This window comes from Paramisgurnus dabryanus, chromosome 16 (genome assembly GCF_030506205.2).
Source record: "Paramisgurnus dabryanus chromosome 16, PD_genome_1.1, whole genome shotgun sequence".
Taxonomy (NCBI): Eukaryota; Metazoa; Chordata; class Actinopteri; order Cypriniformes; family Cobitidae; genus Paramisgurnus; species Paramisgurnus dabryanus.
In genome coordinates this window covers 17,304,912-17,881,627 of record NC_133352.1, presented here as the reverse complement: position 1 = coordinate 17,881,627, position 576,716 = coordinate 17,304,912, and the positions used below count along the sequence as shown (strand labels likewise).

General features: G+C 38.0%; 12 protein-coding genes and 4 long non-coding RNA genes across 32 annotated transcripts; 8 read left to right on the top strand and 8 right to left on the bottom strand.

Moving 5' to 3' along the window:
• Nucleotides 1-28,334: 28,334 nt before the first annotated feature.
• LOC135748365 (uncharacterized) lies at nucleotides 28,335-33,723 on the top strand. Its single transcript, XR_012335243.1, has 3 exons — nucleotides 28,335-32,196; nucleotides 33,110-33,128; nucleotides 33,486-33,723. It is a non-coding gene; the product is annotated as an uncharacterized lncRNA (long non-coding RNA).
• Nucleotides 33,724-130,515: 96,792 nt separating this feature from the next.
• On the top strand, nucleotides 130,516-133,187 carry LOC135748372 (E3 SUMO-protein ligase ZBED1-like). Its single transcript, XM_065266576.2, has 2 exons — nucleotides 130,516-131,961; nucleotides 132,185-133,187. The coding sequence occupies exons 1-2, from the start codon at nucleotides 130,516-130,518 to the stop codon at nucleotides 132,644-132,646; spliced, it is 1,908 nt and encodes a 635-aa protein (XP_065122648.1). The 3' UTR covers nucleotides 132,647-133,187.
• Nucleotides 133,188-168,395: 35,208 nt separating this feature from the next.
• On the top strand, nucleotides 168,396-172,368 carry LOC135768514 (uncharacterized). Of its 3 annotated transcripts, none has more exons than XR_012335191.1 (6): nucleotides 168,396-169,456; nucleotides 170,168-170,258; nucleotides 170,408-170,524; nucleotides 170,678-170,834; nucleotides 170,986-171,072; nucleotides 171,162-172,368. It is a non-coding gene; the product is annotated as an uncharacterized lncRNA (long non-coding RNA). The 3 variants fall into 3 exon arrangements; XR_010542178.2 differs by having other exon boundaries at nucleotides 170,372-170,524; XR_012335192.1 differs by having other exon boundaries at nucleotides 168,396-170,258; nucleotides 170,372-170,524.
• A 544-nt stretch (nucleotides 172,369-172,912) lies between these two features.
• On the bottom strand, nucleotides 172,913-186,604 carry hmmr (hyaluronan-mediated motility receptor (RHAMM)). The gene is made up of 20 exons (XM_065266628.2): nucleotides 186,421-186,604; nucleotides 186,027-186,125; nucleotides 185,845-185,918; nucleotides 185,315-185,395; nucleotides 185,027-185,215; nucleotides 184,809-184,895; nucleotides 182,688-182,799; nucleotides 181,751-181,816; nucleotides 181,587-181,660; nucleotides 181,383-181,453; nucleotides 180,940-181,286; nucleotides 180,567-180,715; nucleotides 178,451-178,665; nucleotides 176,482-176,598; nucleotides 176,244-176,402; nucleotides 175,754-176,140; nucleotides 175,579-175,651; nucleotides 174,843-175,019; nucleotides 174,587-174,737; nucleotides 172,913-173,668 (listed from the first exon to the last, which is right to left on the bottom strand). Exons 1-20 carry the CDS (start codon nucleotides 186,464-186,466, stop codon nucleotides 173,649-173,651), a joined length of 2,694 nt encoding a protein of 897 aa, XP_065122700.1. The 5' UTR covers nucleotides 186,467-186,604; the 3' UTR covers nucleotides 172,913-173,648.
• Nucleotides 186,605-187,471: 867 nt separating this feature from the next.
• On the bottom strand, nucleotides 187,472-212,841 carry stag2b (STAG2 cohesin complex component b). Of its 3 annotated transcripts, none has more exons than XM_073812234.1 (34): nucleotides 212,642-212,841; nucleotides 202,664-202,784; nucleotides 202,505-202,583; nucleotides 202,126-202,269; nucleotides 201,887-201,983; nucleotides 201,566-201,642; nucleotides 201,216-201,420; nucleotides 200,986-201,137; nucleotides 199,334-199,407; nucleotides 199,075-199,198; nucleotides 198,883-198,981; nucleotides 198,690-198,769; nucleotides 198,474-198,581; nucleotides 198,219-198,330; nucleotides 197,911-198,028; nucleotides 197,665-197,768; nucleotides 197,488-197,580; nucleotides 197,295-197,384; nucleotides 196,979-197,182; nucleotides 196,450-196,520; nucleotides 196,253-196,340; nucleotides 194,057-194,137; nucleotides 193,866-193,958; nucleotides 193,611-193,785; nucleotides 191,935-192,074; nucleotides 191,740-191,841; nucleotides 191,468-191,616; nucleotides 191,256-191,384; nucleotides 190,815-191,020; nucleotides 190,408-190,639; nucleotides 190,203-190,316; nucleotides 189,849-189,975; nucleotides 189,610-189,762; nucleotides 187,472-189,398 (listed from the first exon to the last, which is right to left on the bottom strand). In XM_073812234.1, exons 2-33 carry the CDS (start codon nucleotides 202,705-202,707, stop codon nucleotides 189,640-189,642), a joined length of 3,834 nt encoding a protein of 1,277 aa, XP_073668335.1. In that variant the 5' UTR covers nucleotides 202,708-202,784; nucleotides 212,642-212,841; the 3' UTR covers nucleotides 187,472-189,398; nucleotides 189,610-189,639. The 3 variants fall into 3 exon arrangements, with proteins under 3 accessions (XP_073668335.1, XP_065122754.1, XP_065122753.1); XM_065266682.2 differs by having other exon boundaries at nucleotides 189,685-189,762; XM_065266681.2 differs by having other exon boundaries at nucleotides 187,472-189,762.
• Nucleotides 211,118-221,693, top strand: LOC135754527 (uncharacterized). The gene is made up of 3 exons (XR_010534472.2): nucleotides 211,118-212,375; nucleotides 213,232-213,308; nucleotides 221,563-221,693. It is a non-coding gene; the product is annotated as an uncharacterized lncRNA (long non-coding RNA).
• Nucleotides 213,508-219,777, bottom strand: xiap (X-linked inhibitor of apoptosis). Of its 3 annotated transcripts, none has more exons than XM_065266507.2 (6): nucleotides 219,636-219,777; nucleotides 216,755-217,557; nucleotides 216,240-216,339; nucleotides 216,016-216,094; nucleotides 215,786-215,822; nucleotides 213,508-214,256 (listed from the first exon to the last, which is right to left on the bottom strand). In XM_065266507.2, the coding sequence occupies exons 2-6, from the start codon at nucleotides 217,536-217,538 to the stop codon at nucleotides 214,063-214,065; spliced, it is 1,194 nt and encodes a 397-aa protein (XP_065122579.1). In that variant the 5' UTR covers nucleotides 217,539-217,557; nucleotides 219,636-219,777; the 3' UTR covers nucleotides 213,508-214,062. The 3 variants fall into 3 exon arrangements, with proteins under 3 accessions (XP_065122579.1, XP_065122577.1, XP_065122578.1); XM_065266505.1 differs by lacking the exon at nucleotides 219,636-219,777 and adding an exon at nucleotides 219,233-219,389; XM_065266506.2 differs by lacking the exon at nucleotides 219,636-219,777 and adding an exon at nucleotides 219,008-219,149.
• Nucleotides 221,694-236,714: 15,021 nt separating the features above from the next.
• psmd10 (proteasome 26S subunit, non-ATPase 10) lies at nucleotides 236,715-238,347 on the bottom strand. Its single transcript, XM_065266641.2, has 5 exons — nucleotides 238,160-238,347; nucleotides 237,939-238,037; nucleotides 237,557-237,703; nucleotides 237,257-237,423; nucleotides 236,715-237,171 (listed from the first exon to the last, which is right to left on the bottom strand). Exons 1-5 carry the CDS (start codon nucleotides 238,319-238,321, stop codon nucleotides 237,018-237,020), a joined length of 729 nt encoding a protein of 242 aa, XP_065122713.1. The 5' UTR covers nucleotides 238,322-238,347; the 3' UTR covers nucleotides 236,715-237,017.
• Nucleotides 238,348-239,246: 899 nt separating this feature from the next.
• On the top strand, nucleotides 239,247-243,442 carry nxt2 (nuclear transport factor 2-like export factor 2). 3 transcript variants are annotated; one of them, XM_065266675.2, is made up of 5 exons: nucleotides 239,247-239,332; nucleotides 239,486-239,568; nucleotides 239,672-239,758; nucleotides 239,869-240,013; nucleotides 242,541-243,442. In XM_065266675.2, exons 2-5 carry the CDS (start codon nucleotides 239,554-239,556, stop codon nucleotides 242,723-242,725), a joined length of 432 nt encoding a protein of 143 aa, XP_065122747.1. In that variant the 5' UTR covers nucleotides 239,247-239,332; nucleotides 239,486-239,553; the 3' UTR covers nucleotides 242,726-243,442. The 3 variants fall into 3 exon arrangements, with proteins under 3 accessions (XP_065122747.1, XP_065122745.1, XP_065122746.1); XM_065266674.2 differs by having other exon boundaries at nucleotides 239,263-239,332; nucleotides 239,469-239,568; XM_065266673.2 differs by having other exon boundaries at nucleotides 239,258-239,568.
• On the bottom strand, nucleotides 242,796-253,811 carry acsl4a (acyl-CoA synthetase long chain family member 4a). 3 transcript variants are annotated; one of them, XM_065266670.1, is made up of 15 exons: nucleotides 253,714-253,811; nucleotides 250,883-251,365; nucleotides 249,711-249,888; nucleotides 249,442-249,551; nucleotides 249,159-249,297; nucleotides 248,891-249,041; nucleotides 248,474-248,597; nucleotides 248,262-248,333; nucleotides 248,031-248,170; nucleotides 247,784-247,953; nucleotides 247,473-247,547; nucleotides 245,265-245,456; nucleotides 245,050-245,164; nucleotides 244,788-244,945; nucleotides 242,796-244,474 (listed from the first exon to the last, which is right to left on the bottom strand). In XM_065266670.1, the coding sequence occupies exons 2-15, from the start codon at nucleotides 251,219-251,221 to the stop codon at nucleotides 244,317-244,319; spliced, it is 2,121 nt and encodes a 706-aa protein (XP_065122742.1). In that variant the 5' UTR covers nucleotides 251,222-251,365; nucleotides 253,714-253,811; the 3' UTR covers nucleotides 242,796-244,316. The 3 variants fall into 3 exon arrangements, with proteins under 3 accessions (XP_065122742.1, XP_065122743.1, XP_065122744.1); XM_065266671.2 differs by lacking the exon at nucleotides 253,714-253,811 and adding an exon at nucleotides 252,509-252,709; XM_065266672.2 differs by lacking the exon at nucleotides 253,714-253,811 and adding an exon at nucleotides 252,463-252,481.
• A 500-nt stretch (nucleotides 253,812-254,311) lies between these two features.
• pin4 (protein (peptidylprolyl cis/trans isomerase) NIMA-interacting, 4 (parvulin)) lies at nucleotides 254,312-261,744 on the bottom strand. Its single transcript, XM_065266565.1, has 4 exons — nucleotides 261,593-261,744; nucleotides 261,163-261,233; nucleotides 260,868-260,987; nucleotides 254,312-254,619 (listed from the first exon to the last, which is right to left on the bottom strand). The coding sequence occupies exons 1-4, from the start codon at nucleotides 261,627-261,629 to the stop codon at nucleotides 254,461-254,463; spliced, it is 387 nt and encodes a 128-aa protein (XP_065122637.1). The 5' UTR covers nucleotides 261,630-261,744; the 3' UTR covers nucleotides 254,312-254,460.
• Nucleotides 261,745-262,008: 264 nt separating this feature from the next.
• nek12 (NIMA-related kinase 12) lies at nucleotides 262,009-269,907 on the top strand. Its single transcript, XM_065266564.2, has 3 exons — nucleotides 262,009-263,714; nucleotides 267,927-268,130; nucleotides 268,225-269,907. The coding sequence occupies exons 1-3, from the start codon at nucleotides 262,595-262,597 to the stop codon at nucleotides 268,380-268,382; spliced, it is 1,482 nt and encodes a 493-aa protein (XP_065122636.1). The 5' UTR covers nucleotides 262,009-262,594; the 3' UTR covers nucleotides 268,383-269,907.
• A 21,174-nt stretch (nucleotides 269,908-291,081) lies between these two features.
• mid2 (midline 2) lies at nucleotides 291,082-446,153 on the bottom strand. Of its 6 annotated transcripts, none has more exons than XM_065266467.2 (11): nucleotides 445,928-446,153; nucleotides 353,373-354,121; nucleotides 326,267-326,332; nucleotides 324,663-324,758; nucleotides 315,930-316,037; nucleotides 310,278-310,426; nucleotides 309,782-309,909; nucleotides 309,526-309,669; nucleotides 302,859-303,020; nucleotides 295,733-295,940; nucleotides 291,082-293,618 (listed from the first exon to the last, which is right to left on the bottom strand). In XM_065266467.2, exons 2-11 carry the CDS (start codon nucleotides 354,063-354,065, stop codon nucleotides 293,216-293,218), a joined length of 2,157 nt encoding a protein of 718 aa, XP_065122539.1. In that variant the 5' UTR covers nucleotides 354,066-354,121; nucleotides 445,928-446,153; the 3' UTR covers nucleotides 291,082-293,215. The 6 variants fall into 6 exon arrangements, with proteins under 6 accessions (XP_065122539.1, XP_065122540.1, XP_065122538.1 ...); XM_065266468.2 differs by having other exon boundaries at nucleotides 353,373-354,081; XM_065266466.2 differs by lacking the exon at nucleotides 445,928-446,153 and adding an exon at nucleotides 379,242-379,473.
• LOC135748286 (E3 SUMO-protein ligase ZBED1-like) lies at nucleotides 335,386-338,667 on the top strand. Its single transcript, XM_065266460.2, has 3 exons — nucleotides 335,386-336,626; nucleotides 337,034-337,250; nucleotides 337,424-338,667. Exons 1-3 carry the CDS (start codon nucleotides 335,512-335,514, stop codon nucleotides 337,859-337,861), a joined length of 1,770 nt encoding a protein of 589 aa, XP_065122532.1. The 5' UTR covers nucleotides 335,386-335,511; the 3' UTR covers nucleotides 337,862-338,667.
• A 6,875-nt stretch (nucleotides 446,154-453,028) lies between the features above and the next one.
• LOC135754226 (uncharacterized) lies at nucleotides 453,029-506,510 on the bottom strand. The gene is made up of 3 exons (XR_010534180.2): nucleotides 506,427-506,510; nucleotides 491,796-491,925; nucleotides 453,029-453,927 (listed from the first exon to the last, which is right to left on the bottom strand). It is a non-coding gene; the product is annotated as an uncharacterized lncRNA (long non-coding RNA).
• tsc22d3 (TSC22 domain family, member 3) lies at nucleotides 476,368-508,996 on the top strand. Of its 2 annotated transcripts, none has more exons than XM_065266650.2 (3): nucleotides 476,368-476,995; nucleotides 507,189-507,240; nucleotides 507,651-508,996. In XM_065266650.2, the coding sequence occupies exons 1-3, from the start codon at nucleotides 476,682-476,684 to the stop codon at nucleotides 507,906-507,908; spliced, it is 624 nt and encodes a 207-aa protein (XP_065122722.1). In that variant the 5' UTR covers nucleotides 476,368-476,681; the 3' UTR covers nucleotides 507,909-508,996. The 2 variants fall into 2 exon arrangements, with proteins under 2 accessions (XP_065122722.1, XP_065122724.1); XM_065266652.2 differs by lacking the exon at nucleotides 476,368-476,995 and adding an exon at nucleotides 506,644-506,940.
• Nucleotides 508,997-576,716: the final 67,720 nt, after the last annotated feature.

Here is a 576,716-nt window from a genome sequence, read left to right as displayed (position 1 = left end):
GCTCCAAAAATTAACCAGAATGAGGTTGCATATCTGAAAGTTTTGCTAGAGGAATATATGTATTTGCGCAGCAGCATGTTCCCTGACCACCCCCTCAAACCAAAGCATCACTACATGTGGCATTATCCTGATCTTATCCTTAAGTTTGGGCCACTGATACGCTTGTGGACTCTCCGGTTTGAGAGCAAGCACTCCTATTTCAAGGAATGTGCCAGGAAACTTAGAAATTTTTTACACTTAAGTAAAACACTGGCAGAACGACACCAGCTTCTACAGTCATACCTAAGTTGTGGTCAGTTGTTTCCTCCTCCTATTCAGGTTGCTGGTGAAGCAAATGAAATTGATGAGCAGGCATACAACAGGGATATACAGATGCTGTTAAAGTCAGCTGGTATTGACAAAAGCAAAACCTCAGAGGTTTCATCAGTAATTTATAAAGGGACCAAGTACAGCAAGGGCCTTGTTGTTGTTTTAAAGCACACTGGTGATGCACTGGTTTTTGGGAAAATATCCCTAATATTTACTGATGACAAAGAGGTTTACTTTGTTGCGTTGGTACATCATGCAGTTCTGTTAGTTGATCTTGGAGTCTACTACCTAAAGTCAGATAATGAATATACATATGTCAATGCAGACAGGTTGCAAGACTATTACCCACTGGCAGTGTACAACATCTTTGACCTCCCTACTGTTTGCTTACATCATTCTGTGTGTTCTTCGTTCTAGGTATGGATGTCGACTGCATTCAGGAAATTCAAAGAGTGCTACCTGATTTAGATTATGAGAGATTGAAGGTCCTCATAGAACACCTGTCATCAGCGGTTGGAGTAACAAGAAAAGAGGACCTTGCCTTTATTGAGAAGGATGACTTGCAGCATCTTTTAACACCAATACAGTGCCGTAAAGTCATCCACACCTTTAAACAAAGAGGTGAGGAAACAGTGGGTCTATAGCAGTGTAAAATTTTGAAGATACTGTATAAGACATCTTTCTTGGTAAAGCTTGAGACACTATTATTTTATGTTTTTATAATGATTTTAAATTACTAAATTAATGTAGCCTCTAAAATGACAGTAGGGATAAAACTAATTAATTGTTCTCATCTAAGCATAAATTGATATTGTGATACCACTTAAAACACAGAAAATGTGACTTATTAATAACTATTGATGTTGGATTGTTTAGAAAATTAAAGCATATTTGAGAATCATTCATAAAATTTACATACCTCTACATCCAGAGGTGGTTTGAAAACCTTTTCAAATCACATTTCCGGAAATCCAATTCAGTCTGATCGCTCTGATCGCATTTGTGTAGCTTTTCGGTTACATCATGCTGTAGCGTGACGTAAAACGTAAACACGCCAGACGTTGAATCAAAAAAGTGAGTGTCAAATCGGATATGCACCAAAATCAGATTTGGACTGACAGTGTGAACAAAGTCTAAATGGCCACTGGACTTGTTTTGTTTTGAGTGCATATAAACTAGGTCTGCACAATAAATCACATGCGATTGTCACACGCATCTTGTCAGTAAAGCCAGTTCTTTGATTATTTGTTAATCGTCATCACCTGCTTTCAGATGGAGCAGAATTTACTACACAGAGCCTACTGAAAATCTAGGCAATATCTGATTCATTACTGAATGTGATTTGTCCGCAATTATGAATGCAATATTGCCCAGCTTGTCAGTGAACTACGGCTCTGTGTAGTAAAAGCTGCTCAATCTGAAGGCAGGTGATGACGATTAACAAATAATCAAAGAACCGGCTTTACTGACAAGATGCGTGTGACAATGGCATGTGATTTATTGTGTAGACCTAGTTTATATGCACTCAAAACAAAACAAGTCCAATAGCCATTTAGACCTTGTTCACACTGTCACAATGTTATGTCACAATGTAATATCACACATGTATTAATTTTTACTTTTTCCTGTAACCTAAAGATTCTTCGTGAGGATCAATCCAGAGGATGGAAGTAAGTGCACTGCTAAAACTGGAGTGAGCCGCAAGACTGGGGAAATGGTAAACAGAAAAACAACAGTCATCAACAGCAGAGTATCTTCCTTCCTACGACACCTCACAGAGTTTGAATGGAAAAACTTTGATTAGGTAAGACACTTCTGATTAGGACATGTACAGTATACAGACAGTTTAGTTTTTAGTTAAAGGGATTGTTCGGCCAAAAATGATATTAAACCCATGACTGATTTACCCTCAAGTCTTCTGAGATGCATATGTTCATCATTTTTCAGACTAACATATTTTTTGTTATTTTAGAAAATGTCTAAGATCCTCCTTTAAGTCCAAAAAATGTGCATCCATCCCTCACAAAAGTAATCCAACCAGGGTAATCTCTGCGGTGTTGTGGAATATCCAGATGTAAAACTTTATAAACGAAAACAATTAGCTTCCAGTTCTGCCGCCATCTTAGACTCCTCCGCATTCAGGAGAGAGTATCAGTGTAGTGTACGCTCTTTTCTTAGTCATGTATGACAAACGCAGAGGGCGAAGGCACAAAGCAGCAGCAAAGAACTCCGCAAAGTGCATACACTCTTATCTGAATGCAGAGGGGTCTAAGATGGCCGCATTACCGGAATCTAGTTATATTCTTATAAAGTTTTACATGTGGATATTTGTACAACAAAACCATACAGATTATTCCCAGAAGGCCTTTTTTACCCACTAGAGCCGTTTGGATTTCTTTTGTGAATGACGGATGCAGATTTTTTGGACTTGGCGGTGCACCCCATACCCTTGCATTTTATGAACTGTAAGATTTAGGACATTTTCTAAAATAACTGAAAATCTGTTTGTCTGAAAAATTATGAACATATGCATCTTGGACAGCTTGAGGGTGAGTAAATCATAGATTTAATATCATTTTGTGGCCGAACTATCCCTTTAATTATAACCAAGGCCCAGTTCTGGATTAATCTGAACCCTGTCTGGGAAACTGCCCATCAATGTTTAATTTTATAGAGAGGAATATTTTGTAGGATATTTTAAGTTTCATAAAAATGTATGTTTAGTCAAAAAATTATTATAACCATCTTTTTTACCTACAGGACATCAGATGGGTTGTTTTGTTACAAGACAACATGTTTTACTAACGTTTTACTTTGTATTTATACAAAAAGTTCAATTGATTTTGATGTTAATAAGATGTTTCCATTGATTGAGTGTGCATTCTATAATGCACGTTAATGTCCATGTAAACCCATGTGTTTTGTGGTAATTTATTTGTTTTCATTTTGAAGCAACTGTGATTGTTTCTATTTATTGAGTGTGCATTCTATAATGCACGTTAATGTCCATGTAAACCCATGTGTTTTGTGACACACATTTGTTTTCATTTTGAAGCTACTGTGATTTTCCTATTGATTGAGTGTGCATTCTATAATGCACGTTAATGTCCATGTAAACCCATGTGTTTTGTGACACACATTTGTTTTCATTTTGAAGCAACTGTGATTATTTCTATTTATTGAGTGTGCATTTTATAATGCATGTTAATGTCCATGTAAACCCATGTGTTTTGTGACACACATTTGTTTTCATTTTGAAGCAACTGTGATTGTTTCTATTTATTGAGTGTGCATTCTATAATGCACGTTAATGTCCATGTAAACCCATGTGTTTTGTGGTAATTTATTTGTTTTCATTTTGAAGCTACTGTGATTGTTTCTATTTATTGAGTGTGCATTCTACAATGCACGTTAATGCCCATGTAAACCCATGTGTTTTGTGGTAATTTATTACATTGCAGCATTAAATACATTTTTTTCATTCAATTTTTGAATGTTGAAAGTTCTTGTATGTCATTTTTGAAATAAAAATGTTATATTTTGTTACAACTGTGGCTGTTTGTATTAAATTTCAGTTGTATTTGTGTAGTATAAATAAAATCATTTCTATAAAATCCTAATTTATATTTAGAACAAATTGATAAACCAATGAATACAAATGATGAAATATTACAGTAGTGTACCGTTAACTCCGTGTATTTTACAGTATTTTACTGTATAACAAAATTACAGTATTGCAGAGATACTGTAAACCTGAAATACAGTATAGTATTGTAAATTGAGATTACAGTAGTCTACTGGCAACAGTGTTGCCAGTAGACTACTGTAAAAACCCTTTGAAATGTCTAACAGTGTATGCTTTCGGGAAACAGTTATGACAAGGTAGTTTGTTTCCCCAACTATGCATCATACTATGTTGGTTCAGCAGCGAGTTGTGTCGTTGTTCGGGAAACGCAACCCAGGATAGGTGAATTGGAGTTGCTAAATATCTCCTTCATCAACTTGTGCTTGGATGAACTTTTGTCGATTAACTCGTTTTCGCTACATGCTGGTATGGGGTAAAAATTATGATTTTGATTCCCAATTAAATTTTCTGATGCAGATTTTACTAGGCATTTGTATAGGGTTGTTTTGCACAAGTCACTGATTCCCAATAATAAAACAATAACAGTTTGCTCTTTGCATTTGAACCATGCATTATTTTTAAATTCGAGCAAAGCAAAAAGGTTACCGCATCTGGCATTTACTGTAGGTTTTATGAAGGTTTAAAATGAACTCGCAAGTATGTCTGTGTACAGTTGATTGCATTAAATGTATTGAATTGCTCTGTGCCCTGGGCAACAGCGCATTATGAATATATATATATATATAGCAGGATGCAAAAGTAAACCAGTAAGAGAGCGTGCTAGAGGTCAGAAAGAGGGAAAGTATTAAACACAAAAACAGAGAGACAGAGAGAGGTAAGCAACAAGGAAACAGAATACAGTATTTGATGTTTAATTGGCATCAATTTTCTGAAGGTAATAAAAATGTTACTCATTCAAATATTCATTATATGTGTGACGTTGTTAAAAACAATTCAGGGAGCAGGAAATTATGGATGCAAGAAGCACGTTGACTTAGACATCAGAAGCGAGAGGAGAGGACGCCATAGGGAAAAAGCTTTCAGAGTTATCATATTTCTCTACTATGATTTATTTACTCACCTTATGGCAACAATTCCAGGCTGAAACATATTCAGTCACCCCAGAATAAATTATGGCTTTTTATCCCATCCCTGACATGAAGTCCACACATTGTCGTGAATGGGATGAAGCAGAGAGGCACAGCAATGCTTGCTATAGATTACACAGAGCCTCAGAAGATAAACACTTTATTTTATTTGTTTATTTAAACATTAGTTTATAAAAACGACATTGCTAAATCACTTTGTCCAAGGAAATGCTGGACTGTTTCCTTGTGCTCAGGCAAATAAACCTACACTGTGGCTGAGAATATCTAAATGAGAAAACTGAATGAACATGTGCAAGGACAGCTTATAACTCATCAGTTCAGCATGTGGGTCCAAAGCAGAGAAATTTCACCTGATGGCCGAGCACACACAGAAAAATGCTAGAAATGCTTAATTAATTTTAATCAAAAACGCTTTGTGAGTCTTTTAGATTGGTGGATCTAGATCTTAATATCTAAATGGTTTGATGAATAAGCTGAATAAGATGTGCTTTATATTTCGGGCTCTTTCATACACCCGGCCCAATGCGGCGCAATGCGACTCAATGGGGCACAATGCAACGCAAGTGTTTTTTTGCTAGTTTTAGCTTACCGCAGTTATCATTTTCACGTTCAGTGTCACGTTGTTTAAATAGCAAATGCATTTGTGCCCATTTATTTGCCCATAGGCGGTCTGGTCTGAAAGCTAGGTGTGTTCAGACGCACTGTTAGCGTGTTGCTATGTTGAGGCAACTAAAATAGACTAATATTGTTTTTGTTATTTAAAGAGTGTAAGTAATATGCAAGCGTTACTATATCCTATAAACGAGACGACAATGCATGTTTGCTTGCGTAATGGTTTTTTAAAAACCTCACGGCGCTGTCCGAGTGCTGAAAAGTTTCGGCTCTCCACACGTTTGTAAATTATTTATCTTCTGTTTGTTACAAATAAAGTATTTTTAGAGTACCAACCTTTTCTTGCGTATTTATAAATTATTCTTTGAGATTATAAAATGCAAGCATGTCGCTTTCTTCTTTCCAAAGCGCTTGGGCGCTCCTGTGGCGTCTGCTTGCTAAGCAACCTAAGCATTGCGTGAGGTTGTGCAAAGCACCACCTGCGGAAAAAGAATTCGGAAAGGTCATGGATTTGATCCTCAAGGAATGTGCATACTAATAAAATGTAATGCTTAGATTCAATTAAACAAAAGCAACTGCCTAATGCATAAATAAGATGTATAAAAAATTGAGCACTGTAAAAAAAAAATAAGCTGCACAAAACAAATTGGTCTCAAATGAGGGATGAAGATGTACAGTAACTGACTATAGAAAAAAGCTAAAGGCAATGTGTCCCATGAATGTTCATGGTGCTATAATTGAAGACACCTTATTTAACCACTTAAACTATGGAGCTACTGAACATTCAACCCTTATTACAATGCAAATGCACTGAAACATCCACCAGAGAGAGAGAGAGAGAGAGAGAGAGAATGAGGGGATCAAGAAAAACAGAGGTAATCAGAACAATATACTGTAAGTGCAGGTGTAAAATATAAAATATGGATCAGGCCGAAGTTTGTGCTAAACTAAAGCAGTAAACAAAAAAAGCTGAATGAGATGAATGCAAAGGTTGCATCCTAATGGACACAAATTGCCAAGCACCCCAGTAAAAGCTGTGATTCGTTAAATGTGGGAACTTAATTGAAATTCAGCAATAATTAATATCAAGGGAGGGATTCGGGGAAGAAAGCTGACCTTTTAATTCAACCCATTTCACTAGTAGCTATTAAAACAATGCTTTTCCATTGACATGATAATTACTGAGAGTATACTATACAGTATGTGTGTGTGTTGCCTAATGTGGCTTTATGAAAATATTATCCTGCCTCGATTATCATATCTTCCCCTGAAAGGACGTATTTGTATGGCAAATTACTGTATACAAGGTCATGTAGTCAAAAGATTTTAACAGGTAAAGAATATAATGACATTGAAATCCACATTATAATTAACAATGAAGTACTTACTTCACACCAGGTCTGGTGGTACCCATATAAACATCAGCAGTGTAAATTTAACATTGGTGATTTTGCTGTATACTGTCAAATGTGTGTTTACCATCTATGATCAAAATTTCTCATTTTGTGTTAAAAACTCATACAGGTTTTTAGAACGTAACAGTAAATTACATTTTTGGGCAAACTTTTAATTTAAACTCTCTTCTTGTGTATGTACATATATGTACAGTCAGTATTTCTTAAAAACTGTTTTTATATGGCCTTACTTATCTCAAGGAACTTACATATATTTTTAAATGTGTAATATAATTATAAATATAGCATGTCTTTAATCTAATCTAAGTTACTGTACATAATATTTAATATTAATTGACTAGTAGAGTATGTATAGCATATGCCCACTCATACTGCATTATTAGAGGAGTCTAATTTTAAACCAAAGAGAAAACATACTTGATTAAGTGGTTGAAATTATTCATATATGAGCTTATTTGTCATAAATATTGTTCTATGTGACTTAAAGTCCCCTTGAAATTAAAACTGACAATGCTTTTTAATGGAACATTGCAGTGTTTATTATAAGCAATTTATCCATGGTGATCATAATTGCTTTTTTTAAATTCATGTGCACTCATAAACTTGAAACAATATATGAAAATATGAAAATTTTTCTTTCGATTCTTGTGGCAAACCCTCTATGATGACATCAGCTTGACGGCTTGGGTGGAGCATTCATTAACCCCGCCCACTTCAAGTCAGTCTGCTGTAAGTTCCATTTCTGAAACGCCTACTTTTCTATATTTAATCAAATCACAGTAGTAAACACAAGCCACGCCCACTATTTCCTCATTTAATATTCTGTTTCATTTGAAAATACGTCACAATATGGAAGTGGGTTGCGACTTCTTGCTGACAGGGACTTTAAAGGTGATGATTTTGTTTTTTAAATATACTGTACAAAGCATTACAAAGTTAGACATTTGTAGATTAATTCCTCCATGCAGATATAGCAAAACGGACTAAACCAAAGTGTTCGAGTGTTTTCAAAAAACCTATCAACAAAGAGCAGCTGAACCCAAAACCCTGGACTGAGGCTAAAACTCATTGCCTGTTTGCCTTCAGAAGGAGTTGATGTTTACATCTGGCAACATCTTGCTGGCAAGCATCCCCACATGCCCGACAGCATCTTGATTTCTTCAGTCCTGAAGACAACAGAAGGGACGGTGCATATTTACAGATAATGCCGTAAAATGATGAAATACGCTCTTTCGGTGTGACTTGCGAAGGTTGTTTTATTAGACATGACAATTAGCTAGGCATGCGGCTTGAAGCACTGTTTTCCCTCCGCGTCAGCATCTTATGCGTTTGCCAATATAAACTATTAGCAATGATAGATTGCGGTGAAGATGCAGGTCATGGGCATAAACAGTGTGTGACTGCTTTTTACAATCAAAGACTGAAATTCCTTGTCACTTTCTAAACTTTTAATATAACTCAGTGTTGCAACTATATCTGCAATACCTTTTAAATCAGGGAAATCAAACTTTAAAAATAGTTTCAGTTATATTCACGATACGGCTTTCGGTGGTGCACAAAAGCAATAAGATATTCTTTATATTATTCTCTGTTTATAAAGACGTACAGATTACTATTCCAAAAGCCCCTGATGCCACCATATTTACCTTTCTTCTTTGTGTAATAAGATGCAGCAAGTAATGCATGATATTTACCATGATATTCCCATCCCACAGAGGGCCTGTAAACAAACAATATCCATAAGGGTGGAAAGCAAACACAGAATGTATGATCTACAACAATAGCGTGGACGGAGAGTATGGCATGTAAGTGTGTGTGTCCTCTGTGGCCCGTGTTATTTCTGCCTGGCATTATTACGACTCTTATCTGCTCTCTAGGCTCATCCAGAGGGACGAACATGGACCACCTGTGCACAGCCGATAAAGTAAACATCACACAAGGCCGCGGTGATTGTCTATTTTGCTTCTGAACCCAGGCTCACAAATTCCCTCTTACAAGCTCCTTTTAATCTTGACAGCTGTGTAATAATGAGATAATGAATTAATGTGCAGGTCGGGTGCAAGTGCTACCTCATGACAAGGCTGCCTAGGTCACAGTTCAGGACTAAGGGTGATGACAAAGACCCGTTTAAAATCATCATTCAGCACAGCTGTCGGTATGACTTATAATACACTGTAAACTCAGGAGCATGGTTCACATACTGTAGCTCAATTTAAATGCATTCCTCACCCCAACAGCCATTTGTCTGCTCAAATGGTTATTCTCATTATATGTTGTTTAATACAAAGTAATATTGCTTGGGAAATCTGCATCAAACCAATTTCAAAAACAGATCTCTTTACCAGGGGTGTAGATAACACTAGGGCTTAGGAAATAAATCCTCAAATGTTTTTATTGGCCATGCTTTAAATTTCTTTCCCCTGTCTCAGCGAGCTATCAAATCTTCCACGTCTCCAATGTGAGTTGCTGACACAAAATCAAACATACAGATTCTTACATTATAAAGCATCCAAAAGAAAAAAAGTTAATCCCTATCCAATATGTAAAACTGAACTGGGATTATGTTTCTTTTTCTGCTGCTCAAATGTTATTTTTCTGTAGCTCAGTGGGTAGAGCATTGTATTAGCAGTGCAAACGGTTGTTGGTTTTGATACCACAAAAAAAAACTAATAAAGATAAAATGTTTATCTTAAATGCACTGTAAGTCGCTAAGCATTAATGCATCTTCCAAATTAATAATAATAAAGAGCTCAGATGAAAAAAGCAGCTAAACGCTACCTCAGTCAAAAATGAGATCCTCATATTGACCGAATGCTCTCAGCAAAGATTATACGTTCATCAAATACTTTCACTTTAAATACACTTAATCTAAGCCTCTCATTTTTTTGTATTTTACCTTTATTCAGAAAGCTCAGTGAGTTTTTTTAGAAGTGGAGATTTTTGCCTGTACCAGTACAGTTTTGCAATAAAGATGTGTTAAATGCAACATGATCTCACAAATTTCCGTGAAATAGTCACGCATTATTTTGCTCAGTTTTGCGTGACATTCTCACGTATTTTCACCATATTACGTGCCCCTGACGTGACTTTCTTTTCCGTGACAGTTTCACGTATTGGTTACTCAACTGTTTTTCCTATTTTTAAACAATTGTCGCTTCGGTTTGGGGTTAGATTTGCTGTTTGCGTTAGGATGTCACTTAATGTATTGGTTTATAAAAAAAAAAAACACGTATGCTTTTTAAACCATCGTCGCCTGACGTTGGGGTTAGAGTTGGGTTTGGGTAAGGATGTCATTTTATGTAACAGAAGTTGTTCTAACCTCAAACCGAAGCGACAATTGTAAGAAAATAGGAAAAACAGTTGAGTAACCAATACGTGAAACTGTCACGGAAAAGAAAGTCGTGTCAGGGGCACGTAATATGGTGGACATATTTTGTGAGATCAGGTTGCGTTAAATACCAATGAAATGACTAAAGTGACATTACAATTACTGACTAACATTTTCATTGCCATTAAAGTGAAATAACTGAACCCACACATAAGAGCCTGAGAAAGAGCCCTTAGAGGGTTTTGCATCTAAACTCTTCAAATGTAAATGAAATGAAAAATCTGTTCTCACCCATAAGGCCTTCAAATGTTAGATTGAAAAAAATGGTTAATGGTACAAGAAATGTCTGACTATACTGATATTAAACCTCTAATGGTGTTTTTTCATTGCATAGTACCCCACGGTTTGGGTGGGGTCAGCTTACTTTTGGGGGCTTTTCCACTGGGTGCAGTACGTAGTACCCAATACTTTTTTTAGTACCATTCGGTTGGGGTTCCAAGCAACCCGAGCTGATACCAAAACATGATACGACAACACTGTACTGTAGATCCCTGATTGGTCTGAGAGAATCGTCACTACCAGCGTCATCGCTATAATGTAAAAGATTAGCTTTACCTTCATGCTAGCTTGCACTGTCTTGAGTAACGCTGTGGTCACCTGTGCTTTGTTGTAACTTCCCAAACTCCCTTTTAGTGATTTTTTCCAGACTTGCAATTCGTGGCGGCACATTCGCGACGTGCACGTCCGCATATATGCTTAAATGTAACTTAAATAAGGCTCAGCGGAGCGCATCGACTGACACCAGGGGTGTTTGTGCAGAAACCGTGATCTGATTCAGAGGTAGTGATGAACGCAATGTGCAGACATCTATTTGTGGTGGTCAATTTTTATTTTATACGAACTGAAAAAATAAATAAATGTATGAGGATGTATAGCATTCCAACAACGCTCTAACTTGTATGATGTCACAGCAGTAGGCAGCGCATATAATGACACGCCTATAATTCCTCCCACTCCGAAGTGTTACTAAACTCAAAGGAAAAGCTAACAAGCCAAAGTGAGGTGAGCTGAACCGACCTGACTCAACCTAAACCGTGGGGTACTATGCAATGGAAAAGCGCCATAGACACAAAACTATAGCATAAATTGATATTAAAGCTCCAAACAAAATATACCTACCTGTATATTCATTGAGTGCACTTGAATACTAAACTTTATGGGACATACATGTAATATTCTGTTGCAAGAATGACCCGCTTTGATAATAATATTCATTTTTCTCTTTAGGATAAATAAATTACTATGCATCTAAATCAAATGAGGCCAGAAAACAGAGCTCTAAAACTGTCTGAAGAGACAGACCATGCAAAACAAAGATGGAAATGCTTTTGAAGGTGGCTAAAATTACAGGTGAAAGATATCATTTAAAATGATGCTGCTCTTTCATTTCACTCTCATGTTTAATTCCAGTGTGCTTCATAACAAATGTCTCCTCTTCCAGTCACACCTGATGATAAATCTCTTAAGGTGGTCCCCAGCTTTTTGTAAAGTTGGACTGCTTTGTCTCCACCACCTGCTTCTATCTTTTCCAATTCTGTGCCTTTTGCAACAAAGGTGCAACACACCTGAACAAACAGAGGAGTGCAGCATTCACAAACATCATCTGTGCCAAAAGTGACTTGAGATATAAATAATTATCCAGGGGACTAATTTTTGTCAGATTTTTCAAGGTGTATGTGTTAAAAACTCAACACAATCTAATGGAGTCCTGCATCGTAGTTTTAGTGAAGTTTATGAAAAAAATTTGAGCCGAACTTTTAATTTATGTTATTCTAAGATCGGCCTGAACCACAGTGAAGCATTGTTTTGTATTGTACTAAAGGCGGAGGAGGTATGCGCACCTTTCCACCAGACCAAACCGCCTCGATATAAATGGACACATCAATCCTCATTTTACAAGTCACTTCACCGCTCAAAGATTATGGAAATCTTGTGCAATTTCACACAAAGAAAACACCTTGCTCAGGAGCACTCAGTGTGGGACATGGTAATGGCCTCGCTGTCCTTGCTTTTATTAAATGGGTGCAAATCCGAAACGTACCAAAAACGAAGTGTCACCTGAAAATGGAGCTTTTCACATTGCTATTTTCCTCAAAATCCAGACAAAAAAGAAATGTAATTAAAAGTTTGTTGAAAACTGTGTCTCGTCCTTAAGGAAACATAATACAATAATACTTGAAATTCCCAAACGCCTCTAAATTTAAAGCTCACAACCTAATTATACCAACAGGGCAATGTTAAACAGGAAACGACCGCCACTTTACACAGAGCTAGAACAGGGAGAAAAGGAATTACACATCTGTGGTGCTAAGCTTTCCTATAGGACATGCAGGAGACCGTGGTAAAAACAGAAAGCATTGCCTGAACAAGTCTGCATTGGGGAGCACTTCAGTGATGCATGAGTACGTCTTGCACTTACCAGACACTTTAAGACCCCCTCCAGCTCCTCAGCAGCCACAACACTTTAGCTAATAGACAAAAGAGGCACGGTCAGCGTTATTCTGGCCCATAACAGCACAGGTATGGCAATGATAAATACCAGGTCACTGCACAAAACAGCAAAAGCCTACCAACTTGAGCATCTGACACACTTAGTGAGATCATATTTCAGTGCTATGCATGAGGGACTGCTCATTGTACAGGCGTGATGGAAACTGCCATTTTTCTTTTTATGGGGTCTGACAGATGACTTATGAACACAGGTCGAGCCCCCATGAGACTAACTTTAAATCACTGGATAAATGATCTGATATTAATAGCAAGGATTTATGCATGGATTATGCTTTTATGGATTTGTTGTTTATGCCTGTCTACACACAGATAAAAGGTACAAAAGCATTTGAAAATGTCCAAATACCATATTTTATGAACTATTAGTCACTCCGGAGTATAAGTTGCATCAGTCAAAAATGCGTTTTAAAGAGGAAACAACATATACAGTAAAGTATAAGTTGCACTGGACTGTACGTCGCGTTTAATTAGAAAATGATTTCACAAAATTAAAATGAATTAAATCGCATGTTTAAACGCCACAGAGATATCAGAGCCAGCAGTCGGTTTCTGATGGGCTTGCCGAGGCGAGGCTGCGCTGGGCGGGGTGTGAGCGCTTAAGTGTCTGTGATTTTCTGGAGCTCAGCTGGAGCTCTTCTCCGTCCGAAAGTGTCCGAGCACATTTTTAAATAGACGCTATCTATATTAACCAACCGCATATTTAAACTTAAAGCACATACATTCACGCCTGAACAACTCTTAAAATTACATTTTGTTACCAAATAACAGTTATATTGTGAGCATTTTGTTGTCAGGAAAAATAGCTGTCATAAGTCCACATATTGACCAGATTTGTCTTAATTAGTTCAGTCAACATAGCCATTCTTGATGTTGACTGAATTTGGAAATAACCATTCACTTAATGTTTTAAACACAGATTTATCTAGACTTAAAATAATATGTCTACTCAACTAAGCCCAAACAAGAAAATTGGTTTAACTTATATATTTTTGCCCTTCCAACATTTCATTAATTGGATTTTTACAGTGTACTTACTTTCTTACGCTTTCCACCCCTACTGGGGCATAGGCCGTCTACAAGAGATCTCCAAGAGTCTCTGTCCTGTGCTCTCTTCTCCAATTGGTTCCAGGTCATCTTCATGATCTTAAGTTCTCTTTCCATTTCTTGGCTCCACGTATTCCTTGGTCTGCCTCTTTTCCGCCTGCCGTGTGGGTTCCATGCTAGGGCTTGTCTAGAAATGTTGTCTGTTGACTTACGTAAGGTGTGCCCTATCCATCTCCAACGTCACTTTTTAATCTCTTCTTCTGCAGGCATCTGGTTGGATTTATTCCAGAGTTCGTTGTTGCTGATGGTCTCTGGCCAATGGATATTTAGTATTTTGCGTAGGCAATTGTTAATGAAGACTTGCATTTTCTTTGTAATGGCAAAGGTACATATACTGTATGTTTATATTTGGTACTAATATAGGTACTAATATGCACCCTTTATATATTATTAGACATTACTTTTGGGGCTTTTCCACTGGGTGCAGTACGTAGTAGCAACCTGATCTCACGAATGTCCATGGAATAGTCAAGGAATATTTTTCTCATTTTTCCGTGTCATTGTCACGGATTGGTTACTCAACTGTTTTGTCCTATTTTCTTACCATTGTCACTTCGGTTAGATTTACATAAAATGACATCCTTACCCAAACCCAACTCTAACTCTAAAGCCAGATGACAGTGGTTTAAAAATAAAAAAAATTAAATAATTTATCAGAAAAAAATTGTATAAACCAATACTTAACGTAACATCCTAACGCAAACACCAAATATAACCCTAAACCGAAGCGACAATGGTTTGAAAATAGGAAAAAGCAATTTAGTAACCAATCCGTGACAATTACACGGAAAAGAAAGTCCATGGTACAGCCACGGAAAAATGCGGAGATCCGTGACAATGCCTGTGACTATACCACGGAACTTTGTGAGATCATGTTGGTAGTACCCAATACTTTTTAGTACCACCTTGGTTGGGGTTCCAAGTGACCCGAGCTGATATGAAAACGTGATGCGAAACACTTTAGATCACTAAGTGGTCTGAGAGAATCGTCACTACCAGCGTCATTGCTATAATGTAAAAAAATTGCGTTACCTTCGCTGTCTCGAGTAAACATGTTGTCATCTGTGCTTTGCTGTAAGTTTTCAAACTCCCTTTTAGCGATGAAAAACATCCACAGGTTGAGAATCAGGAACATTATACCAATTTTTTCCAGACTTGCAATTTGTGGTGGCACATTTGCAACGCGCACATCCACATATGCGTTAATGCAACTTAAATGAGGCTCAGCGGAGCGCATCGACTGACGCTATGGGTATTTGTACAGCAACTGTCATGTGAGACAGAGGTACATGTAGTGATAAACCCGATGTGCAAATATTTATTTGTGGTGGTCAATTTTAATTATGTGGCGGACTGAGAATGTATAAGGATGTACAGCATTCCAACACCGCTCTCAATTGTATGATGTCACAGCAGTAGGCAGCCCAAATATAACCACACACCAATAATCCCTCCCACTCCAAAGTGTTACTAAACTCGATGGAAAAGCTAACAAAGCCAAAGTAAAGTGAGCTGACACGACCTGACAAGACCTACACAGTCTCACCCCAAGGCGTCAATATTTGACGACACTTGACCATGCGTCAATATGTTGATGCGGAGGGTATACCTTTCGCGTCATTTTTTGACGAACTGGGGACTTCAATACTATTACGTCCGTTGCATTCTCTTTCCTATTTTCTTACCATTTTCGCGTCGGTTTAGGGTTAGATTACACAAAATTAAACAGTGTACGCGAAATTAAACAGTTGTCACCTGGCGTTGGGGTTAGAGTTAGGTTGGGTAGGGATGTCATTATGTAAATCTAACCCTAAACCGACGCGAAAATGGTAAGAAAATAGGAAAGAGAATGCAACGGACGTAATAGTATTGAAGTCCCCAGTTCGTCAAAAAATGACGCGAAAGGTATACCCTCCGCGTCAACATATTGACGCATGGTCAAGTGTCGTCAAATATTGACGCCTTGGGGTGAGACTGTGTAGGTCTTGTCAGGTCGTGTCAGCTCACTTTACTTTGGCTTTGTTAGCTTTTCCATCGAGTTTAGTAACACTTTGGAGTGGGAGGGATTATTGGTGTGTGGTTATATTTGGGCTGCCTACTGCTGTGACATCATACAATTGAGAGCGGTGTTGGAATGCTATACATCCTTATACATTCTCAGTCCGCCACATAATTAAAATTGACCACCACAAATAAATATTTGCACATCGGGTAGGTATACCCTCCGCATCAACATATTGACGCATGGTCAAGTGTCGTCAAATATTGAGGCCATGGGGTGAGACTGGGTTGACAAGACCTAAACCATGGGGTACTATGCAATGGAAAAGCGCCATTAGTTTCAACTAATACTTTTAAGTTGAATTAACTCAATTTTAAGGCAACCAGGTAACTTACGTTTATACCAAATGTTGAACCAACTTTTTTACAATGTACCTTGTAAAAATTGACATATTTTTGGTAACATTGTTAATGTGCTTTTCACTCTCTTTCTGGCCTCGTCCATTAAAATGAACATTTCATTAGTAAAACATTCATTCTATTATGAGAGTTTGAGAAATACTGAAAGGGGATGAATTGCTGAGAAAAATGAATTAACAGCAACACTGGAATTATATATAATGCATACAACCATTTCATATGTACAAGTACGATTTAGTTTTGCATTAATTTATCTCTCTGCAGAGGCATTCTGGGAGAAAAATACAAGGGAAATGTACAGGAATATTTATCAAGAGGCAAAGTGTTGCTTGAAGAATCCTTAGAGTACATTTAATTGTACCAAAGCTTCAAATGCATTTTCCCATATTGATTAATTCACCATTTCGTAAGGTCTAAAATAATGGAATGGAGTTTTGCAATATTAAAGAATAAATGGCTAAAATAAGGTGTAGATTCACCACTCTCCTTATTTCTAGCACCATAAGGAGCTCTGTTAAAAGGTAAAGTGTTTCCCATAGCTATTACATCATAACATCATAATAACAATGTCATAACAAAAAAATATAAATTCCCAGTACATAGAAAAGCTTTATCGCATACTAAAATAACCTAAATTGCAAACAATCTTTCAAAACAATTTAAAAAGTAAGTATTTTATGTTGAATTCACATTAAATCTTTGCCTCTACCTCCCAGAAGCAAATAATGTAGCAGTCTGGCTCATGCATTAGGTTTTAAATCATTAAAAAGGAAGGGAAAAGAAATTAGCCATGTTCGAAAAAAAAATCTCTAGTTTATTTGAAACAGACAGACTGTAACTCATTAGATAAACAAGCATATTTAAGCTGTCAGGTCAACTGAGGACAGAATGAAAGTGTGTTTACTCAAAGACCTTCTCTTTAAATCAAGTGATTAATTTATTATTTCGAACTCGAGGTCAATTTTACTCTTTTAATATAAGCGGTATTATTCCTGGATGAATAAATAAACAAGCTCATCTATTCAATTTTAAATAGGCAGGCTGGGTGATGGTAAAAGGCTGAGCTGATGGTCTGTGTTTATCAGGCCGGGACAGATTTGATGGGCTGACAGGACGCTCCCCAGCTGTGACAGACATCGGTCTGTAGAGAGACCGGCGTCGCTCGCTCCGCTTGGACGGCCTCACATTAACTCTGACACCACTAACCATCACACTGACAGCCCAGACGACGACCAGCACCGAGCTACCAAATCAGCCACTCTGAGCAAATCACCTCACAACCAGTTAACCACCATTACCTACAAACCCTTCAGACAAAGCTGCCATTCCGGCTTCCCCTGTGCCCCTTACGGCTCATATTGCACCCTGATTACTCACTAAGATGTTAGGTGAAAAACAGAGAAAATGAAACAATGCTAATCATTCTAACTGAAGCCCTTTGATTCAGACTATTTGTTTTGACACCTCGATTGCTGCATTTAAAGTCCAGATTAGTCTAATGTCTAATCTGAGAGCATTTTGCACAGTTACACAGAGAAAGAGAGATGCTGAAGGTGACTCTTATAGTGACACAAATCATAAACAAACACCACAAGGCCAGATCGACAGAGAACAGCCGTTGCATTGTAACCACAAGTCTATCAATCACATCACAATCGAAAAATTATATCGTTTCCAGCGACCTCTGTCCTTATGAAATCCGCAACCCCGGACAGACTCAACCCGACTGAACCTTCAAAGCTGAGTGTGTTCTCATGAACGAGACAAACAAGCTAAGTAAACTAAATTCCTCACAGATCACGAAGCTGCCCGACATGAAAAACTGCCTTTCATCTGAGGTAATGACAAAGAATAATTGATGGACCTGCCTTTGATAAAAATCAATCTCCTATGGTTATGCTATTAAGATTACGATGAGAAACGCAGCTTGAAATAATTCTCAAGGTACAACATCATACAGTGTGTGCAAAAAGTTAAATCTTAAAGGAGAAGTGCTTCTGTAAATGAAACATATTGGGAAATTCGGCATTTGAGAGACTGACTGTTTAACATCTGTCATAACACCGCTGAACCATGTTGGCTAAACCTAAGCGAATTTACTCTGTTTTCTATGCAGAAATAATGGCAGTCAGACACAATGGCAGTTATTTATTCAAATCTGACTGAATATGCAAGAACTGCCCTTCTAACATAGGACAGGCATGACTGAATTATACAAAAATGTCTTGAAAACAATTGCAGAATTGATTATTTACAGCTACATTACAGCTAACTAATATAATAGCCATTAAAAAGCCCATATGGCATTGCTAAAAATAACATTATTTTGTGTATTTTATGTAATTCATAAGGGTGTCACGATTTCGATTTTAAATCGAAATCGATCGAAATTAAGTCACAGCCTCGAACTTCGAATTAAAAAATGGGATCGTCGATGCTGCCACGTCCCCATGTCACGTCCGGTTGACATGCCAAGTGGGGAAAAACCTCTCAGATATTTATATTTTAAACATGAGGGATGTATTGCTACAAATCCTTGAAATGCATATCATAAACCGGATTACTACCTACTGATCTGCCTTTAGAAAGAGCGCAGCTCTCTGCATGTGCATGAGAATGAGGCGCCAAGATGCAGCAGATTATATTTGAAACATAAGGGATAGTTTGCCTCAGCTCGCATGAAATGCATAAAACTGAACAAATACGTAAGGATTACTACTTTAGTTTATGTTTAGACTTCGGACAGATGCGAGAGCGTGTGCACGTGAGACAGAGAGAGGCGCAGCTGCTTATGGCCCGCTGGTTTTATTTCAGATGCCAGTCCAAGACGCGCGCATTAAGTCCATGTGCGTGCAAGAAGGAATTCTCTCCACAAGTTCTCTCGGGTAAGTGAAGCCCAAAAACCCCCATGCGAGGAAAAGCAAATGTGTATGTTAATGTGTTACTATAATAATAATAATAAATATGAATGGCATTTTAATTGTCATTTCTTGTCTTTCAAAAAAAAGTAAAAATCGAGAATTGAATCGAACCGTGACCTTAGAATCGAAAATGTAATCGAATCGAGGATTTGGAGAATCGTGACACCCTTATTCAATGTATTTACATGACTTACGGTTTAAAAATCTTATACCACGGGGTTCTTGAATGCTATTCTGACTGTTTGAAAAATGTTGGACGAACACCTGACCGGTAAGATGTCTTAAAATAACCAACAGAGCAATTTCTGTGGTAACCGTGGTATAAGCGCAATTATTGACTCCGGCCCTTTGAATTCTTTGAAAATAATGCACACCCGCAGTGTAAAGGCACTCTGATTCGCGTCATACCACATTACCACCTTGGGTGTGCATTATTTTCGAGTAACTCAATGGCCCATGGTCAATTATTCCTTACAGGCTGTACATCATGGGTCTTCAACCAGGGGTCCGCGTCCCCCAGGGGGTCCGCAACGGAACTGCAGGGGATCCGCCAAATGATGTTTATCACAAGCAATTTTTTGCTAAATACTTAAAACATATGTACCAAACGTTACATGTTCCCTTTAAGTTGCGCACGTGCGCGGCTGCAAAGGCACGCATTTAGATCAAGTTTAGCCACCGGACCAAAATAAAATAACTGAAGATTATGATTGTCCACTCAGGAAGCAGCAGTAGCGACAGAAAAGGCATCAGAAAACAGGTAAATCTTATAGACATGTGTGTCTTTCTTTCAGAATGTTATTTTAGAATTAGTGTGACATGTTCTCATCTATATTTCTGAACTTGGACAGCAGTTTTACGTTGTTCAGATTTGTTATTATTGGTAAAGCGCTAATTCAACAGGCAAATGACACCACACCGCGTCGAAACAAAGCCATTGCTCGCGTTTTAAAATCGCGCATTGTGAAAAAAAATTGCTTGTTTGGTGCAGGTTGAAATCCATTTGGTATCAGGGGGTCCCTGCTCCATGCACCTCTCATCTAAGGGGTCCCCCCCACCCCAAAAAAACATTGAAGACACCTGCTGTACATTATTGTTGCTCCTCTATGCCCCGTCTTTCTTAAACGCATCAATTTAAAAACGTTTTATTTTGAAAAGCGCAATGTGCTCCAATTGGCCAGCTATCCAGTGCATTGTGATTGGCAGAGTACCACAAGCATGTGATGGAAATGTAAAGCTCCTTACCACATTTGAAAGGTCAGCTGCCAAAGAAATACTTTCAGGACATAATACCGCCTTTACTACCTTACAAATAACATATGTGATTATCGTGCAATGGATACGCCAAATTCCAATTTTGCATGTATATGATACGCCAGTCCTTCCCCTTCACTTATATGGCACATTTTTTCGTGTAATTTTATTTATTGGTTTCTCTTTTGTTTTCTGTTTTTTTTTTTTTAACCATTGCCGCTTGGGTTTTGGGTTAGGGCAACTTTTTGTAACATAAAATGACATCCTTACCCAAACCCTGATTCTAACCCCAACTCCAAGCGACCATGGTTTAAATAGACAAAACATGGAGAAACCTATACACTGTCAAAAATAAAGGTACACAGCTGTCACTGGGGCAGTACCCTTTAAAAAGGGTCCTAATATGTATTATTTAGGTACAAATATGTATCTTTGATTTGCCAATATGTACCTTTGAAGCACTAATATGCACTCTTTGGATACAAATGTGTATCTTTTTGAAATGATTCTGTCACAGTGACAACTTGTAAAACTTTATTTCTGAGAGTGTATATTAAATGACATCCTAAAGCAAAACTCAAATCTAACCCTAAACCCAAGTGAAAATGGTTTAAAAACAAGTGAGAACCAAATAAATAAAACGACACGAAAAGATGTTCATGATGTAAGTGAACGGGAAGGACTGGCGTATCAGAAGGACACAAAATTGGAATTTGGCGTATCTATTGCACGATTATCACATTGCGTGTTATTTGTACGCATTTGGTGAAAATGGTTTGGGCTAAGTGTTTAAACTGAACTCTGGAACAAATACCTCGTCAAAAAAATAAAAATTTTTGGATTCCTAAAGACAAGGGGAGTCGGCGATCATGGATCAGCACCATGTGAAGGGAGGTTGGCAGTCGATCTGTTGAATTTAATAATATTTTAGACAGAGAAAGTTGCCTCTTATAAAGGCTGCCATAATGCGATCACAAAAATCTAAAAACGTGCAAAGAACCAACTTCTGTTTTCGGTGGAGAAATAAATCATGAGTGACAAATCTGTTATTTGTAAAATAGAAAGAGTTCAATAAAGCTTTCACTTTTGTATGATGCTCCAAAAATGATGCACCTTAGATGAGAACAAGCTTTAACATTTCAGTGATAAGTGCTTTTCTCTGTAGTAGTATGGCACAAAGACATTAATAGGGAACAAATGACCTTGCCAACACAAAAGGCTATAAGGCACTGTAAAAACCAATAAAGGCATATGTTTCCACACTGGGCAACCTGACCAGTGCAAAAGTAATAACTGTCTGATTTCAGAGATGTGCTTAATAGTTTCCATTTTTCTGAAGAGCCATTAGCCGGCACAGTCTTTGCAGACATCATCCTGAGGGCAAATCCTTTTCCCTCACGTACCACGAAATCTCTGGAGAATGTCTAACAGATGGCTAGTGTTTATGTTCCCTCTTAGTCAAATTAAAAACACTTTAATTTTCCTAATCGTGGATTAAGACTTTAAAACGCCTCTGTGTGAGATATCTTTATTATAAAAATTTGGTTTAATTTTAATTAGTGAATGCACTGAAGTGTTGAATTATGGAAAATTAAGGTTTAGTATCAATTCATCTATTCTTCTGGCTATGTGAAAATTGCTCCTTTTTATCGAAATACAATGTCTCGTTGTGGTGAAGCGATGCTGCAAAACCAAGTGTTGTGCCTATGAAGGCATCATTTTATTTATCAAAAGCATTCCTGATGTGAAGGTTGTTAAGGCTGCTTAAAGCAAAATAATTATGCTGCCTCCTGAAATACTGTAGCTGTGTCCCAATTCAAGGGCTGCGACATTCTAAGGCGAGCACTCGGTCTATAAAGGTGGCAGCCTTTTGACATTTCTGAATTATTAAAATAAATATGGAACCAGAAAAATATTAATTGATTTTAGAAAATATGAGACGTCGTTGATATATAAACTAACCAGCAGTATTTCAAAATAATCAACCTTAAAAATAACATACACAGAATATTATTAATATAAAACATGACTTACAATACTAAAACAGTGACAAGAAACTAGTTTTCTGCTAAAAACACACTTTTTTAATGAAGGTTTTAAATGTTTATTTTAAAATATCCAGATGTTATATTCAGCTTTACAGACATGCAATGAATCTTGGGATAGCCTAGGCTTTGAATGATCCATTCGTTCTATCCTTAACAGCGCGGAGAAATAAGGACGCATTTTGCGGCTTCTTTTTTAGCATCCTTCGAATTGGGACGGCCTCACTAGCCTTAGGTTGCGCAGCTGTGACGCAATCGGTCTTAAAATACACCCTTAGAAGGTCGCAGCCTTTGAATTGGGACAAAGCTATTGTTTTAAGCCAAGCTCTAAAAAAACATTACAATTCCAGAATGCACTGCAGAAAGCTCAGTACCAAGATTAGGGATGATGTGATAGAGATGCATAATAACGACTAAATTAGCATAATTTAAAATACGCAGTTTAATCTAATAAAAAAATACTATATATTTATATGTGCAATGTATTAAAAAAAGGAAGCAAGGTGGTTTACTAAGTTATAAAACAGAATAAAATATATTTTAATCATGTGGCAAATTTCCACATAAAATTATTACATAAATATATCTGTATCTAATCTTATTTGTTGGATGCAATCAAACTCTTTTATCATATAATTATCCCTCAAACTGGCTTTACTACACAAACCTAATGAAATTTTATTTAGAATCAAATGTGTCCACATTATATTAAACCAATGTGTTTTCATTAGGTCAGACTTAATGTACTAAACATATTTCATTCAGTCCAAAACCGTCACATAAAATTGAATGAATTTTGCAGAGTATTTCATTATATTAATAACTGAAAATACTTTTTTAAGAGTTATAAATAAAATTTTTAGGGAGACATGTGTTTTGGAAGGAGGCTGATCAGTTGAATCGGGTGTTTTAAATAAGGACACATCTAAAACTGTTTGGAAGAGGGTCCTTGAGGACCAGGATTGGGAAGCACTGTGTTAAGGTATATTTTTACAAAAATAAAGATTAAATATAAGCAGTAAATTTTAAATGATTAGTAAAACTCATTTTTAACCAATTGAGTTCATCCAGTGGCGGCGTTTCACGAAAACCTAGGGTATGGCAAAAATTCTTTGTACAAGAAGGCCATTCAAATGACGAATCTATGAAACCACATTATATCCATATGTGTACATACTCCACCAACCTGTATAAAATCATACTATGATTGCACGGATGTACACTTACTGACAACAATACGGAAGCAATACAAATGAAAAACAAAAATAGAAATCAGGGTTGTTTAAAATGCTTTTCAAATGTTGTCATCCTTAACTAAGTGCAACTCCAGCAACAGATAAACTAAAACAAGATAATATCAAAACAAACTGTTATTAAAACAAGATAATATCAAAACATACTGTAACATCCCTTCACAAATCTTGTCATGACAGCCGCCAATAAACACTTATAAAAACAAAGACTTAATGTGATAGAGCACACGTAGTTAACCCAGCCAGCTAACCAACTAAGACTAACACTAAACACTAAATAAAAAACACTAAATAAAACTCTTAGTAAAACAGGGCTAAATGCAAAAACAAGTCTTACCTTTTGTCGTCGTGCAGTTTTTATTCCAGAAGTCGCCATATTCAAAAACGCGCGCAAATAATTAATACAATTCACTTCGACTGCGCTACAATTTCCCAGTGTAAGAGAACATGTTTATTTATCCACAGAGAACAAATCATTTTACTTCTGGAATAATGTATGCAATATGTATTGCGCGAGAGTGTGGGAGAACCGTGAGTCTGTTTGAATGTTAATTTCTGTAGACAAATCTTAAAAATATTACAATAATAAATGTGTTTCAACAGTATCACAACAATAAGGTTAACACAAACTGGCAGAGGAACAATAGCAAGCTCTTGATAGCACTGATGGGGAAGGGTTTAGCTATCTCAGTCTGACTCATTCATGCATTTCAATCCATGCTCCAGTTTTTAGTCAATCTCTGATGTTGTTTAGATCACTTCTATCAGGTGTCTCTAGGGGCTACTTGACCCGTCTTTACTTCTGGGTTCAGAGCATTTAATTACTCTAAAGCCTTTAATTACTGATCTTCCACAGATCAATTGTTGATCCCAAAGTGCAATGCCAAGAGCAATGGAGATGTAAATCTGACTGCTGACCATCCACAATCATCCACAACCCTACAATTCTGACTGGAGCTAGTAGAGAAAAAGACAAATATCTGAAGCCAACTTGTCTAGAGTTGTTTGTTTATGTTTTATTTTATTATATTTTATTTCTTGTCTTCCCATACACTCTTTAAAAAGGATGCTACATGGACTATTTTGTGGCCAAATGGGTCCATTAAGAACCTTTAACAACCATAAAACCGTTCTGTTGCACAAAAAGCTTGTTTTATAGTGGACCAAGGTTCCTTATATTATACTGTAAAAAGGTAAGGATGAAATTGGTAATTTCTTCTTCTGTAGTAGTGTTGTTTTTGGCGGCCTGTTTTAATTTTAGTTTTAGTCTAGTCTTTGTGTCAAGCTGACATTTTAGTTTTTATTAGTTTTAGTCAGTTCATACTCTTTTTAGTCTAGTCAAGTTTTAGTCGACTATAAGTCTGGGCATTTTAGTCTTATTTTAGTCAGAATTATCCTTGACTATTTTTGTCTAGTTTTAGTCGACGAAAACTGGTGACATTTTTAGTCTAGTTTTAGTCAATGAACATTGTATTTTAGTCTCTTTTTAGTAATGCAATTCTATTTAACCCAGTCAATATAGTATAAGTACCTAGCAGAAGTATAGACAAAACCAAAATTTTCTTTTAGCCAAACCCATTAAAAAAAGTTATCTTGTTATATTATACCTTATAGATATAAGAATACATCCATTTCAGACATGGAAGATGCTCTGATTGGAATTTACTTGATTTGAAGATATATATTTTACTTAATTTTATTTAACCTCTGAGTGAGTGACTTGACTGTAGGTAAAGAGTCTACATTAAAGTCTACAATACATAATCAAAACAGAGTAGTCTAAGCAGAAACACACACACAGGGCCACTGCTGGTCAGATGGGTGCCATAAGCTGACTTTTACGGTGGTGCCACCTTTAGTTAAAAAACAACAACAAATCACAACTATAGTAGGCTATGTGTGAGAATAGCACTTTATTAAAATGCTATAGCACTTTATTAAAATGCTATTGTTATCTTTTATAATTGTATTTTGACAGCAACACAAACTACAATTATACAAATATGCAATACAGTATATCTGTATTTGTGTAGCTAATGGCACTATAATGTGACAAAGCTAATTTTACGTGTCAGTATAAATCCAAGCAATTTTGGAGAATTACTAAATATCTTTCATGTAAGTAAATTAAAAGCCAGCTTTAAGAAACATCAGATGTCTATTAACAAAAGCAAAAGTTTGTATGTATGGTTATGTTCTTAATAATACAGCTGTTTGATTGATTTAACACTCAAACATTCAGTTAAGCAAGTTTAGTTAATTCAAATAATAAATATGGACACAGACCCTTGTTGTTAGCATATAAGTTATAAAACAACGTCTTTAACATATATATATAGGCTATATATATTTACCATGCTTCAAAACACAACGCAGCACATGTCATCTAAACGATTGAAGATGGAAACTGGTACATTGTTATATTATTTAAATCACACAGATGAGTTCGCTGTGCCAGCAGTCAACGCTATACATATTAACAGGCTTGTGAACTCACCTGAAAACGATGCACGGGTTTCATTTTGGACTTTTCGTTTCCATTTGAAGACTTGATGCGGCGGTGTATTCGCGGGCGCAGCTGGCCATCAAACGTGACGTGTCGCGTGTTACTGCGCAAACGGATTGCGTATGATATCAAAGCATCGCGAGAACAGACTGCTCTGCATGCTTTCTAATCGCTCTCGCGGTACGTTTACGTATTTTTGCGGATCGATTTGCAGAGCGCCATTGAACACACATGATAATTTGCAGTCAGGTGGCGGGGTGCCAGGAGATGGCTAGACGAAATAACGTTATAACATTTCGTCTTGTCTCGTTTTGGTCAACGAAAATGAAGACACATTTTAGCATAGTTTTTATTTAGTAAACCACTTTCAGTCTCGTTTTTATTCGTCAACAATATTGGATTATACATTTTATTATAGTTTTCGTCACATAACCAGCATTTACGTTGAGTCTCGTCTCGTTTTCGTCACGTGGTAAAGGTTCGTTGACGAGGATATTTCGTCATACTTTTCGTTGACGAAAGCAACACTATTCTGTAGCACCATAAATCTGGGGCAGTCGTGGCCTTTGGGGGGTTGTGGTCTAATGGTTAGGGCTTGTAACCCTGAAGGTCACTGGTTTGAGTCTCATGGCCAACAAGTTGTGACTGGGCGCTGCAATGATAGATGCCCACTGCGCAGTGTGTGACTGTGTTCATGACTTGCAGCGCATGTGTTTACTGCTTACTGGGATGGGTTAAATGCAGAGGTCACATTTTGAATATGGACTACCATATTTGAAAATCTCTTTCATTTTTAAGATTGCAGGGAGAGCATTGCACAAACGTCACAGGTTGGATCCATAGGAAACACAGAGTAAAATGTACCATGAGTGCATTGTAATGCAAGTTGGATAAAGATGTCTGCCAATTGCAAAAAAGTGCAGTATGTCTTAAAAGCTTTGATCTGGCATTCATAAAATTTCTATGAGATCCAGACGCTCCACTTATTTTACAGCTATTCTCACAAAACACATGCATAAAAGACACCATATAAAATGGGGAAAAGCTTTTTACAAACAGCAAAGTTCATCTGCTATTCCCAAGAGTGGCATCCAACATCTGCACTGTAATTATTAAGAGTACTGTCTGGACATCTTGAATAAGAAACAAAACAGCTCATGTTTTGTGGTGTCCTGTAAAAGCCAGCTGCTTAATAAGAATTTCAGTATGAATGATAAAAGTGAAAAATACCCCACAGTGTTTTCATCTCATCCGAATAAGAGATGTCCCGAGACAACCTCTTACTTAACAGTTACGGGCCACCGTCTGCCGACCGATAGGTTAAATCCAACGTAATCAGTGCTGCAGTATCAGCATACTGTAATCTCATTATGCTGCAAAGTTATCACTGACCTTCTCACACGCTAATCAAGAGATATATAGTCATTAAACGAATAAAAACCCTAGCTGAGACTTTCCCTGCACAATTAGGGAAACTTCCACCTGAGAGAGGGGGATTCAGACACTCTAAAAGCACTTATATGTATTAAAAGTCAAAAACTGTGAGGCGATTCATCTCTAAAAGTCCAAAGCACGAAATAGCATTACTCCTAATAGCATAGGACTGATAAATGAATGGTCAGAAAAAATAGCTGTCTTGGTTCTGTTCCAGTGCGTCGAGGGGCAAGCAAGTGATTGGTGAAAAGTAAATAAATAATTGCATAAATTTTGTATATCGGACAACTGTCATGGGCCGGTGGCAACTCATTTACTAAGCATCTGATGGAAAGGCAGCTTTACTCAAAGCTGTCACATGCATCATTTAGAGTAAATATATAGGCAGATGTCATTGATACTGCATTTGTTTTCGGGCCAGAGAAATGGTAGCTTTAGCGTAGCGTAGCGTAAGTTCTACCAGGAAACTCGAATGTTACGTCATTCATGTCACAAGGCGCAATCAATCACCCCTGATACTGAGAGTATATAAGCCTCGTACTCACCTGTCTTTGCGTTCGCAGATACTGATGCCAGCATTAACAAGCTCGATGTTCAGTGCATATGTACACTAAAGTGTTAGTTACCTGTTGTAACACGCCGATTCAAATGTTGAGTGATTTTATCGTGCATTCGAACTGTTTTCCTGGGATTTCTCATCTCGTTTCGTTTCACCTGCACCATCGCGAGGAGCTCTCAAAGAAGGTTAAAGACTTAAAAAGGAAGTCTGCAAGCTTCCTTAAAAGTGTGTAACCCTGCAGTACACAGGGAAGGATACCACAGGCCGTTTCTTTTTATGAACAGTGCAAGAACATTTGGATGATCTGTAAAGTGTATCCATAATATTGACTGCCGCACACTCTGAACGCCCGCAGCAGATGTCACTAATCATCATTGATTGGCGAAGCGCTGCACCTGCACGGGTTTGGAAGAATGCCGAAGATTGATATCTTCCTCATCACAGGATCTTTGTTTTTTATCCACAATACCAAATGCTCCGCTTATTATTGGTTTTAAACCGTACGCGAATGTTTTGTGAAGCAAAGACATGAAATCGACTTGGATTAGTGATAGGTCGTTCGCGAACGCCGGCTCTAAGAGCCGATTCTTCGTAGCGAACGAGCAGAGCCGAATCTTCAGACGCATGCAGGGGAGCCGGCTCCTCTACGGGAGCCGAGCCAGAAGAACCGAATCTATGAAAAGAGCCGGACTGCCATCACTAAAATGTAGAGCCGGAGCTTGAGCCGAAAGAGCCGAATCAATGGAAAGAGCCGGACTGCCCATCACTAATTTGGATGAACGGCTATTGCTCGCGGAAATTTCGCACATTAAATACGGCGTGTATGCAATGCATGACATGCTGCAAACAGGCGAATGACGCGGTCTAATGTTTGCGTGTTTAATTGGAATAAGGAGTGCGCAAAGTATACGAGCTTCATCTGAACTGTCCCTTTCAGTGTTTCCCATAAACATCAATAATATAAGGTACCATTTATTCATGTAACAGGTTCTTGCAACGTCCTATACCTGCTACGGTACTACAACGCAAGTTGCTTAATGCCTGACAGTTATTCATGCAAACTGTTCATATCAAATGCAAATATTTACGTTAGATCTTCACTCACCTGACCCTAATTACAGACTTTAAGGATACGGGGATACGCTATTTTACGAACTTTAAATCTCATGGTAGGACACACCATTAATATATCATTGGAGAATAAATCCTGGTCATACAGCGTAAAGTTTTCAAGCACACATTTTGTTGCTGAGCAAATCGTAAGTGTGTGTGGTCGAATGGCAACAGTAATGCATAGTGTCAATTTTATTGAGCACGGGGTTCAGCATAAATGTTTCCATCTAAAGCTTTGTGCTTTAAGATCTTCAGTTAGTTATGCACATGTATAAAGTACGAATGCATCAACTTTTAATTGTACTTTTCAAATGAGACTTTATTCCAGATCTCAGTCAACTTCTTATCCGAGCTCGGTCGCATTGAACATCTCATCTATTTATCTGGATTATTTTCTCCTAAGGTAAGCTCTCTTATTCATTATACTGGATTGGCTGACAGTGCATATTACATGCTTTTACAACCGAAAGATGGCAATGACCACGTCTTACAGCGCAATATGGAGACGGAGCTGAGGTTGTGTGGTGTATTTAATACAATTAAAACGTGTTATTTCTGAGGGCTTGCCGTTGTTTTGGTCGGTGTGCATTCTGCGGATGTCTCAACAAAAGTTGAGCCTGTTAACCCTCATGTTGAGTTTGTTTGTTATGCAGTAGACCTCACTTAAAGTTGAAAAACGTGCGCCTTGCCTCTTCAAGAATACAACAGGTTGCATCAGTTTAAGCCATTAAGCGCATCGTGCTTTGTTTGTGACGCAGGCACACAGAATATGCGCATGTGTAGGCTACAGCGGCCTGGATACTGGTTTGAAGATGTAATGTGACTGCTAGCTTTAAATCACAGCACGTAATTCCTATTTAAAGTGCTGTTGAACGTAGGCAACGTATGTTTCTCCCGAAATGGTGGTGCCACCAGCTATTCAGAATACAAACACAATTCCTTCTCATTTTAACATGGATCCCAATGGAAATTATGTCTAAATATTTATTTGAGTGGTGTTATGTTCAAATATGGTGTTCGATTATCTTATGTGTTTCAACTATTTAATTCTAATCGTCATATGCTGTTTTAATGAATTCCAACATGACTGGAGAATTGGAATGCATTTGAAATAACTTGTTTCTAATTTAATTCAATGTTTCTTTTAAAATCTGACATATACCACAGGATTTTTGCACTCTGACAAGATTGTAGCAGCAAACGCATTGTGCGGGGATCATGCTGAATTTCTGACACTTTCAGAAAACTATTGTAGGCTATCTTGGACGCAAGACCAGGAAAACGTCCGTCTTTGAACTTCTCCCACCATACGACACTGTACCACCGACGAAGAGCCACGATCATAGAAATCGTGATGATTGTTTTACGATGGAAATCTTTCTTCTGGGAAAGCCAAAAATTATGCAGTTATAATTCTAAATGATAACTTTACAAGGAACTTTGTCTGGAATTAGAAGCGTACAATCTTCTTACTCTGCATCCTCAAGAAAATAGCGAAACCTGCATCAACTTTACATACAACCACATTACACCGGCTGCTAGGATTTAGAACATCATAACAGCGCGGCTGCTTACATGAAGCAAGCTATTTTTAAACTATATACATGTTTTTACACAGACTATGGATATGCAGTTCTATAAGTGCTTTATTTCAGTGCCTGCATTACCATCAGGGCTCTTTATCGACTTCCAGGAACTCTAATCGCATACGGCTGCAAGGATTTGAACATGCATAATTGCTACATGTACAAGAATTGGCTTTCGTTAGCACTGGGCCGTGCACACTTGCCGCGTGCACGCAGGTCGTCACGTTTCACGTCCGCAGTCGTGTATGGTGCGGTCTTCGATCGTTTCTGGATTGCCAGCGTGGCGTAGGATCTTCATTAAACAAATAATTCAGAACTTCTTAAGTGCATATCATGTAAGACTGTTAGCACAAAACTGTCACGTTTAATCATGCTATTATGGTTAGTCAAAGTTTAAGCTGTAAACTTTCATCTAGATGGCTATTACTTTCGGAGCACGTCCATCTATCAACTGCACAACCCTACTGATACCGCTCCTCAGTTTTTGGGGGTTCTTAATTTATATCGTAAACGGAGAATTTTATATAATCATCTGTGTGTCATGGCGAAGCAAGCAAGACAAGGCAACGGATCCAAATGCAATGGTTTATTTCTTAAAAACCCAAAAGTCCACAAAGCAGAACCAGAATGAAGACCAGAATACAGGACCAAAAAGTGATGACAGCAAACTATACTCAAGAAAGGACAACTGAAACACAAGGACTGTATTCATGTGGGTAAACAAGATATCAAGACACACCTGGGAAACAATCTAGAACAAGGACCAACGAACTACAGACATGGATGACATTAAAGAACTTCAAATAAAGAGTACAAGACAGGGGAAACGCAAGACACAACAGTGACACCGTGCAATCTTTAGCATCAGTCAGATCGTTTGTAACCTCTAATCTTCTCCCTACTTTTATAATGACAATATAAAAGCATGCATACATAAATTGTCTCTCTTCATCAGGAGCCGCGCTCCTAATTTCACCGTATGCAGGAAAACACTATGACATTCAATTCAATAATGGCAAGCAATAATCAAGGTATGTTTAAGCAAACTACTGGTGGTGGTGGTGTATTTAACCATGCTAAATCATGGCCCTTGCCATTTATATCATTCCTCACTCTGGCATAACGTTGCTTTCTGTGGCCTTCGCGGCCTCTCTGCTATCAAGCCTAACGTGGCATCCTTCTACAGATATCCTCTACTGCTGATATTATGATTGACATTTACGGACACGTTAATGGTATGTACCTTTTGTCAATACTGGTGGTGGTGAATCTTATTGCAAGCTAACCTGTTGGCTTTTCCTACTGGGCATATCGTTGCCTTCCACGGCCTATGCGGCCTATCTAACCCTGGCATATCTTTGCCCTTCATGGCCTACACAGCCTCTCTCAACTCGGCATATCGTTGCCTTCTATGGCCATGCGGCCTTTCTCACTCGGCATATCGTTGCCTTCTATGGCCTACGCGGCCTATCTCTATCTGGCATATCGTTGCCTTCTATGGCCTACGCGGCCTATCTCTATCTGGCATATATCTCTATCTGGCATATCGTTGCCTTCTATGGCCTACGCGGCCTATTTCTCTGGCATATCGTTGCCTTCCAAAGGCCTACGTGGCCTTTTCTCACTAGGCATATCGTTGCTTTCTATGGCCTACGCGGCCTATCTCTGTCTGGCATATCGTTGCCTTCTAAAGCCTACGCGGCATTTTCCCATTAGGCATATCGTTGCCTTCTGTGGCCTGTGCGGCCTATCTCTGTCTGGCATATCGTTGCCTTCTAAAGCCTATGTGGCTTTTTCCCACTAGGCATATCGTTGCCTTCTACGGCCCATGCGGCCTATCTCTCTGGGGCATATCGCTGCCTTCTATGGCCTAAGCGGTAATCCCATGGCCTCTTATGGCATCCTTCAATGTCAGTAGATAACAATTTCTCTTATCTGTTTCAGGAACCTCAAAGAAACACTGGTGGGTACCGACCATTGCGATCAATTTTTGGGGATTAGATTCTGGCCCGTCTTCATCTTCAGACAGGAACCGCAAGAATCCGTGACCCCCGGATTTGAACTATGGTCGGGGCCTACGCCAAAGAACTATACTGTGTTACATTCTAACCTTGGTTGCTAACTACTGTTAAATAAACTCATATGTCAAGTCTTAACCTATCTTCGAGTCTTTCTGGTAGAAATGGTAGCTTTAGCGTAGCGTAGCGTAAGTTCTACCAGGAAACTCGAATGTTACGTCATTCATGTCACAAGGCGCAATCAATCACCCCTGATACTGAGAGTATATAAGCCTCGTACTCACCTGTCTTTGCGTTCGCAGATACTGATGCCAGCATTAACAACCCACCCTCCCTACCACCATCACCAGGTCGGTTCCGTCCATACTCAAGGGGGATTAGATTCTGGCCCGTCTTCATCTTCAGACAGGAACCGCAAGAATCCGTGACCCCCGGATTTGAACTATGGTCGGGGCCTACGCCAAAGAACTATACTGTGTTACATTCTAACCTTGGTTGCTAACTACTGTTAAATAAACTCATATGTCAAGTCTTAACCTATCTTCGAGTCTTTCTGGTAGAACATGGCTGAGGCATAGATCAAATCCGGGTATGTTATAGTGTATATAACATACCAATATTAGAAAATGGCAAACTGCATTACACAACATCTGTCTCTTTTACTAATCATTTACAAGCTGAGATTTTTTGATTGTTTAAATTTTGTTCATTGTTGCATTTGACACAACAAAATAAGCAAAGGATACTTAAAAAGCTCTGAAAGTTTGCTACAGTATAGGGATAAATAAGAAACTTCTTACATTTCTATGCTCTTTGAAATGTTTGATTTTCTAGTGCTGTCCTGAATAACTTAACATTTAGTATATTACAAAATAATATCTAAAAATTATACAAATTCCCCAGTGCTTCCGCCATCTTAGACTCCTCTGTATTCAGGAGAGAGTATTAGCGTAGTGTACACACTTTTCTTAGTGACATATGACAATTTCGGAGGGCGGGGGCACAGAGCAGCAGCAGAGTAGCCTCCGTAGGCTGCGTAAGCTCTCATCCTGAATGCGAACGCGACTAAGATGGCGGCGCTACTGGAAGGTATTTATTTTTGTTAATAAAGTTTTAAATAAGGATATTTCTACATCAACACCGCGCTGATTACCCTCAGAAGACCTTTGTTTATCATCCTGGAGCCGTTTGGATTTAATTTGTGAAGGATGGACGCACTTTTTTTGGACTTGAAGGTCGTGGACTATGGGTGAACACCGTAACATTACATTTAATCAACTGAAAGATCTAAAACATTTTATAAAATATCCAAAAATATTGTAGCCAAGATGCTGGGTTACTTTCAATCCAGGCATCAGGTCAAAAAGGATGAACTCAGCCTGTTGGGTTGTAATTTAACCTATGCTAGATTGTTTTAACCCATTGTTAGCTCAAATATAAACATTTTCTGAATTGAACGGTTTGGTTTGTTCTTTTTTGACCCAACGCTGAGTTATAAATTACCCAGCATTGTTCAACACTGTGGGGGACAACGCAACGTAAATGTGCAGAGCATGCTGGGAAACCAAACAACTTGCAGCTTTAACAGCAATGAATGAAGGGCAGTAATAAATAAAAAAAAATGCACATGATACAAATGTATAAACACCTCGGAGTTTTTGCAAATGTTATGTAAACTTATGTACAGTTTATATACCCATTTCAAAATCTAAAAATAAGTACATGGGATTTTTCACCTCTCCCCACACCGAGTGTTGGGTCAAAAAGGGATAAGCCATTGGGTCGTTGGATTAAAGGGGACATATCATGAAAAGTGGGTCCCCAGTGCTTCTATCAATCTAAAAAATGTGAAAAAGATCAACCCAGTAACTTAGTTTTGGTAAAGCATTCTCTGCAAGCATGTGAAAAAATAGGTCATTGAAATTTGCATTTAAGACAACACACACAAAAAGGCTCTTTTTGCTCACACCTACAAAGTGGCAATTTTAACATGCTATAATAAACTATTTATATGGTATTTTGAGCTACAACTTCAAATATGTACTCTGGGGACACAAAGATTTATTTTACATTTTTAAAAAGTCTTGTAAAATGCCCCCTTTAAATTAACCCAGAAAATGTTTATAACCCAACAAGGGGTTAAAACAAACCAGTATTTTGGAACAACTCAGCATAGGTTAAATTACAACCAACTTCATGTTGTGTACAAAGCAGACTTTTAGCTGTGAAGCGACACACATTGAATGATAGACCAAAACATCACAGTTGACTTATGCACACTTTTTATTATGCAAAGTTTGCTTTATTTTTTTATATAAGCTTGTTTATTTTTACCAAGGTTTGTAACGGAGCTCTTGTGGCGACCAGATCTTTGCGCGCGTCACAGACAATCACATTAATGGCTTGTGACGGTCTGAATTATGAATGATAAGACATTCCAGATGGATGTGTTTTCCAAAAATGGCTGACGTTATTACTGAAAGCATATAACATGACAACTCCAGAGGAGGTTCAGCACAATGTTATGCTAAATTTATATATACTGTACAAAATAAATGGTTTTAAGATGTCAATGGGGCAGAACCGTTTAAATATGTACTGTGCCATTTACGTAAAGATATATATGGTTGCATTTTGTGCCTGTGAGGTACTAATAAGTAGTCAATATGTATCTCTGAGGTGAGCTTTTTATATGCAAAGGTATACTTTTTGAAAAGATGCTGCCCCAGTGACAGCTAGGGACCATTTTATGACAAAAAAAATTCTGACAGTATAGGATAAAACACAACACGCATGTAAAATGTATATACAATGAGATCATCACTAAGCGGTTGAGGCTGGAAATCTTATCAATATTTTTTCCAGTGTTATGATTCAGTGATCAAGAGGGTACGCAGGGTGCCTGAGACACCACATGCAGTTACCACCCAGTAATAGCACAGTCTAATGATGCATTATTGCAATCTGCTGCCCACTCAGCTTAGCAAACATTACTCACAGGGCAAAAGCTCATCACAAACAAATGCTAACACACAGATGGAGCCGGCCGCTGAGATGCACCGAGGGCCTATGATTTGCTATTCATAAATACAGGTTCATAAACAAAATCAAATTTAAAGGTAATAAACACACGCACACACACACACACGGGCACCAGAGGTGCGATCAACACCTAGGTATATTTCAGGTTGATGTACCGTGACGAGAACTGGCCATGCGGCGAACGGGTCTAAGGTTAACACGCCTTCTTTGCATTTAAAGAGTTGGTGTAAGAGGTATCTAAAATGGCGGTGTGGGACGAGGTGGCGGGGGTGACCATTTATCACGGCATTCACCGACATGCATATACACACACTTAAACATGCCTCTCTCACCTTCCAATTCCTTCTGCCAGGCCAATACATCACTGCACTCCCAAACCAAATGAGGCAATCACTCAAAATTATTTGCATATAAACTAATGAAACATTACAAAGTTAAACTCTCTTGAATGTTAATTACAAAGGTAATGCACAATTTGCTGATTAATGTTTCATTGCTTCTTATACAGAGGAATGGTGGGAACAAATACTGCGGCTGTAAGACGTTTACGCTCTGCTTCAGTGTGTAGTGCTTACATATGGAACAAACAAAGCAAAGGATGCTCATAGAGTTACATTTTGAGATTATTAGGGGACCAAATAATTTCTGATACCTATCTTTGCCATATGAATAATTTGCATTACGTGTGTAGAAGCTTTTTGGAGCTTCCCTATTTTAAGCACCATATACAATACAAATATACCATGATTGCATTTTAAAGGTCCCATTCTTTCTGTGTTTTTGAAGCTTTGATTGTGTTTACAGTGTGCAATATAACGTGTTCTTGTTTCACGTGTAAAATAACGCGTCATTTTTCACACAATTTACTTATCTCTATAGCGCTGTTTTCACTGACCTAAAAATTGTGTTTAACTTAAAGGGATAGTTCACCCAAAAATGAAATTTCTGACATTTACTCACTCTCTTGTTGTTACAAACCTGTGTAGATTTCTTTGTTCTGATGAACACAAATGAAGATAATTTGAGGATATGTTTTTATTGAGACAGATCAGAAGCCCCATTGATTTGTATTGTTTTTTCCTACTATACAAAGTCAATGGCACTTCTGATCAGATTGATTACAAACATTCTTCACAATATCTTCCTTTGTCTTCCTTTCCTTCATCTGGGATGGCATGAGGGTGAGTAAATCATGAGAATATTTTCATATTTGGGTTATTCTCGTGGAATCCAGATTTAGAAGGTATCCATCATTGAAGCCATTTTATTTAATTTTTTTTCTTGCACATATAAGATTTAGGTCTAAACTTACAATAACCATTATTTTTTGAGGATTTAAAAAAAATTCCTATAGAATTATTTAAATTTTTTAGATTATCATTATCAAAAAGCATAATTACTGCAACATGATATTACATTAAATATATGCATTTACAAACTCATGTTTGGTAATGAGAACTAAAAAGTTGTCTAAGTACTATGACAAAAAAAATTCAACTTTTATCTGGAGAGAAAAAAGTAAGAACTGCTTACCTGGTAGCCATTTTGAGCGTCACAGTCAATTATGGCCCTTCCAATTATTATTATTTTTTTGAAAATGTTAGTTCCTTGAGGGCTTAAGCAATGATTGAAAATTGATGCGGAGGATGAGAAAATTGGTCTTGAACACATTTATATTCCTTATTATTGTCTCTACATTTACCAATGATCACCAAATACCACATGTTTCTTTACTGTAAATGTTTAACATGCACTGAAGCTTTTTATTTCTTACATTTTTTTATTATAAATATTTTCATGTCAAAGAACCCAAATCCAGTCATGGACACGTTGCAGTAATGAAACGTTTCCCCTTAAATGTGGAAAAGACAACAAAATTGATTGTATGATGTCATTTGAAATCATGTGCAAAATAGTACATGAAGAGTTGTTTGTAACTGTATACTTCTTATTTTGATACTTTTCCTTTCCATTTACTTTTTTATCCAAATGTTTCATGACACATCATAAGTCTAATTTCGCGAGAACCACCCATTTGTGAACCACTACCTTAACTGTTAATATACTATATACTAATAAAGTGTCCATTATCACAGTGATTCATTTTTAAACAAAAGTTCATTAAAACCTTATTAAAAATTAAAATTCAGAACCTGCATTAAACACTTAGCGCTGGTTGATAATTACTTCAGTAAACCAATGTTCACAAGACTTCTCTCTATAGCTTCAAATTTCATTTGAGTTCATGCCTGAGAATGTTTGTTTTAAAAAAAAAATGGCAACCTGCAAGGAGCCTACTGGCCGTTGGCACAGAATGAGAATTTACCTAAGGAGGAAGAGGATCATCTGGCACTGCTGCACAGCAGAAAGTGGCACTGACATCAATACTGCATGATCAATCTATCCATCCTTATTAATTATTCATGCTCTCAAAACTAGACAGGAAGGCAAGGTGTGAAATGTATGTTAACGTGTTTTTGCACGATAGACACTATTTTTATTCTATTTCGACAGGCGACCCCATGTTTCAGAAGTCGAACACAATAATTTTAGCTGTCAGCTGGTATTACGCCACTGTAATGCATTTATATGTGACCTTTTGTGTTTAACTGAGAAAACTTGCATAAATAGGTGTCTTCAAACAGATAGGCCTAATCTCCCAGGTTTCTTGCAAATAAAATTAAGTTTTGTCGTGTCAGAGATTTTGGCGAGTCGGTGTTCAGAGCACAGCGCCTCTTCAGTGAATAATCTTAATACAGTACTTTTAATATGCTCTCCATAACCAGTAGAATACATTTTACATTTAATGTACTTAGTATGTGCCAGTGTCAACAGATACAAAGCATTGACATCACCCAAATATAATTTAATCCTTTATCCTCACTCCTAAATGGGCAGTGCCATTATGGCGACTGACCTCTGCACGTTCACTTGGTATTTGTGAGCAGCTAGAGTGCTTTTTTGATAAAGGCGAATAGTTGAGAATTTGGAAGTTGTTGTGTTGCACACAGAAGAGCTACGACCACAAGTCAACAACAAGAGCAGATTTAAAGGGATAGTTCACCCAAAAATAACAATAATGTCATTAATGACTCACCCTCATGTCGTTCCAAACTCGTAAGACCTCCGTTAATCTTCGGAACACAGTTTAAGATGGTTTAGATTACGTCTGAGAGCTTTCTGTCCCTCCATTGAAAATCTAGTAATAATATACTGTCCATGTCCAGAAAGGTAATAAAAACATCATCAAAGTACTCCATGTGACATCAGGGGTCAGGTAGAATGTGTTGAAGCATCGGAAATACATTTTGGTGCAAAAATAACAAAAATTACGACTTTATTCAGCAACACGTGCACAAGACTAAGGTAATGTGACTGCAGTGATAAGAGCATGGACTAAAATATCAGTATTCTTCATAGAGAGGGCAGGACACAGACGATTTATATTTCAAATATGGTAGTATGCCATCCAAGTGATTTTATTTACACTAGTCAACATTCGAAGTGGATCAAAACCTTTAATAAATGTTTACATAAAACCAATCCCTTATACCCATTCTTGTCATAGGACAACTTTGATAAACTTTTTTGATCCACTTCAAATGTTGACTAGTATATATAGACTTTGAAAGATAGAGTTTTATCAAGGATAACCTCCAAGCTCTTAACATGATCTGAAGAGAATTATGGAGCCATCAATACACATAAAGAAACCATGCTACCGTAGCTACTGTTTATTCTGAGAAAATAATTTGAAAACCAAACTTTACTGTCAGATAAACAATTCAGTAAACTTAACGAAGGGAGATTAGCAGTAGGTTTTGAAGACAGATAGAGCTGGGTGTCATTAGCATAACAATGAAATTGGATTCCGTGTTGCAGTAAAATACTACTGAGCAACAACAAATAAATAATAAAGAGGAAAGGACCCAAAACTGAGCCCTGTGGGACACCAGTATTAATAAGTGAGGGACTTAAACATGGGACCTGAAATGATTTGCTGTAAACATTTATAAAATGCCAAAAATGCAGTTTAGAATCCATGTTAATATATATAAAATCATACTTAAGACTTTGAAACTCATGCAGCAATCTTTCAACTCCAAATTTGCTAAGAAAGTGCTTATGAAATCAAGCTAACACTACTGCAACCAGAGAAATGTGGGAAAATATCATGTACATGTCATTTTAAAGCCAATTAAATGAACTATTCCATGTTTTGATACACCTATAAAATAAGCTTTTACAGAGACAGGTGTAAAAGAAGGTAAATGACCATATGATTATTATCAAATATCTGCTATCAGTGTTATTTTGTTTCTTTGTCATCTTATAAACATCACATAATTGTATACTATACAGTCAGAACACACTGCTGGGTTATTGTCAATTAACCATGAGTTGAAACAACCCATCAATTGGGTTAAATAACCCAGCAGTATGTTCTGTCCAATAGTGAACCAACCCTGTAAAAAACAGCGTTTTTTTAAGTGTATATTGTTCCATATTGCCTCCACCTGTGATTTTGAATTAAAAGCATCAAACATGTTTTATTTTATGAAAAGAGAAATTTACTCTCACCAGTTGCAGGGAAAATGAGGGTGTCTGTCAGTTAAATCTCTCCAAACACGGATTAATCTGCAATTAAAAATAAACACTAAAATTAGAAACATTGTATTTAAGAAGGGTTAAATGCAAGTTAAGTGCATGTTTTGACTTTTTGATGTAATTTTGTGACCGCAAACAGCATGCTATTACCCAAAATTACAGCAGATTTCATATGGCACATATGTTCTGAATAAGAATCACTTGTGCTCTTATTGTCTGTACTAGTCAGGTCTGTGTAATGCTTTCGTGTGTTACTCTGGTTGACTGACTGACTGATAGATTGATTGGCAATGACAGAACTGACTTATTCATGTGGGGCTAGAGGCTGGTTTTCAGGCAGGTTCATTGGGGTTTCTGGGTGCATACCGGCCCTGTTTTGGGCCCTAGAGAGCAGGGGGCCAGAGCAGCCAATGGTCTGACCCACTCAGGCATAGCTGAGCAGTGGGAGACTGCAGCTGTTCTCCCCGGTGTTGACCACTTTTCCTCCTACTCTCTGCTGTGGACCCTGACAGACTGGACACGCTCTGTTGTGCCTGGCTACACACAACCCTTTACCAGCTCAATACAAAACAGCTCACACATTATCACACACACGCAAAAACCCACCACAGAAAGTATGATAGTTCTCAAAGGGTGAATGAGGACAAACCCAATTTTCACACTTTATTCGATTCCTTGATCAGAAGAGATTGACATCATCATCATCCTCCCCACATTCTCACACTGTGAATTTTGATTGTGAAATATAAATTCAGACAGTAAATATGTGACCCAGTCTGAAAACTAAGCTTAAATCATTGTGATTTATGGTTTTCTACTGTACATAAAATCATTCTGCATAATGTAAAGAGCATTGTGTGAAACAATAACCTTAATATCTTTAATATTGACTAAGTAAGACCAGGTCAAAGATTGAAATCAATGAATGAAATCAAACTTTGATTCTCGTATAATCTCATCATAAGATTATGAAACTTTAGAATGGACTTAATAGTTCGAGTTGAGCTACAGTAAAGTACTATAGTGCCAGCTTTTCACAACCGTAAAGACTTTGAAGAAGTCACTATCATCTTTACCATTTAAACTCCTGTTTCTGTCCCTTTGGATTTAAATCAACCCTTAACATGCAGAGATCAGCACTTGTGTCTGTTTGCCATCGATGCACAGCAAGAGATGCGACAAATGCGAACTGCTCGCCAAAAGCAATTTTTGCAAAGACAAGCAACAATGAGAAATGCATTACACTATAAATGACTAATTATACATAATCAATAGCAATCAAGTAAGACTGGATTGTGCTCATACCAAGTGCAAACAGCACTGGACTCCACACAAACCATGAATCGAATGTGCACACAAAAGCTGAAAACTGGATGACACCAGGATTTGGGTATGCTGAGATCGGAGCCAAAATGCTTTGGGACATCCATACTAACACTTATCATACACAAAAAATTGACATGAAAAAATATTAAAACAACAAACACCACTAAGCTCAATATTCAACTGAATTAGGTAATTGACCTATGGCTAAGCCATGCCCCCAAACGCGCTGAGCGAATCACAGTGCGCATAGCTAACCCAATACACTCGGACATTCTCTGCTTCCACGTCCATCGAAATGCGTTGCAGTTAGTCAGTTTTCATTTATTTTTATGTTTTTTCTTGTCATTTTAGGTTTAAAATGGTCAAACAGTGTGCACTGGGTACATGCAAAGGCTGGGCGACGGTGTGTATTATTTACCCTTTCCCAAGCCCTGTCTCAACCGAGATAAGTTAAGTGTCTGCTCTGGATTAAGTTATGTGGTAGAGCACAACACCAACTAAACGTGGATAAATGAAACAAAGATGTCTACATGTTCTAAGGTAAGTCAACAACGTATTTGACCATTATCTTTAACATCTCTAACGTAGCGTTAGCCTAACATTAGAAAACGTTAACGTTAGCTTCTAGCTGCGTTGTTCATCATGTCACTTAGCTTCATTAATTTTTCTGTAAATAACCGAGATAACAAATGTTATTTGTAATAGCAAAGTTGTGCTGAATGATTCATGTAAATACTGTAGCACCAAACTAACAGAGACCCCTTGGTGAAGATGGTAAAAAGCTGAAGCTTTTCATTGACCTATCAACAATAAAATTATTAATATAACCCTCCAATGTATAGTTAAGGCCCTTTTGGTGACGTTGAGATGATATATAGTCTTTCTGTCTCCATCATCAATTGTCTCCTGTGGAATGTCTCCTTACTGCCATAGTGCCTGTTGATTGTTGATTGTTTGTCCGAGTGAGTGGAGGGGGCGTGGCTTAGCCATAGGTCAATTGAACATAATAAACATCATGTTTGACTCTACCCACATATGCAGAATGAGAAAGAAAACACCATGGGGCTGTTTATACCTGGTATTAATATGCTTTCGTCGATCGGATCACAAGTGGGCGAGAGAAACTAATTCATATTTACACCTGGTCCACTTTCGACCGCTTCTGTCCTGATTACTTTGAGGGTATGGTCTGCGGAGACTGTGGGCGAGTCGTCTGCTTTCATTTAAACGTGAGCAGGAGAGATGGTGGGTTTAAATTGATGCGCACTAATATTAGATCAGAGTCCGCTGCTTGTGTTGTTAGTAAACATGGTGCAAAACGTTTGGTACATCTATATGTTATAACTTTTTCTGATATTTCAGAGCAATCAATGAAATAAGCTTGCGTAACTTTCACACACTTGCAAAATGAACCAAAGATAAAAGAGGCAAAGAGCAGCCGCTTCAGTTTTATCAATGAAAGCCTAAAGATCGTGCTGAACACTGTTGGTCCGTACTAGAAGTTATGCACGGTTTAAAAACATTGCACTCGGTACATCATATTAGATCAAGAGATGGAAAGTATTCAGCCTTTTTTGGCTCCTTGAACACATTTAACTACACCACAAAAGCAACTTGGTCCAATGCGTTTTCAACTACTGTACCTCTGAATGTGGTTGAAATTGGATGAACTCAAAATGTTTTACACCCCGCTTACACCTGTATTTAGCGTTATCCACTTATGATCTGATCGACCAAAATGCGTGTAAACAGCCTTCATGTCGTACTAAAAAAAGATAGCAAGACATGGTGAGTGATGGCGCTGGATTGGCACAGGAAGAGATCTGGAGAGGGGGGGGTTGTACTGTCATCACAAAGACAAACTGAAAAATAATTTATGAAATGTTAGTGCCACCCTCCATTTCCCATTTCATGGCAGCAACAAGAGGGACCGACACTTAGCTCCACGCTGCTGCCTTCATAATCTATTCACTCTGATTGTCCCAGATTCCTTCTTTCCCCTCCGCCGGTCGGCAAACCACCTCTAACAAGCTTAACCAGCCACCAATACATCATTGGCTTCTCCCTGTCAGACTGGCCACTAGGCCCACATCACACACAATTACACTCCTTTACAAAATACCTGTTTTGCATACGAGAAGAGCATCATGAGCCGTGCTCCTCACAGATCTTGGTTCTCTTTCAGAAATGTGGACTGAGATCTAGTAGCAGGAGCTTCAGTCAGACGGGTGCTGGTATCTTCTATGCATCTCCGTAAATTTTTGATGTGTGTGAATTTTCTGTTTGGTACATGTTTTAGTGTGTGTTCAAAGACAAAGGTGAGGGATGTGTCTGAGCTAACAACTAGAAGTAAAGGAAACCAGAGTCTGATGTTCAGCCCCTGTGTACACACACTGAATATTCGATGGGAGCAAGACACTGCTTTTCTGCTTGGTTTTCAAAGGATGCAATGAATATTTAAATATGCATTGAACTGACTGGCTAACCCATAAAGAAAGCCAATGAATATTATGAGGCTGGTCCTTTGTTGCGAACTTTCTCAAAAGTGGCATGCAACTCTGAAGAAATAAAGAGTAAGTAGAGAGGAAAATTGGGTTTGGGTTTGAAGTGATAGACGAGATATTGTTGTGGACGATATACCGTCACTATCTAATTTTTTTTTTAATCAGCACCTATACATTTTTTTCAATCAACCAGTAAATATTTCTGTTACTTAAATTAGCATATTAAAAGACATTTCGGTGTAAAGCCAACATCTGACATACAGGACAATGACCAATCATCATTTGCTTTTTTTTATGTGATGTTACATTGGGTTACACATAACAACAACATCATTATTTGTCCAAAAACCTTCATCTGTTGTTGTTGCTGATGTTTGCTGCACTAAATCTAAGTTTTATGTGTATTAATGTTGTAAATATTTCTCAAGTACTAATTTACTATAATTACTTTAGTTTTATATCAGCCAATCAGCCACACTGCCTTCTCAATATCAGCAACACCCATGAAAAAAAAAACATTATGTCGACCACTAGTCAAAGGGACTAATGGGACATCAAATTTATGGGTCAAAAGATAAAATCACAGACATAAATAAAGTTTTGAAGCAGTCCTTCAAGCTGATCTAGCATGCCACATTCAATCTCTTATGCTGCTGAGATGCTGAATTGTTAACCATCCTTGGTTCAGCTTGCTTTTAGTTTTCTCCTTGAAGGTTTTTATTTTATTTTATATATTTTTTGAAGTATGCTTCAAGATGAATAAGAAATGCTTGAAATGCTTATATCCTCTTGTTATCAATTGACAAATGTACAGGGTTGTGAGTTTGTTGGGTTAGTGTGTGGATATTGTGTGTTTACAACAGCTTGCATATTTCTTTTCCCACTTCAGGTATTTTTCATAGCTCTCTCAATATGCTTGTTTTAAAGCAACAATGCAGGGCCTGTTACTAAACACTTACAGTTATTCTGACAAACATCTAGATAGGACAAGTTTATATGTTTTTTTAGTTTTATTTTTTATGTAGCAGACACTTTTATCTGGAACATCTTGGAGTTATTTTATGGCAAAAAGCCTCTTGTCAGTATGAAATGGCATGTGACACATTTATCTTTCGTGATGTGAGATTTTTCAGTGAGTCAGTTACTGTACATTCACACCGGGCAAAAGCGAAAACGCTTCTTATTTACTTTTAATGGAATGACGTCATGCGTTGCCGAACTGAATTGTGGATCCGTCAACATCGCATCACAGCCATTGCACACGGCAGAAGTTAAACATTTCTCAACTTTTCAAGCGCCATTGTGTGTGTCAGCCAATCAGATCGCATTATGCAAATAACTTGTGCGAGCCGGTTACGTTTATGCAGGACCGGAGCATGTGTTGCGGCCACTGTGATTGGCTGTTGGCCACGCTTCAGACAAGCCTTCCAGGGATTAACTAATAGCAACCTGACCCAACTTCCAAAGATCCAATCAATTATCTATAGAGGAATTCAAGTCCAGCCCTACCTTTTTTTTTTTTTCATTTCAGAGGCCGTTTTACTCAGATATATATTGGGGCAGCAGTGACTCAGTGGTTCATGTAGGTTGTCTACAAACCAGAAGGTTGGTGGTTCAATCCGGCTCCACCTGACCAAGTGTTGAGGTATCCTTGAGCAAGACACCTAAACCCAGCTGCTCCCAACAACCTGGATGGCGCCTGGCATGGCTGACACCATACCGTCAATGTGAGGCAAATTTTAAAGTGTTTTGGATGGCCATTGGTCTATGTAAGCGCTATATAAAAGCAGTCCATTTACATCATAACAATCGCTACTTCTGTTTTATTGTGACTTTAAGCTCCAAAAGGACTAAAAAGCATCAAGTGTACATTAGCATCATTAAACATGTACCATATATTTCAAGTGTCCTAAAATAATACAAATGGTTTTATACTTAATATAAACTCATAATATTTGATACAAACTAATACTAGTTGCTAATGCAACAATTAAAAAATATATAGTTTTCACCAGAGGTGCATTTGTAATTTTCCTTTGTCATTTTGAAACACTTCACAGGTTTACTTCAAAAAACTCTTTCTTCATAAGGAGTAACGTCAGGACAGACGGCAATGTTACTGTGGTTCTGTTAACATTTCCAAGCTGATGTAACTTCGGTATAGCTTGGCTTTGATCAACGCAGATGAAAGACAAAAACAAAGTTGCAAAAATATGATTGTTGGGCTCTGTTTGGGGCTGGTGTCTCTCAAGGAGCTCACGCTACAGGAACGCCTTGAAGCTATTGGCAGCAAGTTCTGCTGGCACGGATAAAGAACCGAGTTCACCTAACCCATCACTGTGACTAATGACCCGAGGTACCCCATCCCGTCTTCCCAGTTCTCATATCAGCTCCTATGACATTTAAAGCAGTAAATGCCAGTGGCCCCTGGCGAAGAGGGAAGGATATCTTATAAAAGCAAGGAGGCAGCACTGCTAATTCACTCATAACGGGTAATAAAGCCCCTCATTATGGGTTGCTAACAGCATAGGAGCCCAGTCCACGCCAAATGAGACCCAGAGTGATCACAATAACATAAACATATGCAGAGAGCTCATCTTGGATCAGCTAGTCGGCTTGTTAGAACACAGTCCAATGCTTACGTAAACCGGGCCAAGCAAGGTAGCTTTCCAGAGTTCCGGCACCTGTGATTGTCAACTCCAAATTAGGAAGTTCAGATAGTGCTTCTCCATCTTGGAAACAGCTTGCCCTCCCATTTCTCCTCCCCTCTGCCGTTCCTGATTCCATGTCCCTCTACCTCCCTGCCTACTGATGGAATAAATCATGGCGGCACGATAGTTTTAATGGCTTTTTAATGAGTCTAATGTTTTCTGTTTTAATGAACTTCTTACATCAGCTTTAATCATTCTGAAGGAATGAAAAATGATTGAGGAATGGCCTACATTAATTTAATTTACCGCTCAATCTGCCCAGCAGTCTCTTCCAACCAGAAAGAACACAGCAAAAAGGACGACTAAGGGACTTGTTTGCTCCGACTTGCAGAGGCAAACGAGAATAATTTACGATGTGACATTAAATGCCTGTTGTTTCTTTCTTATCAACAATTAAGCACTTTTGTCGTGAGCCGTTGATTTGGGTTAAACCCCACAAAATAAAGTGCGGCTCAGAGCATCAATGCATTAATTAATGTAGACAACTGCTTGTTCCTCTGGTATGGGCATGTCAATCAGATTGAAAAACGCTTGGGGATGGAGCGACGGAGATGGCGGCTCTGGATATGCATGGATATGATGCTGTCAACCGCAGCGTTGGAAAAGATTGATTTATATTCTGCATTAATTCGTCAGGCGGCAAACACCTGCCTGTCCACAGTGCATTTCATTTGGGTGAAGCAAAACTAAATAATGCATGTCACTCCCAAGTGTTTTTATTAATATAATACAATTTACATTTATTTTACACTTTTTTAAAACAAACACATGTGAATACTGTATCTTTGTAAAAAGGTCTCCCAGCTCCAAATAAAAAACGTGTGATTTTGACCTCAGAGAAAAATATCTGAGCAGCTGTTTACTAGACTCAGAGCTGTGATGGTTTAGTATTGCTGACATAATGTTACTGATGTACATTATTACAGTCATAAGTAAAGAAAAAGGCATTCAAAAACAAAAAAATTAGTGGCCACTATAAAGGAAAGGTCAGAATCCTACTCATGCACTAAAATAATGCTTTTGAACCCTTTACCACACTCCTACAGTGTCTGCCTTTTTATACTTATGCATTGAGCCCTCCAAAGCGCTTTTCACAGAGAGATTCCAGAAAATAAGATCCAGGATTTGTCCCAGGATTGTTTAATTTTGGTTCATTCACACTGCCAGTGACTTTTTGGAATTTGTGTGTGCATTCATACACATCCTGTTAAGATTTAGGCACATGATGTGTAATGTTACTGCAGACATGCACTTATCCAAATATTTTTTGCAGCATCTTAAAGGGCACATTTTATGCAAAAACACTTTTTATAAGGTGTTTAGAGATAAATGTTTTTTGGCAGTGTGTGAAGACAACCACCATACACAGGCCAGGCGCCATGGGGGGCATGCTACCCCAGAAAGAATTTGTGCCCCCCTCAGTTTTCTTATCAGACATAAATTAAATTGGGGAGTTAAATTCAATCATATTTTGAAATACCGATTGAGGTAATGACGTGTATAACTGAATTCATCCAATGACTGCAACTACCTTAAATAAAAAAATTGCTAGCCTACATGAAGGGCAGTACAATTTAGTGACCTTGGTGGCGTTTCCGTGAAGTTTCAACCTGCAAAGTTTTAAACATTGTTTCTTAAATGCAACTCACACAAGCTAGTCGCTGTCACTATCGTCCTCAAAGCGAACTGCGTAGATAAATCAGACATTATTAATAAAGCTGAATAACTGGCAAACAACTTTGGGAGGGCAAAGAGACGAGGATAGTTCGCTATTTGGGGAGTCCAGTCAGAACAGGGAACAAATCAAAGATAAGAGCAGGTGAGGTTTCAGACGGGCAGCAGAGAGATTAAAAAGCCATTCAGGACCACAGACAGCGCAGAGAGTGACAAACCAGTAAGTGCCACCAATGCCAAAAGGAGATACATATGCCGTGCAAAGACACATAAAATGTATGTAAAACAATTTTCATTGTTCTTTAATGTATTGCTTATTACTTTTCACAAAGCAATAGTTTTCTTTTTCCTATTTCTCGCCTTTTTATGTGAGACAGCTGCTTAGCATTATTATAATCCGAATTATATTTTTCCACACAATATAATGCCTCCCATTATAAAAAAGCAGGCCACAAACATTAAACTTACAATTAAAAGAGTTGTAAACTTCTAGTAGCTTTGCTTCTGTTTATTCAATGTATTTATTTTTGTAGCATTTAAGTTCTGTTTTTTTTTTGTCATTTACTTTTACCGGCCTATAATAACTTTTGTTTATTTGATAGTATTTATATTAGTTATGTTTAAGTTTTTAATTTAGTTTAAGCTTTGATTTTTTCCAGTTAATTCAGTGCTTCAACTTCAACTTATTCCAAATTGAAATTACAAACCACACACAACAGCTACATACATGTTGTGACGAACTTCGCATCGAGCGCCCTCGAAAAAAGAAGTCACCGGCCGCAACTGTTTTCAACCCAGCATTAGGTCAAAAAGGGATAAAATAACCATGCCGGGTTGTTTAAACTCATTGTTGAGTCAAATAGAAACATTTTCCAGGTTCATTTTAACCCAGCTGCTGAGCTTGTCCCTTTTTAACCCAGCGTTGGGTTGAAAATAACCCAGCATTTTTTTAGAGTCTAGCTGTTAGATCAGAGAACTTCAAAGCTGCCTACATTAGCCTCCACCTCTCCTTATCACAGCACTGTTGAATATTTAATAGCTAAGTCATTTTTTTCTCACGAGATACACAAATTACAAGTCTTTCCTCTTCACAGGCAGTGCCACCACAAACTGTTTTTATTTTCTTTCTGTTACACACACAACTGATTTTCCGAAATCAAGTTGAGGAACTGTTGTAAATATAGTCCAAAATTATAAAAAGAATAAAAGGGTTAAGCGTGGATTTGCAATAAGTTTATTAATTTATTCATCCAACATAAAAGGGCATCATCTTTTAAATATAGATTGTGCAAAATTCAACATGATACTATTGTACCCTGTCTATCTCACCAAGCATTGTTGCTAGGGAGCGCATCAAATCAGATTCAGCTCATCCAGGTATTTCATCACACTTCAGCTAATCAAAACTCTCTTTGCTTTCACACTCATACTTATGATTGAATTCATGATGCAATTTGAAAAATAAACAAATAAATAAAAACAAAAACTGAATATGAGACAGTTTGCCCATAGTTGTATCGCAGCCATATGACAACCACTAAGATACTCCCTCTGTAATACCTACAGTGTAGTTAGTTACTTTTTGTTTGTAGCTTGTAGTTTAGCATTTATTAAAGCTTGACTTAAAATGTTCACCTGATGTGTGTGTTTGTGCTGCCAAAGAAGATTTCATTGTTAAACAAAGGCTTTCTGTTTCCTCTCATATAACCTTCTAAGGGTTTTCTGAAGGCCAAATTAAGGACAACCCAACAATCGCGCAAAGGTGCAAATCCTAATTTCAGCGTGAGGTTTTTTATAGGGCTGTTCTTTTCCATAGTGGCTCAAATTGCTTTGGGTATCTTTAAATGTTTGTCCTTTATGGATGTGCCTGTAAGGTTCAGCTCCAATGGCCATATAAAACATCACAGCTCTCCTTATAGAAAAAGCTAAGGGATGTTTAATGACCCAGTGCTGTATCTCTCAGTGGCTACTGACCAGATATGGGTACTTGCACGCACGCACGCGCACAGACTATATAAAACATTTACCGAAATTTCAGCTTTCTTTTTGAGATTTTGTTATTTTTCTCCATATCTGTTTGTGTGGGAATGCATGCATGCGTGTGTTAAAGTTGTCTCTCAATCTACAATCTACATTTCCATTTGTTTTCTGAGAGATGGAGAAGAGACCTTACCTAAAAAGGCTCACAGAGTTTGATTACCATGCAGCATAAACACTTTTCTAACTTTAAACAATGAAGGCGAATAAATGAGAATGAAGATAAAAATCAGTTTTGCCTTGCACTGACACTACCACACAAAAACAAAAAGCACTGATGTGGCAATGTAGGTATTTCTGTACAATGCACATCAATGGAAATAAGTATACAAGGGCCCAACTGCATAAACTGCAGAAAACTGCAATATAGCAACACTCTGACACATCATTGTACAGGGTATGTGATGGTAAACAACAGATCTGTTGTATTTTATGTGCACAGGCATGAATGATTGAATGGGTGGGTCCAGACCTAGCATAGCATACTGTTGGTCAACATCAATTGCAAAAAGAACCCCTTAGCTACCACACACCAATCACAAACCTGAGTCCATATGCAACAACATCTATTATATCTCTTGCAGCAATGGTTTTAAGACAGTCAGTGCATGAAGGAATGAATTACAGTGTTTCCCATACATAGGCTCTACTTGGGCGCTGCGCCCAGGTAAATTGCGACCCGCACAGGTAAAAAAAAATCACTTTACGAATTTCCGTATTTTCTGAACTCGACTGGATGACCCGTGTTTTGGAGAGAGAGAGAGAGAGAGAGAGCGAGAGAGAGAGAGCGCGAGAGAGAGAGCGCGAGAGAGAGGTGGGGGTCGGGTGACCGTGAAGATGATGCACGCGTCATAAACCCATCATCCAGGCAGCGCGGCAAACTGGATCAACTGCAGCAGCACATACGGAGCAGCCAGGGAACACACTGCGACCAAAATGGTCGCATATGCTTATGTGCATACGTGTTTATAGCATCTAAGTTGGCTTCATTTTGCGTGCAAGCACGTTGTGTCTCTCCGATTGAGTGTCCGTTCACGTGCTCTCTGTTTCTCAATGAATTGGGCGCGACGCGAAGCAACCTCAGTGTCACATTGTATCCTTTCATGTTTCTGAACTTGAGCAGAGTTTTACCATTAGAGGTCTTTCTTCACTGAGGACGCGGGACCCGTACGGTTCCGGGTTTATATTTTAAATGGTCAGATGGGTCCGGGTCGGTCCTAGTTCATTACTTCGGGTCCCAAGTCTGATTAATATTGTGTGTAAAACCCGAATCGATCGGAGAACGGCCGTGAGCGCTACCGCGCTAAAGCTCGAGTGCCGTTTTAGCGTGCCTCCGGTTTCTATGGCGATAGCAACTGGCTCTTGTCACGACCACGCGCCGCTTCATTTTCTTTATCCCATTTTTTAATAATCTTACTATTAATAGACAATATCTTTACTAAAATCTAAACAGTTTGCACAGAGATTGTAGCAAAAAGCAGTGCTAATACTGAATGAGCAAAGCTCTAGCTGACTCAGGATATAAAAAACGCAAAGCTGTAATGTAAAGTCTGTCATCGGGACAGCAAGTAGACTTTTAAATCTGAAATAATTAGTGGATTAAGCTTTTTTTAATCGGCAAAAGAGAAATAGAAAGCAGAAGCAGTAAAAGTGCCTATCTTATAGAAGTTATTAACATTATAACATCAGTCACATTTATAATCTATAGACCTGCACTGTCTATATAGGCTATAGTATACATAGTATTGTATATAATTGAGTTTGATAAAAGGGGTCATCAAATTGCTTCATATATCAGTGCAAAAACATAAAGTGTTTTCGTGGTGCTTTGACAAACAGTGTCAGCTTTGTTTATGGCAAAAAAAGTTTGGGGTGGTTAGATTAATGAACTATAATGTGAAATTAATATGAATGTTTTATAAATCAAAGTATTGTGTTGTGTCACACATTATTAGTTCTTTGTTACATGTATAGTAGACCATTTTTTGTCGGTGGATAATAATGATTGCCCTTTTCACCAGCTACCACCACAAGTAAATTTCAGATCTGTGGGAAACACTGAATTAGTGAATGAGAGTGAGGGTAAGTTGTGATCATATATAACAGTAAGAATAAATGAATTAATTAATTTATTAATTAATGCATGGAGAGATGAATGAGTTGATGAATTAATGAAATGAGTAAAGGACAGTGGCTGTTCAATTTTGACTGTCAGTGTCCACTGCTGCACATTAGTACAGGTCTGTCTGGAGAGATGAAACCGAAAAAGGCTTATTTAGAAAGCTGCCAAAGCTTGTCACTCCTCATCGCTGTTCAATTACACTCCTCACCTACAGCACCAACTGAAACAGCTCGTCTTTTTAAACCATGAATCTCACAGAAATACAATTTCACTTTGACTACAGGCCACTCCACCTGTTCCCACTGGATCCACTTGTGTGAAGCAGAAATTACTTAAGAAGACTTGAGAAGAGAGAAGAAAGAGAGAATACATACTTCCACAGTCCATTCATATCATCTTGTTGGTGAGTTTCTTCGAGTTCCATTTGAATGATAGGACTGATGCAAAAACTTAAAAGCTGAACAAACAAAAACAAAGTCATCCTGATAAAACATCCAGAATCCACAAACTGTACAAACGGTGCTATATAGCACCAAAAGTGGTTCTTTGCTCGTAATCATAGAAGAACCGTTTTTAGTGCCATATAGCACCGGTGAAGCACCTGTGTAGAACCAAATAGGGGCCATATAGCTATGGTTCTACATAGCACTAGCAGAAGAGAAAGAAATAAAATCTAGAACAGCCCTGTTTGACTCTATTCTAAACTGCAAGAAAACAAGATACACTTTGGGATAGTCTTTCTCTGCCTTTTCTCTGTTCAGTGAGCGGCAGGGAGAAACAGAGCATTTAATTTAATGACTCTTCTGACTGTGCTAATAGCGTTTCCCTAAACCATCCGCTGACTGTTTAGAAATTGTGAAAAGCGCTATATAAATAAAATTGAATTGAATTGAAATATAACATGAATATACTTCTGTAAAAATATGACAATATAACATAGTTTGCTATTCAGTTGCTGGATGCGCTGCATTATATAAATACAGTAATACTGCCAAAATGACTGTGTATAATGATGATGCTAGATGCTTAACGATAGTTAGTTCTTTGAAGTTAATGACGGTTAACATATAGAATTAATATGTCACGTTTAATTACTATTTTTACTGGTTTTAATGTCTTACAACAGAAACAGGACATATATGTATATAAGAATGACATTATTTATACCTTTGTTGCATTAAAGTACAGTATATGAGAAAGACTAGTAGCAAAAGCGCAAACATTAACCTGGCTTTGAGAGCAAATGTGACATTTGCGTCAAGAATCTATTGTGATTGAATCGAATCGGGACCCTAAGAATCGATTCTGAATCGATTCATGAGAGTCCAAGCGATTCTCACCCCTACTGATCTCACAAATTTCTGTGTTATAGTCACGGAATATTTTGCTCATTTATCCGTGTAATTGTCACGGATCTCAGCATTTTTCAGTTTCTGTTCCACAGAATTTCTTTTCCGTGTCAGTTTCACGTATTGGTTACTCAATTATTTCCTATTTTCTTACCATTTTCGCGTGTGTTTGGGGTTAGAACGGCTTTCTGTAACATAAAATGACATCCAAACTCAACTCTAACCCTAACGTCAGTCGACAATTGTTTAAAAGTCCGGAAAAAATTGTATAAACCAATAGTTAAAGTGACATCCTAACCCAAACCCCAAATCTAAAATTGTGTGATTCCGTCCGTGTTTTCTGCATCATGCAAATCATAAAATTAGTATAAAATTAAAGCTGCAAACAAAATGCCAAATTATCTTTTGTGTCCCCAAACACTCCCTCATTTGCCATTTGATGGACATACAGATAGTCCCATCCTGAACTCAAGCCATCAGTTGCGACAAATTGAAAAATGTATACTAAACAAACCAAATTACCAAAATGATTTGTACATCGCAACGCCAGCAGAGAGAGAAAAGAAGACCTCAAAAAGACTACAGGTAGCAGGGGATAGAGAGATTTAAGTCAACACCTAACCAGAACTAATCAAAGAGGAAAAGAAAGAATCCAGACTGTCACATAGATGGATTAGTCATGGTAAGATGGTCTGAAGGCCAGAGACATCTCTTGCTTATTCCCCCAGATCCCCAGACCAGTTAACATCTGCACCTGCCCATCCCTTAGTCTCACACCAAAGGCCAGAAACATCTGTCAGCCCTGACACAAACTAGAAACACACAGATGGAAACTAGAATGAGCATGTTACATATTACTGCAGCGTGACATTAAAGGTAATGATGCAGACAATGGGTCGGTTAAGTTAAAGGGTATGTCCGTGACACCTTAAGGAAAAACAGGCTGGATAACAGTGAATTGACTAAACAAACGCACTACACACCAAACAATTTTAGACAGTGGAGAGCTCTGCTAATGCTAAGGCATTTCTGTTGCATTTCCTAAAGCCTTTAAAACTGTGCAAAACCAATGACACAGTCCATTGGCGTGTTTTGAAACACTTATTGATATAGGACTCGCTTCTGTACTCAAATGCGGGAAAATTTGCCAAAGAATTTTATGGATATGTCTGGATGAGAACAGACGACATAAATTCTCTCAAGCATAAAAACAAATCTGTGTTCTCTCTCTCTCTTCCTCCGTTTCTCTCCTCTCGTTCGCACAAATGCGCTCACACAAACGCGCTTATTTGCCGTGCTGAATTTGGCAAGGGGGTGGAAGGGTTACCATCTGTTAGAAAGAGTCGTACAATGCGAGATTTAGTCCTTAATAGCTGACTATAGAGGAGAGACAGCCCCCTTCACACCAGTTGGCAGCATCTGATGAGAGGAAGAAAAAAATTTGTAAAAAATGAGAATGTTAGGCAATCAGCCATCTGGAAGACTCTGCCGAATATTCGAACAATTTTCAGACAAAGAAGAGAATTGGCAGAATGCTTCCAAGCGAGCTCAATTTAGTTTGAAAAATGATGCTCGTATATCTAATGGGGGATGCAGGCAGGGGAGGGAGAGACGTACACGCCCCGTCCAATCAGAGCCATTGCCGTACGGCAATTTGCATCTAAACGAGAGAAAATATAAAAAGACCGTCGTTGAAATTGACAACAGGTCTTTTTGTTTGGCTTTTCTGTGTCACGAACGGATGTGATTCTGTTGAGATTAAGACACCAACTGCTCTAATTCATTAGGAGAGAAAAAAAACAGGCTTTATACATCACATCTGTTTGCCCCCCCTTGACCGACTAATAGACGTCAGAGAGCGTCCCCCCCAGTGCTTTTGGAAATAGGGAATGGAGGAACCAGATGAATTCACTGTAGGCGAGTGAAGGTGATTCATCTTGGCGAAGCTGCCAACCCATCGACCCCACCCCACACGGGCACACAGGCCCAGGAGACGAATGGAGCCAACAGTCAGCTTCACACCATTTACCTCCTCAAGGCTGCTGATGCAGGGGCGCAGATATGTGTGTGTGTGCTGGAAAAGGGTTATATATGAGCTGGAGAGACAGAACGAGAGGCAAACGAAAGACAGGGCAGACAGTAAATGAAGGACAATCTGCTCGTTGCGCTTGACTGGTTAAATCGGAGATGCTACCTTGAGAGCATCTACTGGGAAAGTCTCTGGCGTTCTCTGTAATGGTGACTGAATATTGCATTTTTTACTGGTACAGCCGATCTCTGCTTCTTTGCACTCTCTCATGAGACAAATGCTAACATTAAACAATGTGATTCTGTGCTAAATTACAGAAGAAAAACAACAAAATGTATGCACTTTGCTGCTTTATTTGGTCAGGATGTAATTATGGCATGTATATAGCACCTTAGAGTCTTACTAAGGCTCTCTATACACAAGTAAATTCAAAATTGCAGGTTTTGGCTGTTTGTGCACATGCAAATGCAGTATCAGGTCACTTAAAGTCTGGTTGTGTTGTTGTTGTGTATCTGGTGAAACCAGAAATTTTGGCTTGTGAATTTCAGAGTGTGCAATATATCGAATTTCTTTGATGTCAGATTGTGCGCAGCTATCTACTTTGTTTACAGTACATGAGGCGAGTCTGAGTGTGCAGTGGCAGACGTAGCCATTATTGGCCAACATGGTTAGGGTTATATGGGAATGGTCTTTACAAGGTTTCATAGTGTGTTTTTGCGTTTTCATGTGGACAGAGATTTTCAAGATTCAATCTTTAAAGATTAAAAAATGTTCAGTTGTTTCAACCTATGAGTGGGTAAAATGTGGATAAACCCAAATGTTAGTTTAAATTAACCTGAATATGTCCATATTTGACCTAACCATCACAGCACCTCACGACTCTGAGCTTATCCGCATCCTGACACAAGCTACAGCGGAGCTCAACATTCAGTGGTCGCCGCCGTCAGAGCCTCAACTCAGCCGGCTGGATGAGTGGTTTCTGCAGCCCGGGCGCCGTCAATCATCCCGCCAACGGCAGGCGCCGTTCTTTCCTGAGGTTCACCAAGAGCTCACCAAATCCTGGCGTGCTCCCCACTCCACCCGAGCTCAGAGCGCCGTCTCCCACGTCCTCTCCGTAGTGGACGGCGCCGACGAACACGGCTACACGAAGATGCCGCCGCTCGAGGAAACTGTCGCCGCCCATCTCTGCCCGTCTTCAGCCGGTGGATGGAGAGCGAAGATGAACCATCCGTCAAAGCCCTGTCGTCTGACATCAACCCTGGCGTCAAAATCTTACACCGCCGACGGCCACGCCGCATCCGCTCTCCATACGATGGCGGTGCTGCAGGTGTACCAGGCAAAACTCCTCCGTGACATGGACGAGGCAGGCCCGGACCCGTCGACCTTCAAAGACCTGCGCAGTGCGACTGATTTGGCCCTTCGTGCTACTAAAGTCGCCACTCAGGCTGTAGGAAGAGCCATGGCCAGCCTGGTTGTTCTGGAGAGACATCTGTGGCTGAACCTGACGGAGATCAAGGATACGGATCGGGCTGCCCTTCTTGACTCGCCCGTGTCGCCGTCGGGGCTCTTCGGCTCTGCTGTGGAGGGGTTCACCCAGCGCTTCACTGAGGCACAGAAATCGTCGCAAGCCATGCGGCATTTCCTACCGAAACGATCTGCCTCAGCGTCTGAGACCGGCCGCCCAAAACCGCCGCCAGCTCAGCGCCCTAAGCCAGCACCAGCTCAGCCCCAGCAGAGAGCTGAACCGGAGGTCAAGCGCCAGCGTCCTGCACGACCGGCTGGCCCGCCTCGACGCCGCGGTCCCCGTCCCCAGATCACGCTGGACCCGACGCCGGCGCCGCCTCCCTGAAGAGAGTCTGAGGAGGAAAAGAGGCTCTGGTCCCGCTTCGGCCGGCCCGCCCTCGAAAGTTCTGCGTGTTTCAGTCCCCTCGGGCGCTGGACACACCCCCGCTGTAACAGCGAAAAACAAATTTTTACCTTTTCACAAAAAGAGCAAATTTCCTCCTCTGTACACACACACACACAAACGGCTTAACGTCCATAAGCATATCGACGCTCGCCGTCAAACTTCACGTTTGGCAATCCACACCCGGTATGCCGGGCTGGATTCTAAACGTATCCCAACACGGTTATTCACTTCAATTCGCTCGGAGACCACCCCGGTTTCGCGGCGTTCTCTACACCACTGTCCCAGACGATCGCATGCAGATCCTCAGGGAAGAGGTGCGTTCTTTATTACTAAAAGACGCGATAGAGACGGTCCCGGCGGATCAAAGCGAATCAGGCTTTTACAGTCGTTATTTTCTCGTTCCAAAGAAAGACGGCGGCCTCAGACCGATATTGGATCTACGCGTTTTGAATCGCGCTCTTGCCAAACAGCCATTCAAAATGCTTACAGCCAGACGAATCATGGCGTTAATTCGACCAGGCGATTGGTTCATATCAGTGGATCTGAAAGACGCTTACTTTCACATTCCGATAGCACCACGTCACAGGCCGTTTCTAAGATTTGCGTTCGACGGGACAGCATACCAGTACAAAGTTCTGCCCTTCGGATTATCTCTGGCACCACGCACATTTACCAAATGTGCGGATGCGGCTCTCGCCCCTCTCAGACAGAGCGGCATCCGCATATTGAATTACCTCGACGATTGGCTTATTCTAGCCCAGTCAGAGAGGGAAATTATTGCGCACAAGACCGTTGTACTCCAGCATTTGGAGAATTTAGGGTTCAAAATCAACCTCCAGAAGAGTTTGCTCACCCCCACACAGTGAATCGCGTTCTTAGGCATGACGCTCGACTCGTTAAAGATGCGGGCATGGCTTACACAGGAACGCGCGCTCACGGTCAGACGCGAGGCGGCATCGTTCAAAGCGGGTTCACATCTCCCTCTCAAACCATTCCAAAAAATGCTGGGTCTGATGGCAGCGGCATCCCCACTAATACCGTTGGGAATGCTGTTCATGAGACCGCTTCAGTTTTGGTTGAAAGCGAAAGTTCCGCCCCGTGCTTGGTTGTCGGGCCGCTTATTAATCAAAATCACGTACAGCTGCGTGAAAGCGCTTTCGATATGGACATCCCCTCACCTTTTCCTCTCGGGCTCGGAGCTCGGCTCTGTGAGCAGGAGGAAAGTGGTGACTACGGATGCGTCTGCGACGGGTTGGGGCGCTCACTGCGACGGCGACCCCGCCTTCGGTGCGTGGAACAACCAGTTGTCTCAGCTACATATCAACCACCTCGAGATGTGGGCGGTTATCTTAGCGCTACGACACTTTCAATCCGAAACTCCAACATCAACACGTTCTAGTGCGGTCGGACAGTATGACGGTGGTCTCGTTCATAAACCACCAAGGAGGGCTGAGATCTCGCTCCCTATCCAGGCTGGCGAAACGGCTTTTATTATGGGCTCACGCGAACGTACGTTCGTTAAAAGCGACTCACGTTCTGGGTGTAGCCAATACGGGTGCAGACATTCTCTCGCGCAGCGGTCCGCCGCCGGGAGAATGGAGGCTGCATCCTCAGACGGTCGAGAAAATATGGACCGTCTTCGGCCGAGCGGAGATCGATCTGTTTGCATCCGATGAGAACACGCATTGCCCGATCTTCTTCTCGAGACACCACGATGCCCTGTCGCAAACATGGCCGGCGTCTCCTCTATATGCTTTTCCTCCGGTGGCTCTGTTACCACAGGTCCTTCAGAGGATAAGAGAGACGAAATGCGCGATATTTCTGATCGCCCCGTTTTGGCACAATCAACCGTGGCTCCCCGACCTATGGCAGCTGAAAACATCAGCACCATGGCCAGTACCGCTGAGGAAAGACCTCCTATCTCAGGCGAGAGGGACGATATGGCATCCACAGCCGGAGCTATGGAATCTACACGTTTGGTCTCTGAACGGCAACCGTCACGCCTTTCATGACGAGTGTTAAATACTCTAACTGAAGCTAGGGCCCCATCTACCAGGCGCCTTTACGCTCAAAAGTGGTCTATTTTTTCTGACTGGTGCACGACGAAAAACTTAAACCCAAACACCTGTGAAGTGGAGCATATTCCCTCCTTTCTACAGGAAATGCTGGACAGCGGTCGCGCGCCCTCGATGCTTAAAGTATATGTGGCGGCGATAACGGCGAATCACGCCCTTATAGCCGGTCACACCGTGGGAAAACATGATCTCATCATTAAATTCCTCAGAGGCGCTCGCAGACTAAACCCACCGCGACCTAACACGGTCCCGTCTTGGGATCTGTCCATGGTTCTGAAAGCGCTGCGCGGTCCCCCTTTCGAGCCTCTCGAGCAGGCTGACCTGCGCGCTCTCTCGTTTAAAACCGCTCTCCTCCTGGCGTTGGCATCGGTTAAACGAGTGGGCGATTTACACGCGTTTTCAACTGACCCTTCGTGTCTGGAATTCGGTCCTAAAGATAGCAAAGTGATCCTTAGACCGAGAGCGGGATACATTCCTAAAGTTTTGACCACGCCATTTAGAGTTCAGGTGGTTTCACTTCTCGCCCTCCCGCCGGCGGACGGCGAACAAACCCCGAACACGCTCTGCCCCGTCAGAGCGTTAAGAATATACACGGACCGTTCTGCCTCATACCGCAAGTCATATCAGCTGTTCGTAAGCTTCGCACAACATTCTTTAGGTATGCCGCTCACTAAACAGAGGCTATCTAAATGGATCGTCGAAGCCATTGCTTTGGCTTACGCCTCCCTGAATGAACATTGTCCAGTTGGTTTAAAAGCTCACTCCACGAGGGGTATGGCTTCATCTTGGGCTTGGTCTACGGGGATTTTTATCTTTGACATTTGTAACGCGGCCGGCTGGTCCTCGCGTCTACGTTTGTCAGATTTTACAGCCTGGATGTCCCAGCCATACAAGCACAGGTCTTATCGGCTTAATGATTCACGCGACTGCGTTTCTGTATGCCTTCACGGTGCGCTGCGAGCTCACCGTCATGGCTACCTATTAATAAATCATGCACAGCTCGCGGCGCGCTCAGGGAACCCGCCGTCTCGTGCTCTATTGTATATGCATCATGGTGCGTTTAGAAACTTCACTGTATGCGTATTACTGTCTCATATATGGTGCTTACACTTGCGCTCGCTAGAGCTATGTATACGCTGGGTTAGGGCCACATGCAGTGTCTCTCCGGTAAGGGCACCTCAGTCCGTTGTGTATGCACGGCGGGATGGGCTTACGTTCCCCCATGGCGTCAGCAAACTGACGCAATGCGAAGTGAACCGTATTGAAAGGGAACGCTTAGGTTACTCACGTAACCCCGGTTCCCTGAAATAACGGGAACGAAGCATTGCGTCGCTGGCCGTGCTACAAACGTCTACGCAGCGAGTGTTATTCGGCTGCGCGCTTCAGTCGAATAATAATGAGCTCTTGACGTATTTTCCCGGCTTATATAGGGACGTGTGTCACGCCCCCGCGCGGGCTCAAACGTCATTGGTCTGTATTTTCTCCAGACGTTAACCAATAGGCTTCAATCACGGAGTAAACAGGAGTTTCCCCCATAGCGTCAGCAAACTGACGCAATGCTTTGTTCCCGTTATTTCAGGGAACCGGGGTTACGTGAGTAACCTAAGCGTTCTTACCAGATAACCACATAGCAGAGTGGTTTTCCGCAGCCCTGGCATTATTGTACAGTAGAATGAAGAACAGGCATTCACTGTACCACTATTTAAATAAACAAATATTTAAAAATATTGTGTTTTAATTAGCTCAAATATTATATTACTGAAAAATGCTTATTCTTAATTATTACAAGGCTCTTTGGAATGCTTGATTCTGATTGGTCAGTTGAGACATTTGCAGGTTCGTTCTTTTCAAATAATAACCGCTCCAAAGTAATAACGCATAGCCGGTCCTACTTGTACGATTAAAATCGCTCCACGCCAATAAAGATTACTGTTTGGCGTCATCTTGTGACAAACACTGGACAACCACAATTAAGAATGGATTTTGACATTAATTTTAACATGTAGCCTACAGAAAAAAACAAAACATTTAAACAGTGGATAGAAGAACGAACAACGACAAGACACAGAGAGCTTACTGAGACTGAACTTGACAAAATAGAGCATGACAGCTACGAAGCCAACACAAAAAAATACTGGATGGGCATTAAAACTTCTCAAAGACTGGCTAAAAGAGAAAAAAATGGAGACAGACAAGTATGAAGCAGAGGATCTTAATAAGGTATTACGATCATTTTATGCAACTGTGCAAAGTTTTCGCGGAAGGATAAAAATGTTAATTTAAAACAAATATGCCAATAAAATGTTTCAAATTCATATTCATATCCAGTTTTTTTTCTTATGTGGCAAGTAGCCGTGTAATAAGCGGGATAATGTAGAGGCAGCCGGTAATTATCGGGAAATAAGCCCCTTCAGTGTGATACAAGACCCTCCGCTTCGCGTCGGGTCCTGATCACACTGTCGGGGCTTATTTCCTGATAACTACCGGCTGCCTCTACATTATCCCTTACTTAAAACAACCCAGCATGGGTTCATTTAAACTCAGCAGTTGGAATTATCAATATTTTATCCATAGATCAACCATAGATTAAAACAAGCCAGAATTTTTAAAGTGGGATGTGCTTGAATTTTAAACTGGACACAGTTTTGCCATCAAAAAATAAACAAATAAATAAATACACATCCCCTTTAATATTTTTTTATGATTGCTTTATAACATTGCAGCACTGTTAAAAATCTTTAGATACATTACAAAAATGTTAACTATCTTTGTAGATCATTTTCATTTTAGTTACTCTACACCATCTTATATTGTATTATAAACTATATGGAAAACAAAGTTTGAAAATCTGACAAAGAAGCTTATTTGAGATTCTGTAACTTCTGTGCAGAATAGATCTGGGTAGACGTGCTATCTGATTTATAACGTCATGCTGACGTGTGCTAAAACGCTCTCTCGATAGCAAGGCAGCCACACTTGCCAGAGAGTAAAACTGCTCATCACCAGCTGCACAACAATAACCGTGATGGAAATTTTCTCACACCACATCTGAACAGATTATTTAAAGTAAACTACAGTTTGAGGTAAACATTTTATATGTCCTTTTCTTTAAACATGTAAACTTGTCAGAGTAGGATTACAAAAAATCTTTCTTAAAATCTAGCTTCACAAATCTTAAAAACTATAGTTCAGGTTAAGTATAAAATCTAATTTATTTCACAAGGTCTACTGTGTATATTTTTAGCAGTGATTTGTGAATTGTCACCAACAGCTCAGTCCAAAGCTCCTTCCCTTTATAAATGCATAGAGAAGCTACGGTACACTGTAAAAAATTGCTGTAATTATGCAGCTGGTTGCCAGTAACTTACTGTAGAAGATAAAGACTGAAAATGTTTAATGTTTATTTAACTTTGAACAAACTGTTGCCAGCAAATAACATAAATGTAAAATCTACAGTAAGTTATTGGCAGTTAGTTGCCAGTAATACCCAATAATACTGTAATTTCTACAGAAATGTTTTACAGTGTAGCTGCCACCGAACAAACACATCATCGTCTAAGATAAAGTAGTTTGTCTGTTTAGGGCTACTGCAGAAAAAGTGTGCAAAATGGGGAACTGCGGCGTATTTAGATAAAAACGGCTCATTCCAAGGGAAAAAAACAATACAGTTCGTTTTGTAAGGTATTTATACACCACTGATAATAGTTATGTATATTATATTGCATTTCTGTCAAGAGATCCTTCTAAAAGTTACACAATGTGCCTAAAACTAAATAAAATATGAGGCTAACACACTAGTGTTTTCCAAAAGTTGCTCATTAACACTGAAACATCTGAAAATACTTACATCAATGTAAATAGCATGAGTAAAACATAAAACACTTCTATATGATTTATTGACATCATACTTTCCGTGTGTCTCAATTCGTTCCCTAGCTCCCGAGGTCGTGAATCAGTATATCGTGTGTACACAGGTTCGGGCACTGGTAAGGACCCTAGCTCACTTCACATTGGGACAATGTTCAGTTATTTCTGTCACGTGGCTGCTTAAGCGCGTTGTAATCACTCACAGCTGTTATTCATTAACAACCGGCAAAACCAACATCTCTCTGACTTAATTTTAAAAACAGTACATTGTGAAAAATGCTGTCATTATTCTCTTACATATCTGTGCAAATTGGAGGCATATAATTACATTTTAAATGTAATAAATATATTTACAATTTTAAATAAATATTATTATTTTAAATATTGAGTATATTGTGGTCCCTTACTGTGTAGCAATGTGTGTTTATATTTACAACTAAAACAAACGTTTGTCTTTATAAAAGTTCTGTAACATTTCTTAAAGTTTATTGAGTTGGATCACGTGATGTTCGGTTGGCGAGCTTCAGAAAAGGTCACGTGATTTCCGGTTAGGGAACATAGGGACCATCGATGCTCACTGGTTTTTGCGTTGCATTGTGGGAATTTTTAGGGAACGAACGTTCCAGTGCACTGAACGGATTTTGCGATTGAGACACCCCTTAAAATACCTGACTCCCTGATCAGTGCCCTGACTACTGAACAAGGGAGCTGACTGAGACACACGGTTTATTTATTTTCCACCTTTTTTAAAAGCATTCTGGAGTAAACTGACATTAATCTTTAACAATGCTATTAAACTGGACAGCAGTCAAAACAACGGTGGTACACTGTCTTTGTCCAGCATCTTGCTTTGTGCTAAATGGTTCATATGGCTTCCTCACATGCAAAACGCATCATTGTTTTCAAGAAGCCTCTGTTTTTCTAGTCCACACTACAACGTGAGAATGCCGTTTTCAAATTTTGGGGCGAAAGGCAAAAAGGGAGAGAAACAAAAAACGTAGTATTGTGGACAAGGCCCAAACCTAAACCTTTATCACTATTTATCACCTTTAACTTTTCCAGCCCAAAGCACTGGAATCTCTCAATCTAGTTGTCCTGTAAAACCTATTACTAGTGAAAGTCCCAGTACTCTGTGAAGGTTGATAATACACTTTTACTTGATAACGCCGGAGGTGACAACCACCAAACGTGTTATTTTGCAAACCAGGACCACAGATGTGTAGAGACTGTGTGCTATAGAAAAGGGTTATGACATGTATCTCCCTCTACATGCTTCTCTCAAATAAATGTCTTTGCCTGGACACACACACACACTCACATTCCCACATACACTCATTTACCGAACAAGAATCCAATTACTTAACTCGGCTCCAGGTTCCATTCCTCCTTGGCTCCGCCGCCATGCCAATCCCCCGGTAATCTCCTCTGACAGTCTGCACCCCCTCAGCTCCTGCACAAAGAGGGTCTGTTTCTGACCCCCCATAACAACCTGATTAAATGAAAACTGTGATGCCCATCTCACATTCCCCGGGCCAATGAATACCAATGAGAGGAATGTTTTACTGACGTCTTTCTGGGCATTCGTATTTTTCTCTTTTGACTGTCCTTGTGACAGTGTGTGTATGTATTTGTAGAAGTGAGTGTGTGTGTGTGTGTGTGTGTGTGTGTGTGTGTGTGTGTGTGCGTGCATGCGTGCGTGCGTGCGTGAGAGAGAGTAAACACAGGGTGAATCACTTCAGGAGTCACATGTTGATTCCAAAATGATTCCCAATGCATCACAATTTGTCAGCAACAGCACTGCGATACAAAACTTTGGTGAGTTAAGGTGGTATGTTTCCAAACTGTATTAAGATTTCGTCCAAAGCAGTGACAGCTTGGGTACATATTTTGACCATTTGTCTGATTCACATGCATCCTAAATAATCTGAGCTTAACCCTGACAGACAGGTGCATTACTATACCAAACATATAAAAATACAAAACGAAACAATACTGGGGTACATATATTGACCTTATTCTGACAGTGTGTGATGATTGCATGTGGTCTCATATCTGCCATCCATATCTTATTTCTCTCTATGGTTTTCTTCAAGAGAGCAGTGGACTGCAGGATCACTTATTAAACTCAATAATGAAGAGGTCATGCATAATTTCATTTGCTGTAGGGGGACCTGGGGACATTTTCTTATTTCAATAAAATACTTGATATTTTCATTTGAAAAGCCATAATTCTACTGCTGTGACAGATATTGGGGTCACTAATGGTAAATGGAGGATTTATGGATTCAGCTTGACTGGAGAGAATTTGCTGTTGGGTCTTGGCCAGTTCCTCTAAAGTTAACTGATTCAATGTCCTTTCATTTTCCCCACAAACGAGACAGAGGGAGAATCAATCGTAAATCATGTTGATCACCTCAATGCCGAAACCCTTCCTCTGTGGATGTTTCTCTTTCCTCAAGCCAAACACGCGCAAATCTATAACATGTTAGTACAACATCAGTATCTAAATTATCAAAATTTCATCATCAATCCACCCATCAAGCTGTTTAGGCTGGCCACACACATGAAGATTTGCACGATTTGCAGCCTCGGCGATCAAAAGGGGCATGACCCGATTAGGGTTTTATCTCAGCCAATTTTTTGGTCTAGCCACAACATCTAATAAAGTGATAAGGTTCCACAAGTATGGTCTTGACCTTTGGCTGTGGAGGGGGAGCCGACACAAAACTATATTTTTCTTTAATACAGTATGGGGTAACGTCAGCTGTCTGGTCTCATGGGAGTCATACTGAGAAGAACATGTTGTTTGAAATGGCTTTTTCTCGAATGTGTCCATCTCTCTTTCTGGCTCTTCTGCTTTTACCTAACAGACTTCATTGGGTGTCAGACAGCACAACCCCACCAGGGTCACCAAAGACAGAAAAAGGTTGTGGGTTTTGGGTGAACTATTCCTTTAAAGTCACAATGAAACTGAAAATTTACATTTAGTCATTTAGCAGACGCTTTTGTCTAAAGCAACTTACAAATGAGGTAACAATGAAATCAATTAGAGCAACAAAAGAACAGCAATACATACATGCACCAAAACTAGTCTCATCAAATTTAACACAGTACACACAGCCAAGGGTTAGCCAAGGGTTTTTTTCTCTTTGGACAGAGAATGTAAAGATAAGAATAGAAATAAAAGAAGCGATATTAGCAAGCGAGGTGTTGGCGGAAGAGATGGGGTTTTAGCTGATTCTTAAAGACTGCTACAGAGTCAGTAGATCTTGTCATAACCAGTAGGTCATTCCACAGATGAGGAACAGTACCGGAGAAGGTTCGCGATAGTGATTTTTTCCCTTTTTGGGATGGCACCACAAGCCGTCACTCAGTGGCAGAGCGCATGGATCCTGAAGGTACATAAGTCTGTATAAGCAAGTGAAGGTAAGGGGGCACTGACCCAGTGGTGGTTTTAACGGCCAGGAAGAGACCATTGAATTTGATGGGAGCTTCTAAAGGAAGCCAGTGTAACTTGACAAAGAGAGGAGTGACGTGTGCCCTCTTTGGCTCATTGAAGACCACTCTTTCTGCAGCATTTTGGATCATCTGTAGGGGCTTGGTTGTGCTGGCTGGGAGTTCGGCCAGTAACGCATTGCAATAGTGCAGTCTGGACAGGACAAACGCCTGGACTAGGACTTGTGTAGCATGCTTAAAAGACAGCAGCGATCAGCAAATAGCAACATGACCCAACTTCCACCGATCCAATCTATTCTCAATGGACAAATTAAAGTCCCGCCCTAACTTTTTTCCATTTCAGAAGCCATTTCACTCGGTTTTATGTCACCATAATTTGTATTTGTACTTCCATTTCATTGGCAATGTTTACATGCACAAAATTTTGTCAATTCAACTGAATTTAATCCGATTGAAGGTTACGACAATACAGTTTACATGCAACCTAAACATTGCGATCTGATTAAAATGTTTGTTTACATGTACATTCTCTAGAATCCGAACCGAACATCTGCTCAAGCGCACAGCCAGGGTTTGGTAGATTCGCGTTTTAAAACCATCCCAATGGACATTCAAAACTGGCCCAAAAGCATCCAATGACTGTTCACAGCCCAAATACCAATAACTAATGAACAAAATTCTTTTATCTTTAATCCGCAGAAAAAAACAACCCGCAGAGACAGTTAAAAAAGTAGCCCAAATCTAAACTCGAACAAAAGCAGAGGACTTGGCAACGGCACCCACAGCGCACAGCATCACTCGTCGAATTCACACTTTATCTCTAGATAAATGTACAAACCCAGAGAGCAGACAAGTCTGGACTGGATCCACATCGGATCTGCAAAGAAGTCAACAGCTCCGGTGCGGATCCAGTGCGGATCCGGCCCGGCTTCGTCTGCTGTCTGGGCAGTTTAGTTGGAGAAAGTTCGTCTTGAGAAGTTTTCAGAAATAGGCAATAGAAACACAAATTTCAAAAGAAACAATGCTATTTTATTGCTATGTAGCCTAATGTTATGAAAGTAGTACACATGAACATTGCAGAATGTACAACACATGAGCCTATTATACATGTTGCCATTATAGCATGTTTCTGTGACGAGGATTATGTGATACGTAGATATGAGATAAAGTGAGACGTGAACTTAAGCACAAAATGTTCTGTGCATGCACAATGTATTTTTGCATTCGATAAAAAAATCCTATGATTCACGCGTTTACTTGCATACTTTTCTCCTGCTGATCAAATCACAGATCAGACTACACCGCCCCCTTCAATACGATCAAAATATGCATCCGATCGACCTTAATCGTATGGATTAAGGTGTTTACGTTAAGGCTTTTTTAATACGATTGAGCCATCAAAAGATTACAAACAGATTATTTGGTTGCATGTAAATGTAGCTATTGTGATTTTAAGGCAAGCAACCATTTTGGCGATATTACCGGCAGTATTATTATTATTCTAGTATTATTTCTTGATTTTTTTTTTCAGATTATTCATTAATTTATTATATCTGCAAACTGTTTGCCAACATTACATTTCAATAAAGGACCTCAATCATAATTGAAATCGGAAAGAAAAAGCATAAAATAATTTTCTGTATCTTAAAGCAAACCTAAAAAAACAAAACAAGTTTTTTTTCATGTTAGTCCTATGATCCTGAATAACCTGTTGAAACTGAAAGAATGATTTTTTCTGAGCAATGTGATTTGTCCTTTCATTTTTTTTTCTTTGAGTGCCCTGTGATTTCTTACACTGCCTCTGACATCACATAAATAATGATTCCCTGCAATACTACGATCAAGTATCTCCTTGAGAGATCTTGAATGTGAAAGCACTGTAAACACATTTGTCTTGTATTTGAACTCATTTGAAAAAATACTTTGAAAGTACTCCAAATAACATATCCTATCTTTTATTCAGTTTATTGATAAAACACTACAATCTCCACTAAGTTCCTACAAGAAAACTATCCGGCAAGCTAGTCTTCTGGAAAGAGCTGGAGGAGAACAGTAAGTGGGAGCGATGGATTTGCTCCTTGGAGACCATAGAAGAAAGATTTAAACTATTTTATACTCTGCATAAAGAAGACTGTGAAAATAGTCGCTATTTTAAAGTCACCCAATTATAAAAAGGTTGTAGTTAGGTTAGATGTGTCTACAGAGATAGTAATTCGTTCTACAGAAAACTTCACCTATGCAGTTCTGTGCTAGGGAGTCTTATTGAACCGTCCAAAATTTCCTCCTAAGTGACCAAAAAAAGGATTTTAATGAGTTCCTCCTTAATCTAGGAGGACTTGAGTTTTCATAATATGGCAATGTGTCCAATTACTGCGGATATCAGAAGAAGAAATATGGGACTTGTTGTACTTTAATTCAGTTTTATTCGAGTTGAATAGTTCTGGTCTCAGAGGTACAAGAAAGTTAATAAACCAAACAGTAGCCAAAATAGCGCAACACTGGCAAAAAAAATAAAATTATAGGTCCCATTAACTCAAAGATAAAGATAACACTCATAAACTGCAACGGAGAAGGGACGGAGTAAGAGACTCGGCCAATTAATTGAGCAGCTGTTGCCAAAAAGCAAGCGGTCCTTCGGGAGAGGCGGACTGGTCACCTGTTTGACCTCACTCTCCGAGAGCAGCCGGAGGAAGAGACTCTATTAATGAGTTTGTTTACCTGAGTTTCACCTTGCACCTTATATTTTGCATTTTTAGCATGCTTAACTGTGCTACACTCTTAATTTGCTCATAAAATGTTGGTTAAAGGCTACAATGTGAACAGTAATTAGCTTATTAGTTAACCAAAAGGTATTACATGCTACTCACTGTGTAAATTTATGTCATATTAAGGTATTAAAACTAATATAAGCAATTAAGGTATAAATAGACTGCATAGTATTTACATACTTTCTCTCTGCTAACCCTGGGGTCTGTTAAATGGATTTAGATGTATTAAAAGCCTGAAAGCATTAACAAATGAAAAAACATTAACGTTTTTAAAACATTTACACAACTGTTTCAAAATGCAATTATATTGAGAAAAAAAAACTTTAAAAGCAAAAATCTCCAGAGTTTTTCTCTGGGTAAGATTCTGTAATGGACCAGATATAAAATATAAAAAATATAACCTTGATATCTTTAATATTGACTGAGTAGGGTCATGTCAAAGATTAAAATCAATGTGAGATCCAACTTTGATACTCCTTCCTTATCTCATTATTAGATTATAAGACTTTAACCTGGATTTCACAGCAGGGTCACATAGTATGCCTAGGCCCTAAAGAAACCTGCATGAAAAATGATATCATATAAACATAATTTGTTAAAGGTGCCAAAGAATGCATTGATACACTATGTTAAATTGTTCTCTGATATCTATATAGAAGGTATGTGGCCTTATTCAATGCAAAACTGATCCAGAAACGGTTTTACATGTCCATTTTTACATTTGCCCCATAAAATGGTCTATTATTACCTTATTTGAAAGGATCGTGAAAATAATGTTGAGAATGTTTCTCAGAGTAGTTCAGTAACTCGTGTGTGTGTGTAAACAGATCTTATGTTTGAGCCTGTATCAGATGAAAAAACAGATTTTGAGGAACAATCGATTTGTCGGAGATTGGAAATGGACGTTTCGTAAGTTTGTGGGTGTTTTTTATATGGACCTGCAAAACTTAACTGTAATGTTAATAGTAGAACTTTAGCCTAAATGTTAGCATATAGCATTAACTAGCATTTAGCGCTAACTCTGCAGTCACAACTTTATTTTTAGCATTGTAACAACATTGTTATTTATTTAATGTGTAATTTTATGTTGGGACATACATTGCGACTGCAACGTCACAGTCGGTGTTATGTTGAGAATTGACATGTTTTCCGGTTGTCTTTTGCATGCACAAGGTTTAAATAAGAAGGAGAAAACAATTATGAATGATTATTAAACTATATGTCATTTAGCCTGGGTGCCAGCCGATCTTAGCCCCGCCCACAACATTTTGAGGAACGGGAAGATCGGTCTGGAGTTTCACCGTTGAGTTGCTACTATGCTCGACCCAAAGCTGGTCGAACCAATCAAATTGTCAGGGCGGGCTTTATATGATGATGGACAGATGACCAGTAACGTAAATCAACCACGTCACCAAAGAGCGCGTGTGTTGAATCTGTTGTTTACAACGAAATGGCTGCCGCGGTAGAAATCAGATGTGTGGACTCTGACATTGAGTCTGTTCTAAAAGATATCGACAGAGCATTGATTTTAAAAGAGGAACAGAGAAACGCGAGCAAGGCATTTGTTGATGTTTTTGCCGTCCTACGGGATTCGACAAAAGTTGTCGCACTTATGAAAGATCAAGTTAAAGAAGCAACTAAAATGGGTATCACGGCGATGCAACTCGGTGTGCACGACGAGATGGATATAACAAGCAAACGTAATGGGTATCGTCGTGGATGAAGTTCAACTAATGTACAAATGGTAAGAGATAGTCTTACTGTATGACTTAATGTGATATAAATGAAATGTTGTAAACATAGTAGGTGTTGATGTACGTTCGCAAACTCAGACTTGTAGTGTGTGTCGTAGCGAAATAACTAGCAGTTCGGTCAAGCTGCAAATACGTCATTTCAACATACGTCTCACACCCCGTTGCTCTGATTGGTCGTAGGTCTATCCAATTGAGTGCAGAGGCATTTTTCGGTTGAGACACGCCTCATAATTATAGCTCAATGGAGCGGTATCAGACTCAAATTCTGACTAGAATTGAGTATGACAACGTCAGGCTATATGTCATTACCACATAAGGAACTCTTATTATTTATCTATGCCTATGTAAATACAGTTTTACACTCTATGGCACCTTTATGTTAAAGTAACAAAAAAAATAAGTTAAACAATTTCAACTTGTTTTTATAAGTTAAATAAGTCCACTTATCATAAGTCAAAACATAAAAAGTAGGTTGAATTGACTTGCATAATTTATTTGTTTAAAATTCATGCTGCTTTTTTACAGTGTTTATTTGTACTGTAAAAAGTGAAAATTCAACAAATTACTTCAGTTGGTAACACCTAAAAAATATTCATTATTTCAATGTAAATCTTTAATTTAAAGTGTTTTTTACTTTAACATATAAGTTTAAACAACTTCATTTTTTAGGTGTTACCAATTGAAGTAATTTTAACCCTTATAAGTCCCTTGGGGTCCAAATGACCCCAAGCCACTTTTCTTTAGTTAAAAAAAAATGTGCACACATACAGTACACGCAGACATACACACACACACTCACTCAGTCAAATTTCTGTGGCATTTTGTAAAAAATACATTTCACAATGCATAAAACACTATAGAAATTCTACTGTTTGAAATAATAAATATATCATATAAATAATAATAATTTATTTTTAATGTCCTTTCTAATATTTATATACACATAAATTCACGAAATGTATTACTAAAGTAGTGATGTGAGCAGTTGGCTACATCCAGTGAAATGAATGGGTCTCTATGGGCCTCAGCTGGTCAAAATGATTTATTTCCTAAACTGTAATTCTTTTATGTTTTTTTTTTATAACCAGCAGATGGCCAAATTGAACACTTAACATTGAGATCAACATCTAGAAACAATTAAAATCAAATTTAGATCATAATTTATGTTAATTTCTCATAAAAAATGTATATTTTATATGCAAGCTAATGGTGAAGTTGAGGAATTTAGTGGTAAACAGGTACAAAAGTACTTCATATCTTCCAAAACACTGCATTAATGGGAAGTAAACAAAGAAATTACATATTATTTGTATCGTTAAAAATGTATATTGACCGCAGTGTAAACAGGAAAATCGGGGCTTATGAGGCTTTAGTTGTTCCAACTTTTACTTTATACAGTGTGATTCAATGTACATACACACTGTGTTTCAATCCTGAGTTTGAATTTTGCTGTAAAACTGTTCCCAGAGAATAATGAACCCTAATGAATTGATGAAAGTTCACAAATTCAGCCAAAATAAATACATAAGCAATACACAAAATGAGATCAGAGATCAGTAGAAGTTGGCAAAAAGCCCAACAGTACTGAAATGCTTATCACACGGAGTCTTGCAGATGCTAATAATGTGTGAACTATGAGATAAATCACGATACAACAAACCATAAACTATTCTGTATCTGGAGTAAGTATGCGATTTCTGGAGGAATGCAGACTGCACACAGCCTATGGGAGCTGCCGTGCTCCTCTCAGAATCTGTGTGGTTGAATAAGAGTTGAGGCTGCTTGTGCCCTCAGGCACCACAGCAATCCAGCTAACAGGCTCAGTGTGGATATTGCTTACACTCATTTCCCAAAAACGATTTGTTTGCCTCCGTTCAACCTGAGCTGCTCTGAAGATGTAATACCATAAGGCATGCAATCAATAGCCCTGAAAAGCTACTCTCATTTATTATTTTGATGATGAATAAACCCAAAAAACCAAAGCATTCTGGGTAAGTGCAAAGTGGAAAACATTATGTGACCAACAATGATGACGTGTTTCAATGAGCAGCAGTCACATACACAATCTTGGGTAAAAACAAATGCATTGCTAGAAATATTAAGCATCTCTGTGTTGCACACCCTCTGCCTTTATCGGTTTCAAAGCGCACTATGTACAGCTGTCCAGCAGATGGCAATGTTCAGGAGACATTCCTCAGCACTAATCCTTATCAATAAATTACACCACCCACAGTTAGGACAGATTATGTCGCCCACCACAAAACAAACACTCCCCATAGCATTTCATCATGAATACTAACGTGCATTGATTTACACGTGCACTCCCACCACAGGACTCATTCATCTCTGAGCTGCGATTCGCATTTGACGCCATTCAAGGCCTGGTGTGCTACAGTTGACTGTTCTCTCACATACTCCAATTGATCCTAGTGAAAGCAGGCAAGATAAGCCTTAAATGTTTAACACCTTGTTTAAAAAAAGTCAACACTCTTACACACTCATGTTTGGTGTGTGTGTGACATAACTAAACCTAAAATAATGTACAAGAAAAGGACATTTTGCCCAAAAAGTTGTAACAGGTAAAGGCAATGCATAAAAAACTATGCACATAAAATGATTTAACCAGGTCTTCAAATATGCACATTAACATAATTTCTCCACTTATACCTGCAAATTCACAAGAGCCTGTTTCTCTTCTTCATTTTCTTCCTCCACCTCCAGCCCTTCTCTCTTAAATCTAATGGAATAAATTGGATAGATTTTCTCTCTCCAGCTCAGCTGTGATAATAGCTTATTGGCTGTAGATGAGAATCAGTCACTTTACAGTAAATGAGTGCCGCGCAGACGCTCTTAACACATGTGGAAGGAAATCAATGAGATGTGTTAAAAGTCTCAGGTGTCTTATTTCATCTCTCTGCAGGGAAGAATTTAGAATTAGGTGACTTGGGGAAAAATGCTTAAATCCATTAGAGGACGTAAAGGTGGCGTGATAACGCCTACGTGTAACATTTAGCAACTGTTAAAAGAAGCTTTATCTCTGAAATTATTATTTAGCTAAATTATGCTAGGTACAGCAAGTTAAAATGTGAAAAACATTTCTCTAAAAAGATTTGATATATTACTCAATTTAACATCAGAACCATCATCCTAAAAAATAGTGGGAAACATTAAACACAATTGGGTGGTTTAGTTAGATAAGTCCTAGACTAAACTAAATGTAAGAGCTGTCCAAACTGAAAACATCTTGCACTGACCAGTGACGGCTGGTGACTTCTTTTTTTGAAGCGCACGATGCAAAGTTCGTCACAACATGTATGTAGCTTGTCATGTGTGTGGTTCATCATTTCAAAATATGTGTTCTGCGCTTTGAGAAATTGTGTGTGCATCACGTGTCATGCCAAAATAAGTGCCTGCTGCCTTGAATTTGAACTTGAAAAGAGACGCAAGGGTTTGCCAGATACTCGCATAATCTCATGCGCAATCAAAGTTTACTGTTAACTCTTTCGCCGCCATTGACGAGATATCTCGTCAATCAAGAGATAACGCTTCCCTGCCAATGACGAGATTTTCCGTCTTTCCGCAATACCGCTATTATCCACAACTTTTTAAACCCGGAAGCATTGCCCTATGGCAAGCGGCTGCATGTCCGTGTCTGTTATAAAGATCGCTCTGAATGGGATCTCTATGAAAAGTCCGTCACAAAATTGGAATTATCTCTGCTTTTTGCTCAAAATGTGGTGTTTTTGCAGAAACCTACGCATATTCAAAAGCTGATTACAAAAGAACCACTGAAGGTAGGATGAAACGTTTTTTTTTTTTTTTATGAAAGCAGAGGGTCTGTTCTTTCATTTGGTATATTGTATGCTTATATATTTAAAGAAGAACATTTTCTGTAAGGCATTAAACTTTGGTGAAAATCATGAAAAACGCTGGCGCTGGCTGGCAACTTTTAAAAAAAAAATGCTGGCGGTGAAAGAGTTGAGGGAGTGTCTTGCGTGTATTTAGGGAACGTGAGCGTCTCTTTGATCATAAACGGTTTTGACGCGTGTGCAGCAGGCACTTATTTTGACAAAACACGTGATGCACACAGGATCACTCCACACGCAGGACACATATTTTGGAAAAGGGAACCACACAAGTGACAATCCGAACACTTATTTTGAATAAGTGCATCTTCGGAAGAGCAGTCACAAGCCGCCACTGGCACTGACATAATCTTAAAATACATCAGTGCCCTTTGTTTTGCCTCAAAATGCACACAAGTAATGTTTTTAGAAAGGCATGTTTGTTTAAACTAGTTATATTTCCTAATTAAACTAAGGCCTAGTACTGGCTTAAGCTAATCCCTGTCAGGGAAACCGTACCTATATTGTATTTGACATTTACACTTTAACATTGTGCAGCCATTTTTGAGTGTGGGTGGTGAAAAGGTGATGTACACCTTCAAATTAATATACCTCTGGCATTTTTTTTTTTGGTCTAGAAGCCTAATTTTGGTCTTGTTTTAAAGAAGACACTTTAAAGTTTTTCCCGAAGTTTCTGGAGGTGAAAAGTTAACGGGTTAACTTGGTAGACACTTCATTTCAATACTCCACTTTAGACACTAACTATAAGTAACTTTTCAACTTCTTGTCAACTACCATAACAGTATTAGTAGACTGTCTGTAATACCACTTTTTCCATTGGACAGTACAGCTCAATTCTGGAGGGTTTTTCACTGTGCACCTTTTTTATTACCACCTCTGTTTAGGCTCCAAGCGAGCCGTACTGTTTCTCAAACGTGACGTGTAACTCTTCACTTCCAGCATCATTGCTAATTGCAAGATTAGCTTACCCTCGTGTGATGTCGAGCAAACTTAGTGATGTTGTCATCTGTGCTTTGCTGCACAAGTTCCTAAACTCCTGTGTTCACCGTTTCTTTGTATTGTGTTTTACGATGATGTAACGATAAGTCCCACCCACTCTGAAGTGACACTAAGGGCGCACTCATATCATACCTAAACCAACCAAACAGAGCCCCAACGCAATTGTCCCTACTCCCCTAGAAGCACACACTCACACTGTACTTTGTGCCATCCGACTTTGACGCCTTCGTCATTAGGATGCGATTGCAATTGTTTTGAAAAAACAGGAAGTGCTCTTTCAGCACTGGAGCCCTTCGCAAGGTCGCGTTCTTCCTGATCCCATTTTTCAAGCTTTAGTTAGTGTGTAATGTTGCTGTTAGCATAAATAATACCTGCAAAATGATAATGGGCTAACACTCTACTATACACTAATGAGAGTAAGTTGAGATGTATTTGCTAATTAATAAGAAATAGTTGATATGTCATTGCAAAGGTACTTTTAGTTAGTGAAATCTACTAGTGGACTATCTAAATAGTTTTTCGTCATACTGATCCAAGGCCATTCAGAACATCAGCAATCTGCAGCTACAGGTTTTTGGGCAATTAAGAAGCATTTCCAGGTAGCCCAGCAACAAATCAAAAAGGCAGCATGAAATAACTAATGCTCCCAAGATGAAAAGGACTCCTATTAATCTTTTCCATTTATGTGTACCTGAATAGGAGCATAAATTGTTTCCTTCTTCTGAGGAAATATGTGAAGTTGCTTTAGTGCTGCTCTGGTCCTAATCACAGGCTTTACTGTTCACCGATTTATATGAAAAAGAAAAAAATATGTAGATTTTTTTTCAGTGGCAGATTGGAAGTAAAGAACAATGAAATAACATTATGGGCTAAAAATGAAAACAATACAAAAAACAATTCTATCACACAGGAGAGGATGCATTATGGTTATTTCAATGCATAGTGCTTTTTTTATTACCTGCAAAACTGTTAATGCTAATTGTTTATAATAAAATCCTAACATTTCAATAACCTGAGCTGTTGTGTGAGCTGTGAAACAATTATGGTTTCATCAAGAACAGATGCTTTCTGAATTCATGGTTTAAAGACTTCAGAAAGTTGATCAGAAACAATAGTACATTGTGTTCAAACTTTTTTTCAAGAGTTAAGAAAAAACAAACAGGATTGATCCCTTTCAAAAAGAACTGTGTGGGGCATTTGACCCCAGGTGACCCAACACCTATGAAAAGACAACATAGGTGCATCGTGCATCACGATGCCATTGAAGAACATGTTGTTTCCCAACCTTTTTTCTGCCACAGCACAGTTTTGATAGGTGAAAAACTCATACGGCACACCACTATCACAATAAGCATTAAAGGGACAGTCCACTTTTTTGAAAATATGCTCATTTTCCAGCTCCCCTAGAGTTAAACATTTGATTTTTACCGTTTTGGAATCCATTCAGCTGAACGGGTTGGTGGTACCACTTTTAACATAGCTTAGCATAATCCATTGAATCTGATTAGACCATTAGCATCCTAGCCATATCGGCCTAGAAAATCGCAACTTTTATTTTCCATTGGTCTTAATACACAATGTAACTACAGAAGAGTCAAGTCTTAAACAGGAAAAATATCGAAACTCTTTGGTTATTTTTTAGCGCAATGCTAATGGTTTAATCAGATTCAATGGATTATGCTAAGCTATGCTAATAGTGATACCGCCAGACCTGGAGATCAGCTAAATGGATTTCAAAACGATAAAAATCAAATGTTTAATTCTATGGGAGCTGGAAAATAAGAATTTGTTTTTAAAGTGGAGTGTCCCTTTAACAGAACTGCTTAAACCTGTATTGCAATGCTTAAATGACTTTTTAAACTGGAATACTAATATAATGATAGTTTATAAAAAACTATCAAATTTTACATGATCCCCTATAGCTTTAATACACTCAAAAAAGAAAAATGCGTTAGTTATTGAGTTATTTTTAACCCAGAGATGCATCAAAAAGGGACAAACCCAATCCATGTTGGGTTCGTTCCTTTTGACCCAACACTGCATTTTTAGAGCGAATACACATTTTGCCAATTGTTAACGCTATAATTTATACTGTCTTGCATATTTTCTAAAACAGTGGTTCCCTTTCAGTCGGTCACTACGACGTCACGTCGTGACCGACGAATTGGGAACTCGCTTAGAGAGACCAATCTGCTTCGTTTACTACAAAAACGCCAATGAACTTGGCATTGAGATATTTGCATAATGCTGGCGCCGCCCCGCCAGGTGCCTTTATAAGCAGCAGGTGCAAATAGGGAAATTAGCTTTTTCGCTTCGAAAGCCGGCTTTATCTGCTACTGAGAAGCTACTCTCTGCTCTTCTGGGAACGGTTGCTGAAGTTGATTGACAAGCAGTACTAACACAGCGGACGCTCGCAGTATTCCACGGCTCTGCATCTTTTTTGTTTTGAGTTTAGTGTGTGCGTTGCCTTCCCTGTGCGCATCATCAGCTGAGCACCCAAAGAGTGATTTCCCTAAAAGAGTGATACATGAGAGCTCTGTGTCTTTTTAAAGGCAGCCACTCTCTCGTATATGCGGAGATCAGCGTCCTTTTCAGGATAGCTTTTCGCCCGTGCGATCTTGGATGCGAGAAGTATAAGGGTTCCAGTGACGGTCACGAGCGCTGTCTTCGTGCTCAGGCATCGAGCACTCCGGGGCTGCGTTCGTGGAGAGTTTCTGTTCTCTCTGTGAGAGCATAACCCTCTTGGATTGCGGAGACGACTGTCGTTTCTACGGGAACGCTGTCCGCGCCTTTGCAGTGCTGACGCCGCCATGGTGCGGCTGTCAAGCGCTCGCAGGGCGCCCTTCGCGTCACTACGCTGAGTAGGATGGAGGATGCGTCCTCCGCCTACCGGCCTTCTCATCCTCAGCCGGTTGAGGCTCCGGTGGAGACTGCAGAGTCGTGTTCTACGATGTCTGCCGAATCCATTGGACCTCCTTCTGGTCCCGTCACTTCTGCAGCATCAGAGGGGTGTCCATTTTTCCTCCGAGGCAGAGTCGTTCCGGAGATGGCGGCCGTGCCCGCGAGCGGCGGAGACGGTAGAGTTGGAAAGGTTAACCCCTCTCCGCCCGAACCGTCCCGCCCACATGATTGGTACTTCGGAGCTGCTCGGGCCTCTCGGTCCTCTCCTCCTGTGCCTTTCTTTCCCGCGGCACGAAGAGCTGACGTGATTTGCGGCCGTCCGGCTGTTCAGCTTCACCCCTCACCTCCCTCACCAACGGAGCCGCTAAGGGCGGGGACCCCTTCAGTGGAGCGGGATGCGTTCCTGGAGGGACCACCCAACCCTTTCCTCCCGTGTTTGTAGACAGTCGTCCGGTTACGGACGCTGCCCATCAGGCATGCCGGAGAGGCGGCTTCGGCCCGGCACGCAATAACGTTGCTGCAGGCTCACCAAGGATTTACGAGGGAGCCCGCGACCTTCAGTCGTGCGATGTCCACCACAGTGGTTCAAGATCGCCACCTTTGGCTGTGTCTGGCTGACATGACGGACGCAGACGAGAACAACTTGAATGCTCCTGTCTCACAGACCGGCCTCTTCGGCGAGCCAGGGGAGTCGGACAGCTCCGCTGCGCAGACTGAGGCGATCTCCTAGGTCATGCCCCGGCGGAAGAGAGCTGCCCTTGGTCCACCACGCCGGCTCCTCAGTCTGCCTCTCGCCGTCGGCGTCCTGCGGCGACCACCTCCGTTCCCCTCCTCGGACCCCATCTCGGCAGCGCAGGGGAACCGGTCGTCAGCAGCTCGCCCCGCCCGCTTAGCCGCTTCCCGTGAAATTCGGGAGTTTAAGTGGCCAGTGAAGGGCGACCCGGATTGGCAGAGGATCACTCTTCAGGAGATGGAGCTCCTTCCCCCGATAGAGGGTCGGGTGGAAAATCCTTGGTTTGCATATGTTCCACCGGCTGTTCGGCCGGTACCCACTTAACCACACATAAGAGTGCATTCCTCTTCCCTCTCTAGGTCTCCGGAGGATCGAGAGAGCCGTGAGCGGGTACACACCAGCTCCCCTACCTCTCCTCTATCGCCAGCGGGTGACCTGAGGAGTCCGAGCTCTCCGCTGAGGAGACCGGACCACCAGCACCCTCATCGGAGTCTGCGCTCTCCGTAGAGGAGACCAGATGACCGTTACCCTCAGCGGGCTCAGGTCAGTGTCACACACACATACTGTAGATGTTTATGCTGTCACAGCAGACGCACCGGCAGTCCCACCTGTCTCGCTTCGCTGCCCCCCCGCGGGTACTTCGGTAGTGTCGTTATTTCTCCTCGTACGGTGCCTGGGTGCTTGGCTTCAGTTCCCAGCCCGTTTCGTTGGGTTTTACGCACGATCCGCCTCGGTTACGAATCCGGCACACCCCAAAATTCGGGCTTTCGTTTCACTGTGGTGAAAGCGTCCGATGCACATGTACTGCGTGCAAAAGTCGATATCCTGTTGGCGAAGGATGTTCGAGCCGGTCCCTCTTACCGAGATTATGATGATGGGGTTTTTCCAGCCTTTATCTCATAGTACCCAAAATACGCGGCGGGTTACGATCGATTTGATTTACGCACCGGCTCTACGAAGGTGTTCTTTTTGGATGATAACGCCGAGGCTCGTATTTCAATATTCAGATCGGTTTGCAGCCTTAGACCTGTAAGACGTGTACTTTATGTGTCCATCTCCCCTCGCTTTAGACCGTTTTTTCGCTCTGCGTCGTGGGGTGGGCATATTAATACTAAGTGCACCATTCGAGCTGTCTCTCTCTCTCCGTGTCTCCATAGTCACGGCATTAAAATGTCAGAGAGAGAGCGTTGTTCCCATTCTGCTTTTAGCTACGTCGACTTATAATAGCCCGTTCTTGGCAGACGTGCGCGAACACAGAGAGTTAATGCTTCGGCATCTCGCTCGTTTAAGTCTTCAGGTCGGCTGGGAAAGAGCAACTTTGCCCTGTGCAGAGGATCCTTTTTCTCAGTATGGAAATAAGACTCGATCGACTAATTGGCGTGTTTTACAAGAGCGCGCAACCAGTCAGTTCTGACTTGCCTCGCTTTAATTCGAGGGAAGTACGCGGTCCCTCTGAAACAATTTCAGAAGCTCCTGGACATATGACAGCATGCTGCGGCTGTGACGCCGCCCTAGCTGCTTCATATGAGACCGCTTCAGCGTTGGCTTACGATCGAGTCTCGAGGAGAGCGTGGCACACCGACATACACCGTGTAAACATTGCACCTGCGTGTCATTTCAATTTTTCCCCGTGGTAGACCCGGCATTTCCGATAGAAGATATGCCCCTGAGGGGTCTCCTGGCATTCTGTATATTGCAATGCCCTCAGCACGGGATGATCAGCCACGTATGACGGGCTTGCAGTCTCAGGGGTGTGCATAGCACCCCAACTGCCGCGAGCGGTGCGCTGTATATCTGGGACTTGTACGCTCCGCTATGGAGATGCGAGGGAAGGATGTATTAGCCGACACCAATAATATTGCGACTGTTGCGTTATTTACCGTTAAGGCGGTTTTGCGCTCTCGTCACCTGTCGCATCTCGCTCATCATCTCCTCCTTTGGAGTCAGAAGCATCTGAGGTCCCTTCGTGCCATTTACATCCCGGGTACGCTCAATACAGCGGCAGACGCGCTTCCCGAGCTGCGCCCCCGGCGAATGGCGACTCCACCCCCAGACGGTCCAGCTATTTGGAAGAAGTTCGGTTGTGCGTAGATAGATCTGTTTGCGTCGCCGGACGATACCCACTGTCGCCTATTTTATTCACTAACCGAGGGCAGCCTCGGCGTGGATGCGTTGGCACACAGCTGGCCGCGGGGGGTGCGTTAATACGCATTCCTTCCAGTGAGCTTTATTGCGCAGACTCTGCAAAGTCAGGCAGGACGAGGAGAGCCTTTTATTAGTCGCCCGTACTGGACTCCAGGAATTGGGTTAATGCTCCTCGCGACAGCCCCTCCCTGACGATTTCCCCTGAGGAAAGACTTTCTTTCTCAAGGAAGGGGCACATTATGGCACCCGCGCCCCGACCTGTGGGATTTCCATGTATGGTCGTTGAGCGCGCGCAAGGTTTAGGTGATTTATCGCAAGCGGTATCTAACACCATCGACGCGGTTCGAGCACCGTCCACAAGACGGGCTTACGCGCTTAAAGAAACCTTTCTCGTCACCCGGTGCTCTTCGCAACGCGAGGACCCCAGAGAATGCCCATTAACATTGTGCTTTATATCTTTAACATTGGTTAGATGGTAGGCTGTCCCTCCGCCATTAAAGTTGATATCGCCGCTATTTCTGCTCATCACTCTCTTATCAACGGCAGATCAGTTGGCCAGCATGATTTAATTATTACATTTAAGAGGCGCTCGCAGGCTAAACCCCTCGCGCCCTCCCTCTTTCCTCCTGAGACCTGTCCATGGTGCTGAAGCCTTCAGGTCTCCCTTTTGAGCCTTTGCAGTCTACGAGTCTGAGGTTTTTATCAATGAAAACTCTGACCCTGATAGCATTGGCCTCCATGAAGAAGAGTAGGGGATTTACATGCATTCTCTGTTGACGATTCGTGCTTTTAGTTTGGTCCTGCTGTCTCACTGAGACCCAGACCAGGCTACGTGCCCAAAGTTCCCACCACTCCCTTCAGAGATAAGGTGGTGAGCTTGCAAGCGCTGCCCCCGGAGGACGCAGACCCAACCATGGCTTTGTTGTGCCCCGTACGCGCACTGCGACTCTACGTGGATCGCACGCAAAGCCTCAGGACCTCAGACCAGCTCTTTGTTTGTTATGGTGGCCAGCAGAAAGGGAAAGCTGTCACTAAGCAGAGGATGTCTCATTGGATAGTTGATACTATCACCCTGGCTTATAATCTTCAGGGTATTCCTTGCCCCTTTAATTTGAGAGCGCACTCCACACGGAGCGTTGCCTCATCTTGGGCTTTAGCTCGTGGTTCCTCGCTAACAGACATCTGTAGAGCTGCTGGTTGGGCGACACCTAATACGTTCACTAGATTTTACAGTGTTCGTATCGAGCCTGTATCCTCTCGTGTTCTTTCCTCACCAGGGGGAGCACGGAGAACAGTCTCGCAGGTCGGCTTGCAGCCTCCAACTGATGCTTCATAACTGTGTCAGTATGGAAGGCCTTCAGAACAAAAATGCGTAATGGTTTGAATTGTTCTTCCTCCGCTGCCTTGGCAGCCTTTGTTGCGGAGCATTGGCTGTCAGCCTTTCACTAGCTGTATCCTCGCGAACCTACGTGTCTGGCTCGGGCTCCACATTGTGTCCCACCGGGTTCCTTTGTGAGTATTTTCCGTGGGGTTAATCCTACCAGCCCACGTTTCCCTTAGCAGAGCACTGCTTTGCTTACACAGCCACGGCTGTCTTTATTCCTCAACTACGGTTGACTTCGCCCACCATTAGCCCTTAAGACGGGCGGTGGCTTGCGCAGCGTTCCTATCCCGCTCAGGTAGGGCGCTTCCCAGTCGCTGGCACTTCTGTGGGGTTAAAGGAACATCTAGTGCCCGGCCTTCTGCCTTAAAACCTATCTCCTCCTCCTTAAGTGGAACCGGAGGGCTTTACGCAGACACTGGAAGAGGTCAGCCCCTAGTGGCGTTTTGATAGGGATTCCCAATTCGTCGGTCACGACGTGACGTCGTAGTGACCGACTGAAAGGGAACGTCTCGGTTACGGATGTAACCCTCGTTCCCTGAAGGAGGGAACGGAGACGTCACGTCCCGTCGCCACAGGTGCTGCCACCTGCTGTTACGACCGGTCACACTTTCTCCCGGCTTTCTCAGCGAAAAGAAGCTAATTTCCCTATTTGCACCTGCTGCTTATAAAGGCACCTGGCGGGGCGGCGCCAGCATTATGCAAATATCTCAATGCCAAGTTCATTGGCGTTTTTGTAGTAAACGAAGCAGATTGGTCTCTCTAAGCGAGTTCCCAATTCGTCGGTCACGACGTGACGTCTCCGTTCCCTCCTTCAGGGAACGAGGGTTACATCCGTAACCGAGACGTTTTCAACGTTATTTGTGGAGGCCCACTGCTCTGCACATTTTGTATGTCTGTATTATTTACCATGCCTGATTCAAATCATCAGCTCATTAGCAGAGATCTCCATGAACTGAACTGAGTCTGCCAGATAAGAGAGACATACAAAATGTGCAGAGCAGTCAGGGCATCCAGGAACGGAGCTGAGAACCACTATTCTAAAACAAAACGTAAATTTTCTGTGCATTGTGGGAAAGCGCTATATATGGAAATGTGAACTAAATTGAATTCTCTGTGTAAGGGACCAGATAGTTAAAGCTTAAACTCAATTGGCATTTACACCGTTTTGTGTTTTGAGGATCACTTTGACTTTACATAATGAAAATTAAGTTGGAATATGTGCTAGTTTGAATGAGATATGAGAGCTATAGAGGACGGCCAAGGTTTTGCCAAATACCTTAAAATTATTTTATGGCTTTGGAAGACATGGAATGTACAGGAGTTGTGTGTGTAAACCTTTCACTTAAGCCGCAATCCAACCATTCGACTGAAGATTCTGTCTAAAGCTTTTGATGCCATTACAGATACACAGCGCAAAATGAGAGCCGCTCAAATTTACGGAGAGAATGATAAACTTACATCTGAGGATAGAAGAGGCTTGTGAATTCAAAAAGCTCCTCATCAAGGTGACTGATGGCCAGTCAAGGATAAAATCAGTCTTTTACGATGAAACGGCTTTCATAAGAGCTGCTCTTAGATGCAGTTGTCACTCACCATAAGCGGCTGTTTCAGTGACATACCACAAATGTGGAACAAAGCCTGCGGGCCATTTTGAAACATAACTACCTTCGATTCAAAGCGATACAGAGAGGGTACATCAGGCACCAACAACCTTTCTTTGTCTCTTTCACACACGCACGCACAAAGCTCCTCTCATCAATCTCTATTCATGAGGTCAATATTACAGCTGTTGTTGCTGCAGAATGCTGCTTTGTGCGTCTTAATATGCAGCTGGTCCATCAGCATTAAAGGCCCCAGAAACGAGAGGTGGGGAGACCATGTGTGGCAAATGAGAATGAATTGGATTTAGAGCTGAAGGTCTGCAAAAGGTACAGAGATCATACGTTACAATTCATTTCAAATTCCATAATACCATTAAACAAAGGCTAAAAATAATTGTAATGTTTTTATAATGTCATATATGTTATTAAAATACATATTTAAATTAAATGTTTGTGTAATATTAAACTGTACCTGCTACTGGCCAATCAGAATTAAGCATTTTAACGGGCCGTTTAATGAAGTGTATGTACTCTCTTGGAATCGAACCAACAAGACAGCCATTCGTTCAAACCGGCCTCAGCTTAATCAGCTGTGTAATACAGGTTTAAAATTACACAAACCAAGCAGTCCAAATCCTGCCTCGTTGCAGAGTCACCAACCACAAACACATGCACACCGATCGATACGGCTGCCACACTCAAATATGCGGTTTGAGAAACAACTTCAGTGATGACAAACTTCACTCCAGAGGGTGCGCGTGCGAATCAGCCACATCGTGATGTAGAAGCGTCATTCAAAGCCTGATGGGAAGGTCACAGAGACCTGTTTGTTTGCCCCACAAAGAAAAACGGGATTCCCTTGAGTGTCGTCAATGTAAATATGAAGAGGTAGACACAGATGGGCAAGAAATGTGATCCATCATTCTTTGACAGCGCGGAGAGCAGATGTCATATCCCACAGCAGTCCTGCCCTATCCTGCCTCGGCTTTTTCCCTCTGTGTAACTCTCATGTTTTCCTCCATGGACGTCCTTTCGCTTTTACAATATTATTGCTATCGCTATCTGACACGCAGCCGGCTGCTGAGCGAAGCTGATAAGGATGTTCGTGGACAGCGTCTGAAATTGAATTCTGCCCAAATGTGGCATTGATGAAGTGGTTTTCATACCTCGCGCAATTGTCTCTATCACACGTCCTGTCCACGCTTATTAAAGATGCCTTGTTTATGCCGCCAAAGCCCCGTCATCTCACATTTAAATAACACAATTGGAAAAGCAAATTCTCTATTGGGACTCTTTATCTACAGTATGCGATGAGGGAAGCATTGAAGCTTGTCATAATGAGACTATGTCTCTTTGCCTAATGCCTTTTAAAGAGCATACAGGCCTCCTTATTCTCTCTCTCTCTCTCTCTCTCTCTCTCTCTCACACACACACACACACCCTTAGGCCATTTTTAATAATAGGATAAAGTTCAGCAAATTGATCCAGTCTCTCTGGCTTTGGGATAAGTCAATAGCACAAGTGCCTTAGCATAGAGAGAGAGAGAGAGAGAGAGAGAGAGAGAGAGAGAGAGAGAGAGAGAGAGAGAGAGAGGTAAAGAACAACTAGGTGTTGAACTTTTTCAAGATGACTTGAGTTTGTCAGAAAGTGAGAGAGACAAATGAGGGTGAATCAATCGAGAGTCACGCTCTTGTTTTCTCGCTTCAAGATGTTAAACAGTCTAAACATGGAGCTCCCTTAAAATGTTTTAGATAAGAAGAGCCTGTGCTCATCTGTGAATATAAAGGGAAAATAAAGGAATAGTTCACGCAACAATAAAACTGTCACTGTTTATTCACCCTTGTGTCATTCCAAACCTCATACAACTTCTTTACATAGAACACAAAGGAATCTAAGGCTTGCATGTGTATATTCAAATACACGTTAAAGTCCCACTGTTGGGAAAATCAGGTTTTTATTGTTGTTTATATGTCTATGTTGTATGTTTTAAGACAAGCCATGTGCAAATTCATCATTCAACACCATTGCTGAGTATTTTCTGAGTCTCATTCCTGTGGTTTAAAATTACTGTCACTAAACATGTAACCAATGATATCAATAGGAGTGTGATAAGACATTTACTCCACGAGACGAGACACAAGATTGGGTTCATGAGACAAGACGAGATGAGACTTTAAAATTTTTTAAGAAATCCTCAATGATTAAATATATGAATGGCACACTGAAATCACATTCTTTTGAAATAATCTAGGACTGTCCCTAACAATTATTTTGCTAAATGATAATGGAGTAATTTGAGACTTTTTGGTAATAAAAATAAACCCAAATGAGCAATAACCTTAATAACTTAATAACTTAAAATTACATAATAATATCAATGCAATCATAATTGGTTCAAATAAAGTATCAAAACCAAGTCAAATATGTATTATAACAAATGGCTGCAAAGGGTGCTAGTGGACTCACTAATATTACCTTTACTTCCACTTTAATTAAGAAAACGCTTACTTTCAGCCAAACAACGTTTAAATCCATTTAAATCTTAATTATTTGTCCAATTCTTTAAAATAGAAATGGTACAGCCACTGTTGTTCTTGAGCAAGAATATTGGGACATTAAATCATGTAAACTCAGTGTGAGGGTTTAATCTGCTGAGACACTTCACAACACGTCTCAGACTTTACGAACGTTATTGGAAACCCAAACAAAAAAGCACACACAGTAAAAACAGAATATAATGCATGACATGTAAAAGGTTTTGCCACAAACTCAACTTTATGCTGATGCAGAACAACACTGGTCCAGAAGCACTTCGTGTTTCAGTTTTTTAACACTAGATAAATGTTGGGATAAAAACAACCAACAGAACATATAGAACTGAATCAAAAAGTTAAACAAAAATCTTATATATATGATATATGTGAAATAAAATTAAAAAAAATCACAAACTGAAACAGGAAGTGTTTCTGGACCAGTGTTGTTTACATCGTTTGAAATGGTCTATAGGCAAAAGAGAGAACAATGTCAAATTTACTGTGCATTCCATAGATGCTGTATAAGAAAACACCCTCATATTACCAGTGCTTGAAGTGGGCCGGTATTCACCAGTACGCACTACCAGCACTTCTCTATTTTTATCTTTAGAGTACCTGCAGTTTTTCTGGCGTTCCGGCACTTCTCACATGTTGCCGGTACTCTGCTTCTCCGAGTTAAAGCGTCAGTAAATGTAGAAATGTGTGATTAATAGTAATGACATCACACACTACAGGTAGGTATTCACTAAGTGAATTGTCTGTTTTATTTATTTTTTCGACAAATAACCCGAACAAAAGCCGTTTATCGGAAACTTTCTTTTATAATTTGAATACCCTGTGATCTTTAGAAGGGGACCAAAAGGATGTGTCACTCAGAACACCCAGATAAAGTAAACACTGTCCGCGGGGCTTGACATCAACACCCGTCAACAAATGCCAGTGGTGGCGGGTAAGACAGCTACTCCTTCTAGCCACTTTGGCGTGTTGAATATAATTTTGTTATTGTAGTTTTCAAGTTTTGGTGAAACGCTCAGCTCTTCAATGTTACTTCGTACTCGGCCATCGAATCACAGAGGAGGAGGGGCGGTACAAATATTACAACAACCAACCGCCGCATCGTTCAACGACTGATAAACAAAGCAGAAGTATCATAGCAACCAAAGCGCTTAGCTGAAAAAAACTGCCTAAAAAAAGTGCCTACAGTCAGCGTTTAAACAGGAAATGTAGTATACTGTAGTATACTGACACACATTTTTATTTTATTATTTTATTTTCGAATTATTTTTCAGTAACTTTATAGGAGCTAAAGTTTCATAAAAACATAAACTGTACGCTACAACAACTTTTAAGATGATGACATCAGATAAAAACCATTTCAGTATGCAGGTGAAGGCGAAAACCCAGACAGACCCTTGTGTCTGCATTCAGTCATATCTGCTTATCGTCTGTACTGCATTTAACAAAAACAAGGCTCCTATATATACTGTATTAAACATATCCCCAACCTCTTCCTCTCTCTTACAGTCATGCTCCCCTGTGTTCTGAGTTTTGTTTTTCTGCTTCCTCTACACTTATAAAAGAGATAAGGGCCAAACGCTTTAACACTATTGTGAGTTTAGATAAGGGGTCTGAGCTCATACAACTTTACTAACAACTCAGGTGAGGACATTTGTGGGTTAATAGGTTAAACTACAGTGTAAATGAGATCTAGAGGAGATGTTTCTGAATAAGGGCTTAAATGTTAGCTTGTTTCTCACACAAAGCTCCTGTATGACATCAATAGACTGCAAATAAATCATATGAGGATACTTTTGTTGCAGGTTTTTGAGCTTGGGTTCCACTGTTTTTATTGTTAAGCAGTGTGAAGTTACAAAATAATGTTTGGGAGCTTGGAAATTGAACATTAAAGATGTCAGAATAAAAGCAAAACAAAAAGCTCATAGTGCATGAAGTTGAGGATAAATTGTCAACAAACTTAAAGACTGTTGCTGAATGAACTAAAAGTGGTTCAAAAGTAAACAAGTTGCATTAAAACCTTAACAAACAGGCTTGCGTGCAATCTAAACAAGAAGTCCTAATGGACAGTCCTAATGGCCTATCCTCAGACCTATAAATCCTTAAACATACCTGTGCTACCACTTCACAGTCACATGATGCTACATTTGGTCTGCTCCATTCACGTAATTTTCCCTCTCAAGAGCTTTTCACCCCACAACAAATAATGGAAAACGACGTGCAAATTTAGAAAAAGCACTTAGACTAAACAACAGGCTGATGGCCTTAACTTTTTTATTCATTAGTATTTTCTCTTGGCTTTTAACACAAAGAGTCATGTCATGCCTTCAATTTAAATAGCAGAATAAGTCATTTGACTTCCAGAAAATCATTTTCACTTTTAAAATGTTTATAAAACATGCACTTTTTAAATTATGCCTGGTAATTTTAATGAAATCATTCAATGAACAAAATGACAAAAGCAAACATTATTGCTTTTGGTTTGTACACTTTTGGTAAACCTAGGAAATAAACATTTTATTAAATTGTTTACAAGCTTTATTGTGGACACAATAAATAAAACCATTAAACATAACTGATAAAAAAGTATGTAACTCTAAAAAAATATGTTATTAAAATATTTTTTTACGATAATATTTGGATCTGTTCAGATGCAAAACCCTCTAATGTCGCTTTTCCATTGCATAGTACCCCACGGTTTGGTTTGGCTCAGGTCGGGTCAGCTTACCTCACTTTGGCTTGGTTAGATTTTCCATCGAGTTAAGTAACACTTTGGAGTGGGAGGGATTATAGGCGTGTCATTATATTTGCACTGCCTACTGCTGTGAGATCATACATGTGAGAGCGTCGTTGTACATTCCCATACATTCATTTATTTCTCAGTCTGCCACAAAATTAAAACTGACTACAACAAATAGATGTTTGCATCTATGACAGTTTCTGTACAAACACCCGTGGCATCAAGCTCACTCCGCTGAGCCTCATTTAAGTTGCATTTAAGCATATATGCGAATGTGAGCATCGCAAATGTGCCGCCACAAAATGCAAGGCTGGAAAAAATTGCTATGGTATTCCTGATTCTCAACTGTGGATCTTTTCATCGCTAAAAGGGAGTTTGGGAACTTACAACAGAGCACAGATGACAAAAGGTTTGCTAGAGACAGCGCAAGCTAGCACAAAGGTAAAGCTAATTGTTTACATATAGTGTTTTTTTTGTTAAGTTTTGGTATCAGCTTGGGTCGCTTGGAACCCTGACCGAGGTGGTACTAAAAAAAGTATCGGGTAGTACGTACTGCACCCAGTGGAAAAGCTCACAAAAGTAAACTGACCCGACCCAAACTGTGGGGTACTATGCAATGGAAAAGCGCCATTAGTTAATTCTTGCAAATGAGCACTTTTTTATCAGATGAGATTCGTATGTTTATGTTCAGTAATTTCACTTAAATGGCAATGAAAAGGTTATTGGTCAGTAATTCAAATGCCTTCATTTCACAAATGTCACTGGTATTTAACAAATGTGACTGCCCTTCTCTGCAAACCCTCTAAGTTCATGCAAGCTTTTTTTTTTTAACTAAACTTCTAAAATAGTAAGACAAAACATAATAACCAGCTGCAAAATCACTAAAGATTCAACTAGAAACATTGCAAATGAATACAGAATTCAGAATGTAAAAATGAAGCCAATGTACCTACACATTGGGGTCGTAGTCAGGTCCAAATACTCAAAAGGGACCAAAGTTCAAATGTGATGTTCGTTTCATTTGCCGGTCATCCAATTCATCTTCTGTGCACTTAGAGGACTGCTGAAAAATCAACGTGCTGTTAGTGGATTCTACCAAAGCTGTATTTCTGAATGGCCTAATGCTGTGGATTTGAAGCAAAGCTATTTAATAAACATAAAGCAAATGTGACAATACATGCCAATAGCATTCTGTCAATATAATTATCTTATTTTTGTCGGTGGTCGCGTTTAGTGGCTTTTGCATCTGAGCTCCTCATCCAGTATGTTGATTTTGTGTTCAACACATAATTGTACATCAGGTTTGGAACAGCATGAGGATGCGTAAAAACAAGTTTATTCTTAGGGGAAATTATTTGTATAAAGTCTAAAATAAAATAAGATTTTTAAATTTCATGATATGAGTTTCACCTCCTCGGTTCCTAAAGGTCCTGTGTTCATTTATCAGAAAATTAAATGTTCTTGTATCATTTTCTTCCTTCTTTATCACATTGTGCACATTGACCCAGCAGTCTTTGTCAACATTGTTTACATGTCTCGAAAGGAAACTGCTGTCAAAGCTCCTGAAACTTATTGAGGTGGCAAAATGGCAAGAACAACATCAGAGACGGCCTAAGTACAACTCATCACTCGGTTAGATATCTCTGAAATGCACAGCTGTATATAAATGTCAGCTTTTAACAACAGCATTTTATAACCAACTCTGTGAAGCTTTGTGCTGAGTTACAAGAAGAACTGAATTGCATTATCACACACATTTCTACTCACTACACCAGAGCAAACTGTTGCTATTCACAAGCTGATGTATATTTGAAAAGAAGAATCATATTACACTCATTTTAAATGCTTCATACTATCCACATAGTAATAACTCCTGGTACTGCTGAATGATATAAACTGAGCAATAACTGAAGTAATTGCCCTTTAGACAGAATAAATAAAGCTTTGGTCTCTCTAACTGACCTATTGTCTTGACAAACATGTCAATTTTCTGTCATACCAAAAGGCACTTTGGAAGCCTTTTCAGAGCTAAAACAAAACTTGTGTCTGGGTCTGTCAGTTCAGTAAGCACAAAAATCGTCCAAACACCCGCCGAGCGTTCATTTCTTGAGAGAGCCAAAGCAAATGTGACCTTTATGGTGCACTAACTACCCGAAGCCCAGCCAGCGAGCGGTCAGATTCGATACATTTCAGTGGCCTGCACCCACGTCCTGTTGCCATGAGTGACCTTTTTAAACTAGCACTGTCACCATGCGACAGATTAATCTGAGTAAAACCCAGCGCTCAGGCATACTCCACCCAGCGTGACACAACGCGTGCTGACCTTTGCTTTAGACCTCTCTCCCGCTCCGATCACTCTTTCCTCACTCACAGTTTCTTATCTTCCTTGCTTCCATTTCTGTAGCTCAGTCTATTTGTCTTGTCCTTGTGTTTGTTTACTATGATGAAGAGACACTAGAAAGCGTTACTGTGATTCACTCTTTTGACACTTCGGTCACAGAAAAGGTGAGATAACACTGATGTACACCACACTGTTTCTGATTGACTCATTTTAAAACAATCGAACTTCCCCTGTCGAGTCATTTGGACTTTTAAAAGCTCCTTCAGCAATGCAAAATTGATCTCACAAAATTCTTGGTATAGTCACAGGTTATTTTGCTCATTTATCTGTGTCATTGTCATGGATCTCCGCATTTTTCCGTGGCCGTACCACAGACTTTCTTTTCCGTGTCATTGTCACGGATAGGTTACTCAACTGCTTTTTCCTATTTTCAAACCATTGTCGCTTCAGTTTAGAGTTGGATTTGGTGTTTGCGTTAGGATGTCACTTTAGGTATTGGTTTATACAATTTTTTTTTTTTCAGATATTTAAACCGGTGTTGCATGGCATTAGGGTAAGAGTTGGGTTTGGGTAGGGATGTAATTTTATGTAAATCTATCCCTAAACAAAGCAACAATGGTAAGAAAATGGAACAAAACAGTTGGGTAACCAATCAGTGACAATGACACCGAAAAGAAAGTCTGTGGTACGGGCACAGAAAAATGCAGAGATCCGTGACAATGACACGGATAAATGAGCAAAATACTCTGTGACTATACCACGGAAATTCGTGAGATAAGGTTGAAAATATTATGATGTTACTGTGCGCCGAGGTCGAAGTGCTGCAAACTAAGTGCTCTTCCGCCATACAATATAGTTCTCATTTTTATCCACTCAAAATTTTTTATTTTGTGCCACCGTACTTACTCGTTTAACTACTCATGTAAAAGTCATTAAATAGGAAAAACATGGAAGTGTTTGGTGGCATCTACATTCATCCCAGTTTGGATCCTAAGGAATGAATGGGGCTAGGCTAAATGCTAACATATCCACGACGCGCTGTATGAAGAATAAGTGCATGCATTGCTAAAAGAAAGGTATGTATTCATTTGTCTAAATTGAGGGAAGAACATAGTAAAATATTGAAAAACTGTGGTGTTTTCCTTTAAATTACATTTTTTTAAATATATGAATTTTAGGATGTACTTCTGTCATGTCAATGAATAATAACAGATCCGCTCTGATGCGATGATCACAGACATCAGATTCATCTGCCCAGAGTAAAGTGGCGAATCACAATGCATATACAAAAATTATCCACAAATAACTGCAATTTTATCGTTCAAACATAGTTGGTAATATAGAGAGCCCAAACCTATACAGCTTTAATTTCATACAGCCAACAAAATCAACTTTCAGTATATAAGTCAATTCTCATATCAAATCAAGATCACAAGAGATATATTTTGGGGTTCCACAAATAAAAAAACGGCTACTTCTGCAGGAAACTTTTGACACTTTTAAATTCAACAGTTGAAAAATTGAAGAGTGGACATCAGCAACAAGTGACCTCTGAGAATCATGGAAACAGGGATTTGGCCAACAAAATAAAAGAGAACCTGAAAAATAACACTGGTATGAAGCATTTGTCTTTGAAGTGGGGGAGAACGGATCCCATGAGCGATGGAGATGAGTTTGGAGAAGCTGGTTCGAATGTTTCAAAGCACTCAGAGTCACCACTATTTCTCTGTTGCTGCCCTAACAGCTTCCCAGAATTCACATCCAGACACAAACAAACAAATCTTCTATCCCACAGCAACAGTCCATAAAAATCCAATGCTGAAGCCCTGGCACTGCTAATGAAAGCCACAGCCAACATAACATCATCACATCTTGGCTATGAAGGTCCTTAGACTCTTTGTTTAATTTCTCCCACAATAAATCAATCAATAAATGAATGGCACCTGTTTTCTGACCGTATGGAAATAGGGGACAAGGATTCAAGAATGCAATTTTGATGAAAGCATAGGCCTCATGGTCAAAGTAAAGTAAATGTAAGTGAAGGCTCCTCTGTCTTTGACCCGCAGGTTAAACAGCAATCAGGCAGAGATGGCAGTAATCACACATACAGCACCTGTCAGCACTGCTGCTCTTCACATCATAAACTCACATGCAGCGGTAAGCATGCTGCAACCTACACATACTGTATGTGCGTTTTATCTATTTCACTATTTATGTCAAACAACCAATACATTTTAGAGCATTTGTGTACAAGAGGATAACAATAAGAGTAATTTTGCACAGCATTTCTTATCAAGAGAAAGTGTATTTAGCCAGTTACAGGACAAAGATCATGGGCGATCCTAGCAAATGTAGATCGTTATTGTTTACTTATTTAATGTAAAAGATTTAACTTAACACAACAAACAATACATCATTAGAATAGTCAAAGGCTCCAGCATTTGTATTTGATTTTTATTTTATTTAGAAAGTCTTAAAGTGACAGTAATGCTTTGATTTGTGTCACGAGTTATGAAAAGGAAAATACCTGTAAAATGAAATATGACTCTCAGTCGCATTCATTGAGAAAAATCTAATGCCTGGTGGTCGTCATGAAAGCACTCAACAAAACAATATCCCTCAGCTCTTTCGGTTCAAAGGCGTGCATGTTTTCTAGAAATATTGATTGATTTTATATGTTTACTTCAAATTTTTAAAAAGAAGGAGTAATAATTATTAAATTTTTAGTCCAAACACGGCAACATTTCCAGCAGTCTGTTCATACGTGAAGCCTGAGGGCGCCCTCGTGCAGAGACAGTCCAGATTTGAAACACAAACGAGAGGTTGGGTCGGTGGCTGTTTCTCAATGTCAAGGGCGTTGTCCCAAATGGCGCACTTCATGTGGACTTTCGGTCTTGTGGCCTTAAATTGCGCATGCTCCCTTCGTTTTTGAGTCCGTAGGGTGTCCCATCTGTCACTTTGATTTCCCCTGAAGTGTGCTCATCAGCGCTCCCTTTGAACCCGTGATGCGGTCTTCGGTGAAGCCCGCACTGCAGCAGGCTTTGTACACTTTACCAACCCAGAAGTCATTGCGAAAGAGCAATCAGACCAATCGGACGACGGAAGAGAGGAGTTCACACTGATGGGCAACTTTTCTTCCTATTTCCGGCATGAACCTCAAGTCTGTCCCAAAATACGACTCCGATGCACCCTCTTGGACTCGCGTCAAGGGTTCCTAAGGTCTAAAGTAAATGATGTCATCCAAGTGTGGACTCTGAAGAGGTCCACAAGTCCGGAGTGTGCCATTTGGGACAGGGCAAAGGAAGGATCATCGGAAGCCAGAGTTTCGAGGATTCTACGTCATCGACATGCATTGTCACATATGTGTATCGTTCGCGCTCTTCTCGCTCTCAAATCACCCACAATCCTATGCGCGCAGCGCCTAAAGGCAATGACGTGCACTTGCTAGACTGTTCCATTTATGTGTTCTCGAAATTCTAAAGAGGAGCCTCGCCTAGCCTCTGAAGGAAGTAACTTGGAAAGACCAGTCCTGCCAAGGAAGTATCCTTGACATTGAGATACAGCCGATGTCATTATACACCCATATAACGGCATAGCCAACCTGCTGCTAATAACATGCACATAAAGAAGTTTTGACGGATAAAACAAGAAGACAATAAACTCAGTTGGGATTATATATGGTCTATCTGTGTTCTTCCAGTCATGTCGGGTATTTTAATAACCAATACAGTATATTTATTATAATGCAATGCTTATAAACATAGCTTTAGCACTGTAGAATACAATAACTTTATATTATAGTTTTATTTTATGATCCAAATTCACAGCACCTCACATATGGTTATTTAAAACACTTGATTTCTGTTATAAAGTGAGTTTGTAGCAAAAAAATGGTTTTAATCTCACTATTTGCTGTATTTTGATGGTGTCCCTGCTGAAAAAACAGCATCTGGTCTATGTTGGTTTAGCTGGTGTTCACCAGCATACCAGCACCAAAACACAACATATGCTGTTTTGCTGGTAAAGCTCATTGAAATGTTTTGTTTTGTAAGAAAGGCATTTGAAACAAAGTCAAAGAAGGTGAAGTGAAACATTTAATCAAAGGAAAATAGGGATTAAAACACTGTGAAAGAAAGATACAGTATACATGGCCATAATTCGTCTTAAGAGGTGTGAATGTTTATTTCCCTTGACATTCTTACTAAATGGGTCATCTGACACAGTAAATAATGGAATAATACATTCCAAGAATGCAATGCAAAGATGTAAGTAGATAAATGGTAGCATTTCTGAGATTTCTCTAAAAAAATACCTAATGACATAGTTTTAAAAAACCTTTCATAAAATTCAGAATTTTAAAGATTTAATCTTCAGAACACAACAAGGTCAGACCTGTGGCTTTAGTTGCAGTGCATTTCTAGATTCTTTTAGGGACATTTCTAATTAGTTTTTGATAAAGATATATCAAATGAATTGTGTAAAGTTATTAGAAATGCTGGTGGTGACCTAAGACATTTGCACAGTATGTCTGTAAGTCATGTGTTTACACTTCAGGGTTGGATTTTCTACGTATTTCTGTTCTCTCCACAACTCATCATTCGTATGTTAATGCAACTAGTGCCACCTAATGCTCATCACAGTTAGAGAAAAGTCAGGAAAATTGATTGCTGCTTAAAGCCCATTGGTATTTCCTGGCGGGTAATCTCTGGCACTCTTCAGCAGCTCATTTTGATGGAGTGGCTGCGCTGCTTCAGTCAAACGACAGCAGTTGTGGAACGCAGCATTCAGGGAATATGACATTGTGTAGGGGACATAGAGAAACGGCTATAAGCGATGCTCCATTGACGAAAAAGTTCCTATATTTTCTATTTAATGATTTTTTCAAACTGTTCAACTGTAAGAACATTTTTTGTGGAAAACTAAGTTGGATCATATCCCAAATGTTGGATTCATAAACAACACAAACATTTTAAATGGTTCATTACTGTACAACAGACCATCTGAACATAGCAAAAGTGCTTCAAGCTGACAGCAATATTTATTCACCAACCAAAACACAATAGTCACAAACAATAGTGCTGGTGATGTCTGTGCTATACTTTATTTAAAACTATTTTATGTACTTAGGTACCATGTTTGACCACCACATGAAATGGATGTACCTTATACCCATCACATTCACATTTATGCATTTTGCAGATATTTTATCCTTAGTGCATTCAACATGGTATGCATTTTATGTGCTTTCCCATTGGAAATGAACCCACAACCTTTCTGTTGCTAACACAGTGCCTTTACCAATTGAGCTACATAACCTTTCTAAACTAAAATTATTAGGTTATTCATTAAAAACCTAAAAAATGAGCAGAGCTTTCACGACCGCCCGATCTTTTGCTCTTAATAATAAAGCACAGCTTAATTACTAACATAAAACCCAATATATGCATGTAATTAATCAAACATTCTCTATGAGCTTCACACCGACCCCAGAGGTCTTAAATAAAAGATGCAGACACGAGACTCGCAGTACACAGTGGGCTCCCAGAATCACAGCTGAATATACCAGAGAGCGGCAGAACATATGGGTAAACTAAAAGATTTGATTGAGATCAGCTAATTAATGAGCACCAGACAGCTCATTGTTCATCACTTATGTCTTGAAGCTGTACCATCTGTCTTCAACACATAGCCCAGAAGAAAATGACTTTATTAAATGACAGCTGAATGATACTTCCTGACACGTCCTTAAACTAATTTCATCAGTGTGCACGTGCAGATTATATGAAATGTAAGACATTGGCAATGTCAATACCTCTTACTTTCATCTGCATGTACAGTATTAGGCCACATCATTGGCTCTGTGTAAAGTGATGTCATACAGTTACACAATCAGCCCATTAATGAAGCACATATATATGTTGGTCTTTCCATTGCCCCTTTGATTATTACACTTAGCATGCAAATTTTAGTCTAGTGGTGTAAATGGGACATCTTGTCACGATACATCTTGTCAATACTCTCAGTCAGTTATACAATGTTTTCTGATACTTAAAAAAAATGCTTGGAGCCGATGATGAAGTGGGCAGCGCTCCGACATGTGGTGCTTTCACACTTTCAGCGACCCAAGTTTCGTTTCATGTGACAATCTACTACAGCGTGCGTTTGTCCTTGGAGTTTACCCCACACAACAAGATTTCTGATTTGCGATCGGAGCGGCCATGACGTGCTTCCGGGCAGATTCAGACGCTCTTGACATTAGATAGGATTGTCATAAGGGGAAAAATCTGCCCACATTCACCCCGATTATCTTGTGGTGTGTACCCGGCTTTATCGAAGATGTGCAGGCTGACAGTATTGTCAGTAAACAAAAATGCGCTCTGTCAGAAATGCGTAGACGGACGTGTGGAGAGTGACAAAATAAAGGTAGGCGACCTCATGTCAATATTTTACCTATCATTAGACATTTGGTTGATTCATATCAATGTATTGTAAACCCCTAGTATGAATGGTTGAAATCGATGCACACACAAAAAGTACAACAATTCTGTGCAACTAACCGTGTAGCAGTAATACACACTGTGCCTAAAACTTCCTCAGACTGAATTTGCAAGGTTATCAAAAGTTATGAATATGATATTTTGCCCCTACTGAACAAATTTGGTAATTAACAAAACCACGCTCATAATCTACCATAGCCAATGTTCATACAGTAATTAAAATAACAAATCGGCCAATATAATGTCTAATTTAAAATGGCTAGGCATTATTCCATTGGGTTTGTTTAAAAGATCACAATGGACTTTCCTGCAATGAGTAGAGCACTTTAAAAGTATGATGGGAAATAATGCATTAATGAGTCTACCCTGCTCCCTTATGCACACAGAGTTTGTTGGGTGCAATTAAATGTGAAATACAGCTCAATCCATCAAATGTATTTTCCTGATTATTATCCATTATTCCCCTCCCAGAAAGACGGAAACTTTAATGGCAATTTGCAGTAATGTAACGTCCAATAATTCCTGCATTTTCTGTTGCTTGTATGAATGGATGTTGTAATTGGCATTTTACTCATAGCTGATTGATTAAAACATAAAGTAACAAGAAAGGAACAATTATGTCAAGAAAACAGATGAGTGCACTCGATAAGCCGACTCGGCTTCTGCTGATTTCTGGGAATCGATTCCGCCTCATCTCTTGCTGGGTGACAATCTAGCCTATAACTCACTTCCAGGCTCTTAGGCGAGGGGATCCCGTAAATATTCCGAAGTGTCCATCTTTGGTGTAGATGGGCCATGACTCCTGTTTATTACAGTGTCTGGTCTGCTGTATTTGCTGGTTGGGTTAATGGCGCTGTCCATGGTGCTGAATGAGCACCTTTTTGTATAAGAGAGAATCCATGCAGTACAAAGGAATTTTCTTAAACTCTGTGTAATACAAGCAGATTAGAGACATTGAGCGAAAATGGAGCAAACCTAAAGGTGCAGTTAAATACCTTATATACCAATACTTGTTTGTGAATGTGTGAACTGAAGCAAGAAAATGAGACTGTGTTGTGTATTTACACAATCAGACTCCAATTATAGATGAATTACCATAACTATTTTCTTAATTTTACATTGGCTGCAGGCAAAATGTGGTAGTTAAAGGGATACTCCAGCCATGGGTGTCGGAACTATTATATGTGGGTGGAACAAGACCCACCCACTTTCATGGAACAATGATATTGGACCCACTCACCTTTTCTCTAGTTTAGCACATATGTCTGTTCTCTTGTCAGGGCTCCGTCAATCAAATCTATTTAACTTGAGGAATAAATAATAAACGAATAAATTAAACTCTTTTCCGAGTTTTAGCTACAGCCTTGACTTACACGCTGATGCTTCTTCAAATCCATTCCACTTGGCTCATTTAGAGTCCATATAATTTAAACTCCATTTCGTGTTTTCGCTAGTTTAGCCAACAGGCCACAACAAGGTAAGCAACGTTTTACGGTACATTCACAAGGGGCGAAAGCGTTAACGCTTGACGGAAGGCTTGTCTGAAGCGTGGCCAACACCCAATCACAGTGGCCGCAACCTATGCTCCCGTCTTCCATAAAAGTAATTGGCTGGCTCTGCCTAGGTTATTTGCATAAGGCGATCTGATTGGCCAACCTGATCTCACGAATTTCCGTGGCATAGTCATGGAATTTTGTGCTCATTTTTCCGTGGCATTCTCACGGATCTCCGCATTTTTCCGTGGCCCTGCTACGGACGGTCTTTTTCCGTGGCATTCTCACGGATTGGTTACTCAACTGTTTTGTCCAATTTTCTTACCATTTTCGCTTCGGTTTCGGGTTAGATTTACATGAAATGACATACACAAACCCAACTCTAACCCCAACGCCAGGCGACAATTGTTTAAAGTTTAGAAAATATAAAAGAATAAATCAGAAAAAATAGTATAAACCAATAGTTAAAGTGACATACTAACGCAAACACCAAATCTAACCCTAAACCGAAGCGAAAATGGTTTAAAAATAGGAAAAAGCAGTTGAGTAACCAATCCGTGAGAATGCCACGGAAAAAGACAGTCCGTAGCAGGGCCACGGTAAGATGCGGAGATCCGTGAGAATGCCACGGAAAAATGAGCACAAAATTCCGTGACTATCCCACGGAACTTTGTGAGATCATGTTGGATTGGCTGACACACATTTTGCCGCTTGAAAAGTTGAGAAATGTTCAACTTCTGCCACGAGCAAAGGCACTAAAGCGGCACCATTGGATCCACAATTCAGTTCAGCAACGCATGCCGTCACCAATTAAAAGTGAATGGGAAGCGTTAACGCTTACGCCCGTGTAAATGCACCGTTAGGCTATTAAAGCAATTGTTTATATAACATGCACCAGAATACAAGATGGCATCTACCCCAGTAAATGTTTTTGACCCACCAGCATTTTTTTTGCTTCCGATGCCCATCATTTACTTACCCTTAAGCAATCCAAGATACACATGGCCATCATCTTTAAGACGAACACATTTGGAGTTATGTTAGTAAATGTCCTTGCTCGCCCACACTTTATAATTGTAGAAAACAGGGATCAACTTCTTACTTTAAACCCCCAAAAAGTGATCCCACAAAGTAATTCGCTCCAAAGGGTTAATAAATGTCTTCTGCGGATAATCAATGTGATTTTGTAAGAAAAATATCAATATTTCAAACTTTATGAACTATAATAACTAGCTTCTGGTACCGACGCCATCTTGGACTCACACAAAGGTCATGAGTTCGATCTTCAGATAAAATGTATAGCTTGAATCCACTGGAAGTTGCCAAATGCATAAATGTAAATGTTGTTTATACCCATGAGTAGTAATAATAATGATTTCTGCCTTAACAAGTATTACAGATAATAAAAATATTAATTTCCTCTTTGTTGAAATTAAAGCAGGCACAAACAACAAGAGCTGTGTGTCACAGAAAGAAAACATTCTCTTCAAAGAGACTGCACAATTTTTCATATTTAGTCGAATGGCTTTCAACTAAAAAGCAGCAGGTCGGATCAAAGAAATGTCATTTTCGGTCGTTTTGAGAACTAAGCAGGGCAATAATTTCTGCTCCTCCCACGCGCCTTGATCTAAAGGCTACCATAAAGCAAACCTGTTCAGCAGTACACAAATCAGATATATTAGATTAAGAGAGCCTTTCTGTTTTACAGCCCCGCCTATGGTAAAAGCAATGGAAAATAAAGTCAATATCATTGGGGTGAAAGAAAAGAGACCAGAGACTTCAGAACCAAAGTCTGTGCTGAAGGGAGAAAAAAATGAGAGGTCTGCTATTAACTGCACAGTCAATAAAGCAATAATACCCATATAACAAGGTCAAAGCCGCAGCAAAGCGCACAATCCCGCCGATCGCTCGGACTGTCCTGCGGACACTGATAAGCAAATGGTGGTTTTGTTTCTGGTCTGACCGCCAATAAGGGCTTGATGGATAACATGTGGCCCTGAACACTCAATACAAGCTCAGGGCAGGGCAGTGTAATAAATAAGAGGCCCGTCAGAATGAAAGCTCTGGACGCTGATGCAATTACGGAGCAACGTCCAGTTAAACCTTAAGCAATTAACATGCCACCAGACCGAATGATGCAGGGTTTGCCCAGCGCTCCATATAAAACAAGTCTGCTGAATCAAACTCGATAAAGTTAATTAAACAGCTCAAAAATGTTGTCCACGCACAGAGGACTCGGCGAGGAAGGAGGGCAGCGGGGCTGCATCTCATGTCCGGCCACAGACTGACTCCCAAAATTATAGAAGTACAGAACGGCTCCCCTTTCTAATTAACTTCCAGGAAACCTAATCAACCGGTTTCTATGCATCTGTAATGAGATTTTTGCATTTAAGACTAGGAGATTATACCCTAAAAATACTTACAGTGGCCCTCAGAGGCCACAATACAGGGGTTTTATGTGCGTCCAAAGTAATTGGACATACTTGTAAAGATAAAAATGCTTTTGAAATTGTATTTATTTATTTATTTAATATTTGTATATAAAGATAACACAAGTACTTTTCAATCAAAGAATAATTGTATGTTATATACTTCTTGTTCAATATTTAAACATAAATGCCCCTTGGACCAGAAAGACAAAGGGAAGCACTGACTGTATAGAGAACTGTAAAACATGAACCTGGAGTCTAAGCAACTTTTTATCTTTCACAACTAAGCTTATGTCAGCTTTTATAAATTAAAGTATCCAATAAAAAGTAAGTACCTGGCTAACTTGAGACATTAGAAAAAAAAGGAAGAATATTTTGGCGCATGCCATTAATAAACTCATGCTAAAAAGCAGCATATGGACTTTTTACAATCTGACTGCTCAAAAAGTTTATGAATGCATCTTTTCAAGGTTGCAGTATTTTATCAAATTTACTGTAGACAGATAAGAGCAAAGCTTTTAAATGCGCCTTTAAATAAGTTGCAAGTTTTATGACTTTTTCTTACATTTAAAATCATGCATATTAATCACTATCACCCTGGGTCTCATTATACCAGTTGATTACTATGCCAAATCTGAATGCTGATATTATATGAAATGTTCATAAAACCTAACTGTCGTTGTAAAATCAACACCTGTTTAACTGGGAACAACGCATCAGCCAAGCACACAATAAAACACAGCCTAACTAAACAATTCTGCTGTTCTGCATTTCTTTACATCATTATAGGCTAATGGACTTAATGCAGTTTGTCTTTGTTTCAGATGTAGTAACAAAGGTGTTTTATTTGTAAAGACAGTTTAACTTTTAATAGCTTTGATCAAGGATCTGCATTATTCATTCTGTTTGTATTCCATCTCATTCTCTGCTCTCATTACTGCTGCTGTGTACTTTAAATGCGATCAATTTCTTTCGGATTCAAATCGCTATTCGGCTCAGTATGAATTAAAGCATTTGCACATTCAATTTAGTTCATCTTTTAGGACTTTGTCCTTTTCAAAGTCGTACGCTCTCAAACTCTCATGGGAGACAAGAGGCCACAATGGGTATTGTGCTTTGATGATTGCTGTGAACGATAGAATGAGGAACATATCAAAATGTGTCAAAGGCAGAGAAAATATCGACACACTATTTCCTGTGTAGCTCAGTGGCAGAGCATTGCGTTAGCAAATGGTCATGGGTTTGAACCCAGGACACACATGCTAATAAAATGTATACCTTGTAATCCACTGTAAATCGCTTTGGATTATAGCGTCTGCCAAATGCATAAATGCCACTATACAGCTCTACAAACCATACATAGTCCACCCTGCATATGTTACATAAATACAAAACATCTGCCATTTATTTAAACTTAAGCTTTAAAGGGACAGTAAATAGGATTTTAAGTGTTTTATTAATCAAAATCAATGTCTTTATTCATAAATATGTCCTCGTTGGTGTCAAATGACCTCTGCCAGTGATCTGACTTTTCTTTGTAAGCTTAGAAATTCTTCTCTTTACTTACATTGAACGGGTAAGTCCAAGGAAGCTTCCATACCGTTCCACCATACTGATAAACTATAAAAGCAGAGAAGGACAAAAAGCACTAGCCTACCAACACGTTTCCACAGCACATTTTCATTCAGACCACATGAACCACCTGAAACGGACAAGGAGATCAGTGACTACATAACGGCTACCGTAGGTGCAATACACATTTGGAAAAGCGAAGCACTAGAGAGCACTATTCGTTTGAATGCAAAATACAATTTCACCACTAGATAGTGGTAAATCCTACTTATTGTCCCTTTAATTTTGGTGTTAAAAAGTAATTATAATCTATAACAGCTAGGTAAAAGTACCAAACTACCAAAGAAGTGCCAGTAGATGTTTGAAAACTTACCCTAATGAAAAAACAGCTAAAACCAGCATGAGCTGATCTTAGCTGGTTCCTTCAGCCTGGGAAAGCTGGTCGGTCAGCTGGTCTTCAAGTCTGACCAGCTAAGTACAGCTCAACCATTTTAAAAAGTCACCAAAACACAGCTAACCCAGTTTGCTACACCAGCTAAACCCAAGCTGCGAGTTCAGCTAAAACCAGCTTATAAAATGCTTGCACTACGTAAAAAATTGTCTCTATTGCAGCAGCATTCAGGATCCCTACAGTATGATGACAAAAGTAAACAGAAAGATTGGTTTACGAGATCGGAAATTTAGCGAGTACCAATCGAGTCGTTTAATGCCGTTATCGGCCGATACCGGTCGAAGCATCCCTAGTGCAAATAATGAAATCAGCACTTTTAGTGGGACTGCACAGTTTTAAAGAAAAATGTGAATATTTGCTAAATATTGCATTGCAATAACGCTTTAGTTTAAATTATTTAAAATGTATTTATAAGCTGAAAATTACAGCACATAACCAATACTGTATATGTTTCACGTTGTTTCTGGGGAAAGAAAGCATTATTGTCTCTGTCTGATTATTCTCTCACATAAAACTTTGACTATATACGTAACTTTTTGAAGTATAATTAAAGTCATTTAGTTATTGCATATCATCGCAATATGCATATTGGTGTCATACTTCATAATAAAGGGCACATCTCTAACCAACACTGGTAACCATCTCAAATCTGCTGTAAAATCCACAGCTGTTTTTGTGCTTTATACAGACCACAAGAGACTTTTTTTATCTCAACACCCAACTCCCTAAATCCCCAGGTAGTCAAAGGTAACAGAAGAAAATAGCACCAGTGTCACTTTGTGTCCAGAGAGATATCACTGCTGATCTTTGACTACAGGTCATCTGTGGAGAAAAACCTGATAAGATAAACCTCAATAATTATCAGTGCAAATGGACAATTCAGAGCTCTTTGTGTATGTGAAATATGTCACCAAGTCTGGGAAAGCCAAGCTAATAATGTAATGATGGGATTAGGAGCATCAAAGTTGAATTTCAGTCATTGATTTCCATCGTTGTCATGACCTTACTCAGTCAATATTAAAGATTTCAAGGTTTTATACAGTATTTTTACAGAAGTTATGAATCCATGGTGATTGTTAGGTAGAAAACACATAAGTAGGATTTTCACACCCTGGGTGAGATTTTAAATATCGGTAAAGTAGCAACCGACGTAATGTAAATTCAGGTAAAATCTTAATTACATCATTTAAAAGTAATGTTAATAATCAAAATATCTCAGCTTGTGTCATTGGTTGTATTTTGTGTGGTAGGAGGATGAAGTCATTAAAGAAGAAAGTGTGTCTGCAGGTGGACTGAAGCATGGATTAACTGACACAACACAGTCTTCAAAAACTGCACAATAACTATCTAAAATTGCCAAAGAATTCCTCAAAAGATATCTAGCCTTAGATTTTACTGACTATGGGTGACAGAGCACACATACACAATACATACAATACTGAGTGTCCTGTGCTTCTCTAACTCCAGTTGTAGCATATTGAACTTACAACGCCAAGATAGTGGGTTTTAATCCAAGGGAACAACAATGTAGTGATACTAGCTTGATTGCATTCCTTTAAATCAGAGGTACTCAACTTTAGTTTATTTTAGTTAAGTGCCTTGGCTTAAAGTAAAAAGGCCTGTCAAATATAAATCATACTTTTTCTCACTTATTGAATTTCTCTTTTAATACACTGTATAACAATGGACAGATGCTGTTCTAGCCTGGATCTTAAAGGATTACTCCACTTTCATGAGAAACTTTCATGATAATTTACTCACACACATGTCATCCAAGATGTCTTTCTTTCTTTAGAAAGAAACGTTTACGTTTTTGTATGAGTCTTTAGAAAAAAACAATATGTTTTTTGAGAAAAGATTTAAGGATTTTTCTCCATATACTGGACTTCAATTGAACCAAACAGTTTAAAGGTCCAAATTGCAGTTTTAGTGCAGCTTCAAATGGCTCTAATTGATCCCAACTGAGGCATGAGGATCTTATTTTAGGGAAACAACCATAATTTTCGCAAAAAATAATAAAAAAATCCACTTTTTAACCACAACTTTTCATCTTGCACTAGCTCTCGGATGCGCATCTGCAACGCCATATTACGTTTCATGTTGAAAGATCACGCATGACATACATATGCGAAATCCAATCGTATGTTTAATTCTACATACAACAACTTCTGAGTAGTCCTCCCTTTCTACACTTGTAAACACTGGAGCTATAGTTTCCCATACTTTATACATTACCTTTCGACATGATTGAAATGACGATCATTCCGCTACATAAGACCCTTAAGAGAGTCGCACACCAGACGAGAAGATCTGCGTCGCGCCATGAATCTAAAAACAGAACACGTTATTTTCTATAAATATACGCACACTGGTGGCGCCTGACGCCAGCTGTCCGCTGTGACTCTGGACGCTTCTGAAATCCCTGTTGTGCCACAGAGCACCACTCACATAGTTTAACATTAAATGACATTATATTTATTAACGATTAACGTTTGTTTAGCATTTTGAATTAGACGCTATCTGATTAAGCCTGCGCTATTTAATGTGCATGTTCGGTGTATGATACCCCCGAGATGTCCTATACGCGACGTTTCTCTTCCGGAGTGCGACCCTCTTTATGCCTCGGTTGAATCTTTTAAAGCCATTTAAAGCTGCACTAAAACTGCAATTTGGACCATCAAACCGTTGTGCTCAATTGAAGTCCACTAAATGAAGAAAAATCCTGGAATGTTTTCCTCAAAAAATTTATTTATTTTTGACTGAAGAAAAAATACATAAACATCTTGGATGACATGGGGCTATATTAAAAGTAAATTATCAGAAAAAGTTCTTATAAACGTGGAGTAATACTTTAAAAAAAATCTAAAAAAAAATTTGTGGTACCATTCAACATCATAATGTACCATCAGGTTCCTCTTTCAGTACAAAAAAAAAGATTAATTAAATTCCTATAATGACTGACCCCGTGACATTGCAGAAAATGGTAAAGTATACAAACTTTTCAAGAAAGGTAAATGAGAAGAACGTGTGGTAGAGTTTGTCTGAGATGTGAGAGACTGATTATTAATTTAGGGTGCTTTTGTGTCTCTCCATGAGCTAAATAAATCACAATAAATAACTAACCTGCAAATAACAATGAATTCACTTTTAAATATACACTTTTGTCATCTAAACTTTAATTTCAATGTAAGTTTATATACTGTATGTAAACACAAAATTTATTACATTTGTTTCCTGTTAAAACACAGCAGGTGCAGTAATTACTTTTTCAGAAAACAATATTCAGCTTCATTAAATTAATATTTTCATAACACTATATAGTGGAAAATATGATTTGGACCATAACAAATGTTAATACAACATGCTGTGATGTGCACTGTTAAATAACAATAAAGTTGATCTAAACACAGATTCCTGGAAAAAAAGTAAACATCTGCGACTCCAAAGCACTTCTTTTACAAGAGTGTTCACATTTAGATCTCTCTCTCTCTATCTCACACACACAAGGAAACTCACACAAACACCATAAGATGCTGACAGAGGGTGGGATGTACCTCTGAGTGATTAGTATCGCCCTGCAGGGGGACACAAGTTCAAATAGAAATTTGTCACAGAACAAATGAAGGAGAAATAAAAATCCACAGGCGTTGGCCGCGGACTCCCAACTGAGTGATGTAAGAGTGGCCACAGGCGACACATCGCAGTCTAGCAGACACATCCATCACGCTTAACACAAGTGTTTAATGAGATGCGAGGATGACAAGATGTAAAGACAAACCATCTACAGCCAGACGGCAACAGACACCCATTAAAAAACACTTCTTTAAACCTCAGCACAAAACAAGGATCAAGCAAAAGTTGCAAAGCGTAACAACAGGCAGAGCAAAGCTGCTAAGCGTAAGTAATGTTTGAAAATGATGCCTCCGCCACACTAGTGGCATGAGTCAGGTATTGCAAACACTCAGTATCCTACCGATTAATGACGTCTTGGCTTCGGTGCCATCAGCTCAAAAATACTCAGCAGGGTGAAACATGCCTCCTCGATTTTGTCTCGTTCTCTTTCTCTGTGTTTCTGACTGTGGAGCGGCAGGCGGTCTAGCACAGCACAGAGACACTTCATCTGTGTGCAGTTCAATATGGGACGGCTTGGCTCATAGCAGCAAAAGAGTCTGGCCATTGGCACTGAATTCATAACAATGCCATCCACACCTTACATTTAATAACAGTGTGTGTTGTCTCACCTTACCATACGGTTTTACTGCCACAGTCAGTTAAGATTTATGTGTATAGGGTTGGCTGGGTTTAATTAAAGTTGTGGTGTGTAATTTATACTTTCCCCTTTTCTGGGTTAAACAAACCACAGCAAGGTTGGCTAATAATAGCGCGAGTTTGGAGTTTCTTGGAGACGAGTGGCAGATTATTCAAAATTCATTATTATTTTTGCCATACTTCATGCCAATTGCAGCTTTAACAAACTGTTTATGTTAAAGGGGACATTTCAAAAGACTTTTTTAAGATGTCAAATAAACTTTGGTGTCCCTGAGTATGTATGTTTTTAACATGCTTGCAGAGAGTGGTTTACCAAAACTAAGTTACTGGGTTGATCTTTTTCACATTTTCGAAAAAGTCAGAGTGAGATTTTCGTCTTTAAATGGTTAGTTTACCATAAAGGAAATTTTATTATAATTCACAACATGCACTCTCATAATGCGATTATAAGGAGGTTTTGGCAATATTCCAATTACACTTTACCTCATGTAAACACAATACTACTATAAAAACAATGCAATTACAGTAAGCTCATAATCGCAGCAAGCACAATCGTATTAAAACGTGGCATATAATAAATCACAATAAACAGGCATGTAAACACTTGAATTGCATCTATTTCATTTTCATCTTTTTCATTAGGATTCATACGAATTAACCAACTCTGACTTGCTGACAGCAGTCTATGCTTCCAACACAATCTCATGGCAATTTGTGTGTTTTTTTACGAGGTGGCTAATTCGTTTTAATTCGTATGACCGCATTCGTATGTTTTTGTACAATTTGCTTTCGCCCCATAACGTTGGGGATAGGGGTGGGGTTTCATTATTGTTTTTTGTCTAATAACGTACGTTTTTGTATGATTCACTTTGTACAGATTTATGTGAATTAAACAACTCTTACTTGACTTGTTGACAGCAGTCTATGCTTCCAACACAATCTCATTATCCTGGCTAACACTAGACCAGTCTCTTAGAAAATGAGACGTGGTCTGGGAACTACATCCTCATCCTCATCGTATTTGAGGCGTGGTTTGCAAATGCCCAGAGCCGTTAATTGGGCGCTACGAATGTCTACCAAATGCATCTGTACGTAGCTCATAGCCAATCGTTTAATTGTACCAGATGACGTATGTAGAGCGACATAAACTCAAGCGTCAACAACTTTTATTGGCACGTGTGCACCAAGCGTGCCCAACAAGCCCTGAAAAGTGAAGCCAAAACATCCCGCCTCCCCCATGTTATTCAATGGGACTTGAGACCAACTAAACAATTTAATTACACTTCATTTTTCTTTTTCCGAAGCTGGTTTCTGTCATTTGCTGATTTGAATTCAAGTGTTTGTTTTTAAAATAAGTTTGTTTTTAGTTAGTTATCTACTAATGCTATAAAAAAAAAGTGGTGTCACGTCATGATTGACAGCTGTGATATGCAAATTCTGCGAGAGCGAAGGCGGGGCCTTGATTTGGCTGCTTTACTTCCTGCTCACTTCTGCGCAGGACTGGTCCCCGATGTCAAGATGTCAGCGCCAATTCTTTTCACCAATGGCAGAGAGCGAACCGGCATTGTCCGTCTTTTTTTACAGTCTATGGTGTGCACACAGCTGAAAGCTATGCAACTAAACCGGTAGCTGTATATTGATATTGAAAAGCAGCACAACTTAGTGGCACTGTGAAAACCACAGTACAGGCATAATGACAATATGATATTAATAAATACCACTTGCTATTTATAAGTTAAATGGACTTCGTCGACGACGATGCCTAGCAGGTTGGTCCTATAAAACTCAGTGGCTATCATATCTTGCCATATCCAAACATTTGAAATTGTTTAACGCCAAAAGTTGCTCTTTTTTTAAATAAACTTGCGTTTAAAACTACTTTGAACACTATCTAAGGCTGCATTGAAAAGTAACTTCATGTCTGCCGTGTTGGATAAACAAAACTGCTTCGGTGTGTCGCATAGACGTCGTCATAGTCTTGCTGCCCCCTCCCCGTTCTGTGATTGGTTCCCTATTTCAGGGGAAAAATAGTCCATGGTTTCCATGCTAGACTTGGAAACCCAAGCTACAATCTCATGGCAATTCATACGTATTTTACAAGGTGGCTAATTTATATTAATTTGTAAACGGTTTTGTACGATTTGCTTTTGCCCCATAATGTTGGGGATGGGGTGGGGTTTCATTATCGTTTTTCATTGTTAAATAAAATGTGAGTTGGTGTACAATATGTTAATAATAATCACAATTCTTAGCGAATAACAAGACGCATGTGAACGGGAGTGAAGAGGTTTGCTGGAGTTATGTAAACATCTTGATGCAATTAAGTCCTTTCTCTGATTGTAAATAATCACATTATGCACATGTAAACATAGTCATTGGTCCTCATGTCATTTTGGATCTGTCTAACTTGCGTTTTACTGAAACACAAAATTTAGATTTAAAGTAAATAATGACTTAAATATTTGTCTGTTTTGTGCTTAAAGCCTAAGAAAAATTGTAATATCTAACAAATCTACTTTCCAAGTGTCTTTGTATGCCTTTTCGGGTTAGTTAATTCTTTGCTGAACTATTTCTGTAACACCAAAAGGCAGTTGTGTTTAAAACTAAAGACAAAATTGAAAGAGTAAAACTTACTGGCGGAGATACCGTAAGAGAGAAAAGACAGATAGAGACATCATTATAGTGATAGGTGCAATGTCTTCCCAGCTCCCCCACTGAGACTTACTGGCAGCTCGATTTTGACTTCGCCCCCTTTAGCTCGCTTTCTCTCCCTATCCTTTGTGACTCCCTATCTTTGTCTTCCTCTCCAGAGGAGGGAAAGTGATTCAGATTAAGTTCCTCTCATCCTCATGAGCAAAGCCCTCTATCCTCTCACATCTTCACTTATATATGTACACCTGCTGTGAGGACGGGCTTCCATTACCCCTTCATCTCATCTCATAGGAACTCCAAATATACTCATGTGCAACTACTCACCCAGGTATGCTAATATGCAGCAATTTCCCTGAGTTGCATCGCATTCCCTATTACTCCAGAGACTTCGACTTCTCGTAAAGCGAGCATAAAAACAGCAAATGCACTTTCAGTATCTATATGGCCTTATACTGCACAGACAGTGACTGAACACATCATCCTCACCTATTCTGATGTGGAAGTCTGGGTCAGATTGTGTCTGCGCTCTTTGAGAGAAAGCTGTATTTCAAGAGCTCAGTGAAATGTCAGCTGGGCCCTGGACCTTTAGTGGCTATGATATCTTGAGGGAGACCATGGTCTAAAGGTAACAGGGGTTGGCATACAGTAATAAAGAGTACCAGACCTTTCTTCCTCTTATATGAACTCTCTTTTGTGGAGATGCACCTTCAATCAAATGTTCATATGGGGTCAGGTCTTATAAAAAGGGACTGAGAGAAAGAGAGACACAAAGGGTTTGCTATCGTAAGACGAGGACAGGAGACTTTTAAACCTTCTCATAATAGGTCTGCTTGACAATGACTTCATTGCTTTGTTATACTGTGCATGGTGCAGACTGAGTAAAACATTTTCCTGAAGATCTTTTTAATTGTAAAGAAACAGTGTAGTTCCTCTGCAATCACAGTCATTGATAAAATACATGAGTAGATTGGGTCATATCAGAATATAATGGGTTTCTTTTATCACAGGGCCTTCCTGGTTATCTCTTCCTATTCCTGACAGCCTGTATAATACATGTAATTACATGTGACCCTGTCTGTGAAATTCAGGCTAAAGTCTCATCATCTAATAATGAGATTGGAAGCATCAAAGATATTAAAGATATCAAGGTTATATTTGCGCAAAACGTTCTTTATTATGCAGCATGATTTTATGCAGAAAACAGTAAATCGCAAAAAAATTACAGCTGGGTTTTTATAGACAGGGCCACAAATGAAAGACATAAAAACAGATAGCAGAAAAAGATCAAGGGTCGCATTTATAAAGCGTGCTTACACACAAAACGGGGCTGGAAATGTGCGTACGCCAGTTCCCACGCAAAGGTTATGATCTATAAAAAACTTATAAAGGGAACATTGCTTTGTTTAATAAGTCGTAATATTTTTTGCCGTATGCCATTTTTGGCTTTTGTTCCAGAATTTTAGTAAGGATCCTACGCACTTTTATAAATGAGACCCCAGAATGGTAGACTAGCCATCCAACCAGTAGATTAGTAAGACTAGAGAGTTAATCTACATTTAATTCATTTGTTTCTAAACACATTATTTTCCATGGTTGTGCTGTAAGGATGAATTAGGAGACGACTTCTCCGAAAATGTTTTAGCATCGCAAACTGTCTCCCTTTCAAAGTATCAGCATCTCTAAACTCATCCCCTTTAAAGCGCTGACACTACAGCCATCAAAACACCATTTTCATAACAAATTCGCCAACTTCAACAATATATTTCAAGACAATTACTGTCAGACTTCAAATTGCCTGCTGTAAGCAATGTTACTATTATGCATAATCCGTAGGTCTCTTTTTGTAAAGGCGATGATAGGGTTGTGCAGTAAAAGGGTTATATTTGTTTACCTTTATTTATTTATTTGCTAAATGTCTGTCAGTTATTCTATTGAAGAGATTTGTGCAGCATCCTTATCTTAAGAAACTGCCTGGTAGACATGTTCCTAAATCAGCAAAATTATACAGGACTTTCCTAAGACTGAGTAGTTGATTAGACAACAAACTAGTCCAGTTTTAAAATACACAGAGAGCAGTGGGGGCTCGTGTCTGCTCATTCGAGGGGCGCAAATTCAAAATTTGTGTTCGGAGTGTCATGTGTGTGTCTTGTGTTTTCAAAATATGTGTTTGTTGGGTCATGTGAACCATTTGCATTCAAAATAAGTGCCTGCTGCACACGCGTCAAAACCGTTTATGATGAAAGAGACGTTCATGTTCACAAGATGCACGCAAGACACTCCCTTAACAGTAAACTCTGATTACTCATGAGATTATGCGAGTATCTGGCAAACGCGAGCGTCTCTTTTATCATAAACCCTTTAGACGCGTCTGCAGCTTGCACTTATTTTGAAAAGACACGTGAGGCACACAGGATCACTCGACGCGCAGAACACATATTTTGAAATTACGAACCACACGGGCTACATACTGTACATGTTATGATGAACTTCGCATCGAGCGCCCTCGAAAAAAGAAGTCACAGGCCGCCAATGACAGAGGAAGTGGGAATGGGCCAACACTATTATGGCAATTCTTAGTCCTACATATTACTAGGTGATTCATACGATCACAGTTGTAAACATTTTTTTGTACGATTTGCTTTTGTTCTTATGATGTTGAGGTTAGGGGCGAGGATAGTGGTGGGATACGTTTTTTTACGATTCACTTCATATGAATTTATACGAATTAACCAACAAATTCTCGTGAGATCAGGCTGAATGGTTTGTATAAACTGTTTAGACTAGTCAAAAAGTAAAACTGATTAATCCCACTTATAACTCAGACACAGCCTTATAACTTAGCTCCTATCTTTATAGTGGACACAATATTTTAGTAGATTAAAATTTTAGCAAGTGTGTGACATATTGCATATCTATAGTTTAACTGGTAGGGCCATCAAAACCAGAGACATGGGCTCAATTCCCAGTAAATGCACATACTCATAAAACATACAGATTGAATTTATGGTGAATCACTTTGGATAAAAGCATCTGCCAAATCCATAAACTTAAGTGTAAGAGAAATGGCTCCTGCGAAGGCTAAATGTGTGTTTATGTGAATGAAAATGGTCAGTGTCTTAAGTTAGGGATGAGCTGTCAGGCTATGACCCTTGCGTTTGAGCTACAAGAATTGCCTTTCTCAGCAGAATCACCTATGCCAATGAGCTTAACAGTCCACAGACTAATGTAAAGAACGAACGCTCGAAACGGCTCTATGTTTTAAAGCCCCTAATGTCACTCCATTGCTTGGACTGCAATTCTTCAAACAGTCTCACCTCATCCGAGCCCTCTCTGCTGTATTACCAAATGACCTCCAACACCAATGTAAATATGAAAACAAATTTCATCCTGCACTTTTAAGCACACCCAGATGAGCTGAGCTTCACTTTTGTACAACTTTGAGATGCTACTGATTTTTCAAAGCCATGTCTTCAGATCATATACATCTACGTTAATTGAAATGTTCCTTGCACAGAATATGCCAAGCTTGCAACTGTTTCTCTCTTAAATTAACTCTTAGAGTAAATAAGCCAGATGCTATCCCAAAGGATAACGGGAATTGATAGGACGAGCAATGTTTTATTTTGTTATAACACTCTTAAGAGGAAGAAGACTAAAGGGACAGTCATTCAAACCCAGATCTCATTCAAAGTTCAATGAAGATGTTGAGAGATTTCTTTAAAGGTGACATAGAATGATTGAACGGGGTATTTATCCTTGTTCTGTGATGTGACATGTAGACAAAAAATTTTGTTTGGGTCTGTAATGCCTTAGAAGCTTCCTAAAAACCTCTCTTAGATAGCTCTATTAGGGTGGGGGATTTTAAACAAGTGGTTTTGCAACTATTTGGCTCCCCCTATTGGCCTATCTTGCAATCTCATTACTGATTGGCTGACTTTGGTGCCACTCAAAAAATGTAGCCAATTATTTTAAAGTGGTGGGGCAGTGAGATGCCTGTGATGTCATAAGCATCAGTTTTTCAGATTGGGCTGTTTTCTGGCTGACATTTCTAAAAGAGGAATTTCTATGAGACTGAGATGTTTAGCATGTCTAGCACTTTTTGTATGTTTGTGAATGCGGGTAGACTACCATTATTCAACAAAGACAAGGTAAAAATGTTTTTTTATTCTCTGTCCCCTTTAAAAGTCATGTGGGATTGTTGAGCATCAGATTTCCCATTGGTGTATATGGCCTATCTAAACATTCCCAATTATTCCACACCCATTTCTCCCAAGGCCTCTTTCCACTGTAATAACTATGCAGAATCTCATCTTGCAGGCCAGAGGCCGGGGCTTTGTTTGCTGAAACGTCACAATGTCATGAAGTGGAAAATGTAAAATCATACACCGAACCTGCTCATTAAATCTATACCTGCAGGTACGCCGTAAAATCAGTCTCTCGAAGCGTAAATAGTTTAGACATAATAACAGTTGACAACAGAAACACAAATTTCTTGCTGAGTCACTGGTTTGAAAGACAGCACACGCAAAGTGTTCAGATTTACTCTCTGCTTCGCTCTGAAAGAAAGTCTATGATGTATTTGTGACAAGGTCACTGTGAGCACAAGGATTACAAATGTAGACGGAGAGACATGACATGTGAATTAAAAGAGCCATGGTAAATGGGAATATGAGATTTATTGAGACCAAGGAGAATTCATTTCTTTTTAATATCTTCGAATGGCTCGGGTCAGGGCCTTGAACATTTTAAAGCAAAAGTGGAGCCCCTCTGCTGGTTAACATTGTCGCTTGACAAGATTCAATCATGGAGCCATATATTTGAAAGATGGTTTCCTGTGACATGAGACTATATTTGTGAATTAAGCATTTACAGCAATTATGGCTTTGGAGATCATTAGCGCAACACTGGCAAATGTCCATTCATTCATTAATTAATTCATTCAGGGTTTAGTATAACAGTAAAATGGATAATCTGAGCACAAGCCCAGTCATTGCCTTTGAATATACGTATGCGCAAAGAATATTTTAAGACTTGATTCTTTTACAGAGACCACATATGGGCAATGCTATCTAAAAAAAGACTTGTTTTAAAGATATCAGTTGTTGGTAATTATGATTTTATTACCATATTTAATTTATTCCCCAAAAATATTTCTCTTTCACAGCTTGGTGTGACTAATTGTAAAAAGATAAGGCAGGCAGACAGCTTTATGTGTGAGCCCACATGCCTTTGTTTATGGTCATGGGATGACATCATTAGCTTTATTTAGATCAATTTCACACCGTCTGTCTGATTAATGGGGTGCAATTAAAGTTAGAAAGGTTCTAAATCCAACCATAAATTACTAAAGGTGGAGAAGAAAGAGTTTAACTCGGAGAAACACATATCATACTTCATGACTACACAAGCTGCTCAAGTCCACAGGCACTGAAATATTAAAGTCAGTAGGTGTGAAATTTAAAAAGATTTTTATAGGAACATCCTACAAAGTTGCTTTATCCTTGAGCAGAAAATAGAGCAGCATGTCAGACCCCCTAAACCATATCTCATAATACACTTCTAGTGGCAAGTATAAAAGTGACTCACAAAGTATTTTAATATGTTGTCATAACACCGAACAACACATTTCACTCTAAGCTCAAAAAACATCTCTCAATGTGGTAGGGGAGAGCGGGGTAAGTTGTCACACTTCTCACACTGTCTAACATTTACTGAGCACCATACGTCACATAAATGTCATACTAAATGAAAGAAGGAAGTCTTTTATGGGCACATATGTTGTGTTCGTTACATTTTCATTATTATCTTTGTTCTAAACCCTGCTTTTAACCCTAGGTTAAGGATCGTTTCAAACTTGTAATTTAGATGCAGAGTTAGCCCTACTTTTGTGGGGGCACCTGACCTAGGGTTTAGAAATGCTCAGTGTCAAAAGTCAGGTTAATGAATACCCAGGGTTATCTCTTAACCCTTGGTTAAGTACGAACAATGTAAAATGTCAAACAGATAACCCAGGATTCCACTAACCTGGGGTTTAAGGATAGCCTGGGGTAAACTATTTTTAGTGTGAAAAGCATGTGACAACTTGCCCCAAGCTGGCATGTGTGCTAATATTGGCTAAATCTCAAGGTTAGCTCAACATAGCACGTCAGCTAGGGGTGGCACGGTTCACAAAACCCTCGGTACGGTTCGTATCACGGTTCTACGTTCACGGTTCAGTACGGTTCTTGTTGTTATTTTTTCTTTAAATTTTTAACACTTCAGAAATGTATTATCTTATTAATGTATTAATTATCCATAATTTAGGATACAGTATTAAAAAAAAGTTATATCATGTAATCATGCACAAACTGAATTTGACTTTAAGCACATTATTGGGACCATCTCTGAGGAAAGCCAGATGAGATTTTGATAGAGCAAGAGGGAAGACATTGATGATTTCAACATGCTTTTCATTTATTTGGCAAAAAAGAGAATGTGTATTGCCATCTACATGAACTTTATTTGCATTTTTAGCACACAAAGATAACTTGCATTTATTAAAATGCCAACTTCAGTGTAGCTCTTAGATTTATCACTGAGAGGCTGCTTAAATACTGCAGAGAGAATGTGGACGAGAGAGAAACATTTGCACCTGTAATATTTAAATCCTTCTCTTTTGTCCACTTTTGACCACTTCTGTCCTGATTACTTTGAGGGGAAATTTCTTAAATAAGATCGCGCAACTTTCACACGCTAGCAAAATGAAACTACGCGGAAATCAGCCGCTTTAATTTTATCAATGAAAGGCTAAAAATAGCGCTGAATACGAAAAGACATAAAACATTGTGTTCACCTCAGATTAGATAAATGGTCGGAGAGAAGGCGATCTCCTGTGGCTGTTCGAGCACACCATAGACTGCAGTTCAATCTATTGTTTTATTTCCGCTGTCATCATAAGTAACATGAAATAAAAATATGTTTCCACACACCAAACTTATACGACGCTGGCGCATCCTCCAACTGTGGGCAGACTTCCTTTTCTCTCCCACTTGCCATTTCTACACGTAACATAACCTGCAGTATTTATACTCCAAACCAGTCACCTCTTCTTTCACGCGAAAGGGAAACACGCTGAGGTCACATACAGGGCATGAGACTACATTGCGCATGCCATGAACCGTTAAACCGTGCTGCACACACGCGCTCCGAACCGAGACAAGCGAACCGAACGGTTCTGATTTTTTTCATGGACCGTGCCACCCCTAACGTCAGCTAAAGTATCAAAAGACACGTTACTGTCTCCTCTATTTTGTACAAAAGAATACTTTTTAACATTCATACCAAAGAAAGTTGCATTGCATAAAACTGAAAAATAAGAAAATTGTGCTATCGTCAGATAAGAGCGATCCTGACCACATGTGAACACAAAGTTGACTATAGAAGAAGTCGTCACACAAAGTGGCTATTTGATTTGACCCAATGTGACACTTACCCCGCTCTCCCCTACATAGGCTCCAATATGAATAATCCTAAAAAATAATGGAGATCACAGCCTTAAGGGATACTTCAGCCAAATATCGCATTTACCACATGATTTACTCACCCTCAAGCCATCCAAGAAACATACAGTATGAATCGCTTGAGTCCAAGATGGCGTCATTACCAGAAGCTAGTTATTATAGTTTATAAAGTTTGAAATACACTCACCTAAAGGATTATTAGGAACACCCTACTAATACTGTGTTTGACCCCCTTTCGCCTTAATTCTATGTGGCATTGATTCAACAAGGTGCTGAAATTATTCTTTAGAAATGTTGGCCCATATTGACAGGATAGCATTTTGCAGTTGATGGAGATTTGATCGAGGCACATCCAGGGCACGAAGCTCCCGTTCCACCACATCCCAAAGATGCTGTATTGGGTTGAGATCTGGTGACTGTGAGGGCCATTTTAGTACAGTGAACTCATAGTCATGTTCAAGAAACCAATTTGAAATGATTTGAGCTTTGTGACATGGTGCATTATCTTACTGGAAGTAGCCAGAGGATGGGTACATGGTGGTCATAAAGGGATGGAAATGGTTAGAAACAAAGCTCAGGTAGGCCGTGGCATTTAAACAATGCCCAATTGGCACTAAGGGGCCTAAAGTGTGCCAAGAAAAGATCCCCCACACCATTACACCACCACCACCAGCCAGCACAGTGGTAACAAGGCATGATGGATCCATGTTCTCATTCTGTTTACGCCAAATTCTGACTCTACCATCTGAATGTCTCAACAGAAATCGAGACTCATCAGACCAGGCAGCGTTTTTCCAGTCTTCAACTGTCCAATTTTGGTGAGCTCATGCAAATTGTAGCCTCTTTTTGACCAAACGCTGGGTTGAAAATAACCCAGCATTTATTAGACTGTATTTTCCATTTATGTAGTAATTTACTGGTCCCAACAGAGTAAAAATGTGCAAAGTGGGGAAAAAAGGAAATGGAAATAAAATTAGACATCTTCTTTTATAATAAAACTGTCCTGGTTTTCTTTTTTATTTTACCTGCTAGCTAATTACATGACAATGGCTGCCAAGTGAATAATGCATTAAAAATTATATTGCTCTCTAAAAGGCCAATTTAGCTGAACTAAAACTGTAAAATTCTTTGACTGAGAATAAAGTTCAATTTAGAAGTGCACAGAATAGCCAAGAACACACACCTATAATAACTATAAATACTTTTAGATTGCAATAACTTTATATAAGTACAGAAGAAAATATATTTTTATTATTTGGCTTCGATTCCTTTGGCTGCCAAATATCAGAGGGGCTTTAGAACAACAAAGGGCTTTAAACAATGGATAAGCTGAGGACAGACGCCACGATTATCCCATTTAACCACAATCTCCAGAGAGTTTTATTTGTACATAAGTCCCACTGTTCTGTCATTGAAAAGCAAACCACAGAGACAGTATTTATACCACACAGGTATCCAGTAATTTCTTTATTGTTTTAAAGGTCTTCCTGTTTTTCCTCACATTTGATCAAGTCCTCATGGAGTGCTTTACCTCACAAATGAAGCCATCTGCAATGCGGTGCCACAGTAGTCTCCCTAAAAATTACCCACATCTACCCATCCATCCACAAATCACACCCCAAGCAACAGTTTCTCTTCTCGCACACCCCTTCATTTCTAAGCACTTTTGGCAATTTTCGTCTCTAAATTGGCAGGTCTGTATGGCCCAAGGAGCCGCGTGAGGTGGACAGGTCTCTGGGAGGGAGTCGTCTTCAACACAAACATCCTATTCCATCGTTCCATGCGCTATTGTCAGCAAGTAAACAAGATATCTTTCTGCCCCACCTGCTGACTCCTTACCACAGAAAGGCGAGGAATAAAGTGAGAAACAAAGATATGACAGACATCCGACATGGTGTCTTCTAATCCAAATGTATGACATCGTTCCTTTGAGACAAATATATCTCCAAGCCCACCAATCGGTTCACCTGCCCCATGCATTCAGACCACCTCTGCAGTTTACGGCAGCGAATGCAGTCTGACAAAGCATGTTGTCAGAAGATAACTACATTACCCAAACTTTCATTTCGCTCACAACAGGAGCTCCATCATACACAGATGTCTTTCTCTGCCTTACACAGCGAGCAGCGGTCATTTCCGATTCTATATTCATCCAGCTCCGCCATAAAAAATTATAAAACAAAACTTGACATCTTTAGCGGGAATCTAGATTGCAATTTGCAGCTCCATAGAACGGTCTGCTCACCTTTGCGTTTGGGGATTTGACAAGGTAACTTTGGTCGGCGTAAGGCAAACAATTTTTTACTGCCAACATAAACTTCCAGCATCACCACACCAGTGCAAGATGAGACAATTCGTCAGCACAACGACGAACAACAAGTTACATCAGCCCATGAGCAATGCCTAATTCCTTGCTTTTTACACTATCGTACAGATGCTGCCGCAATTACAAAGCGATCCAATTTGGTGTTGTGTCTCCGGATAAAGAGATCATAAAAGAAGTGATTTAGGTTCACTGTGTGCTGTGGTGTGGTTCGGTTTAACGGTTTCAGTTAACAACCAGAGCCACTGTTAGATTTAATACAGGATCTGACAAAACACCCACTTTCAGTCTTTTTCTCGTTTAGCCTGACATCAATACACCCGCTGCATAATAGGCTCACAATGAAGCTTCGGTCTAACGTGGGACGAACTGAACAATGTTGATGACCTGTCAAAATCAGTAACAATGCATACAAAGCCAGCGTGCCAAATTGTTTCGCTAAACAATTAGAGATTCATTAAATTTACAGCAATACAGCACTTTCGACAAAAGTCAACAAGGGCGGACAGTTTCAATAACAGAATCAATCAGTCTCGGTTTCAATAACAGAAAAGAAATCTGATTAAAATCAGATTGAGCTTTTATGTTAGTCTCCTCAGCAAATAAATCCAAAGGGCAAAACTTAATATCGAGAAAATGGCTGTCAGAATAAATATCAGCGCTTGAACGTTACCTCCTGCGTGCCTTTCTCTAGCACCCGGAGCTGATTTGTGAATTAGAAAGATCATTCAGTCTGAAGCTCTTTGTCACATATCAGCCTCTTTTCAAGAACTAATGATGTTCTGATATCATCTAGGCACTATCCCCCTGAATTTAGGCCAGCTTGTGGGAAAACAAAGCATATCACACTACGGAGTGCAACTCCAGAGCCCCATTTAACCAGAAATCTCTTTGGGCACTGTTGGATTGGTGAATAGGTAATTTCCAAATTCCCAATATGAGACTGTTGGAGAGTCACCGAGGAGCCGTGCTGAAGGGCCCATCTGTTCTGTGCATGTTCAGCCACCATGAGCCCAAGTGAGCTTGGTGACAATTATTATCAAGAAGGTGAAAGCGTGTGTGAAGGGTCCAATTTGGCTATGCGTTTTAAAGGATGGCAGTCAAAGGCATTTAGGCGTTACTGGAAGTTTAGGAAGAAGTACTAAAACGGGATGCCAACGCACTTTACCGTCCCATCGATAGCCAGAAATGGTTCGACTGCCCAACATATTGAGCTCATCTTAGAAAACGCACACACATAAATGTGCCGTTAACAGGCTTCCAGACTCTGAAATCCGAAAATAATATGCCATTTTGGTAAAGAGACCAAACAGACACTACTTTAAGTCTCTTGTAAGTGAGATCTAATCCAGATGGTACAAATGATGTGTCTGCGTGCAGCAAATGCACTTCAGATAGATAATGCTGATTCCCGGCAACATTTCCAAAAGAGCTTCCACTTATCTATCAGACCATTAATTTTCCCGATCTGTCAGTGTGTGTCCCACAAGGCAGACACATAGACACTCACAGACAGCCAGATACACACAGACCCATCCGGCATTCATCTCTGTAACTCGCCCACGGGGGTAACGTCGGAGTTAACCCTGCTCATTACTTTGGAACAAGAGTCGTTAGCTCGCATGTATTCATCACGGAGCCTCACCTCAGCTTGTTAAGTATATTAAATGTCCAGCAGCAAGAGCTCAATTAGTTCTCTCTGGGGTAAATCACCAATCAGAGGGATCTTTCCCTAACCCTGCATTTGTACTTTCGCACACGTACAGATCTATGGTCTGTTTAACCAGGCCGGGCGAAGGCTGGACGAGAGCGATGGACCGCGGGGGTCACTGACGGGAAGTTCTCTGCACCGCGCTCCTTCATGTTGATGATCTGCCCTGCAGAAAGCACATCTGTCTCTCCGGCAATAATCCACTGACTCTGGGCCATAGAGGAAAGCGACATAATTCGTCTGTCCAGCCAAGGAGCTCATTTACCACAGCCTCACTCAGTCACATGTCCACTCGGCCCTGGCTTCAACATGACTGGGGTCTTCCACACAATTTTAAATAAGCTATAGTGAGTGAAATAAATGGAAAAGAAGAAAAACAAGTTGTTTCTGAAAAAAAAAATATATATATAGGATTTTTTTAAAGTTTGTCATTAAAAAAGTTAAGTTTTGACAACGTGCTAACCATGTTAACTCAAAAACTCAAAAGAGCTAAAGCTAGGGCCACACCAAAAGATTTTTTAAAAATCTATCATTTTCAAAATGTGAGTGTATGGAAGCCTATTTCCGCCAAGATTGGTAAAATGTTTTAGATTTTCTAAGTCATAATAATGATGTAGTACAGGAGTGGGGAACCCTGGGTCCTGGAGGGCCACTGTCCTGCAGAGTTTAGTTCCAACCCTACCAAACACACCTGAATTCATTTCCAAGTAATCCTGAAGACTTGAATTAGACTTTTCAGGTGTTTTTAATAGGCTTTATGCCCAGCTGCACTACTTCCTGAACTTCAGCCAGCTCATTGTTTCCTGTCTGCCATTATTGGACAAACTGATTAATCCAGGTGTGTTTGATTATTGTTGTGCCTACTGAGGTCAGGCACACCTGGATTAATCAGTTTGTTTGTGACTACTGAGGTCAGGCACACCTGGATTAATCAGTTTGTCCAATAATGGCAGACAGGGAACAAGGAGCTGGCTGAAGTTCAGGAAGTAGTGCAGCTGGGCATAAAGCCTATTAGGGTTGGAAATAAGCTCTGCAGGACAGTGGCCCTCCAGGACTAAGGTTTCCCACTCCTGATGTAGTATCTCATAATAAGGACTTAGTATCTCATAATAATAATAACTTAGTACCTCATAAAAATGCCACAGTATCTCATAAAAATGCCATAGTATCTCATAATGATGACATAGTATCTCATAAAAATGTCATAGTATCTTATAGAAATGCCATAGTATCTCATAATAATGACATAGTATCTCATAATAATGACTCAGTATCTCATAATAATGAATCAGTATCTCATAATAATGACTCAGTATCTAATAATAATGACTTAGTATCTCATAATAATGACTTAGTATCTCATAATAATGACTTAGTATCTCATCATAGTAATACCTTAGTACCTCATAAAAATGCCATAGTATCTCATAATAATTATTATTAGATAGTAAGTCCAAAATTTAGATTTAGTTTCTCATTATTATGAGGAACTAAGTCAAAATAATGACTTTGTCTCATTATTATGAGTTAATAAGTCAAAATAATGACATAGTTTCTTATTATTTTAAGATAAGACAGTTTTTCATTATTATAACATATTAAGTATTTATTATGAGAAAGTTTCTCATTACTACGTCTACGAGGCACTAAGTAATATTAATGACTTATTATTATGACTTAGAAATTTAAAAATGTTAACCAAACGTGGCGGAAATAGGCTTCCATATTGTGAAAGATAACAAGCGTGATGAAAATAATTTACAATTTACCAGTTTTGTTTCAATTGTTTGTGGATTGCCGCTATGTACCACAAAGACGATCGCAACTTTACCTAGGATTGTCATAAATCGGCCCTAATTCAAAGGCACACACAAAATGCTTCTTGGAAAATTATGCTGCTAAGGGTTTAGAATACACAAAGTTCATGTCAGCTCAAGTGCATGCTGTCATTAAAGTGAAAGGAGGTATAAATTAAGCTAATAATATAATTTAATGATAAAATGATTTCCAATTTTTTTATTTTACAGGTAATTCATGATTAGAATTAGGTACTATGTTCTGAATGTTAAATAGAAATGACAAACTAGAAAGCACACATGATCGAGTAAAATTTCTTATTTGGCAAAATCACTCTGACACTGTTTGAATCCACCTGTGGTATAAGACACAAAACACAGACTCTTGACCATCTGCATAAAACAGTGAAAAATATAAGATCGCCTCAAAATTTTAAAATATGTACTATATAAAAATCAAAGCAGGTGCTACCCGTCCACCACTGATCCATGAAACTGGCCGTACCCACTGAGGTGGAAGGTTAATTCAATTATATTTCCCTTTTTCCAGAGTTTGCTCAGAGCCTGACGCTAGCCTTGCCAAACACATGTTGGCTGGAGGGGAAAGTCGGAGCTGAAATAAACTCTTTGTGATGCGGACATCGGCACTGCTTCTCATTACCAAGCATGAAAATCTGGCAAAGGTGTGTGGACCATGGCAACTGTCTGATTTCTAATCCAAACACTTGGACCCACAATCCAATTATTTAAGTGACAGTTCCCTCAAGGATGAATCATTTTGTTCAAAGGAACATATTAAAGCTCCAATAAACAATATTTTTTAGAGGTTATTAAACAACAATGCTATTTTTTATACAGCAGCAAATCCATTCAAATTGTAAGGCCTCTATGTCCCACATCTGTCAGACAAACGTGTGATGGTCTAATTTAGGAACACCATGGGCTCTGTGACGGACACAACACAGCACAAATGAAAGCTAATCAGATTGATTTTGAACTAAAAAGAAGCGTGAGATCTTGAGAAGCACAAAATAAGGAGATAAGCAATAATGATTGCATGATTATTCTACTGTGAGAGGGCCATCATTGATACAGAATCCAGCTCATTTAGTACATTAAAGAAGGAGATTGTGATATAGATATTTCTATAATTTTATCTCAAGAGCTACACTTTATATCCAATTAATGCACAAAGTAAACAATATAAAAGAAACAACAAATAAAAGAAACTTACAGGGCCCTATTTTAACGATCTGAAACGCAAGTGCGAAGCGCAACGGATCTTGGGCGCTGTTGCTATTTTCCCGGCGGGAGAAATAACTCTTGCGCCGGGCACAAATCAATAAGGGGTTGGTCTGAAGTAGGTTCATTCTTCATAGGTGTGGTTTGGGCGTAACGTCAAATAAATCAATCAGAACGCTATCCAACATTCCCTTTAAACGCAAGGGCGCAAGTTCCATGGCGGGTTGCTATTATTGTGACGGATTTACCAGGCGTACGCCAGGAGCGGTTCACAGCCGAGGAGACCCACGTTCTTGTAAGAGCAGTCAAAGACAGAGAAGTTGTTTTGTATGGGTATAGGAGAAACCCGCCCAAATCAGCGTAGGTTAAACAGGCGTGAAAAGAAATAGCCACAGTCTCATCAGCTGGCATCCTCATCGTTGTGCCAAGCGCTACAATGATGTCAGGAGACGGGGGAATCCCAAGCTTGCCAGCATAAATCGGGCACGCCGTGTAACGGGAGGTGGATCTGCCTCTACACAGATCTGCGTCCACCCTCACCGCTGAAAGGTTTTGGGGGCTTTGAAATCGGACCCAAGAAACGCAAGCAAGGTCCAACCCCAAAGTACTCTTACAAATCAAGTTCATATACATTAAGGTTTCTTATGAAAACATTTTAATTATTATTTACATAAAATAAACGCAATACGGCCACACAACAAACTTATGAAAATATTTTAATCGTTATTTACATTATAATTTTTTAACGCAGCTACACAATAAATAAAAACTATCACCACAATGCTCACCACTATGATTTCCCTTATCTCGTGTATTAATATTTTTTAGTGTATTAATTTATGATTTGCAAAAATAACTGTTGCATCTGTGTAGATTAGATGCAAAGTGTATGCGCGTTGTGCACGCTATACATTATGGTCAAGCATGCCCCCTTAAAATAGCATAATGAACAACGCGCAACGCGCCACTGACTTTAAACTTTTTTTTCTGGTCAGTGGCGCAATTGTTTTTTGAAACTGCAAAATAGCATCAGGGATGGTTTGCGCCGGAACACTCCTCTTTTTTTGCGCTGAACCGCCCAGGGAGCGCAAGTTCATTCCCTAGTTTGCTGACGTGCGTCTGTGGAGGGAAAAACCCGCTGTGCGCCGGTGCAAAATACGAATGATACATGCGTCACTGACAAAGTCAATTGCGCTGGGTGCAAGATAGAGCCCACAATCTGTATATCATGCAAAGCAATCATCCAGCTTAGCATGACTCAGGAAAAAACGCACTGTCGATTTTTATCAAGCAGGTTAAAGAAAGAGTGTTAAGATTTTGCACATAAAATGACAACATACAGGTATGAGACAGAATGAGTCGGCCAATGAATAATCTTCACATCTGAATTAATTATTTCTTTATTTACAGTCTACAGAAGGGTTGAGCAACACAGGGCAGTGATAAAGCCTGCCCTAAACTACAGTCTGATCATAACAAATGGTTAGTCAGATCTGGTACGTTCACATCCCTTGCCGTAAAACAGAAAGGCGAGAGAGTTTAATGTCTTCACTATGAGATTAAACTGAGGTAGGCATTTTCTGCTTTCTCTTTTTCATTCTCATCAGCAGGCTGTTATTTCAGGGAACTTGATCAATTGGACAGTCATATATGATTTAGGGCAGCAATCAGCCCAGCTTTCTCCATTACCTGCTCTATTCCTGTTGTATTCCCAGTTCACTGAGATCGGATGAATGCAATGTTTCATTCCTTCATTTTAAAAATCAGTCAGAGGCATGGACAAGAGGTGAGTAAGTGTACACATGCTCTTGACACGTCCAGTCCTGGTGCTCAATTGATCAAATTCGGCTTGTGTCGATTTTTGCTGTCTCCCTGCGGTTTCCTGCATTATAGGTCTATGTATGTTATCCTGATCCAGTGCTTTTTTCAGTGTACCATCAAGATGTAATATGTATGGTACAACATGGACAAAACACTAAACTTTTATTTACTGAACAAATTAGTTGGCGGCAAAAAGGCAAACAAATGTGTTTTTCATTTGAATATACAAAAAACATAGAAATATCTGTTATTAATATTTTTTGATTCTCTTTTGTAATATTTTGTGGTTATTGTCCTGGGATGTCTTAATAAACTTTGCACGTGTTTAAATTTTTTGCCATGCCTCCTTTAATTCTTCTCAAACCTGAGCTTCAGTTTATACTCCAAACACCAGTGCAACATGCATTTTTAATGCATCTTTAATATTTGAGTAAAGAGTGAGGATGCCTTTTGTAGGACAAAGTAGTGGTCAGTACTGATCAAAATCATAAATGGCATTGCTTATAACAGCCCCGTGCAACATGGTGCGACATGAACCATGACCACCCACCAGCTCCATCAAGATGGGCTGGCTGAGATTACAGGGCCAAGTTGTGTACGTGGGGTAACGTGGTCGTCTACAGATTTTGCTACGCAGTAATGAGCCAACAGCGGCCCTTCGCTTCTCCATATCCACCATAATTGCGGTGAATGCCCCACATAGCCCCATCATTACTCGACAGACGGCTCATAATTTACAGCCCATTTAGTTTTGCGCTACCCGCCGCTGCGTTTGCCGCAGAGAGAGTACGAATCTGGGTTGGATGGCGATGCCGATGCTCGGAGAAGCAAGAAGCACAGTTTACAGATGTCATTAACACAAACAACCCTTCATGGTGCGAATGCCTGATTTTTGATTATCCGGGTTTGCTCCATCCTGTATACGCATTAGCAAAACTAACATGGCATTAGGGGTGTCACAATTAATCGATTGTGCGATGCATCGCGATGCGGGGGTAGACGATTCTGCATCGATGCAGTAATAACCCATAATCGATTATAGCCTGCTGACGTCATTCGTCACGTACAGGTATGTGGCGGCAGAAAAATGGCGGAGGGTGGTGAGACACGCGTGATAAAAAATGCACCGGGTATTTTAAAAGCCGATGTCTGGGATCATTTCGGCTTCTATGAACATGCTGGTAAGCACGAACTGGACAAGACACACGCTGTGTGTAAAGCATGTCGTGCACAAATAAAGTATTTAGGCAATACAACTAATTTAAGAAACCACGTTAACCGTTTTCACCCGGAGCTGCTAAAGGATGCAAGTGGCAAGGCTGCCAGCGCAAAGACAGACCCAACTCAGCAGAAAATTGATCAAGCATTATCAACTTTGCCATTGAACTCTGAGAAAGCGAAGAGAATAAACAGATCTGTGGCATCTTTCATTGCAAAGGATTTACGGCCCTATTCTGTAGTGGAAAACATCGGGTTTCGTCACCTGATAAAGACGCTGGAGCCGCGCTATAAGCTTCCGTCACGCAGCCACTTTGCAGAAACAGTCATACCCGAACTGTACAACGAAGCCAAAGTTCAGGTAATGTCATCAATGAGCCAAGCTATTCGTGTAGCAATAACGTGTGATTCCTGGACTTCGGTAGCGACCGAGTCTTACGTAACAATAACGTCGCATTACATTAGCCAGGACTGGAACATTTTATCACATGTGCTGCAAACTAGAGCTGTTTACGAGTCTCACACGGGTGCTCATCTGGCTGAGCTTCTTTCTCAGGTTGTGGGAGAATGGCAGCTATCGGATAAAGATGTAGTACTTGTGACAGACAATGCGTCAAATATGATCGTTGCAGCGCAAGTCGGAAAATTCTCGCATGTCAAATGCTTCGCCCATACGCTAAATCTCGCGTGCCAGCGGGCGCTTAAAGGGGCCACGCTCTCCAGGCTTCTGGGCAGAGTAAGACGAATATCATCATTCTTCCACCGTAGCACCACAGCGAGCCACTCCCTGAAAGTGAAACAGCAATGTTTGGGACTTAGCAATCATAAGCTGATTACTGATGTTGCAACAAGGTGGAACAGTGCATTTGATATGCTCGATAGGTTCTTGGAACAACAACCAGCAATCTGTGCCACCTTGCTCTCTCCAGAAGTCAGAAAAGGGGAGTCAGACCTGTTCACTCTGACTGACACAGATGTGACAAATGCAGAGGATGCTGTGAATGCATTAAAGCCAATGAAGGATGCGACCACACTGATGTCAGAAGAGAAAAATCCAACAGTGTCTCTCATTGCTCCTCTAAATGCACAACTCATCCAGAATATGGCAGACACCACTGGAGACTCACCTTTGGTCCGTGAGATCAAAAATGCAATTAAAACAGATCTTATGAAGAGGTACAACAGTGAGGCAGAGAAGAAGGTTCTTTATACAGCCTCTGCTCTAGATCCCCGGTTTAAGGGAATGCCTTTTCTCACCGAGCAGGAAAAACTGGAGATATACAGAGGAGTGATTGTGGAGGCTGCATCTTTGGAGGTAATAAATTCAGTCATGCTTTTTTCATGTAAAATGTAATAAATAAAAAAATTATATTATTTATAATATAATTTATAATATTAAAAATAATACTATATCAGTACCTGCAATTAGTAAAAATTGTATTTGTCATTAATGTAAAAGTTTTTTCAGTCTTCATTTAAAAACTGAGTACACTGTCTGGTAGTTTAATGCTATTTTCTATTAATTTGTTCAAACACAGAATGAGTGTACACCTAGCAGAACAGAAGTGTGTGATGCGCCTGGAAGAACAGGAACCCTGGAAGAAGAAACACCCATGGGGGACTGCCCCTCTGCTCCCAAACGAAAGGCCTCGTCGCTGCTTGTGAGTTTGCTGGGACAGTCTTTCACTGACACTGAAGGTACAGTTGAACCCAAGACTCATTATGCCAGGGCTGAAGAAGAAATGGAGGCATACTGTAAAGCTCCATCTCTGCCTCTCACTGAGGACCCTTTAAGCTGGTGGCGTGTCCATGAGGTCACATTTCCTCTCCTTTCTCGGCTCTCTAAGCGGTACTTGTGTATCCCAGGCACAAGCGTATCTGCAGAGCGTGTTTTCTCCACTGCAGGAGATGTGGTCACGGCTAAAAGAAGCACACTCAAACCAGAGCATGTAGATCAATTAGTGTTCTTGCAGAAAAACCTACAAATTCCTAAATGCTAAGCACTGTTTCAAGTGTTTTGATGTTTGGCACATTCAGGAAGTGCACTGTGTTATTATTTTACATTTTATGTATTTTACAGTATTATGTGTGCAGAGTGTTTTGTTTTTGTTTATTTTGGTTTATACTTTAAATTAATGTTTATACATTTGTCAACATTTAAATATTTTATGAAGAAGTACACTGCACTTTACTGTTTATAAGTACTTAAAAACACTAATTGACAGTTTTATGCACTTTTAGTTTTTCCTAATGTTTTAGGTTTAAATGCTGCTGTTGTCTGCTGTTTACAGAACAAGTTTGTCTTGTTTCCTATTAAGCAGTATAATTTAGTATACTTCTTGAAGAAAACTAAATAAAAAGGAGTTCACATACTGTATCTGACTTCTTACATTCATCAATATAAATGTAGCAATGTGGAGTAGTAAAAAAAGGATGCAATGCATCGTGATGCATCATGATGCATCGTAACATCGAATTGAATCGAATCGTTAACTTAATAATCGGAATCGAATCGAATCGAGGAACCAGTGAAGATTCACACCTCTACATGGCATGCAGCATGGAATACCAAAGTTCCTCTATCTGCTTTGGGACAGATCTGTATCAATAAGATACATATACAGTATTACCGGGAGAATCTTGTTTGAGTCAGAGCAGATGAAGAGTGGGGATTAGTGGGTTACAGGTTAAGTGAGTTTGTGGGAAGGTCGGGAAGTCTAATGTGACCTTTTTTTTAAGATAAAATGCACATAAAAGAGAAATGGCTTTCACCCAGAAATACAAACACATATTCACATGATTGCCAAAAGGATCCATGGAGTGTTCTTGGTAGAGCTGGTCATATGGCAATGACTTCGGAGGCTCCAGAAAACGCATTCGGACAGCCTACATAGGCAGCGTAATGGAATTCAGATTGAAATATAAACAGAGAGCGCCTTTGTGATAACTAATACCATATTTAAAAACTTCATTTACACAAAATTTGTGATCCACTCGCTTTTGGCCTCGAACTTGACCAGGCTCAACCAATCACATTCCTTGTGCACGCCCACGCATAGAATTGTGAGACAAGAGGATAAAGGTATCTCGGGAGACAGGAAGTAAACCAAACATTAGATTCAGACGTGCCTTGATGCTTTTGAATACTGCCTCCGAGAGATTTCGGACGCAAATAAAAAAAATGTAAATAACAAAAACTGACCCTGCCTGTGAAACTCAGGTTAAAAATAAAATCTAATAGTTTGATTTCAGACAATAATTTCTCATTGATTCAAATTTTGACATGACCTTACCCAGTCAATATTAAAGATATCAAGGTTATACTTTCACAGAATGTTATTTACATTACATATGATGATTTAATGTAGAAAACAAAAATAAATAATGGGCATGAGCTAGGTCACATATTGTCATTTAAACATTTTTTAATTACTGCACTTAAAATTGATTTTAATATTTGCATTTCCTGTACAATACTGCTTATAAGAACTGTTACAGCAATCACAGTCTATTGTCTTTATGTATGCACATATATATTCTGAGTCCCATCAAAATGAATTGCTAGACAAAGGAACCGAAGGCATTAATGTGTCAACTACAAAAGGAATACATTCAGTGATTCAGGGTCAATAGTCTGCCACAGATTTAACGACAGCGCTAGTGTTATTTTATCAGTCACAGATTAACATCAATAGTGGGCTATTAGAGACTGGTATCGTACCAAAGGAAACATTTTGCAATCGATCCAACCTCACCATGAAGTCATCTTAACGACCGATTGAGAACAGTAGATTTGCTTCACATTTAGACTCATTCACTTCCATCCCGGACTTGCTCATTTGTCTCATCTTGGGAAAGTTATTGCAAAACAAACCTCTTTGTAATGGTCGGAGTTTGTTCAATAAAGCTGATTTACGCCCAGCCTGTTAATTTATCTTCTCTCATTAAGTCGGGCTGCTGCTGCTGGCCGCACTTCCTGCGCTAATCAAATGCTGATCCCACAGGCTGTGTCCGCACAATCCCTAACATCCAACACGCTGCCGAGCCTGACTCAAACGCAACAGTCTACAGACCGCATGTGCTCATCATTCTAATTAACCAGATGAAATAATCTCCAGCCAAGATAACAAAACAATGAAGATCATATCAGAACCCCTTAACAAAGCTGAGGAATTTTTTCTATTGTTTAATAATAGAACAGCAGAAGTCTATAGTTATCTGTGCTGGCATGATTGTCTGATGTTAAAACATAATTGCATAAGCATACACAAGCACATTCAGAAAAAGTCAAATAATGGTCCCTAGCTGTCACCGAGGTGATACCCTTTCAAAAAGTATACCTTTACACCTAGAGTTTATATTAGTACAAGAGGTACATATTGGCACCAAATGAATACATATCTGTATCTTCATACAGTATAAAGACATTTTTAAAGGGTACTGCCTCAGTGACAGCTTGGGACCATTTTCTAGCTAGCATACAAGATTTCATGGCTGCAACATAGGGGGGCAATTGTAACATTTAGGCCTTTAAAACTGTGTTTGACCCTGGGTTATCTTATTTCTAAACCGCACTTCTAAAGGATTACTCCACTTTCTTCAAAAAATCTCAATAATTTACTCAACCCCATGTCTTCCAAATGTTGATGTCTTTCTTTGTTCAGTCGAGAAGAAGTAAAGTTTTTTAAGAAAAACATTCCAGGATTTTTCTCAGTTTAATAGACTTTATTGGACCCCAACAATTAACAGTTTCAATGCAGCTTCAAAGGGCTCTAAATGATCCCAAACAAGGCATGTGGGTCTTATCTTGCAAAACGATTGTATTTTTCGGCAAGAAAAATTAAAAATATGTACTTTTAAACTACAACTTCTCATCTTGCACTAGCCGTGTGAGGTGCCAGCGCGACCTCACATAATGTGTAAGCATGTCGAAAAGGTCACACATGACGTATGCAAAACTACACTGCCCTACAAAGGCAAAGCGCAGTAACTATGCATTTGGTCAAAATTGAGTTAAGGATTGAAATTGGCTTTGTGAGATCTGTGTCTTGTGACAAAGTCTCCTGGTTCAATTTTGTCCCATTTCAGAGAAACGTGTGTACCAAAATTCCAGTAACATGTTTGGCTGGTGTAAAAACTTTAAGGCAGGGCCGGCGCCACGAGGGGGCGTGAGGGGGCGTCACCCCCTCACTGGCACTATCCCGCCCCCTCAGATCACCATTAATGTTGAATGGGATTTTAATGATAAAATGCGCTATTTAAAAATCACGTTTGCCTTGTGTATTGTCTTCCTAAAGTGAATTTTAAAGTCTAATTATTTAACAAAACAAAAAAACAAGTGTGCATGTATTCTACCGTGACACACGCCCACTCATGTGTAGCCTATAGGCTTGTTCGAATTCATCAGGCGAAGACGTCAAAATGCCGCGAGAGCGAGACGAAACGACACTTAGTATGATTTCTCGAATCGTTCTCGCGGTACTTTGACGTCATGTGGTTGTTGGTTCTTGCAGCCGCGCCTGAAGTTGAACAAGTTTGTGTTGACGGCTTGAGGTACGCCGACAATGAGCCCGCGTTCTGAGTCTCAGAGGGAAATCAAGATGTCGAAGTGGGAAATTATATAAAAATTTACAGACAGGAGTGTGAGAGTGACCTGGGCCTGCCCTGTAGCAATGGATATATGGAAAATAGCATTGGAAGTTCTACAAACTGGACTCCGGATTGTCACACATCAATTAATGCCGTGGCGTGGATGAATTATCGGAGCATTTCAGGCGCAAAGATCCAAATGTTCGGCTGTCATTAAGTCAATTCGGGCACCATGAACTTCAGCCAGACTGTTCATAGTTTTGAAAAAGTTCAGATGTTCATGTTCTTCAGCATCCTTGCAAGTCAACGTACAACCAACAGCCTATTATTGTTCTGCATTTAAAGGTAAGCCTGTACGATCTCTCTCTCTCACACACCTGTTTATCAGGAGTAAATAGATAAAAAAACAGACATTGTTAAATTTATAATTAACGAATTTGAATTAGCCTATCCTACAGCATAGCTGTATATGTAAACGAGTTATTGTCATTTTGCTATTGTGGTTCTCTAGCTGCTTAATCGCTAGCTTATGGTGCATTACTTGTAGCAGTTAAAATAACTACGTTATATGATCAAATTGAACCAAAATGTTGATAAAATGTTGCGTTTGGACCGTTTTTGGGCTGAAAACCATCAACTCTATTTGCCAACACTGCCCCCCACCATTACGTAAAATTTATTTCTACCTCTGGGTCTGAACTTCAAATGAGAAGTGTTGTGCTAATATGTAACGTTAGGTATGCGTTTTTTTGTTGTTGTTGTATTGTTCAGAGCTCTGTACGTTGCTCACTATAGCTGTAGTTTTTGTGGTTGTATTACAGAGATGTTTGTTTATAACACTTTAAAACTTAATGTACCAAACCTATGTATTTTCTAGCTGGGGGAATTATATGCATTCATGTGATCGCCCCCTCTGGTATTTTAGACGCCCCCTTATCAGCGCTCGGCTGGCGCCGGCACTGCTTTAAGGGCATTTTTTTTTTCCGGTTTCAGTGTTTGCGTAGTTACTGCACTTAGCTTTTGGAGCACAGTACTGTCCCAGTGTTTACAGGTGTAGAGAAAGAGGACTGTTCCAATGTCTCTGTGTCCGTTTATTGTTTAAAATGGTCCGCAAATGTGTGTTTCACATATGTAACGCGTGACCTTTTGACATTATTGCGCATTACGTAAGGTCGCACTGGTGCGTCACACAGCTGGTGCAAGACTAGAAGTTGTGGTTTAAAAGTGACATTTTTTTCTTGCCAAAATGACAATTGTTTTGCTAGATAAGACCCTTATGCCTCATTTGGGATTGTTTAGAGCCATTTGAAGCTGCATTGGAAATGCAATTTAAACTGCATTTTAACTGTAAACTATTGAGGTCCAATAAAGTCTATTAACTAGAGAAAAATCTGGGAATATTTTGCTCAAAAAACTTTTTTTCTCGACTGAATAAAGAAAGACATCAACATTTTGAATGACATGGGAGTTAGTAAATTATATGGATTTTTTTAAGAAAGTGAAGTAATCCTTTAACCATAACCAAGGAGTGAAAACACATAAATTGCAGGTAAAAGATATCACAGGAGACTTAAAACAGCCAAGAAAAATGTAAGTTGCGACCTGTTCTGTCACTGATGTGGAAACATGAGAGAAGCTGTTATTTAAAGTGGCGGCGCACCATTTTAATTCAGTCAGTTTGACATCAGGTTCACTCACACTGCAAATATGCAAAATTAGGAATGCACAGAGTTATCTTTTAAGCCCTGGATTAAATATAAACAGTGTGAAATGTTAAACAGATAAAATAAAGATTTTGTTAACATGGGGTTTAGAATGATTCGGGATTAATTGCCCCCAAGCCACATGGCCAAATGTAAGCACCTTGTTTATATGTATTGACATACTTCTGGTTGGAAAATGAACATAATTCACTAAATTTGAATTAGTCTACACTACATTTTTAAAACTACATTTAAAAAGGTTGCTTGAAAGTCTTTAAACATGCAATTTTTTCTCAACATGATCTCATTGAGTTATTAATATAACTCTTGTACATTTTATTAAAGTTTTGTAAATGACTACTCTTGACTCCTCAGCTGATTACTGTATTTGAGTAATATATATATTTAAATATTTAAAATCTAGTTACCACTAAAATGGCTGCTTAGTCTTCTGCAAAAATAGAAATAAACTTTTGCTTTTTAATTGCATGATGCCTGACATCTAAAAGAATTATTGCACCTAAATTGGTTCTTTGTATCAAAATGTGACTGTATTTCAAGTAGTCTGCAAGTTACAGTATGACGGACAATGAAAAAAAAGTACAATCAGGCAATAGTCCGTATTTAATGTGACCTATCTTGATAGTAAGCACATCTTGAGGTCTTTTAAGGAGACTGAAATTTAATTTAGGTGAAAGAGAGCCTGTAAAAAGCCCACTAAAGACTTGACACTAAGGTCTATTGTTTTTTATGCATACAAATTTTGAGTATTTTCTGGTTATATTCTAATAAAGAGATTGAGAAATGTATGATATACCATTGCAAAAACCACAAATGTAAAATCTAAAGGTGGCCTAAGACTTTTGCACAGTACTGTATGTACTGTGTGTGCGTGTGTTTGTGAAGGTCAGCATCTCTTTGGTTTCTTTTCTTGGGGAGATCTCTTGCAGCTTGTACTTGAGTTTAATTAGGCAGGTAATGTGCTTAGATTTCAGATCTGTTTTTGTGCGACCTCTTTCTTGTGATCCCCTACTTTGCCCAAACTGTTTTTAATACTTTCAGCAAATGCTACATACACTATACAAGAATTATTGTGTGTTCATTCTTATGTGTGCAGAAAAATGTGTGGCTCTGGGGATTATAAAAAGACAGAAAAGATTAAATGCAGCTGTTCTTTGTGTGAGCGTCTGTCTGGTAAAGTGTACAAATGAAGTAGGTGACGAATGAAAGTATAAGTTGTGAAGAGGACGGTCACGTCTGGATTGAGCTCAAAGTAAGGCCAAGTCCCTTGTGCCACAGAGTCAGGCCATGAAAGATTACTTCTGCTGCTGAGCCATAGAAATTGAGCCTTTTGATCTTGCTTTTAAATTAAAATTCTAATTTGGACAATAAAAATGTAATCGCCATTTTCAGACTCTCAAAGAGACCGGCAATGAGCATTTCCATGCAGGAAACGCATTAATGTTAAGCGGATATAGCTGGTCTTCCATGACACCCTTTATTTCTGCTGCTTGAGCGAGTGCCTGTGGATGATTCAGCTTTGACCTTCTCATCAAAGTCAAATGCTTTTCTGTCACATGCTCTTTGTCTGCCCGTGTGACTGAACAAACAAGCTCTGCTTTACCATGACTCTGAGGATGTAACATTTACTGCTACAACATAATGATACAACAATGAAGAAGCCTTTGGTGTCTACCAGGACGGGCTCTGTGGTATTGTAACAAAATTCACTGGAATGATATAAAACATCAGCTTGGGAGTTTACAATATAAAATAAACTTTCATTTGAGAATGAAATATTGATGTGTTATATGGATAGCTCACCAAAAAATTTTAAATTTTTCGCCCTCAAGTTCTTTCAAACCTGTATAAATTTCCTTTAAGTAGGGATGTACCGTTACCACTTTTTTACATCTCCGATCCAATTTTGATATACGAAATCTGAGTATCGGACAACAACTGCCGATCCGATACTACTGTATTTTTCTTGAACAATTTAAATTACACACACACACACCTCACACACACACACACAATGTTAAATGTGTATGGTGCTTTCTGCTACATCTAGTATAATTTTAAATGTAAAAATCAATTATTTAAAATGATTTACAAGTTACCAGAACATTAGTAATTATCAATGTTGGCAGTCTTTAGGAGAACATATAATAGATATGTTTGATCAAATAAGTATGCTAAATATATTTTCCTTTAGTCTGCAGATGGTTATTTTGGGAATGCGCTTGACCGGACTTTGTATGCACATCACCGGTGCAGAATTGATGTCAAATTGAGTGCGCCTAAATCATACTGTGTTTCCTGGGCGCAGCATTGATGCTCTTGAAGCATCCTCACATGGGAATCCTCGCTTTGCAATGGAAAGTTAAGTTATTGGATCGGTGCATCCCTAATTTTAAGCAACGTTTGTAACCAAAGCAACCATTTTGGAGCACCATTGACATCCATACTATTTTGTCCTACTATGGAAGTAAATGATGCTTCGCTTACTTTTGATTACAAATATATTCGTTTGTGTTCAGAAGAACAAAGAAATGTATACAGGTTTTTAACAGCTTGAGTAAATTATAATTTTTTTGTGAACTATCCCTTTAAGCATAATATAACATTATGTAACATTGATTTGTTAGTTAAAATGTAGTTACTTATTTACTTATTACCAGCATCTGTGGCTAAATTCATGAGAAGAACTAGTTAAATAATACACACGCAAATCCACAAGGTGGTGTAGGGGAAATTTAACATAACCCTAACCCTAGACCAGGGCCGGATTAATGCATGGGCTTACCTGGGCTTAAGCCCAGGGCCTCGGGCTGGAAAGGGCCCAGAGATGCCGGAAAAAAATAACAACCGCATTTTATAAAAAGTTGATACTCCCTTTAAAATGATACTTGATCGCTTTGCTTTGAATGCGTGAATGCAGTTCCTGCACAAGAAAATCTCTCACTTACTGTAGGCTACCCTGCAATGAGTGCAATCATTAGTGAGCTTTGTAAAATTTCTGTCTGAAATATCCATTATTGCATTTCTGATGAACAAAGACGAAACAGAGGACGCGTTTTTATCTTAATATGAAAGACAACGTGTAAACATTCATTAAATGATTCCTCGTAACATTTTAAAGCCAAGATGTACAGAACAGCACACAAAGATATTACACAAAACATTTTTGATAACTAAATCTAATAAATAACAAATTAGATTCTGCCTCGGAAGCCAGTTCAGCAATCTTATTTCATTTTGAGATTTAGCGTGGCAAGGAAATAAAAGACGAGAAATTACATATAATTTGTTACTGTAAATTATAAAAAACAAGTTTTATATACAATTCCTTAAACGATTCATTTATAACAAGAAAACACTGAAATTAATCATTTCATAGACACTATATATGCTTTATTATTTTGCACAGAAATATCTGATTGCTTACTTTCACTTTGATCATCTCTGTATTCACTTGAAACACTTATGTTTCTTATAACATTTGTTTCAGGAATCTCTTTTCTATCATTTGAAAGTTAACACCGACCATATTATTAAATCCAAGAGAGACAATTGTGTCAGATTCGGTAGAGATATTTATATTCGGTGTCATCACCGAAAAAAAAACGGCTTACCTGTTTTGTAGCTCAACTTTTGACAAGTTAAGCAACCTTTTTAAATACATTTTAAAACTTATACTTGTTGAAAAAAATCTGTTTTTTGATGTTTAGTTTGATGAACGCCTAAATATGATCACGCAGAACACCTAGCGCATTCAGCTAAATTGAATGTGACAGCATGCAACAGCGTAACATCGACACAACGGAAAGCAATCCAAAACTTACAGAACTTAAATTAGATCAGAATTTACCTTTATAATTAATAAAAAATAAAAACAAAATGAAGTCAGAATCAATAAGGTGCAGAACATGGGTGCAAAATGCCTAAATGCGCAGGGGAATAAAACACAAGCCACAAATAGATTAATCAGATAACACTAAATAATCTATAAATTAAATAAAAACAAAGAAATATTAAAATAAGTTTTAAAATAACGAAAATATAGAATTGCCTGTTTTGTCTTTTAAATTGCAGAAACAAGGAGACTTTGCAATAGTTTCTGGATATGTAGCACTGTCACAGGATTTAGGCTATTAACAGACTTTAAAAATATTTATTGAAAGCTACTTTTTCACATATTATTTACTTAGTATTATCATAATAGGCTGTATATTTTTTATATTGGGAGAAAGCTGTTATATGTGAAATCAGATAATGTGCACTCTTATACAGCCAAAATTAAATGATCCTCATTTTATAACACATCTGCGACGATTCGCCTGTGCAGTAGTCGAATCAGGCTTCTCCTGTTAAAGCATCGAGTCTTAGACTATTCGGGTCACCCCTAGCTAGGACTATGTGCATATGTTATGCAGTGATATTTGTGTATATTGTGGGCATTCTGATATGGTTTTAATATTTTGTTATTGCATTTATTCCAGCAAAATAAAAGCCTGACAACTTGCACTTAGTGCCCTGCTAAAAAAACAGCGCACCAGCAAGACCAGCATATGTTGTGTTTTGGTGCTGGTTTGCAAGTGAACACCAGCTAAACCAGCATCAGCACCAGCATTAAAACCAGCTAAACAAGGACCAAACCAGCATTAGCAACAGCTATACCAGCACCAAACCAGCATTAGCACCAGCATCCCATGCTGGTCATACCAGCAAGACCGGCATATGTTGTGTTTTGGTGCTGGTATGCTGGTGACCACCAGCTAAACCATCATAGACCAGCATAATTCCCATGCTGGTCCATGCTGGTTTGATGCTGTTTTTTTCAGCAGGGTTATTATAAAGATTGTGTGAATGTAGGCTGTAATTCTGGTGGATGAAGGGCCCCACAAAAGGGTAAAGCCCAGGGGCCCCTTACAGTGTTAATGCGGCCCTGCCCTAGACCTAAAAGGGGGTCGCACACCAGAAGCTCGTCTCAGCGCCGCGTCAAGTTGCGTCTAGGAAAACTCTGAGGTATCGTACACCGGAAGTGCACATTAAATAATTTTCTCGAATAAACAACAAAATTGACTCAAGATACTTATCTACATGGTAGGTATTAAATGTCCCAAAATATCACTGACTTTTGCCTACTGAATACTGAGGTACTGAAGTAATTGTTTTTTATCTAAATTTAGGTTAAACGTGGACAAACCTAACCACTGACCTAGAAAAGTCCATATCTGAGCCAACCATGAGCTGAAACAACCCATAGGTTAATTTTAACTAGGGCTGCACGATATTTGGGGACACTGACATTGCAATATTTTTTTCACCGGTGTGTTCTGCGATATGAGAAATACTGAATGACCTTATGAGGTGACTTGAAAAGCTCTGTTTGAGAGGAATTAACTTCTGTCTGGCAACCTGAGAAAAATATCTGTGTGATGGTACTACACAACTCTGGTCAAGCGACCAGATCGTGTTATTAAAACCTTTGTTGGAACCGCATTAATTGTTACCACCATGTCTTTCATGAGGTGAAATGTTATTGATTCTGTGATTTCTTTCTGCTTGTTTGAAACCGTTCTCATATAGTGGAACACTGGCAAATGCATCTGAATTTTTTTTTTCAGACTTTTGCAGATGCACACATTGCAATGTCGATGCCTAACTGATATTTTGTGCAGCCTTGATTTAAATACATCGGTTTGGCTTGTTAGTTTTTAACTAGCCATGGGGTAGAAAACAATCCATCAGGTTTAGCATGTATTAGATAACTTGCCCTTTATCTTTTGTGGGGTGTTTTAGTGAAAGCACTGGAAGATTTCACCTCGCCTCAGAGAGCTTCAGGATTACTGTAGGTGTGACTTGACTAATGACTTGGAATGAACTGAAATGACAACCGTATCATAAACAGCTGGCAGGGGTTCTTGGGTGGTGACACATAGAAACGCAGAGTGCCCTTGGACACCAAACCCATCCAATACCCCCTTCAAATAATGCACGTCACCCACCCTTCCATTACCTCTTCATCCACTGCAACTAATTCTCACCCCATCTTGGTTGAGGAACGCCAGACGGTCCTTTCTGGCATTTGTATTTGGGCGTGTGTCTATAAAATAATCCCCTGCAAGTCACACTCATGGGCCAGTGAAGAGGCGCCGGACCAAGTTAGCCAATCATTAGCAGAGCGTCTGAGGAGAAGACTGCTTCCCTTCATCTTAAAACTAAGACTGTCCTCTCCTCTTCGTAATGAGTTTGGTCGCGTTCCAGGCCCCAGCACGAGCTTTACAGTATAATGTGTCTTCAATGGTCCGCTGGTGACAAGCTCACTAATTCACTCCACATGATTGCAGAACTATTCCCATTAAATGTTAGAGAAGAAGTGCTGATAGGACAGTTAGACAGAATGTCAGATGAAAAACAGAGGAGATTCCCCCGGTGTCTGCTCCTCGTAGCTCAGCAGGCCATTTCTCTTTTTAATTCGTCCAGTGTCTCTTTATCATGAGTGCAATAATTAAATAAATTGATTCCTTTCTTCACAAATACAGTTTAGTCTTCATATTTCAAGCTAAAGTACCTATAATCTAAAGTCATTGTAATGTGTGGAATACTGGAAAACAGCTTCACCAACATACAGAACCACCAAAATGTTGATCTGGTCACATTTGGTTGTCTTTGCCAACTGTGGCTTTCTTTGTTGTTTGGTTGTATTTTTATGAGAAATTATGAGATAGATAAGACAACCATAAATTTTATATAGGGATGCAACCATAAAACATTTATATGCCGGTACCGATATTCGATTACTTAGAATGGCAACTTTTCCTTTTAAGCAGCGTGTGTGTGGAAACATCTGTAAACAGTGTGGGGATAAACGCGTCATCTGTATGAAAACATTATGGTCTTTATTTTTTGTCCACACATAGTGATTACCGGTAAATTACTGGTAATCTTACAACCTGTCTTACTGGTAAATTGGCAGCACTAATTTACCAGAAAGATTCTGTTCACAAATGACCTGTTAACTGCAATTTGCCAGTATGTATGAAAGGGATTAATATTGTCACCAAATTTAAAATAATCCCACAGCATGAGTTATGATATAATCTGCCCTTGATCATCATATTTTTAAACAATCGGCCAATGTCCAAAGGAATGTCCATAAGTTATGCAATGTGGAGAGTCATGGTATTATGTCCATTTTATCTGCAGATACTGATAATAGGTCAATATTTATATGCATCCCTAATTTAGAAAGTATTTATATGGCACACATTAACTTTCTGTACACATTCATGTTACATTATATCCACTCGTGTGTTATATTTAACTGTGTGGTGTATGTGATCAGAATGGTATTTGACTTGAAGCATAAAATCAAAACGCTTGAGTAATTTACTTTCAAGAAAAATATTGCAACATATTGATTTTCTCCTATTCCAATTTTCAAACATCCAAAGAAAACCAAGGGTTTACAGAATCCTAAAACAAGAAAAAGTTGCTACAATAACGTTTGTTCAGTCCTCAAATTAGAAAATTCCAAACATAAAAATGTGACCCGGTCTGTGACAACCCAGCTAAAGTTATTTTTTGTGATTTACTGTTTTCTGCATAAAATCCTGAATTATTTAAAGAACTATTTGTGAAAAATAACCTTAATATTTTTACTATTGAAATCAATGTGAAATCAACAACTAAAATCAAACATCGATGCTTCTAATCTTATAAGATTACGAGACATGGGTTTCACAGACAGGGGTAGAAATAAAGAAATGTATAAATAGTATGTGTTATATTATAATCATGGCGTGGCTGAAGGATGCAGTGGATAGCCACCATACCTACAGGTCTTATTACTTTTATAGACGGTTTCAGCAGTAACAACATAAACAAGCGGCTGTCGCGGTCCGCACGTAGCTTCCGGTAAACTCCGCTAAGAATAAATAACAACAAAGTACTTATTTATATAACAAGCAAAAAAAACCACACAAAGATTACCTTGGAAACCAAAACATTTGTTATTTTTGACGAGGCATTTGTTCAAGAGATCAGTTTAGTAACTAGTCAGACCATTAAAAAAACGAAACCGGAAGTAAGGTTCGGATCCAGACGTGTATCACGTGCGTCCGATGAAACCGTCTATAGTTACCACATTAAAAATTACTTTTATTTTATATGATGTTTTATTAAAGGGCAGTCCCTCCAGAAAAACATGATTGTGCGACGCATGATTTAACGCATAATAAGCCAAAGTCCGCATATTTATGTGGGGAGCGCATTTTTCAAATATTTTCACTTTCGCAGCATAAATTGCAGATTTCCGTGCGCAAAATACGCAGGGCTTGCATGATTTAATAATCCCTGCATTTTCATAGCAAAAATCACATATATCTTAGCAGGAATTTGAAAAATGTTGCATTTACTTCACACAAGCGCAGCCATGTCCCCTGTTGCTATGGGAACGTTATGAAGTGACGTGATTATGTGACGTAAACATCATTGAAAAGCTACAAAAACTGAAAACAGTTTTTGCAAGTTCCCGCAGGTTTTGCAAGTTCGTGCAATTTCATCGCATAAAACTGCATAAATATCCTGCATATTTCACCAGATTTTTTTTAAGAAAAAAAGATCAAGGATTTTTGCCCGCAACAATCACAAAAAAACTCAGCATTTTTCTGGAAGGACTGAAAGGGGAAATTTCAGAAGACTTTTTAAAAATGTCAAATAAATCTTTGGTGTCCCCAGAGTACATATGTGAAGTTTTAGTTCAAAATACCATATAGATAAGTTATTACAGCATGTCAAAATGGCCAATTTGTAGGTGTGAGCAAAAATGTGCCTTTTTTGGGTGTGTCCTTTAAAATGCAAATGAGCTGATCTCTGCACTAAATGGCAGTGTCGTGGTTGGATAGTGCAGAATAAGGGGGCGGTATTATCCCCTTCTGACATCACAAGGGGAGCAAAATTTCAATTACCTATTTTTTCATGCTTATGCTTACAGAGAATGGTTACTGGGTTGATCTTTTTCACATTTTCTAGCTTGATATAAGCACTGGAGACCCAATTATTACACTTAAACATGGAAAAAGTCTGATTTTCATGATATGTCCCCTTTAACAAAGTTCAGGAGGAACACGTTCAAATAATCTTTTTAATCACCTAGTAATCATGACCAGCTGTCAACAATCAGGCGTCTTCCTGATCAGCATTAATGAAACAGAACTAAACTTTACTAAACAGAACAGGGGGAAGTGTTCTGGGTTAAGGCCTAAAGCCGAGCCCTGAGCCCTCTTCTCACCAGGCATTGCTCCGGGCTCAGGCCAATACCGAGTTTGCAGCCCTCTCCTCTGACTGCAAGCCAAATATGAATTTCAGTAACTCTGTCCAACTTATTTGTAAGTGTGAACTTGTGAACAAGTAAATGGCAAATTATTAATTAAGCTCTGTTCTTCCACTAAAAGATATAATCACTGGCATATAAAATAACTATGACTGTTTTGGATCACTATGCACAGGAAACGTTGAAACTATACAACTTCCACAGACCAGGTAAGAAAGTAAATGCAAAAACATACTTTTAGGACACCTGTTGGTTTGCCTTTACTTAATCACATTAGCAATGCAAGGTGTGATAATCACACTATAGTTAAAGTTTGTTAATTAACGTCAAACTGTGCTTGATTAATAAAATAACGTTCTGTCGAAATTTTGTTAAAATGACAATTTAGACAACTTATCTCCTGACGGGGCCTCTTAATATTTCTGCCGGGTGCGATATGCAATATTTAGGTACGTAATTAATTTCTTTTCTTTAACACAATTGGTTCATTAAAATGGGACACTGCGTCTTATCTGTTCCCCAAAGGTGTTCAATAATTTCCTATTCTATTTTTAGCCTATAAACAGGGTCCTCGTGAAAAGGACAATCAAGAGCTATTCAATTATATAGTTGGACCGGCTCCATAACACGGACAGAATTTTCTAGGTTAATTTAAAACCAGAGGCTGATGAGTTTGTCCATATTCGACCTAACAAAGGGTTGAAACAACCCTGAATTTTTACAGTATATCTGTCTACCTGTCTTAACATCTACACCATAAAAATGATGTCAAATCAACATCATTTTACTTTAACTTAACAAATTAAGTTAAACATTTTCAACTTGTTTTAAGTAAAAATGTAAAACAGTAGGTTGAATTGACTTGCAAAACCAAGATGTTTTAACTTCACTGCATTTTTTTTTACAGTTTAGTCTATTTAACACCCACGTTTATCTTGGCACATGAACATGCATCAAAGCTCAATTATACCAGGCCTTTTGGAGATTTTCCCTAAAAGACAGACCGCTTAGAGCTGCTCAGTGGTACTCTAAAGCCATCCCACACATGGGCCGTTTCGCATTTTGAAAGAAAAATCCCTATCTCAATTCGGAGACCATTGCAGCACTATAAATATTGATCTTCTCGCTATCTCTCATTGGAATACTCGTCACAGGTCCATATATCTATTTGCGTGGGACTGTTTGCAAGACTGGGCCGACTGCAGCCAATACACTAAAGTCCATTCAACATTCTATAAACAAATACGTCAGAGCACTTTGTTCAAGCAAGCAGATGGGCACAGCCGCAGTGTCATAGTGCCACCTACTGCCGAAAAGACTGACCCCGCATCATTACCTCTCCAGATAAAAGCCGAGTGCACTGTTGCTTTGCCTCCCTAAAGATGCTACAGTGTTTAGATGGAAAATGCAAAGGAGGCTGCACTGATGAGGTTAAGTTTATTCAATTAGACATAATTGTCTAATGATACTTCGGGGTGATCATAGTTTGGCTCCATTCAACAGGCTTTTAGAAGATCATTACGCATTATGTTTTCTTTATCACATATTAACAGTTTATGCAATGGATTCAGTTCATATTTCTAGGGATAATAAAGCCACTCATTAGCTTCTCATTAGGCCCAATGCCAGGTCCTGAAACTAAAGTGTGTATTTTTAAATACTTTCTTCTTAATATGCAAAAACAAATCATTATCTGTTTAAACACAGTGGCACCATTTAAACTTTAAATGGTTTATTTAATCATCCAGAGCACTCTGAAACTTAAACCTTAAATATTTACCAGAATCATATTGATATATGGGCCATTGGATTCGTCTGCCTCCTTATATTCAGGTCATACTTATACAGTCTGGATATAACATCAACCCCTTAGCAAATGACAGACAGGTGGACAATTACCAATTGAAAATGCTGTACCCTCGCATGCCATTGTCTGCATGTCTCCTGCTGTGGAATTGTGTCCGGGTGCAAGCTGCAATTGGGCTTTTTCCCAACGGGTTATGTGAAAGTGGTGATTTGGATCCGAGACTGACTCTAGAAGCTGCGAGATGGTCCGTCTATCCTTTGAGATAATGAATCAGACAGTGGGCTGCCAGCGTTTATGGGCATTTGGAGACACAAAGCGGGACGTAGGGAGTTCACGCTAGCATATATCAGCCGGCGACACGCGCAGAAATGACAGGGTGCAGTCGTCCTGGTGACATGCACCTAAACTCAGGTGCAGAAGAGGATCGGGGAAAGCAAATCGATTCGATGCTCACCAAACCAAACCCCCCACCTGCCATCGCCGGGTCATTTTGGCTGCCGTAAAAGGAAATTCTATTACTAGTGACAAGTTTGTTTCATTTGCGCTATTGTTTTCATCGCCAAGCCTTTGACAACGTTGATGGTTTTTCTAATAAAATCATTTTATGTGAAGGCACTGGTTCTATATTATCTTCAGACCGATCTAAATTGCTGTCTTCTTTCTATAGATATTTTGACACTAAAAATGCCACAGTCAGATTGATATCTCTCAGGGTCTCCCCTGGTGGATTTCTAACCTACGGACAAATAAATATCTGATATCTGATCCTTACAGAGGAATGAGCAAAACTGATAGAAAAGGCTTTATGTATGATGAAAGCGGTAAAAGATCAGGTTTTACATTTTTGAACCAGATGTGTGCTACAGGTGTTAATATGTGAGCGGATGTTTTAGGTGTTTGGAGCCAATTTGGCTTAAGAGCAATTGACCGTTTATTGCATGAAACGATACTAGACCCTGTGGTCAGGATGTACATGTTATTTATGAAGACCAAGATGGGTTCTGTAGAGATGCACGGATATACCTGCGTATAATCAGTATCAGTTGGTAAAGCCACACTGTAAAAAAATGCAGCATAACAACTTGGTTTTGCAAGTCAATTCAACCTACTATTTTAAGTTTTGATGTAATAAGATAACTTCATTTGCTTAAGGGATAGTTCACCCAAAAATGAAAATTTTGTTATAATTTTCTCTTCCTCATGTTGTTCTAAACCTGTATGAAATTCTTTTTTTTCTGATGAACACAAAAGAAGATATTTCGATAAATGATTGTAGGCAATGGGTACTGTCAACTGTGTCCTTACCATCATTTATCAAAATTTCTTCTTTTGTGTTCACGAAAATAAAAAATCTTATACAGGTATTGAACAACATGAGGGTTAGTAAAAGATGACAGAATTTTCATTTGTGGGTGAATTATCACTTTAAGTTAAAGTAACATAAGAATATATTGATTTGACATCATTTGGCGACTTTTTCACAATTTGTTTAATTGTTTCAAATAGGGCTGTAACGATTAATCGTGCAAATGCGCATTTTCTCAATGAATGAATTTTAACTATATTACGGTGAAATCCCGGCACATCCCAAAGCCAGCGGGCGCTCTCGTGCAGAAACTCCCTTTCTGCCACAAAAGAAGTAGCATTGCAAACGCTATTCCAGGAAATGTCTTTAAGGATATTTATATCGCTGTTCTTCAAATTGTTTCAGGTATCTTCATGATAATAAAGATTATTTTTAATGTTTTTGTTTAACGAGTGTTGCTTTTTAAATGCACGTTATAAACGACTTGGACTCAAAATGATTTTAGATCGATAAGGATTTCGTACTGTCCAAAACACCGTAATACACGCACAAGCTGTGCATGAAACACAAAATCGATAAAAAATCAATTCTGAATTTTCTGCATTTTTAATGGGAAACGCGATTAATCGTTGCAGCCCTAGTTTCAAAGCACCTTTACATGAAAAGATGCAGGAAAAAAAACACAGAAAAATCGATGGACAACAAAAGCAGCAGAATACAGCGGCTAAGATTAAACCGTACTAGCGAGCGCAGTAATAAAGTAACGTAGAGAAGAGGATGCTAAGTTAAGCCAGACATAGCTGATTCTATAACATATATGAATAAGTAGATTAAACGGGTTCCGTCGGTGGGCGTTGGTCACACACTGGCTGGGCATCACGTTGAAGGAAGGCCAGTAGATCAGTGGTGTCATGACCTACATGGCAGCCGGAACTGTGTCTGTTAGTCTCATTGTCCTCGGAATCGAGAACAAGAAAGGGAAAGAAAAACTAAATCCTATTAACCTAGGGGCCATTCGCATGTAATGCAAGCGTCATATAGTATTGTGGTTTAATATCCGCTCGGTTCCAGACAGGAAAACTATTGCGGCATAAGTAGATTACCCAGACGAGTTATGTGAATGCTTTGTTCCGGACAACTAACTATTGCGGGATAAGTACATGTACTAGACAAATTATGTGAATGCTCAGTGTTGATAGCAATTAACTTAAAATGATTAATTTATAAAACTTAAAGAAATAGTGTTTTAGTATTCAGTTCATGTAATTTAAGAACGTAAGATCAGTTACTTTGAAACAAGTACTGTTGAAATAGAGAGGAAAAAATATATATATAAATATATGTTGTTGTTGTTTTTTGCTTTTCTTACAAAATGTATTCATTAATTATCATTATATTTAAAAGAAAGTATAAAAGGTAAAACTGCCAAACTATCGGTAATCGGTATCAGCAGACATCACTCCCAATAATCTGTTATTGGTATCTGCAAATTTATCAGAACTTTAATGTCAGTGCTTCTCTAGTTCTAAATATTTGGTCAATTCTTTTTGAAGTATAACTGCTGTACTTAAAGTCATTTCCAAAACACGTAAATGCATATCTAAAGAGCATTTAACCTATTCTTTCAAACAGTGCATTTGCTGGATATCAACCTATCATCCGTAATTATCCAATCGAGCTACAGGAACACTGGAATTCATCCATCCATGACATTGAGACATTCACAATAGAGAATGGTCAATACACAAGAAAAATATAACGCTGATACCGACAGTAATGCCAAATATTTCTGACCTTGACTGCAGTGTATGCATGCACACATACTCAAATAAACTCTTGTTTTCATACCACTGGCTGCTCGGACAAACAGCCACCCACATAAACAAGAAAATTTTGCTATACCTGAATGTGCAACACAGCATATTACAGCCTTTGGAGATCTGTAAGGTAATAATAGTTGGTAATAATATTGCTACAGATCTTTATGTCTAATGTTTAGCGTTTTCATATTGAGGTCATAATTTGTCACCGCAACAGTATTTTAAAACAAAACAGATTTAAATATTGTTATCACATAGCCTAACTGTGGGGCTGTTTGCAGGAGTGGCGATTAAACACTATATATAGGAAGGTAATTTGAACCATTTGCATGGACCAGGCATTATCATTAAAAGAAATACAATTGAAACAGGCTGGGTAGCCATTGAAAATAAGACCTTTCAACATTCCTCGCTCATTAACGGCGTGTAAAGTACTTTTCAGAGTCTCACACAGAGCAATAAAAAAGCTGTATCCTGCCTCCAGCAACCATTTCCTTAAATACACACATCTCTGACTGAAATCCAGGTTTATGAACAACACTGGTGCTTGTAGGTAAAAAGGAAACTCTTGGGCCAAGACAATTTGGTGGGACGCATTAATTGCACCAATGATTATCAAGAAAGATCTACTCCTGCTTTATATTTATAGTTGTGTCCACTTTTCATTATGCTATTCATTGCTGAGAATAAATAATGTACATAAATGTGCCTGCACCCGTCAACGCACTCCTTAACATTGCCAAGCAATATCCATCTTGTCTATGGTTATCAGACATTACCTTACTGAATTATGTCTATTAGTTGCTTCCCAGCCTGCCGTGCCATCAGCCTCTTTCTGTAGCTATGACAACATTACCTTTTAGCTTTATTGCATCTTCTTTACCCAACATACACCATTAATCTGTTTAATGACTACCATGACCCCTTTCCTCCAATTTCATAAAATAAAACGTATTAATTAAACACATTAAAGTTCCTATTGTAGAGATTATTCTAATAAATCAGAGAGCACATTTTAAGGAAATAGCCGTGTAACTGGAGGGCTGCTGGTTACCTTGTTTATTTAATGTTAAGAGGGTTTTTTCTTAGTTTGCACACAAATATTAAATCAGTGAATAATTGAGGTATTAAAAGTGGGAATTGCCAAGTCTCTACTGCTGGTTTAAAAAAGACATAACATGTTACATATAAAGAGCTCAAATTCAAAAGCTGCTAAATGCTACATCTGTCAAAAATGAGATAATGATGTTAACTTGTGAATTAAAGGTATAGTGGAAGATTTTCTTTTTTCGGGTGGATCATCAAGACTATTGGTCATCCCAGTTGTCAATCATTCTGATGATAGGTTGACGTAAGGCCATCGTACGTGCTCGTCCCTAGGTTCACTTTCTGCAATGCAAACTTTCAGGTGTATATGTGTGGTGGGCTACGGCTTCAGCCATTAATTGAAGCTCGCGTTCTCGCCGTGTTTTTAAAAAATCTCTTGAGGTTCATAAGAGAAAAAGTGTCTACGAATTGTATGACAAGAAGAGAAAGGCATCTGAAGAAAGAAACAAGACCAGAGTGTTTTGGGGAGAATATTTCAAACAGGTTGGGCTTCCCACTGATGCCTCAGTCGCGAAGTTTCTACTCGACAGGTAAAGTTTGGCATGCCATTTGGAGAAATGCATTTAAAATCACTGCTATTAAAAGTTGATGTAAGCTATGATTAGCGATGCTAGCCCTGGCACAAGTCACGAACCGCGGAAAACAGAGCGAAGAGAAGAACTAGGCTTATGCATGCTCTCTCGTGCACACGTTAATAGGCGTTCCCTCTCTGGAGGAGGTAGAGTGTTGCGCATGTGCACTCACTTTTAAAAAATTCGTGAAAATCTTCCACTATACCTTTAAGAGAAAACGCTTCCCTGCCAATGACGAGTATTTCCGGCTATTTTCCAGCAGGTCCGCAACTTATAAAAACCAGAAGTATCGCCCTAGGGCAAACAGCTGTATGTCCGTGTAGGTTTTGAGGATTGCTCTGAAATTATCTCAGGTTTTTGTTCAAAATTTGGTGTTTTTGAAGAAACCTACCCATATTTGAGAGGTGATAAAAAGAGAACTAATGAAGGTAGGATGAAATGTTTTTTTTTAAAGCAGAGGGTCTGGTCTTTCATTTAATATGTTTATATATTTTAAGATTTTCTGAAAGGTTTTACACTTTTGTGAAAATCATGAAAAATGCTGGCGTTGGCTGGCAACTTTAAAAAAAAACGCTGGCGGGTAAAAAATTAATAGCAGCCATTCAAAAAAAAAAAAAAAAATGGTTTGTTGACAGAATTACGCTACATCAATTTTTCAGTCCTAAAAATTCTCGTTCCCAAATGTGAAACAACAAACTTTGCATTACAGCCTAGTGGTTAGAGAGTTGGGCTTGAAACCTGAGAGTCGCTGGTTCGAGTTTCACGACCGGTGGGTTGTGACCTATATTTCGACCTATTTGATACCCTATTTGCTTAATTGCTCCCTGGGTGCTGGGATAGCTGCCCACTGCTCTGGATGTGGGTGTGTGTGTTCATGACTCACAGGGATGGCTTAAATGCAGAGGTCACGTTTCAAGTATGCATTGCATATGACATTTGTGAAAATAAGGTATTTCAGTTACTGACAAATAACCTTGCCATTGACTTTGCATCTGAACTACCAGTCAAAAAAACTTGACTAAACCCTTGACCTCAAAACGAATATAATGGCTAAATGCTGGGCTTCAAATTAACGAAACATATATAACTATGCCTATGCAATTTCTTAAAAAAAAACTCAAATTCTGCTCATTATGTGTGTGATTGACTGTTTTAGTTTGGATAAAGTGTAGGATTGTGATCGTTTTGACACCTGGTAGAAATAAGAATAGTTTTAAATAATATCTGTAGTCTCTGTCCTGAACTCTGTAGTTCCTTGTATGTGCATAATTATGTGATGGTATTACTAAGGACATAAGCGTACTGAAAGCTGCCATATGCTAGCTCTAAAACATACTTTATGATCTGCCAAGCTGGCAAGCGCGGAGATGTGGAGTTATGGTGTTCACTGCCCTGGGTCTAAGGCTTCTGAAATCAGCCGAAGAGCGGGAAGACTAATCCCTTTGATCAGGGCCTGTCTGACACCCTGTCATAATTCGTCCTGAGGTTCAAAGCATCGGGCATAGGCATAATCGGACTAACATCACGCACCATGCATTCATATCCTCATCATTTCAAATAACAGTAAAGCAGTCAAATTACACAGATTCAATAGAAACCTATCTCTCCCTTCCAAAAAAAGATTAAAAACTACATGAATCAAAATCAAGAGACATACTGATTTACATAATGTTTTGTGGGGGTGAAACTTAAGAAACTTATATTCAAGTTCATGTTCCTTTAGCTCAGTTGGTAAAACACTGTGTCAACTGTGCAAAGCTTGTGGGTTTGAATCACATGGAACCCGTATATGCAGTATCACTTTAAATTATTAAATACAGAAGTCACTTTCCAAGTACGGATAACCGTACATTGGCCACTAAGGCATGTTAGCTGGTGACAATTTTAGTATCATCAGTCACCCTTAATTATTAGGAACAATTCTAAAGAGTCCTCTCATTACCAGTGCGTGATAGACGAGAGGCAAAACGCACCTGCCACATGCAAGATTCACCCACCAGCAGGCACCCGGCTGGCTGAAAGAGAAGAAAGGGCTGACAATTGGCCACTAATGAAATTGAAGGTGAATTACGAAGGTTAAATGAAAGGTAAAGATTACAATTAATTCAAATAATTAGTGATCCTACCTGTAAAAACCCAGCTACAGTTAATTTTGGGGGATTTATTGTTGTCTACATAAAATCATCCTACATGATGAGGGAAGTCATGGCCTAGTGGTTAGAGAGTCAGGCTTGTAACCCAGAGTACTTTAACCCCAATTGCTCCTTGGGATAGCTGCCCTCTGCTCCGGGTGTGTGTGTGTTCACTGGGATGGGTTAAAGCAACACTAAAGAGTTTTTGCTCTTTGCTCCCCCTACAGGTTGGAAGCAGAATTGTTCATTACCACTGTCGTAAATAATTTGTCCTACTGCAGCAAAGCTGGCTCTGATTGGATTGTAGGTCTGTTGTAAAGCAAGTTTTTGTAGTATTCACTCGAACAGGACCGCGACCCGACAGTTGGAAACTTCTTTAGTGCGGTTTTGGCCGATAGAAGGCTGCAAAGCGAATGTGAAAGTGCCGTGCACCCTGTTTCAAGTGGATGAACGACTGAAACTTTATTGGAAACGTTATTTTAAGGTAAAAAAAACTCTTTAGTGTTGCTTTAAATGTAGAGGTCACATTTTGAGTATGTGTTGCATACTTGACAAACATGTCACACTTTCATAATGTTAAGAACATTGTGTGAAATATAATCTTAATATCTTTAATATTGACTATTCATGTTAAAGATAGAAATCGAACTTTCAAATCAAACTTTAATGCTCATAATCTCATAATTTGATGAAAAGGCTTAAGCCTGGATTTCATAGACAGGGGCGCGTTTAACATATAAAATGTCAAGCTCACCAAGCATTTAGAAATATTTTTTACACTTCTCCTGAGTTTATTTGCATCCACTGAACCATAAAAATCCAATCATGTTTTTTAATTTTATATTTAATCTATTACCTTGCTCAAGGGCACCACCTGCAGACTTTGAGACTCAAACCAGCGATCTTCGGTTTGAAGCTCAACTCTCTGACCATTAGGCTAAAACTGCCCGAAAAGTTCCACTGCTCTGAGGGATGTTGGATTAAGGGGCAGTTTCCCGCACAGGGTTTAGATTAATCCAGGACTAGGCCTTAGTTAACACATTTAAAGGGGACTATAGTGCTATAACTGGGTCCCCAGTAGGGATGCTTAAAGGAATAGTCTACTCATTTTCAATATTAAAATATGTTATTACCTTAACTAAGAACTGTTGAATCATCCCTCTATCATCTGTGTGTGTGCACGTAAGCGCTGGAGCGCGCTGCGACGCTACGATAGCATTTAGCTTAGCCCCATTCATTCAATGGTACCAAACAGAGATAAAGTTAGAAGTGACCAAACACATCAACGTTTTTCCTATTTAAGACGAGTAGTTATACGAGCAAGTTTGGTGGTACAAAATAAAACATAGCGCTTTTCTAAGCGGATTTAAAAGAGTAACTATATTTTATGGCGTAATAGCACTTTTGGGAGTACTTCAACTCGGCGCAGTAACACCCTCCCTCTCCCATTATGAGGGTGAGAAGGGGAGCGGACTTTTCAGGTACGCCATAAAATATAGTTACTCTTTTAAATCCGCTTAGAAAAGCGCTATGTTTTATTTTGTACCACCAAACTTGCTCGTATAACTACTCGTCTTAAATAGGAAAAACGTTGATGTGTTTGGTCACTTCTAACTTTATCTCTAAATGGCAGCATTGAATGAATGGGGCTAAGCTAAATGCTATCGTAGCGTCGCAGCGCGCTCCAGCGCTTACGTGCACACACACAGATGATAGAGGGATGATTCAACAGTTCTTAGTTAAGGTAATAACATATTTTAATATTGAAAATGAGTAGACTATTCCTTTAACGATTAATCGCGATTAATCGTTAGCAGAATAAAAGTTTTTGTTTACATCATATATGTGTGTGAACTGTGTATAATAACTTTTTATAAATAAATGTACACACATGCATGTATATGTTTTAGAAATGTTTACATGTGTATATACATTTGTATATTTATGTATAATTTATATTATATATAAATACTTAATATATAAAAAAAATTCTTAAGATTATACATGAATGTGTTCATATTTATATATATATACATATTTATTATACACAGTTTACACACATATGTGATGTAAACAAAAACTTTTATTCTGCTAACGATTAATCGGGATTAATTGTTTAGCATCCCTAGTCCCCAGTGATTTTATCAACCTAGAAAATGTGAGAAAGAACAACCCAGTAACTTAGTTTTGGTAAACCATCCTTTGCAAGCACGTGAAAAAATAGGTAATTGAAATTTGGCTCCCCTTGTGATGTCAGAAGGGGATCTTATTATAATAATACCACCCCTTAATCTGCACTATCCAGCCACAGCACTGCCATTAAGTGCAGAGAGAGAGAGAGAAAATAATTAACAGCACAATTAAGTTTTTAACAAACCACCTGATGCAGATCAGTGTTCGCATTTCATCAGCTCATTTGCATTTAAAAGGACACACCCCAAAAACGACAAATTTTTGCTCACACCTACAAAGTGGCAATTTTAACATGTTATATCAAATTATCTATATGGTATTTTGACCTAAAACTTCATGTACTCTGGGGACACCAAAGATTTATTTTACATCTTTAAAAAGTTTTGTGAAATGTTCCCTTTAAGTTTAAAAAAAAAAAAAACAATACTAGTGTGCATCTTGAGAAAAAACAATGCTACTGAATGATATATGTTAAGATATGTTAGTATAAGATGTCTTTAAATTAATGCAGCTCAAACATGCATTTTAGTCTGGGACTATGATAAGACCTGTCTGGGAAACCGCCCTGAAATGTTCTGGCTTTAATCTTCCTCTCCAGGTCAAGATAAGCAGCCCCTTCATAATGGGTGTAACTGATGAGTTTTTGTAACAAGTATTTCTACTTTTATATCACATGTGTGATTAACACCGGGGGCTCAGGAACAAACTCTGACATGGACCAGTAATGTCTTTGAGGCGGGTGGTCACTGCTGACAAGGCTTGAAAACATAATAGATGAGAGGGAAACAGATTGAGCATGTTTAATTTTTTTTAAAGCCATTAAAAGCAATAGACATCCCAGCCCTCCTTTACCCTTGACATTCTCTCAGTCAGGCGCAAGATGAGTTGCAAAAGGATTTAATTTGAGAAATTACAAAACAGCAGGGCTCAGGATCCCCGCAGGTGGAGCAGACTCAATCTCTCCCTTACCAATTTAAAACATAGATGTTAAACAAAGAGGGTGTGAAGCTTGGAGGGATAATTCAGTCTTGCACGATGTCTACAACAGGATTTGGTTCACTGTTCTGTTTTGCATCCTGTGGAGTGATTTCTAAAAGAAGGACACCTCTGTGTGCCTTTGCAAAAATCTTGCTGCACGCACAAGATGTCGACCTTATCAACGCATCAAAAACTCTTTGCTGCATTAGCATTCGACACAAGTTTCTTTCAGCTTCTGCTGCATTAAACACCTTCACTAATCCTTGCTTAAATGATTATCTAAACAATGGCCGAGCAGCTGCATCCATCACAACATTCAACAAAAACAGGGCCGCTGCTGGTCAAATGGGTGCCCTAAGCGGACTTTTACCGTAGTGCCCCCTTTAGTTAAAAAAAACAACAACAAAGTCACAGCCAACTATAGTAAATATGCTATTTTGCAACTTTAGTAAAATGCTATTGTTATCATTTATAATTGTGTTTTGACATCAACACAAACTATACAAATGTGCAATTATATATTATAGCCTATATTTATGTATCTTTACCGGTGTAGCTAATGGACTTTAGCTTAATCTAATCTGACTGCTAATCTTACGTGTCAGTAAATCCAAGCAATTTTTTTGTAAGTAAATTAAAAGTTAACTTTAAGAAAACAGCAGACGTCTATTAACAAAAGCAAAAGTTGGTATGTATGGTTATGTTCTCAATAATACAGGTGTTTAAACATTCAGTTAAGCAGGTTTTGTTAATACAAAACAACGAATGTCTAGCATAGATATATTTACCATGCTTCAAAACGCAACACATCAATGTCATACATGATAAAAATTGGTAAATTGTTATTATTTAAATCACGCAGATGAGTTGTGTCAGCAGCCAAAGCTATATATTTTAACAGGCTTGTGAACTGACCTGAAAGTGATGCACGGTTGAGGGTTTTATTTTGGACTTTTCTTTTCCATCTATCTGGAGACAGACTGCTGGCGTCTTACCGGGCATAGCTCTGTCCATAAATGTGACGTATTTTACTGTGCAAACTGATGGCATATAATATCAAAGCATCGCAAGAGCAGACTGCTCCACATGCTTTTTAATCGCTCTTGCGATACTTTTATGCTTTTTATGCGATTGATCTGTGCAACACACATTTGATCATCTGCAGTTAGTCAGGTGGCGGGGGTCGCGAAGATGCATGGATGGCACATCGCATTATCTGCTTTATCACCGCAAAATGCTGTATATATAACGTAGAGTTTGTATATGTTGTTGTGAGTGATTCATATTTATACAGATTTTTTTTTTTTTTCTGCAACCGAGATGCGTAGCGGCACTACTGAATAAAAAACATAGATTTTTTATTAATCCTTGACAGGAACATGTTTAATCCTCTGCCTTTATACAGTATATTTAAATCTTTCACTATCCATTAACAGTTAGTGTCTTTAATAAATGCTGAAACTTTTATTTTGTATAGCACTTATCATCTTATCCCTTCCCTGATGCTTTGGTGTTTTTCTCACTTTTTATGCTCTGTATGTCACTTTGGATAAAAGCATATGCTAAATGCCTAAATGTTGCACAAATACAAACAAGTGATCACAAGTGGCCCCAGCTAGACAGCCAAAGACTGAAGTCCTGCCAAAAGCCTTAAACTCTAGTTTATTGTATTTTATAAATTTGGCAGCTAGCTATAAATAAAAAAATTAATTTGGCAGCTATAAATTCAGTGAGCTCCTAAAACTTTAATGTTAAAGAAATATATCTAATAATTTTATGACAGAAAAGCCCAGAGTTTGAACATAAAGTGGGCCAACTCTTTATTTCACCCTCTTGCAAAAGTAAATTAATTGACAAAGCAAACTAAAATAACTTTCTAAATATCTTCTTGAAGCCCTCTTGGAAGTTTTTTCAGAAATTCACGATCAAACTTACACTTTTTTACTTTCACATTTGTGCTTGGGGGACACCTACCGGCAGACAAGGGTACTGCATGCTTAGAGGTAAGCAAGAGAGTGGGTCTTCATAGTTTTTAAATATGGTTTAAATGAATTCAACCTATTTTAGCCTTAAAGCGTCATGAAACCCCGTTGTTTTAGCTCCACTCACTATCATTTAAAAAAATACTACTTAAATGGGCGTGGACGCTGTGAGAAGAACTGCGATGAGTGGGCGGGGCAACTGATATTAGCTAAGATTTACTAAGTTTAGCAGTATTACAGAAATAATTAAACGTAATATCAGGGCCGTGCAGAGACCATTGGAGGGGCAGGTGCTCAAAGAATAAAAAGGGGCACTTTGCTCGCCGACACACAAGCACACAACTGAAACAAATAATAAAGTAATATAGAATAGAAAGATGATAAGTCTAACGTTTTTCTTTATTTTCCTTGCAAATAGAGTGAGACAGAAAAATCTATATAGACTGAGTTTTATATCTATATATTTATGCATTTGGCAGCAGCTTTTATCCAAAACGACTTACAGTGCATTTCATTTAGTGTTTGTGTATGTCAACACAGTATGCAGTTTTGAAATTATATGATATTATATATTGCATTGTGACATTAAGATATTATTACGTTTACAGGCTTGTGTTTTTGTTGTCATATTTAAAATATAATTCTATTCGATTCTAATCCTGTTCGAAATTTGTATACAAAGAGAGTAGCCTACATATTTTAGTTTTGAATCGTGTTTGTGTTGTGTTTTTGCACACTTTGATGCCTTGATGACAGGGCAATAAAATAATGACATTCATCTCTCCTTTCATTCATTTCATGAAGCCTCTTCTTTATTTTCAGGTAACGTTAAACTAAAACTGGTTGCAAAGCTGGAGAGTTTTTGACTGAGTTAATAATTTAGCACGAGTATGGCTATATTACCCAACATCAGCTCACATTGTCTTTTATCAAAGGCGAGTCCAGGAATCGTAAATTCAATGTGATACAAAAATTAAGAGTTTTTTTTTTTTTACCGTATTCATCGGATCTTGCTCTTCCAACAAACTCTGCGTGACAGGTGGATGACATTAGAACAGCGCGAGAGCGATTTGAAATCAAACTCCTCCGTATGATTTCCCGAATATTTCTCGCGGTACTTTGATGTCATGTGCGTTTCGGTTCTTGCATTGCTGCGTGAAGTTGAGCACACCTAAAAACTCGAGACAGCTACCTGTATGAACTTCCGGCAGAGAACGTCCCTGCCTTTGCCTCATCCATTGTTTTTATATGGGAAGAATGTTTTATTTTCAGCGTGAGAAATACAAGGTGTGGTGTGTGAAGGCTGAAATGCGTGAGACTTGAGAGCCCTGTTTGCATCTAACGTTCTAGAGATGTTAATACACACAGACAGCAATAAACAAAAGCTGTGCATGGTCTCCTCACGTTGTTCTTGTAAAATAATAATAATATAACAAGCATACCGCTTCGGTTCAATGCCGGCTCAAGGGGGATCCTCCCTGAACTGCGCACCGTGTCGTGCACGTGTGGGCGCTGCTAGCGCTGTGAGCTTTCCCTAAAGAGATTGTCCAATAAAAGGTCAATACGTCATCATGTGACTAATTTTATTTGCGGCTAAATTATTTTTTATTAATTTTACTAATAGTTAGATTGGGCAGGCCTTCACAAAAGGGCATTTAATTACAAAAAAATGCCTTGACAAAAAGGGCACTTTGGTCATCCAGGGATAAAGGGGCAGGTGCTTGGGCACCCGCCGCCCCCCCCCTCTGCACGTGCCTGCGTAATATAATATTTAATTCAAACAAATGTCAAGTAAAACTGTTATAGTGGAAATAATAGCGTGTTTAAAGATAACGTTAATGAAAAGTCCTCAGGACATGGTACCTCAGAACAGATCAAAGTCCACCTACCTCCCGTAGCTTTCCCGGGCAAATTCAGTTTATGGTGAGTGTAGTCCTGACAGGATCGCGTCGAAAATCATCCAACGTATGTCACATTTACTTTATTATACAGAACCGTATCCATGTGCGATTATCATGAGCCCCAGACACCCCTCCCCCGGCTGACCTGGTCGCACGGAGCACATGCACACGTGCGCACACACATACACAAAAGCGAAACGTCTCCGCATTGGATAATAATAGGGACTTTAAGCAACAGCCTCTGGTGGAACGGCAACGGCATTCTGGCGTTGTATTGCGCATGCGCGAATTTAACTGCTACTTTGCGACGTTCTACTGTAACGGTCTACTACGGGAGAACAGCTGATTTGCCGTAGTCGCTACAACGTGAGAGATTATGTAAATAAATATTATGATTCATGGCATATGACATTGTAATTGCATCAGTTTATGATTGTACCACAAGTCTTTTATATAATATGTGTTCAAATGTTTTAAAGGTAAGCTACTTTTAAAGATTTTTAAGTATTCAACATTTTCAGTATTGCTTAAATCTAGGTTTTTAGACTTATTTACATCATACAATAGTAAAAACTTCTGACAAAAGATTGTCATGTAACGCCAAAAGCAATCCTTCTCTTGCTTTTTTAAATGACATTTTTTTGTATCTTAATAAATTAATTAATACCACGTTGCGCTGTCCTGTTTACGGTTGCTTAGTGATTTTTACGTTCTTGGCTACGGCGGTCTGACAGCATACTTCCGGTCGCCGTTCCATTCCCAGCTGTTGCTTAAAGTCCCTAATGAGACACTGACGGTTATGATGTACTACAGTAATTTGCCACGTCACAGCCCGTGGCGTTTACACGATATGGAGTTTATTATTATATATTAAGATTAGAGAAATAAAATATAAATTATCATATTTCTATTAATTTCTATAATTGGCTTTTGTCAGGGGGGCACTGCCCCCCAAACTCCGCCTATGCCTAGTGGTCTAACTATTATCAATGCACTCTTTTTTTAAGTCCTTGTATGGATTGGGTGGTCTGTTAAACAGTTAATAGGCAGGTGTGAAGGGGTTTAATCTGTGAGAGCACTAGTACAGAATGACAGACCCCGGAGGCCGATCCACACGTATCGATTAACCCGTGCGATGGATGCGTAGGAGACGATTAACCTCAGCGGTCATTTCACAGTCTGCTTCTCTGCACTGCCAGACGCAATACAACTCATCTTACTTTACTATCCATCTGCACCATGATAATTCCCAAATCCCTTAATTCTGGAGGGGGCTACAAACTTTTCGATTCTTCGCAGCATAGATTTAAATACTGCAAACATCTCACGGTAGGGGTTTATATTAAAGGCCAATGGTGAAGAGATTGCAAATAGATTATCATGCTCGGAATAAAGCTCGCTGTGTGTGTTTGACAGGGAATGCTCCAGAAAATAATCCTTAATAGCAAAAAATAAAAATAATTGAATGGCTGAGAGGAACAACGTTGAAAGCAATCTCCAGAGAGAAAATATGCCCACTAACACTGCCATCGATCACATTGAAGATGACACAGCAGTAAGAAAATGAGATGAAACTCAATTGCAACAGTTCATATTCCATTTTTCTCTCCTGCAGCTCAGGACTAAAAGGCCAATTACCTACTGTTTCACAAATACCACTTTTCTTACAAAGAGATCCGTGTTTTATTCTTTAGGGATTTGTCAAATCTGCGACATTTAGCCATTTTCTCAACTGTCAACTTTTCGTTTCGTGAAGCTCCATCATTTTGTGGCAGCATTCATCATAGCCCCATATCAGCAGGACACGAGTGCACATGCCCGGGAAAAACTCAATCTGACGGGCTATTTTGGTGGACATTTCAGCCTCACGATAGATCGCTCGCCCCTCTGAATTTGGTATTCCGTAATAAATCTGCGAAAAGGACATTGAAAGTGCAAACGCCAGTCTTTCGTGTTTGAGAGTGGGAGTGGGATGGCAGGACGTGGGTCAGGTCACGACAGAGGTCAGTGCTGAATTACAGACTGTCACTGCTTGGACAGGGAGCGCAGATACCAGGGGACCCTGTCATTGCTCATAGGCTGACAGACCAAGTGTTCAGACCAAGCATAAGCTGCAGTCACGGGGGATGAAGACGCATGGCTTCTATAAAACACTATTTGACTTAAGCTTCATAAATGTGCAGAGGACAGCTCTAAATAAAACATACTTAGGCCTATTATAGATACAAATGATAGTAAGAATGCTGTCGTCTCATCAGTTACTCTTTATGGACCAGGCCACAGCATTTTACCTAAACAGAAATTGAAACACATATGGCCTCATTTATAAAAGCGTACGCATTGATTTGATTGAATGTGCATACGCAAAAATCCTCAATGCACACATTTATAAAAACACTTTTTGATGTAAAAAAGTGCTTAACGCCACATCAGGGTCTGAGCAAACGTACACACTTTTGCTTGTCCGATTGCTGCAGGTTTTGGAAAATATGAGCCATATAGACCAATTTAGAGTAGACGTCAAAGTTACGTCACTGCAAGCTGCGCGCGCAATGCGGTTGCAGAAAAACAGTGGAAATGAATTAGACACGAGTGAAAAGAGCAAGATAACTCACTGGAAAATGTCCGGTTGTGCTGTTAAGTGTCAGAATAAGAATGCCAAAAAAGATGGCTTTCATTTTTATAGAATACCATCGTCGAAGACATCATTTGAAGATAAACGTAGGTGTTTATGATTACAATAAGCCCTTAAACGGACAGAATGGAGCAAGGAAATCATCTGGAAATCTTTTAATAATTAGAATAGAAAATAAGTAGAGAAGATGTCCGGTGTTCTGTCGAAGTCTGTTCCCATAGCGTTTTTATCATGTTACAATTATAATTTATTAAGGAAGAAATAATAAAAAACAGGAAAATTATGAAATATTTAATAAACGCTATTATATATAATACATGATAGTATTGCTTTTACATGTACTTTAGCGATTCAGACTGTAAAAATATTTGATTTAGCAAAAAAGAACAATACATATACATTACATACATGCATATCAGTAGCCAAGCCATTTAAACTTTTTATCTATCTAAAAAAATAAACGTAATGTGATTAAAACGCTATAAGAAACATTGCACTAAAGGGAAACATAAAGGAATCAGACTTCGACAGAACACCGGATCCATAAAAATCACGGTTTAATGCTAAAACACTTCACAACCCTACTGCGGAGCAGTCACTTTCTGCAACCAGTTTGGATCCGCCCACAAAATACGTCATCTCTGTTTGCAAACACGAAATTGGTCTATTCTTGCTAAAAAAAAAAAAAAAAAAAAAAATTGGTCTATTCTTGCTGCTTAAAAAGGATTTTAACATTGACAGGTGTTGTATTATATGTCGACAGGGGCGTTGCACAAGATCTCGGGCCCTATGCATAGGGAGTCCTGATGGGCCCCCATGCCCCACCCCATAATATATTTCAGACTTTTCAAGGGCCCTTTCTTCCTTTGGGGCCCTGGTAATCAGTACTGGTTTTACCCCCAGTCCGACGCCCCTGTATGTCGATAACAAATTTGGGCATCGTTCTGAAACTTCACATCTAAAGAGGGCTACGCGCGTTTTCTGTGCATACGTTCATTCCATGAATCACGCATACGCATTTTTAAGAAACGATCATGTGATCAAATTTAGGATTGTTTCTATGCAGATTTTTATAAATGAGGCTCATGGTCAGGCAGATTCTCCTCCCCATCTTAAAACCATACATTGTGTATAGATTTATACACAATGCCATACACAATTTTTTTTGTAATTTTAACATTAATGTAAAAATGCTACAGGAACAACCCATTAATTGGGTCCCAGCATTCATGAGCCACTGGCAGGGTACATCCGAAACAGATGGTCATGTTTTTGGGTGCGTTCTCCGGAAGTCACGTTGGTTGACCGCCACCAAAAGAGTTCGAGCCGCCATCTTGGTCATTGACATCAAAATCATGATCAAAATTCACCTGGTTTACAGCGTATCAGTTACACAAGATACATTTTAAGGATATGTGTACATAAATTAATTGTTACTTATGATGTCATTTGCAATGTTTATATTTTATTCGAGCAGGATAAGGGTTTTATAGAAAACATTAAGGTGAGTGTGTCTGCAGCATTCTGTTCTGTTGTTATGACACAGGTATAAATAAAGTTTAATTAAATTAAAAAATCATCATTATTTCTCTGAATAATGTTTCAATAATGCTTATATTTCTTTTTATAAGCATAGCGACATCGAAATTTCACATGTACAAACAAAAACAATACTGTATAACATAACATAATTGCAAAACCCGCAAATTATTGCATGCACTTACGATACTTAAAGCATGATTTATTTAGAATTATTTAGAATGTTTGACATGAATAATAGGCTACATGTACTGCAACCTGTATGCTGATATGATATGTTCACTATTGTAATGCAGATGAATGTATAGTAACTTACTGTTAATAAATTATTTTGATATTTTAATTATTTTTAAAAGAGGTAAGAAAGTAAATTTTTCTCATATTTTCCTTAAAAAATATGTTGATGGAAAATTTGGGAACCACTGCATTTAAACATCTTATATTGGCAGGACCACTAAAAGCCTTCTTGAATATTCTTTGAACCTCCAATTAAATTTTCATTTCAAGGGCACCAGCCTTGCTGGCGTAATATGGTAATTCATTAAAAGTCTGATTAAAGCTCTATTCACAGTCCCCTGATAACAGCCGCATGACATACACAGACGCCTCTTTATAGAAGCAAAAGATAGCATCACATAATCTCCTCAGAGCTACACTTACACTGGTCCTCTGTGTCCTCCTTTGTGTCAACCTTTGAAGAAACTTAAAAGGTGAAGATGTTGTTGGTCTTCAACCAAAACTTCACACTTTTCCCCCAAGAGCGTCTTTTTCAGTCACCTTCAGACCTCTCTCCATTTAAAATTCCCACTTTCATCATATATAGTTCCTCACATGTCTAACACTTCTGAAACCACTTCCAGCTCTCGTTTTTCCACAAGGACCTGCATCCTGTTGTATGATTTAGTCACAGCACATCTGTAACATCACACTCATATCTCATTCAGGGAGATAGTAAATGCAACTGTTTTACTGAGATACACTGCTGACCTCCTGTGCATTTTAATTTGAACTTATAAAGTCCATTACAATCATCAGGTGGCCATCCGTGTTAGTGTTCTGCCAAATGCATAAATGTATGCAAATTCTCAATTATGCAAGAAAATAACACTTTATGTGCCGAGCTGTCTATTCGTTAATATTACACTCTTAAAACTGATGTGTTAAAATTTTACACAAAATATGTGTAAAAGGATTCCAACACATTTTTGTGTTAGAACTGACACATAATGTGTAAATATTATGCTTAACTGCTTACACAATGAATGTGTAAAACACGTTTACCAGTACACCATAAAATAAAATGCATAATTAATGTAATTTAATGACTATATCAAGTCGTTTTTATAAAAAAAATCATAATAATGTAATTTATTAATTGACACTGATTATCCTGTATTTTTGTTTGTTATTAAAAATATCATATATAACACATTCCTTTATCATCAAGTATAAGATGTTTGTACAATAGGAAATATACAAGCAAGTTCGGTCAAAAGCACAAATAAGGCTCTGCTTCACCACAAAGTTAAAATATATATATAAAGTTATGCAATGCAACTTTGTCCTTAATTTGCCCAGGAACAGATAATATATTTATGAGACCAAAGATTGTCCACTCCATAAGACATTACCGAAAACAAACTATATCCACTGTAACCACTACTACCACATAACAGCCAGCGGTGATTTTCAGAAGGACTTGCCGAGATCAAGCTGCGTTGGGCGGGGTACATGAACGCTGAGTATCCGGTGGTTGTTTGGATCAGAACTCCGAAAGAGTCGGAGCAGATTATTTAATAAACGCTATCTTTATTAACCGACCGCACATTTGATCTTTTTATACATACATTCTCGCCTAAATATCTTTTGAATATACATTTTGTGACACAATAAGAGTAATATTTTAAACATTATGCAGGCGTTCTCTTCCATTGGTGGCTGTCGTAGGTTCACACGAGTCAGCTGATGACGTTTCACTTGGACAAACAACTAAGCATTGTTGTATATTTTTTGCGTGTTTTATTATTATTTTATTATTATGAAATTCGTGAACATTATTACTGAGCCTTGGCAGTCTATTTTGTATTTGTTTTATTGAGGAGAAAAAAACAGACAAGAACGCATATTGTGTTGCGCCTGCGCTGTGACGTTCTTTTTCCAACCGCCTTTCCAGTCAAGAGGTCAAGAATGTTCCTGTCTGCATCAGGTAAGAATTTAAATAAAAAATTACCGTTATAATATGATATCTATTTTTCATATAGTGTAAGAAACTTTCGTATTAATTGTGCAGGAGACTGTTCATTTAAACTTTATTGTGGTAACGTTAAATGCTCGCTCGTTTTGCAAAGTTACGTTTGGAGATTCATGTTAACAGTCATTGTTTAATGAAAGGCACATTGGACTGCAGTTTAGTTAGTATGTGTGACACTTGCAGCACTTTAACGTAAATCTTTAACACCGTGTCCTAAATAGACGTGACACGCGGTAACCGGTTTCTTTTCAGTTTATGTCCTGACGTTAAGAGGACGGGATATTATAAATTATGCCTTTCGATTATCACGACGCCTCGTCGCGTTTGGTTAAGCACATGGTGGAACAGTATGCACGTCACTGTACCTACTGTACACCTGTGAGCGGCATGAGGAGACAAAAGACGGTAAAACTCATTATTATTCGGTGATGCTGTAACATACTGGATGCACCGCCACATTTTATAATAATGTTTTTTTATTTTCGTGTCGCGCCCCTCGCGTTCAATATAACGTAGTGGTCTAAATGTAAGGAGTCAAACTTCACGAACCTTTCACTGCTTGCAGTAAGGCTGAAGTGCTACGTAGTGAATAAAATGGGTGTAGTTTTGTTCTACTAGATGTAGATCACAATTCTTGTGTCAATGTTTGTTTGTAATCTTTTTCAGCTATCCATCTGAAAAAGAAAAGCTGGCACTCGCAAACGAGATTGTGTTGTTGGATTATGGTCTTATTTGGTCAAAATGAGGGAAATGTACTGTAAGGATGCTTTTACATACTTCATTAATGTGTATGAAATTACTTACTTGAGAATGTGTATAAAAACTGTACTTGACTCTAACTTAGTGCTATTTTTGCATTGATCATGATAGGAGCATTTTTCTTTTTTTTGATGGGCCATCACACAGTGGATTTATAAAAATGAGACTACAGAACATCAGACGGAAGCTTCAACACGTGAGAGGACATCATCAATAAAGAATGCCATTGACCAAACCTTCAGTCATCAAAGGAGATGGATACAGGTAATGACAAAATCACCAACTGCTGGTGAAATCTTTAAGGAATATCCCCAATGTCTGGACATGCCAGTCTTTGTAATATACTTAACTGCAGATAACTTTACACAAAGTGTTTAATCATTTCAATATTAATATTTCTTATTAAATTTACTGAAGGTGGACATCGAGTTTTCCAGACTTACCGATAGGAAAGAAGACACGTTTATCAGGAAATGGGAGGTGACAATTATTGAGAAACTCGGGGAAATAGCATCTTTAGAGAAGAAAATGGACATCAGACATTCATTGAAGAAAGCTGACAGTCAACATAATGGTATGATTTTCTGTCTCTGTTCCAAATTTTTTATTTGGAAAATTACATTTAAAATGTAACATTCAATGTAAGATATAAAAGTAATCATTTTTAAATAATTTTTTCTCATAATTTATATTTTGCATGTGACCTGCATGTTTACTACACCCAGATGAGCTGTGTTATACAATGTTAAGTATTCTCATTCATCTTCTGCTGTGTGAATTCTGCCGTCTCAGACCTGTGGGACTTGGTGCCGGTAAGCTTTGTGACTATAAACTTTATATAAAATAAGTAATTTTCATGCAACAACATTTTCTAATGATGTTCATTGTTTCATTTCTGTAGGCTGGTACCAACGTGACCTCTTTGCTTACTTAATGAGGAAAAGGTGTCTGAAATCAGCTCAGCCACAGTTGGTTTCCAGCGGTTCTTCAGGACATAGAGGCCACTACGTAATTGTCGCAATGAATGATTCTCTTGCCTTTCCACTTGATGTTGACAAGCTGACCTGTGCGGTAGACAGACTTTTCAAATTTACTAGCTAAGTAACCTTAAGTATCCCTGCCAACTGTCTTCAGTTTTTTTTTGTATGAATATGATCTGCCCTTGTCCCGGTCCTCTTTCAAACGATCCAAGGCAATGGAGTTTCAAGATGGACCGCAAAATTGCTGTCTCTTTTAAACAATGCATGCACTATGTGGCGGTTTCCCGGACAGGGATTAGAGAATAAAAGATTTTTAAGAGCTGTCCAAACTGAAAACACTGACATATCTTAAAATACATCAGTGCCCTTTGTTTTGCCTCAAAATGCACAAATTGCCTACAAATGTTTTTAGTAAGGCATGTTTGTTAAAACCAGTTAAATTTCCTAATTAATCTAAGGCCCTGTCCGGGAAACCACCCCTAAATATTTGTGATGGAAATTTCTTTAAATACACTTGTCAAGTTCATTTGAAGTATTTTTCTAAATGTAAAATAACATGTTAATGTTTCAGGACAAGTTAAGAATTTTTGATAACTTGCATGTTGAAAATGATTGCAGACATTGTTCTATTCAACGTGTTTAACACAGTTGCTTTTAAATTCAATGAATTATTTTATAAATAGTGTTTTAAAATGTATGAATGTAATGTATGTTTGAAGTGATTATACTTGCACTTACATTTATTTAAATTAGCATACATCTAGCAACATACAGTACTAGCATATTTTCATGCTAGCATTAATTGTCAAGTATTTGTTATTTTACAAATAAATAGTTTGTGAACAATATTCAATAGTTGTCTGCGTGATTTCATTACTTAAAGTTGATAAATCATATGTTTTTTCTCTTTTATATTAAAACTAAACAATTACTGGGTAACACACAGTTGTGTTAAATTAATAGAAAGTTACACATTAATGTGTTTACTGAAGCATCACATTTTTGTGTTGCATTTTATAACACATATTCTGTGTTAAATTTAACTCAACATGTGTTGTCCCTGCGCACACTCAGAACATGTGTAAAAAATAACACATGTTGTGTTGTTTTCAACACATTTGTTTTAAGAGTGTAGCAAATTTCCTTTTGCATGTACTTCAGGATGTTTTGCATGTCTGTATCCACAGCTTCTGCTCACCAGGGTCTTGTTGCTAAAGGCAGCAGCAATAATCCTGCAGTTGGCTTTTCTGCCTGGTTCTCTCGTCACCCCATCACAGCACCTAAGTGTCTTCCACCTGGCGAATGTGCTGTATCTTGTGTTTGGGCCAAGGGGCTTCTTTTACTTTAACAGAAGCAATGGGGACCTGGAGGCCGTGCTGGGTGAGAATACACACAGTAGGAACATTTTTTACACTTTACACACTTAGGAGTGAAAGTGGGCTATTTAGAAAGCATAGTATTGCTCTCAAATCTCAAAAGAGTAGATGCTGATCTATTAAAGACAATGTGATGATGAAGAGAGGGATTGTGCTCCATCACAAGCTGTGTACCATTTACCACTTTTTTAGACTTAACTTACTGAACCTTGCTTGCCAAACAAGCATAAATGTTAAAGAAACTGCATTTTTAATGAAGCCTTTAATAGGATAAAACAAGGGCAAAACCACTAAAATAAGCAATAGGAAAGGAAGAAAGGCCAATATTGAGAAACGGACATGTTCTGATTCTCTCAGATGATGCTGTAGCGCCCTCTGCTGCTGCTTTCTTTCTTTACAACACTGAGATGAATCAGAAATGGATAAATAATGTGACCATAGTGTCCTAATAGTTGCAAAATAAAAATTATCCAAACCAATAAAATAGTAAAAAACTTTATTTCAAAAAAGCTTGACTGAAAATGTCTACTTTTTGAAAGCAAGATCTATAGTTGTGACATAAAAATAAAATCAAGTATTAAAAAAAAGAAAAAGAAAAAAAGATAAGAACAACTACAGATGCTGACAGGACACAAATGTATACATATACACATTTACATAGCAACAAATTGATTCGAACGTATTTCTTAAGTCCAGCACTCTTGTTTCTTTTTACAAAACAAAAAGTGGTTTAAGTTTGAACTGTTTAAATAAAAGTTTAACATAATTACATACCCAGTGATGAACAAAGTTAGATAAGATGAAAATTTAAGTGAATCCTCTTCCATGAAGATACTTCCACCAACACATGCATATTTAATGAAGACCAATAGACTTGGGTGTGAACACAGACATCCACATAAACACAAATAACACTAAATAAAATCCACAAAGACAAACAAGTATTAAATTTACCACTAACGCCATGGTAAATGTTAAATAAAATGTTCACAGAACAGTGTTACTGCAGAAAATTAGTCCATAAGTGATGGTTTAATGCAATTTTTTGTTGCCTGGGAAACAGAAAGGGAAAGTTACATTTATTGATGTAAATATTTAGGGATTAAAGGGATAGCGATCACCAAAAAAATGAAAATTGTGTCATCATTTACTCCCTCTTATGTTGTTACAAGTCTGTAGGGGTGGGCGATAAACCGGTAGAAATGTGTCAAACAGTAAAGATTTTGGACCATCCTCTCTATCGAGGTTACACACCAATGTTGCTGTGTAACATTTGTACATGTATTTAAGCACCACATTGTTAAAACCAGTGATTTTAAGCCTGTTTTTGCAAGTATCCTTATAAACACAACCATTTACATCTTAAGAGAAAGTAAACACTGGAAAGAAAAACGTGTAACAGTAGATTGGATCCGGACTTTGGTCTTAAAGGGAAAGTTACCTAATTTTGCTCCTGTCTGTCACTCATGTTTTTGTGAAAATCCCTCCCTGCTCTTGACTAAATCACTTTTCTACCTTTAATAAGATATATAATATACATTATTATTTATTATTCTTTCATCACAGACTGTTTATTTTCAGTGAACTTGAATTTTGTTTGTTTTTCTCTTCTTTTTTATGCATGTGTACGTTTTTTTTTTTTTTGGTAAAATTATACACAATTCTACGGCATTAAATATTTTAATAACATAAAATCATGATATAAAATGAATCCTATCGCGGAATAAAATTTTAGTCATATCGCCCACCCCTACAAGCCTGTATAACCGAACACGAAGGAAGATATGGTTACAAACACTTCTCAGAGGGGCCCCATTGGGTGTTCTAGTCAGTTTGGTAAAATTTATACAGGTTTGTAACAACATCAGTATGAATAAATAATGACCGAATTTTAATTTTTGGGTGAACAACCCTTTAATACAAAATTTTGTCATGATGCTACTAAAGTAGTGGTCTCCTGAATAACTCACCCTGTGTAAGAGCTGAGGTGGGCTGCTGGTTTTCTTTGTGCTCGTGTTTGAAAGCCTTGCTGGGGTCGAATCTACGTGGCTGCTGGCTGGACTTAAGCCGATCCATCTCATGCTTCTGTTTCTCAACCTGTGCCCTCAGTTTGAGCACTTCCTGCACAACACCAAATATGGATACGATCAGTTATGCAGCGAGAACAACAATCCGACCAACAAAACAAGTAACATTACAGTATAGAGAGAGAAACATGAGCCTTACTTGTTTGAGCTCCAAGTTCTCCTCCTTGAGTTTGACCATGTGCCTGATTTTTTGTCGTTGATTTTGATGACCAATCAGATTGGCGTAGGCATCAGCTAACTTGTTCAATTGGGCCTGGGTGGCACCTTTCTCATTGAGCAAGGCATTCCTCTCTGCTGCAAAGCTGTCCAGCTGTTCCTGAGAACAACAGAGAGTCATTTTATTTTAAAGGACATACATTAAGCCACATTTGGATAACTTTAAAGGTGCAGTGTGTAAATTTTAGCGGCATCTAGTGGTGAGGTCACGAAATGCTTAGTCCACTGCTCACCCCTCGCTTTTGAAACACAGAGAAGCTACAGTAGCTGCCACCAGACAAACATGTCATAGTCGGAGACAACTTAGTAAAAAAAATTGTCCGTTAAGGGCTTCTGTAGAAAAATGGCGGCACAAAATGGTGACTTCCATGTAAGGGGACCCTCGGTGTATGTAGATAAAAAGGTCTCGTTCTAAGGTAGAAAACACATACCGGTTCATTATGAAAGGTCTTTATACACCCCTGATAATATAGTTTTGTATATCATTTTGCATTTCTGTCTAGAGATCCTTCTAAAAATTACACACTGCACCTTTAAAGATCGATGTATGCACTTTTTGGAGCCTCACCGTGTTGAGCCCCATATAAAAAAAACATGGCTGCATTTATCTGTATAAGGAAATCTTGAAGAATTATCATATTTGGATACAATTTGCTTACTTGAAATGGTTTAACTTTAGCATAAAGCTCTTCATACAAGTTTCTCCATCGCTCAGTCTCTTCATTATGCATGCTGGAAGTGAACAGACAGATGACAACATCGATTAAACACACAGTTGAGATGAGACACTCCGGTGCATGCGAAGCTATTCGAGTGCTCATCTGATCCTCTCACCTTTGCACCTGTGCTTCAGCGAGCTCTCTGTGGAGGTTCTGTCTCTCTTCCTCCACCTGTCTGCATAGCTGCTCTCTCTCCTGCTGCCACTCGCCAGCGTGACGTTGAGCTTTGGCTTTTTCCTCCTGTACCTGCCCGTGCAGCAGGGAAACCTCCTCCGTGAGCTCCTCCAGACGGTCCTGCAGCCTGCCGGTTTCTGTGGAGCGTCCCTCCATCGATTCCCTCCTCTTCTGCTCTCTTTCCAGTTGGGCCTGAGCCCGCTGTCTGTCTCCTCTCTCCTGCTCCAGCTCGGCCTGCAGGCGACTCAGCTCCTCATGCTGGGCCTCTGCTGTTCGCTTCAACTCATCCTCTGTCTGAGTCAGTTTAGTTTGAACTTCTAAAAGCATCCTGCGGTACAGGAACACGCAGTGTTATACACTCATCCACATGGGTGTTATAGGTGTATCTGTACTATTTATACAAGCACTGGGCTAAGAGACAGGATACAGACCTAGCATGATCTTCTTGCTTTTTATCTTGCGTTTGCTGGAAGTTTATTAGTTTCTGCTGGTGCTCTTGCAGCTGCTGCTCAAGTTCCTTCACCGCATTCTCCAGATGGTGGACTTGAGCTTCAGCTTGGTCCTTCTGCTTACCCAAAGAGTCTCTTGTGCTATTGAGAAAAAAATCTCTTTGTAAAAGTTCGGTGGTCATTCTAACTGATTTAAAGTACACTGTGGTGGTTAGGTTACCTCTCGAGGTCAGTGGCCATGCCTCCCAACTTAGCAAGACAGCCGTTGTGATCCTCTTCTAGTTTCTTTATTGCCATCACATGAATCTCTTCCAAAGCCTGCATCTCAGCACGCACCCTGTCAAAGGACAGACCAACATCAGTTGGACAAGATTCATTTAATTCTCAACCCAACTCAGAAGTAGGGGTGCACCAATACATCGATATGGATCGATATGTCAATTTCATTTCTGACAATCCAATGCATCGATGCCATACTTAAATTACATCGATTTGAGGAACCTTTATTTTGACACTCTCTACATCCTCATTCCTTGACGTAAAGTCCATCTATGCATTTCCGCCAAAGCTCATATTTTTGTATATTTTCATTTGCTAGTGTTGTTGTAAATGTTCCAATTGGGAGAGCGATTGTGCCATTTTCAAAGATTTAACCCTTAAACAGGCAATGTGCACCACGGGATATGCTCTCTTCAGTGTCTTGTTTGGGGCATAAAAAAGATTTTTCAATCGAATCCTTATATTACTTATCAAACCTTGCTCTGTCTTGAATATGTGGGTAACATTATTTGCTTCAAGTTTTTTTAATCGATTGGTCAGCCTGACCTAAATCCAACATGGCCACCGGTTTTGCAGGACAGTAAGATTTTGTGGTAAGTAAATGAATATTAATCTTACTTTTCTTCTTTAAAAAAAATATTAATACTGCTAATATTAATTGTGAACATTGTCTTAAGGTGCTAAAGAAGAAAATTTGGTTATATGTTGTTTATATTGTTATTTAGCACATTTTGAAATACGTGTTATATCCCCTGAGATACATTGCCTGATTAGGATATAAAAAAGGGATTAACCACAATATTGCCTATCTTTGTATTTTGAGTTGAAAAATGTAATAAATGATCAAATTTGCAGGTTAAACTGATATTCGTATATTTAGGTGACTGCATCTTAGCATTTTAACTGGATATTTTCTTTTGTGGCTTCACAACAGCTCATTTTATGGTATAAGGAATGATAGGAATATGAGTTATAGAGCTGATACCAATGAATTCTTCAGATTTTGAGAAAAAAGGTGATGAAGATGAAGTTTTTTGTGACAGTGCAGTGGTGTATTAGAAAAAAGAAATTTAGGTAATTTCTAAATTGCAGCCAATAAGAGGCCTCTGCATGAAACACAGACACATATAGTTTACATTGAGGGGTAGTTCAGGTATTTTGCAAAATTAATCAATTGCTAAATAATTTACCAAGCTATTATTATCTAAAAATATATTTGTTTTGCAGGTGGAGCAGAAAAAGCACCAACGAAGCCAATGAAGACATTAAAAAACTGCTCATTCTTAGTTAGGCCTACTTACATTTAGTTGTTTTATGTACATGCATTGTTACTAGTAAACCTGTTGTTACACTGTTTAAACTGGATGAAAAAATATGTATGGCATGTTTTAGAGCAAGAGAAGAAGTCAGAATCACATAATTTTTGCTGCAAATAAAAAATAAATTTTGATGACTTAATCTTTTTTTTATACCTTAATAGGGCAATGTATACTGGGAGATACAACTCATAAAATCCTGAATATATCAAATATTTTAAAAATTCCAATGAATATCTTTTACATAAGTCCAGATGATACAAAAAATGCCATGAAATGATTTTTTGCTCAACGTTTTCCACTCTTGCCTGTTTAAGGGTTAATAAAAAATTCAAAGTTTAATTAAATGTTCATGTTATATATTTTCTTTGCATTTGTAAGTAAAAATGTAACAGCTTAACTAGGCACGTTATAAAAAATAAAAAAATAAATCTGATTCTAATTAAATCTGATTGGAATCGCACTGAAGAAGTGTTTAATGTATTTGCAAAAAATTAATTAAACTGCATCACTGATGGTGAAAATCGTGTTTTTGTATCGAATCGTAATGCACTGTCCAATTTACACCCCTACTCATAAGCAAGCAATTTGTACCTCTCTAACTCAGACTGCGATTCCTTCAGGTCTTGCTCCAGCGTGTGGTTCTTTTGTGTGAGGTTCTGGACGGCCTCCACACGGTGCTGTTCTTGCTTCTCTAGCTCTGATAGCTCCTCCAGCGCGTCCTCCAGCTCCTCACCCAGCTGTCTCCTCTCAGTCTCGTTCTCATCTTTCAGACGCTCAAGCATGCTGGCCAGGGAGCTGCTCTGCACCTGCAGTGACACACATCAGAAGAGCTTAAGAGATATCAACATTATCCATACAAAGTCAATCAATGTGGGACTTTTAGAAGGATCTCTTGACAGAAATGCAATATAATATACATAACTTTATTAACAGTGGTGTATAAAGACCTTACATAATGAACTGTATTGTTTTTATTACCATAGAATGAGACGTTTCTATCTACATACACCGTGGGTCTCCTTACATGAAGTCGCCGTCATGATTCAACAGTAGCCCTAAACGGACAAACTGCTCTACAGAGGACGTTTCATCTTTACATTGTCTCAGACGATGATTTGTTTGTTCTGCGGCCGCTACCATAGCTTCTCTTTGAGTTTTGAAATTGGATAGGCTGCAATTCGCAACCTCACCACTAGATGCTGCCAAAAACCCACATTACATCCTTAAGGGCGTGTTCATACTTGTAGTTCGGTTCTTTTGGTCTGGACCAAATAGGAAAACCAAAACCTGGTTCACTTAGCGGTCATATTGGCATTTTATCAGCGAACCTAAAGATAATGAACCTTAATGTGCAAGAAAAAGGTCACCACGTGATTGGTCGGCTTTGATGACGCATTTTATAAGACAGAACTCCAACATGCAGCATTGTTGTTGTGAATGATTGGAGTAAATGTGCTAATTTATGAGTCTTTACATGGAGGCATTATTAACAGCTAATGGCATTTTATTATCACTAAACATTTAAAACTAGGGGTGGGACGGTTGTCATGCCACCGCAGTGGTGAAGTGCCACCGGCGGTTGTGTGACGTCACATATCAGGTGAATGATTAAACAAAATAATAAGTAAAAATTGCAGTTTTTTTTTACACGTGAAATAATAATAACAAAAGTTGTACAGTAATTTAAAGCCTAAGATACAAATTTATAACATTGTTTTATGTTAATACACAAATCTCCGCTACATTACCATGTATGGCGTTTCCACTAAACTGGTGGATTTTAGCATAACTCAGCACGTTGGAGTTTAGCCATGTCACTGTGTTGTGCGTCTGCTTTAGTTTCTTTTGGTCTCCAGTGACAGTGATACATACACATCACGTTTGTCTTTTGTTGTGAAATAAAATTTTTACCAGGTTAAAGTCGCGCGCATCAGGAAGCGCATTTAGTGAAACTTTATTTTCTTTCACCATTTACACCACCCTAACCCCACCATGGACCTCACCACCGCAACACCGGCGGTTGTTGTTGATGGTTCCACTGCGGTGGTAAAAATTTGCCACCGTCACAGCCCTATTTAAAACATTTTATATGCTCGATTGACCAAATGTTAATGAGGCTCTTTACCTCTTCGTTGCTCCATGTTTGCCCTCTGCTCATTTTGTTTTTGCATACATGGCTCATTTCACTGTAAAATCAGTGTCACATTTTTGGTTCGTTGCACTGTCTCTGGTCCAAGTGCGTTCACATCAGTCGAACCGCACAGAGTTTGTTTGAAAGCGGACCGAGACCTATCATTTCAGTGGTCTTGGTTCACTTGATAGTGCGCACCAGAGTTCAGTTGGCCGCATTCAGATTTACTCAAATTGGGGTATTCCAGAAAGCTTGTTACAGTACGTGACATACCCAGGTTTGTTTGAATTTGAAAATGTCTTCATGCATTCCTCGTGTGCGCTCATGAACTTTTGGTATCAATAGAAGCTTGACTGAACTTCAACTGACTCTAGGTATTTTGGCACTGACATGATCAGGGTAAGCAAACTTTGGATGAAAGCCCCTACCAGATGCATAAATGTTCAGTTGTGCCAATTGCATAAAAACAGATGCACCATTAAATAAATGAGAGTGAGCTTTAGTTAGGCTTTACAACATAAAACATGTAATGTGACTCCACAGGCCATGTCTACATAGAGAAAATACTTTATTTACCTTTTCATCCTCCAGTTGTTTGGTTAATGCAGAATATTCCTCTTTAAGCTTTTCGTGTGACTCTATTTCAGTCTTTCTGCTCTCCTCCAATAAGCTCATCTCTGCTTTCAGCTCCTGTACTCTTCTGAGCCCCTCCTCCTGTGTCCGGGCTGCAAGTGTTCATGCACAAACAACCCAGAATGTGCCAAATTGCCAATCATGGTAGTAATCCACAACAGATGATAATTCATATTGTGGATTGATTTTATTATTATAAACACGTCCCAATGTAACCACTCAAAACAGGTTTGCATTTAAATGGTATTTAATATTCACAATCTCAAATGTTTATTTATAAATACTGTTGTTATTATTATTATTATATTGAACTTACCTCTTTCATCCTCCAGCACCAGGCATCGCTCACCCATAAGTGCCACACGCTGATCAAGCTCCTCCTCTGTCCTTCTCAGGACCTCCTTTACACGGGCCAGCTCCTGTTCCTGCTGTCGTACCACACTCCGAGACTCCTCGAGATCCTGAGCTCCCTTTTGCATCTGCTCCTCTAGCTCTTTCAGCGTGACTTGGGATGTTTGTAGCTCCTTTATGTGCTCCTCCATCTCTCTCTGCTTCTCCTCAAGGGCCTTCTGGGAGTCCAGTAGCTCCTGCTGACACGTCTGCAACTCCTCCTCCTTGAGCTTCAGCTCACCAGTATATTTCTCCAACTTCTGCTTTACATCACTATACAGGCAAGGAACAAATGTCAGATGAGGACAAAGCGCTGATACGGTTACCGTGACAACAACAATATGAATACACAGCATATACAGTTCTAACCTGAGGTTCTCTTGAGGATCAGAGTCACAGCACTCCACGGTGGATTTGTCCTGGAGCTTAATCCGCAAATCCTTTGACATTGGAGAGCGAGAAAGACAGCTTATCTCAAACCAAGCAGTACTTCAAAGTCTGATGATTCAACTTAAGCAGAGAGTAAATGTCAACTGGCTTAGGGGAGTCAAACTTTGTTGACCAAACCAATACCTGAATCTCTTCATTTGCCGAGTCTAGGTAACCCTGCAAGACCTTGATCTCCTCTCTCAGCTCCTGGATTATGGCTTTAATTTGTAAAGGATAAAGAAAAGTGAGAAGTGGTAGCTCTAATTGATATCACACCATAAACGCAGATCTTAACATTCAAAACGTACAATGCAATTGGTCCATTTCATTTTCAAGTTGCTCATTCTGGGCTTTTGTTTCTTGATGAAGATCCTCTGAAAAAAATACATGATTAATTTTTTAAAAAGGGAAACGATTTAAATAAATCTTACAAAGGTCAGGGGTTAAATCCCAGGGATCACACTTATGCCGAGTTCAGACTGCATGATTTTCAAACTAGCCGGGTCACAGATGTTTTCACACTTCATGACTTTACCGTAGGAAGAATCGGTGACAACAACTTTGTCCCGGTCCGCAAACTACATCTCCCAACCAAACGCATGCGAGGTCACGCGTGCAAGACCGGAGTTCTCACGTGGGACTGGGATTATTACTAAAAATGGTTACCATACAAAATGGATGTGCGCTCATTTGCAGCAGAAAGAAAAAAAATAAGATTATGAAGTAGGAAATGTTTGGAGAGACTCCTCCCCAAACTTCCGTCTGCCCTGTATGCTGCTCTCTCATTGGCTGTAGGTCATCGCCGATGTTATTTTTAGTCAAAACACATTTCACATGGCACGAATTAGAATCGACTGGCCGGCGATTCTCTCAGATCACGCCTTTGATAATTCACACTGTGCGATTGTCACTTGCGTGCACTGGCATCGATTTGCCTGTGATTTCGGGCATTTGTCTGCGATTTCTCAAAACCTATCGACAAGACAAAATCAGGCAGTCTGAACTCGGCCTTTCTGATAATATCAACTTCAACCATATATGTCTTAATTTATACTCAATGTACAAAACACTTATGTATATGTTGCCTGCACTGCAGGTGACGTGCCATTTGGATGACTAACTCTTTTTCTGAGTGATTTACTAAAAACAATCCTGACAACTAACTGCTTAGAGGAACACTAAAGAAGTGAGATTTTAGAAAAATGACACACAAATCTAATTTAACATACTCTGTATGTTACTCACCAAGATCCTTATTTCTTTCCTGGAGAACCTGAAAAGTTGTTTTGGCTGTTTCCAGATCCGTTTCCAAGACTTTTACTTTACCCTCTGAGCTGATCTGCAGGAAGCTCAGCTCCTGTTAAAAAAAGGCCCAAGAGCTGATATTACAATTACAAATTTATAGTTATATAAACTTCTCTCCTACATGACAAAAGCTGTACCCAAGTCCCTTTAAGAAAATGTTTGCAATGCTTCTGAGCTAGAGGTCGACCGATGGTGGATTTGACCAATATCGATAACCAAGTTGGCCTGCTTGCCGATAACCGATTAATCGAATGATTCATCCATTTTTAAAATGGATACTGGATAAAACAAACATTACACTTAAAGTGAAACAGTGCTGAAATGTATTTCAAAAGTAATAAAAAAACAGTACTGAACCATGAAAATGTGCTAAAAAAAAATTGTATAGATATATTAATTATATTAATAACTAAGTAGCCTAATGAAAAATACTTCTGTGAAATACTGCCACTGGTAAAATTTATACATAAATGTATATTATTTGTGTAGTCTTGTAATTTATTTGACTTTTATCGCCAGAGTGGCCATATTAAAGGCCGAGGTGTGGTACACATTTTACTTGTACGTAAGTGTCCGCGTACACTGCGCGAGGGTCTGAGTACAAGAACCCATGATGCAATTTTCGTCATCAGAAAAGTGCGTGCTTACTGTACACACTGACAAATTTTTTAAACCCTGCGTACATTATACATGTAGGTCGTGCATGCACCTGCAGGAGAATGTAGCCCAGGAGATTAGTGATGCACCAATGTATCGGCCACTAATATTTATCGGCCGATTTTTGATGAATTTGAAACCATCTGCATATCGGCAAAAGCCTTGATTGTTTATTAATTAACCGCATAAAGGCAATGAGTTGCATGTCTGTTGTTCAATTAAAATGATTTAATGTTCTGGTGTGCACAATACTTAAGCACTGACAGAAAACCTTTGTTGAGCTGGAGCAAATGTCTTGGACAATAAAAGAAACAGACTGCACTTTAGTGGGGGAAAAGAAGTTCAACCTTTTTTGAAGTAGCAATATTTATACTGTTTAAAGCAATAGCACTGGCATTATTTATGTTTATTAAAGAAATCCATTATATGTAAAAAAATTAGTTAATGTTGTTTATAAAAGAAATGCTTAATAGCAAAAACCACCTTTGAAGGTTGTCATGTTGTTGTCTTATATTTGTTTTAGCTTAATTTGTGCCTCTCTTATTATATTGGTCAGTTGAATGTTAAAGGTGCAGTGTGTTAATTTTAGCAGCATCTAGTGGTGAGATTGCGAATTGTAACCAATGGCTCAGCCCACTGCTCACCCCTCGCTTTTGAAACGCATAGAGAAGCTACCGTAGCCGCCACCGAAAAAACATGTCATCGTCGGCGACAAAAAATGTCCGTTAAGGGCTTCTGTAGAAACGTGGTGGCACAAAATGGCGACTTCCATGTAAGGGGACCCTCGTGCATGTAGATAAAAACATCTAATTTTAAGGTAATGAAAACATAACGATTCATTAAAAAATGGTCTTTATACTCCCATGATAATGTAGTTTTGTATATTATATTGCATTTCTGTCAAGAGATCCTTAAAAAAATTACACACTGCACCTTTAATTAGATCCAATCCATGTTCAGTAAAAATAATTTGATGCAGAAATAAACTAGCTAATAGACCAACTGTATAGTATTGTATACAAGTGTTTAATATCGGTATCGGCCAGAATTTGTCCGTTTAAATTGGTATCGGCCCAAAAAATCCTATCGGTGCATCCCTACAGGAGATGCATTGCATTTTGTCACAATGCGCATGCATTGAACATCCGTGTACACAAGTCAAACTTCAACTGTGCGTGTACATTCGCGCACATGTTAAAAACATACTACACTCCGGCCTGAAGTGCTGCATATCCCCCTTCATAGTAATAGCAGTGCGCAATCTTTACTATATCTATTATCTATGGTCGTACCCTCACTACATGACCAAGACTGCCAAAACTGGGAACAATGAGAGTCCTTTACTAAACCACTTACTCTAAATGAGCATCATCAAGTAAAATGAGAATTAACTTCAAAACTTACCTTGTTTTTGGCATCCAATTTGTTTTTGGCCTCAATGAGCTCCATGGTAAGAGCGTTGATCTTCTTCTTAGTACTATCTGCAGAGACCTATATAAAAAAAATTATAAATCACATCAGGCAGGCTAAGATCTTCTGTAAATCACTTAATAACGGTCTACGATTAAATGCAACACTGATTAAACGTGAAGTGTGAATCACAACACAGAAAGACAACTCACCTTCGACTTGAGGAACTCATTGGCTTTCTTTAACTCTGAAAGCTGCCTCTCAAGAGAAGCCACATTAGCAGACAGACCGGTCTTCTCTCTGAGAGCCACCAGCAGTTTTGACTCAAACTTCTTCATCTCTTCTTCCAAGGTCAAAAGCCTTCGGTCCTGCTCTCCCCTCTGCTGCACCAAGGAACGAATCTATGACCCAGCAATGGCAGCGACAATCAAGGTTAGGAGAGAATCAAAACAAACCAATTAGGTGTCAAAACCACAAAGACATTTTTTTTTTATATGTACCTCTTTCTCTAATAGCATCCGATGTTTCATCTCAAGTGAGAAAGTGATTTTATCCTTTTTGGAGCTTTGGAAACCTTCAGACTGTATGAAAGAAAAATCAAGAAATTGTAAATCAGGTAGCAAAGCTTATATAAGGAGATTACAAAAAGAAATTGTATGATGCCGACTGGTTTAAAAAAAAAAGTATGCGTGTAAAAACACAATATTGGTTTATGCCTGTTGATATGTGGACAGGAATCGGTATCACAGACAGAACACAAAAAGGTTTTATTTCTAATGAATTGTCATATTAATTCTTCAGATTCACAACTTTTCTAACATCATTGATAAATGATTAAATAATGACCAATGAATTTGTAGTATGTAGTTTTCACAGCAGTGGTGTGACTGCCATCACAAATGGCAAAAATATTTCCTTTGTTGCTCTCCTAATGTAATGGAGACACAAATTTAATTTATCCTTTTATATGACAAGCATGTGATTTTGAGCTAGGATTGTATTTTGACCCACATTAAAAAAAAGCTCTTACCAAACCATCAACAGACATGGTCCTCCGTACCGGAGACATTGTTACTTCTGCTGAAGGTGATGGTGGTGGTAACACTGGTAGCATCAACGAGAAACAAGTCATTTTTAATAATATGACTAAAAGACAATGATTCTCATTTATTACACATAAATGTCCAAGTAACAAAAACAATCTGCTCTCACTTTTGGAGGCTAGCTTGAAACGCTCAGATTTGTGAAATGTTGCAGGTCCTTTCAGCTCACCAGTCTTCACATCATAGGTACCAGGTGGTGGAGCACATCCTGACGAGAAATGTAACAATCACAATATGAACTCTCATTATAAATTAATTATAAAAAATAAACTTTGTTGTTAGAGTCGACAAGTATTCAGAACTCCGAGGCCCATCGCAGCTGTATGAAAACGTCTGACGACAACACCAAAACCGTTTAATTACGTTCAATGCGGAAAAATACGACGATTTTGAAAGTCATTTCTAATAACTTTATTAAAACAGGTTAAGGGTCATATTTTTATATTGAAGCAATGTGTTAAAGAACAGTTCAAAGAGCTTCGTAAAGCTCCTAAAATACTTACCAGCGTTATCGTTAAATCTTTTTAATGGCGCTCTTGAGAAAGACATGGTTAATACAGGTCCAAAGCTTTCGGCTGTGGAAAGCGTATATTCAAAATGACAGAAATGCTAAAATACGCGGATGAAAGTTTAAAACACACGAACGTCAACAACTCGAGCACACCCGCTGAAATTTTGAAACGGTTAGCCCGCCCAGTTCAAGGGGATGAACAAGTCCTGGCCAATGACATCGGTAAACATTTGACGAACAGACACTTTAACCAATCAGGTGCGAAAATGTAGGACACGTCACATCTGGTCAAAATTCGCTTGTAACCGCTTGCTATGCATTTATAAAGAATGTGTTATTTTTGAAAGATGTGAAAGGTTTGGATCTAAAAATACCCCGCACATTTTTATATTATTAATCTGATCTTGCGAAGTTTCATATTTAACAAAGCAGCCAGAGAAAGAAAGGAATTACAAACAGATACAGCATTTTTTTTCAGACATTTTAATTGAAATAAAATATTTTTCAAACCGTTTCATAAAAACAAGAAAGAGAAGTTTGGCATCTTCTCTTTCTTGTTTTTATGAAACGGTTTAAAAAATTTTTTATTTCAATAAAAATGTCTGAGAACAAAAAGGCTGTATCTGTTTGTAATTCCTTTTGTTGTTATTTATCATTATTTGTTACTTGTCCATTGTTTTGACCCGGTTGTTCTTATTTCGTATCCTCCTATGCAGCGCAGCTGTCCTTCACGCGTCGTTGGGCAGACCGGTCGGGGTATGACATCAAACTACCGCGAGACTTGTATGTCCTAAGGTGCTGCTCGAATTAATTTAGACAAAGAAACTCATCATCCTAATATCATAAATGTATATCGTTTTGTGCTTATGTAATTATCTACATCTTCCTTTAAAGGCTTTACACAAATCAGTTAAACCAACGAAATATTAAAATAACTTAGAACAGTCCTGGAAATGGTCTATCACAACAGATTAATGTTTCCATTCAAATATGATTATTTTGTTAGAATATACATTTGCAATTCAAGTAACACAACACAAAAATGATTTGTTTACTTTTATTTAAAAACTTACTGTCTCCAGACAGATACAAATCAGAAACATTACAGTGGATAACAGAGGACAGGAAACGGTTATGCATGAGTTTATATCTCTGAGCAGGGAAAGGTGATAATATGCTTAAATGTTAACAGAAAAAGCACTAGAAAATTAAGCTTTACGTTTAAATGCATGTATATTTACACAATCTATTCAGCAGTTTTAATGTAGTGGTGAGGAACAGAAGACAGTTTTGGCCCGAAGGCATTTACTTGCAAAATCTGTCTGCACACCTTCTTTTAAATAATTACACTCATGCCATTTCAGAATATATTCTTCCTTTTCTGATACCTTTCCAATGTACCTCACATACACTTTTAAACATGGAAGATTTCTGTTGGACAACCACCTTTTGTTTCTCATTTAAAAAACAAAATGTTTTAAGGCCAAGACAAGGAATGATTAAAAATGAAACCCCAGACAAATGTACATGTCTGTAATATAAATTAATGTATTAGTTAAGCTTCACAAAGCTGCCAAATTCAATGCTGTAACATTTATGATCTCTTAGGATGTTATGTTGTGTTACATATTGAATATTTCATATTGGGAAATAATTCTGTCCATGAATTTAAACCAAACTAATTTACAACAAGGAATAAGGCGAAAACAAAAAACTTTCAAGACTGAAAAAATCCAAACAATGCACACAATAAAAGAGGGAAAAATATAAAATATTTAAAAACTTTACTTGCTGCATGGCTACACACTTTCATCTTTAGACATGATGTTATACATTTCCAAAACCTTTCAACTCTTACTTGGAGTTTAAAAAAAACCTAAAAGCACAGTTATAAAATCAGCACCAATTTATATATTTATATATAACTTTGTTTAAATGTAGATGTCTACATAGCTCTAATTCAGGAGAAGAAAATCTCCATCAGACATACTACGCTAACTTCTGGTTTTATCAGACACAACACAATGGCACTACTGGAGAGATTTCTTCTTGATCATAAGATTTTAGAGGGGTCAAGCGAGCAGATATTCTTTGGATAGGCCTTGTGACTCAGTGGAAGAATTAAAGTCTTTCTGTGCATCTCCACAGAGTGACTGGGAGCCTAAGTGCCTGGATTTACTAGAGCAGTTGGCACGAACAATGATTTTGATGGTGCAACAAAAGCAACAGGGACACTGAATGGTTAAAGTATTTAGCATACACCAATCACTGATCATGTCGCTAAAATCACCCAAATCTTTACACATGCACCACGTGCACTAACAAATCTGGCTCAGTGTGTTTAAGCTTTATATTGTATGTCATGATTTTTAAGATAGGACGAAAGGGAAACTAAATACTAAATATAAAGACATGGAGGTTCTCCTCCATTTCACATATTAGATAAGAAGAATAAAATATATCAATACTCACTATGATGAGCAAAAACCTGCTTATAAATTACTACTTTACACCAGATTACTCACTATTACAAAAGGGCTATACATAACAAAGTTGTCTTTAAGTTAAAAAAGATGCATTCACCCCAGTTTCAAGAAATACCACAACTCTAAGAGATCTCACATATGTTTCTTCAAACATAATGACGTTAAGCTGTGAAATAATTATGCATATATAAATATACATATATATAATTATTTCGCAGTTATTTATATAACATACTCTTGTATGGCTAAGGACAGTCAGAGATTTCATGCTGTTCAGTATCTACCCATCATGGAAAGCCCAAAGACTTTGAATTGCTCCGTTTTCCTTTCTGTTTTAGCAAGTGTCAATGGTAAAAGCCGATTTGGATGCCAATCGCTCCATTGAATTTAATTCTCTTTAGAGAATCAATCTGAATTCACACAAAATGTCTCTTCTCTTCACACTCCTCCAATTCTAATCTTAAAACATGGGCACTCCCAGGACCTACAAGAGAAAATGTTCAAATTCAGTTCAGTGTTTAAGGTTACTTATAAGATGTTTAAATTTAATCATCAGTCCAGATGGGTCTGATTAGAAGTATTATGCTCTCCCTCTCTCTCTCTCTCTCTCTCTTTCTATTTTCTTTAGCACAAGGGCAATTCAACTATGTGAAATCACTCCTGCTAGTGCCATCTAGTGGTGGTCTCTCTTTCACCTCCTTATAGGTGGAGTGAACGAGTCCCTATTACCGCTGAAAAGCATCATAACCCAGGAAATGAGTGCTTCTTACAGACTCATCCATAATGGAGGATGGGTCGAAAAAGTCGGGCTTCAGTTCTGATCGCTCTCGTCGATTCTTCGATGGGGGCTACGAGATTCAAAAAAGGAGATAAGTTGAGTATTATGTTTAATATACATAAGTATAGCTATAGTTAAATGCCATAAGTCAATTACCAGATCAATATCCATGGTGTCAAAGTCCATCCCTTCATTGAGATCCTCGATCCGGCCTTCTGATGACATCATGACATCTTCCACAATGGGCTCTTCATCATCTTCCATTAGGCCCGTCCCTCGTCGACTGCAAGCAAACACGGTGGTTATGCAATCGTAAACAATGACACAATGCTGTGTTGTGTGTATATTAAATGCTAAGTATTTCTTCAAACTGAGAAATGCAGTTTCCTTTATAATTATTTTAGAAAATAGCTAATTTTTGATAATGTGATTCAACACAAATTAATTCATCAATTGTTATTAAAAAAATACTAAGAAGAAAAAGGCTACATTTTAACTGGGCTCTCTTACATGGCATGCTGAAGGTTGGTCCTTAATTTGGCGTAGTTCATAACTCTCTCCTGATGCTGCCTGGCCACCTCCTCTTGCTGCTGTCTCTGTGCTAGCATCCAAGTGACTTGTGTGCTGTAAAACAATAACACCAAACCTCACTAGATCCCTTCAATTCTTACCAAACCACAAGCTTACCAGCTCACTGGAATATTGATCCGCTTACTTGTAGTCCATGGGTGTCTGGTGATGTTGTGGCTGTGGAGTGGGAGGGTGCGAATGCTGCTGCTGCTGATCAGGAGTCATGGTGTACACACCCATGTAGCTCTCTTCGTGCCGCAGGCGTTTGGGTTCTCTCATGATGGTGGACGTGAGGTGAGGTGATGGCATCATGACCGGCGTCTGCATGCTCTGCTCACGGTTCATCCACATCTCAGTGCTGCTACTGCTGCTCTCCTCTGTGTCAGGACGGCAAGAACAGAAACGCAAAGAGATCAGCCAAAGCCACAAAATAAGCATTGGTGGGCGAAACCAAACTTTATACAGCAGCTTGATTCTGATTGGTTGGTGGTCGAGGTTTGTTACTCAAATGGTTTCAATAACAATATTCATTGTAAAAGTGATAATTATTACCTTCAGGTACTTTTCTCTTGCTAGTGGCAGGCTTAGCCTTTTTGCTCCTGACAGAGGAGCTGCGACTGCTGATGCCACTGATCACGGACATGGTGTCATCATCACCCCCTGCCTGCAGTGAGTTCCTATAGGAGATGAGCGGCAGCCAGCAGTCCTCCCTCTGCAGGGCCATCTGAAATGTCATGAAGCGCTCCAAATACATGTGCCTTTACACAAAGAGGGGAGAGAGAACCAGAATTACATAAAGCAAACTCACATGGAGATATTTACAGGAGAATATGCTTTAAGTATAACCTCACGGGTATTAAAATTGTATCCACCATACATATTATGCCTTAAAATACTATTTACTGCAGTTAAGTAGGTTAGGACACTTATATTGTGGATATAGGCATTCAAAAATATAAAAAAAATAGGAAAAACTATTAAATGGTTGCTTACACGGTCCGCTTGTCCTGACGCATGAGTTTGGATGAGAACTCGCTGAGAATGTCCAAAAATGCCAGGTTGAGGGGAGGATATCCCTCACCTTGAGGATTCGGCTCTTTAAAGGCAAACTCGATACCATCCCTTAAGACACAGAGAAATGTGTTAAATAAGCACACTGTGTAATACCACATACAACCAGTTTTTCTAAGCATAAAGTGACTTACTTGTGTAACATGGCGATGGCCTCTCTGGTCTTGACCTGATCCAGGCCGAAGGTCAGAGAGAAACGGCGAGCGAGCTCTTTAATGCCACAAAAAGCCGAGGCTGAACGGTCAAAGCTGGGACCCAGATCTGATAGCATTTCATTGAATAGCTACACACACCAAAAGAAAAAGATGGATATTTATTGTTTTCATGCAAGATAGTTGGCAAGCTGACAGAACACAGATGAGAAAAGAGAAATCTTATGCAAACTTTACAATGTATTAAAACTGACCTGCTGTAAGCTCAAAATGAGGGTCTTGGCACACTGGATTTTGTCGATCTGTCTCGTCTTACTCATTGTTTCCTTGATGATATCACCATAGTCATTGTAATACTAGAAAAGAAAACAAAATGATCTTTTCAGAGAGATCTGTGGATGCTTATACATTAGAAACCCTAAGAAGAGTTCAAGAATGAAGATGCTTACCCTCATATACTGCTTAAATATATCTGCACCAGTGTTCATCTCAACCACATTGTAAATAATGAGTTTGCAGTACGCCGCCAAAAGGTTTCGCCTCTTGTGCAAAGCTTCGATTTTTCCTGCTTCATCATCCTGCTGTCCATCTGCTCAATAACAAACCAAAAAGAAAGTTAGTTAAATAATACAGAAAGGGATATTACACTTTAACATTCAGTTTTTACTTTAAAGCAGTGACTCTGTCAGTTTTAACTGTGTTTTCTAGTTTTCTGTATATTTAGTTCAATCTTAACAGTTTACAACTGCTAAATTAAATTTCTATGAACAATGTCATATGTTTTAAAGGAAAACACCACAGTTTTTTAAATATTTTACTATGCAACCATACTTACTCGTGTAACTACTCATGTAACAGTCTTTAAATAGAGAAAACATGGAAGTGTTTGGTGGCTTCTAAATTCATGCCTGTTTGGATCCTAAGGAATTAATGGGGCTAAGCTAAATGCTAACACACTCATGACACGCTGTACAAATATTAAGTACATGCATTGAATAAAGATAGGTATGTACTTATTTGAGGTAAGAACATAGTAAAATATTAAAAAACTGTGGTGTTTTCCTTTAACAACAATATATATATTTAATGTTTCTCTTTAACACTGTTAAAGGGATAGTTCACACAAAAATGAAATTCTGTCTGAATAATGAAGCAGAAAACAGAAACACAATTGACTTCTAGTACTATGGAAGTCAATGGTGCTGAAAAACAGTTTGGTTACTAATGTTTCTAAAAATTAGGGCTGTCTTAATTGCAATTAATCACATAATCATTTGTTTTTGCAAAAAATAAATAAATGAATAAATAAATAAATAAATAATATATATATATTAATTTAATATTTTATACTATATATACACATAAAAATATATATATACAAATAAAACAATTACTTAAGTTTATACTTGTATGTGTTTATATACATAATAATCACACACACACACACACACACACACACACACACACACACACACACACACACACACACACACACACACATATATATTATGCAACACAAAACTTAAGCAATTAATCTTTTGACAGCCCTACTCAAAATATCTTCCTTTGTGTTCAGCAGAACTAAAAAATTAAAAAGGTGAGTAAACAATAACAGAATTTTCATTTTTGGGTGTACTATCCCTTTAAATGTCACTGTCTAGTGGCTTTGTCAAGCTTCCAAAAAGTTACAGATTTAAAACAAATAACAAAAAAAAATGTTTTAATCAAATTTTCAAAAGTCTTGAAAATGCATTTTACTTTAGTTTGAGTTAATCCAGTGTAAGCTTTTACTTTCATTTTACTTTTATAGTTGAAAACGTTCTCAATAATAACTGGCTGGCATTAAAAGAGCACACCTCTGACCTCTAGTGGTTACTTTGAAACACTGCTTTACAGCACATTAGGCAACTACAAGCTGTTACGTCCAAACAACTCTCATTTTAAACCTCTCAACCAATTTCAACACAATTAAGTGGTGCTATAAGCTTCAATCTTTTTAAATCAATTAAACACTTCAATCAAATTGCCTTTGCGTTCCCATTCAACATTAAACAGCCATGGGAATCAAATCCATTCAATAAAGCCTGTTAGCACCGACTAAAAGTGATTAGCAGTGATAGACCACCTGTGCTGTTGTTGTCTTCATCCTGGTCAATAAATACGTGGTCCAGAATGAAACTGAGAAGCTCGGACTGCAGAGACGCATCGGGTGTGTACACTAGGGGCTCTAGGGCTTCTCTACCACCTGCCATTATCTGATGACTGAAGATCATCAGCAGATCACAGAGGATGGTAAAGGCCTGTGAAAGAACACACAGTCAGGTATGGCCGGTTTCAGAAATGCAGTTTGCAGTTTAAGGCTGGCTTCGGCGATACAGACCTGTTCTTTGACGGCAGTGTTGACGCTTGTTAGGTAACGCAGGCACATGAGACAAAATGCCCTCATTTGCTTCCTCAAAGTCAACATATCCTCCTATAGAGAACAAATGCCTTGTTGACATTCAACAAACCACAGCAAATAGAAAAAACGAAGAGATACAAATGGAAGATACAGGTGAACAAGGGAGCTACCTTTTTAGAAGTCCCCTCGGAGACCTTCGCTAAGTGCCAGAGAATGACGTAATGTGTGCATTGCAGAGCGTGGATGACAATCTGAAACAGATGGGTAATGTTATTAAACAAGAACAGCAAACATTAACGTAAAAACAATTTGGTAAAGTTAAAGAAGTAATTTCTGTGCCACTCGCTGCAAGAATCCAAACAAAACTTTGAAACAATGTCTGCATTTAAACAAGTTTAAAAACACTCCACCTTTGATTAATTGATTCGACACTAAAAGCCAAAGTATGGTCAACTTCTTACGCATACAAAAGGGTCCACGTACAGTGCGTGTTAGTGTTGGTCGATATGCCCCATTTTGAGATCGTCCTATCGTCAGTCTGTGAGATCACCGATACAAGATAGTATCGGGGGGCGGGGCAGTAGTTTACTCATTTATTTATTTGTTAATTTTTACTTATTTATGACAAGTCACTTGATTGGTGGACAAACTCAACAAATTCGCTGGTTTTAACCCTCTGCGTGCCTAACATCCTCTCTAGTGCAAGAAAATGTCAGAGCTGCACGTATTACAAGTTCAGGTGGTAGGCGGAGTCCATGCCACGCGCATTCAGGTCCGAGATGCGCGCATTGAGTCCACGTGTGTGCGAAAAGGAATCCATGCGAATTAAAAGCCAACTATCGTCATGAAAGCCTGCTATCAGCGATATCAACGATCGTCGATACACGATACTAGTGCATGTGATGCAATTTTCGTCATCAGAGAGTGCACGCGTACTGTACGCACACTGCCAGATTTTTGCAACCCTGCATACATTTTACATTGCGCATGTGCCTACCAGAGAATGCATTTTTTTGCAGTGCTAATGCGTCAAATGTCTGTGTACACGTACCAATCAAATAAACGGTTTTGCATGGCTGCGCGTACGTATGCGTAAACATAAAAAAACAGATCATACTCTGGGCTTAAGATAGTTTTGCGCCCCAAACTCATAACCTAATATTTGTTACCAATAACGAGCGAATAATAATTCTGCGTGTTGCTGTTAGTGGCACATATCCACTTAAAGGGATAGTTCGGGCAAAAACGATATTAAACCCATGATTTACTCACCCCCAAGCTGTCCGAGCTGCATATGTCCATCGTTTTTCAGACAAACACATTTTCGGATATTTTAGAAAATATTTTAGATCTTTCTGTTGATTAAATGTAATGTTACGGGGTCCAGCATTAGTCCACGACCTTCAAGTCCAAAAAAGTGCATCCATCCTTCACAAATTAAATCCAAACGGATCCAGGATGATAAATAAAGGTCTTCTGTGGGTAATCCGTGCGGTGTTGTTGTAGAAATATCCATATTTAAAATGTTATTAACGTAACTAACTTCCTTCCGGTAACGCCGCCATCATGGAATCATCCGCATTCAGGATGAGAGCTTATGCAGCGTACATAGTTTCTCTGCTGCTGCACTGTCCCCCCGCCCTCCGAATTTGTCATACGTCACTAAGAAAAGTGCGTACACTACGCTAATACTCTCTCCTGAGTCTAAGATGGCGGCGCTACCGGAAGGTAGTAAATTACGTTAATAACATTTTAAATATGGATATTTCTACAACAACACCGCGCGGATTACCCTCAGAAGACCTTTGTTTATCATCCTGGAGCCGTTTGGATTTAATTTGTGAAGGATGGACGCACTTTTTTTGGACTTGAAGGTCGTGGACTATTGCTGGACCCCGTAACATTACATTTAATCAACTGAAAGATCTAAAACATTTTATAAAATATCCGAAAATGTGTTTGTCTGAAAAACGATGGACATATGCAACTCGGACAGCTTGGGGGTGAGTAAATCATGGGTTTAATATCGTTTTTGGCCGAACTATCCCTTTAAAGGAATAGCTGCCCCAAAAATTGAAATTCTGTCATCATTTACTCAAACTCATGTTGTTACAAACCTATAAACACAAAGGAAGATATTTGTAATGAAGCAGGAAACAGAAGCACCATTGACTTCCATAGTAGGAAAAAATACTACCATAGAAGTCAATGGCGCTCAAAACGGTTGGTCACAAACAATGCTCAAAATATCTTCTTTTGTGTTCAGGAAATTAATACAGGTTTATAAAAACATGAGGGTGAGAAAATGACAGAATTTTCATTTTGGGGACCCATTAAAGAAATCTTCATATGCACATCCCACATACCTGCTCGGGCATGTCACCGTTTTCAATACCAGTGTTTAGTAACTTGTAATTGCTGGTAAAGATATCCCATTTAGACAGGTCATGAGCACTGTAGCATAAAAAGAGGAGGTGGGGTTAGAACAAGAAGTCAATGACATCACTCACATGTACATTAGAAACCTATACCATCTATAAGAAGGCAACACTGAAACACTTACTTGTGGAAAGCAGTGATCCTCTTCAGTGTGGACAGAACTTGGTAAGCATCATCTTCATCTGTTTCTTCACCCTGTAAGGACAGAAGCGCGATATGAAGCAACTGCAACATTGTGAGCTCTACTATATTGCAAAGGCATCAACAGAAAGTTATTTTGAGTTCATTATCAGTGTGCAATGAACTAGGAATGTGAAAAACTATCTTCACATGTCGACTTCAAAAAGCTCAATCAGCACATTCTTCATGTGTTGTTCTCCACCATTCCCTATTTTTTCTCCCTTTATTTATTTATCTTTAATCCTGTCCTGTCCCTGTACTAGGTGTATTTTTCTTTACTATTTTGATAATGTGTTTGATGTAATTAAAATGTAATAATTGTCAAGGCTGTTTGAATATGATAAACGGACATGTTAAAAACCAATATCATACTGTTTGTATGCTGTTTTGTGATTCAAAATATAAAGTAAAAAAGCTCAATCAGCTCTGTTTGTTTTGCAGAACTTCCGCCCAGTGCCGTCTGTTGTTCTCACCTCCTGCAGGAAGTCCTCCAGAAGCCTGTTAAACTTGTCCACTAATTCATCCAGGAGCTGGCTGCGGGCGATATCCACCCGATTAAAGATGGTGAACTCCTCGTTGCAGAGCGAGTGGTAGGTTTTGGAGCAGGCCTCCAGCACATCCGTGTCTGTGTGCTTCTCCACAATCTCTCTGATTTGTCTTAACAATGAATCCAGGTGCTGCCATAGAAAACAACAACTTTCTACACAATCGCTCTATTGCAAATAAACAGCATTCACATGCTAAACCACACAACAGGTGTACGCTTTTTAAATGAGGTGTGGTACAGACCTTTTCCAAACGGCCTGTGGTGTAGATCTCCAGATCAAAGAACTGGGGAAGCTGGAGCAGGTTTGTCAATTTCTCGGCATCAACAGAATACTGAAAAAGAAATTGCACTATATTTATATATACACACAAAAAAAGTACAACATAGAGAAAGGCAAATTAAGTCATGGTAAATTAGTAAGGATCAGTGTTTCACCTTTGCAAGTAAAGCTGGCAGTGCTATCGCAAAGATCTCTGTCATCCTCGTCCGGTCATCAAGCTGAGTTTTCTTCTCCTTTGCCGTCAGAACCTAAAATAAGATCCAGTGACAATTAGGAACGGTGTCATTACAGACCCATCACTGTGTGTGTGTGTGTATGATGGGAGGTCTTACCCTCTTGCCCGTGCCTCTGCCCACTGGCGGATGGCACTCTGCAGCCTGACGGATGGTGCACAGCATGATCTCTATGAGAGCCGTCTCCTGCCTGTCTGTCAGAGCTGGAAAACACCAATGCACACAAGTAAATAACTCATTCCTTCTGGTGCAAAGAAAAACAACTTTCACATTTGTGAACGAGATGCACGTTTTACTACATATTTTGCACGTGAGAAGATCTTTATAATTGTGATGCGCTCACACCTTCCTCTCCAGGAAGTGGCTCATCCAGAAGTAGACTGATCATGCACTCCCAGTCCTTCAAGATCTCTGCTGCACAATCCCACATGCTGTCCACTAGGTAGGCAGCATGCTCGTGAAGCTGAGGAAAAGAGCATATCAATTTACTTTAGGTAATCTCAGCCTTCACTCAGAATGTGTTGACAAAATATGTACTTCACTTTAAATCCTTTAATAAGTCGAAAGGTAAAGAAACTTTACCTTTAGCAGAAAACTGCTCTGATTTAATACTCATGCATTAACAGAGGGGATTAACATTGTCGGTAGCTCACCTCGCTTTCCAGGAAGAAAAAGACAGTGGTTTTGATAAGATTGGCATTCACACTCTGTCTGCCTCGTCTCTTGGGCATGCTGTCGTCCTCTGGGTCTCGATGACTAAACAGTCTGTCAACGAAATAAAAAATGGCCAGTTATCCAATTCAATAAGAATTTAAAAGACTCCTTAAATTTCTCCATCTAGACATACGCTTGCATTCATCAGCAAGGGTTAATTTCCAACTTCATAGGAAAAAGACATGAACACTCACTTCTTAAAGAGAAACTCTCCCGCTGCCACAGCGACAGGTCGGTGGGCCGAGTACACTAGATGGTACACACTTTCACAGTCCTCTGCAGTCAATACTTCATCGCTGCTACTGTAATAGACAACAACAGCAGCACATGAGCATAGTCTAGCTAGCATAGATAACTATAGCTAGCGGTACTTTTAGCAGAAACATGTTTAGGGTCTGTTTAATACGTACTGTAAAACCAACGTGAGCAGTTTTATTGCTTGAACTGCAACGTCATATTCCTTGTCCAGCGTCATGGACACAATGCGGTCCTGAAAGGAACAAAACACCATACTGACATTTAAAACAACTGACTTGGAAGCTCACAAACTGCTTTCGAGGACATATTTCTGGGATGAGTAGGTGCTCCAGATGGTTCTCTCACCTTGAAGCGGCTGGTGAAGAGCTCCAGCTTGGCATTGAGCTCACGGTTATAGTACAGACCCTGCAGTGCCGTCAGACACTTGAGACGCACCTCACCTTGCTGAGAAAAAGAGAGACATTTACAGGTTAAGGAATGTGGCATGGATAAATCACATAGGAAAACAACAACGGGGGAAAATTACTGAATCCTCACCTTGTCATGCATGGTCCAGCCCACATATTTAAGATAACTGTCATTAAGAAAAGCATCGCTGTACATTTTCATCCACACACCAATCTCCTCAATGCAGATCGCCCGGATCTCTGCTATCGCATCGCTGAGGAAGACATAAGAAGTAGTTTATTAATCCACCTATGTTTTATCCCACTAGGTTATATCTGTGTTATTTATTTGATTGGTAACTGAAGAGGAGGTTGTACGGTTATAAAGTCAGCTTTTTGTAAGTGCATACCGATATCGATGAACAAAGACACCCTTGAAAATGGCGTTCATCATGTTTTCAATTTCATCCTGATTTTCTTGTAACTGTAAAGGAAAAAAATAAAAGCATTTTAAATAAAAGTTTTTGTTTACATAATATATTTGTGTTTACTGTGTATAATAATTATGTATATATAAATACACACATACATGTATAATTTTAAGAAAACTAATATATTTATATAATAAATATTTATATATATTATAAATTATATATATAAATATAAACAAAAACTTTTATTCTGCAAATGATTTGTCATGCTAATCGTGAGGCAGCACTAAAAGCAACGCACTGATACATTTTAAATATATAAGTGCAAGCTGTTTAGTTAAGGCAGCTCAAACTAGCATTTTAGTTTTGGACTAAACTTAAAGCAACACCAAAGAGTTTTGGCTCTTTGCTCCCCCTATAGGTTAGAAGCGTAATTGTCCATTACCCACTGTCATAAATACTGAGGCATAGCTGGCTCTGATTGGATTGTAGGTCTGCCGTAAAGCAAGTTTTTGTAGTATTCACTCGGACTACAGGACCACTACCCGACGTTTGGAAACTTCTTTAGTGCGGTTTTGGCCGATAGAGGGCTGCAAAGCGAATGTGAAAGTGCTGTTCACCCTGTTTAGAGTGGATGAACGACTGAAACTGTTTTGGAAGCGTTATTTTAAGGTAAAAAAAACTCTTTGGTGTTGCTTTAAGTCCTGTCTGGGAAACCGCCCCACTGTGTATTGAAAACAAGTCATAAAAACATAATAGCGCATGTTATGAAATGCATCTACTCTAGCACTTCACAATAGAAGTCTACTGGGCAATAGTTGTATGCATTACCATTCAGACTCCCATTGTAAATATGTTTTTGTACAAGTTTGGTTTTGTCTGTGAAACCCAAGCACGAACTGAAAATAATCCAGTGCAAAAAAAGCATGCCACAGATGCTGCCGATTCGGCTTAAGTTGTATTTAATCTGCAAAAACTCAACTAATGTGTTTGTCCACATGGTTTAATTCAATTGTTTTAAGACATTAGTAAACCCTATCTCTCGCTCTACTCTTTCTCTCTCACACACAAACACAGATGGCATCACAGCAGGGCGTGTTATTACATAACTCAGTTCATTTACAGTGCCAGTTAAACACAGCACTGTCACTTGCGGCCATTCACAACTCTGCCTGACCTGATAACACAAAAACCCTTTTTCAACATGACCTTTTTCTAAATGACTTATTCCATTTACAGTCAGCTTGTAGTAAAAGAAAATCAGTTCAGTTTAAAAGTGTTTGCTTGTTTTGTGGCTTCTGGCCAGCGGGGGCGTAGCTGTTTTGTAATAAAAGCAGCAAACACTGCCGTGACCTGGCAGTCGCACGCAAACAGACGTGAGACTCCACAAGGAAGAGACCTGAATAATCGAAAAATTCATTTAACTCCGCCCCGTCAGCTTCGATAGCAAGAAACGTAGCGAGTTGCTCTAGTACTAAAAACATCTTCAAGTTAAACAGACATTTTATATGCATCAGCACTCCACGATAGACTTTGTTCTGTCAGCCTGGCTTTAACAAGTAGTTAACAGCATGCGCCCATAATTGTTTCTGGTCTCTACACTCGCTCTCTGAATCTCAGAGGATGCTCACCTCCTTGCGTTTCTGAAGGAGAAGCTCTAGCCTGTCGTTGGCCCTCTTGCCGATCATCTTGTTCCTCTCCGCCTCATACTGCCGCTGAGTGTTGTCCATGTTGATGCTGAGGTTCAATGCTACATTCACGAGGGCCGTCATCAGCTTCATGGCTACATGGACATCATCAGATATTAAAAACAAGACTAACAAAAAAAAGTTACAGATACTACTGGTAGACCGGTTCTGACCTGCCAGTGTGCTAGTGTGTCTGAAAGCTCGGACTTGAGAGTCAGAGAGACCGGTGAGTAGCGAGATGACCGTGTCCATCATGTACTCGTCATAGATGATGCTGTACTGACACTGTCGTACCAGCACACCGATGAACTCGCAAAAACTAGACTTGAACTTCTTCCACTGTGGACCGGCCATGGTGAGCGGGTAATCTCCACTGTCCTGAAATAACAACAGTCATAGTTAGTTTTAGACATACCTAAATGTGTTATTAAACGTTAGTGCCATCTCTACAAGATTCTATGAGCAAAGACAATGTGAAAATTGTGTAGATCACATATGGAAGATGTCATGTACAAAGTTTTACCTCATCAAACTCTTCAGTCATCTTCCGGATGATCTCGGAGTTCTGCATGTTCCGAAACATCTCACTCGTGATAATGCCTGCAAAAAATTCCCAAGATTTAGGAGAGAATAAGATTTCAATCACTCCATATTAACAAAACAATCAGCAAAAGATGAATAAATCTACATAATCCAAAAAAGCTACTCAAATAAGTGAAGACAACATTTATAACAAGATAACAACAGATTGAAATGCTTTTATTTTTCATCACATCCACAGCCCTGTAATTTTATTATCCATTTATGAGCTCAAACCAGACCCCAAGAGAAACGACATTTAAACCTTTGCAGCCAGAGCACTGGATGAAGAAATTGATCAAATCGAGGAGCGCAACATCTCTATCGTGTTTATAGGCCTCGATCCAGTCGTCAACGACCGACTGCAAAAAGAACGCAGAAAAGGTCAAAATCAGCTTGAGTACACAGCAGTCTGTCTGCATATTCCCCTTGCCAAAACCCAGCTTCTCCAGAAGTCACAAACCCACATTAGAGAATTTAATGAGTAGCAAGAGAGACACTGACCTGCATGGCACTCTTGCCCAGCCTGACCACTTCGAAAAGCATGACATTTTCCATGCCATTCTCCTGGTGATGTCCGTTCATGCGCCCGGCTCCTTTCGCCACTCCTTTGCCCTTCTCTCCAGGGCCCTTCTTACCTTTCCTCGCCTGAAATATAGTCACAGTGAACAGGTCATAAATAAGGGATTGAATCACAAAATATGGAATTCTGACGTGGAAGTATGGTAATCAACAATTACAGGAAGTTCATTATTCAACTGACATTGTGCTGACACCCAATAACAATTCTGACGGTTCAATAAAAGACAGATTGGGATTGCATAAATATATGTTGACATGCAAAGTGGTGTGGCTTGATAAAAAAGCAAGAGTCAACACATACCTTCCCTTTACCAATAACAGCATTTCGACCATCGGGATCATCAAAATCAGTGTCTGATGAGAACCGTGTGTCAGTGTCCCTGTGAACACAAAGAGATTCATGTTTAAAACTTTTCCTAAAGAAGTAGAGCTTAGGTTATACTCAATAATGTGAACTCACTGAGCGAAATGAAACTCTGTGTGTAACTCCGGTGCAGCTATCATTTCTTTAACATCTTCTGGTCCACTTCAACTTGTCAAGGGCTTTGTCTTCATACACACAGGACAACGGTCTCATACACCTAAAGCATACACAAAACAACATGAGAGAAGCATGTAAGAGCTTTTGGACTTGAAAAAAAGGATCTTTTTAAATATTCAATAAATCAAATACCGATTTTTCATTCTGCAACACATAAAGAAGCCCACTGTGCCAACTGAGCACAAGACCGAAACTGCCCAACACTGACATGTGCTAACCTTATTGTTGCCCTGACACTGCAATAATCCCATATCTCAGCTCCACAGCACATGTTAAGTGCTAATATCAAAATGGCTCAAATTCAAAGATACAACAAGATTTTCATTTTTTTTACTGCTTTTTAAAGCGACTTGCAGTGCATTGTGAAGTATACATTTTTTTTTATCAGTATATGTGTTCCCTGTGTTTGCACTGCTAACACAATGCTCTACCACTGAGCTATACATAGCTAATTTAAATCCATTATTATAGCGAGGTAGATTGAATTGATAAATCAGCCACTAAGGGGCACTATAGCACTATATCTGCAGTCCTTAACCGTTGATTCGAAGAGAAACATCCTTCAGTCAGTGTGAGAACCTGAGATAACCTGCAGGCTGCTGCACCGTTTCCAATGCAAATGATCTCCGCCTGCACTACTAAATATCTGTATTAATAACATAACAGAAATACATCCATACATTAAATATTTTTCACTTCATGGTTAGCCTATTTCCCAAATTAAACTTTAAAAGCCCAATTTTTTTTAATTAAAGCAAAACACATAGCACATATTCATACACACAAGTAATACACAAAATTAACATTGATGTCACAACATGTTTGAAAGTGGAAAAACAAAATGCTTTGTAAAACCTCTACACTTTCTTTGCATTCAAATTTAAATGACATGCTTTAAAGAAACTTAAGAGAGATTCACAATATGACAAGGAAAGATCTCAAACCTGCTTAACCACAGAAAAACCACAGCACGTAAATGTCATATCATTCATAAGCAAATTACAGCAATGATACTGTACGTTCACACTGCAATTTAACTGTTTGCTAAAGTCAGTTACATTTTAGTTTGCATGAGTGTGCACAGGTGTTTAAGCAGGGATCACAGGTAAACTTATCTCTCTGCTATAACTTTATGGTGTCATGGAGGGGCATGCTGTCCCCAGCTAACCAGATGGTCACTGGGGTCCCTCAGGGATCAGTGCTTGGTCCACTTCTTTTCACCATTTACACAACACATTTAGGACCTATCATATGGCGCTTTTCCATTGCATAGTACCCCACGGTTTGGTTTAGCTTACTTTTGTGAGCTTTTCCACTGGGTGCAGTACGTTTTACCCAATACTTTTTTTAGTACTACCTCGGTTGGGGTTCCAAGAGACCCGAGCTGATACCAAAACACGACGCGAAAACACTGTAGAGCACCGATTGGTATGAGAGAATCGTCAATACCAGCGCCATCGCTATAATGTAAAAAGTTAGCTTTACCTTCGTGCTAGCTTGCGCTGTCTGGAGTAAACCTGTTGTCATCTGCACTTTGCTGTAAGTTCCCAAACTTCGTTTTAACGATTAAAAACATCCACAGGTTGAGAATCAGAAACACCATAAACTTTTTTTTCCAGACTTGCAGTTTGTGGCAGCACATTCACAATTCGCACGTCAGCATATTTGCTTAAATGCAACTTAAAGGTGCTCTAAGCGAATTCACGCATTTTAGACCATAAACATTTTTTTGTTACATACAGCAAACATCTCCTCACTATCTGCCTGCCCGCTGATCAAACTGTAAAAAAAACGTGATCTCTGTAGACAGCCCAGGCTTCACAAACTGCATTAAAAACAAAGTGGCCAAAACACAGTGGTCAAACCTAGCACCACGAAACATAACAAAGTGTTCCAGCCAATAAATGACAAGAAGGATTTGGGGGGGGGGGGTTGGGCGCGTTCATGAAATCACGGAAGGGAGCTACCCTCCACTTGTTTGAAAACAGTTCAAACATCAACAAAAAGTGACGTTTCACAGATTCACTTAGAGCGCCTTTAAATGAGGCTCACTAGAGCGGGTCGACTGACACCACGTGTGTTTGTACAAAAACTGTCATGTGAGACAGAGGTAGGGATAAACGCGATGTGCAAACATCTATTTGTGGTGGTCTACTAGGGATGTGCAAAAAATCAACTGCGATTATCATGCGCGTGTCATCAGTAAAGCCGCTTCGGTGATTAGTATTAAATCGCCATCAGCTGCTTTCCGATGGAGCAGCATTTATTACACAGACCCGTAGTTCACCGAGAAGATTGGCAAAATCGGGTTCATAATCGAGGAAAATTTTGAGGAAATCGAGGAAAATTCATAATCGATTTCAATTATCTATGTGATTTTGCCTAGCTTCTCGGTGAACTACGGGTCTGTGTAATAAATGCCGCTCCATCTGAAAGCAGCTGATGGCGATTTACTTCCAATCACGGAACCGGCTTTACGGATGACACGCGCATGATAATCGCAGTCGATTTTTTGCACAGCCCTATGGTCTACATTTTGTAGCAGACTGAGAAATAAATTAATGCATGGGAATGGACAACGACGCTCTCACATGATGTCACAGCACAGGCAGCGCAAATATAATTACACACCTATAATCCCTCCCACTCCGAAGTGTTACTGAACTTGATGGAAAAGCTAACCAAGCCAAAGTGAGGTGAGCTGAGCTGACCCGACCTGACCCAAACCAAACCGTGGGGTACTATGCAATGGAAAAGTGCCTTCTCATGGCTTCTCATACCACTGCCTAAGATCACCTTCTTATTTCACCCAGATGATCCCACCATGGCAGCACGCATTACAGCCTGCTTAGCAGACATCTTGTCTTGTCACCTCATGCGGGGATGCGCGGCACACGGCCGAAATGAGAAAGACGTGGTTCGGACTAGGGCTGCACGATTCAAGCTAAAATGTGAATCCCGATTTTTTCCATGGGAAATGAGATCCCGATTCTCTCACCCGATTCTCTTTATTTTAACAAAAACATTTATTATGCACTTAACTAAAAAATGTGCTACAGGACTTTCAGTTATAATAACGTTTCTTAAAAGTCTCTTTTTCTTATTTTAGACCCCTTAAAATTTAGAATAATTTAAAATTTGTTAGCTGTTAAATTGCACCTGTGCTTTTTGTACTATCAAACTGGCCAACCTTAAAACTTTAAAAACACTAGCGTTAAACCTTTAAAAGACTAAAAGATCAACATTTTGAGGCATCAGAGAGAAACGCAGACATGTATCAATGTTCCCCTCGTGCGAAAAACCCTTTCTAATGGGGAACGCAAAGAGGCTGTTTCTCAATCTGAAGGCTGCAGCCTCTCTGGAGGTCGCATTTCTAAACTGCGCATCATAAAGACTGTCTAATTTCAGAATATTAACAATTAACGTTATAAAGATGACTAATATTTTTAGTTAATAATAAATTGTTGAAGTATGTTAATGACTTGCGAATGTAATGCTCCGTTAACTCAAATGAACCAGGCTTGATGACGTATACAGCCAGCATGCGACCTCCTGAGGTTGCAGCCTTCCGATTTAGAAACGTCCGGAGCCTGAGGTAAATAATTTCCTTGCCTTTTTTCGAAACCAATGTTGTTGCATCTTCACTTTCTCCGTCGCCACCAGGATTTTCCACAATGACACTCGTTTATCCTCTCTTTTTTGTGAAAATTGCCGCTCCAGATCCACCAAGTAAACGACTGTGTTTAGGTCTGCCGCCTTGTTATACGTCACGCGAGTGACAGCGGAACGCCGCAAATGAGATGAGAGAGAGGAGAGAAACGATCGGGTCTGATTGGTGAATGAATAGGGTTTGGTTTTACCCTGTATGAGTGTGTGTTAGCAAGTTTGACTGATATTCTTGGGTTGTTGTAATGTAAATACGTGAACACTTGAACGCAGAAACTGAATACAGGGAAATACTGTAAATGCAAGTGAATCGCCGTCATTTAAAATGAAGATCGCCTATATGTATGAATCGAGATCGTGATTCTTTTTCGATTAATCGTGCAGCCCTAGTTCGGACCGTCACTGTCTGGAGGATAACTAGCCAGTTGATAAAACATCTCGGAGAATAGCGCAGACACGCTTCACACCGCGAGCGTGCAAGCGCACCACACGGCCGAAATTAGATAAGACGTGGTCCGTCATGTCTGGAGGATAGCCAGTTGATAAAACACGTGTCCGTGAGAACTGTAAGTGGACTTATGTTTTGGGGTTATTTAAGCCTGTCTAATTTTAAAGTAAGTTAGCTGGTGATTTGTTGTTTGAGCAACCTGCTAAGGTTTCATGTGCTCACTTTATTCATGTGCATTATTTACATGCTACAGTTACACTCCTTTAAGATAATGTAATTAATAGTGGTAAATAATCAGTTTTTGCAATTTTTGCGCTATCTATCATTGTTTGCCAGACGTTCTACAACATCTGGTTTAGTTTGTGTTTATTAACCCTTTAGTTTCACTTCATCACGCAGCTATTCCCATTAGAGGTATCTGTTAAAAACATTTAAATTCATTAATAATCTAATACGTGTTCATTTTTGTCATAGTTTCTTCAAAATTAAGTTTTATTTGAGTGAAACCTCTAACAGGAATAGGTGTGTAATGAAGTGAAACTAAAGGGTTAATAAACACAAACTGAAGCGATTTCTATATGACACATTCTACAAATTAAGCCTTGATCAAACATAAATGTTTTATACAACGTGCATCTATCTGCACAAAATGCAAGACATCTTAAACCAAGTTATGTACTGGACAGAAAGTTTAACTCTGGTTGTGGACTAAACAGCGCGCTTTAAAACATGTCCAAACAAAGCACAAGCTTCATATCATTAAGAAGCTTTAAGTCTTTTGCTATCATTTTAGCAATTAGCTGTCGTTGTCCTCTCACCTGTTCTCAGTCAAGATGTTATGTTCGTATGGCTCTCTGGTATCTCTTGACATTTGATGTTTAAATATGAAATGATAACCCATTGAACTTTTTGCATTACATTTTGCAGCTGGCTGACTGTATTTTCGCCTTACTAAAGTAAATCCGAAAATCACTGCGTCCTAAGTTTTGAAAACATAGTGCCTCAATGATGTAAAGCATGTTCAGCTTCACAGCACAGCGCAGATCGGCAGGGTTGCCGCAGCGCAGGTGTGCTTTGGGGGCGGACTTGTCTGTGTGCTTTCGAATCATGCATGGTACTGATGTCATACGCCGGTCTGCGTAGCACAACACAACTCAAACACGGACCTAGTCTTTACTACCATACTCGTGACGCTAACCAGACCTTCAAATGCCACCATAACCACAAAAAAAAAAAAAACATTAAATAACTAAACCCACACTATCATCGTTTTCGTGACCTTAAATTGATGCCACGTTCAAGTACTCAAGCCCATCTCTTCTAAGTTTTTAACTTGTATCTTTTAAATGCAAATTTTGTCACTGTTTTGAAGCACATTATCTTAACATTAAAGGAATAGTTCCACGAACGGTTTGGTTACAAACATTTCTCAAAATATCTTCCTTTGTGTTCATCAGAACAATGAAATTTATACAGGTTTGTAACAACATGAGAATGAGTAAATGATGAAAGAATTTTCAATTTTGGGTGACTATCCCTTTAAGGCTAATATTCAACAAAAATTTGAAAGGGGTGACATTTAACCATGGAGAACCCACGGGGTCAAATTTGTTCAATAGAATAAATGGGTTTTTGGATTTTCCTGGGTTCTCCAGGTTTAATTTGGTAGCACCAGAGCCATGAGTTGGGGCAAGTAGGAAGGAAATACCGAATCTTCATTCAAGTGTTTAATGCATACATTTATTTATTACAAATTGATACATTCTCATTCATCTCATCATAAATACTGTGGCATTCCTTCATAAACCCATCTAAGTCTCAATCAGTAATTAAAGATATAAAGTGGGCGAATCAGGTTGGTTAGGCTTTTTTCATTGTATCTGCAACAAACCCAATAAATTGAGCTCACACAGTGTTGTTTGCATACTCGGACTTAAACTTAGTATACAACAATTGCTTCCTTGCCTAACTCAGCCTGCAACATCTTGTTTGCGTCGAGAGGGGCTGCGTTTCGTGTCATATGAAGCTTATATGCTTTGTACTTTGGATTGTGGAGCTTTATAGTTTCATTATTGTCTACACCGTATGTTATCCATGTGCGTAGCCTGACGCGCACCTAGCCAAAATCCCATCACTTCGCAGTGGGAGGAATTATAGGCGTGTCGTTATATTTACGCTGCCTACTGCTGTGACATCATACAAGTGAGAGCGTTGTTGTACATTCCCATACATTCATTTATTTCTCAGTCTGCCACAAAATTAAAATTGGCCACCACAAATAGATGTTTGCACATCGTGTTTATAACTACCTCTGTCTCACATGACAGTTTCTGTTCAAACACCCGACGGTGCTCCGCTGAGCCTCATTCAAGTTGCATTTAGGCATATAATGCGGACGTGCAAGTCGCGAATGTGCCGCCACAAACTGCAAGTCTGGAAAAAACTGTTATGGTGTCCCAGATTCTCAACCTGTGGATGTTTTTCATCGCTAAAAGGGTGTTTGGAAACTTATAGCAGAACACAGATACCAACATGTTTGATCCAGACAGCGCAAGCTAGCAGTAAGCTAAAGCTAATATTTACATTATAGCGATGACGCTTCTCTCAGACCAATCTGTGACCTACAGTGTTTTCGCGTCACGTTTGGTATCAGCTCGGGTCGCTTGGAACCCCAACCGAGGTGGTACGAAAAAAATTATCGGGTACTACGTACTCCACCCAATGGAAAAGCTGCCAAAAGTAAGCTGACCCGACCCAAAATAACCAAACCGTGGGGTACTATGCAATGGAAAAGCGCCATTAGGTACTTTTGACAAAATTTTCAAAAACCCCAAAGTTCAACATTTATCACGACTAGACAAGACATTCCCATTTACAAAGATACCTGGATTTAAAAAATTTCAGCCTTTAATAGTCGCATAATGATTAGTACATATTTTAATTTTTAATACTCAGAAATGTTGTATTACTCAAGCGATTCACTCTCCCCTGAAGTCTCCCCTCCCCCACGCCCTTCCAAGACAGTCAGGTACCCCCAGCAGTAGTAGTAATGTTGACATTGCAGAAAGCAACTGTTTGAAAATTTCTGTCACATTCACCGGTCGGTGTGCTTCCACTTAAACTCTGGACACTAATGAAAGGTAGGTCAGACAAAATATATATATCTTTTATCTTGGTACCGACGAAATTTCATTGAAACCTATGGAGGAGAAGGTATTTAAATGAATCATGTTTGTGGTGGTAGATTACTGACCGTCCGTTCATGATTTCATTTGAAAGAACAAAATTCTACCATCTGTTGAAATTTCATGCAAATATCTGATGAAATGAGAAAGTTACAATCAAAAACACGTGAATAAGCAGCATTTTCGGTCACACACCTTACATTGACATCTATAAATAACTTTTTACTCTGATTTCTAATAATAAATATATCATAACTTTCTCAATCCTCTAATGATTTTTACAATCCAGGTATCTTTGTAAATGGGAATGTCTGCTCTGTCTAGTCATGTGATAAATTTTAAGCTTTGGGGGTTTTGAAAATGTTGTCATCATACCTACTAAATGAGTAAAAAATATGTAATTTTACCTACTTAAAATGTATTTAATTAAGTATAGCAAAATTATTTTTGTCATACAAATGTATTAAGAATCTACAGTGGCCCTTTTTATATATTAAAACACAAACATAAATGCAAAAATTACTAAAGAAACACCACCAGGACACAAAAGCTTTAAGTGCTACTGATCTAAACTGTGAAAGCTATGGCTCATGATGTGCCAGCAGTTCATAAAGAAAACAAGGAGGCGTGTCTCGCTGAGGCTGCCATATCCCGATAGCCGCTGCACGCTGATTCGTTATCCCGACTCCACAGTTTCCAGGAAACGCCGGAGCTACATTTCTACCTCTCTGCCCATATTAGGAAGCAACACGTCCGCCTTGCTTTTCTACAGCATCCAATCAGAGAGCGGCAGTGTCATTGGTGGACGTAAATACGAAAAGAGAGTAGTCCAGCCGACGCTGTAAAAATGACGCATTTATACACTGCTTTAACTTAAAATGCATACACGTTTTCTTGTTAGAGATATCGTTTAAATAACTATTTTACTTTGTTCTTTATTAGGTATTATGTTGTAGTTGAGACTGATCCTTACATCAAGCATGTATAAAATGTCATTTGACAAATATGACAAAAACACTTCGATCCTGAATAAGTTATCTGCACCAAAACATTTAGGAAGACTATGCAAACGATTTACGTTGCATCGTGCTTCAATGTGCAAATCAGGAAAAATAAATTGTGAAACTACATGAATTACAGTCAGAAGGTCCATGAGTTATCTCAACAGAAGAGATACGACGAAAACAAGATTGCGAAAAGGTCTAAATCTATTTCCCGTTTAGTCTCAGACGTGATTGAGTACATGCAATTGCTCACGAAACAAAGAAGACAAATAGATAATTTAAATTAATTAAAAGCGAGTTTATTGACAAAACAGCAGAAAGAAATTCGCAATGTAGCAAATGCAAGGCAACGTGCGTGCTGAGAACGTGGGAACAGTTATGTAATATCAAAGATGTAAAAATCAGCATTTACACTACATGGGCGACGTAAGATCAGATTTATTACAGAATGCAATGTGATAAGGCGGGAATTCAAAAGCGACAACATCACAATCGACAATGCGTTTGAAAGAAAAGTGGCGCCAAACGACGCTTTCATCCACAGCCATTATGACAGACAGTAGCACCAAGAAGCTAACACGCAGCACCAATGACAGTGACCAAAACCGACTGTACTGCGCCATACTTTTGCGTTAACAGTTACTTTATTTAACTTAACGCGGGTCCGCAACCGCTTGTGTGTGAATTACGTTACCGGCGTGTCAGTACACATGGCCTGCGCTCACAAACAAATGTTACTTTGTTTATATTTGAAACAAAGGTTGGGTAAAGTGTCCTTACATACATAAAACATGCCATAATAATCCAGAAAGCAAGATATGTAGTTTATGAAGCTAGTAACGTTATGTGAAGTTAAGAGCTGAGCTCAGGCGAACGCTTTCAAACTCCTCCTCATCGTACTTCTTATATTACTCGATTACTACCAGTGTTTTACTCAAAGCGAACATTTATTAACGTTTTACGGCAAGCCCTTAAGGGCAAATACACGCTAAGATTGCAATAACGCAGATTATGTGGACGAAAGGAACAAAAACACGATCAAAAGAGCAAAATCTCCATCTTGAAGTCAATCCAGCACAGCTGTTTTCGGGATTCTCCATTTTGGCTCCTATCGTTTCCACTCATTATGAAAGGGAACCGCGCACGTAGCGCATGTTTACATACAAAGCGTAAAAATTGACATCTCGTACTTTTAATAAACAAAACGCCTAATTCAATTAGTATTACGTGTGCGATATCAGCATTTCCATCTCGAAAAGAGGGGGAAATACATCGCGTCCTCGTCCTCCATCTTGCCTCTCAATTTGTGTTCCTGACTGAGCTACTGGGTAAGGTTAGCGCGCTAGCTAACTATTTACCTATGAAACGCCATCTAACACACAAACTATATACATCCAAAATTTCATGATAATGCAGTTTTCATTTTAAGGGAGCGAGACGATGTGTTTTTGTTACATAAATGCAACTACGGAAGCGCAGCGGCTCATGTCTCGGATCCGGTGCCTCGCTTATCAGGCTAGCTCGGCTAACACATCATCCAAATAACCCTAAAGCCACTAATTTCTATAAATCTCTCCGCCATTTTAACACTTACCCGGTTGTCAGGGACGTCCCCGGATTATTTATGAGCACTTTTTGACGAATTAGATGAACTCCAGTGGCGTTAAAGTTGAAATTCGCAGCTATTTCATGGATGTAGTTTGAAAGTGGCGGTCAGAGGCGGTTTTGGACACACTCTTTCCCCGCTTGCTCCGTTCGGTTTGTTGTTCCGATCAGTCAGGGAAACTGCTTGTGTGGAGCTGACACCTGCTGGTCAGTGCTGAAATTACAATAGGTTGCAGACGTAGCCTACATCTAGTCTAGTGGTTTCGATGAAATCAAAATTGACGTTTTTGGCCTTGTAGTATAGTATATGTTAGCCTTAATTTATGTGAACGAGTGAGTAAAACATTGACAAAATCCGCATGTAGAAGAAACTGGCCTTCAAGACTTCAAGGGCCGTTCACACAACGATAACCATAACGACAAATAGCTTTATAAGCGATAACGACCACTTTAATTTACTCATTTAACGTTTCCTTTAATTGCATTAACTACTATTGAACTTGTCCTTTTCTAAAACTTTTTCAGTGTTTACATATTACTGAACGTGCAAATGTGCTGTTCTTGTTGCATTTTCCGCAGCTGTAACCAGCAGATGTCCTCAGCACGCTGCGTTTCGCTTATCTCCAATAAACAGTGAAGTTAGTTCGTCTAAGGAGGTTAGTGACTAGTTTGCAGTAGGCAAATATTACTTTTAAGTGGGTTATTAATAAACATGAATTAGTAATTGTTAATATAAAGTAAATTAGGGTATAGAGGTACGTTAACTGAATACTGCAAACACAAACTCTGTGAGACTCACATATCCAATATGTATGTTTTTAATTTATAGTTAGAAAAAAACTGAAGACAAATAAATAAATTATAAATAAAGATTTTATTGAATTTTGTAATTAAGATTAAACAGTTTAATTAACCTTGGTCAAATTCCAAGTCTAAACTAAAGTAATTATCCTGTTACATGTATCATACATGATAATGTAATTTCTATAATACAATAAAAATGTTATTTAAAAATAGTCTATAAAGGCACCATGGTTATTAACATCAAACTATTATGCTAAAAAGAAATAAAATTAATGTCACACAGTTGTTTTTAAAAGAAAGATTTTGGTCTTGCAATAGATAATAAATTAAAATGAATTAAACTGTAGTAATGTAGTGTGTTGCCAATCTCTCATCAAAATATACATTAAAATGTACAACTTGTTAATTTTGTGACTTCGTAAAAAATACATTTTAAATTTTATTCATAGAATTGTAGTATCTCTGGATATTTGGAAGCATACATATTTACAAACATATACACATCTTGAATCACATATAACTTTATGTTCCATTATAAGGAATGACTGACTTCCAAAGCATTCAGTGAGCATTAGGGTTTAATTCGTAGTTGGGGTCTCTTGGAGATCAGGCAATATAGGTCTTTATCTTCTGTGCAATGGTGGCACAGCAGATGGGACACTTATTCAGAGACTCTGAGCACTTTTCGCAGGTGACCAGGTGTGCACAGGGAATGAAGACGATGCTTATGTCCTGGTCCATGCAGACTTTACAAAGCTTCTCTCTCTGAAGTTGCTCAAGTTTTGTCATTGGGTCCTTTGCTGTAATAAAAAACAAATAAACACAATGTTAAAACCTTGGCAACGGAACAGAGGAATGCACCCAAATACAGCAGAGGAAACCATAATGGTTCCCAAACTACCTTTCAGAAACGTCTGTTTCCTAAAGGTGTTTTCTTAATTGCACTGCTTTTGCTGTTATTTAGATTTTTCTAGAATTTAAACATCTATCAATATAATTGATATAATTAAGTAAATGAGTAAGTACACATTCAATGGCCAAGTAGTACTGTGTGTACGGTTATTTCATTCATTATTCTGAGAGCCACTCATACAAATCAGAGCAGTAAGAAAGAAAAACATTCTGAAGTAGCCGACCAAGACGGTACGATTATGGTTTCATTTTTCACTATGAGGCTGAAAATAGCCTTGGTAACGCAAGAGTTTACAGACAAATGCCATGTTAATAGCAAACACACATCATCATTGAGAATGATCGTTTATTTTTGCTTTTTAGGACTACTTTTTAGCTGATCTGTGTTTACTTGACTCAAATATCATGCTTTTCCCACTACAGAGAATTTGTTGCCAGGCAACAGACGAATGACCAATCCTGAGCGGCGTCACAACACACTGAATGCACAATTTAATATATTCACGTTTACTTCCTGGGTTTCAATAAGCCACCTCAGGCATTATCAGGGAAGTGCCAGCTATAGGATTTAATTTCTAAACTTGCTGCTTAAAATTTTTTGTTGACTTTAATTTAGCTGAAAAGAAACACAGAGACACAACAGTGCTCAGCTGTTGTTCCCACATGTCACTGAAATATAAACTTCTTTTTAATTAATTAATTAATTTTATACAAATAAATAAATACTAGGCATGACTATTACTATAACTATATGGCTATAACTAATTACATTATGATTATAAACTAAGTATTACACTATTTATGCTGTTAAAGCTACCCAAGTATACTAAAGATCCCACCACACAAATGAGTGACGATTCACTTCAAGTTTTTCAACTTGCATTAAAAAGTTGAATGCATTAAAATTTTTTCCAAAAAATATTTGCATTTAAACATTATTTGAAGGACCCCCAGTACCAGCACGGACCCCCTGTGTAAGACCCATGCTCTTAAGAACGTTCCACGCACATTGTCAATTCTTAGCATTTAGACATCAGATATCTGGGCTGGAAATGGTTTGCAGTTGTGCCATGCAGAACCAGGCATAAGTGGAAACAGAGCTTACCCATCTTAGATTGGAAAAGCGCTATTAATGTCTGAAGACACAAGTTTTCAAATGTACTGCAGAGAGCAGTCATCTAAGGATAAGGTGCTCATTATAGTTCTGCGTACAACACAGTGGACTACGCGCCAGTTTTCATTCATACTTCTGAGTCGTTGTTCGTGTCGACATGTAATTACACATGCAGACTGCTAGTAGGCAGTATCCATGCAGGTAACCCACAGTAGTACACTAAGCAAAAAACCTATGCGTGACTATAAATTATGCATGAGACTTCATTTTATTTGCTAGTAAATTAAACTCAAAAAGCCTTACCTTCCTCATGACTTGATAAGCCATTCTGATTGGGCCTCTGTTAAAAGACAATATTACAAATATTTCAATTCTAACAGCAAGACAGGATGCAATTTATTGATTTTTCGATTAAGAAACAAGTCTCCTTAAAGATTCTCACTTCATGTAGCCCACCTATAAACCTGACACAATCGCGAGTGATGTGAATGGTTTATGTATAGTGGTTTTGTAAATGATGAGTAATGACTTACTGAATGCTGTCCCCTAGGATATCTGAGTTGTACTTCACTGACATATTCACTTCCTTTTTCTGCCAGAAGAAAACTGCAACTGTGGGTCAATTATAAGCAAATCATATTAATTTTGTATTGAATAGCCGCACACACACACATGATTGACACAATACAAAAATTATACCAGTTTTTAACAATAACAAGTAAATTACCCAACTTTCTATGTATATCAAGTTATTTACCCTGGATAGTGCCTGGCATGCTCTTCCCATGGATCCTCTTCGGGCAGCCAGTCCTTCACCCCTCCTCCACATTTAAAACAAATCACTTTGTCTCTGTCCCCTGTATGACCAAACACAACAGTTTGTCAGCGGCACACCAGGTTGGTTGGATAAAAGCTATTTCTGTAAGCTATATAAAGTTACATTTACACTAGCATATTTTCATTTTAAAATTCATACGTTTGCTACATTATTACGTTTTTGAAACTTGCAAACTGAGCTTTTTGAAAAGCTGCCGGCTCTTATACACTTGTACACGCATGCCTAGACTAGTACATATGAATAGTCATGTGACATGGATTTTTAGTTGCGTGTAGTTTGGAAACACCAGTAAAGGATTGTTTTTATTTTAACATAGCCTAAGTAGTACTTTATGAGAGACAGAAGTGAGCTTAAGCATTTAAATGTGGAAAAATTGAGATACATTTGTTACATTTAGTTAGCACTTAATAATAAAACATGTCAGCAGTTAATACCTGTGCTGTAAAAGCCAGCTCTGGCCAATCTCTCATGGTCTATTGGATGCTGTCTGTCTATGAAGGTATCCAATCGCCCTTCAAAAGTCTCCAGAGGCGCTTCCCGACCATTCACCACACGTCTCGGTGCTTTCAGCGGCACATTGCCCACATCGTGGCCCAAGATGAAGAAGCAGTTTGGGTAGTATTTTTCATGTTCATTCCAGGGATCATCTCCCTGGTCCCATTGAGCCAGCATCCCTCCACAACAGAAACACTGCACGCTATCTTCCCTCCCAAGAGAAAACATGCCCGCCTCCGCCAGGTCGCTGGGCTGCACCGGCGAATTCACTGGCCAGTTGCTGAAAGTTCTCAATCGAGCTTCCTCACTCTTCATGTGTGGCACTTTGGGATACACGGTCTCATCCATAACTTCTCCCGTGCGCAGCTGTAACTCCATGGCTTCGGCCTCTTCGTCATAATCAGAGCCGCTGTTTAGGATGGACGAGTTGTTTATGGGACGCATGCCACGGGCACAATTGAGAAACATGCAGAAAGGAGATGCTTGCTGATGCCTTTTCAACGGGACGTCACCTTTGTTCCAGTTGTCCAGTGCTGCATTGCAACTATAACAGCGCACCTTATCCGCCTGTCCCGTGTAGTAAAACCCTGCCATGGCCAGTCGCTTCACTGAAACCGCTTGAGAACGAGGGAAGTGTTGGAAAGAATGCAGTCGATCATCCATTGATGACAAGACTTCTGCATGGTCAGCTTCAATGCCGCTGTCCTGACTAGACTGTGCCATACTTGCAATATCAAATTTTCTGTCCAAAACAAAAAACAAACAATATTAATATGAACCAAATTAGCTTTAAAAAAGTTCACCTGTAGCCTTGAAATACACTTTATGTGTTCTGGGTGTTAGGAGCCAACCCCTATATATACACATTTTAGCCTGGGACTAGAATAAGCCCTGTCCTGAAAACAAGTCCCAAAGGCATGAAGACACCAAATGCACTTTATAGTGATTTTGACCCTTAAATGGAGTGTTCCCTTCTATGGCTAATTCATTCTCTATAGCTTCAGGTGATTTAGTCTACTTCCCTTAAACTGCTGTCACACTAGAATTTAAGCACGCAAGTATTTGTCGGACATTGCATTTCCGTCCGGATGCATTTGTCTGTTTATGAATATAAGTCAATGGGACGAAAAGTCTAGTGTGACCACGGCTTTAGAAATAGAAGGTCATGTGTTATCTCCATGACGAATGCGTAATAACAACCGGAGTCACTAGGAACAGCGTGTGCTGGGCTGATCAGAACATTCCTTAGTTAGGCAATGAAACCGGAAAAATGTGTTGCGTCTGCATTGTTTACACATGATTCATATCAGTATACACTTCATTGAGAGACACTATAATATAAAACCTGCAGTTTAATGTTTCAAGAAAACTTACAAAACTAAAATGTAGTAGTAGTATCTGTCAAAGTTACACTAGTGTTACTGTGTCTTTAACAGACAGGGGTGTTGTCAGTCACGTGCACGAGTGTCTTCAGCATGTGCAAATATAACATCCTTCATGCTGATCAGAGGAGCACTTCACAACTGCATTCATAAAGTCAGTGCACTGACATTCCCTAAATGCCAGATTGACGAACATTATGCATAAGTACATCACATGGTTTTACACTGACTGTAAAAAATTACTTAAATGACCTATATAACTCATAAGGACAAGGAATGACTGTACCTCATTTCAAAATGACCTTACATGTATGTGACAATTACTTACAGTAACCCTTAGCACGAATCATAACAGTATAGTATAGTTTAGTGTAGAAATTACCACTCCTAGTATGGATTATGCCATGCCCTATAATAAAAAACGCCCACACAAAAATGAAAAATGTGCGAATTGGCCTATACAGTAAGAATATAAATATACTATGATACAATATATGCTATATTAATTTTAATATATTTTATATTATCAAAAGCTTTCACATACAGCAGTTTGTCGCGTATAGTATTTTACACAATGACGACTTGATTTCGATATTTAGGTAAATACATTTATTCATAAACAAATACATCGTGATTATGACGTATAGTACAACTTTATAATGCAATGTTTTTGCTGTGGGAAGGCTTTTTAGCAGAGCAAAAGGCATAAATACATTACTCAACACACATTTTAAAAGCCACGGTCTGCATTTCTGCAAACCTATACGATAACATTCGACAGGTTTCGTTTTTACATGTCACTGTACTGACCTCCAGATCGGCAAACTTTGTTTGTCTTTTGCTTTCTTTATAAGCGATTAAACGTAGCACGTATCAGCAGACGAAACAAACAAAACATGGCCAGTTCTGACATGACAGTCAGACTTTGACCTTAAGCTACTGTCGCTTAGCTGCGTTCTATACGCTAGCGTTAGCATTAGCTTACCTTCATACACATTTAAAGCTCCCTATGGACTAAATCGTAAGTCTTCTTACCTTAGATCAGAATAAGACGTTATTCACTTGACATCAACTTCAGAAACTGCTAAATGTACTCAGTTATCTTTTTAACCAGGTGGCAGGCGTATACGTACGTGTGATACACCCACACCCTGTTCCGCTGACGCTTGACTCATTAATAATATTGGCGTTACGTAACGGAGTTTTTGTATTTTCGTTGAACGTAACACACAAAAATAATATATCATAACATTACAGAGGGATACAAATAACAGATCTTACTAAATTATATGACACATAAATAGAAAAAAGCATTTCCATTTCCAAATCTACAAGATCTAGACCATAATAATCTATCCAAGATTTTTTCCCAGATGGTTTCAGGCATAACTTGTTGTTTTAGTTTTAACGAGATCTTTAAAGTTTTTAGAGTACTTACATTTCAAGAGATTACTGACGCAATTTGGGGATGTCATGAAAGCGAACGCTATTGCCATGGTGCACATACAGAGATCTGATATGTTTAAAATATATCCGATTTTGATGTGGGTGGCGTTTGGTTTCGCTATCTGTGGGACCTTTTGGGGGATTTCGTATCATGTTACGAGAAAACCAACCACATTTTGCATTGTGCCTTTTGACTAAATAATATACAAGACTAGGTATGTGCCCAACTTCACCATGTTTAACCCAAGGGGAACTGAAAAGAGGAACACAATATTCAGGATAACATCGCAATCCAAAGACTGGTCAGTTTCTTTAAAGGGGACATTTTACAAGACTTTTTTAAGATGTCAAATAAATCTTTGGTGTCTCCAGAGTACGTTTGTAAAATTTTAGCTTAAAATACCATATCAATAATTTATTATAACATGTTAAAATTGTCACTTTGTAGGTGTGAGCAAAAATGTGCCGTTTTTGGGTGTGTCCTTTTAAATGCAAATGAGTTGATCTCTGCACTAAATGGCAGTGCCATGGTTGGATAGTGCAGATTAAGGGGCGGATTAAGATGATCCCCTTCTGACATCACAAGGGGAGCCAAATTTCAATGACCTATTTTTTCACATGCTTGCAGTTTATCAAACCAAGTTACTATGTTTAGCTTTTTCACATTTTCTAGGCTGATACAAGCACTGGGAAAAATTGAAAAAGTCTTATCCAATTTAAAACTTAAAAAAAACGTGAACCTGTTGAAAGGAAACATAGATGTTTGTGTAACAAAATTATTTAATGGTAAATGCATTCAATGCATATCAATTTATTTAACATATTATTACCAGTGTTTAGTGTAACTAGTTACTAAGTAATTAGTTACTGTAATTTTTTTCTTGAAAAGTAAAGTAAGAGATTACTCTTATTTTTTCAATAATTTCATTACAGTTACTTCTGATTTAATTGAACCTAAATACTGTGTACTGTATAACAATAAAATATAATACAATAGTGGATTTAACATAAAAATTTAAAGTCTAAGGTTAAAACTTAAAATGCATGTTTCTTATGTATAATTTTCTTTTTAAATACTTTTTTGAGTTTTTGAGAATACCAGTAACACTTTAGTGCAGTTTCCAATTCTCACTATTTACTGGTTGGTTGTTAGTTTAGGCCAATATATTACAGACTCTGATATATCGGCGGATATTTAGATTTTTTTATCAACATCGGCCGACAAATCTTTTCAATCGGCCAGTAAATTTCTCTTTTACTTAAATTTGATGTTTGTAATGAAAGACACTCAGTGTCACTCAATGTAAAGCCAGTAAAAGACAGTAAAATTAGCAATCATTATTCATTTTTTAACATGACGTTATGTCACACACAACACCACACTATTTCAACACACTTATTCAAACACCATGAGATCAATGTCAGATCCACATTAATAAGGCTAAGTCTTGTAAATTTGTTTTAAGTACTTTAAAAGGGTATATTTATAAATGTTATGCATAACAAATGTTTGTCTCTTTTCACTGTAATATCATTTGTGTTATATTGTGTTATCCTTAATCCTACCAAATTCCTATCAATACTTAAACTTAACAACTAATTTACTAAGTATTAATAAGCAGTAATTAGGAGTATAATAAAGCAAAAGTAGATAATAATTAAAAGTCAGAATTAGACCTTAAAAGTATGACCAGAATAATTTTTGTACTTTTATATGATTTATTTGAGCCTTTTCAAGCCTATCTTTGTATCATTTACTAAATAGGATTTAGAAAGTAATTAGTAATAAGTATTTAAATACCTTTTGGAGAGTGTAACTCGTACAGTAATCTAATTACATGATTAAAGATGTAATTGAACTAGTAATAAAAAAAAATGAGTAACTTACACAACACTGATTGCTGCATTGTTTTTTATAGTGCACGACCATTTACCACATGTCGGTGCTGCCAGCGGCACATTGCCCACATCGTGGCCACAGATGAAACAGCAGTTTGGGTAGTATTTTTCATGTTCATTCCAGGGATCATGGCCTTGCTCCCATTGAGCCAGAATTCCTCCACAACAGAAACACTGCACATTATCTTCCCTCCCAAGACAAAACATGCCCGCCTCTGCCAGTTTGCTGGGCTGTACCGGTGAATTCACTGGCCAGTGAGTGAAAGTTCTCCAGCGAGCTTCCTCACTCTTCATGTGTGGCCCCTTGGGATACACAGTCTCATCCATAACTTCTCCCATCTGTAATTCCAAGGCTTCTGTCCAAATTTTCTTTCCAAAATACAAAACAAACATAAAACATGCATTTGCTGTAAAAAAAAAAAGTAAAATCCACATAGTTCTGCATGTTTGCAAATTATTAAAAATATAACGTCTTGTTTACATTTAACATAATAATCATTTTGATTTGGTATAATGGTATTTAAATGATTTTGAGATTAAGGGGGTCCCCTAGTGGTGTGGGGGCCCTATGCAACTTGCGTAATTTGCGTATAGGAAGGACCGGCAGGCACTGCTCTCATGCAGGCTCATACACACCATTGAGATGCCTGTGGTCGGAAAATACTCATCATTGGCAGGAAAGCATTTTCTCTAAATTGACGTCAATGGCAGTAAAAGAGTTAATAATCATTTAGTAAATAATTATAATAATTTAAATATAGCTGCAAGCAACGATACCGGGGTCAAGCCAAACATGGCACAAAATGAATCAGACCAGGGACTGTCATGATTTAATGTCTAAGTTTCCATGTGTTTTAGGCAAAAATAGCAATTTGTTTAATGTTGAGACCACTAGGTGGCACTGTGCCGAAACAATAGATGGTGCTTCAGGTCATGACACTGATGACACCCACCAAAATTGGTGTAAATACAATAAAGCGATACGGAGATATTGCCTCCAATGTCTTGACCACTAGGGAGTGCTGGCCAAAACAATAGATGGTGACTTGGGGCATTACTGTAATGACACCCACCAAATTTGGTGTAAATACGATGAAGAGATGCGGAGATATAGCCTCAAATCTCTTGACCACTAGGGGGCGACGAAAAGTTTACAAGTGCTTTCAGAATATGTTGCTGATGAACCATACCAAGTTTCATAACAATACGCAATTGCGTTTCTGAAAAACTTAAACTTAAAGACAAAAATCAAAATTGTCGACATCCAAAATGGCCGACCAAAAACCATTTGGTATCGTTTGACTCGGCATGCCTCACGAAATCTAACAAGACCACTCTCATAATTTTACACTCAAGTTTGCAGTAGTTATAAGCAAAAATAGGTGTTTTTCATATCTCGTGACCACCAGGTGGGGCTGTGACGAAACGGTGCATGCACCCTCAGGTCATCACTGTTATGACATATACCAAGTCTAGCAAAAGTTTTGCGAAGATACAGACTCAAATATATTTTGCGTGCTCGCTATCGTATTCGTTGATGCGTTAGACGACAACGGATAGGTCTATCGAAAAGATTTTGATAACTTTTTGTCTGGAGAGTGTCTAGATGATGCGTACTACAAATCAAGCCAATTAAACAAGCGCTCTAGGAGGAGTTTGAAAAAGTAGCTGTGCAATATAATTCAAAATGGCGGACAGGAAGTAGGTCTGACAATGACATTTTTGGTACGGTCGGACTCAGCATGAGCCAAGGAATCAATAGAGTGAAGTCTTTTTTCAGAGTGACAATTTAATGAAATGAAATAAACATTTTATTATTTTCTTTATCTCCTGACCAGTAGGTGGCGCCCTCCTTAAGGTTTGCAGGTGCTTTCAGAACATGTTGCTGATGAACCATTCCTAAATTTCGTAGCGATACGTTATTCTGTTTGTGAAATACTGAACTTAATGAGAAAATTCAAAATGGCCGACCGAAAACCGTTTGTTATCGTTTGACTCGGCATGCCTCAAGGAATCTAACAAAACCACCTTCATGATTTTAGACTCAAGTTAGTTATAAGCAAAAATAGGCATTTTTCGAATCTCGTGACCACTAGGTGGTGCTGTAACGAAACGTTGCATGCACCCTCAGGTCTGTAATGACATATACCAAGTTTTGCGAAGATACAGCGTTTTGGCGTGCTCGCCGCAGTATATGTTGTCACTGTATACGAGAACGCATTGGTCTATCAAAAAGCTTTTCATAACTTTTTGTTTGGGGTGTCTCTAGATGCTACATACCGAAGGACATGCAAATCGGACAAACACTCTAGGAGGAGTTCGAAAAAGTTGGTTTTACGGAAAATTCAAAATGGCGGAAAGATTTGCATGACAGAAATGACATCATAGAGTGCAATTGAATCATGAGCCAAGGATTCAGAGGAAACAAGAATATAGGTTATGACTCACAGGTCAGAAGTTATGAGCATGAACATAAGTGGACATTTGAACTGTTGGTGGCGCTAGAGGGTTTCAGTTAGACACACCAATGTTGCTATAGTAACTTCTAAGACTGTCCTCTACATGTGTGCCAAATTTCATAACTTTCCTACATACAGTTCTATGGGCTGTCATTGACTTCAATAGCGGAAGAACGAGGAAGAAGAATAATAATAATAGGAAAACTAACAATAACAATAGGTGCCTACGCCACTTCGTGGCTTGACCCCTAATATCCACCCCAAGATGCCAACCTTCCATGCACCCCCGGTAAATCTCACTCCAAGCGGAACTCAAAGGTTGGCAGCCCTGCTTCGTGGACATTTAAAGATCCCTATGGATAAAAACACAAGTTTTCTTACCTTAGATCAGATTAAGACGTTATTCACTTGACATCAACTTTAGAAACTGCCAAATGTATTCAGTAATCTGTTTAGCCTTAAAAGAGAGTGGCAGACACATATATATAGTGTGTCTAACCCTAATGTTAAGATCCACCCTGTTCAGCCGACACTTGACTCATTAATATTAATTATGTTATGCAAGGAGCATTTTTGTCAAATCAACATATTTTATGTTACTTTAACTAAATAAAATTACGTTAAACAATTTCAACTTGATTTTATAAGTTATGTCAACGTATCACAAGCCAAAACTTAAAATAGTAGATTGAATTGACTTGCAAAACCAAGTTGTTTTAATTTCATGCTACATTTTTTTATACAGTGAGTGAAATAAATTTATTTAGCATATCATTACATACATGACATTGAAAATATAGAAGCACCGTTGTGGTAAATCTTTAATTATGTAACTGGACATTTTGTATGCAGCTCAATATTTAAGTAAAGTACAGCGAAAACACATTGAGTAAGACTATTGTGATTCAATTCAATTAAAAGAGACGCATAGTGTGATGTATAGTATACAGAAAAATTATAAAATACATAGATGGTATTATTGCAAAAGGTGGACATGTCTGAAAGATATCAGAAACTTGAAACTAGAATCCAGCTTATGTTTGTTAAGGGTTCTCATGCAAGTTCCTAAATTTCATGTAGCCCAATACTCAGATGTTACTGAACTGAATAACTATTAGATATTATGTGGCTTCTCTTGAACATTAAAGGATGAGTGGGGAAAACAGTTCAAACGTAGCAGCACCCCAGCTAGGGGCATCTACATGGATAAAACAGATTAGTTTATTTTCTGTATTAAAAGGGACTTTTCTTCACCATAAAAAGCTTATGCATCAGTAATACCAGACATAATAGTAGACATAATTGACAATTTCTGCATTGATTTTTGGAAAAAATCTGTGGAACCAAGCAAAATGGATTTAAACATGGTGTTAAACTGAGTTAATAATACAGCAGTATTATTAGTGTTAGAAAGCATAATGAATCAAAATTGTACAAAATATTTCATAAATATGAAGAAGATAAATCACATGCATAACTTTATGAATGAATGGCAAGTATGGGGAAGTTTTATTGGCACAGCTTTCGTGTTGGCCTGCATATGTGGCATAACTGACATGTGAAATGGCGTGAAAGTAAACTGATATCTCTTTAGTATTTGTTCCTCATTTTTCCACCATCATGATAATTAATCAATCTCTAGGCTACATTTGATCCAAATCTTAAATTTACGAGTAAACCACAAAAGATGTCAATGCCATGGACAAATTCAGAGTAGAATAAATACACTCACCGGCCACTTTATTAGGTACACCTGTCCAACTGTGCGTTAATGCAAATTTCTAATCAGCCAACATGGCAGCAACTCAATGCATTTAGGCATGTAGACATGGTCAAGACGGTCTGCTGAAGTTCAAACCGAGCATCAGAATGGGGAAGAACGGTGTTTTAAGTGATTTTGAACGTGGCATGGTTGTTGGTGCCAAACGGGCTGGTATGAGTATTTCAGAAACTGCTGATCTACTGGGGTTTTCACGCACAACCATCTGTAGGGTTTACAGAGAATGGTCAGAAAAAGAGAAAATATCCAGTGAGCGGCAGTTCTGTGGGGCCAAATGCCTTATTGATGCCAGAGGTCAGAGAATGGCCAGACTGGTTTGAGCTGATAGAAAGGCAACAGTAACTCAAATAACCACTCGTTACAACCGAGATATACAGAAGAGCATCTCTGAACACACAACACGTCGAACCTTGAGGCGGATGGGCTACAGCAGCAGAAGACCACACCGGGTGCCACTCCTGACAGCTAAGAACAGGAAACTGAGGCTACAATTCGCACAGGCTCACCAAAATTGGACAATAGAAGATTGGAAAAACGTTGCCTGGTCTGATGAGTCTTGATTTCTGCTGCGACATTCAGATGGTCAGAATTTGGCATCAACAACATGAAAGCATGGATCCATCCTGCCTTGTATCAACGGTTCAGGCTGGTGGTGTAATGGTGTGGGGGATATTTTCTTGGCACACTTTGGGCCCATTAGTACCAATTGAGCATCGTGTATCTGACCATGTTCATCCCTTTATGAAAACAGTGTACCCATCCTCTGATGGCTACTTCCAGCAGGATAACGCGCCATATCATAAAGCGCAAATCATCTCAGACTGGTTTCTTGAACATGACAATGAGTTCACTGTACTAAAATGGCCTCCACAGTCACCAGATCTCAACCGAATGGAGCATTTTTGGGATGTAGTGGAATGGGAAGTCAGCAGTGATTACAAGGTGTTTGTTTCATTTACTCATAAACTTTATTTTATTTAAACATTTGGATAAAATGGATTTAAACATGGTGTAAACTTAAGCTGATAATACAACAGTATTATTAGTAGCATAAAGCATAATGAATCAAAATTGTACAAAATATGAAGAAGGTAAATCACATGCATAACTTTATGAATTAATGGCAAGTATGGGGAAGTTTTGATTGGCACAGCTTTCATGTTGCCCTGCATATGTGGCATAACTGACATGTGAAATCTATGGGTGTGAAAGTAAACTGATATCTCTTTTGTATTTGTTCCTCATTTTTCCACCATCACAATAGTCAAACAATCTCCAGGCTACATTTTATCAAAATCTTAAATATTTGATCACACATTTAACTAGAATAGCATTTTAATTAATGTCATGTTGAAGACAGAATATACTGTATAAGAAAAATAGTAAGTGTTTGTCAAGTACGCTAGCCCATACTTTAAATGTGACCTCTGTATTTAACCCATCCCAGTGAGTAGTGAACACACGCACTGCAAGTTGTGAACAGACACACAGCAGTGGGGGGAAATTATATGTGTTTTGTTTCAAGAGCACCTCAGTCACAACCTGCCGGCCGTAAGACTCAAATCGGCAACCTTCAGGCCCAACTCTATTAACCATGAGGGCATGACTGCCCCTAAACAAGGAAGAAATGTTAGAAATACAGAATACATGGTATTATTGCCATTTTTAGATGGACATTAAAGTTACTAACTGGAGAAATAATTGAAAAACATGTTTGAACCTTACCATAAAATTAACATAGCAACATCTGTAACAGATAGCAAACAAGCATATTTTTACCAACACTGAAAAAAAATTAAGACTGGAGGTGCGTTCCATTCGACAGGGTCCCTATGGAGTGTTCACTGCTCCCTACTCCCTGAGCACGGTATATCAGTTGAAGTGGACTTAACGGACAATAACCGCTCATTTGGAACGGCCTGCAAACGTCATCAAAGAAAGTCAATGACGGGGTCGCGCAGATTGATATAACATAAATATACATAGGACTACATTCATATTTTAATTTTTATTTACTATCACATTTAAAATATGTACACTATACAATTAAAAAACATTGAGTACTACGTAATGAAAAACTTATGTTTATTATACACTTTAATTGACTATTGCTGCTATTACTTGACTATTAACAGAATTGAAGCCTTGCTGTAACTGTCATGCAAATATGAAAGTAAACTTTTATTTGGTTAACTACGTGTATATATATGTGTTTTTAAACGATTGTCTCATAATTGCATAGGGGTCTGACCGTTCTGACTCGTGATCACGTGATGATCGCTCCCTTTGGATTGGAATCTCACTTAAGATGGCGGAATACCCTGTGAAGTCCACTTCGCAGTCCACTTACGGTCGAATGGAACGCACCTTGGGTTTACTTAAAAATATAGTGCATCTTATCTTGCATACTTAAAATTCCAAGTAAAACTTACTTTAAAAAGTGGATGCAAAAAGATGCATTGTGCCCTATCTTGCACCCAGCGCAATTTACTTTGTCAGTGACGCATGTATCATTCGTATTTTGCACCGGCGCACAGCGGGTTTTTCCCTCCACAGACGCACGTCGGCAAACTAGGAAATGAACTTGTGCTCCCTGGGCGGTTCAGCGCAAAAAAGGAGGCGTGTTCGCTCACGCCGCGGTCAAAGTTCAAAATAGTTTAACTTTTGCGCTGCGCTCTGTGACGATTACCCGCGCGGCCAATAGAAACGGGGCATCCAAACAAGCAAAATGGACGAAAGCTTATACTCGGGATTCTCAGAGCTTTATAATACAAGTTTATGCTCCTACAGAGACTTCGGAAGGAAAGCCTTGTCATGGAAACACGTAGCAATTCAAGTTGGCATGTCAGGTGTGTTTTAAGTCAAGCAGCTTGTTGTAGGTATGCTGAAAGTAACGTGAAATGGAGACGAGCAACATCAATCTCTGTATTCCTCGTCGACTATTTAACGCAAATATAAACACTGTAGTAATTTATTGAAAACCCCGCCTACTTTGGTCTGGCCATCAGAGCACAAATCGCTTGGCTGCGCCGAACCCAGTGGCGAGCGCAGCGCACATCGCATCCTATGTGAAAGCCGCATAAGTGTGCAGTCATACTTAAAATATAAAGCACCTAAAAATCACCGACATAACAGAAACTCTTTTAAAGGCGGGGTGCCTGATCTCTGAAAGACAATGTTGATATTTGAAATCCCCTAAACAAACACACCCCTACCCCAATAGAAACTGGACCTTCTTTTGATAGACCCGACCCACACATCCGCAACCCAGGCAAGGATGTCGGTTAATGCATATCTTCCTGCTGATTGGCAACAAGTGTGTTTTGATTCTCGGCCCGACCCTTTTTTCCAAAGTGTTTTTTATAAATTCATGCACCTCACCTTTAAACACTACAGAATACTAAACAATAAGTCTTCTCTTTATTTTCATGTTGATTAAAGAATGAATTAGGACTTTATTCATCATTTATTTAATTCCATGCAAAGCTTGCTGGTAACAGGAAATTCTTAGCCAGGTTTAAGCAATGAAACTTTTACACACATGAACCTTTCATGTAACTCGACTGAATTAAGTAAGATAATGAATTTTTCAATCATGCTGAATTAACTCGTTTAAAATAAGTAAAATGAGGAATACAATTAATTTCTTTAAGGCCTGGTTTCACAGACAAGTCAGGACTAGGCATCTTTTATAAACATGCACATTACTGGTGTGTATCTTGAAACAAATCAATGGCATTGGCATATTTTAAGAAGTTATTTTCAGTTGAGACAGCTCAAACATGTGTTGTAGTCTATGAATAGCCTTAAAGCTTATTTGAGCTACTTGATTAAACCATGTTCTTCCAAAATAAAGTCAAGTCAGTTTAACATGATGCAATAGTCTTTGAAAGAGAAACCTGCTGCAATGGCATTAATTCAAAATAATGGTTAAGAATCCACCTCATGTTACATAAAGGTCTTCCTGCAGGTTGCTACTGAATATAATGTAGCCTATGTTACTGAACTATTTTGTGATTTCAACATCAAATGATGGGTGAGGTAATGTACTAAAACTAAACGTAGGATCAGCCACATGAGTGAAACAGATTTTTTATGTTCTATTAAAATTAAATTTTAACACACAGTAAAATGTATATTAAGTCTGTGTTAACAGAGAGAAATAGGTTTAAACATGGTGAAATGTAAATGGAGCTGATGGTGCTGCAGTGTTTTTGGTAATAACCAAACAGATCTGGGGAACCATTCACTTCTATGATGTTTTTTTCTACTATGGAAGCCAATTGGTGTTCCTTTGTGTTCAGCAAAACAAATACATTTGTATCATTTTGGACCAACTTAAGGATGAGTAAATAATAACAGAATTTTGATTTTTTACAGTTAACTATCGCTGGTGAATATATAAATGGGGCTTATAGTGCTACAAAATCACTGTGTGGAAAAAAGCATAAAAATGTATCCTGTAACTTGAATACAAAATATTTAATAAAAATGAGGAAGTGAAGCAGTGCAGAATTTTATGAATGACAGTAAATTATGAGGAAATTCTGTTGGCATCGCTTTTGTGTGGGCCTGCATGTGCAGCAAAACTCACACAGGTGAAAGCCATGAGGGTGAAACTAATCTCTTTGTTCCTTATTTGTACAACACAACCACAACAGTCAATCAACATTCAGAATAAATTAAAATGTGACCTAACCCATCCCAGTGAGTAGTGAACACACACACTGCAAGTTGTGAACAGACACACAGCAGTGGGGGGAAATCATATGTGTTTTGTTTCAAGAGCACCTCAGTCACAACTTGCCGGCCGTAAAGCTGGGCGTACACGGTGCGAATTCTGACCGTCGGAACGTCGTGAGCTCTCGCACACGACACGAGTGAGTTTATACGAAAATAATTCGGACGCAGTCACACACGACAAGATTTTACTGTACGACTTGACGAATTCTGACGTAAGCATTTTCACATCTGTGAGGATGAATAGGCTACCTTTCGTTGTGGCAGAATGTACAAAAAATAAAACAAAAAGAATAGGGTAAAGATATTGGCTTAGTATATAAAACAGCCTGGAATTTCTGTTCTTTTGTATTTCTATTTATGCATTCCGAAATTGCAATATAGGTCTAGTTCTGTGGCGGTGAAGGAATTTCTCTGGCAGTGATTGTTCGTGCTAGCGCATATGCGGTTTTACCGTCTTAATATATCATGTTTGTAGTGCCAAGTAAATATCTATATTGCTATTATTAATGTTACATATATTGTTGCTTTTTTATAAATATGACCGTTCAAAAAACACATTCAGTGGGCCTATTTATTTATTTGTAAATGCAGAATGATGAGCAATGAGGTAAAACGCAAGCTAACGTTACACGTCTTTCCCTTTATAATTAAATTATTAAGACAACACATCTATAGCCAAATATTAATTTGTAAAACGAAAATAATTTAATTTAATATAAAGCACATTGTCTAGGCTTGTTATGTGCAAATGTTCGGTCAATGCGGTGTCTTGAAGTAAAAGTGAGGCCGCAGCATTTATGCTCCTGTAACTGCACAAAATAAATGCCATACAGAAGGCATTGCATATTAATATAGTGCATTTTCACAGTAGGCCTATATGTAAATTAATACATAGCAATACAAATATAGTATGAAAACAAATTAATCATTATTTAAATAAAGTTTCAGAGATAGCCTACATTTTTAGTCATTTAAATGTTCTCATCATTTCAAAATAAGCTAAGGCTACCATATAACTTACACTGGGCTATATCATTTGTTCCTTTGGTCGAAAATATGTAAAAGAATATATATGTGGGTAAAAATACCGAACAAGCTCAGTTGTTAAAGCAGAAGCTCCATAATAAGATGGGAAACATCGTCTCCGCATATGATCATCATGTTTATGTAGCCTACTCTCTCTCAATAAATGCATATCTTAGCCTATTAAACATGGACATTCCGTTGCTTTTTTCTGTCGCGACAGCCCTTTTAATATCCAATCATTTATGAAACTACAGCAACTTTGGCACAGCTTGGATTACACAAAAATTGCGACATTCTTTGTACATCCTGTACTATTTAAACCAGTGGTCTCTGCACGGAGTCTAATAATTTTTAAATGTATTTATTACATAATTTAGTTGGCTTATTTTATGTTTACATTGTAAATAATGATAAAACATATTAACAAGTAAAGAAAAATCAACAAGTAAAACAAAAAAGTTTTAATATCAGCCTCGTTTAATGCATTGTGGTAGCACTTATCAGAACAGCGGTATAGCCTAAAACAACTACACTCTCTCCTGTTTCCACACACATCCAAAGCTGTGACCCGACATCACAAAAACACATATGACAGGTTTTTTTCAGGCAAATAAGCTGATCAAGAGGTCGTCACTGAAAGGACCTGTACATATTTGTCATGATGTCCGGTCACCGGAGTGTGTATGTGCGCGAAACATAGCCAGCTATAGAGTAGTCATCAATATTTGAGGTAGCAGTGCTACATTTGTCTTTCTTCTTCTGCGTATTGTACATTCTGATTGGTCAACTTCAAGTGCTTTGCCAGATCGTCTCGTACACCCGCACCAACACTACGAATTTATACCGACAGCTCCCGAACTTTTTTGACATGTTTAAAAATTATCGGGAGGTCGTAAGGTGCTCGTAACCTGCTCGGCTCGGCTCGTAATTCCTCTCACACGGTGCGAGCCGCGACCATACGAGCATGAACGATTTGCTCCCGAGGAAAAAAATCGCATGCGAGCCCCTACGACAGCAAAAATCGCACCGTGTACGCCCGCCTTAAGACTCAACCTTCAGGCCCAACTCTATTAACCATGAGGGCATGACTGCCCCTAAACAAGGAAGAAATGTTAGAAATACAGAATACATGGTATTATTGCCATTTTTAGATGGACATTAAAGTTACTAACTGGAGAAATAATTGAAAAACATGTTTGAACCTTACCATAAAATTAACATAGCAACATCTGCAACAGATAATAAACAAGCATATTTTTAAACGAGCACTTTTTACCAACACTGAAAAAAATAAAGACTGGGTTTACTTAAAAATATAGTGCATCTTATCTTACATACATAAAATTCCAAGTAAAACTTACTTTAAAAAGTGGATGCAAAAAGATCCATTATATTTTTAAGTAAATCCAGCATATTATTTTTTACAGTGTAGTCTAGGACTAAGCCCTGTCTGGGAAACTGCCCTATTATCGTATTATTATTGTATTTATTAGCGTATTTTTTTAGGAGTGAATGCTCAGTGGCATCAAGTCATAATGAAGGGCCGATCATGACACGAGCATTGCCAATAATCCAAATAGTTTTAATAATAATAATAATAATAATACTAAACTTTATTTTCTATAGCGCCTTTAAAAGTAGCATCTCAAAGTGCTGCACAAGAGAAAAAAGAAACAAACAATTATACAAACAACACATAAAACAAGTCAAATATAAAACCCCACAAAATAAGAACGTACTGTCAGGATAAGTGAGTTAAAAGATAGTTCAATTTTAAGTAAAAGCTACCCTAAAGAAATGCTTTAAGGGAGGATTTAAAAACACTACGGCGCATTCACACATTGACGCTTCCCATTCACTTTTAATGGGTGACGTCAAGCGTTGGCGAACTGAATTGTGGATCCGTCGGCGCCGCGTCAGTGCCGTTGCTCGCGGCAGAAGTTGAACATTTCTCAACTTTTCAAGCAGCACCGCGTGCGTCAGCCAATCATTTCGCCTTATGCAAATAACCCAGGCAAAGCCAGCCAATTACGTTTATGGAAGACCAGAGCTTGTGTTGCGGCCACAGTGATTGGCTGTTGGCCACGCTTCAGACAAGCCTTCCGTTAAGCGTTAACTACGCCCCGTGTGAATGGGATTCAGCTTGCCTTATTGGAGCAACAGATGAAAATGCCCTATCACTCATAGATTTTAAACGGGTATTAGGAACTATTAAAAGGCCAGTTTCGGAGGAGCGCAAAGCACACACAGGGGTGTAGGCAACTAAAAGCTCAGTGAGATAGTGAGGAGCCAAATCATTTAAAGCTTTAACTGTAAGCATAAAATCCACCCGAAATCTGACAGGGAGCCAATGTAAAGACTTCAAGACTGGAGTGATGTGATCCCTCATCTTGGCTCCAGTCAGTATTCGGGCGGCTGAATTTTGGAGCAGCAGAAGTTTATTTAGAGTAGCGTTTGGGGCCCCCACCAATAAAGCATTACAATAATCGATGCGAGAAAACACAAAGATATTGATCAGTTTTCAGCAACCGGAAGTGACAGCATCGGACGCAATTTAGCAATACTTTTAAGATGAAAAAAGATGTCTTAACAGTGTTCAGAACATGTGGAACAAATGTTAAATGAGCATCAAAGATCACCCCTACATTTTTCAGTTTTGTTTTAAAGTCCAGTGAAGAGCCATCCACATCTAATGTTAGAGACCCAGCCTTACGTAACTGGCAGGGTGAACCAATAAGTATTACCTCCGTCTTGTCACTGTTCAGGTACAAGAAATTACTAGTCATCCATTTTTTTATCCCAGAAATACATTGAGAGAGAAAAGACACAGCCACATTAACATCAGGCTTTGAATGTAAATAAACCTGAGTGTCATCTGCATAAAAGTGGAAATTGAGACCAAGTGATCTTAATAGTTGACCCAATGGGTAAATGTAAATACTAAAAAGTAGAAATCCCAAAATTGATCCTTGAGGAACACCAGATTTTACAACACCAATATCAGACCTACAACCACCCATAGTAATAAACTGTTTCCGATCTGAAAGTTAAGACTCAAACCAATTTAGTGCAATACCAGAGACACCAAAGACAGGTTCCAGCCGAGTAAGTAAAATTGAATGATCAACAGTGTCGAATGTGGCACTGAGATCAAGAAGAATCAACAAGGAAAGACAGCCAGAGTCCGAAGCTATTAGTAAATCATTAGTGACCTTAACTAAAGTTGTTTCAGTGCTGTGGAATTTACGGAATCCTGATTGAAGGGGCTCAAAAAGGTTATTTGTGGTAAGATGCGATTTCAATTGATTTGCAACAATTCGCTCCAAAATTTTGGCGAGAAATGGAAGATTGGATATAGGACGGAAATTATTGGGATTATCAAAGTTGATGTTAAATGCTGCTGGCACTACACCAGTACACAAAGAATCATTGATGATGTTTAATACAGCCAGACATAACATGCTAAAACACGACTGAAACAACTTGGTTGGTAAAGGATCAACAATGGAAGTGGCATCTTTCATTTTTGAAACCTCATTTGATAGAGAATTCAAATCCATTAAGCAGAAGTTTGAGAAGTGAATACCAGTAAATTCTGAAGCAGAAAAAGAAGAATCAGACAAAGGTAAGGAAATACATTTTCGAGCATGATCAATCTTAGAGCTAAAGAAATCAAGAAACTTATTACAAAGGTTGGTTGAGGCAGAACCAGTCATAGAATTATCACATTTAAGTAGCTTGTTGATGGAATGAAACAATTGTCTTGGGTTATTCTGATTGTTATCAACAATCTGAGCAAAGTATGCAGATCTTGCCGCTGCAATATTAGACTTATATTCAAGTAGGTGGTCTTTCCATGCCTGCAGATGAACAGTCAGGCCGGACACACGCCACCTACGCTTCATTGCACGACATGTCTTCATTGCATGCAGATTGTCATTATACCAAGGAGAGTAACTTTGAAAGGAGACAGATCGAGATTTCAACGGGGCAAATAAATCCAAACCAGATGAGAGAACAGAGTTAATCATGACGACTTTGTCTTCCAATGTATCAGATGGAGAAAAACAGCTTAAGGAAGAGTCAATATATTCAGCAAAATCAGTGGGGGCAATGGATTTCCATTTGCGCTGGCTTATAGTACGCAAAAAGGTAGTGTTAATGTCAGGTAGCTCCATATTAAAACATACAGCAAGATGATCGGATAGCCCGAAGTCAGAGGTGGACAACTGGGACACAAATGAACCATTTAAAATCACCAGATCAAGAGTGTGGCCTTTATTATGAGTGGGCAGAGCCGGCCCTAGACCTTTCGGGGGCCCTAAGCACAATTTGGTCGGGGGCCCATTTGACCGTTTTAAGTAAGGCTTAAAGAAAAGAAATGACTTGAATACAAAATATTTAATAAAAATGAGGAAGTGAAGCAGTGCAGAATTTTATGAATGACAGTAAATTATGAGGAAATTCTGTTGGCACAGGTTTTGTGTGGGCCTGCATGTGCAGCAAAACTCACGCAGATGAAAGCCATGAGGGTGAAACTAATCTCTTTGTTCCTTATTTGTACAACACAACCACAACAGTCCATCAAAATTCAGAATAAAGATCCAACACTCAAGAAATAAAGGTGCTTAAAAGGTTTTTCATAGCCATGTTTGGTTCCACAAAGAACCATTTAGTCGAAGGTTCTTTAAAGAACCATTTCTTTCATACATTTTTATTATCTGAAGAACATTTTCACCTTAAAGAACCTTTTTTGAAACAGAAATGTTCCTCAGATGTTAAAGGTGCTTTAATGAACCATTTTGACAGAAAAGATTCTTCTATGGCATCTTGAAGCACCTTTATTTTAGAATAAAATAAAAGTTTTTGAAAGACTACATTTGGTACAAATCCTAAATATTTGATCACACATTGTTCTAGAATGATTCATTGCTAATGTAATCTTTAGTGTGTGTATTGTGTCGTGCCATGTAAATCCAAGTGTGTGGAAGTTACATTTACCACATCCCTTGTGGTAGACATTCTTGTATTCGCTGACAGGTTTGAGTATGAAACTGATCTAGTCATAATCATAAGCTTACATGAATTTGTAGAAAAAGAAGTGAAAATTATCTGAATGGCAAAAATTCCAAAAGCATTAACGTCACTGCACAACACCACCAAGTGTATTTCGGTATCATTTATTATCCCTGTTAGAAAACAAGCAATAGAATGAAAAACAACACTATGGTGTTTTGACCTCACACAGGAGAACAAAAAATACAAAAGTTAGAAATTAAGCGCTAAGTGACCAAACTGTGAGAAAATCTGCAAAAGAGAAAACACTGACTAAAACATCAATTTCCTCTTTAAGAAACTTGCATCAAAAAAGCAGATGTTTTGCTTTACTTGTTCACATTAAGTACTCATCAAAGTAAAACAGCAGCTTAATAAAAAGCTGTAAGTGCATCTCTTTGTTGAAAGTCCGTCAGCCCTCTACAATTCGTCTTAACAGAGTTGCCAGACCACCTTTAGCTACTTGTAGAGGTGTCTTCTCTTCCTTGTTCTCAATATAGATACTGGCACCATGTTCCACAAGAAGTTTTGCCGCCTCTGTTCGCTCTTCATCACATGCAAGGTGACTGCAAAAATAGTGAGGTTGATTTAATGTATGTCTTGGGTAGCATTCACATAAAACAATGTGTACAGTACATGGATAATACTTACAGTGGTGTGTTTCCTTCAGAGTCTTGTATGTTGGTAGAAGCGCACTGCTTTAAAAGAAGCTGAATGAGACGATAGTTGCCCTTGGAAGATGCTCGGTGTAAAGGTGTGGATTGCAGCTTGTCTGTTGCATTAGGATCTGCACCATTTTCAAGCAAAATCTGGGCTATCTGTTTATATAAATAAATCAAGTGCTTTAGTTTAATGTAAGGATTATTTTTATAAATCTGAATTGTGTGAAAAAGATTTTGTTGGCACAGAAAGATTTAATGTCATGTTTTAATAGTCATACAGAGAGCTTACTTCATATCTGTCTTTAGATGCGGCATAGTGCAGTGGGGTACAACCATTTTGGTTCACAGAGTTTAACTGAGCTCCTTTGGATATTAAGGATCTGACAATTTCTTCTCTTCCAGCAGATGATGCTATATGAAGAGGTGTCCAACATGCCTGAAATGGCATGCATCATATAAAAAAATAGTAAAGTACTCCACCAAGAGGATACTGAGTGAATGACAAAGCATACAAAGTAGTATTATCATACACAATATTCATATGCATATAATTTGTTAACGACATGCTTTATAAGTACACTAAAGAATTAAAAGAACATTCTCAAAAAACTCTCAAAATGTAGCAATGTTGGGTTGATTGAGGGAAATATAGCTCAGTGCTGCTGACTCACATCATCTTGGGGATCCACATCAACTCCAAGATCCAACAGAAACTGCACTATTTCCAAATGTCCAGCGGAACAGGCCCAGTGCAGGGCAGTTCTGTTGTCCTACATGAAGCAGAAACATTCAGAGCACATACAACATTTGATAACGACGCTTAAATCAATAAAATAATTATGAGCATGCTAACCACTGGGTGCATGTGCGCCAACGCTTGTTTTTAACATACCTGGTCTGTTTTCGTAGCTAGCAGGTTGTCAGACAAAATACGTGTTTTAAGTTCTTCAAAATTTCCAGCATAAGCTAAATTACAAACTACGACATTTGATACACTTTTCTCCATTTCGACTGTTAGGTAGTGCGAGTAGACTAGAGTATGACAAATCAACATAGATGACTCCTCCCCCAACAAACAAGATGCAATTTCATTGGACAAAGCAAATTATTTAGGCGCCTTCAAATTCTGCCTGATAAAAAAGCCAAAGTACCTCAACATAAATATTAAATGCTTTTATTGGTCTTTGGTTTTTACAGTAGGTATAACCACACAGTCTAATCCTATTTTCTCAAAATTTTATTTTACTTTAAACTAAAACGCAAAAAGATCCTATTAACATCAGTTGAAAGCTGTGTCCCAATTCAAGGGCTGCAACCTTATGAGCATTCGACCTTAAAAGGTGAGCTCTCGGTCTTTCAAGGTGGAAGCCTCAGAAGTTCGCGAAGAGAACTGAAATGAGACGGTCTAACCTTCGCAGGACCCATAATTAGCATCACCTGCTGCACGCGCCCGCCTGCACGTTTCTGACTTATTAAAATAAATATGACATCAGAAAAATCATTAATTTATTTTAGAAATATGACACGTTGATGTTAAACTATTCAACAGTATACCAAATTAATCAACCTTATAAATATACGCAACATAAAAAGAATATTATTACCACAAAACATAACTTATAATAAACTTACAGTGACAAGAGAAAATGTTTTCTGATAAATACACTTTTATTTAATAAAGGTTTTAATTGTTTATGTTAGAATATCCACCCATTATATGCAGCCGTTGCAGACGCGCAATGACTCTTGGGACATCCTCGGCTGTTAAGGATCCATTTGTTCTATCCTTAAAAGCGCGGAGAAATGAGGACGCATTTTGAGGCTTCATTCTAAGCATCCTTTGAATTGGGACGGCCTTACTAGCCTTAAGTCGCGCTGCTGTGACGCAATCGGTCTTAAAATACGTCCTTAGAAGGTCGCAGCCTTTGAATTGGGACACAGCTGAAGTCTCTAGAAACTACGATGGGAACTAACAATTGACGTGTTGATTTCTAGAGGGACATTTATTGTGAACGCACGCCATCGAGCGCATTTTCGATATTTGGATGCGTTTGTTTTTAAAAGGGTGATTAAATATAGATCAGATTGTTTTAACGGAATGTCATTACTGTCAGATTTGGCGTAAAATATATTATTGTTGTACGCCGTAAAGCTTTGTTACTGGTGCGTTTCATGTTGCATTTGCTATTTTGTTTCATAAGTTGCTTTGGTATTGTAGAGCGAAACGCATTGATATTTGGAAACAATCAACATTAAACCGGATACGTCTGTGTGGCCTTTAATGTCATGGCTTTAACAGTGGTAAGTCTGCTCATTGGTTGCATCAATGTAATTGCTTTTATGTAATGCGTTTTTATATAACCGTAAATTACAATGATTCTTCTTTGATTCTTCTATTGACCAGGACTTCCGGACTAAAGTTGATCAGTCATGCAGATACTCCGAAGAATTCGTCAATATTTATTATGACTGTATGGATAAAAAACGAAGGGTATGCACATTCATTTTTTGGGGGGTGGATCATTCAGTTGAATAAACAATAAGTGAGATCCATTCTATTTAAAACTGAAGGTCTTTATAATGAAATATGATTGGTTTTAGCATTTGACGAGGCTGTATCTGGACAAAGCAACACTGGTGTGGAATGGCAATGCTCTCACAGGACAAGATGCTCTGGGTGAATTCTTTGAATCCCTCCCCTCCAGTGAATTTCAGGTCCACACTCTTGACTGCCAGCCTGTTCATGGTATGTAGGCTATGATATGCTTCCAATAGGGCTTTTCACACTGAATAAGTTAACCCCGGGTTATTCGAAACGGAATCCTGGGTTATCTGTTTAACACTGTTCATACTTCACCAGGGGTTAATAGATAACCCTGGGTATTCATAATCTGATGTTTCACACTGCATTCCTAAACCCTGGGTCTGGAGTCCCCAACCCTGCACCTACACACCCGTCTGTAATTATCAAGCAACTAGTGATGGGAAGTAGTGATGGGTCGTTCGCGAACGATCCGTATCTAAGAGCCAATTCTTTGTAGGGAATGAGAAGACCTGGCTCTCGTCAGCGAGAGAACCGAATCTTCAGCCACAGGCAGGGGCGGGGCCGGGACCTATTTGTATGTTGCACACGATGCGTCCAATCAAATGGAAAAACAGACTAGGATTATGCCATTATGTGAAAGAAGAAAGGGAGATAGACGCTCCAAAAAGCCAGTGTAGTGGTAATAGCCAGGTAACTGGATTTAAATGTGAGTGCGTTGGGAGAAAGTTGAGGCATTTACCAAAAAGAAGAAGATAGTTAAGTCATGAGTGAAAACCGAAAATGTTGCCTTTATTTATTAGGTTTGTTTGCTGGGGTTCATTGTTCTATTGTTTAATTAAAGTTTGATTATTATGTTAAATAATAGTAACTGTGTATTTGTTTTAACAAAAACATTGAAAAAATAAGGTTTTTATAAAAACAATTGATACAACAATTGCATACCAACACACAAACCATTCACAACTGCAAATATGGGCTAAAAAATAAGTCCCCAGTGATACTAAATGAAGAGCCGGAGCCGTAAGAGCCGGCTCTTCTAAAAGAGCAGTCCAGAAGAGCCGAATCTTTGAAAAGAGCCGGACTGCCCCTCACTAATGGGAAGTTCTGATCATTTTTCTGATTCGTATCTTTGAATTTTTTTCATCAAAATGAACTAATCTCGAGTTTTCGGGTTTGACTCTAGTCATTTGATCTTGAGCCCATAGCCTTATATTTTTATAAATATATATTTTTATATTGTTAAACTATTATATATATATAGCAATGATGTACACAAACACTGTACACATTGTTGTTTATACTGTACAGGGTTTCCCGCAGAAAATTTGTTAGTTAAGGTGGTAGGGTTGGGCGCTGGGTGATGCCGGGGGGCGTGACAATCAAAGGTGTGGGGCATACGCGTCATGATGAAAATAGTTTTATTAAAAACACTCAAATAAAACTTATTTTTGAATAAACTATGACAAAAAATGAACACATACTAGATTATTAATAAATAAAAAAAATTTAACATACCTCAAACGAAAATAGCTGTGTGATGAAGTGAAACTAAAGGGTTAATAAACACAAACTGAAGCAGATGTTGTAGAACATTTAGGCCGTGTGGCGCGCGTGCCCGCTCGCGGTGTGAAGCATGTCCGCGCTTTTCTCTGAGATGCACTTGTCAGCCTTTTGTGCTGCGAAATTATTATTTTATTAAGTTAAGGTGGTAGGGTTTCCCAGCTTAAGGGGGGCCGCCCGAACTGCAAAGTGCTGCGGGAAACCCTGCTGTATATCATGCCAGCAAAAATTATTTAAAATAATTAAAACACACGCGTGTGCACCACAGATCCTGAAGAAACATTTAACAATAGTTGAGAGAGACTGACAGAAACAATAGCAGAACACAACCTATATTTTTTCAGAAAAAGATTATTTTACTTTGTCTTTTGCACTGTATCTTCTGATAATTTCAAGATAATAAATGGTCTGTAAAATACGAGAAAGACTCGAGAAATGAACTTATCAATTCTCTTATAGCATAGCACAGCCCATGGGGTTGTCACGTTTGAAAGGAACGAACGACTTGACCCGAAGACTCAATATGAACTAATCAATTCTCTTTCCGGTACAGACAGCATAGCATCCCTACTGAAAAATCCAGCAAAGACCAGCATAAGCTGGTATCTGTTTTTTGCTGGTTTAAGGTGGCAGTAGCTGGTGTCCTCCCAGCCTGGGTTCTAAGTCCAGCTAGACCAGCTTAAAAGGTGACCAAAACACGGCTAGGCCAGCTTGCTATACCAGCTAAAACCAAGCTGGGAGACCAGCTTATGCTTGTCTTCGCGGATTTTTCATTAGTGATAGCCCATTGGGTTGTCACGTGTGAAAGGAATGAACGACTCAGAGTACCCGAAGACTTGACCAGTGAACTAATCAATTCTCTTTCCGGCACAAAACCAGTAGATGTTGCACATATGCGGTCAACACAAAATGAACAATTGACTCTCCGAGATGACTCGTAACTCCCGTTTCATACTAAAGATTTGTTCAAAATGAACAAATCGTTCATGAACGCCCCATCACTACAAGCAACCTTGAACACCTTGATTAGCTGCTTCAGCTGTGTTTATTTGGGGTCATAATTTTCGAACCCCACTTCGTTTCGCACTGCATGCGATTGGCATCCTTAACCCAGGGTTAAAAGAAAAATAGCATTTTTGTCTAATAGCATTTTACTTTTTGTTTACAGAGCATGCAACTCAAGGCCAAACCACATTGTTGGTGGTCACAGCTGGCTCAGTGAAGTTTGATGGAAACAAACAGAGGTTTTTCAACCAGAATTTCTTATTAACTGCCCAAGCCTCCCCTACCAGTGACCAGCCTGTATGGAAAATTGCGAGTGACTGTTTCCGCTTTCAGGACTGGGCAAACTGACTTTTTTTGTATAGCTTTATCTTTTGTAAACAAGAAGCAATTTATGTATGCATAATAAACAAAACCATGACACGGAGTAGAAAACTTTTTTACTTTTCTAAGCATATATTAATACAGTGACCTACAATGAAAAACAATCCAAATAAATATGCATCAGAACACACCACAGGCAAATTCACATATTTCCAAAAAGCAAACACTTTACCACTGTATAATCTTGTTTATGGACACTGAACCCTGAGGGCTGTGTGGGAAAATTATATTTAAAAGGGATGAAGGGACTGCTATTTGTTGGCTTAATGGCTAATAATTTAACAACTGCTAAAATCCCTGAAAAAATAGTGCAAATGACAAAATAATTATAAATAAACTTACAATGAACAGTTTTTTTTCTTCAGTCAAACATTTGGTACACCAAAATATTACAGTATCTATACAATCATACCTTTTCAGAAATAAATTAACAAGGGTTAAAATTAGTACAATGCACTTTCTGACCAAATAAATTACAATGAGTGTAATGTTAATTGGTAAGGATTGTGGAGAGCAAAATTCATATGAATCCCAAAAATGTCCACTTAATGGAAAATAAATATAGATGGCATATTAAGAGTTTTTAGTAAATTAAACCGTTAATTTGTAACCAATATGAGAACTTGTGACATTAAAACAAATGGAAATTGGAAATACTTCCATAACATGGTCAACATAAGTAACTGGTTTACGCCAGAAAAAATTAAAACCATACAAAAAGATGATACAGCTGAAATGCAACCTTTACCTCTGTGGCTTAAAACATATCCTTCAAAGTGTTCCCTTCATTTAAGTTGTCAGTATACAGTAATAGCAACAAACCACTTTGTTTGTCCCGAGTCATTCTACTTAACAAATGTGCAAATTAGTAAAACAACAAAACTCAGAACAAGTAAACTGCTAGATAATTTTACCGACAACGAAAACCAAAATGTTATATAAACCGTTATTAAACCACAAGCTCCTAGTGTACTAAGTGGATTAAGCACAGACATTTTTATGACCCATAGAGAATATTGAAGACAGTGACCAATCAGAAGGCACAAAACATCACTATACAGTATAAATTACTTGCCCCTCACATTAGGCAAAACTGCAATGACTTAACTTTAGCTTGCAATTTATGCTTTAAACATCTATCAAACAAATGTCCAGAGCAGATCAAGAATACATTTCAGACACAGTAAAAAAAAAAAAACATAAGGTGAAGGCAGTATATCGCTGTTGTATGGTTGCAATCTTTTAACAAGTAAAGTGACTCCTTTGTTAAACCAAAAGGAGAAATAAGTTATGTTGGACAAGCTGAATATTGACTCCATTGTAAACCATTTCACAGCAGAAAGACTACAGTGCTCCAAATGAAAATATCACATAAATTCTATAATTTATCAGGAATAAAAAAACAGTTCATCTTTCAGTCTTCAAAAATTTGTGCACATTACACTAAGCAATGGCAGTGGTGAAATTGTGTGAAAGTTTTTTTTTTTACATTTATTGATCAACAGCAATTTTGCAGGGCGAGGGCCTAATGGAGATGTCTTTGGCTGTAATAGAGGTCCTACTTGTGGCCATACATTCTTTCAATGTCGGTGAGATAGTGGTTCTTCAGCTCCTTCCTCTTCAATTTGAATGCATCCGTCACCAGGCCTGTTTCAGGGGTCCAAGGTTCAGGACTCAAATGGACCATGACTGGTATCTCAAAACGCTGGAGTTTAACTGGAATGATAAAAAAAAATATTAAGAAACATTCCTGAGTCTAAAGCGTTTCCTCATATTATTAATTCAGATAAACATGCTCATCAAATTGAACACAATGAAGAAATGTTTCTATTGTCTAAATGTTTGTTTTAAATAAATTAAATTAATCTTGACTTAAAAAAGCAGGCAAATACTAAATATAAAATTTTCTTTCAAGCACTTTAAAGATTATTGAATTATTTATTTTTTTATTTTGTGCCTTTTTCCTTCCAAAGCCATCTCTGAAGTTCTACAATTTCCACATTTTTTAAGCTGCTTTACATTAACTTACTTGAATTTGCAACTTCTTTAATTGCTTTCAAAACTTCTCTCTCCATAACCGGATGATTGCAGATCTCTTCCCATGTGCCCTCAATGCCTTTCTGATGGGCAAGAGCTGTGAGTTGCTTTTGATTTGGAACAACAAAGCTGATAACATAGTTCTGGTCACTGGTGGGCAGAGAGAGAAGCGACAAATAAATTAATCTTCTGCTTCAAAAACACCACTTTTTGTTAACTGAATCACACTGGTCAACAAAGTCAACCGTACAAACCTGTTAGCGTATGCGCAGATGTTGTCAATAAGAGGGCAGTTCTTCAATGCAGACTCGACTTTTCCTAAAGACACATATTCGCCTGCCTGAAGTTTTACTAGGTCCTTCTTGCGATCTAGGCATTAGAAACAGAATATATGTATAATAACAAACACAAATACCAACAGATGTCATACAAACAAAAATGGCACAGTATGAATCCAAAACAAACATACCAACAATCTGAAGACAACCATCAGGATGCATCTCTCCTATATCACCAGTGCAGAACCATCGCTGCCCTGCCTGATCCACATAAAAGTCATCACTTTTAGAAGCATCAATCCTGTAGTATCCCATGGTCACGTTAGGACCACCGATGAGGATCTCACCACGTGGATGAGGCTTGTCATGCTTCGTATAGCCACCTAAAAGAAAAGGTATGTAGTGTTTTGAAGATATTCTCAGCATAGGTGTATAAAATTCATCTCATATATATTTTCTCAATTAAAACCTTTTCGAGACTTTGTGCAAGCAAAGTCCATTTAGAGTAGTCGTGCCATTTAACGGGCATGTTTGCAATGGCACCAAGCAGTTATTTCTAAGATAAGTCATAACTTCTTGAATGGGGGAAGACAGACACCTCTAAATCTGATATTAACTGTACCATAACTTTCTTTTTGCATCATGAGACTCTGTACAAAGCCCCTCCCCTTTACAGTACATTCACACGCTTAACAATAGGCTTGTCTGAAGCGTGGCCAAAAGCCAATCACAGTGGCCGCAACACATGCTCTGATCTTGCATAAACATAATTGGCTGGCTCGCACTAGGTTATTTGCATAAGATGATCTGATTGGCTGACGCATGCGTTTGCGCTTGAAAAGTTGAGAAATGTTCAACTTCTTCCGTGAGCAACGGCAGTGACGCGACGTTTACGGATCCACAATTCAGTTCGGCAACGCATGACGTCACCCATTAAAAGTAAATAAAAAGTGTTTACGCTTTCGTCCCTGTCTGAATGTACCATTAGTCTTTAATAATTAATTATTGGCTCTTTTAACTGAAAGGCAGCACTTCCGTCACCAGACCGGCCATATTGAGGATTGCATTCTCTCCCATTCATAGCAACAGCACCGCCCAATCTTGCTTTATCTATTATCTGTGGTACAAGTCCTTGAGTCAGGGACACGCTGTGTTAAGTTTTGTTCTTTCTTTATACTGTCTGTTTAATGTTTGTGTTTTGTGAATTAATTTTAGGATACTGTTCTCATTCGTAACTGGAAAACAGAACCTTATCCTTGTAAACATTAGTATCTTACAAGGGTAATTTCTTGGTAACTTGATTGTTTTAGTGAGATAATATAAGTGGATAGTGTACAGCTTGAAAGAGTCCGGTGTTCATAAAAATGTACTTTTGGACATAAATGTGTGTTGGCAGTGTGTGAACACAACAACCATACAATGAAAAAATCCACCCTCCACTTCTTTTTAAACCCCCATTAAACCATAAGACATGCAGTTCTGATTCTCTTGTTAATGTGACATCACAAAAACAAAGCCCCGCCCACAGCCACTGACCGACAAGTTCATTTTACCCAAAAGCTTTTCTGAATGTGTTTGTTAGCACATTGTAGCACTAATGTGGCTGAAGATACTATTGTCTCAGACTGAATTTACAGAAATCAGATCTATTTTAACCAAAAGTGCTAACTGTGACTGAGGAGCTGTAGCTCATTTACATTTAAAGGTACACACATGAAAACAGAGCTGTTTTGCTCCCACCCAAACAGAGGAATTTTGGACATGTGGGGTATTTTGAGCTGAATTGTCACAGACACATGCTAGAAACACTTGAAACTTATATTACATCTTGGCATAATTAGGGCTGCATGATTAGTTGTATTTTTATAATGATAACAAACAATGTGTGCCCTATGATTTATTAATGAAAATCATCGCAATTAATGTGTAAAGACCAAGCACAAAACAGATGGTCTAGAATCAAGCAATGTGTATGTTTGTTATGGGCAGAGTCAGAGTATACAGAACAGATGACGTAAGTGGCGTGTGTTTTTTCACCACCCATGTTAACAAGTCAAGGGCCAGGTACTAGAGGTCTTCTCGGGTCCAAAGAAATGTACCCGACCCGAAATGACCCGAATCACTTCATACCCGAACCCGACGTGCATAAATAAAAAAAATTTAAAGAATGGCCGTGTTCGACATGTAGCCTACGAGTATCATGTAAGTTAGCCAAGGATATGTGTCCAATGAGCATCAAGGGGTTTAAAAAAACATTGCCACATAAAGGCATTTCATAGGCTAGCACAAAATTTTTTTCATTTTAAAATGTTTTGTTTTTATTCCAGTTTAATTCTACTTTGATATCTAGGCATAGGCATAATTTGTGCCCTTTATATATGCCTATATGGGTTACCAACCTTCTGCCCAGTCTTTAAGTTTGATCTCACAGCAGATCAGAGGAGCTCCTACTCGTCCAGTGCTATAATCTGCAACTGCACAACAAAGCAACAGCTGTTGATAGTTCTAATGATTATTATACTTTATACCATACTATACATTATGGTTTAAATTATAAGTAAGAACTGAAGTTGGTAAAAAAAAACTTCCAAAGGAAAAAATCAGAAATCTACTTTTACCATGGCAACATTCAGCACAGTAAAGCTTTTGAGGTCCCAAAAGACAACACTGAATTGTCAAAAGACACCTGAGATGTGTCAGGTTCCCTTACCTTCAGTAATAGTTCCTGCTCCACAGGTCTCCGTAAGCCCATAACCCTGACCAACAGGACAGCAGAAACAGATGTTCATGAAGCGCTGAGTGGCCGGTGACAGAGGAGCTCCTCCAGACAGCATCATGCGCACATTGCCGCCCAGCAGAGACCTCACTTTCTTAAATAGCCTAAAAAGAACAGAAGCATATATCACAACTGATAAGGACATGTGATTAAAAAAAGGTCCATTTTGAGCTTCTCTTACATATTGCAAAGGGGTGCATCGTAGCCCTTTTTGATCTGTTCAAGCTTGTAGTCATAAGCCAGTTTGAACAGGGTCCTCTGCACACAGCTCATCTCCTGCACTTTACTCATGACGTTTTTATTGATCCGGTCCATTATTTCCTAATAAAAGAAATAAAAATGATTATGTTATGTTCTTATGAAAAAAGTAAACGAATATGCAAGGATACGATTTATACAAAGTCAAACTTACAGGTACGGCAGCCATTAAGGAAGGTCTCAGCACAGAGCAGTCACCTTTACTTCCCTTCTTAATCTTGGTTGACTACACCACAAAAAACAAGGCATTAGATGAATAGTCATCAAAGATTTACTGTGATTTTATTATTTATTAAACCCTAACCAATCTAACCAAGCTTTAATAGGATGATTTGTCTGATCCAATAATAAATCAAAGTGCAATACCTGATCAGACAGGGTTTGTGGAGTGGAATAGCCAATCCTGCAGCCATAAGTCACACATGAAATCTCGGCAGTCATCTCTAGCACATGAGCCAGAGGAAGATAAGCGATATACGTGTCTTTCGGGCTGTAGGAAACATACAAACACATACAGATTAGAGAAAAACTACTTTGCTGCATCTCATTATATTATATATCAATACTATAAATATATATTTGTCTAACTTTAACCACAAGCTCTTTGTTTAACGCCGCGCCCTACAAAGACATATCCGCCACCTCGATGTGCAGAATGTGCAAATGATTTGCATGCAGAGGATATTTGTGATTTCCATTTGTTTACTAACCATAGGTTTTTAATAGATACAGGTGTGGACATTTGCACATGCTATTTAAATATTTAAATAGTATTATACACACCCTAAACCAGGTATCCTCTCACACTGGCCTGCCATCCCAGCGATGAGGTTACTGTGCATGATCATCACCCCTTTAGGTCTGCCAGTAGAGCCGCTGGTGTACATTATAACAGCGAGGTCTGAAGGAACGGGCTTGACTATTTCTCTGCTCACTGTAACAAAAAAGCACACAGTTTTTATTAATAAAATGTCTACCATTACCTTCAGTGTTCAGTATGAAATATACGCTGTTTATAAAACACAAGTAGGTCTATGTAAAGTGTGCTTACAGTTTTCTGGTTTTGCACCAAGCTGCTGCACGGAGTGCATGCTGTGGATCTGTATGTTTGGTGGATATCCCGTAGCGCTGATAGGCTTCTTGTCCACATAGATGATGTGCCTCAGATTGTGGATTTGAGGAAGAACGCCCTGTATGGAAAATACAATTTATTTAAAGTGAATATTGTCTGTCTCTTATAAAAGTTTGTCAATTAAAATATAAATGCATGGTCTTTATTGCTACCAAAATTTTTTTGCAACCAGTTAAAAGTTTCAAACATTTCCAGGGCTCACCTTTAGTGTATTTTCAAGCAGTTCTGCACTGGTAACAAGGTGTGTGACACCACACTCGTTCAATCCAAATGTCACTGCATCTTCTCCAAGAGTAGCATAAAAGGTGACCACTAAAACAACATCAAACAAAGTAGTACAAAAGAAGAGACACAATTATTAGTTTTGGATATTAAGTCAACACAAGACAATAAATGATTCAAACTTATTTAATCCTTTTCGAACATGAAAACAAGTGTGGTAAGTTGAAGTAAAAATACTGGTGTGCTTACATGGGAAATTACGTCTGAAGCAGGTCTGAGCCGTGATCATCCACTCCGCTCGTGTCTCGCAGAAAATAGCAATGGTGCTTTTTGGTTGCTGGCCGATTGCTGCCAGTCCACTTCCAAAATGACTGATCTCAACATCCAGCTCATTGTAGGACAACCACTTATAATCACCAAGAATTAACTGTAGAAACACAACACCTTGGGGTTATTAAATAATAGTGCCTCTAAGTTTTTTAAAACATGTAAAAACATAACATCATCATTATTGCTACATCCACACAACAAGGTTTTTCCGCCATGTGATAGACTTTTAAATGAGAGTGATATAATCCAGCCAAATGTGGCATTGGATGAATTGGATCAGATCTCTTGCATTGTGACTAAAGTGTAAACGGTAAGGTCGAAATTCATGCGACTTTCCTGACAAAAAAGCCACATGTGCAAAAACTAGGGATCGACCGATATGGATTTTTTCAGCCTTAGCCGATGACCGATATTTGGAGCTGATACTGCTTTTGCTCACTCAATTTACATCATAAAAATGACACAATGATGATGCCAAATGTTACAAGTCTCAATTTTAAAAAAGTAACATTTATTGAACTTAAAAACTACAAATAGTAAAAACAGGTGAGGGTGCTATGGAACCATCTTTCGATGTTGTCATGGAAAGGTTGGTTGTTTTTAGTCACATGACCTGCAATCGCTTGCGGCTTCCAGCACTCTGTCTGTAAATAATGCCGGAAAAAACACGTATCGGCCGATGCACATAAAACTCGCAAATATCGGCCCGATATATTGGCCTATCACTAGCAAAAACACATCCAGTTTTAACATTAAAATGTAAAAAAAAAAAACAAGTTTCAAATGTGATCACATTATTTGTATTTTCCTTTAGGGTAATTTCTGATATGCACACCTTTATGAAAATTAACCATGTTTTTGCAGAAATCATGTTTTTTTACTAGGACCATGGTTTAACTGTAGTTATTTTTTGTTTTAATTGTAGTAAAAAAATCATGGTTCATCTTCATGCCATGCTATATATCCCACAGACCAGCATTTGATATAGGCCATATTAAAAATGTTATGTGACCAACCTTCCTAAAAAAAATAACGTGAGTAAAGAAGTTTGCATTTTGAACTACAGAGATCATATTTTTTAAAAGATATACCTTTTTAAATACTTTCCCACTCGGTTGGGTCTCATTTTCTTCACTCAGAACTTCTCGAGTTCCTAAACAGTCTGCATTCCCGAAACGCTCCACGGCATAGTCGAACAGCTTATCAAGCGTATCTTTTCCTGGGAAATCCACTGTTACCAGAGAATCGAAGTGATCCACAGATCGATAGGGCCCATCTGCCTGGCCTGCGGGAGACTTGGATTTGAGTCTCTTTGCTTGGACTTTCTTCTCTTGAGCTCCCGTCAGGAAATACCATGGCAGAAAACTTATAAGGGAGTACAGCCACACCAGTGCATGTACTGGAAACAGCAGAACGGTGCTTAGGTCCATGTTCAGACTCGTGTCTGTTGAAAATGAGACTGGACGATGAAGGGACCAGGCCAAGGCTTAGATAAAGGAGGTGTGTTTGTCCGGCTGAAGGTCCTGGGGCCAAAGTTCAGAAAGATACTAAGAGAAGACTTACTCCAAAATCACCTGATGAAGAAAAACCCACAAATGGAATAAATATGACAATTGCTTTATTCATGTACAACATAGAGAGATCACATATATGACTACGTCTGAAAGGTTTGTATTCATTCAGATGCATTAATGAGACATGCATGGCTCATTCAAGGATGGTCACATGATCTGAGGAAAAGCACATTTTTAGGCAATGAACAGTTTATTTCTAGGTTGAAAGGCAGTGTTTGATGTGGCAAACATCCTGCAATGCGGCCCTACCCTCAAGGCAGGGCGAACTGAAGAACCAAAACCAAAACATAGAGATAAAACTGTAATATTATCACATGCCTAGATTTCAGATTTCATTTTTTTTATCAATTAAACATATTAAATTTAAACTTATAAAAAAAATAATTGTATTAGACATGTAGATGTAAGTCACTTCCTGTTCTTGATCATATAACCTAAAATAGAGGAAGTACAAATGAATGCCACACAGCGGAAAGCTACTTCAGTTTTAACACTACAATTCAAAACCTGACACAAAACGTGACCATAAAATTTGCATAGCTTTGCATCATACTGTTTGTGTGGACATTGTTTATCACGTCAGATTCTTCGACGCACTAGCCCTTCCTGGCAGTAAGAACAGATATGACGAACTGCAGTGACTGTTGCAATAGCAGATCTAAAGAGCAAACAGCTGACTGCTAAAGGTTAAAGCAGGACACACTATAGTACAGAGGCCCCAGACAGACAATGACTCAAGAGCAACAGATAAGCTATTCTATGGTACTTCGTTAGCTCTCTCACATTGTTTAGGTTGACAACATACTGGTCTACAGGCGATCGTGTTAAGTAATGATCAATACTGGTGAAACAGCATTTGATGTTGACACAACCAACAGTTCATGATTCGGCCAAACAAGTTCCTATTCAAACGTAGTGAAGAGAATCAATGCCGGCAATTGTATCAGATGCCAATAATGTTGGGTGATGGCAATATAATACAGCACAAATTTGTCTAAATAATAGGTTAGTAAAAATAGATTAATAAAAATATATGTACTATTATATAATATTCAAATTTTACCAATACACCATTATTAAAACATTTATCCACATACCTTCTCAAGTGGAACAATGATAGCATCAAATAAGTTAAAACTGTACCTTGTTCATCCACAGTTGATATCATTACGCTTATATGATCTAATTAGGAGACAAAAGTAAATGCTGACCAGCTCGACTGTTAAATCAGCCCTGATGAGTTGAATCCAGCACAAAGGTAATGCTCGCTCTCAACTCTTAAATCTCACTCAGAGTGGTCAGTGAACAGAGACAGCCAATGGCAACAATCCTTACGGCTCACCCCACTAGCTGACCAGATCTTCAGCAGGTGCACGCACTGCGTACCGGTCACAATTGATTGGATCGTGAAACTGATCTTATTATCTCTGTAACATTTCTAGTTATATTTATCTTCTTCAAACATCTGTTTTCATTAAAAGGTCACTTTGGCCTCAGTGGACAAGCTGACCTAAAGTGAACTAAAGTTCATGTCAAAAAGATATGCCGTGTTTTCACAACAAACAAAACTGCTATTGCTATTATTATTAACCATTGCTTATTAAGTAAAACTTTAGTAACCATGCATATTGATATATATTTGTATACCCATAGTTTTAATACTAATACCATAGTAAATGTGTGGTTTTTATTTTTACTTAAGTGCAAACACCATGGTTAAAACAATGGTTAATTTTGTAATGGTTTGAGATTAGATAAAACAAAAATGTATCGTTAAATTTTTTTAATTATCTGTATTGTACAATCAAATAGTACAAGATGTCTAGAAACGTGCTGTGCTTTTCAGTTACATCATTTTTGAAGGTACGCCTATGCTATATGGCTGTTTATGATGTGAAAATGATCTGTAATCATCAACGTAACGCATTTTCATCCATTATAACTTTTCAGTCAGAAAGTATGATCTTGTGAAAGCGAGGGAAGATGATGACGGTGGTTAGTAGAGCTCTTTGTCAGATGCTCACGTCAAACGCAGCATCATCATCCTCCTCATCAAGACAGCGTGCCACGACATGCTGTTACCATACCCAAATAAATTCATTCTTTACGTTATTTTAAAACTCTATTTAATATCATAAAAATGTGATTCAAATCGATAAATTATGTCTCATATTCAGATCTGATGATAACGTGCGTTGGCTGTTATATGAAAGCCAGCTACCCCTCTATAAAGTTGTCGCTGTAATCCAGAAGACTTTAAAAACAAGCTCCTGTTTACATTTTATTAATTGAGTAAGATTACAGTAGTAGTTGGTAAGAATAAGATGCTCAATCGTTTAGTATCTTACCTCCTGTGCCGGGATCCTGTTCACGCTCCCCGCTGCCAAACCGTTTCCAGAAATGACCGACAGTTACCTCAAGCGTGTGCTGTTGCACCCGGAAATAATGCGTCATCTGACTCCATCTTTTTTAGCCAATGAGCGTTCAGATGAGTAAAAACGCATCATTGACCTCCTGCCGTTTAATTTTGATGAGGACACTGCAGATGTGATTGAAATAACAATAATAATATCGTGCGATAACAACATCTGTAGTTACCCAAATAAACACTTTTTTGTTTAGTTTTTTTGTTTAGTTTAAGGAAAATGTAATTATCAAGTGTTAAGTTATTTAAAGCTTATTTTTATATTCACTGGACAGCGATCTGTTAAAAAAATTCAAATGATAAACTAGACCATGACATGAAAAGACCCTGACGACCAGTCACGTGGTCATTCAGGATGCTGCTATGGGTTGCTACAGTACTCAGGAAGTAGTGATTTTACCCAGGAAGTAGTGTTAGTTATCACGTATGAATCGTTCTGTAGTTTGAAAAAAGTCAGAAAATTTGAAAAGTGCATGTGTCAGTGTTTTGGTTTCCAAAGATAAAAGGAACTGACACAGAGGGCTTGTTAAGATCCATTTTTATTGGCTGCTACTGTATGTACATGTTGAGAAATGGCATTGGGAATGAATTTGATTAAATTGGTGTGTCGTGGATTAATCAAATGGCAATGATGCACAACAAAAAAGTTGTTTAGTCCATTTATAAAGGTTCACTTTTTGCCTTCAACCATGATGATATGGTAGCCAAACTTTGTTTTTACTGGAGGATCCGTATATACAGGTTTGTCCATAGTGCTGACGGGTAGTGCGAACGCTGCATCCTGAAATGGTCCCACCATTGATCCTCTTGTCATCCATCCAAGGTCACCCTGCCGTAAGCAAACCCAAACTTTAAGATATACAAGCCTAAACACATTTTAATAAATATAACCATGTCTGTGACATTCAGGCAAAGTCTAAACTAATTATGAGATTAGGAGCATCAACATTTGATTTCAATTATTGATTTTACATTGATTTCAAGATTTGCATGCATGACCTTACTCAGTCAATATTGTAGATATCAAGGTTATTTTTCACACAATGTTTTTATGTAGAAACAATAAACTCCGCCACTTTGATGGTTGAAGTTCAAAAAGCAGTAATCCCTATGACTCCCTATGACTCCTGGAGACATATTGGTGGCATACTGATGTCTTGTGAAGCCAATCAATTGTTTTTTGAAAGAAATTGAACATTATTTTACTACATTACTGGCATTAATGGAGAGCTTCTGCCAAAGAAAAGCGCAATCTTCTTCTTGTGGTGTTTGGTGACAGTTGGCAAACCAGCCTTTCAGTGTTGGTCTGACCTGACAAAAACCTGTGTGGTCGAAACGTTTTAGCAGAGCAGTATTAGCAGTGTGACGATTTTTGTTCTTTCATTATCAAACCAGCCTCTCAGTGCCATCTACAGAGCGAAAGGGTTAAGTGTACTTCATGTATATCCTTCCTGTGTATGGCTGCATCCAAATTCCCATACTTGCTGTGTGCATGCGACAGGAAGTAAGTGCGCAAGACTGTCCCATGTCTTGAACCAGGCAGAGTGCAGTGCCCTTAACCCACACTATCTTAAAGGGGCGGTGAATTTGTCGATTTTATTGTTTTATACTGTTGCCTGATGTCTACTTCTGATGTCCGCGTGGTTTTTACATTCAAAAACATCAAAAACAATAAGTAATAGGCTATTTTGTAACATAGATTAGTGGCTGTCTGGAGAAATGGTTCGTTTGAAGGGGCGGGCCGCATTGAAGACCTGGACGTAAACACCCACTGCTATGATTGGACGTCTTCGTTCCCCGTCATTACATGTGGGGAAATGTTTTAAAAACATTAATGTGATAAAAATAGCAGCCGAACACAAATATGTTTGAGCCACAAACGATTCTGGGTGCTAAATATGATACGCATAAATGACAATACGTATATTAAAGTAGAAACAAAACTCGACGTGACTAAATTACCGTATACAACACAGTAAGCGCGCATCAGAATCTAAACTGCGGCTAATAAATCCTTATCAATAACTTTGTATAATTCGATTGTGCTTGTGAGGTTGCTTTTACATTCACGTAATGTTAAATACCACAGTTATATGATAAAAAATAAGCTTTGTTGAGTGTTTGACCTTTCAAACGTAACTCGCCTAAATTACCGTATACAACACAGTAAACGGGCATCAGAATCTAAACTGCGGCTGATAAATCCTTCTTTATAAATAACACTGTATATTTCTACCGTTAAATTACAGTCGTGTTGTTAAGTGGTGTATCTTTATTAATCGTTTAATGTTTTTAGTACATTAAAACAGTCAAACATATGTGTTTAGACACGGATGTTACAACAGACATATCAAGCGATCTCTTCTAACAAAGCAATAGTGAAACGCAGTAACTTAAATAAAGTAAAATGTCTTACTGTGTATAATGCTGTGTCATTGTTGTCAGATCCAATATAAGTGGTGCTTTTAATCACAGTCTCTCTGCAAATCCAGCATCGACTTCTTTCCAAATAAATCCGTGTACACAAAGTTAACAAACACTCCCCACACGAGCTGGAACTTCTTAAAAAGCAAACTTTTTCCAGGCATTTAATGTTATGTTCCAAGCCTCTGAATTAAAGTATTTAGCTTCTGTGTTGTTCCCACGCGGTTCTTCCACAACCGAAAATGCGTTTCCAGTCTTTCATAACAGATCACCGCGTCAAAATAAAAGTCTCTCAGAAAAAATGTATTTAAAAGTCATTTTGGTTACATTTGTCAATCTTTAAAGACATATTTACTTGTTGAGACACACATGTGTCACGCGAAGCTGTGGGCGGGACTTCAAAAGTGGTCCTTGTATTTGGCTATGGGGCGGTACTTCAATTCTACTTTGACGTCATAGATTTCCGAATTCCACACTGGCTTGTTTTACTGGCTTGGTGCCAAAAACGGTTATATTTCAGTAGCACGGACGTTTTCAGTTCTGAAACTTGCAGGATGTTCATTTAAGTATGATGACCTCTTATATAACAAATTATCAAGTTAAAATTGAGTATTTGATTCACCGCTCCTTTAAATACTGCTTCTGAGTGGAATTCAAAGCTAAGCTTTTCCCATCATGCTCTGGATGTAAATCGTGAGACTTTTGCCCAAACCTTGCGAGATGTTGTGTAACTTTTAATTGTAAGTTAATAAATGGATATAACATATTTTGTTAGTAAAACGGAAACTGTTCCACATTTCATTGTGTACAATTTCTGCAACTGCTTTTATCACATAATTAGAAACAAACATTAATTGTGTCGTTTATGCAGGGATTACTGAACTTTAATAAAGCTGCATGCAAAAAATGAAGAGGTTTTTTACCGGTGCAAATAATTCTGCTTCTGAAAGTTTCATGTAGATAATAATCTTTAAATTTAGCCAATTTTAAATTCAGACTGTTTGTGTGTTCAATTTACTTTTTTTTATATTTTAAGTAGCCTAAATAAAAAAAGATTTTAGCGCAAATTTTTGCCACTACCTGGATTAACATTTTTACACTTGCTAAAGCCCTTTTCACACAGACATTCCGTAAAATACACGGGACACGCATCCTGGAATTTTCCGGGACCATTAGATTTTTTGTTAATTCACACTGACATGATTACCCGGCATCTGATGGTCCCGGGAAGACACGTGACCTGTTGAAAGTCCCGCCCTCTCTTCTACGCAGCGTCTGAAGTTTGCAAATTATTTATTATTTCTCTCTCCAGAAACCACTCGCGTGCATTTTTTGTTTATGATAAGACTATGAAGGAGCGCAAGAACGCACAGTTCTATGCTGGTGAATGATCTCAGCTTCAGAGTGGATATTTGACAAGCTCCCTGATCTCTGCTTTAATACAGTTTTCAGACATTTCTCATCGTGATTGTTTATATGCATTTAAAACCCGCAATTTGAGAGGCTGAACGATATATCTTGTTGGGATGACGCACGGGTATTTTCGTTTATAATAGCTCAAATGAGCACGTGATGCGATATTCTTTTATGCTGCTGAATGATCTTCGTTTCAACGCAGTAAGTAACGAGCTATTAACTTACCTGATATCTGCTTCAGTGCAGTTTGCTGACATTTCTCGTCATGAATGTTGTAAATCCCTCATTTTAAAGAGTTGAACCAACTTCATGATGCCATGACACGCGCGTCCTCACTACGGCACGTGCGTCATTGTTTATGCATCTCATTTATCATTTCCTGATAACTGCTTCAATCTAGTTTGCAACATTTCTCATGGTGAATGTTTATATGCATGTTATCTCTCGTTTTAATGACCTGAACCATAACTTTTGTTGTGATGACGCGCGCGTCCTCACTACGACACAACCATTACGGCATTCTCTCGGCTTCTTGTTCACACAGAGGGTTTTCCGTATATCTGACTAGGTCCTCTTTCCGGTAACGATCCCAGAAAATTTTTTTTTAAAGAGTTTGTGTTCACACAGACGCTTGTCTGGCAATTTTATGGGTATTTTCTGGGACCAAAGGTCTGTGTGAATGGGGTTTAAGGGCCCTATTTTAACGATCTAAGCGCACTGTCTAAAGCGCACAGCGAAACGTCTAAATGGGCGTGTCCGAATCCACTTTTGCTAATTTAACGACGGTAAAAATTGTTTTTGCGCCGAGCGCATGGTCGAAAAGGGTAGGTCCTATTGTAATGGGAGTATTTTGGGCGTAACGTGCAGTAAACCAATGAGAGTCACAGCTCTCATCCCCTTTAAAAGCCAGTTACGCTGGCGTTATGTCTAATCCCTATTTAGATGACGGACTTTGTAAACTGAAAAATTAAGCGGAGGAAGAAGATCCCCAGTTTAAGATTAATGTTAAATAATTGTGTTGTTTTTCACTTGTATTGAAATTGTTATTTTTTATTAAAACCTTTAAAACCCGTTTTCTTTTAGTCATGGAAGTAAAAAGCAGGCTTGTAATTGCTTTAAATGTATGGCTATCCAATATCATCAAAAAATAATTTACAAGTATGTAAGATAAGGTTTGTACTCTAAACATACTTTATTTGTAACAAACAGGAGATAAAGAATTTACAAACGGCTCTCCTCACGTTTCAGCACTTTGGACAGCGTTTTTTTTTAGCAAAGAGTTTTTTTAAAGGACAAGTTTGGTATTTTAGACTTAAAGCCCTGTTTTCAGATTGTTTATGGTCAAATAGAATGGTTTTGACTGAAATTTCGACATTTTCGGCTGCCCTGAGAATTTTCGCGTGTTTGTGTTTCAGCTCAGACCTCTACAATGGGTTTAATGGTGCACTGGAACAATCCTTCCTAAAATGCATTAAACTTTCGTTTACAAAGACGTGAAACTCACCGAGTGGTCAGGGGTGTTCACTGGTATGCTCACACAAAAATCGCTCCAAAAGACGCATTCCAACAGGTTTTATCGTAGTTTTTACCAACTCCATTGACTGTATTAGACGTCCTGTGAGGTACGGTATTACTCCGCGCCGGGAACTTTGTTTCTATTCTTGCAATTGGCAAAGGCGGATTAGCGCCACCACCTGGGCTGGAGTGTCTATTATTCAAGCTCTAAGCGGAAGAATGTACAGGTGTGAGGCGTTTGGGGAAATAGGTCCACAAGTTAACAACGAATGCTAAAACAGCTGTTGGAAAGCATCTTTTGCAGCGATTTTTGTGTGAGCATATCAATGAACACCCCTGACCACTCGGTGAGTTTCACGTCTTTGTAAACGAAAGTTTAAAGCATTTTAGGAAGGATTGTTCCAGTGCACCATTAAACCCATTGTAGAGGTCTGAGCTGAAACACAAACACGCGAAAATTCTCAGGGCAGCCGAAAATGTCGAAATTTCAGTCAAAACCATTCTATTTGACTATAAACAATCTGAAAACAGGGCTTTAAGTCTAAAATACCGAACTTGTCCTTTAAGCATTACTTAAAAATGTTTCTCATCTCACCATATCCACAGGTACAGAGTCATCATATACAATAAATCCGTGAGGTAGCATTAAAAAAACATTTAAAAACAGACGCATTTGTTCAAAGCAAAGCATTTATTTACTTACCAGGCTGCAGGTGAAGCAGCTCTTTGCGCCTTCTAACGTCTCATAATTAGTCCTCATTTATGTCCAAGAGACTCAATAATAATCTTTTACATTCAATCCTTTAATCTTTCATATTTAAAAGCATTTTTGTGCTGCTGCGCATTCATGTACCTTGTGATAAGCAAACCCGCGTTGTCCTCTCGTGTATAGGCACATTTTACTAATGCGCTCTTTAAATAACATAAAACACATTGCGCCATTGACTTTAGACCAGGTTTTTGTTGGTCAATGGCGTAGTCTATTTTAGTTGCCTCAAAATAGCAACGCGCCAACAATGCGCCTGAACACACCTCGTTTTCAGATCAGAACGCCCATGGGCGCAAAAGGGGGCGCAAATGCATTTGCTATTTAAACAACGCGGCGCTAAACGTGAAAATTAGGGTGGAAACTAGCGAAAGACACTTGCGTCGCGCATTGCGCTGCATTGCACCGGGTGTAAGATAGAGCCCTATTAGAGGCTGGACTGACAACCGCCTCCAAACACTACAAGACGACAACCATGCTCATGTTTGGCAGAGCCTCTGCATTCATGCTAATAATGTTGTAAATATTATATTGGATATAACTGCTTTTTGAAGTCTAAAAGTGGCGGAAACTATTGATCTATATGAATATGCACAGAGCACTGGGGTTTCTGCAAATTATCTACTTTATTGTTCTACTGAAGAAAAAATGTCACCAACATATCGGATGGCCTGAGGGTAAGTAAATAAAGAGCACATTTTAATTTTTGGGTAAACTATCCCTTTAAAAAAAGGCTGCACAGATTTTGTTTTATTTAATGTCTGCGTACAATTTATAATTTGGTGTATAAAAGGCATAATATAGGTTAAATATTTAATAAAAAATGCATTGATAGTGGCTGGAATGCTGTCTGCTGGAAAGAAGCATTTACTACCCTGAAGCTACAGGATATCTCTTGTTTATGTGTGGCAGTTTTAGCAGTGTTTTGCAGTGTAACATCCTTACAACATACTTACTCCTTGTCTGGCTTTGTCCTCACTGTATTGTGTTGCCACCTCACTGAAGCGCACACCAGACTTCAGTTTCTCCATTGCTTCCATGCACTTGCCATGCTTTTCACAGAGAACATGCCGAACCTGACACAGAATTCAAAGATACATTACCAAAATGTAATGACAAAGGACAATAAAATTGTCATTTCAGTTGGCAATACATGCAAATCTATATTTGAATAAAGGCTTTAAAGTTTATGTTGCTTTATATATCTTAATAACAGTGATCCTAGGATAGCCACTAAAAAGTATACAGTACCTTCACTGCTGTACCTCCTTTCTGAGCCTTCTCCTTTTTATCACTGTCCCCACTGCCTGAAGCAGCAGCACCTGTAAAATGTAAGTTATACATAATTTAACAACTAAAACTTGATATTGTGCAGCTAAAAGCAACGCGTATTAGTTTATAAGTAGACTACTAGTTATGTTATACATTCACATTTTGGTATACTCTATACAAACCTTAAATGTATTTAGTAAATATACCACGCCTTTAAATTTTAACTGAAGCGTGTAAAACAGAATAAACCAGTTTAAATATAACAGAGTAACATGTTATCACTGTTTAGCTGCAAACATTACATGCTAACATTAAGCAGTTACTGACAAAAGCTACGCTGTGAATTTAACGGGTGTTGTCTATTAAATAAGACGCTGTGTTTATTCATTATTACACACGTGTGCCTTACCTTTAGCACCTTTGCCACCCTTTCCTTTTGGTGGCATTTTCAATCAATCCCCTCGTGTGTTGATGCTTTCACTGGACTAGCAGTAAGTTAGCACACAAGAGCTAACTCACTCAAGATTCCCACGCGGTTAGGCTAACAATTAAACAAAAACGGCATTTGCGTATAGTTTTCAAAATATCAGTTGTATTTTTTGTAATATTCTATGTAATAATAAACGAATGCATTTTTCAATATTTTAAACTGATAAAAATAAAACATGTTGATGTATATTTTTAACTCTGCGCAAATTTGACTGGAAATGAGGCTCTTGAATGCATTAAATAGACATGCATTGTTTTTTATTTTAACTTAAAACTCTTATCGTAGTTTATTTATGATAACGAATTTAAGATGTTATGATGGTCAATTTTTGTAGTTTTATTTTGTAACTGCAGAGTGTATAGTCGTACATCTAGATTATAACTGGATTTTTTTAGTGACGACATTTCTGCGCAAATTTGTCCAGCGATGATGCTCGTGAACAAGCTATAAACAGCTGACCCAATATGATGAAGCTGCAGACTCTCGTGCCTGTCTGACCTACATTTTTTTTAGATGGTATGAAAACACAGAAACCGTATACTATATATTTTATATACATTTATTTATATAACATATTATAACGTCAGTTTATACTCTATGCAGCTAAACATCAGAGCGAATCCGATATCCGTTTGTTAATGCAGCTGTTACCATGGTAACACAAAGACAACACAGCTGCTTTCCGTTCCTGATACAATAAATACGTGACGTTTTTCAATAAGGCATCACAACTAATAAAGGTAACAATGATTTTAAAGATGTAAGGTAAATAATTGTTTTTTTTTTAGGCGCTTAATATACGGTAGTACTGTTTCCCTACTTGTTTTATTTAAAGAGGTCACCGCTTATCTATCAAAACAAGTGCCCATATCTGTTCCTCAAGGGGAGAAATGAAATACCAATAAGGTAAGAGGGTAAAATATGGAAAAATATGACAAAGTCCTCACTCTTGGTAGGGGAGGAGCAGGTGTTGTGATGTTGATGAAACATGTCGATACAAAGAAATTTTATGCTGTCAAGAGAATACACGTGGACAGTTCTCGAAAAACAAAGACTAAAGAGGTTGTGTTACAAGAAGCTGATATATTGAGGAGCTTAAAGCACCCCCATATTATATCATGGATCGACACTTTTTTTGACCTAACAAATGACCATATTTACATCGTTATGGATTACTGTGATGGTGGAACACTTGATGACCACATTAAAGAGCAAAAAAGCGGGCAATACTTTGCAGAAACCAAGGTTATGGACTGGTTTGTGCAAGTCGTGATGGCTGTTGGTTACATACACTCGGAAAAAATCCTTCACAGAGATATAAAGCCTTCCAATGTGCTGCTAACCAAAAGAGGTGTGATCAAGCTTGGGGATTTTGGGATATCAAAAATTATGAACCACACACTTGACATGGCCTCTACCTGCGTGGGAACACCCAGTTATCTGAGTCCTGAACTCTGTCAAGATGTCCCATACAGCACCAAATCTGACATGTGGGCTGTCGGATGTCTGCTGTATGAACTCTGTGTACTCAAACCGGCGTTTGAAGCTAAAAATCTCCTAAGTCTGTTTTACAAGATCATCAAAGGAGAATACATTGATATCCCAGAGAGGTATTCAGAGGACATGCGTACATTAATTGAAAAAATGCTGTCCTTGGTTCCCGAAAAAAGACCAAGCGCGAGCGGCATTCTAAGCATGACCTATGTGCAAGAATTTCTGGGAAACTTTATTGCACGTCAGGAGAAAGAACTGACAAAGGTTAATGCTGAAACAACAAGAGAGGACTCTAACAATGAAATGTCATCTTTGGAAAGCAGAACAGACCGTTCCTCTGCTGTTTCTGATATGGCACAGAGAACAGAGACTGAAGATAAAACTTCACAAAGTGCTGAGGAGCAAGTGGCCCATGAAGAAACCGAGTCGGATTATTCAGAGGACTTTGACGATCATGAGAGCATTTCATCCTCAGAGAGTGTTTTGAGGGATGATGTCTCCTCCAGCCAAGGAAATGAGCTTGAAGAGGCAGTTGAGGAATCTAGTGGTAAGTGTCTAGTGTAATATATTAATAATAGACCTGTCCGTCAATTTAAATATCTAATCTAGATTTATCACATGTTTATTATGAGTTTGAGTTAATCAAACTTTTATCTGTTCTATGTTTACCTTAATTTAACACTTTTAAGTTTTTAATACTCTAATCAAAATTGGCCTGAAGAAATATAGATGCTTTATGCAAATGTATGTTTATTATTAGTGAAAGATTCAGCAAAAAATAATAAAGATTTATTAAGGTTCAAAATCTAAATCACTGCATACCTTAAAATTACTGGTAAAACTTGATTCGCACATACAACGTCAAAAACAATATCAACATATGTTAAAGTTTTTTCTTTCTTTTATTGTTTGGTTGACATTAAGACACAGTTAAGATCTACAGTACTGTAATGCAAGGATCTAATAAAATGTTACACATCAGATATTTTTCCCCATAAATTAATCAAACATTCACTTTAGACATAACAGATTATACACGCTTAAAACATCTTGTGTCTGGTTAAGGACCACACATTTAGTGGTTTACTCTTTGTTATTTTTGGAACAGCACTTTGTGTTGTTTTAACATATCTTGTGTTGTCACTTTTATTTATATGAACTCAAATGACACATAATGTGTTAAAAACAACACATAATGTGTTAAACAGTTTAACACAAAACAATGTGTTAAAATTAACACATCCAGGTGACATTATGTGTCATTTTGTGTTGATATTGAGTTCATATAAATAAAAGGGAGAAGAAAACAAGATGTGTTAAAACAACACAAAGTGTGTTGTTACAAAAATAACACAGAGATGTGTTAAGTTAAGGACAACACACTTGATGTGTTGTCCTTAACTAGACACAAGATGTGTTATTTTAACACATTCTTTTAAGAGTGTATCTGCGTGAATTCTTGTTAAAACCGATATTTTAAAAACTGTAATTCTGTCTATGTGTGCATATATCGCGGTTCAGATGTGTCAGTCAACACGAGGAAGATTGTTTCCGAGTCTTTTCGCTCCTAAAAACTATATAAACATCACACATTACTTTATAATTCATTTAAAAATCAAGCAAGTCCTGCACTTTACTTTCTAATTCCTACATGTTTTAGAACCAATACCAAAATCTCAGACGTGCAAGTGGATTGACACGCACTCTTTGTATTAGTTAAAGGAACATGCCCACATTTTGTGAATTTAGCTTATTCACCGTGTCCCCCAGAGTTAGATAAGTTCATACATACCTTTCTCATCTCCGTGCGTGCTGTAACTCTGTCTGACGCAGCCCACGCTAGCTTAGCTTAGCACAAAGACTGGAAGTGAATGGCTCCAGCTAGCAAACTGCTCCCAATAAGTGACAAAATAACGCCAACATTTTCCTATTTATGTGTTGTGACTTGTATAGTCACACCGTGTACAAATAACAAGGTCATATGAGACAAAGCCATCTTTTAACAGTACACATACTGGGAACTATATTCTCAGAAGGCGAAGCACTGCTACTTGGGCGGAGTGATTTGCTCGCAGCCCCCGAGAAGCCCTGTGGTGAAAAGCAGAGAGTTCGGTCAGAGTTGTGCAAATCACTCTGCACAAGTAACAGTGCTTCGCCTTCTGAGAATATAGTTCACAGTATGTATACTGTTAAAAGATGGCTGTGTCTCATATGACCTTGTTATTTGTACACGGTTTGACTATACAAATCACAACTCATAAATAGGAAAATGTTTGCGTTATTTTGTCACTTATTGGGAGCAGTATGCTAGCTGGAGCCATTCACTTCCAGTCTTTGTGCTAAGCTAACAGGGGCTGCGTCAGACAAAGTTACAGCACGCACGGAGATGAGAAGGGTATGTATGAACTTATCTAACTCTGGGGGATTCAGTGAATAAGCTAAATTCCCAAAATGTGGGCGTGTTCCTTTAAGCATTTAGGACGGTACACCTCTCAAAAAATGAAGCTACAAAAATAAATCATTTTTTACGTTTAATGACTATACTTTATGTATAAGGCTGAATCTCAATTTATCCAACAACGGGCTAGAAATTGCACATTGCCTTAATCGCACGTTAATAAAATTTGTTTTGTTAATGTCTTATTAACACATTACTTTTGACAGCCCTAACTAATAGTAATCTATGCTGTCTATTTTATTTATTTAAAAAACCTAATATGGATTATATGCAGAGGTTAAAATGAACATTTAACTTGCTGTACAGTATTTTTTGGGGGGGGGGGTTTGTTCTTCACTCATATCCTATTGACTGTGTGTACCAATTCAAAATATTGTGTTAAAGTACCAATCAAATTTAAATTAAAAACTTTTTATATTAATTTTTACAATGACTTATATGTGATCTTCATTGTTTAAAAAAAAATAATGTGTCCTCATAGTCTTTGAGTCTATTGAAATTATCTCTCTTTACTTCCAGTCATGAGGAATGCGAGAAAACAGGAAAAGATCGCAGCAATTAGCAAATAGCAACATGACCCAACTTCCAACAATCCAATCAATTCCCGCCCTACCTTTTTTCCTCATTTCAGAAGTCATTTCACTCGCATATACGTCACAACTGGGAAAAAAGACAATAGCTAGTTTTGTTTCATTGTGACTTTAAACCATTGTTTCTCAAACTTTTTCAGCCCAAGGACCACTTTATCTTCCAATTTTTTTCTGAGGACCACTTAACAGAATTCCACTCGAACACTCCCCGAAAAAACAACAAAATAAGAAGGATAAGCTAAGTTTAAGTTTAATATGCAACTGTTTCAAGTCAAAAACTATTTTTTTAAAAACAAATGCATTGCAATGTTCAAAAATTATTATATGAATTTTATTTCATTTGAAAAAGTAAATGTGAAATGAGTTGCAGCTTAATATGAACAACAAACTGCACATGTGAAAAAAAATGCAATTAAATATAACAGCCTAGGTCCCACTTAATGTCATTCCAAAGAGCCATTAGTTTAAAACTGAGGTGGTGGGTATATGAAGTCTATGGTTGTAACTACTGTATGGTAACAAAAAAATACTGAAAAAAAATCCCCTTTATGTCCAAAATCACTGAAATTACAGGGATTTTACACATGAAACAAAAACTAGTACATTACAAAACTAATAGATCTGTGGATTTTCGTTGTTTTCAGTTGACGCTTGATCTTTTATTTTGACTCCTCTTTGGTTTAGCCAACCGATCCATTTTTACGTTATTAAAACAGAAAGGCAAGAACTGATATCACAGTTTCGCAAGTGCATTAAAAGTCTACTTAAATAATTGACGATTGTACAAACACTTGCCAGGTCATCTTTGGCGGACCACACTTTGAGAATTACTGCTTTAAACAAATAAAAAATCCACAACTTTAAGAAAGATCTCATTACATTTTAACACAAACAGCGATATCTTAAACATGTTAACATCATGCAAATCTCCAATTCATCTTACAATTTCAAGGTCAATTTTAAAAGCTATAGGAAAAACATTATTACAAATGAAAGTAAGTTAAATATGATTGTATGTCTCTAACCTCAAGACCCGAGCTTTGGTTTGGCTTGCATTTTAGATTTCTTCCAGCTGTTTGGGGTTAAGAAGAACCAATAAATATTATAACCAAATATTTTTCTTTGAACATAAAGCAGTGTAATTGTCCACGTTTGTGTACAACAGGTCCTAGTTACACAGAATTAAGTATTATGGTGGTGCAAACAACTAAAAATTTAATGTCCACGAATGTGGACACACCAGGTCTTAGGAGGTTAAATATAAAAAATTATGATATGTTTTGACTGAATAAATAGAATTTTTATATTGTAGTTATATACAGTGTTAAATATTGCCAGTACATTTCTGTAGATTTAAATGTATGTTTTTTACTGGCAACAGTTTGTTCAAAGTTAAATAAACATTAACAAGTCTTTATCTTTATAAAATAAAACTAAAATAACTTTGCATAAGGTTGTTATTTTAGTTTTATTCTGTAAAGATAAAACCTTGTTGACGTTCAATGTTCATTTAACTTTGAACAAACTGTTGCAAGTAAATAACATACATTTAAATCTACAGTAAGTTACTGGCAAACAGCTGCATAACTACAGCAATGTTTTTTACAGTAATTGTTTAACCTGTTTGTAACTTCGTTCTTACACCTCTGAATACTTCTCTAAGCAAACATTTTAAAGCAAACATGATACAATTTTCATTTTCTTTTGACAGTTGTTTCTGACAACGAGGACATCCCTGACTATCCGGATGACTTTGAAGAAGCTGAGGATGATGATCTGGCTGAAGTTGTCAGCTGTGCCAGAGAAGCCATGAACTATCTCTCAGAGAATGACTGCTTTCATGTGGACCTGCTGGAGGTCAAAGATGCTGATGGTTTCTCTGTCACAATGAAAGTCTTACGAGAGAAATACATGGGTAAACCTTCATAAATAACACTAATAAAGATAAAGTGTGTTCTGCGAGTGCCTCTGTATGCTTAAAAAGTCTGTTCTCCTTTCTGGTATTATAGAAGATGTTGGAGCCTCGGTTTATGAGGAAATCAGTGAGCACTTTCTGAATGGCCTCACACCAGAGGATCTACAGCCACAGTTCCAGCACATGATTGGGACAGACCATTTAGAGACCTGTTACCTCATATTCAATCTTGACCAAGAAACTACATGCTGAGTCACAAATAGAGAAATGAATTTTGAGTTCAAATGTGAGCCGATTAACCTCAGCAATCGCTAGAACTGTAGTGTGTTTTGATTATATTATCAACATATTTTAAACAATATAATTATAATTGGGATGCACTTATAGATAATGACTCGTCGATCAAAAACTGAAAGTCTACCCTAAGCATTTAAAGAGTGATTATTTTGGCACTCATTTGTGTTCTTGTAAAACCAGAAGGTGGCACTCTATAATCAGAAAATGTGTTTTTGGATGAATGCTGTTGACTGAACTGTAATTTTTTTATCTTGTCTCCATAAATCACATCTGAGACTAATAAAGAACTGCTACCTTCAGGATTAAATATTGAATACTGTTATTTACCATAAATCCAATCCTGTCAACTATTATTTAAAACATTTAACCCATTGGTTTGACTTTTTTTCTTAAAAACCCAGGTGAAATATTAAAAACAGGGTAAATTTCCCAATGTGCTTTTATTCTAGTCAATTATAGTACAAAAACCAGAACACTTCTACTGAATATGTAAATTTATGAGCCACAGCTGCAGTTTTGTTCCGCATGTTTTCCCATAGTCCAGCTGATTCCAACTGGGAATTGGTCAGCTTGACAGAACAAGCTCCATACATGATCCATTTCTAAATGTTCACAGTTGACCTCCAGAGAAAAGTGTGTTCAATATTACCAAGTCAGCAATAGCTTGGAACTGCGTCAGTTTTATCCAGAAAATTGTGAATGAAAACAAGGAAAACTGTAACTAGTGGCAACACCTCTACCCAATTACAGAAAATATTCATCTTCATTCTTCTTCTTTTCACAGAATAGAGTTTTGGCTATATGTCTTTATGTTTGTTTTAATAGCTCTATAAACTTATTGGGGCGGTTTCCCAGACAGGGATTATTTTAAGACAGGACTAGGCCTTAGTTAAATTGAGATGTTTAAGTAATTTTTAAAAGCATAATTTTTAAATAAACATTACTGATGTGCATCTTGAGACGCAACACTCGCACAGACATATTTTAAGATATGTCAGAGCAAGTTCTTTCAGATCAAGACAACACTAACATTAAAGTTAGTCTGGGAAAAATCCTTTCTGGGACCCCGCCCCATTATGTGTCTGTCCCAAAAGGGCAGTTTTTGTAGTGTATTTTACTCAAGCTTCTGTAAATATGGAAAAGTATGTATCTTTGTGATTGTAAAGATCAACCTGACCGCAGAAGTCCAGTTGTTGTTAAAATAACGTGTTTTTATTTAAATGAAATTAAAGAATACATAATATCATAAATCATGTTCTGCAAACTTAAAACAGAAAATGTTGGCATCAAAACGGTACAGTAAAATTTTTAATTCAATCCCACAAGGCACATCTCTTTATCCAGGTTGTGTTTTGGTTGGAGAGAGTATAGAGCTTTAAAAAAATGTCCATATGCCTGGAGGATTGTCTGTCGTGTGTCTTTATCCAGCTCTGCATTTGGATGAATGTATGAGAGTTCAATATAGTCTGAGACCACCGAAGAAGTAGCAATCACCTCTACAGCCTGCTTCACTAAACCCTGTCAATATTTCATCCATAGTAAAGCAAGCGACTCTAAAAAACGTGTTACTTGTTTCCTTAGGGTTTCATATTAGTTTGATGCATTATTGATTAATCTTTGGATGTGCTTATATTTTTTTTGTTTGTAAATCATTCAGAAATGAGGTTTGGATCTTGATTGACATTTTGTTTATGGGTATGAGCTTCTGTAATATACATTACACTTATGAGCTTGGCTAATGCTTTTATTCAAAGGGACTTGCAGTGCAGACCCATTTTATTACTATGTGTGTTCTCATCACATTTTGCACCGGTAACACAAAGCTCTGCCAGATGAGCTGTTGGAACGCTGTGTAATGTAGTTAATTGTTCGAAAACAAATAAGAGTAAGGTTTTATCTTTGACTTGTTTTGTTATCCCTCCTTATTGTTCCTAAATGAGGCATATTTCTGTGTTCACAGCATTACATACTGCTATCCACTGCTATAATCGCATCTTCATTGACAAAGAAAATAAGACATGTTTTTGAGATAGTAAATGACCTGGGGTGAAAATCAATACTGCTGCATCATTGGATTTTTGTTAGTAAGAAATATATTGGACTAATCGTATCGACAGATGAAAGTATTTTCCCCTCTACTGGACATTGGCGGGTTGTTTAAAGCAGGCGATTATCAGGGCAGATTATATCCTGCAATCTCAGAAAAGGTACAACAAGGTAACAAAAAGCACAAAAAGCATCGTTTTGTGCCTAAAAGGTGCATATTGGTACCGTAAAGGAATATTTATACACATTAGGACTTTTTTGAAAGGAACTGCTGCCCCAGTGACAACTTTTGTAAGTTTTTCTGAGTGTGTGGCATTAAAAGGAGTGGAAAACCGCAACTCATTCTATGTGATTATTTTGAATTTGGTCACAATGACAGAGTTTGTATGCTCTGCACTTCTAGTATTTCATGACATTAATTTCATATCTTCATTGTGTCATGCAGGTTATTATTTTTATAAAAATCATTGAAATTGGGAGATGGAATGGGCTGTATTCATAACTGACAGCTTCTGTGATTTTCCAGTGAGAACGGATGTACAACCGAGTGAATGAGGAACCTCTGGGCTAGCATGTTTTCCCTGACCTTTAATAGACAGCACATGTCTGACCAACATTGCTGTAAGTCAACATAGATACCATACAGCTCCTCACATGTGTGCTTCATTGCAAGCACGTTGTTTTCATTTTTTCCTGTCCTTAGAGAGATTTTTTAGAAAATAAATCCATTCCAGCAGTACTGTGAATCTCCAAACCTAAGATAAAGCCATAACCCACTTGAATATATTTATTCCAGACCACAGAAAGGAAGGAAGGAAACAACAAACATCAAAAACAGTGCACTAAAGAGTGAAGCTCGCAGCATTCAAGTTTTGTCTCGCTTCCAAGCAAAAAATCCAACAAACAATAAGAGCCTCCAGTCTGACTATAATGACAGGGGTCTGAAATATTGATGTGCCATTGTTTCGTGTGAAACAGGCTGACTGGGGGCCAGTAGGCATTAGAGAAGTGAAGTGGAAGATGGTGACAGTATCCTGCACTCTAACCTGCTCGAGCTACCGCTCCAGAGACAGCACCGATCACGAAACATCTCGCTGTGAAAAGCACCCCTATTCTAACCCAAAGCCAGAGGGACTAAAATCAGCACAGCACATCTAACTCATCAACAACAGACTGTGCACGAAAACCTATCGCTTCATCCAGTGGTAAAGTAAAAGTCAGGTGTACAGTAAAGCTTGATGGCACTTTACCTGAACTCACAAGCTTGAGCTGATGGCAGGCTGAAAATAACTATAAAAAACGCTATCTGTATAACATTTGGCTGTTTTAACAAGATGCATCATGAAACTATACAGCAAATCCTGTCACAAAAAATTGTCAAAATATGCACCCCAGCTGTCACTAGGTCAGTACTTTCTAAAATGGTCCTTATATGTGCCATTTGCAACATGATCTCACAAATTTTTTTACGTGTCATTGTCACGTATTTCCACCATTTTACGTGCCCGTGCCACTACTTTCTTTTTTGTGTCAGTTTCACGTATTGATTTCTTAACTGTTTTTCCTTTTTTTAAACCATTGTCGCTTCAGTTTGGAGTTAGATTTGTTGTTTGCATTAGGGTGTCACTTGGTTTATAAAATTTCTTACATTAGGGTTGGAGTTGGGTTTGGGTCATTTTATGTAACAGAAAGTCGTTCTAACCCCAAACCGAAGCGACAATGGTAAGAAAATAGGAAAAATAGTTGAATAATCAATATGTGAAACTGACAACGGAAAAGAAAGTTGTGTCAAGGGCACGTAAAATGATGGAAATACATGACAATGAGACACAAAAATGAGCAAAACATTGTGTGACTATTTCCCCGATTTTGTGGGATCAGGTTGGCCATTTATGTACAGATATATGTTTGTAGCAATATGTACTTTGAGATACTAATATGTGCCTCTGAGGTACATCAACTCCTTAGGTACAAAGCTGTACTTTTTGAAAGGGTACTGCCCCAGTGACAGCTGGGGTACATATTTTGACCATTTTTCTGACACAAGGGGCCTCATTTATAAAGTGTGCATACGGCAAGTCCATATTTATAAAAACTCTTTGACGTGGAAAAGTGTTTAGCGCCACGCAAGTGTCTGACCAGACGTACGCACTTTTGCTTGTCCGATTGCTGCAGATTTTGAAAATATATGCCATTTTTTTTGCCCCAAAACAATTTAAACATTGACAGGTGCTCTTTTATATGTCAATGACATTAAATAAGCATTGTTTAAAGGACAGATATAAGCAACTGTTCAGTTACTTACAACTTCAAGCTCATTTGCAATTAATAGATTTCACGTTTAAATGTGAGACGTTTTCTATGCGTACATCAGTGGCGGCCGGTGACTTCTTTTTTCCAGGGCCCCCGATGTGAAGTTTGTCACAACTAGGGTGGCCATTCGTGCCAGTTCCGCTGGACACGTCCCGAACATGTTTTCGGTTCAAGTAGCGTTGCTCGACCGCATACGTCATCGAGGTTCTCACATTTCAGTTAAAATACATTAAACAATTTAGATTTATTTCTTTTAAGACATACAATCATTGTAGTTTCATTCTTACCTTAAAATGTAACGGTTGCTTTTCTGAAATTGAACCCGAAATATTAAACCCCGATGACGTATGCGGTCGACCAACGCGACTTCCGGAGAACGCACCCGAAAACATGATCGGGATGTGTCCGGCGGAACTGGCACAAATGGCCACCCTAGTCACAACATGTATGTAGGCCGTAATGTGTGTGGTTCCTTATTTCAAAATATGTGTTCTGTGCGTCTAGAGATCCTGTGTGCATCACTTGTCTTGTCAAAAAAGTGTCTGCTGAAACAGACACTCGCGGTTGCCAGATACTCGCATAATCTCATAGTTTAGTGTTAAGGGAGTGTCTTGCATGTATTTTGTGAACGTGAGCGTCTCTTTTATCATAAACGGTTTTGACGAGTGTGCAGCAGGCACTTATTTTGACAAAACACGTGATGCACATGGTTCACATGATGCAACAAACACATTTTTTGAAAACGCAAGCAACACACGACACTCCGAACACATATTTTGAATTAGCACCCCTCGGATGAGCAGTCATGAGCCGCTACTGGCGTACATTCATTTTATGAATCACACGTGCGCACTTTTGAGAAATGATCGTAGGATCAAATTTAGGACGTTTTCTACACAGCATTTTATAAATGTGCCCAAGATACAAGAGTTCAGTAAAAGTTAACACTTTGGAAAGGTACATGCTTTGATACAAATGCTATTTAACCACTTTTAAAAGTAACAAGTTTTAAAACCCAATTACATTTAAAATTAGACTTGAAAAATTAATTTAAGTTCATGTTTATTGGCTTTATGTTAACCTAGATGCTTGTGTACCCCTAAAAGTTGAGTACATTGATTTTGAGATTCTCTCTAAAGAAATAAACAAAACTAAACTGATGACTCATCATGCACTTCTGGGTATTTACAAGTTTTTTGTCCAATTAAAATGCCCATCCCCAAGAATCCCCTTCCACAATCCTGTGCTCATTAAGTAAGAGTTTTTCATTTTTATACAACACCCTTTCTGACACAGAAAAAAGCAAAGTGGCAAGTTTTCAAAGTGTTGTACAGACTCTGAAGTTAACCAAGAACAACATTCACTCTTCCCCTTGCCTCCTCAGCCTGCATGACACGTTAATCACAAACGATGAGAGCAGGTCGAAACCAATTACATGTTAGAAAGCGGTGTCATGGCACATAATTTCACTTTATTACCTGACATGAAGGGGAACTTGAGGTGTGAGGCTCTGGTCCGATCTCTTCTGAGTCTTAAGGTTGCAGAGGACCAGCTTAATAAGAGCTATTGTAGACGTCCTTGTAAAGGATCGGTGTCAATAGAGTGCACTTTATGGAGTTTGTAGTGTGCTTCACAGGCTGATTATCCAATGACAAGAGGTGAAAAGAGTTTGTATGCATTTCAAGATGAAACAGATAGAAAGCAATTTCCAACTTTATTGAATTGATTGCCACTGATGTGGTAAAAGTCTTCCACATATGAGGGATTATGTGGATAATATCACTGAAAATTGTATTTTAAGTCATGTCTGGATGAATCGTTCCAAGCAGTAGGCCTTGTTTTTATTTTGTCCTTAAGTGACAGATATCTTATAGACAAAGCAGTTAAAGGGCACACAGGCTATAGATTACAAGATCAGTTTTATTTCCACAGCTCCTATAATCCAGTTTCTTTAAAGTCCAATAGCACAATATTGTTGTTTGATATTCTGCAACTCTAGTGGCAAATCCATAACTTTTCAGTCACGTTACAAAAACTAGCTCCTTAAAGGTCAACTGTGTAGATTTTTAGCAGCGTCTAGTGGTAAGACTGTGAATTGCAACCATCGGTTCAGTCCACAGCTCAACCCTCCCTTTTGAAATGCATAGTTAAGCTACGGTAGCCCCCACACGACAAACACATCATCTTCTGAAACAACAGTTTGTCCATTTAGGGCAACTGTAGAAACATGGCGGCACTTCCATGTAAGGAGACACACAGCGTTATCTAGATAAATGGCTCATTCTAATGGCGCTTTTCCATTGCATAGTACCCCACGGTTTAGATTAGTTTGGGTCGGGTCAGCTTACCTCACTTTGGCGTGGTTTGCTTTTCCATCGAGTTTAGTATCACTTCGTAGTGGGAGGGATTATAGGCGTGTCGTTATATTTGCGCTTCATAATGCTGTGACATCATACAAGTGAGACCGCCGTTGTACATTCCCATACATTCATTTATTTATCAGTTCGCCACAAAATTAAAATTGGCCACCGCAAATAGATGTTTGCTCATCGCGTTTATCACTACCTCAGTCTCACATGACAATCTCTGTTCAAACACCGGTGGCGTCATTCGACGGCGGTCCGCTGAGCCTCATTGAAGTTGCATTTAAGCATATATGCGAACGTGCGCGTCGCGAATGTTCCGCCACAAACTGCAAGAATGGAAAAAACTGTTATGGTGTCCCGGATTCTTAACCTGTGGATGTTTTTTTATCGCTAAAAGGGAGTTTAAGAACTTAGCAAAGCACAGAAGACAACATGTTTCCTCGAGACAGCAAGCTAGCACTAAGGTAAAGCTAATATTTTCATTATAGCGATGACGCTGTAGTGACGAGTCTGTCAAACCAATCAGTGATCTACAGTGTTTTCGCGTCACGTTTGGTATCAGCTCGGGTCGCTTGGAACCCCAACCGAGGTGGTACGAAAAAAAGTATCGGGTACCACGTACTGCACCCAATGGAAAAGCTCCCAAAAGTAAGCTGACCCGACCCAAACTAAACTAAACCGTGGGGTACTATGCAATGGAAAAGCGCCATAAGGTAATAAAAACAATACAGTTCATTATGTAAGGTCTTTATATACACATCTACCATACAGCTTTTAAGTTGCATTTCTATCAATAGATCCTCCTAAAAGTTACACAATGCACCTTTAAGCAGGAAAAATAAGCATAAAAAAACAAACATTTTGGACCACTTAAGAGTGCAACTTTGGGACACATCAGTTTTCATTTCAGCGACATTAGGATCTATAAAGTTGGTTTGTAACCTTCTTGATTCACTCATAATCCACAGGAAAGTTCTCATTAGATGACCTGACATTTAGTAACTTGTGTCCATGGAGGAAAACCGCAGTGCATTCCTTAAAGATGTGACATCATAGCGGCCCTTTATTATAAATGAAAGCTGTGATCTCATTTGTGTGTGTGATTAGACCAACATGATATCAAGGCAAGTCGTGTTACAGTCATAAAAAATGTGATAAATTTATTTGTGTCCATGGCATGAAATTCAGCTTTTTTTGTGTCCGTGGTCCAACTTTTTTTGTCTCATTTTATGTATTATTTTCAATTTTTTCAATTTTTAAATCATTATTACTTGGGGTTGGGGTTAGATTTTGAGTTTGGGTTAGGATGTACTTTAATGTATTGGTTTCTACAGGTTTATCTTCAGCTTTTAAAACTATTCTCGTCTGGTGTTCGGGTTAGAGTTGGGGTTTGGATGTTTAAAAATGTATCAGAAAGGGATTCTAACCCCAATCCAAGTGACAATGGTTAAAAAAATAGGAAAAAACTATGAGAAAACAAAACATAAAATGTCCCGAAAAAGAAAGTCGTGCCACCGACATGAAAAACTGTTTATAGAAATTTTTGACATGAAAAAGACATTTGTGCTCAAGGCACGAATAAAAACCATGGACACAAATAAATTAATTGAATTTTTCATGACTATAACACGACTTTCCGGAGATCAGTTTGGATTAGACATAATTGTAGATATGATGGAGTTTTATGCTTAAGAATGACGTCAGTGTGTGCAAAATATTAAATTATAGTAAATTTCCTTTTGAAAATTGTATATTTAAGATGTAATTTAACTCGTGACCAATGTGCCAAACTGCTTTACTTTCCTACATTACACATTTCTCAATAATTTTTTCTTTATAAACTACTTCAGATCTTATATGATTTTATAGCAGTATGAAGAGATAAATTAGGGCTTTCACTGGGGGATTTCCAGTGAGATTTTGAAGATAAACAGTCAAGATGATGGATAACTGGGCTTTCCCTTCTCCTTGAAATGTGTTGTGCTTTAACCTTCAACCTGTGAAGAGGAACATGCAACAAGCTTTAGTTTTTTTAACTGATGAACCTTTGTAATAATGTGCCTTATGCCGAACATAAACATTTACATTTTGTGTGTCTAGAAGCCAAATCATCACTTCATCTTAATTCTCCACTATCAGAAAACTAAGAGTAATGATGGCATCTTTTAATGTGTTAAGGGATAAATGTTCGTAACCTTTTCAGCCCGGAGAGAAGGAGGGCAGACACTCTTAACAAATAACCTTTAACAACTTCATCCATTGAAGCACCCTTACACTTTTTAAATCTCCACAAACTCAGCCTTTGAAAGTCATTTCAACGGCTATAATTGCTGAAGCAAAAGTGAAGAGCTGAATACAGATCTGTGTCTGAGATCGAGCCAAACCTGATGCAATCTGTAGGGCAAATGATCAAATTAGTCAAAATTCTTCAGTGTGGTTTGCATGTCTTGCTCCTTATGGAAGCAGTCTATCAATTACACAGTTGTTTGCTGCAGCTAATTGTGAATGCATGAAGGCTTCTCGTCCTTTTTGGGAGTTCACAGGCCAACAGCAGGAGGCTGGGAAATAAGTCGGTCTCATTTGGTGGGAAGAACAAGTCATCTCAAGGGCAGAAGTTCAGGTCATACACTTTTTCTCACTCTTTCTCTTTAAAACACTGTGAATTTTATCTTTACATCGCCTCAAGAATGAGAAATCAACATTTCAGAATGTAGTTTAGGAAGAATCATGTATTGATTGTTTAAAAAAGTGAAGTCATACTGCCTACATCCCGAATTAAGATATTTTTACACTGTTAGAAAAAGTGGTCAAATATGTACCCCAGCTGTTACTGGGCAGTACCGGGGCGTAGCCGGCATCTTAAAAGTAAGGGTGAAAGGGACATGCACATGTATATAGTAAAGCAAAATATAGTAAACTGGCGCTAGCACTTTTAGCATAGCTTAGCGCAATCCATTGAATCTGATTAGACCATTAGCATCGTGCTAAAGAGTTTCAATATTTTTCCTTTTTAAATCTTGACTCTTCTGTAGTTACATTGTGTACTAAAGCCGACAGAAAATTAAAAGTTGTGTTTTCTAGGTAGATATGGCTAGGAACTATACTCGCATTCTGGCGTAATAATTAAGGACTTTGCTGTTGTAACATGGTTGCAGCAAGCGTAGTGATATTACAAACTGCCCGAACTTGATTACTTTCAATAGCATGGGACTATTTTCCGTAATATTAAATACTAAAATATTTTAGTAAGAATCAAATGTTTAACTCTAGGAGAGCTAGAAAATGAGCATATTTTCAAAACAAGTTAAATGTCCCTTTAAATTGGCAATGTCAAATTGTTTGTAATGACGCATGACTGACCTGATCAGGCAAATGACTCTCGCTGTTTCTGTTTCACTGTTTTGAAGCTCAGACGTGTGTTGCTTGCTTACTTGTGATTGGGTTAATGTTACATCACTTAAATCTAAGGAACAAACAAAAATACATGGGCAGATCGAATGGTGACGGTGAGTTTTCAGGCTTGTTCGACTTCATGCGGCGCCGCAAGAACCAACAGCCGGCTGACGCCAAAGTTCAGCGAGAGCGATTTAAAGCAAACTTCTCTGTATGATTTCGTGAATTGCTCTTGCAGTACTTTGACGTCATCCGGCTGTCGATTCTTGCGGCGCTGCATGAAGTCGAACAAGCTTGAAAACTGACCATGGACGTAGATCACGTGTCACCACGTGGGACATGTCCCCCGTGTGATCTACGTCCATGGGCAGTACCCTTTAAAAAGGTCCTAATATGTACCATTTAAATACAGATATGGTAGCAAATGTATCTTTGAGGTACTAATGTCTAACAGTATACTATGCACCAGTAGGTTAAGAAAGGATTTAACAAGATTAAGCATTCCTATTACTACACTGTAAAAAAACATTTAACAGGTTAAAACAACTTTGTTTTCTGCTCTGGAAACTGTTGCACGCTCCAGTTGAAAGGACCGATCAACAGTCGATAAAGTCTGACGTTTCTCTGCAGGAGGAGGACTATACAGTGTCATGTAAGGTGCTTGCCAACCTTTGAAATACCCCCCCCCCCCCATTTTTTTTACTGCAATTTGACCTTAAAGGGATAGTTCACCCAAAGATGAAAATTCTGTCATCATTTTCTCACACTCAAGTTTTTACAAACTTGTATACATTTGTTTAGATGAACACAAAGGAAGATATTTTAAGGAATGTTTGAAACCAAACCGACCATAAACCCCATTCACTTCCATAGTAGGAAAAAAGAATACTATTTAAATGAATGGGGCTCATAAATGGTTTGGTTTAAAAATTCCTATCACTTTAAGAAACAAATGTTATGATGTTGTTAGGTTTAATTGTAAGTCAGAAATCTGTTGTATAATTGTGATTTAAGTGATATCTGTCTCTTTCCCCAGTCGAATAACTTTAGTCTTGCATGACTGAAATGCCTTTCCTGGAGGCATTGCAAAGATGACTGCCTAGTGAAAATGCCCTAAAGGAACTTTGTAGATGAGAAAAAACATGGCTTCAACTATGTTTAGATGACAGCATTATGGCAACATTGTATTATATCGTATTCATGCAACAAGGGTGTTGATTTTAAACAAACATGTTAAAGAACATTTAAATAAAAAGTATAGCCTCCAAAAGCCCACAATATGAGTTTCATACTACATAAGCACGTACCAACTGGGTAATGAAAATAAATAAATAGGTTTAGACATGTGTAACAGTCAATATTTCATATAATATGAATTATCCCCAGGTCAATAAGCACCATTTCTTTAGATTATAATAAAGAACCAAACAGTAGATTTAACTTGGCACATGTCCTCAGGAGAACTAGCAGGAAGGCAAAACATTTATAAGCTATTGGCCTTAAGGACAAATGTGATCACATAAAAGTTGCAAAAAACCCTGTATTTATACAATGTAATGTAGTGTAAATAAAATGTACTATTTAAATTAAAGATAAAAGTTGGAAATCTTACATTTGAATAAAAAACGCTCCTTGAAATTTTCTCTGGATTCCTCTTCCAACTCTGCATAGATTATTTTAGACATTTTAATGCCCTTGCTGTTAACCTTTTTTACTTTCCAAGTACTACATTTGAAATGTCACACCGTATTACCATCCAATATCACTTTACCATATTACTGCCAAAGTATGTTTTTTTGTCATGCAAGGTCACGTATGCATCACATATCAATCTATAAAAGCTAAATACTGTCCTACTGTGAGTCAGCAGAATATTTTCAAAGTAAAATCCCTCTGAGGTGTGACTTTTCATGCGCAGTACTTGAGAAGAAATGGCAAGATCACTGCAAGGGCATTAAAATACCACAAACGTTCCCTGCACGACTCTGTTCCAGGCTCTTACCCACAATGCTCTTGAGACAGCAGTCACAGACTGTTTTGCGGTTCACTCCAGAGAGGGATGCAAACGGCACAGCACACGGACACAACAGACTGGTGCAGAGCCAATGAAGCTTGAGGAGGAAAACAGCATTCACTGCGAGGAGAAGGCACGTGACACTTGAGTCTCACCGGACGGACAGCAGCAGCCTCCAGCTGTGGGCTGCCATCAGCAGAACCTACAGTTGATCGATGTGTATTAGGATAATGTGATGTCTACATAAGGTTGACGCAGTGTACAAACACATAGATGCTTGGATCCAACTACCTGCAGAGCTACCTTAAAATGAGTATGTGTGCCAAGGAGAAAAGATTGTGGATTTAGACAGTCTCTTCATTAAAACCCCAAACTGAGTCGATAGTTAGATTAGATGTGTAAGCCATACTGTTTGTAGTAAGTAAAACATTAAATCTAATGCCTAAGGTTTTTATATTATACCATATTTGCTTACCTGTTTGTCGTGCATTGGAGCTTTCAGGATTGTGTAACTCAACCAAACCACTTACCCAAATGAAACATACAGTAATCGTTGATAAACAGCTGTAAAGATCATGAAACACGCGATATAAGGGTAATACGCTTCAAGCCACTCATGCTGATTTTTCCAGAAAAGCTTTCAATCCCACAACGGTTTCAAAACCGAAATCTAGATGCATGCGTCAAGGTTGTTCATCCCATTTATTATGAGCGCCTGAACTAATTAGGTAAACACTGCGCCCTGAATAAATCTGCCGTTAATCTTTCTCTATCCACATGAAAGACAGATTCGATTAAATATCAAAGGGACAGACAGAACCGGGCAGGACGGAGGAAAATCAGTCCCGTGAGAATGAAGAGATATTTTTGGAGGGGTGTTTACGTAGAACAGCTTCTGGATCAAAGACCTCAGGTGTTCTTTTTGTTCATTAATCAGCTGACATTAAAATCAGCCGATACTGTTAGCCAAGGATCACTATATAAAGGTTTATGCTATCTGCATGCATCAGTGCAGCATGTTTCCAAGCCAGTTTTAGTAATTGACTTTGGATAATTCAGTTGAATTGGATTGTCTTAGTGATTGCTGTAATCATAATAATGCGTATCATTAGAGAAATCCTATTATTATAATATAATCAGAGAAGGATTATCGGAGATGCTGAGTCAAATGGTGTACTGTCATTGAGATTCAGGGGCAAGCTTAAAGACGTTATACTGCAAGGGTCTGTACTGGGCCCGCTGCATTTTGAGTTGACTTCATGTCTCTCTGTGATAAAATCTATGTGGTTACACCTCAGAATAACTAAGAGTAGCATTATAAGAAGACAGAGGTACATGAATAAGGTTTTTAAAAACAGAGTTTATAGAATCTCGCACTAAGGGGCCGATTAAAATACTTTTTTTGTTTTTGCCTGTAAGTGCAAACTTTTGAAAAAGTTTCAAATTAAATGACAGCATTTCAGTTTTCATGTAAACAACAAAAATGCAAATTTGTGAAAACTGTGAAGTTATGTGCAAGCATAATATGTGTAATGTCTTAAGTCTTCAGTCATGCACCTCAATGACAACAATGTCGGCCCACAGGATACTGAGTTTATTAATGCGTTTTACATAGTGTAAAAAAATGTGGATTGTTTTGACAATGTATAAAGTTGTGGGGCTGAAAAACATCACAGGAAGCAACTTTTATTCTCACGTGCTACCAGCTGGTCAATACGAAGCAAAACATGCTGGTAGAAGAAAAGTCAGACCACTGTAAAGGCTGTGTGATTGAGGTTACCCAAACCAAATGCCCCAGGAGGGTCACATACTGAGAAATAGCCAAACAAAGCAATCACTCACTCATAGCTGATATAAACTGTAATCCAATTCCAGCAACAGGTAGAGATCTACGACCACACGCTAAAAGCCTGGTGCCCGGTTCTTATGGCTTTTAAGATATCCTGCACCTCCTGAGATGTGTTAGGTCTTGAAGAAACTCAGGTCCATCATTCTCTGTCACACACCACCATAAAGCCCTCAGGCTCAGGGTGGCTGGTGTGATTGATGGCTTCTTGTGGGATTAATCCAGGGAAGTAATGATCTACTGGCTGCTTAGATCCTCATTGCTCCAGACTTAAGGCATCGCTTCATCAGTCAGTTGGCCGGATGCCACGCCTTCAGCCCAGTGTGTTATTTCTAAAAGACAGGTGGTACTTCTACACTGGAAAGTAAAGTATGATACATTCACCAGCAGACTGAATTGGAAAGATATAAGTTAGCATTTATGTATTGCAAAGAAGTGTGGTCAATAATTCATGAATTGAGAAAATAGGGAATTTGACAACTACATTAAATCCTACTTTCACTGCACTGCGATGAAGCTTGAATGTGCAGAAAAAATGGTTTTGTCTTGACTTATTGTGGACAGTGATAACATAGGTACTATTGACAGTTTAGTTAAATGTCTAGTTCACCCATATGTCATTTTTTAACATCAACCTAATGATTGAAATCAAACTTTGGTGCTCCTAATCTCTTTGATGATCCTAATCTTTACGACCCACTCTTTTTTATTAAAGTTTTGCGGTGGTTGTTGGCTCGCATATGCTGCCACACACACATTCATTAAACTAAGTTTTTGCCCATCTACTCAAATACTTTCCAGAAATCTGTCTGAAATTGGGCAGCAGCTGGTAATGTGGAGCGTGGTGGAGGCGAGGGGAGGGGTGGTACAGTTATCTGTGAAACAGATGGGACTAAAGTGGGCTGTTTCTGAGATGTTATGAAAGTGTCAGAGAGTCATCAGGTAGATGCAGCTGCCGCAGGTGCTTATGAGCCATCAGTGGCGGCCTGATGGATTTTACAACTCATTACATTCGACCATGTGCAATCTTTATATTCATAGTAATGCTGTTACTGTAATACTTTTATGCAGTCAGATTTAAGCAAAACTTAAAGGTCAGGTGAGCTATTTTGGAGATGCTATTCAGATGTGGTTTAATTTATCTGTAACATTTAAATGTCATTTTAGGGTCACCGAGACCCTAATCACACAATGATGACGCTTCAGTCTGATATTTATTTGCTCTGACAAAGTGATGCCGTGACATATAAGAGTGATTTGTACGTAGTGACGGGTCGAGCTGTGCTAAAATGCACTTTCAGGCAGATATAATTAATTTGTTGTTTTACATCACATTAAGGGATGAGGTGACAGATAATATACGTTGCTGTAGATCCTCTAATTACTCGTTTAATGAAGATTGTAATTAGAGGCTGTTCCACTGCAGACCATGGGTGATGAAACTAAATGGGAATTAACATTAGATTTGGACAATCTGTTACATGTTACACTCATTGTCACGCACAGAAGAGCATGATTGACAAGATATACTGAAGCATTTTTTTAAAGGTGCCATATAATAAAAAACTGTATTTACATAGGCATAGGTCATCGAATAATAAGAGCTCTGACTGTACATGGTAATGACAGATTGTATTCCCCAAACGCATTTGTTTCCAAATTTGTATTTATACCTCGTGCACGCAAAAAACTGGACTAGTTGGACTTTGCTGGTCAGGCTGGAAGACCAGCTGACCCACCAGCTTGACCAGCTTTGCCAGGCCGGGAGGACCAGCTTAGACCAGCTCCTGCCACTTTAAACCAGCTAAAACCAGCTACCAGATTATGCTGGTCTTTGCTGGATTTTTCTGTAGGGATGTCACAGTCGAGATGTACACTCCAACATTTAATTACACATTAAATTCATTACAAGGTTGTTTAAATGCTAAAAACAAAGTTGTGACTGCTGAGTTAGCGCTTCATGCTAATTAATGCTTTGCTAGCATTTAGGCTGAAGTACTATTAACTGTATGGTTAATCAGGTCCATACTGAAAAAATAAAACACCAGAAATGTCTATTAACAATCTTCAAACTATTATTGTATACCTCAAAATCTGTGTTTTTGTCTGAAACTGGCTCAAACATATAAGGTCTGTTTACTAATGTGAGATACTGACATGAGCCTCGGAGCAGAGCAGAGCTCAACATTATTATTCATGACCCTTTCAAATAGGGCAAAAATAGACCATGTCATTCAACACAAATCCTAGGGTTGTAAATTAACATGTAAAAAATGTTTCTGGATAATTTTGCACTTAATAAAGCCACAAACCTTCTATGTAAATATCAAAGAACAATTTAACATATTATTCTTTGGCACCTTTAAACAAACATTATTTAATTTTCACCCAAATATGACATTCCTCTTATAATTTACTCAATGTAAATGACTACTTTTTCAGTTAAACACAAATTAGTTTTATATGTCATCTTGTATAGAAGCTACAAATATTAATATTTATATTTCACAAACATAATGTTTTACTTCAGAAGACTTTTTTTAACCCACTGGAGTCATATGGATTACTTTAATGATGGATGGGGGTGCTTTTCGGAGCTTCGCCATGCCTATTTAAAATTTCCAAAACATCCGTGGACATCGGAAGCAAAAAAATGTAGTTTTCTTGTAATTGGGGTCTTTTAATTAAATAATTGCTTTTAAAGCCTATAAGCTTTGTTAACCTTGTTGTTGTGTTGCAGGAGTGCAGCATATGAAAGCAATGAAAACATGAAATGGAGTTTAAATTATATGGACTCTAAATGAGACAAGTGGAATGGATTTAAAGAAGCAGCAGTGTTGAAGTCAAGGCTGGAACTAAAATGCGGAACAGACTTTAATTTATTAGGGCATTCCTCAGGTGGAAATGGATTTGACTGACTGATATGATGATATCTTTCCTGGAGATTTTTATAAAAAAAATGTTTCTAGTAAAAAGCATTTAGTATCACAGGAATCGCTTCGGGTCTGTGCCACATCATCATGCAGTGACCCAGTGAAGCATACTTGAACAAATGGATTGAGCATGTCGGTATAGATCACAGATCAACAGCCCCTGCGAGAGACTCGCGAGCTTCGCTTTAAAGCCCCTCACCTTCACTAACTTCTTAAAAGCATAAAATTTAACTTTCACATGGTTAGTGACCTGAAAGCAAGCAGATCTCTAATAGACTGACTGCGATTTGACAAGTGAACAGACATATGTGCTAAATTAGAGAAAAAGTGCGTGGGTCCAATATCACAGGTCTTTAAAGGTGGGTAGGTCTTGTGCCACCCACATAAAATGGTTCAGATGCCCATGATCTCTACAAAGGTCTTATTGGCTTTGTATTACTCAAAAACATTTTACCAAACGACTACAGCTACAGAAAAAAAATACACCAAGATGAACCTGAGATCTATTTCTTGATCAATGTGAAGCCAAGCCTGTGCTGTGCAGATGTGCTGTGCGCTTTGTTAAACCGGCTTAATAAACCAGACGTTTATTCACCATCTGCATTCACCATCAGCAACACTGAATATTTTAATCTGGAATATTTGCAGCTGCGGTGGCAAAAGCAAATGAAGGTCTTGTGCTGTGGTGAAGAGGAGAAAGTGAGGTGAAGTCTTCCATCGGGCCTCATTTTAATGATAAGAGTCATTACTGAATGGATCGTAATCGCTGCTGTGACTCTACTAGTGTAGGAACTCAACGAAAAGCTATGATGAGATACTGAAGCAGCGTAGCAAGAACTCAGTGTTCATTTACACTGCCGGAAATGTGTAGAAGCAGCTGTTGTAGTTAAATGAAAGGTGCATTTCACCTCTATTACACCTTAGGGGTAACATTCATCATAATAATAGCACTGTAAGAGGCGATTCCAAAGCACTTTGTACTGAAGGTAAAATATTGCAGGTTCATTTTGCTTTCAAAGTGGTTGTTTAATATAGTTTTGCTTTATTTGTCACATTCTCATATGAGCACCTTACAATGGAAATTCACTTACATTTACGCATTTGGGAGATGCTTTTATCCAAAGTGACGTATACAGTACATAGCAAGGTAAACATTTCTTATCAGTATGTGTATATCCTGAGTTCAAACCTATCATTTTTTTGTTGTGCTGTTAATGCAATGCTCTACCACTGAACTCAATACATGAATGGCTTTATATAAGATGAATACCTTTATTAAAAGTGCATTGTGTAACTTTAGAAGGATCTCTTGACAGAAATGCAATATAATATACATAACTTTGTCAGTGGTGTATAAAGACCTTACATAGTGAACTGTAGTTTTTATCACCTTAGAATGAGTCGTTTTATCTACATACAGTACACCACGGGTCACCTTACATGGAAGTCTGCATTTCGTGCTGCCATGTCTCTACAGTAGCCCTAAAGGAACAAACTGTCCTATAGAGCATGTTTCGGCACTACGTTGTCCATACCTGCCAACATTGGGATTTGAAAATAAGGAAAGTTTCTCGAACAATCTTCCCATTTCATTACTATGCAAGGGAATGGATGGGTACACTGCCAAAAATAACTTTCTTACTTAGTATTGTTGTCTTGTTTTTATTACAAATATCTAACAATTCTTAAATCAAGATATATATTTTTTGATGAGCAAAAGGATATAAGAAAATATCTAGTCTAGTTTTAAAACTATATCTGGTCTAGTTTTAAGATCAAAAATATCAAATAAGTAAATTCGTGCTTAAAACAAACAAACAAAAAAAAAACTGCCACGAGGTATGAAAAAAAACTTTAACTTTTTAATACACTTTAATACAAAGCTGTTGGGTGGACTTGCGTGCGGTGGTTGTAGCTGCTGGCCTATTGAGTGGAATGTCCGCATTTGGCGGCCATCTTACTACAGGGCGCTTGCTCACTCGTAGCATTGTGTTTTAATGATGCATGTACATTTAATGCCAAAACTTGCTTTATTTCTACCGATTTTCAAACGGTTTGGTTTGTTATAAACGTCAAAGATGTACATATGACACTGCAAACTTACACAAAAAAAAAACAAAAAAAAAATTTCATGAAACATGTTAAAGCATCCAGAATTATAGCCACGTTAATAACGTTTGTTAGAAACCAAATCGTTTGAAAATTGGTAGAAAATTGAGCAAGTTATGGTCATTTAAAAGTACATGCATCATTAAAACACAATGCTACGATGAGCGAGCTGCCTGTGGTAAGATGGCCGCCAGGTGATGACGTTAGAGACTCCGCCGTAACACATCTAGCCTTTATTATAGACGGTTTCAGCAGTAACAACATAAACAAGCGGCTGTCGTGGTCCGCACGTAACTTCCGGTAAACTCTGCTAAGAATAAATAACAACAAAGTTCTTAAAAAATAGTTTATTTATATAACAAGCAAAAAAACAAAACATAGATTACCTAGGAAACCAAAACATTTGTTATTTTTGACGAGGCATTTGTTCAAAAGATCAGTTTAGCAAGTAGTCAGACCATTAAAAAAACGAAACCGGAAGTAAAGTTCGGATCTAGACGTGTATCGCGTCAGCGCACGTGCGTCCGATGAAACCGTCTATACATATCTATGCCCGTAATCCCTTCAACCCATCCCCGGGAAGCTTTTTTCTTCTTGTTACATTGGCTGGTGTCATTTGAGTGATATGTTACAGATTTACTGCCACCTGGTTTACTGGAGGTGAATGTAGCAAACATTTATTATAGAAAGACAAAAAATATGGGAGAAATACAGAAAATTGTTTAAACAGGATGATGACGCAATTAATGGTAAAATACGGGAGAATCCCAGGAAAAACTGGAGGATTGACGGGTATACGTTGTCTCAGATGATGACGACTGTCCTGTGGAGGCTACCGTAGGTTCACTATGCGTTACGAAATGCAGGACTGTGTGGACTGAGCCTTTGGTTGCAATTCACAATCTCACCACTAGATGCCCCAAAAAATCTACACAGTGAACCTTTAAAATGTATTTAATTTTGTTTTACTGGATATATTCACACAGGTGCCCTAGCAGACTAACCACAAGTGTTGTTTTACAAATTGTAAGGACATATTTTAGTTATTATTGACTCTCAGGACAGGTCTAAATTCTTTATTGACCCTCATATTGTGTTTGGGTACAACAAGAGAAATAAGTAAAACAAAACTGTACAGCAGTGGTGACCAACCCTGTTCCTGGAGATCTAGGCTGCGTCCGAAACCGCATACTGTATAGTAGGTACTGAATTAGATGAAGTGCCTACTTACTTGGCGTTAAAACAGTAGGTACTGTATAGTATGAATCCGGGTAGTATGAATGAGATTCGGACGTACTACACCCGCCATGTTGCTACATCACGTGACATACGTCGTCATCACGTCATGTCATTTCAGCGCGAAAACAGCCGCGTGCCTCTTCTTCTTCGTTGGATAACTCCTCGTCCGGGGCATCATGGGATAGTGAAGCGTCCATCGTATGCACACTGCAAAATCTAACCGGAAGTAGTAGGTCATCCGGGTACTTTTCGCATACTGTTTTTCGAATACTATGTATTCGGACATACTACTCGCCTCGCCTACTGCTTTTCGCGTACTATATAGTATGTAAATAAAATATTCAGGAGGGTAGATCTCCAGGAACAGGGTTGGTCACCCCTGCTGTACAGTTTGTAAAATCAATTGTTTATCTATGACTGTATGAATGCAATGCACTATTAATACAGTTTTAGGTATAGCTTTTGGGGCACTGTATGTTATTTAGGCTCATACTGCAGAAAACTGTTAGAGTGACCTTTGTGCCGTGTACCATCAGTGTCAAACCCTCTCATGTGTCAGATTTAACAGTTGAGGAACATAAGCACCACCCTACTGTATGACTTGGTGCCCTGCCATTGCCTTTAATGCACTCATGTTTATAAACCCACAGGCATGATAACTTGGCATTATTAACCTCCTCTTGCAAAACAGCTCAAAATAGGACAATGACAGATTTGGGATCAGACTTTTATTTGGACTCACATAAATAACAATAGTTCATATATATATTTGTATATTATACAATTTTATATAATATATATTTCCTCCTATGATTTACATTCTTTTCTTGCTAAGTCATATTTATTGAAACAGGAGAATTATGTTAATGAACACACAGCTGCTTGCACACATAAAAGACTGAAATATCAAATAAGATTCATCATCATTTCTTTAATCCCCCCAGAAATGTCAAAACAATCATATACTGTGAAAACAGAAATGTATTTAATTGACCAGTTTAATGCAATAATTGCATTAATGCAAAAAAAAAAAAAAACACGGCTAAGTTGAAATCTGATATGACAATAATATCTTTCCTGCAGCTTTTCATAAAAAAAATAGAGTATCACCGGAATCGCTTCGGGTCTGTGCCAGATCATCATGCAGTGACCCAGTGAAGCTTGAACGAATGGATTGAGCATGTCGGTATAGATCACAGATCAACAGCCCCTACGAGAGACTCGCGGGCTTCGCTTTAGAGCCCCTCACATTTGCTAACTTCTTAAAAGCCTGGAATTTAACTTTCACATGGTTAGTGACCTGAAAGAAAGCAGATCTCTAATAGTTACTTAAGATTTTCGCAGATATCATCAATGATAAATGGCAATAAAGGCTGATGCACACATTTTGCTATGTTTTAGCATCATGGCCAAAGTACATGACAGTGACTGCTGCAGCCAACCAATCAGAGCACTGACAACATTGATCCAAGAGTGACTGAGATGAGGGACAGGGCAGATGTGAGGGTGTGTTCACACAGAAATTGGTGAAAATGGTTTGACATGGCTGTAGTACAAGCCTCCCACACTGACTGCTATTTCAGCTGTGAAGAACTCAAAAATGTGTCTGTTTCAGTTGTTTTTGACTTTTGATTTACTGATCGAGCATAACAAAACTGAAAAGACTGAAACCTGGAGGGTAGTGCGTTTTTTTTTGTGTACGCTAACGTATGTGCACGGTCGAATGCCCAACTTTGCTAAGCAATTTCTTTGACTCGTACGTGTACGCAGACGTTTGACGCATGTGCATTGTGACAAATTTTCAAAAATCCTGCGGTGCATGTACAGTCAGGGTTCCCACACCTTAGTTAACTTCACATTCAAGGACCTTTCAAGGACTTTCCAGGTCCAATACCCTCAAATTCATGGACTAAATGTGGGGACAGATTTCAAGTGAGAGCAAGGTTACATCGTGTTACCTTTTAAGATACATTATTACAGTTCCCTTTCGAGGGAACTCGTGCTGCGTTACTACGGTGACACTTTGGGGACTCCTCCAGGGGTAAGTGCGTCTGAATGTGTAATTCAAATTTAACCAATGGGGAGTCTTAACGACAAAGACAGGGTTACACAGGAGCAAGGAAGTATATCGCTATCTGAAATATTGCCAAAGATGGCGTTACAGGGAAGCAGGAAGTATGGCAAGGGAGACGCACACCTCGTTCCCTTTTCATACGTAACCCAAGACGTTTTCATGTGTCAACACAACTTTGCAAAAAAGCATTGTGGTATGAATCAACATTTGCATACAAAAGATATAAGCATTTAAAGCGAACAGTTTAGCATGTGTGCTTAAATGTCTAGAATTTTTATGATATTATCCTACACTACACAGGGAATATGGATTTTTTTTAAAAAATAGATTCAAGCACTTTCAATGACCTGTATCTATGTATGTATATTTTCGAAAACTTCCCAGGGCCTCGAATTCTCCCCAGATTCACAAACTTTCAAGGATTTCAAAGACCCGTGGGAACCCTGTACAGTACATGCACACTCCTCTGATAATGAAAATTGCGTCACGCGCACTGCACGAACCCTTGTAAACACATAAAAAAAATGGACAATACTTCGGCCTAATTGGTTGCATGACAAATCAAGTGAAACTGGTTTCCTCATAGGAACTTTATCGATGCTTGCCCTTAAATACCAAGCTGGTCATGCCACAGTTGGTATTCACTGGAAATCATTATAATGCTAAAAAAACAATGCAATGCCTGCAGCTATTAAAACCAAAGTATAGATAAAACAAGATGAAGCTGACATGAAGAAATGAAGCTGGATGAACTGTGAGATAAATAACAGATAGATCTCTATACCCTAAACTGACCATCCAATCCTAATCCCATCATTCTATGATGTCACGCTCCTCAACTTTAGACTGGGATATGTCACAATGGACCTGTAGTAATAAAATTAGTTTGAGAGAAAAGAGATGATCCCCTAAAAAAAAAAAAAGTAAAATCTATTTTCAGTCAAAGATGCAAACTGTAGGATGAAAGAGTCAATTCCGGTGTCTGAATTGTAGTGCTGTCCAGCCCTGGTAAAGCAGGGCAATTCAATTATTCAATTCTGCTCCAGGAGGGCCACCATCCAGCAGAGTTCACATCCAACACTTATCAAAAGCAATTGGCTGTAATGTTCCCATAATCCTGGAGATCAGATTAGCTTGTACAGGTGTGTTTGATTGAGGTTGGACCTGAACTCCACAGGACGGTGGGGTTGAATGCCCTCCAGATCGCAGTAACCCATTGCAGGCATAACAACCTAGCAATCGTACGAGAACTGCACTGCAATGTTTAGTGCTAAACTTCATTTCCTGACTCCTTTAATGCAAATCAGCGAATGCATTTCCCCACCAGGAAAAGTAACATACTACCTTACGAAGTGAATCTCTGTGCTTTCAATCAGATATAAAAAACAAATAAGACCATTCATGCTCATTTAGATGAGAAATGAGACAAACCCGCTTACACTATAAGCACTTGCGGAGAGATACTGCAGTGCTGTCAGTAGTAGTACTGTATGAATACTTCCTAATCTGCATATTTACAATGAAAACAGCTTTCAAATAAGGTTTAACATGCTATTGCAAAGATCTTTTGCTACACGCTTGATTTTTTTTGCCTGCACGAGCACAAGTGATTGTCTTACGAACCCAGCTCTGGGTGTCCTTATTACAGCCCTGAACATCACACAGAGGAAGATCGTGAAAGATTCATAACAGCCATTAAGAAATTAATATAACTGTAGAGAATACGGTATGACGATGCGGTAATATTTGTTTGGACGCTCACGAGTCACAGCACATATAAAACCGATAAACACTTTAGTCGCCAATTCATATATTTGCAAATGAATGGATCTGCGACAAATGTGGGATGTTTATTATGAAGTTTTGAATATGAAAGAAGGTATCCACGGATGGGATATTGTGGTACATTAGGATTCATATACCAAATATTAAAGATACACATAAAAACACCTGGGGAATTTGTGCCTCATGCTTTTCACAAAAAACTCAACCCAAAAAACTGAGATAGTGAGAACAAATCACAGAGGAAATACATACCATGCCGTTATCTCTAGACGAATTATAAATCAAAGTATATTTTTCGCTCCCTGAATATGAAACGAGTGTGTGTTAAACCAATCATCCATTTTATCCACTTTAATCCCTATATCCAGACCAAAACCAAGTCCAACCCTGTCATTTTACACATGGGGGCAACTCTAAAAAGTGCTTTTAGGGATACATTAAAACTGACAAAAAGCAAACCAACCATTAGTTATAAATAATGTACAATTTCATTTCCTCCTTTCAGCTCTCATAAGAAACGATTTGACTTATTTTTGTGCCCAGAACTATTAGTTACAACTTAACATCCATATTACCAAGCTGCACTTCATTGCAGTTTTAAAAAACCAGGCAAAGAAAAAAAAACTGGAGGCAGGAAACCCATCAGGCCCAGAAACTCCTGAAACTCCGCTCAGTGGCAACTTTTCATACCGGACACATACGGTGAATCCTGCTGGCGACAGATGCTCTCCTGATGCTCGGAGCAGTCCACAAAATCAGGCACGGGCAGTCCTGACATGATCATCAAAGATTTATTCCAGATCATGAAGGTGGGAGCCACCGGAAGCAGGAAAGAAACGTCAAAAGTGTATATGTGCTGGGAATTCATGGCATCGTAGAAGGACAAGGCGTTGTTGTCGTAGTCCAGCAGCACGCCCACCCTGCGCAACTGCAGCGATGCCTCCACCAGTGACTCTTTGTTGTTGTGTCGCACCAGGAAGTTGTTGTTGCAGCGCGAGAAAACCCAGGACGACGAGTTTTTACCGCTCCATTCGTTTTTGGGTGCAGATTTGTAGGCCACGCCGATCGCGTACCTAACAAAAGGAGATACAAGATGTCATTAGATACAAGCGTGGGGGTGCTTTTTATGAAATTAAGACATGATGACCAAAGAGGGAAAAACTGTTATTTTGAACTACAGTGTTTACACAAACCCATCTTTGTGACCTGGGCTGTGAAAACCCAGCTAAAGTAATTTGTTTTGTTAAAATCGTCCTACATAATGTTAAGAAAATATAATCTTGATATCTTTAAAGTCCCCATGAACCGGAAGTCTTGTGATATATTTCTGAGTCAAACAGAATACCACGTGATGAAAATAGTGGGCGTGGCTTGTGTGATTTTTCACTGTGCTTTGATTGGATATAGAAAAGTAGGTGTTACATTCACACAAGAGGGTGGGAAATACATTAATTTAAAAAATAATGACTTAAAAAAAATGTTTTAAAAAATAAGAATAGTCAGTTTTGATTTCATTGGGACTATGTATATATATTATTTGTATATTACAAACCTCTATTGTGGATACTGGGTCAATAACGTGACAAATTAAATGTTAAAGGGTTAAAATTTCAAAATAAATTTACAGATTACTTGCATAAATTTTAAAATTTCTGGTTTTATTTCATTTTGAAAAAAATATTTGGGGGATAATTGCAAAAATGTCAATGTGGTGTTACCGGTCTGTGTCAATTGGTGTAACTAATATATTTTTTTTTAAAATGAAAATATCACTATATTCATAAAAAATGTGAAATAAAATATATATAATAATAATAAATTATAATATATAAAATATAATCATCTAGATTAGTGTAATATGATTTTTCTTTACATACATTTGTCAAAGATTAGCCGTTTTCTGCATATAAAAATGCATTAAAATTAACATTTAGAAATAACTAATAAAATTATATTTTAAAATGTTTTTTTTTTTTGATGATTACGCTTACATGGTGGATAAAATATTTAATATTGGTCATTCTTTGGCGCAATTGGCGGTTACATCATTTGACATTTTCAGGTCCATTCAGTCTCAACCTTCATAAAAAATAAAATATATATAATATTAAAAAATATCATATATTAAATATAATCATCTAGTTTAGTGTAATATGATTTTTATTTACATACATTTTTACATAATTTGTCAAAGATTATTTAGAAAACAGATCTGTTTTCTGCATACGTCAGGACAAATATTACAAAAATGCATTAAAATTAACATTTAGAAATAACTAATAAAATTATAGTTTAAAATGTTTTTTTGTTTTTTTTTGATGATTACGCTTACATGGTGGATAAAATATTTAATATTTGTAATTCTTTGGCGCAATTGGTGGTTACACCATTTGACATTTTCAGGTCCATTTAGTCTCAACCTTCATAAAAATTATATATATAATAATTAAAATTTATAATACATAAAATATAATCATCTAGTTAGTGTAATATGATTTTTCTTAACATACATTTTTACATAATTTGTCAAAGATTATTTAGAAAACAGAGCTGTTTTCAGCATATGTCAGTACAAATATTACAAAAATGCATTAAAATGTACATTTAGAAATAACTAATAAAATTATATATATTTTTTTTTTTGATGATTACGCTTACATAGTGGATAAAATATTTAATATTTCTCATTAATTTGGGCAATTGGTGGTTACACCATTTGACATTTTCAGGTCCATTCAGTCTCAACCTTCATTAAAATAATATATATAATAATAAAAAATTATAATACATAAAATATAATCATCTAGTTAGTGTAATACGATTTTTCTTTACATACATTTTTACATAATTTGTCAAAGATTATTTAGAAAACAGAGCTGTTTTCAGCATATGTCAGTACAAATATTACAAAAATGCATTAAAATTTACATTTAGAAATAACTAATAAAATTAAATTTACATAGTGGATAAAATATTTCATAATTCTCATTATTTTGCGCAGTTGGTGGTTACACCATTTGACATTTTCAAGTCCATTCAGTCTTAACTTCAATAAAAATGGTGCAAATGTAATTTTTTTTGCATAAAATTAACATAAATACACTATGTGCACTGAAAAAACCTGATGCATACTTTCAAAACAAGTTTTTTAGAAAGTTTTTTGTTAATTTTTGATAATATCACATACCATGTGGAGGCTCCCAGTAAGACCTCCCAATAATGGCAGCCGCTGTCGATGAAGACGTTGCCGGCGGTTCCGTATGATCCCGTTCCGCTGAAGCGTTCCGGAGTGTGACTCTTCTTCAGAGAGCTTTCATCTTTCTCCATGGTCAGACAGTCATTAGACAGACGCAGCTTCTTGTGGGCTGTTTTGGGGTCCAGTTTGAACGGCTGGCCTGAGGAAGAGGTAAAAGAGAAAGGGAAGATGAGCTCACAACATCGAGTGGAAAGAGTTTTGTGACCTGAGGAGAAACTATCAATGGTGTGTTGGATTTAATGCACTTTGTTAAATGTCAGTTTTAACTGTTCATATTTCGAGATGATAAAAAAAGAATCGCATGCGTCGTCAAAACAGCTCAGTATGTGATTCGAGCTTTACGTTTCGTAAAAAGCGGAGGTCACCCCCGCGTACCCCGCAGAGCCGACATTTAACGTCTAAATCTTTTCCATCCTCAGTGTAATAACTGACAAGACAGGAAAACAATCAGCTACGCTTTGTCTTTTCACACAAACCAATCATCTCAACCCAGAGTCTGCTTTACTGCACCCGGATACAAAAGGTTTTTGCGATGTGCTGCTGGAAGCCAATTACATTAATACGCTTTTGTCTTTGAACTGCTTATCGCTGCGAGCGCAGCCATTCTCGATGCTCGTGCACAGTCATGCTGTTTTACGGCATGTCTTTGAGGATGCTGGGAAAACAGATGCAGGCGCATACACGCATGGCAGGCTGCAACAAGCAAGAATGCTGGGAAACCTTTACTGCCTGCTAGTATAAAACTGATGTGCTGAATAAGACATAAACGTGTACGTATGGATAATTGTGCAATGCTGATGCCTAAAAAAAAATGAATGTGTACACGATGGTGTGGTTTCCCATCGATTATCCTAGTCCTATGATTAAAATGCATATCTTTACATCTATCAGTGCCATTGTTTTGTCTCAAGATGCATAGCAGTATTTGTAAAGTTTGTTTGTAAAAACTACTTAAATGTCCTAATATAACAAAGGATCAATCTAGAACCTGTTTGGAAACCGGCACATTATGTGTAAACTACTAAAAGTTACATTGGCACGTCTCATCTGAATTTTCCTTTTTTACAACAACAAGAATGAATTTATATATCTGGTTATATATGCAGTAGATAAAAGGGGGAGAAATAGCAACAAAGCTGCCCAAAACCAGCCAAAAATAAAGATGTGTGACTAAAATACTGATAAAGTTACAAAGTCTGACTCTGTCAGGCTTTTTAATTTGAAGCTGAGCAAGCAAAACCACAAACTGAAAAGCGTTGAGTAAGAACTTGTATATTTATGGCAGGTGTGTCAGATGCTGACGTCTGTGTCAGATATATTCAGAGGTTTATGTGTATGTCACAAAGTGCCAGCTGCCGCCATTACATAAAAGACTGCGGTTTCCTTCAGGCAAACCTGTAAATCAACAAGATCATTTTTTAGAGAGCAATCTGCTGATATATAACAGTAAGTTGCACTTGCACAAACTGTACAAAGAGTTTTTGGGACACGTTTACGGTACATTTTTTCTTCATTATTTAAATATTCTTGGACATCCATTGAAGTCGGTGTCGTGCCCCCATCAAAAACTTAGAACTTGAATTAACTTTTTTCACGCCATTGATGGGTTATCTCGTCAATTAAAGAGCATCTATTTCATTGCTAAAAACAACGCTCTTTTGTGTATTTGGTATAATACAATGTGTTTGCGTAGTTTATGGTTAAAAACACATTATTTTCCACGTACCGCACAGTTTTGCAGCACCAGATGTATTGCTTTCCAACGCATTGATTTTATACTGAAAAGAGCTGTACCTGATTGGCCAGCTAATCTGTACGTTGTGATTGGCCTAAATACCTCTGACGTCAGCCGGAAATCTGATGCTCCTTACCATGTTTGAAAGATTCGGTCACAATGCAATGCTAACAGGAGTTAACTTACAGGCTGTGAGTCCAAGCGGGAGGAATTATGATAATGTCGGTCTTTTTTACATCTCCAATCCCAGGAAGTAAACTGTTGCCTACAATCCGTGTGTTTTTTGCAGTACAAGAAAAGAGATTTACGTTGGAGATGATAACTCGCGTCATCGTTTACTTTGAGGTATGTACCTTTGGCATATCATTAACTTGTACTACATGTACTAAGTAAATATAAAAATGTGATCGGAGGATAGTTGCTCTTTAAGAGCTCTGAATCAGATCTCTTACAAAAGTCCTTTAAAAATGAAATTATTTCAGCTTTTTACTTTAAAATTTTGTATTTTTGAAGAAACCTACCCATATTTGGGAGGTGATAAAAGGATAACAAATAAAGATAGGATGAAACTTTTATTTTCAAATCAGAGGGTCTGTTCTCTCATTTAAAATATTGTATGTTTATATATTTAAAGAAGACATTTTTCTAAAAGGCACTAACTTTTGTGAAAATCATAAAAAATGCTGCTGCTGGCTGTTAACTTTTTTTTTTAAATGCTGGCAGGGAAACAAAACATTAAATGATACAATGTAGTGCTGTTGGTTATTTTCTGATGTTTAATTACACAGAATTCATGCCCCCTAGTTTGACTCCCACTGCTTTACAGTATCTCAACTCAAAGTAAATTTCAGTCATGTAAAGGCTACTGTATATTGTTAAATTAGACTGTATGTGGTGAGGTTACACTCAGCTCCTGCTCTTTGTCCGGGCCGCTCTGTTGTGGGCTGACCGGTGAAAGCTTGAGTGATGTCAGCGCTGGGCAGGATGAGTAAATATTACTCCCAGTTTTTTTTTTTATAAGTAAACAGAGTTGCCCTTGAGTGATATTTTTCATATTAGCTTAATGTGCAGTCACCAGCCACGGCATCACTGATCAAACAGGAAAGACCTCCTATAGAAACACAGTGCAACTATACACACAAACACAGACATGCAAACAAACATTGACGCTCATTTTTTGACTGCTGTCATTCCAAATGTAGCTTCACAGGCTTTGGGGCAGTATTCCTTTTCATTCCCTTTTATGTCCCTATTTTTTCCTAAGTAACTTTTTATAACTAGTAATAACACCTGCCTGTAATAAGTGGACTTTATGGATCATTTAGATTTTCTGATTTAAGTTAGGTTACTTCCACTCTCTATGGGCAGGACTGAACACTCCTGTGCTAGATGAAGCAAACTGAGCTTTAAAATAAAAATATAAAAGGTAACAAATGCAAAACAACACATTCAAGGTTAAAGACAGAACATGAAGGTTTTTAGTTATGCAAGTTATGCAAATTTTGTTTTTAGCATTGCAATTAATTTAATGTTGAGGCATGCATCTAGACAGTAAAGTCTGTGTTATGTTGAGATTGGCCTATTTCCCAGCTGTCTTTTTCATGCAAGGTTTACATAAGAATGAGGAAACAATCGTGTTTGAGGCTCATGATGTGTCATACCATGTACAGAACTCTTATTATTCATCTATGCCTATAGGTAAATACAGTTTTACATTCTACGACACCTTTAACAAATATTCCACTGACTATAAGTAACTTTGCAACTACATGTGAATTTATTCTACTAACCCTAACCTTACCCTTAATAATCTACTTATACACCAATGATAGTTAGTTGACATGTAGTTGCAAAGATTGTAGAATGTCTGAAGTGAAGCATCGAAATAAAACCTTATATTTTATAAATCAATCATGGGATTGTATACAGTCTGCCCAAACGGTAAAATTTATTACCCCGCTACTTAGCAAATACATGTATATAGATAAATGCGCATTAAATATTTACATTTACGAGTTTAAATAATTTAATAAGCTATAGACACAATCCAAGCATACACCAGATAAGCATTGCATTATTTAAAAACATTTTACCACTGATGGCCACAACTGACCAGAATGATCAGAATGAAACCCGCATTTTAGATAAATAATAAATATATTTTTAATATAATAAAGAAAAGTATTTTCTGCAATCTTTAAAAAATGTTACCCAGGACCACAAAACCAATCATTAATTTATCATTTTTACCCATACAGTGTATTGTTGGCTACTGCTACAAATGTACCTGTGCTACTGGTATACTGTACTATGCCTGACTAGTCTTACGGTCCAGTGTCACAACTGGAGAAAATGAGAATGAGATTTACTTGGAACAGGAAAATCATATAGTAACAGGGTTGCATACCAAAATGTGGGAAAGTAAATATTTTTTGTTAGTAATTAAAATGATGCATTAATAATATTTATGCACTGTAATAATAAAAACGTCATGCATAAGAACATAATTTATCATAATTGGCCCCTAACCTTTTCTGCTTTTGCAGATGACAATCACTCCCAAATGCTGCTGAGAGATGAGTTATAAATGAGAAATGGTGATCTGTAGGATTGTACTGGGGGTTTGGTGGTCTTGGGCATAATTTCGCTCTGGATTCCTGAATCTAACAGTTAGTTTGATTATGCAAATGTCTTTAAATAGAAGCGGCTCTCTGGGGATGTGGGAAGTATCTGGACTTTTGTCGGTCGATTAAGCACGGCAACAACGTGTCTGCTGACGTGAAATAGAGAATTGACTCAAAGTCAATAATATGTTTAAAAGAGTCACAGCTGGAGTAAATCATGGTAAGATGATCTGATGTGTGTCTGTGTCTGGGGCAGCGTATTGTGTTGTATATCACAACATGAAATGGTTTGATCAGTGCTGTATTTTTTTTACAATATTAAATGGGATGTTGACTTTAGTTATGTTACAACCATAAGCAATGACTTGCTACTTGATTGCAGTCTATATTAAAAAGAGGCGATGTTAAGTGCCAGTCTAGGCTAAAACAAGGCAATTTTTGGGCTGCCAGTGAAAATGTGATAAATGCCTAACCGTAGCCCAAAAAGAAATGAAATCAAATAAATAAATGAAACACCTTGTAATCAAATTACGTTTCTTACATGATGAAATATCATACATCTTCCAAGTTATTTTTGGTAAAAACAACATGTAATTTCAAGTTTATTTTGGCTAAAAGTGGGTAACTCGCTAACCTAGATGGTGAAATGACGCCTATTGCTTACTGGGTAGAGTCACAGGAACCTTATTTTGACAACTTTCAGTAATGCCCCATAAAATAAACAGCCTTAAAACTAATAGACATGGATAAAAAGCCTCAAAATATTTGATTTTAAAAATCTTCTTAAAGGTGGGGTGCATGATCCCTGAAAGCCAATAGGCATGTTCGACATCGGAACATGTAACCGATAGGCGAGATTAGCCGTGGTCAGGCGGGGAGGAGCTGAAAAGGGAGACGTGAAGTCGGACATGCTGTGGTTGCCATAGCTTGCTGCATTTACGTCAGGCATGGCTGATCACGTGGCGTTTGCTTGCTTTATCACAGTAAACATGATTTGTAAGATAAAATAATTTGTAAACTACATAAAAAGTGAATTATACTGTTTTGAATGTCCGTGTACATTACAGCATCTGTTTCTACAAGAAAAAAGTTCAACATAAGGATATATTACTTAAATACCAATGTAGTGGGGTCTATGTTTTTTATCCATTTTATTTTGATGAACATGACACAATATAACATCGCGACTACATGAAAAGAGCTTTAACTGTTATAAAAATACAGATTTGTGAGGATTTGTGGAACTGAGGGCGTGAAAATAAACATGAAACACATGTGATTGTTGTCATGTGGTGAATCCGACCAATCGTGAAACAGCTGTGTTGTCATTACAGCCCTTGCAGCTCCTCTTCGGGAAATGCGCTGGCTGAGTCAGGCGGCTGATCTCGAATCGATCTCGCGGTTCTTTAAAACCATGTGACACAGTCACGTGCCTGCAGCGCCAGCTCAAGTCGGACAAACTTACTAACCGTGATGCACTGCTTCAAGTCAGCCGCAGATCGGTCTGCGCAGTGCCGCATGAAGTCGAACACACCTATTGTTGACCATTGAAATCACCTAAACAAACACGCCCCAATAGAATCTGGACCTTCTTTTGATAGACCCGCTCTACACATACACAACCCAGGCAACGATGTTGGTTAGTAGACAAGCACCTTACTGCTGATTGGCTACAAGTGTGTTTTGTTAGTCGGCCCGACTCCCTTCTCCAGTGTTTTTCAAAAATCATGCACAAGATATTTAAATATTAAAAGGGCTTACTTTAAGTACATAAGTGCATGCTTATGTTTGTGTCAGACAGGCTTTAATAGCAAAATACAGCTGGTCGAGTAAAAATGGAGTTACTGTAGACAAGTGTCCTCTCTGCACCAGATGCAAAAGGGCTAAAATACAGAAATCTATGTGTGAGAGAGATACTGCAGCTATATTCTGCCCGAAGCTCGAGAAAGAAAAGGAAATGAGAAGAAACAGTCTAAGAAAACAAGTGACAGAAGAATGTTTGCCGTATCCTCCAGAATATCATCTATTTCATCCTCAGACTCCTCCAGAAGACTACTGAGAGATGCTGATGCAATAACCTATTGAATGTTGTGAGTCAGTGTGCTGGTTTCAGCTTGAGATCTGTACCGTGGGAAGAAAAAGGTGATGTATGACAGCTGAGGTGAGGGACTCTGGCTTTCCCAGACCTCTCTCTTAACACACAAAAATCATCTGATGGATGCCACTATTAGCATGCTGGACAGTCAACTGCTGATGGGATGTCAATGCATGTATCGAACAGGTAGAGTATATGACAGTATGTATGACCACCATGCACACTACAATACGGGATATAAAGTGCTAAAGCGCACTGTAGTGTTAAAACAGACTTTTAAATTATACCCGCTGGATGTTACTGTTAACATTCTTGATGCAGTTTTAATATTACTCTCATTATTCTCATTTCTACTTTTTAGTCCTCGGAGGTTCAATAAAAATGTTAGTAAAGTGTTTCACGTGTCAAAACTGGATGATATTTTTAGATAACTGTGTTCTGCTTGCCTGAAGTGATGTGTTAGGTTCCTTCATCATTAAAATCTACTGACAGTCTGAAAATATTTAAAAAATAACTTTTAGTCTATATCCCACACTGCTTTGGTATCAGCTATTTATAAGCAGATATTCATGAAGGTTTACACATACAAACGATTGGACTTACTGTTGGTTTTGAGACGAGCAGGTTCACTGTTTCTGCTGCCCGCCTGGTTGATAGCCTTGACGAAAAAGATGTAACGGGTGCCGCTCTGAAGACCGTGGACTGTGTAGTGATTCTGCTTGATGTTGGGTACGATCATCCAGCTATCTACTGAGTTATACAGACCTTTAAGACAGGAAAAGAACAGAGAGAGTGCATTCATTTTCATCGGTCTTATTCAAGGTGATGCCAGCAGACGTTAATCTTGAATGCTTGCACTTATTTCTCAATCCAGAAGTTTTACAGCTCAGAGGTTGCTATTTTAGGAGAAATAATGACGACACAAATGAGCCAATTGTTTATTTGCTTAGAAGAGCTGTGAAATAAATGCAGATAATTCAGTCTTGGAAGAAATTGGTGAAAAATGTGTGAGCTCATATTGAAATCTCTGACTTTTAGCAAATCTGAGCATCTAAAACTTCATAGACACATTTGAGGATCTTGTTAGTACAAACATGACAAAAACCAATATAAATAGGAGGCTTATGTTTGGTAACAATTTTTGATAAGGATGTACAGTAGCAAAAGAAATTCTAAGAGGTCGACCAGATAATACAAAGTGACAGTTTGTGACAACAGAAATATACATAAACTGTCTAATGTCCAATAAAAGACTACGAGAACAACAATTTTGGACAGCTGTCCTGAGTAATAAGTGGTTATAAGGCAACAAATCAGTTCCAACATATACTGATACCACTGTCAAGATAATGCAAATTACACATTATAAACTGAAAAATGAAGCATTTACTTCACACAAGCGCCATGGGAACATTATGAAGTGACGTGATTATGTGATGTGAACATCAATGAAAAGCGGCAAACAGTTTTTGCAAGTTCCCGCAGTTTTGCAGGTTCCCCCAATTTCATTGCATAAAATTTTATAAATATCCCACATATTCAATAGCATTTTTTAAGAAAATGTGCCGCAAGAGCAAGGATTTTTGCCCGCAACAATAAAAAAAAACATTGCGTTTTTCTGGAAGGACTGTACAGCATGTCTAAAATGCCTCACAGGGGGCGTAAGCATTAACGCTTCCCATTCACTTTCAATGGGTGACGTCATGCGTTGCCGATCTGAATTGTGGATCTGTTGGTGCCGCGTCACTGCTGTTGCTTGTGGCAGAAGTTGAACATTTCTCAACTTTTCAAGCGGCAATGTGCGTGTCAGCCATTCAGATCGCCTTATGCAAATAACCTAGCGAGAGCCAGCGTATTACATTTATGGCAGACCGGAGCATGTGTTGCGGCCACTGTGCGTTAACGCTTTCGTCCCGTAAAATACATCTGTTTGCTGTGAATTTGAGTCAATAGTATCTCACTATTGAGATATGGCAGACAGCGCACAACTCCCAGAAATTATGATAATACAGGGATGTGAGTCAGTACCGGGGCGGGGCTTTATCAGTGTGACGTCACATTAACAAGAGAATCAAAACAGAATGCCTAAAGAGACTGCTTTAAGGATTTAAAAAGGAGAGGATTTTTTTTCTATTGTAGGGTGGTTGTGTTCACACACCGCCAACATACATTTATGTATACATTTATGTCTATTTTGCATAAAAGGTTTCCTTTAAATATGAAAGCGAATCTAATTACTTGCTTATGCACTAATTGCTTAGGTAGTAATAAAATGTACACTTCATTTAATGTCCATTCTGAATGCTGAATATGAAACAGCTAATTGCTTAAAGTATTAACCATGCTGAAGTTCCACCATCGTTTTAAGATTTCATCATGAACAAAAAGTCATTTGATCCACGTCTCTATCAAAAAGGCGATTGATGTTGTTGTTTGATGGACAGAATTAGAATAGCTGACTATAATACGCTGCTTACATTGTAAATTCTCTGCTATTGGCTGACATTCATAGAAAGACTTCAAAGAGAGGCAGATGAAGGTATGTGTCACTGGGTAAAAAGTAGGCAGTGTGAATAGGGATCCTGCACTGTGTGTAAGTGAGGGTGAGTATGTGTGTGTGTGTTTGTAGGTAGATGAAAGGGAGCTAAAACATGAACGGTGTTCCCAATACTGCCGGCAAACCCAAATCAGCCTTTGATGCTACAGTTGGGCTGTTATATTATGTGTGCGTGCATTTTTACTTGACTGTGCATGTGCTCTTCTATATTTATGTGTTATTTATGACAATAAGATGCACAGTTATACTAATATAGTTGATATACTTTAACTGCAATAATTCCTTCCTCATCAATAAAGCCCTTGATATGTAAGAAATGACAATAATTGATATCTATGGGAGATATACACAGTAGCCAAACAGGTGTTTTGCATAATAGCTGCTATTAAATTAGGTACTGTATTTTAGCATAGCCCCACATCATACACATCATAATTTTTTTTTCACTTTGGGCAAAAGTCAGTCATTTGTTTGACCTCTCTTGAATCTAATGGCACGGTGGCCTAAGACTTTTGCACAGTACTGTAGATGCCTTGGTGATGTGCTTTTTTCTCAAAGAAGGGACTGACAATTTGATAAAACGTAATTCGATTCTGTTTGTGCCTTCAACGTGTGGGTTATAAAGTAATGTTATCAAGGCTGTCGTTAATAATTTTGACTTGTAACAACGTCAACAGGAGAGGGTTACATAACAACTTTCTGTCGACACCCTCTCTCATCGCTCTTTGTGCGCTCGGTTGTCTTTCCACTGGATTTGTTTAGTTTTTCAAACTGGTGTGACCTCCATCCTGTTATAAAAAGTGTCTGCTGGCTGTCATGACACAACCCTGAGCCGGGGTGCGCACATCAGATTAGGTGATGTGTCCTGAGTTTCTCCTGCAAGGACAGTAACATTTGCATACTGTTTGCTGCAGGTTAGCATGCCACTCCAGCGTTTTGTATCACTATCAATCAATGTCACAATGCGAGCGGAGCAAAGAGCATTAGCTTGTGTCAGATCTAATCAGGGCTGATGCCAGGCCGCTGCCCTCGCTTTCACAGGGTCAGCGATAAACAGGAGTCCGCACAAAAACCCAAGCCCTTCTTTCAACCAAACCGACGATCCATCTTAATCGACTACAGGCCTACGGCGAAAAAGCACTCTTTTCATTTTTATTGCTTGTCTGTGTTTGATTCAGATTTGTTTGATTCTGGTCACGTTATAATTGGTCACCAAAGATCGTTTTTCCCTTCACGGCAGTTGTCCTGTCACACATATTGGAGCTGAGTGCACTGCGGGGGAAATGTATGGATTTTTACATACCACATTGTTGTTAATGGGCACGTCGCAGACCGAGAAGGTGAACGTTATTGGCTAAATTCGGGCAACAACAAAATGACACTTCATGATGAATTACTGTTATGAAAAAGACTTTTCATGGTACCAAGACCTTTTCATATTATGCTTTTGCTCTGAATTTCTTTGCAAAGTGTAACACGTTTTTAGTAGGAGCAAATATAAAGTCATTAGTTTCACTAGCCTAAAAACAAACAAGCAAGAAGACACACAAACACATTATTCCAGTAAAAGATGTTGCCTTACATTTATGCATTTACATTAAAGGGGACATATCATGAAAATCTGACTTTTTCAATGTTTAAGTGCTATAATTGGGTCCTCAGTGCTTCTATCAACCTAGAAAATGTGAAAAATCAACCCAGAAACTTAGTTTTGGTAAACCATTCTCTGCAAGCATGTGAAAAAATAGGTCATTGCAATTTGGCTCCCCTTGTGATGTCGGAAGGGGATAAAACCGCCCCTTAATCTGCACTATCCAACCACTGCACTGCCATTTAGTGCAGAGATCAGATCTTTTGCATTTTAAGGAAACACACTAAAACGGCACATTTTTTCTCAAACCTACAAAGTGGAAATTTTAACATGCTATAATAAATTATCTATATGATATTTTGAACTAGAACTTCACATATGTACTCTGGGGACACAAAAGATTTATTTGACATCTGAAAGAATTTGGATGCTTTTATCCAAAGAGACTTACAGTGCATTTTATTTTACGGGATTTGAACCACAACCTTTTGCCTAATCTACCAGGACAGCTACAAAAACTTTAAATTCTTTAGATTTAGATTCAATTACTTGAATCTTTCTATTACATTTCATTGAATCTTTCTTGCATGCTTTCACTTGGCCACAGGCTGAGCAAATTCTCCTCATGGGAGGGAAGCATAAGGATCTAAGAGCTGCACCGTTTAAGCATTCGCATTCAAAGAGAAATGCTGTAAAAAGCATTCCTCTTCATTTCAGCGTATGTTTGTTTGTATCCTCAAAGGAGCCTGTGGTTGCACTACAGTTGTTCCTGGGTCTCTGAACTATCAACGGTTGTAATGAATATACTGTGTTTGGATACTGAAGTGGCATGAATAGATTATGTGGAAACAGGTCTGAGAGAGATGACGATGCTGGCAGTCTGTTTACTATCTAAGTTTTACTGGCCTTAAAGCTGTTAATAGCTTATTCCTTTCTATCTTTCAAAGTCTTCAGTACAGCTCTTTCACTACACACATCCTCCACACATCAATGCTTTTATCTGCAAGCGCACCTTTTCTTTCCCTTCCTAAAAGGTATGGGGGATGTTCACCTTGTAGGTGTTCAAAAATGCTAAATATAATAACAGTATGCACGTTGAGCACAATACAAAGAGGAAGTATGTACGGTATAATATACTGTATCTGGACCTAACAATGGATTAGTTACATAAAAATGTTGTTAGATTGTGAGAGTGTTATATTCGACTCACACTTGTGTCTGGACATAGGATGAAAACTTACCTACTGATTTTTTATGTTAAAATACTTTCTTCTAACCCAGCTACAGTATCATTTTGTGGAGAGAAAATGACTGCATATTAAATCCCCAAAACAATACTTTCTTAAATACATTTTTAAAAGGAACATGCCAACTTTTTAGGACTTTAGCTTATTCACCGTATCCCCCAGAGTTAGATAACTCCATACATACCCTTTTCATCTCCGTGCATCCCGTAACGTCTGACGCACCCACCCACCACTAGCCTAGCTTAGCACAAAGACTGAAAGTAAATGGCTACAGCTAGCATATTGCTCCCAATAAGTGACAAAATAATGCCTGCATTTTTCTATTTATACGCTGTGATTTCTATAGTCACATCGTGTACAAATAACAAGGTTGTGTGAGACACAGCCATCTTTTTACCATATACATACTGGGAACTATATTATCAGAAGGCGAAGCACTACTTGGGCGAAGTGATTTGCTTGCAGCGTATTTGTACACAGTGTGACTATACAAATCAAAACATATAAATAGGAAAATGTTAGCATTATTTTGTCACATATTGGGACCAGGGCCGGTCCGTCCAACAGGCAATACAGGCGATTGCCTGGGGCCCCGCGACAAGACGAGGGCTCTCCATGCATAAAAATGATTTTGTCATTGCACAAATCTCATAGACAAGATCAGCAGGCATTACGCAATGCATGTGCAGGGACCTTATTGATTAAAAAAGGGATCACAAAGACGGTAGGTGAAAAAAAACAGAGATTTAATAGCATGATAAATTCTCTGCACAACAATCTACAGTTAAATGATAATAAATACAAAACCTTAGTATAAGTAAAGACATTAAACATTACAAAATAAGAACATAGTGGGCTAATATGCATAATGTTTATGACCCGATTGCACTAGCGGATGTGTGTCTCATTGTGCATGCTTGGAAATTAAACGTTTTGGATTATGTTTAATGTAGTATTTCGTATAACAACAACGCAATGTTATGTTACATCTTTTAATAAAGATAAAACAAGTCTTATTTATGTGAGGTTACAGTGGTAGGCTTTGGCAAACTATGGCATTAAAACGATACCTTTTAGGAACTGAAGAGAAAAAGAGAAAATCATAGGGAAAAAAACACACAGTAAAGGTATTTTCTGCTTTACATTGTTTAATGCCTATGCTAATTTAAAAACATTAGAAAATGTCAATCACCCTTTCTAAATTAACCCAAATGAAAAAAGACTATTATACTATATCATTAACTGTAGTAAACTGTATAGTAAAATTCTTAGATACTAAAAATATACTACAGTAGGGTTCAAAAACAGTATACAGAATACTGTATCACCCTATAGTAATTATTTTGTATTAATATACATGATATTTGTATTGATACATACAGTACTCTAGTTCTGTTGCACTACAGTTGTTTCGCTTTAACAACATTGCTTAATATGTTGCACTTAATAAAAACTTTGAAACTTAAATATATATATTTTCATTATATATATGTTTTAATTTCACTTGTCAAATTGCATTGCTATGAATTTTTTTACACTAGTGGGGCCCATTTTCATGATCTCGCCTAGGGCCCCATAACCCCAAGGGCCGTCCCTGATTAAGCTAGCTGGAGCCATTAACTTCAAGTCTTTGTGCTAAGCTAGGCTAGCGGTGGGTGCGTCAGACAGAGTTACAGCACGCACGGAGATGAAAAAGGTATGTATGGACTTATCTAACTCTACGGTGAATAAGCTGAAATCCCAAAAAGTCGGCGTGTTCCTTTAAGATCAATGTTTTGGCATCCGGTTTCTTTAGAGCACCAGTACATGGATTTCTACATAAACAGCTTTCCATAGTTGCAGATCTAAACAATCAGGACAAGTGTTTTAACTTACTGATAAAGTTGGTCTGACCAGTGTAGATGGTGTACTGAAGCTCGTATGACGTGACGCTGAACTCATCTTCAGAGGTCCAGTGTACTGTAATGGTGTCATGAGAGGCTGTACAGAGCTCTTCTCGTATGGATGGAGGGTTGGGTGCTGGAAAACAAGACAGGACGTATTGATTCCACAAAAATAAAAGCTGATGTAATATTTTAAGTTTACACTACATGCGCAAAAAAATGGTTTCGGTTTTTCCCACTGGTTTTACCTGTCAAGTAATCAAGTCCTTCCAGGATTTTCTTTTCTCTGGAGAAATCGAGGGCGAAGTTGTCAAAGGCCTCGTTTAGATTGACATCTGGGATGAGGACCTGAGAGGAGGCTGTGGCCATGGCAACTCTGAGCACAAGAGAAGAGAAAGGAGGGGGGAACAAAAACAGTAATTTAGATGACTAATGGGTATATTTTAAACGCCGTCTGGCAACACTCAATGAAACAAAACTAAGGCAGAGGACAATACAGTCAGCATTACATAATGCCAAGAAGCCATTTGGTAAGGTGTTGATCGGGCTTATAATAGTCAAAGATTTGATAGATAGCATTTAGACATGTCACAGTTTGGACATTTTATCCGATAATGCTAGGCTGGAACCAGGAAATCCAGGAAAAGCACAGATCCAAAGTATCTAAATGTTATCGCAAATGATAAGAACTGCTAGCGGAGACATGGATGATATCTGTACAGTATGTGTGTGAGTACATCTCACCTCTCAGCAACATTCCTGGCTGTCTGGAGGAAGCGGGTGTGGTCGTTTTCCTTCAAACTGAGCTCAGCCTGGGTGATGAGGGCACTGGAACGCTCTAAACACTGTCTGCAGTTTGCAATCTGCTGGGCCAACTTCCTCAACTTCATCACCTAAGCAAACACACGCACATACATTGCAATATCCAGGCTTGTTTACATTTTCACACAAATGTAAGATTGATGTATGGAGCCATAATTGCAACTAACTAAGCTATTACCGTTACGTATGTTTACTTTCTTTACAATGTTATGAAAAAGGATAAATCCTACGAGAGCTTTATATCAAAAGCTCATTACCGCCCCGTGCTCATCATCACAGTTAAATGAGCCCGTCGCTTTGTTTGCTCTTTGTGTAATTATGGCAGGGAGTCAAAGAGGTAACTGATCATGACGCTTATTTAAGTTTAGCACTGATTGGAATATCGCCAAATGAATGAAATTCCAAATACTGTAACAACGATGTTGAATGAGAATATGCTTTAAATGAGGTTGCCCCAATGGTGTAACCACTGCATATTTCATGTGAAAAATTTGTGACCCAAATCAGGCGCAGAGATGTACAGCCACAAATCCAGAGATGGACTAAATGCAGGCTGTTGTGCCAAGAATCTCATTTGCTTAACATTGGAATAGTTTTGAATGTTTTAAGAATCACATTGTTCTTATAATATGTAAGTCTGTGTCTCAGGCTTTTTAAGGCAGACTTCTGGGATTACGGTTTCTAACACACCTCCTTTTTTCTTGTTTTAACTCACTTTTGTAAAAACAATGCAAAGAGGTCCAGATAACAGCACCCAAACAATAACAAGCATAACAATTAGATTTTAGAGTCGAAACTGTCCATTTTTATAAGATCTGTCTGAGACTTTTGTTTTTAACTCGAGTGTTTCATAACGTCAAGCTGTTTTGCATTCATGCCAAGTATAATTTGTTATGAATCAGCTTATCTTCTGGTTCAGTCTATCAAGTTACATATTACAAGAAAGTAATAGAATAAGTACATCTGTCAAATATTTATTTCACTGAGTTAACACCAAAATTGACTACAATCCATGGTTATGTAAAATATTGAACAATTTTGGCATTAATTTTTAACCAAAATTAATCCATGATATATGACTCTGGTCAGCTCTTCCCTTTTCTTTCCTTTATAGACGGTTATTGATCTGATTAGTTGCTAAACTGATCTCTTGAACAAATGCCTCGTCGAAAATAACAAATGTTTTGGTTTCCTAGGTAGCCTATGTGTTGTTTTTTTGCTTGTTATATAAATAAACTATGTTTAAAGAACTTTGTTGTTATTTATTCTTAGCGGAGTTTACCGAAAGTTATGTGCGGACCACAACAGCCGCTTGTTTATGTTGTTACTGCTGGAACCATCTATATTAACCATAGATGCCCATCCCAAAATGGCCACAGAAAAATGCCAGATATTCTCTGTTGTGACCCCAATGTTTGTTATGGAGGGGTGTAAATGATTCATTTGTTTAATTTTTTTATATATTGTGTGTGTGTGTTTGTGGCAGTTAAGGATAAAGACAGCAGGTATACTGCAAAACTGTGATTTATTTATATTTAAATGATGTACTTAAGGACAAGAGGGGTGCCAAATCAAAGTAAGTAACAAAACAAAAAATCTAACTAATTTTGTAACATTCTAACCTAACTACAAAGGAAAAGGTACTGAGATAAGTCTTCAGCATCCGTAGACGCCCTAACTTACCTACACTACCTATCCAAACACAAAAACACAAAACATGCAGTGGATAGCACTCACTCCTAACCTCATTTTAATGAAAAACGCTTTTGAAATTCGATCTTACGAGTTGTAAAATCTACAATGCTTTGATGGAAGCTTCAAATGTTGTGTTTAAAATAGTGCAGAAAACGCGAATATGCGCATTTACTCCATCTTTTGAAAGCACTTGGGTGCTCCCGTAGCTAAGCAACCTAAGCAGTGCATTTCGTAGTGCCGAGCACCCACCACTGGAGAAATATATCACCGCCTAGGATGTTAATCCATGTTCCATGTATGTACACAATCTCCTTTAAAAGGACACATTTTTTTTAAATAGGCTCATGTTCCAGCTCCCATAGAGTTAAGCATTTGATTTTTACCGTTTTGGAATCCATTCAGCCGATCTTCGGGTATGGCGGTACCACCTTTAGCATAGCTTAGCACAATCCATTGAATCTGGTTAGACCATTAGCATCACGCCCATGACCCTTGGTAACTTTCAACTTTATGTTGGTCTTAGTACACAGTGTAACTACAGAGTAAAGTTTTAAATAGAGAAAAAATATCTGAACTATTTAGTTATTTTTGAGGTGATGCAAATGGTCTAATCAGATTCAATGAATTATGCAAAGCTATGCTAAAAGCGGTACCGCCAGATCCAGAGATCAGCTGAATGGATTCCAAAACTGTAAAATTCAAGTGTTTAACTATAGGGGAGCTGGAAAATAAGCGTATTTTCAAAAAAAGTGCAATGTCCTTTTAAGAGGAAATGTTATACTTCATAACAAGATGTTATACTTTCTCATTAAGTCTCTTCAATCAGTTCATCTGGATGTAGCCTATATTAGTGTTTTTTTAACTGAGGAACATCATGTCTGACAGAGGAAAATCATCAGACACACCTGACCCCATTTCTTAAAGAAATCCTCAATAAATGAAACAAATCCTTAAAGGAATAGTCAATTTTCTTAAAAGAAAAATCCAGATAATTTACTCACACCACCATTTTCGAGAATAAATTATGTTTTTTGAGGAAAACATTGCAGGATTTTTCTCATTTTAATGGACTTTAGAGCCCAACATTTAACACTTAACTCAACACTTAACAGTTTTTTTCAACGGAGTTTCAAAGGACTCTAAACGATCCCAAACGAGGCAAAAGTGTCTTATCTAGCGAAACGATTTTCATTTTTGAAAAAAAAAAATGCCCTTTTAAACCACAACTTCACTTCTAGATCCGGTCGTGATGCACCAGCGTGACCCCACACAATACTTCATGACGTCAAGAGGTCACAGAGGACGAACGCAAAACTACGCCCCAGTGTTTACAAGTGTGTTGGAAGAGGACTGTTCTGACGTTGTTGTATGTGGAATGATAATAATTAATGTCTTTGTGTCAGTTTATTGTTTACAATGGTCCGCAAATGTGCGTTTCATATATGTTACACGTGACCTCCCTACGTCACTACGCATTTACGTTAGGTCGCGCTAGACCGGATCTAGACGAGAAGTTGTGCTTTAAAAGTGTATATTTGTTATTTTTCTTGTTAAAAATGACAATCGTTTCGCTAGATAAGACCCTTATGCCTCGTTTGGGATCGTTTATAGTCCTTTGAAACTCCGTTGAAAAAAACTGTTAAGTGTTGAGTTAAGTATTAAATGTTGGGCTCTATTAAAGTCCATTAAAATGAGAAAAATCCTGTAATGTTTTCCTCAAAAAACATAATTTCTTCTCGACTGAACAAAGGGAGACATCAACATTTTGGATGACATGGTGGTGAGTAAATTATCTGGATTTTATTTTAAGAAAATTGAATATTTCTTTAACTGATTTCCTTTGATCAAATGTTTTTTTTGGCAAAAAAGACACAAAATTCGACTGCAATAGAAAAACAAACAGAACATTTAAAAAAATTAAACATCTAACAGCCCAAGCCTCAGACCAAACCTTACACACACTTTGCATCTGGGCATATGATCCCCAAAGCCTCTTTAATGCTAGATATTGAAGTACATTGTGATAGAGCAGCATTACTGATGTTTGCAAGAGGGCAGAAGACATAATCTCATGATACAGTCTCTGCATGTCAACTCGGGGCTGTCGTGTGAGCGAGCAGCAGTACAGAAAGCTTTGATAGAGATTAGTGCATTTGTCTGGGCCTCTCGCATTACATTACCCAAAAACCCAGGACCACAGGCCTATCCTGCAGCTAAGATCCTCGCTTGACAAGAGTGTGAGTTCAGGCTGTCAAGATAAAGTGTCTCTGTGCGGCATGTTCACTGTCAAACTTGCCAAAACTGACTGCACGATGTGCACATGAGATGAATAAGAGAGAATAAAACCAGCGTTTTCAATTTTGGCAGTGTGAAGTGTAATATCATAAAATGCACAGTTTTGTTATGTATGATATGATTGGATGAGCCATGTTATCAGTTGCATATCTGTTGCAGCACGTTGTACCTGTTTACAAAAAGTTAGCATTGCAACCCTTAACAATCTACAATTATCCAAATAAACTATAGTTATTACTTGATACTCATATTAGTTTATGCAACTATTTATTGAGGTTATAAGCAAAAAACAAAACTCAAACTGCCACTTTTCTTCATAATAAAGGCAAATTTGCATTCTGTTGACATTTATTGTTGGTTTGGTCCTTGTAATGTTGATCATGGCGTATCTGAATGGTTTTTAGCATTATTTACAATCCTGAGTATAGCGGTTACATCCTATCCCAAAGGAGAACAGAGTGCTATACAGAGAAACCGTCTGATGTTTATGCTGCTGAAGATTATTGAGTCTCATATTACACAAGGGAAGCTTGTTAAGTGAAGTCACATGACCAATTTGAAAAATTTAACAACTAGTCTCTACTTCTCACAGTCATCTCAATGGCCATCACATTTTGGACCTTCTAACAGTATCTCTAAAGCCCCATTATACCTGTACCAGGTTTTATTAAAATGTATTTAAACCACTCAAATTTGCAAAAACATGAGGGTGAGTTTATGACAGAATTTGTATTCCCTTTAAAGGGACACTCCAGTTAAACATTTCATTCTTACGGTTTTGGAATCCATTCAGTCGATCTTCGGGTCTGGCGCTAGCACTTTTAGCATAGCTTAGCACAATCCATTGAATCTGATTAGATCATTAGCATCGCACTCAAAAATGATCAAAGAGTTAATTTTTTTTCCTATTTAAAACTTGACTTTTCTGAAGTTACATCGTGTACCGACGGAAGACCGACGGAAAATTAAAAGTTAATAATCAAAGACTTTGCTGCCGTACCATGGCTGCAGCAGGCGCAATTATATTATGCAGTGCACGAAAATAGTCCCCTTGGTAACTTTCAATAGCAGGAGACTATTTTCGGGCACTGTGTAATATCATTGCGCCTGCTGCAGCCATGTTACAGCAGCAAAGTCCTTGATTATTACGCCAGAATGAGAATATAGTTCCTAGACTTATCTGACTAGAAAATCGCAACATTTAATTTTCTTATCACACGATGCAACTACAAAAGAGTCAAGTTTTAAATAGGAAAAATATCGAAACTCTTTGGTTATTTTTGAGTGCAGTGCTAATGGTCTAATCAGATTCAATGGATTGTGCTAAGCTATGCTAAAAGCGGGTACCGTCAGACCCGGAGATTTTGAATGAATTTCAAAACGGTAAAAATCAAATGTTCAACTCTAGGGGAGCTGAAAAATGGGCTTAATTTCAAAAAACATGGATTGTCCCTTTTAATATCCTTGTAAAAAATAAACTATACAAACTGAACCAAAGGTGTTTACACATGCACGATATGTTTAATTCATTATTGTAATTCAGACCACACTAATCACGCTGATCCAAACAGAAAGAAACTCTACCTTGGATTCTTTGATCTTGACAGCAATGACCTGTTTCCTCTGGCGTATTATCTCCACCAATTCATCACACTCCTCCACCAGCTTGGCTTCATGCATGGCTGTGTTCACCTGTAGATAAGAGCAGAGAGTTTCATAAAGACATACAATGAAACTTCATCAGACCAATGGACTAAATAAGTCACTCGATGCTGTTTGGAGTGAGGTGGACCGAATCATTACAGAGCAGGAAGATGATGAAATTACAGACTATTCTTCAATTCATTCATTCCTTCCATTCCCTGATCATCCCTGTAATTACACCAGGATGTGATATCCCATCAAAGGATTGCATGCTGCTTTATCACTGTACTGGCCAATCCCTGCGCAAAGCTTATTAATCAAGTCCGATCTACTTAAGCTGTTAATCGTACACGCACACATACACACAGAAGCTGTATTAGTCAGGACCTCTCAGTTTTATCACTAAAACAACAACATAACCCTGAATCTAACCCTTAGTGAAACCTGTTGACATTGTTTAGAAGACTTATTCAGTGTCATATTTATATATGGAAGCAACTTGCATTGACTAAAGCAAGAAACTTTCTCGTCTTGTCTCGGATCATCTCAGGGCGCTCAGTCTGACAGTCCTGTTGCTGATATCTGTGATCTTATCAGACCTCTTAACACAACATCCCTCCACCGGTATCTCAGTAGCCTTTCTTGAGACTCTTCAAAGGACTTTTCTGAAGATGGTAGTGATGTGATGTATAATCCCTTACTTTCCCTCACTTCATCTCCAGCATACAGCGTACCTGCTGTAAGTCCCTGAGGGCCGACAGCACTTTGGCAGATTCATGCTGACACCTTTAACGTGGTACTATGCTTTGGTCTATGCATTTTGGCTGCCCTGGACTAGATTAATATTTATTGGAGACTTTTGAGGAATTGAATGTAACCTTACATCTCAGGTTCATTGTGGACTGAAGTTAAAAGCGGTTAAAAGCATTAACTCTGCCTGATAAGTTTTATTTTTATTAGGAGTATTTATGCTCAGACTTTAATGGGGTCTATTGTTTAAACACACAGTTTTTACAACATACCCTAGTGTGTATAGAAGTACTAACTGCATAGAGTTTGTAAAGGATGTCCTGTTCTGGGATATGGTGCTGGGCCTGAGGAATAGCTGTACTGATTTAAACAAGTCATTAAGCCTATGAAAAGATGCTTGAATGCAGCGCGGCAGCCTATTACCTTAGTATGCCCTCATTATTGAAGAGGTTCATCAATTTATGACCTTTATCTGTACATGTTGCCACGTTTGTGGATTTGTTAATCCACAGGCTGGGTCTTGGGATAGACACTGCCTGCTATAAATAAGAGTATTTAATGAAGTCCACTGGTTGACTCTGAGCCCACAAACAGAGAGATTTGAGGTCTGTTTTTGCGGCATCTCTGATTATTGTGTATCCTTCCCGTATGTTGACAGATGGGGCCGATCCGAGTGCTCTAAGTGCACGGCTGTACAAGGGTCTCCTCTGGGGTCCGCCTCATCACCGCAGAGCCCGAGTGGCCCTGTTAAAAATGGATGAGCGAGAGGCATATGCATCACAGCGTGGCGGCTCTCACCACACTGCTGCACACATGGCCATTTGGTGGAACGGCAACTAAACAAGGCAGCCCTTCACACCGCAGGGCTAATAAAGCACAGGAAGTGGAAAAGGGGGTTGCTCGGATTTTCGATGCAGAAAATGAAAGTTAGGTTGATGCGTATTCCCATGTGTAAGTGCAGAAATTTCCCCAGACACCAACACTTCCCTGACAGCTGAGCTCATGAGTCATTCATACACCGAACAGCACTCAGATTTCCATCACTTTCACTGTTGTCTAATGGAAACACTATAACAAAAACTTTTGTGATACTATATATTGTGATACTATATTGTGTTCCTGTAGCACAATTGGTAAAGTATTGCATTAGCGGCACAGATTGTGATGGGTTCGATTCCCAGGGAACACAAATCGATGTTTCCCACAAGATTTTGAGAGACTGTGGCAGTGATGACATCACACGCCATTAGCATATATGTGACGTCATCACGTATTGTTTTACTCTTGGATCTGTCACATTATATTGCATTTTAACACAATTGAATGTTATTTTAACATATTAATTGTTCTATAAAAATAGTGACTAAACACGACCCAGTGAAGACCCACGACTAGGGCTGTCACTTTTGAGAAAAATCAAATTCGAACGGATTTCGAATATCAGGCAATGTATCTGAATATATTCGAATATCTAGGCGCCCCCCCCCACGGGCATCAAAAACCCACTGTAATGGAGATTCAATCACAAAATTATTAACAGTGACAGTCATACACAGGGTTGTCTGGATTACTTTTTTATTTAATGTTTGAAACAGCAGGTTATCAACTTATGAATAACAAACTTATATATATAAAAATGATTCAGAACAGTTACAAACAATAACATGACAACTTAAATAGCAGCAGGAGTATATAGGCAGACGCAAACGGAATTCGCGCCCGCAGATTTCGGCAGAAAACTCCGCGGAATTCCGTGGATTTAATGCCCGTCATTGACAAGCACACATATCCCGCGCTTGAGCGTGTTTGTGACCAGAACTGTCATTGACAACAAGCACACATACAAAGCCTATCCCGCGCGTTTGTGAGCCGTCATTCACAAGTACATTAACCCTGCGCGTGCTGTTTGCTTGCCTGTTTTCAATGATAGAGAGCACAAACCCTTTGATACTTGAGATGAAATTAAACTTACCGCTTTAAGCAGATCTCACTTGTCGTCAATGTGACGCGCGACAGTCAGCACATGATCATTTCACATCCGTTTACAAGACAAATGCTGTTGTTGTTTAATATAAAGTTTACCTTGCATTGTAAAAATTATGAAATTATCTTCATACATGCTAATTTCATAATGCGAACGTATTAACACAAGCTTTTTATTCTGCTATAATATTTAACACTATAAACAATATGTCATTTTATATACAAACTATAATTCTATCTTGACATGCACATGAGGTTCATTTTGGTCCCATTTGATTCCCTCTCTTGCGCACAGTTGCCGTCGTCGGTCTCACTCTCAGCCTCCTTCCAATTACGAGGTGTAACTGTAAAAAATGCGCCACACATGGCATTTTAAAAACCGGATGGTTTATTTATAGTTCGAATACGGATATTTCACGTCATGTTAGAATGCATATTCGAATATCGAATAAAAAGTGACAGCCCTACCCACGACCCATTAACTCTTGGTTTAATCCAACCAGCTGTTTCTTTGCGTTTGTTAAAATACTTTTCCCTATATTATGTGAGAGAGGCGCGCTGTACGAGGGTAGGGAGGCGGGCTGAGCACTCGCTACAATGCATTAAGCCATTTTAAATAGTACAATAAAAATATAAATGGGAATCATGAAAAATCTATTTGTGTGCGGGCGCCACAGATAAATCAGTGTATGGGAAAAACTACAAATGAAGAATTTAGTTCCAAAATGCGATAAACGTCATAAAAAAACAATTGTATCAGTATTGTATCAGGTCAGTATTAAAAAGTTAATTCTTAATTTTACGCAAAATCTGTAATCGTTGTGTTAATCTGTCATCTTTTCTCCCTTTTTTCCCAAAACGCGATAAACGCCAGTCCTCCTTCTCTGCAGAAAGCAATAAATCCGCTTAACCAATCACAGCGCACCATTCCAGGCATTGTAAACAACAATGGCAGCACGTTGAAAACACAGAATCCTAGTTTTCCTCATCTACTTTGTACTTTGTGATCAACAAACAAACAAAAACAAAATAATACTTTTGATGGCATTGATAAACCTGTGGTGGTTTTCTGTGGCAGGGTGAAGGAAAAATGCCGGCTGTTGCTTGTTCTCACACGACAGCATCATGCTTCTGTCATGCTAACACATTGACCCCAAGCGATCTTTTAAAAAACTATCCATTATTTTACTCAAAGTCAACAAAATTGAGAAGAACCATATCATTTTACAGCTGATCGCTGTCAAAAAAGTTCAGCGTCAACGTAGGATGACAGCAGCAATGACAGTGTTCTTAATATGATTAATGCCATTAATGTTTATTTTTTTAAATCAGTTTATACCACTAGTCAACTAAATGAATATAACATGGCAAAGATGAATGCACATTTATATATTGATTCAATAGATTTATAGCATTTTGAAAAAAAAAAAAAAACATGTCACATTTTTTATTGCATTTTGCGGAAAAAATAATCAGTTTTTATAATAAATCTTTGAAAATTAAATTATGGATTTGAATTTTTAATGTTATTATAACCTAAAAATGCTGTGTGGAAGTTTGTAACAGAAAATAGTGATTTTCATCTTGTCACTTTCTTGGTAACGAAAACAAGTTTTTACCGAAATTAGTCAAAATTGATTTATTGCGTTTGGAACCAAACTCTTCAAATACTAACAAAGATGTATGCAATGGAAGTTGTTTTGGATAAAAGTGTTTGCCAAATGTATATATGTAAATGTGTACTCATGTAATAAAAAAGTAATCTTTAAAAGTAAAGCCATTCTGTTTTTATTTATCTTCCACTTTAAAGGGTCATATACATCTACAGTATAGTACTACTTTATAAAATAGGTAGAACAAACAGAATAAATTTTGATTTGTCCCTTTTTGCCAAATAATTCACATTATGCCAAATATGTTCTCAAAAGATCATAATGTCTACAAGAACCAAGAGCAAAGATAACCAGAATTTAAATGAAGGCTTGACGTTAAAGCCCTATACTTCATTTCGATGCATAATTGCTTTCATCTCTGAGGATTTCTGTGTCAAACTCTCTGTATTCACACTCCAATAATTTGAAGTGTCCATGAAGTCTAAATTACTTTCCATTATTGCGCCTCATTATACTGCCAATAATGTACAGCCCTATCAAAAAACATGAGACAGCTCTGCCTTAAATAGACTTAATCTTTATGGTGATTGACAAGCCACACCTTCAACACTTATTATTGCTTTGAATAGAAAGGTTTGAAGGATGAAGGTACAAAGTGAATATTTTCTTTGACTGATTTAACTGTTTTCATCACCTCTGGGATGTTCATGTTTATCTATGTACTTTGGGATTTAGTACTAAAAGCTGTTTTTCAAATACCTACAGCATGCATTATCTCACTCAAGTGGGACTAAAGTACATTGTCTGTGTGAGTGGATGCGCAAATCTTTAAATGCGAGGTTTATCTGAGGTTAGTTACATGTTAAACATCTAGTCCCTCTGGAACTGGACCAGTTTGATTTAGCTAATGAAATAACAATGCCCTGTCACCTGCTTTCTTTTAAGAAAACAGCAAGGACAGCCATCCTGACAGAGTCATTAAAAACGACGTTTGCATTTGGATTTCCCCTGTGTCTGATGTCTTACTGCTGATTTCAAGTCATTTTGGAGCGCTAAGCTATGCTCAAGGTGACACTATTATACAAATGCCTAATATATCCCTGCTGTTTTGTTAGACTTGCCTTTAATCAGCTCTGATATAAAGACAAAGGGTGCTAATTAGCTGTCAAAAGCATATGTGTAATGTCTCCATGTCTGCTAGCATCTAGCTGCTTGTGATATGCATGGTGATAAGTAAGCATTGCTATTGAAAGAAGCCTTCAAAAACAAGCAAACACACTTTAAAGGTGCAGTGTGTAAATTTTACTCTAAAACTAGATCATCAGTGGTGTATAAAGACCTTACATAATGAACTGTTTTGTTGTTATTACTTTAGAATAAGCCATTTCTATTTACATACACTGCGAGTCACCTTACAACAGTCGCAATTTTGTGCCGTCATGTTTCTACATTAGCCCTAAATGGAAAACTACTGTACAGAGCATTATGTTGGTTTTACAAGTCGGCATGTTTGTCCTGTGGTGGCTACCATAGCTGCTCTATGTGTTTCGAGAGAGAGGGATGACCGGTGGACTGAGCCGTTGGCTGCAATTCGCAATCTCACTACTAGATGCCGCTAAAATCTACACACAGCACCTTTAACTAACTAGCGAACTAGCTCCCACTTAATCATACATATACAATTAAATACAAATAGATAAACAGATTCAACTACTTTTCCAGTGCTGTAGGTTTAACATGTTTCAGAAAAAAACTATTTTTTACCAAGTACTGAAAAAAAGACCCCCGCCAACTCAAAAGCCTGTGTGCACGTTTTCACTTATGCAACCAATTGCCCAGATCTCTATAAAACTATACAGCATAAACTCTGCTGTTTACAGTAACGGTTCATGACTCATGCATTTATGAAGCCTATTCAGTCTCTGAATGACCATGAATTTATTTGCAGTGAGTAAATACAAAAAAATTTTTTATTCATGAGAAAGACTTTGAATTCATACTGATACTCTCTTAAAGGCCCTTCTAGTGATGGATTAAATAGCTACGTTGAAGTCAATACACATGCTGATGTTGAAAGTTGCTCATAAAGGTAAACACTGAATACTATAAACAATCTTTCACTTAACATAATAATGAAAATACATGAACAATCACATTAAAACATACAGTATATTACTCAGTCCCTCCAGAAGAACATGATTATGCGATCGCATTTTTTAAAAAATACGCCGCACTTTCACAGCATAAATTGCAGATTTCTGTGGGCAAAATATGCGAGGCTTGCATCATTTCATAATTCCTGCATTTTCGTAGCAAAAATCACATCTATCTTAGCAGAAAGCTGAAAAATGACACATTTATTTCACACTAGCGCAGCAATGTCCCCTGTGGCCATTTGAACGTTATGAAGTCACGTGATTATGTCACGTGAACTTCATTGAAAAGCTGCAAACAATTTTTGCAAGTTCCCACAATTTTATCGCATAAAATTTCATAAATATCCCACATATTCCATCACATTTTTTAAGAAACTGTAACCGCAAGAACAAGTTTTTTTTGCCTGCAACAATCACAAAAAAACTCTGCGTTTTTCTGTAATGACTAATTAATTACAATCATATACACTGCAAAAATTCCTTGTTGCACTTAAGTTTAATTAACTTGAATTTACAATTATTTTCAACTCGAAGGGCTCTATCTTACACCCGGCGCAATGCAGCGCAATGCGCGACATAAGTGTCTTTTGCTAGTTTCCACCCTGCGCAATTATCATTTTCACGTTTAGCGCCACGTTGTTAAAATAGCAAATGCATTTGCGCCCCCCCTTTTGCGCTTATGGGCGTTCTAATCTGAAAACGAGGTGTGTTCAGGCGCATTGTTGGCGCGTTGCTATTGTGAGGCAACTAAAATAGACTACGCCATTGACCAACAAAAACCTGGTCTAAAGTCTAATGTCAATGGCGCAATATTGTTTTTTGTTATTTAAAGAGCGCATTAGTATACACCTATAAACGGGACATACAGGACGACAACGCGGGTTTGCTTATCACATACATGAATGGCAGCAGCACAAAAACGCTTTTAAATATGAAAGATTAAAGGATTGAATGTAAAAGATTATTATTGTGTCTCTTGGATATAAATGAGGACTAATGATGAAGACTGCGCAAAGAGCTGCTTCATCTGTAGCCTGGTAAGTAAATAAATGCTTTGCTTTAAACAAATGCATCTGTTTTTAAATGTTTTTTTTTTTAAATGCTACCTCACTGATTTATTGTATATGATGACTCTGTGGATATGATGAGATGAGAAACATTTTTAAGTAATGCTTAAAAAAAACTGACGCTGTCCAAGTGCTGAAGCGTGCAGAGAGCCGTTTGTAAATTCTTTATCTCCTGTTTGTTACAAATAAAGTATTTTTAGAGTACAAACCTTTTCTTACATACTTGTAAATTATTTTTTGATGATATTGGATAGCCATACATTTAAAGCAATTACAAGCCTGCTTTTTACTTCCATGACTAAAAGAAAACGGGTTTTAAAGGTTTTAATAAAAAAAATAACAATTTCAATAAAAGTGAAAAACAACACAATTATTTAACATTAATCCTAAACTGGGGATCTTCTTTGTCCGCTTAGTTTTTTGGTTTACAAAGTCCGTCATCTAAATAGATATTAGACATAGCGCATGCGCAACTTGCTTTTTAAGGGGATGAGAGGTGAGACTCTCATTGGTTTATTGCACATTACGCCCAAAATACTCCCATTACTCATTAAAAAAGAAGGACCAACCCTTTTCGACCATGCGCTCGGCGCACAAACCATTTTTCCCGTCGTTAAATTAGAAAAAGTGGATTCGGACACGCCCATTTAGACGTTGCGCTGTGCGCTTTAGACAATGCGCTTAGATCGTTAAAATAGAGCCCGAAGAGTTGCTATGAAATATAAATAAAGTTAAAAATAACTTAAGCTAATTCAACTTTATTTTTTATAATTTATAGCAACTCCTCACTAGTCAAGAAAGTTGTAAATTAAAGTTGATTAAACTTAAAAACTTGAAGTCCAACAAGGAATTTTCTCCAGTGTATGCAACTGCACAAACCATCAGAGCAAGATTTTCTGCAAAGCTTTTCTAAAGCAGTTTCAAATGCAACCTCTAAATGTCACAAGAAAGAAGGATGCAAACAAATTTGTAAAAATAACTAAAACATTTGTAAATCATTTAAGGTAGATTATTTGTTTTTTGTGCAGTAACATGATGATGGTGTTGATAAAAGATAAAAATAATACTGATAAATAAAGAAGTCAAGCATTTGGCTGGACTCACCTCCACCTGTTGGCAAATCTGGATGAGTTTAGCCATCTGGTTTTCCAGCTCACTGTTTCTCTTCACCAGATTGGTTAGGTTATTCTCCAGGGTTTGCTGTTGGAAAGAAACACACATATTTAGACTGAATGAATCACTCTTTCTACCCAACACACTGACAGGCAATGTTTCACTTTCATCCTGTCAAGAGATGACAATGAATTACAATGAAACGTTTGAAAACAATAGTTCACCCAAACAGTAAAATTCTGTTATTTTTTGACCCTCATGTTGTTCAAACCTAACATGTTGTCATTTCTCCTGAGAAACACTGAGGAGACATTTTGAGAATCTTTAAATATATTTTCCACATAAGGACAGTTCACAATAAAAGTCAAAATAAAAGTTTTTTCTTTTGATTTACAATTTTCTATAAAATCATAAAACATAACGTAAAGAACATTCTTTAAGAAATATATACCTTCATAAGCTTAAATATTGACTGAGTAAGATAAAGCTAAAGATTAAAATGAATGTAAATCAATGACTGAAATTAAACTTTAATGTCTGTATTGCACAAGAGTCACAAATAACAGCATATAGGTTTTAAATGGAAATAGATTTTATATAATTTTCATTTCTGTTTCTGAAAATATTAACAAATCTCAAAATAAATATAGAATAAAAAGAAAGGTTTTTGGAAGAAAAAACTGTATTACATAATATATCTGCTTTGATGTATCTGTGTCACACCGGATTGTCTTCTCGTGAATCAAGAATTAAACAGAGTGAGAGTGAGTATGATAATGTTAATGTATGTGTATGCATGGATAAATGAGTCCACAGAGATCCCACAAAGACGGATTGGATTTGAAACAAGCAACTAACAGCAAATTAGTTCCACATCATGACCGCTAATCGTCACTAACAAGAAACTGTGCGTGCTAGGGCGAGACTTTCACTCTGGGGGAAGGGTGTCCTACATCATGAGGTCTAGTGTCCACTTAAAAACAGGTTGCCCGCAGGAACAGATCTGAAGTAACTGCAGTTTAATAAGAGGTTCTCCATGTTTGAGTCATGCGGAGACATTCAGAGGGATTAGAAAGGGACAGCGATAACCCATCATGTCAAAAATTGGCCATGAACGGAATTCATCACTGTATATGAAAAATGACAGCATTGGATATCACTGATGCTAAGTTGTGAGTGATGGACACATTTTACATTGGTAAAAGAGTTACATGCTTCACAGCAAACACAAGTATGAAAAATTAAAGAGAGAAATCGCAGCTACAAATCAAAGAGAATTTGCAACACGAGCAGCTGTGCAAAGCGATGACCCCCACAGCGGGACAGAAGAAGAGAGAGATATGAACACAATGTTGAGATGATATTAATGATATGAGCAAAAATGAAAAGCAGTCCGGTTGGAATGAAGAGCCGAATCAATGGCAGCCATAAAGCGACAACAAAGCATTTATATTCTCTTGTTTGGTGTTTTTTGGCTATTCATGCACGTGTTATGTAGCCTGACCCTGTCCACCTGCCAGTCCCCCGCCTGTGGCCAGAAACTCAGTCTTGCACACATCCAGTACATAGATTGTAAAAGGCAGCCAGTGACTCACCGCGGCGCTCGTCTTTGATGCCTCCATAACAGCTTCAGAAACTCTGGCAGGGCTCACTTGAAAAGCCTATGAACACACACATATACACAGTGCCTTACTGGTCTTGGCCCACTTTGTGACGTCTGAGATTTTGGACGGTTATATCATTGCCAATGTCTTGATTCCAGCCTCGATTCTCTAAGCACCTCGTTGTACAGTCTATACTAGACTGCCTATTCTCCACACTGACAGCATTATGTACTCGAGGATTGGTTGCGTCAGGCAGTCACTGGGGCGCTTGCTTGTTGTATCAGCGACGTTATAAAATTCCAACTCACCCGGCAAGGACAGATGGGGGTCATTAATTAAATACTGAAGAGTTGAAGATGATTTATACATCAAACCCGAGTATCACATCCCAATGGATAGAGGACTGACGGGAGTGTGCGAACTTGGGAGCTTAGTTGGAAAGAGAGTGATAAGAGAAGAGAGATGTAGGGATGGTAGGCAGTTGAGAAAAAAGGAAGAAAGAAAGAAGTAAAATGTAAAAGAAGTGGAAATCGAAAGGAGTGAGGAGTGAGACTGAAATGGCCTCAGGAAATCAGGATTTTTGCGGATCGGGCAAATCAAGACTCATTAAGACTTTAAAGACAGAAACACAGCCATGCAAAAAAAGGATGCAATGAGAAATAGTGTAGAGTTAAAGATGTAAAGACACATGATGAAACTCATCTCTAATATGTAACAAGTGCAGCGTTGCAGTACACATGCACAAAGTACAGGGGAATGCAAACATACAGACAGGAATAAATCAATAGATGAGTGAGAGTAAATGAGAGATTACAAGTGAGAGAGAACTTAGTGTATTATATAGCGGGATTTTGTTATCATCTTTAAGGTGCGCTGAGATATTAAAAATGAATTGGGCCCACTGACTTTGTTTATTTGCATGCACCATCTGCACTGTTTTAGTCTAAAAGGTCACACTATGGACCATTGCTATTCAAGAATTCATATTTTTTCTAATTTTAAGGGAATTGCAGAATACACACTATAAATATGTCGGTAAAAATACAAATTGTTGACCTACAAAGACCAATTGTTGGGATTACTTTTTTCCTGCTGATGAACGATCTAACATACTGCAAAATGATTGGATCAATGTTGTTTGGCTTTTGCTGATGTTCTGGATACTTTAAAACTAATACTGACAGCATCTCCAAACTCATCTTGTCTTTGAAAAATTTAATGTAATCAAAAGCACCTGGTTTCCCTGCTGTTCCCTTTCAGTCGGTCACTACGACGTCACGTCGTGACCGACGAATTGCGAGTTCCCAATTCGTCGATCACGACGTGACGTCTCCTTTCCCTTCCTTCAGGGAACGAGGGTTACATCCGTAACCGAGATGTTTCTATGCGATACATGAGGCAACAGCACGTCGTCTACGTCCATCTTCATGACAGTGAAGCTAGAAGTAAATTCCCGTTTATACGCATACGCAAGGGTACGCATACAGTCCGCAAATTTCATAATTACAATATTTCGATATTCCGTCATCCGATTTTTGTAACCGCACGTAGTTTGTACACATAGGTCGCACATGCACAAACAGGAGAATGTGGCATGTAAACTATGCTTTGCAAGGCTGTGCGTTCAACTGTGCGGGTACGCTCACGTATATGTAATAAAACTAATTATACAAGGAGCCTAAAGAGGGTTGCACACCAGACAAGAAGCGCCGCACCATAAATCTAAAAACAGAACACATTATTTACTAAACATCATATTTGTCCCAAAACGTTAACGACTAACATTGGCTGCTAACGTATATTTTGAATTTTGAAGTAGATGCTATCTGACTAAGCTTGCGCTATTTATTGTGCACTTCCGAGTTGTCCTACACATGACACTGCGCTTCTTGTCCGGTGTGAGACCCCCTTAACACTGTAACTTATGATTTTAAAGCTCACGTAACACACGCTGTTTCTGCATTTCTGATGTTAATCTGAAGTACCTATAGAGCAGTATGACATCCTTTATATCTCCGAAGAGTCTTTAGTTTAATCAGATTTATAAAAGAAAGATTAGCTTTACCGAATCTTTCCGATAACGTACGAAAAAATGAAGAAGGAGGAGTTATACCGCAGGAGGAGCAAGTACGAGTCATGCAACACTATACAACACTTATAACTTATGACTCACTACATGTTCGTGTCATTTATATAATATGCACACGACTATTTCCAACATAAGACAGAAGTCTTACTTACCGCGTGCAACTCGTGACCCGGTTGGGAAAATCCAGCGCATCAAACACACGCAAAACTCCGCTGCTACCCCGGATAATAAACTATATCCATTGTTTCCATAAGGCTGGATTTCTTCTCCTTACATCCAAAAACACACTTCATCTTTCGTGCCATTGTTGACTTTTGAAATTACACAAAGCTGAGTGGCGTGATAAGCTGTTTGCAAGCTCTAGGGTCTCCCGCTGATTGATGGGTGGGCGGGGTTTTCCAGGGGAAGTGCCCATATAAAGAAGTGATACTTATAGAAAACCCCATGAAACGTCAGTTGGACCTGTAATCGAAAAACACTTTTCGAAACTTGTACGAACCCTGGCGAAGTGCATTCAGCACAGAAATACTCTGTAACATGTCCAACTGCTTTTTTGACACTTTGCCTACGTTTAGCATGAGGAAACAACTCTATAACTGTGTTAATAAGTCAGAATGCTTGAAATACCATTGAACCCCCCCTTTAAAATGAACACAACGCTATCCTTATTGTAGTGTGGACGCTAGTATAGTTATCTCTACAGTTAGTTATCGTCTATAGTATGGATGGCACTTTATTCTCTAAATGACATTATTAAAATTTGGTCAAATTAAAAACATTACAGTCTGTGCTAAAAATGCTGCAATTGCAAATCTCATGCTGGCTCTGAGTGCTAGTTTGTGGAGGATGTGCCATCTCCCTTACTGTGATCCCAAAAAAATCCTTCATACCAGCCATGCCAAAAATAAGCTGTTGAAGTGATCTTAATTATCTCATATGCCTCGACCTCAAAGCGCTACGTGTCAAAAAGATTCTGACTGTATCAGATAAAGGATTCACATAAGGGCATCAGATAAGGTATTACCCCAGATACACTACAAGTTAAGAAATGCAAGAAATCTGATGAGTTGCCACTTGATGCTCAAAAAGCAGGCGTTGCATCCATTACACTTCTGGGTCAGAGCACCGACAAACATCAAATTACGGAAAAAGAATTAAATCCTGAGGCGAGAAAGCAGACATCAAAGTGGGTGTGTTTAATTATTTCGAGATCCTTTGCTCTAATGTTTTTAAGCCTGCACAATGCAGAAACGCAGTTATGCTTCTCAAGCGCCGCAGACAACAGGCGGCTAAGTGCGCGTATGTGTCAGCAACCGAAACCTGCTGGGAAATGTCGCTCGCGCAGGATAATGCTCCATACCGGCGCTCTCTAGAGACTCGCAAACCTACTCTAATGAGAAGCCACTGCTGTTTCTTACCAGCCTCCGCTCTGCTAATTAATTAGACAGAGTCATTTAATTCTCTCTACATTAGCCTTGTTTGAAGCTTGTCTGGGGAGTGCTATTAAGCTTTAACACGGTCAACAACACCCCCTTCTTTCCATCAACAAACAACAAATCAATCCCATGACACCGTTTTTGATGCTTTGACCCTCCATCAAACAACCTGGCATGACTTTTCGGTTGAGGTTGTAAAGCCCAGGTGGTTTTTCATAAGAACATCCTTTTCCGGACTCGGCAGTCTCTAATAAGACAGGGGCAGGGTACATCTACATAAGCCTGGAGACTAAAGGCACCACCAGGATATCTTCCTCCTCAGACTAGCCAGTTTGAAGGTTAAAGGAACGGTGGCAGAGGGATTATTTCCTCTCATGAGGAATGATAATCCTTTTTATGGAAATGCGATGAGGTTAAACAATTAAAAAAAAATCTGTGATAATTATACCCACCAAGCACATTAAAGTAAAACATTTTACTCCGTAATTAAAACAAGGCTAAAATTATTGCTCAGTAACATGATAATTACTATTTCTCTAAAAGCCGAGTTTCTCATGGCACACAACTCACTGAACCCCTCAAAGTGATGTCTTGGCTTCACTTGACACTCCACATCAGTCAAGCGGTGCAATGCGATGCTCGTATTTCAAACAATTTAAACTTTGACCCTTTGCCACTGACTTTTCAAAGTGCAGCCAAGAATTAATGAGGGATATGCTGACTTTGAAACAGCAAGTCCTGTTCAATTTCAAGTTCCTTGAAATACTCTCATAAAATATTACAATGGCAGTCAATGGAATGGTACACTTTAAAAAAGACCTATCAGGGTTCCCACACCTTAGTTAACTTCAAATTCAAAGAACTTTCAAGGACTTTCCAGGTCCAAACCCTCAAATTCAAGCACTAAAAGTGGGGACACATTTCAAGTGAGAGCAAGGGTATATCATGTTACCTTTTTAAGATACATTGTTACAGTTCCCGTTAGGGCTGTCACTTTTTTGAAAAAATCATTTTCGATTTTTAATATATAAGTGTTCATTGAATCGATTGTAAAATCGATTTTCCATGTCTAAAAAGACGTTTCCATTTTCAACGCCAAATAACAGACAAATGTAAAGAGAGCGCCTGAAACGCACAAGTCAGCAATATTTCTTATTCATTGTCATTAAGTTTCGTGCAGAATAAAAAACAGCAACAGTAGTGCAACATTCTCTAAAAAAATATGCAGAGTGGACTGCTGCCATAAATGAAAAACATTACTGCGGGCTTCAACCAGCTGCTTTTATGATTTAGGCAATTCAAAAATTATTTTAAATAATGATTCGATCCATTTCAAACAACTGTTCAAAAATGAAACTTTAAATAGACTTACTTGAAGTTGAGAACATGCTGTGTATTTTTTTTTTTTAAACGTAACCGACACTTAGGCGGCACTAGGCAGGCATAATGAAATGCGCAAAAAGGCTAGGGCCATTACAAATTATTGGTCAGGAAAACAAGTCGATCAACATTTTAGGGGTCAAGAGCAGAGCGTTTTTCATTCACTATATGTCCATCTGTTGAGAAGACGCACTCCGACCGCACTGATGTCCCAGGGAAACTCGGGTACTTCGTTGCCAGCTGCGTATTTTGTACTGCCAATCTTCCATCACAAAAGCGGGTCGCTGTCAGCTCGCAAGGGTTGCTCCTTGTCATAACTCATCATCTCCTGTAAGGTCACAATTTCGACGCTGTCTCGTGTTGCACAGGTTTATTGACGTTGTCCTCCATTTTCTTTGCAAAACACTAGACGCAGCGATTGAAAGCGTGAAACTATAGGTGCGTTCTTTTACAAGTTTTGTTACATCTATATTTTTAACTGTTTAATTCTTTTCAAATTAATTGTGTACATATTTGGTTAAAATCGATTGCCTATTTTCGTTTTAGAAACTTTTTTTGGTTGGTCCGATCGATTGTGCAATCGATTTTCGAACGAAAAGTGACAGCCCTAGTTCCCGTTCGAGGGAACTCGCGCTGCGGAGACACTTTGGGGACGCCTCCAGGGGTAAGTGCGTCTGAATGTGTATATCAAATTCAACCAATGGTGCAGCTTAACGACAAAGACAGGGTGATGCAGGAGCCAGGAAGTATATCGCTATCTGAAATATTGCCAAAGACAGCTTTACAGTGACGCAGAAAGTATGGCAAGGGAGACTCAGCGTCTCGTTCCCTTCTTAGGGAACAACAGTTACATACGTAACCCTAGATGTTTTCATGTTTCAAACACAACTATGCAAAAATGCATTTTGGTATGAATCAACATTCGCACACAGAAGCATTTAAAGCGAACAGCTTAGCTTGTGTGCTTAAAGTCTAGAATTTAAAGATATTATCCTACATTACACAGGAAATAATATGGATTTTTTTCCAGAAAACTTCTTGCATAAAATAGATTCAAGCACTTTCACGCATCTGTATTTATGTATGTATATTTTCAAAAACTTCCCAGGGCCTTGAATTATTTTCCCCCAGATTCACAAACTTTCAAGGATTTCAAGGACCCGTGGAACCCTGTAATATGTACCATTTACATAAGTGAATGAATAAGTGGTACCAATATGTACCCTTGATGTTCTAAGAAGCTGTTTACACCAGGTATTAAGATGTGTTTTGGTCGATCGGATCATAAGTGGATGGATGACGCTAAATACGGATGTAAACGGTTGCGAAACGTATTGAGCTTGTCCATTTTCGACCACATTCAGAGGTCGTCATAAAAGGCAACTGAGAGTAGACATGCATGTGATCAAAGTGTTTTTTAAGCAGCCACAAAAGATTGCCTACTCTCAGCCTATTGATCTAATGTGTGATGTACTGACCACAATATTTTTCCATCAGTCCTGACTTCTAGAGCAAACCCACATTGTTCAATGCAATATTTAGGCTTTTTTGATTAAACTTGAGCGGTTGCTCTCCGCCTCTTTCATTTATGTTACGGATTAAAATACCACTTGTAAACGTAAATGTTTCTCTTTTGTCCATTTATGATTGAATCGACCACAATTCATCTTAATACCAGGTATAAACAGCCTCTAATATGCACTCTTTAGATACAAAGATTGAAAGGGTACCACCCTAGAGAAAAACCTTTTTTGGAAATGTAATGATGTCTTAGAGTACAGATCTTGAATACCTTGATTTTTTTTTTTTTAAATATTTATTGTACTGTTTCACGTGTAAAATTTGGCAAGCTTTTCCTTCAATAACAGCTTTATTTTTTGCAATATATATCAAAACAACCACAGGAATGGTTTCTACTCTAAGTTCAAATGCATGTTTTCATGGTTTACTGTGTACACACCCCACTTCCTGCTACCTAGCAAGCTCGTGAAATAACTCTTTCAAGACAACATCTGCAACTCCTTTCTTGTGCATTGTTCAGTTGTCAGGATTTGAGGGAACAGACTTTAGTTTCTTCCAGCAGACATCAGGTTAGTTGATCATATTTATTCTGACACAAACAAAAGCAAAATGTGAGGGATAAAATTAAATTCCATTCAACATGCTAAGGCATCTTAAAGGTATATTTCACTCATATAAATTGTATTGTTATGATAAACAGGAAGATATTTTGAGAAATGTTTGTTTTCCAAACCAACCAGAGGCCCCATTGGCTTCTATAGTATTCGTTTTTCCTACTATGGAAGTCCATTGGGCCTCTGATCGGTTTGGTTACAAACATTTCCCAAAATATCTCCCTTCATCTTGATCAGAACAAAGACATTTTTACAGGTTCAAAACAACATGAGAGTGCGTAAATAATGACAGCATTTTCATTTTTGGGAGAACAACCCCCTTTAAGAATATTACAATTATCCCACACTTTACTCACCCTCATGCCATCCCAGATGTATAGAACTTTTTCCCTAGCTTTGTAATACCATTCTGAAGTGAAACAATATGTTTGTGAGAACCAAATAGATTCAACCCGTTTTTTTCCGCTGCTGGATATTTGTGGATATATATGACAGCATGGTACACAGCACTTTAACACATCGAACACACTATAATTACTATTCCTCAAAGCCTTGTTTTGTTTGTATCTATGCCATCTACCTGACTAATGTCCACAGAGAGATGCTGTACACGTAAAATTTTGTATCGTATCACCGTTGTGTCGACACAGATTTGCCGTTTTTGGAACCTGAAACTGCTATTTTTTGAAACAGGGTCGCAGAGTGAATACATCTTAACATGAAACCCGGTTTTGTTTGTACAGCCAATCAGATTATTTTGTGATACAATGATGTCATAACCCCATGTCTTGACCCTAGTCAGATACAGCTACAGGTGTGTCACGTAACAGCAGCAACAACAACAATGACATAGTACATGCTTGTGTTCATGCTGCAGAAGGTAGTGAGCCTATTAGCTTTACTAAGGCAACATCATCCCCCCTTTGCTACTATGGTAAGCAACAAATGATTACGAACAACAAAACATTCCACCAAATCGATGCCATTTCTGTTCCCATAACTAACTTTAAAATAAATGTTATCATTAAGCAACGTTTCCTGCATGTTAATCTAACACCTAATTTAAACTATGTCATTTAAAACATAAATTAAAACTACATAAAACACAGCATCACCTATCCATCTCTGCATTTTTGTGTGGGTCCATATCCCATATTTGCTTTAAATATTTTTTTCCATTGAAAAAGCCATATTATTTTAGATAAAATGCACATTTTAATTATGTCCCCAGGATTTTACTCACCCTCTGAAAATCTAGGAATATTCCACAAGTCACATTTTTCAAGATTAAGTGACAACATCTGGATCAAAAGTCACTTTTCTCATTTTCTTTTCTGTATATTTTATGATATTTGATGCTATGACTGTAAATATCAGTGCTAACGTTCAATCCTGTTACCTGTATAATTTATTTGATGTTATCGGTTTATCTTAAAATAAAACATTTGGCAAATCACTAGAATTGTATCAATGTCTTCATGCTATTAGCACATATTCAATGCAACTATATTACTTGTGTTTTCTAAATCTATGCCCAAAACTTAGTCATGTTACTTTCAGTCCTGTAACCAAAATGTCCATCTATTAAGAAACCACATTAAAAAAAATAAACTAGTAACCTGAGATTGACCAATACTCATTATAAAAACTAAATTGTGTATGTTATTAGATTTAGGGTTGGTTTCCTGGACAAGGATTAGACTAGTCCTAGACTAAAATAAATGTAAAAGCTGTCCAAACTCATAACAACTTGCACTGACATTTCTTAAAATACATCAGTGCCCTTTATTTTGCCTCACAATGCACATAAGTAATGATTTAAGTAAGGCATGTTTGTTTTAACTAGTTTTATATCCTAATTAAATTGAGGCCTAGTCCTGCCTTAAGCTAATTCCTGTCCGGGAAACCACCTCATAGTGTAAAAAACTTTGATTTTGATGAGTTACAACATGCCAATTGCACCGATTTGGGGGAATCTCCCTTATACGCATATATATATATATATTAGGGCCGGGACTTTAACGCGTTAATTAAGATTAATTAATTACACAAAAATTAACGCGTTAGACATTTTAACGCATTTTAATCGCACTTATTTTTGCACCGCGGAACGTTTCTCACTGGACGAGTTGCGCCAGACCGATTATACTGGAGCACCAACTAGCGTTCAGACAACAACAACAAACCGCAGTGAACATGAACGAAGGAGCTGATGAGACCGCTTTGGTTGGCCCCGTGGATGGGAAATTTAGTTATAAAAAACGAACGGGTGGAAGTGTCGATAAGAGCATGGTTATATGCAAGATATGCCACAAGGAATTCGCATATCACCGCAGCACATCGAGCCTTAAGTATCACCTAAGTGCCAAACATATAGCAGCTAGCGTGGACGTAAGCCCGACTCCGAGTAGTTCGAGGACCCACACCCAACCCACACTCCACCAGATGACTGGTTTAAGGACCAGGGTAACTAAGTCCACGTCTGAAAAAATAACAAACGGCCTGGCTCACTGGATTGCACTCGACTGTAGACCACTTGGAGTGGTTGAAGATAAAGGCTTGCAAAAAGTACTACAGATTGCGTCGTCTGACACAACATACGAGCTGCCATGCAGAAAGACAGTGACAAAAAGAGTCCAGCACCTTTATGACACTGAAAAGGCAGATAAAGAGAATTTATTGGAGAAAGCCGAGTGTGTTGCCCTGACTGGGGATCATTGGACCTCGGTAAGCAATTCAAATTACCTCGGTGTGACGGCACACTTTATTGACGTCAAGTGGCGTCTTCACTCATTTGCCTTAACTATTCAGAAAACCACCGCTAGGCACTTTGCTGAAAACGTGGCAGAAGATTTTGAGTCTGTGGCAGAGGCATGGGAAATCACACAAAAAGTCACCACAATCGGAACAGACAGTGCCCGAACGATGATGGCTGCAATGAGACGGCTCACATTCCAACACATGCCGTGTGTTGCTCACGTGTTGCAGAGGACCATCACAGTTTGCCTTGCTGACAGCGGGTTCACAGCCACATTGGCAAAATGTCGTAAAATAGTGGGGCATTTTAAACACAGCCCCTCAAACACAGAGGAACTGCACAAGGAGCAAACACAACTAGAACAAGACGAAGAGCCACTGATACAGGATGTTTCCACAAGGTGGAATTCAAAACTGTTTATGATCTCTCGTCTGCTGCGGAATCAAGAGGCTGTGAAGCTTACTCTAGCCAAACAGAAGCACAAGCTCACCATGTTAACAACAGCAGAGTGGGACAGACTGCAGAGGCTCGAGACCCTCCTTAAACCATGCAGGTAAACACCCAACCACTGTTTTTAAATTTATTGTACTGAATATCAATATCACTATGACAAAAAAAATCAATATCACTATGACTATACTGCCCTACAAAGGCAAAAGACCTTAACTCACTAGAGTGTGAAAAATGACTTTAAAGTTTAGACTTAGTGAGTTTCAATTGTCAGTTAATTTCTTCTTTATTTTAATTTTCTCTAAAAAAACATCACATTGACTCAAGATACTAATGCAAATAATAAAGGAAGTCTTGAATGTCTCAAAAATATCAATAAGTAATTTTTGACCAAAAACGAAGTTACTGCCTTTTGCCTTTGTAGGGCAGTATAGTATAAAGTTGCTACTGTTAGTAATCTACTATTAATTGGCACAATAATTAATCACTTTCCTAAACTATCCTCTGCAGATATGTGACTGAGCTCCTTGGGGGGGAGACTTATGTCTCGTGCTCTGTTGTGTTACCTGCTCTCCGCCACCTGACCCACATCATGGAGGTCTCAGATGATGACCCAGCCTATGTGGTGAGGTTCAAGGGTGACTTTAAAAAGGACCTGTCTCAACGCCAAGATACCCTCAATCTTGGATGGCTCAGGGTGGCTACAGCACTCGACCCCCGCTTTAAGGTATCATGTGTAATGGTCTTCTTTGTTTTTACTCTTTCTTTTTGACCCCCTTTCCCCTGCTCCCCCTCTTCCCCCCCCCCTCTTTCTATGGGAACCATGTATGAAAATTAGTTTCACCCATGTTTTACTCTGTAAATCTGTGATGTGACAATAAACCTGATTCTGATTCTAAGGACCTAAAGTGTCTACCAAGAGGAGAGCGAGAAGGGGTGTGGACCAGCATTGAGGCACTGCTGCGAATAGAACCAAACAGAGCCACTCCAGAACCCACAGAGGAGCCAGCAAGGAAGAGGAGCCTCCTACTGTTTAATTCAGACTCTGAATCAGAGGATGAAGAGAGGCACAACGTGGCTCTGGCTCGCTACAGGGCAGAGCCCACCATCAGTGAGACAGACTGCCCTCTGCAGTGGTGGTCCACTCATGAGGGAGCACATCCACAGCTTTCTGCCCTGGCTCGCAAGTATCTGGGCAGCCCTGCCACTTCTGTCCCTTGCGAGAGACTTTTCTCACAGGCAGGCAACATTGTTCAAAAAAAAAGGGCAGCCTTGAGCTCTGAAAATGTGAACAGGCTAGTGTGTCTCAGCAATTGGCTAAAAGAGAAGGAGAAGTAGTAGTCATAGATGTATCCTGAGGCCAATGGGGTTGTTGTTACTGAAATGTTGATTAAACAGTGGCCTAAGCAAATGAGAGATTTATTTTTCATCAGGATATTGGAAGAATAGGGACTGAGGTCAATCACTGGCACTTTATTATTTTATTTTAAATGGTACACTTTATGTTGAACTATGTATTATGTTGTTGGTGCAACTGGCACTTTATTATTTTATTTTAAATGGTACACTTTATGTTGAACTATGTATTATGTTGTTGGTGCAACTGGCACTTTATGTTGAACTCTTTATTGGTTTGGCCAAGTTTATTGAGAGTTGGACTGAAATTAACTTTATTTTTTAACCAGCTGTTGGTAAATCAACAAAGTCTGTTATGGCCTCTGAAGCAACAGAGAGATGTTTTCTAATAGTCAGGGGTTCCAATGTTCTGACTGAATTTACTTGAAAGTTTTGTGTTTTACTTAAAAAAACATAGTTTACAAAAGGTCTACCTACCTATAGGCTGCCTGAATTTTTGAAATGTTCTACATTTCTTTCTAAATGTGTTATTGCTACACTTAATGGCAAAAATTGCACTAGTCTGTTTGACTTGGTTGAACAAAAATAAACAATATTTTGTTGCTTAAGCTTATGTATTCAGTCATTATTCAATGGTATACAAAAACTCCATGTGAAAAAAATAACTTCTCACTGTTCTCAGGTCAAATTTTAATATGCAATTAAAATGCGATTAATTTCGATTAATTAATTACAAAGCCTCTAATTAATTAGATTAATTTTTTTAATCGAGTCCCGGCCCTAATATATATATATATATATATATATATATATATATATATATATATATATATATATATATATATATATATATATATATATATATACACACATATACATATATATGCATATAAGGGAGCAGCATATATGTACAGCGTCACATACGAGTCTGGCATGTAAACTGCATAGATTCGAGTCAGTTTTAGTGGTTTTGTATGCAGATACTTCTTGAGACTACACCATGTTTACGGAAGTTTTTTAGAACAAGGAAAAAAAGATCGGATAGGGAAAGCTCTGGCATCGTGTGGATGTGGTCCAAGTCTTTTGCCCCGCTACACTTGCTACAATGACACTGTTTCAATTCAAAGGTTATCTTGTTTAATTTACTCTGATGACAGTCAACAGACCTTATGGTAATTAAAAAGATAGCTAAGATTAAATAGAGTAAAACATTGAGACTTGGTTATACAGTGTTGTCCTTGGCAAGCAAGATTACATCCTTTTTTAATTCCTTTTCCTTGTGTGAAAAAGTCTGACAGCTGAGACTGTCAGACAGAGAGGCAAACAGCTTTCATAGTTAGGACCATTATCTCCTCTTACTGTGTGCCTGGGAGGCTGATATTGGCATCTGCTCGAGAGATGAACATTGAGGTCACTGCTAATGGCTGTTGTGGAGCAGGAGCGAGGGTCATGTAAGGGAAGGTCACAGCATAAAAGAGATGCAAAGCTGATGAAACTGCACGAAAACGGCAGAGACGGATACACAAAAAGGCAAAGCCGTTGAGAGCATTCAAGAGTCTCGATGCAAAAAATGAGCATGAGATTTATTCATACGGCAAACTCTTGAGGAACTTTTGCTCTTTTAGAAAGATCTCCTCTGTTTGACTTTGAACGGCGCCTTAACCCAACCCTCCACTTTGTCTGTAATAATAAGCTAAAGATGGACTTTGAGTCTGACATTTGTTCTTGACAGACAGCGTAACAAACGGTTTACTCAGAAAATTCATTTGTGGAAACAAGCCTTGGCTCATCTGCCAGTGAGTTAAGTGATATCAATTTGGACAAGCATGGGAAAGCTATAGTGGCTCACGTGACATTCTGACAAATGGCTTTACATTATGTGTAAAACAATTAACCACTGTGGGGTTTACTGAGATTCAAATGACATGGTGATTCACTTTCCTTGGAACGGCATTTCTAGTGATGAATCAAGATGCCTTGATGTTGAGGACAGCAGATTGTGAGCGTCCAGGGCTGTAGTTTTTGAAAGCGTACACAGCTGCATGACTTAAATCATCGCATTTAACAAGCGGTGCCATGAATTCAAGGTGAGGAAGGGTGGGGACTTGTGTAGGTGGATAGAACGACAGCCCTGTTGCTTATTCAACTTCATAAATTATTGCAGCTGTGTGCAGACTTGACTAAAAACGACAAATCTACAGCTGATGTTATTATATGGTTTATTGTTTTGGTGTCCAGCTCATGCCCTGGAGATGTTTTGGATGCCATAAATTTGACTCTGCAAACCATCAATCAAAATGAATAATTGAGAACGTGTTTTTTAAGTCCTCATTGGATTAACCCTGAAAGCTCACATCTGTAGTTTTCTCATATCTTGTCAGAGATCAACATGCTACAATGTTTATCTCAATTTGTGGAAAAGGTTTTGACTGCTTCCCAAATGAGAAAAATTTATGTTTTCTGATATATGGTTGAGTGGGGAAAGATGTGACATTGGGTATTTTGTGTTCCCACCTTATTCTAATCATTCATGCGTTAATCAACGTTTGACTTCATGTGGTGCCGCACGAACCGACAAAATGATTATCAAATTAGCTCAAAAGCGATTCAAGAAATCACGGAGGAGTCTGCTTTTGAATCTTTCTCATGGTTGATGTCATCTGCCTGTCAGTCTGTGCTGCGTTGCATAAAATCGAACACATCTAATGATTTAAAGGGGCAATGAACCTGCCGATTTTATTGTTTGATACTGTTGTCTACTTATGATGTTTGCATGGTTTTTACATTAAAAAACATCAAAAGCAATAAGTAATAGGCTATTTTGGAATATGGTTCTGATGCTGTCATGATGAGAAATGGTTAGTTTGTAGGGGCGGGCCGCATTTAAGAACTGGACGTAAACGCCCACTACTATGATTGGATAGCTTCATTTCCCATCATTACATGTGAGGAATTGTTTTAAAAACCTTAATGTGTAGAAATAGCAGCCGAACACATATATGTTTGAGACACAAAAGATTTTGATACACATAAATGACAATGCATATAGAAGTAGAAACAAACTTTAAACTCGACGTGACAAAATTACCGTATACAACACAGTAAGCGGACATCAGAATCTAAATCTAAGTCCTTCCTTGGTGCCAAAAACTGTTACATTTCAGTAACAAGGACGTTTTAAATCCTGAAACTTCCAGGATGCTCATTTAAGTCTGATGATCTCTTATATATCAAATTATCAAGTTAAAATTGATTTTTTGATTCACCGCTCCTTTAAAGCTGCAATCTGTAATTTTTAGCTCTCTATCGCCATCTCTGAGACATTAAACTGATACTAGCCATAAAACCTGACCAACTGACTTTATCTGCAACATCTTAAAGGGGTCATATGACATTGCTACATTATTTTGTGTATTAGGTGTAATGCAATGTGTTTACGCGGTTTAAGGTTAAAATACACATTCTTTTCAACATACCGTGCATTGTTGTTGCTTTTCTATGCCCCGCCTTTTTTGAAACGTGCCGATTTTTACAAAGTTCATCGTTCTGAAAAGTGCGGTTATCATATTTGGAATACTGTATCAGCTCCCAAAGCACAGCTTTTTCACGACATGGCGCCGGCAGCAACAATACAACAGCGAGAATAAAAGTTAAGGCTACTTTCTATTCCGGAGATACATTTGGGTGGTGTTATGCATATCTTCCCACAAAGTAATGTAGATATGTAAAAGTGTGTTTAAATAGGCGTTTTAGAAGGATGAGCCTTCACTTTTAGAATAAAATATCCCTTTGGGTTTGAGATTTTAATCTTTGCAACTTTATAGATCTTCTATATTCACAAACAGCTTTTAAGACTCCAAAGAGAAAGAAAACATGAAATTGCATCATATGACCCCTTTAAATTATAAATCAATATTATAAGCTTTCCATCACTTTCCATCACATTTTCCTTGACTATTGGACACATCTTTCCCACTCACCCCTATCAGTCATACATATTCACACTTTGAACGAGATCTCAGATCTTTTTTTTAAGTGTGAAGCTTAGTCAGCCACAGCAGTACAATTATCCTGTCCAGGCAAGTTTGAACTTTCCCATTAAAATTTCCCTCTATAATTGTATCACTCCTTTGAACAACTAATTGAACTATTTCAATCATCTTTTGCTGATCCTTTACACAAATCATGAATAAATCCTGCAGAGTAGGACCTGCTGAGGGGAAAGCCTCAAAAACAAATGTAACCTTCTTATGTGGGTGAATCCTAAATCCATAGATTAGCAATATCCCTGAATAATTAAATATAAAACAAGAGACAGTAGGATTTCCCTCTTTAGGCAGAGCACGTGGGCAGGCATGTGCATGAAGCTGCCATTTAAAACCTTGTATTGTGGATGCAGAGTGAGTCACACTGTCGTCCTGCATCCTGTCGCCTCACTCTACACATTGTCCATATCACTGTCTCACTGTCCTATGACCGTTGAGAAAGAACGAAGAAACATAGCCAACCGCTAATCACAGCCATTTTAAATTTAATCAAACTGAACAGTGCCATTAGTACATTGCTTGCTGTTCATCTTCCTCTAAAACTTTCAGAAATTTATTTGTTTAACATAAAGAGAATATTCAGTGTATAGCCAGACGAAAAAAAACTATAATATAACAAATAAATAAAAAAACGGAAATAAAAAACGGGTATTTTATCGAATTTAACGTCGGTTGATGTAAGTATTTTCTCTTTAATATGATGCCGAGTCAATTAAGAGAAAACGCTTCTCTGCCAATGACGAATATTTCCGGCAATCTTTAATACCACTATATCCACCAGGTGGTGCTCTTCCGCAACTTATAAAACCCTGAAGTATCGCCCAAGGGCAAACAGCTGTATGTATGTGTACGTTTTGAGGATCTCTCTGAATCTGTTCTCTAAAAGTCCTTCACAAAAATCTAATCACTAATCTCAGTTTTTTGCTCAAAATGTGGTATTTTTTAAGAAACCTACCCATTTTTGAGAGGTGATAAAAAGAGAACAAATGAAGGTAGGATGAAACTATTTTTTTAAGCAAAGGGTTGGTTCTTTCATTTGATATATTGTATGTTTATATATTTAAAGAAGAACATTTTCTGGAAGGCATTCAACTTTTGTGAAAACCATGAAAAATGCTGGAACTGGCTGGCAACTTTTTTAACTCTTTACCCGCCATTAAACAAGTTATCTCATCAATTAAGAGAAAACATTTGCATAAAAAAGTGTCTGTGAAGATTTTTTATGTTAATCTGCAATACCTCAATTACCCAATTTATGAACAAACTAAAGCCAAAACGTTATTTACTAATATTAAACTCTATGTATGTTTTGAAAATTATTCTGAATCTGATCTCTAACAAAAATGTAATTATTTCATCTTTTGCTAAAAAAATATTTTTAAAGAAAAATACCCATATTTATAAGCAGAGAATAAGCAGTTAGTATAAGAGTTTATAAGTACAGAAAAAATATAGATAGGATGAAATTTTCCCCCCATTTTGTTTGTTTGTCTATTGTTTGTTTGAAAGCAGAGGGTCTGTTCTTTAATTTGATATATTTGTATGTCTATATTTTTATTTGTATGTCTATATATTTTTAGAAGAAAATTTCCCTGGAAGGCATTTCGTGAAATAATAAAATGCTGGCGGGCAACTTTTCAAAAAATGTCTGGTGGTGAATGAGTTAAAAAAAGCTGGAGGGGAAAAAGTGAATAAATATACTGCAAAAAACAACAACAAAAAAAGAATTTCTTACTTAGTATTTTTGTCTTGTTTTAAGTACAAATACTTCAAAATTCTTTAATCAAAATGCATTTTGTTGATGAGCAAAATGACCTAAGAAAATAAGTCTAGTTTTTAGAAAAAAACAAAAACAAATCTAATTTAAGTGAATTTGTACATAAAACAAGCAAAAAAATCAGCCAATGGGGTAAGCAAAATATCTTGAACCTTTCTTAAACACTTAATTTAAGAAGAAGTCAAGAAAAATGTGCTAACCCCATTGGCAGATTTTTTGCTTTCTGAGAATAAAGTACAACACAAATACTGCAAAATCTTGATTCGTCACAGCAAGATTTTACAATGCAGCCACCTTCAACATACTAAATCTCCACATCTCACCATAAACCTGAGCTGGACTAAAGGTGACATTGAATTCAGTCGGCCACTGCTGTACTAGAGAGTCTATAGAATACAGAAGGACTTCACACAAAAATAACTTCTCTGAAGTGTAAACATGTTTTCAAAGGCGGATGAAAAGGAGCGTTGACGCCATGAGTGACAAGTGCTGCTTTCTTTAAGGGTTCACAGCAAAGCCACGGCCTACTTTTAAACCGCTGGAGATTTCGATGGGCATTTCAGATCCGCAACAGGGGCGGGTGTAGTCTCACAGGAGCAACAGAGGGTGAAACTGCCGTAGCTCTGCTCACAACAGTTTGCAGCGTCTAATTGGGTACATAAGAGTGAAAATGTCTTTTCATGGGCATTTGAAAGGCTCTGGATGATACTCTGCATGCAGCACTATGTGATATATTCTGTCAGAACAGAGGAAGAATGCAAATGAGGAAGAAGTGCTATAAAATAGGACTGATCCAGAGTCTCCACAACCATCCTGATCTCAAGTATAACCAAACCAAAAAATATGAGGAATGATTAAGGATGGGAGTCACTGAGAACTGCAGCCAGAAACTCGCCATGTGAAATCTCAATGACCTGCATCACACTATCAATGAAGCGCCAACACTGACTGAGCCATAAGGTATAAACTCAAATCTCTTAATGGATTCTGTCAACAAACCTGTATTTTTTAATGGGATGGGATAAGGTGGAGTTTTAGCAAAAGTATTTGATGAACGTATAATACGTGCCAAGACCAATTAATATCACTATCTCATTTTTGACAAAGGCTTTTGTATCTGAGCTTCTCAAATGTCAATATAAATTTAACATGCAAATGGCATTTTTTTACACTTTGACTACATGGTGAAGGAGGAACACAACATGATTTAAATGCTTATATTATAATAAATGTAGTTTGACTAAATAGCAATCATGGGATTAATAGAGTTGCAGGGTATTGTGATTGTAACTTTTAAAAAGGAAGTTAGCAGCAACATCTTAAATATAAGAATTCCCAGATTTTCAGGACTTGATCAATAACTATCCTAGCATTTTCATTAACGGTAAAGCTGCTTGGTCAGACTGTGAATGTGGGTATGAATGCATTTTATAGTGCACTGCACACTGTCTGGGGACTGGTGCAGATGGTAGCTTAAAACAATCAAATAACAGATGAGAGAGTAAGGGATCCAGGTATTGAATCTTTGGAATAACACTAAGCATAATTCATCATCATAGAGTCAAAAGTTTTAAGATGCAATGCTGTCTTTTACATAAAAGCAGTACCAAATTCACAAGCATATGACCCTGGACCACAAAACTAGTCATAAGAGATTTATTCATCATCTGAAAGCTGAATGAATAAGCTTCCCATTGATGTATGATTTGTAAGGACAATATTTGGCCGAGATACAAATATTTGAAAATCTAGAGGGTGAAAAAAGAAAATCAAATTTAAAGGTTATCTATTATGCCCATTTTTACAAGATGTAATAAAAGTCTCAGGTGTGCCTAGAATGTGTCTGTGAAGTTTTTGTACCCCATAGATCATTTATAGTATGTCCAAAATGCGCTTATTATTTGTGCAGGAGCACAAAAGTGCTGTTTTTCTTTCTGTACCTTTCACTGTAAATGAGCTACTGCTCCTCACTCTCTTACCAACAGACAGTGAGTGCTTTTGGTTAATAACAGATCTGATTCCTGTGAATAGAGTCTAATACAATAGTAGGGGTGACCCCGAATAGTCAAAGATTCAATGCATCGATAAGAGAAGCTTGATTCGACTACCAATCTCACAGTGTTATGAAATGAGGATCATTCAATTTTGGCCGTTATCTGATATCACATATAACAGCTTTCTCACAATATATTCATATACAACATATGATAATGCTGCAAATAATATGTGATGTAGCAGCTTTTAATAAATATTTTTAAAATGAGTTAATAAATCCAACAACCCCTGTGACCGGGCTACACGTCCATAAGAGGTCTCTATGTTAATAAATCATTGCCTCTTTGTTTCTACATTTAAAAGACAAAGCTGGCAATTCTGGCTATACTTTTGTTCTTTTAATAATTTCTTTATTTTATTTTATTTATAAATCACTCTGGGTTATCTGATTTAACTATTTGGCTTGTGTTTTGTTTCCGTGCACTTCAGGCATATTGCACATATTTGTTCTGAACCTTGTTACTTCTGACCTTATTTTATTATTATTTTAATTTATTATAAACGTAAATTCTGATCTGAAAATATCTGCACCGAACCTATATCATGTTTGACACGACTTCTTGTGATTTAATATTATGGTCTATGTTCACTTTCAAATGATTGCAAAGAGATTCCTGAAATAAATAATATCATCAGGTCTTTCTGTATCTAAAGTGAATACAGAGATGATCAAAGTCAAAGTAGGCAAGCAGGTATTTCTGTGCTAAATAATAACGCATAGTGTCTATAAAATAATTAATTTCAGTGTTTTGATTGTTATAAATGAACGTTTAATGAATTATATATATAAAGCTTAGTTTTTATCATTTACAGTCACAATCACAAATTATTTGTCATTGAAAACACTGAATTGTAGCCAGGGTTTCCAAAGCAGGATCACCTTTTTTATTTTTTTAGGTTTAGTTATCAAAATGTTTTTTTTTGTGTGATGTTCTGTAGATCATGGCTTTAAAATGTTATGAGGAATAATTAAACAAATGTTGCCATACATTTAACCTTAAAACTATATATAAATGCATCGTCAGTTTTGTCTTCGTTCATCACTTGAAATACAGTTTTGGTCACTTTATCAGAAAGTTGTTTATGTGTGCTGCTTGTGAAAGAAAATAAAAGTTACCAATTTGTACCTGGTCTGGCCCCCTCCCATCCCATGCACACAAACATAGATGATTCGACTATCGGTCGACTATGGAAAGATTCGACAATTCTGATTTGAATATGTAAATCCTTAGTCGAGGACACCCCAAGACAATAGTTTCTAACATACTAACAAACACATTTAAAAAGGCTTTTGGGTAAAATTATCCAGTCAGTCTGTGGGTGGGGCTTTATCAGTGTGACATCACATTAACATGAGAATCAATACAGCAATTTTAATGAGACTGCTTTGATTTAATGGGTATTAAAAATATTTTTTTCATTGTAGGGTTGTTGTGTTCACAAACAGCCAACACACATTTATGTTCAAACAACTTATAAAATTGGATTTTGCATAATAGGTGCCCTTTAAAGTTATCTAAATTAGTATTGTGCAACACACATTACATGGAACATGATATTTACTTACAGTAATATCCTACTGATTTTTTGCATTAAAAAAATCTATAATTTTGACCCATCCAATTTATTGTACAAATATATCCGTGCTACTTATGTTTTTATGGTCTAGGGTCACATTTAGACTTAATTATTTACCAAGAGATCCAGGAACTACACACAGATTACACACAGAATATATTTTACATATAGATTTCTTTCTCAAACTGACAAAACCATTTTGGTTTTATATGTACTTCATGTATATTTTTATGGGAGGTTGGGCAAACTTAATTTTTTTTTTTTTTTGATTTAGCAATGTTAAAATTTGTTCTGAAATTCAAATAAACAGCTACTTAAACATCTTGATTATATAATAAAAAATCTGAAAATAGTAATTATATATATAGTTAATTAAATAATAAATATAATATATAATAATCATAGCCGATATTCCTTTGTTTAAAAAAACTCACAAATTTTTTTTTTACATTTTAAAACTTTGTTTAAAATTTTTTCTCAAATTTTCACTACAAAAATGAAGAACTCATCAATGTTTTTTATCACAATAACCATCTAAATTTACAAATAGAAATGTTACTGGTTTAAATCAAACTGCCACCATTTTCAGCTTAAAATTGCTTTTCCAAAAACATGCGGTAATAATTTTGCATCACATTGTGATTCTGAATATATAATTATGTAGACAACGCAAACTATTTTTACCTCGGGTTCTTAATTTGCATGCGTGGCATGGGGCTTAACTCAAGTGTTGAGATAAGCAGACTGTATGATTACTGCTGGGATTCTCCTGTTTGTTTTAGCATAGCAGATGTGTTGGACCCCAGGCTCTTTGACACTTGCACAACCACACAACCATTCTTAACAGTTCATTAAAGGTGTCTCTGTGCTTAAATTTGCCTGCACAGGCTTAGACAAATCTCAGAAATAGTCAAATTCTTGGCTGCTTATACTCAATGATTACCTCATTGCATGATATTGCAGTTATATAAAACATAAGCTATACCATAAATAATCAGATAGTTTGTTTCGCAATGAATCTGTTCCAATTTAATCATCCTTATATGTTATTCCAGACCTGCTCTTTTTAATACAATAAAAGTGAATGGTGACCAGCTGTTTCCAGTCCTCACTTACATACAGAGTATGGGGTTGAAATAGTGAGGGTGAGTACATGACATTTTCAAGTTTGTTTTATCTCATCTTGTATTCCTAGTAAGCAGTGATAAGATTCAGGTGGTCCGTCCAGCTCCTCCGCTCATTAGCAGCAGCACAGACAAAAGCAGGTGGACGTGAATCTTGGCAAATTCGATGAGTGTCCTGGGGCAGGACAAAGAAGTTTGGGATTCCTCATGGGTTGAGAAAACACGGTGAACGTGCTAGCGGTCTCACGCTCCCTGCTCTTGTTTGTCTCCTGAGAGAGGCAGTATCTTGGCAGCTAAACAGCAAGCTTTAGTCAAGCCGGATGAGCCGGAATGTCCTCAGCAACTAATGCATGATGGAGAACATCCACAGGAAATTCCATGGACTGTCTTCTAACATTCCAGCTCTTGGTGGAAATGCTCCTAGCATCCCTAACAGAGACAGTAGATGACCCATGTCACCTAGACCTTGAACTGTTGGATGAGAATAGCTTGGAGCTAAACAGATGCTGAGCAACTTACATAAATGTCTACACATTTCCGCTTAAACAAAACCCACACCCAGTCTGATTGTCTTGCAGACCTAAATCAAACTGGGAGACCAGGTTAACCAACTGGAGACCATCTTAGGCTTGTTGAATCATTTAAAAACATTAAGAATAGTTTTTTTAAGACTTTTGTGAAACATAAAATAATGGAACACACAGGTGCATAAGTTTCTTTATGAATAACTAATAAAAAAATTCCAGTTTGAAGGCTAGAACTGAGTGGAAAAATCACTTAAAACCACAGCCACTATAGCTTTTAATCCCCTCTCCGAGCATTACCGATTCATTCTATCGTGTATGTGGCTGAAAGATGATATACTAGGCGCCTTGTACATCTCAGCACATCGCACATTAGACCCCTGCACTCCAGAAACCCCTTAACCTGAAGACCGGAGGCCGGCGTCTCCAATGCACTGCTCTTAAAAGCCTTCTAGTTTCTTTTTGCATTAATTGTGCATAGGGATCACAAGGTTCAAAGCAATTTAACAACACGCCTCTATATTCAAGACAACCTGTCACTATATATCTGAAGCGTGCGTCACGCACCACACACACAATGTGGTATGCACGTGTGGGCATCTCAGCACGCAACTGTGTGCCAGGTATCCACATGCATTTGTAGGAGAGTTTAAAAGCTCCATATGGAAACAACTAGCACTCTTGGTACACGCGGTTCCTCAAACAGCTGCAAAACATTGGCCTATCTCCATACAGATGGGAGGGAAAGGGAAATAGGACATTTTATGCTCCAGAAAAGCAATAATAGCAACAAAAACTATCAAAACACCTGCTAGGTAATTTTATTGTAATAGACCGGTTTTGGGAGGTATCTAAGTAGCGTGACAGTGTACGTAATCAAAAACATAGTAACAAGCTTCTAATGTCATGTCTCATCACGCATTTGGGAAGTCTTGTTGAAACAATTCATTTGGACAGTTCAACGAAGAAATAAAAAAATTTTCATTGGTTCAACAACTGCTTCATATCACCATACAGGTTGTTGTGCTGTATTTTTTGTAGTGGTACAAAATAACATTATTATTCAATAATTTCAAAATAAAATTAGGCAAAAATGCTACTGTTCACTACTCTTTATTTCCTTTTACTTTTATAAGTGGTATAGTCAGTTTTACCAGGATTTTACAACTTTTTTGGCTTATTTTTGAAAAATAAAATCACAGTGCTTTAAAATACCTACTATTAGATTTTTGATTAACATTAATGCCCCGTATACATTACAAGAATCTCTGAATGAATAACGTCCACTTCAGTTACTGGCGAAAGACGGATGACGTGAATTTAAATGCTTCACTCTCATTGGTAGTCGCTCCCGAAAATCGTTCATCATTTGCATAAAGTTAAACTTTTCGCAACTTTGTCATGTTGCTGGAAAGGCCCCAACGGTCAGTGTCACTGGGTTTAGTTGCGGCAACCAGTCAGTCCCTCCAGCTGTGATCGCAAAAGAGCGCAAAATGTTGAATTTTTGGGATCTGCATTATTTTTCATCATTGTGACCTGAAAAAATTAACCAGCTTTAAATTAAGCGTAGCTTGTACATTGACAAGTTACAGTACCGTTTCAAGTTAGCATCTCCAACACTACTACAAAAAGTGTTTAATATATAGGGTCACAATCTATCCTACAGTATGAAGGCAGCACCAATATGCATAAACATTTTTTAAGTATTTTACATCACACTAAATGAAATGGATATATACGCATGACACATTTCTGCATTATCTTCCCTGAACACCTTGAGCTAAAGGATGGCCAAAATCAGGCAAATATAGCTGCAGTAGGAAATCTGCGGAGGTCCTGTGGAAGGAAAGCTCACTTTATATTAAACGCTCCTCTGGCCTTTAAAACGGACTTTCAGGAGCATTTTGAAACTGACCCAGGTGGCCTACGGATGTCGGCTGAATGCAGCAGAATTGGTGGAGTTGGTGTCTGCTGAGCTGGGCTCATATATTTGTAAGAAGATAGACAGCTTCCCTAAGGAGCTTAAAATAAGAGGCCCAACCGCCAAACCGGGTGGAACTTTAATCAAAGCTGACTGCTGCGACTTGCAACTTTTTCCAAATAGAAATTAAGCTTTTAATCGCCACATTTTTCATATTTTGTGTTTTGTCCCTGTTAATACCTAATCCCTGTGCATTTGCAAGTGCGCTTTAAAGGCTTCACCGTTCTACGTTCCTTATGCGAGTCACGTTCAAACGCAGAAGAACAGTGTGATCAATAAATGGATGCTGAGCACCATGCAGAGCGCAGGCCCAAGCATAATGTTTGTTTTTGTTCGTTTCACCTGCTTCAGAGTGGAGAAGCATTGATGAGTTCCTAAAATGACAGCTCATTAGCTCCTTAAAGTAAAGCAAACAGTAACTCGAGTACCTGCTTTTCAATCAGTTAGCTTGTAACAATAAGGCAATGGACACAAGATCCTTTTCCAAAACCACCCTACTGTATAACTTCAGTTTGCGCTTTGGCTTTGCAATAAATGCGACGTGACTCAGCGGATGTTGACTAGAGAATGGCAGAGCTCATATTCACGCACAGAACCATATGAATCATCATCATCCACCGTGAAGCTCGCACACAAACTGGGATTTCTCATTTTACTTGAGCCGGAAGAAGATTAAAAGTTTGAAGCCCTGAGCCCTGACAGTGCCATCTCTCTCTCTCTCTCTCTCTCGATCCTCAGGTTGTGGATTGAAGTTCAAAGTTAGGCAGGTTCAAAGCTCCAGCAGACGAACATTTGAATAAGCTTCTGCAATGTAGACACAAACCCGAATATGGATTTGGATTTTTTTGCACATTTTAAGCACATTTTAGCATAGCATCCGAAATAACGCTTTAAATGAATGCAATTGATCTGGAATGACACAAAGCTATTAAGTGGCGTGCAGAAAGTGTGCAACAAGCAAAAGATGTAATAATGGACATAACATTCCAGCGAGCAACTCCAAACCAAAGGCAATCCCTTTTATTCCACCGGGATTCCAAGAGGAAATTGCATGTCGATATGGATGTTGTAACCTTTGCATAATGGCAGCTTCCCTGCGAGAAGACCTTTGGACAATAGCGGAGCAACTTTCTCAGGTATCGACTTTCTGCAGCACACAATGAACTTCATCTGGCACAATCGAGGCAGTTTCAACGAAGCCGCATTCATTGCTTTATTCCTCTTTGTTCATTCCTGGTGTGAACAAAGAGGTCAGCTGGGATAAAAGATCACAGGCAGATCACATAGGCCGTCTATGCTTGCTATTCTAATGCTGATGCAGAAGTCAATGGCTGCCTTTTCATAAAAGCCAAGTTATGATGGTGTAAAAGCATCGATGTGGGCTCATATTAACAAGTACATCCCATGAGTACCTCACTAGCACACTGGTTTGGGCTGTTTTTCTGTAACTTGACATGGCATAAGCCGTGCAAACCGTAATATCTACATTATAATGATTTGTTCTCTAAAGTTATGATGCCGTTAAAATAACAGTCCAATAAAATGGGATTTAATTCTGTCTGTTGTTAAATATCATGCAGCTGTGAATAATTTTACTGCTATGTGAGTGTATTTACAAAGAGCTATGCTTAGGTGGAGAGCTCAATGAGCTTCTGTATTTAAGTCCTGATTCAGCAATCAGTTTCTTTGTAGCTGGTCAGCATTGCGTTTCAGTGCTAAACAGAGAACGGCTTTAGGGACTGCAGACTCATCTAATATGATAATGACGCCGGCTCAGTGAAACATCTGGGTAGTCCCATGCATGAAGCACCTCAATATGAGTTAGTTTGATGCTAATGAAGTGAGTTTACAAAAAGAGAGTAAATAATGGTTACGGTGCGTCATGTCTGACAACAAAAGATTTTAGGAAAGAGACTGAGGAATGTTGATATAGGAAAGAATCAAGCAAGTGAAAATGGATTTGAATTTCATCAAAGATAGTTCAATATATTGAGCAGTTTCAATAATGAGGTGCAAGATTGAAAGTCTTACCCCATATTTAAAAAATAAAAATGCATTTCAATGGTTGGACAAAAGAATAGTTCACCCCAAAATAAAATGCAATAATTTAGCTTTCTTGTGTGAAAAAAAATTAAGAAATACTTCAAAAAATCTATAAAGATTTAGAGAGACTGTGGCTGATAAACTTAATATATATATATATATATATATATATATATATATATATATATATAAATATATATATATATATATATATATATATATATTTATATATATAAAAACATGCAAGAACTGCATGAAAAAGTCTTATTTTCTGTCTTCATCATACAGATTTTGGGACAAAATGAGATTTTAGTTTGTGGATTAACTACTCCTTTAGTAATAGATCAGCAAAACACGCTCCTTACCTTAAGCTTGTCGAAGCGATCGCTTAGCGATGTGACCTGGTGCTCGCGATGCCGACCCACCAGCTTGCAGAGAGCACAGATCAGCTGGTCGTCCACCACACAGTACATGTTCACCTTCTCGTTCTCATGCTCCAGACAGGCCAGTCCACGCAGCTGAGAGTCTGCCACCGGCTCTACCAGACGATGGCTGGTGAAAGGTTTCTTATTGGGGTGCGTGGCCCGCAGGCAGCGGTCACAGTACGAAACCTCGCACGTCACGCAGGTCTTCACCGCCTCCCGTGGTGGCTCCTGATCGCAAAACTGGCAGCCGACGCGCTCGACGGACATGGCGCTACCGGCGGGGCTCCCCCGCGCGCTCCCGCCGAGCGTGGCACTGTAGGGCCGCGGCCGGCGACTTTCGTTGGGGGAGTTGGGCCCGCTGACAGAAGCCTTCTGGAAGCGGTCGATGATGTTCTGCAGCGTCACATTGCGCTTCAAGCCCTCCAGGCCGCGCTGATTGAGCGTGATGACGTAGCGGCAGGTGGGGCACTGGAAGGCGGAGATGGACTCGAGGGGCTTGGTGCTGGAGCAGTGCGAGACCAGGATGCGGTGGGCGCAGTTGAAGCACAGGCTGTGGGCGCAGGGCAGCAGGAGAGGATCCTCAAACAATTCCAGGCAGATTGGACACGTCAGCTCCGACTCCAGTGTTTCCATCTTCAGTTGAACCGATCTAAAGGTGACATCAAATCCCACAGAAGCTGGTCAGTCACCTGTGCAGCGGATAGCTATGGGTTAGTGGCAAGCAACTTATGCACGGCACAAAGCAGGACAAAGAGATTTTCCCATTTAAAATCAGATATGAACAATTAAAGTGACATTCAAGAAAAGCAAAAGGTTTTAAAGTGGAAAATCTCTTTCATTTCAAGCAGCTTGGTTAATGATAGCAAGCGCACATTCGTTTGTTAACAACAAAGCAATATCTTTGGCTCAACAGTGTCAGCATGCATCAAAACATTAGCAATGACATAACAATAACCACATTTTAAACGTAAGAACTAAAGACGGTCGTGTCTTGATATTAACTTACTAGTGGTTTTAGGCTTGAGAAAGCGACACACAAGCAATGAAATTCATCAAGCAACATTTCTGCCCATCAAGTCACAGCCAATATAATGCATCACTTCCTCTAAGACCGTTTAGAAGAAAGCAAAAACCCCTGAACGAAAACACTCTACAAGTATTTTCCTGCTCAGGAATTGTTAACCACACATCCCTAGCACATCTTTGAAGCTTAAATAAAATGGGTTTAGCAGATTACGTTTCTGCTTTGATGAATATGAATGGCTTTAAATCAGCACAGCCATCACTGAGCATGAATGTAGCGGCACCTGTGCTTCCAGCCTTCATTTTCAAGTTTGTTAAACTGTTTAAGATAGCGTAATGTTCCTGTGGCTGAACATGTTAACACCATTAGAGACATTGGTTTGATTGATTCCCAGAAATGTGGAGTATACATCAGTATGCAGTTAGCAAGTCTCTTCAGATACAAAGGTTTGCTAAATGCATAAATGGTATAATGTTAATTATATAATGTACTTTAAGGGGTGGTTTCCCAAACATGGCTTATCCTTGTACCAGATTAAAAGGCATGTTTTAATTTAAAAACATCTTGCAATGACGTATCTTAACATATATCAGTGCCATTGTTTTGTCTTAAAATGATTCTAAATCCTGTCCGGGAAACCTCCCCTAACTTACTTAACAGTCATACACACCAAAGAAAAATACAGATCAACAAAAGTAGCAATAAATAATAAAATATACAGATGATGAAAGACTGTGAGGGTTTTTGATTATTACTATATCACACTTTCCTACTTCTGCAAAGTCAACTCTCCTTTGCGGGTCCACGTTCAACAATGTGACTTCATATTGATTTGGCCTGAACGCTCTGTGAATTTCCATCTCTGATGTTACCTCCAAATCAATATGGGACTTTAAACTCAAATAAACGAAATATGATCACATTTCACAACACCTTTAGATCTAACAGTGACACCATTCATCTCCATCCTATCATACCCACATTACCCTGTAGCTTCTTTCCACCCTCCTTAATGGCTATTGAGCGTGTCAAAACCTTCTAGACAGACTTATCTACTGAAGCGGCAAGTTACTGCCATCTTGACAAGAAAAGTCCTTAAGACTGCCGCTTAAAATATCTGACAGCTATGAAATTCAAAAGCTCTTTAAGTCTGCAAATATCCTGAGATCTTTAACTCGGCAGGCACCTATGACAGCCAGTCTGTGATTAAAGCCAGCAGGAGATCACTGAGAAACAGTCATTACTGGAAAATAAACAACATGCAGATATCACAGCGATAAAAGGTCGTGCCTTTGTAACAGTCACCATGCTGGTTATCAGGAGGGTTTTATGAGACCAGATTAATTGAAATCCCAGCTACATGTTGAGTTAACGTAATTACTGTTATCTGTCAATTACTGAATTGATGCAATCAGGTTGATGGATGTATGATAAAGAGGGATGAAAGGAACGGTCAGCAACAACCATGTTTCAGGAAAATCTTGTTTTATCATAGGCAGTGGCAGCTCGTGACTGCTCCTCCGAGGGGCACAAATTCAAAATAAGTGTTGTGTGGGAGTGTCATGGATGTTGGGAGTGTTTTCAAAATATATGTTTGTTGCGTCATGTGAACCATGTGCATCACGTGTTTTGTCAAAATGGTTTATGATAAAACAGACGCTCATGTTCACAAATACACACAAGACACTCCCTTAACAGTAAACTCTGATTACACATGAGATTATGTGAGTATCTGGCAACCGCGAGCGTCTTTTTTTATCATAAACCCTTTAGACGCGTCTGCAGCAGGCACTTATTTTGACAAGACAGGTTATGCACATAGGATCACTCGACGCGCAGAACACATATTTTGAAATTACGAACCACACACATGATGGGCTACATACACTGTATGTGTCAAAATTATAAATTTTTCTTTATGCCAAAAATCATTAGGATATTCTGTAAAGATCATAGGGCTCAACAATAATTCAAAATCAATATATTTCGCAGTATATATTTTTTCAATAACGGCGATGTGGTTTCTAAACAGAATTCCGATATACACTAGTCAACATTCGAAGTGGATCAAAACCATTCAAAAAAGTTTACATAAAACCAATCCCTAATACCCATTCTTGTCTTAGGACAACTTTGATAAACTTTTTTGATCCACTTCAAATGTTGACTAGTATATATATATATATATATATATATATATATATATATATATACATTACAGCGTCCTGTGGCCGTTAGGGCTGCACGATTAATCGAAAAAGAATCACGATCTCGATTCATACATATATGCAATCCTCATTTTAAATGACGGCGATTCACTTGCATATACAGTATTTCCCTGTATTCAGATTCTGCGTTCAAGTGTTCACGTATTTACATTACAATCCAAGAACATCAGTCAAACTTGCTAACACACACTCATACAGGGTAAAACCAAACCCTATTCATTCACCAATCAGACCCGATCGTTTCTCTCCTCTCTCTCATCTCATTTGCGGCTTTCCGCTGTCACTCGCGTGACGTATAACAAGGCGGCAGACCTAAACACAGTCGTTTACTTGGTGGATTTGGAGTGGCAATTTTCACAAAGAAGAGAGGATAACTAGTGTCATTGTGGAAAATCCTGGTGGCGACGGAGAAAGTGATGATACAACAAAATTGGTTTCGAAAGAAGGCAAGGAAATTATTTACCTCAGGCTCCGGACGTTTCTAAATCGGAAGGCTGCAACCTCCGGAGGTCGCATGCAGGCTGTATACGTCATCAAGCCTGGTTCATTTGAGTTAACGGAGCATTACATTCGCAAGTCATAAACATACTTCAACAATTTATTATTAATTAAAAATAATAGTCATCTTTATAATGTTAATTGTTAATATTCTGAAATTAGACAGTCTTTATGATGCGCAGTTTAGAAATGCAACCTCCAGAGAGGCTGCAGCCTTCACATTGAGAAATGGCCTCTGTGCGTTCCCCATTAGAAAGGGTTTTTCGCACAAGGGGAACATTGTTACTTGTCTGCGTTTCTCTCTGATGCCTCAAAATGTTGATCGTTTAGTTTTTTAAAGGTTTAACGTTAGTGTTTTTAAAGTTTTAAGTTTGGCCAGTTTGATACAAAAAGCACAGGTGCAATTTAACAGCTAACAAATTTTAAATTACTCTAAATTTTAAGGGGTCTAAAATATGAAAAAGAGACTTTTTAGACACGTTATTATAACTGAAAGTCCTGTAGCACATTTTTTTTTAGTTAAGTGCATAATAAATGTTTTTGTTAAAAAAAAGAGAATCGGGTGAGAGAATCGGGATCTCAATTCCCATGGAAAAAATTGTGATTCACATTTTAGCTTGAATCGTGCAGCCCTAGTGGCCGTTTACATATCATGTCTAAAACGCGTGTTAAACGTGGGTCAAGGGGCAAAGCACACTCCCGTGGCATGTTTCGTAGCTAAGCAACCATGGGCCGTGCTCCCCGGGACGGCAAGGAAAACTGAATGCCTGATCAGATTTAAATTGCTCATCTGTACCTAGCGTCAAATCATATCATTGTAACTATGCAATCAATTACTCTGGTTGGGACTTTGGAGTGTTTGTCCAGAGTAGAGCTGTCACTCAGAAGTCCGAGAAGGAGGTGCGGGGTTAGTTCGCACAATTTTTTTGCACATGCATGTTTAGTAAATGAGAACCAATGTATAGATGCTGCCCGAATAGTACAAGTTTATAAGGGTACGGTAACCCAAAAATGTATTGCAAAACATAAAAATTTAAGAATTTGCAGTGTTTTTAAGTGTCTAAATACGTTTAGGGCCACTTTTAAGTAACAGGCACAAGAAGGATGTAAGAGATAAAAGAAGATTTTCATAGAGAGGTAAACTACTTTCAAAGAAAGACCACACATCTCATAATCTGATTATGATGAAGTGCTCCATATGGCAGCTGATCAGAGCCTGCTTTTGCTCAGGCACACGCTTTGAAAGCAGAGTCTGCTTCATGTGATCTTTTCTGGAGTTAAGACATTATTTTCCCTTTGATGTCGACCTGGAACTGAAAAACAGCACTCTAAACTACGAAAGATGAGTCATATGGTAATGATTTAACAAAGCCACTTAACGCTCAATCCAAACGTACGCAAACGTATTTTCATCTGCTACGCGAGTTTAAAGTGTACTGTATTTACATCATCACAAGCTGATGCCTCGCATAAACGCTGCATTTATATTTGCTCATGAAAACACATTGGTAATGCATTAGCTTGTCATTTTTTCTCAAATACTTTCAAAATAACAGCATACGACGCAAATACGAAGCGAAGCATAACTGCAAGAAGAATGTTGAATATGACTGCCCGTCTCTATGTCCACTGGGACTTTTTCTGCGGCTCTTCTAACAGGGGAATAAAGAAAAATCACGCGTCACTGGGAAAATGACATTTCTGGAACAAAGAAAATTAGCCCTGTCCAAACAATAGGGACAATTCGTTTTAAATATGTCTCAAAGGATTTTACTTACTTGAATTATACTGTGTGTATACAAAGATAATGAGACAATTATCACCTAATACTTACTGACTGAAACTGAAACTAAATATGTGACCCTGGTCGTAAGTTGCATGAGTATATTTGTAGAAAAAAGGCAAAAGGGTGGTTCTCTCGCAATTAGATTTATGAGGCGTCATGAAACATTTTGACAAAAAAGTAAATGCAAAGTAAGAGTATCAAAATAAGAAGCATACAGTTACAAACATCTGTTCATGTCCTATTTTGCACATGATTTCAAATGACATCATACAAACCAATTTTGTTTTTTTTTCCATATTTAAGGGGTATTTTTTCATTACCACAACGTGTCAATGACTGGATTTGAGTTCTTTGACATGGAAATATTTATAATTAAAAAATCTAAAAAATAAAAAGCTTCATTGCATGTTATACTATAAACATTTATAGTAAAGGAACATGTGGTATTTGGTGATCATTGGTAAATGTAGAGACAATATTAAGGAATATAAATGTGTCCAAGACCAATTTTCATCCAATTTTCAATTCATTTTGTTTGTCATAGTACCTAGACAACTTTTTAGTTCTCATTACTGGAACATAAGTTTGTAAATGCATATTTTTATTTAATATCATGTTGTGGTAATGATCATTTTTGATAATGATACTAAAAAAATGTTTATAGAAAGTTCCGACCTTAATCTTATATGTGCCAAAAATTGGCATCAAGGGCTTTTAATTTTTTTTGATGCTAGACACCTTCTATATCTGCATTTCCTGAGAATCACCCAAAAATACATTGCATGGGTCAAATTTATCGTTTTTTCTTTAAACCCAAAAAAATCATTAGTATAGAATATAAAGAACCTGTTCCATGAAGATATTTTGTCATTTCCTACCGTAAATATATAAAAACTTTATTTTTGAGAGTGGATGCATCGAAATCGTGATTAAAATTGGCCAGAAACTCGCCTACAAACTGCATTGGTACTGGTTCCTAGGGGATTTCCCATTAAAATTGGGGTTTTATTTAAAAGCTTACAACTTCCCCATTCAGTCAACAATGTCAATACAGCGGTAAGCCCGTAGAGAGCACTAAAACAAATGTTTTTTATTAGTAATACTGCATGTGTTAAAAAGACTTTAAGGGCCACTCCACTTTTTTTGAAAATATGCAAATTTTCCAGCTCCACCACAGTTAAACATTTGATTTTTACCGTTTGGAATTCATTCAGCCGATGTCCGGGTCTGGTGCTACCACTTTTAGCATAGCTTAGCACAATCCATTGAATCTGATTAGACCATTAGCATCGCACTAAATATATTTTTATTTTAGAGATTTTTTTATGCTATTTAAAACTTGACTCTTCTGTAGTTACATCGTGTACTAAGAATGACGGAAATATTAAAAGTAGCGATTTTCTAGGCAGATATGGCTAACTTTGCTGCCGTAACATGGCTGCAGCAGGCGCAATGATATTATGCAGCACCTGAAAAGTCCCTTTGGTAACTTTCAATATAGTTCCTAGCCACATCGGCCTAGAAAATCACAACTTTTAATTTTCCGTCGGTCTTAGTTCACAATGTAACTTCAAAAGAGTCAAGTTTAACATATGAAAAATATCAAAACTCTTTTGTTATTTTTGAGCGCGATGCTTTTTTTGAGGTCTAATCAGATGCAATGGATTGTGCTAAGCTATGCTAAAGGTGGTACCGCCAGACCTGGAGATCAACTGAATGGATTCCAAACTGTTAAAAATCAAATGTTTAACTCTAGGGAAAAAAGTGGAGTGTCCCTTTAAAGGGGATTTTATTAATATTTTGATTCTATGTACAATCAGACTCCAGATTTTCAAATTGTTGTATCTTGGACAAATATTGTCCTATCATAACAAAATATACCAATGAAAAGCTTGTTTATTCAGCTTTCAGATAATTTATAAATCTCAATTTCAATTTACCCTTATGACTGGTTTTGTGGTCCAGAGTCACATATATGAAGCACTTCATTAGAATACATGCGAATACATGTGCTTAATGCATCTACTCTCATCTATCTTTTACACAATACAAAGCCCTAAGCCAATACACTCCCCACAACATAAATATTTTCAAACTGCATATGTTGACATACTCAAATTGTAACATTAAAGTGTTAAACTCACATTAATCTATCATTCATCTACCATAACACTGCCCTGCACTCCAGATGGTATAATATAGGCCACTGCAGCAAGGACACATTGACTGATGATACCTCAGTGTGCTAATGTTCCCTGGCATGTCTCAGAAAGTATGTTATTTGATGTTTGTAAGTCGCTTGCTGTTGTGCTGTGTGGGCCAGTGGGTCAGACTCCACCCTGCGGCCCAGACACTTTAATGGAGCCATTTATCTCCTGTCAACCTGCAGCTGGTTACTGGTTTCCCGGAGCCGCTCGAGTGACCGGGAAGCTGGAGTCACGGGTAGAGAGGAAGTCTGAACCGGACACGGCACAACTGGAGCACTGCTGTAGCCTCACACCTCATGGGTGGCTGGAGAGACATCAATTAAGAATGAGTGACTTGACTTGAGGGATTCCCTGAGCGCTGCTGTTGGGACAGGTGCCAGGGATGCCATTCGCGGCTTATCACCACCGATTTTTTTACGAGTGACCCAAGGGCAGGCTGGGTAAAGGTTGATGTGAGAGGGAGGGAAAATCTTCCCATTGTAAACAAAGGGTCTTTGAGGGTTCAGAATAGAAGCACTTTAAAAAAAAACTATTTCAGTATTTGTGTTAATGCACATTTCACTACGTAGATTCATTCATAAAAATACTACAGCAACAACACGGTTTTGAATAAGAAATTCTTGAGTTGCATTTGTGATTTATTATGTGATTAAAAAATGCAGCACCATACGCTTCACTAGAACATAGATGACAATTACCTAGCAACCACCCAGAACACCCTAGCAACCACACACTGATACCCTGCATCAATCCACAACAACCTGGCATCTTTTTTTTCTAATGTTAATGTAGACCAGACAACGAACTGCACTGTAATACCAATATAAAAATCACCCTTTAACAGCTTCATCACTTGTGATCTCATAAAACCTTAAATATTAATGCTTAAATTGTGCAGCATCACACAAATGATCCATCAGCATAACATTTCTTTTACCCCGTGTAACATTGCGCTACCTCAGCTGTGGAAGCATTTATGAGGGTGCTGAAATGAATAAAAGCAAGCAGGTGTATTTTAGGTGAGGTGTCTGGCACAAAATCAGCGTCTTTTCACTGCAGGCTGCAAACATCCAGGATTCTCTTTCTTCACAGTTCACTGCTAAATTGTGCCACCGTACAAATGCAGCATGCATCTCAGAGCGCCCACACCGAGCAATAATCTCTTCACCCACATCTATTGCTCCGAGACAAACTGGTGAGCAATTGTACTCCAAACATGTGTCCTCTGTACAGTAAACTCGCCTCAATGTAAAATACGATAATTTTCTCAGTGATCAGCATTACTATGTGAGTGAATCAGAACCAACCAACCTAGTCTGTTTTCAGAGAGAATTTTCATGGGTTATGGATGTTAATAATACATTTTAAGATTATTTCTCCTCATTTATGTGAAAGTAATCGAAGAAATGAATGCGAAGGCGATACCTGACGCACGACAGTGAATTCAATTTTAGAAGCGGTTTTCTATTTCCGTTTCGAATTATAGCTCCACTCCCAAAGAGATCTCATTCAATGTTTTGCACATGATGAATATTAATAGCCACACTGAATACGACAATCAATAATTTACCTCAAATCTTAAAAAAAAAGTATAGAAATCAAGTTTAAACTGTGAACTCTACATGAACAAAGATTGTGTATATCAAGTCGCTGAGTATGTATTTGTAATAATGTTTAATTTTTTTAAGGGGTCATGGCGTTTCTAAAAAGAAAATTTTCTTTTCTACATAACATACATTATTGTTACTCTTTCTATGCAAGGCCTTTCTGAAAAGCGTTGATTTTAACAAAACTCATCATTCTGAAAAGTGCGGCATGCTTTGATTGGCCAGCTATCCAGTGCCTTGCATTTGGCTGAATACATCAAACGTGTGACAGAAATGTTACCATATTTGGAAATTCAGCTCCCAAAACACACCATTTCCATGACATGGCGTCAGCGGCAACAATACTACAGCGAGAATAAAAGTAACACCTTTTATCTTTGCATCTACATTTCGCCTGTGTTATGCAAATCTACCCACATAATGACATAGATATGTGGGGGCGTGTTTGAATGACTTTAATCTTTGTGACTACTATACAGATCAAAGGAAAATATGAAATTGCATTATATGACCCCTTTAATTTGATTATTTATTAAGCCATTTTTAAGAGTCCGAGACTGGCTGTTAGTCGCGTCGCAATTGGTCTGGACAAATTGCTTTTCTCTTGAATGTTGTTGCATCGCGTCTGGTTAGGACACAGTGTGAGACATGTTAAAAATGAAAAGCTTTCCGAAGCACATGCTAGTGCTAAAACTGAGTCCAGAGGTTGAAAATGTCTTTTACAGGTTGAACTATTTCTTAAGCAGGCGGTTTATTTCATCTCCCTGGGGGACTGTGTAAAAAGTCTATGTGTTATGTGTATGGCTGGTTTTTAGCTAAAGCGCAGTGAAATTTCAATGGTGAGTGGGCAGCTTGGCTTCAGCTCAACCAAACAAAGTAGCCACACTGGGAGAGTCAACACAAAGCTGCCTGGCTCCCACCAGCTGGTCCCGAAAGTAAATGGTCAGTCTCCTAAACCGTAAGTGCTACTTTATTTATATTTAATGTCAAAGCTTTATATAGAGAACAGACATGGATAATTGCAGTGGATGTGCTTTTATAAAGATACAATGACTCTCGGACCAAAGTCATAGTTGGTTATATATGTGTTTTCCTCAATTCTGAAATGGCTATAGATCTGTTAAGTTTGTAGTCCTTAAACCTACAATGAGCATTGGGAACCTACGACTGGTTGTAAGAAATGCTGTTTTGATTCATGAAAAAAATAAGGTTTGTAGTTGTTACTTGAGACTTAACAAAAATTTATATCTCAAACATCCTACAATTTAGAAGTCACTGTGTTAAATAAGCTAAATTACCTAGGGGTGTAACAAAACATTGATATGAATTAATGCATCGATCAAATAATAATGTTATATGCATCGATGCCACACATAAAATATCAATATGAGGTACCTTTATTTCGCCAATCTCCATGTAACGTCTGCAAGGCTCAACATAAAGGACTGCCCGGTGGCCCAGGGCAAGCGTGAGAGACGTAAAAAGTGAAAACCTGAACCACTGGCCCAATTGGGCCAGCATAAAAAATTATTTGCTTGAGCCCTGGTCCGTCTATGCATTATAGCCAAAGCACGCATTTTTGTTTACTGAAAATACTTTTTTACTTGTTTATCAGATTGGGACACGACAACAAAGCATTGGTTAGTAAAGACTGACACAGGCCAGACGCTGTCGAAATATCGATCAACCCGTCAATATACCCCTGAACTGATTCAAATCGAAATTGTATCACTGATTTTTTTGAGGTTTCGACAAACATCACTGAACTTCATATTAGGGCTGGGCAAAAAAATAGATTTTTCGATGAATCGTTGTTTTTTACGTGGTTGATTCAAAATCTATTCTCAAATCGATTTTTTCCATATTTATTTCCGCATTGAACATTGAACGTAAGATTAACGTTAATCTAATTACTAGTCTTCTCCACTAGATATCACCCTCTTTTTTGCCATGGGCGATGTTACCAAGGAGCAAGAGGCGAGCCTGTCATTCATTCATTCTAATATATTCAAATATAATATAATATTAGGGGTGTCACGATTCTCCGAATCCTCAATTCGATTACATTTTCGATTCTAAGGTCACGATTAGATTAAATTCTCGATTTTTACTTTTTTTTAAAGACAAGAAATGAAAATTAAAATTCCATTAATATGTATTATTATTATTATAGTTACACATTAGCATACACATTGCGTGCTTTTCCTTGCATATGGGTTTGTGGGCTTTACTTTACCCGAGAGAACTTGTAGAAAGGATTCCTTCTTGCACGCACATGGACTTAATGCGCACGTCTTGGACTGGCATCTGACATAAAACCAGCGGGTCATAAGCAGCTGCGCTTCTCTCTGTCTCACGTGCACGCGCTCTCGCATCTGTCCGAAGTCTAAACATAAACTAAAGTAGTAATCCTTTATTGTTCCCCATTGTTCAGTTTTATGCGTTTCATGGGAGCTGAGGCAAACTATCCCTTTTGTTTAAAATATAATCCGCTGCATCTTGGCGCCTCATTCTCACGCACGTGCAGAGAGCTGCGCTCTGTCTTAAGGCAGATCAGTAGTTAGTAATCCTGTTTATGATATGCATTTCAAGGATTTGTAGCAATACATCGCTCGTGTTTAAAATATAAATATCTGAGAGCTTTTACCCCGCTTGGCAAACCGACCGGATGTGACATGGGGGCGTGGCAGATCGACGATCCCATTTTTTTATTTGAAGTTCGAGGCTGTGACTTAATTTCGATCGATTTCGATTTTAAATGACACCCTTATATAATATAGTATTCTATATATTCTCTATTCATCGAGTTGAATTGATAATTGAGTATAAAAACCGCCCCGAGAATCAGAATCGAAAATCGAATCGAGAATTGAATCTTGATAATTGATAGCTTGTGAATCGAAACCTAATCGATCTGAAACATCTGAATCGATACCCAGCCCTACTTCATATCATATTGTGACGTCTGATTAAAATCCCAAAAATAAACTACCACAAGGCTTTAAGTTTATATAATTGACAAATGTTTTGACATCTATTTTAGTAGTGTAAAATTTACATCTGAAGTATGACTATGTAATTTGTCCTTTCAGGTCTTATCTCATGGGCGAATAATGCTTCCGGCTTGACAAACAAATTGACGGAACAGCTTTACATATCTGGAACTAGCAAACTGGTCCCTAAACTATTTGCAACATGAGTACCAATGGTAAAGATGCTTTTCTTGTACAGTATTTGCACCAGGTCAGCTAAGTTATTTAAAAAGTAGCTTTGCTTTTCCACACCCATGGTCCAGCTTCTACTCTAATGTCATCCATGCGGCTACTGGTTTCCTCTCCTCAATGCTGGGCTGGCTTAATAAAACAAGTGAATCTATTCATAGAATGTAAACAGCACTGCTGTTGGTTAGATTCATAGAGGATCAGAGAAGTCGGTGCTACCTAGAGGTCCAATAACCTGGCATCTGCACAAACACAGATGGGTAACCTTCACATCCGAAGATCACAGATCCAGGTCAGAGCCCATCTGCTGCCCAACCACATGAACATAGTAGCCCTGTGAAATGATGGAAAAAGCCTCTTTTGTCCCAGATATGAAAGTGACGGGGTCAGCAGATAGAAGAGAGAGAACAGGAAACCTGTAGAGATGTTCTCCCTTAGAAAAAAAGAAATTATAAATAGGATCAATGTAATATGCTGTTCCTCCTAGACAGCAATATTATTAAATTGAAATATTTTCCTTAAATCTCCTGCTTTTTGGGACGTGCACATCTCACGTGTCTCAGATTTAGATATCAGCAATGTCATATCATTGCAATATTGAGAACTCAAACATTTCTCATCACATAAAATTCACATCAAGCTTTGTACTAATGCAAAGTTAAGAGGGAGGCTACGTCAAACTTACAGACACTCAGCAGCCATAATAAAAGTCTTAAAACGCTACTGTGCAATAATTATCGTAAGCATGAAAATGACTTCTTATTTTTATGACTTATTTTCTTTATAGTCTTCAAAACTTCAGCACAGCATTGAGGTCAACATCTTATTTTAACTGCTTGTAAAATTAATTATCCACCACTAGCAGCCATATGGACCAACTGCAAAAAGTTAACACTCCAGAGAGACATGTCATTTTCCTAAAGAGGTGTCTTATCTAGCCGCAGCACAACAGATGATCCCTCCATGATCTCTTTCTTTCACCTACCCCAAAGCATTTTCATTATTGATGTGCATTTGATCTGGTAAGAATAAAAATGGGATAAAATGCGCACAAAATCTCATAAAATATTAAGCCAAGATTATAGAGAAACTGGTGGGGAAAAAAGCCCTGCTTACATTCTCTAGCTTGCTGTTTCTGACATGAACTGCTGACCCCATGTCTTAACTTCCAGATCCCTTCAGGGAAGAGACGGGTGAGAATTGAAAACAGGGATAATGTTGCTTTTCTTTAACCACAGTGTCCTGACAAACAGTCCCAATGGAGTCGAGTATTAGATGTCTTTAAACTGATCAAAGGCATCAAACATCAGAGTAAATAAACTCTTTGATTTAAGCAGTTAGAAAATCAGAGAATCATAAACATTGAAGACGATGACAGGTTTCTCTGATGTTTCTATCACCATAATACTTCTATATCATGCGTTTAAGGGAAAATGATGTGCTGAATCTCCAAACATTACTAGTTTAGCACCATAGTGTTTACCTTGATAAATGCATTAAGATTTTGATCTTTGATAGTGTTAAAGGTAACATAGAATGATTGAACGGGGTATTTATCCTTGTATTGTTCTGTGATGTGACATGTAGACAAAACATTTTTTTGTTTGGGTCTGTAATGCCTTAGAAGCTTCCTAAAAACCTCTCTCAGATAGCTCTTTAGGGTGGGGGATTTTAAACAAGTGGTTTTGCACCTATTTGCCCCCCCCCCCTACTGGCTTAACTTGCAATCTCATTACTGATTGGCTGACTTTGCTGCCACTCAAAAAATGTAGCCAATTATTTCTTAGTTGAGGGGCAGTGAGATGCCTGTGATGGCATAAGCATCAGTTCTTCAGATTGGGCCGTTTTCTGGCTGACATTTCTAAAAGAGGAATTTCTATGAGACTGAGGTGTTTAGCATGTTTAGCACTTTTTGTATGTCCGTGAATGCGGGTAGACTACCATTATTCAACAAAGAGAAGGTAAAAATGCTTTTTCATTCTCTGTCCCCTTTAACGTGCATAAAATGCTGCAAATCCTTTAGTTAAGCCACTGTAAACAAACATGTGTGCGTAAAATTAATTTGCAGTCTTGTTTCATTTCCAGTTTGCTGACATGAAGAGCAGAAAGTGTTGATATGAAAAGAACTGACGATCAAACTAATGCCGCATCTTTACGGCAAAATTCCCGTGAATAATATGCAAATTGTCTTCGGACTGCATAAAACTAGTCTGAGCGGCACATAAATGGGCTTCTAGCAAAACTTCATTTCTCATCTGCTGGTTCATGAAGCAAAAGCAGGTTGAAGGTCTGTTCTGCCCAGGTTATGTAGAGTAAAGAAAAACTATGTTTATGAATTCCAATGATAAAATAACACTAACAAGAACCAACTGCGTGATCTCAAAATAATATAGATATGCCCTCATTCTCTAAAATCATGAAAACAGCTACTATATGTGTTGGTTATAAATGAGCAATAGTAGGTAATGTAGACCATGTGAAATTGAAATTCTGTTCATGTTTGGCACTGCTTGAGATCCCTCTGACCCATGAATATTTTATCTCCAGCCAAACAGATTTCATCAGGAGTACTAAATGTGGCAAAGTGCAAAAAACGTGCCATTATTTGACCAATCAACTGAACTGATTAGTCTCTAGGAACATGCAGCCAGAATGCTTATGTAACCTTTTAAAGAGCACCTATTGTCCGATTCTCGTTTTTAAATTTTCTTTGGTGTGCGAGTGTGTATTAGTACATGCAAAGTATACGATGACGCGAGTTATCATCTCCAATGTAAATCTCTTTTCTTGTACTACAACAAAAACACAGATTATAAGCAACAGTTTACTACCTGGGATTGGTGATGTAGACAAGACCGACATTATCATAATTCCTCCCGCTTCGGACTCACAGCCTGTAAGTTAACTCCTGTTAGCATTGCATTGTGACCGAAACTTTCAAACATGGTAAGAAGCATCAATTTCCGGCTGACGTCAGAGGTATTCAGGCCAATCACAACGTACAGATTAGCTGGCCAATCAGGGACACAGAGCTTTTCAAATCTGTCCGTTTCAGGAAGAGAGTGAAATCTGTAGCTACAAAAACTACTATGTGTCGCTTGTGTCTTTCAATTAAGTTGTTAGGAGGCGTTCCTAATTCTGGTTGCTCTAGTAACAGCTATAAACAAATAAGAGACCGTCATCTCAGTAAATAATGAAAGACGTAAACTCCACTGCTTCATTCTCATAGGTTGTCGCTTCAGAAAGTCGCTCATCATTTGCATAAAGTTGAATGGTTTTCAACTTTGTCACATAGCTGGACACACCCACTTCCTGTCACCAACGATCGTTGTCGCTCATCATTGGATATTGCACTCGATTCGTAATCCATATGGAGCAGGCACACCAAAATGAAACATAATGTGTTAAATACGATAACAAAAATGAACACATGCTTATAGAGTGTATATTTTTCCCACCCTGAAATTTTTTTTTTCAAAAAATTATCTGTTCCGTGCCTCAAAAACAGCAATGTGAGCTGAACCGTGAGTTTTGTGATTCGTTTCACCACTATTAATAAATAAACAGATTTGTGAGGTGTTACAAGGTTGCTACCCATTCAGAAGGGGAGGGACACAAAGAGACAGAGGAAGAGTGAAATGGTGTGGAGGAAGTGTAGGACAGATGCGGTTGAGATACTGGCGTGTTTCCAAAGTCCCATGCGTCGTGGTGCCCCTCCTGCATTTGACTGTGGAAAGTGAAGAGATGCTATTTATAAGCAGCCGTAATGTTTGGTATTTCCTTTGGGGACGGGGTAGGAAGAAGGCATTGTTTTTCTTCACTAACTTTGATTGTTTTTGCTGATTCTTTTTGTTGAAATGTCAAAGTCTTGCTGTTCCATTTATGCATTTCCATTTGTGTTGAGGCAGGCCATTGCATTTCTCACCCCCTTCAGAAAAAAAGGCAATTTGTAATTTGGGTGCACGTAGCTTTGACAGGATGTTTCGGTGTATAGTAGCCCAATGCTCACACCATTAGACTCATTCGATACACTGCAGGGCTCACATTTAACACTGGATTCTGGGACATCAGAAAACAGACTGGAAAATTTAGCTTCAGGGGAATACAAATACCAACATTAGATCACTTCTATGAGCCTGTTCAGCAATAAACAAGAGGATTAGATTCCTCTGGACTTTACAATTTCTATAAAGATGGACTGCACTATGAAATCCATCCAGTACTTAAAGGGACACTCCACTTTTTAAAAAAATATACTCATTTTCCAGCCCCCATAGAGTTAAACATTTGATTTTTACAGTTTTGGAATCCATTCAGCTGATCTCCGGGTCTGGCGCTATAAGTTTTAGCATAGCTTAGCACAATCCATTTGATTAGACCATTAGCATTAGCAAAGAGTTACGATATTTTTACTATTTACTAATTTTCTAGGCAGATATGGCTAGGAACTATACTCTTATTCTGGTATAATAATCAAAGACTTTGCTGCTGTAACATGGCTGCAGGAGGCGCAATGATATTACGCAGCAGCCGAAAATAGTCCACTAAGTAACTTACGTAACTTTCAATGGCAGGGGACTATTTTCGGGCAGTGCGTAGTATCATTGCGCCTGCTGCAGCCATGTTACAGCAGCAAACTCCTTTATTATTACGCCAGAATGAGAGTATAGTTCCTAGCCATATCTACCTAGAAAATCGCAACTTTTAATTTTCTGTCGGTCTTAGTACACGATGTAACTACAGAAGTGTCAAGTTTTAAATAGGAAAAATATCAAAACTCTTTGGTTATTTTTTAGCGCAATGCTAATGGTCTAATCAGATTCAATGGATTGTGCTAAGCTATGCTAAAAGTGGTAGCGCAAACCCGGAGATCAGCTAAATGGATTCCAAAATGGTAAGAATCAAATGTTTAACTCTAGGGGATGTGGAAAATTAATATATTTTAAAAAAGTGGAATGTCCCTTTAAAGGCACCATATTACAGAAAACTTTTCATATTTAAAATAAAGAGTTTTCTGTAGTATGTAGACATACTTTTTGATAGAAATCTTTAATTTATTCCTATGAGAGGGGCATTTTAAAGCTTCAATGAGCAATGGTTATCAAATGGCACTGAGCTATGTGCCAAGTGAATTATTACTGTTTTTGGTAAAACCCTAACACAATTTTTAACCTAAAACAGCATTCAACACAATTCACATCAGCCTCTATGTATGTTTATTCTAGACGACAGGAGATAATCAGCCATCAAACATACAGCTTGGAAAAAAATGTGTTTTAACACAGTGTGCTATAGATAGCATTCCACGACCGGATACACAAACATATGGGTCGTTGTGTATTCATAATTCATGGATTATGCATGGCATAAATTCTGTATAATCCTGCTGTGCCTGAAGTTGGGTTGTTACTACTGAACCGACAGAATGCGTAGGAGTCTCTGCTCTCCGCACGCCTGATTGAAGAGTGAGTGGCTGGCCTGCCTCATGATTCGCAATCCCTTTTCTTCCTCCTACCTGCATTCCCAACAAAGGAGCTCATATCCATAGAGATTAGCTTTAATGGGCAGAGCTGGGATGTGAGAACGTTCTGTTGTGATTTTTAAAATAAATATGCTAAAGGTAAGGAAGGTTTAGTCATATGAACTTACAGCGAGACAGTGTTTCTTTTAGTCATAAATGAGTCGGAGGCAGATGATGCATGCGATGAAATATGGATTTCAGACACTACTACTGTCTCTGCATGTCACAGCCCGCCAAGTATTTAAGTATTATTAAAATGAAAAAAAAAATACCTTATTTGCTGCAATCTTGTGCATTAAGCACCAGTACTCACTCTTTTAAAGAAAGATTTTTCATTAAAATCTTTTGTCAAACTTTCTTTTTCTTTGAAAATGACTTTACTGTGCTGCTGTAAACTAGACCTAGATATTCACCAATAATGCCCACCATGATTGACCCTTCACAATCTATTTGCGTAATTCCAAATAGGGAAAAAGTCCCACCCTGTATCCCGTTTGTAACTCAAAAATACATCATACAAAAATCTATTATTTTATCAATCTTTTTCATAACAAATGAGTTGGGTAAAATATGCGTTTTTTACTGTGGGAAACACTTTTTATATTTTTAAGTTAAAACTGTACAAGAGTGGTACTTTCATGTGTGTATATAATCATACTGTTGAGACGCACCCCGCCCTGAGCTTTACCAGCCCCGCAGGATGAGGCTTTGAGATGAGGGTGGATGACGTCACTGACAAGCCTTTGTGCCATATGAGGTCACTGCATGCGCAAACACATGTATAAGGAGGACACACACGGCGTCTGGCTTTTAACAATCACTGTGGGAGCCTCCCTCAATCAGCTGCTGCAGGAAACTCCTGACCTCTCACCCGCCTCCACATACACGCCAGCGCAACCCATCAATCCCATATGCTCACCTCTGGAGCAGCTGCGGGCCCTGACCTGTCCTAAAACATTCTAGGCTGCCTTGCTGTCTACTTAGACAACCTCCCAACTAGTGCACCACACTAACAAACACTTACATTTATGCATTTGACATATGCAAAACAGCTTACAACTTTTGCCTGTTTACAACTTTTTCAAGTTACTGTACTTTTATCAATTTCAATGTTTCCCACAGGATTTTGAGAGACTTGTGGCGGTGATGACGTCACACTCTAATTAGCATATATGTGACGTCATCACGTGTTTGCGTTTGATCCGGTTTGATCGAGTGTTGGCACCTGAAATATGTTTCACTTCTACTCTTTGATCTGTCACGTTATATTGCATTTTAACACAACTGATTGCTATTATTTACATATTATCAGTTCTGTTGTCAGACATAAAATGAGCAGACTATAGCCCTATTCGGATGGGATTAGTTTTACGGTTGTAGATGGCGTAATGTAATTTTACCACAGGACGTCTGTAATATTGATGGTCAATTCGGACGGGATTAGAAATCTCAGTTAAACATTCAGAAGTGGGAGGGGTAACTCGATTGCGCAGCAGGTCACCTCTCTCGTCGTCATGTGCACGTTGCTTCTTGACATCAACATGACACAGACGCGAAAAACTCGAAACACTGTGTTTAATTTCAGTTTGGGGAGAACGTCAGTTTCAGGAACAGTTCTGTGCCTCTGAGAAGTGAATTTGACTTTTTAAAGTTTGTGTCGTGGTATTCAGGAACTGACTTGCCACTGACTTGTTTTTTCGCCTAGAATACAAGTAAATGCTTAAGCGCTTTTATATTTGAAAGAAACCCGCAAAATAGCAGGAAATTACGAAACGTACGTGTATGTTTACAGCTGGTATATAAATCACCATACATTTACATTGAAGTCTTACTGCTGTTGCTCTTCTCATCAATGTCTTGTTATGAGCCCTTTTTATTTAAATGCGAGTTTAATTGTCGCGTATAGCGCAGACAATTGGGTGCAAATTCAGAAATATGAGAGAATACACAGTAACTGTTACACAAAGTTACTACAAAACACGTGCGCAGGCATATTGCATTATAGAGAGGGAGAGAACGGGTGTGTGTGGGAAACACTAATGCTAACCTTTCGTCAAGTCATCGCCGTCTTCTCTGTCAGTAAAATCTGTGACTGTTGACGTTTACGCGAAAAAGAAAGTATACGGAGGAACGAACATTGAAACACCGCCACCTTTTCACGCTCATGTGAGAGAGAGAGTGAGAGAGAGAGAGAGAGAGAGAGAGAGAGAGAGAGAGAGAGGGGTGCGCGCTGCATGCAACATAGAAAGGGAGGGCGCGCTGGGTGCTTGCAACAATGAATTAAGACGTTTTTAAACAGTAAAATATAAATGTAAATGGGGATCATGAAAAATCTATTTGTGGCGGCCAGCGCTGATTCTGTGGCGGTGCGCCACGAATAAATCAACGTATGGGAAACACTGAATTTTTGTTCCTGTGTATTGAACCCATAAAGGTGATTCTCGCGAAAGTAGACTTATGAGGTGTCACGAAACATTTTGATTAAAAAAGTAAATGCAAAGTAAAAGTATCAAAATAAGAAGCATACAGTTACAAACATCTCTTCATGTAGTATTTTGCACATATGTAGTATATTTCAAATGAACCAATTTTGTTGTTTTTTCCACATTTAAGGGGCAAATTTTCATTACCGCAACGTGTCCATGACTGGATTTGGGTTCTTTGACATGGTTATATTTATAATTAAAAAATCTAAAAAATACAAACCTTCAGTGCATGTTATACTATAAACATCTACAGTAAAGAAACATGTGGTATTTGGTTATCATTGGTAAATGTAGAGACAATAATAAGGAATATAAATGTGTCCAAGACCAATTTTCTCATCCTCCGCAACAATTTTCAATCATTGTTTAAGCCCTCAAGGAACTAACATTTTCAAAACAAAAAAAATTATTGGAAGGGACATAATTGACTGTGACACTCAAGATGGCTAACAGGTAAGCAGTTCTTATTTTTTCTCTCCAGATTAAGATTTTGTTTGTCATAGTACCTAGACAACTTTTTAGTTCTCATTACTGAAACATAAGTTTGTAAATGCATACATTTAATGTAATATCATGTTGCGGTAATGAAATTTTTTGATAATGATAATCTAAAAAATTTGAATAATTCTATAGGAAATAATTTTTAAATCCTCTAAAAAATATGGTTATAGTTAGTTCAGACCTTAATCGTATATGTTCAAAAAAAAAAAAAAATTGGCTTCAAGGGTTTTTTAAAAATTCTGATGCTGGACACCTTCTAAATCTGGATTTCGTGAGAATCACCCAAAATCTTTCTGTTGCTAACTGAATGTTCCTCTAGGTAACAGGAATAGTTACAAAAAAATTTATTAGATTTAAATCAGTGGTTCCCAAATCCAGTCCTCGGGACCCCCCTGCCAGCATGTTTTAGATGTCTCCTTATATGAAACACCTGATTCCACTCATCAGGCTAGGCTGGAAGGAGCTTGATGAGTGGAATCAGGTGTTTCATAAGGAGACATCTAAAACATGCTGGTTGGGGGGTCCCGAGGACTGGATTTGGGAACCACTGATTTAAATAATAGAACTCTATTAGACTCAGCATTGCTGTTAGCCACCTTGGGCTTTTTTATTTACTGATCTTGCCGTAGTAGGTTCTAGGATTGACTTATTTTAAAGGTATACGTAAAATTCTGCCTTAAAATTTGGCCAGTGTCTACTGCGCCTTACAATCCTGCCTCTAAAGGCAACTCTCAAAGTTTTGGAGCAGCAGCATATTGAATAATAGCTGAGGAAGGCTGAAGTTATGGTAATAAGGTATCCATTACATTGATTACCTCATCCAATTACATTGTTGTTTGGATGCCCTAAAAAATCCAACAGGACAACATTTAGAATCATCAGCCTCGTGAGGTATAATAAGATTGTCTAAACCTTCCCAGAACACCCACAATACTATGATTTGAATTGAATGTGTTAGTGGTTTAAGTCTCTATGGAGACCTCTTAGTCACCAAACAGACCACAGCTTATTTTTTGCTCAGCTGCTGTTTGCTGGAGAAAGTTTGGAGAAAGCAGTCTATCTCACGTCCAGCGGCTCACAACTCAGCATTCCTCTCTGGGCACAGCAGGATGGGCAGAAAATCCAATTAAACCTTGTTTTTTTTTCAGAATACACTTAAAAATGTGACATGCAAACAGAAAATGCCACTCAGTAAATGACTAGCATGGAGACCAGAGGCGGCATGAAAGCTTCCTCACGGCACTGTAATCTAAAGCTGGAGTGCTGTCATGGAGAAGCAAGAGGCCACTCACAGATGATGCACTTTCACATTCAGAAACAGTTAAACAAAGCACAGCTGAAAAGAACACAGAGGTCTTGGGAAGTTTTTTGACTTAAACTTTGTAAAATGAAACATGGCGTCTGAAAACATTACAATGCGAGATTGAGGTTCTGTTTCACTTTTTCATTGCCCGTCATTTTGATTGACAGGGTTGTAAGTAAGGGATAATGTATAGGCAGCTGATTGTTATCGCAGAAATAAGTCCTGACAGTGTGATTACCTCAGACAGATGACTTCTTGTTGCAGTTTTGCAATTTTGTTCTGAAGGCTGAACCCAACTTCATGAAGTGTTGCGCAGACCAATCAGCGTGTTTTGAGACAAATGGTTACTAATCGTGTAGCCTGTCGGTCTGCGCAGCACTGCATAAAGTCAAACATCTTTTGGCTAATGTCAAAATGATGACCGCCTTGCCATGACAACCCGTCAATGCCAAAACAATTCAGTAAAGGATGAAAAATACTCTGCTAACGCGACATCTGGCTGAAACTGTAAAATACTTTCATCTCAGACATCTGAGATGTATACAGCAACTTAAAAAGTACTGCAGATGGTATGCAACAATGGATTCAGCCTGCAAATTTGATTATCTGGAGGCTTGGTTGAGACCCAGAACTGCAGAATCATGATTAAAAGACTGCAATATGCCCCCCCCCCCCCAAAAAAAACATGGATTTGTTATATATTTGTTTACTTCTTTTACGTCAATGACAACATTTACAGTTAGCTTTTCCATTAGTGACAATAACAGAAGCCAAACCGAGATGTTTGTGCATTTCTACAGCTCAAATTAAATAGCAGCACGTTGAAACTCATTCATACTGATGTCCTTGTGTGATACCCAAGGGCTCCCTATGAACTATTATATAAATAAAGCATGGGACTACCACAACACCTGCACGTCTTCGGTATTTGGACCTGTGGGTCCTAAATAAAACATGACCGAGAGCATGGGGTCAATGTGCAACACCTTCATTGCATACATTATGACCTTAAATCGAAATACACTCGAGCTGGGTCTGCGAGCAGCACCAGCTAATGCCAAACGACCCAATCAGTGCAGCGCCTGCTACAGTAGGAACCGTGCAAAATGTACCTTTCATGGTTATCTCAGAGCCAGCCAAATTAATCCACAATACGGTCCCCAGCCAGACCTTCTAGAAGCTCCCAAAGGTGCACTACTGTATGTGAGCTGAATTTGATCGATACACGTAATGCATGAAATTTTTACCTTCATGGATAAATAATGGTGTAGTAAGGGTGCATCTACAGTACTTTACACAAAAATGTCACTCTAACTTTGACAACAGGAAGGTTGTAAGCATTACATGTCAGACATGCATTTGTTTCTGTTAATTGTGGTTATTTATGTTCCTTATGGAATGCTGACAACAAAGTAGACTTGGAAAATAACCCAGCCACACCTGCCAGGATCTAACAAACAAAGGTAAGGTTAAACTGTTACATTCTCGACTTAGCAACATCAATGCATTTAAGTGGCATACATAAGTAACTATTATAAGCAATGACAACCAATTTTTACATCATCTATCCTTTGGATTGGTTCTGAGTTCTGGTTGATTAATGTACAATTGGTCACGTCAGACGAAAGATCTGCACATCGGGTTGAATCATGTCAAACGACGCCTGTGATCTGTTCCACAATAGCCTCTGCAAAACAAAGCAATCGAAACAACAGGCTTTCTGAAAGACTTGATTTACTCTTAGGATTTACAGACTTTCACAGCAAGATGAATATTACAATTACGCATAAATGACAAAATGGCAATTTATGGGTCCCTCTGGCCACATAACAGTCAATCACATTTTGTTCATGCGCCAGAGACAACAACAAGCAACACAGTTATGTTCAATTTTGCCCAATTTTAGCCTTTTCTGTACCATCTCATTCTGCTCCTGCTTATTTGTAATTCAGCTGTGTGGAGCACAGCGGTGTAAAAATTGGGATTCTTAAATACAGTGTTTCTGCTCAAAGCTTCGAGTTTGTTTGCTTAGAGAGTTGTAGTCATAATTCATGTTTTTTTAACAGCTAATCTCTTGTGTTTTAGTTGGCAGTGAACTTAGTCTATCCTGAATAGAATATAAATATGTAGGAACATGAAGGGTGTTATTGTGCACTTGCCACTAAACATACCTTTTAAGTATCCTGGTCATAAATGTTAAATGGTTAAGTATTGTAAGTAACGTTAGCCAGCAGCGGCACAAATCATTTCAATCTTCCAAATAATCTTTTCATAATGACAGATGTGAAATGACATTTTAATGACCTTCAACTCAGGGTCTGCCTACAGGGTGTTTTACTGTTAAAGGATTCTGACAGGCCTTGATGAAAGCTTCCACAAAAGAAATATGCTATGTGCTTCGTATTGTACAGAAATGGGTAAAAAAATCACTTACAAATCAAAAACAGCTGAGGCATGAAAACAATTAAAGTCGGGTCATGTGATCCAAATGGATCCAAACAGCTGCTGATAGATTTCTATGTTCTTGAGTGTACAATGATCATGCAGCGATGATACAATTACTACCAACATACATTTCATTACTTTCCTGTAGGCTATTATTATATAGCTTCAAGTAAAAAAAGAAATATTTAATTTAATTCTGTTTTCAAATATATATCACAAAAAGCAGAAACTACCACTTTCAGACTACAAAACAAGGTACAAGAAGTTGTCAGCTGTAGCATATATAATTATATACAGGTACTTCCGTTGTACTGTAATTAGTTTGTTTACAATGAATTTAAAATATATGCATTTTAATATCATCTTAATTATTTTTTATTGATTTTACTTCTCTTTCATAATATTCATAAATAGCTATTGTACCAGCTCAGTTTCACCGATAAAACATATCAACAGTTAGCCTATAAAAATTACAGTATTTTTTTGAAGGTGCAACAAATGTTTACGTTATGAGTTCATAATATCTGTGTCTACGTCATCATCCATCATATAAAACACTACAGTGTTAGTCAGTATAACAAAACAGATGTTTGCAGACATCTACTATAACTACGTCGAAATATGGCAAAAAAACAAGTAGGCTGAGCAAAAAACACGACTAAATTTAAAACACAGTGACTACAAAGGCAACATTTTAAGGAATTATTATGTGCGCGCGCAGCATTTTAAGGTGCTCAAAACTATACTGTCTAGGAAGCAAACTAGCTTTGTAATACCTCCAAGCCTGGTTTGAAGAATCACGGCCGGGCAATCGCACGCATTAAAACTTCTCCGCTTTAACTTAAAAAGTATCCCATATAAACTCAAACATGACAACTAAACTAACTCTATAACCGGAATCTAAAGATGTATATGTCCTTGCGTTAAAACCCAACTACTGTAATTCCAGCAGCGCGAGCTGCCCGGATGAGTACTCACATACCAGCTTTAAATGTCGAATACTCTTCTCTTCTGTCATCTTGAAAGAAACCAGAAAACGGGAAACAATAAAAATCTGGGTGTCAGAAAAAAGTAACAATCTGTGTCCGCAGCCGTGTCGACTCAATCCTCGATGCGGTGTGTCTCGAAATGCAACTTTGGAGAAATGAAGAGCGAGCTCGCGGCCAGACAATCGCAGGAAAGCGGCTCCGCCCACCCGTACAGTGTGAACCTCTACCCACAGGCAGAGAGTCTCCCAAATGAGACAGATGCTAGGATGTACTCCGCTTATAGTCATTTAAATGGCAGATTTTTTGTTATTGGCAGTCATTATTCACAAGAGGAGGCTCCTGCGTCTCTATTCGATATGTGTGAAGCATAATGTGAATTATGGATTTTACGGTCGACTGAGGAATGGAAATTAGAAGCCATGACCCATTTGTAAATCTCGCATAACTACAGTATATGTCTGTGGAAAGCTCGTATGTGAGTAAATTATTAAGAAGAAATCAGCAGGGGTAAAAATATGCTACAAAGAAATTAACCTATATGTGAGTTATGCAAATTTACTGTAGGCTATGCACTTCTCAGTTAAAGTCCTGACTGACATGTATGCTGAATATCTTCTGGAACAATGACAAATATCTAAAAAGCCATTATACCAAACAAATAACTTCAATGCAATCCAAGAATTTACTAAATACACAATCTAACAGTTGGCGTTTATTAGCAACATCCTGATATTCGGCTAAGCAATGTGAACCTTATTTAACTGCATGGTCATCTGCAATTTATTTCCTGTTTTAATGGAAAAAAACATAGACAGTTTAAAGTAGAAACATGGATGTTAGACTATACAAAGATGTTAAATTATTAGTAGATTTCCTTTTGATTGGATCACGGTGAGATAAGATCAGTCTGTCATACCATGCTCTTAACTTATTACTGGTGATGTACCCATAAACAATCACTATTGATTGGTAGTCTAGGATACTAGTCCATAAATACAGTGCAGTTGCTGCCTAATGTCACATAAAAAAATCACAGTGCAGAAATCAAGGGCACTTGCTCTTCCAGATTTAAGAGTTTGATGGACCCTTTAGCACAGCTTTTCTCAGTTAGAGATTCCTAAATGTGCCATCTATAATATTGGACCATTTTGTTGTTAATGTCAAAAGTAGTTTGACAGGCTAAAGGCTTTTTTAAAACTTTGTTGCAAAAATGAAAGTTTAAAAATAGTGTTTTGTACTGTATATGAAGTGAACTGTTTGCGGCTTAGTAAACTGAAAACCTCTGTGGTCATACAGTTAAAGACAATGTTTTTTTTCTGAATGCCTACTGTCACGTGACACACCTATCATAGAAGGAAAACCTGTCAGACTCGTAAAGCTTATTCCTTTTGGAGCAGAGATAATATGTTAAAAAACATTACAGCAATGTAAATGTCTATGGTCATCTGACGAAATGCAAAAAATGTGTTTTGTAATAGCTGCCTCCTTTAAGAGGCAGTAAATCAATTTGGGCTTCCTTGGAGTGCAGTATATTTTTTAAGGCGTTCTAACAAAATTGTGTCTTGAAGCCTCAGCCGTTGCGCGGCCTGAATGTTTTTGAGACATTCCTGTCTGTCTTTTTAAAACATTTATTTCAGCGAGTGAAGTATTATAAGCCGTTCATCAACAGTTTGAGGCCCCTGGGTGAAAGAATGAGGGTAAAACTTTAGCTGACAGGAAGCACAGTGACACAAGGGCTGCTTACGTAACAAATAATCATCAGCACATCAGCATGAATAACCAGGGGGAAACGCATCGTCGCCCCTCTTTAACTCAGTCTGTTGACTGTCTGTGGTGGGCGACACGCTGCATGACAAGCTGCCTCCACACGCCCTCTTGCATCGGAAACACGGTGAGACGGATCGGTTTCCAACTTAAAGATGTTAATGGAACTTTCAAACAGACTTGATTGATGGATGTTCCGAAACGTTCAACTGTCTGGGAGGCGGGATTAGGTAGAAACGATCCAATCAAAAGCAAATGTAACGGAGACCAGCTGTAGTGAGTAAAAGCTGTGCAGTAAAGTAAACCTCACTCCCTGACCTCAAGAGGCTATGAGCTGTGGTCTTAAGCATCCTTGTTAGAGCGCCCTGACTGCCTCCCGGACCGATCAAAGGTTGGAGTCCCACCCGGTGCGGGTGCGAGTATGACTGGTTTAACAATCCCAAAGAAGAAACAATAAATTAGAAAAAACTACTGAACATTTCATTGTATGTTATTCTTGTCTTTCTAGCATTCAGCACAATCTTAGAGGAATTCGTATTGTACGGTAATTCATTGAGGTATCTAGTGTAAATTATATCATACAAAAACATATCGTATGATTAGTAGAAAAAGCAATAATAAAACCATGCCCATAAACCTGTTACTGGAGAGAAAGCAGACCACACAACAACGTACGAATGAGATTGTACAAATTTGCCTCTTAAAGGGATAGTTCACCTTAAAGGTGCAGTGTGTAATTTTAAGAAAGATCTCTTGACAGAAATGCATAATAATATACAAAACTATATTATCAGTGGTGTATAAAGACCTTTCATAATGAACCGTGTGTTTATTGCCTTAGAATGAGATGTTTTATATACATACACAGAGGGCCCCCTTACATGGAAGCCGCCATTTTGTGCAGCCATGTTTCTACAGAAGCCCTTAAAGGAGCATTTCACCCGTAGAAACATTGATCTTTATTGAAAGTGTGTCATATTTGCAGTCAAAATGTAACATACATTTCGAATTTGGTGCCTATTTGACCGAGAAAAGGGGTGTTTGTTGTCTCACCCCCTCAACAAAGACATTGCACTTCCTTCTTTCAATGATGCAAAATGACGATTTTTACATCATTGAAAGAAGGAAGTGCAACACTGAAATCTGTATTTCTCCTGTCTCAGTGGGAACTGAGAAAATGATGCACGACCATTCAAAAACATGAATTGGGTTCTAATTATACAAAGCTTAATGCAAACGGGTGAAGTGTCCCTTTAACAGACAAACGTTTTTACTAAGTTTTCTCCAACGATGACATGTTTGTCCGGTGGCGGCTACCGTAGCTTCTCTATGTGTTTCATAAGCAAGAGGTGAGCAGTGGACTGAGTCGTTGGTTGCAATTCCCAACCTCACCACTAGATGCCGCTAAAATTTACACACTGCACCTTTAAAATATAAATTCTGTCATCATTTACTCATCCTTATGTTGTTTTAAACCTGTATAAATTTCTTTTTTCTGATGAACACAAAAGAAGATATTTTGAGAAATGAGGGTAAACACACAGCAGATAGTGACCATCGACTTCCATAGTAGGAATAAAAAATATGATGGAATTTAATGGGCTCTGTCAACTGTGTGCTTTACCATCATTTATCAAAATATTTTCTTCATTTATCACAATGCTTCCAAAATATTTTTTACTACTATGATTTATTACTATTATTTATCACCTTAAAATTAAAATTCTGTCATCATTTAAACCTGCATGAATTTCTTTTTTAGGGGCTGTCCACACGGAGACGCGAATCACTGTATACGTTTCGTCCACACGGATCCGGCATTTTGGGAGACGAATCTGAAATCGACACCCTTGCGGTTTCGTGTGTACAGCCAATCCGTATATTTTGTGAAGCGAAATCACATGTTGGCAGCATCACACGTAACAGCAACAACAATAATGGAGGACTACATGATTGTGTTCGTGCTACAGAAGCTACTAAGCCTACTAGGTTTATTACAGCAAAATCTATTGCTTCTATGCAATTGTGGTGAGCAAGCGATAATGGACAACACCATACGCCTAGATCCACCACGGAAGACAACCAGGAGAAAGACAAAAAGAGGCTTTTGCTCTTGAAGTTGTTGCGTTTGCCATCACTTCTTCTTCTTGGTTCGTATACGGCGCGCAAGGTTATGCGCATGCTCAAAGTCTTCTTCTCCGCGTATAGTGTATATCTGTGGCAGAAGTACAGCGCCCCATACTGGTCTGGCATATATACTACACCGCTTTCAGTCGGTTTCAGTGGTTTCATTTGTGCGCAGATATTTCTTGAGAAGACGCCGTATTTATGGATTATTTTTTTTAGAACAAGGAAAAAAATGATCGGATAGGGAATGCACCGGCTTCGTGTGGACAAAGCCTTAGTTAAGTTATGAATTGGTGTGAGATTGTGTTAGAAGTAGCCAAATCCACAGGAAGCTGTGGTGCCTATTGATGGTAGAGTTCTGGTTGGTTTAAAAATCCTCCTCCTCCTTCATATGAAAGTTTGGGTTAAACCACAACATGTGCACTAAACCACTGATACAACTTTCCGACTCTTTACAAAGTGCATCTGTTCCTATTTTTGTTTACTTTCAACATCTGATTAGCGCTGTGTAGTTTCCCACAAGTTTCTTGAACAACCAAGTGAAGCTGCTTGCTTTTTCTATTTGCCTGTTTTTTTTTTCTGGTGTCATTAAAATTGTAGAAGCTACTAACACACCATATCAAAACTGTTTAAGTTAAAAATAGGCACAGGTTCATTGTATGTTCCAATTAAAATCTTTCTAGTTAGTATTTGTCTTAATCATTAACAAATTAGACTTTTTTTACAGTCTAACTTTATATTATATTCACTCATATATATCTAGATATATAATCATGCGTAAAAGCAGGGTTTTAGTCTGCATATTTCTGTAGGCCTATACTGTATATTGCCGGTACCACTCGACATAAGGTTAAGTGTTGGTTATGCAAAGACCCGAACTACGTTCTGCTTAACAGCTTTTACAATGCAGAAGAGAGCGATAACAATAAACCGACTTAAATTGTTTTCTAGTTTAATTAAGCAGTTGCTGCATAGGCATTTATGCAAATTTCGACATAAACACCTAATTTTAACTACTATGAGGTAATGGATTGTGAAGCAATGTGAACTTAAACACAACCAAAGAATATGACCACAGGCTTCCACTATAAATGATGGGAAAATACCCAGGAAAAGGTGTGTATTTTTCTATATACAAAAAACATGTTGCTTTGTGTCCTGGTTATAAAACACTAGCCAAGCTCAATTCTCAGTAAAGCTGCAAAAACAGTAAAGACAGACTATATTGTTGTTGTTGCTGTGTATGTTGTTATTTTCAGTAGAACAAATACGTATTGTTTCTGACGCAGATGTGGAGCTCTAATACACAGACTCTATTACTATCATACATAGATGCCTTCACACTGACTAACCAAATTTAACTGCCAGAAATATCAGTGCTACCTCCGCCTTCCCTAGAGATATTCCTCAGTATGCATTACCTCATTCACATACCCATAACTCAGACCCTAACATTTGCTATGTCCTAAATCATGACATATCTATACAAAACAAAATAACTGATCCATCTTTCCCATGAAGACGTTTAAAGGGGTCATGCTATGCTTTTTAACTCTTAAAATCCACTTAAAATGTTTGAACAAAAAAAGTAATATTTTAATATTTTATTTTGACCGTGTGTCACCTGCTTTGTGATACTTTGCAATTTAGTTTTGCTGTTGCTTGTTTTTTTAACTACAATACAGCGACAAGTAAAGAGTTCAGATGTAAAACCCTCTAAGTGCATCTGACATGTTTTTTTGTAAATGATCATTTTATCTTTTTATCAGGCTCTTATGTTAAGGTCCAATCATTTCACTTTAATGGCAATGAAAATGTTATTAGTTCTGAAATGCTTTATCTTCACAAATGTCACTTTAATCATTAACAAAACTGACTCTCTTTTGCTACAAAACCCTCTAAGTCATGGGTCTTCAACGGGGAACCTTGGGGTAGTATTACTGGGGGTCAGAAACATTGCAAATGATCAAAGTTGCATCTATTTTTAAATGTTTTTTTTTAATGCTACCTCACGGATTTATTGTATATGATGACTCTGTACCTGTGGATGTGGTGGGATGAGAAACATTTTTAAGTAATGCTTAAAAAAACTGACGCTGTCCAAGTGCTGAAACGTGCGGAGAGCTGTTTGTAAATTCTTTATCCCGTTTGTTTCAAATAAAGTATTTTTAGAGTACAAACCTTTTCTTACATACTTGTAAATTATTTTTTGATGATATTGGATAGCCATACATTTAAAGCAAATAAAAGCCTGCTTTTTTACTTCTGTGACTAAATGAAAACCGGTTTTAAAGGTTTTAATAAAAAAAAACAATTTCAATACATGTGAAAAACAACACAATTATTTAACATTAAAATATTTAACATCTTAAACTGGGGATCTTCTTTCTCCGCTTAGTTTTTCAGTTTACAAAGTCCGTCCTCTAAATAGGGATTAGACATAGCGTCAGCGCAACTGGCTTTTAAAGGGGATGAGAGCTGAGACTCTCATTGGTTTATTGCACGTTACGCCCAAAATACTCCAATTACTCATTAAAAAAGGACCAACCCTTTTCGACCATGCGCTCGGCGCACAAACCATTTTTCCCGTCGTTAAATTACCAAAAGTGGATTCGGGCACGCCCATTTAGACCATGCGCTGTGCGCTTTAGACAATGCGCTTAGATCGTTAAAATAGGACCCCATATGTTTGAGCTGGCGACTGGTCTTAAATCATCTGCATGTACAACTTCAATAGATGCAACAGCCTGTTTATGTCTTATCCATTAAAAGATACATACAATATAGTTCTCATTTTTTATCCGCTTCAAAAAATCATACTTACTCGTGTAACTACTCATGAAACAGTCTTTAAATAGGGAAAACATGGAAGTGTTTGGTGGCTTCTAAATTTATCCCTGTTTGGATCCCAAGCAATGAATGGGGCTCAGCTAAATGCTAACACATTCACAACGAGCTCTACAAAGATTAAGTGCACACACTGAAAAAAGATAGGTATGTATAAATTCAGTTCAGGTAAGAACATAAAGCATTGAAAACGGTGGAGTTTTCCTTTAAAAATGGGAAATGCAAAAAAGTGGAATTGATTACAATGCACCACGAGAATGTATTAAATACACAACCTAACAGTTGGAATTTATTAGCAACATCCAGATATTCAGCTAAGCAATCTGAATCCAGTTTCACTAAGTGAACAAGTATTTCTTGCTTTTCTGAAAGACACAATTAGCAAACTGCAGGAGAAGCACAAATGCCAAACAGTAAAAGTATTACCGGTCCCCTGTGGAGTTGATCATGCTGGGAAAAGGCCGGTCTGTCCTACACTCTCAACTAACTGAGGTATGATGCACAAACACTCAAGCATACGATCAAAACAAACAATCGTTAAATGCAACCTAGACTGCTAGTCCAGAAATATAGTAGAGTTACAATCTCATGGCTCTCTAGTGCCAAAATAATATAGCTCGCACTTACAACAGAGTTCAAACAAGTGTGCTTTCGTTTGGGGATCATTACAGTATTGCTGAGTCTGCATGTAAATACCTATACAGATATGTAATGTTTTTTTATGGAGAATAAAGTTATGCAAGTTTAAAATAATATTTATAAGTGAACTGTAACTTTAAATGATCTCAATGCAAATCCACCAGAGGCATGAAATGACTTCAGTCTGACATAAAAATGAGAGATAGACGGTGATTATTGAATTGGGTAATACCATTATTGCTTTTGCTTTAAAACTGATTTACAGAACGGCAGTAAAGAAAATAATCGAAGAAAGTAAAAGGTTAGAACAATAATGATTAACAAATGAAATAATTAGGATATATGGCTCGTGCCTACCACAGAGCCAACAGTCATTAGGGATTGCGGAGGACGTGAATTGATTTGAAGACTTCAAGTCCTCCATTTAATTCAGACGTACACCCTTAAATAGATTTAGTACAAACGCAGAGCCCGAAAATAAAAGCTTTTCCTTTTAAGCCACAGCCGCACTGCTCTGCATGAGTGGCTAGCTCGACATGTTGTCTTGAACTAGCCTAAGTTTCTGTCGCTGGCTGTCAGAAAGGATAAGATCACGGGTGGTATTAAATGGTGTGCTAAGGGCCATCTCATCGCCCACTGCTCGAGAGCAGATGATTGCAGAAGGCAGTGATTTGTTTTATGAGGATGGAAAAGCTTGCTTGCCTGTGAAACGCAACAGGAATTTAAGTGTAATACAAGTTGTAAAATAAATAATGACTGGGCTACTGCATTAAACTCTGTCATACATTCTCGCCAGACAAAAGTAGATGAGCTCATGTAATAACTAGCTTCAGGACATGTTGACACAAGGAAGCCGCATCAAAGTCCTTTTAGGGAAGTTACGCTACTCAGCGGCCATGTTTATGACACCTCTGGGCAGTTATTTCAGTCATGCAAGACTAAAGTCCTATGTACTTGAATAGGGAAAGTCAGATGTCTTTAAACTGCATGCTAAAAAACAACATATTTCTGACCAACAATTAAAGGGATAGTTCACCCAAAAATGAAAATAATGTCATTAATGACTCACCCTTATGTCGTTTCAAACTCGTTAGACCTCCGTTCGTTTTCAGAACACAGTTTGAGATGTTTTATATTTAGTCTGGGAGCTTGTTGACCCTTCATTGAAAATCTATGTACGTTATACTGTCTATGTCCAGAAGGTAATAAAAACATCGGTAGCACTTTATTTTACAGTACGTGTACTTACCTTGTACATATATGGTAAATAAGTTGTACTTACCGACAAATGTGTGGTACTTACTTTTAGGTACCTACATGGTAATTAATTGGTATCATTACTGTACTTACCAGTGGTACATACTTGGTAGTTATTATGTAAATCTAGATAAGTACTGGGTAATAACAGATACATACTTATAGTGTAGGTATACTGTAACTAACGGGAACATTACTGTACTTACAAATAAATGTACAATATAAGTATTTAGTATTTACAGGCAAGTTAGGGTAAATGACAGATATTTATAGTGTACATATATGATAACTAATATCAAACACTTCTTAAAAATTGTATATACACAATAAGTGTGTACTAGTGAATGTACCCAGTAGTTAATGCATATGATAGTCAATAGTTGGGTTTGCCTCACAGTGACATGTATATGATGCTATATCTTAGGTGGTAGGTCCTATGTAATAACTGTTTAAAAAGCAACACTTTATTTTACAGTCCTGTATCCATGCAGGTACCATGGATGTACTAGTGAATGTACCCAGTAGTTAATGCGTATTATAGTCAATAGTTGGGTTTGCCTCACAGTGACATGTATATGATGCTATATCTTAGGTGGTAGGTCCTATGTAATAACTGTTTAAAAAGCAACACTTTATTTTACAGTCCTGTATCCATGCAGGTACCATGGATGTACTAGTGAATGTACCCAGTAGTTAATGCGTATTATAGTCAATAGTTGGGTTTGCCTCACAGTGACATGTATATGATGCTATATCTTAGGTGGTAGGTCCTATGTAATAACTGTTTAAAAAGCAACACTTTATTTTACAGTCCTGTATCCATGCAGGTACCATGGATGTACTAGTGAATGTACCCAGTAGTTAATGCGTATTATAGTCAATAGTTGGGTTTGCCTCACAGTGACATGTATATGATGCTATATCTTAGGTGGTAGGTCCTATGTAATAACTGTGTAAAAAGCAACACTTTATTTTACAGTCCTGTTTCCATGAAGTAACCATGGACATACTACTGAATGTAACCAGTAGTTAATGCATACGGTTATTTAATGCTTGGTTAAAAGGACAAATATATTGAGTACCAAAATGGCATATCAGTAATGTTTGTTCTTAGTTATAATATACGTATGGTATAAGTATGGTATAAGTATAACTTACCACACACTTATTTGTAAGTACAGTAGTGTTTCTTGTTAGTTACAGTATACATACACCATATGTGCCAGTCATTAACTTACACTGGCCTACAGGTACCACACACTTATCATGTATATACAATTTGTAAGTACAGTAGTGTTTCTGGTTAGTTACAGTATACATACACTATGTATGTATCTGTTATTTCTAAAGTTACATAATAACTACCAAGTATGTACCACTAGTAAGTACAGTAATGATACCAATGAATTACCATGTAGATACCTAAAAGTAAGTTCCACACATTTGCGGGTAAGTACAACTTATTTACCATATATGTACAAGGTAAATACACGTACTGTAAAATAAAGTGCTACCAAAACATCATTAAAGTAGTCCATGTGACATCACTGGGTCAGTTAAAATGTGTTGAAGCATTGAAAATACATTTTGGTCCAAAAATAACAAAACGAATGAGTTTATTTAGCATTTTCTTCTCTTCGGCATCTGTTGTGAAGCGCATGCATGCGCGAGACTAAAGTCATGTGACTGCAGTGACGCAGATGATGTGTTATCCTCAGACATGTTTGCGAAGTTTTTTTTTCAAACTTACAGCGTGCGTCTCCCTCAGACTGTAAACGAAGCCCGGGCGCACAAAAAAAAACAGCTGGGGCGCACCAGATAACACGTCAGCCGCGTCATACGTCATCTACATTCCTGCAGTCACGTGACTTTAGTCTCGCGTATGCGCTTCACAACAGACGCAGAAGAGAAGACAATGCTGAATAAAGTCATATGTTTTTATTTTTGGACCAAAAAGTATTTTCGCTGCTTCAACACATTCTAACTGACCCACTGATGTCACATAGACTACTTTGATGAAGTTTCATTACCTTTCTGGACATGGACAGTATACCGTACATAGATTTTTAATGAGGGGTCAACTAGCTATCGGACTAAATATAAAACATCTTAAACTGTGTTCTGAAGATGAACGGAGGTCTTACGAGTTTGGAACCACATAAGGGTGAGTCATTAATGACATTATTTTTATTTTTGGGTGAACTATCCCTTTAAACCTGACATTAACTCTTTCACCGCCATTGACGAGATATCTCGTCAATTAAAAGAAAACGATTCCTCGCAAATGACGAGATTTTCCGTCTTTCCGCTATTATCCACCAGGTGGTGCCCTTCCGCAACTTTTTAAACCCGGTATTTAAACCCGGAAGTATTGCCCTATGGCAAGTGGCTGCATGTCCGTGTCTATTTTAAAGATCGCTCTGAATGGGATCTCTATGAAAAGTCGGTCACAAAAATCGAATTATCTCTGCTTTTTGCTCAAAATGTGGTGTTTTTGCAGAAACCTACCCATATTCAAAAGCTGATTACAAAAAAAACCACTGAAGGTAGGATGAAACGTTTTTTTTGTTTGAAAGCAGAGGGTCTGTTCTTTCATTTGGTATATTGTATGTTTATATATTTAAAGAAGAACATTTTCTGGAAGGCATTAAACTTTGGTGAAAATCATGAAAAACGCTGGCGCTGGCTGGCAACTTTTTTTTAAAAACGCTGGCGGTGAAACACTTTTTCAGCACTTGGCATGCACCTCATGTAAGTCTGTATAGAGCCCCTCCTCCAGAGAATTGTTAGTCTTTATTGATTAATGATTGGCTCTTTAACTTGAAGGCGGGGCTTCCGTTGCCTTCCAGAGCTAAATTGCATTGATCCCCTATTCATAGTAATAGCAGTGCATATTGTTATATTCAATATCTTTGACTGCATCCCGTCACAAAATGCTTAGTAACTACGGACCAATCGACTGCGGCCTGACCAATCACATTTATTTTCAACTTCATTTACAATAAAAATCCACTGGTAATAAAAGTTGAGTTTGAATGTGAAATAGTTTATCAAACCAATAATCCACCAGAGGCTGTGATATAGTGATTTTACCTCTACAGAGAGCAAAACATCATATCACCCTTATATGTTGTTGAATGAAAATGTAATAACAGATTAATTGTGCAAATGCATCATTGCAATGTGTAGAACGTGTCCAATAACCTTACTGATTTATGGTTGCTAAGCAACATAGCAAATTGGCACATGAACAAAAATGTGTGGTCATAAGTATGCATATGGTCAGAAACAAAAGATTGTACGTTAAAAAAGTAGGTCAGGTCAGAAACATCACAAGCTTAAACATTCGAATAGTTTTTGTGAAATTCATAACAATCAATTCGTGCAAGGCACTCGTGAACAGCAAGCATTGCAGTGGGCATTTTGAGTGTGGACAGCTTCATCGATTATAATAGAAGTGACCTACTTTTGTCATGTCACAATGCACCGTATACATCCAGTGCAGACATGACGTCAAAATAAGCTACAACTTCCAAAAAATATTTATTTTCTAGAATTATTGCATTGCGTAATGTTCGAATAATGAGATGTTTGGTCAGTCAGTCATTTTGATCAGTTTACAAATTAATAAATTATAAAACAAGGCACCCATTTAAATTCAAACAGTCCAGTTTGTCTAAAGTGGATTTCTTGGTAATGAATGATTATAGAGTAGCTATTTAGTGCATTAAAAATGCATAGCGATGATAAATAGCCAAACCTTTGGTCATTTAGGATTAAGCCTTCTTTAAACAGGTTAGTGAATCTTATCTTCTTAAGGCCAAATCAATACAGAACTAATCTCATGCACCTCTGCTTTCATTCTGAAGCTGTGGGTCATTAGGAGGCGTAATGCAGTCGTACCATGCTGTGAATGGAAATGACCAGTAAAGATTCAGTGGGAATCGCTGCTGGTGGTGAGGCATGCCAGATGAAATCTCACGCGTGGACCATTTAAAATGACAGATCATTAACAGAGAAAACTCCAGCGGTTTCAAAGCAATTTCGCGGGCAGTCCTCTTGGCCTACCGTCAACTTCAACACACGACTCAGTATATCTCTTGGATATGAATCAGCCACATGCAGCCTGGCTGAGTTGGATGGTAATTTTGGATTTATTGGTTAATGGTAAGTGGGGCGTTTGGAGTGATATGAATCAGTACTGGTAAACACGTTTCAGACTAATCTCATTACGTTCCCTCCTCTTACATTTCAGTGGAGATCAGAGATAAAAGAAACATGAGGGTTATAAGAAATGTAGCAGGGCAGACAGCACAATGCAGTGCAAATGATTTAAAATATGTACCATGTATTTCAATACAATCTTTGTTTACTTTTTCTAAAGCAATGCAGCTTATGCCACTGGGAATTAAACAATACTCTATTTATGCATCCCAACGAAGAAAATGTTTCAGCTTGAGAAACACAGATTTGATGCCATGACATTTTCTACAAGTCAAGCAAGAAGCAATAATGTTACTGATGTCTGCAACCTAGATGATAGGCACCCTTCATTCTCCTAATGAAAATAGTCTCAGTCAGTGCTACACAGTAATATGTAACTCATTGCTGCTCTTTTAATACTGAGCTTTTAGAGATTTGGTGTTCTGGAAATGTAAAGTGAAATATGCACATTCTAACAGTCATTTCATCTAAATAATCTGGCCCATGGCAAAAAACTGGGTCATGCCCAAGATGCACGTCTCTAAGATGATAAGATTGGAGATTGCATTGATGTTGTTTATCAATTCTAAGAATGCAACTGAAGGCATTTGTTTCTCCAGAGAAGCATAAGAATCTGAAATGAGGTGAGTGAAGCATGAAAGAAGCACCTCTGAATAAAACAGCACAGTAAACACACAGAGAACGTATGAACGATATGATGGTACCCATATGAAAATCAGATGCACAGAAATAATACTGTTCCTACAAACACTACAAGCAAAGTAAACACATAGAGAAAGTATGAATGCTACGATTATACCCTTATGAAACCAAATACAATAGAAATTGAATTATTCCTCCAAATTCTCTAAAACAGCAAACATACATAGTATGCATATTATGACAGCACACATATAAATCTAGATGTAATGGAACTAACACTATTCTTATAAACACTCTTATACACTACTATATACACTCACCTAAAGGATTATTAGGAACACCTGTTCAATTTCTCATCAATGCAATTATCTAATCAACCAATCACATGGCAGTTGCTTCAATGCATTTAGGGGTGTGGTCCTGGTCAAGACAATCTCTTGAACTCCAAACTGAATGTCAGAATCGTAAAGAAAGGTTTTTTAAGCAATTTTAAGCATGGCATGGTTGTTGGTGCCAGACAGGCCGGTCTGAGTATTTCACAATCTGCTCAGTTACTGGGATTTTCACTCACAACCATTTCTAGGGTTTACAAAGAATGGTGTGAAAAGGGAAAAACATCCAGTTTGCGGCTGTCCTGGGGGAAAATGCCTTGTTGATGCTAGAGGTCAGAGGAGAATGGGCCGACTGATTCAAGCTGATAGAAGAGCAACTTTGACTGAAATAACCACTCGTTACAACCGAGATATGCAGCAAAGCATTTGTGAAGCCGCAACACGTATAACCTTGAGGCGGATGGACTACAACAGCAGAAGACCCCACTGGGTACCACTCATATCCACCACAAATGGGAAAAAGAGGCTACAAAATGAGCTTACCAAAATTGGACAGTTGAAGACTGGAAAATGTTGCCTGGTCTGATAAGTCTCGATTTCTGTTGAAACATTCAGATGGTAGAGTCAGAATTTGGCGTAAACAGAATGAGAACATGGATCCATCATGCCTTATTACCACTGTGCTGGCTGGTGGTGGTTGTGTAATGGTGTGGGGGATGTTTTCTAGGCATACTTCAGGCCCCTTAGTGCCAATTAGGCATCGTTTAAATGCCACGGCCTACCTGAGCATTGTTTCTGACTATGTCCATCCCTTTATGACCACCATGTACCCATGCTCTGATGGCTACTTCCAGCAGGATAATGCACCATGTCACAAAGCTCAAATCATTTCAAATTGGTTTCTTGAACATGACAATGAGTTCACTGTACTAAAATGGTCCCCACAGTCACCAGATCTCAACCCAATAGAGCATCTTTGGGATGTGGTGGAACGGGAGCTTCGTGCCCTGTATATGCATCCCACAACTTTCCATCACCTGCAAGATGCTATCCTATCAATATGGGCCAACATTTCTAAAGAATGCTTCTAGCATCTTGTTGAATCAATGCCACATAGAATTAAGGCAGTTCTGAAGGCGAAAGAGGGTCAAACACAGTATTAGTATGGTCTTCCTAATAATCCTTTAGGTAAGTGTATCCAAAGTAATCAAGGAGTATATATGACATGCTTATCAAACAGTAGAGTAAACTCATTCAATAAGTATGCATACTATGTTACCACCCATATGAAACCACATGTAACAGAAATAACACTATACTCCCACAAACACTACAAAACAAAGTAAACACAGAGAACGTTTGCATGCTATGACATGAAAATCTAACAGCAGAGTAAACAGATACAGAAAGTATGCATACTATGATAGTACCCATATGAAATCCAATGCAACAAGAAAAAAACTATTACTATGGCTATGTTTACATTAATGCGTTTATCCTTTAAAACGCGTTACTTTTGCTACGTTTACGCCTTTCATCTACACTACATCACCGTTTTCAACCCTCATAAACGGATTCGTTCGCAAACGCTGAAGACCCCGTTTTAGTTTGAGAACTCAGACGTTGCTCTGAGTGTAAATGAACGTAGACGGAGTCTTATGTAAAGGAACAGCTGATGTTAACGTGACAGCGCATCATTTTCAAAGTAAAAATTATTTTATTCATGTAAATGTTGGTTTGTTACGGAGGTTTTGCCAAAAATAGTAAACATCTACCAACCAGCTATTATAAACGCTATATCGGATAGTTTTAACATGTATCCTTATAGATAATGTCTGTTTTATATGAATGTTTGAGTATTGTTGGGTTTAATGTGTTTATGTTTTGTTAAATGTAGTTAGCTTATGAAAGATAGACTGTAATTTTAAATGCCATATAGGCGTTGCAAAGGCCAATATGAAGGGAGATTTGTAATGGGTCAGACATTATTTTCCAGTTTAATGTAAGTTTTGTTTGCTACTTTAAAATGAATTTCGTTTCAGATAATTTGTCTCTTAATTTTAATCGATGTCTTGTTGATAAGTTTTGTGAATATAAATTAATAAAAACAATAAACTCAACGTCATTAATATAATGCTGGTTTAGGCGCTTGGCTTTTAGCTATTTGTGTGTTGCTAGCGGAGGACGTGCACGGACCTCGCACACTTTTAAAAATTAATGCAATAAGCATTTCTGGTAAAGGCTAAAGCAATACTTCACCTCTTACTATGTTTGATTGAAGTTTGAATTTGCTGATTTATTTTTGCTTCAAGTTCGCTACTGTTCAGTACTGTTCACTTGAATGCTTTCTTTTTAAATCATAAAGACCTTTCTGTTTAGTTATAAAATAAAAATTAACCTATTAATCATATTAATATGTTGTAGGGGGGAGCTAGAACAGTATAAGTGTTTATGTTTTGTTTAAATTTAGTTAGCTTACGAAAGATAGACTGTAATTTTAAATGCCATATAGGCGTTGTAAAGGCTAATATGAAGGGAGAATTGTAATGGGTCAGAAATTATTTTCCAGTTTAATGTAAGTTTTGTTTGCTACTTTAAAATGAATTTCGTTTAAGATAATTTGTCTCTTAATTTGAATCGATGTTTTGTTGATAAGTTTTGTGAATATAAATTAATAAAAACAATAAACTCATCGTCATTAATATATAATGCTCTTTTAGGCGTTGCGCTTTTAGCTATTTGTGTGTTGCTAGCGGAGGACGTGCACGGACCTCGCACACTTTTAAAAATTAATGCAATAAGCATTTCTGGTAGGCTAAATTAATACTTCACCTCTTACTATGTTTGATTGAAGTTTGCATTTGCTAAAATTTATTTTTTGCTTCAAGTTCGCTACTGTTTAGTACTGTTCACTTGAATGCTTTCTTTTTAAATCATAAAGACCTTTCTGTTTAGTTATAAAATAAAAATTAACCTATTAATCATATTAATATGTTGTAGGGGGGAGATAGAACAGTATAAGACTTTCCCAAACACATTTTTATAGGTTAAAAAATAGTGTCTGTCATAGTTGCCAGCAAAGGACCCAGGTATGAATTTTTGTCAATATCGCACACCCCTAGGCTGCGTAAACGCGCAAAGGTAAGCTATTATTAGAGTAATAAGTTATTTTACACTTTTATGCGCATGCCCAGTTACATGATTGGTCATGTTTCATGCGTTTATGGTGGTGTATAGTGTGGATGAAGATTCTTTTTAAAATGCCAGTATAAACGAGGATCGTTTTCATTTTAAAATGCCGTTTTAAAACGCAAATGCTCTAATGTAAACATGGCCTATGAGCAACATAAAACAAAGAAAGCACAGAGAAAGTATGGATGCAATGACATGCAAATTAAACAGCAGAGTAAACACATACAGGAAGTATGCACACTAAGAAGGAACCCATATGAAACCAAATGGAACAAAAAATAACATTATTCCTTGCTATGTAACTGAAGTAAACAGAGAGAAAGTATGCATAATACGATACCTCATATGTAAAAAGCAAATGCAACGGAAATAACACTATTCCTACAAACACTACTTAACAGAATTAACATGGAAAAGTATGCATGCTATGACATGGAAATCAAACAGCAGGGTAAACACATACAGTAAGTTTGCATACTATGATAGTACCCATATGAGACCAAATGCAACAGAAATAACACTATTTCTATAAACGCTATGTAACTGAAGTAAACACACATAGACAGTATGCATGCAATGACTTGGAAATCAAGCAGCAAAGTAAACACATACAAAAAGTATGCATGAAATACTACAAATATATATAAAAAAGATGCAACGGAAATAACTCTATCCCTACAAACACTATAAAAAAAGAGTAAACACAAATATAGTATGCATGCAATGACATGCAAATCAAACAGCAGAATAAACGTACACAAAAAGTATGCATACTTTGATAGTATCCATATGACACCAGATGCAACAGAATTAATACTATTTGCAAAAACACAGAAAAAGTATGCATGCAATGACATGTAAATCAAACAGCAGAGTAAACACACAGTAAGTATGCATACTATGATAGTATACAAATGAAACCAGATGCAACAGATACAACACTATTCCTCCTAGCACTCTGCATCAATAGTAAAATCTTCTGCTGGTGTAGTGATATCATTACTCATGAGACTGCACTTTATTGACATTAACACACAGACCATTTAATTGTACCATTTAACCGTTGCATTAGTCAGCCTCTTCTGGCATTCATAGAGCTGGATTGTGAATCACGCTCTTCTGGATGGCTGGTGTTTGGGTCTGATAACTCACTTATGTGATATACAAGTGCTTCAGACTGAGCTCCAAATCATTTTTACATCTGTTGGATTGGGTTTTGGATGTACTACTCAATCTAGTGCTTCCTCTTGGTTAAATGCCCAGCATAGTTTGGCTCAGCCTCATTTTAGAGATCATTTCACTTCTGAATTAAAGAAATACATCACCCAAAAATGAAAACTCTGCTCCCCATCAAGTCATACTAAATTTTTTGTCTTTTCTTTTCAACACAAAAATGAAAAAAAAATGTCATAGCTATTTTACAATGACAGTGACCAAGAGCTGTTAAGCTACAAATATGACAAATACATAAATACTAATAAAAAAAGTATTGAAGAAAATTATTGAAACAAATGAACATTTACATATTTTGATGATGGAGCTGATTGAGAAGAACAAACCAAAACATTAGAGGCCAACACAAAAAACCCCAAACTGCTGCTGCTGTTGGTCAATATCCACTATTACTTCTGGCTAGAGCTCTTAAAGCAACACTATGTAGTTTTTTTTACCTTAAATAATGTCTCTAAAATTATTTCAGTGAAAGAACAACTTTAAACTGGACAAATTGTACTGATGCTGCAACCTGAGCAACCTCCTAGCTGCTACAAGCACACTCTGAAAGTGGCAGTGGAGGGTAGGAAACACAGCCCCGCCCCTCCCCCTGCCTGCAGAAGAGTGTCTGATACCAGGCACTGTTGCGCTTTTCAACCACATGGGGGAGCTGTAAGTCATTTTTACATGGAAACTACATAGTGTTGCTTTAAGAACTAAACACAACTTTACACCAACAATGTGAGCAATTTCTATGCAATCTTCTTAAAATAAAATATTGCACCATTCGACAGAGCATATCATGTTGTGACAATTACATCATCAGACGTCACCTCCAAATGTCATCGCTATTAAAGGAATACTCCAGCCAAATATCAAAATTAACTTATGATTTACTCACCCTCAAGCAATCCGAGATACATATGTCCATCATCTTTCAGATGAACACATTTTAAGTTATTTTAGTAAATGTCCTTGCTTTATAATGGTAGAAAACAGGGATCAGGGAACAACTTTTGACTTTAAACCATAAAAACTGCATCCATTCTTCACAAAAATAATGGGTTAATAAACGTCTTCTGCAGGTAATCCATGCAATTTGTAAAAACATCCAGATTTTAGACTTTATAAACTGCAATAACTAGCTTCCGGTAACGATACTACAGTATCTGGGATTCACGCAAAAGTTTTAATCCCGTGAGCATTCGTAAGTACGTTGCACAGTGACTCTCATGAAAAGCAGGAGTCCAAAATGGCGTAGTTTCCGAAAAATGAGTTGTTATAGTTTATTAAGTTTAAAATATGGATATTTTCCTGCAAAATCGCAGTGATTACCCACAAAATACCTTTATTAACCCATTGGAGCCGTATGGATTACTTCTATGAAGAATAGATATACTTTCTTGGGCTTCAAAGCCAGAAGTTATTCCCTGATTTCTGCTTTCTCCCATTATAAGCTTGAAAAAACAAGGACATTTACTTAAATAACTCCAAATGTGTTTGTCTGAAAGATGATGGACATATGTATCTAGGATTGCTTGAGGGTGAGTAAATCATGAGGTAATTTTTATTTTTGGCTGAAGTATCCCTTTAAACATGTATTTGTAACTGACTGTATCGCTGCTCATCTTGGCCAGGACACTCCTGTGAAAGACACTTTTAATCTTGTTAAATAAAATAAATAAAATTATGCTCAATTCCACATTTTATATAAGTAGAGTAGATGGAAAGAGTTCCTTAAACCTAAAACCGCGTGGAAAACGTGACCGGAAGCGCTTTCTTCCTTCTTTTCAACGTGACATTTTATAAAAGTTGAAATATTTTCAACTGTAGCCACGTCACTCTAGATTTGAACGCACTTACAGCACGTCTTCATTCAAAATAATGTATTTGCACGCTTAAAAACACAAAATGTGTACCACCCCTTAGACTGTTTACAGGAAACGTAAGACTGAAACTTCCCATTCATCCATTTATCATCCATGATAAACATCTGTCCCGAGGAAGTCTAGACAACTGATATGAAGTTTATTTAATGATGAAATAACACAGTATGGAGGAATGGGCATTGTTCTGTGGTTAAATTTAATTACAAGCAGTGGTGATCAGACTAATGAGCAATGCCCCCCTTTACCTTCTCTGTAATTGGGGAAGCAATAGTGGCCATTGGGCATAATCTCTGGGGATGAGTCAAGAGATGATTAAGGTAAAGTCGCAATATACAAAGACAATGTTTCTTTAGTAAGAAATAATCAAGACTCGTCATTCGGCTGTATGCAGAAAAGTGCACAAATCCTGACTTGTTAAATAATTCTGTTACAGCAAAAGCAACTAATGGGAAAGAGAATGACAAATGTGGTCGCTTCATGTAGCTCATTTTTATACGGTCATTCCTAATATTGTGTTCCACACAGACACAAAAAAACCTCATGAGGATGAGTAAACAAAGAAAATTTTCATTAACAGTAGTATTTGGGTGAAATCCCCTTGCATTGGAAATGCTCAGGAAGTCAGTTATTGCCTTTTTATCTGTTCTGTAGGTCTTGAAGATTCAGACAGACAAGCATTATTCACTGTGCTGTACATATTCGTGTTACATCATGTTTAAGATATCTTGGCCCTGTGCTTTGGAACGAAGATGAGATTGATAGTTTGGGGGGGCGCCATTAAACACAGAACGTCTATATTTCTGATGTAATCAGAAAAAAAAAGAACTCAGTTATACACTCACCTAAAGGATTATTAGGAACACCTGTTCAATTTCTCATTAATGCAATTATCTAATCAACCAATCACATGGCAGTTGCTTCAATGCATTTAGGGGTGTGGTCCTGGTCAAGACAATCTCCTGAACTCCAAACTAAATGTCAGAATGGGAAAGAAAGGTAATTTAAGCAATTTTAAGCGTGGCATGGTTGTTGTTGCCAGACAGGCCATTCTGAGTATTTCACAATCTGCTCAGTTACTGGGATTTTCCCGCACAACCATTTCTAGGGTTTACAAAGAATGGTGTGAAAAGGGAAAAACATCCAGTATGGGGCAGGCCTGTCTCAATTTCTGTTGAGACATTCAGATGGTAGAGTCAGAATTTGGTGTAAACAGAATGAGAACATGGATCCATCATGCCTTGTTACCACTGTGCAGGCTGGTGATGGTGGTGTAAAGGTGTAGAGGATGTTTTCTTGGCACACTTTAGGCCCCTTAGTGCTAATTGAGCATTGTTTAAATGCCACGGCCTACCTGAGCATTGTTTCTGACCATGTAAATCCCTTTATGACCACCTTGTACCGATCCTCTGATTCCCAGATAACAAACGCTCAGAACTCATAGCACACTGTAAGCTGCATGCTGCAAATCATTTTGACAGGTACAGTTTAATTTAATATAATTATGTATTTATAATTACATATAACATATAAGACATTACTTTCATAGCGTGAAAATCTGACTTTTTTTCTGACTGTTTAAGTGCTATAATTGGGTCCCCAGTGCTTCTATCAACCTAGAAAACCTAAGAAAAGAACAACCTAGTAACCTTGTTGGTCGCCGTGATTTCACAAAGTAAGATGTGGTCCTGGATCAACATTTTTTGTTGATCCTGGATCAACGTTTTAAGCAAAGATACCCAAACTTACCCTTAACTCAAACCCTAACTATTTTTAAACCCTCAAATTAGTGTGAAATAATAGTTTGAGGGGTATTTTAACCCAATCCTAAATCTAACATACACCCTAATCTTAATCCTGCAATCTTATTGGTTATTGAAAATGTTGATCCAGGACCAACAATGGTGTGGATCCAGGAAATGACGTTCACCAACTTGTTCCTGGGTAAGCCATTTTTTGTTTCAGTGTTTGCATTTCATCCGCTAATTTGCATTTTAAAGGACACACCCAAAACAGCACATTTTTGCTCAGATCTACAAAGTTGCAATTTAAACGTGCTACAATTAATTATCTGTGGGATATTTTGAGCTAAAACTTCACATACGCACTCTGGAGACACCAAAGATTTATTTTACATCTTAAAAGAAAAATTCACAATAAAAACATTTCTGGTTCCCTTTAAAACCGAAAATAAATGGGTTTTCCTCACGGAAGGTCTGAATTTGTTAAAAATGAGTAACTAAATTATTTCAAATCAATATTTAATGTTCCTTACCTTCCTTATGAGGTAAATGGCCGTGTAATAAGTGGGATAATGCACAGGCAGCAGGTTGTTATCACCATTCACTTGCCGTTGGGTCCTGATCACACTATAGCGGCTTATTTTTGCAATAACAACCAGCTGCCTATACATTATTACTTAGATTATTTTAACAGCAGAGAAAACAGCCATGTTTTAGACATTCTAGAGAAAAATCAACAAAGAAATAGAAAACGTTTACGATGAAGTTTATAGTAGTAGTAGTAGTAGTACTTTATTGTTCAGACAAAGCTGAAAATTGATCTTTGGTCTCGCCATACAATCACATAACAATTAACAATACACAACATTCACAATAATAAAACTTATATAAATATATACATACAATATTAAAAAATATACATTAAAATATAATATTTAAAAGACTTATTGCATTTGGTACGAAAGTTTGTTTAAATATTGCTTTAGAAGAAAACCACCCAAAACATAACATGTTACAATGAAATAAGGCAACACAAGAAATCCCAAACAACCACTGCTATTGACAGATCAATATCAACCATTACTTTAGTCTGGGTCTTTTAACCAAACACAACTTTTGCCCAACAATGGGAACAATCGTTGAACAAATCTTTGCAATTCCAAATGATGCTGTTCAAAACTCACATCCTTACAACCGTCAATAGCAGAAAATGTGAAAAATAAAAACATAACTATAGATTTAGCTGTTTAAATATGGAAATACTGTAATAACACTATATAGGTGAGTACCTGTGTGGTGCTATTATCAATCTGATCGAACCCTCAGGATAGACTGCAACAATCCATCACTTTGACATTTTGGGAGCAATAGTATAAAAGTTTAATGATGGTTGGAGTCACTCCTTTGACATCTTGTATTTGAGCAAATGTGAATTTATTGCATCCAAAAGTCCAAACTCGGCACTAACGCCGCGCAACTGATAAAACTTGACAAATCGACACTTTAGCATCTCCAGCAGGTCAGAAAGTCGTCAGAATCAATTTCGGTTTGATTATTTTCCCCTCTCTTTAAGTTTGTCTAGTCACACTGGTGACAAAACCATCAAAAGGCCAAGAAAAACACACCCCAGGCCGTAGAAGCTTTTAGCCCATGTGCTTTGATGGAATTTAACATACTGTTCCACTTCCACAAACTTGTTTTGGAGAAAATGGGACTTCTCTCCATCAGTTTGGGACAGCTGTTCAAAAAGCCCTGAGAGTTTCTCATCGAGCTCTTTGAAGGTTCACACTCCTGCACTCGCTTTTATCCATCTCAACCTCGCCAGGCGTTGGGTTTCTCAGATGTGCATCCCTGCAGACTCTTACAGTGCATACATAAGCTCTCTTGTTTGCATGAGTTTTGGTGATGGTACAGGTTACAATGGAGAGTTATTCTTCATACACTTCATTGGCATTCATAGATTCACCCCAGAACAGATTTTACATATATTTCCATTGTTATTCCTCATAAAAATCAGGACTGTAGTCCACCTTGACCAACATCTTTGCCAACTGTTATTTTAAAAGCAGGCTTTCAGGATATGGTTTCAAAATGCTGAATACTCAAAAATATCAAACTCATGTCACGGTAGGAAAATCCAGTGTTTTCCTCCGTGTCATGTTTGTGTGTGTGTGTGTGTTGTTCACTTACCCCTGCCATGTGCTCGTTAGAGCAATCCCTTTCACCTGTGTGTTGATTGTCTCGCTCCAGCTGTTCATCATTACATCATCTCCATATATACTCACCTGACTTTCTGTTCCCTGCCAGATTCTATTGTTTGCTCAGTCTCCGTGTTGCTTGGTTGTTTCGTGCTCTCTGGATTACGTGTTACTGTTGGATGTTTATTGTCGTCGTCGTCTTCGTGTGGATGTTCCGTGTCAGCCTGGATTTCACCACTGTTCACTACTCCACCAACGCCGCACTCAAAGCACCAACTTCCACCGTAGTCATCGTCGCCATTGCCTTCAACAACACCGGACTGGATTACTTCCGCATTACCTCTGAATACTCTCTCTTTGTTTACATTTAATAAACATTGTTATATTGTTCACCTGCGTTTGCTTCCGTCTTTTACAAGTCATTACAGAAGAATCTGGCCAACATGGAAGCAGCAGGTGGTCAACCAATCTCCACGTTGGAGGAGTTTCTCCAACGATCGCTGGCTCGTATGGATCATCAGGATCAAGCCATCGAAGATATGCGGAAGGCCGTCCAGGTAATGGTGGCGAAGGTTTCCGAGCTCTCTCAGCGATCTCTGGACATCACGCCTCCCACTGCGCCACCCATGCCGCCCGCACCATCTTCACCTCCAGGGGGTAGTTTCATCCAGGAACCGAGACTACCTATCCCGGAGAAATATGCCGGTGAGCCCAACTATTGCCGTACTTTTCTCTCTCATTGTTCTCTACATTTCGCCCAACAGCCCCGGACATTCTTCCTCGAGGAGACAAAGGTGGCGTTTACGCTCTCGCTTCTCTCCGGCAAGGCTGCCCTCTGGGGGACGGCGGTATGGGAAAACAAGGACAGCTGTTGTTCCTCGTTCACCTCGCTTGCAGAGGAGATGAAGAGGGTTTTCGACCGCTCCGTCGCCGGGAGGGAGGCCGCCCGTCTCCTCACGGATCTCCAGCAGGGGGAGCGGTCGGTCTCGGACTATGCCATCGAGTTCCGTACCCTGGCGGCGGAGTGCAGGTGGAACGAGGAAGCGCAGTGGGATCATTTCCTGCATGGGTTGGCGGATCGGATCCATCGAGAGATCATCACGGTGGAATTACCTAAGTCGCTCAACGGGTTGGTGGACTTGGCGATCCGGGTTGACGCACGCCTCTCCACCGCTGCCAGAAGGAAGACTCGAGGTCCGTCCCTACGTCAGGCAGAGTCCATGGATCAGCCCATCGAAGTTTCCGCCGGTGGTCTCTCAGATCCGGAACCCATGCAGGTGGGTCGAGCTCGGTTACCCCGGGAGGAGAGGAAGCGGCGGAGATCCTTGGGTCTTTGCATGTACTGTGGCGAGTCGGGTCACCAATGCCAGAGGTGCCCGGTAAAAGACCAAGCCCGATAGTAAGACAGAGGCTACTATCGGGCAGGATCTCCGCACAGAAGACCTCTACTACATCTACTCTCCTTCCGGTGAGACTACGGTGGTCTACTATGTCACACTCAGGGCACGCACTGCTGGATTCGGGGGCGGAGGGCAACTTCATCGACAGCTCACTAGCACGTAAGCTCAAGTTACCCATCACTTCACTCACCCACCAGATTGCGCCCTTCGCCCTCAATGGACATCAGTTACCCACTATCAAGTACACCACAGCACCTATCACACTCATCACTTCCGGCAACCACACAGAGACTATTTCATTTTTTATTACTGACACTGCTCTCTCCCCCATAGTTCTTGGACATCCTTGGCTTCATTCCCATAACCCAAGAATTGACTGGAAACTGGGTTCTGTTACCAGCTGGAGCGAGGAGTGTCATAAGTCCTGTCTTGTCTCTGCTTGTGTTTCTGTTTCTGAGTCTGTGTTTCAGGGGAAGGCGGTGGATTTATCTACCGTGCCCGCGGAGTACCACGACCTGAAGGAGGTGTTCAGTAAGTCGCGGGCTGATTCTCTTCCTCCTCATCGTCCCTATGACTGTGCGATAGACTTATTGCCAGGTACGTTTCCGCCTAAGGGCAAGTTATACTCTCTGTCCGTTCCGGAGATGGAGGCCATGGAGAAATATATTTCTGATTCTCTGGTAACGGGGTTCATTCGCCCTTCCTCATCTCCAGCGGGGGCGGGGTTCTTTTTTGTGGGTAAGAAGGACGGATCCTTGCGGCCTTGTATTGACTACCGAGGGTTGAACAACATCACGGTAAAGAATACCTATCCTTTGCCGTTGATGTCTTCAGCCTTCGAGAGGTTGCAGGGAGCGTCCGTCTTCACCAAATTGGACTTACGTAACGCATATCATTTGGTTCGCATCAGGAAGGGGGATGAATGGAAGACTGCGTTTAACACCCCTCGTGGCCATTTTGAGTACTGCGTGATGCCTTTCGGGCTAACGAACTCGCCGGCAGTCTTCCAAGCACTCGTTAATGACGTGTTGCGAGACATGGTAGATCAGTTCATATATGTTTACCTGGATGACATATTGATTTTTTCTTCGTCTCTCCAGGAACATTTGCAACACGTACGACGAGTGCTTCTGCGGTTGCTAGAGAATGGGCTTTTTGTCAAGGCGGAGAAATGCGTTTTTCACGCACAGTCGGTTTCTTTTTTAGGACACATCATTTCGACTGAGGGTGTTCGCATGGATCCTGAGAAAGTTAAGGCTGTGGTAGATTGGCCATCCCCAGAGTCTCGCAAGGCCCTGCAGAGATTTCTGGGGTTCGCCAATTTTTACCGGCGTTTTATTCGCAATTTCAGCCAACTAGCCGCACCTCTGACCGCTTTGACCTCCCCTGGTTTGACGTTCAGGTGGTCAGACGCAGCTGAGGCTGCGTTTGCCAAACTGAAAAGCTGCTTTGTTTCAGCTCCCATTCTCGTTACCCCTGATCGTTCACGTCAATTCATAGTGGAGGTCGACGCGTCAGAGGTGGGGGTAGGAGCAGTGTTGTCCCAGCGCGCATCCTCAGACGGAAAGGTTCATCCTTGCGCGTATTATTCCCATCGTTTATCTCCTGCGGAGGTTAACTATGACATTGGCAATCGAGAGTTGTTGGCGGTCAAGCTAGCACTGGAAGAATGGCGTCACTGGCTTGAAGGGTCGGGTGTACCGTTCATTGTGTGGACGGACCATAAGAATCTCGAATACATTAGAACTGCTAAAAGACTTAATTCCAGGCAGGCTCGGTGGGCGTTGTTTTTCGGTCGTTTCGATTTTACACTTTCTTACCGGCCGGGTTCCAAAAACATCAAACCCGATGCTTTATCCCGTCTTTTTGAGCGTTCCGATCGTACTGCCACTCCCGAGCCCATTTTACCGGAGAGAATCATTATCTCCGCGCTCAGATGGGAGGTCGAATCGAAGGTTTTGACAGCCTTAGAAGGGGTAACGCCCCCGGCTCGCTGCCCACCGAACCGTTTATTTGTGCCGGAAGGGTTACGGTCAGACGTCCTCCAGTGGGGTCATGGTTCCAGTGTTGCTTGTCACCCAGGGGTTAGTAGAACTAGGTTTCTAGTCAAGCAACGATTTTGGTGGCCTGGTATGGCTCGTGACGTCCACGACTTCGTCTTGGCTTGTTCGGTTTGTGCCGTTGGTAAGACTTCCAATCGTCCTCCGGATGGGTTACTTTTACCGCTGTCTGTCCCTTCGAGACCCTGGTCCCACATTTCGCTAGATTTTATTACCGCCCTCCCACCCTCTAAGGGGAATACGGTGATTTTGACCGTAGTGGACCGGTTCTCGAAGGCGACCCATTTCGTTCCCTTGCCCAAATTACCATCAGCCAAGGAAACAGCGGTAGCTGTCATTGACCACGTCTTCCGAATACATGGCCTCCCGACAGACGTGGTCTCTGACAGGGGTCCCCAGTTTGTGTCCAAATTTTGGCGAGAGTTCTGCAAATTGCTAGGGGCGACTGTTAGTCTTTCGTCCGGGTTTCATCCCCAGAGCAACGGTCAAACCGAGCGAGCCAATCAGGACGTCGAAAGGGTATTGCGATGTCTGGTTTCCAAGAATCCTTCGTCCTGGTGTCAGCAACTCTCAATTGTGGAGTACGCACACAATTCACTGCCGGTGTCATCTACGGGCATGTCTCCATTTAAGTGTAGTTTAGGGTACCAACCACCTAATTTTGTCAGTACTGAATCCGAGGTGTCGGTTCCCTCCGCAAACGCACTAGTCCAGAGGTGCCACCGCACCTGGACCAGAGCTCGCAGAGCTCTGCTCCAGGCAAGGTCACGCACCAAGGCCAAGGCCGATCGCCACCGGTCGAAGCCTCCCCGATACGTCGTCGGTCAAAGAGTGTGGCTTTCAACCCAGAATATTCCGATGCGTTCCGTCTCGAATAAACTTGCTCCCAAATTTATTGGCCCGTTTTCTGTTACCAAAATCATTAATCCGGTAACAGTGCGTCTTAGTCTTCCTCCTGCGTACAGGAGGGTTCACCCCGTCTTCCACGTTTCCAAAATCAAACCGGTTATTTTTTCCCGTCTTAATCCGCCTGCCCCGGTTCCCCCTCCGCCTCGTATCGTTAATGGGGAGACCACATATTCGGTTAACCGTATTCTGGACTCCAGACGGAGGGGACGCGGATTTCAGTACTTGGTGGATTGGGAAGGTTACGGTCCGGAGGAGAGAAGGTGGGTTCCTGCTCGGGACATACTGGATCACCGCCTTATTGATGAATTCAATCAACAGGTAAAGCAGGCTGGGAACGCCGAGGGGCGTTCCTAGGGGAGGGGGTACTGTCACGGTAGGAAAATCCAGTGTTTTCCTCCGTGTCATGTTTGTGTGTGTGTGTGTGTTGTTCACTTACCCCTGCCATGTGCTCGTTAGAGCAATCCCTTTCACCTGTGTGTTGATTGTCTCGCTCCAGCTGTTCATCATTACATCATCTCCATATATACTCACCTGACTTTCTGTTCCCTGCCAGATTCTATTGTTTGCTCAGTCTCCGTGTTGCTTGGTTGTTTCGTGCTCTCTGGATTACGTGTTACTGTTGGATGTTTATTGTCGTCGTCGTCTTCGTGTGGATGTTCCGTGTCAGCCTGGATTTCACCACTGTTCACTACTCCACCAACGCCGCACTCAAAGCACCAACTTCCACCGTAGTCATCGTCGCCATTGCCTTCAACAACACCGGACTGGATTACTTCCGCATTACCTCTGAATACTCTCTCTTTGTTTACATTTAATAAACATTGTTATATTGTTCACCTGCGTTTGCTTCCGTCTTTTACAAGTCATTACAACTCATTGTTAAATGTTAGTTCATCATATTTCCCACAGAGAAACCTGAATGCAATCTCTGACGAATGCCCAGATGAATAAACATCTTATAATGATCAGCAGAATGCCAGGAGGACGAGACGTACAGTAATCTCTTAACACCTACGCACAAGCTTTTGTACTGTGCTCACATTAACACTACATCACACAACTCAAGACAGCCCCCCTACCATTTACTGTACCAGTGTGTTGAAGAAAAATGCATCAGCTGGTGCTTTTTGGTTATAAGTAATTGGGAGAACATGGGACAGGCAGATGTGATTTACTGTACTTGAATCCCTCACAGCTACAGTATGGGAGCATCAGGAGAAAAGCTTTGGCAAAAGCATCGTCAGGCAGAGGAGGAAGGTACCTGCACAGTGGGGATGACAAATGTATGTGGGGGCAGAGCTTAAGGAATCGCCCGAGACAGCGTTTATCAGTCGAGTCAGCCTGAGAATCCTTAATGCACTTTTAAATCATTGGTGCTTAACTTCAATTTGCTTGGAATGGGGCATCATTACTTTCCAATATAATGAAGAGATTATCTACAGGGCTGGAATACAGAAGATGTTTTGGGGGAAAAGGCTATTTTAGCATTTTTTTGCACCATGCACATTTAGATTTTTTTTCTAAAAAGTACGCTGTAGCATGCAGTCCATTTCTAACAATTATTTTAACTAAAATAATGTTGTCTTAGCTATACATACAGTACATAGACCTAAAATATATTTAATGTTAAATGTGATCATGTTTTTACAATCCATGCCAAAATCTCCATCTCCAGGGTTCCCACTCTAAGTCAAATTCCCTGACTTTTACCAACTAATAAGCTGAATTTCCATGACCTATGTATGGGATGCCATGAGCCTGGATAATGTTGTGTACCTTGAGTTTATAAAAATGTAGCTTAAATGCATGAAATAAATGTCAATAAACAGTTGTTTAATGGTACGTACACACCAAATGCGTAGCATTGCTTTGCTCGCTCTAGATTACTCGCGGGATTTAACTTTGTGTCATGCAAATTTTTCGCTTGAATTGAATATTTTCAACTTGCGCGAAGGCATGTTTGAGGCGAATGGAGCGTGTTTTCGTGGCAATCGCGCCACCCAATTCGCGTCATTCGCATTGCCCTGCGAGAGGACACATCTGATTGCGTCTTTGCATTGACTTTGTATGTAATCTACTCGCACAAAACGTTGAACTCGCATCTGGTGGAAACCCACAGTAACTCTTTCCCCACCATTGACGAGTAATCTTGTCAATTAAGAGAAAACATTTGCAGAAAATTTATGAAAAAACTGAATCCAAAACGTTATTTACAAATTTTAAACTGTGTATGTTTTGATAATCGTTCTAAATCTGATCTCTAACAAAATTCCTTCACAAAAATGCAATTTTTTCAACTTTTTGCAAAAAAATACCCATATTTAAGAGTTTATAAGCAGAGAAAAAATATAGATAGGATGAAACCTTTTTTTCCCCCCGTTTTGTTTGTTTGAAAGCAGAGGGTCTGTTCTTTCATTTAATATATTTGTATATTTCTTTTTAGAAGAACATTTTCCTGGAAGGCATTTTGTGAAACTTTTGTGAAATCACCAAAAATTTTGGCGAGCAAATTTATAAAAAATGGCTGGCTGGGAATGAGTTAAATTCTAGTCAGCGGAGCCTTGGACCCGGAAATGGTATTCATTAACGTCATAAGTTGAAAAGCGAATTACATTTTGATAAATGGAAACTAAAATTTAAAGCAACAAACAAAAAATCCCTGACTTTCAATGTCTGAAAAAGACCTTTTAAAATTCCCTGATATTCCAGAAATGTCATGACCCATGGGAACCCTGTATCTCATAATCCAATTGTGAGATTATGAGCAATTATTTGATTTCAATAATTGATTTTACATTAATTTGAATATTTGACATGACCCTACTCAGTCAACATTAAAGTCAATATTTTATGTCAAAAACAGTAAATCACAAAAAATAGGCTGGGTTTTTACAGGCAGAGTAACATAAAAGGTAGTATTTAAACAGCTCAAAAATAAATTTACTACAAGGATATTTTTAATACGACTAGCTGTTTTGCCCCGAGTCCAGAGTAATTTCTTGTGGTACTCATGAATAACACTACTAACCATTGAACGCTGCAGTGACCAAGATAAATCAGGGTGCTGTATGAATCCATAAACAGAAATGTAGCTGACAATTCATCATGGCTCCACAGTTAAATAAGGTTGAGATAAAACTTTATTGATCCCTGGAGGGAAATTCAGGTATGCCAATTTATAGCTTAGGCAAGCAACATAAAGCAGCTTTATCTGCCTAGGCTTATATTAAACCTCTTGTAAAGACAGCATTTCATTGAAGTTTATCTCTCTAAAGAAAAGTGTAATTTGAAATTAGACCTTAGCACTAATAGAACCACTTGAAATGTAAAATGTTGCTTTAGGCAGCACGGATACAAAACTAGATGTACACTTAAATGATTCAGACTCCCAGCATGAAACAGTTGTTGTATACATGGATATCAGCTGACGTCACTCACTTGTCTTCCGCCATTTTAAGGACTTGAAGTGGTCGCAAAAGAACTAGAAGCTATGCCTTCAATATGCTGTGAGCATCAAAATCGCTATTTTAACAACACTAAGAAGGCTCAACACAACATGATATTTTGCTCGAAGTATCGCCTATGTCTCTACAAGTGAACTCGAGCATTGAGAACATTGTTTGTGAACAGAGAGTTAACTAAAAAGAAGGTTTTGAACAACTGACTTTGGATGATTTGGCGTCCGCTCGCCGCCTTCTTCCCAGTCAAGATGTATCGATCTCCAATTGCGACGTAAGGAGGGAGGATTGTAAAGATTGATATCTCCTAAAGCATAGTTCCATAAAAATGCACGGATAAGTCGTTGTTTTGTCGCAAGTGAAAAACAATATTGACCTTCAGGTTGAAAAAGGAGCCTCATATGATATTCATTCATTCCTCTTCGGAAATTGATTATTTACGTCTGGCAGAGATGACAAGCGGACACCATAACAGCCAAAGTCAGTTGTACAAAACCTTTATTTTTAGTAAACTCTGTGTACACAAACAATGTTCTCAATGCTCGCGTTCATGTGTAGAGATCCAGGTGATACTTCGAGCAAAGTTTCATGTTGTGTCGCGCCTTCTTATGTTGTAAAATAGTGGTAGTTCAGTAGCAGCGGACAGCGGCTGGAAGAACGCATCAGGGATCGAGAAGGCATCACACCCTAACCAAGATATATTTTTTTAAAGTAGCGTTTATTTTCATGACAGTCGAGATGCGACATGTTGTCTTTCGTAGCCCTTTACTGTATCCGTAAGAATCATAGACGGTAAAAGATAAGAAATCCGTAAATCGTAGCAAGGTAGCCAATGCTTGTCAATAGCCTACTGGTACTCGGTAGGTCCTAAAGATGGCGGCATGACGTAAAAGGTCACGTGACTGAAATCCATCTATACAGAACACAAAAAATGTACATGCTTACACATACAACAGGGCACGACTCTGATCCAAGGGAGGCAGATGAGTCCAGGGAGACCCCGCTATGAAGGCCTGGCATTACATAGTATACTATCTCTGGGAGCTCTGACTTTCTGCCAGAGTACAGTCAGCAGTAATAGTTACAGAGACCAAACCTGCAAGATATCAAATTATCATAGAGATGAAGGGCGTGTTTTTCTCTGTGTTGTCAAAATCTGGTGAACAGCATGTGGTTTGTTTTTGATAACCCCAAATGTGGATAAGAGTGATGGTAAAAATAACCCTAAAAGCTAGCGTGCACCTGTGGGCTCCAGCCTACTTAGTACAGATCAGCAGAGGCAGGGACATGAAGCTCTGGGCAGGAGCTGTAGCGTGAGTTAAAGACAGGATGAAGGACCAAAAGAAAAACGTAATTAGAGCGGAGGCCACGGTGAACCATGGAGGCGCTGAGTGTTACACCTAGGACAGAGGGCTTTTCAGGCCCGTGGCTGCCAGAGCACTCCGAGGACCTAATAAACAGCTAATGTAATCCCCCCTCAGACCCAGCACAAAACCTGGCCCATCAGACAGAGCTGTGTACAGAAAGCAAATACTGATCTGTACCAAGACACATTCAAGCTATACATTTATCAATGTGTATCGAACACGTGATATTTGCGCTGCTCAAAGTACATGTAAAGTCAATTCAGAGAACTGTTTCTAAACACATTACAAATGTCAAATCATGGAGCAATAAAATATCAGATTTTATTCTGCATATGCGTTTCTGCATAACTCTTTTTCGCCAAAATTAAAAAACACCTTAAGTGCCCCGAACACAATATTAACTAGAGAGCATTAACATCAACAGTTTGCCCGTTCAAAGTAGAGTTAGGCTGGGTACACACCAAAAGATAATCGGGCTGATTATGGGCCGATTTCCCCCCTTCCGACAATCCTAGCTATGTCCCGAGTATCACAATGGTTCTACAGATTGTTTTATCAGATTGTCCCTTCGTGTGAGGTGTGTTAAGAGTGTCCGAACCTGCTCGGAAGAACGTCGGAGCCGCGCCGATTGCGAATCATAAATATTCAACACGTTCAGAAATCCTGATGTATGTGGGGAATCCCGAGGACAAACGTGAGCACGCTATGGAGATTATCACGTGAAACAAAAACAATTCCAATCAGAAAACAAGATGAGGGAAGACGGAAGCAGTCATGGCGCAGCACAAAGGCCGCTTCTCAATCCGTAGGTCGCATTTCCAGGCTGCATATATGTCATCAAGGCTGTCTTATTTCAGAATATGAACAGTTATAAAATTGACTATTATTCCTAGTTTATAATATACTTATGACTTGCGAATGTAATGCTCAGTTAACTTGAATAAACCAGGTTTCATGATGTATGCAGCATGCATATGCGACCTCCCCAGGCTACAGCCTTCAGATTGAGAAACGGCCAAAGTGAAGTTGAAGTGGACAGCAGAGATGGAGGATCAGTTTGTTGATTTGTGGCAACAGCACGAATGTTTATACAACGTGTCTTGGAAAAATTATTCCAAGCACTATCATTGAAATTTCTTCCTGCATATCGTCCGCCATGCTTATTCTGAAGTCTCGCGAGATTTTGTGGGATTTCCTGTGTTCACAGTCGAGACTCTGGTCAAAATGTTTGAATGAGGTCAAATTGACCTCAAAGATCACAGGAGGGTTATTGGTCTTTATATGAATGCAAGTTTATATGACCACCAAACTATCGGCAGATAAGAGTATAAATAATCAGATATCGGTGGAAAATGTAATATCGGTGCATATTTTACTCTACTTATTTTTTTTTTACTTTGTTTTTAGGCATTTTTATCATTCAAATTTGGTGGTTAATAATAAGAATTTCTGTGGTACGACATTTAATATCACGTTCACCACTGACTTAAAGCATTGCTCTACCAAATGAGCTACACTAAAATAAGTTTTAATGTAAATTAAATTCATTCTAATTTAGCTCTGCTCTGGTTTGCTGATTTCAGGTAGTTTAATCGGTCTCCCAGTATAACCAGACAAAAGTGCCTAAAACATCCTAAAACTAGTCAACACCAGCCTGACCAAAACGGGAGACTAGCTTTTGGCTAAACTTTTGAAATTGAAGTTGAAATCGGCTAAGTTTACAAGAAACATGTGCACCATAAGAGATCAATGTAGATAACACTGGTTACCTAAAAAGCACCTGCCATGTGAAAAGTGAGAGCCATTAGTAATTTAAATATTTATTTAAATATTTATTGTAATGAAATGCCTCAGTGTAATGGGCCATTACACTACGGTATTTCATTACAATAAATATTTAAATCATCCACAGACTTAGCAATGACTTAACAATCTTTATGTACACTGGCAAAGCACAAAACTGTTTACATTGGTTGGCTGCCTAACAAATTACAGTTAATCTCTTTGAGCAGGCTTAATAAAAAAAACTGAACAACTCAGCCTTAACTAATGAAAATCAAGCCAGCACTGTGCAAACACAGTAGCTGACTACTAAAGAAGAGCAAAAAGTATTTGTTAAATACCAAAAATTAGGAATTTCAATGACTGACTAATAACCTTTTTATTGCCGTTAAATAGAAATTACTGAACCTAAACGTGTTCGTACAAGTTTCTGAAAGTTATTTTTCGAACATGAAAGATTCATCCGTAATAATCTTGCTTTATTTCTTTAATGGGCAATTTCAGTGCAGGAAGTACAGTGGAAGTCCTTATATGGGCACTTTAACCGGAATAGCGCTCACCAAAAGAAGTTTGTTCAGGTCCGCAAAGAATCCAGCATTAAGAAAACAATGAATATAATTTGTGTATCTGGTGTATTCGGTGAAATGGGTCTTTGTTTTGTCGACAATCCGTTCGTAAGTGCATAAAATGTAAACGACACAAACATGTAGTGAATTATAAGTTATCCAGAGATAGCGGGATAATGTTTTGTGTGTGCTGCTTGCTCGTGACTCGCTCCGCCCGCGGTACGCCTACAGGAGCTCGGGCTTATTCGTAAAAGAATTGGTACAGCTGATCTGTCGTTTGTAAATCTGATAAAACTAAAGACTCTTTGGATATATGTATAAGTATGTAATACTACTCTATAGGTACTCAAGATTAATATCAGATAAGCAGAAACACTATGTTATGTGAGCCGTAAGCCATTTTCAGAGGATAAAGATGTGAGGGCTCAGACTCAGGACAACAAGATGCACATTGAGATTATTTTCAGTCCACACAGCAGTCTCTCCCCGAATCAGGTGATTCAACAAGCTTTTTGATGTGTAATGAGAAACGCATCCAAACTTAGCTGACTATTTAGAGTCTGCAATCGGACATCGTCTGTAGGGAGGAATCTAGACGCTTAAAATAATGTGCACTGCGGCAAGCGATGATTCATCATAAAAAAGACGATCATGCAGAAAATGATTACACCAAGGGCTTCTACGGAGCGAATTAAATATTCAATTGAAGTATCATTAAACTTTAATCACTTTTTCTTTGTTTTGCTGCTTTTTAACACAGAGAATGCCAAAAGAAATACAGTAGTATTCCTGGGGCACAATGACGGCACATTTTCATTTATTCTCAAGTAATGAATAGGACACATTTGTCTTTTATGTTCATTCACCCTGTCTAGACTATTAAATGACGGCTAATAGTGAATCCAGCCATTCGTGGAGTAAAGACCCTAATGTTTCTCTGTGATTAATACAGTTCAATGTCCTAAACTGTTTACTGAGGCAGAGCAGAGCCCCGAGATGTAGAGCTTATGTAATGAAGAACAACAGGACCAGAGACGGCCCCGTCTGAGGCTGTTTGGGTACGGCTCATCCACCCAGCATGCTGAGTGCTCCAGCCCTCATTTATCAGTTTGGGTGAGAGGTCGGCTTCCCTCTGGTCTCACAGTGTTTCAATGGGACTTTTATTACCACGGACGATCTGCAAGCGTGGCACGAATAACCAACAGCACATCACCAAGCCGTCTGCACATGGAGAGTCGGTGGGAATCGCTCGCATTCAAGTCCGTGTTTACATGCGCTGCACTTTTCTAAAGCTTCGGCTAGCCGGCCCCGGCAGAGAAACATTGTTAGGTGGGGGATCAATGCCTGAGGAAAACAACAGGCGCATTTGGACATTCAGATGTCTGCCTGCTGTTACAGATTACAGAAGGAATCCACTTATCTCTGTTTGTATCTGCTCAGTCTCTCGTTGCATCCGAGATCACACGAAAGACGGATGGAGCAGGTATTCAATCTGAGCACATTAATGACTTTACACAGACAGAAAGAGCTGTTTCCTGATGCTTTATATCCCATCCCTGTTTGGATTTAATGATGGCTTTCCTCTCTACAGCACATACTTTAGGCCTGCTTAAATAATGCCTGCATGGGGATTGTGGGAGTAAACATACTCTTCTAAATAAAGCTGATTAAAGATTGTAATGAGCATGCTCAATTAGAAAATGCTCATTTGGTTGAAATTTGGAGGGCTAAGTGTGGAGTGTAAGCACTGCAGTACATTTTCTGGAAAAATCTTTTTGGTGCAAGACTTGAAATCATCTTCATGGGCTCACATAATGTTTTGAGTCAGCCAACTGATCTTTAAATGTCACGTGAAAGTCAAGCTCATGATTTATACATTTTAATACAGTTAAACTTAAGGTCACTGTTTTAATAAATGCATTCAAGGGACTAGGGTATACCCAAATTTTAGCACAAAAGTATAGCACAGAATGTATTGGGTCTTATGAACTAACTAAATTACATTTTATCACGTCATTTATCATATTAATTTAAAAATGTATGATTGTTCAATTTGTGTTTGCACAAATGCAACTAACTAATGTGCTTTAATTCTTAAAATGTTAGATTTGCAAGATAAGTTATTACATAGAAATTGCAGTGGAAAAACCCCCAGATGCCTTCGAGATAGATACAAACACAAATGCCCATATACAAATCTATTTATACACTAGAGGCGCTTTAAATTATTGTATAATACACAATAGTCAAAAAGCAATATATACACAATATACAGTATACACAATACGCAGTACACAACATACTATACATTACAATACAATGGAACCTAAGACAACAAATGAAAAGTTTAGATGCAAAACCCTCTAAGTGGATCTGACATGTTTTCTTGTAAAAAGATTTGACCGTTTTTGTTGCGAAACCCATTTTTTGGCAAAACCCCTACTTCTAAAAAAAAAAGAAATAGTAAACAGTTGCAAAATCTTATATATTCGGTAATAGTGTGATTGTCATACTGCACACCAATAAAATGATATTATGCAGTAAACTGGAGGACAAAATGGTTAAGGCCCCCCTATCTTGGAAATGCACTTTTAAATGTGTTTCTAGTAAAAAATGAGTCACCTGTAATTATCCTCTTCAACCCTGAGGACCCTGTCCCGGGTCCAAAATTTCGTATTTTGACTTAATATAAAAGATTCTTTTAATCTTTAATGCTCCGTCATGGACCCCAGTAACACATATGAGATACTGTTTGAAAGCTTAGAGACTCTACTTTCTGCAGATATGCATCACTTTGACATATCTTTTACTGTAAGAAAGTTATTTACACTTAATTTACACTATCACCCCCCCAATATTTTTTGATATCATATAATATTCACATATTTCATATTTTTCAAATATGACAAACATGGGCAAGTCTTATATCAAATGAAAGCTCTCATTCTCAGGAATAAGGCTACAGCATTATTTTTGTTCTTATATCAACACATATCCAACAATCATCGAATGAATAATAAGGTAAAAAATGGTCTTTTGTAAACATATGTGAAACTTGAGTGTGAACTGCCTCAGATAGCACATATAGCCACAATTGATACACCATCTTTTATTTTAGGTCCTACTCTAAACAATGAGTCCATTCACAGCATTTTCTTTGGTTGTTTGCATAATTAATCCCTAGCTTTTTATTATATGTGCAAAACAAAAAATTAATATTTTTATGAAAAATGTATTTCCGCACCCTTCAGTAAAATAAGAATATCTTTTGAATGCGACATGATAAAGAGTTCATTCTTTTTTTGGGTGTTTACTGTCTGCTGCTGCTAACAACCAGAACTGTCTGCAGTCTGCTAGAGCATCCAGAACCAGAGTTATACACTATCAAAGACAGTGTTTACAACATAAAAAATAAAATTTGGTGTTTCATCATATGAAAAACAACATAAATAACAATATTTGTCACAAACAGCAGCTTTTTATGTAACTTCAAAGGGTTTTCTTTAAAATGATATAAAGAAATTGCATTTATTCCACTGTATGTGGTTATGGTAGCACTTCAAATGTTTTTTGGCAGAAATTGTACACCATAAGCGTATTATTCCTCCCATCAGTTGGAGTAAAATAACTTTTGCATATATTATGATAGAGAAAAAATTCCTTTTTCCTCTGTAAGCTGACAATTGCTGGAATCAAACAAAACTGTCTGCAGGGACCTGAGATACCCAGGACCAGAGTTATATACTTTCAAATAAAAACTTTAGAAAAAAAACATAAAAAGCGCCTATTTATTTTTGTGTTTATTAGAGGCCTGACATCACATACAACAATGTTTAGCACTTTCAACAGTGTTTTATGTAATTTCAAAGGGTTTCCTGTAAAATGATACCAAACTTTTGTATGTAAACCTCTGCATGTGGGTATGGGAAGCTTTTGAAATTGGGTAGGCCAAATCCAGGCGAAAATCCCCAAAATAGCTTCAGGGTGGAAGAAGTTATACAAATCTATCTATTATTCTCTGTGTAATCTCCTCGGAAAAGCTGTTCGGGATCCCCTATCAATGTGATGTCACATTGATTACGCCCCACCCATGACCACTCACAGATTCCGCCTTATGAGCGCGTAGTTCAGTCTTCTACCAGAGAAACATGTTTTGATTTAGTCCAAAGCACATGTAAGCACTCCACCCCATACTTTGCATACAGGGAGGGCAACAGAAGCTTTCTTTGCATTTAAAGAAACACACACACAAAAACAGCGCATTTTTCATTTGGCCATGTTCAACATCATATAATGAAAGATCTGTGGTGTATTTTAAGATGAATCTACAGATACATTCTGGGGATACCAGAGTGTTAAAAAGCTTTGATAATACTGTCACAAAAGCCACTTCAGGTCATAATGAATAGTTCATCGTGACAGTAAGCTTTCAATGATACATACACACAAGAATCACTTCAAAGCCTCATGGTTAATCCAGGTATCAAATGATTCATTTGAAATATCGTTGCCAGACAAAAACATCCAAAAAATGCCTTTTTGATGATGAAATCATGGGAAATACCAACAAAGAATATCTATAAACAGCTACCAAGGAAAGCTTTGGATATGTGATAAGTGGTCGGTTCAAATAAAAACAAACCTTGGGTTTGTTTGCCTGCCTTTCTATACAATCCCCTTAACCTTCTTTTAAGCTGTGACAAACATCTTCATTTGCATTTGTTTCATCTTATTAGTAAGTATAAAATAACTGTTATTCCATATATTCTCTTCTTTTTAAGCAGAAACAAACATTGTGCGGTATGCTGTAAAGCTCGCAGTCATCTGAATATGGCCTTCCTCTGATGTCTGTACGCTTTAATGGAAACAGGACTATAAATACAGGCAGGTGTGGTGAAGTGAAAGGTCAGCACTTTAGTGAACCTGTGACGCAGGGGTTTTTCTCTTGATGGGTATCTGAAGCGTGGCGGTGAAAGTGAATCTGTCAGCAGCTGGAGGTTATAGAGATTCCTTCGAGTTATACCACACGCTTTATGTGAAACCGACCACATCGCCCTCCAAATGCTTCCTGATAATACCACAAGGAATGAGAGGCATTTCCTATGATGCCTATCAAGTTATTTTATTGGGAACACTACACTCTCAAAAAAGGTACAAAAGCTGTCACTGGGGCAGTAGCTTTTCAAACAATATAGCTTTGCAACTAAAGGTAGGGTACAAATCTATACCTTAATGGTACATATTAGGGGTACCATCCTAGTGACAGCTTTATTTTGTCAGTGTACCTTTTGGTTGTGGTTAAATTATACATAATATGCACCTTAATCATGTTGTCCTGAAATATACCTTGTTTTAATCAAATTTTAGTGCAGAATTACAAGAATTTGTTGCAAATAAGTTAATCCCAACACCGAAACAATCCTCAAATGCAGCACACGGGTCAGCAAGTAACTCTGAGATAAATGGAGTTTGTAAAGTAATGAATTTTGAATGTTGCTGACACTGGTTTGCGTATAGGCGATGTGAAGGCACACGACGAAAACACACCCTCTATCCGATTAAACTGCCCACTTTGATTTTACTGTGAACAATGTTTGTCTCTCGTCAAACTTCCTGCAGGCCTTCTTGTATTTATCAGACATGGAGGAACGAAATTACGTGTCAACATATACCTGTGGCGAATAAATGAAATGCTGCCTTCAATATTACTCATGGCTCGCGCTGGGCATAAAGCTCATTTTCATGTTTATGACTTTATAGTCAAGAGACCCATTTCAAATAAAAACGCCATTTTACTACAAAGTGCTTTACAAAGTCAAACAACTTACTTAATATTCGTCCTTTCAAACATTACAATTGCTTCCAAAATTTGACACTAATAGTGAAAATGTTTTTTTTCTTTTTATGTAAAGCTGGAGGACTCAGATTTACTTTAGGGAAAAATTATTTATACTTTGGGCTGTCGAATTTTCCATTCGTTTATATGACTTAAGGTCGTCTCAGTATGTAAAGAAATGAAGAGCTCAATGATGCAAAACCCTCTAAGTGTTTCTAATATGTTTTCTTAAAGAGCACCTATTGTCTGATTTCCTTTGGTGTGTATTAGTACATGTTAACAATTTGCAAAATGTACAAACCCCAAAGTAAACAATGACACGAGTTGTAAATCTCTTTTCCTGGACTACAATAAACACACGGATTTGTAGGCAACAGTTTACTTCCTGGGATGGTGATGTAGACAAGACCGACATTTTCATAACTCCTCCCACTTGGACTCACAGCTTGTAAGTTAACTCCTGTTAGCATTGCATTGTGACCGAATCTTTTAAACATGGTAAGGAGCGTCACATTTCCAGCTGACATCAGAGGTACTCAGGCCAATCACAACGTACAGATTAACTGGCCAATCAGGGACACAGAGCCTTTCAAATCAGTGTGTTTCATGAAGAGAGTGAAATCTGGAGCTACAAAAATATACGGTATGTGGAAAATAATGTGTTTTTAACCATAAACCACACAAACACATTGTGTTATAAAAAATACACAAAATAAAGTTTTTTAGCAAAGAAATAGGTGCTCTTTAATGGATTCCGCCAACAAAGTGGTATTTCTGAATGGTCTAAAGCTGGGATTAAGCGGATTTAAAGGAATATTCAATTTTCTTAAAAGAAAAATCAAGATAATTTACTCACCACCATGTCATCCAAAATGTTGATGTCTTTCTTTGTTCAGTCGAGAAGAAATTATGTTTTTTGAGGAAAACATTGCAGGATTTTTCTCATTTTAATGGACTTTAATAGACACCAACATATAATATTAACTCAACACTTAACAGTTTTTTTCAACAGAGTTTCAAAGGACTATAAACGATCCCAAACGAGGCATAAGGGTCTTATCTAGCAAAACGATTGTCATTTTTGACAAGAAAAATAACAAATATACACTTTTAAACCACAACTTCTCGTCTAGATCCGGTCTAGCGCGACCTAACGTAAATGCGTAGTGACGTAGGGAGGTTACGTGTTACATATATAAAACGCACATTTGCGGACCATTGTAAACAATAAACTGACACAAAGACATTAATTAGTATCAGTTGACATACAACAACATAGGAACGGTCCCCTTTTAACACACTTGTAAACACTGGGGCGGAGTTTCGCGTTCGTCCTCTGTGACCTCTTGACGTCATGACGTATTGCGTGGGGTCACGCTGGCGCATCACGACCTGATCTAGACAAGAAAAGTTGTGGTTTAAAAGTGCATATTTGTTATTTTTCTTGTCAAAAATGACAATCGTTTTGCTAGATAAGACCCTTATGCCTCGTTTGGGATCGTTAAGAGTCCTTTGAAACTCTGTTGAAAAAAACTGTTAAGTGTTGAGTTAAGTGTTAAGTGTTGGTGTCTATTAAAGTCCATTAAAATGAGAAAAATCCTGCAATGTTTTCCTCAAAAAACATAATTTCTTCTCGACTGAACAAAGAAAGACATCAACATTTTGGATGACATGGTGGTGAGTAAATTATCTGGATTTTTCTTTTAAGAAAATTGAATATTCCTTTAAGTATTTGATGAACGTATAATTTGTGCTTAATGCCTTTGGGTAAAATCATTATCTCATTTTGATGGAAGTGGCGTTTAGGGGCTTTTGCTTCAAATTAAGGTCAAGTACACTCTCAGAAAAAATTTACAAAAGTTGTTGAACTTTTTGTCACTGGGACAGTACCTTTTAAAAACCTTTCAGGTACTAGTATGTACCTCTTAGGTCTTAGTGTATACCTTTTAGGTACAAAAGTGTACTTTTTGAAAAGGTGCCACCCCAGTGACAACTTTTATACCTTCATGCACCTTTTTTTTCTGAGAGTGTAGCTGCTGCTGGGCAATCAAATTGAACAATTTTTATATATTTACTGCATAACTTGGTAGAAAGAAACAATAAAAACAATTCTATTCTGTTTATGCCTTATTCTGTTAAGATTTTATGGAAAAAGAAACCATGTGATCTTACTGATACTGATCTTACTACAAGCGTGAGTGTCCATCCTCAAGGTTTATTCTTTTCAAGTTCAGAAAACTCGAAGAAACTAACTTCAACATGGCTTTGAAACTTTGAAAACAACCTTTAAGGCCATAAGAACAAAGGCAGGTCATTATACTGTAGGCTGACAACACTTCAGACACGCTTGTTAAACTTTTCAGGCATCTATCTTTCTATTAAGGGTGAAGTGTCAAGACTGAGGTAATTGTGTGTGAAGTACTGGCTAATTGTACATGTGATGCTGGACTATGACAGCATTAAACCTTAGAGGATAACACCTTAATAAGGTTCAGAGATCATCTGTGCTGGTCTGATGCACTTTTAATTGCAAACTGTGCTCTTCAAGGTTGCACCCTGGAGAAAACACTTTGCCTTCTGAAAACCTTGGGCCATTTTGGGCAAAAGCTTCAAAACGACTCATAATGCATTACACAACTTTTCCCTCTATGTAAACTGAACATAAACTGCTTTTAAGTCATCTACTAACATGCTCAAGAGGGTTTCTAATGCACACTAAACATAGACTTATTTATAGACTTAAGCAGACTTATTTAATTATGAATAAATACTAAATAGTTTTCTAGAACAGAAATCACTTGCAATAATTTTTGCAGATATATATATATATATATATATATATATATATATATATATATATATATATATATATATATAGTGTTAAAGAGAGGTGACCTTAGCATTAATAGCTGGATGGTTTATGCCTAACAATGGCTCTATATTTTCTTTTAGTTTCCAAACATTTTTAACTTTTTCTCTATTTATAGCTATATATCTTCTGCAGATAAAAGCAATGCCTCATTGCAACATGCTAATGCAAAGTGCATTATTAATGTGTTTATTATTTGCTGAGAACATTAAGGATACAAAATCAGCTCTGCACTTTTTGAAATGTTAAAAAGATGAAAGTTTTGTCCCTGTCTCCATAAACAGACCTCAAAAAGTCTGAACAAGGGACATAAACTGTATTTATGAGTGTTGTGATCCACTAACATACAGCATATGAAGTGCTCGAACCCTCCATTAATGCTTTGTGTCCTGGAGGTTTCCTGTTAACACAAACATTGACAGCAAGAGATAAATTATTCACCAAGTGAATATTTCATGATCACAGTGTACCCTGAGGGGTCACAGATGCCTTTGATGTGTATGTTAACTGATTGATTAATACAAATAAACTATAGACCTCTTCATTAGGGCTATTCACTGTCTATGTTTACATAGTAGGTCAATACTGCGATTAAACTTTAACTATGTAAATAAAACATCCGGAGTATTTTAGTGCTTTTCATTGGCGTAAGCATAATCACAGTAAGATATATTTTGAAACACTGTGATATTTATTACATTTTGAAGGCATGCACAGTATATACTTTGCTTCTCATATAGCATATGGATGGACAAATAAAGATTTGAAAACATAAGTCAATCACTGAAATCTATTAGAGCAATGCATAATAATCACATTATTCCTGTACACATAGCCACTACTAACATAGCTTCATTCTTATTAGTTATTTATTGCCTGCCTGCCCTGAATATGCACACACACACACACACACACACACACCACATGCAGACACACTTAAATAGGTGGTAAATCGGGAGTTTTCTTTACATTAATTCTGCATCACTGTTTCCATCCTCATAAAAACAGGCTGTTTAGTTTCTGGGTCTATGAAGCCCCTCCCTCAGAAATACTCAATGCTCTGATTGGTTTGCTGTCCCAGTGTATAGTGATTGGCTGTTTTGAAAAAAATCCCATTTGGTGGGTGTTCCCGGGGGCTGGGTACATTTTGGGAATAGTAATATCACTACATCATGAAGAGGATCAGTCGTAGGCAATCAAGCCATTCGCTGTATTTTTTTAGAAGTGATTTTTGTTAAAGCAAATAACTCCATTGAACTTTGCTAATGTTGTTTATGCACAAACAGCAATGTTACACACAAACTAGAATCAACTTAAAACTGCCATAGAGCAATCCTTTGTTACTGAATATGATTCCAATCATTAATGTCAGTGAATCTTTATTACCCTTGAACAGCACTTTGCTTGGTGTTGCATTAGGAAAGAGGTGTCACTGCCTTGGCCGTTTATTTAATAAAGGTGGACAAATATACTTTTAAGGGTTTCCCACCTCTTAAATCTGAACTTAAGCCTCTTTGTGTTAAAAAAAACAGCACTTCTGACTGGTAACAAAACTGCTGCTGTTCTTTCTCATTAGTAAGGTTTCCATCCAAAATAAAGCACATTTTCAAAATTATAAAAAAGAACAACAAACTATTTTGAATTAAGTGCGTTCCAATCAAGTAGGTCAAGTGAATGACAGTGGTACTGATAACCTAAAGTAGTAACCAACAGTAAATAAAACAGGGCATGCTTAGAAAATGGAGACAGGACTGCATTTAGTTACAATTGGGCAAGTTATAAATTTACTAGCAGTGTAGCTTGTAATTGCCAAACTAAATTCTGTGCACAGAAGAAGAGATTGCATGCAGACACTAAAAACAAGGGTTTTACGATGACGTCCAGCACCATATATCGTAAAGACAACATCAGACATTCAGTCACGTGGGTTTAATGTTTGCAATGTCAAAATTTATTTGGCAAATGTGCTTCCATCCGCCTTATTTGCATTTAAGTCAAAAACCACCTCAAGCGTAAAAACTTCCATCAACTTTCTATCACTCGCTTCTTATACTTCAAAATGCACATAAAACCGGGGTAGCAGCAAAAGAGGATCAAAAGATTTTAAACTGCAATGTAATTTTTCTTATAAAAAGGCTGGAATTGAGGAACACCTATTTTTAAACTGTGTCCTATTTTTTAGCTAACACCTGTAAGCTACAGAAAGTCTTGCTATTGATGGGTACTGTATACTTAATAACCAGCATAAGAATTTTACCTGCAGTATACTTTGAAGTCATATCACATTGGCTGGTAATTTATTGAATAAAGCATTAAAATCATATTAGTTTCTTTTAATACGATTTAAGAAAACATAGAGAGGACTTTAATATAATTTTAACACTTTACTACTTGCAATTTTCTAAATGGACCTTTATAAATAAAAAAATAAAAAACAATATAGGAGAGTATAACTTCATGTTTTTTTTTATCTAATCCAAATTTCTTTAATATGCTTTTTTAATGATTTATTACCTACAACAGCGTACTCGACACAATAAAGTCTGTAATTATAGGATGAAATATTTATTTTTTACAAAACTTTAAAAAACCTGTGTTAACGTAACAACCTACGATTACATAATACATACAGACATGAAAATTAATAAAATTTTCTGGATTAATGACAACGGCCCTGGTAGACAGTAAATCTGCTTAACGGAAGAGTATTGTGACACTAGCACACTTTAAGAAAGGATGTGTTAATTTACACATTGTTTTGTGGTATAATTTGTCATTTTAACACATTTTGTGTCATTGTGTGTTTAAATAAATGTGTTTTCCCAATAATAACACAGAAATGTGTCCAAGGACAACACATTTAATTCTTTCCCTGCCAGCGTTTAAAAAAGTTGCCAGCCAGCATTTCTTATGATTTTCACAAAAGTTTAATGCCTTCCAGAAAATGTTCTTCTTTAAATATATAAACATACAATATATCAAATGAAAAACAGACCCTCTGCTTACAAACAAAAAACTACCCTCATTTGTTCTCTTTTATCACCTCTCAAATATAGGTAGATTTCTTCAAAAATAAAAAAATTGAGCAAAAAGTACTTTTAAAAAGAGATCAGATTCAGAGCGATGATCAATATTTACATGGAATTCTTACTGTTTCCCCTTAAGGGGTTGCTTCAGGGTTTTAAAAGTTGGGAAAGAGCACAACCTGGTGGAAAATAGCGGAAATATGTATTGTCTGAAAATCTCGTCATTGGCAGGGAAGGTTTTTCTCTTTACTGACGAGTTAACTCTTCAATGGCAGGGAAAGAGTTAATGTGTTGTCCTTAACCAGACACAAAATGTGTTGTTTTAAGAGAGCGAAAAGTCACTCTATCTCTGTTCACAGTAGATGTTCACCACATGACAGTAACCCTTTGAAAGTGCTTGTTCTGGTCTCTTCCCATTGCCACAAAAGATGCAGGCTACAGTTTTGGTAAACGTATACTTAACATTGCCTGTCAAAGCAGTATATCAGTACTCTCCCTGCACACAAACACATAAATAGATTTGTATGAACGCTTTGGCTCTATGGCTGTTGTGTGTTATGTGGTTTCCCTATGATCAAACACAGATCACCTGCTCAAATATCCACATACCGCTGGTTCAGAGATATTTCCATAAGTTTCTGTACCTGCGGCCCATCTCACAGGGGAACCACACAATGCAGCTGAAAGTGGAGATGTGAGATTCCCGACGGGATGCGGCTCACAAAACAAAAGCTGCCACTGAGCATCTAACATCAGGGGCAGCTCCGCTCCATTTCTGGTGCCCTTCAAAAGAATGCAAAATAATATTCTCTTTGTGTACTATGAAGTCAGTGCATGCCCCAAGACAACAGGGTGTTTTCCCACCCCGCTAAATGATTTTGAGTCACAGAGAACATCATTGTCGGAGCTTGTGAACAGTCTGAACAGAATGAAAGGGGTCTCAGTGTAAGACTGTAGTCATTTCAAAACCCCACCCCCCTTTTCCAGTGCCACCATGAGCCACACTCAATAAAACTAAAACACCTCTTTTTCCATATACACCAGTGTTATTGCTTCACGAGAAGATAAAGGTCAGGGAAAATTGAGAGCAGTAAATCCAATTGCTTTGGAGAATGCAATCCTAAAAGTCTGAATCTCACTATTTGCAGTGGAGCACATAAGAGAACAATACAATGTTCTGGATCATTTGCTCCTGATATCACATTATTGCTGAAGAGACTAAATAACCATTGTTTTACCTCATTCACAAAGCAGTCTCTATTTCTCAACTTTTATGTTCATATTGCGTATTTAAACAATATAGCAGAAATGTCTTTAATTATTCTTCAACTCTGTCACATTCCTACATTTAAATTACATGGTACCTTTATCACTTTATCAACCAATATAAGATTTTAAACTGGATCATTTTAACCACCTCATATTGCACTTGCATTCATAATTCATCTTCAGCAGTATCAAAGAAAAAAAGCAAAGCACCGTCAAACATTTTAACCGTGTCGCACTAACACTTTACTAAAAGGCCACTTTGCTGGCCGAGGATACATTGGCCACATGGTAATTTTATATCCAGCTTTTTGAAAATAAATTACTTATGTCTTAAAGGGGACATATCATGAAAATCTGACTTTTTTTATGTTTAAGTGCTATAATTGGGTCCCTTGTGCCTCTATCAACCTAGAAAATGTGAAAAAAATCAACAGAGTAACTTAGTTTTGGTAAACCATTCTCTGCAAGCATGTGAAAAAATAGCTCATTGAAATTTGGCCCCTTGTGATGTCAGAAGGGGATAAGACCACCCCTTAATCTGCACTATCCAACCACAGCACTGCTTTTTATTGCAGAGATCAGCTCATTTGCATTTAAAAGAACACACAAACAAAAACGGCACATTTTTGCTCACATCTACAAAGTGGCAATTTTAACATACTTTAATAAATTATCTATATGGTACTTTGAGCTTCAACTTCACATATGTACTCTGGGGACAGCAAAGATTTCTTTGATATCTTAAAGTGTAACTAAACCCCTGGTCAGAGCCTGACTCCACCCACTGCAATATTTGAAAAATGCAAGAAAAGTGGGCAGATCCCAACGGAGATAGAGGGGACGAACAAAGCTCATACCAAGTGTGTGGTGAGATCGTAACAAGGGCGTGGTGATCTTGAACCTGCTTACGTCACGAGTCATTTCTTGGACCCAACATCCAATAGGAAAATTCAACTGCAGTAGCCACCGTTCAACCTGAAGAGGGCAGCACTCAGACGTTTTTACACCATATATTGTAGTATTGAAACACTTTATATCCAAATGTCAAAAAACTTACTAAAATCAATGAACAGCACTAATAAAGCATCATTCTTACAGATCATTAACTAAAAAAAGTTGGTTTAGGGTTTAGTTACTCTTTAATAAAGTCTTGTGAAACGTCCCCTTAATGTCATCAAAAGGCAGAAGCTGCTTGGTGTGTAAAAACTAGCAAAAAATTACGCTAAGGCATAAAACCTGACAGTACAATACAATTCCTGAAGATAGTTTTATACACAACTATCAAATTTCAGTCAAATGAAGGCCGTCAAAACCACAAGCAACATCAAGAAAAAAAACCCTTTTAAAATCAGCATGTACAGCCGGTCATATATCATACAGACACAAACTAGTGGTCAAGCAGAATGAAATACACCTGAGAGAGCAGTTTCTCTTGATCTTATTAATTGGATCACTTAGAGAAGATCTTTCCTGTGTACAGTAGTCCCTTCAATAAAGATTAACTGTAACATGTAGAAAGCTTGTTTCTTGAGGCAGTTTGTCTCTGAGAAAAGGGATGAAAAACTACTTTCTCCACCAAAATCAAATGCTGCCAGAAAGATACAAAACTGCATTATGTTCTTACTCTGTCCGTAAGTGAATAACAATATTCCTGTATTACCTTGCAAATGAATGTACGTTAAAAAACCCCACTAATAAAATCCTGTAATAAACTGAGCGAGATATTGAGTTACGAGGCATGAAAACATCTTCCATATGTCTATCCTCCTAGTGCGGTAGGGCTTTTCCTTATCTTCAACTATAAGTTTTACTTGACCTTTGTTTAAATGAAATATATTCAGTTAAATTATTATTAATATTCTTAGTAAATCTTAACTCTTTCACCGCCAGCGTTTTAAAAAAAAGTTGCCAGCCACCGCCAGCGTTTTTCATGATTTTCACCAAAGTTTAATGCCTTCCAGAAAATGTTTTTCTTTTAATATATAAACATACAATATACCAAATGAAAGAACAGACCCTCTGCTTTCAAACAAAAAAAAACCGTTTCATCCTACCTTTAGTGGTTCTTTTGCAATCAGCTTTTGAATATGGGTAGGTTTTTGCAAAAACACCATATTTTGAGCAAAAAGCAGAGATAATTCCATATTTATGACAGACTTTTCATAGAGATCCCATTCAGAGCGATCTTTAAAACAGACACGGACATGCAGCAGCTTGCCATAGAGCAATACTTCCGGTTTTAAAAAGTTGCGGAAGGGATAATAGCGGTATTGCGGAAAGACGGAAAATCTCGTCATTGGCGGGGAAGCGTTTTCTCTTAATTGACGAGATATCTCGTCAATGGCGGGGAAAGAGTTAATATCTTAAAGGGATGGTTAGGCCAAAAATGATATGAAACCCATGATTTACTCACCCCCAAGCTGTCCGAGTTGCATATGTCCATAATTTTTCAGACAAACACATTTTCGGATATTTTATAAAATGTTTTAGATCTTTCAGTTGATTAAATGTAATGTTACGGGGTCTACCCATAGTCCACGACCTTCAAGTCCAAGAAAAGTGCATCCATCCTTCACAAATTAAATCCAAACGGCTCCAGGATGAAAACAAAGGTCTTCTGAGGGTAATCCACGCAGTGTTGTTGTAGAAATATCCATATTTAAAACTTTATTAATGAAAATAAATACCTTCCGGTAGCGCCGCCATCTTAGTCGCGTCCGCATTCAGGAGAGAGTATTAGCGTAGTGTACGCACTTTTCTTAGTGACGTATGACAAATTCGGAGGGCGGGGGCACAGAGCAGCAGCAGTGTAGCCTCCGTAGGCTGCGTAAGCTCTTATCCTGAATGCGGAAGCGACTAAGATGGCGGCGCTACCGGAAGGTATTTATTTTCGTTAATAAAGTTTTAAATATGGATTTTCTACATCAACACCGCATGGATTACCCTCAGAAGACCTTTGTTTATCATCCTGGAGCCGTTTGGATTTAATTTGTGAAGGATGGACGCACTTTTTTTGGACTTGAAGGTCGTGGACTATGGGTGGACCCCATAACATTACATTTAATCAACTGAAAGATCTAAAACATTTTCTAAAATATCCGGAAATGCGTTTGTCTGAAAAACGATGGACATATGCAACTCGGACAGCTTGGGGGTGAGTAAATCATGGGTTTAATATCATTTTTGGCCGAACTATCCCTTTAATAGTTACACTAGAGCCTAATATATCATGTGCCCCGTCAATAAATATTGCGCATCATCAGTGAATTATTCCCATTGGTGAAACATAATAAATTATACAGATAACACTACAAGAGAATGGGAAAACCTTAAACCAAAAGACAGCCAGTGTAGTGAAGTGTTTGCTGCATTTTAGTGGGAAAAGTAATTTTGTGACATTTACTTAATATTATTTTACACCTATTAGTATCTTAATATAATAAAGTATACTTAATGAATGCTGTGTACGCGTACACAATACATGTGCATAATAAACATGCTCTGCAGTACATAATTGTTATTCCTAATTTAATTGTGTATGTCTACAGTCAGAGAATAGATCTCTAAAATACAAAACCCCTGAAATATACCTTGTTTATGCTATTTTGTGCATTTTTCAGTGAGAACACTGCATTTAGTATAATATTGTAGGTGGAGTGTGCATACATACTGCCATCTAGTGCCATTAAGTAGCTTTAAAATGCATATCCACTTTCTTAACTATACAGCAGCTATTTGAAATTAAATAGATTTAATAGAGTATATTTTTACAACAGCAATAATCAACATCAATAATAGGATCATTTGGATGGATGCAATGTACTGTATAATTATTAACTCATTGTATGGTTTCCTATTATTTGCATGGACTAAATAACAGTCACACGTCTGTTTTAATGTTGATGTGACATACAGTATATTGCATTGCATACATATTCATATTTAGTAAGAATTCAGTATTCATTCTCATATTTATTGTAGTAAAAATAATGCAAGTAAACAAGTTAGCTACAGTTACTAAAGTAAAAAAAAATGTATTTGTTAAATAACACACTGCTTCAAGGTCTTTTTTATGTTGTCACTCAGGCATGACCTTACCCAGTAAATATTAAAGATATCAAGATTATATTTTATTTTATGTAGAAAAAGGAAAGCAAAAAAAATTGCTTTATCTGGGTTTACACAGGCAGGGTCACAAATTACTTCTGTATTTCTGTTTGGTGACACTAGTGGCAGAAAAACGACACAGCAGCTACAGTTTTAATACCCTGAAAAAAATGAGACATGTCATGGAGGATAGAGCGGATACATTTCTCCCGTCATGATGAATTATAACCCACCATGTCCCAATCTTATTAAAGAGATTTGTATTATCGGGTTGATGTGTATTTTGACAGAATATGCCTTGTCAAGTTAATCAGTCTAAAATAGCAATGCCTAGCTATAACATAAATTTAAAGTACATAACGCACAAAAATCGAATACAAACACATTTGCCACCCATTCCACTATTCTGGATAGACTTGATAAAAGTGATAGCATATAATTATAATAATATAAAGATGTGAGGAACGGTCCTAAATAAAGATTACCGAATACAAACTGCCACTTTGGTTATCATCACATCTATTCCTAGGCAACCATCCACACTTAAGTGCCTCAAGTACTACTCCATATCGCAGTAGAAATTCGATAGCCCCCGTGTCAGGGGTCCCGTGAGATTGACTCTGGCTCAGGTACAGGCTTGGCCAGCGGTGTTGGACGTGAAAATTGAGCTCTGATGATTGTTTGGGCAGGGGGTGGGGTTACACAGACCTGCCACTGAACTGTATGGTTCAACCGAGGGCCAGCCACCTGTCATTGTGCTATCTCTTTACCTCCACCAGTCATACACATTCAGTCTCTCCGTCTGCCTCCTGGCAAAGCATTCTTCACGGCTCCCTTGTGTTATTTTACATGTCTGGCATCTATTCTTAAACAAGGTGACGTTGGCATGGAGCGTCTGAATACATGAAAGAGGTTAATATATTGAACCTCTTATTGTTAATACATTAAATAGGTAAAGTAACTATTATTATGATTCATATACTTCTTACTGCTAATATAAAGCTATGTTTAATCTTTGGGTTGCTATTAGTGCCCCTGTACTAGCAAGCATATATTCTAAGTTTCTTACAAAATATATCCTATAACACAGGGCTAAAATAAAAAATAAGGAAAATGTTTAGTAAATGCCAAAAAGAGTACTGAAAAAGCAGATGAGGCATAGCACCATTATAAACCCACTGAAACACAAGGTTATAACAGATGAAAAACTAAAGCAATGGTGTCTGTTAGATGGCACAGGCTGTGCCCACCAGCTGTGGCTGATGACCCGGAGAGAGAAAGCAAAGCTGTCATTACAGTTGCTGAATACATTACAGGAAGAGGATGTGACAAAATGGCCTTGATGCTCTTTTCTAGCGAAACAAAGTCTCACTGATGGAGAGCAGATCTCAGGGTGCTCATTCAAGAACAATACACTTATGAATTGGAAGAGAGAGTCTCTGTGTGCCTCTGCTGGTTAATTGTAGGTTGTGGGATTTTCAAAGACGCTCTGCCACAGTGAATATGTGGGAGGACAAACTGAACTGAGATGAGTGGAGGGTTAAAACAAACCACTGTAGTGTATAAGGTTCACACAAGCATTTATGTGAAGAAACGTTTTCAATAAATGTTTTCATCAAAGAGTTGTGCAGCATTCATAATATTCTTAACTTTACCTCCTACATTAGTGGAGCGGAATATGGTAACATTCAGAAAAGTCACATTTGTAAAAATAATTTGTGCTTTTTTGGTTCTGTGTAATGATTGGGTGGTAAGGTATTCAATAAAACTGCAAACTGTATAAGCTAATCTAAAATCAGTAGCATATTTAAAGGTGAAGTGTATTTTTTACACAACTAGTGGAAGAAAAATGAATTGTGATTTAACTGCTTATTGTTGGACCTGGACTAAGGGTGTACTTACCCTAAGCCCAACCCCAATTCTATTTTATAATCCTTCACCAGGGCTAGTCAACTGGCATCCCGTGGGCCAAGTGCGGCCCTCCAATCATCTTTATCCAACCCGCCGGTCATCTTTGTCTGATTTAAAATCAGCGTGGTTACTTTTACCTTTACACTGTACATGACAAATGATGGCTGAAAAAAGAGAGTCATGACACAGATTTACTATTAAACTGAATTTTGATTACTGCCACTAGGGGGCGAACTCCCGACAGTCGTGTCCAGATGTAGTTTACAATGGAAAGGCGGTTTAGCCTATATATTTTTTAAATATAAAAAATATGAAGTGCATTTTTTGTCATAAAAATTGTGATGGACAAGCAAAACAAGAATTTCTAGACAATTGAAAAAACTGAATCTTGGAAATGTAAACAAAGTATTTTTTAATTAATATGGTTTTGGATGTTTTTAAGCTTTTGATTTAGAAGACTGACTATATGTCGTTAATACTTAAAATGTAACAATTTATGAAGGTTAAGCAGTTATAAACAAAAGAAGTTTAAGAGCTCTTCATGTGTTGATCTTTTACACTTGTATTTTTTCGTACAATTGTTTTTAAAATATTAAAAAAGCAGGCAACTACTTGAAGAAGATTAATCGATTGAAACGTTGCAACGCAACAATTATTAATTTTTTCAGCAAGCAGATAGTGTGCGGGATTGCTTTTCTTGTAAAATATAAAAATATAAAATATTAAAATATTAAATATTAACTCTTTCCCCGCCATTGACGAGATATCTCGTCAATCAAGAGAAAACGCTTCCCCGCCAATGACGAGTTTTTCCGTATTTCCGCAATACCGCTATTATCCAACGGGTGGCGCCCTTCCGCAACTTTTTAAACCCGGAAGTATTGCCCTATGGCAAGCTGCTGCATGTCCGTGTCTGTTATAAAGATCGCTCTGAATGGGATCTCTATGAAAAGTCCGTCACAAAAATTGAATTATCTCTGCTTTTTGCTCAAAATGTGGTGTTTTTGCAGAAACCTACCCATATTCAAAAGCTGATTACAAAAGAACCACTGAAGGTAGGATGAAACGGGTTTTTTTTGTTTGAAAGCAGAGGGTCTGTTCTTTCATTTGGTGTATTGTATGTTTATACATTTAAAGAAGAACATTTTCTGGAAGACATTAAACTTTTGTAAAAATCATGAAAAACGATGGCGCTGGCTGGCAACTTTTTTTAAAAACGCTGGCGGTGAGAGAGTTAAAATATAAAAATTATGAGTTTCAGTAATTAAAAGGAAAATACTGAATACTGGATAGAAGTGTTTTTTTATATATGACCTATAACATATAAAATATATATAAAATATATATAGAAATATATAAAAGGTAAAAATAGGGGTAAACATTTGGCCCGCATCATATTTACAATTTTAAAATCTGCCCCCCGAAGAAAAGTAGTTGAAGAGCGGAAGAGCACTTAATTTACAGCACTTCGACCTCGGGCGTAGTAATATTGACAAAACTTTAAGTGAGAGGGGAAATAGTCAGGGGTGATGATGTTACTGCGCTCTGAGGTGGAAGTGCTGCAAATTAGGTGCTCTTCCGCCATACAATATAGTTCTCATTTTTATCCACTTTTTTATTTTGTGCCATCATATTTACTTGTGTAACTACCCATGCAACAGTCTTTAAATAGGGAAAACATGGAAGTGTTTAGTGGCTTCTAAATCCATCCCTGTTTGGATCCTAAGGAATGAATAGGGCTAGGCTAAAAGCTAACACCTTCACATCGCGCTGTACAAAGATAAAGTGCACACATTACATAAAGATAGGTATGTATTAATTTGTCTAAGCTAAGGTAAGAACATAGTAAAAAATTTAAAAACTGTGGTGTTTTCCTTTAAACGGTTCTCAGAATAAAACATTCCACTCAGAATGAAACAACTTGTTTAAAAAATTACTTTGACACATATTTATATTGATTTGCAAAATTCTTGCATTTCAGAATGAGTTATTTACATAAAATCCTGTGTTTGTAAACATTACTTTCTGGTTTACTAAAATATTTCAGTTGAAATTAAGTCAAATTAATCCTCTTTTAACATTATATGGAAAAAACCTTGAATCTGTTACTGAAAGAGTCTCAATGGAAATGTAAAGCACTGGACATCCATCATAATATGTGAACATTTTTCATATACAAGAATGGAATGTTATAGATTAATGCCAGGTTACCCAGCTTCATGTTCCATTTAAAATGATAAGACGAGAACAAATTTTCCCAGGATCCCTGGCTGATTTCTTCAGAGGCATGCTGCTATCTTTTTGTTACTACTGTGGATAGATTTCCTCTCCTAAGCTCTGGAATTTAGCAGCCTGAGCGGGTGGCAACAATGTGACTCTTTATGCACTACTTAAGGCACAGTGAGAGCCGCCTACATGGGAGCATAACAGTGCAGTGATGAACATGCTGTGGCCTACAGGCCAAGCGGGACGAGTATGAAAACAGACATGACAAAACTACAGGGCTAATACACAGACACTCCAGAAGCGTTTACACTTCAAGAGTCACAAATAACAATGACTTTCACTGTTGCAAGTTCATTCATGTTGCTGTGCGTAAGTGTGACTTTGAGCAAATCGCTTAATAAGATCAGTGATGGAGAACAGACCGGTGATGGAAGTGTAAGGAAGTGAAAGTTAATGACTTTGTGAGATTTAATCGCTGGCTTGCCATTGGCTAATTATCTGCATTTGCATGCTCTTTAACCTTTCCCAATTCTCACAAACAGAGTCCGACACACAGTTCATTTCCTGTTCGTGTTTGAGACGGGGAATGGGTGGAAGAAGAGGGTCGCAAATTAACAGCAGGAAATTTGTGGTGCTGCATCAAAGCAATTAGGTTTTTCTGAATAAGCACTTTTCAACCTTGCGAGTTTGTGGTGCGGCTCAGAACTGAGTGCAGCAATTAGCTTATGGATGTTTGCTTGTGAATGCAAATTACCAAAATGAAAATGGTGCCATGAAGTATAAAGAAATACATTTGTGACAAAGTGCTCTGCCCTCCATCTATCCAATTAACATTTGGACAAACAACAGTCAACAGCAAGAATGGCAGAAGCGCTGCAGTACTAAACAGAATGCAATGCAAAATTATTCATCATCAGAAAGAGGCAAATGAACTGAATGTGTTAGATCTATAACATTCATTAGTAAGATTTACTCTTTAAATCAAAGGTGACAATATGTAAAATACACTCACCTAAAGTATTATAAGGAACACCATAATAATACTGTGTTTGAGCCCCTTTCGACTTCAGAACTGCCTTAATTCTACATGGCATTGATTCAACAAGGTGCTGAAAGCATTCTTTAGAAATGTTGGCCCATATTGATAGGATACCATCTTGCAGTTGATGGAGATTTGTGGGATGCACATCCAGGGCACGAAGCTCCCGTTCCACCACATCCCAAAGATGCTCTATTGGGTTGAGATCTGGTGACTGTGGGGGCCATTTCAGTACAGTGAACTCATTGTCATGTTCAAGAAACCAATTTGAAATGATTCAAGCTTTGTGACATGGAGCATTAAATGGTGGTCATAAAGGGATGGACATGGTCAGAAACAATGCTCAGGTAGGCCGTGGCATTTAAATGATGCCCAATTGGCACTAAGGAGCCTAAAGTGTGCGATTTAGGGAAAATATCTAATTGCGCCTTTTCTGCCAGGAATTGCGATTGCGATTCGATTTGCGATTAAATTTTGTAGTAGATGCAATGTGCATCTGCCTCTTTAGATGGTTAGATCTTACTGATACTGCTTATGGGTCTGGTGATTTAACTGTATTCTTATGTTTTTGTTTTGTTTTTTTTGTGAAAATAAGGAAACAAAAACAAAGAAATTAAGAATATAATTAACACTTCTTATTGTATGAAATGTAAAATGGTCTTTGGGTTGGACTAACACTTTAACAGTATTTAAATAAGTGGGTTCATTATAGCTGCAACTTTAACAACAAGTTAAATATTGAAATGGGTGACTGAGTTTTACTGGAAAGATTTGAATGCATGCTTGTTTTTTGTAAACAAAGAACTGTAATACTCAACTTCATAACTATCAAAATATTAAATAGCTACATTTGGGATTTTTAAAATGAATATAAAATCCAAATGTGTTCAATGTCATGTCATTTCATTCAAGTGACATTAGCAACCCAGTTAAATTATATTTTAGTTTGTTTTAAATAAGGAGTCGGGCTTGTAAGCATTGTTGGGCGGGTGTGTTTAAAGTTTTAACGCATCATCCGTTTTGGGAGACGCGGGCGTGTCGTAAAGTCTTGCGATGCGGACTTGCGGAGACAGGCGTGAGTATTTAATAAGCATAGAGACACAGGCTGTGCATGTGCGTCAAGTTTAAACACCTTGTCTGTTGTGGAAGACGCGCACGAAAAGTCTTGCGATGCGGACTTGCGGAGACAGGCGGGAGTATTTAATAAGCATAGAGTATTTAACAAGTTAAACACCTTGTCTGTTGTGGAAGACGCGCGCGCAAAGTCTTGCAATGCGGAAACCGGCGGGAGTATTTAATAAGCATTGAGAGACACAGGCTGCGCGCATGCTTTAAATTGAAACCCCTCGTCAGTTTAGGAGAAGCGCTGTTTTGATTGACGTGCCTCTCACGGAGAAAGCACAGCCATACTTGCGCTCGCTCAATTGGTTAGACTGTCACAAAGCCTCTCTGCATATTTCTCAAATCGCATCATATCGCATCCTTTCGCGATTTGCTAATCGCAACGTTGCACATCGCGATTGCGGTTCGATTTCGATTAATCGCCCAGCCCTACTAAAGTGTGCCAAGAAAACATCCCCCACACCATTACACCACCACCACCAGCCTGCACAGTGGTAACAAGGCATGATGGATCCATGTTCTCATTCTGTTTACGCCAAATTCTGACTTTACCATCTGAATGTCTCAACAGAAATCGAGACTCATCAGACCAGGCAACATGTTTCCAGTCTTCCAATACTCAGACTGGCCCGTCTTGCACCAACAACCATGCCACGCTCAAATTGCTTAAATCACCTTACTTTCCTATTCTGACAATCAGTATGGAGTTCAGGAGATTGTCTTGACCAAGACCACACCCCTAAATGCATTGAAGCAACTGCCATGTGATTGGTTGATTAGATAATTGCATTAATGAGAAATTGAACAGGTGTTCCTAATAATCCTTTAGGTGATTGTATGACAATAACTGAGATGCTTTAAGTTAAGCCTGGAGTATAGTCTTAACTAGTTTTCATACGTGTACACGAACCTAGACGTACGCACAGCCTTGCAAAGCATAGTTTATTTTTAGTGCGCGTATACTATTCTGATGACGAATTTTGCGTCCACCCGCACGGTATGTATATATATATATAGATATAAAAGCAAGGAATAGGGTGAAATAAGGTGAACTGGGACAGTTTTTACAATTATTTCAATGTCAAAGTGGACCCATTTACTTCAAATAAGCTCTCAGATAGGTGGCAATCTGAAAAAAAAAAGCGTGCAATAACTTCAGGCTGGTCACACAATCATCCACTCCAGACATCTGTGACATCTCTACATTACAAACAGGCTAGCCAAGGACTTTTAAGTGGTCATGTACTTTCTAACACATACTTTTTTAAAATTTTTGGTCATTACACAAGCATATGGTGCCCTCCAGAATTCAGACATCCCAGACCTGCTGCCATTCTGAGCTTCCAGCAAACAAAACGACAAGAAAAATAGCATTGTGTATTGTTTACAGTTTCACATACAGATTTACATTTCTTGTACAGTACCTAATTGAAACTGAGACCAAACTTTCTACAGTATCATACACTCAAAAATAATCATTGCATATTCAAGAAAGAAGCCAGGACAAACACTGTGTTTGTTTGATGTGGGGGAGTGGCGTGTTTATCATGGACTGAATGACAGGACTTATAAAGAGATTGTTTAACTCGCAAACAAATTAAAGCCTTTTGAAAGCGCATATGGCAGTTGAGCAAGGAATCACGGGACAGCTCAGGATAGCCAATGGCTGACGCAACAAATAAACTCAGAATCAAGAGACGACGGGTCCTTGGAAGAATTCGTTGAGGTCGTCCCATGACCTTCTCCTGTGAATTTGTTCCCACAGAATTCCCATAAGGATTTATACAGAGCCTTTGTAATGTGGGGTAAGGCAGACTGACATGTTGTGATGCCAAGAGATGGGGGAATGTCTAAACATTCATCTAAGTGACACTAATGTGCATTGTAGCTAATGAGCTTAGAGCAATGTTAATTATTTCAGTAGGAGACAAAAATGACAATTTAAGATGCACTTAAAGTGTGCTGAAAAACAGCTTAAACTGCATCACATATCTCTTACAAATGAGATAAACTATCATTACACTGAAAATTAAACAATTCATGGTTGTTTAAAATTATGGTGAAGTCCTGCGGTTCATAAAGAAAGGAAATAAAGGGTGACACTTTTATGAGATACCAGTATTATTATGTGGCAAAATTGCAATCTTCTTTTTACGAGCTCGCATCAATATGTAATCAAATATGAAATAAAGCATATTTGGTGTGCTGTCCGAGGGGAGGGCTCTGAGCTCGGAATACTAGCCCAACCCAGAGTACTGCCCCTCCTGAACTGGGATAGATATACAAGCTGAGAGTGAGGATGGGGCTGCAAAAAACTGTACTGGGACAGAGGTGAGGGGGCGGTTATACAGGTGCTGGTCATATAATTAGAATATCGTCAAAAAGTTGCTTTATTTCACTAATTCCATTCAAAAAGTGAAACTTGTATATTATATTCATTCATTACACACAGACTGATATACTTCAAATGTTTATTTCTTTTCATTTTGATGATTATAACTGAGAACTAAGGAAAATCCCAAATTCAGTATCTCAGAAATTTTGAATATTGTAAAAAGGTTCAATCTTGAAGACACCTGGTGCCACACTCTAATCAGCTGTTTAACTCAAAACACCTTGAAAAGGCCTTTAAATGGTCTCTTTGTCTAGTTCTGTAGGCTACACAATCATGGGGAAGAGTACTGACTTGACAGTTGTCCAAAAGACGACCATTGACACCTTGCACAAAAAAGAGGCTGGCTGTTCACAGAGCTCTGTGTCCAAGCACATTAATAGAGAGGCAAAGGGAAGGAAAAGATGTGGTAGAAAAAAGTTTACAAGCAATTACTGCACCCTGGAGAGGATTGTGAAACAAAACTCATTCAAAAATGTGGGGGAGATTCACAAAGAGTGGACTGCAGCTGGAGTCAGTGCTTCAAGAACCACTACGCACAGACATATGCAAGACATGAGTTTCAGCTGTCGCATTCCTTGTGTCAAGCCACTCATGAACAACAAACAGCGTCAGAAGTGTCTAGCTTCTGGACTGCTGCTTAGTGGTCCAAAGTTACATTCTGTGATGAAAGTAAATTTTGCAAATCAAGTTCCCAAAGTCTGGAGGAAGAGAGAAGAGGCACACAATCCACGTTGCTTGAGGTCCAGTGTAAAGTTTCCACAGTCAGTGATGGTCCACATGTCATCTTCTGGTGTTGGTCCACTGTGTTTTCTAAGTTCGAGGTCAATGCAGCCGTATACCGGGACGTTTTAGAGCACTTCATGCTTCCTGCTGCTGACCAACTTTATGGAGATGCAGATTTCTTTTTCCAACAGGACTTGGCACCTGAACACATTGCCAAAGCTACCAGTACCTGGTTTAAGGACCATGGTATCTCTGTTCTTAATTGACCAGCAAACTTGCCTGACCTTAACCCCATAGAAAATCTATGGGGTATTGTGAAGAGGAAGATGCGATATGCCAGACCCAACAATGCAGAAGTGCTGAAGGCCACTATCAGAGCAACCTGGGCTCTCATAACACCTGAGCAAGGCCGCAGACTGATCGACTCCATGCCACGCCGCATTATTGCAGTAATTCAGGCAAAAGGAGCCCCAACTAAGTATTGAGTGCTGTACATGCTCATACTTTTCAAGTTCATACTTTTCAGTTGGCCAAGATTTCTAAAAATCCTTTCTTTGTATTGGTTTTAGGTAATATTCTTATTTTCTGAGATACTGAATTTGGGATTTTCCTTAGTTGGCAGTTATAATCATCATAATTAAAAGAAATAAACATTTAAAATATATCAGTCTGTGTGTAATGAATGAATACAATATACACCTTTCACTTTTTGAATGGAATTAGTGAAATAAATCAACTTTTTGATGATATTCTAATTATGTGACTGGCACCTGCTGTATATAGAGACATCTTTGCATTGATTGGTTGGATTAAATAAAATTAAATTACATAAAATGCACATTGTAATAAAAGTTTTGTGCATGTCCATCCACATTTATAAACAGTTCTCAGCAGAGGCGTCATGCCCATTCAAACTAAGGGGGCACATGCCCCCTTGGTTTTTTTGAGCCAATGGATGTTGCATCCAACCTCAAAATCAAATAAGCGTCCATTAATCTGTTATTTGACTTTTAATCTATTTAATATGCACACTATTATACATTCTGTGCTGCATTCTTGTCACTTTTCGGAGATTTTCGCCGTTTTGATAGTTACATGTTACATTACTTTTATTCTGGCGGCAGCTGGTGCTGCACTCAGCACAGTCGCAGACGTCATCAGCGTCTGGGCGCGCTCACGAGCTCTCTCCTGTTGCTGGCTTGCTGCTGCATTTGGCTATCTGAGGAATTAAAATGTGTTAGAAACGCTTACAACATTTCCAAACCCCAGTAATGTGCAGTTAACCTCCTCTGTGTAGAAAATGTATGGTTTTAAATGTGACCATCTCAACGTTATATTAGTAGAGATTCATCTTCTTGGCACAACGCCAAAGTTCGCCAGAGTTCACGCGCGGAATCTCACATGCTCAAATATGAGGTAAAATTTAATGCAAAAATCCTTTCATCTAATAATTTTATCTAAACATATTTTTTAAATCATTATTGAACATTAAAATCAATCACGTGGCTATAGCTTATGTAATTTTCGTTGTTTATATACTTTATGGATTTAAAATTACATTAATTTTATATGATAATGCAGTTGTCAATGCATTATTGACACAATTAAACAAGCCATTAAGACTTAAATAAATAAAACATGCCGTTTCAGATGTTAATATAATGCAAATGTGTCATTATTCCGATTGAATAGTTTTTGATATTAAAGTTAGTCATCACTTTTATTTTGGAGGTTTTTGCATGAAAGCAGGGGTTTTCAGATTGTTAGAAATGTTAGTGCCATGGAAAGACTGAAAGCTCTATAATATTTCATTTGATGTCTGTGTATGCTGTACAGGAGCTGTTGACACTGTGCCCCCTTAAAAAAAATTGGTGCATGACGCCCCTGGTTCTCAGTCATTAAGGATAATAAAAATACTGTACCTGTTGCTCAACTGGCAGTGTGTTGCATTAGCTTGATTGTGTGTATGACTCACAGGAAACACAATACTGATCAAATGTACAGCTCAAATGCATTATAATAAATCGATCTGTTAGTCGCTTTAAGTCTCTCAAATGTGCAAATGTGATGTAAAAATGTGGGAATTATCTGCAGATTAAAGACTTATCCAAGCAGATCCAAGAAGAATTTACAATTCCGGAACCAGCTGCAATACATTTAGGTCTTAATGTTTCCAAATGGTCTATTATAATGGGTAAAAAAATTTACAGCCATCCCGATCCCACATAAACGTAACTACTTTATGAGATGTCAATTTCATTTGAATTAATCCGTAAAACAAGTCACGTTTGTGTGTCATTACAGGCTTCACAAAACTTGTTGTGAAGCCTGGCCAGGGCCACTCGTAAACTTCACCCTGTCTTATAACAAAATTAGTCACCGCTCGAGCCATTTCAACAGTGCTGCATTATTTGAAAGCAATGTTGCGTTATGCGATGGCCTGCCATACAGGCGGTTTCATTGAGTCATCATTCAGTGAGAGCTGAATATACTGGATAAAAACAGAAAGAGTTTAAGTCGGCATGCTAAGTATAACCAAAACCCACAATATGAGCATCAAGCTCACACACAATAATTTCTATTCATCCACAATCCAACCCGGAATGAGCTAAGAATATAAAACCAAATACCAATGCAGATAAAAGAAAACCTCAATGCTGCATTAACATAACTGCTGGCACGAACACAAGAACCTCTAATTGAATATTAGACCCCTGATGAGAAGCTAACAACATTAGTAGACCTCCCTTCCAACCTTCATCAGGATTCCTGCTATCATAAAATAGTATCTATGACATATCGCAATGTTTTCAGTAGAAACAGCCTCCAGTTCTTCTGCAACCTTTCTTGCCTGAGATAAGAATAGCACATAGCCTCAAGAAATACATTTGGCACAGCAGGTCAGCCATGGAAAATTACCTTCTGTGCTTCATAATATCGAAAAACTTACTTCCCCTTGGTCCAGCAAGATCACCAAAGGTAAAAATTGCAGTGAAGACGCCTGGAGAACAACTTCAGAGTTGATTTTTCTATAACACAATGCACAATGCGTGCAAATATAAGCCTAAGGGATAGTGCACAGAAAAATGAAAATTCTGTCATTATTTTTAATTTGTTCTGCTGAACACGAATGACGAAACTTTAAGGTAAATAACTAAACAATTCTGGGGCACCATTCACTTCCATTGTATTATTTTTATATAAAATATAATTTCCTTTATACAGTATACTTACCTTTATACTTTGACAGTTTTTTTCAGTGAACTATATCCCTTTAAGATGAAACATAACAGTTACATAGCAAGGTCTTTTTATGGCAACAAATGGAAAAAGTGAATTTTTGCATGTCTAAAATTACACCAGGAATGTCTAAATTGAATATCCGAAATCCTAAAATTCACACAGGAAGTTGGGACTACTCAGCATAAACACAGGCAAGGCTGAAACAACATTGAAGGAACTCAGTTTGACTGCACTTGTGGGCATCCTTAAACAATGTCTTCAATAGTGAATATACAGATGTTGAAAGATACCTGCTCTTGTAAAACAAGCCACTGTCTCACTAACAAACGCATCACCTGTGCCGGTCTTATAATTAGCACAAAGCCAAAACTTCAATCTTTCAATACAAACCTGTAAAAAATTGCAATTGAAAAGCAGCACTGTAAACCATTATGAAAAGCATTCATCCACATCAGTGTCATATCAGCGCTGACAGCACAGCTGGTGACACAGGTGTGGATCTCCTGTTGATTTACAATAAGCTCAGTGTTCCTATAGGGATGGCAGATTTGTTGCAATGAAAATAGCACCTTGATAACACTGCAGTGCAGAACAATGCAAGGTTACTTATATTCTTTACCCAAATATACACAGGAAGAAACAGACAGGTTACAAATACCATATGAATTGAACTGAATTAAAAAAGACATGGAGGTGTGCAGAATGCTTTCACTTTGAGAAGGGCAAACACACCTTTCTGCTATGGAAACGTATATGTCAATTGTATTTACGATACTATAACAAACACACACTCCACTGAGGCCGTGCATGAATTAGCAAGGTCCAGTTTGGAAACTGCAGTTAATCAGAAATGGACAGGCAAAAACACTGGAAAGAAGAAATAGGAATCTGGTTCAGGTTGCTATATTATTATATGCTAGTTATATCATATTTATTATGTGTTATTATGTATCTTCTGCATTTGTATGTTGCAAAAGCTTTTATCACGTCACATGGATCGTCTTACAATGTTGCACACTATTTATTAAACACTTTTGCATTGTGCATGCTGCACACAGTTGCCATGATCACAGAAGATTTATGTATTTTCATAAACGTAAACACGCGACACTAAGTTAGTGCAAACACGAGAAATGTACAGTGAGGCAATGGTAACATAACTTAATATCAATGTGAATGTAATGCTTGACTCTGAATAACGTCGGAATCGAGTTATTGTTAATTTGCGCCTCAGGCAACTATAAAAACAACCGGGGTTTTGTAGTTAACTACTGAAACTTATAAAACAGAATCAAATCTGAGAGCTTACCTTGTGTTCTAGTGACAGTCTGTTGGATTGGATATGGCAGCAGCAGTAAACAGCAGAATATTGCACTGATTGTTATTGTTGCGCGTGTGATGCGCGCCTATGAACTTTATGGATGTAGAGATCCTCGCGCTGTTTTTACTCGTGACAGACACACGCACATATCGTCACATCTCTGTGTTGACAGATCCCAGGTCTACACGACACTGCTGACGCTACTCCTCCTACTCCACACACACAACTACTCCCCACGGACACGTGACCAGCCCACGGGAAAACTGTAGCGCGCGCGCTCTCTTTCTCTCCCCCTCTCTCTCTCATCCCTTCCTCACCAGCAGCTGGGATCTGTTACGAGTCTTTGTGTTTGCATTTCTTTTTCTTATATGCAATTACCACAATGATGTATTGGACAATAGAAACAAATTTAACAAACTATGACATTCCATATGGACAGTCTTATGTAAACAAATATTAAGACCAAACACAGCCTACAGTAGAGTATTATACACATTTCACCTTGACATTTATTTAGACTATTCACCACGGTCAAATACAAGCTGGTGATTTTAGTAATATTCTTAAATTGTTTATGGATTATTGGCCATCAAGTAGGCTTCTTAAAATGCAGGTTTATTATTTGATAATTATGAATGCATTGTTTTCTATCAGATATTATTACACTGTGCTTGCTGCTTGATTCTGATTGGTTAATGGCAAAATTCTAAAGTTTGTTATTACCCGATAACAAATGTAATATTTCGTTCCATGTTCAATTTATTAATGTGGCAATGCCTGTGTTATGTACATCCAGATGGTTGTTATCACAAATACATCTCTTCAGGTACGCTACTTATCTGGGTACTGTGAGTCATCTTGACTGTAACAGCTTGACGTCAGGGTGACTTTGGTTTTGAGGTCAACCCGATGTTACAGCCTGACTTCAGTCCGATGTTGGTTTTTGATGTCAACCTGACACTACATCTGGACGTCAGTCTGACGTTGGTTTTTGATGTCAACCTGACGTTACATCTGGATGTCACTCTGACGTTGGTTTTTGATGTCAATCTGACGTTACATCTGGAAGTGACCCTGTGGTTGGTTTTTGAGGTCAATCCAATGATGCAGCTTTACTTTATTACAACATTCTTTTTTGACGTCAACCCAACGTTACATCTGGATGTCAGTCTGACGTTGGTTTTTGATGTCAACCTGATGTTACATCTGGACGTCAGGTTGACATCAGGTTGGTTTTTGATGTTTACCTCACGTTACATCTGGACGTAACGTCTACAGCTACAGCTTTACTTCAATAGGCTATTATTTTTTGACGTCAACCCCACTTACATCTGGACGTCAGTCGGATGTTGGTTTTTGATGTCAATCTGATGTTGCAGCTTTACTTCAATACGGCATTGGATTTTAAGGTCAACCCGATGTTACATTTGGACATCAGTCCGAAGTTAGTTTTTTAAATCAACACGACGGTGGTTTTTGGTGTCAACCCAACGTTACATCTGGACGTCATTTTGACGTTGTTGTTTAAAGTCAATCCAATGTTGCAGCTTTACTTCAATACGACATTGTTTTTTGACATCAACCCGACGTTACATCTGGAAGTCAGTCGGACGTTGGTCCATCTGATGTTGCAGTTTTACTTTAATACAACATTCGTTTTTAACGTTGACCCGATGTTACATCTGGACGTCACTTTGAGGTTAGTTTTTAATGTCAATCTGATGCAGCAGCTTAACTTTAATACAACATTGTTTTTTGACGTCAACCCGACGTTACATCTTGATGTCAGTCTATGGTTGGTTTTTAATTTCAATCCGATGTTGCAGCTTTACTTTAATACGATGGATTTTGACATTAACCGGACGTTACATCTGGATGTCACCTGACATTAGTTTTTGATGTCAACTCAATGTTATGGCTTGAAATCAGGCCAATGTTGGTTTTTGCCATCAATCTGACATTACATCTGGACGTCCGGCCAACATTGAGTTTTGACGTCAATCCCAAGTTACAGCTTGATGTCAGGCCGACTTTAATTGATGACGTCAACCCCTTTGTAGAGCTTGAAGTCAGTCCGGCGTTGTGTTTTAATGTAATTCGATGTAACAGCTTGATGTCAGACCGACGTTATACAAGACTTTCCTGATCACCCTATTAGGGTTTATTTTGCAAAACAACTGACTGGATGTCTGTTATTCCTTACTTACGTAAGACCAGTGTGACAAAATGCGAACGAACAATTCTGTGAAATTGCTTTGTGGGAACAGCAAGTTAAATAAAATTAAGCTGTAGTAAACAAGATACACCATTGTATCATATGAAAGTCTGACTTTATTCTGTCTCTTTTCCTTCTTTAAAAGATTACGAGTTTTGCCTGAGGGCTGTCAAAGAGAACTCAAGTCATATTCTGGCACTTGACTACACTGGCCTCCTCCACAAGTGGATTTCGGAGCGGAAAATCTTTCCTTGGGACACGAGTTACTGCCAGAGTTCAGCAAGTATTCACCATTACATAACAAACCAGAGAAGAGAAATGTTGCACATGGTTAGTTGCTAAAATAAAAGATTAGAGTGCAATTATCATACAACACAGCGGTGGCAAACCTTTGCAATATAATTAGAAGCAAACGTGCACTTTTGAAGTATATACTTTTGGGGCTTACACTAAATTTAAATGATGATAAGATAAAAGTATACGAGCAAAACTTGGAATTGCAATTACCATTGGATAGATTTCCCTCACTAACATAAGTTCACTTAATGCCCTTATTTATCTCAGCACATTAGCGACAAACCCCTCCACGAGAGAGATGCTATGAGGTTTCACTAGCTGTGCCAAACTTTGTTTCTTCATGTCTATGAACATTTATTCCCATTTGCTGTGTCTTGCGCTCCCATTAGCATTTATATCTAATGGTTCTTACAATTTCCCCATCACATGATAGATGGACACATTTTAAGTGCACAGTAAACAGCTGACGCGTGAAAAACAAAAATGACATTGTAAGTCTAATTTGGACAAGAAACAAAACGAAAGCCCTTAAAGACGTCTGCTCTGGAGCAGAAATCGCAGTTCATTCAGCTGTTAGAAACGCTCATAGAGAGGAGCAGTGGGGAGCGGATGGATCTTTGTTAGGCTGTCATGCCTTCAACTTCTCATGGTTTTAGTAATAAATACTTTAACATCCATTTTCACTCTGAGCTGGAGGACACATTTAAGCTTTATATGATTCGATGGTGGGTCTTTGCTAAAATATTTATATGCAATTTAAATTTAAATTTCATTTCATTTTCTTCCTGGGCAAATGTCTTTAAATACATCATTAAACATAAAATCTTTGTTTTTTGTCATCATGGGCCTTGTGTAATACTGGAGGGACAGCCTGCTGAACTTAAGTGTTTAAACATGAGGCAAGACATGGATATCAGAAGTAGTTTTCTTTTCTGGTCTAGTAAATGTAGAATAGACCACAATAGCCCATAAAAGTATTAGAAATTCACTTTTATTGTTTCATGGGATCTAAGTGTGCAAATGACTTTTGTGGGTATAGACACCCACTGTTAAAGTACTTACTATACACAGCATTAGAGTACAGTGTATTGACTCCTACTCTTAATATGGTTGGTATAATTGCCAGTTGGACTCTCATGATAAAATCATTTATTCCAGCTGAGCTGATGGTAAACTCTTCCCAGGACGCTCATTACCACTGAGCGGTTTCATGGGAAATTTGACAAATTTGACGTTTCACAACCATTTCCCTTTGGATTTCACACAAGGAAGAAAACTGATTTTAGGAGATTTATTTAGCACTCAATGGATCTGCAGTATCAAATAATCTAATGATCCAGAAATGTGCTGATCGTAGTCACTCAGGGTAAAACACCTGATTCTTTAGAGATCGACAGATGATGGTTTCTACTGAAGTAAAAAAGGTGATTTATGAAATATGAAAAATATGTTTGTCCCTTATCATCATGAAGATATTGGATGAGGTTAATCTACACTGTAAAAAAATTCCGTAGAAATTACAATGTTATTGCAGCTGGGTTGCCGGTAATTTACCGTAGATTTACATTTATGTTATTTACTGGCAAGAGTTTGTTCAAAGTTAAATACATTTTAAATATTAACAAGTCTTTATCTTTACAGAATAAAACTATACAATAACAGCCTCATGCAAAGCATTCTGGGAACCAGAAATCATCATCAACCTTTTTCTGTTTTTTGCTTCAGATTTTGTTTCCCAGAATGTTTTGCTTGATGCTGTTTTTTTTAGTTTTACTCTGTAAAGACAAAGACTTGTAAATGTTTAATGTTCATTTAACTTTGAACAAACTCTTGCCAGTAAATAACATAAATGTAAATCTACGGTAAATTACCGGCAACCCAGCTGCAATTTCTACGGAATTTTTTTACAGTGTAGGACAACAGAATTTCACCTCCATTGCAGAGTTAAAAATATTGTTAACTAAAACTAACTACTGTAACTAAAACCGTTAAAACATGTCTGTTAATTGAAATTAAAGGTGCATTGTTTAGGAGGATCTCTTGACAGAAATGCAATATAATATACATAACTATATTATCAGTGGTGTATAAAGACCTTACAGAATGAACTGTTTTGTTTGTATTACTTTAGAATGAGCCGTTGAGTCTCCGTAAATCATCCTGTGACGCGCCAGCGCGACCTCACGTAGTACGTCATCACGTCAAAAGGTCACAGATGACGAATGCGAAACTACACCCCAGTGTTTACAAGTTTGGAGAAAAAGGACCGTTCCGACGTTGTTGTATGTGGAATGATACTAATTAATGTCTTTGTGTCAGTTTATTGTTTTAAATGGTCCGCAAATGTGCGTTTCATATATGTAAAATGTGACCTTTCCACGGCATAAAGCAATTACGTGAGGTCGCGCTGGAGCATCACAGGACCGAAGGAATTGTGGTTTAAAAGTGCTTTTTTCTTGCCAAAAAAATGACAATCGTTTCACTAGATAAGACCCTTGTGCCTCTTTTGAGATCCTTTAGAGTCCTTTGAAACTGCAATTTTAAACTGCATTAAAACTGTTAAGTGTTGGGGTCCATTAAAGTCCATTAAAATGAGAAAAATCCTGGAATGTTTTCCTCAAAAAACATTCTTTGTTCAGTCGAGAAGAAATTAAGACATCAACATTGACATGGTGGTGAATAAATTATCTGGATTTTTTTTAAGAAAATTGACTAATCCTTTAAAGCTAGTAAAACTAAAATAAACAGACTGATCTCACAGAAAGTCGTGTTATAGTCACGCAAAATTTTATCCAATTTCTTCATGTCCATGGTCCAAAATTCAGCTTTTTTCGTGCTTTGAGCACAAATGTCTTTTTCGTGTCAGTCGCACTAATTTCTATAAATAGTTTTTCATGTCCGTGGCTCGACTTTCTTTTTCGTGGCATTTTATGTATTGTTTTCTCATTGTTTTTTCCTATTTTCTTACCATTGTTGCTTGGGGTTGGGGTTAGAATCACTTTCTGTTACATTTTTACCCAAACCCCAACTCTAACCCCAACTCCAGGAAGGAATAGTTTTAAAAGCTGAAGAAAAACATTTTCCTAACCCAAACCCCAAATTCAACCCAAACAAGGATTTAAAAATATATATATATATATAAAACGGACACAAAATACTACTTATAGAAATTTGTGTGGGTGACACGAAAAAAGCAGAATTTGTGCCATGGACACAAATAAATTAATCAAATTTTCGTGACTATAACACAACTTTTCGTGAGATCATGTTGAAAAAATAAATAGCTGTTTTGTTAAAGGAAACATGCCTTAAAAGAAGATTGTCTTAATGAAATAGCACAAGTGGCGCATACGTTGCCGAAACTAATCGTACAAAACCCTTCGCATAAATTCAAACACAATTCGAATACAAAGGTTCGATTTTCAAATCCCTCAAACTTAAGGTGTCTATTCAGAGTTTGTCAACCACATCACAATTCTAGATTGTAATTTTAACAAGCCCCTTAAATGGCCAAATGATCAATGCGTTACTGTGACGTGCAAGTTTTTATTTTGTCTCAAAGTCCTTCTAATTTCCTTCTGTTTGGAATGGATTAGAGCTTCAAAAGTGAAAAGGAAATGATCTGCCATGCCTTTACTGTACAGACTGTATTTTCAGACGGGTGGAGTAAGATAAGATCAGATGATATGTGATGAATCATACTTTTTATAGTGTGAATCATTAAAGCTTTATAAATAGTTCATTATATAATGAGGGAGTCAGGCAGGTCCTCTGCAATAATTGATGAGGAAGAGTACAGATGGGGCACACGGCCTAATGAAGTTCTGTAACTGATAACCCTGTGCTTTATTAATGGCCCCAAAAACCTTTTTAACAGCACCAGCAAACCTAAGACCACTTAAACAATTAAAAACTGTGGTCACTTAGGTGAAATTATATGTGCTATAAATGTTACTTTGGGCACTTAGAAAAGAAAAAGAGCATTTTAATCATCTCACAATTTCTCCACCGTTCACACTTGCAAGTCAAACTTCCACTTTTTCATTTCGCTCACATTCAAGCCTGGTTGGCCCCCCAGAAAAAAGCATGGGAAACAGTTTCCACCAGGGCTTTAGTTTTTGATCATAAAGTAATAAAAAATGTTGAAGCTCTATCTGTCATGCTTCTCTCATCTCATCATCAAAGAGCCCACAGCAGCTTCGTTTCAATAGAACCTCCAGAGAGGAGAACTTCATCATTGCTTTCTGAATTTTACTGATTAAAAAAAGTAAAATGGCATATTGTGCATTGCTAAAATAAGCAATCTCTAGATGGGTGCAGAAGTTTTTTTAAAACGTGACCCTGTCTGTGAAATCCAGGCTAAAGTCTCACAATCTAATATTGAGATTAGGAGCATCAAAGTTTGATTTCGATCTTTGACATCAATATTGAAGATATCGAGGTCACAGAATGTTCTTTACATTATGCAAGAAAACAAAAAATGACTTTTTCACCAACTGGGTCACACATTTCTTATAATAAAATGTACCGCATGCTGAATGTATATTCGCAGTTTTTCTCTTCTTCGCTTATAATTTTTTTTTTTTTACAAAGAACCACAGTGGATGCAGCTGGTACGAAACCAGGAAGCTTCTTGCTGTTAAGGGTTTCAAGGATATGCATCCACCTCTGCTTGATCCTCTAGGTTCCTCTAGGTTGGCCACCCTAAACTTTCTCACATGCATTTATGAGAACTAGTTATTTTGTGCCACAGCAGGCCCATGCATCTGCTGTTATTGAAATCACACCCTCCAGCTATCATAAGCTATATCCATATTAAACACATGGCACTGTCAGACTCTAGGATTCAGATTGGTGCATTTCTTGGTTGCAAAGTCAGCGAGAATCATGCAGCTATGAGTCTTTGTCCCAAAGCCTGCTACTGACTTGCTTATCACACTGGAAAATCTTTAAATATGGTGCTTGCAAAATGACACAATGGGAGCGTAATTCCAATACACCAAAATTAAAATGATCGATTCAAACATTTGTTTTTATATTTGAGTTCCTCTATAATGATTTTAGCAGTAAGTGTACTGTAATCATAGCTGCCTGAGAACACAGAAGACATTCAGTAAGTCTGATTTGACCGAACACCTACAGTTTGCAGCTGCTCCCTGCTTTTGCCATGAGGCAGAATAGAGATCAATGTAAAGGTCAAACATTATCTGGCCAGGTCTAGTGTCACATTTAAGAAATCCAACCTTGGGCTGTGTTTTAACAGCGTGTATTCCTGCAACAGAGCGCTAGAAACGGCTTCTAAAGTATTGTCAGGAAAGTAGCAGATTTGGGCACAGTTAATAAGGCAGACAGATGGTAATGGTGATGGTGGTCGTTTTTTTACTGACTGGATGCTGTGTGTCAAGGTCACCATTTAATGGCTGGAAACCGCATCTGACCCAACAGGAAAATGGCTGTGGAGGTGATCAGGCTTCGTCTGTTAGAAACATAAATAAAGAGAAGTCATTAGCAGGATCATGGAGAATGCACTAAATCAGATACATTTATTTTAAGTGCTGTTTAATGAAATGTTGCATTATGTGCTATACATCATATTTGTATTTGTTTATTTCTTTGCTTGTTTTCTGCACACATTGCTGATTTCTATTAAACCAGAACTGTTGCTTCTAATGATCTGCATTGTCAATCATTTTAGCTCTGGTGAAATACTTCAGTGCTCCTCTTTTCCCAGCACCATATGTTCTGTATGAAGCCTCGCAAGTCCAGCAAGGACCTGTAGAGAGCTTTTACTGCATTTAATATGCCTTACAGACATCATATTTGAAACAAATTCCATGCATTCATTAAAAAACTTGAAGCCAATAAATAAACAAAGGATAAATTGAATCGCAGACTCCGGAGGGAATCCAAATTTATATTTATGCACTTGGCAGACACTTTTACCCAAAGCGACCATAAAGACACTTTACAGTGCATTACAAGATATACAATTTTGTGTTCCCCAGGTTCAAACCCATGACCTTTTGTGCTGTGGTGGCTATCGTAGCTTCTCTATGCGTTTCAAGAGGGAGGGGTGAGCTGTGGACTGAGCCGTTGGTTGCCATTCAAGGTCTCACCGCTAAATACTGCTACAAAGTGCAGCTTTAAAGAAGTAATGTAAATCTGGTAAAATATGTGCTAAAAACACAATATGAGTGCAATTTTTGCTAAGTTATGCACTGTGCAGCATCTCATTGCCCCTGCAGTCAAAGCACCTGATTCGGCTGTTTAAAATGCACACCATGCGCTCGACTACACACACACATGGATATATGCCCGGTCATAATGCTCTTCTCCATCATTTGATCACCATTTGATGAATTGGTGCTGTCATGATCAAAAGCAAACCCTCCTGTGCTGATTGGTTTAACTGGATTGTGAGGGGTCACTGAATTAAATGCAGGTTTTGAGCTGGGATACCACACGCAGAAGTGGCTGTATAGTGAATTCGGCATATGCTTAAGTCTTTGCTGCCGGTTGATTGTTGATGAATATAGCCAGAGAAAAACTGGAGGCCATACTTCACTGCCTTATGAATAATTACTGTCAAGGATTGCATTGTTTGCCTTTTTGACAAACTGTTTGCTTTATAATCTACCGAGTATAAAGCCCTGTACTGCTTTTGAGCTTTAGATGGATGAGGAGTTGATAGTGAAGATGGACGAACAATGCGGTGCACAGCGAATGATGATAATAGAGCAATAAACGTATTTCTCACAGATTTATGGCACAGCCTTGAACCGAAAGAACTGGGAAGTCAGATGAATTCAATGGTTTAAAATATGAAGCAATTATATGAGGCTTTCTTTCTGATGTGTGACATTGACATTCTCTTTGTAGGGAAGGCACAGTGAGATCTTTGTGAAGTTTTTATGGGCCAACTGTGTGAATTTGATATCAAAGACTCCACAAATCCTTTGTAATCAAGAGATTTAACGAAACCCGGAAAGCTGACTATAAAAAAGTCAAATGTGTTGTATTTTTATAACTAGTTTTTTATTTATTTATTCTTTTTGGTCTATTTATGCACTGTAAAAAAGCAGTGTGAAGTTAAAACAACTTGGTTTTGCAGGTCAATTCAACCTAAAGGATTATTAGGAACACCTGTCCAATTTCTCATTAATGCAATTATCTAATCAACCAATCACATGGCAGTTGCTTCAATGCATTTAGGGATGTGTCCTGGTCAAGAAAATCTCTTGAACTCCAAACTGAATGTCAGAATGGGAAAGAAAGGTGATTTAAGCAATTTTGAGCGTGGCATGGTTGTTGGTGTCAGACGGGCCGGTCTGAGTATTTCACAATCTGCTCAGTTACTGGGATTTTCACACACAACCATTTCTAGGGTTTACAAAGAATGGTGTGAAAAGGGAAAAACATCCAGTATGCAACAGTCCTGGAGGCGAAAATGCCTTGTTGATGGTAGAGGTCAGAGGAGAATGGGCCGACTGATTCAAGCTGATAGAAGAGCAACTTTGACCGAAATACACACTCGTTACAACCGAGGTATGCAGCAAAGCATTTGTGAAGCCACAACGCACAACCTTGAGGCGGATGGGCTACAACAGCAGAAGACCCCACCGGGTACAACTCATCTCCACTACAGATAGGAAAAAGAGGCTACAATTTGCATGACCCCACCAAAATTGGACAGTTGAAGACTGGAAAAATGTTGCCTGGGCTGATGAGTCTCGATTTCTGTTGAGACATTCAGATGGTAGAGTCAGAATTTGGCGTAAACAGAATGAGAACGTGGATCCATCATGCCTTGTTACCCCTGTGCAGGCTGGTGGTGTTGTAATGGTGTGGGGAATGTTTTCTTGGCACACTTTAGGCCCCTTGGGCATCGTTTAAATAAAGGCCTACCTGAGCATTGTTTCTGACCATGTCCATCCCTTTATGACCACCATGTACCCATCCTCTGATTGATTGATACTTTATTTATCCCGAAGGAAATTTAAGACATCCTGTAGCTCGAATCATTTCAAATTGGTTTCTTGAACATGACAATGAGTTCACTGTACTAAAATGGCCCCCACAGTCACCAGATCTCAACCCAATACAGCATCTTTGGGATGTGGTGGAACGGGAGCTTTGTGCCCTGAATGTGCATCCCACAAATCTCCATCAACTGCAGGATGCTATCCTATCAATATGGGCCAACATTTCTAAAAAATGATGAAAGGGGGTCAAACACAGTATTAGTATGGTGTTCCTAATAATCCTTTAGGTGAGTGTATATGTATATATGTTTATTTGACACCATACTTTTTTACATTGTGTGAAGAATTTATTTGCATTAAAAAAAACAAGTTTTGTAATACCAAAGCTCATACTTTACACTGCCACTTATGCGTTTTATATTCGTAATGGGTGTTAAAAATTGTCAACATATCTGTACTTACAGATCACAATCCATCACAATGAACATTCATGTGGAGCTAACAATAAAGAAATAGATTCTGTCATAAAATATGCAAATATTCGAATAAGCATGAAAAGGTTTACTGAGACACTTACAAAACTACAAAACGAAAGTCTTAAACTGCATGTGTGCCTATAGTGTTAGCAATGCAAAGATCATGGGTTCAAACACAAAGACCACACTGACAAAAAAAAGTATGCAAATATTTGCTAATTATTGCGTAAATAATAATACATCAATTTTATTTGATTTATCAAACAAAAATTTCATAATTTCAGCTTTGACTATTGAGAGGTCAGTGCCTTCCTCTGCCCTGGCATCCCTTGTCTGTTATCTTTTTAGGAGGCTAAAGACCTAAAGCCTATAAATAGACAGAGGCAGGAAACATGGGGCCAAATATACCCAATTGTTTAGTGCTGTCACTTCTCTCAGCACTCTGAAAGAGAGGAAATGCATTTAGATTAGTCTGTCAGGGAAAGCTTGATCTTGCCTAGAAAGACTTTATGGCATGATATTTTAAAAAGTCATGCGAGTGCTCTCAGAGCCAGGTACAAACATGGTGTCATGAACCATTGTTTTACTTATCACTCCGCTCTGATGTTGCTTGGCCAGCCCATGACACAAGGCAAAATCAGACTCTCTCAGACCCTGCACTTCAGGGCCAGACAAATACAAAGCATGCACATAAAAGTCTGCAGGCTCTCAAGATTCAAAAATACACTGAACCAAGGGGAGCTTTGTGGGTACGATATATCGGGATAAACTGTAAGCAAGCACATCAGTCTAAATAATGTTGGATTGTTTTAACCCTTAATTAGATAAATATTAAACAAAACCAACTGTTGGGTTATAAATAAATCTATGCTGGATCTTTTTAAAGGGTACTTCCCCAGTGACAGCTTTGTACCTTCTTCTGAATGTGTGGGTTTAAGACTGCAAAAAAAAAACACAAAAAAAAAAACAAATGGACGTCACCCATAGGTTTTTTGAAGCCAATAGTTGGTGGGGCCTGCCGTCGCCATCTTAGCATCCCGTCACTACTTACTAATAACCGAAAATGGGTAAAGAGGCAAGACATGGGTGAAGCTGTAGTGGCTGGTTGCTAAAACCACACCCGCGTAGCTCGATGGTAGTGACAGCAGTGGCAGTTCACCCATCACTCAAGTGGCCACGCCCTTAATTATGCAGAACTTTAAGGCTTAACTCTTTCCCTGCCAATAACGAGTTTTTCCGGCAATCCGCATTTTCGCAATTATCTACCAGGTAGCGCTCTTACCCAACTTATAAAACCCGAAAGTATTCCCTTAGGGCAAACTGTTCAAACTCCATGTATGTTTTGAGGATCGCTCTGAATCTAATGTCTATCAAAAGTCCTTCAGTTTTTTTGAAACAGTTTTTTTTTTTAAATCAAAGGGTCTGTTCTTTCATTTGATATATTGCATGTTTATATTAGGGTGGTCCTTATTTTTCAACTTTCAAAAGTTCATGCTTTCAACCCACCAATATGTTTGAATAAATAAATAAATAAAAATTCAATAATAATTTCATATTTTTATATTTTCCATAGTTAGAGGTTGCTCAAGACCTTTGAAGTTTAACACATTCGCGTATTATGTGATACTTTGTGCTTGCATGTATAATTGTTTAATAATATATACTTATGGCAGCAATGAACTTATTTGACCATGCTCCATGCAATCAAAACTCCTGGAACAAAGTTACTCTCCAAGAAGCAAGTTTTATGTGTGTTGTGTTTTCATAGTTTTTGCCAAAATATGTGATTTCAGAAATATTCAAAGGCTTTGAGCAACCTCTAGATATTGTAGGAACAATTAAAAATTTTGCACAGTGTGTTTTTATTGATATCCTAACACATTTAGGGGGTGAGTTAATATATATTTATATATATATAAAGAAGAACATTTTCTAGAAGGCATTCAACTTCATAAATAATGCTGGCGCTGGCTGACAACGCTGGCGGGAAAAGAGTTGATATAATTTTAACAAATGAGTTATAAAAAAAATCACCCTCCTCACAGTTGTCATGAAGGGCAAAATTAGCTATATAGATCAAAAACACAATTTGTACCAGGCTATAAACATATTTATATTTGCTGTAAAGTTGGGCATTTTAACATGGGGGTCTATGGGAATTGACTCCCTTTTGGAGCCAGCCTCTAGCCAGTCAAAGAATTGCAGTTTAAGTCACTTCCGTGTTGGCTTCACAATAGAGATCGTAAGGTTGCCCCTTGGTTAAACCCCAAAACATTTTTGGGTGCACCAATGGGGAACAGACTGACATTGAAAACACTGTATGTCTGATATCTTAAGTACAAGAAATAACTCACCAAAGAAGCATGAGAATTAGTTTGGGACTGATGTGACCCTCAGTCTATATAAAGCAACATTTTTAGAACACAGACTACGAAAGATCCTAAGAGGATCACATCAAAGAGTGCACGAGCCGGAGGAACGCTCTGCTTCCTTCCCAATAACGTTAGAAGCCAAGTTAGAGAAGAAATTCTCCAAAGACAAGCAGATGTTCACTCTGCTTCACTGCTCCAGTCTGAACAACCTCTTCAGTTTCCTTCAGGGAAAAATTGATTTACGATCATACAGCTGGAGTAAATGTTGATTAAATGCAAAAAAAAAATGAGCATACGACAGAGGAAAGCATGCTTCTGTCATTCTAATGCATTAATAGAAAATACAGCCTATCTGACAAACGATATTTCATATACTTTAATGCAAAATACAACTCATCGCTTAAAATCCTGTTTATGTTGTCACTTGTCTGGAACAGAAATTTATAAGTAAAAACATTTCCCTTTTTGCTTGCCACAACACTTTATTTCCCTCTGCTTGCCACTATTTATGTAATAATAAGAGTACACAATTTTGCTGCACATCATGAGCGGTATACTTGACAACAAGCAATAAATGCAAAAGAAATTACAAATGCCATCATACCTGCATGTTTTTGTCAATCACCAATTATTAGCCGGCAGCCTATAATCATTCTTTTATTTATATGCTAATACTTTTTCAAAGTTGCAAGTGCTGTCTTTAACAGGTCCGGCAATATAACTGACGATCACTAATAATTTAGACAACATGACAAGCAAAAGCACGTGACCCTAATAAATAAGCACTGAGGTTGTACAGTAATAACAATAAAAGGCAACAGTCCTTAACTGTAAAAATCTTTAAAAAGGTCCCAATATGAACCATTTAGGCACAGATATGTATACATTTGGTACATCCGAGGTACTAACATGAACTCTTTATGTGTACTATTTGAAAGGGTACTGCTCCAGAGACAGCAGGGGCCATTTCTTTTCAGACAGTGTAGACCACACCTTCTGTAAACAGTCGACGTTGTGTTTAAGACAGTTTTGCTGTGGTATAAGAAACACTGTTGTTACAGTACAGTATGTGCCATCGTCCACACATGCCCACCAGCATCTGTTCAAGATGGCTAAGAATGCCATTCACACATACCAGAGGACTGTAGTCATAACTAAATCTGTCTCCAGTTAACAGCACCATTAGCGGTTTTGACCTAATTAGAGCGCCATCCCATAATGTGACAGCAGAGCACACGCACGCAGCCGCTGTGACCCTCAGAGCGTCTCTCCTCTCGCTCGTCTCCTGTCTAGAATGTCACTAATGCTAATAAAGGAGAAGACCCTCAGCAGGGAGCTAAGAGGATTGTCTTTAACTGACCTCCGGTCAGACTCATGGCAGCTATGAACACACACGGCACAAGCTAATAGTTAAAGTTAGCTTAAAGGGTAGACACACAACCCTCTGGCCTTTTTTCTGTTGTAGCTGACATTTCCTCGCTAAATGTTATATACATATACATACAGTATATATAAGTGTATACAGCATAAATGCTTGCATGCCTTGATTTGACCTCTTTGCATGTCATCCACATAATACACTACATATGTATATATATATATGTATATATATATATGTATATATATGTATATGTATATGTATATATATATATATATATATATATATATATATGTATATATATATATATATATATATATATATATGTATATATATATATATATATATATATATATATATATATATATATATATATATATATATATATATGTATATATATATATATATATATATATATGTATATATATATATATATATATATATATATATATATATATATATATAACATTTAAGATATAATGCATTACATTACATTACTCATCAGAATGCAGAAATTAATGAAAACCTGTTTGCAACACATCTATACAAACTTTTATGTGCAAAAACAACAAAAGCAAGCAAGCAAGCAAGCAGTAAATAAACAAAAGGCATTGTGCAACAGTGGTGTTTTGCTATTATTAGCATCCACAATTCAAATAAGAGCCTTGCAGGAGACTCCCTAGGCACTCGCTATCTCTGAAAGCAACCAAAACAATGTAAACTACTGTGGTGTTAATGCAAATTTGCCTTTGTAAATTAAAAACACATAAATGAAAATCATATATGAAAGTCTATATTAAATGTCTATAAACGTAAAGTCTCTGGAGAGTTTGCATGAAAACATCTTCAAGCTAAATTTGAAATGCGCCACAGAACTAAACAAACAATATTACATAAAAGTAAGGGTTAATAATGATGCATGTCAGGACGGCTTAACGTCTCAATGTTATTGTTGGTATATTATACTGAGGTAAAAATAGAAGCAGTTATTGCTGTGAAATTGAAAACCAGTCATTTAGAAAGTAAACACATAGGGCTCTTGGCTGGGAAAGATGATGTGTAACCAAATGAGGTGAGAGTAGACACAAAAATATTTTGTTGTAAATAAAAGGCTGGATAAAAGTCAACAGTTATGACTACAGTATTCTTAAACTGAATGAAACAGCTGCGTGGAAGTTCATTTTCAAATGAGTAACACATCTGTGCAACATTTCATAGTAAGCAGATACAGATTAAAAAGTCTTAAAGTTGTTTAGTCTATAGGAAATTGCATGAAACTGGACCAATGAGTTATACTTCACAAAATGTATTGTATACAATTAAATAATGTACATTCTATAAAAAATGCTGGGTTATTTTCAACCCAGCATTGGGTCAAAAAAGAACAAGCCCAGCCATTGGGTTAAATTAACACAGAAAATGTTTATATATGATCCAACAGTGGGTTAAAACAACATCGCGTATAGGTTAAATTACAACCCAAGGGGCTGGGCTTTTCCATTTTTGACCCAACGCTAGGTTGAAAATAACCAGCTTTTTCTATAGAATGTACATTATTTTATTGTATACTGTGCACATGCACTTGAAGAAAGCATCAGAGTTAAGAGGATGACAGCTTTTCGCAGTTATTTATCATCCATCCCCCTAGATTTTACTGTAATTCTCAAACAAAGAAACACAAGATATCAGTAACTCCCCCAGTGTCATACAACATGCCATTTCAATGTAAAATAAGCAGATTTTAGAGTTTAAATTCCTCTGTGCTTGCATAATGATTGTCTGCAACATTAGCACATTCCTGTACTCTGTAATGGACAGGAAAAATCAATATTAATACCAATAAGAACCAGTTTCTCAATCATGTGTTTTGTTATGAGAAAAAAATCTCTATCAGCACTTCTTAGAATAAAACACCAGATTTCTACAAAAAAGCTAAGCGTATTTCATTCAAGCATTGAAACAGATGGAGATGTTGAGGATCAGTTGAATCAAACAGCAGCTCTGGTTTGTCCATGTACGCCATACAGTAACAAAAGCAGCGTGTTGCTCGGCCTCCTACGATCGCAGTAATGATAGCTGGATTTATAATGAGGCCAATAGGGAAATGACTGAAGATTTCATCTATTCTGAGCAAGAGCAAAACTGTGCACTTCAAAGCGTGCTGGCTGACAGATGAACATAAGCTGCACATATACCTAAAAAAATCTGTGGAAATGAGGAACCGCAACACTCACACAAATTTAAAGGCAAGAAATTAAAGAAATTGAGTACCTATACAATATATGGCCAGAGGGACTGCATAAACCAATTTATGCATTTAAGAAATTAATGCATTTAAGCAATGTGTTCGTAAGAAAATGCTTGCAAGTAATGCGAGACATATTTGAGAGTATATTATTCTGAACACAGACACAGAGAAGCACATTCAATTATTCAACATTTATAATGGTTTGCTATAGTTGCTGCACAGTGATAAACACATAATGTAGCAACTGGCTGGAAAGGTCCTTGCTGTGCCATATCATGAAGCTACTGACATACTGTATAAACATACAGGAATAAATGTATTATATGTTACTCTGTATGTGAAATACAGACGAAAGTCTCATATACAGTAATTCTTCATGATCTACATGTGGCATAATCTAATCTCTGACATGGTTTTACTCAGTCAATATTAAAGTTTCCCTATAGTAAATAAATGTATTATTTAAAAATTATCTTTGAGCATAATAGCACTGTTTAACACATTATATGTTATTTTAACAGATTATGTGTTGATTTTGTGTTCAAATAAATAAAAGCGACAACACAAGATGTGTTAAAACAACCAAGGAGATTTTAAACTGTGAGAATAACATCATATTGTGAAAATACTCAGCAATGGTGTTGAATAAAGAATTTGCACATGGCTTGTATAATTATTATAAACATAGGTATAACCATATTTTTTTCCTTACATTATGTAGAATTTATAAAGAAAAATCTAAAATCACAAAATAAAAAATAATGACTTGAGCTGGGTTTTTACATGCAACCATAATCCACATGAAAGCAACATGACTTTAAGAAGTAACAGCTCATTGAGGACAAGAGCTAAAATCAGACTTCTTGCTGTTCAAGTTCCCACTCAGACTCTGAGCTTCATGTCTGATGTCTGAAAAATCATCAAGCTGTGCTCTTTGAGCTTGAAACAACCAGCAGCAGGCAAAAGTGAATTCATATACTTTGCTCTAACCAGAGCATATGGTTGTCTGTGAATGTCATTAGATAAGCTGGATGATGGTGAATGATTTCATTTTTGTTTACTAGTGATAATTAGCATCAATGTAAAATAAAAATAGCAGTATTGCTAATGCTTATATGCTTGCTGAGCACTCTGATATGGTGTCATTAGGATTTGGTGGAGATGCACAATATGTTTTGCTAAGAGCACTCAAAAACAAAATTATTATTTGTTATCTTCAGAAATCTCTGATGTGGTGGATTCAATTTGTATTTGTTACTTCAACATATGTCTGGTAAGAGAAAAGACATCCACCAATGTTGCATTATTTGCAAAGGGAATAAAATAAATTAATAAATAAATAAAGATTATTTTTGTTGTGCAATCTCATACCAAAATGTTATGTTATTAGAAAATTTCACTGTTTGGTATGCAAGCAAAAGGCATAGTAATCTATGTCAAACGGCACATATGCTGTATCTCACATTTCTTTTCTACTGGAGATGGCCTTCAATGTTTCATAACTTGTTATGGGCCTGAGGGAAACCTATCACTGAAGCTATGTTCTGCTGTCAAAAGAGATGTTAGATTTCCCCTGGCTTATGTGTAACCTATCTAAAACAAAAAATTTGTACTAAGGCCTTACTGTCAGCTGTGAAACATTTGGAGGTGACAGGTCTCTCTGATGTACAGTATAGTGTTTAATATCAAGGGAGAGAGGGACATCTAGTGCTTCATTAGATTAGTGCAGGTCTAGTTGGAGTTCCTCCTTTTGGAATTACAAAATGAGTAGCAGCTTTAAACCTATATGTTTATTTATTTACAAGAAATGTTTTTTAATGCTCATAAATTTTGATGTGCTATTTTAGAAGATAAACTTACTTGCTTTGCTTTGAAGTTTGATCTAAGACCTTTAATGGATTTGCAATTTATCAAAAAGTAAAAACTAATTTATTAGTTCAGAATACAGTCCAAAGGTCAATTTTGTGTTATTTTTTTTCTTTTTGAGAGCTTGACACCCTATGAGCTTGTATGCTAAATATCTGCATAATGAATCTAAGCTAAGAATTATAGTAAGGTTTTTGTTTTTCTTTATGCAAACATTATTTTAGGAACCTTTTAAGTAACCTTTTCTTTAGGCCAACCAAGTAGAACACTAAATGATTAAGAACTGCTACTAAGAGGATTGTGGTGCACTCTATTTATCTCATCTCATAATCAATACCAAGGTTTTGATAAAAGATGAAATACATTTTGATAGTTCATCTTTTTAAAAAATGTTATACCTTCATGTTGAGGATAAAGGTCTATCTGAATGAAAGGAGATTATTAATACATGAAGCAGAATCATGAAACTGAAGTAGATCTATCCATCATTCAAAACCCTACCATCAGAGACTCATTTAACTGAATACTAAATGTTAAGCATCAATCGTTTTATTGAAAGAAATCTTTATATATATATATATATATATATATATATATATATATATATATATATATATATATATATATATATATATATATATATATATATAGAAAAGATTTCTTTCAATAAAACGATATTATATATATATAATAGCACAGGTTTATTTCTAGCAATTGCCAACAACACATTGTATGGTTCAAAATTATTCGTTTTTATGCCAAAAATTATTATGATCTTAAGTGAAGATCATAATATGTTGTAAAGTTTCTTTTCGTAAATATATTTAAAAATTATTTAACCATTGGTAATATGTATTAATACGGGCTTAGACAGCTTTATGGGCGATTTTCTTAACATTTCGATTTTTGCACCCGCGAATATTCATATTGTTGTAACTCAACCAAACCATACATCAATGGAAAGCTTATTGATTCAGCTTTCAGTGATGTACAAATCTTAATTTGAAAACATTGACCCATTGGTTTTGTGGTCCAGGGTCTGGTATAGGGTTGAATTCAGGTATTTCAAAAATTTTTGACGTGACAATTTACCTGGATTAAGCCTAAATACTGTATTTCTTCAGTGTTTGATATATCTTTATACTTCATAAATCTTCATTCATCATTTGGCTGTGTTTGCTTGTGATGAGCACATATAAAACGGTTATTTCCAAATTGTAACTAAACCTTCACTCCAAAAGATGGCAGCAAAACTTAGTGTCAGTAATGCTTCATTCCTTTAGCCTGAAGTAAAATGATAAGCAAAAGAGTCATGAAGTATTATTAATACACATGATACATCTTTAATAGCTTAACAATATTACAAACATTTAAGCAATACAGAATGTGCAGTATTCCCAATATACTTGTAGTCTCTAAACTTTTTTGGTATTTTTGCCTTATTTTCCTATAAAATATTTTAAAAACCTTAAAACAGCTTCAATTTACTTAGAAAGGTTGCATAAGATATCAGAACTAAGATATAAGACTTACTATTGCAAAATAAGCGTGTTGTTGTATTGACTCAGAGAAAATCAGCTATAGAAAACCCTTCACCTCAGAACCTACTGACCTTTCATGTGACAACCACATGAAAACATAAAAAATAACATGTAGATGAGTTTGGTTATTTTAGTTTAGATATGTGAAGGCTGATCAGTATGCACACACATACTGACACAAGTTAGTTAAATAAACAAGATGCATAACTGGATTACAGACCTTTAATCTGAAATGGTTGCTTTGGTTCCAAAGGGTCTGGATTGATCAGTGCAAGAATGCAAGCTACAAGCTATTTCTTTTTTACAATAAACAAGTTTACATCTCTGCTCTCCTGACAAGACAAATACATAAATATACACAGACCTTCGGTTTAAATTGATTTGATGATAAGAAACTGCATCCATAACCTCCTGTTATGCAAGCACAACCCTGCATGTTAAGCCCCGATAACAGTATGCATGCTATATTAGGAGTTGGCATGTATTGGATCAAACACAAGACTGAATTTCATCCATTTGACTTTTGCCAAAGCATGCATTTCTAAATCCACAGCCGACACACTGTGTACCAGTGAGAGGCCAAAGCTGAAATACAAACTGCACTGGATGGTTCTGCATATTTCATGCTGGAACATAGCAATGTCAATGTAAGGGTGTTTGTGTAAACATTAGGTCACACTCAAATGGACCATTTATATTACACTTGCTCCAGCCAACACACACATACACCAATAGCATATGTAACCCACCTGTGTCACATGGCCTTTAATTCACCCTAGGCTATATGGTAGGGGTGCATGTTTTAACATGAATTGGACTGGCACTGAAAAACAGCTTGAGACTACCCCGCCAGAAAAAATAGTCAAAATATGTACCCCAGCTGTCACTTGGGCGGTACCCTTTCAAAAAGTACAGTTCATTTTAGTACACCAAATGTATGCATTTGTAAAAAAGTATTATTGGGTTCTTGAAAAGCGCTATATAAATAAAACATTATTGTTATTATTATTGGTACACATTAGGACCTTTTTAAAGGGCGTGTGGTGTACATATTTGGATAATAACAGTATGCCAACACCATCATAACCTAGTTTATGTTTCACACACTGTATTTAATTAATTTAATTACATTGTTTATGATGTTACTGACTTTAACCATTTTATTTATTTATTTTTTACATCAAACATATTCAGCGCTAAGCAGGTGAGAGGACTAAAGCAGTGGGATAAAGCTGTACACAGCAGGCAGAGAAGCATAAAACAGGGAGCTGCTTAGATCTAGTGACCTTCTAGGACACAATTCATTTTCAATGGCAGGCCTGGGTGGAACTTAAAGCAGGTGGAGTCCCATATAACTGCTAATAATGTGTGATAGATGGTGGAGTGTGCGTCTCGGGGTGCTGGGGGCTACAGGCAGTGCTGCTTTACAGTCAGAAAGTTCAGCCAGAGGTCTGTGAAAGCACTGCTGGGGATCTGTGGCGGACGGTGTTCCTGTACCTCAATCGGTAAAGCATTGCAATAGAGGTCATGGGTTCGAACCTCAGGGAACACACATATTGATAAAATGTGTATGTTGTAATTTGCCGTATGACACTTTGCATAAAACAAATAATTAATGGGCAATGAATCTGTATCGCAGAAAAAACACCAGTACTATGTGCATGTTAAACAATTTTATAAAGAAAAAGAGTAATATGACTACAATGGACAATTCTTCAAAAATATAAAATGTAACTTGCAGATTGATGTGTCTGTGATACTTTCTTCACAATCCATGTTACCAACAGGCCTAGACCAGTATTGAGTCCAGATATCAGCAAAATATCAGTCTATTGATGAATATCAGTCATGTGAACTTTTACATCATTCCAGTTGCCTGCCGCCATCTTGAGTACCTACCGAGTACCAGTAGGCTACTGACAAGCATTGGGTAGCTTGCTACAATTTACGGATTTCTTATCTTTTACTGTCTATGATTCTTATGGTTTCAGGAAATGGCTACGAGAGAAAACATTTCGCACCTCGACTGTCATGAAAAGATACTTTAAAAAAATAGTTTGGTTAGGGTGTGATGCCCACTCAATCCCTGATGCGTTCCAGCCGCTGCTACTAAACTAACACGGGCACCAAAACAACCAAAGTCAGTTGTTCAAAACTTTCTTTTTAGTAAACTCTGTGTACACAAACAATGTTCCCAATGCTCGAGTTCACTTGCAGAGACACAGGGGATACGTCGAGCAAAGTATCATGTTGTGTCGAGCTTTCTTGGTGTTGTAAAAATAGCGATTTTGATGCTCACAACATATAAAAGGCATAGCTTCTAGTTCTTTTGCAACCACTTTAGGTACTCAAAATGGCGGAAGACAAGTGCCGTCGCTGATATTCATGAATAGACACTTTCACTGGACTCATGCGTGTTGTCGCGGTTGTGCGCCTGAACCAAAGTTTAGTCCCAAAAGCCGTTTGTTTATGTTGATATATGTGTCATTAATGTGACAAAAAGCACACACGTTTATGAGAGACAACTTTGTAGGAATTCTGCTAGGGATGCACCGATACCGATACTGGTATCGGGTATCGGCCCCGATACCACATTTTCTAAAGTACTCGTACTCGTTAAAAGTCCCCCGATACCAGGGATTGATACCACTGTCTGAGAAATGTCTATGTTTGAGCGGCATGTAAGGGGTTAATGCCTCTTGTGTTGTCCAAAGAGGCAGAGTTTACAACAAACTGGAAAACTAGTCCCTTGTTCTTTTGTTAAATTATATGACTAAAGCTGTTACCTGTAAATTAAAATCATGTTTTTTATTAAATACTCTGTATCGGTATCGGCAAGTACTGAAATGCAACTACTCGTACTTGTATAAAAAAAAAAGTGGTATCGGTGCATCCCTAAATTCTGCAAATGAAAATGCACAAAATTGAAGCAATAGTATTCAACACATGGAGAAGGGATGGCTCACCAAATAACAAATAGTATTTATAATTCTGAAAGCTGCACTTACCTAAATATGGAGAATCATTTGAAACTTAATCAGTGACCTCGCACTGGTATTTAAGCCAACAAATTGAGATTTGAGATATGATTTATTTTTTCAGAGTAAGGTTGAGCATTGAATTGTTCAACTGCTTTAATGAACATTAACTAATAATCTAGTAAGCATAATATGTGACCATGGACCACAAAACCAGTCATAAGGGTCAATATTTTGAGATTGATGTATACATCATCTGAAAGTTGAATAAATAAGCATTCCGATAATGTATGGTTTGTTAGGACAGTATTTGGCCGACATGCAACTATCTAGAATCTGAGGGTACAAAAATCTAAATATTGAGAAAATGGATTAAAAGTTTTAATCAATTTAAAGTTGTCCAAATGAAGTCCTTAGCAACTGTGTCCACTTACCTGTACAAAAATAAAGTTTTTATATATTTACAGTAGAATATTTACAAAATATCTTCATGGAACACAATCTTTACATAATATCCTAATGGTTTTGACATAAAAGAAAAATCCATAATTTTGACCACTAAATTATATACTGTGCAAAAGTCTTAGACCGCCACCACCAAACTTGTTGTTTTAGAAGTTTTAATATCCATCCATATTTATTTTTCAATCTATTTTATTAAGATACAAACAGAAAATACAGGAATTTTAATAAAAAAAATTCAGGACTAAATGTCTTCTTTAGGCTTCATCTGTGTTTAGTGAGACCTCTCTTGACACTAAACACATCTTGAGCGGCTTTTTTTTAGCAGAATTAAGCAAAAAGACACATTTCTTTAAAATTAGAAATTAGGATTTAATTTTATAGGTTTGAAAGATTCTGCAGTTTCCTGCTATTGCTCAAGTGGAAGGAGAGTTTACCCTAAAAACTTGACACATCAGTTTATATTTTTATACAGTTTTTAATACTACATACACATTTCCTGTATTTTCTGACTGTATTATATTAAAGAGACTGAGAAACAATTATATATGATCACTATAACATTGCAAAAACAACAAATCTAATTCTGGCGTGGTGGTGGCCTAAGATTTTTGCACAGTACTGTATGTTATATTGGTTTGCTGAGAGTGTGTATCAATCTGCGTAGGTTGAAAACTAAAAACTGCATATATAGCCTTGAGCTGTTAATGACAAATAAACGTGCAAATCAATATTATAAACAAATATTGTCTCTCTCTGTTATTTCCTGCACAACCATGTGTTCACCAGCAGAGGGCCAAATTTTCAACTCGCATGACCCCACCATGGCAAAGTCCTTAAATGGCCCTAACGTGTCTCGGGTGCAATACACATTCAATAAACCAATCATAATTCACATATTATCTGCTAAATTACATTATTTGAACCCATATAATGGGGTTATTCAGTCACATTACACAATAAATTAAGTTTAAAGAAAAGATACGGAGAGTCAATTAAGACATTATTAAGCCAGAATAATACATTACACTGATGAACTATGGATCACATACAGTATATAGCATTAGATAGAACTATACATCATAATAAGCACCACAATTATCAGACTATAAAATGACACTGTTATGATGACTGACTGTGACCTTTCACTGAAACAACCACAGGTAATGAAAGTGATCTTTGTGAAGACTGTAAAGATCAGATAATGCTTCATACGATGTTATCAAAACAAAAGCTAAAAAACTGGATTATGCTAGTCAATGTTTAGACTTGTGATAAGTTGACATAATTTAGAAAAACAAGTTGAAATTGTTAAATTTAATTTGTAAAGTTAAAGTAAGATAAACTGTATGCTGCATGATATCATTTTATAATATATTTAACATATGTGGCCCTGTCTGATAAACCCAGGCTAAAGTCTCATAATCTAATAATAACCTCATTCACACAGCACTTTGGTCCCAGAAAATACCCATAAAATTGGCAGACAAGCTCCCGGAAAGAGGACCAAGTAACATTGCCGTAAGCTACCCGGAAAGCCCTCAGTATGAGACGCATAAACAATACATATGGGGTGTGCCGTAGTGAGAATGCATGTGTCATGGCAACATGAAGTTATGGTTCAAATGAGGGGTTTACATGCAGATTAACATTCACAATGAGAAATGTCTGCAAACTGGACTGAAGCAGATATTAGGGAGCTCATCACTATCCATGCTGAAGTGGAGATCATTCAGCAGCATAAAAGAATAGCACGTCACGCGCTCATATGAGTTATAATAAACAAAAATGGAGTTTCTGAAGAAAGAAATAATGGATAATTAGCAAACTTGCGAAGACGCTGCGGAGAAACAACACATTAGGGCTTTTCACACTGCCCTTAACCCTGGGTTATCTTCTTTCTAAACCCTGCTTTTAGGTTAGGGATCGTTTCACTCGTAATTTAGAAGCGGGTATTCCTGAAATTAACCAAGGGTTATGACACACTGCTCGGAAACAGGGTTAGCCTTGCTTTTGTGGGGTTAACCCCGCATTGTGGTGCCAAACGCATGCAGTGTGAAAGGAAGCGGGGTCAGAATGTTGTCACTCGATGCTTAGCAATAGACAGCCAATTAGAAACTGAAGTGCATGTACCTCATATCACATATGTCTACTGCAAACACCTAAATTGAAGTAAAAATGACATCCCAGGAGACTTAAAACAGCCAAGAGAGCTTTACTTTGCTACCTGTTCTGTCACTGATGCGAAAGTACAACGGTTATTTAAAGCGGCAGAGCGCTGTTTTAATTCAGTCAGTTTGACATCGCTATTTATCCAATCATGACTGTTGACACTGTGACTGCAAATATGCAAATAAAAATGTTAAAGGCACATTCCACTTTTTTTGAAAATTTTGCTCCATTAAGGCTGGTTCACACGGTACGCGGCAAGCGGCAAAATCGCCGCGCGGCTTCAGGTTTTCTCTTGTATTGGAAGCGTTTTGTGCAGCATTTAGTGCAAATATGTTTATCTTCAATGGCGCCTGTCATGAAGTACCATGTCCGGAGAAGGAATAGGACTTTGGGTGCACAAGCAAGGCGTGTGGACCAACTCCGCTTCACCTCTGTAACCGCCCCCGTTTTGCCGCTTTCCGCACGTCTCCTATTGAAAAAGAACTAAACACTCGCAGTTGCCGCGTACCATGTGAAACGGCCTTTAGAGTTAAACATTTGATTCTTCCCATTAGGAATTCATTCAGATGATCTCCAGTCTGGCACTAGCACTTTTAGCATAGCTTAGCATAATAATCAAGAACTTTTCTGATGTAACATGGTGGCAGCAGGCGCAGTGATATTATACAGTGCCCAAAAATAGTCCCCTTGGTTACTTTCAACAGCAGGGGACTATTTTTGGGCACTATATAATATCTAATTTTCGTCAGTGCGTAATATCACTACGCCTGCCGCAGCCATGTTACAGCAGCAAAGTCCTTGATTATTATGTCAGAATGAGAGTATAGTTCCTAGCCAAATGTGCTTAGGAAATCGCAACTTTTAATTTTCTGTTGGTCTTAGGACAAAATGTAACTACAGAAGAGTCAAGTTTTAAATAGGAAAAATGTCGAAAATCGTTGGTTATTTTTGAGCGCGATGCTAATGGTCAAATCAGATTCAATGGATTGTGCTGCTAAGCTATGTTCAAAGTGATAGCGCCAGACCCGGAGATCAGCTGAATGGATTCCAAAACGGTAACAATCAAATGTTTAACTCTAGGAGAGCTGGAAAATGAGCATATTTCCAAAAAAAGTGGAGTGTCCCTTTAACCCAGGGTTTAGGAATGCACAGTGTGAAACCTCAGCTTATGAATATCTAGGGTTATCCATTAACCCCTTAAGTGGGCCCGGGGTGGGTAATCGGGAGAATCGGGAGAATTCCCGGTGGGCCGCTTCACTTTTGGGCCGGTCGAGTTTTTTTTTTTTTTTTACATTTGTCACGTTAGTGAGTCTATCTTCTCTTAAATGTAAATGACACTTCACACGTTTCGCATTGACACTGCAGCGCGCAGCCTCTGCATGGGTTGTACCATGTGAGGGAGTTTTCCCCTCCCATAGAGTTGGTTCGGTCCATAGCACGTCACGTCCAAGAAAACTTTTCTCCGGTAGGCTGGGCCGGCCCTACCGTAACAATACGCGTCTGAGAGGAGGAGGGCGTAAAAAACAGGTTGAAGAAAAAATCCATTGGAGAAGGATGCTGCCAAATGTGCCAAACCTAGATTTATTTTCAAGAGGACAAACAAAAGTGGCAACAGGTAATTTAAAGAGAAATAAGACTAGTAATGATTAGCATTAGCAACATAATTATTCGGCTAATACCGTTGTCAAACTATTTACAAGCCAAACTTTTTTTTTGTTAAAATATTACCCTTTTGTGTATACATGGCGATTCATAGACTTTGCAAATATTATGCAAGCAGCTTCTGAGCAGTCCCCCGCTGAAAATGAGGAGCCCATGAGTAAACAATATGAATAAAAGTTATTTAACCCTCAGGTTGTGTTCAGAACCCTAACACCTTTTGTTTTCCCAATCAAAAATGACCAGCCTAAAAAAGCTTATAAATCACTTGTTATGCCATTTACCCAATATTGTATTCAATATTTTTGTCAAATTGTTTTCTTTTTTAATTAGGACTTTTATATTTCTATTTGCATTAATCATCGGCCTCATAGCATTAGCAATGCTAATCATTTATCAACCTTTCCTTGTGGAATACAATCTAAAATTTTTATATTTTATATATTGGATAGAACACGCTGCTGGGTTAAAATTGACCCAGTGCTGGGTTGTTTTAACCCAACTGTTGGGTTATTATAATCCATGGTTGCACAACAACAACCCAACATTGGGTTATTTTTAACCCAGCATGGGGTAATTTTTAACCCAGCATGTGTTCTGTCCAATATTTACCAATTATGTGTAAAAAGTAACCCAGCCTTTTTTTAGAGTGTAGAGGAATATTTTTTGTTAACTTCTTATCTTAAGTGAAATATTATTTAACTTTTACCTTATTTGTTGAACCATGATATTAATAAAAACTATAGTAAGAGCTGAACTGTTGCTTTATTTATCCAATTTGAAAAAAGTGCTAATTTGGAATAACACTATGGAAAAAGTGGGCGGGTCTTGGGCCTGAAACTACCGGGCTGAAAAGTGGCCCCACTCCGGCCCTGCCCTTAAGTATGAACAGTGTGAAATGTGAAACAGATAACCCAGGATTCTGTTAACCTGGGGTTTAGAATTACACAGGGTTAACTATTTCCAGTGTAAAAAGCCCTATTAAATGTGTTGTCCCTAACTAGACATATCTCTGTATTATTATTGGAACAACACATTTTGTGTTGTTTTTAACACATCTTGTGTTGTCCCTTTAATTTATTTGAACACAAAATCAACACAAAATGGCACATAATGTGTTAGATAGCATAAAAATTAACAAATCCTTTCATAGAGTGTAGGTCAGTGGCGGCCCTTGACTGCTCTTCCGAGGATGCACTAATTCAAAATAAGTGTTCGGATTGTCACGTGTGTTGTTCCATTTTCCAAAATATGTGTCCTGCGTGTGGAGAGATCCTGTGTGCATCACATGTTTTGTCAAAATAAGTGCCTGCTGCACACGCGTCAAAACCGTTTATGATAAAAGAGACGCTCACGTTCCCGAAATACACACAAGACACTCCCTTAACAGTAAACTCTGATTACGCATGAGATTATGAGAGTATCTGGCAAACGCGAGCGTCTCTTTGCAAGTTCAAGTTCAAGGCAGCAGGCACTTATTTTGGCATGACACGTGATGCACACACGATCTCTCAAAGCGCAGAACACATTTTTTGAAATGACGAACCACACACATGACAAGCTACGTACATGTTGTGACAATCTTCGCATCGTGAGCTTCAAAAAAAAAGAAGTCACCAGCCGCCACTGGTGTAGGAGCATAAAATTTCAAATTTTCATTTTTTTTTTATTTAAATGTTTGACATGACCCTACTTATTTCATATTAAAGATATCAAGGTTACATTTTAAGAGAATGTTCTTTACATAATGTAGGATGATTTTATGTAGAAAACAATAAATCACATAAAATTAGCTGAGTTTTCAGAGACAGGATAACATATGTTCAGACACAGATATCAGTGAACCATTAGAGGTTATCTGTGGTTTCTGAGAATTTATTGACTGACGAATGATTTTTAGAATGTGCTGTGTACATTGATGCTATGTCAGCATTTTTTCTTTATCATGTTAAACAACATCTTGTTTAAACAAAGTTTAGATTTGCAAACACAGTCAAAACATCAAATTACTACCTAAATTAAAGTGATAGTTTAGCCAAAAATTAAAATTCTGTCATCATTTACTCACCCTCATGTTGTTACAAACCTGTATAAATTTCTCTGATAAACACAAAAGAAGATATTTTGAGAAATGTTTGTAACCAACTCATTCGTGGACCCCTATTTATTTCCATAGTATTATTTTATCCTACTATGGAAATGAATGGGGTCCACGAACGGTTAAAATTAAACTAGACATTTTAATTTTTCCATGCTAATATTGGTTTTGCAGCCAATATTTACTTTCTTAGAAAGAAAAAAAAAACTGGAACAAGACAAACAAGATTCATAGATGCATTTTAGGAATGAATCACTGGACATGGATCATTGCACACATTTGTACCAACAGCACGCAAAGTGTATGAGTTATGGCAGAATATAATAGCCTTAGGAAACTTGAGCCTGACAAAGAAAAACTGCACTTGTATTTGGTTTTGTGAAATAAACAAGGGAAGTCCTCTGGGTTTGCTCTCCGCCTCTGGCAGCACTGAGGTGCACATGTTAAAGAGCAAGCTTTTATGGTTCTTTACTCCCGTTCTAACTTTGCTCCACCCTGATTGTTATGTCGACTTACTGTAGTGAGTGGCAGTGTAAGATAAAAACGGGAGGGGTCTGTTTGTGAAGCTACCAGAGCGGGTCACCAATCACAGACATTTCTCCTCCTTCCTATCCAACCCTCTCTTTACTCCCCACCCTCCATCTCTCCGCCTCCTTTCTCCAGTCTGCACAGTATGCACGCACAGGGGCAGGAAAAGTGCAGGGCAGTGGACAGCGAGAAGAAAAAAAAACAGAAGCAGCTTCTGGTTTTCTTTCAAACACATTCCCGCATCATTACGAGCAAACAGACAAGCCCGCTCATAAAAGCCGCACACTCGAGGAAAAATCAACACACAGCAGACTCTACACTTGAACTGAAATGCACGCAAGGTGATCTTCTCAAGATCTTCTCGCTCTACCGTGGTGTGTGCTGAGAGCAGGTGGAGGACTACCTGCCGGCACCTTCTTTCTCTTTTGTGCGTGTGTGTGTAAGGAGCTACACCTGTCAGCCTCGCCCTGATGTCAAACCAGGAGTGCCGTTCGCCCATCGGCTTGGACTGCTGCAGCTGCTGTCTGGATCTGGCCAATGGCTGCGAGCCCGATTCGGGCCGACCCGGCCCCACGACCCTGGGCAGCCCCACTTCAATCAACCACTTCAAACAGCTGCGAGACCAGCTTCACTTTCAGAACCTAAATGCAGATAAGCTGAACAACATCATGAGACAGGACTCACTGGAGTCGGTGGTCCGAGACCCCTGCTATCTGCTCAATGAAGGCATCTGCAACAGCAACATTGACCAAACCATGCTGTCCATTCTGCTCTTCTTCCACAGGTATGTGAAGCAACATATAAAATCGTTGAATATACACACAAACACCTCTCCTCTGGCAAACACACACACCTTGCATGGCCCATAAAAGTCTTTTGGTAATGAATGAAGTTAAGTGTTCAATTTTTTACTTGTTATGCAATTCTTAAAGATCTTGTGAGCTTGCGTACAAAACCTCTTTTTACTGTGAGCATATCATGTTATATCACTTTGTTTTGGTAACACTCCCGTTTTAATGAGTAAGCTCATTTTAATCAGATTAATATGACGTATTCATTCATTACATATTAGCACTACTTATAGCATCCTGTAATGTTACACAATCACTAAAAAATACCAATTATTTCACTTCTTGTTGTAAGGAGATGCGTAAAGACTAAAACAGGATTAATATCACATGTATTCATTCATTACTTATTGGCTCTTATTAGTCACATCGTAAGCCAACACCAAGAAATGTTACACAATCTCACAAACTACCATCTATCTTCTTCCTTGTCGTACGGTGATAAAAACATAATTAAAGGCGATACAAGGGCTTTAAATGCAGCTTTGCTGTGTCATTTAAGAACTAGGTGGCTCTCAAAGGCTCAGTATGGTTTCAGGAATGTGACGATTGGTATGAAAAACATGCCTTCTTAGTGCAAACTTAGGAGGATCTCGTGTCAGTCCACCTTCTTATCCCTATTCAATGCAACTTACATTAAAAGATTTCTATTCTTCACAGACTGTAGCTTTTCAGAAGGTGCATATGGATTTTATTTCAAACCAATCTTATTGTAATCTAAAGTTCCTCAGGTGGAGAAAAATACACACTTTTGGCTATTCAAATGTCGTGCTTGCATAGTCTTTCACCCCATAGCTATACTATACAGCAAACAAACTTCTACTCTCGTAACACTACCCCAGGTATGTTAATAAAATGTATTAGTCACAGCAGTTTCCAAAACAGCAAACATTTTCCTCATCTAATATGTGATGCAGCGTACACATAATGTTGATGTGGCGTTATACAGTCTAATCAAATGAATAGCAAAAGCCATTCAAAGCAGATATTTAGATGTGTCTAATCAGAATCAAGCACACAATATATAAAGTGCTAAGATGCAAAACCCTCTAAGTGTGTCTGACATGTTTTCTTCTAAATGAGCATTTCATCAGTCTCTTATTTTAAGTTCAGTAATTTTACTTTAATGGCATTGAAAAGGATATAAGTCAGTTATTAAAATGCTTTAATTTCACAAATGTCACTTCAGGCATAGTATTTAACAAATGTCTCTCAATGCATGGAAACGTCTCCACTCACTCTTCACTGTCCTTTCTGAATAAAGGCTATGTAAGCCTCCTTTAACTAATAAAAAAAGTCTTGCACCTTGACATACGCGTGCCGTTGTTCAACCAATTCTTCCATGAACTTAGGCTGGGGACACACCTAAGGACTAGCTAAAACATTCTAAGACTGGACACAACACACTTAAAGATTTTATCTTATGACTGTAAACAAAGACTGAGCACAACTGTAAAAGACTGGGAATTATTAGTTGATATGATCAAATTACAATTATAATCTGTGCGAAAATTCTTAGGTGTGTCCCCAGCTTTTGCTGAAAGATCGAAGTGGGGTTTAATGGATTATGCCAACACGCCAGCATTTCTAAATGAGAGGCCGGGATTAGGTGAATTTGATGCAAAAGTATTTGATGATACATGCCGAGAGCATTCGGTTATAACATTATTTTGACGGCTAGCGGCTTTTGCATTGGAATTCTTTATATTTTCCATGAATGCATGCTCTCTAACCAGGAGGTAAACAGACAACAGGATAGTTTGATAAAATCAGATATTGTTAAGAGAATTACAGTTGAGGTCCACTGGAGCTAAAGGATGATTAGAAAACTTAAACTAATCAATGTTTGTGACAATGTGATAAGATTGCATACCATATACTGTATCACAACACAGCACCATTCGGATTATGTCAAACTATCAGATATATGAGTTAAATATTTAATGCTTACATGTCATACTTTGCTCTTTACGTTGCACTCCCTGACAAATAAAAGATAGTGAAACTGGCTGATAAGCATTTAGACATACAGTATACTGACTCTACATGTCAAGTCAGCAAATCATTTTTGCTTGGATGTTAAATTCATATTCATATTGGATACATTTATTGTACATTTAAAGGATAATAATGAGTAATGAGACAGCATCGTACACACTGCATATAAATTTACCTTGTAGTGCTTAATTCTGTCATGTACAGTCACAGTTCAGTAATTTACGGGAGTGGCAATCCCATTCTACAACCGAACGAACTCCCGCAAAAAGAAAGGAGTGACAACCTCATTTACAGAAACTCTGTGTAATGTGTGCAGAACTGGACAACTAGTTGTTGATGAAGTATTTAATCATGCATTATGGACATGACAGGTCTCTGTTCTAAAAAAAAAATGCCTAGAAGGGGAAACTGTCTCCTCTAGGCTATGTAGAAAATCATAAAGGCACTAATGTTTGCTTACTGTTGCCAGATCTTAGACGTAAAAACATCAAACGAGAAAAATCCAAAAATAAACCAAAATAAATCTAAATGCTTTACCAAAATATTAGGCATAATAATACTTGATCGTTTTATGAGCCAATGTCATAAATAGTTTAGCGGCACAATGGTATGTATGTAAGTACAAAAAAGATGTGGACATGGCAACAAGAAGTAGCATCACTAATGTGTACAACACACAATGCCAAGACGGATGTTTATTGTAAAACATAATTCTGTAATATTATTTTGGTCAAAGCTGTGAATGATAACCACGTAAGATGGCAGAAAGTTGCTATGGTTACCCCTGTGTGTCAATCATCGCATTTACTCCCGCATTTAAATGCGGTTGTGACTCCCGAAAGTTTGCAGTGTGTACGAGGTCATGAGAAGCTAAAAGTTTGGTTGCAATAGCAACTAAAGCAGCAACTTTAGCAAAAAGCCATAGCAATTAAAGTCATTTTTGCAACAATAGCAAATACAAAACACTAATTGCAAGTGTAGGAAACGTCCCCGCTGAATTGAATGATCTGTATATCGTGCAATAGTTATCATTTTATTATCAGTTATCACAGGGAATCTGTACTGCAGTAAATACCAATGTTACTCCTCATTAGGGTTCAGTCTTGTTCAGAACAGGCAAAGGTGATTCATGCAAGCAAATTCGGGAGTGACTCCTATATTCTGTACACGCCTCAAATGAGAATTTACTCCGAAACATGACAATGACACTTTGTATTTCATATGTGACCCTTGACCCTTTCTCATGAACTGTTAATATTGCTGTTCTGCTATTTATAACAGTTTTATTGATAACAATAACAATATATATCTTTCCTAACTGACATCTAATTTAAATCTGCTAGTGTGCCAGTTAATATGTAATCTACTTTATAAGGGTGCCCTCAATTTCATACGTGGCACTGAAAGGTTACATTTTACATAATTAAATTTCATCATAAACATAAGGTTGGGATATAAACAGCAGGAGCGGTTTGCATGTGACCGATGGCCCAAAGGGTCTTCATAGTCTCAGTTACTAAATACACTGTGTTTCAATAGTCCTCTGTACTAATAGCATCAAATAGCCATTGTTTGATTGTATGCTGGCCAGCTCTTGCATTCCATAACAGGAAAAGGAATTCAGTTTTCTTGTGTACAGTATCAAACTTTCCAAGCAATCCCAGCATATTTTAAATAATGACATTTAAGTGTTTTAGGGATATGATGCTATCCTTATATTTTATATTTCACACTTCTTTACTATACTGAGTGTTTCACAAAGGTCCTTGATGTCTGGAAAAGGAACACAATGTTTTTGATCGAACAATGATAAGGAAGGTGTGTCTGGCTAACAGAATTCAAGACAAAGTAGCAGAGGTCCTGCCAACAATCAGTCCACCAACCTCGCTGACATATTGATAAAATGTCTATTTACTTAATAGGCTAAACGAAACCCACATTTCAAGGCATGCAGAGGCATGGACTTACAGTATAGACAAAGATTTAAAACTTGACTGCTCAACATAAAAAAAAGGCCAATCACCAGTGCAAAAGTATATCAGGCACTCACAAACACTCAGGACAATTCAAAGTCAGTGTAAAGTCAGATATTAAATGTGTTCTCAGTTTGTTAAACCACAGAATAAAATGTGTTATTAACCACCCAGACAAATATGAATGATTAAAAAAGCCAAGTAAATAAAAAAGTTTTCTCAAAAGCTGGGGGCATGTCCACTGTCTGCGCTGAAACCACGCCTATTAGCTGGAAAGCTGCCGGTCTCTTTCAAATTTCAAATACCGCTACAACAATAATGGATGCTTGTGATTGGGCCATGTTGGCCAATGCGTCAACAAGCCACCCTTTTAGCCCCGCCCAAATAATCATGAACTCAGAACTTTTGAAAAACTGTTTAACCAGTGGCCGCCGTTGACTTCTTTTTCCAGGGGGCACGATCTGAAGCTTGTCACATCATGTATTTAGCCCGTCATTTGTATGGTTCTTCATTTTAAAATATGTGTTTGGCGCATCCTGTAAACTTATGTCCATCATGCATGATGTCAAAATATAAGCCTGCTGCAGACGCTTTGAAGGGGTATATGATAAAAGAGATTGCTGTGTTTGCCAGATACTAAGCTAAATCTCCAGCTAAATCTCAAGTGTAATCAGAGTTTAGTGTTAAAGGGACACTCCACTTTTTTTGAAAATATACACATTTTCCAGCTCCCCTAGAGTTAAACATTTGATTTTTACAGTTTTGGAATCCATTCAGCCGATCTCTGGGTCTGGCGCTACCACTTTTCGCATAGCTTAGCATAATCCATTCAATCTGATTAGACCATTAGCATCATGCTCAAAATTAACCAAAGAGTTTCAATATTTTTCCTATTTTAAACTTGACTCTTCTGTAGTTACATTGTGTACTAAGACCGACAGAAAATTTAAAGTTGTGATTTTCTAGGCTGATATGGCTAGGAACTATACTCTCATGAGTAATAATCAAGGACTTTGCTGCTGTAACATGGCTGCGGGAGGCGCAATGATATTACCCAGCGCCTGAATATTGTCCTCTGCTATTCAAAGTTACCAAGGGGACTATTTTCGGGCAGTGCGTATATCACTACGGCTGCTGCAGCCATGTTACAGCAGCAAAGTCCTATCGAAACTCTTTGGTTATTTTTTTGCACAATGCTAATGGTCTAATCAGATTCAATTGAGTGTGCTAAGCTATGCTAAAAGTGGTACCGCCAGACCTGGAGATCGGCTGAATGGATTCCAAAACGGTACATAGCAAATGTTTAACTCTAGGAATGCTGGAAAATGGGCCTATTTTCAAAAAAAGTGGAATTTCTCTTTAAGTTAGTGTCTTGCGAGTATTTTGTGAACGTCTCTTTCATCATAAACCCTTTCGACGTGTGTGCAGCATGCACATGATTCACGTAACAAACACATACATGGCACCTCGAACACATATTTTATTTTCACACTCCTCAGAAGAGAAGTCACCTGGCCGCCACTGAAATGACTTTAAATGGTACCCATGTACAAATAAAATCTATGGAAATGTTTACTTACTCCTCCCAAATGTGACGTAAAGCAAACCTCTACCACCCAATGGAGTTGTGTGAATTGGCGCTTAAACAATCAAAAAGCTTCCCAAACACAACATCTCTCCTTACTGATGACTTACAAACATAACCCAAAATCTGAACACTTCGTTCTCAGACTTCCTTCCCAAGTGCGAATTTTTGGCAGGTACTTAGATTTTTTTTCCTGCAGGAATACTGAATATCTATTTCACCACATTTTCAAACTCAAGCATGCATGACTCAAATCTGATCTAAATGTGCAGACTCACATGTACAGTAACACAACCAGCACACATATGCTCACATATTTCTCAAGCTTTCACCCTGAAAGAGGGAGTCACTATTACTAATAAAAAGCATCCAGCACATCACATGTGAAACGAGAGAGAGGTTTGCATAAGGCAATAATAAGCTAATGCTCGCCACATGAGAGCTCGAGAGCAAGGGCTGCTTTTTCTGTGCGTTCTTTCTCAAGAACTCGAAGACTTGTTGGAGCAGAGACCCATAAACGATCCAGATCAATATGAGTATTACAGATATGCCAAAAAATACTCCTTCCTAACAATTAACCTTTGTGTGCAGCCAAGTTCTACAACAGAGGACAAAAAATGTTCTTGAAGAATGAAACAACATTTTAATAGATCCTCCTAAAGCCCACTGGATATTTTTCCGGAAGGCAACACGCAGCAGACTGTTACATAAAAGACTTGGGGTTGTGAGGGTTGCAGTGGTCTTGGCAGAGTGGCCTTCCTTTCAAAGTTGTTTTGAGCAAGTCAGGCTTTTGCAGTATAAAGGTGAAAAAATCAGGGCTTTGAGAAGCCTCTGGCTTAAATCTTTTTACTGCAGCTTTATTCCCATCTCACCCAGTTTCTGTGGCCTTATATGTCTATTTATTTGACACGGTCATCACTATAAAACCGAACAGCTACATACAGATTACACCACAATCTGAAGACATGCTCAGCACTGCTTTCAGCTGTGTCAACATCAGGAAAGACTTCTGTTTCCAAAGAACAGCAAGAAGTGAAATATTGATTCAACATGTCTTCCAAACAGATATGCAACGTGCATAGACAACGTGAAAAATGGCAGATATTGAATTGTGATAAAACGATTGTCACATAGTTAATCCTACAGCTTAAAGGGTAAGTCAACCGAAAATGAAAATTCTGTTAGCATTTACTCACCCTTAAAGGAACACGCAGACTTTTTGGGACTTTAGCTTATTCACCGTATCCCCCAGAGTTAGATAAGTTTATACATACTTTTTTCATCTCCGTACGTCCCGTAACTCTATCTGACGCACCCGCCGCTAGCCTAGCTTAGCACAAATACTGGAAGTAAATGGCTCCAGCTAGCATACTGCTCCCAATAAGTGACAAAATAACGCCAACATTTTCCTATTTATATATTGTGATTTGTATAGTCACAGCGTGTAGTGCAACACTTCCGAACTCTCTGATCCTCACCATGGGGCTTCTCAGGTGCTGCGAGCAAATCACTCCGCCCAAGTGGCAGATCTTCGCCTTCTGAGAATATAGTTCTCAGTATGTATATGGTTAAAAGATGGCTGTGTCTCACATGACCTTGTTATTTGTACGCTGTGACTATACAAATCACAACATATAAATAGGAAAATGTATTATTTTGTCACTTATTGGGAGCAGAATGTTAGCTGGAGCCATTTACTTCCAGTCTTTATGCTAAGCTAGGCTAGCGGTGGGTCTATCAGACAAAGTTACGGCACGCACAGAGATGTAAAAGGTATGTATGGACTAATTCTGGGGGATACTGTGAATAAGCTAAATTCCCAAAAAGTCAGCGTGTTCCTTTAAGTTGTTCCAAACTTCTATTGTTTATCTGGGACAAATCTAGGACACCACTTATTTCCATAGTAGGAAAAATAATACCATTAATAATACCAAGTGAATGATGCCCCAGATATGTTTGCTTTTGAACTTTTTACAAAACATTTTCCTTTATGTTCAGCAGAACAAAGAATGTTTATAATCAAGCAGATCTGGGACGCCACTAATTTCCATAGTTGAAAAAAATAATACTATGAAAGTGAATGGTGCCCCAGAACGGTTTGGTTATTAACGTTTATCAAAATATCTCCTTTGTGTTTAAGAGTAAATGATGACGAATGTTTTGGTGAACTATTCCTTTAAAATGAGTGTAAGGAGAGCCCAAACTACTGTTTTAAATTAGGCTGGCATACTAATAATGGTAGTGAACTGCGAACGGCAATAAACACGTGCCACATATATTGTCATACATATAAAACCTAATTGAGTGATAATGTCTCGGGTAATTATTCAAATAAGATGCAGTCTTTTGATGTAGCGCGTGCACTGAATTGTTCAACCGGTCTGAAAATTAATGCTCCATTGAGTTCACGCTGTAAAAACGAGTCATTTGCATTGGTGATTGAACCGAGCGCCATCCTTACCGCTAATAAATCTACAGCCAGTGGATGCTGTTATAAAACGCAACAGGTGGATCTACTTTCATAATGGATTAACAGGTCAATTGTCTTCATGGCAAAGGCTTGTTGAGTAATTTACTTGTCATAGTTAGACAAACAAGCACAGAGGTGTATGATATCCGTTTAATTGACTGGCTGAATAGCAGCATTGTTATGAGCGGGACGGTGGACAGTTGGCAGTGGACCACAGGCACGGGGCCAGCCCGGGCTTTGTTGTCTGGTATAAGGTGCTCCTGTTCCCAGAGGCAGGGTTCAGGGTACTGACAGGCACTGTCTACAAGCCCACCCAACACTGGCATTCACTGAACTTCAGTAGTCGTGCTATAGCCATAACACAAACATGGTTATTGAGAGCACTGGAGTGCTTCAGAGTTTATGACCTGGGACAGCGGAGTAAATGTTGAAACAGGCTTATAGAGTGACACTGTGCTGTTATGTGGGAGTACCATTGACAGTTGTGACTCAATGGGCGATGGCAGACTGAAGAAAGATAAACAGCTCTTACAGTAGATGTATCAGTACACGTTAGCAAAGTACTGTATAAAGTGTTTATTATATGCGTGTTATATAAATGTGGCAGGCCCAAAATAAATTGTGAAATAAATTTGTCCTGGTAGCTTGTAAAATAACCCCTCATGGGGTCATGGTTTGTTGACTTAATCAAGTATTTTCTTTGGCTTCAGTAGTGTTTACTTCAGGGTAAAAGCAAAGTCTGATCATGTTGAAGTGGCTGCCAAGACAGACATAATAGCTTTGATTGCAGACATGCAGGACTGCATCTGTATCCTTATTTCCCCGAGGCCAGTTTAATTGAATCTACCACAGACAGCACCTTCTTTGTGAAACGTGAGGCACGGCTATGTGTCATGTGATCTTATTCTATTATCACAAATGATTCAGTATTAGAAATCAGGAAAATGTTACATTCAGTGGCTGGCGAATCCAGAAAGCTAATGATCCCACAATCTCTTAAAGATCTGTGGCAACATTGAGTTCAATCTCATTCATTTTCGTAACATTAAAGGGCATTGTTGGTACCTGTCTTGGAGTGAAATAGTTTAATGATGCTTTCAGATCTTGCACAATGTATTGCAAAGAACCCCAGGCCAACTGCTTTTGTATTAAAGGAATAATTCACCCAAATTTAAAAGCTGTTTATATTACCAAACTCCTAAATCGTGTGATTTTTTTTGTCTCTGTGGAGCACAAAGTTAATCTTTTTAAGGTGATACTGACCACTCCTTAATATGAAGGAAATGGGTGACTATCTTCCTTATTTGACTTTTTGAAATCAATGGAGTTTTATGGACTGTCAGATATGGGCGGCCGCAGTTGACAGAATTTCAATTTATGGGTGAATCATTTCTTTAAAGGGATAGTTTACCATTTCATCATTTACACACCCTCAGGTTGTTACAAACCTGTATAAATTCTTGTGTTTTACTAAACACAAAGGAAGATATTTGTAATTAAGCAGGAAACATGAGCACCATTGACTTCCATAGTAGGAATGCTATGGAAGCCAATAGTGCTAAAAACGGTTTGGTTACAAACATAAAATGTCTTCCTTTGTGTTCAGCAGAACAAAGATATTTATAGGTTTATAACAACTTGAGGTTGAGTAAATGATGACAGTTTTTATTTTTGGATGAATTATTCCTTTAAGACGACATTATAAGATTATTGGGTGTATGGTTGATATTTAAGGGAGTTATGTACATATTAAATGTAAATATGAGAGGGTTTCACATGCATAAATTCCACTTGTGGTTGAATTGTTTGTTTATAATGCCAAGGTCAGACGGGACCTTAAGTTCCATTGACTGAAGGTGAATGTCAGATAAGGGCAAATGTGGCGACCAAGTGCCAGCTCAAGTAAAAAAAGTTTACATTTTGGCACATTCCTAAATTTAAATTTGGCGAAGTCTGACCTCTGATGAAAACATGCGATCAGTAGATGATCAATACAATAAAAAATGTTGGTTCAACTTAGAAAAGCTATTTAGCTGCTTGCCTTAAAATTTTGAGTTAATTCAACTAAAAATATGAGTCAAGACAATATTACTTATTTTAGGTTAACTAATATTTATAAGTTACTATTTTTAATACATTTTAAGTCAACCACACTCTTATTCACGGTGGATTTCCGCGCCACGTTAACCAATCAGGACCTTGCTGTAGTAGTGACGTGATTACAGGAAGCGAGCGGAGTCTCAGCGGAGTCGCAGAAGTCACAGTGTAACCTTTATAGGTGGAAAAGAAACATAATGGTATCACACGATCCCATTTTGTATAATAATAACAGCCGCAATCCATGATATATAAATAAACAAACAAAACGTTGATGTTGCTGCCCATATATTGCAGTCTGCACGCAGGGAGTTGCACAGAAATGATGCATGCTTAAAGTCAAGCGTGACTGCAACAGTGAAGAAGCTTCATTTGCAATGAAATTGTTTACAGGATGATAGAGCGGTTAGCTCTGAAATGAGTTGTTCGGGGCTTATTGTCTTATACAGTACGTTCACGCCCTGGCAATGACGTCCGTTGAGATCATTAGGGAACCTGTCAACAGCCGTCTGCCCCCTTTAGGATTTGTCCTTGTTATATCAGCAGCTAGAAGTCTGCATGGCCTGACTCACCAGTCAGAATCTGTGCAGTGTGCACTTTTACTAAGCCATAACTGTAGCTAGTACACCAGTATCAACATAATTCACCAACAAGCTACAACAAGCTATATATGCATTTATATAATCCATTTTTTGTTGTGCTGATAATATTTTGTGCTAATATATACAGACTACAGCTACACAAACAGCTAATTTTTACCTCTCTATACATCGACCCCGATGTCCTACTGTTGACAAATCAGACCGGTGTTTTTCCATGAGATTTCCATGGCTGTATTTTTCCAAGTCTATAAAATGAACCCTGACAAGCTATTGCTCATTGTGGGTTTGGCTTTTCTGGAACTTGGTGTCCTCCTAAACAACAATAGCCTACTATGAATCAGCATGCTATTACAGCTCATCTACTTTGGACTGTAGCTCAGCATGAAGCTTCTACACATGGTTGTTGCGTAGCATCCAAACAGAACCTCATAGACTTCACTATTAGAGGAACTCCTGCGTTTATGTTGTTGGGCATGTGCACGGCAGAATGCTGTAAAATATGTGCAGCTATGCAATGAAGAATTTTCTGTCCCAAACAATGTTTCCAGAGTAAACAACTTTCCTGATTGGTTTGTTGGCCTTACAGGGTTAATTATAGGAACCTGGTTTCCTTAAACACCAACCTCACGCAACAGATCTCAGACCATGTGTTGGGATTTTAAAGTTCTGAGATTGTTTTGTGGTGCACCAAGTTGCCATACTTTACCAGTGTATATTACAATGTTGTAAAGATAGAAATAGATACTGCCTGTGTACTGCATACTGAATAAACAGTAGTGGCCAAAAGGTGATGTGCAACTTTGAACAATTGTTATTTTCGCTTTTATTTTAATATTTGACTTAAATGCGTAAAAACATTATATGCATTTTAATTGTGTGCTTGAAGTAAACTTAAAGAATTTTAAAAGAATTTAAGGAGGCTTAGGGAAAAATACACACTAATTGTGCAACGTTTATAAAGACACATTGATTGCAAAATATTACCACAAAAGAGGATCAACAAATATTAATAACAGATAAAACTACACACACACAAAAAACCTCTTTGCTGCCTTATTTTTTTGTTGTTGAATCAACTCAGATTTACAAGTCATGTCAACTTACTATTATTTATCTTGACATTAGATGAGTTGCTACAACTTATAAAATATAGTTGAAAATTCAACTTCATTTTATAAGTTATAACAACTCATCTGGTAGTTATAACAACTCATCTCTAGTCAAGATAAATAATAAGTTTATTTAACAAAAAAATGTAAGCCAGCAAAGAATTTTTTACAGTGTATAGTTAATGTATGCTTTATTTTCTGTAAGCTTTTATGTATATTCAAATAAATCCAAGATTCCCTAATAAGCTATGGTTTATGTTTGCCAAAGAATTTGCACATTTTTTGTGTGTCTTATCCATTGTGTACCACACACTTCATATTTTAATGGTTTCATCTAACCTGAGGGCAGGCCCAGATTAACCCAGTGAAGTGCCCCAGGGTGACCACATTTCAAGTGCCCCCTCACAAAAAAATTATATATTATATTGAACTCTAGTCATTCAAGGCTCCAGACTAACTTTTTTTTTATTAGGAGCACTGTAGCCCCTGACTGAAAATTTTAGGAGTGTTAAAAGTTCTCCCGCTCTCTTTGTCTCTCATCTCTGCAATTTTTAATTTTAAATCCGCGCCAGCGCGTCTCCTCGCGGTTCTTACTGAGATGTGTTGACTTTACCCGGGCTGCGTAGACCCATCGGTACAATCAACTGAGCGCATGGTAACATAAAACGATATACGCATCATGCAAATGAGCGTTTAAACCCGATTGCGCATTCCGTAGTTTTGCCACGGGTGCTGCACATGTGCGAGTACTTGTAAAAAAAACATTTTCGCCACAGTCTGGAGCCCTTTGTGCCCCCAATTGCCTGGTGCCCCAGGGCACTCGCCCAATCCGGTCTATGGATAATCACATTTTATTGTCACATTTCCCCTGGACATGTTTTTTGGGCACTACTGTACACAGTATTCATGTTGTATATAAATAGTGGCATTAATCTTAAAATGATAGGCTTATCTTGATGTTCTCATGCCATTTCAGGGATTTTGGATATGGTATGGATGCCACCCGCATTAACTTTGATTATATTGATAACACACATAGAGTGTTTTTGTTGCAACAACACAAAAGCATTTCTTTCCAGGACATCAGGTTTATTTTTTCCAAGCACAAAGATATATGTAACCTATTATAAAGGTCAGGCTTTACCAGAGAATTTATGGGAAAAGATGTTGACTTTACAGGTAAAAAGCGCTAGACAAAGCTTTGTTTTGCGAGATTTACTATGTGGTGTCGTCATTTATACCAGAGAAGAAGAGAAACAAAGCCCTGAAAACACTATGATTCACAGGACTTGCCTATTTAGTGGAATAGACTTGGAGACCAGACTTGCATGAATAACCGAAGGTGGTTCTTAGGTAAACTTCCTGTTTTATTGGAAACATTCGGGGCATTCTGGAAACACTTTGTGAAGCTCCTTAGCCAAAATCCATTTGCAACATGTCTATGCCAGTAGCGTTGCTCTTTCTTTTAATGCATATTGGCTTCAACACTCACTCTGAAATGACAACTGAGTTTAGTCTTTGGTTTCTCATAAATCAGATGAGATTGCTCAAGTCTCCGAGTCGTAATAAATACTCATTTCAAAATCTTTTATTGTGGGATTTGGACAATCTCCATGGGAGATCTCCGGATGGCAGCACATTGTTGTGCGCATCTCCCTGGTCGATGACCCTGTTTACAACATCCATCATGTTAAAGGTTTCTGTAGTCTAGGGTTTAACTTGTGCCCCTGCCATACTGCGTTTTTACATTTGTAGAGCCATTTAGCAAATTTGCGGTAGCATTCTTTCCACTGCGATGTCAACGTTAAGCGCTGGCCTGCAGTAAGCATGCAAGCAAATGCACAAAGAATAATAAGTAAACATTACAGTGAACTTTGGGACAGACTCATGTAACTTTAAATCCCTGCCAAGAAATCAAAGACACAGAGGACTGGAATGTGAAACACGCTGCTCTCAGCTCTGTCCAAAGGGGCAATTCGGTTCTTATTGGACTTCATCTACAGAACGCTGTCCCATATTGGAAATCTCCCAGGGCTCAAAATTCATGATGTGTCACTTGCCAGAGATCTTGGCAGCTTGTATGTCGGATAAGAGTTAAGAATGTTCTAGTATTCACATAGACTCTCACACAACCCACCAGACCTCTGGCATTCTGTAAGTTAAGAAAATGACAGTTTCTCCATGAGGAAACTGCATAAAGCATATGGCTGGATCTTATACAGTATACTGTATCATTCGGTTTGAGAAGTTCCTGTTGTGGTTTTCAGTTCCTGTAGATCAGCTAGTAAAGCATGGCCTTAAAACACTAAGGTCATGGGGACTAGCATATAGCATAACTATGTATGTATGTATAACTTACTGCCCCTCTGAATAAAAATGACTGGCACATAAATAATATAACATAGTGGTACATTAAGTCCAATGCAAGTTACACTAAAAAAAAATGTTGTCAGTTCAGTCATGAGACAATGTATCAGTCCACTACACAGAATTTACCAAGTAACCCACACAAAAGAAATGATGAATTATTGTGGGCAGACATACACATGAATGTTCCTGTCATGCACATGCACTTGTGTGAAACATTTGCATATTAATAAAACAGATCTTTTTTACCGGCTACCACACCTGACAGTAAAAGAATGGACTTGTATGAGAAAAATGTCTCAGCATTATGCTGGATTATTACCGCTACATTTGCACTGTATACATTTTGAAGTGGATTGATTGAGCTACAGTATAATGTTAACCGGACAATTAGCATTAGGAATTTTTTTTTTTTTTAAACTCACACCTTACTAAACCTAGGCATTCTCAAAACAGCACGAGAGTTTCTCAACTAAAAAAATATGATAGTTTAATTGAAATAATGAAATGTGATCAAATCTGAGCACTTCCTTACCTTTTAAATGAGTTTCACATGACTGGCCCACATAATTACAGGTATTGTGAATGGTGCCCAGGGTGTTGCTGTGCAGTTGCTGAGGTGTCCTTGTAGTTTCTTACTGGCCACTAAAAGTCTAAATGATAGCCTGAAAGCATATAACAGGAACAGAATGAATTATTTTATAAACAAATTTGAGATTTAAAGTTAGCATAGCAAGCTTCTGTAACATAAAGGCAAATGTGTACACTGTAAAAATTCCTTGTTGCACTTACATTTTTTTAAGTTTAATCTAAATGAATGTACAATTAATTTGGTAACACTTTACAATAAGGTTCATTAGTTAACATTAGTTAACTACATTAGTTAACACAACTGCACAGCATTTATTAATCTTTGTTAATGTTAATTTTAACTAATACTGTATTAAAATCTTGTTAATGTTAGTTAAGGCACTGTGAGCTAACATGAACAAACAATTAATAGCTTTATTTCTATTAACTAACATTAACAAAGATTAATGAATACTGTAACAAATGCATTGCATGGTTTGTTCATGTTAGTTAATACATTAACTAATGTTAACCAATGAACAAAGTGTTACCATCAGTTTAAAAGTGAGGAGTTGCTATAAATTATAAAAATAAAGTTAATTCATCTTTATTTTATAATATACATTTAAGTTCAACAATATAACATTCATTCTTTAATGCAAGATAAACTGAAAAAAAACTTGTGGACACCGGTTGCACATGATTGAATTAAGTTTTCTAAAAATTAAATTAACATTAATTTCAATTAAAGGAAACTTGATTCAATCATGTTGAACTGCTGTACATAATTGAATTATGTAGATTCAACAAGTGTTTTTTTTTCATTTTAAGACTTAATTCAATCATGTACAATCTTTGTTTTTTTTTTTCAGTGTATTTATCCTCTGCAGGCAGAAACAACCTTAAAAGAAAAAGAATAATTAAAGTAATAGTGATGTACTACTATTATGACTAATACTACTACTACTAATAATAATAATTTTGTTTAGAGCTGTCAATAGATTAATCGTATTGAAAATAAAAGTTTGTGTTTGCATAATTTATTTGTGTGTGTGTGTGTGTTGTGTGTGCAATTATTACAGTATGTATATATAAATACAAACGTACATGTATTTATTTAGGAAACATTTTATTTATGTATAATCTGTTTTAAATAAATAAAATAATAAAATTTAAACATAAAAATAAACAAAATAAAAATTGTAACTGTTTCTTAAATACATACATGCATGTGCGTGTGTATTTATATATACAAAATAATTACACACAGTACACACACATATATTATGCAAAAACAAACTTTTATTTTGAATGTGATTAATCGTGACTCATCTTTTGACAGCTCTATTTTGTTGTATATTTTGGCATAAAGGCTAGTGATCAATGTCTATTTATGAATTTCAAGTCAGTCACAACAATTGCTTTCCTATATTTCTGAGCAAATGTCTGTTTGCAAATTGAAATTCAAGAAGACGTTATCTTCCAGGTTTTTAAGTGTTGCCATGGTCACCTGGACAACCATGGGTCGGAGGCTTTTGTTCCCCTCAATTAGTATTCTAGAATAAGTTCCTTCCCGTCCATGTCCTGGCCAAGTGCAGCTAGCAAAGGGTCAGTGTAAAGAACAGATTAAAGAATTAAAGTGTTCCCTATAAGCTGATCTAGATATAAGAGGCTAACCATTTTCCATATGTCAGCATTTACACTCAGCTTTATAAGAGGATACAGGTGGAATGTTTTCCTACGTGTTTACAAAATATGCCAAATTATTTATTTAAGTATACGAAATAATTTGGGAAAACACAATCTTGTTTTGCATACTGCCCCCTTGCAAAAGGCGTTGAAGATAATTGTACTTTACTTTGAGTCGTTTACCTAAAGAACTGGGAGTACAGCCAAGTCCACTACCAGAGGAAACATTGCAGAACAACAGCTGTGAAAGCCCTCCCACCCCACCTCTTTCTCTTCCTTATTTTTTATTTCCCTGTTTCAGTGTGCAGCTCTATGCCTCTCTCACAGTCATTTAGATCTGAAAGACACAGGACATCCCCCGGATAAACATTACACGCGGTTTTATCATGTGTCTGTCGAAATCTTGACAAATTATCTAATGGCACGACTCGGAACAGAAGTATTTTTGCATTGCCCACCATCCAGGATTTTTTGTGGATGCTGGGAATGTTAAAGGGACAGTGCACCAAAAATTACAATTCTGTCATCATTTACTCACCCTTCCCAGCCATCAATTTTGCATTTAAAAGACATCTAAAAGCAGTCCAAACATAACCTAGATCACTGTATTAAAAAACAAGATTTTTGGCAAACCAACATATATTGTTATGCTACTATGTTTCAACTTATGTCAACTATTTACAGGTCAAAACTTAAAATAGTAGGTTGAATTTTCACTTTTAAAAATGTAAAGATTTTACGTTCTTCCTAATCCCATTTTCAAACTTTAGTTAATGTGTAATGTTGCTGTTAGAGCATAAATAATACATAATGATAAATCTAAAAGTTCACTGCCAGGCGATATATTTTCTTTAACAGAATTTCCCTTTCAAAGCCTACAGCGAACGGCCGGTTGGGACTACAGTCCTCTACTTCCTGGTTGAATGACGTCAAAACAAGAGTTTTTGATTAAACTCCGCCCACAGGAATACGTCAGTCACGAGCTAAGCTCAAACGGCTCTGCTAAGCTAAGCTGCTGTCGAATCACAACACACTAAACAAACTACACAATCAGAACTCATTGTGTATTTCTGAAGGAGGGACTTCATAGAACAAGGAAAACATCAGACAGTTTTTAGGACAGTGAAAACAGCGCTATAGAGATAAGTAAATTGTGAGAAAAATACCACGTTTTTTACACGTGAAACATGAACACGTTATACTGTGCACTGTAAACACAATCAAAGCTTCAAAACACAGGAAGTACGGGTCCTTTAAAGACATCTATAGGCCAAAAATAAATCAAATAAAGAAAGAAATGAAACCAAACACCTTGTAATCACCGTTGCGGTTGTTTACATGATTGAATATCATACATCTCGTCACAAAAACGACTAAATGCAAGTTTATTTTGGCTCATAGCCGGACTCAGGTCTATAGTTAACCTAGACGGTAAATGACAACTGTTGCTTGCTGGGTTGTGTGGTTTCAAACATGATTTGATTTTTTCTTTCGTAGAAGGAGAATTTTCAAGAATGTTGTTTTTGAGCTTTTTCCATACAATAAAAGTGAATGGGGATTTCTGCCTAACATCTTGTTATGTTCAATATTAGTTACAATAAGATATGTTTAACATGTTCAAATGTGAAAAAAATACATAATGTATGTAATAAATTTAATAGCAAAGAAAATTGTGATCACTTGTTTTGTTCTTCTCAGAGGACCTGGAAAGTTTTTGTCTTGGAAATGCACGGCCTTAACCACAACTTCCATGCTCGTGCCTATCACATATGGTCTAATATTAGGGCCAGTTTCCTTGTTGTCCTCATGTATACGGGTCATGTAGAGTTTCATCCTGTGTTCTGTTTAGTTAGGCAGGATTTCTGAGAGCCTCCAGGTTACCGTGTTTATTTCACAGGGTCGTTTGAAGTGAACCGCAGCTCCCCCACGCCCCAAAACGAGATTAATGTTTTCTAAGGTGGCGGAGGACAGTAAAAAGCGCTCAATCTTGCAATGGAACTACTTGCAAAGTCAATAACAACCCTCATAACTGGGTGTAAAGTAAACGAAATCTTTCAAGGTACAAATGACTCACCATGTTTGACCACATCAGGTATTGTCAATGTCACACCAAACATAACACATTTGCTCATGCCAGAAATAGCGCAGAGTCAGACAACAGGCAAACACCTACAGACATGCAAAGTATGGAGCAGGGAGGGGCGCAGGCAAAACAGAGCATGCACTGCAGACAACATGAGCTTAGTATGTAGACAATTGCTGAGCAGAGCCTGACATTTAATTAAGCTTCAATTGTGCAACTCAGTACAAAAGAAATGCTTCCTAGGGCAGGTAAACATGCAAAAGCACATTTCTGAAATGATATATTACGCTTTGTTATCCAATAGGACGTCCCGGGCGGCTGTGTTAATATATAGCTTTAATTCTAGTCCTCGAGGACTCCTGCTGTGTTTTAACCCTGTAGTGTAGAGCAAAGCGGTTTCCAAGGCAACCTACGCTACTGTATAAGAAAATCTCATGAACATTATTTGGTAAAGGCTTAAAATATCCTAAAACAGAACAAGATGTTAAGGTTTCTTCAGCTGATGTTTTGAAACCATTTCTGCATTTCTGCTTTACGCTGGGTGTGGCAGCCTTGCGCTGCTCGCTGTTATGTAAAAGCACGGATATGTGCCTGCATATCTAGAAATAAAGGAAAAATGGGTATCACAAAAGGTCATACAATAAGGGGCATACAGAAGGATCTGTTTCCATAAACATGGGAAGCTTTGATATTATAGTGACATTTGATGACATTCAGGACCTGCTAAAAATTGCATTTATGCAGTAATTTAGATATAAAAGCTATTTAGGCATATACTGTATTGCAAGTTAAATACACCACAAACAAGCCATAATAATAAACTTTTTAAATAATTTTTAAGGTTTATTATTTAAAAAAATATGTTGTTATGCAATAATCATAAAAAGTGACTAAGAGAGACAGAAAGTGATCAAATTTTTATGTTCAGTTATGTCACTTCTGTTTGCATTGGACTGTAAGAGGATCTTCACTGTCGACACATTTCGACATTGATTTGAAATTGTAAACAAAATTCTGAATGACAAATCGGCATTGATTGCGTATTTTAGTCACCTATATTTTGAGTCCTGTACGCAGGGCAGACTTTTGCATACACGTGTGCTCTTCACCACACACAATATTTCGCCATGATGAGGTTCCTTTCATTGCTTATGTAAGATTATCTGGGATCATCTCAGGTCAACATACAGCTTCATGTGAGTAAGGAAAAGCCTTATATCCCACAGTAACATATACTTACCTCCCCTGACTTCTATGAACATTGCGTGTGTCTGCAGCGGTGGCTGCGCGCCAGCATATCATCATATTCTGGACAACTTTCTCAAGTCTCACTAGGCTTCTAGATTGTTTTGGAGATATGATGACAGTAAGTTGGCCCGAATGCTGCCTACGTGTAAAAATCCCATACATCAGACACTGACATCTCTGCTGTGTGCAGCTGACCTACGCATTTTTCTCCGGCTGGCTGATTCTGATCAGAGCTTTTACGTCACCGCTTAAGCTACCTGCACATGTATCATCTTTCAGTTCATTCCTTTAAACGATTTAATCTTATTGTGTCGAGGAGATTAAGAGCGTACAAAGCCGAAGATAACATTTTCAATTGCTCGATTTCATAACTGCAAACAAGCATGTAAACACGGTTATATTTCAGTTGCGTCTCGGGGTGAATGGGGTCGCCACATTTCTGGGAAATTCCTTTCCTGGCCTGGATCTATTCATGAGAAAGATGGAGAAACTGGTTTGGGGAAGCGCTTGCAAAAAAATAACCATTGAATGAAAGCAAGAGCAGCCCAGGTGCTGTAAATCTTCCATGGCAGCTCTATTCAGCCTTTAAACAGCACATTGAGCCCCATCGTCTCTCTCATGCGCCTCTTACTGTATATGTGCAATGAGAGATGCACAAACTGTGCAGATCTGTCTTCACTGTTTGTGTGTATCTCTGAATGCGTGCGTGTGTGCTGTAATGTCAACATGCATAAAGATAACAGTGTACTGCTTGAACTTTGCCTCTGTTCCTTTGAGCTATTAAGCCATCATTGTTTGCTTAAAGTTTACGGTTCCATTGTGTCAAAGGTAGTGCGTCTGTGTCGTCTTTAACCATGGCATATCATTTAAAGGACAAATTCTTTTAGTGCACATTACACAGTGCAAGACAGTAAATCAAACAACAACAATTTCCTAAAAAGAAAGAACCAGAATTTATAAGTACCCATGCATTGAACTGCAAGAGTGGAGAAATTATTTATACTGCTCTTTCATTACGACTATCACACTGACCGTAAAGCATAAATGAATCATAAAAAACTGATTAATATGCATCACAATTATGCATTACTGTAAATAGATTTACTTTCGCTTTCAAGGCTCATTGGCCCTCACACAAAACAAAGGGGCTCTTTTCCAGCCATCATACTTTGTAAAATAAATTAGTCCCGCTCCACACACTCATATTTTTATTCAATTAAGATGAGATGTACTAATGAATGGGTTTCACGCTCGGAAAGCTCGCTGCCAAGCTCGAAAAGCACATTGTGTTGATGCCAGCATTTGAGCGGATACACTGAAAAAACTCTGACATCACAGGCCTGATGCTCCACCCTTCTCTTGGCATGTCCACTTATCTACCAAAGCCAAAAAACACGGGGGCTATACGCATACTGCTGCCACAACAGAATCTGATGCCCAATGAACATCTCTGTGACTCACGTCAGACCCCCTAGGCCCAAAAGTACCAAGAATTTGACTCAATTCACTGCCACATGATAATAAATAAAAGTATCAGTGTTCCCAAAGTGTTCCATTGCGTAAGCAGTGCAAGGGTCAAAGGTTTGAGCCCGAGGAACTTAATCACAAATTTATCTAGTTTTAGAAATTTTTGCAAATTAGTCTATACCCAGGGTGCATAATATGAAAAAGCATTTTTTTCCCAGGTCTGTGCAAACTCAAAATATGTAAAAAGATAATGTTCGTGTTAGCTAATGCATTTACTAATGTTAACAAATACTGTAAAGTACTGTAAAGTTATTGTTAAGCGTTATCAACGTGTCTGTCTTCTTTTGAAGTGTTATGTAGTGGTCACATGACATGCAGATTAAGCAAATATAATATATCCAATATATAATGTGTCCAATTTTTTAATTATTATTATTTTACATTTTACGATTGAATCGTAATGAATTATTTTTTTTAAATCAAGTCAAGAACCCCCATGCAATGCCCTGGTCGAACCACAAGGGGTTTGCAAACCCAAGTCTTCTCAAAGTTCTGGGATACCTTGCTGTAGATAAAAGCATCTACCAGATGTAAGTGTAGTTTAATCAAGACCCAAAAGAGAACCCTTTCCTAATTTTGCAACAAAAACAGCTGTAGTATATTATACTACAATATGTTTTACCAATTAAACAACACGTCGAATTGAATGCAATATAAATATGCTATAAGAAACATGGAGCTACCATACTGTATTTTGGGAAATTAAAGTAAAAAAAAAAATGTATGACATATTAACCTGACTGACCAATCATAGTAGATTCCTGTATTCCTTAAAATAAATTTTTCATAACCACACTCTATAGGAAATGCTGCATTGGCAGTGCCCACAGACGATTATGTAACCCTGCCTTCACACGCAAGGTCCACATTCTCAGGGAAACAGCTCTTCCTCTTTATGGAGCCCATGGGAGGACAGAGTCAAATGAGACATTGATTACAATAACCTGTGAGCAACACTTTTCATCAGATAACAATGACTTATTAATTAAGAGTGCCTGCATCAGCACAGCCACATCTGGAATGATCTGCTCTCATGACTGCACAGCAAGGGCTGCTTTACACAGGGTACATAGCGCATGCAGAGATATACTCTGGACCACATACATTACAGAATCATTTATAACCTTCTTACAGTGGTAATGGGAGCGATCCTACAGTCTGTGCGAAATTAGGATTATCAGGATTATAGATGGAGACATAGCTTACTTTACTAATGTGTAAAAATACTATAAATGTCTGGAAATAAAAGTTTTATTCAATTCAAATTAGGGACAAATGTTCTAAGGTCATGATGACGGCAGTACATCAATCATGCTAGGGATGATAATGAGTAAAAAATATATGCAAAATTTACTTCAATGGACTTTGATTTGAGCTTACGTAGATCCTGGCACATGAAGGACAACATTTCCGTGAACATTACTGGGGAATTTTACTACAAATTGCATTCTGTGTGTACTGTTTATTTGCGTGCGCTGTCTGCGTTGTTCAAGCAGTTGATTCATTGAGGTAATTATGCAAATCAGATAACGTCAAACCCACCCACAAAATTAGTGTCAAATGCATTTGCACAGCACAATTACACACTTTGCAGGTCGGCCTTAAATGCTAGGAAGAAAAGAATGCAAGCTATATAAAACAGTTCACAACATGTTAATGTAACAAAGGAAGCATCTGCTAAATGGTACATATTAGGATCTTTATAAATGGTACAGCCCCAGTGACAGTTTATGGCCCTTTCTTTATGACAGTGTATGTTAAATTATTTGTGCATAATTTAAAGGTGACATAGAATGATTAAACGGGGTATTTATCCTTGTTCTGTGATGTGACATGTAGACAATATTTTTTTGGGGGTCTGTAATGCCTTGGAAGCTTCCTAAAAACCTCTCTCAGATAGCTCTATTAGGGTGGGGGATTTTAAACAAGTGGTTTTGCACCTATTTGGCTCCCCCTACTGGCTTAACTTGCAATCTCATTACTGATTGGCTGACTTTGCTGCCACTCAAAAAATGTAGCCAATTATTTTAAAGTGGAGGGGCAGTGAGATGCCTGTGATGTCATAATCATCAGTTTTTCAGATTGGGCTGTTTTCTGGCACACATTTCTAAAAGAGGAATTTCTATGAGACTGAGATGTTTAGCATGTTTAGCACTTTTTGTATGTTTGTGAATGTGGGTAGACTACCATTATTCAACAAAGACAAGGTAAAAATGGTTTTTCATTCTCTGTCCCCTTTAATTAGTGGGCTAAACCATTGCTGTTTTGTGACTATTTAACACATTTGTGCTACCCAATCTCTCATTGGTAGAGATAGATAGGCCTGCCCCAAACTTAAGTCATTGTCAAAGTTGGCATGTCCATCTGGAACAGACAAATAATGTTTATAAAACTTTATAAAACCAGTTGCCAGTATTACTGACTAAAATTCTGACAAATTTCTGTCTGAATGCTAAACTATTTAGGGTTACTTCTCAGTCAGCAAACCCTGGTATACGATTATCAGGCTCATATCGTCATAAAAACGTCACTGATACAGGACAGGCAGCAGGATGTTTAACAGGAATTGAGGCATTAAATGTCCAAGACAGCCACAAGTGGCTAGCTCGCTGTATAAACCTATGCTACATTTATGTGCTCACAGCGGAAGCTCGCTGTAAACCGGGTATCCACAAACATGTTTATATAACCCACATGCACTCGGGTTTACAGTGGCATAAAGGTGGGTCTTGTCTGGACAGATGTCAAAGCAAAAAATAAGGTTTGAACTGTAACACACCTGGGTCGTAAAGGTAAAAACACCTGCTAAAACATACTGTATGATCAGAGTACTTTATTTATACAGTGTCTTACATAAGCAGCTCCAGCATGTACTGTGATAATACTGCCATTGATAAGCTGCTGACCTATCATAATTGCTTAGTGGGCTTGTGCACGAAACTGCAGACACTGTGAATTTACTTGAGTGGGCGCAGGGGCAATATAAAAAACCTTTTTGTGCCTCATTTATCTTGCTTTACTGCATACTAATGCAAATGGGCAACCACAAGCGAAGCACAATGCACACACAGAACCGAAAGCAAGGCTAGGTCAAGCTATATATGCATTGTTTCTTAGGAAGGGGCATTCAACCTACACATATTTAAGTAGGTCAAGCATTTAAAGTAAGTTTAATGCATTGGAAGCCATTCATGCGTGACAAAGCTATGGCAAAAACAAGAGTAAGATAAAGTTAAAATCTGCATATTTACATACAACAAAACATGCTAAAAATGAAAGTTTTACTTTTGTAACCAAACAATTAACTTAATTTTAAAGATGCCAACCAGAGGTGTATACTACTTAAGTATTTTAGTTACATTTTCCAAGCATCTGTGCTTTATCACAGTGTTTGTCTTGGGAAAAAATGTACTTTACTTTACTAAAAATGTTCACTACATTCTAAAGCATAGAATCATACTGTGTACTTTAGCAAAGGTAAAAAAAAATGTATTAGATGTTTAACGTACTTAATATTAAATATAAACCAAAAACTTGAAATGTAGTGGAGGAAAAATTATGATAATATGCTTTGGAATGTATGTTTTCCAAAGAAAAACACTTATACTAATACATGAAATTTTACTTTTATGTAGATAGTAATAATACTTAGTAGTATACACCTCTTATGCCATCAGACTAACAGAAACCTCACTGTAAAAAATGTTGCACTTACATTTTTAAGTAAAATTAACTTTTAATTTTTAATAATGACTAGTGATGAGTTGCTGGAACTTATAATATAAAGTTGAATTAGCTTGAGTTATTTTAACTTTATTTTATAAGTTACAGCAACTCATCAAGATAAAGAATCAAAGTTGAAATAACTTGTAAATCCAAGTTAATTATACATATGGTACGGTCACACTGGGCCTAAGCATTAACGCTTCCCATTCACTTTTAATGGGTGATGTCAAGCGTTGCCGAACTGAATTGTGGATCCGTTTGCGCCACGTCACTGCCGTTGCTCGCAGCAGAAGTTGAACATTTCTCAACTTTTCAAGCGGCAACACATGCATCAGCCAATCAGATTGCCTTATGCAAATAACCTAGGCAGAGCCAGCCAATTACGTTTATGGAAGACCGGAGCATGTGTAGCGGTCATTGTGATTGGCTGTTGGCCACCCTTCAGACAAGCCTTCCGTCAAGAGTTAACGCTTTCGTCCCGTGTGAATGTACCGTTAAACATTTTTACAGTGCACGTTGTTTTGTCTGGGCAACAAAGCATACGCATTTTCCTATAGACTCACCTATAGAATAATTTTCCTAATTACTACTGTAAAAATTATCCAAATAAAACCATGCTTTCTTGACACAGCCCAACTAGACAATTACATCTATTTACTGGGTTAAAGTAATGTTTTTTTAATCTCTGTATGGACATGTCCTGGTACTATGGCTGACACTCTATGCACACAAAACTAAGCTGTGTGTCACGTTATAGACATGAAGTCTGATGCCGTTTCTCTTCAAACAAAAGCCTAATTATACTGTAAAGAATGTTTTTCATGAAGAGTTACGGGAAATTATAGACGAGTTTTGCAGTCATTTGAGGTACATAGAATATGCTTGAAAATCCCAGATTGCAACACCGATTTAGACAAACTTTACTTTATTAACTAACTTAATAAAGTAACAAACTTTAAACTTATTTGTAATTCATAATAAACTGTCAGTTCACATGGATACAAAATGCAATTGGTCTACAAGGGAATTTGGGTATATTACTGACAGACACAAACCACAAACCAAAAAACAAACCACTCCTGTTTATTCATCTCCCTCCCATCCAACTGAGATGTGGCACTGGATGACCATCCACACTGCTTGAAAAGTAAAGCTAGATAAACCCCACAATCTTTGGGCGCGTCCGCAATTAAGCGATTCTCTTGTAGATTTCAACGGCCATGAGCTTATCACCTCTCTACTCACCTAATCTATTTAAGAGGAGGGACAGGCGGTAAGTTTGAGAATGATGGAGTTTTGTGTGTGCATCATCAGCACTACTGACAGATGGATTAATCCTGAAGGTGTGTAGTGAGAGGAAAGAAAGTTCATAGTCTTGTCTAACAACTTGAGCAGACAAACGAATGAATACTGCGGGTCTTGTTTTACAAGGTATAAAAATCATTACATTTAGTTCAGCGTAGCGCATGACCGCACACATCAACTGTTGCGGATTAAGCTAAGAAATAGTCTTTTTTCTTTGCTCGAGAATATCTTTTATCACAATGCGTGTCTTTAGTAAATTAGGTTTTGGTACATAAGGGGCTAAATAATTTGTGCAGCATAGTGCTGAGTGTTTCTGTATTTATCATAATACATGCATTGAGACAAGTCTTAAAATTTATCTGAATAGTTATAGTGAAAAGCACTTGTTTATCAGAGCGAGACTGAGACATCTCCACCCATGCTACGGTGACAGATGGAGACATACTGTACCATGGCACATCTGTGTTTACTGTGATGTGCAGGGCTTTGTTAGGAGTGTCTGCTGAATGAAGCATTTGTTTGCTCATCTCACTCCTTCATGACAGCGCTGATGATTTTTCCAGGTTTCAAATATGAAAATGAATTCGTCATTTTTTATTTTCATAGAATGTTAGGTATGTGACTCCCTGCTTGTGATAAACACTGATCGTCCTGTTTTGTTGATGTTTTATAATGTTGCATGTTTATCATTTTCACGCCATGAAGACAGGAAGATTGACACACACAGGTTGTATTGAGAATTATCACCTAAAGATTTCTCAAAAACATGCACCTTCCATGTCTTTTCCTTCAAACTGTAAACTATAATTATGGCGTCAAACTATACTAAAGCTCACCAGGAGCTCAGAATCTGACAAAAGAGAAAGCTGTGAATCTATCTGGAGCGCCCCTGTGAAATCTTATAGGGGCAGTATTACAAACTCTGCGTGAAATATGAAGTGACAGCACTGCGGTCAGTAATTTCTGTTCAGTGAAGCCTCATTAGAGGGATCAGCTTCAAGTCATCATTTCAAAGAGTCCCGGTGGGATTTAGTAAATGTCCTGCTTCACTCTGAAAACTGCAAACCTGAGGCAGCAGAATGTAAACAGTCCTGCTTAGTGTAAACTAGTGTTGCTTTCGTCACGAAAACGGGACGAGACAAAACGTAAATGCTGGATATGTGACGATAACTATTATTAAATGTATAATGCAATATTGTTGAGGAATAAAAATGAGACTAAAAGTGGTTTACAAAATAAAAACTATGCTAAAATGTCTCTTTATTTTCGTTGACCAAAACAAGACAAGAACATTTTTTATAATGTTTTTGGTCTCTTTTAGCATCCCGCATTTCTGCGCCCCCTTCACCTGACTGCAGATGATCATTTGTGGTCAATGGCGCTGCGCAGATTGATCCGCAAAAAACATAAAAGTACCGCAAGAGTGATTAGAAAGCATGCGAGCAGTCTGTTCTCGCGATGCTTTGATGTCATATGCCATCCGTTGCACACGTCACAATTGATGACTTTTATGTAGACTCTTTTACGAACAGTGAAGTCACTTACCCAGAGGTTAGTAAAATAAATATTTTCTAAATTCAAATCAGAGCATCTTTTATGTCTAGAATAGATGTATTCTTGAGTCTAACAATAATATAACAAGAAAACTTTGTTTGAAATGGGTTTGGCTAAAAGAAAATGTTGGTTTTGTCTATACTACTATATTGACTGGGTTAAAAAGAGTTGCATGACTAAAAAGAGACTAAAATACAATTTTCATTAACTGAAACTAGACTGAAATGTCATCAGTTTTCGTCGACTTAAACTAGACAAAAAATAGTCATGGATAATTCTGACTAAAAAAAGAGCCGTTTGGACTTAATTTGTGAAGGATGGACGCACTTATTTTGGACTTGAAGGTCATGGACCCCGTAACTTCACATTTAATCAACTGAAAGATCTAAAACATTTTCTAAAATATCCGAAAATGTGTTTGTCTGAAAAACGATGGACATATGCAACTTGGACAGCTTGGGGGTGAGTAAATCATGGGTTTAATATCATTTTTGGCCAAACTATCCCTTTAAGCCAGGACTAGGCCTTATTTTAATTAGGAATTATAACTAGTTTTAACAAACATGCCTTAAAAACATTACTTCTGTGCATTTTCAGGCAAAACAAAGGCCACTGATGTATTTTAAGATATGTCAGTGCAAGATGTTTTCAGTTTGGACAGCTCTTAAATTTATTTAGGACTAGTCTAATCCCTGTATGGAAAACCGCCCCTACGTTGACTAAAACTAGACTAGACTTAAAAGAGTATGAACGTGACTAAAACTAATAAAAACTAAAATCGCAGCATGACACAAAGACTAGACTAAAACTCAAATTAAAACAGGCTGCCAAAAACAACAATAGTGTAAACAAATATTGTTTTTCAGCAGAAATCTCTAGAAGATTTATAGACAATATAGATCAAAGTGTAGTGTGTTATTATGTGTACATCTTATATCTCACTACAGTACATGTAGCATGCTATTCTGTTAAAAAAAAACAGCCTGAAAGTTAAACAAACACGGTATTGTGAGTATATTCATTACTGCCTAAGTCAGACAAATTTGCAAACACCAGCCTTAGACTAAAATCAAGGTTTTAAAGTGACTTTGACCCCAACCTTTAGACTGTGACCTGGTGTTTGTGTTTGTTATACACAGTTTGACCACTATAGGCGCTAAAGGCTAAAGTTAGACTTAAAAATCTGTGAGAAAATCTTCAATGCTGTCGTGTTAAAAACAATTCCCACCCAGTTCTCAAAAATAATGTTTTTGACTATTACTTATAAAGACCTAAGGGAACAAATATTGTCATTTTACTAGAATACGTTACTCAATTGATTTGCAAAGCTTTTATGAACTTTTTCCTTCAAGACTATTTACCTATCATTTAAGTTGGGGAGTTATCCGTTGCATGGCATGTCACATCATACTAGGGGCATAGCAAAAGTGTACATTATTCAAAAGTAATGATACAACAACATACGGTGTCGCTCGTCCCCATCACATCTTGTTTGTGTTGTTGATGTGTTTGTCCTGCGGTTCGCTGTTTCTGCACGCTGAGTGTTCCTTTCAGCGAGTTCAGAGAGAGGGCAGAGCTACGATCCATGCCACGAGCCTCATTTGCATAATATATGCACGCGTCATGTGACGCCATCAAGGCGGTATAAAAAGCCCTCTGCGGCAGAAATAGCATCACAAGCCGACAGTGTTTCTCTGAAACCGCTTCAAGTTCACTCATAACGCCCGGCCTCTCTGTGCACACCGCAACAGAGCGACGCAAAGAAACGAAAACAAACCAACCAGGATTTTAATATCGTGTTAAAACAAGTCGCAACCGTGGCGAGAAGTATTATTCAGACGGGTCTTGTGTTTAACATGAGCACGGAGATGTTTAAAACGCCAATGGAGCTCGCTGTTTACCAGCTGCACAATTTCTCCATCTCGTTCTTCTCGTCCTTTTTAGGAGGGGATGTAGTATCGGTCAAACTAGACAACAGGTAGGCACAAATACCGGGGATTTTTAGGGGATTATTACAATACGATTTTGTAAACAAAGGACTGTAAACCGCACAGTCATTGCATCATACACAATGCATGTTTGCTATGTTGACTAAATAAATAGTTGTATGAACGCATGTAATAAGTTTTATATTCAGCTGTCACGCAGTAAAGCATAATCGTTTATATTTCCTACTAGAAAAAGTCTAAACGGTTGTTTAAATATATTTCTCTTTGTCTCTTGCAGTGCCTCTGGCGCAAGCGTTGTGGCCATTGACAACAAGATCGAGCAAGCAATGGTAAGACAGATAACAACACTGTTTCAGCCATTATCTTAATACAAAATATGGTTTACTACACCAGATACTAAGGAGAATAAGCTCATGTTTGTAGCAATGCAATGGAAAGTATCTAGTTTTTGTGTAGGTTGTAACCAGAGCTCACTGTAAAGCACTCCTACCTTCATTGCATATGCTTTGTTTGCCCACTTGCAGTAAAACTCAAAGGTCAACCGCAAAATCGTCTGACCTTTATTTGTTTGATAAACAGCATGTTTTTGTTCTATATTCTTATAAGTCGCATTGCCGTTACAAACCAATCGATTTCAGTAAAAGCCAAACAGATCTGTTTATTTAGATTAGCAGGTTATTTACCAGTCACAGTGTGAATATATATATGCAAAGAAACTCAATTCCCTCTTTCCTTACAGGATCTTGTAAAGAATCACCTAATGTATGCAGTCAGGGAGGAAGTGGAGATCCTAAAAGAGCAGATCAAGGAGCTGGCGGAGAAAAACAACCAGCTCGAGCGAGAAAACAGCCTGCTGAAGAACTTGGCGAGCCCCGAGCAGCTGCAGAAGTTTCAATCGCGCCTGCCGTCGGACTCCAGCCTCCCAATGGAGCCTCAGGAGTCCGGGTCCCCGGAGGATGTGGGCCACCAGTACACCTGCACAGGCTCTGCTGTGTAAGTGGCTCTGCCATGGGGCGGGCAGAGCCACAGCTCTCACCTGAAACGGACCTCCAGATGTGCAACTTCCAGAAGAAGCTGTGTCTGTACAGATGAAACCTGATAAATGAAAGCATTGAGACGTACCAGTGGCCTAGTCTGTTTTGTAATATCCGACAATCTCTTCGGACTGATGCGGACAAGAGAGAGTGATGTAGACGTCCGAGGTTACTGTACAACGGGACTGACATGCCCCCCGTTTGGGGCTGCAGCCTTGCTTTCCCTTGGTCTCTTTTCGTGAAGAGAAGGAGAGGGATGTGCCTGATGGAGCTGGCCCTGAGATCTAAGCTATGGACCTCCACTGAAATGCATCCTCCAGCCAAGGAACTGTACTGTAGATCTCTTCGAGATGCCCCCACAGTCTCACAAGAGCCCTGCCTGGTGATCTTAATTCCGACGCAAGCTACAAGGGTTTCGAGCGATATCCCTGGTTTGTCGGAGTGTGCTACGGTAATTCCCTCCATGTCAATGATCCTTAACTGTGGACGTTCATTGAGATGGACCCCGGTCTGGTCCTCTCTTCCACAGTGGTGACTCCTGCCATATGATGCATTATGAAGCATTGCTTGTATCTCTGCAGTTGGGGCCTGCTGCTTACAGGGATTATTCTTTGTGTTTGTGTTTTGAAACGGAACAAAATCAACTTGTTTATATGGGCTATGTGTAAAATGATTTTTTTGTGGGAATGAAAATCTGTATACATTTGCATTGTTATGTAAATTAGCATCTGATGTAATGTTAGATGTTCTGAAATGGAGTGGATAATGCTGCCGAGGAAATATTTCAGACATCTAGTTTTGTTTACCTCTAAGCCAACCGAGAAAGTAGAGGTCCACGTGTTTTCAAATGAACTCTGTGTTTCCTAACTACCAAAGACTTGCCTAATATTCATAAGCCAACAGGACCATGTGTAACTTCACAGGGAGAAGTTTTTTGACAACAGTCTTTTTGAAACATGGGTATTGTTGCTTGATTGTATCCATGGTATTTTTTTAACAATTTGTGGATGCAAAATGCACATTGCAATAAACCTTATGTTTACACTAACAACTGCCTTCAGATCACTTTATTTCAACTATTAAGACAAGTTCGACAATGTGTAAGACCCCTGTTTAGAGATTTGTTGTTTTAGAGAATTTCATCTATAATGTTTTAGCCATTTCTTTATTCTATATCAGATTTCTGAGACACTCTGATCTCCAAAGATATTGCATTACATTATAAATGGTTAGTAAGTCAGAGCAGATCTTTTTTTGGCCTCATACTGTATACAAGACTAGTGAATGATGCATATCCAGATTTATGCATGCATAAGATAAGGCCGTTGCAGTTGGTACATTTAAAATAATCCTTAGCACTTAATGCATGGATATTGTCACTAATGCTCTCATTCCCCAACATGCAATTTAACAATATGTCTATATGAATAATGGTGTAATTGCATTAATTCACATAAAGATGTTTATCTAATATGCACTGTTCATTATTATACAAAGCTTAAACTTTCAATTGAACTGTCAAAATGCTTTTAAACTCTACATTTGAGAAAAGAGGTGTTAACAAACAGTGTGGGTTATGTATTGTAGATAAGCATATCTGCAGTTCTTAATGGCTTTGGGGCCAACCATAGTAAGAAAACAAAGTTGGCGTGTGAAACTCTGTCACGCTCCATATAATTCGATACTCAAATGTAAGATCTCACTTTTCCTCAGTTTTTCATATAAAATAGTATAAAAAATCCTGCTCTCTATCAATCCTTGCTAAATATTTATTGACACATGCAATTTTTTGGTCCACTGACCTTCAGGTGTTCATGAGTGGACCGAATCATTGCATGTGTCAATAAATATTTAGCAAGGATTGTTAGTGTGTGCAATTTCATTTATTAGACTATTTTGGATTCAAAAGTGTTGTTGTTGTTTTCTTGCGGGCCTATGGTTTCTCCAAGCGTAAACGATTCAAAGGTTTAGTTTAGTCCACTGTTGCAAATGGGTAATATTACAGTCCGAATGCTCTGATCTGAGGTTTACATTACAATTCAAATTGCGGTTCAAACGTTATAAACCTTACTCAGAAACTATTGCAGAAATTCTTACTCTTTAAAAATTTTTGCTATGGATAAAAATATCAAGAAAAGATTTGCTGCTGCAACAGACCATCAAGCCAACTGTAAATACTATAATACTACATAACAATACTCATTCACAAAGTTCTTTGGTTATTATTTTATTGGAGTAAATAAATGCGGACTAAGTAAAACGCTCATATTGGATTCACAATTCTTTACTTATTCTTACCAAAACAGCTGCTGCTATTATGCAACTTTAACATCTGTTTCAGTTTGGTGTGGTGGGTGGTTTTCTGTGTCAAGGCCTGGTGGTGAAGACGGGCTTTGCATGCAAGCACATAGTTAAAGTGCACCGAGAACTGTTGTTTACACTAGACGTTTGTCCTCTCATAGGCTTACGGTATACCGTGCCATTTTTCAACGTAGTGTCATTATTTCCAAAACTTAAGATGTAATGCCATGTTGTGGAAAATGATTACACCGTTCACAGTGTAGACATTTTTAACTCATTTGCACTTTATACAAACAAACAGCCGGCACTTTTTCTTCCAGGTGCTTCCTGTAGTGACAGAATCGAATGAGAAAGATGTTTACTTGTCACTTCGGGAAAGACTTTATTCTTTGATTCTTGGGAAGAAAGTTGACAGTATAAATAGACCTAGAGCTTCTGGCCTAAGTCATAAAAAGCCCAGTGTTTTTCACATTTATTGAAATGTAGTGGCAGTCTGGTGATCAGCTCCAAAATAAATCCTTTTTTTTACTGAAGTAAATTCACAGGGATGTCAAATGCCAAATCAGCGTATGAATGAAGTCGATAAAAGCTGCTTTAAGAAATATCAAATTAAATGATTTTAACCACATAGAAATGCAGAAATGGACGTATAAGATTGAAGCAATCATGTGGTAAGTATTTAAGGTCTTGTATTTTAAACTAGACTTTGGGATTGAACACAGAACAATAAGTCATAACCACATAAAATATGTCCCTGTACAAATCATAATTTCAGTTCCTTAAAGTTCTCTTAGTTTGTATGTTTGTGTAATCACTGAAACAACCTTATGTGTTAAATCTGAAAGTGATACTATACTGTATTTTATTTAACTATATTTTAAATCTTTTCATGGCCCTCAGATTTTCTTTGGTTTCTCTGTATCTGTTTTGGTCATTCAGTCCATTCATGAACACTTTAAATGGATAATTTATCCAAAAATGTAAATTCTGTCATCAATTACTCACCCTGAGTTTCTTCATTTTGTTGAACAAAAAATAAGATATTTTGATTAAAGATGGTGAGCACACAGTTGACGGTACCTATTGACTTCCATATAGGAAAAAAACAATACTATGGAAGTCAATGGGTACAGTCAACTGTGTGCTCGCCATCATTTATCAAAAAATCTTCTTTTGTGTTTAACAAAATAAAGAAGTTCATACAGGAACAACATGAGGGTGAGCAAATGATTGGTGGCATTTTCATTTTTGGGTAAAATATCCATTTAAATACAATTTGGTCACTGGTATCACACCATTGGCATTATATAAGAGACCATAAAGCTTTATCTCAGATTCATATCCAGTTTTGCTTTTAGTTTTACTAACTGGGTGGTGTATAAACTCACACAGGTGCCAAGTACATGTCAAGTTCAGCTCAATAACATTTAAATTATTTAAATCCAAAAACTGAATATGTTTTGTCTTAGTATATTTTACATACTAACCTGAAAACAACTTTTGCTTGATGTGTTTTGTGTTATCTTCCCTTAAAACAAATGATATTTACTGTGATAACGTTAAGACACTGACACAGTGTGGCTCAAAAGTCCAAATAGTTTTGGAAACAACATTATTACGAAAATATTGTTAAATGAAAAAATCTCTTCTTGTTTTTACACAAGACTTCAAGGGGTGTGGGAATCTGAAATGTTTACCACACTCCACCTATAGAAAGAGGATTTGGAAAGTAACATTAGTTTCACACCACCATAAAAGGATGTTACTTCACAAATACATCTGGGTGCTGCCTCCACCCTGAACTCAAGCTGCTGCAACAGGTCAGTTGTGCCACCAAACGTTAGGCAATTCTCCTTACATGGGTGAATTGCAAAAACATACAAAGCAATAATGTTTATTAGTCTCCCAGCTTGATGAGTTGTAAATGATGACGGGTATAAAAGCAGCAATAAAGATCCTCTAAATTAATCTGAGTGTTTTTATGAAGCCCCCTTCAAAGTCTTCCAAGAAAGTCTTTGTGGGAGTAAACGGGAAGGTGTTCTTATTTATTGCTATTGGAATTCCTTCTAGCCACATTTTAGGAGATTTAACAGGGACTCTGTTCATCATTCCCCAGGAGGCCGGTATGAAGTACGGTCTGTGTGAGATTTTTATGCCTAGTGGTACCATCCACGTTATAAATGTGACACGTCCAGAACATCTCAAGCAGGGCAAAACAAAACATCAACATGAGGTTGAGGATTTAAGGGGAAAACCAAGGGGCAACCTACCGATCCCTCTGATGAAGCCAATACGGACTTAAACCTGCAATTCATTGACTGGCCGCTTGAGGCTGGCTCCAAAAGGAAGTCAATTCCCATAGACCTCCATGTTTAAATGCCCAATTGACCTCAGCTTTACAAATCTACCCCCTCTTTACCCATTTTCAGTTATCCCAGAGTGATTCGCGGTGACGCGCGGCCAAGATGGCGACGGCAGGAAAAGCCTACTTTAAGCTTCAAAAATGGTCTTCACAAACCAATGGCTGACGTCACGGACACTGTGTCCATTAGGGAGGTGCATCGATGCATCGCGCTCCCACTAAAAAGACCTGTCTAAAATCGATTCTGAATCGTAAGGCTCCGATTCAGTGTTTCATGCACAGCTTGTGCATGTACTACGGCTCCGTGATCAGTAGGAAGTCCTTATCAATCTAAAATCACTACAAGTTTGACTCGTTTATAACATGCATTTAAAAAAGCAACACTCGTCAAACACAATCATTTAAAATATTCTTTATTATCATGAAAATATCTGAAACAATCTGAAGAACAGCGATATAAATATTCCTTTAGACATTTCCTGGAATAGTGTTTGGTATACTACTACTTCTGTGGCACAAATGGTGATTCTAAGCGAGAGCGCCCCCTGGCTTTTGGATGTGGCTGCATTTCACCGTAATTCATTCAAATTCATTCATTGAGAAAACGCACATTTGCCCGATTAATTGTCACAACCCTAATGTCCATATTTTTTCACAGTTTATGGGGAAAACCTATATTCACAGTCCTACCATTGAATAGCCTGGCTTGTAGTTTGGGTATAACATGTGTCCTGGTAGCTGTGAGGTGTCTGAATTACATAACCTATATACCTTACCTCAGTACTTTGGCTTTATGCTACTGTATGAATGTAGCATGGTCATATGTGTGTACATGAAATGCACGTACCTGACAAGCATGTCAACATCACTGCATCCAGCATAATGACCTTGTGAACAATGATACAGTGTCAGAATTCAATGCAGTGCAGATAGTAATCTGAACCTCTGTAGTCTTCAACTTTATCCGCAGATCATGCCGAATACGTGCAAGAACGTAGGTCAGCTGATGGTCAAATGTCTCACCCGCTGTGGTGTTAAAAAACCAATTGGAGCAAATCGTTTATCCTCTGGAGCTCTATCAAGATACTAGGGTAATTACAAACAACTTCACATGGGTGGATCAGTTCAAGTAGGCATGCAAAGAGTAGAAAAACAGGCCATACTAACTTAGAAGCCACAAAGTTATTGTGTGGTTGTGTAATGTGTGCAATTATTCTTGTTATGCATGCAAACAGCGCAGGTGAGACAAAAGACGGAATGCCAAAGTGCTCTTATTAAGAAACTTTTTTTAATTTGTCTTCCATATATATGAGCTGTTTATAACTACTGTATTACTCAATGACTACCCAAACATGTACAAAATTCCCTAGTACTATTATTTAGTGATAACAAACAAATTATGTAATGTATTAAACAAGTTGGCTAATTCGTATACATTTGTACGAAGTGAACCAGTGGAAACCAGTGGCGGCTCGTGACTGCTATTCCGAGAGGCGCAAATTCAAGTTATGTGAACCTTGTGCAGTGTTTTGTCAAAATAAGTGCCTGCTGCACACGCGTCAAAACCATTTATAATAAAAGAGTTTACAAAATACACGCAAGACACTCCCTTAACAGTAAACTCTGATTACGCATGAGATTACGCGAGTATCTGGCAAATGCGAGGGTCTCTTTTATCATAAACCTTTTAGACGTGTCTGCAGCAGGCACTTATTTTGACAAGACACACGATGCACATACTGTAGGATCGAAGCGCAGAACACACATTTTGAAATGACGAACCACACACCTGAGGGGCTACATACATGTTGTGACAAACTTCTCATCGTGCACCCTTGAAGAAAGAAGTCACCAGCCACCACTATATGAAACTGTACCACCCCAGTGACAGCTAGGGACCATTTTTTGACAGTGCAAACTAGTCTAAAGTAGCTAAAGTATACAACAAAATAAAACACCAGTGAAGCAATCTTATAGTGCACCTATTTCGTTGCTAAAAACAACGTTATTTTGGGTAGGCTATTCTGCGTGGTTTATGGTTAAAAACACACATTATTTTCCACATACCACACACTTTATTTTAGCTCCAGATATCTTGCCTCCCTGAAACTCATTGATTTTGTACAAAACTCATAGATTTAAAAAGTACTATGTCCCTGATTGGCCAGCTAATCTGTACGTTGTAATTGGCATGAATACTTTTGACGTCAGCCGGAAATGTGATGCTCCTTACCATGTTTGAAAGATTTGGTCACAATGCAATGCTAACAGGAGTTAACTTATGAGGAATTATGATAATGTCGGTCTTGTCTACATCATCAATCCCAGGAAGTAAACTGTTGCCTACAGTCTGTGTGTTTGTTGTAGTCCAAGAAAACAGATGTACGTTGGAAACGATAACTTGCATTATCGTTTACTTTGGGTTATTTAAAAAAAAGATTCCCAAAGGTAACAGTATTTGTTCTTTCAGCCACCATAAAAGAAATAATGCATATTGTTTTTACAGACTACTTAGCAGGATTTTGCTCACACTCACATGCAGCAGCATGGGTGAATTCCAGAGTGTCTGTCTGAGCCAAGTGTGACTTTTAGCCAATCAGCACTCTGATCCCCAGGGAGTGATCTCAGTTCGTCACTTGCTATAAATATGCCATTCAATCCCACACCCAGCCCACTAGGCATCTACTGATGAAGGTAAATCCGTGTATAATAAGAATAATGTCGGATAAGGATAACAACGAATAATGCTGTATATTTTCTTTTACATGTACATTTAGCGGAAACATTTATCTAAAGCAACTCAAGGGGGTCGCACATCGGGCAAGAATCGTCGCATCGGGACATGTATCTAAAAATGGAACACATTATTTTTAATGAATGTATACACAACCACGGCACCGACTACAGAGTCTGACGGCAGCTGCCTGCTGTGACTCTGGACGCTAAGGTTAACGATTAAAGGCGGGATGCATGATTTTTTTAGAAATGCTTTGGAAAAGAGAGTCGAGCCGAGTAACAAGACACACTTGTAGCCAATCAGCAGTAAGGGGTCTACTAACCGACATCGTTGCGTGGGTTGCCTATGTTTGGGTCTAATAGTGTTATTGAAAATAAAATAGCTATTGTTTTGATAGCTGAAGATCTCTAAGGTTCAACTGGAGCAAATGTTCTTGCGTGGTTGTTGGCCACCAACCACGCCTTAAGATTCAACATTTCATAATATTGCGTGTTAGCTCCTTTGCATGAACCATCTGAACCCTATTTTCAGAGAATTCCGATGCCTGAAGTAAAAGAATCCAGGAACAATTAATCGATTCAAATCATACAAGCACATTTTTCTGGGAATATGCAAAGGGTTCAAGATAAATTGCTGTAACAATCGCATTCATGCACCACAACAGTAAAACAGTGGCTTAGAGCTGATCTTACCTCACTTATTATAATGCCTCAGTGTTGCAAAATTCTGAAATATATCTTATTAAACAAATATGTAATTTGTCATGAATTTGGTTAGTTAGTTTCGACATTACTTAGCTTTGATTCCTTGCCACATTCACCTTTGGCTGAATGGGGACCTTAAGACAAATACATTTTCATAACATTACGGCAACTGTTTAGTGAGCACATAGACACTTAGTCATTTGAACAGTTTGTAATGTAAAATTAATATCTATTATTGTTATTCTATTAATCAAATTAATGTTCCCGAACAAGGTCACCGGTTGAGCCTGGTTTTTCCCAAGATTGTTTTTTATTAACACCTTACTAGTTGTTTTTCATTCCATGATGGCACAGTTCCCTTTGCTCACTGGACATTGGTCAAACTGGTCAATAAAAACTTTTCACCAAACTTTTGCACTGAAATCTTCAAAACAAAGTGCTTTACACTTTAGGTCTGCTGAGATTTCTAGCCTGCCTACGTTGAGTACTGGAGTCTAAGGAAACTCCTCAACATTACCTCAAGGGTGGGTATTGTTAAAAGTGAGTGTTTCCAAAACACAACCCGGATGTTTTCCCCCTCATGACGTTTGTTCTGCCCAACAACAGCGACCTTAGCGTGCAGCTATCTCTCTTCACAGGTGAACTGTGCTATTGTCTGTATAAATGCTTTCAAAATATGAAAGGACTACATGGGTCAGTTGTTTTCATTATTAAGTCTTTCAACATGGGCATTAAGAGCGAGGTCATGTCAGAGTTTTACTCTAGGTTAATGCTTTCAGAAAATATCTGTTTTTTACAAGATTATATTTAACATTTCTATCTGGTTGCATGGGTGTATTAGTGTCTCTTATCATTTTCTCCAAGTGTATAGCAGACATCCACGAAATAATGAAAAAGTCCAAACTATTTTTGGCCACACAGATCATTTCCTCTTCCTGCTTTAGGAACCTCGGCAGTCGTGGGTGTCCAGATTTGATACTATTTAAGGGCATTGTGGCTCTGCTTTAGGGCGACGTGGAAAAAAGCCTTTAAAACAACGTAACTTGAGGTAGAGGTCTGTGCCAAGGTCATGTAATGTGTTATGTATCATATCCGAACACAATCAACTCCATTTATAACCAAAACGTTTACATAACAGGAAAGCGATAAGTAAACCTGAACAAACAAATCTGCAGATGCATGTATTAATACTGTATTATATCGGTCTAAGGCCTGTGTTCCTAAATTTCTTTAATACACTGCCAACAGTGGATTAACAATTTACACTTTAAAAGAGAGGACTATAAACTAGTTAAATCCTGTTCATTACAAATCCTTTGGCTAAGAAATTTGGAGCAGGTGTAAACAAGTCAATCAGTTATTTTTGTAATTCCCAGGTACTTTGGCTCATGTCCACAGCAAAATAGAAGGCATAGTGTAAAGAAGACAATTGAACTTACCTTGGACAAATGCAATAACACAGACTAAACATATCATGTTACCCTCTTACACATAATGCACATTTCATTTTGAGAACATGGTGGTGCAGATTTGTAGCTCACACATTTAATATATCGCTCAAAGATATAGCTCACACGTCTTCAAAGTATGTGTTAGTAATGCATGGTTAAAATGATAGACATTAAATAATCAAAATTCAATGACATTTCTAACCACATGAATATACTCACAGTGTTTGTTAATATTACTGACAAGTTTAGCTGAAAAAAAAAGGATTGCTATATGTGACCAAGTCTGTGAAAACCCTACGAAAATATTTACTGTTTTTACGAACATAATAGCACAAAGTGTAAAATCGTGCACGCCATATTCCACTTTGGCGTGCATATAATACACCAGTCCTTCCAATTCACTTAAACGCCACATCTTTTTTTGTCATTTTATTTATTGGTTTCTCAATTTTTTGTGCATTTTTTTTTTACCATTTTCGCTTGGGTTTAGATTTAGAACAACTTTTTGTTATATAAAAATGACATCCTAACCCAAACCCCAATTCTAAGCCCAACTCCAAGCGACCATGGCTTAAATATAGACAAAAACATGTAGAAACCTACAGTATAAATGAAATAACCTCCTTAAGCAAATCTCAAATCTAACCCTAAACCCAAGCAAAAATGGTTTAAAAATAGAAAAAATTGGAGAAACCAATAAATAAAATGACAAAAAAAAAAGATGCACCGTTTAAGTGAATGAGAAGGACTGGCGTATCAAATGCACACCAAAGTGAATTTGGTGTATGTATTGCACGATTTTTACACTTTGTGCTGTTTGTCCACATCTACAAGAGACTGGATAGGTTTTTACATACAATCATCCTACTGCAAAAAACATTACTTAAAAACAACCTTGACACTGGCTGAATAAGGTCTGAAATCAATGTAAAAATCAATGATTCAAATCAATTTTGATGCTCCTAATCTCAAAATTAGTTGAGAGTTTAGCCTGGATTTCACAGATAGGGTCACATATGGTCCATTACTTCTCTCTAGACTGCACCAAATAATCAGTTTTCCTTCCTGTTTACCCCTTTAAGGGAATAAATGCCTGTCACAGACTCATGGTAGGGATTTCACAGTGTTCCCTTTGTCAGGCGTAGGGTCCATGACTTCTGCAATAATCATTTAAGTCTCTATTGTGACATGGGGCATTCTTAGTTCAACATGTGACACAAAAACCCAAATCCTATATGAGAAAAAGTCTTAAAAAAGTTGGTATTTAAAGATATATTTTACTTAAAAATTACAAGTCTGTCATCATTTTCATAATCATGTTGTTTCAAACCTGTATGACTTTCGGTCAATGTATTCAGTAACATAAAAGCAGAAATTTTGAGGTTGACTCTTGTCATGTATTTCACACAATGCAAGTAAATGGGAACTAAATATCTGTATAACATCTCCTGTAGAACTCTTTAAAAGAAAATTAGACCAGCTTAAAACAACATGAGAGTGAGTAAATGCCATGCATAACTTTATATTATTTAAGTCTTCATGCAGTAGTTGCAATGACTTGCTTTTAAAGCAAAAATATGAAAAGTCATAAAAATAATATCATCATGGTGTGAAGAGATTTATTGCATGGTGCTAAGGTGTAAATGCAGGCTGAACCAGTACGATGTTTTCCATGTTTTTTAGCATCATGCAATTTTAAACAAATATTTTACACCTGTCCCATATGTTAAACATGCAGCATTTTCAAGCAAGTTGTGTCAAGAGGAACACAGTGTTCTCTGGGGAGTTTTACAACTTTCCTGAGGGTTTAGGAAAGGCAGCAATTCGCAAGAGTATACCAGAGATTATAAAGTGTGTTCCCACCCTAAGCCATATGTACAAATCTCTCCTGCATACACACACATGCATGCTTGCTTTTCTGTCATGATGAGAACCTCTATTGTTTTGATCTGAAAAAATTATATTTTTATACCCTATCTATACAGTTAACCCTCCCATAAGCCTTGCACTTTTAGATTTTTACTACAACCTTCTTTTAACACATTTATAACTTTTCCATCCCTGTTTGGACATTCCCACAATAATACCTAACCCAAACACAGCAAAGCTCGGATGCAAGTTTTTGCCAGGGCTTTGCACAGAAAATAACATTGACTTGGGTTTGTTTACTTTTTAGTGCAACACGATTCATTCCCTTGTTTATTGACTGCAGATGGAGGGATGTTTTAGTTGACGGTTCAACAACACGCCTTTTCCTGTATGCTCGATAAATATATTCATATCTCATCAACACAGAAGATGGAAACAGTTGAACGGCTAAAACTACACAACGCAGAAACAGCAAGTGATAAACAAATGAAAGCTGAGGTACTGAAAAACAAAATGTTCTTTAAAAAAAAAATCAATATTTATGCTGCACGACAGCTATGTGGAGGTGATGTCAAATTAGATAACTGTATTGGCTACATGGTAGGAGTACAAAGTAAACAAGGTGACTCTTTTGGCCACGGGGCAGAACATGTAACAGAGTAATACAAATGCAAATCCAAATCCAAATTCAGACAATTAGTAACCACTGTGTCGGATAAGCACAGACACAGTAGAAATAAATATCAACATATTTTTCAGGAGTTTGTAAGGTATGAATGGCTGCTTTTAGTTTAACACAATGTTCCAGAAGAAGCAAATGTCTAAAGGTTAAAACTGCCAGACTTGTACATGCCAAAATAAAGTTACAGTCAAATGAATGGCTAAAGGAAATAACTACACATCCGCTGCCTGTTTGGCACAGAGAAATGTTCAAACTTTTTAGTCAAAGGTTCACTTGCCATTTAAATTTGATGGATTTATTATGTTAACTTTAGTTAAACATCAACTTTAGCAGAATGCAGGAAGTTTCTGGCAGAACCGCCGGACATTACGGACTACAGCCTCACTTCTTCCCAAAACTTCTGCACTTGAGTGAAAACATGAGCAATGACATGCAAGGAAAACAACCCAATTACCACGATGTCATCAGCTGAAATCTGCAGGGGATTATGGTCTTTATTTAGTTTACATTTTGCCAAATAATTTTTGTAAACCTAAACAAATTGGATCTGATGCATGATGGCAAGTATGCTGTATACTAGATGCACCCCTATGGGATTTTTTTTTAACTTTAAACGTGTTTCAATTCAATAAATTTTAATATTTACTTAATAGTCGTCGTAACATTTACAAGCAGTGATTTTGCACATTATTTGAGCTTTTAATGTGTTTTTTAACAGTTCTCTGTTTTATTTGATTTCAGCATGTGTGTTGTATGAAAACACAATACTTGGCGAATTGCTTTAGCATGAGAAAGTTTATAGCTTAAGCGATAAAGTACAGTGAGCTTGGGGCAAAATAATACTTACCGCTGTTGCATCAAACTAGAATGACAAGTGAAGTACTAAAGGGACCTGACATTAGTACACACTGCATTATGCCATGCCATATACATCATTCACATATTGTGTTTGCGTGGTTTATGGTTAAAAAACACATTATTTTCCACATACCGTACATTTTTGTAGCTCCAGAGTTCCCTGTCTTCCCGAAACGCACAGATTTTGTACAAAACTCATCGATTTGAAAAGTGCTGTGTCCCTGATTGGCCAGCTAATCTGTATGTTGTGATTGGTCTGAATACCTCTGACGTTAGCCGGAAATGTGACGCTCCTTACCATGTTTGAAAGATTTGCACACAATGCAATACTAACAGGAGTTAACTTACAGGCTGTAAGTCCGAAGCGGGATGAATTATGATAATGTCGGTCTTCTCTCGATCATAAATCCCAGGAAGTAAAATGTTGCCTACAATCCATGTGTTTGTTGTAGTCCAAGAAAAGAGATTTACGTTGGAGACGATAACTTGCATCATTATTTACTTTGGGGTTTGTACCTTTTGCATCTCGTTAATATGTAATAATTCACACTTACACACCAAAGGCAATATACATTTGGAAATCGAACCATTGGTGCTCTTTAAAATGAATCTTCTGACCCAAACAAGCACTGTGTCCGTAATCGCGCACTTCCACACTTTCAAGTAGGTGAGGTGACTAGTACAGTATATCCGAATGCAAAGTATTCGAAAAACAGTAGGTGAAGAAGATGATTTAATACTTCCTGAAATATTTTGAAGTGTGCATTTGATAGAAACTTTATCCTATGAGGCCCTAGGAGAGGAGTCACGTAATAAAGAAGAAGAAGGATATATATTAAAATGTTGGAAAATGGTACCGTGGCTCCATTCAAATGTAAATACAAGGAAAACCATGGTTAAATGTACTGTTTTAACAATCGATGAGTAGATACATCATCTCATTCAGTACAATTTTGGAAACAGAGATGTCGTTGACTTGTCTGGAACCCTGAATCTCTTGGATTTGAAGAGGAAGTATTTTTTATAAGATAAAGTCTTATCTGTCTTTCCTTAAATAAAAATTGACCTGAAGCAGCAGTTATACCTACTCATTAACCAGGTTTGTTTTTGCTTTTAAAAACACTGTTTGGAGGAGCTCAAGTTCTGGTGCAGCGGTGATGCCGAAAGTAATGGTCCCAGATATGTTTAAGAATGGGTCTACTGGGAATTTACACTCTAATTTTGGAGAGAGAGCACTATGCCATATGCACAGATAGTGTATTTATGTCCAGGTAAAACAGACAGAGTGGAAATATGACCATAAAATTCCACACTAAATTAACAGCAAAGCAGAGTGAGAAGGAAACAATGACAGCAGGACTGCATGTCTACATTCAAGCATGATCAAGTTAATGCAGAAAGTAAATGTCTTTAAGACATTATGGATCTACTACCCCCTTCAAAATAAAGATTCCTAGGTTCTTTGTCAGGCTGTTTGGTTCCATACAAAAAGGTACAAAAGTTGTCACTGGGGCATAAAGCAAACCTTTGTGCCTAAAGAGTACATATTAGTACCTAAAAGATACATGCTGGTACCTATATTACCATCCCAGTGATAGCTATACTGTACCTTATTTTCTGACCGTGCAAGGAACCTTTTCTGTTGCATGAAAGATTCTTTGTAGTGGAAGTGTTTGTGTTCCCTGGAATTAAACCCATGACCTTTGCGCTGCTAACACAATGCTCTACCAAGTGTAGCCTACTACACATGGGAGCACATGACATTAGGGAAAAAGTGTAAACATACACATTCAGCACAGGATTAGTATTGCACTCTTTCCTCCCCTCTCCCCGGCACTGGGTCGTTCCACACGTCCAAATTTAGTTGCACCGCATTAAAGCAGAGCATTGTCCAAACATCTGCTACGGCACATTACTGACACCGAAGCCAGAAGGATTTCAAACGCTGCATTGATTCGTCAGTAGTGCAAAATTACAGCTGTTATTCTTCTTGTACATTCTGTCCTAGTTGGACGAAGGCCTGTACTTTCTCTCCAGATTTGAGAAAAAGTACATGTCCTTTGATGTTTTAAGGGGCAGAGGAATCTTGCGCGCTTTGTAAACCGATTGGATAAAATGAGGTTGATCACGTCAATAATTCAATCCGCAGAAAAGTGTGGCCTTTCAGTCAATCACTCTTCAAACACTGTCCCAATGACTGTTTCCATTGGCGTCTGCTAAGTATTTGTGCAGTGAGGTGCAGTGTCTGTTTGTCTTACCTTTTGCTCTTTAAGGGAGTACATTGGTGCTTTTAAAGTGCAGTTTAAGAGGAGTTTATTTAGCAAGGTTGCAGAAAATGGCTGTATAAACCATGCAAACCGTTTTTGCATTGTAGTGGGTCACAAAAACATAGATGTCGAAAAGAATATGACCTTATATAATCTCTTGGTCTTGGAAATGAGGCAGAAAGGAAGAGACAAAGTTTAATTCAGTTGGGTAAAATTGCTGCAGGGCAAAGAGCCCACAAATAATACAGGCCAGACCAAACAACTGACTCTCTGTAAAAAACAACATTTGTCACACTGAAGCTACTGGTACATCTGAAGCGTTTAGCCGAGTGGTTTCCTACAGCTTTCATGTCTTCTCAAAGAACAAACATCTTAAAAAGGTCTGTTTTCATGAATTTGAAAAGTTAATACATAATTTGGGTACAATTATCAAAATGACTTTGCTGAAGATACAAGAAAAGGTTAATGACATATAATCTGACCTCAAATCCAGACTGGACATGTTAATACACACTAAAGCACCTCAAGTTGTTTGGCACTCCTCAAAATGAAATGGCAATGGTTAAAAATATATCCAGCTGTTTTTTTTCTGTACAGTAAATGTAAATCTCTAAATGTAAAACTGGTAAATTACATGCAGCATATTATTTATTTGATCATCTTTCAAGATGACTGTAATCAAGATTGTACAGTAGGTTGTAAAAAACTGGACTAATTTTCTAGTCTCTAATATTTCTGCCCTCCAAATCATCCTTATTATTGTAAAATTACAGTTATTATAAATTTATATAACAGTCATTTTGTCCGGTTAGCTAATTTCACCTTGAATGACTTAATTCAAGGTTTCTTTTAATCTAGAACAAGTCCTGACTCCAATAACTACATGACAGTTAAACAAGACGTTAAGCAGACACAAAACAGAACACAGGCCGGCATCCTGAGTTGGCAGCGCGGCCCTTGAAGTGTGATATTTACTGAGTTATTTAGGGTTTGAGTTTACTACAAAACAATAATGTGGTCATGCAGAAGGGCATCTATATGTTTCTAATTTGACTTTAAAGCTCATTATCGTTGCATGATTAAACTACGAAGATTTCCCAGGCCTCTTTGGTGGTCCATAGGATTTATTGAAACCAATCGCATTTGCTATTTGAGGTTGCAAACATTAAAGCGTTGCACTTCCAGGCATGGTATACATTACACTGTATATGGACCTTATGAAAATGTAAAAAAACCCATGATTTGTTTTTAGAAATTCTTAATTCCCACACTTTACATAACAGCAAACTTTTATTGTTAAAACCCAAAAGCCAGCATGAATATGACACAATGTGATCTCAACAGTGCAAACAGAAACCTAGGAAGTCTTACATTTATTGACTTTAGCTTTTTCTCACAGGACCTCTGTATCCTGTGTTTTTGCCAAAGACAAACTTTTTCTGTGTACTGGAACAGTTCATCAGGTTGACCCTGAGATAATGCAACCAAGCAGCTTGTAATAATGTGGTCAGACTTTTTAAAGTGAAAAGAGTGCAGGGGCAAGCCGGGGTTTATTCGGAGTCAACCGAATAGGACAAGATATGCAAATGCGAGCTTTTTCTGGGCCAATCAGAAACACGAAGAATGCATGGGGTTGGGCGTTTAGTTACGTAACGGTTGAAGGAGAGGTGAGGAAAGGGTGCTGTCTGAGGTTACAGAAAATCCACAGACACCAACGCTAGTGAAACCACCTGTTCTTCTGCACACTAATAATTTACATAGATAATGAAAAGCCAATGACAGTAGAGGCAAATGTAACTCAAGCTAAAACCTCCCACCATTAATGAAAAATTATATAATATTATTGTTTACGTTTTGTTTTACGCAGTACAATGCGCGTCATTTGCATCAAAACTAGACACATTATCATATGGGAAATAAACAGAGAGGGTCTTAAAACAAGTCAAAGGTCAAAAAAATTAGAATTGATGGTATGAAATGAGAGAATAGTATGCCCTATCACAATGTTCATCAACATCTCAGACTGAGGGAGACATCAAGCCAGAGCCTGTGAGTAGGAGGTAAACACAATAGCTGGCACGCAACACTTGTCTGTGTGGTCTATCGTTCAACAAGGTCAAGCATTGTGCGTGACTTATCCAATGGCTGTTAATGTTTGGGGCTGTTGTCTTGCAAATGAAACCTCATACAGATGTCTTCCATGCGTAACGGCAGGACAATAACACCATTTTCCCACTGGAAAATGCAGAATGAATGATATCACATGCTTTTCCTGAACGCAAGTTGTATTGCAACATGAATAAATATGGCGATGACTCTTTTTAGGACCAATCTGATAAGACAGATTTAGCCTTTATTTCCTTTGCTTTCTTTTCCAAATATGGTTGTTGCATTTCAACATTTTGCTTGAATTTATTCCACGACAATTTGATGAGATTTGGGTCCATTGTAGCCTAGCAGTTAGGGAGTTGGCATATAACCCGAGAGTTTCCGGTTTGAGTCTCATGGCTAGCAGGTTGCACCTGTGGTGCCCTCGAGCAAGGCATCTTACTCTTATTGTTCCCCAGGTGCTGGGATACCTACCCACTGCTCCCCCCTCACTTGGATGGTTTAAATGCAGAGGTCACATTTTGAATATGTGTTGCATACTTGACAAGCACGCCACTTTCACCTTTTTCACAATATTTTGTAAGCAAATGAAGTGATTGGTTCCAAAATGCAATAAATCCATTTTGGGTAAAATTGTGTTTTCTATACCAAGAAAGTGACAAGATGAAAACCACTATTTTCTGTTACAAACTTTCACATAGCATCTCAAGGTTATAATAACATTAAAAATTAAAATCCATAATTTGATTTTCAAAGATTTATTATGAAAACTGAAGTATTTTTTTTCCAAAATGCTATAAATCTATTGAATCCAGGGGCGTAGCCAGTAATGGGCCAGGGCGGCACTGGCCCGCCCACATAACTCCCTGGCCCGCCCAGGCAAGTTTAACCAAAATACATTTTTAGTTTATTTTTATTATTCAAATGTATTTAAGAAAATATATTACTATAAACCGGATTTATTGTTGACTGGTGTGTGTTTAATTTGCTTTCTAAATAAAATGGAATTGTTGAAGAAAGTTGTAGGAAGCCTCCGAAACGTAATTGGTTGCTTGGTTGCTAGGAGTTCTGATATATAGACTCTGTGGGGGGCGGCGGCCGGCGGGCTCTGTCAGTCTGCCAGCTAACTTTGCTAACCGCTTTTTTAGCTAATATTAACATTGCCACAATAATGGCTAAAGTTTCTTTAATGTGTTATTTAAAAAAGCAAGAGTTGATGAAGAAGATACGCCTCCATCTACCGAGCCCAGTTCTTCAGACTCATTAACCCACAAGAAGGCTAGTCAGGCGCTGGTGGCGCCGGCTACCGCTTGCTCCCTGGCGGCAGTTCCAGTGCTCTCTCCCGGTCAGTCTGACACAGGTTACCCGCCGATCTAACTGCAATTGATGAACCACCTTCACAACCCAATTTGCATCCATGAGTTACTACCCGCCTCAACAACCTTTTGTTTTTTGAAAAAGAACTTTGTGACTCTTTGGACTATAATGAGATCATTTCTGTTTTCATCATTAAACCCAGGCGTTTGCGTCTTGTTTTGTAGAATGAAAACAACAAAGGTAGGCATGTTGTTTAACTAATTTCCTTATTTTTTGCTCGTGAAGTGATTTAACTAAGTGGTGTGTTGTGTATAGATGTATGCCAGCCTTATAGGTTAAACTTACATTGTTTAATTTAAATGAGTTGCTATTTTTGGCACAAAAGCTTAATTTCCAACAGGCTGATTGCACTGTATATGGTTGATTTAACATAACTTATAGGCAGTGTGTTGTTATTTATTTCAAACCGTGCTCTGCTGAGAGTTTTCGTTATTTCAATTTATTTTTAGCCTACTTTATTTCAGGTGAACTGTTTTTGCACTGCTGACTAGCCTGAATAAGCCTGGTTTGTCCAGCCTTTATTGAGCTCTGTTGGTTGAACATGTTTAGACAGTGTTTTATTATTGACTTCGCCAAAAATTGAAAAGTAAAGATGTCACTGTTTTTGCAGTTTGTCTATTTTTTTTTCACTCTAAGGTTTAATTATTATTTAAGTAATTTTATTCTGATAAACTATAGGCCCACTCACTTTTGCTCCGGCCCGCCCAAAATACAATTTCTGCCTACGCCCCTGATTGAATCCATATATAAATGTGCATTCACCTTTGCAATGTTATATTCATTTAGTTGACTAGTGGTATACACTGATTAAAAAAATAAACATTAATGGCATTAATCAAAACACTTACTTTGTCATATTAAGAACACTGTCATTCTTGGGCAGTCTTCATTGAACTTTTTTGACAGCGATCAGCTGTAAAATGTTTTGGTCCTGCTTGATTTTCGTTGACTTTGAGTAAAATAATGGAAATTTTTCAATAAGATTTTTCAGAAGATTTTTCTTCGCCCAAGTGCCTCTCACATAAATTATTTGATTTTGATGGCTTATGTTTCTTCCCAGCCACAGAAAACCACCACAGGTTTATCAATGCCGTCAAAAGTATTATTTTGTTTTGTTTGTTTGTTGATTACGAAGTACAGAGTAGATGAGGACATAGTTGTTTACAATAGGTGGAATGGTGCGCTGTGATTGGTTAAGCGAATTTATTGCATTCCGCAAGGAGGAAGACTGGCGTTTGTAACGGTTGGAAAAGAATTGGGAAAAGATGACAGAATAACATGGCGGATATCGGATTTTGCGTAAAATTAAGAATTTACTTTTTAATACTGACCAGGGGCCGTATTCACAAAGAATTTTAAGGCTAAAAGTAGCTCCTAACTGGCGAATTTAAGAGCAACTCCTAAAAATACTGGGCGTGTCACTCCTAAATTTAGGACTCCTAATTTTTTTCACTAAGAGTAATTCACAAAGCATTTTAGCCCTAAAAGTAGCACCTAAGTCTGGGACAGCTTAAAAGAAGTCGAGAGGACTCCTAACTCACTAAGACCTATTCACAAAGGATCTTAAAATGTCTTAGGTGCTGATCCTCCTTAACATGGACAGTTTCACCAACTCAAAAGCATTGCACATACTGAAAAGCACACTTTAATGTAAGCATATTGTTTATAACATTTGTTTCATAATTCATTACATTTATGGCAAGCAGGAAGTTTTTTAGAATTACATGAAACAATAATGAAATTAAATATTTAATATTATAGGCATACCTGTTGCCATGCTAGTCTGTTTAAAGGCTGCAATCTCAATCCTCTACTGCAATTGTAATGCATACCACCGCCTCTCGCAGTCGTCCGGGGTCTGCGACACAAGCGGGAATGCTGCATTGATCTGCAACAAATCCTCTCTCATCAGTAATGCGCGGGTTGATCCGAAATGAGCGGATGCCTGAGGTCACCCGCGGATTTTTTGCGGTCCGACTTGCGGGCGTTAGTTGAAAACGTTGGTCGGGTGCCGGTTGTTTTGTACATTGACCCGCGCATCATTGTCTCGCATGTCTCACGCTTAGTTTTGCTTGATATCTCAGTGCCGAATTTCCCTTTTATTACGTTTCTTTTTTCCAGCACCAACTGGGACAGCAGCAGTAACTGATCCTGCATCCAGTTGGGCTTTCTTTTCCGTTTTGGCGAGTTCATAATCCACCGTCATTTATTTATTACATTAGGATTCTTCAATATGGGCAACATTTACTTGCTTTAAGTAGTCTATTTAGGCTAATAGGATGTCAATTAATCAAGCAAGTGTTAATGTAATGTCGTTTTTTATTATTAGGCAATTGGCGGTTTTCATTTGGGAATTAGGCTACCTTGATTTGATTTAATTTCATTCACGACTTTTCTTTAATATATGCATTTTGATGGCATTACTATTATTATTTTGTGTAGGACACAGACATATTTCAATGTTGTAATTCCATGATTTGGTGCGTCTGTGTTATGTTACGCATGACAACTGTCATCTAACAACCAATCACCGTGGTCATTGCGAGGCAGCACGTGCATGAGAACTGACGTCATCCGTAGCAACGAAGACTCACTCTTAGTTTAGGAGTTATCATTTTTCCTTACTAAAAGTAGGTCTGAAAGGCGTTGTGAATAACTTTTAAGAGAAAACTCCTAGCTAAAATCTTTTAGTGCGATTTAGGAGTACTCTTAGTGGTAAGATAAAATGCTTTGTGAATACGGCCCCAGATACAATACTGATTTTGTTACTGAGGTAACTATTAAAAAAGGCGTTTACTGCATTTTGGAACCAAACACTTCAAATGTTTACTAGCGTAATGACCCACGTCATTTAAGATTTTCAAAACTTTGTTTTGCAACACATTAACAAAAGCCAGGCAAGAAAGTTATCATTCTGCACATTCAGCCATAAACCACCTGGTGGTCACTAGTAACCAGAAATGACCTGACAGACGTCTTTCTTTTAACTGTTATTAGTCAGCTGTGGTCTGGCAGGTTGACCTTAAGGAAAGAACTGCAATAAAAAACATGTCACCTTGAAGAACCCTACCAGGATTTCCTCTGCAAGCATGTTTATGTGGCTGCAAACGTGTTTATGTACCCGCTGCCCAGACGAAACGACCCAGTGAAATCCAGACAACTCAAGGCATTTGTTGCAGGCAACTTCGAAGCCTTTGATCACTAAGCCGTGTGACACAATTGTGCACAATATAATTTTTCTGCAGATTTTCTTTTGTGAATGTATGTTCAGGTCAGGGTTTCATAACTGGCTTTCCTTCACTCCAGCTGCACTATACCCTATATAAAGATTTAGATCTGAAGCCAGAAAAAGATCAGCCTTCCTTCTGATAGTAATCCAAATGCGAAGCTGATGTGTTTTCTAGGCTGTGTGAGATCAGAGAGAGCACTGCCAACTAACACAGTAAAAAATGTTTAAGTAAACTGTTAGACCAATAGTTCCCACACGCTTTGAAAATTGCTTTTGAGCGCAGCCAATACTTTGATAGCCAATAATTTCTCAAAACACAGATGCAGAGAATTCCCTAAATGATGCAACATGATGGATATTTGGGGCCCTATCTACTTGTCTATCTGTATACCACACACTACTCCCTTGATTTTTATATTAACAGGCAGTACTATGAACAGTGATACATGAATGAAAAAAAGGTAGTGACAGTACCACATAACCTAAACAGCCTTCTACGTATCTTTAATATTTGTGTTGACACTCTAAATGTTGACCTTTCATTGCATTAGCTCTGCCTATTTATATGGGGTTTATCAAAAGACCATCAACCTTATTATTTATCAACAATGACCCAGCTCTGCGTCAACCATACCCTGAAGCATGGAAACACCAGCGATCAAAATCCACTGTTCCACCTGGGTTATGAAAAGGGGAACATGTAGTCACGCTAACAGAGAGATCTAATAGCCATTGGCAGTGTTAGAGTTTAGGATTATGAAGTTGAAGCTTTATTTAGCCGGATAAAAAGATTTAAACGCTAGAGCTGTGCAGTGACTGGTAGAGTGAGGTGTACCTGAACTTTGACCCAGGACTGTCTGATAAGACTAATATACAAAGGTTTAGCAGCCAACTCAGTTGTAGTACAAATATACCAGTATTGTTTAAAAAAATACTGTTTTGGACAGTAAACACGCATTATATAAAAATGAGACAAATGACGAATACTTGATGTGACTTGAAAATGATGTGAAGCCGGGTTTATGGGGTAATATAGTTTGTCCAGTTGTCCTTAATAGTGTTCTTAACAAACACTAATGAGACTTTGGTCTAAAAACACAACAAAAATAATCTTTCTCACACCATAGGCAACAGATGTGCACCTTACAGCGGGAGATGTTTTAATTTGTTTTGCTTATCAGTTTGATGGGGCAATGAGAACTCACAGGCCATTGAATTTCTCCATAAAGGTTCATGGGAGAGGTGACTCAACCAGTTAGTCTTCATATTCGTCTGTACATCTGGAAAAGACTCTTGGTGTCACCTCGAGCTGTGCACAGAAGGAAACAATCGTCCCCTACCGCCTCTCTGTCCTCTGTGTATTATTTCACCTGCTCAGAACCTAAATACAGGTCTTTATCAGATTCAAGGAAATTAACTTTCCAGATTCGATTTAAACAAACCCAAATGTGCCTTAACGCTCTGACTTACTGCGGATTTAAACCCTTGGTCGAGTAATCTCCACATTACAAAGCTATACTCTACAGGGCAAAGTTTACACACAAGATTTTTCCCAGGAGGTGTTAAACCTCAGGGGCCTCGTACCTCCCGTGCCGTACACATCTGTGCTTAGCAGGATTGCTCTCTGCGGACAGGACCTGACCCACTTCGCTATGGGTGCGAGTCTGGGAAAAGCTCAGAGCTCAAAAACCCAGGCCCAACTCAAGGAGTTTACATTACCACCATGTGGCTTCATCAATGCTGCTCTACGTTAGGGACCGGCTATTTTCATCAACCTTCTGCCTGTTTATTCGCAAGCAGCAAGCATCACCATGGTAACACAAGTGTGAGAATAAGTGACACATCAAAATGGAAATCAAAGTCATCGCTGAGTCATATTGTCCGCCCTAGAAATCACTTCACTATAAAATGTTGTATGGGGTGTTTAGGTTAATGAATGATGATCAGTTACTCTCATAAAATTGTTATTTAAATGGGATATTCCACAAGACTTTTTTTAGATATCAAATAAATCTTTGGTGTCCCCAGAGTATGCATGTGGTGGTATTATCCCTTTCTGACATCACAAGGGGAGACGAATTTCAATGACCTATTTTTTCACATGCTTGCAGAGAATGGTTTACCAAAACTAAGTTACTGGGTTTATCTTTTTCACATTTTCTAGTTTAATAGAAGCACTGGGGACCCAATTACGGCACTTAAAGGAATATTCCATTTCCTTAAAAGAAAAATCCAGATAATTTACTCACCACCATGTCATCCAAAATGTTGATGTCTTTCTTTGTTCAGTCGAGAAGAAATTATGTTTTTTGAGGAAAACATTGCAGGATTTTTCTCATTTTAATGGACTTTAATGGACCTCAACATTTAATACTTAACTCAACACTTAACGCTTTTTTCAACGGAGTTTCAAAGGACTATAAACGATCCCAAACAAGGCATAAGGGTCTTATCTAGCAAAACGATTGTCATTTTTGACAAGAAAAAAAATATATGCTCTTTTAAACCACAATTTTTCGTCTAGATCCGGTCCAGCATGACCTATTGTAAATGCGTAGTGACGTAGGGAGGTCACGTGTAAAATATATAAAACGCACATTTTATGGACCAATGTAAACAATAAACTGACACAAAGACATTAATTAGTATCAGTTGACAAACAGCAATGTAGGAACGGTCCTTTTTCAACACACTTGTAAACACTGGGGCGGAGTTTCGCGTTCATCCTCTGTGACCTCTTGACGTGACGTATTGCATGGGGTCACGCTGGCGCATCACGACCGGATCTAGACAAGAAAAGTTGTGGTTTAAAAGAGCATATTTTTTATTTTTCTTGTCAAAAATGACAATCGTTTTGCTAGATAAGACCCTTATGCCTCGTTTTGGATCGTTTAGAGTCCTTTGAAACTCCGTTGAAAAAAACTGTTAAGTGTTGAGTTAAGTATTAAATGTTGGGCTCTATTAAAGTCCATTAAAATGAGAAAAATCCTGCAATGTTTTCCTCAAAAAACATAATTTCTTCTCGACTGAACAAAGAAAGACATCAACATTTTGGATGACATGGTGGCGAGTAAATTATCTGGATTTTTCTTTTAAGAAAATTGACTATTCCTTTAAACATAAAAAACAAGAAAAAACCCAACTAACTCCCAAAAGGTCATGGGTTTATTCCATATAATACAAACCTACAGTATTGATAAAATGTATATTGTGTAATGCAAATCACTACCAAATGCATGAATGTGAAAGACTACCATAGTTGCTTATTGTTTTCAAATTCTGTTTGTTGATTTAAGCTCAACATAGAAAACATTTGGTCTGTTTTCATTGTTAGTCATCAACATCTACATCTACAACATCATCTTTTACTATGAGATCTTCCCTCAGTGTTTGTTCAGGACATAAACTAAGATCTTTCAGTCTTCAGATGGCTGGACTTTGGCAAGCACAGTGAAGTCAACGCCCAGTGACAAATGATATGAACTCCTGTTGGGAAGAAAAGTCCCACGGCTCCTTTACATGGGCATAAACAGACACTTCCCGCTGACGTCTGGAGAACCCAAAGTACTTTAATGTTGCCAATAATGACTCAGGGGCTGTGAGGACAGCTGAACTTATGATGTTAGAAAATAGCCACAATTGTTTACCAAATTGCTGTGCATTTGTTATTTTTACACACCCACCCACTGCATACCTATTATTATTGCAGACAATGTCTGTGCATTTTTTGCGCAAAAGATAACATAACAGACAATGGGAAAGTGCTGTGTGTTTTGTTTAGTCTCGTGCACCTGTGTTAAACAATAGTAAACTATCCTTAAAAACACTGAACTTAACTAAACTAAACCAAAGGCCCTTTAAAGAACCACCAGCACCACCAGGCAGTTATTTCAGTCATTCAAGACATCACATATTTCTGACCAACAATTAAACCTGACGTCAACTGTAGCCTACTACTGTATGTATTTTGTATCTTAAGCTTAAAGGGGACGTTTCACAAGGCTTTTTTAAGATGTCAAATAAATCTTTGGTGTCCCCAGAGTGCATATGTGTAATTTTAGTTCAAAATACCATATAGATAATTTATTATAACATGTTAAAATTGTCACTTTGTACTGTAGGTGTGCGCAAAATGTCATTTTTGGGTGTGTCCTTTAACATGCAAATGAGCTGATCTCTGCACTAAATGCCTGTGGCGTGGTTGGATAGTGCAGATTATGTGGCAGTATTATCCCCTTCTGACATCACCAGGGGAGCCAAATTTCAATGACCTATTTTTTCAAATGCTTGTGGAGAATGGTTTACCAAAACTAAGTTACTGGGTTGATCTTTTTCACGTATTATAGGTTGAGGAAAGCACTGGGGACCCAATTATAGCACTTAAACATGGAAAATATGTCCCCTTTAAATTGTGCAAAATCGCTTTTATGAAAGTTGTTTCAGCTACTGTGCATGTACACAGGTTGGCAAGCGCCTCATGCGACTCTCAATAGAGTCCCTCCCCCAGAGAATTAAAAATCTTTATCGATTGATGATTGATTCTTTTTAATGTAAGGCGGGACTTTTGTTGCCAGATGTCCCTTATATCCTTTATATTAATAGGAGTGCTCAATCTTTTTATATCCAATATCTTTGACCAAACCAAACCAAACCAATGGAATTTGTGGGAATGATTATACTATCTTATCATCTGAAATCTCATTTAACTTAAATCAATAACAGATGACTGAATATCACTATTGTGTCTACTGATTTCGCGACTTTTAGTAATGAAAGCAACATCTGTTTTCAAAACAAAGACCAGGGTTTATGTGTACGTGTAGCTTTACTCTGCATCCAAGCACAGCCATCATGAAAACAGCCCATATATTTTCTCCATTTATAGACTGCGTGCAAACATATCAGGTTTCTTGTTGTAAATGTACTGTAGGTGTAGTGTCAGCAGTACCTCTGTCTGACAGGTATGAACACAAGTCAAGGTAATGACATGAAAGAATGACTCTTTTGCGAAGTATAATACTACAAAGGATCGGGCGAGACAGGAGTGGCGTCTAGTGCAATACAAACAAAACAATGCATGCAGACTAACAGGACATGGAACATTTGGTATATAAACTCGCAGGTGGATCTCATAATGTGGATGTTTTACAACAAAATAGCTTCATGTTTTGTTCTTGGATCGTACTATTGGCTTGATATCTTTAATGGTGTTTTTCCATCTTAAAGTATGAAAAGATTTACATTTTTCAAGAAGTTTAAGATATCATAAAGAAGCAACTGAACAGGCATTTGTTTACATTCTGAACTGAATTTGCACTATTTAGCTATCCCAGTATGTTAAAATTTAGATGGATACTTTTTGGGTAGTGCACATACTCTTTAACCAGTGGATTGAACACCAGTCAGACTGAAAACCTTTAGACCCTTAGCAACCAACTCTTCTCATTGGATAACCAACATGCTGCATCCCACATTTGTTTTTTCAGTTTTGCTGACTGCAGAGCCTACAGCAAACAAAGACAGGTGTGATTTCTCAGGACACCCATTTTTGTGATATCTGTCTTACTACGAACATTGCAATCTATCCCATGAATAAACTTACTAACAGCACAAATCAACAAATAACATGTGATGAATCAGGGTCAGTGAACTAGCTGCTCCACCAGACAGTCCTGTAACATACGGCGCTGCATGTGGAAGTCTTATCTAATGCTGACTTATATCTGTGCCACAAGAGCCTTATTTTCCTGAGCACCACATATACAAAAACATGTGCAGGCTGTTGGCAGCACATGAAGTTTGTCATGTTCACTCACCTGTGTTAAAGCTCTTTCTATAGTCTATTAGACTGCCACATTTACTTACAGCAATCACAAACTGTAGTCAAAACACAGCTGTGTCCGCTCACAACACAATGACTAAACAATTATAATTATTAACATATGAGAAAGTGTGGAACATGTTCGTACATGGATACAAGTTTATCATGGGCTATATGCGTAAGTCCCCAGGCTTGACTGTCTGTCTGTTATGAAACTGTGAAATGTATTTTGAGTCATAACGCATGTTCAACAAGATGCTAATGTGTTGTTAGGCAACCAATAATAACAGTGACTGATGCTGCATACACACAGTATACACAATGGTGAAACGCACACCCAGACAACCAATTTTGTATCTCGACACAGACTCTCCTTGTGTAAAGCGCTTCCTGTTTTTAAGCAGGTTGGCTGGCTTTGGAGGAATTAAACAGTTTATCATGTACCAACAATACTGCGCAGTAAACCAAGTGTTAGTTCAGAGATTTCGAAACTTCTGTAAACACAGAAAAAACAAAATGAGACAAACACATAAAAACAAAACAAACTTTATAAGGTATTGTTGAACTTATCATTTTATTGATTGTGATATAATACATGCATAAAAAAACCAAACAAACAAGACAAACCATGCACCTCAAATCGAAAAACAGTGCTTAGGTCAATGGTGTTTCTGGTAAAGCATTGGTTGTGGGTTCGATTTCCAGTGAAAATAAAATGTACCGTATTTACTGCTATGGATAAAAGTGTCTGGCAAATGCATGACTGTTATGTGATCTTCATCATGCTTCATTGCATTTAGGTTAAAAAACGGAAATGGACACTGTTACACATTTTCACGAGCTATGTAACATTAACAGAGAAAAATATGCAAATACAGAGTGAGTCTACATGATCATGTCCATGAAAGGGCAAAATCATTCATTTGCCAGTTAAAAGAGACATGAGTACAAGAGTAAACATGCCAGCTTTGGTTTCTGAACTTTATGTGTGAGCAGAGATTAACCATTAATCACACGATTTAAAATAGTGTGTCGTTCCTGTCTGTTAAATTTAGCAGCGTGCAGATACACATCTGCTAAAAAACAATGTTTTTAAAGAGACATTCCACTTTTTTGAAAATATGCTAATTTTTCAGCTCCCCTAGAGACCATAGCATCACGCTAAAAAAGAACCAAATAGTTTCAATATGTTTCCTATTTAAAACTTGACTCTTCTGCAGTTACATGGTGTACTAAGACCTACAGAAAATTAAAACTTGCAATTTTCTAGGCAGATATGGCTAGGAACTATACTCTCAAACTGGCATAATAATTAGGGGTGGGCCGATCCAATACTTGGGATTGAGAATCGGGCTGATCCGGACCTTTTTTGCTGGATCGGGTATCGGACTAACAGGGCCGATCCGAATCAGATTTGGTGCGCTACTTCATGCTATAGAAAAGTCAGACTATTATAAAAGCACCATAAACATTTTTATGCACTATATTTAAAGTCTTCCTTATATATTTGACAGCTTTTTGGGAAAAACATACATGAAGATATTTAAGGTCACAAAAACCAAATGGTGTGGTTAATGAATTGGAGTTGCGGTGAATTAAGCGCAGAAAAACTAGGATCAGATCGGTATCGGCCGATACTCAGAATTCAGGTATCGAAATCGGATTGGTATGGAAAAAGTGGTATCAACCCACCCCTAATAATAATCAGTGACTTTGCTGCCGTAACATGGCTGCAGCAGCCATAGTGATATTACGCACTGCCCAAAAATAGTGTCCTTGGTTACTTTCAATGGCAGGGGACTATTTTCGTGCAGTGCGTAATATCACTATGCCTTCTGCAGCCATGTTACATCAGCAAGTCATTGATTATTATGCCAGTTTAAGAGTATAGTTCCTAGCATATCTGCCTAGATAAGCTCATCTTTTAATTTTCTGTCGGTTTTAGTACACAATGTAACTAGAGAAGGGTCAAGTTTTAAATAGGAAAAATATCGAAACTCTTTGGTTATTTTTGAGCGTGATGCTAATGGTCTAATCAGATTCAATGGATTATGCTAAGCTATGCTAAAAGTGGTAGCGCCAGACCTGGAGATCCGCTGAATGGATTCCAAAACGGTAAGAATCAAATGTTTAACTCTAGGGGAGCTGGAAAATGAGCATATCTTCAAAAAAAATTTAATGTCCCTTCAAAACATTCACATGTACATTACCATGATGCCACACCATGTAAAGAACTGGCACAATTCCTGGAGCAGATCAGTTAAAGATCCAGATTTACCACTTATTGTATAAACAATAAGTAATACATATATGGTCATATGTTAAACAGTACTGCATAGTAACATGACAGGGATTTTCTGACCCTTTTTTCCCAAAAGAGTCCACAGTGTTATCATGTGAATCTGGAAAAACATTAAACGTTTACAGGAAAGCAGGGTACTTCCCTTAAAGAGAAAGTGATAGTAAAACCAATGTTTCTTTCAGTTAAATGCAGCCATTGTAGCTTTCGCCCACGTAATCCAGCATGGCTTTTTACCGTTTTGTTAAAGACAGACTTATATCATTTCTGGTAAAAAGGCTTTAGGTTACAAAACAAATAACGTCTTAATGTCTGTATAACAAAGTCCAGATGCACTGTATGAACAAGACTGTATGCAATATATAACATGGGTGGACAACCCTGAGAAGATTTGTTATAAACAACCCAACTAATCTGGGCATGTGGCGTCACAGTTACGACAGATTGTTTGGGATAAGCTGCTGTCCGCAATTCGTTTGTCACAAGCTGACGCCTCCGCACACCCCCAGATAAGATGGGATAACTATATACAGTTGACATCCAAGGATCTGAGATCTAAAATTGAACTAACGGGCGGAACCATCTAAGTCCAGGAAGAGCGTGAGACATTATAATGGGTGTCTTAATTTATCAGAAACTGACAACGGCTAACAATTAAAACAAGTGTGAACAGCTCTTCACAGGGACATTTCAAGGACTGTTTGTGCTTTTTAATGGAGAAGTAATTCAGGTCACTGTTCAATGCAGTGTAAGAGTTTCCTAAATGGTGTGGTCACATCGTGAAATTATTTTTTCACATTTTCCTTTAATGTCTATGGTAGTCTAGGGAACGGTTTCCATGGTTATACACAGTAAGTGTATACAGCGACGGGGGGAAGTGATGGCAGGAAGTGGCTGACCGTGATGACGCACTTAGTGCTGTCTTTCGAGGGGATGGGCATGTAAATTTGAAACGTTTGTGCCATGTGCTTTTTTGGTGTCATGAAAAATACAACTGGTGCATAGTGCAACCGTTAAAATGTGTGAACTATGAATGATACCGTGATAGCAGTATACGCATGCTTTCTTTCTTAAACATTTTATTTAATAACTGTATTTTATTACATTTTAATGGATGGATTCACTTTTTGGGTCTTTGGAAAGTGGAGCTCTACCCAGGGCAAATATAAAGCTTAAAATATGATTTCACTTAATATAACTCGGACTGTGTTTTGCTGAAAGCAGTACAGTGTACTTTATACACATTTTTGTGCCAATGAGGGCACTCAAATTAAAGGTATTTCCCCTTTCGTCAATATTTTCTAAAAGTCGTCTCCGCCCCCTGTCAAAACCACAAGTTTAGGCGCTTTGCATCAGCCTTTACTACTGCAGTCATCGACTACTATGGCAACACGCATCACAGATCCAGAAAGATTATTGGCGGCCTAAGATGTCATACCACCGCTCCCCACGCCCACATTACCACCGAAGAGTAAAAGTAACACATTATGTCATGCTTCTCTACGAGAAATTTGAGAGTTTACCGCCTAATGTGTTTGCAGTGGGATGCTGGTACAGCAAATTCATTAATTTTCCCTCACTCAAGCCAGTCACAATGGGCCTTTTAATGGTCTTCCTGGGCAGGGCTTCCAGAGAGCTGGCAAAACAAACAGGTGAGGCGTATAATTTCTAAATTTGGTCAATCTTTAAAGCTATTTTGAACTTCTACAGTCACTTTCCCATATTTCCTTACTTGGCCCTCTCGGTTAATAGGCCATGAAATTGAGGAAGGTTTGTGGTTTAATTGTTTGTCAACAAGGAAGGCTGCTTGTTTTCCAATAAGACAAATCTATTTATATTTATTCAAATAAATTATTTACAATTTATAGTAAAATCATAAAATCATAAAACAAATTTTTTTTGTTACAAATAACCCAATACAATTCATCATATAATATGGTGTAAAATCATCTACAGTATTATTCCTCTGCTGGTAGCCTATAGTTAATATACTGCACTCCCTTCACTTCACAGTTGCAAAGCAGTTGCAAACCAGCTGGATCTGGTTCTTCCCTGTTCCCTCTGGTACTCTCAGGGGAAACTGAAATCAGCAAACTGACTTGAGATGAGTCAGAGCACTGTTACCAAGGTCTTTGTTTCTCAATGAGAAAAACACACTTGTCCAAGTATTCACAGTCGCCTGGTTTTTGCACCGAGACAGGGAACCCCTCATTATATTTGGAAAGGGCCACGTCATGTCTGCTGCTTTTCATGTTTGACGCTTGGCTCTTATTCTGCTAATCGTAGGAATTCCACACAAAAAGTAACCACACATTGCATTTGTAACATATTCCACAAGATAGATTACAACTGAATGCAAATGTTTTTTTTGTGATTAACTGTTTAATAAATAAAATCCTACATGATGTAAAGAACATTCAGGAAAAATGTAACCTTGATATCTTTAATATTCACTGAGTAAGGTGAGTAATAATAAATAAATAAATAAATAAATAAATATATATATATATATATATATATATATATATATATATATATATATATATATATATATATATATATATATATGTTAAAATATAATATATAGGCATATAACCTGCACAGGATTTGCAGTGGAGCTTATGCATATGTATATATATATAGGTGCTCATTAAAGAGCACCTATTTCATTGCTAAAAACACAACGTCATTTTGTGTATTTGGTATTATACAATGTGTTTGCATGGTTTTTGGTTAAAAAACACATTAATTTCCACATAACGTGTTTTTTATATATATATAAATATATATATATTTTTGTACCTCCAGATTTCCCTGTCTTCCTGAAGCACACAGATTTTGTACAAAACTGTTCCTGATTGGCCAGCTAATCTGTACGTTGTGATTGGCCTAAATACCTCTGACGTCAGCTGAAATGTGGCGCTCCTTACCATGTTTTTGCACACAATAAAATAAAATGCTAACAGGAGTTAATTTACAGGCTGTGAGTCCGAAGCAGAAGGAATTATGATAATGTCGGTCTTGTCTACATCACCAATCCCAGGAAGTAAACTGTTGCCTACAATCCGTGTGTTTGTTGCAGTCCAAGAAAGTACCTTTTACATTTTGTTGACATGTACTAATACACACTTACACACCGAAGGAAATGTAAAATTGTGAATCGGATTGGTGCTCTTTAAATTATTTTGTATAAAATTATCTTAATCCCACCCTCAGGCCATTCAGAAATAAAAAATGACTATTCTCTGAAGGGGGTTATACAAACTAAATGAAAAACCAGTAAACATGAATGTTATTGTTGAATGACATTTAGTCACACTTGGCATCACTTTAAACTTGAATGTGCACTTTAGATATTTCATTAGGTGAGGCATCAGTTGTTAGTCACACAACAGTAAGTGACAGTGAAAGTTTGCTCTGGCTAACCGGACTCTCTACAGACAAATGTACGATAACAAATCACTACATGAGACTTCATGATCAGTTGTCCAAAAACTGGACCTGTAGTTTCACACCTACACACTGTAACAAGGATTACTGAAGATTACTGTTACACTGTAAGCCAATTACTGACCTCAATGAAGACCAGTGGCTCATGATCACTGTGCTTTTATTTATAAGCTCTGTAGCCGGGGGTCAGACAACTAACATCTTGCAGACATATTAGCCTTTCAAAAGCGATTATAGGTCCTGACCTATTACACTAGCCTATTTTCAGACCCCTGGTTTGCCGGGATTTTTCCAGTGTAAACACACTGGTAGTCATATGGCGCTCAATGACCTAAATCTCCTGAGGAGCTGCCATCCATTTGGACGCGCCCATTTCTTGATGAATGAAGACTTTTACCTCCGTCAAATTAGGGCCTGGAATACAGCTTTAGCTAAATTTAGAGCATTAAACCAAAACACACAGGGGGCGTTCACACGCCTGCCAGAGTATTTCCATCCTGTGCTCGCTTCACATGTGTTTTTCATTATTATCCTGAGGACAAAATGGATCAGCAAAACCACAAACAACAACAACTTGTGTTATTTTTAGTCAGGTTTACAGAAATTCAAGCACACGCAGATCGAAAACGATGAGTCAAAGTTTCAGTCACACATTAATGTAATGGCATCCTAAAGTTTGTTTATCCAGACGCATGTTTAACCAGAGAACCCCCCCTCTAAGCTTACAGACTGATAAAATTTAACTTCAACGGATCTCAGGCTGTTTAATATAAACTCATTAGGATTATGGTTAACTTCAATCCAGTGAAACTTTTGCTCAAATATGATTTGTTAGGTCCAGCAAAGCAAAGAACAACATGTTTCATTACAAATCTAAACAAAAAAGTTTTTCCCCAAACTGCCCTAATGATGACATCATGGCCTGGCAATGGCTCTATATTTAGTCCAGCAATACTGAGCAGAAAATAATAAAACTGTGACAACAAAGCTTATAAATCAGGGAATGAAAATAATCCAAAAAGGAGTGAATGATGGAAATCTACAAAAGGATTAGTATATTCAATCTAGCATGTGCTGCCAGTTACTGTGAGTTTCTGGAAGATTTTTAGATGAACTCTATTTAGATGATCAACAGATGCCAGAGATCACTTTTGACTGATTTTAAGAAAATGTGCTTGTGCAAATAGTGATTATAATTATATATTTTTGGACATATGGCAAGGAAGACAGATATTACATTTTAGTTCAGTGACCAAGTCTTGGCAAACAAAAGGGAACCACTTGAGTTTTCATTGGCCCGCCTTCACACCAGATGCAAGTTCGGAGTACGGTCACTGGCAAGACTGTACTGTAACAACTGCCAATGTCATTATACAAAATGCATTATTATTGAAACAGTTATTAAAGCAATATTGCTTGGATAGGGGTGTGATATTGCTTTATATAAGCATGGCTGTGATTGTATACATTGTGTTTAAACAACAGTTCGACAACACAACAGTTAGACAATGTGTAGATAAATCAAAAACAACTGCATGAGTGTCTTTTTTTAAGGAAAGAACTGTTCACTGTAAAAAAGTAAGTTACTATATTTTCCGGACTATAAGTTGCTCCGGAGTAAAAGTCGCATCAGTCAAAAATGCGTTTTGAAGAGGAAAAACATATATAAGTCGCACTGGACTATACGTTACGTTTATTTTTTTTATTATTTCAGAAAATTCAAGCCGAAAAACAGACATTTAATCTGGAAAGGCAAGTTATTCAACTAAACAATAGCACAGAACAGCAGGCTGAATAGGTGTCCGAACATGTTAAATAACATAAACAGTAATTTACACGATAAACAATAGCATACAGAACATACCTGAGAGGCTGAATAGGATAAAGTAACACAACAAGCCAAATCAAGTTTAAAAAGGTTCTGAAGTTATTCCGCATCACTGAATCCATTTAATGACATAAATACAGCAGCAGCACAGAGCGGACCCGGTTGTAGACGGCTGTAGACGGCAATGTTTTCTCTTGGTTTATATGAAGTCATTTTGATGTATAAGTCGCACCTGACTATAAGTTCCAGGACCCACAGTTGTGACTTAGAGGCTGTTGGCATTAACATGGGTTTTCGTCGATCGGATCACAAGTGGACGACGTTAATGCCAGGTGTAAACGGTGTTCAAAACGTTTTGAACGCGTCCACTTTCGACCACTTTCAACCACATTGAGAGGTAGTCGAAACCACTTTCGATCGGATCACTTGCGGAACGCAATGTGGTTGAATGTGTTCAAACAGCCACACGCGACCGCCTTCTCTCCGCCCATTTATCTAATCTGAGGTATTAAACACTCATTTTACGTCTTTTTTGACTTCTGCCGTGAACATACGGTGAACAGCGCTATTTTTAGCCTTTCATTGATAAAACTACTGCGGGTGTTCTCCGTAGTTTCGTTTTGAAAGCGTGAAAGTTGCGCGATCCTATTTCATCAATTGCACTGACAATTCAGAGAAAGCTCCAACATATAAACGTACAAAACACTGTGCAGCATGTATACTTGCTAAACAAGCAGCGGGCTCCAACATAATATAAGTTTGTGTCCATATAAACTCATAATTACCCCCGCTCGCGTTTGAATGACAGCAGAGAGACTCGCCCACTGTCTCACAGACCACCCCCTCACAGTATTCAGGACAGAAGTGGTCGAAAGTGGACAAAAAAGACGTATTTAAATACCAGGTGTAAACGTAATGTGTCTCTCTCTTCCACTTGTGATCCGATAGATGAAAACACATCTTAAAACCAAGTGTAAACAGCCCCTTACAGTATTAAGTTAAAGGAGTAGTTCACTTTAAAGATTGGGTCCATTGACTTTTTATAGTAGGAAAAAAAATACTATGGTAAGTCAATGGGCCCCATCTATAAAGTGGACTACTCCTTTAACTAATATTTAAAAATTTAAGTTGAATTAACTTATATTATATAATATTATAACTATTTCACAGTTTTAAATAGGCATATTGGGTTCAAATTGTTACCCTGTCTCTTTGTTTTTCCTTGCTGGGATATCACATTTTGTTGGTAATGTTTAAAGCAAAAATGATTATGCAAAAAAGCTATTTCTGTACTTCAAACCTAATATATTTGATGAATTGAATCTTTCCAGCTATAAAATACCTTTTTAAACTATATAACGTGTTTAAATAAAAATTAAACCTGTTTATAACTTAATAATAAAATAAAATAAAAAATGGTACTTGACTTTCAGAAATATTTAGAAACTTTGTACAGTATGTAATACTATGTATCAGACCACATTTACTTGATTGTAATACTGTGAGAGGAAAAAACGAAATGAATATGATTTGCAAACTTCAACAATAAAACGCAGTTCTAGCTGGCACGTGGGTGGTACCCTTTCAAAGAGTACACAGATACGTATTGGAATCAAATGTATACCTAAATGCTACATATAAGGGCCTTTATAAAGGGTATATAAAGTGAGAGCTTCGGTCCACTTTTTCTGAGTGTGTGGGCAGTGAGTTAAAGGGCATAGATCATTTCTTATTGCATAGTAAATGACTTCACCTCTTATTTCATATCAGATAATCTTACCTCATATACATCTCCACTACATTTTATGTCTGATCCAGGGGTCCCACAAGCATCTCAACCCATATATCATAGTAGAAAATCATCAACAACCTTGTCTCCAGACACCCTATAATATAACTTGGCAAGTTAAAACAAACAAAAATGAAAGTGTCTGGCTTTCTACCTCTTTATCTCCTGCCCCTGTTTCCTGTGAGCTGATCACTGCATCCTGAAAATCTGTTTTTCCCCACCCTCTCTATCCGGCCCTCAGCACTGCAGACTGCATATTATACCATACAGTAGCTCTGTTTGTAGTCACCTATGTAGGGTGTAGATTGCAAGACAGCTCAATAGGTTTTGGAACAAAGCTAATCTGTTCAGGGTTTGCCTTAATTAATATAAATACTTATCAGTTATGTTCCTTCCCAGAGAGTGAGATATGAGTCATAAAGTGGTGGCGCCTAAAATGTGTCATATAATTTTATTATTCTAAATTATTTAACATTGGGTGGAGAAATGTCTCCTAAAGCAATAAAAAGCAAATGATTTTTGTGGGACTCTCCAGAAAGATTGGGCACAGGGTCTTAAAAATCAGATCTCAGCTACTGCGGTATAGTAAGTCAAATCTGTAATCTGCTAATGAGTTCCCGAAACATCTTATCATAACAGCAACGGATGACGCAACAGCTCAGGATCAACCTAACCTAATGGGCATGATACTTTTTTTGGAGATTGATGTTTTTCCATGACGACTGCAGAGTGGGGGGATTTGTCAGGGTGACACATAAAAAACAAGTTTTCTTAAACATCATGATCTAGTTAAGCAATATTTGTTTGTTTCTTTATCCGTCAATATTTAATGCTGTAAAAACTAGGTTAGAGGAATCTGTATTTTGAAATGTGTTCCCTGGCACCATGCCTCGCTCTTTATTCAAATCCCGGGGCCAGGGTGTCAGGCAAAGTGTCAAGCTATTTACTTGTTCTTGTTGCTTTAAAAACAAGAACTGTTGAGTTACTCCACTTATGTCACGTCATGGCAGGTAAAGCTATAGTCAAACCAGAGGCGTCAAGGTACATCAACAACATCGCTAGCCAAAACTTTCATCAAAACACCGATGTTTACAACAAGTTCAGAGTGAGAAAGGGGGCTAATCTTCAGTGTCCATTTAAGGAATTCCTAAAGACACAACACTAATAGTATCGTTACTAACCGAGTTATATAGTTTAAGTATGGAGTGAGTCATAATGAGACTGTGAATCTTTACCTGATTGCAGAGGTGGTGCTCTTGCTCTTATCTCCTTTCATATCTGAATAAAAAAAAATAAAACATACATCATATACATACTGTGTATATATAGTTGCTGTGCAACACAAGGAAAAATTATTTTAAGCATTTATTGTGGCCGCACCTTACACTTGAGCAATAGCAGGACCTTATGGGGTCAATTTGACCCCAAAGCTTTGACATCGCTGGAAAATATGCAAATTGTATTTTAAAACCTTTAAACATACTTTTTGACTTTTCCTTGATACTTTTTGACTTGAAGTTACTTTTAGTCACTTTGGATAAAAGTGTCTGCCAAGTATGAACAGTACATACAGTACACATAGTGTTCCTTTTAAAATAATCTAATGAGTGTTTTTTACTATTAATATGTAAAAACTGCTAAAGCGGTTCTCAAATAAAATAAATACATGTTATATTTTTTTTATTACTACTTTTATTTTTTACTAAATAAACACTACATTTATGTACTATAAAAGATGCATTTTCATAGCAATTTATATTTTAAATAAAAAAAATTTGCATATTAAAATAAATATATAAAAGTAATGTTTTTTCCTACAATTTTATTTTAAATGTGAAGTTATTTAGCATATATTTAACAATTTGACCCCAAACATTAAAGTGTTGCTAAAATTTTTACATAACAGTAGGGTTAAACCTTATTCAAATGAATCCCTAATTTTTCATTTTAATCTAATGACTTTATTATCCATACACCATAACATTATATGTACTTTACATTTATTATTGTATTTTCTATAAATACAGTATGGTGCAAAACTTTTAGGCCACCATCACCAGCTTGTTGTTTTAGCAAAGTTTAATTTATTTTTCATCCTTTTTATTAAGAAACAAACAGAAAATACAGAGAATATGTAAACAAAATTAAAAACAAAACAATTTTCAGAACTAAATGTCTTCTTCAGGCATCGGTCAGTATTTGGTGTGACCTCTCTTGGAACGAAACACATCTTGAGCTTTTTTGAGAAGACCGAAGTCCTAAAGTCATTCGATTAGAATTAGAAATTAGGATTTAATTTCATTTAAGTTCAAGAAATCTTGCAGTTTCCTGCTATTGCTCAAGTGGAAGGGGAGTTTACCCTAAAAACTTGACACTTCAGCTTATACTTTTATACAGTTTTAATACTACATACACATTTTCTGTATTTTCTGGTTGTATTCTAATAAAGAGACTGAGAAATAATTATATATGATATGCAATTGCAAAAACAACATATCTAATGGTAGCATGGTGCCCTAAGACTTTTGCCCAGTACTGTTCATACTGTTCACTAAAATACTGTTAAAAATGATTGACATACTGTAATATGTCTCAGCACGTACCACCATCTCCAATCATTGCAGATTCATTGAACATGAACAGCTGATTTCCTCCATTTGGCTGCATGCCAAGGACTCCCTTACCACAAGCAATCGCAAGTGTTGCATAAAACACACGTTTGACATGGCTAAGCAATTATACAGCCATCACAACCTGCAAACCACCAATTAAACTGTACATAAAAGTAATACCATACATCAGAACCTGACAGGCTGCTTCAAACGTCAAGCTTTCATTCCGAGCTGACAAACATTCAGTGTCTCGTGTTACATAACATGTAGCCTCCGCACTTCAGCGTTAACTGTAGATCAAACTGACACTTGGTGAAAAAGTGCCTTGTCAGCCTGCAGTTTGCAGACCTGTAGACCTGCTGAGTGCACGTGAAACTCTGAAGCCTTTTATAGCTTTTTCATATGTTTGAGATATTTAGAAAGACGATTAATGTTTGATACTACGCCGTGCAATTGTGCAATACCTTAATCCACACATCCAGATACTATAACATCTCAATTCAACAAGATTCCCATATTCCAGTATTCCATAAGAAGCAAGAGCTCCCCCGCTGGTGATAATGGGATTTACATGTCAGGCAGGGTGCTTTGGCACGCATCCTATCAGTTTTCAAAGCTCATTGGCAGACGAGTCTCTGTTTTCTTGAAAAAATCAATTTAGTGAACGGCTTACCAGGAAAACAGCCAGTATCATGAACAATATGTCTGGGTTTTTAATCTGCTATTGTAAAACTTGCAAGAGTGTTATTTGCTTTTAGAATCCAATTATTTGATTTATTCATTATTCAAGGAGCTTTTGGTTTGGATTTCTGAATGCTTACTGTGGAATAACTATTTCAGACACTTAAATAAAAATAAAAAATACACACATGCATGAATCCACATTATATTTTGATGTAAAAGGATTGGCCTAAACTTCTTAGAGCACCTTATTTATGTAATGCAAAAGAAAGTGAAATTTGCTTTTTAAAGGAAACACTATTTGACACCCAACCCTTCCACTTCCTGAAACAGGGGAACAACCCCTACAGATGGCCAAAGTCTACTGGCCTAGTTTCTCCGCACTTTATGTAAGACTATTAACTATTAACAAAATGCAAAATTCTTGATTGCAAAAAAGGAAAAAGACTCTCACAATCTAGCATACTAATCTGTAGCATACTAATCCCTAGCTGTCACTGGGGCAGCTCCCTTTCAAAAAGTAAACCTTTGCACCTAAACAGGTACATAAGAGTACCAAAGGTGCATATTAGTACATCAACAACAATACATATTAGTATACATCTGTACCTAAATAGTACATTTACGTTCCAGTGACAGCTTTATACTACAGTGTGCATCTGGATATATATCTGTTAACAGGACTCTTTTCTCTATCTTGACCATCTAATATTAAAAACATAATGTCATGATCAATCAAATATGTACAAACATATCTTTTAAGTACTTTCTAAACAATAACAGGACAGGATTGAACATGATCAGTAAATAAGATTAAATATCAAACGGCACGAGTTCCCCCTAATTTTCTGTAACAGGACTTCATAGGTCTTGCACGAGAACTGTGTACCCTGGCAGGTTTCCATGCATGTGTGGTAGTTTCAGTCTACCAGTGTACAAGGTTTCCAGAGGGACGGCCGCTGACAAGATTAGCAGCATCATGCTGGCACGCCAGTAAGGAAAGAGGTGAACAGGAAAGGAGTATTTCCAGACTGCTGACCAGACCTTATCCGCTGACGGCAACCGCTCGATGGGGACGGTGTGGCTCTTCCTTCTCCCTGTGATGGGAAACACCCACGGCAGTAACAGGTGCACTTAAAAGGGTACACTACTGTATCACGCACAAACAGAGATGAGCAGTATGGTTTATAATGACACAGCATGTTTCATAACAGCACTGCTGAGTCACTGAACCCGCTTCTCAATGTGAACAACCTGGGTCTTAATCTTAATTGACTCTTACACTGGGATTAAGACCCCTGACGGCGAGACCAGCGCGTCTGGAACAAACTGTTCATCCATTCACAATGCATTTTGACAGCGTCCCACTCAAGCCTCCGCACTTCTGAAGGGAACATTTACAAAACAAGGGCTTTACTCAGAAAACAGCGGGGAATGGGGCATAATGTACCAGCTATCACGTGTGGAGAAGCATGGAGCTGCATACGAGCAATGCATGGGAAAAAAGCATTATATTTTAATGGAAATATAAGGGTGAAACTCAATATACTAGGGTATAAAATGATATTTTGGGTATTATCATTTCTCTTTGATGACACGTACTGAAAGATTGAAAGATTTTCAATTTAAACCTCCAGGATTAATTTTGTATTTTATTACACATTACACTATTCAGGCATTTAGGGCAAATAATGTACCCATTTATTTATTATATGATATAAACACAGCATACAAACCAGTCACAACTTTTTAAAAATATACTTAAAATATTCCAAGTTTACCAAGGTCAAACGATCAATTTATTTGAAGAAAAGATGCAAAAGTGAAATTTCGTTATATAGTCACGTATTTTTTTGATTATTTTTTCGTGCTATTATCACGAAATTTTGTGTTTTTTCGTGATCGTATAACGAATTCCTGTTTTCGTGTGATTATCACGTATTGGTTACTCAACTGTTTTGTCCTATTTTCTTACCATTGTCGCTTCGGTTTAGGGTTAGATTTACATAAAATGACATCCCTAACCAAACCCAACTCTAACCCTAACGCCAGGCGACATATAAAAAAATAAATCAGAAAAAATAGTAGGCTATAAACCAATATATAAAGTGACATTCTAATGCAAGCACCAAATCTAACCCTAAACCGAAGAGACAATGGTTTAAAAATAGGAAATAGCAGTTGAGTAACCAATACGTGATAATCACACGAAAACAGGAATTCGTTATACGATCACGAAAAAACACGAAATTTCGTGATAATAGCACGAAAAAAGAATTAAAAAATACGTGACTATATCACGAAACTTTGTGAGACTGGGTAGCAATATCAGATCCGGTGTAGACTGATTCAAAAACTGCTGCCAGATGTCATCTATGATAGTGATGGTCGTTTTCGAAGCACTGCTTCATGAGGCTTCGAAACATTTACGAATCTTTTGTTTCGAATCAGTGGTTCGGAGCTTGTTTCAAACTGGCCAAAGTCACGTGATTTTAGCAAACGAGGCTTCGTTACGTCATAACTGTTTCGAAACGTTTCGAAAATCCGATGGTTCACCACTAGGGGGAGTTGATCACATGACCAGTGTCTAATAAGTTAAGGTGAACTCGGGTCAGTTTTATAATGAAAGTTCATAAAACATTTATCCTTCTGACTAATAACACTGCCATGTTGTCTACTTTTTGTTTATAGACAGATTTAATGACAAAAATGTGCATAATTAAAAGGGTAGTTAGTTTTATTCATTTGTTTGCCCTAAATAAAACTAAAAACACATAAAACACTTTTAACTATGTCTTATACGTTAAATAATTTTTTTAACATATTTGAATAAAAATCTTGCTATTATTTTGTAAAAAAATGTGTAAAATGTGTGGTAAGATCTGCTTTTACACTGTTTTGACCAGCAGGGGTCGCCAGCGTGTGTGGGTTTCGAACTGCTTCGAAAAACTGAATCAATTTTCGAAGCAATTGGTTCAATTGATTCGAAGCTTCGAAAAGCTTCGTTTCTCAAATTACTAATCTATGATTGTGAAAAGGCATTGGCTCTCGTGTGTTTTGTGACCAATCGCATCCTTACTTTAGCTAAGAATGTGAAGCGCTATTGGGTCTTGTGACCGACTACGTCATGCTGGTTTATGTTTGAATGAGATCTGACTGTGCATTCATATAAAGTAACCGTATGGCTTCAGTTCCCAAGGTTTGCAACGTGAATGGTTTGTAATACTGTTATACTGTTTTATGCAATAAATACCTGACTGTACTTTTACTTAAGTGTTGTGTTTGATATGGTTGAGAAGTGGTTGGGTTTAGGGTAAGGGTGAGGGTGGGGTTAGATGCTCCAAAATATATTTTTAATCATAAATGTTTATGAAACCGTTTCTACATTTACAAATGTATAAAATTAAATGTGTCTAATCTGATGTATAAGGCAAAAAAACTTAAAACGTAACAACAGGTTGTTAAAGCTACTGCCGCTAGAGGACACTAATGCCTTAATACATCACTTTACGTTGTAATAAGGTGCTTGCACAAACGACCTATGAGGTTGTTTTATTTTGGAGGACAGTCTCCCTTTATCCAAAGCAAATAGAAAGAATTAGGAAATAAAGGGATTTATTTATTAGATGATTATTATGATGTATTAGATATTCATTACATAATGATCTAAGTAAAAAAAAACAAGCAATCAATCCTGCCTGTGTTAAAAACTGTGACATATACACATTTCTCTCTCTCTCTCTCTCTCTCTCTCTCTCTCTCTCTCTCTGACGTGTAAAACCACAGCGATGACATGTTTGTGTCTCAACAGGTCTTCTGAGTTGAATTCCTGCTGCCAAAGGGATTTTTTGGCGCATTTAACAGACAATTAAACAATCACTCATATTATTTACGATTACTTTACGAATTCGCTCTGAGCACCTTTAAACAAACTTCAGTATGAACACCATTGTTTTCGGTTGAGGTGTGTGACATACAAAGTGCTGTCGTAGTGTTTTAAAGTCTGATATGTGATGAAGTCTGTACATTAAAAGCCAATTTTGGAGTTAAGGCACTGCTACACAATATCTTTAGAATAAAAATAGTACACAAGAAAGCATGCTGTTAAATCTGTTAAATTTATTTCCAGCACAAATGTCTTATCCAGTTTATTTTTAAGGCATGCGGTCATGTTTATGGATTTTGACATTTCTTCATTAGGATGTTTAAAAACAGTGGATTTTTGTATTTCCTGTTAAAGGCAGTTACATAGACATCCATGAAGATAAACAATAAAAAAGTCACAAGAACATTTCATTAGCATCATATTAGAGTGTTTTCAGGAACACAACATGTAAAAAAAGACTAAAACGACAGTGTCTTTTTCATTGAATCTGTTTTTTGTGTTGTGAGAATTCTTGCCATTTTCTGGACTCAAGGCCGCTGTCCGAAATGTTGGACGTCTACTGGAACATTCCAGACAAGCCTAAAAGTTTGCCGCTCTCCGATTTCTGTCTGTGGTTTGGCATAGTTGTTCCTAAATTACTATCGGAAGGCTATACTTGTTTTGCTTTAAGAGTTCAAGGAACATTCTGTACCCATTTAAAATGTAAATACTAAAAGATGTAACCATAATTTGTACTGTTTTGGCTTTTGATAGAAAAATGGGAGATCTTGTATTGGTTTGACATAATGAAAGCCTCTTATTTGACTAAACTTTATGAAAAAAACAAATAAATGTAACATCTATGTTCTGTATGAAGCTTTGTACTTTTAATGGCAATGTCCATTCAAGCTCAAATTAAATTTTGAACAGACAGCAGACGACTCTGGGCCAGATCCACACCAGATCTGCAGCAAAGTCAGCAGCTCTGGTGTGGATCCGGCGTGCACTCGTGTGCTGTTGGTAGCAACAGTTCTTAAAAATACAACAAAGTATACATTAAGTCATAATACTATTTCTAAACTAAAATACTGTAGAAAAATCTTACTGTTAAACAAATCCATTGAGAAATTGTTCTCAACATTACTCAGAAAAGCTTCAAAGTTAGCAACCCGCCAATTACTCACCCAGTACTGTCAGTTTAATTTTATCTCACTTGCTCTTATACCTCTGCAGAAAGCAGAAGTACATCACATGACCATTGTACCATTTTCCCATACCGCCTAAGAACATCTAAAAAGCTGAGGTAACTGCTTCACAACCGCAACTTCCCCTACTTCTGATGGCAACAGTTTCTACAACGCCCCATCACAACCGGATGACGACATTTCCTGTCAAAATTTATTTGTGATCAAGCTGGACAATATTTCAACATATACATAAGTTTAAAAAAGAACCATCAGATCTAAAAACAGATTAACTGACAAACATTGTTATGGACATGTGTGTGAAAATTGTGTAAGAAACTTTGAAGGGGAAATAAGTCTATCCATCAGGATTGTATGGATGGCTTACGCCTTTTTGTTTTTACCATAAAAAAAAGTGTTTTTCTGCAGTCACAGGGTTGCACAACTTCTGCATAGCCTCTAATGCATAGATAAATATGCACAAGCAAGCCTTGGGTGTGACACCTAGATCCATCTCTGATACTGAGTGCAGCACAATGGTTTTCTATATGTACTCGATAGCTTTGGAAGTGTCATGTTTTAATAAAGGCTTTTGTTAGTGCTATTCAAAAAGTGTATGCAATTTAGAAATATGGGAAAATTAGTATGCAAGTATCAAAGCAAATAATAAGATTGACTGCCTTTGATTTTTAATACTATAGGTTTTATAACTGCTTGAATATTGGATTATGTAACATGCCTGTCGGTTCTGTTTGTGTCAGGCCTTAGTTTACTGGCCCCACTTAACCTTTCTGCTTTCCTGTAAAGTGCCAATGAAGTGTGAGAGACTTCCTAGACATCCCTTTTAGTTGGCTTTAGTCAAGCAAACAGTTGGAAAAAGAAATGCATACACTGAGCCCCCTAGAGCTCACGAGTAGTACTGCAGTCCCAGACACACAGGCTCACATGATGCTTCTATTTAGAGTCTGTCTGCTTAGAAAGTATCGAATCACAGCATACAAACAGATGCATTCACAGGACATCCTTTGATATCAGTGTTTTCCTCACTGGAAAGCTGGACTGCTTCCATAAAAAAAAAAAAACTTTCCAGTGGCTTTTAATAAGTCAAATTTCTAGCTAAACAAGGGATTAGCGTGCTCATTACAACTCTGATGATATTAAGCATTTAACCTTTAAACCAAGAAAATTCAAAGCTTTTGCCCAAACTGCAAATGCCAATAATAACAAAGAACTATTTTGTTTTGGAAAGAAGTGTTTTTATGATTCATCCGAGTGAATAGATGTTTTTGAACTGAATGACACTGTACTTGTTTTTTAAGAATGGCACAGTGCCAGGTCGGGTTGCGTGCTGCTTCTGTTATAGAGATTTCTATCTGTTTTGATAGTAAATAAAGATATTAGAACTACTGTATACAGTACGTGCGATACAATACATGTGTGATGGTGACAAAGCTGAACACTGACACCATTACACAAAACAAAAATGTACTTATATTGTTCAAAACATGTATGACTTTTTCATCTTCTGTGGAGCACAAATGATGTTAAGCAAAATATTAAGACTGTCAGTCCCGGTCACCATTCATTCAGGCCATTTTAAGGGCTTTCACAATTGCAAAATCCTTCCACTTCCCTAAAAATTCCCACAATGCCACACAAAAAAGTGAGCATTGATGTTCCTTATCCAGAATTCTTGTGACCTTTTTTGAAGCTCTCCAAACGAAATTGCGTAAGCCAACTTAATAAACTTCATGAAAAGTGACAGAACTTTTAAAAAGACAAACGCATGTTCTAGTTTTATTATAAACACACATTGCTAGACAGGAAAATACCACAATATACTTAATATTTAAATCCTTCAAATTTATGCATGGATATGTACAGTAAGAGAAAGTGTTTTTCATAATGTACTTTAACAAGTGTTTAAAAATTAAGTCAGAGAGATGTTGGTTTTGCCGGTTGTTGATGAATAACAGCTGTGAGAGATCGCAATGCGCTTAAGCAGCCACGTCACAGGAAAATAAGTGAACAGTGTCCCAATGTGAAGTGAGCTTACCAGTGCCTGAACCTGTGTATACAATATGATTCCTGACCTCGGGAGCTAGGGAGCCGATTGAGACGAACCCTATGTCTTCTTAGTGAATCAAGGGAATAAGCTAAATACAACCTTTCTCAATTTCGTTCTTTTTGTGAAAATTTGCTAGATTTTATCAAGCAAAATTTGAGGAAGTTACCTTTAATACTCCTGCACGGAAACACTCATGTAATGCTAAACTGGTTCATTTCCGTGGAAAAAGTGACTTTTATGGTTTTGATGAGAATCAGGCATCATGGAATAACTCTCAGGAAAAGGAGTATGCTTGGTGGAAAGGGAAAGTTGCAGAGGAAGCTTTTTAGCCCTGTAACATTGCCAAAATATAAAACTTTGATTTTGACATCTTACAAACATTATTACACAACACTGTGAACAAAAGGTGTGTAACGCTACGAATAAAATAAATAGTGCAAGCTTCACATCTCAAAGCGTGCATCTCAAATGTGTTCTTATGCAACAGCCCATGGCAAATAAACACTGATGTAAAATGTGATAAATTCAAGCACGTCATAATAAATGTACCATACGTTTTTGGCACAGATAATCAAGTGAGATTGCATGAGACGCCAAAGCTGCTTTTCTCAGGTTCAAGGGGGTGAAAGGGGTTAGCGTAAGGTTGCTGACATTTCACAACTTTTTCATACCATGCAGGTCACCTTTAACCTGGGTTTAGGATCCCTGTGTACTTTGGAGTGGCATCAAAATCACACTGCAAAACCAGACCTGTCTGTCTGCACAAACAGCAAATGTCATTCTTCACATTTGGTGCTCCAGCCTGGAGGTTAAGTCAGGACATGTGAGCAATGTCCTAAAAACAAATCTGCAGTCCTCTAGTGAGCTCTCACATGCAAAGGCCTCCAAAGCATAATTTGCTTATGGGGTTTAATTACAGGTCATGAAAACATATCTCTTCTTGCATTACTTTTCCTCTAATATATGAGGACTGTTTTCTTGTAAATGAGCATTTTCATCAGGCTCTTACAGGTATGTTTAGGTTCATTAATTCCACTTTAGTGTCAATGAAAAGGTTATTAGTCAGTAACTGAAATGCCTGATTTTCACAAATGTCATTTTAGTCGTTTCATTGGTATTTAACAAATGATGGTAACCACATAGTTGATGGTATGCATTGACTTCCATATTAGGAAAAACAAATAATATGGAAGTCAATGGGTACCATCCACTGTGTGCTTACCATCATTTCTCAAAATATCTTCTTTTGTGTTTAACAAAACAAAAGTCCAACATTTTTTTAGTGAACTATCCCTTTAAGAACAAACTGTACACATTACTCTGTGTGAACTAGCATTTAATTTAGGTAATTTATTTGTACACAGTAATAATGAGTGCATTCAGATTAACATCAGTGCAACATTAACAAAACAAATCTATTCTGGACCCGTGACAACATGCAAATGCTTTAATAAATAAAAAAGATTTGTTATGCTATTCTAACAGCAGCTATGAGATTACTCAAAGGGAACTGGGAAACAAATGAAGAAATGTAAATATAAGAGTCTCTTGGGCAAAATTCAAGGCCAGGGGGCACTCAAATATGCCTCATTTTTTACATTGCATACTGGATGTATCATAAATACAGTAGTCCTGACAAGACCTTTCTGCAAGATTGGCACACTATTTAATAAAAAACCTGCTGCTTTCCACTGTAAAATTCAGCAGTAATAATATTATTTCCAAGCTCATGTGCTCTCTGATATCTAGACCTTGCCACAAAAACAGATCTTGTAAACAGTATGTGTTGCCTGTGGCAAAACACAGTCATGGTTGTGTTGTTTGGGTGCAAAAAGAACAATAACTGTGCAGAATATGTACAGACAACCTTTGATCAGACTCGCTCGATGATCAGAAAAAAGCAATATCATGAAAGCACAGTGTATCTCTTGTGAAATTGTTTAACCTCTGTGTTCCTGTATAAATATCTATAACACTATCAGTATTGCAGTCTGTAATAGTCAAAAAGTGGGTGTGTGTCACAAAAAAATAATACCACTCATTTTTTATCTTGTGGGGACATTTTTTGGTCCCCATGTCTGTGCAGGTTTGGCTATACTTGTTACATCCGAAGAAAAAAGGTACAAAGGTCACTGCGGCAGTATCTTTTTAAAAAGTACACTTTGTACCTAAAAGATGCATAGTGATACCTCAAATGTACCAATTGGTATCTTAAAAGGACATACTGGCTCCTGAAAGGTACATATCTGTACCAAAATGGGACATATTAGGACCTTTTTCTAAGAGCTTTAGTGTCAAATGTTTCACAATGTCTTATAAAGGACATTATTTTAAAGGGTCATAAATCAGTCACTTTTACATTTTCATGCATTTGGCAAATGCATATATGCAAAGATACCCATAATACATTGGTGTGTGATGACCTTTGAGCTGCAAACACCAAGCTGAGCTACATTCAGATCATGTTTCACTATAAATCAAATAGTTTGTGCAAGGTTAGGTTTAGGGATAAGGTAACTGTGAAAACCATTGCGTGTCATAACCGCGAATGTTTTTGATCAGACAGTGTTGTTGAAAATGAATCCACAAATGTCTGACTCTTTACAGCAATTATATTAATTTGTACGTAGAACTTGATGTGCAGACCGACTGTTGTGACAGACGCGATGCAAACACGCCTCACAAATACCAGTTTAAAATATTTTAGTATGTTGTGCAAACTGACTTTATAACTCCTGATTTTTTACGACTGTATTTCACAACACACCAGTATACACCTGCAAACACTATAGGTAGAAGTCAACAGCCATAAGAATGGAGTGGACATGGGAACATACATTACAAGCATTTAGAAAACTGAAAAAGCATTATAAAATGAAAAAAATTACGTGGATACCTGATGTCAAATTTACAAATATATACACTAAAGTTCACGTGTTAAGAAAATCTCCATCTATAAATCTGATAACCCTCATGAGACTGTACTTCCTCATGCAAGTGTCACATGATGCTTTAATCACACAAACAGAAGTGTGTTACTAACCTCATGGTTAGTTGTGAAACACTACCACAAAATCCCACACGTTACCGAACACAAATATTTTCATATCTAACCATAAATTATACGTACACATATTACAAATACAAGCACATATAGCTAAAACTATTTATTTGTATGCATACATGCATGCAACACAAAAAATTGAATTAAATGAAACTTATCGTACAAAATGTCCAAGCAATTATTAGTAATAATGTCAATTTACAAACATTTTTATTTCCCAGACAAGGAAAAGACCTAAATAAGAGCTGTCCAAACTGAAAGCAAGTTGCACTGACATATCTTTAAATACATTGTTTTGCCTCAAAATGCACACAAGTAATGCTTTTAGTAAGGTATGTTTGTTAATAATATTTCCTAATTAAAAACTAAGGTCTAGTCCTGGCTTAAGCTAATCCCTGTCTGGGAATCCACCCATAAATGATTTAATATCTCATGTTTAATCTCTGGTAAGCACACAATATATCTGATTAATAAATAACAAGCTGTAATAATCATACAGGTGCATAAGCAATTATGCTTTACAACAAGTGCTACTGCGTAGGTAACTACGTGTTGTTTGCTTTGACATAGAGAATAAGCGATAACTAAAGCATTTCTTAACCTGCAATACATTCTTAATTTATTCATTTATTATTAGATTGTTTGGTTACACTTTATTTTGATAGTCCATTTTATACATTCTACTAACTATAAATAATTTTGCAACTACATGTCAACTAACTTTTAATAATTTGCAACTATACGTCAACTAACTGTCATTAAAGTGTTAGTAGACTATAAAGGTTGGGGTTAGGGAAGAGGTTTGGGTTAGTGGAATAAGTTGACATGCACCTGCAAAGATACTTATAGGTAGTTGAATGTCTGTTAAGATATCATCACAATAAAGTGTTAGTAGATATTAAGCAGCAAGCAGACAGTCTACTAATTCTCTAAAGATTGGTAGTTGATAAGTAGTTGCAAAGTTACTTATAGTTAGTAAAATGTCTAAAGTGGACTATCGAAATAAAGTGTTACCGATTGTTTATTGCCTAGTGCGTGCAATACAGTGAAACTATTATTACTAATGAATACAAGTAATCAGACACTTGTCAATGGTTGTTTTTTGACAAAAAGATGGCTTTTGTACCCGTGCAAAAACGTCACTGAGCAGTCAACTGTGTTATTTTGATGGTGGCAAGCTACTTCCCTGATACAGAGACAAAGAATAGGACACAATGTTCAGAACGCTCGTACTTTCGTTTTTGAAACGTCGCACGTAAAGTGGCAAGCACAGATGTGGGCACATAAAAATAATGCTTCCCCCACAAGCGCTTGTCCATATGCTTATATACAGCACAGCCTGTTCTGTATTTCAACAGTTATTTATATAAAAATAATGATGGTTGAAATCTGATTGATTTGTTTTTCCTTTTACCCAAGTTCTGTGTTGCAGTCAATAGTTACAAAACTGCACACACGGAGCTCAAAAGCAGCATATCTTAAAAACTAGTTCAAGCTAGTTTTTGGGGAGTTTGATAAGCTGCCCGAAAGAGTATTATTTAGCTCTGCAAAAGTCATATTTACATAGAAGTCTGATAGCATTTGTGCATCCCTGATGGCTGCAAAGCTGCATCTTAGATCTGGGTTTGGATCAAGATTCATGTACTATACAAATCTTCTGTTGTGGAATCAGCTGGATTGGTTTATTCTAGCAAGTAAGGTGACTTATTACAGTACATGATCACTGTTGAAGATGAGTCTGCAGCCACATCCCTCAACCACAGTGTTCTCCAGACGCACAGTGCTATATGCAGCCAACAGAATGTTCAGAACAAGAAGAAGCATGTAAACATCTCGAACCTCAACAGAACGTCAATGTTTATAGACTTTACACATCAAAACTGAACAGTCACCACAAAGGACATGCAACAAAGTGAAAAAAGTTGTAGTACAAAATGTTTCCCAGCCAGTGTACCGGGTACTGCTTCTACAAGGAACTGTTTTTTTCCTCCTTGGTCAAATCAAAAAGACATTTCAAGAATGTGATTAAACACTCTCTCGGCCGCTGACTGTGAACTTGACTTTGTTTCATTGTCTGACCTCATGTGAGAGAACACTGTGTTCCAGACAGTAAAGTAGGTCACACATCATTAAACAAAGTCCTCTATTGCCCCCTCCTGGATTTCGGTGCTACTGCAATCTTTGCACCTGTCACTCCTGCACTCTCAGAAATAAAGACACAGAAGCTGTCACTAGGACCATAACCATTCAAAAAGTACTTAAAGTGTACCTTCATTTCTGAAAAAAATTGACCTTTGACATATTAAAGGTAGGAAAACTGAAAGAATGGATGTAATGGGCGTAAGGGAGAATAAATAAACATCTATTTTTTTCTTTTCTGTTGAACACAATAGACGCATTTTTGCATGATGTTTTGCATAATGTACTGGCTATTCTTTCTATATATGCTTCCAAAAGTTCAGCTTAGGCAGTTTTGACTGCACTAAACTTTGTTTATGCTTCACTAATGCATTGTGAAGTATATTTTAAACCAGGTAAACAGACAACAGCCCCACTCACAAAACAACAGATGCCATCATGGAAAAGCTGTCAAGCTCCATAATTTGCTTTGCCATTTTCAAAATCAGTTAAACAATCGCGCAAATCTACTATTGGTGGAACCAACAATCACTGAAGAATCAGATTTAACATTTTATATGGACAAGTGTGTGCACAGGGTAAATAAAAAATATAAACTGCCTGAACATGAAAATTTGCACTGTCATAATTTTTTTAAAGGGACACCACTTTTTTTTAAATATGCTCAATTTCCAGCTCCCCTGGAGTTACCTAAACATTTGATTTTTACCGTTTTGAAATCCCGATCTCCGGGTCTGGCGGTACCACTTTTAGCATAGCTTAGCATAATCCATTGAATCTGAATAGACCATTAGCATCGCGCTCAAAAATGACCAAAGAGTTTCAATATTTTTCCTATTTTAAACTTGACTTTTCTGTAGTTGCACCGTGTACTAAGATGAAATATAGTCCCCTTGGTTACTTTCAATAGCAGAGGACTATTTTCGGGCACTGCGTAATATCATTGCGCTGCTGCAGCCATGTTACAGCAGCAAAGTCCTTGATTATGATGCCAGAATGAGAGTATAGTTCCTAGCCATATCTGCCTAGAAAATTGCAACTTTTAATTTTCCGTCTGTATTAGTACACAATGTAACTACATATAAGTCAAGTTTTAAATAGGAAAATATCGAAACTCTAATCAGATTCATTGGATTGTGCTAAGCTATTTTAAAATGGCTAAAAAGCTATGCTATCAGCTGAATAAATTCCAAAACGGTAAAAATCAAACATTTAACTGTTTAGGGCAGGAGTGGGGAACCCTGGGTCCTGGAGGGCCACTGTCCTGCAGAGTTTAGTTCCAACCCTATTCAAACACACCTGAATTTCATTTTCAAGTAATCCTGAAGACCTTAATTTGATTTTTCAGGTGTGTTTAATTAGGGTTGGAACTAAACTCTGCAGGACAGTGGCCCTCCAGGACCAGGGTTCCCCACCCCTGGTTTAGGGGAACTGAAAAATGAGCCTATTTTCTAAAAAAGTGTCCCTTTAAATAGATAAAGTTATAGCTTGTTAGGCCTTTTATGCGTAGTACTATTATTTTTGTATATATTTACACACTTGTCTGGAAAATAGCCTTCTGACTGGGTGGGCCACAACTCAAAATGCACCCGCAGCTTTGTCACTAATATTTTCATCTATTGGGTGCAATGAGCATAAACATTATAGTATTTTTACTTTATGACCCAAGTCGTAATGGCCTTATAAACAATTAAAACAAAACCAAACTTGTAAGTTCCAACTTTACAACAGGCAACTTTGCAGATATAATATTTTTACCTGTAATATCATGCACTGCAAGGCACTTATTTAATAATACTCTATATAATTTGCCTCGCATTTCTGTGTGTTTTCCAGGGCTAATATAAGGAAGAGTAATTATTGTAATAACATGAAATAAAATAACCATAATGCATACTTTAGTTTGTATATGCAAATCACATTAGATTATTTCATATGTCCTCAGGGAAACCTATTTTGTTTTTAGTAGCACTTAAAAGCTTAGCACAGAATTTCTTTCCGGTGCACATCTAATTTATCCAATCCTGAAAACACAATAAAAATTTCAAGTTCACATTTTTCCTAATAACACTCACCTCTACAGTAAACAATATAGCAAAATATAATTACGGTTCCGTTGTTTGTAAGGACCAGCAGATATAAAATGTTACTAAGTGTCTTTCCAAGCAAATGATCTCATCCCCAAATAGATGATGTGGGCTAGCAACCCACTTGTTTAAAATCTTCTGTAATGTCACAGAAAGCTCTTGAAGTGTATTTCTCCATTTAGACTACTTTCTGCCCTCAATGTTCCACACTTGAGAAAAAAAACAAGATCCAATTTTCATTTATTTCCAAAGCTTCAGCTGTTGCATGTCCTGCACGACAGCAGACAATTGATTCGCAAATTCAAGTGCGTGCTGACATTAATCCTCTTGCAAACCAGTGGTGCTAATTCAACACAAAGGCAGAGGCTATTTACATCTCCAAACAGAGAGAAAGCGGACGGATCCACGATGGACGCACGGATTTCGGTAGCATGATTAAACCGACCACAGCGTCTTTATTGATGAGCTTTGCCGAATAAACTTGACATTTATCTGCTTAACAGATCCTTCGATACATGGTGCTGAGAAAAAAAATACTTCCACACCAACACTATTACACTGAAAAGGTCAAGGGAACAGGGGGGAGAGCAAAACTCTTGAAACCTCTGTCAAATTACAGCGAGCAGAGCTCTCTATTGTGCCTTTCCATTTGCTGTTTTGAAAAGCCTCTAGAATTAGGTTTGCACAACAGAAAGCCCAGATATGCTTTTGAGGACGTGGTGCTTTAGTAAGGACCACCAAATCAGTGGCACTTTCGTGTATTGTTGAAAGCGCGAGTGATTCGGCCTTGGACTAACAGAGGAACTACAGCTCTTGGCTTTTAGCTGTGCCGAATGCAACATGGATAAGGAAGCCTTCATTTTCTCATAAGGCAGATAATGCCATTTTACCCTCATTACCAATCGAGTGCTCTTCACTATATCTCCAAGTGGTCCCACCGCACACTACCAATCTGCGATTCGAAAGTCTTCCCGTGGAGAAAAGGAGCGGATCAATAAAAGGATTCCACGTGCAAAGCTACGGTGACAGGCAAGGCTGTGAGAAAGAAGAGCGTGACCTTTGAGAATACGATTTGAAACATTTCCCAACTACGGCAAGTTAACTCTGACACCCCGCTGCGTGTGCACTCGTGGATCGTTTATTTTCCTGGACAGTGCCAATCGGAGAAGGAAGTCGATCTTGGCAAACAAAGTCAGGGGCATGTGCTTTGTCATTCTTGCGTTTGGTTTTACCCATCATTGTATGACCCGGGGTTGTGCTAAAAACGCCTGTCTCCTTGGCCTCCTGTCTGGTCCAAAATCACTTTTGCAAAGTGCTTTCTGGCTTCTTACATTATCTCTCCTTCAATTACAGCGAGGGCTCATCTACATAGTGCACATTGTAGGAGCGACTCTCTTAGGCTGTGCCATTACACCGCAGCCCTGACAGGAAATCCATACCGGTCTGCTGCAACAATTTAGCTTCCACATTCCTAATGCGGCAGGAACCTGTATGTCATTTCTTTTGTGAGAGGCTTGATAAATATTTTAAAGGCTTTGGCCTTGTCTGGAGGGAAGGTTACTGTCAAAGAAGTCAAAATTATAACCATGTATTTGAGATGAATCGATTTTTCCGCCGGACAACATGCCTGACATTTTCTTTAGGTCTGCCCTTGCTTGATGGCGACATTTGTGGCAAATGCATTTCGTAAAACACCTGTTACCTATCGAGGGATCTCCATGTTTTAGTTTGCTGTTTGAAATCACACTGTGATGTTGCTTGCGTTCCATGTTGAGTCTGCATTTCCGGTTTACGGTCGACAGGGGGCAGTGTGACCTGCAAAATCCACAGCATGCGTGTCTTTCCGTCCTCCAATTGGTGCAGTCTTCTTGTTTGAAGGGAAAAATACTGCATTGCATTCAGGGCAATTGTGTAGCAACAGCAGGCTGAAATGCCTGTGGATTTCAACGAGTCTCTGGCAGTCTGTATTGTGCGCCTCAATTTTGTTTGGACAACTTACACTCCATGTATAATTAACACTGATACAATTACTATTCTGTATGTCGGGGGACGGGCATAAAAGTAAACTGGGGCAAATGGCGATTTTACAGCGCGGGTGTCTGCATTAACACTAGACTGTAATGAACGACTCACATTGTGCACTTCAAGGACAATCAAATTTACATTCATGCTTATTTTGGTTTCCTAAAATTGCCTGCTTGAGACAGCACATAATTATCACTCTGAAGAGCTCCGGTTGGCCGCGCCTCAGTTTCTGCACGCTTCTCCGTTGAATTATCAGTATGAGCAGCACAGGCAAAGAGGATTTAACAGATTATCACTTGCCATTCCTTGGCAAAGTATCACTTTTACTGAGGGTGACTACCCAAAAATGAAGAAGCCTTTTGTAGGAATACAGTGTTACTCCGATACTGCTTAATTCTGAACATTTTATTACATATATTTATTAATTTAGCAGATTCTTTTATCCAAAGCAAGCACTATATCAATGAGCTAACAGTAAATGTAGTCTACAAAGCCATGTTTACAAGTAGGACTAGTGCAGAGAGACTACACTGTTTAACATGAACTGATAAAAACACATTCATCTGTGATATATGTGACCGTGTCTAAAGTTGTATAATCTAATTATAAAATTAAGAGCATTTTACTCTCTCAATATTAAATATATCAAGGTTATATTTTCACAGAATCTTTTTACATTCTTACTTTTTACACAACTTACTTACCCCATAGGTGGGGTTAATTGTAACAGGCAGGGGTATAGTTGTAACACTTGCTACTATTTTGTGTATGTACCTGAAGAAGATATTGTTGATATATCTGTCTATAATAGACAGGTCTCCACACTGTATTCATTCATCCAGCCCTTTTCTAACAATAGTTCAATTATAAATGGATACAGAGAAAAGCAGCACAATTATGACAAAATTTTTTTTTATATGTGACCCAGTCTGTAATAACCATACTACAGTTTCAAAATCAAATTCTGAGATAATGTGAATCAAAGCCTGATTTTAGCCATTAATTACATTATGATTTCAATCTTTGACGGGACCTTAAACAATCAATATTAAAGATATGAACAAAAATAAATTTTGACACATGATTTTTGATAAGGCAGGCACATTTATTTAGTTGGCGGCCAGCAATCATTTGTGTGTAGCCTATTTAACACAACAGCAAGAATTACGCTAACGTTTTCATATCGTAACTGCTGAGGGGTTAGTTAGTAACACAGCTTTACAATTATCCCAGCTGGCTTAAAATATTATGAAGCCCACAAAAAGGGTTGCTAAGAGCTGCAGACATATTTCAAAATGATGCTATTTTTTAGTCAACAAGACACTGATTAATATGACATAGCATTGGATTTGGTATCTTACACCCAACTTAGAAACCGAAAAAAACATGATGAAAAAATGCTTATATGCCACCAAAACACTCATTCATCAATTACTCCATGGAAAAACATTAAACATTTCCAATAATTTGTGGGAGATCGTATTTTGGCAGCGTGAAAAAAAAATACCGAAACCAAAACACTAAATCTTCTGCAACATTGTAAACAGTCCGTGTTACAACTAACCCCACATTAGTTTTTGCCCCGTGCACCCCTACATCATAAACATAACTATGTTTTGACAAACTTACTGAAATTTATCAGTAATGTTTTTTAAAAGGTACATAAATCCAACTTTTAGCACTGTTTTCCCCCTACAGTACCAACTGGACTCATACTGTATTGGTCTGATGAGCATTGCTAATGTACTTTAAGACTACTGTGCACTACTGACACTGTATAACCATTTAATAATTTTTAATATGCTCTAAAAAAGTTTCACGATGCCATGGAAGAACCATTTTTGAACAAATGGTTCCCTGGAGAACCTTAAACATCCCAAAAACCTTTGATAAGAAAGAAAGGGCTTCTTTAGCATCGCTGTGAACATCCTTTTAAGCTCATTGATTTTTAAGAGCGTACCCATCACTACCTGCACTACATCTTAACATCATTCATTTTTATTGTTATTTTTTCAACTACTGTATAATCACTTTTTGTCAATGTGACATTTTATTCTTAGTATTTTATTCTGGTGTATCCTTTATTAAATATTAATTTACATTTTATTGTCTTTGTCAATTATTATTTCTTACGCTCTTCTACCCTATCTTTCTCGAAAAACAATAAAGAAAATAAGAATTATTTTACTGTACCAAATGCAGATATAATAAAGATCTTGATCTATTATTAAAATCTGGGCCAACCATATATTATTTGGATATATCTAATGCAAAGATCTGAGATTTCAGTCTTGCCTTTGCAATCGTGACCTGAATCGTCTAGGCCAACCTGAACCTTGAGCCTTCCCCAGAAGGAGACCATCTCTCATGTAAAATCATAGAGGCCTTGAGCTCCCATCTCATAAAAGCCATGTCACAGTGTCGACAGCCGCACAGAAAAAGACACTTCCTGCAGAGATCTTACAATCTCCTCACACGCGGCCCGAATTACAAAGCAACTCCGTACGAGGCGAGATGCAATTAGCGCTAGATTTTTGCATGCAAATTGAATTACTTGTTTCTAAGGGACCTCAAGACCTCAAAGACATATTCCCTCTCGTCCCTGAAGCAATGTGGGTCTGGCAGCATTAACATTTGATAAGAAGGGTCGTTTACAACTCCCAGCAGCCTGCGAGACTCAGACGGTGACCTTTCAAACCACGGTAAATTTCAGACCTTTACGATTCGCGCTGCTCTTGTCTGGACAATCTCTAAAGTTCCTTTATTCGAACCCTTTATTCTTTAAAAAACTCACTTAATGCCATTAATTCTTCAAACTGGTTTAAACATACTGCAATTATTCATAAGCATGATGAATCGTGTTGAACACTGCTAGTTTACAGTTTAGGACAACGCTCATGCTTTGTTGCAAGGGAATTTATCTTTCTCATGTGAAGCCTCACCTGGCACCTCTTATAGAGCAACATTAGCAAGGATATCGTGGTGATTGATTTCATAACAATACAGTTGTATATCATCCTCCGGTGAATCCCATTTAATCTAATTTGAGTGCATTGTAAAACACTCTACCCAGAGAGGGAATACGACAGGGAATAACAATCAGCATCCCAGGAATCTGTTCTGAACAGGGGAAAATATGAGTTAAGCAATGCGATGTAGTGAATGATATAAAATAAGCATATGCATATTTATCATCGCTGCGCTTTACGTTTGTCTTAAATCGAGTACAATTGGTTATATATTGCCACCGGTACGATGCACAGGACTCTAAGACAGTGATATACTCAAACAGCAAGATAACACAATTTGTAGGGTGAGTGTATTTGTTGCCACTGGAAAACGATAGATAAATCATATCAAATAAATAAATAAACGGCACGGGCAGCTGAGAATGTCGCTGGATAAAGTTACTATCGGTTTGATAAGGATATCACCGAAGGCGAAACCTTGTGTGTTAAAAACAGAAATGATTTGTTTCTTTTCCTTACAAGCCAGATGTTTAGTGAGGAGCGTTAGAAAGATTACACTAAAAACAGCAGCTGAAGAATAGCCTCGGAGATCAGCAGCAACTCATTCACTGATAGGATCAATTACAATTCATCACGCTGTTGATTCTGTATAAAACTTTGAATCTACTCTGGCATCACCTCTGAGCAGAATCAAAGAGAAAATAAAGAAAACTCATGAAGCTGAAAGTGTAAATTTCACACACACGTACACCGTCAAAACCAGAACATCCTGCTTATGCCGTATTGTCTCCCTCCCTCTGACTGTGAGGGTTGAGAGCCGAAAGTCTGCATTTATTTTCACACCCTTATCCAGTAGGAATCTGCAACCGTATACTTGACTGGTCTCATAAAGCAACTGATATAAGCTATGAATTTGGGATTTACTTTTATTGCTACACTCTTAAAAATGAACGTGCTTCACAATGCCTTAAGGGCCGAGTATACTTTATTCCGTGTCCGCACAGCTTTCCAAGTATACTCACCGCTGCTACGCACGGATGGCCGCATTCGACACTTGTGCAATACAAATGATTTCTTATTCAAATTATGACTCTACCAGGCCACCAGGGCAGCACTGATTCAAGGCGTTTACAGTACATTAAAAAATTAAGACAGATGAAGAAAAGTAGAGGATCCACAAAATGTTTCGAACAAACAATAAGGAAACAAAGAACATGAATCAAATATTATGGTGACGAAAATGCTCTTCAGCTTTCTGTTCTTTGAAGAAGTCAAAATTGCCTTTGTGTTATTGTTTGTAGTGGAGTGTTGTGTCTCAATATTTTCACACGCATGTGTTGTTGTATTAAATATTTCAAGGTAAGAATAAAACTACAATGATTTTTCTTAAAATAAATAAATCTTAATTTTCTAATGTATTTTAACTGAAATGTGAGAACCTCGATGACGTATGCGGTCGGGCAACGCGACTTCCGGAGAATGCACCCCTGGCTGAATGGCCACCCTATGTTGTGCGCAGACTGTCTTCGCGGTCTCAAATTTTGGGCAACATGCAGTGTGCGCGGACATCTAAGGACCATCCTGATGACGAAAATGACGTGATGCGGACGGTGGAGTATACTTTCGGCTTTAGAAGAACCTGAATGGCTGAATGGTTTCAAAATAAACCGTTAACATCTTTTACAGAATGGCTCTTTGAGGAACCAAAAATAGTTATTCTTGATCATCGACCTTTTAAGCTCCTTCAAGCACAATCTTTCTTCCATCTATCCATCATGGTGATTTTAGCCTATATGATGGCAGAATCCCTGAACGCTCACGGAGGAAAGACACAGGATTGCTGCCAAATAAATGGCTGTTCCCATAGCACACGATATTTGTTGTGCTTCTTTCTCGCCTGTGGTGGTGTTATTGGAGTAGGTACCACAAGGACAAAGTAAAAACCAAAGGATTTGTCCGACAAGCTTCAAACGCGTCTGCCAAGGCTCTGCAGGAGCTCTACCCAGAAGTACATTCAAGACCTTTATATCAAAACAAACATGAAGATATCAATAAGTCCTGAGAGATCTGTGCAAAACATCACAGAGAAAACATGCAGTACAGTAGACAAAAGACTGGGCGAAATGAAATTACATTGAACAAAAATCACACGATAGTTTAAATCAATCGCTTTCGCATAAAGCAGAAAATCACTAGCTTAACATGCTATGAAAATGCAGTCTAGAGAATGAGCAGCCATCAGTACTGTGAAAACTAATGGGAGCTGTATGATGTATGAGGCTCGATAGGCGTGATTTGAAAGGGATATGGCTAGATAGTGATCCGACTAAATCTGCTCCCTTCATATCGAACATTTAGCCCAGACTGATGGGCATGGCATTCAGGGACCAGAAGATCAGAAAACCAGCTGTAAGTCTTGCATACAGGCCTGTCTGTTACTGCACGTTGCCATAATGTAATCACGCCTCGGCAGGCAGTTAAAAGGAGGAGTATAAGCAGTCATTTGTAGAGCGTTCAGTCTACTGTAGTCTACGCTAATAAGCCTTGTGCGTCCTGTTTGCTCCAAGGCAAACGATGTCTAACAGGATGATGAGAATAGAGGGAAAAAGTTTTAATGTCACCGCCGGCCGGGTTAGAGGTATTTCTTCAATAATTCCTCTGCGGAATCTCTGCAAATTTACTGAGCCCGCGCTCTCGGTTTCCGGCGAGATTAGGTGGTTGTCGGAGTCGCCGTGCCTAATGACACCGCTTTAATGAGGGGTCATTTTTCTCTGGCTGGTCACTGACGCGGGAGCGTACCAGCTCAGAAGGGTGGGAGGGATGGAGGTGGTCTGGGAAGCTGGGAGCAACTCTCTGAATTATCCCCTGCTGGAGGGGGGGCGGATCTTTAGATACAGCTCCCTGGGCAACGACGTCTCGGCTCTACATGCCATGCGCGCCAGCCCTCTCCGACTTGAAGTTTCTCCGACCACAGCGAGGCCAATTAGGGGTGCGCTGTTGAAAGAGCAGCAATTATTCTTTCGCACGACACGCACGGCTGCTGCATTCCGACCATTATTATCTCCCGGCTCCCCCTCTGTGAAAAGCTGGCGAACCCTTCATGCATCCCTACTCCTGTGAGCTTCACTGAGTCTGGCTGTCCAAAGCTAGAGACCTGCGATGACAGTGTTGAGGTGTCTGGGCTAAAATAGGGCATGAAATAAAAGCAAGCAGGGGAGTGATTAGGAGAAGACCGGGGAGAAGGCACTGCTGGTTGCACTGGCTGACTACTACAGTGCTTGCAGAACATGCCTCATTCAGATTCACAATAATTGCTTGCCCCGTGTCAAGACGCCGAGCGTGCATGTTTAAGATACGAACCTGATAGTATTTTTTGTCATTAGCGCAGCATGTTCTGTAAATCGTTTCAAAAACGGATGTCACTCCAACGAACCGTGAACAAAGATTATACTAAAAGTCCCCGTGATGTGCCTCATCCAAGTTGGCACATTTCTGTAGGCAATGTCTGTGACAATTTTAACTCACTGTAGGAGGTTCTGGAGCTCATACGGGGAGTTTTATCTGCCGTTGGCGCAGGCTCCCCGTAGCCACCCTGTCTTCTATAAAGTCATATAAGTAGACAGCTGAGGGGCTGGGATCAGAAGTCTCCTGTGAGGAGTGGGATGCTTGGGGAAATGTAAAACAGCCTGTTAATGCAAGATGAATCCCTTAGAATCAATCAGATGTATTATATAGATGTGACTTGATGATCAGTTATTAAACTAAATGGAGTGATAGCGAGCAATTCGGACTGAGAGGTTCCTCCTTGGCTTTAGCTGAAGATATCCTGCAACCTCTTTCATGTCTTCACTTCACACTGCACTTGAAAACAAAATTAATGTTTCTTTAGACAGGGGTATTGATGGAAAGTAAAGCTAGTCTACGTGAAAGGTTTGCCAATTGTGGTGCAAAACATGATACCCCTTGATTCGCTGTGACCTTTGAGCTTTCAAGTCTTTGATTTTTGTGCTTTTCAGACAGTCATGGATCCGCTCTGTTGGTGATATTACAAGGCAGCCTGGACAATAATAATGGAAATTTTGATGGAGGTGCTTTCTTTCCTCTTGTGACACGGTAAAAAAGGAAAGTTCCCATGACTGAGCTATTCAGTCCTTTCATCTCAGCCTGACACATCTTGCTCGCTTTCATTTCATTCATTCAGGATTCGTCTTCTGCCTGCCTAGCGGCCCAAAAAAGAGGCATCGTTGGACACCGCCTGGCCGTGGACTTGATCCCACGCTTTCCTGTTGTTTCGACCGGGCTGGCTAAGCTTTTCCAAAAATCCTGTCCAATGACTCAGAAAACCCTGAAGCTCAATCATTGACAGCAGAGGACAACAAAACGTTCCCAGGCCTGTCATTTACAATAAACACACAACCACAGGAGCTTGTTTTACATCTCTGTTGAGATAATCAATGAGTGACTTGGCAGCACCGGGGTCCTATTGTGCCACATTTCCCACTCGCACTGTGTTTTTTTTCTGCGCCCCCGGTCGCGCCTCTGTATCCCTTGAGAGATCGTTCTCGAATAAATTGATTCGATGGCATTGCTGTGTTTGATAACATAAGAAAGCCAATGGAATCTGTCAGCGCGAGCTCCATCATCCAGCACGCCTGCGTGGCATTTGCTCGAGATCCGGCCGCCTTGTCGCTCGCCCTACATAAATGATTGTTTATTACTGAGACTAATTTAGTTCAACAGGCAGCTACACACTCTGTAACAGTTCCCGCTGATGGCAGGAGATGGAAGACAGTCGGCCAAGATCACACTGGAAGACAGATAGCTTTTAACGCTCAGATAAGAAAGACATGCTGAAATAAGTCACAGCCATCTAGCAGACGTATATCGAGTGGCACTGCCCGGTCCTGTCAAGGAGCAGCTCAGGATAAATTGATGCGTGGACAGTCCACTGGGGCTTCTAATTGTATTTTCTTTTACGTGGTGTAGGCTTTGTCAGGGTGCATTTGTCACATGTGACGTGCAAAATGACAGCCCTTCTGGCGCAGGGAAACGTTTCTGCTAGGTATGAGAAATTATGATACCCCTGAATTTTTGTTTAAACACCACTTCGATGGTTTTTACCCACAATGCAACAAAACATTTTAAGAATCTCACTTTATGGTGTTGACATAGCTGATAGTGTTGACACTTTTATTATACATTTTCTTGTTGCAGTTACTGTATTCGAGCAATGTTTTTAAATATGTGACCCTGTCTGGGATATCCAGGTTAAAGTCTAATAATCTAATAATGACATTAGAAGCATGGATGTTTGACATGACCTTACTTAGTCAATATTAAAGATATCAAGGTTGTATTTTAACAAAATGTTAGGTGGGATGATTTTATGTTATCATAAAAATAACTTTAGCTGGGTTTTCACAGACCGGGTCACAATTTCTTCTATTAGGAAGATAAAACCTAGCAATTGTGAAATGGAATAACTATATGTCATAATATATATTATGCTTTTTTTTCAAAAATACTGCAACTTATGTTTTAAATTGGACTTTAAATACAGTACCAATTTTCTCTAGTGAAGTTTTATGTCAAAGGAAAATTGAGGCTCACATCTGTTAAAATGAATCTGTGTGAATTACATGAAATTACAGATGCCACAGCAATGAAGTGGAACACACTTTTACAGCCATTACTGTACTGTACATCGTATTTTTCTGTGGTCTTCATGTACTTTACATTCACAGTGTACAGCGTAGCACACAGAACAACCATAACCGTAGCTGTGACTACAACATAAATGGAATTTTTACAACTGACAAGGTTACAGCCAGGGCTCTTGAAAAGCTCACTAAAGGGAACAGCACAACAGAGAGAGACAGACATTTTCTCAAAAACATTTAGTATTTTTGCTTTGTTTTCCAGTCGAAATTTCCAGACATCCTTAAAGCAGAACGAATTTACTTGATAGGCAATAAAGAAGGCATTACTTCAAAGAATAAATCATGAATTGAGTTGGGTAAATAGATTGTGTCCTGTTTTAAGTAGCACTCTTGTGTCTTTGCTGTGAATGCTGTTCAAACACGCTTTAAATAGACATCTATTAAAAATACAATTTTGTCTATATACTTGAAGTGGATATTGTATGTCTATAATAGACAGGGCCCGGTTCCCCAAAACGTTCTTATCGCTAAGTAGTTCTTAACCTATTCCTTAACCTCTCTCTTAACTCTATGGCACGATTCCCAAAACGTTCGTACGCTAAGTATATCTTCTGTAAGTCACACTTTCGTAAGGTTGGTCTGGACCATTCGTAAGCTCTCTCTTAGCGTTGTTTGAAGGCAAAACGCTATCGCCGCAGTCTTTAGAAATCAGCGCAGCGCAGTACAAGTCAAACTATGGTATGGTGACAATGATTTTATGATATGGACATTTTTAAGACTTATAATAAAATATGTTTGCAATGGATACAGGACTATTTATGCAGTTGACTTTATTTGGTATCAGAACTAATGAATCAAAGACGGCGCCGGTGTTTGTTCCTCATTGAAGTCTGTTCCCTCTATGTTTATAGCGTTTTCATCACGTTACATTTATAATTTATTTAGAAAGATTAAAGATTTCAATTGGTTATACTAAAAAGCAATAATATCATGTATTCTATTATACAATTTATTAAATATTACATATTTGACAGTTTTATGTCTTTTAACATATAGCCTGTCTTTTTCCGTTTTTCTCTCTTCACTGTTTGTTTTAAAACTGTTATGTTTCCATACATTATAAATATATATTATACATATAATATGATTCATACTGTAAAAATAATCTCAGTAGCCATTAAAACTTTCAATGTATATAAAGAATAAATGTATAATGTGATAAAAACGCTATAAAAACACTGCACTAAAGGTAAAAAAGGGGGACAAACTTCCCCGTAACACCGGTAACCCCGTAACCGTTTAGTCCATGGCAATTTTTTTTTATTAGGCAACACTTAAAACCTTTTGACAATTTGCCTGACGTGGCTAAATAAAAAAAATTGCCTCCCAAGACAACCCATTATGGAGCTGGTGGATCTTCTCAGACCATATTCTCTATCTAACTCTCTCTGTTTATTGTAGATAGGTTGTTTTTTATTGAAAACATTAGTGGCAAGCAATACCGCATTAAACAGAGGTACTACAGCTGCTTGCCAAGTAATTCTGATTGTAAAGTACCTTACCTTTAGTATAAAAGTGTATTATATAATTTTTTTAAGTCGTTAAACCCACATCAATAAGCGGCACAAGTGGCACAACGGAATAAGCAGGGTGGATGATTAGCGAGGGATACCCGGTTCGTCTACCCGTATTACTGACAATCTGATAATTTAATTAATAGTCTATATTTTACAGATAACTAAACTATGTTAAAATAAATGTTACTGGAATAATTTGAGTAATGTTCCATTTGTATAGAGCGTGTTGTCGTTCTTAACGCTGTAATGCACCTTCACGTGAAGTGGAAAATCGATCCCTGAGAGATCGATTGCAAATAATTCAGCACCTTCACTTGGGACAGCGTCATTGTTACGTCGTTCTTAGAGGCAGCGTGTTAAGAAGCTTCCTAAGAGACACTTCGGGGAACACACTTAGGAACACAAACAACTTTGGTAAGATATATCTTTTTGAGTCTTCTTAGCGCGCTAAGAGTGAACGTTATCGGGGAACCGGGCCCAGGTATCTACACTATTCATCCCTCATCTAACCATAGTTAGATGAGGGATGAATAGTGATGAATAGGTTAATTATAAATGGATACAAATGTCTATGTGACCAGTCTGTAAAAAACTAAATTAAGTTCTGAGATAATGAAAATCAAAGTCTGATTTTAGCCATTCATTTCATTATGATTTAAATTTTTGACATGACCTTATTCAATCAATATTAAAGATATGAAAAAAAATACATTTTGACACACAATTTTTGATAAGACAGGCATGTTTATTAGTTCATTAGTTTGTAGCACACAAAAAACAAGGGCAAGAATTACGCTAACATTAGCTATTTTCATATCATTAGTGCTGAGGGGTTAGTTGTAACACAGTGTTACAACTAACCCTGCTGAGTGAAAATATTTTCAAGCAGTACCAAAAGTTGCTAAGAGCTGCAGACATATTTCAAAATTATGCAATGTTTTAGTCAACAAGACACTGATTAAGATGACATAATAATGTATTTTTTATCTTACACACCCAACTCAGAAACCGAAAAAAAAAACATGATGAAAAAATTTACCTACATGCCACCAAAACTGTTTTCATATGGAAAAACATTATACCTTTCCGTTAATTTGCGCAAGAGCGTCTTTTGGCAGCATGAAAACAATACTGGAAAAACAAATCGCTCAACCCTGTGCAACAATGCAAATGGTCCTTGTAACAACTAACACCGTATTAGTTTTTGCCCCGCCCACCCCTAATTGATTCTTTTATTCTTTTGACATTTACAGCATTTACAGTTTTTTTTACAGTATTTAAGCACAGCATATTGTCCAACTATTAAAACAGCAATATTTGTTGAAAATGAATGTTATTTAATTTTCGATAGGTACACTGTAAAAAAAGTTAAATTTTGTACCCCAGCTAGGGGTCAGTACCCTTTAAATTGTCAGACAGATCCAGTATAGAAAATGACCTGTATTGCAGTCTGTCATGTAGCCTTCCGTCAATGTAAACAATGTGCAAAGTAGTACTGTAGTTAAACCACGAAGTGAAAGATTATTAAAGTAATTGGCTTCTAAAGTAGGGAGTGTACTCTGAATCGCTAAAACGAGTCAAAATATTTTCGAATCTCCAGCCTGTTGTCTGCTCACATATGAAGGCAATACATTGGACAATCTCCGCCTACAGTCTTGCCTGCGAGAAACGAAAACCTTGACCTGCCCACAGACACTTCCGCTAGTC

Excerpts from the sequence above, each read along its gene's own strand:
- LOC135748372 (XM_065266576.2), top strand. The coding sequence starts at position 130,516 with ATGGCGGAGGGTGGTGAGACACGCGTGATAAAAAATGCACCGGGTATT. Across the intron at positions 131,962-132,184 it reads TGGAGGCTGCATCTTTGGAG|AATGAGTGTACACCTAGCAG; the intron begins GTAATAAATTCA and ends GTTCAAACACAG.
- hmmr (XM_065266628.2), bottom strand. The coding sequence starts at position 186,466 with ATGTCTTTCTCAAGAGCGCCATTAAAAAGATTTAACGATAACGCTG. Across the intron at positions 181,287-181,382 it reads GATCCTCAAGAGAACCTCAG|TGATGTAAAGCAGAAGTTGG; the intron begins GTTAGAACTGTA and ends TTGCCTGTATAG. Across the intron at positions 176,599-178,450 it reads TCGCAGTCTGAGTTAGAGAG|GGTGCGTGCTGAGATGCAGG; the intron begins GTACAAATTGCT and ends GTCCTTTGACAG.
- stag2b (XM_065266681.2), bottom strand. The coding sequence starts at position 202,707 with ATGATAGCTGCACCGGAGTTACACACAGAGTTTCATTTCGCTCA. Across the intron at positions 201,138-201,215 it reads ACACACTAGCACACTGGCAG|CCATGAAGCTGATGACGGCC; the intron begins GTCAGAACCGGT and ends ATGTCCATGTAG. Across the intron at positions 196,341-196,449 it reads AGGATCACTGCTTTCCACAA|TGCTCATGACCTGTCTAAAT; the intron begins GTAAGTGTTTCA and ends TTTATGCTACAG.
- xiap (XM_065266507.2), bottom strand. The coding sequence starts at position 217,538 with ATGGCACAGTCTAGTCAGGACAGCGGCATTGAAGCTGACCATGCAGAA. Across the intron at positions 216,340-216,754 it reads AGCTGGCTTTTACAGCACAG|GGGACAGAGACAAAGTGATT; the intron begins GTATTAACTGCT and ends TTGGTCATACAG. Across the intron at positions 214,257-215,785 it reads CTTATCAAGTCATGAGGAAG|CAAAGGACCCAATGACAAAA; the intron begins GTAAGGCTTTTT and ends TTTTTATTACAG.
- psmd10 (XM_065266641.2), bottom strand. The coding sequence starts at position 238,321 with ATGTTGATTTGTCATACTCTAGTCTACTCGCACTACCTAACAGTCGAA. Across the intron at positions 237,704-237,938 it reads ATGTGGATCCCCAAGATGAT|GCATGTTGGACACCTCTTCA; the intron begins GTGAGTCAGCAG and ends ATGCCATTTCAG. Across the intron at positions 237,172-237,256 it reads TCTGAAGGAAACACACCACT|TCACCTTGCATGTGATGAAG; the intron begins GTAAGTATTATC and ends CTATTTTTGCAG.
- nxt2 (XM_065266675.2), top strand. Across the intron at positions 239,759-239,868 it reads GTATGGATAAAAAACGAAGG|CATTTGACGAGGCTGTATCT; the intron begins GTATGCACATTC and ends GATTGGTTTTAG. Across the intron at positions 240,014-242,540 it reads TGACTGCCAGCCTGTTCATG|AGCATGCAACTCAAGGCCAA; the intron begins GTATGTAGGCTA and ends TTTTGTTTACAG.
- acsl4a (XM_065266670.1), bottom strand. The coding sequence starts at position 251,221 with ATGGACCTAAGCACCGTTCTGCTGTTTCCAGTACATGCACTGGTGTGG. Across the intron at positions 248,334-248,473 it reads CACAAACCCTGTCTGATCAG|TCAACCAAGATTAAGAAGGG; the intron begins GTATTGCACTTT and ends TTTGTGGTGTAG. Across the intron at positions 244,946-245,049 it reads ATCTGCGCATACGCTAACAG|TGACCAGAACTATGTTATCA; the intron begins GTTTGTACGGTT and ends TCTGCCCACCAG.
- pin4 (XM_065266565.1), bottom strand. The coding sequence starts at position 261,629 with ATGCCACCAAAAGGAAAGGGTGGCAAAGGTGCTAAAG. Across the intron at positions 261,234-261,592 it reads GGGTGGCAAAGGTGCTAAAG|GTGCTGCTGCTTCAGGCAGT; the intron begins GTAAGGCACACG and ends TACATTTTACAG. Across the intron at positions 254,620-260,867 it reads AGGACAAAGCCAGACAAGGA|GGTGACCTTGGATGGATGAC; the intron begins GTAAGTATGTTG and ends TGCTTACGGCAG.
- nek12 (XM_065266564.2), top strand. The coding sequence starts at position 262,595 with ATGGAAAAATATGACAAAGTCCTCACTCTTGGTAGGGGAGGAGCAGGT. Across the intron at positions 263,715-267,926 it reads GGCAGTTGAGGAATCTAGTG|TTGTTTCTGACAACGAGGAC; the intron begins GTAAGTGTCTAG and ends TTCTTTTGACAG. Across the intron at positions 268,131-268,224 it reads CTTACGAGAGAAATACATGG|AAGATGTTGGAGCCTCGGTT; the intron begins GTAAACCTTCAT and ends CTGGTATTATAG.
- LOC135748286 (XM_065266460.2), top strand. The coding sequence starts at position 335,512 with ATGAACGAAGGAGCTGATGAGACCGCTTTGGTTGGCCCCGTGGATGGG. Across the intron at positions 336,627-337,033 it reads ACCCTCCTTAAACCATGCAG|ATATGTGACTGAGCTCCTTG; the intron begins GTAAACACCCAA and ends TATCCTCTGCAG. Across the intron at positions 337,251-337,423 it reads CACTCGACCCCCGCTTTAAG|GACCTAAAGTGTCTACCAAG; the intron begins GTATCATGTGTA and ends TCTGATTCTAAG.
- mid2 (XM_065266467.2), bottom strand. The coding sequence starts at position 354,065 with ATGGAAACACTGGAGTCGGAGCTGACGTGTCCAATCTGCCTGGAATTG. Across the intron at positions 316,038-324,662 it reads AGATTTGCCAACAGGTGGAG|GTGAACACAGCCATGCATGA; the intron begins GTGAGTCCAGCC and ends TCTTATCTACAG. Across the intron at positions 309,670-309,781 it reads AGGACTTGATTACTTGACAG|CACCCAACCCTCCATCCATA; the intron begins GTAAAACCAGTG and ends CTTGTTTTCCAG.
- tsc22d3 (XM_065266650.2), top strand. The coding sequence starts at position 476,682 with ATGTCAAACCAGGAGTGCCGTTCGCCCATCGGCTTGGACTGCTGCAGC. Across the intron at positions 476,996-507,188 it reads ATTCTGCTCTTCTTCCACAG|TGCCTCTGGCGCAAGCGTTG; the intron begins GTATGTGAAGCA and ends TGTCTCTTGCAG. Across the intron at positions 507,241-507,650 it reads ACAAGATCGAGCAAGCAATG|GATCTTGTAAAGAATCACCT; the intron begins GTAAGACAGATA and ends CTTTCCTTACAG.